The sequence below is a fragment of the Bos indicus x Bos taurus genome, chromosome 8, assembly GCF_003369695.1.
Source record: "Bos indicus x Bos taurus breed Angus x Brahman F1 hybrid chromosome 8, Bos_hybrid_MaternalHap_v2.0, whole genome shotgun sequence".
Lineage (NCBI taxonomy): Eukaryota > Metazoa > Chordata > Mammalia > Artiodactyla > Bovidae > Bos > Bos indicus x Bos taurus.
The window spans coordinates 85870052-86446767 of NC_040083.1; the positions used below are offsets into that span (position 1 = coordinate 85870052).

The 576716-nt window shown below is 42.2% G+C and overlaps 2 protein-coding genes across 5 annotated transcripts; both read left to right on the forward strand.

Annotated features, from left to right (window-relative positions):
- The first annotated feature begins 13077 nt into the window (after positions 1–13077).
- Positions 13078–249290, forward strand: ROR2 (receptor tyrosine kinase like orphan receptor 2). Of its 2 annotated transcripts, none has more exons than XR_003512358.1 (9): positions 13078–13939; positions 193722–193799; positions 212092–212379; positions 213167–213197; positions 236699–236826; positions 240505–240819; positions 241988–242199; positions 245256–245458; positions 246824–247316. XR_003512358.1 is itself a non-coding variant. In XM_027550351.1 (9 exons), exons 1-9 carry the CDS (start codon positions 13402–13404, stop codon positions 248267–248269), a joined length of 3273 nt encoding a protein of 1090 aa, XP_027406152.1. In that variant the 5' UTR covers positions 13093–13401; the 3' UTR covers positions 248270–249290. The 2 variants fall into 2 exon arrangements, 1 of the variants encoding a protein (XP_027406152.1); XM_027550351.1 differs by having other exon boundaries at positions 13093–13939; positions 241988–242233; positions 246824–249290.
- A 296456-nt stretch (positions 249291–545746) lies between these two features.
- NFIL3 (nuclear factor, interleukin 3 regulated) lies at positions 545747–559156 on the forward strand. Of its 3 annotated transcripts, none has more exons than XM_027550354.1 (2): positions 545747–545979; positions 557289–559156. In XM_027550354.1, exon 2 carries the CDS (start codon positions 557464–557466, stop codon positions 558850–558852), a length of 1389 nt encoding a protein of 462 aa, XP_027406155.1. In that variant the 5' UTR covers positions 545747–545979; positions 557289–557463; the 3' UTR covers positions 558853–559156. The 3 variants fall into 3 exon arrangements, with proteins under 3 accessions (XP_027406155.1, XP_027406154.1, XP_027406153.1); XM_027550353.1 differs by lacking the exon at positions 545747–545979 and adding an exon at positions 547413–547618; XM_027550352.1 differs by lacking the exon at positions 545747–545979 and adding an exon at positions 552114–552240.
- Positions 559157–576716: the final 17560 nt, after the last annotated feature.

Genomic DNA, 576716 nt, shown 5'->3' on the forward strand with positions numbered 1-576716 from the left:
GCAGGGGGTGTGGATTCTATCCTTGGTTGGGGAACTAAGATCCAACAAGTCAGTGTGGCCAAAAAAACCCCACAAAAGATACAATCTATTATGAATAAAATAAACAAGCAACAAGGGTACATTGTACTTGTGGTACTTGTTCCCTGGAAAAGAGAATACAGCCATTATTTTGTAATAACTTGAAATGGAGTAAAATCTATAAAAAATATTGAATCACTATGCTGTACACCTGAAGCTAATATAATATTGTAAATTGACTATGTGCTGTGCTTAGTAGCTCAGTTGTATCCGACTCTTTGCAACCCTGTGGACTGTAGCCCTCCAGGCCCCTGTGTCCATGGGGATTCTCCAGGCAAGAACACTGGAGTAGGTTGCCATGCCCTCCTCCAGGGGATCTTCCCAACCCAGGAATTGAACCCAGGTCTCTCCTGCATCACAGGTGGATCCTTTACTGTCTGAGCCACCAGGGAAGCCAAACTATATGTCAATTTAAATATTAGCAAAAAAATACCAAAGAAGATTTAAATCAGCGCTATTCAAAGTTTGATTTGTGTGCCGATGTGCTACAAAGTTAGGAGCTTATGCCAGAATGTAAATCAACTATGCCACTAAGCCCATAGTTCAGTTCAGCTAATAGCTTTTTCTTTTTTCAAATGGTAAGAATTTCTTGATGAAGAAAGTTTTTTACATTGATTAATTTTCTAGCATGATTTCCTTCTATTGTCATAGATCTGATGAAGTGTTCACAAACCAGATCTTTTCTGAATAACACTGATTTAACTCCTTTTTTATCCTCATATAAAGATTTGAATTTTGACCAGCTACTTTGAGTAATACTGGTTTAAATAATATCTTAACAAGGTTGAACCCAACAATAGATGACAGTTGTTTTTTCCTATGAGTTACTATGTGCCAACAATTCAACTCTGACAAAAACTCAAGGACATGTTAATAAAAGAGTCGGATTTGAACCCAAGCAAATCTATTGGACATTGTTGTTAACTGCTCTGCTTCCATGCCAGCACAGTAGGTCGGTTCTGAGGCCAGTGGCCTAAGTCACAGTGTTAGTTCCATCCTCCAGGCAAATGGTGCTCCAGGGTGTACAGAAAACCTATGCTGGTGCAGTTCTCATCACATGGAGAATTGTTGAGAAGTTATAGATTTGAAATTGGCACTTCAATTTTACCTCCTGATAGTTTTATTGATCAAACTCAGGTCCTTTTACGAGGTTTATTTTCAGAAATTCCTGGCCCTAGGGTGGAGGAACAAAGATGTTCATTTCTTGTGCTTGACGCGGGGCAAGGCAAAGGCTTGGGTGAGGTCTCATTCACTGTTGTTCTTCTTTGGGGCACACTGAGGAATATAGAAAAGACAGATCCTTGTTCCAGAAATCTTATCTGTGCTCAATGTTGTGCTTTCAGTTTTCTGTGAATTGGGCGTAGACATCATTGTGAGGAAAATAAGGAAACACTTGGAATCATAGATAGTATTTACCCCGACATTTACCCCAATTTCATTTCTTCTTCCCCATAGATATACACTGTTAGCTGCTTAAACTAGATACTTTAAATGCTTATACTATGCAATTATACAGTACAGATTGGATATGAGATTTTTATTTTACAAAAAATCCTTTGTTGTTAAATGGTTCCGTGACTTTCTTTTTTCACTTAACATATCATGAAAGTCTACCTGTCAGTATATGTAGCTCTACCTCATGGTGTTATACTGCAGTTCAATATTGTGATAAATTTACACATGTATATGTTCATTTAGACATTTCCCCACTGATAGATATTTGAAAGTGAAAGTTGAAAATGAAGTCGCATAGTCATGTCCGACTTTTTGCTACCTCATGGACTGTAGCCTACCAGGCTTCTCCGTCCATGGGATTTTCCAGGCAAGAGTACTGGAGTGGGTTGCCATTTCCTTCTCCAGGGGATCTTCTTGACCCAGGAATTGAACCTGGATCTCCTGCATTGCAGGCAGACGTTTTACCCTCTGAGCCACCAGGAAGCCAGATAGATATTTAGGTAATTTCTAATTTTTGCCTATGACAAATAATACTGTATATGGTAGTAACTAGTCTCCAAAGATGCTCCCAATAAAGTCCATCTCCAGATTTTCACGTCCTTAAAAAAGTCCCCTCCCACACTGAATCTGATGTTGTGACTCACCATGGCCAGTAGAATGCAGGGAAGTTGGTGCTGCAACAGCTCTAGGACCGAGGGTTAGAAGGACTGGCAGCTTTCACTTCTATGTTGTTGGAAGCTGGCCACCATGTAAGAAGTCCAATAGTCTTCTGAAGAGACAGAGACCATCTCACGGAGGCCTAGGAAAAGGATATGCCCCACACTTCCCTTGGAGACAGAGGCCAAGTAGAAGAGCACAAGGGTGCCAGACATGTAAATGAAAAAGCCATCTTGGATGTTTAATTCAGTTGAACCTTCAGAGTTCTACAATCTAGTGGAAGATCACCCAGCTGAGCTCAGTCATCCCATAGAACCTGAGGGATGATTGTGAATTGCTGTTTTAAGTATTAAGTGTTGGGGTTTACTATGTGGCAATAGATAAGTGAAACTGCAACAAACAGCACAGCTTCCCCCCTTAACTCTGTCAGTTCAGTTCAATCGCTCAGTCGTGTCCGACTCTGTGACCCTATGGACCGCAGCACACCAGGCTTCCCTATCCATCACCAATTCCCAAAGCCTACTCAAACTCATGTCCATTGAGTTGGTGATGCCATCCAACCATCTTGTCCCCTGTTGTCCCCTTCTCCTCGCACCTTCAATTTTTCCCAGCATCAGGGTCTTTTCCAATGAGTTAGTTCTTTGCATCAGGTGGCCAAAGAATTGGAGTTTCAGCTTCAGCATCAGTCCTTCCAATAAATATTAAGGACTGATTTCCTTTAGGATTGACTGGTTAGTAACTCTGTATACAGAGAACCAAATGGCTAGGTCATTAGGCATGCACATCAAACTTAAATAAATTCTACTGAGTTACCCTTCAGAATGGCTGCATACCACATTAAATCTCCACCCATGATAGAGTACAGAAACACAAAAACCTAACAGAAGCAGAAGAAATTAAGATGAGGTGGCAAGAATACACAGAAGAACTATACAGAAAAGGTCTTAATGACCCCCATAACCACAATGGTGTGGTCACTCACCAAGAGCCGGACATCCTGGAGTGTAAAGTCAAGTGGGCCTTAGGAATCATTAGTATGAACAAAGCTAGTAGAGGTGATGTAATTCCAGCTGAGATATTTAGAATCCTAAAAGATGATGCTGTTAAAGTGTTGCACTCAATATGTCAGCAAATTTGGAAAACTCAGCAGTGGACACAAGACTGGAAAAGGTCAGTTTTCATTCCAATCCCAAAGAAGGGCAATTCCAAAGAATGTTTGAACTACCATACAATTGTGCTCATTTCACATGCTAGTAAGGTTATGCTCAAAATTCTTAAAGCTAGGCTTTAGTAGTATGTTGACTGAGAACTTCCAGATGTATAAGCTGGGCTTAGAAAAAGCAGAGGAACCAGAGATTAAATTGCCAACATTCATTGGAGCATGAAGAAAGCAAGGGAATTCCATAAAAATATCTATTTCTGCTTCATTGACTATGCTAAAGTCTTTGTGTGGATCATAATGAATTGTGGAAAGTTCTTAAAGAGATGAGAGTAACAGTCTACCTCACCTACCACCAGAGAAACCTGTGTGTGGGTCAAGAAGCAACAGTTAGAACCTTACATGGAACAACAGACTGGTTCAAAATTGGGAAAGGAATACAACTAGGCTGTATATTGTCACCCTGCTTTCTACAAAGAGTACATATCATGAGAAATGTGGGGTAGATGACTCACAAACTGGAATCAAGCTTGCCAGGAGAAATATCAACAACCTCAGTTATGCAGCTGACACCACTCTAATGGCAGAAAGTAAAGCAAAACTAAAGAGCCTCTTTACAAGGTTAAAGAGGAGAGTGTTAAAGAAGCTGGCTTGAAACTCTACATTCAAAAAACTAATATCATGGCATCTGATCCCATCACTTCATGGCAAATAGAAGGGGAAAAAGTAGAAGTAGTGACATATTTTATTTTCTTGGGCTCCAAGATCACTGTGGACAATGACTGTTGCCATGAAATTAAAAGATGGTTGCTCCTTGGAAGGACAGTTATGACAAAGCTAGACAGCATATTACAAAGCAGAGACATCACTTTGTTGACAAAGACCTGTATAGTCAAAGACACTGTTTTTCCCATAGTTATGTATGGATGTGAGAGTTATACTATAAAGAAGGCTGAACACCGAAGAACTGGTGCTTTCAAATTGTGGTGCTGAAGACTCTCGAGAGTCCCTTGGATAGCAAGGAGATCAAACCAGTCAATCCTAAAGGAAATCAACCCTGAATATTCACTGGAAGGACTGTGGAAGCTGAAGCTCCTATACTTTGGCCACCTGATGCCAAGAGTCAACACATTGAAAAAGGCACTGATGCTGGGAAAGATTGAAGGCAAAAGGAGAAGGGGATGGCAGAGGATGAGATGGTTACATAGCATCATTGACTCAATGGGCATGAGTTTGAGCAAACTCCGGGAGATGGTGAAGAACAAGGAAATCTGGTGTGCTGCAGTCCATGGGGTTGCAAAGAGTCAAACATGACTTCATGACTGAACAACAACAATGATCAGGAATATCATTTTCCCCTAAAGTGATTGCCAGATCAAAAGTGGGATTTTACTTCAAGTTTCTCTGATTACTGGTTAAGTTATGTATTTGTTTTTCTTTGTGTAGTGGCCATTTATATTGACTTTTCTGTTAACTGCCTGTTTTAGGAGAGACCAGCAGGACTGTCTGCTGGGTTTCCCCATTGCTTCTTTCTCAATTACCCTCCTAGGATGATTCCGTGCCTCAACTTCCCAGTGTTGCCAGGTACTACTGGTGTTGATATAAACTCCAGCTGACAGACAAGGTATTTATCTGCCTTGTCAAGGCCACTCTGATGTCCGCAAGAGCTCCACTGCCATATATTCAGGTGGATATCACTAATGCCCTTCCAAAGTCTTCATAAAAAAAGGAGAATGGCCGCATACCATTCTGGGATGACGAGAGACTAGACACTGTGTACAACATCCCGCCACTGGCCTGCTGAACTGTGAGGGAATTAAGACCCTCAGCCTCTGTTTAGGCCACAATACCCCGTCAGCTCATGTTTGAGGACTTCCTAATCCTGGAGACAGCCACCATGTCTCTCAGCACTGAAGTACCAGAGTGCTTTCATTTGCATCTCTGTCAGACATGGGGCACCTTGTGGAAGGGGCAGCAGAGCACTCATCAAATCAAGCATCAGCATACCAGGGTTTGTTAAGTAGGAAGACATTGCTCCCTCCAAGGGGCTGCATGCTGTCGCTCTACTCTCCTAGAGCTGGGAGATCAAGTCTTTCCTGGAAGCTCTGGATCTCACTCTGATGACAGCCCTTGGAGTGGATCCAGTTCTGGGATGACCTAGTCAGCCCCTCCCCGAGAAAACAAGAGTAACCACACGGATGTAATGATCACTGGACCCAGCAGTCACTCCCTCCCTCCTGAAGGAGAAGGCCCTGTGGTCTTCCTCTAACACAAGGGAACGTGTGTGTGTGAGTGTGTGTGTGTGTGTACATTTTGTGTAGTTTTGATACCATTTTTTTTTGGTTTGCTTTTTTGTTTTTGGTCACAATGCATGACATGCGGGATCCTAGTTCTACAACCAGGGTCTGAACTTGTGTCCCCTGCAATGAAAGTGTGGCATCTCAACAACTGAACAGTCCGGGAAGTCCCTAGTTTAAATGCTTTTATATCAGGCAATCATGTTATTTTTAATAATTTTGTGATTAATAGTATGTAATTTGAAAGGGCTACCTGTGGGTTGCATCCATTTATTACACTGTATTAGCATTCTGGGGCTGCTATAACAAAGCACCAGGACAGGGTGGTTCAAACAAGAATTTATTATCTCATACTTCTGGAGGCTAGAGTCTAAGATTAAGGTGTAGTGATTGATCACAATCACAATAAGACTAGTGCTTGTTGACCCATAAGGGATAGAGATTATATTAACACATTTGCTTTCACTACGGAAAAATAAGTTACTTTTAGAAGGATTTTGGAAGATATTTTAGACATGGAATGTTGTTGAACAAGAATCATAGCAATAATAGTACTATCATCCAATAATCCTATGGCTGTGACCATGATAATATAAATACATCTTGGTCTTATTGACTTTTCAGAAAAGAATGAACTGTTATCTTTAATTGCCCTGTTAGGAAAATATTCTAACCACATGTATGGTATAATCTTTATAGTGGTGTCATCTTTATCCCTGGTTCCTAGCACAGAGCTCCTGCTGCTGCTGCTGCTAAGTCACTTCAGTCGTGTCCGACTCTGTGCAACCCCATAGACGGCAGCCCACCAGGCTCCCCCGTCCCTGGGATTCTCCAGGCAAGAACACTGGAGTGGGTTGCCATTTCCTTCTCCAATGCATGAAAGTGAAAAGTGAAAGTGAAGTCGCTCACTCGTGTCCGACTCTTCGCAACCCAGTGGACTGCAGCCTACCAGGCTCCTCCGTCCATGGGATTTTCCAGGCAAGAGTACTGGAGTGGGGTGCCATTGCCTTTTCCAACAGAGCTCCTAGAACCCTTGAAATCAGAGAGACAGAAGAGTCTTCTGTTAATTTATAATGATTCACTTCAACCCTACCGGAGTTTATGTTAATGAGGTGACTCTTGGAGGGGGTCCTAGAGAGGTTTGGGATAAGGGCTAGTCACCAGTAAGACTAATCAAGTCATGATTAGAGAATCACCCACTCCCAGCCTCCAGCTGCATCCCAACCTGACCTCTGCAGAGGGAAGAGGGACTGGAGGTGGAGTTCAGTAACCAGTGGCTGATGATTTTGTCAATCATGTCTTTGTAATGAAAGTTTCATGTAAGACTTCTAGATGAAAAGGACCGGAAAGCTTCCAAGTGAGTGAGTACATGGAGGTTCTGGGAGGGCAGTGCTCCCAGAGAGGAGATGGAAGTGCCACTCCCCGCTACACCATACCCTGCCCTACGCATCCCTTCCATTTGACTGTTTTTGGGTTATATCCTTTATAATAAACTGGAAATATTCATTAAAGTGCTTTCTTGAGTTCTGGGAGCTATTCTAGCCAATTATCAAACCTGAGGTGGGGGTTGTGGGACCCCTCCAGCTTTGCAGCCAAGTCGGGCAGAAGAGTAGGTAATTTGAACACCCAGTACCTGAGACTGGCATCTGATGTGGGGGGTGTCTAGTGGGTCCAGGCCCCTAACCTATGTGGTTTGATGCTAACTGACCATAGCTAGTTTTAGAATAGAGTTAAATCATAGGATTCCAAGTTCCTGTTTGGAACATTGAAGAATTGATGTTGGAGAGAACCATGCATTTGTTCTTGGAGGAGGAAAATACTTCTCAACACAATTAAGGAGATTAAGATGTGAGCTTCAACCAGTGGTGGGCCTCCTTGAGATGACCACCTGCCAGGTGGGAGTCACCTTTGTATGAAATGATGAACTAAAAAGGAAGAGATTGTTTCCTATTAGTCTCCTTCTGCTGCCCCCATCTCTTGACATAACGATTGGAAATTGAAGATAAAGTTTCTTTGTTGAAATGATGTGTTCAAGCTTTAGAACTTTTTTTTTACATTTATTTTCTACTTTAATTTTTTTTTTCTTTTTTCTTTTTAAAAAAATTTGCACTGATTCTTCCTTGTGGCATGTGGACTTTCTCTAGTTGCGGCACAAGGAGGCTTCTATATTGTGATGTGTGGGCTTCTCACTGAGGTGCCAGGGCTTACTTGCCCCAAGGCATGACTAGTTCCCCAGTCAGAGACTGAACCTGAGTCCCCTGCATTGAAAGGTTAATTCTTTACCACTGGATACCACCAGGAAAGAAGCTCCTAGAACTTCTAAAACTTATAGTTAGTGGTGGAAACTGCAATCTTTGTTTCATCATTCCTGAATCTGAATTTTTGGAAACAAGAAAGCCTACCTAAGCTCTGTGTAGACATAAAGGGTTTGAGATAAAATATTCTTTTCAAAACCACTGCAGTTTAGGATGGATGTGTAATTTCAGGATAGGCCCATAAAGACTTATTCAGTCATGCAAGCATGAAATGAAGAAACTGCTAGCATTTGTTTTATTTTATAAAAATTTGCTGCACATTAGAGAGAAAGGCAGTAGGCTGGTAAATGAAAAAAAAAAAATTATTGCATTTTTCCCAAATGGAGTTCAACACCAGCATTTTTCTGCCTTGCTTCTTCCTTCTTTTCTTTCCTTTCCTCCCTCCCGTGTATGTTGTTACCACATCTCAGGCACTGATGGAGATATATCAGCCTGTTTCTTATGGAGCTTTAGAACAGTAGGGAAAATTGACCTAATCATGTCAGCTTGCATCATAGGGATGAGATTACAACTGTGATATGTGCCTCCAGGTGGGGTCCTAGGCACTCCATCTACATGGAACCTTGACCCATTCTGAGATGATGGTGATAGAGGGGCATCCCTGAGGAAGTGACAGCTGGTGGAAGGAGTAAATGCTACCAAAGTGGAGGAAGTCAGGGAGAGCATGTTCCAAGCAGAAAGAACAGCTCGTGAAAAGTCCCCACGTGGAAGGGAGTCCGATACTTTTTGTGCTTTTGAGGAAATGAGAAACCAGAAGGGCTGGAAAATGAGAGCAAAGATGGCATGGTGCAGAATGTGACTGGGCATTTGTGTGGGGTCAGATCGTTCATGGAACATAAAAGCTTCAGTCTTTAACTTAAGAGCAGTAGCAAGATATTCAGCAGAAACTTGGCTAGGCTTGAGCTTGAAAGATCTTTCCATATAAATGTGTGGAAAGCATATTGAAGTTGGGTGATGGAAGAAATGGGGAGACTGGTGTGGAGGCTCTTATCTAGGCAAAGGTGAAACTGTCCTGAAGTGGACTGACGGCAATGGGGACGGAGGACAATGGGGATGGAGGACAATGGGGATGGAGGACAATGGGCTGGAGGCATTCAGGAGGTAAAACCAGCGGCACACGGCAATGAGGTGGATGTAGGAAGGTGTCAAGGACGGCGCTTATGTTTCTGTCTTGTACAGCAACAGGATACCATTGGGTGGAGGAGGGAATTTAGGGAAAAAACTAGGTTTGAGGAAGGGTTAAGGGTTGGGGGGTGTGCAGATCATGAGTTCAAGTTTGGGTAACTCAAGTTTGAGCAGCCATTAAGAGAGCCAAGTGGAGACGCCAAGGAAACAGTTGAAAACGTAGGTCTGGAGGTCAGGGGACTAGCTCAGCATGGATGTGTACATTTAGGAGTTTCCAGGTGAATAGGTGTTAGCTGAAGCCATGAACTTGGAAGAGATTTCTCATTTGGGAGTGTGGATTGAGAAGAAAGTATAGCCTAGGACCATGTCCAGCATACCTGCCCAATGGAGAGGTCAGGGAAAAAGGGGAATAGGAGGAAAGCCTAAAGAAGTAGCAGTGAAACCAGGAGAGCTTGGTGTCATAAAACCAAGGGTAAATGTGTTTTCAGAAAGGAGCAGCCCATGATAAAGTGCTGCAGAGAGGCTGAGTGAGAGAGAGAAAAAGCCATCCGTTGGGTTTCACTGTCTGGGAATCCCAGCTGACCACGGTTGAGCTGTTTGTGTGCACTCAGTGTGGAGTGCGGAAATGGAGCCGTCTTGTTTGACAAGTTCTGTCCCTTATCTTGTTTTGGACTTGATTTTTGTATCTCTTGCTGTTGCCAGAGGAGGGTACAATTCAGCTGAGGGTCTCCCAACTGAAAAAAAAAAAGAATAAGTGATAATCTCACTGTACTAGTTTGCACATGCTCCCCACAAAAGCCCAGTGGGCAGAAGGCTGTGAACTGTAGTTATCAACTTTCCACATTAGGGCAGTAAAGTTTGGTATGCTCAAACACTCCAGATTCTTACTGATTTTTTTTTTTGGTTGGAGGTAGTATGTACTGAGACTCAGAAAACACTACCCACAAAAGATTAAAAAAAAACAAACCTGATAAATTGAGTTTAATCAAAATGAGAAACTGCTGCTTATGAAAAAAAAACACTGAAAAAAAAAAACATTAAAAGACGCACCAGAGACTGGGAGAAAATATTGTCTATATCCAAGTCTTTTATCTGCCTGAAATGGGCTTATATCCAGAACATATAAAAAGCTCTTAAAACTCAAAAATAAGAAATTAAAAGATGAGCAAAAGATTTAAAAAGACATTTCACAAAAGAAGGTATGCTGTGGCTGCTGCTAAGTTGCTTCAGTAATGTCCGACTCTGTGAGACCTTATAGACGGTAGCCCACCAGCTCCCGTCCCTGGGATTCTCTAGGCAACAACACTGGAGTGGGTTGCCATTTCCTTCTCCAATGCACAAAAGTGAAAAACGAAAGTGAAGTCACTCAGTCGTGTCCGACTCTTAGCGACCCCATGGACTGCAGCCCACCAGGCTCCTCTGTCCGTAGGACTCTCCAGGCAAGAGTACTGGAGTGGGTTGCCATTTCTTTCTCTGAAAATGAAGGTATACAAATGGCCAATAGGCTGTTCTTCAGACACCCCAGACTGACACCAACCCCAGGTTGTGACACCTTCATATAGGTACATCTCTGCACCAGGAATATTTTCCCTGGATAGCTGCATGGCTCCCTGTTGACGGTCTTCAAGGGGTGCCTGGCTTCCTCCTGTTATTCTTGCTGGCTCTTGTCATAATCATTTCCTCTTCCTCTTGCCTACTGCCTGTTCTGGGGACAGCATGGTTGTGTTCAATGTACGTGATGTGATAATCAGCTTCCTGGTATACATGCCTCCCATCCAGCTTTCTCCTACAACAAAGAGGTCTGGTCTGCGAAACCAACAAGATACTGCATGTGACTTCCAAGGCTGAGTTCTAGAAGACACTATAGCTGCCACTTGGCTCTCACTCTGGGAGAAGTCAGGTGCCATGTTGTGAAGATGCCCAAGGAGCCCTGTGGGAGAGGTTCCTGCTGTGAGGGAACAGGGGCCTCTGGCCCATACCCTGAGCCCACCTGCAGGGTTAGCATGTGTGTAAGCCACCTTGTGAAGACCTTCCTGCCCCAGTGAAGCCTTCAGATGGCAACTAACTTCAGCCTCACTGCAGACCCTGAGCCGGGCCTAGTTAAGCCTCTCCGGAGTTTTTGACCCAAAGAAACTATGTGAAATAATGAATGTTTACTGTTTTAAGCTATTAGGTTTGGAGGTGACTTGTTACACGACAATTGATAACTAACAGAGGTTTGAGAGAATAAGTAGGTCCACGAAATGGCAGCCCACTCCAGTGTTCTTGCCTGGAGAATCCCATGGACAGAGGAGCATCGTGGGCCATGGTCCCTGAGGTTGCAGACAGTCGAACATGACTGAAGTGACTTGGCACAGCACAGCACATGTATAGGTGTAAACTTATTGCATTTGTCCCTTAGTTCTGAACCTGTAGAAAGGGGAGAAAGGAGGGTGAGGGAGATGTGGGGGTACAGCAGATCAGAGTTATAGGTAGGAATACTGTATATCCTGCCAGGCTCCTCTGTCCATGGGATTTTCCAAGCAAGAATACTGGAGTGGGTTGCCATGCCCTCCTCCAGGGGATCTTCCTAACCCAGGGATTGAATGCACATTTCATTAAGCATGTCTTCTGCATTGGCAGATGCCTTCTTTACCACTAGCACCATCAGGGAAGCCCCAGGGATAATTTGGGGAAAGAGAAAACCTGAAAAGATAATTTTTAAAAAGCTTTAAGAAATAATGTGTGACCCCACCCAAGAAACTGTCAGCAAAAATACATGTTGCTGTCTACACTCTCGGGTCAGGTTTGTGGGGAATCTAGTCGTGTGAAAATTGCACACGGACAACAGGTGAAGCACAATTAGGGCATTTCCCCAAAGTTCACACCAAGAAGTGTACGTGTATAGCAAGTGGCAGAGCTGCTCAGAGAATGGTTCTGGAAGGACAGCCTCAAAAATTCGGAGTGGAAAGCAAAAGGAGTGCATGTCTACAGAAAGGACGAAGCTTTGCCGATTAACTGGGTTTTGAGGGCGAGTCTCATAGGAGATTTCTCTGCCCCCGGCTCCCCCCTGCCCTCCCCCACCCCCGACCCCCACCCCATCTGTCTTTTTTGCCAAAACCAGAATGGAGGAGTCTGGAACTAGTACTTCAAGACCAACTTTTAAAGGCTTATTTACTCTTAAAACATCCTTGAGGGACCCCAGGGGAAGAAAAGGGAGGAAAAAGCCAAAGATAAACACCTGGCCGGGCTCACAGAACACCTTGGAGAGTAGTCCCGGGTTCAGACCCGCACCAGCGGCCAGAGGAGCAGCTGCGGGGGCCGCTGCAGCTGGATAATGCTTTTACCATTTCCCATTCGGCCCTGGATCCCCGGCCGTCCCTGAACAGTCTCAGTCACAATCCCTCTTCTGCTTTAGGAATCTGTTCACCCAAACAGATTAAGCAGAGACAGAGGCCTAAATAATTTGAACAGGGGTAACAGGCGGGGCGGCTCAGCCACGTTGTCAGGAGACCACAGGAGGAGGACTTTTATTTCCTGCCATGTCTGAGGCTGTGGAGGGGCAATTCCAGGCGGGGACAAGCTCAGGGGTCTCTGGGTCTGGCACCCAAGGCCAGGACTCTCTCGAATTCACCCAACTAGCAGGAAATGGTGTTTGAGCAAAAACGCCAAACAAACTGCTCCATAATCAGTTAAAAGATAAATCTCACAAAGCAAACAACTGAGTCCCTGGATGTTCCGAGTCCCTTTCTCCAAGAGAGCAAAAACAAAGAAAATTCCTAAGTTACCAACAGGAGGGTCAGGCCTTCCAATTCCAGATCTTTGCATGTGTTAAGCAAACCAAGAATAAGCAAGAAAATATGCTATTTGAATTGCGTTCAAAACGTCTTTTACAAGTGAAGCAAATTACTTCTGCATGTTTCTGGGGCTCTGCAGAGAACAAATAGTGTTCTGCGTTTAATGGGTAAAATTACACAATTTGCTTTTAACAGTAAACCCGAAGCCACGGTGGCTTCAGATAGCATTGCGCTCCCGAGGATTCCCTCCATGCAGCTCCACTCCCAGCAGTTTCCGAGCACTTTGGAGGCACGCAGTTGTCCCCATTGCTCGCAGCGTAGCGAGGAGAGGCCGGGAGGGCGCCGGCGGGGACTCTGCCCTTTTCCCTGAAAGTTTTGTTTCTCTTCCTCCCGCGCCACCGGTTTCTGGGATTGGGTGTCTCTCTGATATGCCCGGTGGAGGCTGGCGGGGCACCGAGTCGTCCTGAGTTACAGATTTACCGTTAGGCTCCCGGGGGTCCCGCCCCTAAAGGTGGGTGCCAACTGCACCAGGAGTCTCTATGGCGAGGGCAGTCCCCGCGAGGTCTGGCTGGACGTCCCGAAGGCTCCACCTTTGCGTCCAAGAGTTCCGAGGAGCAGGCCGGAGGGCGGGCGCGGGAGGCGAGTCCGGGGACGGAGCGGCTGCCCCCCGGTTCTGGCCCCGCGCTGCCCGCGCGCCCCGCCCGCTACGGGCGTGTCCGTCCAGCAGGGGGCGCCAGAGCTGGCCTCTCGCTCTGCCCATCGGGGCGGGCGAGCCTGGGACCCTGCCTCCCTGCTTGCCCGCGGTCCGCCCCCCGCGCGCGTCCGGCCGGCCCGAGCCGAGCGGCGCATCCGGGCCGAGAGAGGAAGAGGACCGCGAGTTCCTCGAAAGGGACCAACTTGCCAAGCGCCCAGGAGAAAGGGCAGCGGACGCGTGGCCGACAGGGGTGGTGGCGCCGGATCCCCGCGCCCAGGCCCCTACGGCCCGCGGCATGGCCCGGGGTTCGGCGCTGCGGTGGCTGTGCGTCCCGGCCGTCTGGGCGGTCGCCGCTCTCTTGCTCTGCGTGTCCAGGGCCTCAGGTAGGAGTCACCAGCCCGCGTCCGCCCGGGCGCACCAAGCGCGGGCAGAGGGCTTGCCACTCGCGCGCCCGTCCCTTCCCTCGCGATGCTGCTGCTCCGGCCGCCGCGCCGGCGCCGGTGCTCCTGGGCGAGGGGCGCCTGGCGGGGGCCCCCCTCCCGTGCCCACCTCAGCCCGGCTCCGCATCTGCGCCCCGCCGCCCGGGGCTGCTTTCAATAAGGCGCGCTCCTGGGACGCCTAAGTGTTTCCAGAGGCTAGGGCGGGCGGCCCCGGCGCCCGCGAGGAGCCCCTAGCCGGGGGTTTCCGAGGGTCGTGAGTGTGAATGCGGCCGGCGCCCGGGTCCTCAGACGTGTCCGAGGTTCTCAGGACCTTATCTCGGCCCTGCTCCCCGAGGTTCTTTCCAGAGCTCCAGGTCTGCGGCGCCCGGGTCTGCGCCGACATCTCCCCAGGGCCGGCGCCGCGGTGGGACGAGGCTCAGGGAAGGGGGCTCCCGATCCCCGCCCCTTGGTTGGAAGGGAATTTGGCTTCCCTTTTGTTGGCCCCTCACCCCCTCCGCCACCGCCGAGAAGTGGCCAAAGCAGCGTTTCCTTGCCTGGGGTCCGGGGTCCCCGGGCTGCCTTTCCGCTGCTGGAGACCTAGCCTTTTTCGGGCTGGCTGGAGGGTGGGCCAGGCTCCCGGGTGGCATTCCCCTCGAGGGTCGCACGCTGTTGGGCTGCGTGGACCCCGGGGCGAGCAAGAGGTGCCATCACGTTCGGTGGAAGCTAGGGGGATCGGCCTAGGGTGCCACGCTGTCCCGATACCCGCGGCACCCGCCTGCCCGCCCCCACCCCGCCCCCCGCCAGCCAGTTTCCCGCACCCTGCTGCGGCGAGGGAGGGCGGCGGAACCTCTAGGTTTGAAAGCTAAGGGGGTTCACCTCGTGACCCAGAAATGTGTGAGCTGCCCCTTACACCTAAGTGGGTCTCCGTGTCCCCCACTCAATGTACTGTGCCCCCTCCCACTGGCATTTCTGCAGGTAGGTGAGAATAGACAAAAGCACAAGAAGGGGGCTCGGTGGTTGTCGTCTTCTGCTGCCAACTGCGCGCTCCAGGGATCCATCCAACGATTCAGGAATGCTCGGCAGCCTTTCCTGGGGGGCGTTTGGGTTTAATACAAGAGCCAATTACGGCACACATCCTTGGTTACTTGATTTGGGAAAGGGGTTTGCGTTTCTGTCGCTGTCCCTTAAAGTGTAAGCCGCTCAAGGTGCACGGTACAAAGGTAAGTAAAGCAGACCTAAGTTAGTCTGTGCCTTTTGAACAGCATCCCTCTAGATTTCTGCACCCTTTATCCCGCTAGAATCCCTCTCCCGTTTCGAGTCAAGGTGTGCATTTGCTGCGCTGCGGGAGGGGAAAGAAGGGGTTTAACCGCGGGGGCTCGACGTGCCACTGAACAGCGTTTGCCTCGTGGCCATGTGGGGGTTAATTGCTCTGCAAAACCCTACTGCGCAAACCTGTGGCCCAGCGGTTTTAGTTGCATTTGCCAGGGGGGAGTTGAAAGTGGGTGATGTGAGAAAAGGTGATGGGTCTGTTCCTTAAATCAAGATTGCAGCAAGACTGAAAAGTTGCTCGCATTTTGGGCAGAGGAGTTTAAACATTGCCATAGTTTCCAGTAGAGTTAAAGAAATCTCTGAGGAACAAAGCAATCCAGTATCACTTTCCTTAATTTCTGAACCCTGTGTGGAGGTAATTTTCTTTCTCCAGTGAAATAATAGTAATTTCTATAGGGGAGGGAGTAAGGAAGCTGTTTATAATTCTCTTTCTTCTGAATGTTAGGTGAGGTGGAAATGCAAAGAATAAGATCATATTCAAACTATGAATACAATTTTATGATTACAGGAGATTCAAGTATTTGGCATCTTTTCTGCTGTAAAGAGGAATCCCTGTAATCTGAGTGTATTTTATACTCAAAACATACGTTACTATGTAAAAACAAGGAAACGTTATTCTGAAAGGATTTATAAGTTCTATGTTTTTATAGAAGGTTCTGTTCCTTAGGGAGACAAATGCTTAATTTTGGACTGTGTGTTCTGCCTGGGTTTGACAGGCTGGGAGTTTTGGGGTCTCTTCACCCCTGATTTTAACAGTGCAATGTTGACTTCTGGCCCATATCCCTGGAGTGATGGCAGTAATAAATAATGATAGTGATCCATTTGAAAAGAAGTAAATGAAAACATCTTGAAAAAGAAGACTGTGGAAAAAGAAAAGTTTTTATATACTCTATAGTAAGGCAACATGTTTTTCTTATTATGGCTGTGTACCAAGAAAAGAAGAAGCACACATTTGAAAATTGTCAGTATTTAATAGCAAAAGCAAGTTTAACCCTCATGTCTACTTGACAAAAATGCCATCTGGACAATGACCACCACTATGTGGCATTCCATGTGAGCTGCTGTACTGAACTGTTTATAAAAATGGCGATAGGTGACCGAGGGGCTCTAGCCAACGAGGCTGAACTCTTGATTAGTAAAGCAAGTCATGGTTAGACAACTTACAAGAAATCTACTTAACATTTTTGCCTTCAGAAAAGCAACATGGGTTTAAAAAGATACATTGACCAGGGGTTTTGGGTGACAGCGATCTGCAGATTTACAAGACAACGTGAAATACCATTTCTATTTTTATTGTTAAAACGTTTTCTTGTTGTTTGGTCAAAATACCACTGTAATTGTGTGTGTGTGTCACTCTCGGTTATGGTGTGATTTGTCGTGAATTACTTGTTCCTTGTGGACGTTTTGTCTTTCTACCCTCGGTTTAACCTTTGAGACATTGAAGCCTCGAAGAATTTGGGTTTCACGCTGTAGCCTTTGGAATCTTTTCCTGAGATCAACGGGATAGAAATGCAGGGGCTGGGGAACAGCCTGTCTGACAGGTAGGGAAGATTAATCCCCTAAAGAGGGATTTCTAAAGCAAGGTTGCAGCTGGAGAAGTGGCACTCCTTTAAAATGCATTCCACGGGAGGCCAGGATGTAGAAAGTTATCATTATCATTGAAATGGGAACTGGGTGTGAAAGGCTTGGTCCCCCCCCCCGCCGCCCCCCCGCAATCTGCAGAGCCCTGGCCACTCTGATTCGGTATAGGAAATTTGTGCACGCTAACTCTTTTCTCAGGGAGAGGTGTAATTATATACTTCCAAATTGTAGTCAGGGAAGAGAGAGTGGGTTACTAACTGTTATCTGTACCCAAGGTTTATAACCATCTTCTAAAACATTCGTTGATGTCAGGGGCCTTTTGGTGTTTATCTGGTCCATTCCCTGGGAACCTGGAGGGGGACCGGCAGCATCCTGTGGTTACCACCTGGAGAAGGGCTGGGCTGTGAAGCTTTGGGTTTACTCTGCTGTCCCCCATGGGGATCCCCTTATGCGCTGTGATATGTTCCTGGTAAAGAAAGTTGCCATTAAGATATTTCTTTCTTTGGGGACCCTGTGGTGACTGCCAGGTGGACCCTATGAATACCATGCCTGGAAGGTGTCAAAGCAAAGTAACCAGGGGGCTTTGCTTTGCAGAGAAGTGTTGCTGATTAAGTCTGGATTTTACATGTCCGATAGCAATTTCATGAAAGGACAGCTGGGCTGAAAGAACTGGTTTTGAAAACATTGCTTCTCAGTGACTCTGAGTTCTTTGGTTTTATATTGTAGAACTGTATCACTGTAAAAGAATTGCTACAATTTTGGTGGGTAGTGCAGGCTTCTTGAGTTTTGAAATAAAAATCTAAGCAACAAGACCAGTTCTGGCCCACTAATTATGGCTGCAACTGGCTGGGGTTTGTACCAGCCTTCTTCTAGTATGTATTTATTTGGTTTTGCCGAGGAGCTTGCCAAGTTGGAAAAAAGGGCGGGACAGCTCTGCTTGCATGTGCTGCTGTCATAAAATATGTCTGGGGTGTGATCTGTTTAAAATCATATTAACAGAGTGGCCAAGGAATTGTTGAACAGTGTTGGGAAAACTTCAAAACTAAGGAATTGTGTTGGTGTTATTTGTACCATTTTGGGGATTTCCATTTTTTTTTTCCCCCAAGTTCTACTGAAAGAACCAAAAAATCAAAAGCCAAAGGGAAGGAAATAATTACAGAACAATCTAGCCTGATTAGACTAAGTGGCTTGTCCTCTAGAAAGTCCAGTGAGATGTGGTGTGTGTCTTTAATTGTCATTGGAATGAGCTTCAGTAAGCGCTCTGTCACTTTTGAGATGTTATCTGGGGAGAATGTGGCAGCTTCTTCAAATCCTCCTGGAGTGGGGGAGGGTTTCCCCCAAGTCTCAGATGCTTCCAGCCTCTGGGTTTCCACACCTCGGGTGCCCTCCTGGAGGGCGAGTTAACCCAGTGTGCACTTAAATGACAGAAATCCTCACTGTAGGCTTCTGCTGTGGAGTATAGGTACATGTAACTATTTAGGTTAAAATTAATTAAACTGAACTGAAATGAAAGATTCAGTCCCTCCACTGCACTCGCTGCATTTCAGGTTCCTCATGTTTGTGGTGCTAGTGGTAAAGAACCTGCCTGCCAATGCAGGAGACACAAGAGATGTGGGTTTGGTCCTTGGGTTGGGAAGATCCCCGGGAGGAGGGCATGGCTACCCACTCCAGTATCCTTGCCTGGAGAGTCCCATGAACAGAGGAGCCTGGAGGGCTTACAGTCCTTACGGTTGCAGAGAGTCGGACACGACTGAAGTGATTTAGCACACAAATGTGACGGGTGGCTCGAATGGTCCAGGAACATAGAGGACATCTCCAGCATTGCAGGAAGCTCTGTCCACCACCACTCTTCTTTGCCGAGCGTCTCTGTGTTAGTCGCTGTTGTTTTAGGAATGTCTTGTGGAGTCCAGAGTCAGGGAGGGGCTTACCTTGTTTGCTTAGAGTTCTGTTTGTTGACTGTGGGAGATTTGATGGCAAAAATGAACTGGATTGACTGACTCTAATCTGTAGAGTTAGATTAGAGAGGCTTCCCCAAGAGGGGCTTAGCAGAGGTGTGATGACCAAGGCGACATGCATACACTTACATACCATATAGTGCTGATTTGGGGAAAATGTTATTTCTAAAGAATTCACATATTAAGGGCTAGACAAAATTATACGAACATGTTGTGTGTGTGCATGTGTGTGGGAGGGCCACATCATGGCTTCAGTGCCATTTAAAAAGCACATGAAACGGTCAGAGTGATGACTGTTGATTCAGATTAGACTGAGTCTGACGTAATGGAGGAATCTTCAAGTGTTGAAAGGAAACAAATATCACATCAAGGTTTAAAGCACAGATGCAAAGAATTCCAGCACAAGAAAGGACGAAGAAACTTGCCTGATTACTGGTTGGATTCCCCTGCACAATGCCAGGCACATTCGGGGTGTGTGAAAGCAGTTTCCCACTTGAGGAAGGAAATCACAGTGGGGGTGAGACAGGGAGCTGGGGAGATGATCTGAGAACATGTTCATGGACCAATTCTCAGTCCCATCTGAACTGAGCCTTAATATGCTTCAGCTAGGATTTGCCAAAGATTTCCTGCAGCCCACAGCTCTGTGATGACGCCTGATAGTGGCCAACCTTCCCAAGATCTTCTCATTTATTTCGGAGCCACCACGTGGGATGCGGTGGAATGTGTTTGTGGAATGTGTTTGCAGATGGGAAAGGGCTGAGAGAGAAGGGCAGGCATGGAAAGAGGCAGAACCAAGAGCAGCCAGAGCACCGTCCTCAGAGAAGGGGAAATGGTGTGGAGTCAAGAGGGTGAGGATCTTAGCTCTCAGGCAAATGCAGGGTGTGATGCGATAAGCAGGGCAAGATATGGTGAGCCGCAGCCATATTTTCAGAGGAGGATTTGGCAGCAGCGAGGGGTAGTGGTAGGGGAGCTAAGTGGGTAGTAGCTGCACCCCAGAAAGGAGGTGCTTGAAAAATCAAGGGGCTTGGCCTTGGATTTGTGGGGGAATTCCCAGGAACGGTCCTGGTGGAGGAGCATCCTGGGAGGAAACTGAGGCAGAAGGAAATGTCCAGTTATTCCTTGGGGGTCTGGAGGAGGGACGCACACAGCAGTTTAGCTTCTGGCAGACAATGGGCACTGGGAAGGAGAATGAGTAGGATTTGGGGGATGGTGAGGAATTGAGGGGGGGCATAAGAGTTCCATCTAGAAAGTGAGCCACTTTCTAGTGGATGGTAAGAGGGGTGTAGAAAGGGAGTGAGGGCCAAAGCTGAGAAGGCTTTCAGGCACAACCTCTGGGTCACATTCGGTTAAGTGTCCACCTTGGTGTCCTGTTGCAGGGTGTTGCCTTATGTTTTCAACTGTTAGTGAACATTTGGAAATAACATTTAGAAATTAGGAATTTTTCTCCAGACAGGGAAATAACCACCAGGTCACTATAGTCTTTGTATAACACTGAATACGTTTCTAGAGCAGCTTAAGGGCTACCGGAGGAGATGGTGACGAGGGGGAGCTCTGTCTTACGAGAAAATAAGACATGGAGGGACGGATTGTACATCTGGTTATTTTGCAAAAAGAAACACAGAAGAACCTAGAAAGTGACATCAGTTACCTGAGATCTTTTTACAATAAAGGCAAGTGTTAGTTGTTCAGTCATGTCCAACTGTTTGCAACCCCATGAACTATAGTCCACCAGGCTTCTCTGTCCATGGGATTTCCCAGACAAGGATACATTCCCTTCTCCAGGGAATCTTCCCCACCCAGGGATGGGACCTGGGTCTCCTGCATTGCCAGCAGATTCTTTACTATCTAAGCCACCAGGAAAGCCAAAAATAACGGTAAAATATGTATAAAATAGACCTTTGAACCCATTATAAGTGTGCATTTCCCCAGTGTTAAGTGTCTCCACCTTGTGCCACGTCACCACTGTCCATCTCCAGACTTGTCTTTATCCCCCAGGTGGAGACTTGCCCCCGTTAAACCCCAGTGGCCCATTCCTCCTGCCAGCGATGACGGTCCCCATTCTACTTATGAAACTGACTACCATAGATATCTCAAATAAATGGAAGTGTATGGTATTTGTCCTCTTGTAAATGGCTTCTTTCACTTAACACAGTCTTTTCAAGTGTTCATCCATCTCAGAATATGTATTAATACTTCTTTTTAAGACTGAGTAATACTCCATTATGCACACATGTACCTACACCCCGTGCATACACCACATTTTGCTTTACCGCTTTTTCTGTCTGTTGGCAGACATTTGGGTTGTTTCCACCTTTGGCCGTTGTGAATAGTGCTGTTATGAACATAGTTGTACAGAAATCTGTTCGAGTCCCTGCTTTCAGTCCTTTTGGATATATACCCGGAAGTGGAATTGCTGGATCGTATGGTCATTCTAAGTTTACTTTATTGAGTAACCACCATGCTGTCAACATCAGTTATTTTCTGCTTTATTGATAACAGCCTTCATAATGAGTGTGAAGTGGCTTTGATCTCATTGTGGCTTTGATTTGCATTTTTCTAATGATTCGTGATGTTGAGCATCTTTTCATGTCATTTATATATATTTCATGCACCATTAGTATATCTTTTTTTGAAATATGTCCCAGGTGCCCCTGATGGTAATGAACCTGCTTGCCAGTGCAGGAGATGTAAGAGACGTGGTTTTGTTACCCTGGGTCAGGAAGGTTCCCTGGAGGAGGGCATGGCAACCCACTCCAGTATTCTTGCTTGGAGAATCCCAAGGACAGAGAAGCCTGGTGGGCTACAGAGTTGACACAACTGAAGTGACTTAGCATGTACTATTCAAATCCTTTGCCCATTTTTAAATCAGATTGTTTGGGTTGTCTTGGTTAAGTTGTAGGAGCTCTATATATTCTAGATATTGACTCTTTATCAGATATATGATTGCATTTATTTTCTCCCATTCTGTGGGTTGCTTTTCCACACTGTTGATAATATCCTTTGATGCACAAAAATTTTTAATTAAAAAAATCAATTTATCTATTTTTTTAAACCTGTGCTTTTGGTGTCACATCCAAGAAATTGTTGCTAAGTCCAATGTCCTGAAGCTTCTCCACTATTGTTTTTTTCTAAAAGTTTCATAGTTTTAGCTTTTGTTTGGGTCCTTGATCCATTTTCAGTTAAGGTATGGGTTTGACTTCATTATTTCTAATGTGGAAATGTAGTTTTCCCAGTACCCTTTGTTGAAAAGACTTTTCTTTATTCATTGAATAGTCTTGGTATCCTTGTTGTTTGCTCCACATGTAGAGCGGGGCAATTCTGGATTCTCTATTTTATTCCATTGGTCTGCGTCTATCCTTTTGTCAGTGTTTTGATTATTGCAGCTTTGTAGTATGTTTTGAGATCAGGAAGTATGGGTGCTCCAACTTTTTCTAGATTGTTTTGGCTATTTGGGATCCCTTGAAATTACATATGAATTTTAGGGTGGATTTTCTCTTTTGACAAAAGTGTCTGAGATTTTGATGAAGATTGCACTGAATCTGTGCATTGCTTTGGATGTTCAGTTCAGTTCAGTTCAGTCGCTCAGTCGTGTCCAACTATTTGCGACTCCATGGACTGCAGCACGCCAGGCCTCCCTGTCCATCACCAACTCCCAGAGTCCACCCAAACCCATGTCCATCGAGTCGGTGACACCATCCAACCATCTCATCCTCTGTCATCCCCTTCTCCTCCTGCCCCCAATCTTTCCCAGCATCAAGGTCTTTTCAAATGAGTCAGCTCTTCGCATCAGGTGGCCAAAGTATTGGAGTTTCAGCTTCAACATCAGTCCTTCCAATGAACACCCAGGACTGATCTCCTTTAGGATGTACTGGTTGGATCTCCTTGCAGTCCAAGGGACTCTCAAGAGTCTTCTCCAACACCATAGTTCAAAAGAAGAATCAATTCTTCTGCACTCAGCTTTCTTTATAGTCTAACTCTCACATCCATACATGACTACTGGAAAAACCATAGCCTTGACTAGATGGACCTTTGTTGGCAAAGCCATGTCTCTGCTTTTTAGACACCTTAACAAATCTTATAGTTCACAAAAACAGCCCAGAAATAGGTCCAACTTAAAGGAGACTACAGGACGAGAAAAGTAAATGCGGCATGTTTCTGAAGAGGACTGGTTTAGAGTGAAAACTGACTTGCACATCATTGGAAACTTTGATGAAATTGGACTATGGAGGTCAATTATTTAAAGTGTGGTCTGAGTTCAGTTTCCTGAATTTGTTAATTGTACTGAGGTTCTATGAGAGAATATTTTTGGTCTTAGGAAGTGTGTACTCAGTGTTAATGGATAAAGAGCATAATGTCTGCAACCAATTCTTAGTTCGGAATAAAAAGCAGTGTGAGTATGGAGAGAGAATGATGAAGTATGTGGGGTGAAACATGAAAAATTAGTGAATCTGGGTAACAAGTATGGGGGAGTTTCATGCATGAATCTTCCAACTTTTGAGTAAATTTGAAATTATCTCAAAATAAGGTATGAAAATTATGTTAATTGATACAAATGTGTGACTGTGGACAGTGAAATCTATAATGGGGTTGAACAGATTTGCTTAGAGAGACTCAAGTGGTTATAATTTTATGGGAAATGGTGTCGCACCTCACCTAGGGATGGGGTGGGGCAGGCTCCACGTGCCTTTTACCTACACTGTGTTTATCAAAGAATGAAAATCACCAAGTCTTAGTCCAGTTTCTGGATCCCCAGAACTTCTAACATCTTTTACCTTAGCCTTTTACTATAGAAAACTTCAAGTATACATAAAATTAGACTAGTACAGGGAACCCCTATATATTTTTCACCCAGCTTCAACAGTTAACAAGTTCTGTTCATTTCATTTCTTCTGGCCCACTTAATGGGTCCTGGACAGCTTTAATTTTTCTCTTGTAAATACTTCAGCATGAATGGTAAGACCTGTTTTCCATATAATCTCTGTACTGTTATCACAAGCAAGTGATACTTGATACCCAGGCCCTGCCCAGCTTCCCCAACTTCCTGGAAAATGGCCTTTCACATTTGGCTTGTTTGCAGCGGGACCCAGGCAAGGTGCGCCCGTAAACCCTGGTTTTCACCATCAGAACGGCCTTCAGCCAGAGGGAGTCCCATTGGGTCTGAGGTTCCGAATTCCAGCAGGTATAGGCGCTGCTTCTCTGCATTCCCAAGGCTGCCCTCAGTGTGGTAGGGACCTGTACAGAGCTGGGTCCTGATGCAGAGGCCTGGATACCCTGCCTTGGAGCAGCAAAGTGCGTGGTGTGTGTGGGGGGCACAGGGAAGGCCTGCTGAGCTGTGTCCAGTGCAGCCCTTCATTCATCCTCTTTTGGAGGGTGCTCCTATGACTGTCTCCAGGAGAAATGCCCCTGCAGAGCCTTGCACAGAGTGGGCCAGCCCACACCCTTCTCAGAGCCCTGGACTCATTAACACAAAGATTGTTAAGGTGTAGAAAGGGAGCGAGGAAGGCATTTTAGCTTTCTCGTGTGTATTGTACCCTCTTCCCCTTTTCAACAACAACATATCACAAGACTCAGTTTTGTGCTTCCTGGTGGATGGTTTGACATCCCACTTGAAAATTCAGACTGTTTGCTGGGAAGACTGTGTTTTACCAAATATATGACAGATGAGCAGATCTGTAACCAGAATACATAAAGAACTTGTAAAAAAAATGTTCCAATTAAAAGGGACACAATGCACAGCAAGCGGTTTGCAAAAAAATACAAAAGACCCAAAACTTAAGAAAAAGAGTTTGGTGTTAGTAGGGTTCAAGAAAATGCAAGTTATGAGGCAGTTATCCCAAGGTATTTCTGATTGAGCAGGTCAGAAATGGGTCATAAGGAGCATGTCAGTAGTGATATGAAGAGGGTGGCATGGTGGTGTGTAAGCTACTGCTTTGAGGGCCATGTGACATTTACAATACACATATTCTGTGGCCTGATCCACAAAAGTATGTGCACACCTGGAAAACATGCTGCACCATTTCTAATAGTGAGAAGTTGGAAATATCAGCATGTCTTTTAATGGAAGCCGAATAATTGAAGTGGTACCATGTCTCTACTATGGATTACTATACAGTGGCTAAAATGAAGATGAAACTCTGTAGATGCCCACAGAGGAAGATTTCAAAGTGAAATTCTGGGTAGGGACAAAATCAAGTTGCAGAAGATATCCTTCTTCGTGGGATTGATCTAAAAATGTCCCACGCCCCTCTCCTCTCTCTGTGGATAAAGCTGTCTCTAGAATAAAGCCTCCAATCTACAAGTCAGATTGACAACAGTGGTTACCCTGGGGGAGATGGGAAGGCGTCATAGGAATCTTCAGGATCTTTGATTCCACCATACCTCCTGTGCTAGGGATTACTTTACTGGATCCTGTTTATAAGCCTCGGGGGCAACATTTATGTCTACACATTCAGATAAATTAGCAGGAACTGTTACACAGTTACTTCCTCTCTCCCATCATCTTGCTCTTTGCTTTGTAACAAATTCTTGTCCAGCTCTGGCCAGAGGGGAAGGTGAAGGGAAAATGTGGCAAGTCAATTTGTTGAGGAGATGTGGAAGTTTTTAAGCGATTCATAAGCTCTTCAGGGGTGCATCTTGATCTTTGGGTTGAAGGCAATGGCACCCCACTCCAGTACTCTTGCCTGGAAAACCCCATGGATGGAGGAGCCTGGTAGGCTCCAGAGTTGCTAAGAGTCTGGCATGACTGAGCAACTTTACTTTCACTTTTCACTTTCATGCATTGGAGAAGGAAATGGCAACCCACTCCAGTATTCTTGCTTGGAGAATCCCAGAGACAGAGGAGCCTAATGGGGTGCCATCTATGGGATCGCACAGAGTCGGACACGACTGAAGTAACTTAGCAGTAGCAGCATGGGTGGTAAGTGCTTCTGGGGTAGCCTAGCTAGTAAAGAATCTGCCTGCATTTCAGGAGACCCTGGTTCAATTCCTGGGTCAGGACGATCCCCTGGAGAAGGGATAGGCTACCCACTTGGGCTTTCCTGGTGACTCAGTCAGTAAAGAATCCTCCTGCAATGTGGGAGACCTGGGTTCGATCCCTGGGTTGGTAAGATCCCCTGGAAGAGGACATGGCAACCCACTCCAGTATTCTTGCCTGGAGAATCCCCATGGACAGAGGAGCCTGGTGGGCTACAGTCCATGGGTTGCAGAGAGTCAGACACGACTGAGTGACTAGGCACAGCACAGCACAGCACATGGATGGGTAAAAAAATGGAAGTTTGGGGATGTAGAAAACTAGTGCCTGGGGATGTAGAAAACTAGTTCAGCTAGTTCTCCTGGTTGTTGAATTCTCTGGACTTTGCAAATATTCAATCTAAATTCCATTTTGATGACTTCCATGGTGGTCCAGTGTGAGTTCACCTTGCAGTACAGGGGACACAGGTTTGATCCCTGGTCAGGGAACTAAGATCCCACATGCCTCGGAGCAACTGAGTTGGTGTGCCCCAACAAAAGACCCTGCATGCCACAGCAAAGATCCCGTGTGCCACAACCAAGACCCAAGGCAGCCAAATAAATAAATACTAAGAAAAAACACATTAGATTCTGACATATTTAATGTTTTTAGAGCATCATGCAGAATGCCCTCATGGTTGCTTCATGCCGGCCCTGTGATGTCTCTTTAGACAGCTTTGGGTCAGCTTGTTTTGGTGTAGCCATCTCTGTATAAGCCTAGAACCCCAATTTTGTTCTGAGCACTGTTGCAATACTTTTCCTTTGTGAAAATGGCCACAAAGAATCCAAATTATCTTATATTCTGAAACTGAAGCAAAATACAGGAAATCTAGTTGCTTTGCCAACAAAGGTCCATCTAGTCAAGGCTATGGTTTTTCCAGTAGTCATGTATGGATGTGAGAGTTGGACTGTGAAGAAAGCTGAGTGCCGAAGAATTGATGCTTTTGAATTGTGGTGTTGGAGAAGACTCTTGAGAGTCCCTTGGAATGCAAGGAGATCCAACCAGTCCATTCTGAAGGAGATCAGCCCTGGCATTTCTTTGGAAGGAATGATGCTGAAGCTGAAACTCCAATACTTTGGCCACCTGATGCGAAGAGTTGACTCATTGGAAAAGATTCTGATGCTGGGAGGGATTGGGGGCAGGAGGAGAAGGGGATGACAGAGGATGAGATGGCTGGGTGGCATCACGGACTTGATGGACGTGAGTCTGAGTGAACTCCGGGAGTTGGTGATGGCAGGGAGGCCTGCTGCTGCTGCTGCTGCTGCTGCTAAGTTGCCTCAGTCGTGTCCGACTCTGTGTGACCCTATAGAGTGCAGCCCACTAGGCTCCTCCGTCCCTGGGATTCTCCAGGGAAGAATACTGGATTGGGTTGCCATTTCCTTCTCTAATGCAAGAAAGTAAAAAGTGAAAGTGAAGCTGCTCAGTCGTGCCCTACTCTTAACGACCCCATGGACTGCAGCCTACAAGGCTCCTCCATCCATGGGATTTTCCAGGAAAGAGTACTGGAGTGGGGTGCCATTGACTTCTCCGCAGGGAGGCCTGGCATGCTGCAATTCATGGGATGGCAAAGAGTCGGACACAACTGACCAACTGAACCGAAACCAAAAAGGACATTGAGGTGGAAATATGATTGGAACTGTCTTTCAAAATGTACCGTTTCAAGGTTTTATGGCTACAGTCCATGGGGTTGCAAAGAGTCGGACACAACTGAGCGACTGAGCACAAGTGCGTGCAAGATGAAGTTCATTCCTTTTGTCATAAAGATAATATTACACTGTTACAGGTTAAATAGTGTTTTCTTCCAAAGATATAGTATATTGGAGTCCTAAAACTGTGAAGAAGGCTGAGCGCCGAAGAATTGATGCTTTTGAACTGTGGTGTTGGAAAAGATTCTTGAAAGTCCCTTGGACTGCAAGGAGATCCAACCAGTCCATTCTGAAGGAGATCAGCCCTGGCATTTCTTTGGAAGGAATGATGCTAAAGCTGAAACTCCAGTACTTTGCCACCTCATGCGAAGAGTTGACTCATTGGAAAAGACTCTGATGCTGGGAGGGATTGGGAGCAGGAGGAGAAGGGGACGACAGAGGATGAGATGGCTGGATGGCATCACTGACTCGATGGACATGGGTCTGAGTGAACTCCGGGAGTTGGTGATGGACAGGGAAGCCTGGCGTGCTTCGATTCATGGAGTCGCAAAGAGTTGGACACGACTGAGCGACTGAACTGAACTGAACTGAATTGAACTAAATCCTCAGTACTTTAGAATGTGATCTTATTTGGAGAGAGGGGTTTACAGATGTACCTGAGTTAAACTGAGGTCATCAGGGGTGGGCCCTAATCCAGTATAGCTGGTGTCCTTATAGAAAGGGGAAATTTGGGCACAGAGGGAAGGCCACGTGTGGACACAGGGAGAAGGTGGCTGTCTGCAAGCTGAGGAGAGAGCCCTCAGAAGAAGCAGCTCTGCCCACACCTTTATCCCAGACTTCCAGCCTCCAGAACAGTGGGAGGATGGAGGTGTGTAGTCGAAACCCCCTAGTCTGTGGTGCTTTGTCAAGCCAGCTGAAGCTGACTCATACAGACACTTCTGCACTTACATGCAGGCTAATCAAGTATTGCTTTCTATCGATTTTCTTTTCAGAGGACCTGCATAGGAATTCAACTGATAGAAATGTTCCACTGCTAATGGACACTTCTGTGGCTGAACCCGTCATGCCTGGGGTGGCAGCAAACTGGATTGGCCCCATGATTGGTTAGTGATGCAGTTAGGAGTCAGAGTCACCAGGCCCAGTGTGGGCATGGTCAGACTCTCTCTGTGTGCCTATGGCCTGACTCAGGCCAGTCCCTTGGCATCAGAGGGCAAGTCCACTCCCTGGAAAGCTTGCTGTTTGGGACTGCTTCCCTGGTTGATGCTTTGGCCGGCTCCGTGTGGTCTTCCGAGCACCTCTGTGGGACCAGCCCTGTGTCCAAGCCTGGATGTCTTTGGTCAGTCACCCATCTGTCCCCTTTCCCTTCCTCCAGCTGTTTGCCTGGCTCTTAAGAGAGGCTTTGATGGGAGTTTCCTGGAGCTCAGAGGAGAGAGAGGTGGGCTGTTGAGGCCCCAAGATGTCAGGCACCCATCCCAGCCTTTGTTTCCCTTGGGGGAGCCTGGGTAACAACGAAAACAAAATCCAACAAAAGCACACATCCTTGGGCGCTGGGACGGGGCGGCTGTCAGCCTGTGTGATTTATCTGGGCCTGGGAGCCTTTGAAGCAGGAGGCTGTTGGAGTCCTTGAAGGCTGGCCCTGCAGGGAGGCCCTGGAAGTGCCAAATGGAGAGGAAAGAGCAAGCGGGTTGAGAGGGGTGGTGAGGGAGGGAGCTCTTGGAAGTCCATTCCTTTGTCCTTTGGGTCAGCAGCTCCTTTCTTCACCTTTGTCCTGTTCCAAAATGCAGGGGTAGCTCTGGAGGCCACAGGAAGGTCCTGTGGGCAGAAAAAGGCATCGACTTTGGGCTGGCCCTGAGTTTGCCAAGCAGGACTCCCAGAGGGCTTCCCTGTAGCTTTTTGGAGACTCTGGGCAAAGATGCGGGGAGATGAGGCCAGCCCCTTCCCAGAGGGGCACCCGATGTAGGCACCCATGGATGCTGGAGAGGGAGGTAAGCATGGAGTCCTACAGAGGATGAGTTTTAAGGATGAGCATGTGTAGGGGTGTCAGCCTCCACCAAGTGGCTGCTGGGGCTTCTGACTGGAAGGCAGCTTTATAAGAAGGAGCCCAGAGGATGCTTTCTTAAATGTCAACAAGAGGTATAATTCTGATACAACCTTCTGACTGTTTCAGTAATGGTCAAGCACATATGTTTCATTGTTGAAATTCAGCTGCTTTTCTGCTATATACATCCCAGTTTTTCTTCACTATTTGCTAAATTCGATGTGTCTTTCTCATTTTATTTTGGAAGAAGGAAAATCCTTTGTTTTACAAGGCAGTGCCCAGGCACAATTACCTTTAATTAGCAAAGCATTTTCAGAGTTCAGATAAGGTTCACCTTTTTTTTTTTTTTGCTACTCTAAACTTTGACCCATTTGTTTTCTTATTTAAAAAAATAATAATTAAGGAAAAAACCCAAGATAATCACGTTCCTTGTAGTTGACTAACCATAGATTTCTATGGCGTCTAAAAGCCAAACTGATTCAAAACAAAATGAAAGAAGGAAAGCCAAGTATGGGTATAAGTTGATCTGCCTGGGATTAAGTTTTTAAAAATGTTCTTTATAATTAGTTTTTTCCCCAGAGGTGGAACGAGTCCTGCCCTAAGTTTTGGGTGTGTGTGTGTGTGGGGCAGGGGATGTTCTCATGATACTGAGGGAACTTTGGCTTGGGCCCAACTATATACTTATGATTGCAAGTATTTTATTTTTTAAAATCACTATGTGAAAACTCCCTCAAAACAATGCTTTCTATCTTTTCTGTTGGCAAATATTTACTAGAGGGCCCTCCTAGCATCGGGGTGTTATTTAGAGGAACTTCACGTAGTTTCTTCTGAATTGTTTTCATTTTACTTTATAATTTTTTTATCTTTTAATTTTTTTCTTTTTTTGGCCATGTTGCACAACTTGGGGTATCTTAGTACCTTGACCAGGAATTGAACCCAGGTTGCCTTCAGTGGAAGCACAAAGTCTAAACCACTGGTCAGGGAATTTCCTGTTTTCATTTTAAATCAGGGTTATGCATTTATTCCTCAATTGAGTAATGATCTAGAAAAACAACAACAAAAAACCCCCAGTAACAAATGGTGATGACTTAAAAAGTAAAACTGAGAAGGGTATAAAATGAAAAGCCCTTCTCACTTCTCAACCACCCTCCACCTCCCCTGCAGAAAAGTGTTAGTCACTCAGTCGTGATCGACTCTTTGCAACCCCATGGACTGTAGACTGCCAGGCTCCTCTGTCCATGGAATTCTCCAGGCAAGAATACTAGAGTGGGTAACCATTCCCTTCTCCAGGAGGTCTTCCTGACCTGGGAATCGAATTCAGATCTCCTGCTTGGCAGACAGATTCTTTACCTTCTGAGTCACTAGGGAAGACCTGCAAAGGTCCCAGGTGAGCTTGGCCCACAGTCTTTGTACTTCCAGACATTTCCTGGGTTCCCGTGCTTGTCTGTGCATCTCTTTTGTTTATTTTTAAAAACTGTGGTAAAATGTGCATAACATAAAATTAACCTTAAATGTACAATTCAGTGGCATTTTGTGCATTCACTGTGCTGTGCAACCATCACCTCTGTTGGTTTTAGAACATTGCCATCACTCCCAAAGGAAACCTCCTACATTAGCAGTGACTTCTCACTCCTATCCCCAGCCTCTTGCAACCACTAAGATACTTAGAGTCTCTCTGGATTTGCCTATACTGGAAATGACATATAAAAAGAATCATACATTATATGGCCTTTGTATTTGGCTTCTTTAACTGAGCGTAATGTTTCCAAGGCTCATCCGTGTTGTAGCATCCTTGAGTTGTTTTTGTATACAATGAGGTTATACCTTACATACTGAACTGAGGTTTGCTATAACAGTAGTTCTTGCAGATCTTTCCATCTTAGTGCATGCTGCGCACCTCATTTTTAAAAATCCCTTGTTAATACCTGCCATTTGGATACACATCGTTTATTTCACTGGTCTCCTATGGATGGATACTTCTGATTTTTAACTGTTACAGGAAAGAGTGCTACAGGTACATCTGTACATAGGTTTTTATTTTCTCTACACTATGTATCTGTAGAGTCAGTTCCCAGAAGTGAATCTCTTTGTCCAAGGCAATGATACAGATTTTTTTATAGATTCTCCAAGGTTGTACTTCCCAAAGGTGGCAGTGATTTATGTGGCAGCGAGGGTGTGTGAGCCTCTCTGGTTTTTCCAAGTCCTGACCAACACTGGAAATTGCCAGGCATTTTAATACTACTAAGTCTGCCACAGAGAAACGGCATGTTAATTCTTTGTATTGACATTTAAAAAATTGTCCATGGGGCTGAATGTTTTCATAAGTCTTTTATTTATTTTTTTCTGGGAAATAAATGTTTGCTTTCTCTACTAATTTTCAACTCATTGTTCTCAATTGTTTCACTGACTTCTAAAACTCTTTAGGTCTATTCCAGAGTGTATGAAAATATTTCCTTCTCAGGTTATCCTTTTACATTGCTTATGATTGTTTCCACACAGAAAGTTTTATGGAGTCAGGCTAAGCTAGCTTTTATTTTATGTGTGAGTTTTGAGTCAGACATTGCAATCTCTTTTCCATTCCAAGATTATTTTAAAAAATTAACCTTTTTTGAGGAAGTTTTACGACACTTTTTATGGTTAAGTCTTTCATTCACATGGAATTTTGGTCCAGCTTTAGTTGTTCTCCTCAGAGAAGTGAGTTGCCCTGAACTCTTTTATTGAATAACGTGTTCCTGTTCAGTTGTTGGCAAACAGCCTTTTTTTTTTTGGTATTCCATGTTTGTTTGGTCTTATTTTGAGATCATTCAATGTCTTCCTGTTTCTAATTAATTATCATAGCTTTATACATTTAGTGTTCTACACGAACCTTAGAACACTTTTATTATAAGTAAGGCAACTTTTTAAGGTTATACATTTTCCTATGCATGTAGCTTTGGCTACTGCTTTTAGATTTTGTTACAAGTTGTTATTTTCCAGATAGTCTTTAATCTCAATTTTTATTTTCTCTGCAATTCAAGAGTAAAGAAGAACATTTAAGACCTCCAGGAAGTTATTTTCTAGTTTCATTGCATTTTGTTCATAGAGAGCGTGGTCTGCTGTATTTTGGTGTTGGGGAATTGGATGTTCTTGCAATGGCGCCCCACTCCAGTACTCTTGACTGGAAAATCCCATGGATGGAGGGGCCTGGTGGGCTGCAGTCCATGAGGTCACTGAGAGTGGGACACAACTGAGCGACTTCACGTTATTTTTTCACTTCCATGCATTGGAGAAGGCAATGGCAACCCACTCCAGTGTTCTTGCCTGGAGAATCCCAGGGACGGGGGAGCCTGCTGGGCTGCCATCTATGGGGTCGCACAGAGTCGGACACGACTGAAGCAACTTAGCAGCAGCAGCAGCAGCAGCAGCAATAGCTTAAAAATACAGTTATTATTTTTTATGTAGAGTGGGAACTTAGATATAATCTTGGTTTCAGTTCAGTTCAGTTCAGTCGCTCAGTCGTCTCTGACTCTTTGCGACCCCATGAATCGCAGCACGCCAGGCCTCCCTGTCCATCACCAACTCCCGGAGTTCACTCAGACTCACGTCCATCAAGTCTGTGATGCCATCCAGCCATCTCATCCTCTGCCGTCCCCTTCTCCTCCTGCCCCCAATCCCTCCCAGCATCAGAGTCTTTTCCAATGAGTCAACTCTTCGCATGAGGTGGCCAAAGTACTGGAGTTTCAGCTTTAGCATCATTCCTTCCAAAGAAATGCCAGGGCTGATCTCCTTCAGAATGGACTGGTTGGATCTCCTTGCAGTCCAAGGGACTTTCAAGAGTCTTTTCCAACACCACAGTTCAAAAACATCAATTCTTCGGCGCTCAGCCTTCTTCACAGTCCAACTCTCACATCCATACATGACCACAGGAAAAACTATAGCCTTGACTAGACGAACCTTTGTTGGCAAAGTAACGTCTCTGTTTTTGAATATGCTATCTAGGTTGGTCATAACTTTCCTTCCAAGGAGTAAGCGTCTTTTAATTTCACGGCAACAGTCACCATCTGCAGTGATTTTGGAGCCCAAATCTTGGTTTAGAGCAACCTAATTGATTAGTAATTTATTTTTACTTTCTGTGTTCTTTATTTGCCTAAGGCAGAGAGGTAGATTTGGTATTCTATGCTATTATTTCTGTCTATACCTCTGATTTTATTTCAATCTTTTGGGCACTGTGGTATTTGCTACGTATATTAATGAAAGTTCCTCACTGAGGATTGTACCCTTAATAATTTAAAAGTGTCTTCCTTGTTTTTTGCTTCTTTCTAAATCATATATGTTAATAGTATGTGATTTTTTTTTTGTTCTTAGTTGTCTAGTAAGTCTTTGTTTCTAAAGATTTTTCTGCTTCCTAGCTGTTTGGTTTAGATAGCTATTTTAACTATAATGAATAGCTTTATTTGGGTTTTGATCCTGATTGTCCTTTTCTTCTAGATAACAAGTTTTCCTCTGTTATGTTTATTGAAATACGGCCTTAAATCTGTTGTCTTTTGGGGTTACATTTTCTATTTTCAGTGCTTCCTTTTGCTCTCCCTTTTGTTTGATTTGTTCTCTTTGGCTTTGATGTGAGTGCATGTGTGCATGCTAAAGTTGTTTCAGTCGTGTCTGACTCTTTGAGACCCTGTGGACTGTAGCCTGCCAGGCTCCTCTGTCCATGGGGTTCTCCAGGCCAGAATACTGGAGTGGGTTGCCAAGCCCTTCTCCAGGGGATCTTCCTGACTCAGGGAACCTGTGTCTCTTGCACTACAGGCAGATTCTTTACCACTAAGCCACCTGGGAAGCCCTTTATGTAACAACGTATCTAATCCCAAGTTACTAGAAGGTAAAAAAGCAGGTCAAAGATTTACTAGGAAAATATGAATTCTTGAAATTGAGTAACTTTATCAGCTTGTACCCCAAAAGTGTACCCAATAATCTGTTGCCATTTTTCTTGGGGCCTAATTAACTCTTCCTTTATTTCAGTTCATTTTCATCTGTCATACTTTTGAATGTGTGCATTTTTTGTTGCTGTTTGTTTTCTGTATTCTCTGGGGCACCACTTGTGGTATGTTGTGTCTCAGCTTCTGTGGTCTGCTGGCCCATCTTTTGTCCCCTCGACTCCCTCTGTGTGATTTTCAACCTTGCCTGTGAGATGGGCTCACTGATGGAGCTCTTCATTTATCTATAGTGGGATCTACGTCATGTACAAATGTCTCCAGTGACTCTAATCAGAATCTCTGCTTTTCTGGGGAGCCTTAACATATGGCATTTGGGTTTCTTCCTCCCTGCTTAAGGTTCTAGTTAAACTGGATGGAACGTGGCTACGGTATCCAGATTGTTTGTAAGGCTTCCAGTTAAACCTTATGCTCTGATGGGATTGCTCAGGAAGGCTGTCTACTCGCAGTACAAAGCAGTGTATGATTCCTCTTGCTGTCAGAAGCTTTCTTCAGTGCTTGTTTTGGGTCAAGGGCAGCTCTGTGCACTTTAGAATTGTCCCATAAGTAATGATAACCTTCACCAGGACAATCACTAAGACAGGTGCTATTATTAGTCCCTTTTACAGATGAGAAAACTGAGGCAGAGAGAGGCAGCATGACTTGTCCAGAGACATGCCTGTGGGGTGGCAGGGTCAGGATCCTGCTTTCTGGAGAGGTGCTCTTCATGATGACTATGTTGAGGGAAACCCACTGGCCTCTTTTCCTTTGCCCACCACGGGTCAGTGGGCAGCCAGTGATGGGTCACGGGTGTGTCAGTGATTGTACCTGTGGGATTTTATGGAAAGAAGAATTTACCACCTACCTTTCTGGTGGCTCAGATAGTAAAGAATGTGCCTGCAAAGCAGGGAACCTGGGTTTGATCCCTGGGTCGGGAAGATCCCCTGGAGGAGGGCATGGCAACCCACTGCAGTATTCTTGCCTGGAGAATCCCATGGATGGAGGAGCCTGGCGGGCTACAGTCATGGGGTTGCAAGAGTCAGACACGACTGAGTGACTAAGCACGCACGCACGCAGTGAGTGTTGATGCAATAGGTGTGGTCTGAAAAGGACTACTTTGCTCTGTTAGGCTAAGTCTGGCCTGTGAGATGGGGGAAAATAGAGCCATTTCACCAACTTCTGTGGTATATTACTCTTTTTAAGAAAAACTGATTATTTTTCACATTTTAAAATTGTGGTAAAATACCCATAACGTAGAGTTTACCAACTTGACACCATTTTCAAGTGCACGGGCCAGCGGCATTAAGTACACTCACACTGTTGTGTGAACATCATCATCGTCCATCTCCAGAACATTTTCATCTTGCACAGCTGAAACTCTGTCCCCAGTTAAACACTGACTGCCCTCTCCCCTTGCCCTAGGCACCCACCATGCTACTTTCTTTCTCTAGGAATTTGCCTTCTGGGTATCTCGTCTAAGTAGAGTCATACAGTACATGTCCTTTGGTACCAGGTTTGTTGACTCTCTGCAGCCCAATGGATTGTAGCCTGCCAGGCTCCTCTGTCCATGGGATTCTCCAGGCAAGAATACTGGAGTGGGTCCCAGGGATCAAACCTGGGTCTCCTGCATTGCAGGCAGACTCTGGATTTCTATATCTCATGGCAGTGATGACCAGTGGTCATGATGAAGACTTTAAGTTTGAAAATTCACCCCCTGTTGATATGTTTTAAATTCTTCTTGGAAGGATAGATACAGGATATCTTAGGTATAGCAATTAGTTGCAGGAGAAATTAGGCAGGGTGCCTGGAAGTCAAGTTACTTGTTTCTCACAAAGAGGAAAGGCCTTTCTTCAAGGTCCTATTGCTGGCTTTTCTGCCCAGGCCTCCATCACTGTTGAACCCAGAGTAGTGTCCACGTTGGAGTCTTCTCCCCGCTTTCCATGGAATGAGTAGGTTCAGTGAGCCAGGTTTCATCTCTGACCGCCACTCCTAATATAGGACTGTGATTATTCCATGTTTGAGTTCTTGTGTACTGCCTGGCTGCATGTGTCTGTAGATTTGATGCCATCCAAGAAACTTAGGTTTATGCACGCATTTGGGGTCAGGGAAGAGTCACAGAGAGGGAACTGGGAATTGATGCTCATGTGGAAAAGAGTCATAAGTTTGAGCAGAAGTGGGTGTTTATGCTGGGCACCAAAAGCAAGCAAGTGTGTGTGTACACAGACCAGAAGCCAAGAGCATCTCTGAAGACCTGGCTCAGTGAGCCCACCGGGGTGAGGATGCAGCACACCTGGGGGTGGGGGCTTTGGTCTCATTAGTGGAAGGCTGTATCTGTCTGCAAGGTGAACAGATGCAAGATGCTGCCAGGGTGTCCTTTTCCAGGAAAAGGCAGGGATTGTCTCAGTGTGGTCCTTGGGCCGGCATCACCAGCAGCACCCGGGAGCACGTTAGGAATGTGAGTTCTTGGACTCGCCCTAGAATCTCCGTGATCAGAAACTCTGGGTGCGGGTTCCACACTCTGTGTGTTAAGAAGCCCTCCTGGAGAGTCTGAGGTATGCAGAAGTTTGAGAAACAGCGGTTGTGATTCTCGTAGTGCACCGGGGCCAGAAAGAGCCTGGCAGAGGCCCCTAGCCTCGAGGGTGTCACTCATCACGAAGGGATTAAAACCGAAGTCACTTTCCTTCTGCCCTTTCTTCCTTCTCCTCCACCACAGGGACCACCAGGCAATCTCTAGCCTAACTGCAGGAGTCCTGGTGTTGGGGATGGGACGAAGAAGAAAGGAAGGGAGGTGCTGTGGTCAGCTACCGCAGAGGACTAAAGCCCCAGCTGTGTGGAATGCTGGGCCATTTGTCCACAGTGCAGATGGGTGGCGGGACAGTGGTCTGAGAAGAACTGGGAAGGATTAGTGGTCAGTGGTGTGGCCAAGATGAGTTGCAGAGGAAAATTAAGGGTGTCAGCAGCCCATGGGTCAAAGTGTGGTGTGTGATGGAAATGTGTGAAAGCAGAGCCTCCTGGAAAATTTGGGGGAGAGAAAGGCACTCACATACTCTGAGACCATCTTCAGTTCTCTCAGTAGGCATCATAGAGGGCAGTTCATCTGACATTTTTGCCACCTACAGAATCCTGGTGGCCCTCCATTTCTGGGCTCTGACTCACAAATTGCAAAGATATGCCTGTTGAAGAGGCTTACTGTCCAGAAAATGTGCTCTTTTGTATGTACGTTATTGTTGTTTTAAAAAATGTTTATTTATTTATTTGGCTGCATTGAATCTTAGTTGTGGCATGCAGGATCTTCGTTCATCATGTGGGACCTTTGTGTGCTCCGGAGAGTGGGGGCTCAGTAGTTGCAATGCCCAGGCTTAGTTGCTCCTCTGCATATGGGATCTTAGTTCCCAGACAAGGGATTGAATTGATAACCCCTGCATTGCAAGGTGGATTATTAACCACTGGGCCACCAGGGAAGTCCCTGTATGTTATTGTTACTAAGTCACAAATTTATACATGCTTTGATAAAACTAGGTCAGGATTAAAGTATTAAAGTCACTGCTGTCAGCCTGAAATTAATTATAAGACATTGATTACTTAGGAAAAATATAATGTTTGTCATCCTCCCATGGGCTGTCTTCAAGGCTTTTAATATAAATTTTAGAAAGTGTTCAGATCTTTTCCCCAGGCTGTGGTCTCCATAACCGTTTCTCTCCTCAAGATCTAAATTCACTAGCTGCAAATTTTGTTATCTTGGACATTTCTGAAATATAATTTCAGGATGCCTGGGGTGTGCATTGTTTTGTAGCTGCCCTAGGTAGCCACTAATTGCATGCGGCTACTTGGTTTAAATCCATTAAAAATAAGATTACAGATGGAGCTCATCAGCCAAGCATAAGTGCTCGACAGCTACAGGTGGCTGGTGGCTACCATTGTAGGCATGCAAATACAGAGCATTGTTATCACCAGGAAGATTTCTGCTGGGCAGCGCTGCTCTGCACTGTGTTCTCTTGTTGCCATCATTCCAGCCAGTCAGTTTTTGAGCACCTGCCGTATGCCTGGGAGATGCTAATTTGTCAGTTTATTCAACAACATACATCAGGTATCTCTGTGTAACAACATCCCCTTTAATGTTATTATTAGTGTTTTTTTTTTTTTTTTTCCAATTGGGAAGAAGCCTCTGATGTGAAGGAGTGACTTTATGTGCAAGTGGAGATGTCTTGGGCAAGGGTGCTTGGTGGGGCTAAGGGAGGCCATGTCCCACAGAGCCCTGGAGGAGTGCATACGTGGGGGACCGTGCTTGGAGGAGCTGAGGGCTGTGCACCCGGGAAGGAGGGCTGGGACCAGGCTGCCTTGCTCAGCCACAGGGCTGACTTGCCCAGCTTGCTGGGAGAGGAAATGCTACCACGGATGAGTCAACAGGCTTTGGAAAAAATTTCCATCCAGTGGTTCTTAAAGCATTATTTAAGTGTGGTGGTGGTGGTTTAGTCGCTAAGTCGTGTCGGACTCCTGTGATCCCATGGACCCATGGAGCCCGCCAGGCTCCTCTGTCCATGGGATTCTCCAGGCAAGAATACTGGAGTGGGTTGCCATTTCCTTCTCCAGGGGATCTTCCTGACCCAGGACTTGAACCAGGTCTCCTGCGTTGCAGGCAGATGATTTACCAACTGAGCTATGAGGGAAGCCCTTGTTTAAGTGTGCTTAACATGAAACACTTAGTGTGGACATCATACAGTTACTATTGAAACTGTTTCTCACAGGATTGCAAAGAAGAAGATTGGAGAAGTCGGTGTGGATTCCCACAGACACATTTCCGTCACACAGACAGTTTTCATCTCTCTTGGGTATACCTAGGAGTGGGATTGTGGTGTAGGTCCAAGAGCCATCTGATGCTGGCTAACGTCTGGAGCATCTGGCCAACGTCAGTCTTAGCTTGTTCTATATTTTAGTAACTGAGGAAGTACTTTATAGAAAACCTCAAACTTATATTTCCCTGAGAATTTCTTTTAATTTTAACTTACACATTTCAGTTTAAGCCATTATACTTTAACAAATGTCAAAGCCTATTTACTCTATTTTTCAAAACATTTTTTTCTTCCAGTTTTATTGAGCTATAATTCACATACAACACTGTATAAATTTAAGGTATATAGGGTAATGATTTGATAATCATGTCATACATTTAGCAGATATTCATCATCTCATATAGATACAAAATTAAAGACATACAAAGAAATATTTTTTCTTGTTATGAGCATGCTTAAGATTTATTCTCTTAACTTTTTCATATAAGATACAGCACTGTTAATTATATTTATCATGTGGTAAGTTACATCCCTACTGCTTATTTATCTTATAACTGGATGTTTAGACTTTTTGACCACCTACATCCACTTCCCTCTCCCTCCACCCCTGCCACTGGTAATCGCAAATCTGACCTGGTTTACTGTGGATTTGTTTTTGAAATATAATTGACCTACAACATGGTTAGTAATTCAGTATTTCTATACATTTCAAAATGATCAAAGTCTACTTGTGATATGTCGCCATACAAAGATATTACATCATTTTTTACTCTATTCTGTACTTTTCATACCCATGTCACATTTATTTTGCAACTAGATTCAAACTGTGGTTTTGATACAACCAATGAGGCACATCCCTTGGCTCTTATCTGATTGCGGCCACAGTAATTGAATTATGTTCACTTCACATGTCTCCTCGGTGCTCTTACTGGGTTCCATTATCCATTTTGTCTATGACTCTGTCCCGTTTGAATGTACCATCTACTTGATCTATTAATGATGTGTTAGTTTTTTGTCTGTTTCCCAGACCGAGGGCAGAGATCCTCCTTCTCTTTGTGGCTGTATCCCCCGGGCTCCTGGAAGGGCACCTGAAATGCAGCAGGTGTTCATTGCTGAGTGAGTGCAATGCCAGCCTCCTCCACTGGCCTCTGCCCCCTTCTCCCCTCTCTGCATTCTCATGTGGGAGGATAAAGCACAGCGCTTATTCTTAACACAAACAAAGGCCTAAAGTTAAAGGAAAAAAAATGGACATCATAGTTCGAGAATTTTTGAATCAGATGGTATGCTCTATATCAATATTTGGGTCTTAACAATAACACCATATAATCTCATGTGTAATTCACTAAGGATTAGATTCTTTTCAGTGTTTCAGGAGTTACTAAAAAAGAGAAATATCTCTTAAAACTTTCATCTAACATACAAGTGTCCTCTTTAATATTAGGAGTTGAATTGGGTTTATGGGAGCTGTGGGGGGAGCCTTTGGTCACTTTTGGATATTCAGGGTAGGTGGTCTCAGTGGGGCAGATGTAGGGTGGAGGCCAGGCCTGCTCAGAGCAGTCCCAACCAGCTTGCCAAAAATGTTTCAGGAAATCCTTGTTCTGTAATGTTGGAACCCACAGTCTGTTCTCTCCCTCAATTCCACCCAGGAATGCACAACAGACTAAGGGGTACAGAGAAGCCTTTCCAGTGAGGTCAGAAGAAGAAGAATCCAAGAGCCGGGGGGCCTGGATCCACCTCTTCTACCTCCCCACCTCCACCGGGCGGGCTTAGAGACCTGAGCACACTGGAAGAAGCAGCTGGAATAGGATTTGCACTGCCAACTGTCAAAGGAAATAAGTTCATGTGGAGACTTAGCTAAATTAGTATTGTAGGAACCCAGGTTCATGTTTGGTAAGAGGAAAAAAATTAAACGAGGCTGTTAAACATGTGAAATGATCCTCTGAGATTTTTGAGTAATGTTAATACTGGAAGTGAGATGGAGGAATAATATTTGGAAGGTTATAAATCTTGGGTTAGTTATTCAGATGGTCCTGTTCTCAGAGACACAGAGGGATCTGTGGGTTTATTGAACTGTTATTTTTATAAGTTGGCCTTTGCTTTAATATGAATTTATACAGGATGAATTTGGTATTTAAAGAAAGAATGGACTCAAGGAAAATAGGCTCATGTACAAATCCAGAGCACATCATATTGTACAATTGGGCCAAGGAATTCTGGTTGTCTGAGAAATCAGCGGTTTAGAAGTAAGGGATCTTGTGTAAAAACTCTAATTATGTCAGTAGCTATAAGGAACGCTTATTGAATGCCCATTTAAGAGCAAAGTGCTGTCCTGGCCACATGAAGAAGTTCATTCATGATTTGTCCTTAGAGATTTTCCTGTGTGTTTGGGAAGCTGGCCTACATACATTTTAAAATAATGTAAAATTGAAAACAGTGGTTATGTTGAGAGGAAGGGCCTGTAAAATCAGGTCAACAGGGGATGTAGACTCCAGAGAGTGATGCTGTGGATTACAGGGAAGCTCTGGAGATGGGATCCAGGGAAGATCTGGAGTTGGGGATCCAGGGAAGATCTGGGGTTGATGGTTCAGGGAAGATCTCAGGATGGATCCAGGAAAGATCTTGGGATGGGATCCAGGGAGAACTGGGAATGCGGATCCAGGGAAGATTTGGGGATGGGATCCAGGGAAAATCTTGGGATGGGATCTAGGGAAGATCTGGGGATGGGATCCAGGGAAGATCTGGGGATGGGGATCGAGGGAAGATATGGGGATGGGATCCAGGGAAGATCTGGGGATGGGATCCAGGGAAGATCTGGGGTTGGGGATCCAGGGAAGATATGGGGATGGGATCCAGGGAAGATCTGGGGTTGGGGATCCAGGAAGATCTGGGGTTGGGGATTCAGGGAAGATCTCAGGATGGATCCAGGAAAGATCTGGGGATGGGATCCAGGGAAGATCTGGGAATGGGGATCCAGGAAAGATCTGGGGATGGGATCCAGGGAAGATCTGGGGATGGGATCCAGGGAAGATCTGGGGATGGGGATCCAGGGAAGATCTGGGGATGGGATTGGGGGAAGACTTGGGAATCAACTGAGCTCAGTATACGGGCCTGACAGGACCAGAGAGGCTGACTGCTAATTCTTCCCAGTTTGTTCTTTCAACTTCATTCATCTGTAATGAAAGCAGCTTCTGCTATATTAAAATAAACCTGTTAGATTTGACCACAAATTATGTGCTCAGGACATTTTCTGGCATTTCCTGCCCCTTTTATTTTAATGACAGAATTATTGAGATAGAGTACACATACCATACAATTCCCTTTCTGCATGGGAAGTCACTGTTTTTTTGGAGTCACAATATCATCCAGCCATCACAACTATTGGACTGAGGGGCAGCCCATCACGTGTGCCTGTTTTGACAAGATAGGAGGTTGTACCATGTAAGATTGATTGTCCCTGGTCATTTTCATCCTGCAAACATGGCAGTGTTCTATGTTCTAGCTTCCAAATAATGTTTTAAAAGAGCTTCTCTTGAAAGCTAGTAGAGGATTTTTTTCCTGCATCTTATCTTAAACCATCTGAAAAGTGTTTGGAGGTCAGGAACCCCATGTATGGAGAAGAGTTAAAGGAGATTTACGGACAGCCCACTCTTGGCCCTTGAAATCTGTCACATGTGAGAACTTGGCCATTTCTCTGTGTGCTTTGGCCTCTGAGGGAAACAGTAGGAAGTGAACAGTGAGATAGCTTCGAGGAAGTATTGAGGAACAGATTTCAGTTTGATACAGCACTGAGATTTCTAGATGTAAAGCTGCCTGACCAACAAGCTCTGTGCTGTATCCAGTTATCACTGGGTGAATTTGAGCTGAGATGAGGGACCCCTGGACTGGGGCACAATTGGGAGGTGCTTCCCACTGGCCTCTCTGGCTTCTTCTCACCTGACCAGATGCTCTCTTGAGCACCCCACATGGGGAGTGCCCTCAACATCCTCATCTTGCAGGACCTGCCTCATCTATCTAAGAAGTCCCCCACATTTGTCTGGTCAGCGCTGCTCCCAGAAGATGCCAGTTTCAGTGTGTCTGTATCCTTGTTTGGGGTCTCCCAGGCCAAGGATAGTGTGATCTCTCTCTGGGCCCTGGCTCCCTTTCTGAATCAGAAGCTCCCTGAGGACAGGACTGTGACCCGGCTTGCTCGTTGCTGTACCCCAAGCCCCCTCTGTGGTGGGCTCCGGCCCCCTAGCTTCTCAGTCAGTGTCAGAAGAAATGATGGGACTTGCTTTGTAAGCAGTTGTGAGTGTGTGTGCACAGATATTTGTGTGTGTGTGTGTGTAATTTTGTGAATACCCAAAGGAAGATAATTCTATTAGGTTAGAATGAACGGTATGGAGTTGCTGCCTTTGTGGATTGAAAATGGCTGAACATTACGTGAAAGCAGTCAGTCTGAAAAGGCTACACACTCATCCCAACCATATGATGTTCTGGAAAAGGCAAAAATATGGAAACAGTAAAAACATCAGTGGTTGTTAGGGGTTAGGGAGGAATGGAGGAATGAATTTTTAGGGCAGTGAAATTACTTTGTATGATACTATAATCTCCTTGCAGAGACTGGAGATCAAACCAGTCAGTCCCAAAGGAAATCAGTCCTGAATATTCATTGGAAGGACTGATGCTGAAGCTGAAACTCCAATACTTTGGACATCAGATGCAAAGAACTGACTCATTGGAAAAGACTCTGATGCCGGTCAAGATTGAAGGCAGGAGGAGAAGGGGATGACAGAGGATGAGATGATTGGATGGCATCACGGACTCAATGGACATTAGTTTGAGTAAGCTCTGGGAGTTGGTGATAGACAGGGAAGCCTGGTGTGCTGCAGTCCATGGGGTCGCAGAGAGTCAGACACAACTGAGCAACTGAACTGAACTGACTGAACTGATACTATAATGGCAGGTACATGACAGCCTCCTCTGTCCATGGGATTTCCCAGGCAAAAGTATTGAAGTGGATTCCATTGCCTTTTCCAGGGATCTTCCTGGGACCCAGGGATTGAACCTACTTTTCCTGCATTGGCAGGAGTGTTCTTTACCACTAGCGCCACCTGGGAATTAGGCATTGGTTAAAACCCCTATAACTTTCTATTAATAACACAAAGAATGAACCCTAATGTAACTATGGACTTTAGTTAATAATATTGTATCAGGATGGTTTCATTAATTGTAACCAATGTACCATAGCCATACAAGATGGTGATAATACAGAAATCAGTTGAGGGTGTCCAGTGGGAGGGGAACTACATGCAAATATGGTACTTGCTGCTCCTTTTTTCTGCAAACTTAAACTAGTCCAAAAAATAAGGTCCATTCGTTTATAAAAAGGTTAAATAAGAGCAGTTTTGTATGATTCATCTTTCCTTTGTTAGATTCTTTTTAATAATACTAATGGCTTTATCTGAGTCACATATCATAAAAATTTAAAAAATTCAGTGGTTTTTAGTAAATTCACAGAATTGTGTATGCATCACCACAGCCAATTTTAGAACATTTTCATTACCCTAAAAAGAAACCCTGCATCTCAGGTCCTGGCAACCAGTCATCTGCTTCCTGTCTCTTTGGATTTACCTGTTTGGGATATTTTATATAAATGGAATAGTAGAATAGGTGGCCTTTTCTGACGTCTTCTTTCATCCGGCATTATGTTTTCAAGGTTTGCTCATGTCAAACATCGTATCAGTACTTGGTTCCTTTTCTAAATTAAAATAAAGTTTTTTGTTTAAGAGCAATTTTAAATTTATAGAAAAAATGCAAATATAGTCCAGAGAGTTTTCAAATACTGCACACTCCATTTCCCTAATTATTAACATCTTGTGTGAGGACAGTGCATTTCTCACAACTAGTGAATCAGACTGAAGATCATGCTGTATTCATATTTCTTAGTTTGTACTTAATGACCTTTTTCTGTTCCAGGATATCCCACATTCCTTTTAGCCTCAGATCTCCTTAGGCTCCTCTTGACCGTTACAGTTTCTCAGATTTGTTTTGGATGACCATGACAGTTTTGAGTAGTGGTCAGTTAGTGTCCCTCAATTAGGGTGTGTCCAGTGTTTTTCTTATAATTAGTCTGGGCTTGTGGGTTTGGGGAGGGAGACCACAGAGGTTAGGTGCACACATCCTATGAAGGAACCATGGTATCATCATGACTCATCACTAATGCTGTTCCACCTGGGTCACTACTCATTCCTTGTTACTGCCAGATGTATTCCACTGTTTGGAAATACCATGTTTTATTTATTTATCAGTGAATGGACATTTGATGTATTTCCACTTTTTGGCTATCGGGACTCATGCCACTATGAACATTTATGTACCCGTTTTTGTGTGAACACACATTTTCCATTCTTTTGGGTATCTTCCTGGGGGTGGAATTACAGGGTCATATAGTTATTCTGTGTTGAACATTTTGAGGAACTTCCAGATTTTATGTAGAGTCCACAGCATTTTACATCCCCCTCCTAGCAGTGTCTGAGGGCCCAATTTCCCCACATCCTCATCAGCACTTGTTATTTCCTATCTTTTGGATAGATTCTCCTGTTGTTTAAGAGACCCAGTCTAACTTTTTGAAACTACCTCTGGGCATTTTCTGAGTGTCATATGAGTCCTTTGTGGTGCAGAGGGTAGCTGGCCCATCTGTCTTGCAGTTCAGTGGGGTCTGCCTGCCGAGGAGGAAGATGGGGTTGGGGGTGGGGCGAGTGGGCAGGTGTTGGGTACCCAGGCCCTCTTGGGCAGTTTTCTAGTGTTTCTAGCTCATCTGTCTCTTTCAGCACAGAGGGCTCTTTTAATCAGAGGTTCAGGAGGTTGGCACAGTGCTACCTCTAACGGTGAGGGCACAGGGCTTTGCCACCTGGCAATAAGGAGCAGTGTCCCGAGCCTTGGCATTAATCATACTTCCTCACAACACATCTTTCTCTTTTGAGGGGGTACTGTTTATAATCAATTTAGTAAGTTTTGTTTTATTTAAATAAATAAAATTGATGCAGATGGAAGATATTGGGGTACATTGCACATAGTCAGGAAAATTTTGTCTTTGCTAGACTTTGTTTTAAATACATACATGTAAATATATACTGGGCCAGGAGTAAAATGTATTTATTAATGTGAATCCGTCGAAATAGTTTAAGGTCAGCAAACTATGGCTCAGAAACCAAATTTGGCATTCCACCTCTGTCTTAGTCCGTACAAGCTTCTATAAAAGAATACCGTTAAGTCAGGCTGCTCATAAACAACACATATTTAGTTCTCACAATTCTGGAACACAGCTCATCTTTCTTGATAGCTTCTCCCCAGATGTCTTTCCCCCACCCTCAAGTATCTGGGTTTTGGAGCCTCTTTCCTGAGTTGATTTTTAGATCACAGTGGGTCAAGAGTTTAGAAACCTACACAGACCAGTGGAGGGGGGGCACATAACAGCATGAAGGGCAGCACACAGATCCCATTTGCAGAGGGAATTTGAAATCCACAACAGACCCCAAATGGCTGAGCTGAAGTGTTGCTCTTAACTGTTCAAGAAAGTGGGAGGCATGCAGTGGGGTCAGGAGGAAATTAATGACCGTCACCGGATGGTTGGTGATGAAACAGATAAGCAACAGTTGAATAAACACTGGAATTAATTTTGGAGCCACTGGGAAGGAGTAAAAAACTAGAGAATTATGGAAGACACAGTGTCTTGTGGTTTTATTTGTTTGCTGAGACTCAGAGGCGGCAGTTATTTTCCATCTGAGAATGGGAAAACCTGGAACCAAGTGAAGCTTGTTCTTTTTAAAGAACTTGAGAGGGTCTTCCTACCATGCTGGTGGCCACATGTGGTTCTTTTTCTCCTTTGTTTCTTCAGAGAAAGTAGTTCTCTGTCACTTATGTAATGAGGTTTTGCATTCTAAAGAGTGTTGCTAAGTTTCTCTTAAAAATTTTTATTAAAGACTTTATGAAATACCTCTTATCAGGGCTTGGGAAAGGCCCCCAAGCACAGTGATTATCATTTATTTGGCTCTTTGCTTGAGATCTGAAGTATTATGGTGGTGGTGGTTTAGTCGCTCAGTCGTGTCTGACTCTTGCAGCCCCATGGACTGTAGCCCACCAGGCTCCTCTGACTGAGGTGTTTCCCAGGCAAGAATACTGGGATGGGTCATCATTTCTTTCTCCAGGGGATCTTCCTGACCCGGGAATAGAACCCAAGTCTCCTGCATCACAGGCAGTCTCTTGCGTTGCAGGGGGATTCTTTACTGACTGAGGTATCTGAACCATAAGGAAAATCATGACTGCATTTTAATGCAGACAGATGGGATAGGATGGCTGATGGTTACAAGTCTGAATTTAAAGGTGGGTTTTTGGTTTTGAAGTCTAGAAGATGTTGGCAGTTGGGTGAAGGAGGGCTTGTGAGGTGAGGGGCAGGAGTGGCTGGAGGCCAGAGTTCCTCAGGGTTACTCTGCAGGAGGGAGGTGCCCAGCTGAGGCTTTGGGGAAGGAGCAGGGAAGCGGTGAGATGGGCTGGTTGCTGACTGAGCATTCACAGGCTGGGCATTGCACATAGGAAATACTTGGCTGGATGACAGGATTCACTGACAGAAAAGTCATGGAAGCGTCCCCTGAGCAAAAGTAATGGGACTTAAAAATCATGTGAGATTATTCATGACTTCAAGTTTCTAATTTCATTCCAGAGTTATGGACATCTGGCAAGACCATGGAAGAGTTCCAGGTGCCGAGATGATTACTGACTGAGGAAACAACTTTCCATGATTTTATCAAATCAGCAGTGGCTCCTGGGAAGAGGCTCCCTGCCCTCCTTCTCGTTGCTGTCCTGAGTGGAGCCAGTTGTAGCCAAGACATGACTTCAGACCCCCTGGGCACAGTCCATTGTGAGACTGAGCTCTTAGAGCCTCTGTTAACAGATGCTGTGATATGACTGAGGAAGAGATGTGAAGAGTTACCAGACACTGAGTTCTAGGCTAGCAGCCTGCCCTTTGCATCCCCTGCCTCACTTCCCCAAAGGGAAAGAGAATTGTATTGACCTTCTTCCCAAGGGTGCCAGAGAGAGAGAACAGATTCCAGTTAGAAGGAACCACTTTTGGCAGGCCACATGTACAGGATGTCAGTTGGGGGCCATAAGTGGTGGTCAGAGTCTTTTATCAACTGTATGACCCTGTGTGAGGAGGAGGCCGGGAAACCTTGGATTCGTCCTTCTCTGTCACAAAAGGGGCTGACACAGGCTGGCTGCTGAGCTGGCATTGAGATGTCAGAGCCTGGAAATGCCAGGTGTGGAAAGCCACTGCCACTGTTCCCAGGATGGTGGCCCCTGTGTTTGAATGGCCAGTTGTTTATCCTAGAAGCAGTCCTGAGGTCAGATGCTACTGTAGGGGAATGGGGATGTTCTGACACAGATGGTGGAGGCACCTATGGATATAAAATATGGTGGCCGATTGGCTCTTAAGTAGGGGTGTTGAATAGACTTGTGATGTTTTGATCCAGAAACCAACGATAGAAATAGGAGGATTAAGTCCTGTAGGAGGGCTTCTCCTACCTTTTCTGATGCCTGCCTTATCCTCCTTCTTGCAGCCCATGTTCAGGTGTCCTGAGTGGGACACAGGCTAGCAGCCTGCCCTTTGCATCTCCTAGCCTCCTTCTTGCAGCCTATGTTCAGGTGTCCTGAGCTGAGTGGGCCTCTGGCTTCATCCACCTGGACCTGTCACGGCAAGCACATTTGTCTGTGCTTGGTTGGGGACAGAACCAGTGATTGGTTGGGGACCAGTCCATCTCCTGGTTCTGGCCAATGAGATGTGAGGGAAGGAGGGGCTTCTTACAGGAATAAGGAGAGACTATTAGAGAAGGCCTTTGGCCACTGTCTCTCCTTTACTGCTGGTAGGTGATGTGATCCCTAGAGCTACCTTCTGTGACTGTGAAGTGACCAACAGGAGGATAGAAAGCTCATTGCTAAACATGATGGGATGAACAGATAGAGCCTTAGGCTTCAACGATGTCACTGGACCCCTCCCTTAGGCAGATCTCTTCCTAAAGACCCTTATGGTTAAGATTTTTTTTTTTGTCATATTTAGAGCCCCAAACATCCTAACTGCTGGACAAGAATAGAGTTGTACTGTATGCATATCTCTCAGGAATTTAGACTCATTCTAGTGACTGCTTTGCTGAACAAAACTGAACTTTATTGGAGCCTTAAACTCTCTGTAGATACTTTGAGATATTGTTGTATTATATTTGTTAGGAAAAATAAAATTTATCAAGCTACAAGCAGACCTAATGAGTTAAAATGAGGCTAGTTTGTGCCTGAGTTCTTAGCTTTGGAACTTGAAGTTGACTTAATTTTACAGAGCTTTATGTCTGCAGCTTCCCTTTTTCCTAGGCCAGGCTGTGGTAAACACACAGGTAGGCACCTGGGTGGTGGCAGCTGTAGTGTTAAGGACAGTCACATTGTTGTGCCAGCATCACCATCATCCATCTCAAGAGCTATTTTCAGTGTGTAAACTGAAACCTTATGAATTAAACACTAATTTCCCATTCCCCTCACCCCGCCTAGCTCCTGGCACCCGTTATTCTACCTTCTGTCCTGTAATGTTTATGTTATCTAATGTATGAAAGCTTTACAAAAATCAGATTTCTTAAACTCTCAAGGCTTGTGAAAGCATTGACTGGCCAGGACAGAGTAGGGTTTGGAAATAGCTTAGAAAAGAAATCCATGGCAGTTAGCTACCTGGGAAGCAGAGTTCATGCCCCTGAAGGAGTTCTTTATAGAGCAGGAAGTTGGCATTGTGTTTGCCTGATGTAGTCATTCTGAGTTGAATCTCTGCCCCTCACTGTTATTCAGAACCGTCCTCGGGTGTTTTATTTCTTGCCTGGCCATTGCCAACTGGAGGTAACTAGCTTCCTCTCAATTGATGTCATCTTTCTAATTAATGGTGGGTCCTGGGGCGACTGTTGATAATTGTCTTCCCCTTGGTCAGCTTTGGCTATTGAGTCTCTAGGAGGCAGCTGAAAAGTTCTAGTGAATTCTCTCAGCTGATGCAACAGAGAATTCCTTGCCCTTTTCATTGACTCCCAAGGCTGGGATCTTTTTGTAGAGAGAAAAGGGACTAATCCTTTCAGTATGATTCATTCCAAAGGATAGAAGTCTGATCGGCCCGTATCAAGTGTGGATCCTGTTAACAATGTATTTGAAGGCTTTCTATCATATATTGTCAACTGATGGATTTTTGTGGTCACTTTAACTTTTAATAAATATTATCAGTTTTTCCCTTTAAAAAGATGTACCATTTTATACTCTTTGCTGCCTTTTTGCTTAATTATTTCTATCTCAAGAAAATATTAACTAAAGATCTAATTATAATGATAATGCAGTATTAGAAATAGAATATTAATATATGTAAACATTGATTAAAGAATAGAGTTATAAATCAAAACAAAAAAAATCAAAAAGATCCTAAATTTTAACCTATTGCATGTTTGATGGATTTAATAATAATTTTCTGAAAAATTTATTCTTTATGTTCTTTCAAATATATTGATTTTTGTTTGACTTCAAAAAAATTCATCTCGGCAGAAGAATGTACATGTAACATGCGTGCACATGCATACACACGCAAACACTTTAATTTTTAAATACGTTTAGATGTATAGAAAAGTTGCAAAAATAGGGTAGTTCCCTTAACCTTTCACCCAGCTTTCCCCAATATTAATATCATATGTTGAGGTGCACATTTATCAAAACTAGGAAATTAAGGAACTTCTGTGGTGGCCTAGTGGTTAAGAATTGCCTTCCAATGCAGGGTGTGAGGGTTTGACTCCTGGGTGGGGAACTAACATCCCATGTGCTGCTGGACAACTAAACCCATGAGCCGCAACTAGAGAAACCCCTCGTGCCTCAACAAAGACTCAGTGCACCCCCCCGCCAAACGCCCCAAATAGGAAATTAACTTGACGTAAAACTGTAATTGAGCCATAAGCCTTAATAAATCTTGCCAGTTTTTTCATTAATGTCTGCTTTTCGTCTGGGATCCAACCCAGGATTCTGCATTTCATTTGAGTCACACATTTCCTTCTTCTTTTAAAATCTGTGACAGTTCCTTAGTACTGCCTTGCTCTTGTTGACCTTAACACTCTTGAAGAGCACTGGTCAGTACTTTTGTACACTATCTTTCAATTTGGGTTTGTTTGTTTTCTTATGCTTAGATTCAGGTGATGTATTTTTGGCAGGAAGAGAACAGAAGTGATGAGGTATTATATATCCATAGGTGCATTATGTCCACATGTCCCTCTGCTGGAGAGGTTAGTGGGATCACTTGCTTAAGGTCATATCTGCCAGATCTCTTCACTGGACAGTTTCTAATTTTTTTTCTTTTTGATTAGTACCTTAGTCTCTCTTTCTCTTGCAGGGAGATACTTCGTGAGTACAATAAAATCCTGTTTCTTGTCATGGTTTGTCCAATGATCTTACCAACCAAAGTAATTCCGTGATTTTTGATCAAGTGGCTTTGTACTTCCATCATCCTGTCTACATTTAACAATTGGAATATGTACTTTCAAAGAGAACCTGTGTTTAGAACACTGAGTTTTATCTATTTTTAAAAGGGGCAGGTGACAGAGTTGGTTGGAGTCATAGTGAGGAGACCAGCAAGGGCTTGTTCCCTCCTTTGTCCCAGATATTTATTTGAAGAAACGTCTGTAGTGAATGCATGGTGCTGGTTGGTGGTTTAGTTGCTCAGTCATGTCCGATTCTTTGCGACCCTATGGACTGTAGCCTGCCAAGCTCCTCTGTCCATGGGATTTTCCCAGGCAAGAATACTGAAGTGGGTTGCCATTTCCTTCTCTAGGGAGACTTCCTGAACCAGGGATCAAAACCAGGTCTCCTGTATTGCGGCAGTCTCCTGCTTTGCAGGCAGATTATTTCCTCACTGAGCCACCAGGGAAGCCCCATAGTGAATGCATAACAGTGTTGTAAATATTAACAAAAATGAAGGATAAAAAAATCATACGATCATCTCAATGGATACAGTAAAAGCATTTGAAAAGATTCAATATTTGATTATGATAAGAACTTTTAACAGAATATAAAGGGACTTTATCAACATTATAAAGGCCATGTATGACAAGCCCACAGGTAGCATACATGCTTGACAGTGAAAAACTGAAAGCTTTTCCTTTAAGATCAGGAACAAGAAAAGGATGCCCACTCTCTCCACTTTTATTCAGCATAATATTGGAAGATATAGAGCAGTTAAGTGAGAAAGAGAAATAAAAAGAATCCACATTGGAAAGGGAGAAGTAAAACTCACTGTTTGCAGATGACATGATATTATATGTAGAAAACCCTGAAGACTCTACCAAAAACTGTTAGAACTAATAAATTCGGTAAAGTTGCAGGATACAAAATCAGCATATAAAAATTGGTTACCTTTCTATACGCTACTAACAAACTCTCAGAGAATGTAAGGAAATAATTCCATTTACAATTGGATCAAAAGAATAAAATCCCTAGAAAAAACTTTAACCAAGGAGGTGAAAGATCTATTTATTGAAAATGTTAATGAAGAAGACACAAATAGATAGCCCATGTTCATGGATTGGAAGAAGTAATATTGTTAAAATGTCCATACTACCAAAAGTGACCTACAGATTCAAGTCAATTACTGTCAAAATTTAAATGTCATTTTTCACAGAAATAGAACAAACAGTTATAAAATTTGTATGGAGTCATAAAAGACCTTGAATAGTCAAAGAAATTTTGATAAGGAAGAATAAAGCAGGAATACATGCCTTCATTTCAAACCATATTACAAAGCTATAGTAATTAAAACTGTGGTATTGGCATAAAGACACAGACATAGATCAATGGAACACAATAGAGAGCTAGAAATAAACTCGTGCTGCTGCTAAGTCACTTCAGTCGTGTCCAACTCTGTGCAACCCCATAGATGGCAGCCCACCAGGCTCTGCCATCCCTGGGATTCTCCAGGCAAGAACACTGGAGTGGGTTGCCATTTCCTTCTCCAATAGATGAAAGTGAAAAGAAAAAGTGAAGTCGCTCAGTCATGTTTGACTCTTTGCAACCCCGTGGACTGAAGCCTACCAGGCTCCTCCGTCCATGGAATTTTCCAGGCAAGAGTACTGGAGTGGGTTGCCATTGCATATATCATCAATTAACCGACAGCAAAGGAGCCAAGAATATACAATGGGGAAAAGACAGTCTTATTAGTATGTGGTATTGGGACAATTGTACAGCCTCAGTCAAAAGAATAAATTTGGGCCTCTAACTTACACCATACTCCCAAATTAACAGAAAATGGAATAAATACTTGAATGTAAAACCTGAAACCATAAAACTCCTAGATGAAGACAAAAGTGGTAAGCTCTTTGTCACAAACCTTGGCCATGATGTTTCTGAATCTGATATCAAAAGCAGAAGCAACAAAACCAAAATAAACAATAGAGCTACATGAGACTGTCAGCAAAATGAAAAGGAAACCCACTGAATAGAAAAAATATTTCAAAATCATATATCTGATAGGGGGCTAATGCCTAAAATATGTAAAGAACACATACAACTCAATAACAAAAAACCAAACAATTCTATCAAAAAATGAATAGAAGATCTGAGTAGACTTTTGTCCAAAGAAGATATAAGCTGGCTAACAGGCACATGAGAAGATGCTTTACATCATTAATCATGAGGAGAATGCAAATCACAATGGGATATATCACCTCACACATTTCAGAATAGCTGTTATCAAAGAACAAATAACAAGTATTGGCGAGGATATGGAGAAAAGGGAACTATTTGCATTGCTGGTGGGAATGTAAATTGGTACAGCCACTATGGAAAACAATATGGAGATTCCTCAAAAAAATTAAACTAGAACTACCATATGGTTCATAATTCCACATCTGGGTATTTATCCAAAGATGAAAACACTGATTTGAAAAGATATATGCACCCCCATTATCCTTGCAGCATTATTTATGATAGCCAAGATATGGAGACAACCTAAATATACACTGATGGGTGAATGGATAAAGACAAATATTTATACACACATACATGTGTATGTACATATTTGTGTGTTAGTCACTCAATTGTGTCCAACACTATGACCCCAGGGACAGCCCATCAGGCTCCTCTGTCCATGGAATTCTCCAGGCAAGAACACTGGAGTGGGTAGCCATTCCCTTCTGCAGGGATCTTCCCAACCGAGGGACTGAACCTGAGTCTCCTGCATCTCCTGCACTGGCAGGAGGATTCGTTACCAGTGTGCCACCTAGGGTTTGTAGTTTCAGTGGGAATACCACTTAAGTTTCTTTTCCACTAAATTTACAGGTCAAAAATAAGGAGACTCATAAAGCATAAAAAAGGCAGATGATTTGAAGTAAAGACACAGTATTTCTTTTCTTTTGAAAGAATTAAAGTTTTTCAAGGGATCAAAATCCACAGATGGAACAGGAGGGGAAAACCAGATCTGAGGTACAGTTAATCATGTGTGTCTGAGAGACAGAAGTAGGTGGGGGTGCCTGTCGAGGGTTTGGTCTTCATTCTTGGTTTCCCAGTCAGTGGGGATAAACCTCTTCATTCTCCAAAGAAGAGGAGCTTTCCTGGTTTCTGAACTGGGAACCAGTGTGCACAGCCTCTTGCATACTCTTGTCATCGCTTGTCTGAGTCACTGCCCTGGGAGCCCTGGTCAAGGAAGCAGCAGCTGTGTGGAGGGGGTGGACCCCACCCCTGGGGCTGAGGGTGCACAACTTGACTCTACCCTGGTGGGTGAAGTGCACCCAGGCTCAGAGATTTGAAGACAGATCGCTGGACAGGAAAAGCAATTAAAAGCAATTTAAATTTTCTCATCTGAATGAAATTCTATAGGTTGTTTTTGGCAAAGTGATGTGTTGCGTTAGGCTCCATGGACTCTGGTGCTCTGTAAATTAAAGAGGTTTGGGGTCATTGTGGTTTCTTCTTAAATTCCTCTTGTTGGCTTGATGCCGCTAGCAGCCGGATCCACCATGATGTGCTAATTTGGAGGGATGGAAGGGAAATTTTCCCTCCTGGTCCGCAGACTCCAACTGCCCAAGGTGTCAGCTTTATGGGTTCCCATAATGAAATTGTAAGGGGTTTGATTTCTAGGAATTTGAGTCATTTTTCTTAATTGGCACCTTCCACTTGAACACTCAGTGCTGTTTCTTTTGGCTCTATTGAGTGTTTTAAAATCTCGGTGGGGCTCATTTTGGATAATCTCTTAATGACATTAATTTTATTTGCTATTCTATCAATTAATAATCACTTTTGAAGAAACAGTGGAGGGATGTTGAATTTATTTTAATCATCTTTCATTGGGACTAATGTTTATTATGATGTCCTCTGGCTTCCTATATAACCATCCCTTCCATAGCTTAAATACCAGTGCCCACCTACCTCACGGGGTCCTTGTTTTGGGGATTAAATGATTTAATAGTTATAAAGTCCTTGGGACCATACTTGGCTTGTAGAGAGTGTGAGACTGATGTTTGCTAAGATAACTTCTGTAGAGCCTGTTTGTGTTCCTTGTTAAAAAGTCCTTAAAACTTACATTTTCCCTAGCTAAATATTCTATTGGAAAAATCTCCCATAGTTGGGAGATGTTTTGGTGGGTATTTTCCATAAATCAATTGCTACCACAGATCTTGCACTGGATGTGCTGATGGTGCCTCAGAGGCTACAGGTCCAAAAGCAAACTTGTCATCAGCCTCCTTTGGGGTCTGCCAGCCTGTCTTTTGAGGCACAGAGTGTCCCCTCCCCTCCTCTTGTGATCAAGACAGAAGCCAAGGAATTGCTCCTGACTCATCCCTCTCCTTACATTAATCCTCTTCCTCCCCAGAGGATAATACAGCCCTCCTGTGTCAGTTTCAGCTAAAGACTAATTTTAGATTCCCCTCTCTTTCTCTCTCACCCAGTCTGTCCCCTGCCTGCCAGCTCTGCTGTAGGTCCCACTAAAATCTGTGTAGGATCATCAGATTTATCTCATTATGTTCTTGCTGTAAGCTGTAGGATACTCTTCAAGCTCTGCCTGGGACGTAGGGGTGCCTCACATGGCTGTAAAGATGTGGGCAGAGATGCTGCCCCCTCCACTGGCACTTTGAGATGCCTTTCAACAGAACCTCAATGACACTCAAGCTGCTGCAGAATTCAGTAGTGGCTTCTAGAAGCCGTGAGTGTAACCAGGTTCCTTTATCATGCCCTCTCTTCCAGGCTGCACTCCTGGCAGCTGGTCTCATCTCTTTCTACCTTCAATGCCTCAGAAGCAGTACACAGGAGCTTTTCAAATGGTGGCTGACTTTGTTTCGGGATGGATGACTCTCCGTGCTTGCTTCTGCTCTCTTCAGCTTGATGATCTCTTCATTCTGAACCCCCTCTTCACTTTGTCTTCACTGCATGCATTTGGAGGCAGCCCTCTGAGAATGGCATTGATCAGAAGAGGCAAGTTTCTGGGAAAACAACAAATTTAGGGGTGGAAATCAGAAACTTCTCAAGGGAACAAAACTAAGGCCACCCATGAATCCTGGTACTAATTTAGAAGCATCTTTCTGACACCTAGAGTCTGTGTTTTTCATGTATATTACCTGGCACATGTCTGTGGTAATGAACAACTTGATTCCCAGTTTATTAACCTGGAAGTAGACTTTGGATCTACTTCCCCAGAGTATCCCAAATGCCTATATGCATGGAAGACACTTAATAACTCTTCTTGGGTTTTTAAAAAAATTTTAAATTGTGGTAAATTATATGTAACATAAAATCGACCATTTTCACCATTTAGTTCAAGCAGTTAAACAGTTCAGTGGTATTGAGTACACTCATGTACTTTTGCAACTATCACCATCCACCCATAGAACTTTTTTCATCCACCCGTAGAACTTTTTTCATCTTCCCAAATTGAAACACTGCACCCATTAAACAATTCCCCAACCCCCCTCTTCCCAGCCCCTTGACAACCACCATTCTACTTTGAATTTGTCTACTCTCTATATTTCATTTAAAAAAATTATAGTTGATTTGGGCTTCTCTGGTGGCTCAGCGGTAGAGAATCTGCCTGCAATGCAGGAGTCGTGGGTTTGATCCCTTGATCAGGAAGATCCTCTGGAGAAGGGCATGGCAACCCACTCCAATATTCTTGCCTGGAGAATCCTGTGGACTGAGGAGCTTGGCGGGCTACAGTCCATGAGGGGCAATGAGTCCAACATGACTGAAAGACTGAGTACACACACACAGTTGATTTGCAGTGTTGTGTTTATATTTCATATGAATGAAATCAGGTAGTATTTGTCCATTAAAGATGGGCTTATTTCACTCAGCATAATATCTTCAAAAATCATCCATGATGTAGTGTATGTCAGACTTTCTTTCCTTCTTAAGGCTTGGTGTTCCACTATATGTATAAACCTCATTTCGTTTAATCATTCATCTGTCCATGGACACGTGGGTTGCTTCCAGCTTTTGACTGTTGTAAATAATGTGCCTGTGGACAAGGGTGTGAAAATGATTCTCTGAGACTCTGCTTTCAGTTCTTTTGCTCTAAATTCTTTTCAACACCCAGAAGTGGAGTTGCTTCATTGTTGGCTAATCCTATTTTTAATTTTTCATTATGGAGTTATTGCATTGTGGCATTTGCAGTCTCCAAGGAAGTTATTTTCCATTACAGTTCATTGCGTCACAAACCCCAGTTGTTTCCCGAAAACCAGACTCTTTCCCTTTACTCTGAGCCTATGCTGCACCCCCACTGGAGGCAGCATATGTGGGGCGTGTAGGGCTCCCAGATGCATCCTGAGCCTGGGGACGGGGTGGCCCCCTGATCCTGTACTGAAGAGGCTGGTAGGAGGTAGGAGGCTCACAGTTCATTTCACTCCATACGCAGGTCCATTTAGAACATGAGAAGATGACTTCTATTTAAGGAATGGAAGCTGACCCTTTAGAAATTAAAGTGAGTGGAAACACGTGGTGTGCTGGCTGAGAAGGCTTTTAGTATAGCTGCTCGGAGTGTGGTTTTCTCAAAGATTTCTTAATTGACTCATTTTTGATCTCTTCTGTTTTCACATCCCCTTTCCCAGTCCTGTATTTTTTTTTCCCATCTGCAGAATCTCAGCTCACTTAGGGATTAACAAGTTGATGCCTTGAAAGAACTTGGGCTGCGTGGCTGCCTAAATCTTTGTGCCCAAGGAGTGCAGGAGGAGTCTGTTCTTCCCTTCCTTTCCTTGTGGATTTTGGAGAAATTCTTTACATCTGTTTGTGTTTGGGATGGGCCTTCTTCCCATGTGTGTCATCTCCCATGACATTGGCACCAGGAGCCTGGGTGCTGTGATACCCCTCAGCTGGGAGAAAAAAATGCGTGCTGGCTCCTGGGAATGTAGGCTTGACCCCCCTTGTAAGGGAGTTTGTAAATAAGTGGCTTCCTGTCTGGGGTTTTAAGATAATTATGCAGATTTCTCCTTTAATGAGGTTTTATTTGCTGCTGTGATTCAGCCCCTGCAGTTTTATCTCCCTTGATTTTAAAAATGGATGAGATCCAATGGGGAGTTGTTGTGAGTGGGACAGTTTTGGTTCTGCAAGATGCAAAACCTCTGGAGATGGATGATTGTAATGGCTGCACACTTATGTTAAGGCACTTAATGCCACTGAACTATGCACTGAGAAATGGTTAAGATGGTACATTTTATGCTATGTGTTTTCCACAATTAAAAAAAAATTTCTTTAAAAGAAAGCCTGGAGGCTTGAATGCCCTGGGCCGGATGGAAAATGTGTACAACTGAAGCCTGGACAGTTTGTTAACATTCCTCTATGCTTCTCAGACTATCAGGGAAAGAACTGGTCAGGCTTTTTTCCCCCAATCATGGCAAATCAGTGCTTTTCTAAAGTATAGCAAAAAGAACTAATAGAAAAGGAAAGATAAAACAATTAGATGAAGTCCATTTAATAATGCGAAGATCATATGACCTTAACTGAAAGAATAAAAACAGTGAAATAAACAAAATATAAGAGATTTTCTTAAACTCCATGAAGGGAGGGCCCATGCACAGTGGGAGTGATTGTCAGGAGCTCCACTCTACTGACTCTCGGGAGGTCAAACACCAAGGGGCAGCTCTGGCTGTAGGGAGAGGGTCCCTTGGCCAGAGCTGGGACTGTACATGTGATCTTGACTTGGTGAGTTCCTTGGCATCTTGCCACCATGTGCCGGTGGGAAGGCTGCTCAGAGTTTGGTGGGTGTGCAGATGTTGAGCCATCCTTGAGAGGTTCTTTTCCTCCAGATGCCCAGACTCTTAAAGTTTGCAATGCACAGACATTGTTCTGTTGGTCAAGGAAGAATTTACCTTATACACTGCAAATTTGCTGTGGCTGACATTCCAGTACCTGAAATATCAGTCTGTGCCCCCCTTCTAAGAGCCACTTTCAGCCTGGGGACATACAGCTCCCCTGAACTCAGCCCCTGCAGGCCAGACTGGAGGGGCCCACAGGGAGGCAGCCATCTGTGTGCATAACACCAATCATTCGGTCCCTGGGCCCTGCCCTCACCTCCTGCAGCCAGGGCTGAGGTCACTGCTGGGACAGCAGGAGCTTCAGGGACAGTCGACGTCTCTCAGGGGTTGGTGTGGCTTAAAAACCCTCCCCTGAGTTTAGCTTCATTATGCCTGCTCAGCAGTTATTACTGTTTTTTTTTTTTTTTTAAAGAATTCCCTTCAAATGAGCAGTGTTTTTGCCTCTTCATTAATAATAGTTTCTCAAAACCAGCAATTCAGTGTTGTACATAAATCTAGCCTGTAATTTTCTACATTTTCTTTAATATGCAATCTTCTACTGGGATCTAGAGTTTCCCAGGAATGGTTGTACTCTCGGGTTGTTTTTTTTTTTTGTGGGGGGGGAGGGATTTGTTCTTTTTTTCTTTTAACAAAAAGAAGAATATACTGATTGGCTCCCTTTCTTAGTTCTGGGACTGTCTTCCCCCATTTCTTCATATTCACTTTCGTTTCCATGTTCTCTTCTGAAAAATGTGCTGTTTTGCTCCCTCCCCGTCTCTGCTGTCCATCTACCATGTGGAACAAGGACTTGTAGTCTTTAATAAAGAAAAATATTGGACAAGTGTGTGTCCACGCACACACGTGCATGTGTGTATCTGCATATGCGGACGTGCATCCTGTGGTCGTGAGCTCAGTGCAGTCCCAGGCAGCAGGTCGTACTGAAGGCGTTGAGCAGTGAGCAGTTCGATTTTTCACTTTTGGGGGCTCTGCCTTGTTAGCTTGGAAGCAGGGGCTCCTAACACCATTTGTTATTGTCTAGTTGCTCAGTCCTGTCTGACATTTTGAGACCCCATGGACTGCTGCATGCCAGGCTCTCCTGTCCTTCACCATCTCCTGGAGCTTGCTCAGACTCATGTCTACATGATGGATGATGCCATCCAACCATCTCGTTCTCTGTCACCCCCTTCTCCTCCTGCCCTCAGTCTTTCCCAGCATCAAGGTCTTTTCCCATGAGCTGGCTCTTTGGCAACAAAGGAGGCCATCACATCACAATGGGAAGCCTGTGCACTGCAACCAGAGAGTAACCTCTGCTCTCCACAGCTAGAGAAGGGCAGGCATAGCAACTAAGACCCAGCAGAGCCCAAAATAAATAAATAAAATTATTAAAAAAAACAAAGAAAATAGATAAACAATGAGGTTGTACAGCAGAGGGAACTATATTCAGTATCTTGTAATAAACTATAATGGAAAAGAATGTGAAAAAGAACACCTCTATCTATATCTGAATCATCTTGTTGTACACCAGGAACTAGGAACACCATTGCAAATCAACTATAATTCAATAAAAAGAAATTCGATAAAATAAATTTTTATTGTGCCAGACTCTATCTTAAGACCTGGGGTAGAGCAGCGGACAAAATAAGCCAAGTTCTTGCCCTCATGATGCGTTCACCCTAGTGCCAGGCCCTTCAAGGATCAGCCAACACTGCCTGCCCACCCGTTGCCCTGCCCAGCTGCCCCGCTGATGGCCTCACCTTGCTCCCACCAGGCAGTGCTCACAGACACTGGGCCATGTTCAGAAGAGAATAGATGGTCACCTTCCTCTTGGGACACTCGTCAAGCCACATGGTCGACCGAAGAAGGGACCCAAGATGGAGGGAAGTCAGGTCTGGTGGCCACCACCAGCTCACCAGCCCAGTTGTCTCTATTCTTAACCCTCTTGACACTCTCATATTTGCCCCAACCCTCATTTCCTAACCATCATCCCCTCTTTGGGATTTTGTTCCAGAAAACAAAGGGATATTGTAGCAGTATCCCTTTAAATGCATAAAACAAGTGTGGGCTTTTATTGCCATATAATTCCTAGTCACCCTGAGTCTCAGGTATTTTTATGAGCTCCTGGTGAGCCTTCTCTGGAGGCGGCCTGCTCTGGAAGAGTCTGTTGTGAGTCCCCTTTGTCTGGAGGGCTTCTTGCATTCTCGCTGAGCCCAGGGGGACCAGGCTGACCAGGGGACCGGGCGACTGTGCCAGGTAGGTGCATGCTGCCTTCCTGAACACCGAGAGTGTGAGGAGGAAAACCCACTTCCAGGGAAGGAGCCAGTTTGCTTGCTGCAGGGAGAAAGCTGTCATCCTTACGGAGAACACTTAGGTTGATGTTGTTTGTTCTGACCTATGCCAGGGATGGATGAAGCACAAGCTGGAATCAAGATTGCCAGGATAAATATCAATAACCTCAGATACGCAGATGATACCACCCTTATGGCAGAAAGTGAAGAAGAACTAAAGAGCCTTTTGATGAAAGTGAATGAAAATTTGGCTTAAATCTCAACATTTAGAAAACTAAGATCACGGCATCTGGTACCATCACTTCATGGGAAATAGATAGGGAAACAATGGAAATCGTGACAGACTTTATTGTTATGAGCTCCAAAATCATTGCAGATGGTGACTGCAACCATGAAATTGAAAGACACTTGCTCCTTGGAAGAAAAGTTATGACCAATCTAGACAGCATATTAAAAAGCAGAGACATTACTTTGCCGACAAATGTCCGTCTAGTCAAAGCTATGGTTTTTTCAGTAGTCATGTATGGATGTGAGAGTTGGACTATAAAGAAAGCTGAGCGCTGAAGAATTAATGCTTTTGAACTGTGGTGTTGGAGAAGACTCTTGAGAGTCCCTTGGACTGCAAGGAGATCCAACCAGTACATCCTAAAGGAAATCAGTCCTGAATATTCATTGGAAGGACTGATGCTGAAGCTGAAACTCCAATACTTTGGCCACCTGATGCAAAGAACTGACTCATTGGAAAAGACCCTGGTGCTGGGAAAGATTGAAGGTGGGAGGAGAAGGGGACGACAGGAAGAGACGATTGGATGACATCACTGACTCAAAGGACGTGAGTTTGAGTAAGCTCCAGGAGCTGGTGATGGATAGGCAAGCCTGGTGTGCTGCAGTCCATGGGGTAGCAAAGAGTTGGACATGACTGAGTGACTGAACTGAACTGACTAATGCCAGGGAAGAATTTGGAGGTGTGGAACTGGACTTCATTTCTGACTTGATAAGTTTGGATTGACACTGTGGGGTACATTTATTTGGGGGCTTGTGTTGCAGAAGTAAGAGGGTACACAGTGGTGGGGTTTCCTTGGCTTTCGGGCCTGGGGTAGGATCCACAGCCTGGCATCCATGCAGGCTCTTCCCAGCCAGTGCGGGTCAGGCCTGCTCATGGGTCCTCCCAGGCAGGAGCACAGAAAGATCTGATTGCTCTTTGAAGTGGCAGTTTTTCTATTCTTCGAATTCACAGTTTAGGGGAGAATTTTTTTTTTTCATTTTTGAGCATATGGCCTTTTAAAAAACGTTATAGTAAAATGACACACTGCATAGTTAACCATTTAAATCATGTTAAGTGTCCAGTGTGGTGGCATTAAGTACATTCACATTTTGTATGGTCATTACCACTATCCATCTCCAGAACACTTGTCATCTTGCAAAATTGAAAAACTGTACCCATTAAACACCAACTCCCTATTCCCACTGCCCAGTCCCTGGCCCCCACCATCCTACTTTCTGTCTCTTTGAATTTGCCTGTTTCAGAGTCCCCTGGTGAATGGACTCAAACAGTCTGTTCCTCTTTGTGACTGGCTTACTTCATTCAAGCATAATGTTTTCTGGGCTCATCTATGTTGTAGCCTGTGTCAGAATTTCATTCCTGATAATGCAGTTTTACAATGGTTATTTTGTTTTGCCAGTGCAGATAAATGTTCATATATTAATTCTGCTCTGAAGAACCAGAAACTCATATTAAAAGGAGTTCCAACATGTTCTTTTGTTGTTACCAGCGGGCTGGTGTGTTAGTGAGGGCCAACCCCACCCCTGGGGTCTGGTGGTGGGGAGGTCTGGGCCTCATGGCCTGACCCACAAGCAGTTAGGAAGCCCTCCCACATGTGGCATCCATCAGGAACTGCTTTTTGAGATCTGCTTTCAGTGGGGGGCTGCCGTAGGCTGAGGGAGAAGCTAGGGGCTTGGTAAGGCCTGGCTTTGTGGCTGGGGTCAATCCGGTGAGCCCCTTGGATGGTTGATCCTGGAAAGAAGGAAAGCAGGAATGAGAGGGAATGAGAGGTTTACTTCCCTTAGGGATAAGTAAGGATAGAACACTGAACATTCTGCTTTGGCTTAGAAGTGCTTTCTCCTATGTAGGAAAGAATTAGATAAAGAAAACACTAGGAAAACTTTTGGAAAGATTGCTTCTTCACCATTCTCTGTATTTTTGTGCATCCCAGTCTCTTAGTTATTTCAGAGTACGTAAAATGCCAATCAACCATTTTGGGATTGTTTTTTTCCATGACCATGGAGGTAGCCTTGCCAGTTTGGAGGAGATCCCGTTCTGTTCAGGCCTTGGCATTATCATTTGTTGTGGAGGAGAAAGTGCAGATGGCCCTGGAGCTGGCACCTTGAGCTGGGTGGAGCCCTTGTGAGTTAGTTCATCTCCCTGAGCCTCAGGTTCCGTGTCTGCAAAATGGGCATGACAACCCCATCATGTGGGTTAAAGTGTTGGGACTTGTTGAAGGAGTTGAGGGAGGGACTCTGTGCAGAAGGTCTCTTTTCAAGTGTCTTTAGCACTCCTGGCCTGATGTTCTAGACTCAGCTGGTGGCCCCTGCCACAGGTACAGATGGCCTCTTTCACACAGGAGCGGTGGAAGAATCAAGCTCTTCCTGTGCCTCAGGTTGAGAAATGTCAGAGCACTTTTATTTTTAACTCTCTGCAGAAGTAGATAATATACTCAACATTTGAAATCACACAGAGCTTTTCTGCCTGTTGGAAAACCTAGAATGTAGTTCTAAGTTGGAGGGAAATTCAGCCAATGAGGTCATTGTAGGTTTGGTTACATTTGAAGCAACTCATAAACTGTCTCTCCTTAGTTGTGTGAGGTTTTTTTTTGACTGTCAGGAGGTATCTGAAACACTCCCACAAACAGTTAGCATGCAGGTTTACATTTCCAATGGGTATAGTTTAATTTATACTGGATATACTATGTAATTTATCTATTTATATATACCATGTAATTTATACCATCCTTATTTATAGTATAGTCTGAATTTCAGATGGGTTTAGTTGGGGCTCAAGAAAAACAATTAGATGTGACATTTTTGTTTCTTTAACTGAATAAGAGAAAAATTAGAGAAATCAGAGGTGATGCCTTGAGAGCCTTTGTGCCCCTATGATTCGCCCGTGTGTGATCAGTAAAGCAAAAGGACTTATGCGTGGTGCAGTTTCCTAACTTATACAGGACCCATAGCTTTTCTTTTTCATCTGCCTGGAAAAGGGATTTACAATCCAGTACTTGATTAAACGGTGTGTTTTTTAATTTCAAGAGTCTTGCTTCTTAGTTGCTCTTTAATTAATAACGGATTCCCTTCTTTAAAAATACATCTGCATTCTTGACTTAAAAGGTTTTTTTTTTTGGCCTCCAAGAATGTCCCTCTGTTTTTATAGGATTGAGGTGCAAAGTGTGTGTAGTTGTAGTGACTCCTTGGGGACCATGATTTTATGATAGAGGTGAGGGGTGACGAGAGGGATCTCCCCATCCCCGCCCCTCCCCAGCCTCCAGCCCCTCAAGCTCTGAGGGCAAAATGGACCCCTGATCTCAAAGCAGCTGTGCCTTCTGGCCACAGGGTGCCCAGCCTGCGTGGAGCTGGAAGTCCGCAGGGAAGTGGGGTGCAGCAGGGCTACACGAGCTCTCTTCAGGGGTCTGTGGCCAGGCCGGATGGCGGCGCTCGGTCCTTCCGCCTTACCATCTTCTAGGGGACACAGGTGTCTCAGGGACCTGTTGGTTGCTGCGGCCGCCTTACACACTTCCTTCTTATTCTGTGTGGTACGGGGCACTCCAGACCCTGTACCCCTGTCACACACGTGTCCTCATCTCAACTCCATGTCTCTGGCTTATCTGGAGCCCTGGCTGATAAAGTGCTGGGGCCGATTACCTCCTCTCCAACTGTGGCTCAGGCTGACTAATCTCCCTGGTGGGAGAACCACTGGCTTAGGGGCTGGATGCTTCTGGTCTCTAGGTACTTAGAGATTAATGTTTCACTAAGTTATCAAGGCTGCATTCACAGGTCACCATAGATTTTATACTTCTATAAGCTTAATTCTCTTGCTGTTGGCTTCCTGGTGTGTGTGTGTGTGTGTGTGTGTACTGCATGCCTGTGTACATGAGTGTGTGATTTCCTGGTGTGTGTGTGGCATATGTGTGTATGTGTGTAGTTTCCTGGAGTGTGTGTGTTTGTAGTTTCCTGGAGTGTATGTGTTTGTGTGTATGGTTTCCTGGAGAATGTGTGTGTGTATGTGTGTGTTTGGGTAGTTTTCCTGGAGTTTGTGTGTGAGTGTGTCCATGGGAGTGTGTGTAGTTTCCTGGCATGTACGTATGTTGGGGTCAAGGTGTCAGTGGTTAAAGGCAGAGTTTGGGGGGGCCTTTGGGGGGCCTGGTCTCAGATGGATACCTCAGCCCCCCTGCCCTTCTATCCCTGAACGGGGGAGGGTCTTCCCAGCTGCCCCACCCCCTGAGCCCTGCTGACTTCTTTGCTTCTAAGCAGGCCCATTTCCCAGGTATAACCTGTTCGCTGTTTACACTCATGTGCCCCTGACAAGTCGCACCTGGGCATGTGGAGGAGGAAGCGTCCCAGCCTCCGGTCACACGTACAGTAAGCACCTTATCCCAAGACCCCGCTCTCCCCCCTGCACCCAGATCCGTCTGCCCTGCGGTGCCTGCAGCCCCCTCGCAGAGGCTGTCAGCACATGTGCCCACTTTATCTCCCTGATTAATTCTCGTGGATCCTTCCCCGCTGTTGCTGCACCCAGGCCTTTCTGGTGGGATTTATTGCTTGGGTCCTCTCTCACAGCAGTGTGCTCCCATGGGCTGGTTTTGGGTGGATGCGAGTATCCTGCCCACAAATCCCTGAGGGAGCTGTAAGGGACTTGGCCTCACGATGCGGGTAGCTCCTGGTGGCTGTGTGGCTTGGAGAGTGAGGGGCAGCTCTGCCTTCTCAGTTGCTCTCCTTGTTCAGAAAGCTGCTCCTGCTGTTGCTTCTTGAGCAGCACAGAGTGACCAGGGGCAAGACTAGGGAGAAGAACCTTGGGGCACATGGCCTGCAGGGGTCCCAGGTCTCCCCCAGCCTTTCCAGAGGCCTCAGGTGGAGGCAGGGTCCCACGGCAGGGCGAGTAGGTGCCACTCCCCGTGTGGCTTGGCACCTGGTCTCTGCCAGTTGGCTCTGGAGGTAGATGCTGTTTCCTGAAAGGGGAGATAAATTCAGCTTAGTAAACAGGCCTGTGTCCTTGGAAACTGCTGCAAGAATTCATGAGTTAAGGGCACCTGAGTAAACGGCCCTCTTGCTGGTAGGTCCCTGGCCCAGGCCCCCTGGTGAAAGGGGGCTCTATTGCACAGGTGAGTGGGTTTGCCACATCCAACCAGGGGTCCACATTGTCACATGTAATTTACACTTTAGGAAAGTTGAAGTGAACTTAAGCGTGGGCTCTGTGGGACCTTTCGGGTTTTGGATCCTAGCTCTTCCTTCATGTTTTGTATAATGTTTAATCATTCAGGTTTAATATCCTGGGTCTCACTGTCCATCTGTGAAAGGAAAACCCCTTTTTCCCTGACAGGGGTATGACTGGGTCGAGTCCCAGCACACTGCCAGCTCCTTGGTGTTGACTGCTGTCATCACTGGGGTCTTTGAGTGGGCCATGATCACTTTTCCTCTGAGGGCAGTTTGTAAATGGACCATTTATAGAGAAGAGACTGACACGGGATACATCACCAGATGCACATAGACAGCCATTTGGGACATCCTTTCCAGAAGTAGTGACCATGATGGTGAGGCCTAAGGGATCCAAGGGTCTGGGGGCCCAGCTGCGGTAGGGTGTCCATGTGGCCTGTCTGTCATTTCCCTCCATCTTCAAGCATCTCCTCCTTGCTGTTTGTGGCTTCCAGGCATCAGGGCTGCTCCCTCTGTAACCACAAACACATGTGTGGATACGGTGATGCAGACCAGGACACGTGGCGTCTTCAGGATGGGAACTCTCCATGTGTCAGCTAGGTCCACCTCTGGGCTTCCTCCTGACCCCTGTCTTGGAGCCTTGGAGTGGAAGTCCTAGGCCTTGAGTGTTCTCATCTAGAAAGAGTCATAAGGTTCTCAGTGAGCTGGTCCTCCCAGAGTTGCTCCCAGGCAGGACCCAGCAACTGTCCAGCCCAGATGCTCCTATCTCTGGGCTCTGGGGAAGCCTGTTGTCTACCCACAGTGGGCTCCTTAAGCTTACCCCACATCCGGGACTCTGCACCTTTGACAAGGTAGTTCCCTCTACCTGGAATTCGTCCAAAATCCTGCTCATGGGTCTGAGTACTGCTCCACATGGCTTCCTGCATTTATCTCTTGAAAATTTCCTGAAGTGTTGGAATTTTGCACTACTTTTTAGTGGAGGGGGGGTGGTGTCCAGCCATGGGACTATTTATACCATTTATTAGCCCTAAGACCTCTGCAGTGCCTTAGAGTAGGGCATGCCAGGAGATCTCGATTACCTTCTTCCTCTTTAAATGAGCTGTGTTACCCCAAGAGAGGGTCTAAAGAGAGCAGTGGAGGGTGGTGGAGCCCAGCGGTGTTTGCTGGGGGCTGGCCAAGTGGAAAGCAGGCCTGTCAGGAGTGATTAAAGAGCCCAGTGTTAGAAAAGAACAAGCCTTTATGTTAGTGGTAAAATGATTAGGAAGTAATAAGAAAAATGCAAGTTTGGACAGAACATTGTTTTGTTTAATCAGTTCTAAGTCCAAAAGGAAAAAGAAAAAGGACCCTTAGAAGTCATTTAAAAAGAGATTACAGCATGCACGTGAACGTTTTCCACCTAGCTTACAGGTTTAAACTTTCGAGGGAAGGGGCCAGACAAGTCTCTGTTCCTGGCTGTGTTCCTCTTTCTTCAGAGGAGGCCGTTTCTATAATGGGAACTGGAAGCAGAGGGCGGGTGAAAAGCAGATGGGTGTGAGCAGGAGGTGTCGCCTGGTGCTCGCAGTTTTGTCTGCTGCACATAATGCACTTGGGTCAGATCGTCCCAGAAGCCGAAGGGAGAAACCTGGAGTGTGATCACCTTGCAAGGAGAAAGGAGAACTGAAGGAGACTGAATCCTGTTGGTTTTAAAGCAGTGTTGTTTCTGAAGGTAAACCTGATGGAGACAGAATTGTGGAGGAACAGGGGGTCCAAGGTTCAGTCAGAGACAAAGTCGAGGGCTACGAATATGCCCAATGGAGCAGCACTGTCGGAGCCCAACAGAGTAGCCTGATGCTGCTTTTTTGTATAGACTATAGTCGGACATGACTGAAGCGACTTAGCAGCAGCAGCAGCATAGGATATAGACTGCTTGAAGGGCCTTTCTGGAGGGAGGAAGGCAGAGAGATTTAGGGAAACCTCTTTAATAATGAGTCCTAATTTCACTTGGACCCTTTGACTTTTACGGTTGTTTGCAACACTGTGACATTCATGAAAAATGGAGGCTTGCTTGAATATTCTTAAATGACTTGTGCTGCATGTACTTAGTCACTCAGTTGTGTCTGACTTTTTGCAACCCCATGGACTGTAGCCCACCAGGTTCCTCTGTCCATGAGGATTCTCCAGGCAAGAATACTAGAGTGGGTAGCCTATCCCTTCTCCAGGGGATCTTCCCAACCCAGGAATCAAACCAGGGTCTCCTGCATTGCAGGTGGATTCTTTAACAACTGAGCTACCAGGGAAGCCCAGATGATTTGAAAAGGGTTAATGCTTGACTGATATGCTAGCAGTCTCAGCGCTTCCCTGATAAGAAGTACTGGCACAGTGCTGTTGTCGATGAACAGGGCTTCTCTGCATCACCATGTACTCAAATGATTGAGTTCAGGAAGAGTGGTTTTGTTTGTTTTGTTTAGGTGATTTTATATTTTAGAGCAGTTTAAGGTTCACAGCAAAACTGAAGGGAAGATACAGAGATTTCCCATATTCCTCCTGCCCCCACTTACACACAGCCTCTCGCCATATCAGAGTGGTGTATTTGTTACATTTGATGAACCCGCACTGACACATCACAAAGTCCATTGTTTATATTAGGGTTTGCTCTTGGTGTCACATATTCTGTGGTTTAGGAAGATGAATAAATATGTAACCATCATTATAGTATCATATAGAATAGTTCTGCCCTAAAAACCCTCTGTACTCTATCTGTTCATCCTTCCCCCATCCCTAACACCTGGCAACTACTGATCTTTTAACTGTCGCCATAGTTTGGTTCTTCCAGAATTGTCTAGTATTGAAATCATTCAGTGTGTAGCCTTTTCAGATTGGCTATTTTCACTTAGTAATATGTGTTTAAGTTTCCTCCATGTCTTTTCTTGGCTTGATAGCTCCTTTCCTTGTAGTGCTGAGTGACATTCCATTTCTGGATGCACCACACTTTATTTACCCATTTACCTACTAGAGGACATCTTGGTGGCTTCTGAGTTTGGGCAATTATAAAGCTGCTGTAAACTCTGCGCAGGTTTTTGTGTGGACATAAGTTTTCAGTCCATTTGGTAAGATAGCAAGGGACATGATTGCAGGATCAAATGGTAAGAGTATGTTTAATAAAAAACTGTCAGACAGTCTTCCAAAGTGGTGTACCATTTTGCATTCCCACCAACAATGAATGACTGTTCCTACTCTACCACATCATTGCAGCATTTGGTGCTGTTGGTGTTTTGTAGTCAAACGCTGTACGCCTGAGCTATACCCCCTGCCACAGTGTTCTGAACAGGAAGAATTTTCAGTGAAGGTTGAGTATCCTTAAAGGGAAAGGAAAGGACAGACTTTCCTTTCACCCCCCCAGGAATAACATTGGAAATGCCCAGGACATCCAGTGTTTCTAACCAAGGTCTTGAGCATATTTTGGGCACCTACAAATTCTCTATGAGAATTTTCAAGTTTTGTGCTTTTCTGTTCAGTGACAATCTCATCTAAAATCGGTGTTAGCCAGTTAGTAAACGTACATGTTATGATGTGAGTGAAGATCAGATTAGCCTGAGGCACATTGTGCAAATGAAGTGAAGATAGGAGATGAGGGACAGAACACTGGAATGTGTAAGGAAGAACTTTTGTGGTAGAGGGAGGGGTGGTACAAAGGCCCTGCGGCTGGAACAAGCTTGGCGCATTTGAGGAGTAAGTAGTGTGGCTGGAAGTGGGTGTCAGAGGAGTAGGCCTGGGGTTCATAGGGCCTTGCAGGCCATAGTGGGAATTTACATTTTATTCTGTGTGCACTGGGAAGCTTTGAGCAGAGGAAAGTTGTTATCTGGTTTTATGTTTAAAAAAAAAAAATCCTCCCCAGGGTCAGAGTGAGAAGGAACAGGAGATGGAGCTCAGTTCTGCCTTTCTGCAGGTGGTGGGCAGGGAGCTTAGGCATCCCCAAGCTTCCTGCTCCAGCTCCCAGCCTGTGACTGTGATGGAGCTCTCTTTCGTCATTAGGTTATCTCTCTGACCTGGCCATGTCACAAGAGACCCGCTAAGTCTAGAGGACAGAGAGGAAATCAGGACTCAAACTGTGAGGAGAACTTGGTGTGTGTGTCTGGCTTTGAAGATGGAGGGGAACACATGGCGAGGAATGTGGACAGCTTCTAGAAGCTGAGAGCGACCCAGCCCACAGTCAGCAAGAGAATGGATGCTTCTGTTCTACAGATGCAAGGAATGAAGCCAGAGGACAACTCAAGTAGCCCAGAGTCACTAGAAAGGAACACGGATCTTGCTAGCACCTTGTTTTCAGCTTTGTAAGACCCTGACCTGAGAACCTGCCACACCATGCTTGGACCTCTCATCTACCAAATTGTAAGCTCATCAGAGAGTGGTGTTTTAAGCCTCTAAATTTATGGAAAATTTGTTGTGCAAGCAGGAGAAATATCCTGAATCCAGATGTCTTCTCAGCATTTGAAAACAAAGATACAAAAATCCTATGTAGAATTTAGCAAATAAGACCTGGCATTATGTTAAATGAGCAATAATAAAAATAGTTTTTCCGAGGAATTCTAGGATGATTTGTCACTTAAAAAACCCACATTTACAGAGAGGCTAAGTTAAGCTAAGTGAAAGTCACTCAGTCATGTTCAACTCTTTGCAACTCCATGGACTATACAGTCTATGGAATTATCCAGCCCGTAATACTGGGATGGGTAGCCTTTCCCTTCTCCAGGGGAATCTTCCCAACCCAGGGATCGAACCCAGGTCTTCCACATTGCAGGCGGATTCTTTACCAGCTAAGCCACAAGGGAAGCCAAAGAATTCTGGAGTGCATAGCCTGTCCCTTCTCCAGCAGATCTTCCCGACCCAGGGATCAAACGGGGGTCTCCTGCATTGCAGGTGGATTCTTTACCAACTGAGCTATCAGGGGAGCCCTTTACAGAGTAGAGGGGGAAAGTAGTCTCAATCGATGCTACAAATGCTTGTGCTAAATTTCAGAATTCTTTGCTGATGAAACAATGAAAAAAATAGGCCTAGATAACTCAATAAAAGGAAATCTTTTAGAAACCATACATGAGTATTATATTTCGAGTACAACATTTGAAAGTCAGGCACAAGAAATGGATGCTGCAGTGCTGTTCAGGAAATCCCAACAAACATGATTGAGACAAAAATGGGAGAAAGCTGTCATTAGTAGGTTATATACATGTTCATCTGGAAAATTCAAGAGAATCTACTGACAAGTATTAATACCAAGGAGACAATCTAAGAAAGGGACTTGCCTTGGTAGTCCAGTGGTTAAGACTCCTTGCTTCCAATGCAGGGGGTCAAGGGGTTTGATGCCTGGTTGAGGAACTAAGATTGTCCACGCCACTTGGTATGGCCCAAAAAAGAGGACATTAAAAAATTAAAGCATTAAAGTATTTTGGGACTTCCCAAGTGGTCCAGTGGCTAGGACTCTGCACTCCCAATGCAGGGAGCCTGGGTTCAATCCTTGGTCAAGGAAGTAGGTCCCACATACTGCAACTAAAAGATCTGCTGCTGCTGCTGCTGCTAAGTCTCTTCAGGCGTGTCCGACTCTGTGCGACCCCATAGACGGCCACAGCAAAGATCGAAATTTTCGCAAGCTGCAATTAAGACCTGTGCAGCGAATAGATAAATAAATATTAAAAAATAATAACTCTGTTATGAAAACCAAAAAAAAAAAAAAAAAACACTAAAGAAAACAAGATGACTGAATGAGTTAACATAGAAAACTCATCCACTTCCTGATACATCATGAATGACCCTATTAGAACAAAACCAAAAACAGTAAAACACCTAGAAATACATCTAGTAAAAAATGTGCAACATCCATGAAAGGAAAACCATAAACGTTCTTAACAGATCCCCAAAGAAGATCCAAATGAAAGGAGAAACTGTTATCATCTAGGAAATCTCAGTTCTGTTCAAATGTCAGTTCCCAGCCCCAGCATCCTCACCCCTACACCCTCCTCCACTCCCCAATTGCCCCCAGACCCAGCCCCACCCAAATACTGTCTCAATTCAGTGCATTGTTAACCAACCTCCCCCAAAGGCTTTTTCATCAAACTCAACAAGCTGATTCTAAAATTCACGTGGACGTGCAAAACCTAAAAGCAATTATGACTATTGAAAGTTAACAATAAAAGTGGGGAAGTTATCTTACTAGATATCAAGACCTCGTCCAAGGCTTAATAATTGGAGTTGTGTGATATTGACACAGGAATAGACAAGTGCTAGGAGCTGAATTATGTTCCCTCTGAAGTTTGTATGCTGAAGTTCTAACCCCCAGGACCTGAGTGTGACTGTATTTGGAGGTAGGGTCTTCAAAGAGGTGATACAGTTAAAATGAGGTCATTAGGGTTGAGCCTTAAACCAGGTCGACTGATGTCCTTAAAAGGAGAGGAAATCAGGACATGGGCAAAGAGAAGCCCATGTGAAGACCTAGGGAGAAGACTGTCTGTAAGCCAAGGAGACAAGCCTCAGGAGACATCAACCCTGCTCACACCTTCAGCTCAGACTTCTGGCCTCCAGAACTGTGAAAAAATGAGTTCCTGTTATTGAAGCCCACCAGACTCTGGGACTTCGTTACAATAGTCCTGGAGTACTAATACAATAACTTAGTAAGAAAACTGAAGATCCAAAATGAGCCATGTCTGTGTGAACTAAATTTAATATAAAGATGCTAGGCTGTTGGGTATTCATTTGGGGAGAATAGCTCTACCCTCACCATTCACAAAAATGAATTTAAGATGGAGTATTGACCCAAAAGATTAAAGAAAGGCATATAAAAGGTTAACTTTGTAACCTTGCCCTGAAACATCTTCTCTGTGGGAAAAAAAAAAAAGCTGCGTGGGAGAAGATTCCTACATTCTTTATGTGTAGCATTATCATTCCATAGTGTAGATATCTTTAAGTGAGTGATTTCTTCTTTTATTTTTCTGAGAAAATCTTGCACTTTAAAGTCTGTTGTATTGGGTGCTTGTTGTAGGGGAAGGAAGCCAGGCTAAGGAGGAGGGGACTGGTGAGACCCCGTTTGGGAGGGTGGAGGGCTCACGCAGTGCTGTGAGGGGTGAGGTGCTTTGTTTGAGAACCACTGAAATCCCAGTACATTCTGCCAGGTCACATTCATGGCACAGTCAGCGTCAGCGTTTCTTCATAAGCCCTCACTGTAAACCATGTGTGTCAGGCATAGAATCGTGGTGTTTACCCCAAAACATACAAGGAAAATGGCTCTTTGGAAAAAGGGGATCCTGTTTCTGTTGGAAGAGCCGTGGCATCATATTAATGGACTCAATGTGTGTGAGCATCCGTCTCTGACCAACATTCACTTGTGATCAGTTGTCTTTTTCGGTTTGTGAAGCTCAACCGTGTTCTGTGAGTTGTAGTTACAAAGTCGGTGCAGAAGGTCTAGATCGAAGGTGAACACAGGCAGGGCTTCCGGGGAACCCCTGATGGAACCCTGGGAGGCTGGAGCACTTGGGTTTGCTTTCTGGATGGAGGTGTGGAGAAACCGGTGCTGGTTCTAACGGCTTGTCATGAGAGAAGTCTGAAAGGGTGGGGGGCACACTGCCCATAGGAGTGATGTGGCTCTGTTGTCCCAAAGGACAGACTCCCTGCTTGAGCCCGAGCACAGCTCCCAGGGGCAGAGGGTCTCTGCTCACAGATGTGTCCTTGCCTATCCTGTCCTCATCCCCAGAAGTGGCCTTTAAATTGTTCTCTGGCCCCTGATTTTTCTCTTCTGGCTTTTCTTCCAGGATACTGAGGAAAAGAGTTTATTTCCATTCTCTAAGAAAAGAACAATCTGAGTAAAGACCGATGGACTCACCCTGGGCTTTTACTGCTCTCGCAGCTGAAGTCACTGGCCCCCTGGGGTGTAGCCTGACCTGGCCGGCCCTGTAGGAAGCAGAGCCAGCCAGTCCTGTCTGCTCTGCCTGGGGCTGGCTGGCCTGGAGCCTTGGCCGCGGTTACAGTGACTCCCACCCCAGCATCCATCCAGTATTCTCAGGGGCTCAGGCCAGAAAGATTCTGGAACGTGTCCGGTACACGGGGGTTTCCTGTGTGGGTCAGCCATAAAACACCCATTTCTCACTCTGACGGCCCCTTAAAGAGGCGAGGTGCATGAAAGTAGAGTTTAAATTTGAGTGCTAAGTTTTCAGACTTCAAGAAATTTCTGAGTCAGCTTTTCTGAAGACAATCTTGGGCCCAGTTTCAGGGAATTAGTATGTTTCATGCAGTTTTCAAGTCTGACATTGGCCTTGATGTTTTTAGTAAGCCTGTCTTCTGGTCAGAGAGGCGGGATGTCTGTCCAAAATTCTCAGAGCAGCAGATCCAGTGCTCAGGTCTCTTGACCTGGCCACAGCAAGCACATCAGCTGCATATTAGAATTTTCTTCAGCTCTCTGTGGGGTGACTTGCATGACGTGACCTTCACGATGCCTGATGTGCTGGGTGGTCCTGTAGTTGTCTGGCTTCCTAAGGCTTGGGCTTGGGCCCACCGTTGCCAGCCTCAACTCTGCAGGCAGGGGCTGCGTATTCAGCCTCAGGTGTTAACAGGCTCAGGAAGGGCCTTGGGCCTATTGAGTCACTCCACCAGTCTTGCTGGAGAGGGTTCAAGGTTTAGTATTAGCTAGATGTGGAGGAGTGAAGTGCCAATCTCTTTTATTACATGATCTCTTTTCCAAATGGAGTTATCCTATGATGGGTTGTTTTTCCAAGGGGTTGTTCAGACTCAGTGAAGAGCAAAGAAAAATGAACAGTTAATGTAAAATGTTAAAAAGTGGCAAACGAAACCCAGCAAGCCACTTGGTGATGGCCTGTGGGCAGGAGATAGTGAGGAGGGTCTCTTCCCTATCAATGCTGGGAGCCAGAGAGTTGTTAGCCTCGAGGAGGCCCTTTTCTGTCTTTGGTCTGCAGCAACTCCTCTCCTGGTGGCCACTGGTTTCTCCTTGCTAATTTAGCCTTTATTTTCATGGCCAGACACTCCTGTTGTCTTGCTACTTCTGAGCAGTGGCCTCGGGCTTAACCCACATCAGAGAGCAGTCTAGGACATCTGGGTAGGAAGGGAGAAACATTTACTTCTGTTCCACTCCATCTGGCACCCCACTCCAGTACTCTTGCCTGGAGAATCCCATGGATGGAGGAGCCTGGTGGGCTGCAGTCCATGGCATCGCTGAGAGTCGGACATGACTGAGGGACTTCACTTTCACGCATTGGAGAAGGAAGTGGCAACCCACTCCAGTGTTCCTGCCTGGAGAAGCCCAGGGACCGGGGAGCCTGGTGGACTGCCGTCTATGGGGTCGCACAGAGTCGGACACGACTGAAGTGACTTAGCAGCAGCAGCAGCACTCCATCCCAACACTGCCACCCTTGTGACTCCAGAGACAGAGACGTTAAACAAAGAAGGAACCTTAGGAGTGTCTGTGGTTAGCTGGATGCAGAGCTAGTGTGAACTGGTGTTTCATCATGTCTCATCTCCTGAAGGGATGTCAGCATGACAGAGGAGGGAGGTGGGTGGTGGGAGGAGAAGGAGGTAGATACTGCCCGGGTATTTCCCTGGATATAATGCACTTCCTCCCCAAGGGTCAGTGTGGCTTGTGGTCCATTGTTTGTACCTTTAAATCTTCGTAAATACCCACATTGCCCTCTAGCTAAATAAATGGAACTAAAAAATATAAATAGGCAACTCACCTATAAGGAAGCCTTTGAAAGACTCATGAATCTGAAAATACAAGTTAAAACCTCAGAGGGACCACTTTGCCTCTGTCAGGGACCCCAAAATTTTAAAGTCTGAATTCCAAGTGTAGGCAAAAATATGCTGAGAGAAGAAACTGGCAGAGGGAGATAATTGACTAGAGGATATTTTTAATTTAAAATAGTATGCAGCATATTCTAATGTTAAGATCTCTATTGGGTTAGTGTTACCCTTGACCTAATCTGGCGTAGGTAAAATGTTTATGTCTGTATTCTTTTCTTTTACTGATTCCTTGTGTAAGATAAGTGTTCTTGCTTTTAAGCTTCTAAATAAACAGAATTGGTAACTTACTAACAATCTGTAAATACAAAGTATTTTCTATTCGGATCAAAACCTCCCATTTTCTGTGTTATGTTGTTATTGAATTATGTGAATAATTATGTGGATAAATTACAAATTATAATTGGGTTATTTTACCCACTTCTTTAAATGAATATTTGATTAGTGTATCTTATTCTCAATCTCCCTTTAGTTTTAATTGTCCTGATTTTAGCCCTCTGCTTTTTAATTTTTATTATTTGTATTAAAAAAATTATTGATGTATAGTTGATTTACACATGGCTGTGTTAATTCCAGGTGTACAGCAAAGTGATTCAGTTATACATACATATATATACTCTTTCTTTCACATAAATATACTTTTTTTATATTCTTTTCCACTATCGGTTATTACAAGCTATTGAGTATAATTCTCTATGCTATACAGTAGGTCCTTGTTGTCTATTTTATATCCAGAGTTGAGACTGATATACCTGCATTACTGAGTAGCTAAGCCCCAGCTGGAGAAGTTGGATCCTGCCCCAGTGAGGAAGGTACCAGAGAAACTATCACACACGTCGGAAGGGAACCACAGTGGGGCTATTCACAGAAACTGCAGACAACCCAGATGTCCACAGGATACAACCCAGATGGTGATGAACTGTGATCCTGCTTACTGAGTAGAGCCACAGGTTCTAACACGCATGGCTCTCACAACACAGCTTGAGCAGGAAAAGCTAGCTGTAGGAGGATTCACGTGACCTGATTCTGTTTACGTAAAGGTTAAATCTGTACAGAGCAATCTTACATGTTGCCTTGGGATGAAGATGTATGTGGCAGAAGCTTGAAGCTATTTATGGGAATACTAAATTAATATAAATTCAGGATAGGATAGCGGGGGCCTTTGCAGTGGGACTGAGAAAGGAATAGGGCTGTATTTTTGGCTATTGTATTATTCATTCACTTTTTCGGGATATGTCTGAAAGATAAACTATTTCCAAACCTGAAAAACAAATGAATTTGAAGTCTTTGAACAGTTGAAGGTTAGGAATGGAACCCTGGAAGGCTTTTTTCTTCCCATAATGTGCCCTGTTGCCTAGGATAGAAGATTGTCCCCTGAAGCAAAACCCCCACATAGCACGTCCTGCCTGGCCTTGTCCTGCCTTTGTGGGTCCCTTCTGGGGAGCCAGATACGTTAAAAACTGTTTTGCTCCAGATGCTTGAAGTGTTTGCAGTTTCTTAAGATCCTGGGATCCTGGACAAAAGAAAGGCGGGCTGTCTCTCCTGCTGTCAGGGGAGCCCCTCTTGGGTCTGTATTTATATATTCTTAGGACCCTCTCCTGCAGGGCTTTTAAATGGTGAGTAATGGGTTCATGACCCTTGGTGCGAAGAAAGATAACCCCAGCAGGTAATATTATCTTTTCCTTTCATCTGCTAATCTCCTTGCTGCCGGCCAAACACCCCAGAGCACTGGGTCTGTGTGCTTGCCAGCCAGAACCCTGCAATTACACCCTTTGACACCCCCATCCCCCACCCCCGCCCCCTGCCCGAACTGGAAAACCTGATTTTCTTAAGGAGAAAAGAAAAGAAACCTCATCCGGGGAACGGAATTTGGTTTGTGTTTCCAGAGAAGCATGGGGTGGTCAGGGATCACTTCCTGACCCGCAGACCCAGAGCGGGAAGCGTCAGGCCTTTGTCTCAGCGCAGGAGGGCAGCTGCCCCCAATCCTGGCTCCTCTGCTCAGATGCCTCGGTGTAGACAGTCTGAGGTGTAGACGGAATCATCGTTCCTGCCCAGGTGTGCTTGGACTTGTGTCGAATCCTCAAAATGGGGAGGGGGAAGGATTGATAAGAGTAATCAGAGTTTTCATTACGAGAAAATTTCCAACTCCTACAGAAGTAGAGGGAGTAGTATCAGCCCTCTCCCCCTGTGGACCCCACCCTCCCCACTGGCTCCAACAGTAATCGTCTATTCACATCTCCATTCTCTCCCCTTCTACCCTTTGAGTCATCATTTCATTTGTACATAAACATCTTATTATGTGTGCCCAAAAGATAAGGTCTCTATGACAAAGCAACCACTTTCTGCCATTATCACATTTAAAACAGTGAACAATTATTTCATAATATAAAATATGCAGTTGGTGTCCACCTTTCACTGTTTCATGATTATCTTATTTTTCATTCTTCAACCAGGATTGAAATAAGGTCTTACACATTGCAAATGGTTGATTGACTTAAGCACATTAATTTAAATTAAATCTCACCACTGGAGATGATCACCAGCTTATGGTGGGTGGGGGAGGTGCTGGAGGTTTCATGTTGGAATCACATTATGGTACCTCTCCCATTTAGGATCCAAGCTTCACTGAGACATCTAGCTCTGTGCTTTCAGTTCACTCTGTGTCATATTCACCTGGTGCAGCAATCCAGGTGTGGGGGTCACACTTCTGGCCAGCGTGAAGCCCCACCCCTGCCACCACAAGGGTGGGACGAAGGGATCGTGAAGCACTTTAAGGAGGACAAGCAATCCCCCTGACATGACAGCTGTTGCTGGGCCCGATGACACAGAGGGGTCTGTGGAAGCTGGTTCATTCCTGTGGAGGAGGTCTGGGAATGGGCCTCCAGAACCATAGACAAACCACCCCCACCGCACCCCCCCCAAAAAAAAAAACTTTTACAGAGGCTGTCTTTTTTTGTTTTGTTTTTAGTCTCTCCAAGGCCCTCTGCTGCCTCCCCTCAGCCCCTCTGTGTTCCGGCCAGCTGCAGGCCATGCCACCATTTGGAAGCCAGACTGTCTCCCTGGGTCTGGCTAACAAATGGGAGAGAGCTGGGGTGCAGAGACTCCCGCCTTTCACTGACCAGTTTGGAGGAAAGTTGCGGTGGAGAGGGCTGCCTGTTCAGTCACCCCGGGTTCAGGGAACTGCCAGGTCTCCACTGACTGCTGAGCTCGAAGGCTTGTTAGCATTCTCCGTAGAAGGCTTAGTGCGCTCTGCTGGGTAACAGAAAATGCTGAGTTAAGGCAACAGAGTGCTTTCTACATCATATCCCTCACCAATTAATCACCTTCTCAGCACAGGAAGTCGATGACTTCATTTAGAAAATATGATTTAGAAAAGTTGGTCCAAAGACTCTTTGGATTTAGTGCATGTTAATATCTCTCCAGATTATATCCTGACATTCGTTTAATTAAAAAAAAAAGACTCAAAAGTTTTTCCAAACTGGAAGTGGAATCACGCTGTATGGATGGAACAGTCTTGGACGTGCTTGGCAGCCTGAGGGATGCTCCAGTAGAGGAGCGAGTTTGTTAGATAATTATCAGATCAGCGAGAAGATTGAGATAGAGCTCTGCAGCATTAATATTCTGACAGTGTTAAAAACTGTCAGGCAAACAGTCATGATAAATGGAGAATGTAGAATGTAGAAGTTGTGTGCACCTAGAAGGCCTGTTTTTTGTTTTTGTTTCTTTTTCCTTTAAGGTGATCAAGAATAAATGGAGAGTGAGTAATCCTCTTTGTAGATCAATTAGGTAAATTGCACCTGAGTTCTCCCCCATGATTCCTGGAGGGGTGACTGTCTGTCATACACACGTGACTGCAAAGTGGAATCCGGAATCCTAGTGCAAAGGGCCTTGACTGGTGTGTGTTACTACTGCCTGTGTTTATTTGGATTTAGTTGGGCAGAAACTGACATGTGGACAGGTGAGGTGAGCTTTATTGGATGGTGCTGAATGAGGAATGATGGAACTGAATTGAACAGGACTGACAGACAGAGCAGTGAAAGGAAGGATGAAAGAAGAAAGGGATTAGAACTCAAGTACCTTGACTTCCCAGACCGAGATTCGGCTGGAGACTCCTCTAGCTTCCTTTGGGTTGAGTGGCTTGGTGGTTCTATGTACAAGTCTTCCTCAGTGATCAGTGCAAAGAAATAGAGGAAAACAATAGAATGGAGAAGACTAGAAATCTCTCTTTTTTTTTAATTTTATTTTTTAACTTTACAATATTGTATTGGTTTTGCCGTATATCAAAATTGAAGGGAACATTTCATGCAAAGATGGGCACAGTTAAGGACAGAAATGGTATGGACCTAAAAGAAGCAGAAGATATTAAGAAGAGGTGGCAAGAATACACAGAAGAACTCTACAAAAAAGATCTTCATGACCCAGATAACACAATGGTGTGATCACTCACCTAGAGCCAGACATCCTGGAGTGTGAAGTCAAGTGGGCCTTAGGAATCATCACTACAAACAAAGCTAGTGGAGGTGATGGAATTCCTGTTGAGCTATTTCAAATCCTAAAAGCTGATGCTGTGAAAGTGCTGCACACAATATGCCAGCAAATTTGGAAAACTCGGCAGTGGCCACAGGACAGGAAAAGGTCAGTTTTCATTCCAATTCTAAAGAAAGGCAAAGAATGTTTAAACTGCCACACAGTCGCACTCATCTCACACACTAGTAAAGTAATTCTCAAAATTCTCCAAGCCAGGCTTTATCAGTGCGTGAACCATGAACTTCCAGATGTTCAAGCTGGTTTTAGAAAAGGCAGAGGAACCAGAGATCAAATTGCCAACATCTGTTGGATCATCGAAAAAGCATGAGAGTTCCAGAAAAATATCTACTGCATTATTGACTACTCCAAAGCCTTTGACTGTATGGATCACAATAAACTGTGGAAAATTCTGAGAGAGATGGGAATACCAAACCACCTTACCTGCCTCCTGAGAAATCTGTATGCAGGTCAGGAAACAACAGTTAGAACTGGACATGGAACAACAGGCTGGTTCCAAATAGGAAAAGGAGTACGTAAAGGCTGTACATTGTCACTCGGCCTATTTAATTTATATGCAGAGTACATCATGAGAAATGCCAGGCTGGAAGAAGCACAAACTGAAATCAAGATTGCTGGGAGAAATATCAATAACTTAGATATGCAGATGACACCACCCTTATAGCAGAAAGTGAAGAGGAACTAAAAAGCCTCTTGATGAAAGTGAAAGAGGAGAGTGAAAAAATTGGCTTAAAGCTCAAAATTCAGAAAACTAAGATCATGGCATCTGGTCCTATCACTTCATGGCAAATAAATAATGGAAACAGTGACAGACTTTATATTTTTGGGCTCCAAAATCACTGCAGATGGTGACTGCAGCCATGAAATTGAAAGACATTTGCTCCTTGAAAGAGAAGTTATGATTAACCTAGACAGCATATTAAAAAGCAGAGACATTACTTTGCCAACAAAAGTCCATCTAGTCAAAGCTATGGTTTTTCCAGTAGTCATGTATGGATGTGAGAGTTGGACTATAAAGAAAGCTGAGCACAGAAGAATTGATGCTTTTGAACTGTGGTGTTGGAGAAGACTCTTGAGAGTCCCTTGGACTGCAAGGAGATCCAACCAGTCCATCCTAAAGAAAATCAGTCCTGGATATTCTTTGGAAGGACTGATGCAGATGCTGAAGCTCCAATATTTTGGCCACGTGATTCCAAGCACTGACTAATTAGAAAAGACCCTGATGCTGGGAAAGATTGAAGGCAGGAGGAGAAGGGGACGACAGAGGATGAGATGGTTGGATGGCATCACCGACTCGATGGACATGAGTTTGAGTAAGCTCCAGCAGTTGGTGATGGACAGGGAAGCCTGGCGTGCTGCAGTTCATCGGGTTGCAAAGAGTCGGACACGACTGAGTGACTGAACTGAACTGAACAGGAGCTTGTGAATTATTGGGTCTTGACATACTATAAATGTGTCTGCAAATACACTTTAATTATATTTGTTACTGTGTTATCTTGCTATGGCCACTGTTACAAAGAACCACGCATAGGGTGGCTTAGACACTGGAAATTTATTTCCTCACAGATCTGGAGGCTGGAAGTTTAAGATCAAAGTGTTGGCAGGGTGATTTTTCTGAGGCTTCTCTCCTTGGCTTATAGACAGCCACCTTCTATTACAGGTGTTGTTGCTGTTTGGTCACCAAGTTGTGCCAGATTCTTTGTGTCTCTGTGGACTGTAACTAACCAGGCTTCCCTGTCCTTTACTCTCTCCTGGAGTTTGCTCAAACTCATGTCATTGATGTTGTCTAACCGTCTCATCCTCTGCCTCCCCCTTTTCCTTTTGCCTTCAATCTTTTTCAGCATCAGGGTCTTTTCCAATGAGTTAGCTCTTTGCATCAGGTGGCCAAAGTATTGGAGCTTCAGCTTCTGTATCAGTCCTTCCAATGAATATTCAGGGTTGATTTTCCTTTAGGATTGATTGGTTTGATCACCTTGAAGTCCAAGGGACTCTCAAGAGTTTTCTCCAGCACCACAATTCAAAAGCATCAGTTACTCTGTGCTCAGCCTTCTTTAATTTATAGGTCTGTCTGTGTCCAAAATTTTGTTTTTATAAGGACACCAGCTGGATTGGATTAGGACCTGCCCTAATGACATTATTTTATTTTAACCATGTCTTTAAATGCTCTTTCTCCAGATACAGTCACATTCAGAAGTACTGGGAGTTAGGGGTTCAGCATATAGATTTTGTGGACAGCACTTAGCCCAAAGCAGCTACTAACTGGGCTTTTTTGCTTTGACGTTCTACCTGGCCAACATTTGCTGGGATGGAATACTCAGTTTGTCCTCCTTAACTTTGCTAAGAATCTTTTCATACGATGCCAGCACAAGCCGAGGCCAAGTTTCTATGTTTAAGAGGAGGCACGGGCAGGGCAGGCGTTGGAACTGAACCCTCCATAATCTTTGTGTAAGTTAGCCAGTTCTCTCTTGATACTTGCTGAGGTCTTCACTTAGTCTTTAGGGCCAGGCTTCTGTCAGAACCAAGAGTTTTCCTAGGATTTGTTTCTTGGTAGGCATGTTCTGACCATCATATATGCCTGACTGCACATCAGAAAAGATTAAGGATTTGTGGATATTTAAAGAATGCAGGAGTTGTTGCCTCTGCAGAGTAGGGAGATGGGTGGCTGGGGAACAAGAGTAGAAGACTTACTTTCCATTTCTTTAAAACTTTAGAATTTGTTCCATTCTTGTGTGTGTGTGTGTGTACATATGTCTCTTATTTAGAAAATAAATAAGTAAATAAAATTATCCTTGAAAATAGAGAGGAAAGAGTGTCAGTGCATCTTTCCATGGCTTTGTCCTTTGTTCTTTGTTTCTTATTTATTTTAATAATTTAATTTTAGTTTGTTATTTTGACTGCACTGGGTCTTCCTTGCTGTGTAGACTTTCTTCAGTTGTGGCCAGAGGGAACTGCTCTCTGATTGTAATGCATGGGCCTCTTGTTGCAGTGGCTTCTCTTAGTGTGGAGTTTGGGCTCTAGGGCGCACAGGCTTCAGTGGTTGCGGTAATTGTGGTACATGGGCTTAGTTGCCCTACAGCATATGGGATCTTCCTGGACCAGGGATCAAACCCATGTCCCCTGCATTGCAAGGTGGGCTCTTAATCACTGAACCATCAGAGAAGCCCCATCCTTAAATTCAGAAGGATGTCGCCACTATCTTTGCTGCCCCAGTGGTACAGAATTCTGGGCTTCCCTATCTCGTTTCCTGGAATAGAGCCCAAGTCCCATTTGCTGGTGATGTGAGTGAATATATGCTATGTATTGAGAGTTCCTTTTCATGGAAATCAAAACTACAATGAACTATCATCTCACACTGGTCAGAATGGTCATCATCAAAAAATCTACAAACAATAAATGCTGGAGAGGGTGTGGAGAAAAGGGGACCCTCTCACAGTGCTGGTGGGAATGTCAATTGATATAGTCACTATGGAGAACAGTATGGAGATTTCCTGAAAAACTAGGAATAAATCTACCATATGACCCAGCAGTCCCACTACTGGGCATATACCCTGAGGAAACCAGAATTGAAAAAGATATGTACCCCACTGATCACTATTTACAATAGCCAGGACATGGAAGCAACCTAGACATCCATTGACAGATGAATGGATAAAGAAGCTCTGGTACATATATACAATGGAATATTACTCAGCCATAAAAAGGAATGCATTTGAGTCAGTTCTAATGAGTTGGATGAACTTAGGCCTATTATGCAGAATGAAGTAAGTCAGAAAGAGAAAAAGAAATATTGTGTATTAACACATATATATGAAATCTAGAAAGATGGTGCCAATGAACCTATATGTAGGTCAGCAGTGGGGACACAGACATAGAGAACAGACTCGTGGACATGGGTGGGGGTTGGGGGGAAGGAGAGTGTAGGACAAATGGAGAGAGTAGCATGGAAACATATACACTATCATATGTAAAGTAGATAGCCAGTGGGGATTTGCTGTCTGGCTGAGGGAGCTCAAACCAGTGCTCTGAGACAGCCTGGGGGGATCTGATAGGGAGGCAGGTGGGAGGGAGGTCCAAGAGGGAGAAGACATATGTAAAAGTATGGCTGATTCATGTTGATGTATGGCAGAAATCAATACAATAGTGTAAAGCAATTATCCTTCAATTAAACATAAATAAAATTAAAAGAAGAGCTCCTTTTTGGTCATTTGCAAGGCTTTTTGGGATGCCTTTCTTTTGGATTTGTCTTTTTAAAAAAACTGGAATTTTTTGTACCAAGTTCTTTGCAGAAGGATTCTAGAAATACGGTTGGCTTTTAATTTTGGCCTCTAGAGAATGAAGGCCCTTCTTACATTCATGCTTCTAAGAAGATGATGGGTCACAGTTTGCTTGAAGCCTCTGAGTGATGTTGCAAAGAGGCTAAGCCTCTGAGTAGTGTTGCAAAGAGTTTAATTTGTCACATTTATCCAAAAAAAAGTGTTGAGCCCAAGAGAGTCCTGAGAATGAATAAACACAAACTCTGTCCTTATGTTTTATGTGAGGAGCTGAACAAGGGAATAATCGTTCATCTTGATAGATACTGTGAGATGGATAGGTCTATATGAAATACCAATTGATGACCCTCTGCTGATGAGGCCAGAAAAGCTTTGTGGAGAAGATATGGCCTCTGGAGCTGACCTTGAGGGACAGATCATCTTCACAGGTGGAGGATAAGAAGAGCTATGGAGGTGTGAACACAGGACCTTGGACCCTGGGAGTGGAAGGAGCTATCATGGTCTGTTGAGGCAATATCTATTCATTCTTGCTGCCACCCACCTGGCCCTGTCCTCCATTGGTATCAGTAGACTAAGTGAATTGAATGAATGGGCACAGTTACAGTGCTACTGTGATATTTTTCAAGCAAGAAAGGGATTTTTCAGATACCATAAATATTCCATTTGTTGGAGGAAGCCAGAGTTGGTACTGGGCCCTAGGAAGTTCTAAACACTCTGGAAATCTTGTTAAAGCTAGAGGCTTAAACAGATTAAAGGGTCCCTATCCTTAAAGTTTTTCTTTGTCAGCCTCCTTTTGATGAGAAAATAATTGATTATCTTTTATAGTCCTTCTCCCTGGGGAGCACTGGAATAGATTGAAAATGCAATCTAATTATAAATCTTGAAAGCTCCTACAGTGGTAGGAGGCAAGTATTATTACCCTTTTGGTCCCTTTCTCCTCCTGTTTTTAGCTTAAATCTGACCCTGGGAGATGAAGAGACTTGCCTAAATATAATGTAGTCTGTCAATGGACATAACAAAAATAACTGTCATATAAAAACTCCAGCTGCGAAATGATTTGATAACATCATTTGCTATGGTTCTTCAGAATTATTAGCTACTGAACAAGAATTGAGTGAATATAGTAGTAATCTGGCAACCCTTGATCTGTTTCCTGGAAATCCAGGTTTTTTGGCACGTCTGAATGATAATTTTGCCCTTACAGTATTGCTCTTCTTTTTCTGACACTGTAGTCTTTGACCTTCTTGGTCCTTTCTGGTCACAAAACCCGTCAGTCAATTCCCTGGGAAGCTTGTTCTGTTTTGTCCTGCCTCTTATCAGTCTAGGCTGGATACCTGACTTAGGGATGGGCATGCTCCCTACGCCAGGCATCCATCGGACTTCTTGATATTCTCCTTTCAGGAAGGGTGGATGAAACCTTGAGTGTGGTGAGTGAGGTTGGAAGGAGAGTGAAGGGAGTCATGGGAAGTAAGATAGGTACTTTCTAAGAAGCATTGTATAAATAAATGGTAAGTTTTCTGAATCTTTGTAAATCACACACACACATGCGATAGTTTGGCTGGGTATCGTTCTCCTTTGGACGTTATGTTCCCGGGAACATCACCCCACAGTTGCCTGGCGCCCTGTGCTGCCTTCTGAGAGGCCCACTGCCCCTTGTAGCCTCGTTTCTTCTCTGGTGACTCATTTCTCCTTGCAGAGTTTTGATGATCTTCTATTTATCCTTAGTGTTGCAAAATTTCATGATGGTATATTAGGTGTATGTGTTTTTTGGTTTGTTGTTCTGAGTGCTGGCTTGGCTCCTTTAATAAAACAAGTCTTTCAGCTTGGGAATGTTCTTTGTATCCTTTTTTAAGCCCCTCCATTTTTTTTTTTTATGTTATCTTTCTAAAACTCTCCTCTTCCTTTTTTTCCTCCTGTGGAATTCCAGCTTTATCACTCTGCCCTTCTATTGAATTTTGTTTTTAATGTGGGCATCATATTTTAATTTCCAATAGCTCCTCCTTCTCTATTTCATTACATTCTGGTAATTTTTAAAGAATTTGATACCATCTCTTGTGTCTCCAAAGGTTTAGTTTTCTTTCTTTTGACTTCTCTGGAATAATTTGCTTGTGTTCTTATCTTGGTACCTCTCTTTATATTGGGGGCTTCAGATGTGTGGTAGTTCTTGGTTGATTCTTGATTGAGACAATAGCATATGACCATGAGACCAATTTACCTGTGTGGACAGGTGAATTCACTTTAGATTCAGTGTTGGGGACTTGGTACATTACAAGATGTATAAGTCTGTTCCTAAGTAGTCTCAGTTCAGTTCAATTCAGTTCAGTCACTCAGTCGTGTCTGACTCTTTGCAGCTCCATGGACTGCAGCACACCAGGCCTCCCTGTCCATCACCAACTCCCAGAGTTCACTCAAACTCATGTTGATTGAGTCAGTGATGCCATCCAACCATCTCATCCTCTGTCGTCCCCTTCTCCTCCTGCCTTCAATCTTTCCCAGCTTCAGGGTCTTTTCAAATGAGTCAGCTCTTCTCATCAGATGGCCAAAGTACTGGAGTTTCAACTTCAACATCTGTCCTTCCAGTGAACACTCAGGAGTACTCTCCTTTAGGATGGCATGGTTGGATCTCCTTGCAGTCCAAGGGACTCTCAAGGGATTTCTCCAACACCACAGTTCAAAAGTATTGATTCTTCAGTGCTTAGCTTTCTTCACAGTCCAACTCTCACATCCATACATGACTACTGGAGAAACCATAGCCTTGACTAGATGGACCTTTGTTGACAAAGTAATGTCTCTGCTTTTTAATATGCTCTCTAGGTTGGTCATAACTTTCCTTCCAAGGAGTAAGCGTCTTTTAATTTCATGGCTGAAGTCCCATCTACAGTGATTTTAGAGCCCCCCAAAAAAAGTCTGCCACTGTTCCCATTATTTCCCCATCTATTTGCCATGAAGTGATAGGACCAGATGCCATGATCTTAGTTTTCTGAATTTTGAGCTTTAAGCCAACTTTTTCACTGTCCTCTTTCACTTTCATCAAGAGGCTCTTTATTTCTTCTTCATTTTCTGCCATAAGGGTGGTGTCATCTGCATATCTGAGGTTATTGATATTTCTCCCGGCAATCTTGATTCTAGCTTGTGCTTCTTCCAGCCCAGCGTTTCTCATGATGTACTCTGCATAGAAGTTAAATAAACAGGGTGACAATATACAGCCTTGACATACTCCTTTTCCTATTTGGAACCAGTCTGTTGTTCCATGTTCAGTTCTAACTGTTGCTTCCTGACCTGCATACAGATTTCTCAAGAGGCATGTCAGGTGGTCTGGTAGTCTCATCTCCTTCAGAATTTTCCACAGTTTTTTGTGAGCCACACAGTCAAAGGCTTTGGCATAGTCAATAAAGGAGAAATAGATGTTTTCTGGAACTCTCTTGCTTTTTTGATGATCCAATGAATGTTGGCAGTTTGATCTCTGGTTCCTCTGCCTTTTCTAAAACCAGCTTGAACATTTGGAAGTTCACGGTTCACGTACTGTTGAAGCCTGGCTTGGAGAATTTTGAGCACTACTTCACTAGCGTGTGAGATGAATGCAATTGTATGGTAGTTTGAGCATTCTTTGGCATTGCCTTTCTTTGGGATTGGAATGAAAACTGACCTTTTCCAGTCCTGTGGCCACTGCTGAGTTTTCCAAATTTGCTGACATATTGAGTGCAGCACTTTCACAGCATCAGCTTTTAGGATTTGAAATAGCTCAATGGGAATGCCTTCACCTCCACTAGCTTTGTTCATAGTTATGTTTCCTAAGGCCCCCTTGACTTTGCATTCCAGGATGTCTGGCTCTAGTTCACTTTAATCTTGTATGCCTGACATACTCTTTTTCTTTGGTCTGTGCAGGGGTTAGGAGAAATATAAGTCCCTTGGACTATAAGGAGATCCAACCAGTCCATTCTGAAGGAGATCAGCCCTGAGATTTCTTTGGAAGGAATGATGCTGAAGCTGAAACTCCAGTACTTTGGCCACCTCATGCGAAGAGTTGACTCATTGGAAAAGACTCTGATGCTAGGAGGGATTGGGGGCAAGAGGAGAAGGGGATGACAGAGGATGAGATTGCTGGATGGCATCACTGACTCGATGGACATGAGTCTGATTGAACTTTGGGAGTTGGTGATGGACAGGGAGGCCTGTTGTGCTGCGATTCATGGGGTCGTAGAGTCGGACACAACTGAGTGACTGAACTGAACTGAACTGAAACTTAAATCATACAAATATCCAGGAAGTCACCAATCTTTTAATGAAAGCCAAGGTGTTTTGGTGAGAGTCATCGAAATGACCCTCAATTGTCCTCTTAATTGGCCATTCCAGCATTTTCCTGGTATGGTCCTGCTGTGAAGCAGATCAAGTTTCCAGATAGGAGTCCTCAGTTGTCTTCCTTGAGTAAACTACATCCAAAAGTCAGATGTTTATAATATCTTCTTATATATATGATATTATATATAATATCACTTATACTTTTATCTTTCACACCTCATTCTAAAATAGGTTTTATTCATTGTATTGAGTCCTTTCGAAGCCAACGTAGCTTTCCTAGAAAGAACTCTTTTTACTTTCATATTTCCTCATAAATATTATATATAAATAATGCTGGATTATGTACTTTAATGACCATAAGAAGTTCCATTGGCATAAGCAGGTTTGGAAACAGATGTGACTGAGTTCTGGCGAGTGTGTATGTCACTTCCTGGAGCAAAGTGTCAGTGTGTTTTCCAGGGGCCACGTAGAGCCTCCTGTAACTCCCAGAGGAGCTGGCTTGGAAGAAGTTGGTTAAGAGCATTTTGCTGGAATGGTCCTGCTGTGAAGCAGATCAAACTTGAGTCTTCTCTCTTTCTCTAAGTGTAAGCCCAAATGTAATGGTTTCTGGAGAGTCTTTCTGGGAGTGGGGCTTTGGCAGCCCCCTTCCAGGTGTCTACTACCTTTACTTCACGTCCTGACTTGATTTTTAGGGATAGACACTGAATTAGGGCTGTAAGTGTTTGTCGAAACAAAAGAAGCCCAACTGCCCCAGCCCATCCAACAGACCACCAAACAGCAAAGCCTTTGATGTATTTCTCCTAGACACTCTCCTTTTAAAATCTGTCTCCAAGGAGAAGTGAAAGTTAATTTGTCAAAGGTAATTTACAACCTGAATTTTCAGGGGAGAAAAAGTTTCCCTGAAGGCATCTCTTTATGGAAGAATTTGGATGTAGAATGAGACGTTGGGCTCTGGGATTCAGTTGCTCTGCTCTGGATAAATTACAGTGCTGTCAATGCAGCAATATTTATTGCTGGGTTGGGTACAGTATGTTACTGTGGAGGTGGTGTGTGCATCTGCCCTGGTTAAAATGCACTTCAGATGTCCCTGGGACTGTAACAAAGAGGCCTTATTGCATCCTGAGTTCCCTTGGTGGCATTTTGGTGTTCTTGCCAAACACTTCCACTGGTTGACAAGGGGCTTGGGGCCAGATGCACACAAGCAGTAGTAAGTGAGTCAACGTGCAGTTTTCTTAGATGCAGAATGATGGGATCCAGGAGGGGGTAAAAACCAATCTTTATGCTGTTTCATCCAGAGGAAGGAACCAGACCCACAGGGCCAGGAGTCATGGGGACAAGCCTTATCCCATTGCTAACAAGAGCTGGAGGGAAATAGGATGATGAATATACCATGAAAATGGTTAAGTCTCTGTCAACTTTAAGTATTTTCAGGGCTTCCCTGGTGGCTCAGTGGTAATGAATCCACCTGCCAATGCAGGAGACATGTGTTTGGTCCCTGATCCAGGAAGATCCCACATGCTGAGGAGCAACTAAGCCCATGTGCCATAACTACTGAGCCTGTAGAGCCCGGGAGCCTCAACTTACTGAAGGCTACATACCCCAGAGGCTGAGCTCCTCAACGAGGGAAGCCACTACAATGAGAAACCCACGCAGTGCAGCGGAAGAGTAACCCATGCTCACCGCAACTAGAGAAAAAGCCTGCTTTGCAACTAGAAAAAAAGCCTGTGCAACAATGAAGATCCAAAAATAGGTTAATAAATAAAATTATGTTAAAAAAAGGATTTCAAAGAACAGTACTCAGGTTCTCCTGCAAAGCAAAAAAATGTGAGATAAGGGGACACTGGGTCTGTGGACCTACCTGGGTGTAGTTCCTTAGTTTTAGGCAAAGTAACTCATGGTGCTTTAATTCTCCTCACTGTGAACAGGACCACAGTGTCCAGGTCCTTCTCTGTCCCCCAGCATGTGTTGTTACTTTGGCTGTGAGCCATGGCTCCCTAATTTATACTGAGGGACTGCTAAAGGAGTTCTTATTCTGTGTATTTTTATATTTCTAGCCCAGCCTCCCGGGTTACATATTAAAATGCAGGCCCTGTGTTTTGATAGCCGACAGTGCTGCCTATTGAGCACCATATGAGGGGGTCCATAGAATACACCGCACAGCAGCTGAAGAGGAAGAGCTTGGAAATACTGAAATGAAAGAAGAGTTAACTCACTATCAACCTTACAAAAGTCTGTCTTGACAAAAATAGAGTTGATTCTGGTCATGTGTAAATGCTGCCTGATCCTACCTCAAGGCTGAGCAGGAAAAGGAGGAAGAGTTGTTGGGCCTGTTGGAAATCTAACATCTGTTGAGAAAGAAAAGTAGATTTCCTTGAGTGATGCAATTATTCATAATTAAAAGAACCAAATGGATCAAAGGGTGAATAGTGCCCATATGAGACTATAGTTTCAACTGTTTTTACATGCGGAACCTAGATCAGAAAACTTTCCACCCTCCATAGGCTTAGACTCCATTCGTAAAGATACGGGAATATCGCACCACCTTACCTGCCTCCTGAGAAATCTGTATGTAGGTCAAGAAGCAACAGTTAGAACTGGATATGGAACAATGGACTGGTTCCAAATTGGGAGAGGAGTACGTCAAGGCTGTATATTGTCACCCTACTTATTTAACTTATATACGGAGTACATCATGCAAAATGCCAGGCTGGATGAAGCACAAGCTGGAATCAAGATTGCTGGGAGAAATATCAATAACCTCAGATATGCATATAATACCACCTTTATGGCAGAAAGCAAAGACGACCTGAGGAGCCTCTTAATGAAAGTGAAAGAGGAGACTGAAAAAGCTGGCTTAAAACTCAACATTCAAGATATGAAGATCATGGTATCTGGTTCCATCACTTCATGCCAAATAGATGGATAAATAATGGAAACAATGACAGACTTTATTTTCTTGGACTCCAAAAATCACTGCAGATGGTGACTGCAGCCATGAAGTTAAAATGATGTTTGCTCCTTGGAAAAAAAGCTGTGACCAACCTAGACAGCCTATTAAAAAGCAGAGACATTACTTTGCCAACAAAGGTCCATCTAGTCAAAGCTATGGTTTTTCCAGTAGTCATGTATGGATATGAGAGTTGGACTACAAAGAAACCTGAGCACCGAAGAATTGATGCATGTGAACTGTGGTATTGGAGAAGACTCTTGAGAGTCACTATGACCATACAATACAGAGGTAGTGACCATATGCCAGTCTGAATGAAGCCCAAATCTGGCCAGATTCCACTTTCTGCCTTTAGAACACTCATTCTTGGACACCAGCTGCACATGATGAGGCCAAACCACAAGGAGAGGTCACATACGGGATCTCAGGCCAAGAGACCCTCCTGAGCTCTAGGTCAATAATTGGCCTCAACCATCTGCCATGTCAGTGCACCATCTCAGATGATCAGCCCAATCAAGCCTTCTGATGAGACTTCAGTTCAGTTCAGTTCAGTTGCTCAGTCATGTCGGACACTTTGTGACCCCATGGACTGCACCACGCCTGGCTTTCCTGTCCATCACCAACTTCTGGAGCTTACTCAAACTCATGTCTATTGAGTTGGTGATGCCATCCAACCATCTCATCCTCTGTCGTCCCCTTCTCCTCCCACCTTCAATCTTTCCCAGCATCAGGGTCTTTTCCAAAGAGTCAGTTCTTTGCATCAGGTGATCAAGGTATTGGAGTTTCAGCTTCAGTTTCAGCTTCAGCATCAGTCCCTCCAATGAATATTCAGGACTGATTTCCTTTAGGATTGACTGGTTTGATCTCCTTGCAGTCAATGCCAAGGCCCACCCAGATTTTGGAGGATGGGGAACCAGTGGAGAAGTGTCAGGGTCACCTTGCAGAAGAGCATGTAAAATGGGAGATATTTTTCCAGTTTTCTTTGGAAAAATATAACTTCTTACAAGATTTTAAAATCAACATTGTATATACAATTCTTTTAAAATAGCCATATACACATTTGTATTATTACAGTACACAGCTTACAGAACACATTTTTCCAGTCTGTAGGCTGATTCTTTCATTCATTCAACAAACATTTATCTAGTGCATACTGTGCAGTGTATCATGGCCAGTAAATGACAAGATGAAAGAATGATAGAAAGAGAGAGTAAAAGACGCAGATAATTGTTTGGATAGAGAAAGACAAACAGTGATATATCAATCAGACAGCTGCTCTACACATGGAGAGAACCCAATGCATAAACAGAGAAAATGAGGCTCTCCAGAGGGGAGAGCTGCATACTAGAGCTGTAGGAAGGACAGCATAGGATAGACCATCTCAAGTTGTACTTTCTCTCCTCTGGACTCTCACCTTGTGAGCCATGTTGAAACAACCAGGAATTTATGTGATCTGGAGAGTCCTTCTCTGGAAGGTGCCACTTTAAAGAGTAATTTGATTGAGCTGTAGAACAATACTATTTTTAATGCAGGTATTAGCAATCTTTATGATTGTATTTTTACTTAATATGAACTCTGCTGATAGAATTCTGAAAACTAAAGGATGATCATGCCTCTAGTTTTTGTACTCCTGTGAGTGTCATTAGAATAAATATTTTCCCTAGGTATATAAAAATATTATACATACTTAGCCAGACTCTCCTTAAAAATCAGTTCCAAATATGTGGCTTAGGGGCATTTACAGGCTGCATGAAATAATGCAGTCCAGATTGGCTGAAATATGAGGGCTTTTTTTTTTTTTGGACTTAAATACTAAATGCTGTCTTCAGTTTCAGCATTTAATATTTTATTCAACATTAAAAAATCACTTTTGATGCAGAGTTGCTTTCAACATCACAAGGAAAGATATGTTTGTGTAATCACCACCAAAATCCGGATACAGAACAGTTCCAGCGACTTCCCAAATTTCCTTGAGGTACCCCTTTATAGTTGCCCCTCCACCACCCAAAAGCATTGGCAACCATTGATTTTTTTGTTCTCTGTCTTATATTTTGTCTTTTCAAGAATGTCATGTAGTAGAATTATAAAATATTTAACCCTCAGAGTTAGCATAATGCCTTTGTGATTCACCATGTTGTTCCAAGTCTCAGCAGTTTATTGCTTTTTATTGCTGGGCAGTAGTCCGTTGTATGGGGGAAGCACAATTTGCTTGGCCATTTACCTGTCAAAGGGCATTCGCATTATTTTTAGTTTTCATGGTTGTAAATAGAGTTGCTTTACTATTCATATACTGGTTTATGTGAGAACATAAGTTTTTGTTTCTCTTATGGTAAATTGTAAGAGTGGGATTGCTGTGTCATATGATGTGTATATTCGGTTGTATGAAGCCTGCTGAACTGTTCTCCAGAGCAGCTGTACCACTTTGCGTTTTCACCGTCAGTGTAGGAAGGTTTCAGTTGACCAGTTTTGTTCTTCTTCTTTCATTCTTGATTATCTGAGGTTTTCTTCTGATATTAATTTCCTTCTGTGTGAAGTATTAACCAGTTAGTCACTCTGTCGTGTCAGACTCTTTGCAACCCCATGGACTGTGGCCCCATAGGTGCCTCTGTCCATGGGATTCTCCAGGCAAGAATACTGGAGTGGGTTGCCATTTCCTTCTCTAGGGGATCTTCCTGACCCAGGGACTGAACTAGGATCTCCAGCACTGCATGCAGATTCTTTACCGTCTGAACCATCAGAGATGCGCAATATGAAGTACTTTTGCAGTTCTTGTATTGTCTGCAACAATGGATTCAGTCAGTCTGCTGACAATGGATTCCATTAGTTTTCCTGCGTTTAAAAATATCGCCTTCATTCCTTAAAGATGTTTTTGCTGAGTGGGTATAGAATTCTGGGTTGATAGTTTGTTTCTTCAAACATTCTAATATCTATTCAATATCTTTCTGACCTCTATTATTTTTAATGAGAAATCTGCAGTCATTAAGGTAGTTTTTCCTTTAAAATAATTTGTTGTTTTTCTGTGGTTGCTTTTAAGTTTCTCTTTGTCCATGTCTTTAGGGTTCTTTTTTTTTTTTTTTTTTTAGCAGTTTGATTGTTATATATTTGGGTGTAGATGTCTTTGAGTTTACTTTCTGGGGATTTACTGAGTTCATTGGGTTTATATTTTTGCCACATTTAGGTTTCTTCTAGTCATTATTTTTTCAGTTTTTTCCCTCTCCTTCTGGGACTCTGATGATACAAATGTTAGACTATTTTGTCCCACAATTCTATGAAGATTTGTTCGTTTATTTCTCAATCTTTTTCTTTTTTTGTCCAGATTCTATAAATTTTATTGAAACCTCTCTATCATTTCCATATTAGTGTCCGTCTCATCTCACAAGGTTTTATTCCACTGATTGTATGATTTTTACTCTAAAATTTCCATTTTTTTTTATAGCTTCAATTTCTTTGCTGAGACATTCCACCTTTCTTTTGGTTTCCCAAGTGCTTATTACTTGTGGGAGAATTTTTATAGTAGTTGTATTAAAGATTCTGTCAGGTAATTCCAATATCTATGTCCTCTGATTTTAGCGTCAGTTGATTGTTTTCCTGGTACTCTGTATGTTGAGTACTTTCGGATTGCATCATGGAGATTTAGCATATTATATTTTGTCTACAAGATTGAGTGTTGTTTAACTCTTAGGGGAATGTTAATATTGTTTTAGCAGGCAGTCGACCCATTTGGTTCAGTCTACAAGCTCCCAACAGCCTTCTGTATTTGTGGTTCTAGTGTCATCTGCTTTCAAAGCCTGTGTAGTGCTATTTGTAGAGACAATGAGATCTGTCTCTTGCGTGTGCCAAGCTGTGGCCAGTCTGGGACCTGAGTGGTGTTCTATTTTTTGATTCTATTCTCAACATCTGTTTAGGGTCAAATCCACACATGCACAGCTCATGGGTGGTCTCAGGAGTTTATAAACAATTTTAAGGGATCACTTTTCTTAATTTCCCCCTACCATGGCCTCCCTTATACTTTCTAGTTCCTTGGAACTCTCATTTTCAATCCCCTCGCACAAAGCCTTGGGCTTTAGTTACATGTTCAGTTGCATACCCACCTTGACTGTGCCTGTATCCAGGACTAAGCAGTTGGAAGACAGAAAGAGTAAAGGCAATGAATTTGGCCACTGCCTGGGACCCCAACTCCTCTAACTGTGGAAGTAGGTCCTTTTCCTTCTGAATTTTAGGCTACTTTAGTCACCTGTTGCTACCTCCAGTACCACCTCCATAGCACCCCATGGGGCTGGGGATGCAAGAGTGAAAAGAGTAAGAAAATGATAAAAACAACTGGGGGTGCTCTCTGTGCTCTTCTAGTAAGGAAAGATATACAGATGCCCAACTTCTGATGGCTCGACTTATATGGTTTTTGACTTTATGATGTTTCAAAAATGATACTCATTCACTAGTAATGACCATACTTCAAATTTTCAATTTTAATTTTTTTTCCTGGGCCAGCAATATGCAATATGATATTCTCTTATGATGCTGGGCAGTAGCAATGAGCCACAGCTCCTGATCAGTCATGCAGTCAGGAAGATAAACAGCTGATACATTTATGACCATTCAGCACCTGTATGACCATTCTGTTTTTCACTTTCAGTAAAGTATTCAATAAACTACATGAGATATTAAAAACTTTATTATAAAAACAGGCTTTGTGTTAGATGATTTTGCCCAACTTCAGGCTAATGTAAGTGTTCTGAGCATGTTTAAGGTAGGCTAGGCTAAGCTAGGATGTTCAGTTGGTTAGGTGTGTTAAATGCATTCAATTTCTATAGTATTTTCAACTTAGGGTGGATTTAGGGTAGGTTTATAGGGATACAGGGTTTCCCTGATGGTTCAGCCAGTAAAGAATCCACCTGCAGTACAGGAGACACAGGAGATGCGGGTTTGATCCCTGGGTCAGGAAGATCCCCTGGAGGAAGGAATGGCAACTAACTCCAGTATTCTTGCCTGGAGAATTCCATGGACAGAAGAGCCTGCCAGGCTACTGTCTATATGGTCGCAAAGAGTCAGACATGACTGAGCGACTAACACTCACTTTACACTGTAGGGATATAAACCCATCATAAGTTGAGGAAGATCTGTATTTATCTTTATACTCCTCAAGAAGAGCCAGAGGAGTTCTTCTGGCACTTTATTCTGTTGATAACCATGTGTGAATCTTGGGCTGGGTTAATTTCAGGTCTGCAGACTGCAGAGGTGCCAAGTAGCTGCTTCCTTCATTTATTTAGTGGGAAAGACGGCACAGTGTACTTACAGCATCTTGTCCAGAACCACCACTCTTAAGGTATTTTGATCATGATAAACAATTTACAGTTTTTAGTTTTTATTTTCCCTTAAAACACACTAGCACCAACTTAATTTTGAGGAGGATTTACAGACTTCAGATCGTTTCAAGATTTTATCCGCTTTTTCTATTCCAACCAAAAATGTCTACAGGCAGTATCTGTTAGATTCTCTCAGTTCTATCTCATAGAACTTTTGGGGATGACGGGAATATTCCACACTTGTGTATGGTGGCCATTCATGTCATGTGGCTCTCAAGCACTTGGGATGTGACTGGTGAGACTACCTGAATTTTAAATCTTCTTTAATTTCAGTTAATTTAAATTTCAGTAGTCCCCTATGGCTACTGAAGGAGCTGCATGGTGGCTCCTTTGCTGTACAGTTGCCACTCTAAAACATGCAGCTGGTGAGCCTGGGTTTGCATCCAGGGAAGGGACATCTCTGTTTCTTGCTTTGCCAGTTCACATGAAAGCGTCTTTGCAGTGATTCCACTGTTGTAACACAACACCTAGCTGGAATATTTTGATTTAGGTAATTCGGGAAGTGCCCGTTTTTCAACACAGGCTGAATTTGGATAGTGTCTGTGTTGGAGGCATATCCTGTGGAGCCATTTAAAGAAAACATCTCCTGTATTACATTTTAGGGTGTGGGGCTCTATTGAACAGCTCTGACAACTCTGATTCAGCTGTTTCCCTTCCTTTAAAAGTCGCCTGAGGCCGGTTACCTGGCCTTGGGACAAGCCAACAGTTTTCACTCTATCCCTACCCATGCTTCCAACTGAAAGCCAAAGTGGAACTTAGTCAGTGACCTCATAATTGTGCATTTAATATAGACTCACACTTTAGGCCTGTATTTTGAAATATGCCTTTGCCTAAAATTTTTAAGGAATGACAAAAGACTTATCTCCAAAAAGCTATCTCTTTCTAGCTTAGTGCTTTTATTTAATAAATTGCTTTTTGGTTGCTTTGTGTGCTTTTAAAAATGAATACTCTTAACTTTCCCTAATTTTATGCTTGCAGTGTCAGGGTTTTGGTATTCTGATTTGGAAAGAGATAAAGAGGAAGAAAGTTAATGTGATTAAAGTCACATTTTTCAGTTTAAAAAAAAAAAGGTTTCACAATTGATTCATTTGATTCCACCAGTCTCTCATCTGGGGAATGTTCTCCTAAGCTGAGGTGTCACTTACAGAGAGGTGTCCCTGTCAGTTGCAGGAAGAGCCTGATGGTTGGAAGTGTGCAAACTGCCTATTTACTGCGAGTGATGGGCTTAAGAACAGTGAGTGCCTTCATGTGGTTTTTCCCTTTGTTGTCCTATGAAAGAGCTGGTGGAGATCTTTTAAGCTTTTTATTGCCATCTAGAATTACTGTATTTGAAAACTATACTGAAAGAAAGCTTTTGCCTTAGCTCTTACTTTGGGAATGTTGTAGATCACAGAGAACTGAGTCAAAGACTTTGCTGTTGGGGAGAGTATTTCGCAAAGCACACAGATTCCTGGCTCAGGGAAATATTGTGGCCATTTGACTTTCCCTTGGCAGGAATGCTGCGGCTAAGGCAATGTAAATGAACTTATCTTTAGAAACCACTGTCCTCCCCTTTAGAGCAGACAGAAGGAAGATAAAATGGGCTCCGTGTATCATCAGCAGAAATAAGATGAACAGTACATTTCTGTTTATCAAGTTCTAGTTTATCTATTTCTTTTCCTTTGTTCAGTTATGGTGAAAAGGATTCATCTTTTAAGTAAGTTGTGTAAAATGAGTACATCCTGAATTCATCCCAGTCTCAGTGACTCCTTTGGCATGTCCTCATGGACACAGGAGTCAGATGTTTGGGACTTCTGCTTGAAAGGAGCAGCTATGTGAGGGTGACTGCGCCGTCATGGGGGCCAACTTACTGCAGACCTTCTTGATTCATGTGACTTTCGCAAGTCCCGGAGGGGCGCCTTCCACATGCTTTGATCTCCAGTCGTATTTCCCTGCAAACTTTGGCACGAGAATCACAATGTCTCTAAGTCATATTTAAGACTGTACGACAGGAGTATCCCTGACCCCTTCGCAATTGGCAGTGCTTCCTTATTCCCACACTCCCACTACTCCACATGCCTGTTGTAGTCCTGGTTCTTAGCTCCCAGGGGAGGGGAGGCAGAGGGGACGCGGAGTGGTTCTTTGACAGGATGAAATGTAGATTTTTCTGCATTGCTTGATTCTGGCCAAACCACTGAGGTGTGTGTCAGAAACAAGAGGACCCCTTTCCCAGAACAGTCAACTGATAATATGACACAAATGTCAAGATTTTCAGGTTGAGTTTTTTTATTTTTAAATTAATTAATTAATTACTTTGGCTTCTTTGGGTCTTCGTTGCTGGGCGGGCTTTCTCTAGTTGCGGAGAGTGGGGGCTACTCTCTAGCTGTGGTGCACGCGCTTCTTATCGCGGTGGTTTCTCTTGTTGCTTCTCAACCTTTCTGTGCTACATTTTCCTTACTTGTAAGTCAGAGATGCTGGCACTAGCCTTAGAGGGTCATTGTGAAGATGAATTGGTCCATGTCGGTGTTTAGGACAAGTGTGGTGTGGGGAGGCTGTGTGGAAACGCTAAGTGCTCTTACTGTTACTGCCTCTGAGCATAAAGAGTGTTTTCAAGTGAAGTCATAAAATCACTCTATTTGTTTTGAATGTAAATGGACTTTATTTTTAGAGCAGTTTTGGGTTTACAGGTACTTTTTGTGAAGGTTCAAAGATTTCCCACATACCTCCTGGCCACCTCCACAGTCTCTCCTCCACCATCAATATCCCCACTAGGGTGGCACCTTATAGTTGATGAACCTACACTGACATGTCATTGCTCAAAATCCATAGTTTACATTAGGATTCACTGTTGGTGGTGTGCATTCTATGGATTTGAATAAATGTATCAATATATGTATTATGGTATCATAATGGTTTCATATCATTTTGATATCATACAGAGTAGTTTCACTGCCCTAAAAATCCTCTCTGCCTTGCTTATTCACCCCCAACCTCACAACCCCTGTTAAGCACTAATGTTTTACTCTCTCTATAATTTTACCTTTTCCAGAATGTCATATAGTTGGAATCATACAGTATGTAGCCTTTGCAGATTGGCTTCTTTCCCTTAGTAATATATGTTTTAGTTTCCTTCTTGTGTTGTCATGGCTGGAGTGTTCATTTCTTTTGTGTTGGTTAATATCAATTTTATGAATGGTTTATTGTTTTTTAAACCAATACTTCACCTCTGTGTGAATAAGATCTGCTCTGCAAAGTGGTGGCTCTCAACCTTTAGCCTTGGGTGCGTGCCCAGTCACTTCAGCTGTGTTTGACTCTTTGTGACCCTGTGGACTGTAGCTTGTTAAATACAGATTGTCCTCTCCCACCCTCAGTGTACTGGATTCTGTAGGTCTGGGGTGGGGGCTGAGAGTCTGCCTTTCTAAGGATTTCCTGGGGCTGCCGCTGGTGGCATGCACTTTGGGGAGGCAGTGCTCTGTGGAGTGTGTATGTGAGTGTGTCCCACTCTTTTGCACCTCATGGACTATAGCCCTCAGGCTCCTCTGTCCATGGGATTCTCCAGGCAAGAATACTGGAGTGGGTTGCCATTTCCTCCTCCAGAAGATCTTCCCAACCCAAGGCATTGAACCTGTGTCTCCTGTGTCGCCTACATTGGCAGGTGGATTCTTTACTACTGAACCATCTGGGAAGCCCTGTATGTGCACAGATACATGATTGTGCATGAATAAGCAAGTTTGTATGTGTATACACATGTGTACATGTAGGTGTATATGCATGTGTGAGCCTATGTGCCTGTGTGTGCACATGTATGTATATGTGTGTATGCATCTGTAAGCCTATTGTGTGAATGTGCGTGTGCATGAGCATATGTGTATGCACATGCATTTACATGTGTGTGCACGTGAATGTCTGTGTGTCCTTTTCCAGTGCCCGGCCAAGTTGCTGATGGTCACCACCCTCCCTGGGTCAGCCCTGAGGGTGGGTATAGGAGCCCAGGTTGGGGACTAAGGGAATAGGGGTCATCCCCTTAGGAACAGACTGGAAGGACATAGTCTTTGTTCCAAGGTGCCGCCTTCAAGTGGGCCAGGGTTGTCTTTGTTTTCTCTTCCCACACAGGATCAGGGCTGGATTCTGAGTGGGAACCAGATTCGTTTGTGTTACAGGGTTTGGCGGCTGCACACTGGCTTCTTCTGAAATCCAGAGGATCCATGGCATAGCATCTACTCTCATTCTGCACATTCACCCCTTTATTTTCTCATGTTCATTTCAACAGGATTTATGCTTGATTAAGTTACTCTCTTTTATCATAATTAAAGAAAAATGTGGTGGGAGAGCCCTCCAAGCTCCACTCAATGAAAACCAGATTGTTGAACCTGCAGGGAAACAAGGGCTGCCCTGTGCACCCGGCGCCCAGTGGAGAACCAGCCTTCAGGGGGACCAATTGGCCTTGAAGGGGATATGCCCACCCGGCACTGCCCGGATGACCCAAGGCCAAGGGCAGAGTGGCCTGTTGACCTGCTGGCCCCAGCCCTGCCTGGAGGCGCTGCACCCTTGGTGCTAACTCAGGCGCAGTGAGCTGCCCGGGTGCCCAGCTCGGCTCATAAAGACCCTTTCTTGTGGGCCCGCCAGCCACCTTCAGTGTCCATGCGGATGTCTGTGAGGAACGTGCTTCTAGCTGACTCAGAGCTGGTCAGGCTTACTTATAGAGGTGACATTGCAAGGGTTGCAGTGCCACCTGGGGGGTCACAGAGCCTTCCATCTTGCCAGGACCAGGGTGGTAAGGGTCCCCCAAAGACTCAATTAAGTGAGGTTGATGCTGGCAGGTGGGATGGTCTCACAGCACCAGGGAAGACGAACTTGCTGATGCTGATGGGATGGCTTCTGTGATCCACATGGATGCTTGGGGCGTTTAGAGCCCCGGAGTCCCAGACCTGAAGAGCCAGACAGGGAGAGGGGAGGTGGTGCTTGAGAAGGGGCAACAGTCGCCAATGAAACCAGGAGCAGAGGTGGGGGCTGTGGTCCAGTCCCAATTCTGCCACAACCACACACAGGGTGCACTGGCCCCTCTGACCAAGGGACCCTTTTGGGGGGTGGGTGTGAGCATGGGTTCTGGAGCCTAACAGCCCGGGCCCCTATCCTGGTGCTGATGCTTGCCAGCAGGCTGAGCCTGGTGAGTGACTTCAGCACAGAGTGGCTGGATTTGATCCTCTCTCCACTGTGGATACAGAAAATGATATCCCATGTGAAGGTGTTGTGGTGATTGGATGAGTGGGGTGCTCAGAAAAGCAGGCGCCTGTCAAGGGTTGGGAATGATCGCGATGGTTAGGGGATGTCTCTCTGGGGCTGTGAGGCCTCAGACCATGGCATTGTTATCATTCGATCTGGTTACCACAACGGGGACCACAGACTGGGCGGCTTAAGCAACAGGCATTTGTTGTCTCAGTTCTGGAGGCTGGAGATCAAATTATTGGCAGGGCTGCTTCCTTCTGAGGCTTCTCTCCTTGGCTTGAAGTCCCTTCTCCCTGCATCCTCACCTGGTTGTCGCTCTGTGAGTGTATTTATAAACAAACACTGCCTCCTGGACCAGGGAGGAGGCCTGCATCAGCCTCCAGGGAAGGGGATGCAGTAAGCAGGGAAGGAGGTTGGCTTTGTCACTTACTCAGCTGATGCTCACTGCGCTCTGCATGTGCTGGCCCTGGGCACCCAGCACCCCTGCCCTGATGCAGCTGGCAGTTCTAAGGTCCTGTCCACCTCTTAGCCTGAGTCCTGTCCACTTCTCAGACTTGCCCTTTTGCTGTCTGGTTGCCAGAAACTCATGAAGTGAAGTGAAGTGAAGTCGCTCAGTCGTGTCCGACTCTTTGCGACCCCATGGACTGTAGCCTACCAGGTTCCTGTGTCCATGGGATTTTCCAGGCAATAGTACTGGAGTGGATTGCCATTTCCTTCTCCAGGGGATCTTCCCGACCCAGGGATCGAACCTGGGTCTCCCGCATTGTAGACAGACGCTTTACCGTCTGAGCCACCAGGGAAGTCCAGAAACTCATGGGGGGTACAGTTACTGCCGCTGCCTATTCCAGTGCTGTGGGAGACGAAACTTCTCCCCTTCTTTTCTCAAAGAGGGAATTCATGCCTGCCTGGGAGTTTGGGCTTCAGAATCTGCATGACATCCCTCCTTGTCCAACAGCTCATCTCCATCTACAAGGACATCCTCCGTGTCCTGGTCCAGAAGCCTCAGAGGAAAAAAAGGCCCATGGTTTTTATTGAGCCTTCTGGGAACATTGCTTTCTTGTCACATGTGAGAATAGGGTTGACTTTAAGGTAAATTTTTAGTAATCTAAGAGCTTCCTGGGGAGAAGGAAATGGCAACCCATTCCAGTACTCTTGCCTGGAAACTCCCATGGACAGAGGAGCCTGGTAGGCTACAGTCCCTGGGGTCACAAAGAGTCGGACACGACTGAGTGACTTCACTTCATTCACTTCATACTTTATCACTGGGGAAGGAACTGGCGACCCGCTCCAGTATTCTTGTCTGGAGAGTCCTATGGACTGAGGAGCCTGGCGGGCCACGGTCCATGAGGTCGCAGAGTGTCAGACACGACTGAAGTGACTGAGCACACGTGCAAGAGCTTCCTGGACCCAGAGGACATGTGACAGCACTTCAGAACTGAGTTGCTGTTAAGCTGCTATGTCATGTCCAACTCTTTGTGACCCCATGGACTGCAGCATGCCAGGCTTCCCTGTCCTTCATCATCTCCTGGAGTCTGCTCAAACTTGTGTCCATTGAGTTGGTGATGCCATCCAACCATCTCATCCTCTGTTTCTCCTTTTTTCTCCTACCCTCAGTCCTTCCCAGCATTGGGGTCTTTTCAGTGACTTGGGCTCTTTACATGAGGTAGCCAGAGTACTGGAGCTTCAGCTTCACTATCAGTCCTTGCAGTGAGTATTCAGGGTTGATTTCCTTTAGGACTGACTGATTTGATCTCCTTGCTGTCCAGGGGACTCTCAAGAGTCTTCTCCAGCACCACACTTGGAAAGCACCAGTTCTTCAGTGGGGTGAGCATCAGTGAGGGCCCAGCTCATCCTACCTGGTCCTACCTGGAAAGATAAGGCCTCCTCTGAGAGTAGAGAGAGTAAGTGATAACTTATTTAACTTATGGTCAGAATATTTTTAAGAGCAATTGAGTTAAATTTTATGTTCTTAAATATGAAACATTAACTTGATAATTCTGATTTCCTGAAAATATTGCTCTTTAGCATTTTAGAAATATCAGTTGTGGTTATAACCTATTGATAGGGGTTTTCATTTGCCTCTTCTAAAATATTTGAGGTATCGCTACTAAATACAGTTTTTAATATAAAGCCTTTGCTAGTTCTCTGTTGTCTTATCCAAGCCAAATGGCTGGTGACAATGTTGCTTTCATGACACTCTGCAATTCAGACTTCACTTCTAACTGGAGTCAAAGTTGTTGTTGTTGTTATTTAGTCACTAAGTCATGTCCTACTCTTTTGCAACTCTATGGACTGTAGCCCCCCAGGGTCCTCTGTCCATGGGATTCTCCAGGGAAGAATTCTGGAGTAGGGTTGCCATTTCCTTCTCCAGAGGATCTTCCCGGCCCAGGAATTGAACCCAAGTCTCATGCATTGGCAGGTAGATTCTTTGCCACTGAGCAGCAGGGAAGCCCTGGAGTCAAAGTTAGAAGGAGCTTAATCTAAAAGTGAGACCCTCGGCTTACTAGGCATCTGCCACTGTGCTACGTTCTTAGAGACCACAGAGGATCAAATGACTTTAGATTATGAATCTTGGAATCCTTTCTTGTTACTTGGGTTCTTTTAAAGAGAATGCTTGATCTTTTATTTCTTGATTTAAATCATTGGGAAGTTATATGGAGTCAGATCATCTTCACTGAGAAAATGGAGTAAAAAAAAATCATTGCTTTATTACTCTGCAGTCAAGATTTTGCAAATGAGTAATGTCTTCATATAGAATGTCAGTAGCCATAGAACATATATGTGACAAGGAAGGTGCAAGGCCAGTAATTCTGTAGTGGACCAGTGTTGCCAGTTGGTACCCCTGCCATGTCTTGCAGTCTGCTGACTCTAAGCCTCTGGGACTCTGCCCCAAGTCTTTCCTGGCCAAGGTCATCCTTGACCCATAGATAAGATACACTGGAAGTGTGGGGAGCTAGCCTATACCCTCTGCCTCCATCAGTCCTCCATGAGCAATGACCAGGACCTAGTAAAGAAATAAACCAGCTTCCTTGGCTATTGGGTGGATCAGCTCCATGATGTGTGATTGCATGACCTTCCAGGGGTGCATCCTGCTCATCATTTCACCTGGTTGGGGTTCCACCCCACCCCTGCTTTCCTACTCCACTTCCAGGGTGTGACATAACCAACAGAGATTTGGTCTCTGCACCTGGTTCCTGACACAGGCCTCCTAAAACCTGGGTCATTTCTTGAGTGATGGATTCGAGAAGCATCTTTTGTGCCACTGTGTGGTCTTTGACCCCAGTTCCTGACGCAGAGCTCCTAAGTCCCTTGGGATTTCCTGGGTGATCTGAGCATATTTTATTCCAATGTAGTGGCTTATCATGAACACCCTAGCTTCAGGATGAGGGCTGTTCACCAGGCAGACCAAGCTGTGATGACAAGCTTGGAACTTGCAGGCTTAGCCCCACCCTGGGGAGAGGACAGGGGCTGGAGATTGAGTGAGTGATTTATCCTACTGGTATGGTGAAGCCTCCATAAAAATGTGTGAACTACAGGGTTTGGAGAGCATCCAGGTTAATGAACAAATCCATGTTCTTTGAGTGTTGCACCCCCCAACTCCACAGGGACACAAGCTTCTGTGCTTGGGACCCTTTTGGACTTCACCTAGGTGTCTCTCTTCATATGACTATTCATCTATATCCTTTATAATAGCTTAGTAAATATAAATGAACATTTCCCTGAGTTTCTGTGGTTCTAGCATATTATCAAGTCTGAGAAGAGGGCTGTTGAACCCTTTACTTTGTAGCCAAGGTGGACAGAAGTGTGAGTACCCTGGTGACCTAATACTTGAGACTGGTATCTGAAATAAGGATGTCTTGTGGATCCTGACCCTAACTCTGTGTAACTGATGTGAGAATTGAACTAAATATGGGACAACCATTTGGTGTCTGGAAAGCTGGAGAATTGGCTGGTAGGGGAAGATACCCCCACATATTGCCTGCCAGAAGTATTGTGAATAAACGGTTTACCCTTACAAGGCCACCTGGGATAACTTCCCAAATACACTGTTTGCTCTCAAATTCTTGTCTCTGAGTTGACTTCTTGAGGAACTCAACCTATGATAGAATTGGCAGATTTTGGCTCAGGGATACCTTGTCCATCCGCATCTCAAGTATCCCTGTTTTACTCACATTTACCCTTTCTATTATCTTCTCTGTCTCTGTCGTTTTACACTGTCAATGTGGGTGCCATGGCAGTATCATACCTGCTGCTGCTACTGCTGCTGCTAAGTAGCTTCAGTCGTGTCCGACTCTGTGCGACCCCATAGACGGCAGCCCATCAGGCTCCTCCGTTCCTGGGATTTTCCAGGCAAGAACACTGGAGTGGGTTGCCATTTCCTTCTCCAATGCATGAAAGTGAAAAAATAAAGTGAAGTTGCTCAGTAGTGTCCGACTCCTAGCGACCCCATGAACTGCAGCCCACCAGGCCCTTCCGTCCATGGGATTTTCCAGGCAAGAGTACTGGAGTGGGGTGCCATTGCCTTCTCCAGTATCATACCTAAACACATATTAATATGTGGAATTTGACAGAACTTGGTTGGTCCTGTTTTACTCACAATATCAGCCCATGTGAAATTAATTCACATAGCAGAATGTTGAGTGGAATGCATCCTGTCGTCTCGAATTAGCAGCCAAGACCCCATTCATCAGGTGGGTGAGGGCCTCTGCAGAGCTCCTGAAGGGGCCCAGCCACCTCCAATACTATGCCCTCCTGAGTCTCTTGCTCCTGATAATTAGAGGGTAGAGGAGGGAAGGAAGTTGGACAGCAGTATCCTTGGTTTTGTCACAATGTCACTTGTCTGCAAATTTCATCCATGGGATGGCTCATCTGGTACTGGGATGTCTGGGGTCTGGACTGCCTCATCTCCAGGGGCCTTGTCCTTCACCTGCACCAGGTGCTGCCACTCTTGAAAGCTCTTTATTTGGGGAAAACCTCCTTCTTTGCTACCTTACAGGAGCATCTGGTCCACCCTACCTGTTCATGGCATGGTACCGTTCACCTGTTCACCGAGTGACCACTATCCTACCTATTTATGGTGTGGTCATCTTTCAGTACTCTTCTTTACATGTGTACCCTCTGGTCATTAAGTTCTGGGGTCATCTGGTGAGACCCAGCGCTGGAGAAATCCAGCTGGCATGCTCTCTGAGTCTGGGTCTGGGTAGCAGTACACAGCTGGAGGGCATCCCACAGCTTAGAGTGGTCAGTCCTGTTCACTGATGATTGTTGTTCCTAACTGGGTTCTCATTGCTTGGCACACTCACTCCTCCCTTGGCGGCTCATCCTCATGTGTTCCCCATAGATTATTTTTATCCATTCCCTCAGCCAGCATTTCTCAAGTGCCCTCAAGGAGCTTGTACTCAAGAGGGAGTGAGAAAGGCAGTAAGCAGGTAGACAAATAATAGGTGGTGTGAAATGAATGTGCTGCAGATCAAGCAGGCTCCTGTGATGGGTGACTGTGACCAGCTTCTCTTGCATGGTAGAAATCTTCCTTTCCCTTCACGTCTTCAGACATTTCTGCCTTTTAATTCACAGACACTAAAGAAGGTTTCAGATGGGAAATCCCTCAAATTCTTGATCTTCATCCTCTCAGCATCCTGTCCTCGCTCTTCCTATCAGGAGAGATTTCTTTTTTCTTTTTTTGAAGGACAGTTCTACTTCCTTTGTGGCCCCCATTCCCTCTCATCTTCTCACAGACTCTCCAGTGGTCTTGCATTGATTTCATTTATTTGTAATCCTGCCCTTTCATCTGAATTCCTCTCACCACCTTCTAGATGAGATCACATTTCCTGCATTTGGGGAAACATTCTGCCTGCTACACCTCTTCAAGGAAATGATCCCTTATTATATCTTGAATGTACTCCCCCTCCACCATGTGGGATGGAATTTGTTACTTTACTTCCCACTGCACGTGGGGTGGTTATATGATAGTCATATCCACTATTGTGAGAGGTGAAGCAAGTGTCAAGAACACTAGAAGGTTTTAAAGAGCCTAATTTCTTTGAGACAAAGTTAAATGAACCTAACAATAAATAGTGTACTTTTTTTAAAGTGATAAAGCTGAAATTAATTGTAGTTGGTTCAGTTTTCTATGTATAGAAAGTCCAAAGGAATTTGGTTGAACATCTTAGAACTAATAAGGGGATGTGGCAAGTTAGCTGGATTTAGGATTAACTTAGAAACATCAGTATCATTTTATTTACTTGTGGAAAACTATGAGAGCAGAACACAGGTTGGGAAATAATCCTGTTCACAATAGCAACGAAACCAATCAGATAAGCAGAAATCACCTTAGTAAGAAATGTGCAGCAGCTCTGTGACTTCATTGAAGGATATAAAAGATTAAAATAACTGGAGAGGGAAACCCCGTTGTTTGAAAGGGAAAGCAATATTATAAAGATAATCAGTTCTCTTTAAATTGACATATTAATTTATACAGTTCCATTTAGTAGCCTATTAAGTTATGTTACCGGATTTGGCTTGCTGTTTCTAAAATCTATGTAGAATTGAAAATTAGCAAGAAGATCCAGGGTAGTTTTGCAAAAGAAAATCTAATGGGATCCTTTCTCTATCTGAAATCAAAATGTGTTACGGTGATTAAATAGTGTGAAAAATAGGTCACAGGAATAGAATAATGAATTAATAGACCCATGAAATATTTGGGAACTTATTAAATGATAAACATGCCTTTTCAAATGAGTGGGAGCAGTAATGAAGTTTTCAAAAATAGTGTTGAAATAATTGAAAGTAGCCTTTGGGAGAAAGTCATATTAGAGATTTGCTTTATACCAGTCACCAGAAAAATATACAAGTATTTATTTATGACCTTGACTTAGGGAATTTATTCTTGAATAAGTCAGGGAAAACAATAACAGAAATGATTGAGAAATCGTAATAGAAACTCTGTTGGGTAAAGGATATTTTAAAAGGAATTTATAGAAAGGAATATAAAAAGTAGCCAGTAAATTTAGAAAAAATCCTCACCTCAGTAGTTGTATTAGTTTCTCATTGCTGCTGTAACAAATAATTCTGGAGGTCAGATATCAAAATGAATTGGTGTGTGCTGTGTTCCTGCTGGAGGCTCCAGGGGAGACTCTGTTCCCTTGCCTTTTCTTCTTCTAGAGGCTGCCCACATTCCTTGGCTTGTGGTCCCTGCTTCCATCTTCAAAGTCAGCAGCAGAGCATCTTCCAGTCTCTCTCCCCTTTTGCTTCATCATCACATAACTTTTTATTTTTTAACCCTCCTGTCTCAATCTTATCAGGACCCTGGAAGCATCAGTTTTTTGGTGCTCAGTTTTCTTTATGGTCCAACTCTCACATCTCACGTTTTGAAGGACAGTTAGCCGTATTTCTTAAAATTAACATGGTATGTCCCCAGGGGCCTGGGCTTGCCTTGCAGACTCACTGAGTGTGGGGCACAGAGGAGCATGTACAAGATATTCATGACAGTAGGTTGTTGTTTAGTCACTAAGTCATGTCTGACTCTTTGCGACCCCTTGGACTATAGCCCTCCAGGCTCTTCTGTCCATTCCCCAGGCAAGAATACAGCAGTCAGTTGCCATTTATTTCTCTAGGGGATCTTTCTGACCCAGGGATCGAACCTGCATCTCTTGCATTGCCAGACAGATTCTTTACCACCGTGCCACCAGGGAAGCCCAGCAGTGATGTTGGGGAGAGAGAAAAAGAAACATTAACTATTTATTGTTTTGGACATGGTGAAAAAGCAAGAAAAAAACTCACAAACATGGTATATTCATCCTAAGGAATATTATGTGTTCATTATACAGGAATGAAATGGAAAATTGGAGGTGACTCTAACCTCAAAGATCATGACTCAGTGAATAAAAGTCATTTGCAAAGTAGCATGTGTACAGTGATGGGCTTCCCACGTGGCTCAGTGGTAAAGAATCTGCCTGCCAATGTAGGAGACACGGGTTTGACCCCTGGATCAGGAAGATCTCCTGGAGAAGGAAATGGCGACCCACTCCAGTATTCTTGCCTGGGAAATCCCATGGATAGAGGAGCCTGACAGGCTACAGTCCATGGGGTTGCAAAGAGTCAGACACAACTTAGCAAGTAAACAACAACGATGTGTACTGTGTTGCTATTTAGGGGAAAAACAAGACTCAATAAATATTTGTATAGCTAGAGAAAAATTTGGAAGCATAAAGGACAGAGTACAAGCTGATTGTGGTTGGGGAGATGGGGTGAGTGGACTTCAGCTATATTTACGAGTGTGACTTGGGGTCGGCAGTGTATTCACATATTACTTGCATGGTGTAAAAGAAACTTTGAAAAGCAACGGCAACTTCTTTGAAGCAAAAGGTCAGATATTCTACAGTGATCACCCAGAAGTGTGAACACTTTAAGACAGTGAACTTGGTTCTTGGGCTACAGGTTCTGTATGAAGCTGGCTGTGTGGCTGGGGTGGGGTCTCGGGCTGGAGCTGGGGCTCCTTGTAGTGGCCTTCCTTGCAAGTGTTAGCCTTAACCCCAGGGTTGAAGGGCAGAGCCGGGAAGTACTTGGTCTCCCTCAGAGATTGTGTTTTCTCACCACCTGGAATAGCTGGCTTGTCTGTTAAGATATTCCTTTCTTTTTTTCCCTACAAGCTGTATTTTTATTTTTTATTAATTTTTATTAGAGTACAGTTGCTTTACAATGTTGTATTAGTTTCTGCTGTACTGCAAAGTGGATCGGCTATATGTACACATACATCCCCTTTTTTTCAGGTTTCCTTCCCATTTAGAGCAGTAGAGTTCCCTGTGTTATACATTAGGGTCACATTAAATATCCGTTTTAAACATAGTAGTGTATATATGTCAATCCCAATTACCATGTTCATCTCACTCCCACTTTCCTCCATGGTATTCATATGTTCATTCTCTACATCTGTGTCTCTATTTCTGCTTTGCAAATAAGTTCATCTGTATCATTTTTCTAGATTTCACATATATGTGGCATTATATGATATTTATTTTTCTATTTCTGACTTACTTCACCCTGAATGACAGGAGAAGACCATAATTCAAAAAGACACATGTAACCCAGTGTTCATTGCAGCACTATTTACAATAGCCAGGGCATGGAAACAAACTAAATGTCCATCAACAGAAGAACAGATAAAGAAGATGTGGTACTTATATACAATGGAATATTACTCGGCCATAAAAAAGAATCAAATTGTACAATTTGCAGAGATGTGGATGGACCTAGGAACTGTCATATGAGTGGAATAAGTCAGAAGGAAATAGTTCTCATGCTGAAGTTTTATCTGCACCTTCTGGACCCCTGCAACTGACCTCTTATTGCCTTTCCCTGCCCTGTGATTCTCAGTGTTGATATCAAGAGAAGCCTGGGAGTGCTGCGTGACTGTGGTTGAGACGTGAAGTGGAGTTCATGGGCACAGTTTCTCTAATGCTCCTCAAGTCACATAAAATTACCGTGATCCACAGTCAGGCTCACCTAGGTGATCTCCTCACACGATGAGCAACTTTCCTGTCGTCACGTATGTCACTTTGAATGTGGACACATGGATGGGCTTGCGGACAGTGGTGGCTGTGGACTTGAATTCTCAGTCCTCAAGGTTGGAGTGTTAAAAATACTGGTATCCCTGGAAAAGAATACTTAGAGTTGTAACTGCTTTAAAAGTCTTGGAACACAGAAGTATTACATAATGCATTTCTTTCCTTCGTGTATTATTTGAAGATTATTAGGAAAATATTTCTAACTGTAGGCCAGCATGAGTCCAGCATGATATTATGGACTGCATCCTTATGTCCTGCTGTTATTGAGAAAATAAGAACTCTTTAAGGAGACTGGTGAGGAGAGTGGATGGTCCTGAGCAGCGGAATATCTGAGTCCACATCCCCTGGAGTCTGGGGGTGGGCAGACACACAGATGTTCACCCCTTTCTGAAAAGCAGGCAGAGTTTAGATACAACCTCCCTCCCCTGGTTTAATTACCTAAGACACCTCCCTCTTAACCTTGACCTTCGATGGGATTCTCAGGAAAGAACCCTCCTCTCAGGTCCTTGAATGGCATTTCCCCTTGATTGCAAGCACCCACCATGCATCCATTATTGGAAAAAGAAATCAAGAAATAGAATCAAACCAACACATTTCCTTGTTTTATTTTCCATAAAACACATCTGCCCCTTCTCTGTGAGAAGACTGGAGTATCATTGGTTTTGTGACCCAGGTGATAAACCTCAAGTTTCTGCTTGCTCTGAAAGATTCCACAATATAAATAACTTTTTCTTTAAAAGCCTCATCTGTTTTACATTTCGAGGCCGTTTCGACACTGCTGGGTGGGGGATGCTGGCCTAGGAGTTCTGCCGAAGCCAGTGCCTATGTACTTCCCATGTTGCAGAGTGAGTCTGTGTGCTTCTTGCAAGATCAAAGACAGACTCGTGTCCAGCTGAGCGGAACTTGAGCTCTGGGGAGTATAGTTTTGGTGGCAGCAAAGACGTGAAGGATGTCTTCCTGCTCAACAAGAGCCCCTCGGAGGGAAGGATCAGGGTCTGCTCTGGGCGGGGGGGTTCTCACCTGATCTTCCTCCCCCACCCTCCACGCACCCGATCAGGAGATGAGAAATGCAGGTCTGGAGGAGAGATGTGATTTAGCAGAGCTGGGTCTTGTCTGTTCAGACTTGTGTTTAAAGACTGGAATTGTCACTTTGTGTGCTGCCTCTCACATTGTCTCCTCCAGCATCCATGGAGCCTGCCTACAAGAGGGAGCTGTGGATGCAATGCCGGCCCCAAGCCCACATGTTGAAGCCCCACCCCCAGTGTGATGGTATTTGGAGATGGTGCCTTTGGGAGGTGATTAGGTTTAGTTGAGGCCATGTGAATGCGGTCCCAGCAATGGTATTAGTGCCCTTTTAAAAAGAGGAAGAGACAACAGAGCCCCCTCTCTCCCTATCATGAGAAGACAGCTGTCTGGAAGCCAGAAAGAGTGTTCTCTTGCCAGAACTGAATCTGCCAGCACTGGGTCTTAGGCTCTAGGCCTCCAGAGCTGTGAGAGGTAAACTGTTTGCTGTGCAAGCCACCTGTCTGTAGTATTTTGTTACAGCAGCCTGAGCTGGTTGAGAGTGGGGAGATAGGTCTGGGAGCCCTTTCCAGGGGCACATCAGGGCCTCTGTGTGGTGTGGAACACAGCCTTCTGTTTTGGGGTGTATTGTACAGAGGAGTAGCGGCACAGGTACTTAGCAAATACTAAGTACTTACCTGACTTGTTTCCCAGGTGGCTCAGTGGTAAAGAATCCGCCTGCCAATGCAGGAGACGCTGGAGATGCAGGTTCAATCCCTGGGTTGAGAGATTCCTTGCAGAAGGAAATGACAACCCATTCCAGTGCTCTTACTGGGAAAATCTCATGGACAGAAGAACTTGGTGGGCTACAGTCCATGGGGTTGTATAGAGTCATACATGATGTACAGTATATACATACATATACGTATATGTGTATATGTATACACATATACACAAGTACTTAGCAACAGGTTGGGCCCTGAAAGGACCTCCTGGAGCTGAGAGAGACAGAATCCCTGCCCAGGGCCCAGGAGGGAGGCACAGTGGCTTCCCCCAGGGGTCAGGTACAGTGCCCCCACCACCGCAGCCCTTGGCATGGAGCCTGTCTGAGTGGGACAATGGTCCTTCCAGGGCCCAGCCCACCCCTGCTGTTTGCTCATGCTGACAACTTGAGTCTCATCTCATTCCTCTGTTGTGGGGACTGGGCTCATGGGACTCACTGGGCTGCAGCAGCCCCAGGATACTTTTGAGAAGGACGGGGGTCATGCCCACTTCAAGCCCACACCCTTTACATGAGTGCTGCTCTCTCCTTGGACTCACCCCTCCCCCGTCTGTTCCCCACCCCCACCCAGGCTGTTTTGGGTCTTGGTGCCTTTGCAGGTGGTGTCCCTTCAGCTGTGCAGCCCTTTCCTGCCCCCCGGGAAATGCGCTTGCCTCTGCCCCAAGGCATCTGCACGCTATGTGCTGTGGTTGGCCACATTTGCTGGGTACTTTTTCTTTAGCAGATCCTTGTGCGATTTGACCTATAGTTTCTGACACATTAGGTCTGTCCCCAAGCCAGTTCATATATGGATCATGGTGTTTCCAGGGGAATGTGTCTCATCTTCCTTAGAAGGCAGGGGAGCAAAACAATGCAAAGACACTCCCTGCCCAGCAGCCTTCCCACAGTGTGCTCAGCAGCTCTGGTTTCAGAGGAGGTTCAGCCACAGAGGGGACAGCAAGACTCAAAACCGAAGCCCCACACCCTTATGCATAGAGTACCTCCAGCATATTGTTCTTTTTTAAAACAATTTATTGAAATATAGTTGACCTACAGTGTTAAGGGGCTTTCCAGGTGGCGCTAGTGGTAAAGAACATGAGACAAGAGATGTGGGTTCAATCCTTGGGTTGGGAAGATACCCTGGAGGAGGAAATGGCAAGGTCTTCAGTATTCTTGCCTGGAGAATCCTATGGACAGGGGAACCTGGCAGGCTACAGTCCATAGCGTCACAAAGAGTCAGACACAACTGAAGTAGCTCAGCAATTACAGTGTTACGCTAGTTTTAGGGCACAGCACAGTGATTCAATATGTATACTTTTTAGATTCTTTTACTCAAAGGTTACTACAGCATTGTGTATAGTTCCCCGTGCAGTACAGGAGGTCCCTGTTCATCCATTTTATATACAGTAGTGTGACTATTTGAATCCCATCCTTCTAATTTACTCTCTCATCACTTTCTCCTTTGGTAACCATAAGTTTGTTTTCTGTCTGTGAGTCTCTTTCATTTTGTAAATAAGTTTGTTTCTATCTTTTTTAGATTCTACATATAAATGACACCATATGATATTTGTCTTTCAGTCTGACTTATTTTAATTAGTATAATAATCTCTGTCTATCCGTATTGCTGCAAATGGGATTATTTCATTCTTTTTTGTGTGTGTGGCTGAGTAATATTCCATTGTATGCATGTACCACATCTTTTTTATCTATTTATCTCTAGATGGGCGTTTCGGAGAAGGTAATGGCACCCCACTCCAGTACTCTTGCCTGGAAAATCCCATGGATGGAGGGGCCTGGTAGGCTGCAGTCCATGGGGTTGCTAGGAGTCAGACACGACAGAGTGACTTCACTTTCACTTTTCACTTTCATGCATTGGAGAAGGAAATGGCAACCCACTCCAGTGCTCTTGCCTGGAGAGTCCCAGTGTTGGGGGAGCCTGGTGGGCTGCCGTCTATGGGGTCTCACAGAGTCGGACACGACTGAAGCGACTTAGCAGCAGCATAGATGGGCGTTTAGGTTGTTCCCATGTCTAGGCTACTGTGAATAGTGCTGCTGTGAATATTGGGGTGCAGGCGTCGTTTCGAATTCGAGTTTTCTCTGGATATATGCTCAGGAGTGGGATTGCTGGGTCATCTGGTAGCTCTATTTTCGGTTTTTAAATGAACCCTGTACTGTTCTCCTTGGTGACTGCACCAGCTTACAGTCCCACTAATGGTGTAGGCGGGCTCCAGATCTGTTTTATGTTGAATAATGAGGGTTAACCTGAGATTTCCTGTAAAGAGAGGGTTTTACTGCTGAAAGTCTGTCTCAGTCAGCCTGGGCTGCTCTAATAAAGTACCACAGACTGGGCAGCTTAAAGGATTGACATTTATTCCTCATAGTTCTGAAGGCTGGAAGCCCAAGATCAAGGTGCAGGCACAGTATTCTGGTTTGCCCTCTTCCTGGTTTGCAAATGTCCCCCTTCTCACTGTGTCCACACATGACAGAGAGATAAGCTCTTGGGTGTCTTCCTCTTCTTATAAGGGATCCTGTGGGATGAGGGCCCCCCACGACCTCATTTAACCTTAATCACCTCCTCACAGGCCCCATCTCCAGATACAGGCACATTGGAGGCTAGGGCTTCAACATACATAGGGGTTACACAGCCCATTCATAGCAAAATCAAAACCCACTGTACAGCACTCTTAGTTTTGAGATGGAGAATCTGAGGCTCAACTTGATCCAGCTATTCCAGGTGTGACCAGGGGGCCCAGGCCTACCACCTCCACCTCCTGTCACCCCTACCACCCAGGGAGACTGTTGCTATAATCGCCTAGCCTGGAGCAGTTCTTAAGAGGCTGACCATGCCAACCCATTGTGGTCACTTCTTTTGCCACCTGCTTCTTAAGGCTGCTTGTGGTGCTGCTTACATCAGTGTTTGTACTTGCTGGCCAAGATGCGCTCCTGAAATGTGAGTTTTCTTGTGTGTGAACTATAACCCAGTATAGGTGACTTAGAGTCCTTCTTTGTGACATTGTTTTGGGTTTGATTTTAGGATAAGATATTCATACGTGAACTAATTTTTAAAATTTTGAATGAGAGTAAAACCTTCAGAAGAGTTATAAGAATGAAACGAAGCATTTTTATTCCCTCTTACTCTCCCAAGAGCCAGCTACAGATACAATGCCCTATCACATTATTTGGAGGCATCTAAAATAGAAGAAATTGTGTGCTGTAAAAAAATCTGATGTATGAAATTCTTATACTTTGTGCTTTGAATAAAAAGCATTTGCTTTGGTCCAGTGGTTGAGAATCCGCCTTCCAGTGCAAGGATCGCTGGATTCGATCCTTGGTCAGGGAACTAAGATCCCACATGCTGCAGGGCTACTGAGCCACGCCGCGACTACTGAGCCCCAGCACCTCAACTAGAGAGAAGCCTATGTATTGCAACGAAGAGCCTGTGTGCTGCAACTGAGATTGATGCAGCCCAAAATAAATATTTTAAAAAAGCATTTGCTTTATTCTGTTAACATGTAAGAATCCTTCTCTGGGGTGAATAGCGTGGTTGCATGTGCATTTGAATCTGCCCCATCAGGATGATGAGCTGCACGGGAAGTGAAGTACGTGCGTCAAGAATTCCCGCATGTTTGTCAAGTGGGTAAGTTTTGAGTAAGAATTAAATGGTGAGGAAAAGAAAGATGGTTATCCAGAAGGATGTGTCCACCAGCGTCCTCTGACTTGAACGCTGCTTTGAGCAGAGTTGGCAATAGAGTCTCTGATTTCAGGGGAGGCCTGGCCTTGCAGCTCTTTAGGGTTGCTGCCCAGAAGGGGTTCCCAGTTGAGTCAGGGCCTGGCTCCCCCAAAGTAGCTCTGACTCTGAGCTTCCAGGTTGGACATTAAAGGTGAGGGGTGCTGGGAGGACAGGGTCCAGGGCCCACTCCAACCCCCACTGTGTCCTCATGTTTCTGGACAGAGGGTGATGGAGGAGAAAGGGATCTGACCTTGAGCACCTTGGAAGTGGGAAGGGCAGCTACCTGGCCTTGAGAGGGCAAAGAATCAGGACTTGTCCTTTACAGCAGACCATGGGAACGTCCTCTAGTTCTGATTGGATTCGTAATTTCAAAATGTGTCACAAATGCATCTTGCTTTGTGTAGCAATATTTTGCAAACCGTGAAATGGATGCTTTAAGTCAGGACACATGTGTGGAAAATGCAGAAATTATTCCTTCCCCCTTCTTCCTCCAGCCCTGACCCTCCGGGGCAAAGGCTGAGGTTATGGAAAAGAATTCCTAAATGTGGCCTCTGGGGCCCCAGGGCTTTCCCCCTGGGTTCTGGTATTCCTTTCAATCTTCCCAACCCAGCAGGTTCTGGTGGCAACGAGGTGTAGTCCAGACACGAGAAAAGCTGTAATGCTGCAGACAGCCCAAGGATCTTGAGTAAAAACCACAGTGTATGTGATAGCGATTGGCAGAGAGGGAAGCGGTGGCAGCGCCCTGGGCAAGAAACAAGTGCTTGTCTGTGGAAGGAGCGCAGTCCAGAGCGCAACGCGCCTTCCCGGAGCAGGCCTGTGACCCTCCAACAGTGTTCCTTTGTGCTCTGGGCTCCCGGGACTAACGGCCTGAAGCTGGTAGCTAGGAGTCTAGCCACCAGGCAGCGGTTTAAATCAAAATAATCACTTTAAGAAACGGTAGGGAGCTTAGCTGGAGAACCATTTCCTCTGCCCCGAAATGCTAAAAACACATTCTGATTTATGCTGTTAGCTCTGGGCAGCTTGCTAAAACATCCAGAGTAATGCTAACCCCTCCCCTCTCCTTCCCCCACTCCGGGATGAAAAACATTTCAGGAGGAGAGTTTGCGGAAGGCCTTTAGTGCCAGCGAGTGGCTGTTGAAAGGACTTGGGTCTGCAGGGAGGTGGCGATGGGGCGAGATGTGTGGCCAGCCAGCTCGGAAGTGTGCGCTGAGGCTGACTTCGTTTTCTTCTGAATTGAGAGTGTTAGGAAGCTGTGCTCTGCCTCTTTAACTTGACAGTGTCCCTTGAATTTGATGTTGGAAGTTCTCCTTCCTTAAGAGAAGCAGGGGCAGCACTAGCCTCGCACGGGGCGTGCCAGTTCAGGCTTCGTGGTAAGGGTGGCTCTGCACCCTGTGTCTCCACCCCCATGTCCAGTTCTGGGGGTGATGTCATGGTGTCATGTGGCTTCTCTCCACAGGTGATGAGGTTTTTTGAATTTCTTCCATCAAGCAGATGTGGATTTGGGGCTGGAAGCCGATTTTTCTCCTCACAGCAGCAGGTGGGCGAGTGCCACACAGAGGGGGTGCAGGGGCTGACTGGGGCCCGGGGCCCTATGCCCAGACCTGCTGGGCTCCCATCTCGTCCTTCTCATCCTTGGTCTAGTGCGAGCTTTCCACCCTCTTCCCCTCAGGTGGGGTCTAGTCCCTTAGTTTTGGCGTTTGTCCATGCAGACTGTGTTCTGGGTGAGTCTGATCTGGTAATTTCTTTCAAACAGCTCTGTTGATGGGCAGGAATGCCCTCCCTGGACAAGTTGACTCTGCCAGGTGTCTGGGGCAGGCTGGAATTTCCAGGAAGGGGGGCAGGAGGGTGGCAATGGGTGTTCCAGGCTCCCATCTCTTTTGTGCATCTATTACATAAAACATTGAACCCAGCCTTGGGGCAGGGTCTGTGGACACAGTATGGCTAAGTGGGAGCAAGCCTATGGGAATGGGGCAGAGCCCGGTAGGGGAAGTCCATTTCCTCCCAAGAAAGTAGGAAATTGCTGTGGTAACACCCGCTCTACCCCAGTCTAGATCAGCATTTCTTACAGGGGCTGTGGCTGTCAGGGTGTATTATTTGGGACATTAAGAACAATCAATAAGATTAGGATGAAAAGGATGTCTCAGTGGGGCTATGTGGGTCTTTGACTGGCTCCTGCACCCCAGCCTCTCCCTGGGGAGTGTGGAGTGCCCCCCTAGGATGGGAGCCCCGTGTGTCCATGGGCCTGTGGTCACAGTCCACCAGCCCCCTAGCTCCTTCCTAGGCTCCAGCCACCTCTGTGTGTTGCCCAATTCCCTAGGTAACTGATGCTGCTCCCTTCAGTTCTGACACACCTGTTTTCACCTAAACACACTCACCATGGTCCCATTCTTTTCGCAGGTTGTTCTCATTTAAATTCATATTCTCCCAGCAAATGCTCCTGAGTGTCAGTCAGAAAAGTCCATCCAGAAATCCTTTTCAGAAGGGAGGGTGGGCTTCACTGGTGGGCAGGTGGGCACCTTGGTCCAAGGGACAGGAAGGAACGGGCCACGAGAGGATGCTGCCTTGTGGATCAGGGGCCAGGAGCCTGTCCACACCTTTCCCCCCACCAGCCCTGTGTGGGTGGCTCAGGGACCTACAGATTGAGTAGACGCATGGCCGGGCAGCCCAGGGCCCTGGGTCCTGGGGTTGCGGTGGCAGTGAGAACCGGACACTTCTGCCCTCCCTCGAGGCACTGGCACTCCTGTCTGCTCACCTGATGCCCTGCTGGGGTCTGGGTCCACTCCCCCCCCCGCCAGCTCTGTACTGGGTCATGTGATGGGGAAAAAAATATGTGGAAATGTCCGGAAGTGACTGTCTGGGCACCACGGGCTGTTTCTCCTCGTTGTCTTGGATTTGAGGAAGCTGTGTGCAATTAGAACTGGCTGTGCTGTCCTCTGGTGGGAAATGGGGGCTGTGTGACTTGGCTAGCACAGCACAGTCCTGGGTGGGTTTTTCCTGTAGGGGGCGCTCGTGTTCAGGGTTGGGAGGAGCCTCAGTGTCCACAGCGGACCAGTGGGGTGACAGTGGGGTCATGAGGATTAAATGGGATGACGTGGGGCCGGCGTCTGGCACACAGGCCATATGCACTGGTCATTTCTGAGACATGTAGCAGCAAGAATAATTAATAATACAGCAAATATTCAAGAGGGCTGAGGACCAGGAATATGTTTGAGAAATTGGAGGAGGAAGAAGATTAAGAAATCCTTTCCAACACTGACTTTGCATCTTGGGGAAAAAAATCTAGTTTTTGACAGTTTTTCCTCTTTGTGCTTTTCCTTGCCTTTTCTTTCCTTAGTTTCTACTGTCTCTCTTCTTAGCCAGTTCAGCACTGGCTAAGCAGAGTCCAACTGCACTGGAAGTGTGGATTTGTGGCCTATTGGAGAGCACAGGGCTAGGGACCTGGCCCAGGCCTTGGGGGTAGGTGTCCTTGTCTTCTCTTTGGGAAGCACAGATAGAGATGCTCTCAGATGACTCCAGCCAGGTCCTGGACAGAAGATGGAGGAAAGTGCACAAGTTTCTTGACATTGTGCTTAGTTGTGTGTGCTTAGTCAGTCGTGTCTGACTGTTTGTGACCCCTTGGACTGTAGCCTGCCAGCTCCTCTGTCCATGGGATTTTCCACACAAGAATACTGGAGTGGGTTGCCATTTCTTTCTCCAGAGGATCTTCCTGACCCAGGGATCAAACCTGCGTCTCTTGCATCTCCTGCATTGGCAGGTGGGTTCTTTACCACTAGTGCCCCCCGGGAAGCCCTCTTGCAGTTGCGGTGCCCTTAATGTAAGAGGAGGAAGATCAAGAAGAGGTAGCCAAGTAGGGGTGGCATCAGGGCCTCTCCTGGGCCTGGGAAGTGCTGCCGAGGGGCTGGAACTCTGAGGGCCTTGAACACTGGCCAGGAATGAAGTCAGTTCCAAGAGCAGTGGGGACAGCTTTGGAAGCTGAACAGTGGGGGAGCCATGGTCCATCGGAAGAACTCAGGAGGTGACCTCGGGGCAGAAGGGAGGAGGGAGGCTACTTAGGAGCCCCCACCCAGTGCTCTCCTGTGGAAATAAATAGGGATGTTTGCAGACGTCCCTACAGGCCCACATCCACTTTCTTTTGTGGATCACCTACTGGCTGGAATTAAAATCATATCACTTTAAATAAACCAATGGACACAGTCTTTTTAAAGTAATGTTCATGAAGAGCTTCTGGCCTCAGCCAGTCCTGATAGGGCTGTCTTCGGGCTTGTTACCAGATTCCAAAGTTGGGCCAACACTATTTATTAATGTTTGTGCAGTGGAAGAACTTCTTTCAGAAGCATTCATGCCACAGAGAGAAACTTGTAGCTTAGAAGATTGCTTTATGTCACCGAAGCCTTTTGTGAGCAACAGAAAGAAATGTGCTTGTGAAGAAAAAGGAGTATGGTTCATGTTGCATCCTAAAATAAAAGGTAGTGGGGACTGGGAAATTTTATTAAACCCATGTGTGGCATCTACCAAAACATTGTAGAAAAAGTGAGAAAAATGGCTGTAGGCCCCTGATGCCACATGCATACATCACCTTCCCCAGACACAGATGCATACAGACAGACAGACAGAGATACACAGAGAGAGACACACAGATAGACACATATACACATATAGGAACACAGACAGATATACATAGTCACAGATAGACACACACACACATGCAATGCACGTAATGTAGGCAGACACATATTAAAAACACTCATAGACACACATATTGACACAGACATACCCAGAACGTGGGCAGACACACTCAGACACAATGGGCACAGAGACACAGACACAAATGCACACAGGCTATTGGAGGAGGTGTTGGTAAAGACAAAGTAAACCCAAATGTCCTGGCTATTGTAAATAGTGTTGCAGTGAACACTGGGGTACGTGTATCTTTTTGAATTATGGTTTTCTCTGGGTATATGCCCAGTAGTGGAATTGCTGGGTCACATGGTAGTTTTATTCCTAGTTTTTTAAGGAATCTCCATACTATTCTCCATAATGGCTGTATAACACAGAAAACTCAGCCCCATGCTCTGTGATGACCTAGATGGGAGGGACGGGGGGTGGGGTGGGAGGGAGGCTCAAAAGGGAGAGGATATATATATGCATATGGACAGGGAAGCCTGGTGTGCTGCAGTCCATGGGGTCTTAAAAGAGTCGGACATGACTGAGCGACTGAACTGAACTGAACTGATATGTATACATAAGGCTGAGCACATTGTTGTACAGCAGAAACGAACACAACATTGTAAAACAATTACCCTGTAATTAAAAATGATAAAAAATAAGTCCAACACCCCCTGTGCTGCCCCTGAGGCTCCTTGTCTTATCAAATCACTTGGGCTCCCCCTAGTCTCCTGTCATCAGCCTGTGCCCTGCCCCGCAGAGGGCCCTGGGCCTGTGTGGTATGAGCTCCGAGTATCTTTATTTTAAGGTCCTTCTGACTCTTTGCCCAGGATCAGTTATGAGATTTTCCTCTCAACCAAAGTGAAACGTGTCCACTTTTCCTTCAGAGCTCACAAAGAAACCTTCTCTCTGGTTTCTGCTGAAGCAGACTTCCACTGTATGTTGAAAAACGATTTTCTTGTTCCTTGTGCTCTTTTTATTGAAAACTCTGGAGTGGAGTATTTGCTTTTATGAATGCTGGGTTTCACGAAAATTCATAACATCTGTAATGGTTAAGTGTGTAAACACGCAATGCCTGTTTTGCTCTTTTAAAAGGCTTTGGTAAGATCTATCAGTTTTCTGACAGCTTGGGTCCTCTGTCCTCAGAGGATTCCGCCGCCAACTCCCCCGCCTTCCGGAGAGAATGGAGCCATGCTGTGGGCGTCCCCCTGTGCACCCAGTTGGGGAACAGGCCCTGGGCTGCAGATAATTTTTTAATTAGAGGTCTTACGTCACAGTGAAATCCCCCCTGGGTTTTGATCTGTCAGTATTTTTGTGTGTTGTTTTATATAAAGGTGATTTACGATGAAGGGAGACAAGGTCGAGGGTTGTAGAACAGGCGGGACTAGGTGTTCTCTGGGTGCCGTGAAATCCGGAGTGGTTGTAGTCCAGCCCATGGCCAGGAGGCACACTTGGGAACAGGGGGACCACTCCAGGGGGTTAGAGGAAAGCCCTGGAAGCCCGCTTCTGCACACCTTGGGCCTCCCAACTGGTGGGGGCTCCTAATGCACTCGCCCTCACACCTCCTTTCTGGGCCTTCAGCCTAATCCAGTCTGAGACTTGTGGTTTGGGTGGCTTTTGCTCTGTCCCAAAATGGCCTCGTACTGCCTGGTTGAGTTTGTCTTTATGAGCTCTCAGGCATAGCTGAGCTTTTCAAAGGGATACTCTTTTTCTGAATTATGAGTTGCAGTGGACATATCTTTCAGCGTCCAAAGGGAGAATTATGCACGCCAGGTGTGCCCAGGTTAAAGAATATGCTAAAGATGTTAACTGCCTAATAAACTATAAATCTCAACATAAACTCGTGAACAAGACAGGAAAAGCTCCAGGTCAACATGTGTACCTGAAACCTGTCTTGTGAGGGCACTGAGTATATGGATCATTTCTATTTTTCCTAAATGTGTATTTAATGTGGCAGTTTGACAATGAAAACTATCATTTGAGATTAAAAATGTTTTTTTTACATGTTCCAGTTAGAATGTGTGAGCCAGTGACACTTTATATCTCTTATTCTTCTGCTTTGTAGTTCAAAATCAGAGTATGGGGAAAAGGAATTAAACCTACAACAGTGCTTAAAATTTTTTTTTCTACTTGCCAAATGTGTATAAATCAACATAAGAACCCTTAAGAAAATTTCTTGTGCACAATTGGAATCTTTCCTCTCTTTTTAAAACAGTTTAAACATCTTGAAAATGAGACAGCTGGGAAATGAACAATTTACAAGGCGCCTTTGAGAATAACTGCCGACCCTTTAATTGATCAGCCCCCTCCCCAAACCCCTCAAGATCTCTCACCTTTGGACAGTGTTCATAAAATATGCAAGGGTGGAGGGGTTTATTGCAATATAGCCATTTTTTTCCTTTTTTTTTCTTTTTAATTTATTTTTTTATTGAAGGATAATTGTTTTACAGAATTTTGTTGTTTTCTGTCAAACCTCAACATGAATCAGCCATAGGTATACATATATCCCCTCCCTTTTAAACCTCCCTCCCATCTCCCTCCCCATCCTGCCCCTCTAGGTTGATATAGAGCACGTTTGTTTCCTGAGCCATACAGCAAACTCCCATTGGCTATCTATTTTACATACGGTAATGTAAGTTTCCATGTTACTCTTTCCATACATCTCACCCTCTCTTCCCCTCTCCCCATGTCCATAAGTCTACTCTCTATGTCTGTTTCTCCATTGCTGCCCTATAAGTAAATTCTTCAGTACCATTTTCCTAGATTCTGTATATGTGCGTTAGAATACAATATTTATCTTTCTCTTTATGACTCACTTCACTCTGTATAATACGTTCCAGGTTCATCCACCTCATCAGAACTGACTCAAATGCACTCCTTTTTATGGCTGAGTAATATTCCATTGTGTATATGTACCACAACTTCTTTATCCATTCATCTGTCGATGGACATCTAGCTTGCTTCCACGTTTTAGCTATTGTAAATAGTGCTGCAATGAACAATGGGAAATGTGTCTTTTTCAATTTTGGTTTCCTCAGGGTATATGCCTAGGAGTGGGATTGCTGGGTCATATGGTGGTTTTATTCCTACTTTTTAAAGGAATCACTATACTGTCTTCCATAGTGGCTTTATCAATTTACATTCTTACCAACAGTGCAAGAACGTACCCTTTTCTCCACACCCTTGCCAACATTTATTGTTTGTAGACTTTTTGATGATGGCCATTCTGGCTGATGTGAGGTGAAATCTCATTGTGGTTTTGATTTGCATTTCTCTAATAATGAGCCATATTGAGCATCTTTTCATGTGTTTGTTAGCCATCTGTATGTCTTCTTTGGAAAAATGTCTGTTTAGGTCTTTCCCCCACATTTTGACTGGGTTGTTTGTTTTTCTGGCATTGAGCTGTATGAGCTGCTTGTATATTTTGGAAATTAATCCTTTGTCAGTTGTTTCATTTGCTATTATTTTCTCCCACTGTCTTTTCACCTTGCTTATAGTTTCCTTTACTGTGCAAAAGCTTTTAAGTTTAATCAGGTTCCACTTGTTTACTTTTGTTTTTATTTCCATTGCTCTAGAAGGTGGGTCATAGAGGATCTTGCTTTGATTTATATCATTGAGTGTTCTGCCTATGTTTTCCTCTAAGAGTTTTATAGTTTCTGGTCTTACATTTAGGTCTTTAATCCATTCTGAGTTTATCTTTGTGTATGGTGTTAAGAAGTGTTCTAATTTCATTCTTTTACATGTAGCTGTCCAGTTTTCCCAGAACCATTTATTGTATACACCCCATTGTGTATTCTTGCCTCCTTTGTCAAAAATAAGGTACCCATAGGTGCATGGGTTTATTTCTGGGCTTTCTATCTTGTTCCGTTGGCCTATATTTCTGTTTTTGTGCCAATACCATACTGTCTTGATGACTGTTGCTTTGTAGTATAATCTGAAGTCAGGAAGGTTGATTCCTCTAGCTCCATTCTTCTTTCTCAAGACTGCTTTGGCTATTTGGGGTCTTTTGTGTTTCCATATGAATTGTGAAATTTTTTTGTTCTAGTTCTGTGAAAAATGCCATTGGTAATTTGATAGGGATTGCATTGAATCTGTAGATTGAATTTGGTAGTACAGTCATTTTCACAATATTGATTCTTCCCAGGAACATGGAATATGTCTCCATCTGTTTATGTTATCTTTGATTTTTTCATTAGTATCTTATAATTTTCTGTGTACAGAAAATGTCTTCTTAGTTAAGTTTATTCCTAGGTATTTTGTCTCCTTAGTTAAGTTTATTCCTGGATATTTAATTGTTTTTGTTGCAGTGGTGAGTGGGATTGATTCCTTAATTTCTCTTTCTGATTTTTCATTGTTAGTATTTAGAAATGCAGGTGATTTCTCTGTATTGATTTTGTATCCTACAACTTTGCTAAATTCACTGATTAGCTCTAGTAATTTTTTGATAGTATCTTTAGGGTTTTCTATATGCAGTATCATGTCATCTGCAAACAATGAGAGCTTTACTTCTTCTTTTCTGATCTGGATTCGTTTTAATTCTTTTTCTTCTCTGATTGCTGTAGCTAGGACTTCCAGAACTATGTTGAATAATAGTGGTGAAAGTGGACACCCTTGTCTTATTCCTGATCTTAGAGGGAATGCTTTCAGTTTTTCATCATTGAGAAAAATGTTTGCTGTAGGCATATCGTATATGGCCTTTACTATGTTGAGGTAGGTTCCTTCTATGCCCGTTTTTTTAAGAGTTTTAATTATAAATGGGTGCTGAATTTGTCAGAGGCTTTCTCTGCATCTATTGAGATTATCATATGGTTTTTATCTTTCAGTTTGTTAATATGATGTATCACATTGATTGATTTTGCATATATTGAAGAATCCTTGTATTCTTGGAGTAAACCCAACTTGATCATGGTGTATGAGCTTTTTGATGTGTTGCTGAATTCTGTTTACTAAAATTTCATTGAGGATTTTTGCATCTATGTTCATCAGTGATATTGGCCTGTAGTTTTCTTTCTTTGTGTTGTCTTTGTCTGGTTTTGGTATCAGGGTGATGGTGGCCTCGTAGAATGAGTTTGGAAGTGTTCCTTCCTCTGCAATTTTTGAAAGAGTTTTAGAAGGATAGGCATTAGCTCTTCTCTAAATGTTTGATAGAATTCTCCTGTGAAGCCATCTGGTCCTGGGCTTTTGTTTTTTGGAGATTTTTGATCACAGCTTTAATTTCAGTGCTTAGAATTGGGTTGTTCATAATTTCTATTTCTTCCTGGTTCAGTCTTGGGAGATTGAACTTTTCTAAGACTGCCATTTCTTCAAGGTTATCCATTTTATTGCCATATAGTTGTTCATAATAGTCTCTTATAATCCTTTGTATTTCTGCATTGTCTGTTGTAACCTCTCCTTTTTCATTCCTAATTTTGTTGATTTGATTCTTCTCTTGTTTTTTTCTTGATGAGTCTCGCTAGAGGTTTGTCAATTTTGTTTAGCTTCTCAAAGAACCAGGTTTTAGTTTTATTAATGTTTACTATTGTTTCTTTCATTTTTTTTCATTTATTTCTGCTTGGATCTTTATGATTTCTTTCCTTCTACTAATTTTGGGGTTTTTTTTTGTTCTACTTTTTACATTGTTTTAGATGTAAACTTAGGCTGTCTATTCGATGTTTTTCTTTTTTCTTGAAGTAGGATTGTATTGCTATAAACTTTCTTCTTAGAACTGCTTTTGTTGCATCCCATAGGTTTAGAGTTGTCATGTTTTCATTGTCATTTGTTTCTAGAATTTTTTTTATTTCCCTTTTGATTTCTTCGGTAACCTGTTGGTTATTTAGAAACATGTTGTTTAATCTCCATGTATTTGTGTTTCTTACAGTTTTTTTTTTCCCTGTAATTGATATCTAGTGTCATAGCGTTGTGGTCAGAGAAGCTGCTTGATACGACTTCAATTTTCTTAAATTTACTGAGGTTTGATTTGTGACCCAAGATGTGGTCTATCTTGGAGAAGGTTCCATGAGTACTTGAGATGAAGATGTATTCTTCTGCATTTGGATGGAATGTCCTAAGATATCAGTGAGATCCATCTCATCTAATGTATTGTTTAAGACTTGTGTTTCCTTATTAATTTTCTGTTTTGATGATCCGTTCATTGGTGTGAGGGGTGTTAAAGTCTCCTATTATTATTCTGTTACTGTCAGTTTCTCCTTTTATGTCTGTTAATGTTTGTCTTGTGTATTGAGGTGCTCCTATGTTGGGTGCATAGATCTTTACAATTGTTATGTCTTCCTCTTGGATTGATCCCTTGATCATTATGTAGTGTCCTTCCTTATTTCTTGTAATCTTCTTTATTTTAAGGTCTATTTTGTCTGATATAAGGATTGCTACTCCAGCTTTCTTTTGTGTCCCATTTGCATGGAATATATTTTTTCATCCTCTCACTTTCAGTCTATATATGTCTTTAGGTCTGAAGTGGGTTTCTTGTAGACAGCATATATATGGGTCTTGTTTTTGTAACCATTCAGCCAGTCTGTGTCTTTTGGTTGGAATATTTAATCCATTTACATTTAAAGTAACTACTGATGGGAATACCAGACCACTTGATCTGCCTCTTGAGAAATTTGTATGCAGGTCAGGAAGCAACAATTAGAACTGGACATGGAACAACAGACTGCTTCCAAATAGGAAAAGGAGTACGTCGAGGCTGTATATTGTCACCCTGTTTATTTAACTTATATGCAGAGTACATCATGAGAAACGCTGGACTGGAAGAAACACAAGCTGGAGTCAAGATTGCTGGGATAAATATCAATAACCTCAGATATGCAGATGACACCACCCTTATGGCAGAAAGTGAAGAGGAACTCAAAAGCCTCTTGATGAAAGTGAAAGTGGAGAGTGAAAAAGTTGGCTTAAAGCTCAACATTCAGAAAACGAAGATCATGGCATCTGGTCCCATCACTTCATGGGAAATAGATGGGGAAACAGTGGAAACAGTGTCAGACTTTATTTTTCTGGGCTCCAAAATCACTGCAGATGGTGACTGCAGCCATGAAATTAAAAGACGCTTACTCCTTGGAAGGAAAGTTATGACCAACCTAGATAGCATATTCAAAAGCAGAGACATTACTTTGCTAACAAAGGTTCGTCTAGTCAAGGCTATGGTTTTTCCTGTGGTCACGTATGGATGTGAGAGTTGGGCTGTGAAGAAGGCTGAGCGCCAAAGAATTGATGCTTTTAAACTGTGGTGTTGGAGAAGACTTTTGAGAGTCCCTTGGACTGCAAGGAGATCCAACCAGTCCATTCTGAAGGAGATCAGCCCTGGCATTTCTTTGGAAGGAATGATGCTAAAGCTGAAACTCCAGTACTTTGGCCACCTCATGCGAAGAGTTGACTCATTGGAAAAGACTCTGATGCTGGGAGGGATTGGGGGCAGGAGGAGAAGGGGACGACAGAGGATGAGATGGCTGGATGGCATCACTGACTTGATGGACATGAATCTCAGTGAACTCTGGGAGTTGGTGATGGACAGGGAGGCCTGGCGTGCTGTGATTCATGGGGTTGCAAAGAGTCGGACACGACTGAGTGACTGATCTGATCTGATTGATATATATGTATATGTTATTCTTATTGACATTTTCTTAATTATTGGGGTTGCTTTTGTAGATATGTTTTCTTTGCTTTTATTTCTTGACTATATAAGTCCCTTTAACATTTGTTTTAGAGCTGGTTTGGTGGTACTGAATTCTCCTAACTTTTGCTTGTCAGAAAAGCTTTTTATTTCTCCATCAATATTGAATGAGATCCTTGCCAGGTACAATAATCTTGGTTGTAGATTTTTTCTTTCAGTACTTTAAATATATCCTGCCATTACCTTCTGGCCTGCAGAGTTTCTGCTGAAAGATCAGCTGTTAAGCATATGGGGTTTCCCTTGTATGTTACTTGTTGCTTCTTCCATGATGCTTTTCATATTCTTTCTTTGTGTTTATTCTTTGTTAGTTTCATTAGTATATGTCTTGGTGTGTTTCTCCTTGGGTTTATCCTGTATGGGACTCTTTGAGGCTCTTGAACTTGATTGACTATTTCCTTTTCCATGTTGGGGAAACTGTCAACTGTAATCTCTTCAAAAATTTTCTCATAGCCTTTCTTTTTCTCATCTTCTTCTGGAACCCCTATAATTCAAATGTTGGTACATTTGATATTATCCCAGAGATCTCTGAGACTATCCTCAGTTCTTTTCATTCTTTTTACTTTATTCTTTTCTTCAGAAGTTATTTCCACCATTTTATCTTCCAGCCACTGATTCATTCTTCTGCTTCAGATATTCTGCTATTGATTCCTTCTAGAGTATTTTTAATTTCTGTAATTGTGTTGTTTGTCTCTGTATATTTATTCCTTAATTCTTCTAGGTCTTCGTTAATTGATTCTTACATTTTCTCCATTTTGTTTTCAAGGTTTTTGATCATCTTTACTGTCATTATTCTGATTTTTTTTTCAGGTAGTTTGTCTATTTCCTCTTCATTTATTTAGACTTCTGTATTTCCAGTTTGTTCCTTCATTGGTGTAGTGTTTCTCTGCTTTTTCATTATTTTCTTTTAAACTTATTGTGTTTGAGGTTTCCTTTACCCAGGCTTCAGGGTTAAATTCTCTCTTCCTTTTGGTTTCTGCCCTCCTAGGGTTGGTACAGTGGTTTGTGTAAGCTTCATATAGGGTGAGATTTGTGCTGAGTTTTTGTTTGTGTGTTTGTTTTTCCTCTGATGGGCAAGGCTGAGTGAGGTGATAATCCTGTCTGCTTATGATTTGGTTTGTATTTTTGTTTTGTTTGTTGTTTAGATGAGGCATTCTGCACAAGGTGCTACCGGTGGTTGGGTGATGCCAGGTCTTGTATTCAAGTGGTTTCCTTTGCGTGAGTTCTCACTATTTGATACTCCCTAGGGTTAGTTCTCTGGTAGTCTAGGGTCTTGGAGTTAGTGCTCCCACTCCAAAGGCTCAGGGCTTGATCTCTGGTCAGGAATGAAGATTCCACAAGTGGTTTGTTATGACATTAAGTGAGATTAAAACAAATATCCAAAAACAAGAAACCAAAGATGAACAGAATATACACATATACGTATACACCCAAGAGCAAAGTCAAACAGTCCAACAAAAATAAAGTACAATAGATTGACCCAGAGAACAAGGAAATCAAAAATTATATTTACCAGTTAAGAACAAAACTAACTAAAGCACAAAGTGGAAAACAAAACTAAAGCAAGGTGCCAACTGGGGAATAAAGCAATGAAAACAAAACTAACAAATATGTTGAGAGGAAAGGAAAGAAAGAAAAGAAAGAATAGATATGCAAAGTTAAATAGAGGTAGATGAAGAAGATTCATATACATTAAAGATTAACTGCATGGGGAAAAGAACAGTAGGAAAGGCAAACAAAGGAATAAGTGTAGATAAAGTATAATAAGTTTAAAAAAATTAAAAGTTAAAATTATAGAAAAGAGAAAAGGAAAAAAAAGGCAGAAAAAAAAAAAAGGAAAACTCCACAGAACTGCAGAAGCCCAACATAGATGCAGAGGTTTATAACAATAAAAAGTGTGATTGAATATACACATATACATATACACGCATAAGCAAAATTAAAACAGTCCAACAAAAATATAGTACAATAGATTGACCTGGCAAACAAAGGAAACCAAAAATTATGTCTACTAGAACAAAACTAACTAAAGCACAAACTGGAAAAAAAACTAAAGCAAGGTTCCAATTGGGGAATAATGCAATAAAAATAAAAATAACAAATATGTTGAGAGGAAAGATAAGAAAGAAAAGAAAGAAGAATAGATATGCAAAGTTAAATAGAGGTAGTTAAAGAAGATTTATATACATTAAAGATTAACTGCAAGGGTAAAAGAATGGTAGGAAAAGCAAACAAAGGAATAAATGTAGAAAAAATAATACTAGGTTTAAAAAAAATTAAAATTAATTTATCTGATACGAGTATTGTGACTCCTGCTTTCTTTTAGTCCCTATTTGCATGGAACGTCTTTTTCCAGCCCTTCACTTTCAGTCTGTATGTGTCCCCTGTTTTGAGGTGGGTCTCTTGTAGACAACATATGTAGGGGTCTTGTTTTTGTATCCATTCAGCCAGTCTTTGTCTTTTGGTTGGGGCATTCAACCCATTTACGTTTAAGGTAATTACTGATAAGTATGATCCCGTTGCCATTTACTTTATTGTTTTGGGTTCGAGTTTATACACCATTTTTGTGTTTCCTGTCTAGATAATATCCTTTAGTATTTGTTGGAGAGCTGGTTTGGTGGTGCAGAATTCTCTCAGCTTTTGCTTGTCTGAAAAGCTTTTGATTTCTCCTTCATACTTGAATGAGATCCTTGCTGGGTACAATAATCTGGGCTGTTTAAATTAAATTAAATTAAATTAAAAAATTAAATTAAATTAAAAAAAGAGGAAAAAAAAAAAGGAAAACTCTACAGAACTGTAAAAGCCCAATGTAGAGGCGGAGGTTTATAACAACAATAAAAAATGTGACTGAGAAAAAACAGAGAAAAATTAAAAGCTTAATTAGATTTCATAGTGCCAATAAAAACAACTACAACAGAGGGAGAAAAAAAGGAAAAAAAAAAAAGAAAAATGCAAATGAATATACAGAATAAGTCAAAACATAAGAATAATAAATGTTTTTCTTGAGTCACTGCTGTCAGAGTCCTTTCCCTCCCTGGGAGTCACAGTCCACCTCACCTCCCTAGGACGCCCTCCAGCACTGTGCTGGTCTCTGGACCTGCTGTGGGGGCAGCTCAGATTCTTATCTGATCCTACTCCTCTGTGTTCTTGCCTTATCTGGAGGCAAGATAGTCCACAGCTATCAGGACTAGTGCGTTTTCTTTTGTGGGAGCTCTTAGTGACCTTTTATATATTCCATAGACACAGAGTCTGCCTAGTTGATCATGTGGATTTAATCTGCAGCTTATACAGCTGGTGGGAAGGTTTTAGATCTTCTTCATTAGCCACCCTGACCCTGGGTTTCAATTGTGGTTTTATTTCCACCTCGGCATGTGGGTCGTCCCCTGGGGTTTGCTCCTGAGGCTGCCCTGGAGGGCTTGGGTTTGCCCTGTGAGGGTCAGGTATGGAGGTGGTGCAGCTTCTTGGGTTGCAGGGGTTCTGGCAGCACCAGGTACTCAGAGGAGTTAGCGGCCAGGGCAGCAGGAAATATAGTACTCTAGAAGGGTATGGCAACCAGTATTGGCCAATACACTTCAGTATTCTTGCCCAGAGAGTCCCCCTCTCTGACAGAGAAGCCTGGCAGGCCACAGTCTTCAGTTTAGTTCAGTTCAGTTCAGTCGCTCAGTTGTGTCCAACTCTGCGACCCCATGGACTGCAGCATGCCAGGCCTCCCTGTCTATCACCAACTCCCGGAGTTTATTCAAACTAAAGTCCATTGAGTCAGTGATGCCATCCAACCATCTCATCCTCTGTTGTCCCCTTCTCCTCCTGCCTTCAATCTTTCCCAGCATCAGGGTCTTTTCCAATGATTTGGATCTTTGCATCAGGTAGCCAAAGTATTCGTGGAACCCTTAAACTGATGCCACAATCCAATGAAATTGCAGGTGTCTTAAAGAAGCCATTGAAATCGGAGTATTTCACCAAGATGGGACCAGGCTGTTTGTTCCACATAAATAAACAAGCCACATCTTTGCTTTCGTTAGCAAGCAGCTCTCTCTGAACCAGCTGAATTAGCTGGGTTGGTAACAAACGGTTGGAGAAGTGGGAGGCATTGGCAGAGCGAGACTTGTTGGCTGCTTCCAGCAGCAGGGCCACGTGAAGACTGAAGGGGCCATGTTTTTGGAGGGCCTTGGGCATCTTAAATTCTGTCGCCGTGTGTTCAGACCTGTGCGGGCCTCTAGCCCACCCATTTGCCTGATGCTTGTGCTCAGACATAATGCAGAACGCATTCTTGGGCTGTACTGAAAAAGCAATCATTTCCTGGCAGAGGGCTTGGTCCAGTTATAAAGTGGCCTCCCTTGAGCAGAGCCCATGCTATCGGGTTTTATTAGGGCTGTGTTTATCTTGAGCCCCGTGGGAGTCAGAGCCGTTACTCCAACGGAACTTTTAGGTAAACCTTCAGGCTGCATCAGATGGACCACACCTTCCTTCCTTTCAGGACTCACGAAAGTTTTTCTCGGTCTTAAAATCATAGGGGTTTTCACTTGGGACCCATAGTTTTTGAGAAGGTTTTAAAAATTCAATTCCACTTCGGGTTTTCAGTTTGGAATTTTAAGTGTTTGGATAGATGGGTCCATTACCCAGGGTTGTGGGGTTTTGGGGGCTGGAACATAAATCTCGCTGACATTTATGTTGCTCAGCTTTAAAGAGCAGCCCTGTTGACGTGTGCTGGGGGACATTTTCTCCCCATTACTCCACATGTGAGTCTTGGCCGAGAGGGCTTCCACCTCTGCTAGAATTAGATGCAACAAAACTTCAGACAGAGCACACACCAAGACTAAGTCAGGATTCATATTTGCTCAGTGTTTGAATTAAAAAATGTAGCACAAAACACAATGACCCTTCAAACAGGGTGGCTTTAGGAGCTAGCAGCTGCCATGTGAGCTGTGAGCGGTAGGTCCTAATTGAGGAGGTTGGGGATGACGGTCCTGGCGGGGGCAGAGCTGCTGGTGAAGCGGGATTTACAGGTGACACATAGGTGTCCCAGGGGAGGCATGCCTGCTCGGGCTCCTACACCCACTGCTCCTAGTCCTATCCCGAGCTAGGGCTGTGCCTTTCTCTCTGAGTAACAAGATTTACTGGTCTTTGTCATGGAGATTAATTTGCAACCTGAGATGGATTTTTTTTTTTTTTACTTTCCATTCATCAGCTGCAATGGAACTTGGATGAAATTTACAGCCCTGCAGTCCAGGAGGACGAGCCAGCCCCTCTCCTCAGCCTCCTGGACAGTTCCTGAACTCAGCAAGCAGTGCCTGAGGCTGGGGGTGAGACCACTGGGGAAAATTGTGTTCACAGCTGCCTTGGATTTTCCAAAAGCTGGGCTGGGAAAAAGCAATTCTAATCAGGGTATTTGAGCCTACCCAGCAGGGCTCAAGGAGCTCACTCTCAGCTCATGGGGAGGAGGGAACTTGAGCCTTCTCTCCTGCCATGGGGCCCAGCAGAGTGGCCCTGGGGGAGATTGGCAGGACTGGAGTCCCCGAGGGTGGTGGTCAGGTTACATAGGGTCCCCAGGCTGGACTGGGACTTGGGCTGTTCTCCTGGTGAAGGGGAGGCACCAAGAGCTATCACAGAGCAGACAAGTGGGTGTTGGTGGGGAGACCGGGGGAGAAGGTGTGGTAGCTGAGCCAGCGGGCTGTGATATGGGCTTGGTTTTCTTCCACATGGTTCCTGGTACATGGAAATACTTACAGATTTCACCTGAGCTTGCTGGCTGCTATGAGATGCCTGTGTTTAATTACAGATGTGCCTGTGAATATGGCCCAATGTTTCCACTTGTGGGCTATTGTGGGGTCTGGGGGAGATCCCACCCGCACCTTTGCCCCTGCCTGTGCTTTTCAAGTCTGGAAGTGTTGGGGTCTCCTAACGGGAGAGCTGTGAACAGCCGGGCCCCAGGGCCGGGCACTGAACATCTCCTTGTTCCTTGGAGGACACCCTGCCCTGCCTGGAGGCTGGTCAGCTGATCATTCAGGCCCACCCAGCTCTTCTAGGGTGACCCACATACCTTTCTCACTGATGGACTGGCTAGACTATAGCCAGCATGTGGACTCGGCCATCGCAGGGGCAGGGGGTGACGAGAGGGGATCACACCATCTTTTCTCTGCCATCTTAATGCTTCATTTAACATCCCTCTGATGCTTTTTCTTGAAAAAAATTACCAGTGCTTTCTTTGTAGCTAACTCAGTGTTTAACTTTTAAAGTAGAAAGCGGTACCAATGACAGTCTAGAGAAAGATGCCCCTTCCTGGAATGACATGGACTGGCAGCCCACTGTGTCCTGGGCCCTGTGTGCGCCTCTCGTGGGCTCTCTCCATTCTTCACCTGAATTCTGCAAGGTCAGCCTTGCAGTGACTGGTCAAGACCACCAAGTGGTTAGCTCAAAAGTCCAAATGGGATGGAAGCCCTGAGGGAGCCCTGTGTTTGGGGAAAGACTTGAGTCAGGGACGTGATGGGTTTGAACTTGGCCTCACACAGAGCATCCTTTTATATGGATGGAAGATGGGACTGTCCTCTCTGCTGGTGCAAGCCTGGTCTGCTCTTCTTAAAGGGAGCCATCCTATGGGGACAGTTGCCTCTAGGAAATAGTAGCATAAAATCCTTTTGTGTGTGTGTGCTTAGTCACTCAGTCATGTCTGACTCTGTGACTCCATGGACTATAGTCCACCAGGCTCCTCTGTTCATGGGATTTTCTAGGCAAGAATACTGGAGTGGGTAGCCATTTCTTTCCCCAGGGGATCTTCCTGACCCAGGGCTCGAACTTGGGTCTCCGGCATTGCAGGCAGATTCTTTACTGTCTGAGCCACCAGGGAAGCTCCAGCATAAAATCCTTGACACCAGTGAAATTCTACTGGCTTCTTTCACGAAGTCATTTGATTCATCTGTCCTCCAATCAGACTTCCTGCTTGCATTCTTTTTCTTAGAAATGAATTTATGTTACAAAAGTAATAATATGAAATTCTTAAAAATTCGTATAAAAAGCATATAATAAAACATGTATCATGTTCATTCTTACCTTTGCATTTCTCAAAGACCAAATGTAGTTACTGGTAACGGTTCAGTGTCTGTTTTTCCAAACTTTTCTTCTCTATATACAAACTGTGTATGTTTAAAAAAATGTTCATATTAATTTTGGTGGGGGATATCGTTTTCTTTTCTTAATATTGAAACATAGATATCATTTACTTCAAAGATTGGTTGTATAATTCCTTCTTATTCTTTTTAGTGGCTGCAAAATAAACTAGAAGCTCCATTTCCTTTGTAAATAAACTGACAGTTGCCCACGGCGCAACAGCACTGAAGGCTGCTGGGTTCCTCTTCCCTAAGTCTTCACATACTTGCTTCCACAGTGGGACTGTGTATTGTTAGCCAAGAGTCTTCTGAAGCCTGCTATGGGAGCCGTGTTTGTTATCACACATACATAACTTAATTACATTACCCATAAGTCCTATGGGATACAGAATGCAAAGAAATGAAAACTCCAAATGAATGCTCTAAAAATACAGAATGAGAAAAACTTGTTAAAACCTCGCTGTTGATTTAAATGGAAGTCATAGTGAAAATTGATTAGGGTATTGTATTGTTTCATAGGTGTATGCAAGCACATCACTTTAAGAAAACCAAACCAGGAAATAGACGATATATTTATGAAGAAATTAATATAAACAAAAATCAGTATAAACAGAAAGGTCCTGGGCTCTGCGTCAGCAGGTTGATTAATGGTGGTTCATCTCTGTGTTTTAGGTTCAATTAAAATATTTGTTGTAGGAATACATCACTTTTATGGTTTCCCACTAGATGTCATTGGCTTCTGTTGATCAATCATCTTCAAATCCTGATTGTGTTGATAAGAAAGTGTCACCTGATCTGTATTCCAGAATGTGGGTGTGCCTTCCTTTCATCACCCTCAGCTATAATTATTTAAGTTTTTCTTCCACATGGTTCCTGGTACATGGAAATACTCACAGATTACGCCTGAGTTTGCTGCCTGCTAGGAGATGCCTGTGTTTGATTACAGATGTGCCTGTAAATGTGGCCCTGTGTTTACAAGGATGGCCCAGAGTGGTTAATTCATTTGTCTTCCTCTGAATGCACTTCAGGAAAGTGACTGCACGTGCAGTATAGTTTATTTAGAGGTGGGACAGTGTGACGATGGTTAGTTACTGTATATTAAAGCTATATACCTTGAGGTCATTTGAAAATGGAATTCTCCCTCTTTCTCAGCTTGTGTTTACTTTCTGATGTCTGTAATCATTTAGACAGTATAAATAGGGAGATTATGAGATACCCAAAAGGCTTTTAAGAAAATTAATCACACATTTCTCATTTTACAAAACCGTAGGAAACTGAGATAGAAGGATAACTTTTTACAATGTTAATTAATATCTATGCCAAACTAAAAACAAACATTAGTGGTGTAACCTAGATATTCCCATTAATATCAAGGCCAGTTAAAAAAGCCTTAGGTGACGTCGCTTTGTAAGTCTTGCCAATGTACTAAGACATAAAACAGAAACAAGGAGAGATTTAATGGATTGTACCAGATATAGTTATTGTTTTTTACAAGACTGTGTATCTTAAAAGCCCTAGTAAATAGACTAAAATAGACTAAAAACTTTTTAGAATTAGTGAATATATAGTTGGAAAAATGTATTGGAAAATCAGAAGCTGTATGGGGGTAAAATTCTACTGAGAGAAGCAAAACCAGATAAACCATATTGGTTTACCATCATACCATCAGAAAGTGTGTAGGTTCCACTGAAATAATCTAAAAACTTACCAAAGGATATGAAATCATGTTAGAATAGTGAAATTTTAGAAAGCATAATAATTTATTCATGCTTTAGAAGACTACATTTTCAAAAGATGTCAGTTCTTCTGAGAGTAGCAAACGTTTAATCTCAGTCCACATCCCAGTGGGACTTTGGGGGGGTGGACATTGGACAAAATGACCCCAGGGATTCTCTGGGAGCATAAAGAAATGGTTAAATGGCCAAGAAAATTTTGAACATAAAAAGTGATAAAAGAAAATCTTTACTATGTTTAAAAATATCTTGTAAAGCTGCAAATACTAAAACAATATGATGCTGCCCCCAAACGAACTTCTAGTAGGAGGGGTGGGCAAAGGACACTTGTAAACTCACAAGAAAAAATAACAATGAACAGAAACTTCAACATCTTCAGAATCCTTCGAGAATCCAGAAGTAGATAATAAGCTTAATGATGGCCTACTACTTCTTGGCTATCAAATTGCAAAATGTCTTAGAACATTATAGTTTTATTCACTACTGGTAACTATATAAATTGGACCAGTCTCTGACCCAGTACTTTCACTTCTAGGAATAGTTCCTGAGAACAAGGGAAGAGAAATAAACAAAGATTTACTGATGGGGATGTTTAGAATAGGTTTGTTTGGTCCAGTTAACAATGAGAAACAGTCTGAGTGCTCACTAGCTGGAGAAGAGTTACGTAAACTTGGCGAGTTACATGGCAAAGTATTTTGTAGATTTTTTTTTTAATCACATTTCAAAGCATAAGGATATAGCAAAATCTTCATGATACAGTGTTATTTATAATGATATGGGAAAAAATTTACAATGGAATATTCATGTGTTCAACTGGGACATATACAATGTTTGATATTCACCAGGCAGTGCCCTAAACACCCAGAATCTGTCTGAATTATGTAGAAGGATCCCCTTGCTTATAGGGTGTAGAGACCAAGGACGGAAATAATGATATACTATTAATGATATAATAACAAAAAGGTCAGTTTAGGAATGAACTCTAACCCATAGTATATCTAGTTTGGGAAGCTGGAAAGAAAGGCACCCAGATTTTAGCACTGGATTTGTCTGGGTCAAAGTTTGACAGATGATTTTTGTGTTCTTTTCTTATGCTTTTCAGTTTTTTAAAATAAAAGCTGACTTAGATTTTAGTAATCAGAACAAAGTTAAAAAAAGCACCCCTGCCCCTGGACTCCCTTTCTCAAAGTGCTACACACACAGTAATTTGCAGACACAGTAATTGTTGCTTATTTGTATTTACAAAAGATCTTTCACTGAACCCATGAACTGCCCAACAAGTACGGTTGCAAGGTTATGGAATTTAACCATGATATATTCTGAGGTTTTCTCTGGATTGTTTGTTTATTTGTTTAGGAACACTTCGGTTATAACACAAAGATGTGGGTATGTCAGGGTTAAAAATGTCGTGAAATTAGAAATGGGACCTGTAGAATATGGGGGACACAGATCTCTATAAAAACAAAATTTTAAGGTCAGTGTGGGAGGACTGCTTACTGCCATTCTGTGCTCTGTCCTCCTGCATCTCACCTTGGTAGGCGTCTCCCCCTTTTTATGGTTGGCCTGAGGCCTGCATGCTCCCTGGGAGCTGTTGCCTAGCTCACACTGGCTAATCAGGAATTTGAACCCAGGGAGCAAAATCATAAGAAAATCTACAACAGTAACGTCAGCATTCCCTCCTGAAAAGCGGTTATTTCCCAGCAGCTGGGGGCCAGAATAATCATCCCTGATTTCCCACCCAGTTAGATTTTCATAGACGGCACAGGGAGAGGCCCCGAGAGTCTCTGTCCCTCACTCCTGTGGGTCACGGCTGGCTGAATGAGCCATAATGCCTTTCACTGGTGTGTTTGCTAAAGAAGGGATCTTCTCTTTCTTTTTTTTGCTAAAAAATCAGAGTGTTTGGCCAAGTCAGCAGTTTGTGGCCATGGAGAAAATCTGAGGATTCTCTCTGTGGCTTTGCTAAATTGATACTCCTCCTTTCACAGTCCCAAAATCCTGTGATATAGAAAAATATGCCATGTGATGGGTGGCCCCGTTTCTTGGGAGGTGGGTCCCAAAACATGGGGGTTGGGCTGTTTCCTCGGAGCCCCCCCTCTCCCCTCCCAGGACTCTGGCCGGATATCCTTGTTGAAATCTCTGTAAATAATCTGGGCCATGGCAGCTCTCCAGGTCTTCTAAGAGATGGTTTCTCAGATACTTTGCTTTCTGTTTCACGTTTTCACCCCAGAGTCCTAAGAAGTAAGTTAATGGTAAGCGGGTTGCAGAGTAAGTTTGAAAGGTCTGACCCCTCTACACCAGATACCCAGGGTGGGAGTGGATCCCCAGCCTGTCCCTAGCTGCTGTCTCCTACCTCACAGCATCCGCTCTTGTTTGGGGGTGAGTGGCTGAACACTGGTTTTTACTTTATTGCCAGTCCCCAGTCTTCCAGGATTACTGAAGGCTTTCTTTCACATCCGGGGAGGCAGGCTTGTTTGAAGGGCTTCTGTGTATTACAGACTTGTTGCCAGTTGTGGAAACAGATGTGTGTGTTTTTCTTATTGTCCCCATGTCTGAAAGACACATGTTATTTGTCACTGGCTTCCATAAGGACACAAAGAAACATTCAGCAGCTTAGCCATGTGGCCTGTCTGACTTGGGGCACAGGATTGAGCCCGCAGCTCCCTCTTCACTTCGTTTCCTGGAGACCGGAGGACTGGGCTGCCTTGTGGGCAGTGGTCTTCACTGGGTTAAGGGGCCTTGTTTTGGCAGAGAAGAAATTGTGGCTGGCAAGAGGCCTTGGGGCCCTCCCCTCCTGCCGGGGCAGGCTGCTGCCTAATTGCAAACACATGGGCTGGTTCCAGAGAGCGGGGACACATTTCAGGTCCTGCCTGGTGAGAGCCTTGTGTATTTCACCCCATGCCCTGTTTCTCCTCAAGGAAACTGGGGCACCACATACCAGAGACAGCGGATAGCTGCCTTGGGTGAGGTGGGGCCTCCCAAATGTGCCTGATTCGAACATTTTTGGTGTAAGTTGGTGAACACTGGGATTTGGTCGCATGTCAGTTATCCTCTATTTCCTCTCGCATTTTTGGCGAATGATTTTGAAGACTTTCCCTGTTTCCTTTGTCTTGGTATGAGCGTATTTGCTGTTATAAATAGACTTCTTAAATACACTGTATCCTGCAGAGAGTTGCCCTTCACACATGTTCCTGTGCTTCAGCCAAGTTTGGTTTCCCTTAGGGACTGACGAGGACCTACCTCCCACGGCATGTGAGTTCCCAGGGGCCTAGCTTAGGGTGGGGAGGATCCTTGTCACCGCAGAGCAAGGTGTTATGGGGACCTCACAGGCTTGGATCAGACCCACCTGCTTTCAATGCCCACTTCCTTGTGACTCTGCCATCTGGTCCCCTTCCTGAGGTCTGATCTTGAAGTGCAAAATGCCAGCATCAGTATCTCCTGCAGGGATTCAGGATGATTGCAGGGAGGGTGTGAAGTAGAGTCTGCTTTGAGCTACTGGCTCATTATGAGAGACCTGCTTTCTAAGACCTTGGACTTGAGAACCTGAGGGCAGTGGAGAAGGAGCAACCACAAGCTGTGAAGGTCTTGAAAGAACTGCCATGAATCCAGGTGTATGGAATTTCAAGCAATTCAGGAGACCCAGAAGCCTTGTGCATTGGGAACTTTGAGGGTGCTGTGTATCTGGGGTTTCTCTGAGAACCTGACTGAAGTGAACAGAATCCTGTTGACTCACCACCACCCCATGGCTGTGGGCCTCTTTCTTTTCTCTCACCTTTGATGCTGAAAGTTTTCAAGTATGTATCAAGTTGAAAAATAGTACAACAGGCACACATAAATGCTCCACCCAGATTCAACAGCCTGTGGTGTTATACCAGATTTCTTGCTCTTTCTCTCTGACCCCTATGCAGGCATTTTGTAATATTGCTTGCAGGGGTGTGTCTGCCGCTCCCCATGGGCCTTTTTCAGCCCTTTTTGCCTCTCAGAATTCTTTCAACCTCTGTGTCTGTTCTCCTGAGCTCCAGGTACCCCTTGGTTTCCCTGGTGGAAGCTGGTCTCATCTTGAGCCATCCTGAGTCCCAGCCTTCCCAGTGGGTTACTGTCCCTGAATGTGCTCAGTTGGGCTGGCCATCCTAGGAGCACCCAGAGAGCAGGTGCAGCTGCTGGCGACTTGATCGAGAACGTGCCCATGGACAACTCCAGGCCAGGCTTTAGGTGGCCGTGCCTGGGTCTCCCTTTGTCCTGGGCTCCATGGACAAGTGGTCGCCGTCTCCAGCGTGGAGGCAATGGGTTGGCTGCGTGGCTTCCGAGGTCTGAGTCTCAGTCCTGTCACCTTTCTGCTGGGTCACTCCAGGACACAGAAGGATCTCACAGGTAGCCAAGGCTGCTTGTGCCATCCTGCTCTTGAGGATACCTCAGGGGGGCCTGCTCCAGCCTCACCTGCCTTGATCATTCCCAGGGACCGAACTGCAAGTGTCTGAGAAATAGAACCTTGTTTTTTGATTTCTTGGGCCTTCTGTTTTGTGGACAGGACTAAGGGAGCCTGTATCACATGGCTGGGGTGGAGTGGGAAAGGGCTTCTTGGGTGATGGTGGGTATCCAGTGGTGCCACCCGCCATATTGTCTCGGGGTCAAGTGCATGTGTATGTGCGTGGTTCTCAGCACAGAGCTGGCAAAGGAGATGCTGAGTAACAATGCCAGCCATGCCAGTCTGTAGGCGGCCGGAGTTACAGGGATTCTTGCCGGAGATCAAGATGTGAAGGTCTGCTCAGCAGAGATGTTTGGGTCCCAGAGTGAATAGCTGAGACAAGCTTGTGCTTGACAGGCTGAAGGGCTTGAATCCAGGCAAGTTGGCCTGAATCAAGTGAGTGGACCGTGGAGGGTGGGAGATGTGACCAGAGGGGCTGCATAGGGGATGGCAGCTGGAGCTGCAGGGGTCGCTGAGTGAGTAGGCTGCTGGGAGGCCAGGCAGCGGGGGAGGAAAAGCCGTTGGGACAGAGCTGAAAGCAGAGCAGCGGTCCGTGGTGGAGAGGAAACGTTTCTTATCTGACGGGGATGTTGGGTGATGATAACAAGCAGTGTGAAGGCCTGTTGCGTGCTGTGCAGGTCGTTTTGGGGCATTGTCGCCAAGCACCGCAGACTGGGTGGCCTGAACGCCAGACACTTGTGGTCTCACAGCTCTGGCAGCCAGATGTCCCAGGTTAAGTTGTCCACGGGTTTGTTTCCTCCGAGGCCCCGCTCCTTGGCATGCAGGCGGCTCTCCTCCTGCTGTACCTTCACATCACCTTCCCTGTGTGTGTGTCTGTGGCCAAGATTCCCTTGTCGATAAGGACTCCGTTCAGATTGACGTAGGGCCCACTCTAATGACCTCATCTTAACTTGATGCCTTCTGTAAAGGCCTTCTCTCCAAAGCAGGTCATACTCTGAGATGATGACTTCAGCATATGAGTTTGGGGAACACAGTTATACGTAGATTGTGAAGCACTGGGCTGCATAATAACTTCGTGCTTTCATGGGTGTGAGGGGCGAGGGGAAAGGAGCTTGGTGACGGACCCTCCCCCCAGGACTGGATTGCAGCTGCTCCTGTGACTGTCCCTCTTGGGACCCTGTTGAAGCCACTGTGCCCATTCTCTGCTCTGAGTTGGGGACAGGACCACTAGGCCCTTTTCTGGACCACCCAGGAACCTTCCCTGTAGTGAGGGCTGGTCATTCCTCTTCACCTGTAGCTTGTTAGTTCATTCCCAGGGAAAACATCCAAATTTGGTTTTTCCAACAGTTTTCACCTGCTATAGCCACAAACAAGTGGGCAAGTGGATACTCTGCTTTTCTTGGATTAGTAGGAAGACGTCCATGTGGCTGCTTGGGTACCTTCTGTGGTTGGAATTTCTGAACTATTATTTTTTATTCTCTTATTGATAGGTTTTCTTGCATTGCTACTAGTAAGTAACCAAGTTTAATTAAAATTTAGAGGTCAATACCCTTGTCAACAACAGTTGTTTCTTTTCCACTTCTCTGTAGGCGGATCTGCTGCGTGTTGCTTTTTCAGGTATCTCTGCTTGGAAATGCCAAGTTTTCCTGGTGGCTCAGTGGTTAGGAATCCACCTGCGATGCAGGAGAGTGCGGTTTCGATCCATAGGTTGGCAATATCTCCTGGAAAAGGAAATGGCAATCCACTCCGGTATTTTTTGCCTGGAAAATTCCATGGACAGAGGAGCCTGGTGGGCTACAGTCCATGGGGTTGTTAGAGTCGTACATGACTTAGCAACTAGACCACCATGACCACTTGGAAACACGCTCCTTCCCCTCTTGCTGTCGCCACCCCTACGTCTCCCTCCTGGCTTTTCTTTCTGTATCCATGCTCTACAGGGCAAGGCCCAGGGCCCAGCTGCTCCTGTCCTCGGGACCGTCACCCTCAGCATCTTTTGGAAGTTAAGAGTTCCCAAATGCTCAGCTATAGTTAAGACCTGGTCACCAGAAGGTTTTCATTTCCCTGTGAGAGTCTCCTTCAGGTCCTCTTGGTGTCTCCAGACCACTTCTCTAAAATTGCTTTTGCTGCTCAGGAGGGATTATAGGGCACTGATCGGTGTCAGGAGCTTGAGCCTGTGGACTGTAGAGGCTTGGCCTTTTGAAGAGGAGGACAGACCCTCGGCATCACAGGTTCTATCTGGAAGGAAGATGTAGTGTGGAAGGGGATGTAAGTTTGGGAGTGGGTTGCCAGGAGAGCCAGGGTCCAGTTGGAAGCCTGGAGCATTTGTGTAAAAACCCCCAAAGGGAAAAACAGTAAACATCCCAGCCCTGGTACCCCTAGGTCTCGCAGATGGCCCAGTTGTGAACATGTGGAGGCAGCCTAGCTGAAACACTGGCTGCCCTATCCAGGGAAAAAAACCTTGGCAGACGAAACCTGAGTGGAGGGAATCATGTAATAGTTTATATAGCCCAATGTGATCCTATTTGCATGGAGCTCTTTCGAGTGTTCCATCTTTTCAACCCTGGCTGCGTGTATTGGAATTTCCTGGGTTCTCAGCCGCAGAGGTTCTGATTTCACTGCTCTCTGTGGGGCCCTGGTGTTGATCTTGCTCAAATTTCCCAGCTGATTGCAACATGCAGGCAGCCCTCTTCTGATCTCTACTCCCCTGCCTTTTACATGAAGAAACTGGAACTTAAGCAGCTCAAGAGGCCGGTCCAGAGCCAACCTCTCCTCGGTGCTTGGAATAGCTGCGCAGGAATTGAGGTTCCCAACCTCCCAGAGGTGGGGCGATGGTGGTGTGCCTCTCACAGTGGAACCCAGATGAGGCACGCAGACCTAAGGATGAGTGTTGTCTTTGCGATCTCTTCTTTTTATATACAAATTAACATGAATTTTGTATTCTCCTCTATTTTGTTTCTATGTTTGTTTTGATATTTAACATTTTTCCCCAAATTTTGAGTTAAAAAGATAATCCACTTTCTGGGAAGATGGACTGGTTTGCCATGTGGCTCCTGATTCATCTTGTTCCAGTCACACATGCAAGCACACACAGATACACACACACACACACACACACATGCTCACGCACGGAGACATACATATGTATATACATATATGTAGACACATAGACACTCAACAAAGACATACATACACACAGACATAGACATGTACACAAATATACACAGATATTAACACAGAAGCATATATCCACATACATAGGCACGCACAGATACAAAGAGGTACTTACACAGACATATACACATAGGCACACACTCACAAACAGACCAGCACTCACTGCCTGGGGTGTCTCTGGGAGGAGATTGAGAAGCATGGCCATTCTCTGTACTGATAACTCTGCAAGGTGTCCTGTGGGTAAAGGAATCAGAAGCTTCATGATAAGATGGAAGAAGATGGGCAGTGACTGTTATTGTTGTTGAGTTGCCAAGTTTTGTAATTGTTTTGTGGCCTTCCCTGGCGGCTCAGACAGTAAAGCATCTGCCTACAATGCAGGAGACCCGGGTTCGATTCTTGGGTTGGGAAGATCCCCTGGAGAAGGAAATGGCAACCCACTCCAGTATTCTTGCCTGGAAAATCCCATGGACGGAGGAGAATGGTTGGCTACTGTCCATGGGGTCACAGAGTCGGACATGACTGAGCGACTTCACCATTATAGTGATGATAGTCATTGTGCTTTTTAAATTCTTGCCCCAGTAAAGGTATAAACTGTGCTTCATGGGGGGAACTAAGCCCTGGGCCAGTGCATCCTCACCTCTCCAGCACCCCATCCCTCTATGCCTTGCTCCCCACTCACTGTACTCCTCAGGGGGCTGCAGTAGAAGCTGGTCATCTCATCCTCCAGGCTCACCTAGCTGACTACTCAGCGGTGGGCATTTCACCAGAGCTGGACCACCAGGCCCCTCCACTCTGGAGCTGAAGCAGGGAAGGAGGGGTGGCTTCTTCAGTGTCTGCTTGGGCTGAGCTGTGGGAACAGTGGGGAATATGTTTTCTTCATGGAGCAGCAAAAGACAGGTACTATCCTTCAAGAACAGCTTTGAATAAACACATAGAGAAGAGCAGAAAGAGAGGCAGATGGGAGATTCTGCATACCTGAGAGGTCCTGTTTCCAGAACAGGATGCTCTACTGGTCAAAGTAGGGAAATGACCCAGGGTCCACAGGTCAGAGCTGGCTGGAGTTGACCTACATTGAGTTCATGAGCCATTGGAACTGAGAGAGTCCAGAGTTCATTCTGCAGTTCTGGGTGTTTCAGGTCACCACTTTGGTTGGTATTTTTTGTTTCTAAGCTGTCTTGGTACATTCGACCACAGGCTGAGTGACTTGCAAACAACTGTCATTTATTTCTCACATTTCTGGGGGCTGGAAGTCCAAGACTAGGGTACTGGCAGGGTCAGGTTCTGATGAGGGCTGTCTGCTGGGTTATAGACTGCTAACTTCTTGCTGTGTCCTCAAGTGGTGGAAGGGGCCAGGGCGCAGCTCTGCAGGGTCTCTTTCCTAAAGGCATTAATGCCTTGCAGGGGGGCCCCACCCTTATGACCAAAGCACCTCCCAAAGGCCCCACCTTCTAATACCTCCACATGGGGATTAGGTTTCAGCACATGAATTTTGATAGGACACTTACATCCAGACCACAGTGCAAGTCCACTGGAGGAGTTGCTGAGTGCCCCTAAGTTCTGCCCCATTCTTTCTGTTTTCTCCTATATAAAAGGGTTAAGCTTATCTATAACCAGCCCAGGCAGTTGTTTCAGATTCTTCCACAGGGAGTCACAGGAGCTTCCTTTGTAATAAATTCTTCCTCCTTCTACCCCAGCGGGCTCTGTTAGGAAGGATTCAGACTTTCAGTGCAGCCAGTGGGTGTCCAGGCAAGTGGGGTGACCCAGTTGGGGGAGGGCTGGCAACACCACACGAGGGATGAGTGGCTGTCATGGAGGAAGGGGGCTTGTGGGGTTTGTGGCCTTTTGTTCCCATTGAAGATATTTCAAGAGATGCTAGTGCACAAGGAGTACTGTTAAGAAAAATCGAATGTTTCTGCCTGATGTGAGTGAAAGACATTTAGCTGTGCATATCAAAGAATAGAAATCTGTCATCTTAAAAGTCACTAATGTATAGTTATGTGACACAGATTTGAGTAATTAGAGGATTTGATCACCAAGCATGTGAAACCTATACAAATGTTGGTTGACGTTCTTGGAAAGAAGTCAAGCTTTGAGACTATTTGAGCGAGTCATGACTCTTTAAAGGTTGCCACAAGCTGAATTGATTTAGTTTGGCAGAAACTACAAAAACAAACATGGAGTTTAGAAAAGCAAAGACTCATGTGATCACAGCTCTGGCCCCCGAGAAAAGGAAATGCTCCATAAATTGCACCGTGGACCCGCATGCCCAGGCTCCCTCTCCCCCACCTGATAATTTTAAGATCGTCTGGAACAGCTATAAACAAAAGCTGGAGACACTGAAAGAGCCTTGGCGGCCCTCCCCCTTCCCCTCCCCCCCCTCCTGTTTTCTCTCCCCCCTCCATTAACAACCCGCTGGGCTTGTGGTTTCTTTCTGCTTTTACTCCCTAAGTAAATCTTCATCATGGTAGTTAAACGCGGCCTTGACTTTCCTTTTGTTCCCATGGATACCAGACGGAACCTTGGCTTGGCAAGATGGTCATGGGGCAGCCTGATCCAGAGGGGCCATGGCGCTGTCTCCCTGGGTGCCAGCACTTGGACCCCGGGGACCAGACCAAAGGAGGCCCCTTCTTGGGCTGGCACCTGCCTGGTGTGCAGAAAGGTACAGGGCTGCCAGGGCTTGAACCCTTTTCTCTGGCTCCTTCTGGTACCATCTCTTTTCAGATGTGTGCACACACCCCAAGGCCACAGTCTTGCTTGTCCTGATGTGGCTTTGCACATTTATGTTGATCATGTGATCTCATCAGTTAACCACTGGACTGGCATGGCCATGTGGGTCTGGGCTACCACCATGATCTCTGGAAATCACAGAAGACCTCCTAGGGTAACTGAACATGGGGAGGTGGAGAAAGGAACCCACCCTGGTCTGCCCCCTGGGTCTTAGCATCTTTCCCCTCCACCTCAGATGTCAAGTTGGCCACGACTGAGGCCAAGGTCCTCCCCAGCACCAAGCTTTTGGATGTGCTATTTGTCATGTTTGAAGTGCAGGTTGAGTCAGCACTCCCTACTGCTTGATAAAGGGAATCTCTCAGAAGGCAGCGGGTGCCAGAGGCCATGGCCTCTCTCCTGAGAATTCTTCATCTCTCCTTCAGAAATGCATGGCAGCCTCAAAGTTGTTCAGAAACATCAGTGGTCAGTTAAAATATACTTTGTCACATTTTCAGGACAGTTAAGGTAACGTCCACTAATACAGTACAATTTGCTAGTGAATGGTGATCAGTATTTCTCAAATCCCATTGATGAGTATCTTTTCCTTTTGAAGCTGGGCTTAAAACTAGTAACAAATGGTAAATGACTGTCTTTGTCCTCCTCCCCGGTGCCCTTGCTTCTTTTATTAATATGTAATTTGATTTGTTTATTTTTGGCTGTGCTGGGTCTTCGTTGCTGTGTGGGCTTTCTCTAGTTGCAGGAACTGGATCCTACTCTTCATTGTGGTGCCCGGGCTTCTCATTGCAGTGGCTTCTTCTTGTTGAGAGCACAGCCTCTAGGGCACATGGACTCAGTAGTTTCAGCTCCTAGGCTCTAGAACACATGGACTTAGGTGCTCTGAGGCGGGTTGCTCTGACATGAGATCCTCCCAGGTCAGGGACTGAACTCATGTCTCCTGCTTTGGCAGGTAGATTCTTCACCACTGAGCGGATTGCTCTGACATGAGATCCTCCCAGGTCAAGGACTGAACCCGTTGCTTTGGCAGGTGGATTCTTTACCACTGAGCAACCAGGGAAGTCCCTACTCTTGCTTTTTGATCTCATGTTTAAATCCTCTGTGGATTGTCATGTCGTTTTCCTTGGAACATACAGAACCCACCAATGCTGGAGGGGAGTAGAGACAATTAACAGCTAAAAAATAAGCAAACGAATTGCAGATAGAAATAATGGCAATGAAGACAGTAATGTGAGGGAATGAGGTAGAGTGATGGGGTGTGGGGAGCAGGGAGAAGCCCAGGGGAGGTGGGCATGGAAGGTCTGTCTGAGAAGGGGCTTCTGCATGGAAGCCAGGCCAATGAAACACATGTCCATGTCTTAGGGCAGGAAAAAGCTTGTGTGGACTAGAACCATCAGGGAGGTCAGTGGCTTCTCTGGAAGGAGGAGCCAAGGCACTGCAGTGCGAGGATTGGCTTTTGCAGGGGATGGTGAGAATATGGGGCTTTAGTTGAAGTGGGATGGGCGCCTGCATAGTGGATTTGAAGCAATGATGTAACATTTTGATAAAGTTTATCTTTTGAAGGGACTCTTCTGGCTGCATGCCAATAGATAGGCATGCCATTGTGGTTGAATGGGAAAGTAGGGAACCTGGGTGGAGACCAGGTTGGAGGGTCAGAACAAGGATGGTGGAGGCTGGTGTTGAGGTGGGGGCAGAGGAGAAGGACAGAAAGAACTTACTTCTGACATGTTCTAAGGATAAAACTGACCCCTGACCAACTGACTACCAGGGGTTAGGGGAGGATGAAGCAAGATGGCAACTTGGCATTTGCCTTGAGCTGCTGGATCCAAGGTGAGGCTGTTGACTGTTTATTGAGGAGGGTTTTCTAAGAGAGAGAAGCCACTCAGTTGTGTCTGACTCTTTGCGACCCCATGGCCTATATAGTCCGTGGAATTCTGCAGGCCAGAATACTTAAGTGGGTAGCCTTTCCCTTCTCCAGGGGATCTTCCCAACCTAGGGACTGAACCCAGGTCTCCTGCATTGCAGGTGGATTCTTTACTATCTGAGCCACAAGGGAAGCTCAAGAATACTGGTATGGGTGGTCTATTCCTTCTCCAGCGGATCTTCCCGACCCAGGAATCAAACTGGGGTCTCCTGCATTGCAGGTGGATTCTTTACCAACTGAGCTATCAGAGAAGCCCAGGGAAGCCACAGGTACTGGGAATTCTACAAGGTTGTCCATTATCCACTGCCGGTGACCCTGAGCACACTTAGATTAATGGCCACGGCAAGTGGATTTAGGGGCAGCCTCTCTCCCACTGCTGACTTGCTTTTGCCTAGTTGTGTTGTGGATTTTTGAAACCTACCTATATTCAGACATCTGGGTGTTGCCTGGGGAGCTGATGGTTTCCTCCTAATCAATGAAAAAGGGCCTCCAGACCTACTCTGCATTGCCAAGTGGTCTTTTAAAATTTCGTTGGCATCATATCAAGTAGTTTTGGTTTGCAGGGAATTTACAGGAAGACCATCAGTTTCTCGAAGGTTGACAGTTGAGGTGCTGTCACGTTTTCTGTCAAGAATACCCCTCGATAGCCAGCAGGCAATTTCTGAGCTAAGAACAGTATTTACACTGTTTATTTGAGGATTAGTGAAAATCCTGTAATTCTCTATGACCCTGTCAAAGCAAGAGGAGCTTGATTTAATGCCTCGGTCTTGAACAAAATGCACTCATTTTACCTGTAAATATTTAATGTTCTCTTTTAAGCACCTTTTCAGACCCATGTATTCTAATTGCCTTAAAGTTTATTTTTCAAACCATGTGATAACTTTTATTATGAATGAAAATGCCTGTGGTTTCTTTGCTACTGAGTGGGAGCTTATACTGCTCTGAAATAACTGCTCATCAGAGAAAAATCATTTTATATATGCCATGAATCTGTAATATGGCATGTTGGAAGCCATAGATCATTTAAAAAAGGTAATGCATATCATTTAGTATGGAAAGCGTCATTGATGTTATTGGATTTCCTTCTTGAAACATAATCTATGTAACCATGAACTTTTTCTTAAATCCATTACATAAGTAGACCTTCATGATTCACTGGGAGAATTAAATTGCTTTTGTTTAGTGATCTTGACTTAGAACCGTTGTCACTTCTCTGCATTCTGGTTTTTGAGGAGGTGATGTGGGGGGAACTCTGCTAGGTGGCAAACATTTGACAAGGTCCTTTTCAGGAACAACTCATGTCTCAGGGCTGCCTGTGCCTGACCAAGGGAAGCAGAGGGTTGTCACTGAAGATGTTGGCCGTGTGGGCTGATGAGAAAAGAGCTGCCCAGTGAATTTAGCGAGTGGAAACCAGCAGACCCTATATTTGAACTGTTTTGTTTTGTCTTTCAAATTCCAAAGCCTAAGTTCTTACTTTACAGCCTGCTATAGTTGAGTGTTAATCAATAAACTCCCCTTTTCTGGGAGTTGAATTGTTTTCCCACTGCTGTTGAGATCCTTGAAAGGCGGGAAGGAACCCTGTTGCTTTTATCTTACAGAGGAGTTAGGAGCACAGAGGGAATCCCTAAATCTTGAGGGAACAGAGTAACTGAAAAAAATGTGATCCAAAGTGTGTTTTTTGTTTTAGTATCCAATAGTCAGCTTTTTGGCAGCGCCATAGTCCCTGGGGGAGAACCCATGAAAGTGACTTGAATCTAGGATGACTATCATGCTGTGGCCCTCAGAAGGCCCTATGGCATCTACAGGCCTGGTGTCCCTTCTCCTCCCCGGAGCAGGCGCCAGAGGCCAGAGTATGCAGGTGTCAGGAGTGGTCTTCTGTTCTCTAGGTGACTGACAGAGCTAGGCTGTTTCTCTCCAGAGGTGGAAGATGCCTTCCAAGAGTAGAAATATTGCAAGGTTTTCTTTCACTGTGGTTTTTTCCCCCTTCAACATTTTTCTTCTTGACAGAACATCTTATGTGGCAATTTCTTTTCTTCTGAGGGGAGAAATTGCAGTACCATTCAGAATTGTCACCGAGTGCCTACAGTGTCCAGCGGGTCCTCAGATCTCTTGTTCTGCCATCTTTCAGTTTTGCCGGTAGATCCTGCTCATTTCTGGTGCTCACCTGCTCTTCACTGTGGTTTGGGGAAACCTCCTCCCTGCTTCCTGGGTCATGGATGCTCTCTTCTGAGGACTGCATGGCGATGATGGAACAACTGTGTGACGGGAAATCCAGAGAGGCTATTCAGAGAGCTTTCTAGAGTGCGCCCTGAACTTTTACTGAGTAACGAATTGCAGTGCATGGGGTAGGACAGAACCTTCCGGAAGGCTGCTCTGGGCTCCAGAGTTGGGTTTCTGTGGGGGAATGTTTTTTGACATCCCTTTACTGTGTGGTTCACAGGCCCCACAATGCAGGCCTATTTACAATTCACAAAGACCCTTTCTCGCGTCATAAGTTCCCCACTGCCCCATTTATTTGGGCCTTTTAAGCGTGTGGGTTCTGAGTGGTGCTCCACAGACGGCCAACCCACCCCAACCCAGACGCGCCAGCCCTAAACAATCTGGTTACTGTTTAAACAACCGGTGTAAATAATGAGCACCTCCATTACCGAGAGTATAAATACATTGAGACAAGTAAGAGTTCTGTAGAGTGAAAGTTTAGGTTATGCGAAAACATCAACAGCTGTAATTTGTAGGCCCTTGTAGAGAGAGGGGCGTGAGTGATGTAAACTGAAGAAAGCCGACATTTCGTTTATGTGTATTTTGTCATTGTGCCAGGAGGCCAACTTTGTTATATTTCCTTTGCTGTGAATTCATCTTGAGGGGGCAGCACCTGCCAGAAAAAAATTTTTCAGCCAAAAGTAAACTTAAATATTCGTTATAGGTGGCTCGTGTTAACGAGCGTCCTGGCAGGGCTGGGTCTGGCATGACCGACTTTGGATGGGGAGCTGCAGTTGGTTAGCTGCTCTTTTCCTGGTCCTGAAAAAATAATTAAAGCCAACCACAAAGGCATGGAGAAGGACACGTGACAAGGGACCGCAGTGTTGGCTCCAGGTACCCAGCCTAACGTTTCCCTGCTCTCAGAGCACAGGAAACTGGTCTCTGTAAGTCAACACAGCATTGGCCAGGGTTCACTTGGTGAATGGGTAGCAGGAAGACTCCCTCTTTTTATTTTTTGGCCAAAGCGGGAACTATAACTTAGCTATAAAATTAAGTAGTTTTTTTTTTTTAAACAAGGAGAAACAGATGAGGCAGAGAGTCACTTGGGTGTGAGGGATTACTGGGCTTTCTCCTCACTGTCAGCACAGTTCATGCCTGCCCAGCTCCAAGCCAGGGTGTGTTTGAGAGGGTCCCAGTGTGGGAGACAGGCACACACACACACACACGTGTGTGCCTGTGTGTGTGTGTGTGACTGGCCACACACGTGTGCATGCCAGACCCTCAGAGGTGCTGATCCTGCCTTGTGTTTGGAAATAACATTTGTGCTGATTTTCACAGTCACTGTGAATTCACAGATTAGCTTCTGAGGCCACCACTGATGCCCCAGATACTCAGCCCAGTATGGCACCTTGAGGACATACTTGTATTATGATCACCTGCTTGGGGGCTTCCCAGGTGGCTCTAGTGGTAAAAAAAACCTGCCTACCAGTACAGGAGACATAAGAGACATAGGTTTGATCCCTAGGTTGGGAAGATCCCCTGGAGGAGGGCATGGCAAACCACTGCAGTATTATTGCCTGGAGACTCCCATGGACAAAGGAGCCTGATGGACTACAATCTATGGGGTCGCAAAGAGCCGGAGATGACCGAATTGACTTAATATGCATGCATGCACCTGCTTGGGAAGATGTACAGATTAGGTGATCTCAGCTAGCTGTTTGCTAAATCTGCTACCATTCTTCCATGTCTCCACTTCCAGGAGATGAACCACCGATTAATTCTACATGTGTGCATATATGCATGCATGTGTGCGTGTGCACATACACATACACACACAGCTAAAGGGATTGTTTAGATTTTAGTTGAAATGAGAATTGAGTGAACTGAATGCCAGGGCAGGCCATAGTCTAGAGTACAAGGGAGGCGATGCTTAAAGGTGTGGGGAATTCCCCTGGCAGCAAGGCCCTGTTTTAAAATGTGCCTGTGATTTGTTTAAGTCACATCTGGTAAATACATGGACATAGTAACAATTGCTGTGAAGAGAGAAGTTTTTGTCTTCATGGAGCCTAAAAACAGGAGATGGGATAGGCAGGGCCACACAGGGAAACACCAGGGCCAGTCAGAAGGCAGAGGGGAATGTGGGTGGGAGCTTTCACTGTGGTTTTTACAGGAAGAAATGGGCAAGGCAGGGTGAGTAGTCTAAGCAGGTGTAGGGGCTGCCCTAGGTGCCTCATCCAGCCCTGGGGTGGTAGAGCAGATGTTGAGGGTGTGAGAGCCTTGCTTGGTTTGCGCATTGTCCAGATCACAGTATGGGAGTGGGAGCAGTTCCTTCAGGGTCAGGTATCATGGCGCCAGATGTCAAAAACAGAGAAAATTTTAAGGAGTGATTAATACAACCCCTTCTTCAGGCTGGCTTAAAAGTCAGCATTCAAAAAGCGAAGATCATGGTATCTGGTCCTGTTACTTCATGGCAAATAGAAGGGTGAAAGGTGGAAACAGAACATGTTTTATTTTCTTGGGCTCCAAAATCACTGCAGATGTTGACTGCAGCCATGAAATTAAAAGACCTTTGCTCCTTGGAAGAAAAGTTATGATAAACTTAGACAGTGTTTTAAAAAGCAGAGACATAACTTTGCTGATAAAGGTCTATCTAGCCAAAGCTATGGTTTTTCCAGTAGTCGTGTACAGATGTGAAGGTTGGACATGATTTAGCAGCTGAACAACAACTTCCTCAGGAAGACCCCAGGTGTAGAGCAGGGCTAAAGGGAGGACCTGAGGGAAGTGGACAGATTTTCACAGGGGCCGAACTCAGACTCCCCCCTGCCCCAACAGCTACACCCTGGTCTGGCATGGGCTTGGCACCCTAAAGAGCACCCTGGGGTCAGCATTTCTACTGTTGTCCATGTGGCTGCCCCACAGGTGACTGGAAGTGGGCTAGAGGCAGTGTGGTACTGGGCAGGGGATTCTGTAGGCTCTTGGGTGGCAGTGTGGGATGAAGTGGATCAGTGTGGGCGAGTGTGTCCTGTTCCACCCTGAATGCTACACCGACTTCCACTGCCCCAGCATCCCCAGTCCTCCCAACCACCCCTCCTTTGCCCTGAAGGCAAAAGGGAAGAAGAATGCATCTCTCCTGCTTGTCGCTGCACTCGGCTGAACTTCACCGAATCCTTAGTTCTTGATGTGAACCTGCACGTTGTATTTCTGCCAGGAAAAGAGCCAAGAGACACAAGTAACACCAGCGGTCCTCACCTTCCCCAGGAAGCTCTGTTACCTGAGTATTTGTGTGTCTGTTCTCCTCTATGAGGAGACAGCCCCTTCATTCATAGTCTGTGAACTGTTACATTATTAATACCAGATCATAAGGAGGAGGGTGCAAGGATGTTTACTGTAGCCTCGCTCGTAGTTACAAAACAACCATGTGGAAACCAAGTAAATGCATGGCTCCAAGGGACGAGCTGGACGAATTCTGGTGCATTTATACCATGAACCTGTGTTTATACCATGGAGCATCAGTTGCTACTGAAAAATGGCGTAGAGCTCTGTCAATATCTGATACTTCTGGAGAACTGTATGGAAGGATGTTTACCAAACATCCTTTGGAGGATGTTTGAAGGATGTTTACCAAACAGTGGTTACCAGATTGTTTGGAATGAAAATGTGGTCCAAGGAGACGCTGAGATGTATATGTTTGTGTATATATGCATACACACACACACACACACACACACACATATAACATATAATCGAGATATATAGATGTGTTGCTATCTTTGAATATATAGCTATTTATATGCTGCTGCTGCTCAGTTGCTTCAGTCATGTCCAGCTCTTTGTGACCCCATGGATTGTAGCCTGCCAGGCTCCCCTGTCCATGGGATTTCCCCAGCAAGAGTACTGGAGTCGGTTGCCATGCCCTCCTCCAGGGCATCTTCCTGACCCAGGGATCAAACCCACATCTCCTGTATCTCCTGCATTGCAGGTGGATTTTTTACCTGCTGAGCCAATTGGGGAAACCCAAGTATGTGTGTGTGTATATATGTGTGTGTGTGTGTGTGTGTGTGTGTGTGTGTACTATTAATAGAAATTCATTTTATTTGGATTTTATGGATTTTTTGATTTATTTATTGGATTTTTTTTGATGTTTTAATTGGATCACAGACATGTCTTAACCATACTGAGCATCAGAGTTTATTTACTATACAAATATGTGATATTTTATGTGGAGGAAAAACAAGTAACATCACTGTGAGAAAAAACCACCCACACATTGCCAGCATGCTCTCTAATTATATGCATCCAGCTTGACACACACAAGGCAGAGGGGTGGTCTAGGTACTTAGGAGATTGTGATGGCTTGTCTGTACATCTTGGTGCCTCACCCTACCTTTTACACTAATACTGTTCTGGGCAAACACATCATTTGGGGATGTGGTACTTTCTCTTTCTTTGAACTTGAGGTGCCTTAGTCTCATATTTATATGTGCTGGAATCTGGCACACAGGGTGACAGCTTGGGGGACCTGCTCATGATTTATTGTTTGTTTCCTGTGAGTCTCACCTTGAAGTCTCACAGGCTAGGAGAACTGAATACACAATTCTACAGGAAATGTGCTCGTCATCCACACTCCATTATGCAAATAGTTTATATGCTGTTGTCATTTAAGGCTCTGATTTCAGAATTCTAATTGGAGCTCAGAAATTTCTCACCTAGTGGGGCCTCAGAGTTCATGAACTGTCCCCAGGGTCACCCTCACCCTCATCCTAAGAAGAAGCTGATGGGTCTGGTGTGGAAAGGTGGGGCTGTTGGTTCTCTGTGTAGCAGGACTTTGGACTCACTCTCAGGTTTCTTCTTGTTGACTTTATTTATTTATTTTTTCTTTTTTTTTCTCTTATTTATTTATTTATTTATTTTTTCTTGTTGACTTTAAAAAAGAAAACAACTATGGAGTGAGCAGCCTTGAGGGCCTTTAAGGCCATGGCAGGGCTCGCTGTTCAACCCTAGCACCCCCTCCACCTTCCAGTCTTCACTGTGGACTTTTCCCCCACCTGGTCCAGGCCTTGCCGCATCCTCGCCATCTTTTCTACTTCAGACTGACCCCTCCCGCCTGCTCAGCCTGCTGCCCTGCGGCATCCTCACCTTTAGCCCTGCCAGCCTGCCCTCCTGTTCCCCCATGCCCCACCTGACCTGCGTCCCCAGGCTTATCATCCCCTTCCCCCACTGCCCTGCAGAGGACCAGGTGCCTTCCTGGTCCTTGTGGTCTTGGTGCTGGTGGGAGCTGCAGGAGGGTGGGGCTCCTTTGTGGACATCCTGCCCCTGCAGGCCCGCACCATGTCACACTTGGAATTTGCTGAAGGAACGAAGGAATCCAGGTTCTCATTATCGAGGGTGGATCTTGTAACAGTTTGGAGTGTGTCCTCAGAGGTACCTGTGAGTTTCCCTCACCTATGTAGGTGGTCAATCCTCTGCCTGGCAGATATGAGGAGGACTGGCTCTGACATCATGTACCAGAAGAAAGAGGACCTCCAGTTAGCATTCTTCCTCTACTTCAAGTGCCCTCTTTCCATGTGGAGTAATGGCTAAAATCAGATTATAAATTGTTACAAGGTGACAGCCAGGTGAGAGTGGGCAGGAGCTGCCCAGTGGGAGAGGGCTGACCTGCTCTTTGCTCTCCTGAGGGAGACAATTGCCACCCCCAGGCAGCTGCAGTGGGCTCCTTCCTGCACCTCCACCCTGCTAGCACTTACTGACTGCTCTTCTTTTCAAAAAATGCTGTGTTAGCAAAGGAAACTATAAACAAGGTGAAAAGACAACCCTTAGAACGGGAGAAGATAATAGCAAATGAAACAACTGTCAAAGGATTAATTTCCAAAATATACAAGCAACTTACGCAACTCAATAACAGAAAAGCACACAACCCAATCAAAAAGTGGGCAAAAGACCTAAATAGAGGTTTCTCCAAAGAAGACATACAGATGGCTAATGAACACATGAAAAGGCACTCATTACTAGAAAAATGCAAATCAAAACTACAATGAGGTATCACCTCACACTGGTCAGAATGGCCATCATCAAAAAATCCACAAGCAACAAGTGCTGGAGAGGGTGTGGAGAAAAGAAAACCCTCTAGCATTGTTGGTAGGAATGTAAATTGATACAGCCACTATGGAAGACAGTATGGAGATTCCTCAAAAAAAAAAAAAAAAAAAAACAACAACTGGCAATAGAACTACCATATCATCCAGCAATCCCACTTCTAAACATATATCCTGAGGAAACCATAATTGAAAAAGGCACATGTACCCTTATGTTCACTGCAGCACTATTTACAATAGCTGGGACATGGAAGCACCCTAGATGTCCATCATCAGATGAATGGATAAAGGAACTGTGTTGCATATATACAATGGAATATTACTCTGTCATAAAAAGGAACACATTTGAGTCAGTGTTTGTGAGGTGGATGAACCTAGAGCCTATTATACAGAGTTAAGTAAGGCAGAAAGAGAAAAACAAGTATATATTCACACACACACACATATATGGAATCTAGAAGGATGGTACTGATGACCCTATTAACAGGGCAGTGATGGAGATGCAGATGTTTATCTTCTCACAATCCTGGAGGCTAGAAGTCCCAGATCAAGGTGTGGGCAGGGTTGGTTCCTCCTGAGAGGCCTCTCTTGTTAGCGTGTCGATGGCTGCCTTCTCCATCTGCCTTCACATAGTCTTCCCTCTGTGTGTCGATGTCCTAACCTCGTCTTATAGGGACACCAGTCATGTTGGATTAGGACCCACCCCAACAACCTCATTTTACCTTAATCACCCCTTTAAAGACTCTGCCTCCAAACGTACTTCCATTCTGAGGTGCTTTGGGTTAGGACTTCAACACTTGGGTTTGGGGACCCAGTTCAGCCCATAACAGATGCCAACCTGAGAGAGCAGGAGGGTTAGGCTCAGGCTTCCTTGTGAAGACCAAACACTGGTTCAGGGCGGGAAGTGCAGGTTGGGCTCCTTTGGCCTCACCTGTTGTCCCTGTAACTCACTAGCTCTTTGGAGAGGGCTCTGGCTGAGGTGAGGCCACTCTCCTCCCTGTGCAAAGTGGCCAGGCCACATGGGGCTTTCGCAGCTCTGTTTAGCTCAAACCTACTATCCACCCCCTACCCGACCCCGTGTCCTCCCAAGAAAAGTGAGGTCATTGCAAGTCCAGTTCTCATAGAGGCTTGCTCTGCATGGCAAGCAGTACTGCTCAGGCGATTCCAGCCTTCCTGGACACTCTGGCCCTGCTGTGCCCTCTGTCACCTCTGAAGCCTGAGCTATGAGCACAGAGAGTGGTCTCTGCTTTCCAGGCCATCCCCTGTGACACAGGCCATAGGGCATCACACCAACCTCGTGGCAGGCCTCATTCTTGGGCACACAGGCTTCTGTTGGGAGTGTCTGGGAGGTCCCGATGTTAACGCCCTGTTGGAGGTTGAATTTACCCACGTGTTAGCCGTCTGTGGACTGCAGGATGTTACATGTCAGGGCTTCCTCCTCTGCCTGTGGCTGCACCAGAGCTTCTGTTAAGAACACGGTGGGCTGGGGCTAGGCCAAGCCTCCGCCTGGAACCAGCCAGAGCTCAGAGCAGGGAGGGGCTCCCAGTGCGGCTGTGTGTCTTGGCTCCTCCTATGGAGCTGTTCAACTGTGTGTCACAGGTAAGTAATACCTGTGAAAACATCTGCTTAAGCATAATGCAAAACCACACCTGTCAATCCAACAGGCCCTTCAGGTCTTGACGGTGGCTTCTAAGCAGGTATTTGCTTTTTCATGTTCTCATGTTTGTGACAGATACCCTTGTACATGAATGCTTTGGGATGGGCTTGGTTTTCACTGTGAAATAGATAGGGGTGGCTGTGAAACCTTCCCAGAGAGGTGGGAACTGGTGCCAAAACACTCTTGAACTTCAGGAAATCTTTGTGCCCTATTTCAGAGGCTGTCAGCGGGACAGCCTCAGCAATGATGATGGAAACTGTCTCTGCCCAGAGTGGAGGGCACAGCCCCCTTGCGTGGTAGGAGGGGGTCACCTCGTGCCGCTCTCTTGCGTTCAGTCATGTCAAGGGGGAATCCAGCTATTTCCTTGACTGACTGTTGCTAAGAGTTAATGGCACAGCTTGGCTGGTGTTTTCCCCTCTTGGTTCCTATTATCAATCTTAGCATAAATTGCCACACATTATATGTCTGAGAGAGGGGCTCATTGTCAGCTACAGCTCTCCTTACTTTAGACACTGTTTTGAGGTCAGGAATGTGTTAAAACCAGTTCCTAGTGATGTCACTTCCTTTCCTTTAAAGGTTAGTGTTAGCTCTCGGGATGTCACAGTGGGGATCAAGGAAGCTCTCAGACACATGTGCTTTCAGACAAATGCAGTAGTGAGGATGCCCATAACTTTTGCCCTCCCTTGCTCTCCACCAGTCCCTAGAAACCACAGGAGATGTTGCCATGTGTCAGCGAGTTGTTAGATGTGAATCACGCCGGCAGGCTGAGGACCAGGATTTTATTTGGTGCAGGACCCACCCCCATCAGTGGACTTCCCTGTTAGCTCAGCTGGTACAGAATCCACCTGCAATGCAGGAGACCCCGGTTCGATCCCTGAGTTGGGAAGATCCCCTGGAGGAGGGCATGGCAACCCACTCCAGTATTCTTGCCTGGAGAATCCCATGGACAAAGCAGTCTGGTGGGCTACAGTCCATAGGGTCGCAGAGAGTCAGACATGACTGAGTGACTAAGCTCAGCACAGCACAACACCCCATTAGTACAGGCTTCAGACAGCTGAGGTGGGCCTGACTCCTCCCTTTTGTAGCCCTCCACCCTTCCCCAGTCTTCCCCCTTCTACCCAGTCCCTTTCCCCTCCTCCCTTCTCTTCTGTCTGGGGTGTCTGGCGTGGCAGTCACTGTCTGGTCAAAAGGGATTCAGAGAACGGTGAAGCAAAATTGTCGCTTTTGCCAGAGAGTGACTGAAAATGCATGTGGTCATTTATAAAGAAACAGAAATAATAGGAAGTCAAGAAAAGCTGGCTCCCAGTTATTGCTGATAAGTCACAGAGGGCCGGGGAACAGCTCACAGATTCTGGCCTTTAAAGGACCATGAGCTCCATGCTGGTTTATGAGCAAAATGATAGATTTTGTACTGACATTCCAACTGAGCAGATTATCTGCATCTCTTTCAGAGAATGTTGGCATAGAAGAATACTTCCCCAGGAGGGAAGGAGGAGGGAGGGAGGAAGGACCTTGTAGACAATTTGAGAACCCCTGAAGGAAGCCAGCCATCGAGGTGGCAAGAAAGTTTTGACAGGTTGGGAGCCCTGGAACCTATCTTCCTTTTAGGGCATGTGCAGTTTCTAAATGAGAGAGAGGGGCCGTGAGATTCAAGTGAAGAAATAGGATTGAGCCTGTGGATTCTTTAAAAACAGCTGTCATTTCTGTAAGTGGACCTGAATTGACATCTGAGTCTCAGATCCTATCTCTGGTATTGCTCCCATGACATGACTGTGGGCAGAATGTCCAAAGCAGCTGTAGTTGAGCTGTGGTTCCTGGACCTGCAGCATCAGCATGGACTGAAAATTGTTCGAAACGCAGATTGCTGGGCTCTGTCCCAGACGTGCTGAGCAGGAAACCCCAGGGGTGGGCCCAGGCGATTCTGATACTCGCCCTGGGGAGCTTGGCGGGCCTGGGCTTCAGTCAGAGCATGGGATATAAAAACCTCCTGTGCGTCTGCTGTGTCCCGAGGGCTGAGACCCAGCTGTTCCCAGTTGTGGGGGGCACTTCTCCATCAGGGGTCCTTCCATAAGTTTGGATCAGAATGCGAATTGGCTCCATGCTGTGGTCTTCCTGGCTATTTCTTGAGCTCTGCTTTTTTCATGTGACATGCCAAAGGACAGACGATGGATGTTCAGATGACTGACTCACCAGTTAGGCATTTAGGAGTTCTGAAATACAAAACCACATCTCATGTCTTTCCAGGGAAGCTGCCTCATTTGTTAGCATATATTCCAGAAACTTGGGAAGTGTCCTCACCCATCCATTCAACGCACTGAGATGTTTCCCGGGCTGGTTACACGAGCGGTTGGGCTGCAGTTGGGAGCAAGACTGTCCCATGCTCCGTGACCTGAGGGAGCTCTTTTTGTGTGTGACGTGTGTGAAACGTACCATGTTGGGGACTGCTGGAACAGAATTCCTCCTGGATCCCCCAACATGGTCAACACCCCTGCTTAGCCACTCAGACTACAGCCTGTCTCCTCATTTTTAGAGTGGAGTTTTGTCTGGTTTCTGTTGCACTGCCCCCTAAACAATGTGGATGTCAAATGGCACAGGTCTTACCCCAAATTCTGTTCTTCTGCTTTCACTCTCATTGGGAAACTGGTGTTTATGATTTAGGTTTTGGTAAGTTGCAGCTTTCTGTGCCAGGCCCTGAGCTAGCTGCAGGGGTGAAGTGTTTGTCAAGTGATTGGAAGATTTGGTGGTCTGAATTCATGTGCTGGGGTGAGCAGAAATTTGCAGTTCTTTAAAAAGATAATTACTTTTAAAATGTTACTGAAGCTTACTGTGTATTTTCCTTTACACTTTCTCTGTTGGTGGTCTTGTTGTCATCTGAGCAGTTTCAGGTAGAAGTCAGTGGAGTCTTGTATGCAGATAAATCCCACTCATAAGATGAGAGGTCCCACCTCTTAGCATAGCTGTTCTCACATCAGCTGTCAATGGGAAGACCCAGTGAAACCTTGGCTTGACTTCCTGTGAGGTGAAGTGAAGTGAAGCGAAAGTTGCTCAGTTGTGTCTAACTCTTTGTGACTCCATGGACTATACAGTCCATGAAATTCTCCAGGCCAGAATACAGGAGTGCGTAGCCTTTCCCTTCTCCAGGGGATCTTCCCAACCCAGGGATTGAACCCAGGTCTCCCGCATTGCAGGTGAATTCTTTACCAGCTGAGCCACAAGGGAAGCCCTTGGATTTGGTTAAATTGCTTACTTCCTTTTGGCCTCAGTTTACCTATCTGAAGCATGGATAATAATAATGACTACGTCATAAGGTCATTGAAAGAATAAAGGATAATATTATAAAATTCTTAATACATTCTCTGTCACATGATAAGTAGTCAACAAATGGGAAGTGTGGGGGTTGCTGATGGAGTTAGAGGAGGATTCTTTAGTTATGATATGATGAGAGCTGTCAGCTGAAAAATTAGATTAAATAAGGAAACATTCAGATCTATACTCCACATACTTAATGTTAGCTCATAATGTGCATTACTTTACTGATATTTTAATTGAGGGGACCTCTTCATGAGTGCCGTATCCTTCTCAAATCAACCACAGCCAAAGAGCATTTCAGTGATTTCAAGCTTTTGATTTCTATAAAATGAACTAAAAGCTCCTAGATATTTTGAACTTGTAGAATCCTAATACATTTTTACCCCCTGCCAAAGTTTTATCGGAGAAGGCAATGGCACCCCACTCCAGTACTCTTGCCTGGAAAATCCCACGGACAGAGGGGTCTGGTGGGCTGCAGTCCATGGGGTTGCTAAGCTAAGGGACATGACTGAGCGACTTCACTTTCACTTTTCACTTTCATGCATTGGAGAAGGAAATGGCAACCCACTCCACTGTTCTTGCCTGGAGAATCCCAGGGACGGGGGAGCCTGGTGGGCTGCTGTCTATGGGGTCGCACAGAGTCGGACACGACTGAAGTGACTTAGCAGCAGCAGCAGTAAAGTTTTATAGTTCTCATGTGTACAAGTACCTGATTATTTTTTAAGCAAATACTTTTTCCCCTGAAGTATTCAGCTTAGTTTTTCTAACAATGACTTTCTTCTTGTTAGCACTTTTGTGTCATCACATTTGGTAATAATTAACTAAGTAGTGTAGTATAATAACCTTACAGTGGGCATAAACAGGTTTGGTTCAAAGAGACATAGAGATAGTCAAGAGGCACATGAAAAGTTGTTCATCATTGCTAATTATTAGAGAAATGCAAATCAAAAGTGCAATCAGGTACCATCTCACACTGGTCAGAATGGCCATTACTAAAAAGACTACAAGTAATAAATCCTGGAAAGGGTGTGGAGAAAAGGGGACCCTCTTACATTTTTTTGATGGGAATATAAATTGGTGCAGCCACTATGGAAAACAGTGTGGAGATTCCTCAAAAAAACTAAAAATGGAGTTGCAATATGATCCAGCAATCCCACTCCTGCCATATATCCAGACAAAACTATAATTTGAAAAGATACATGCATCCCTTTGTTCATAGCAGTGCTATTTACAATAGCCAAGACATGGAAACAACCTGAATGTTCATCGACAGATAAACGGATAAAGAAGATGTGGTGCATACATATTATATGTATAATATATATATATACAAAATGAAATATTATTCAGCCATAAAAATAAGGAAATAATGCCATTTGCAGCAACCTGGGTAGACTTAGAGATTATCCTCCTGGGCAAAGTAAGTCAGAAAGAGAAAACCAAATACTACGTGATATCAGTTACATGTGGAATCTAGAATACAGCACAGAGAAATGGGTCTGTGAAACAGAAACGGGTTCACGACATAAAGAACATACTTGTGGATGCTAGAGAGTGAGGCAGGGCGGGTGGGGGATGGATTGGGAGTTTGGGATTAGCTATATATAGGACGGATAAACAACAAGGCCCTACTGATAGCACAGGGAACTATATTCAATATGCTGTGATAAACCATAATGGAAAATAATATATATAACTGAATAACTTTGCTGTGTACCAGAAATTAACACAACATTGTAAATCAACTGTACTTTAGTTTGAAAAAAAAAAAAAAACAGTTTGGGACAGCAGCTGACCTTTCGTGGCACAGAGCTTGATTGGTGCAAGCAGGGACACAGGCAGCAGTCTGGGGCGGAATGCGGGCATCCATCTCTTGGCGCCTTTTCAGAAAAAAAATGGAAAGGATCCTCTGGCAGATCAGCCTGGGCTTGTTTGGGAACAGACATACTTCTGTCATATTATCATAATGTACAGTGATCTCACTGACCTCCCCAACAGGTCTAAATGGAATTCGTCCTTCTCCCTCGCCAAACCACCATTGCGTCTTCTCTCTAATTCTGTTCATAAATCACCACTGGGCCCTTTCTCAACACCGCACACCCAGACACGTAGTCACAGAGCAGCTGGTTCTACCACGGAAATGCACATCATACACAATTTTACTTTCTAACCTCAAGTTAAAATTGAGCTTAATATTGAATTCCACCAGATTCTCAGCTGCCTCAGTAGACGTTTTGTGCGGTGATGTGACCTCCTCTGCAGTGCTGATGTGTTGTGCTTTCCCATTGGTTATATCCTGGAAAGAATGTTAGCTGAAAATAATATATGTCCTTATCCTTTCAGGGTGGGCAGTATTGATAGGCTGGGATTCAGTTGAAAGTTTGAGTGCATTTCCATCATCCCATCCTTTTTCCTTCATTCAACTTACAGGGTGCTGGCTCTGGAGGTGAAAGAGAAGTGTGTGTGTGTGTGTGTGTGTGTGTGTGTGTGTGTGTGTGTGCACATGTCCTCATGGGTGCTGCTTTCCCTGAAGACACACCCAGAGCATGTGGGCATTTCTTTCTCTGCTGACCCCTTTGCTTCTGAGTGTCTGCATTTTGAATTTCCAGTTCTCACGTTAGGAGCTGCAGCTTCTCTAGGCTTCTGGCTAGAGCTGAGGATGGAGAGTGTTATTTAGGGGCAGAGAGAGAGAGGAAGGGGAGCTAAATCTGATGAAAGAGAAGGAGCAGATGGGAGAAGGTGGACCTCAGGGCTCCTCTGACCTCAGATGTGCCTTGGGCTGTCTTTGGATCCTCACCTGTGAACTTAGGTCCCAGGTCTGAGGACTAATGCTAAATGAGGGGCCTCTCAGCTTGGCTCCCCCCTCCTTCCCCAACTCAGTGCCTGGGAAGTAGGTGGACCAAAAGCATGTCATCCCATGACGGTTGTCAGCCAAGCATGGATGTTACACAGTCGAGTGTGGGAGTCCTCTGTTGATGTTGTGCGACTGTGTGTGTGGCAGTAGGCCTGTGCGTGACCGTGTGCTCCAGGGATACTGAGAGAAGGATTCTGAGGGCACTGGAGAACAGTCACGTGGCTTTTGAAGACCAGAAGCTGTTGTAGGTTGCAGTGATTAAACACTATTCGAGTATTACCGTGAAGTACTCTGGATAAGTAAGAGCTCCTTTGTGAGGAGAAGGAGGATTAAGGGCACATACCTTATTCCTGCAGAGCATTTGGTTTAAGCTTTTAAATCATAAAAGAAAGAAAAAGGAATTTTCCTGAGGTGGGTAAAATACTAATAGAGAGGGCTGGATAATACAAATGAAGCTTTCAAGTGATCCAGTTCATTAAAAATAGAGGAAAACAACTCAGAAGTCAAGGGCTGAGGAATTTAACAGCTGTTTTCATTCATGTGTCTCATCTCCAGAGCTCAGGCCTGCGACCCCACTCTTAACCCACTGCTGTGGTTTCATCACCCGTTTGCTCTTGGTGGTGGATTCCAGGACCTGAGATGGCCTGGGAACTTGGGAGGTGTCTCCAGGAATCAGCCCTGGGCAAGAGCCAACCGAAATGCAAAGCAGCAGTTCAAAGGCAGGCCCAGGAGCACAGGCACTGCAAAGTCGTGGGTGGCCTTTCTTTCCCTGTGCTAGGCCGGGACAGAGCCTTGGTATTCTGTGCCTGTTACCTCCTGAAGACCAGCCACCAGGGTGGGGGCCCTGGGCCCTGGGAGGCCCCCAGTTGGGCCACAGGTTAAGAACAGGCCCCTCCAAGGGCCGCTAGGCGATTCTGCAGCTGGAGGGGCAGGGCTCTGTTAAAACAGCTCCTGGGTCATATGATGTGTATGATGGCTCAGTGTTTCAACTCAGGGGACTGTAGGAAGACAGAGGAGAGAGTGGGCAAAGGGAATGTTGACCTAAACAGAGGCAAACTGAGACCAGCTCCAAATTGTCCAAAAGATGAGTTATTTGGGAACAGCAGAGGAATTGCAGTTCGGGACGGAAACTGCAGCAAGCTATGGACAAGGGTTTGGGGTAGGCCGTGTTGAAGTGCAGGGAGTGTAAAGAGGGGAGGGTTCAGGTAGGGTCAGTTAAAATAAAAAACAAACCGAGACCTACTTGGAAGTTCCTCGAGCAGACAAAACCAGTCCCAACATACAAACAGGGTTCAGTTCAGCTGATTTTTCAAGACCAACCTGACCTGGGTCATTTGCTTGTTGGTGCCTCTGGAAACTTCTCGAGGTTAATGATAGGAGGCAATCTCTGACCAACTCCCTATCGTTTAGAAAACAGGATATATCAACGTATATGTAAATAATTATATATCAAAATATAAATATAGAAATAAATCAGGGATTTCCAAGAAGTCAGTCCTTTAGTTTTGTTTTCCTGAGTGCCCAAGTGTGAGATTTACCAGTTTATATCCTTCAGCTCCATTTTAGGTTGAAATTCTTTCAGAGGACGAAGGTGGTATTAAGCGCCTTCCGCCGTGGCCACTGAGTCAGCCAAGGCTTGGTGTCCAGTGTTGCTCTTCATGCTGTCAGAGGCGGGTGCTATTGCTGTTGTTTCCCTTTCTAGATGTGCAGACTAGCCACAAGGAGCTCTCCTGATGTCAGACGTTAGAAACGGGTGTGCTTCTGGTGGTAATAGCCTTCGTGGGGTCACAGTCAATTAAAAAGAAAACCTAAAATGCTTTCACTTAGAGAAGGGATGATCCTAGATAGTGACCTGGGCCTTGAAGCCCACTTCCTGATTCAATAAGATTCTAAAGGCAATTGTGAAGCAAAACTTTTGTAGTCAGAATAATTCTTGAAAGCGACTGAGGCTCCATGGAGAGTACAGAGCTCTTAGCCTGGTGTGCAGGGCTCCAGGCGGTCCTGAGTGGATGCACATCCGTATTCACCCAGGTGTGGTGTGTGGGCCTAGGAGGACATGCCTGGAGGGCACTTCTCCACTACTACATGGATGTCCTTCCTGAAGCGCACTGGGTCCTTCTCTGGAATTCACATCTGGCTTGTGTGGATTTTTCTTTTTTACTTGTGATTAAAAAAAAATACAAAACATAAAATTTAGTATCTTAACCATTTCTGAGTGTACAATTCAGTCATGTTAAGTATATTCACATTAGTTTTGTGCCACCAACTTCCAAAATTTCTCATTTTGCAAAACTGAAACTCTATACCACTTAAACACCATCTCTCCATTTCTTCCTTCCCTGGCCCCTGGGAACCACATTTCTGCTTTCTGTTTCTATGGATTTGATGATTGCTCTAGATACTTCACATGAATCATATATTTGTCTTTTTCTGACTGATTTATTTCACTTAACAGTATGTTCTCAGGTTTATCCATGTAGTAGCATGTGTCAGAATTTCATTTTTAAGGCTGAATGATATCATGTTGTATGGATGTACTACATTTTGTTTATTCATTCATCCATTGGTGGGCACTTGGGTTATGTTCGCCTTTGGCTATTGTGAATAATGCTCCTGTGAACACAAGTGTACAAATGTCTCTTCAAGACCCTGCTTTCAGCAGTGGAATTGCTGGTTTGTATGGCAATCTTAATGTTGTATGGCAGTTTTTTGAGGAACTACCGTATTGTTTTCCATAGCAGCAGTACCATTTTACATTCCCACCAACAGGGCACAAGGATGCCGATTTCTCACATCCTCACCAAAAATTGTTATATTCTATTAAGAATGTAATATTGCTGTATTCTCATGGTTTTTGCTTGCATTTCTGTCATGATTAGTGATCGTTGAATGTGCTTGTTGGCCATGTGTATATCTTCTTTGGAGAAATGCCTATTTTTGTTCTTTGTGATTTTCTGGTAAGTTCCTTTAATTCTTCATGAGTCAGCATTGCTACATGGCCCTGGAATGCCCTGTGCGTTCTTCCTGGAGTCATTGCTCCTGGTGGTTCCTTCGCCTCCCCAGTGGTCAGGGAAACCAAGAAAACCTCGCATTCTTTCCACCTGGGCTCTCCTGGCCCATATTGCCCACTCGGGCTGGATTCAGTCCATTTCCCATGGGCGAAAGGAGAGGTGTTTCTGGTGCTATTTAATGTTCTGCGCCCGTCCGTCTCTACGGCCCCTCTCCCTTCTCTTTCTTTGCCAAGCCCCGTAGTTGAAGTTGACTGTATTTTAATGGCCTTTGAAGAAGCTCTACTGCAGAAAGTGCTGCCCTTACACCCTTGGGCTAACCCTTGGGCTAAAAACAGTGGTGCCTCTCAAAGTAGTTTCTTCTGCCCACCAGTGAGACTAGGCAGGGGTCTCAAACTCAAAATGTCTGTGGGGCTCCAGTATAATGTAAATGCCAATTGGGTGCTCCACCTAAAACCTTCCAAATTAAGGGAAGGTGTATTTGCGGTGGGCATCACTGACCAATCACAGGACCTGGTGACAGCTGCTAGTCTTAACCTCGCTTACCTAAAAGGGTGCCCTGGGCCACAGCCTGTCTGCCTGGAAGCCAAGACCTCATTGCTCACAGTGGCCCACACACCAGCAGTATCACTTTGCCTGGAAGCTGTTAGGAATGCAAAATCGTGGGCCCCACCCCACAGAGTCAGAATCTGCACTTAACAAGCTCTTTGGGTGGTTTGTGTGCTTGTTAAAGTGTGAGAGGGCTGGTCCAAAGGGATTACCTCAGAGTAGACACTCAGGGCTCCTGGCTGCTACCCAGAGAATGGATAGCAAAAACCTGTCTACAAATGTTCTTCACAGCTTTATTTGAAATAGTTCAGAATTGGTAGTAGTGGATGCCCTTCAGTGAATGAATGGATAAACCAACTGTGGCCCATTTATGCCATGGAATACGTGCTCAGTCGTGTCTGACTCTCTGATCCCATGGACTGTAGCCCGCCAGGCTCCTCTGTTCATGGAATTTTCCAGGCAAGAGTACTGGAGAGGGTTGCCATTTCCTACTCTAGGAGATCTTTCTGACCCGGGAATCAAACCCATGTCTTTTCAGTCTCCTGCATTGGCAGGTGAATTCTTTACCACTGCACCATCTGATAAGCTCCATACCATGTAATACTATTTTGCAATAAAGAAGAAATAATTAACTCTATAGGCATCACATTAGATAACTCTCACAGGGATCCTGTTGACTGAAAGAGCCAGTATCAAAAAGTTATGTAGGGAAGGAAAAAAATGTATACTCTCTTAGGTTCTGTGACTGGGGCCTGGGAATCAAACTGACAAAAGGAAACAGGAGAAAAGTCATACTGACTTTATTGATGTTGATGTTTTTATATGCATGACAGCATCACAGAAGAAAAGTGAAAATCGACAGATGTGATTTGGCTTGGGTGCTTATGTACCGTGTAAACAAAGAGCAATAAATTGTGGATACATGATTAGACAAAGGAAAGAGGTTGGGGCTTTTTAAGGATTGTAGACCATGAGAAAGTGACTAGGAAATATATTGTGGGAAAATAATGGTAGGTAAGGGTTATTTAGTAAGCTTTGGTTATGCAGATTCATCTTGGTGCTATCTGTATATGTGGTGATAAGGGTTCTTCCCTTCCTGGTCTAAGAGATGGGGACACCTTCAAGAAGCAAAATTTATGTGCTGCTTTTAGGCAGATGGAGGAGGGCAGAGAGCTATTCCTGTCTCTGCTGTTTCTCAGTTATCTTCAGCTCAAAATAATTATGCCAGAGTGGTGCATTTGGGAGTGACAGGTGCTAATCCCCAGTGACATACTGTGTGATTCCATTTTATCTCAAAAAGATAAAGCTACAGTTAAGAAGAAAAAAGTCAGTATGTGGTGTGTGCAGTGGTGCATCTGCATGTGTGTGTGTGTGTGTGTGTGTGTGTGTGTGTATGGTGTGGTGTGGGTGTGACTGTAGAGGGAGAGCATGAAAAGAATTTTTTGAGTGATGAAACTCTTCTATATGTTGATTAGAATTATGGTGAAATTGGTTATGATTGTGGTGAAATTAGTCTATTTCCTGTGTTAAAAAGCATAGATCTGTATACCAAAGGATAAAACAAAAGTCAATGACAATGTAAAAAAATGAAAACCCAGTGCTTCAGTGAATAACCACGTCCACATATCATTTCACGCATATGTGAGTTCATTTTGTAGGACACATTTCATAGAGGTGGGATGGTTGGGTCCAGGGGTGTGCCTTTGTAGATGTTGGATCCAGCTCATGGTCCTGTGTGGAATTTGGCACAGTTACATGCCTGCCGCCGTATCTCCACCATCCCAGAGCCAGGCCTGGTCATCGTGTGATCCAGCCTCACGGTCTTCGCCAGGTGATGGGAAAAACAACTATAGTTTTTAAACGTCAGATGACCTCTGTTTTGTGAGCTGTTCACAGGCCAGTGACACAGAAGTGGGCCGACATAAGCTGGGATGGTTTCTATGGCAAGGGTTTTTGCACTTGACCTTCATATCACCTGAAAGAACTTCTTCAGCAGCCTGTCAGCAGCCATAGTTTTGTTCTTCTCATGTACTTGTCATTCAGGACTTGGTGGTGGAGTCCCAAGGCCCTGCCCCTTAGGCCTTGGCCACAGTCCACCTGTCAACAGGTAAGATAGCTTCAGGGATTTTGGACCAATCACAGCAGGCTTGGAGTTAAGCCTTCTTTTTCGAGTTCATCTTTTTCTAACCCTCCTGCATCTCACAGGGGGCCTCTCCTCTGACAGTTTTCAGGTTGGCCTATTTTCCCCTCCAGTGCCTTCCCCAGCAGATAAGGCCTCTTCTCCCTGTGTGAGGTAGCAGTGTGGCTTGGGAGAGCATTGTTTCTGTCCTCAACAAGGAGAATGAACCCACTCCAGGAGAGTTGCTGTCATTTTCCCTCATGAAAACTGCCTTCTAGACTTTCTCAGGGTCTCTCCTATTTCACTTCCCCTTTTAGCACAAGGCTTTGGGGACAGTCCGGTCCAAAAGGAGCTTGGAAAGAAGATAACCTGAAAGCTTTTCAGGCCACGCCCAGCCCCCTGCCCTGCGAATCTTACCTGTGGGTTGGTTTCTGTGTTCAAATCATCCTCAGTGTCTTCAGGGAACATACACTGGGGGGCAGGGCTGCGTGGGGACCGCAAGACTCCCCGACCTCCCCTATGGGATGCGTCTGTGCTCAGTACACTTGTCATAGATTCCAGGGCCCAGTTTATCTAAAGTCTTCCATGCTTCACGTTCTTTATGCATGAAAGCACTGGTGGGAGGGGCGGTGAGGCAGGTGGGGTTAAATTATGCAGTTTTCTGTGTGAGAGTCACCTGTGCTGCTGGTGTGCAGAGTTCCAGGAGCCACTTCATTGATGCCTTGGCCTGACATCTGCATTTTTGCCAGTCTTTACCCTCCAGGAGGGAGAGTTTCCAGACCTTACTCCCATTGACTTTTACGTGGTGTTAGATTTGGCATCTGTTTTGGTGCATATTTTAAATGGGGCTGTGGCCCATTATGAGCTCCTTGCTGTTGGCAAGCCAGTGCACATAGAAGAATGGCTTGTTTGCATAAATAATGAGTCTCTTTGGAAACATAGCTGTGAACTTTACTGTGGCCTAGTAACTAAACGTAAAACCATCTGGGAAAGGTTTGCCGGTTTGAGGGTGTATGTTGGAGTCGGTGTGTCCACACTGTGACCCCTGGCCCTTGACCTCCTTCCACATCTCCTTCATGGTCCAGCCTTTGTTTCATTCTCACTGATCTTCCTTCTGTTTCATGTTGCATTTTTATTACAGTGGGGAGACACAGGAAGGTGAGACTGTGAAGTTTCTCCTGCCCTTGTGGAAGGGCATGTGTTTCCTCCAATAGTTCAAAGATCTAAGTAACTCAATTCTGTCTCCCTCCAGCCAGCAACACTCTCCCCACCTTTCTTTGTAAATCTAGCGGGGGTGCCAAGAGGGGGATGGCCTATGGGTGCTGAACAACACACTGACGATGGCAGTGTCTGCAATGATGTCACTCTGAGAAGCCAAACTTATGAGAAGCAAACAGAAACATGCTAGTGTCACTGAGAAGGAGAGTGAGGCCCAAGATTTGTCCTGCCCATTCCTTCCCTTCTCAGTTGCCACCTCTTTCTCCTGACGGATCCCAAGTCAGGAACACCTGGGGCTGGGTACTGGTGCTATGTACTGGATGCTGGTGTTGGGTGCTGGTGCTAAGTACTGGGTGCTGGGTGTTGGTGCTGAGTACTGATGCTGAGTGATAGTGCTGGGTACTGATACTGGGTGTTGGTGCTAGGTACTGGTGCCTGTGTGGGCCCTAGTGGTCATGGGGCCATTCCACATAGGAAGGGGCTATGACCTTGGCCTAGAAGGCATTCACAATGGCCTAAAGGCCTTGCTGGCATCAGGAGCATCTCCCAACTGAGTTGGAAGAGGAGGAAGAATTAGAAAAGGGGGGACAGTTGGAAAAAAGCATAAACATTTATTAACCTCTGTGTAAGGTGTGCAAAGAGAAGAATGGCATGGATCTCGTCAAATTGGCACCCCATGAAGTGAAGCTTCTTTACTGCCATCCTGTATTTGGGGAGATGGAGATGCCCGTGGGCCATTTCTCTTGCCCCCAGTACAAAGTTCATAAGTAGCAGAGGCAGGATTTGCATGGGCGTCTGACTGTAAGGTCAGGCTTTTCTGAATCAGCACCACCTTTTGAGGGCTCAGTTTCTATACTGGAATTGGGACAAGGATGAACATGGCTGAATGAGGTTTTATCTAAATTTTATCTCAACTCGCAGGCTTGCTGACCTGAAACTGAGAACCTGCAGGAAAGGTAGGTAGTCTGGAGTCAAGCAGAGTTTCTCAACATCACACAGTTGGTGTTTGTTGTTGTTGTTGTTCAGTCACTCAGACCTGTCCGAGTGTTTGAGACCCCATGGACTGCAGCACACCAGGCTTCCCTGTCCTTTACCATCTCCTGGAGCTTGCTCAAACTAATGTCCATTGAGTTGATGATGCTGTCCAACCATCTCATCCTCTGTCATCCCCTTCTCCTCCTGGTTGGTATTTGGGGCTTAGTAATTCTTCATCCTGAGGGTCGCTTTATGCATTGAAGATGTTCAACAGAACCCTGGTCTTGATCCCCTAGATGCCAAGAGTGCCCCCCACCTGGAGTCTGACAGGCTAAAACGACTCCACTTGTTGCCAGATGTCCCCTGGGGGGGAAATTCTTTTTATCCATTGAGAACCATTAAAGTAAAGGAAAGGACTTCCCAGGTGGCACTAGTGGCAAAGAATCCACCAGTGCCTGAGGTACAAGAGATACAGATTCGATTCCTGAGTTGGGAAGATCCCCTAAAGGAAATAGCAACCCACTCCAGTGTTCTTGCCTGGGAATCCCATGGACAAAGGAGCCTGGCCAGCTATAGTCCATGTGGTCACAAACAGTTGGACATGACTGAGCAACTGAGCAGAGGAGAAAGAGAGTAAAGGAAAGATACCTTTGGAAGGGTGGAAAGGGAATTGGGATAAGAAACAGAAAAGGGGTTCATTATAACTTCTATTAACTTTCACATATCAGAACCAAACAAAAAGGAAAAATACAAAATTAATGTGAGAGAAGGGAAAGGAGAGGAAGGATGGGAAGGATGTGTGTGTGTGTGCATTTGAGAAAGAGAGAGATTGGAATTAACCTTTTAACTTGGTTATTGTGTTTGAAAACTTCTTCATAAGCAGATTTCCCACAAAAAAGGTGTTTTGTTCATGTGTACCTGTGGATAAGCAGGGAGGGGATTTTATTTCCTTTGGGTGGTCATCTGTCATTCCTGCATCCCAAAGTCCACCTTTGATACTTTATAGGCAGAAATAGGATTTCCTCTGAGTTATGCTTGAGGAAAGTAGAACACAGGACTAGAAGATTTGATTGGAGGCATATTGTGCTACCATTTTCCTGGACAAGGAATGAGAGCCAGGCACATCAACCCCTGTCCATGTGCCCGGGGATGTGTCAGCCCACATTGTTCTCTTCATCAGGTCACATTTTCCTTCGAATCCAATGGTTTAAGGTTACTGAGAGTGTAAAAAAGGTGAGGATGGAGCCACAGGGATCCCCTGAGCCCCAGAGTCACTTGTGTGTGTCTGTTTCCTTGGCGTCGTATGTGTGTACTTTCAAATGTGTTTTTGTGATAATTGACAGAGAGAGAGGTTCCCGGGTGTTGTTTGGTTGTTAAAGCAAAAGTGCTTTAAAATAGCAAACTGAGGGCACACCTGCAGCCTCAAGAGACAGAAAAGGCAAGTCACCCCCACGGTAATTACCCATGACAGTATTCCATGATTGATTAGTTTAGGGCTTCTGGCTGTGAAAATAAAAAAGCCTCAAAGGAAAGCCTGAAACAACCATGATTTATGAGTTTAAGAGTCTCAATTAGGTAAAACAAAGTATTGAAAAATGTCCCTTTTTATAGGGGCAGGGGAAGTAAGTAGTGTCTGGTGATATAATTGTAACTTAATTCTTTCAGCAAATTTTTTTCTTTAGAAGAGAAGCTTAGAAAAGACAAGGACTTTAATTTACTGAAAAGAATCACAGTTGGCAATTATGTGCATTTTTTATAACTACTCACAATGGTTTATATTGCTTTCATCTGTTCAATATTAATACTACAATACTGTGAAATACAAATGTTGATGTTGCAGAATCCTTGCTTTTTCATTGAAGACATCAGACATCATACAATTGTATCTACTGCAGTGGAAGATATTCAGGAAATAGAATATAAAGACTCTTATCTTAAAATTGTTTCAAATGCATGGGAGAGGGGCATGCAGGGAAATTCTAAACACAGCTTCATCTCTTTCTGTGCAGTAGGTATTTTGTTATATACGTTGTTGAACTGTTAACATTCTTTAAAAAAAAAAAAAAGAATTTCCAAGGTGAATTATTTTGTTTTACTCTTAAAAAAAAAAAAAAATCAAGGAACCCCAGGTGGCTCAATGGTAAAGACCGCTCCTACCAATGCAGGAGACATGAGTTCAATCCATGGGTCAGGAAGATCCCCTGGAGGAGGAAATGGTAACCCACTCCAATATCCTTGCCTGGAAAATCCCATGGACAGAGGAGCCTGGTGGGCTACAAATCCATGGGGTGGCAAAGAGTTGGACACGACTGAGTGACTGAGCATTCACACACAAAAATTTAGGTTTTTTTTTTTTTCGAACAGGAAAAAGCTGAATGTTCTAAAACAATTGAGACACAGGTTTACTTTGTCCCCCACTAAAAGTGATCTGTTTCTTATGTAGCTTTAGCAGTTCTAAATAGCCCAAGTTGTGTGTGATCAGGAGTGGCTGTGTATAGTCCTAATCTTGCTTTGCTCTTGAAAAAGTTGGCTTAAAGCTCAACATTCTGAAAAATAAGATCATGGCATATGGTCCCGTCACTTCATGGCAAATATATGGGGAAACAGTGGAAACAATGGCTGACTTTATTTTTCTGGGCTCCAATATCACTGCAGATGGTGATTGCAGCCATGAAATTAAAAGATGCTTACTCCTTGGAAGGAAAGTTTTGACCATGTGTACCTGTGGATAAGCAGGGAGGGGATTTTATTTTCTTTGGGTGGTTATCTGTCATTCCTGCATCCCAAAGTCCACCTTTGATACTTTATAGGCAGAAATAGGATTTCCTCTGAGTTATGCTTGAGGAAAGTAGAAAATAGGACTAGAAGATATGATTGGAGACATATTATGCTACCATTTTCCTGGACAAGGAATGAGAGCCAGGTACATCAACCCACAACCAACCTAGACAGCATAGTAAAAAGCAGAGACATTACTTTGCCAACAAAGGTCCATCTAGTCAAGGCTATGGTTTTTCCAGTGGTCATGTATGGATGTGAGAGTTGGACTGTGAAGAAAGCTGAGCGCTGATGAATTGATGCTTTTGAACCCTGGTGTTGGAGAAGACTTTTGAGAGTCCCTTGGACTATAAGGAGATCCAACCAGTCCATTCTAAAGGAGATCAGTTCTGGTTGTTCATTGGAAGTACTGATGCTGAAGCTGAAACTCCAGTACTTTGGCCACCTCATGCAGAGTTGACTCATTGGAAAAGACTCTGATGCTGGGAGGGATTGGGGGCAGGAGGAGAAGGGGACGACAGAGGATGAGATGGTTGGATGGCAACACCGACTCGATGGACGTGGGTTTGGGTAGACTCTGGGAGTTGGTGATGGACAGGGAGGCCTGGCATGCTGTGGTTCATGGGGTCGCAAAGAGCCGGACATGACTGAGCGACTGAACTAAACTGAACTGAATTCAAAAGTAAATACTTTGCTCCAGCATTAGTCTTTTTGCCTCTCTTCTTTGAACTATTATTTCATACAAATTTCATCTTTATGTGTTTTAAGTCCATTGACATAGTTTTATGATTATAGTTTTATGCAGTAATCTTTTAAAACAAATAGAAGAAAAGAGTTATAAATAAAAAATATGTTTATATTGTCTTGCACAGTATCTGTGTAGTTACCTTTCTGGTACTGTTTTATTTCCTTGTATAAATTAGAATTCTTTCCAATGTTGTTTTATTTCATTTCCATGACTCCCTTTACTATTTCTTGTAGAGCAATCTGCTCATAACAGATTTTTTCTTTTGTTGTTATTTATTTGGAAGTGACCTAAATTCTTCATTTTTGAAGAAGAGTTTAGCTAGACATAGAATTCTTGGCTGATGGTGTTTTTTCCCCTGACATTTTAAGTATGTCATCACACTGGATTTCTGATGAGAAATCAGCTGTTAATCTTCTTGAGAATTCCATGTACATGATCAGACACTTCTCTTGCTGTTTTCAATATTCTTTGTTTTTCAACAGTTTGGTTATCATATGTCTAATTGTGGATATTGTAGACCTACCTACATTTCCTTGAGTTTTTTAAGTGTACTTTTAATCAAATTTGATAGGTTTTTGGTTATTATTTCTTGGTATTTTTTCTTTCTTTTCTCCTTCTGGACTCCCATTATGTATGTGTTAGTACTTTTGATAGTGTCCCACAAGTCTCTTAGCCACTGTGATTTTTCTTCATTTGCTTTATCTTCCTCTTCTCAGACTGTTTAGTCTCTCTCCTAATAAACTGTCTTCCAGTTCACTGATTTTTTTCTTCTATCCACTCAAATCTGTTGTTGAGCCCACCTAGTGAATTTCAGTTATTGTATTTTAAACTGTAGAGTTAATTTTTGAGTCTTTTAATTCCCGTGATTTTATTGATATTCTCTGTTTGCTGAGATAAAGTTGTTGTAATTTCTGTTACTTCTTTAGTTATTCTTTTCTTTACTTCTTTGAATATATTTATAGTTGTATTAACCCCTCAGGGACCCCATTTTCTGTTGGGTGTTTTTCTTTGTTTCCTATGTATGTGGCATATTTCCCTATTTCCTCACATGTCTTTTTAGTTCTTTGTTTTAAATTTGTCATTTTAGATAATATTTCAACAGCTCTGTTAGCAAATTCCTTAAATCTATCAAAGTTTTTTTGTTGTTGCTGTCATTTTGTTTTGGTTTCATTTTGGATGTTTTTAGTGTTTTTTATTTTATTGCTGTTGTTGCTAAGTCGATTCAGTCATGTCTGACTCTGTGCAACCCCATAGACAGCAGCCCACCAGTCTCCCCCATCCCTGGGATTCTCCAGGCAAGGACACTGGAGTGGGTTGCCATTTCCTTCTCCAATGCATGGCAGTGAAAAGTGAGAGTGAAGTCGCTCAGTCATGTCCGACTCTTAGCGACCCCATGGACTGCAGCCCACCAGGCTCCTCCGTCCATGGGTTTTTCCAGGCAAGAGTACTGGAGTGGGGTGCCATTGCCTTCTCTGATACTATTCGTTTATTTAGTGGTTTTCCTTTGCTAATTCTGAGGTTTCTATATTTCCTTTGATGTATAAACACTGAATTATCTATCATCTTTAAGTTACTTTTAAAACCATTTTATTGAGGTATGTATGATTGGCATTCAAAAAGCTGTGCATATTTAATGTATATGAGTTGATAAATTTGAAGATAAGTATATGCCCTTGAAACCATAACCACAATCTGTGCCATAAACATGTCTATCTTCTCCACAGGCTTCCTCTCTCTCTCTTTATATATTGTTGTTATTATTGTTGTGGTTATAATTATTGTTATTTTGTGTGTGTGGTAAGAACACTTAACATAAGGTCTCCTACATCTTTAAGGCCTGATTCCTAGGGATGACATCCAAGTAAGTATATTTGTGTGATCAACCACTCATTGATCATGAGATTTTCTTGCACCTTTTGCCAAGGGGATCCTGTGAGAAGGCATGCCATCTAACATCAGCCTTAGCTGTCACTTCTTGATTGCATTGGCGACAAGAGACTGGTGTCATCTCCATTCCCAGGTCTTTCTTGGGCATGTGCATAGCCTTCCATATGAGCATGACCTTTTCAATCCTGGAAATACATTGGCACGTTTAAAGTTCCCTGAGGTCCTCTACTTCTGGATTTCCATTTAAATTCTGGGCTGGGCTAAAGTTTACTGCAGTTGTAGTCACAGCATTAGGCAGCTGAGGGGTTGCCAGCAGTTTGTTGTTGTTTGGGTAATGCCCCAGGGATAGCACCACCTGCCACCCTCCCCACGTCCCCAGCCCAGCCCAGCTCTGAGTCAAACCTAGAGATTTCCCAGGGTGCTGCAAGTCTAGACAAATTAGTGCCTCTAGGATGGCACTTTTAACAGAGCTTCAAAAGCTTCAGTTCTGCCGGCCACCTGCAGGGCTGCTGGGGAGGGAAGGAAGATGGTCACATCCCACATTAAACCAGCACAACCCTGCTGTCTTGGCAAGGGTCTGCCATTTCTCTTGAATAGATGATTTTTCAGCTTGTTCCGTGACTCTGGTGCATTATTTGAGTTCTTAAATGGTTGGTTTTAGTCATTTTGCCTATATTTTTGTTGTTTGAGAGGGAAAGTGAGTTCATCAATATCCTCACACCACCATTCTGAAAATTTATTCTCTAGTATGTCCCCCATGAGTCTGGCCTCTTCACTTAGCTGGATGTATGTGAGATGCACCCATTGTGAGGTGTGTATCAGCAGTTGATCCTTTCTATGGTTGAGTAGATGGTTTTAAAATTGTAAAAGATTCTTTTCAATTCATTGGAGTGTAAAGATGTATGCTGCTGCTGCTGCTAAGTTGCTTCAGTCATGTCCGACTCTGTGCGACCCCATAGACGGCAGCCCACCAGGCTCCCCCGTCCCTGGGATTCCCCAGGCAAGAAGACTGGAGGGGGTTGCCATTTCCTTCTCCAGTGCATGAAAATGAAAAGTGAAAGTGAAGTTGTTTAGTCGTGTCCGACTCTTCGAGATGCCATGGACTGCAGCCCACCAGGCTCCTCCGTCCTTGAGATTTTCCAGGCAAGAGTACTGGAGTGGGCTGCCATTGCCTTCTCTGTAAAGATGTATATGCACATTCGAAAGAGTGTGTCGTCAGAGAGGTTATGGAATATGGGCCTGGTGGCGCTCCTTGGGGCATTGCCAGCAATCTCAGGTTTGGGGTCCACTGAACAGGGCAGTGTTCATTAGTGGTTTGGAGGACCAGATCTTACAGCCTGTCCCGGGGGAGCAGAGTTACAGCACCGTTGTCTGCCTCTGGGAAAAGGAGCTGACAGGATGCAGGAAGAGGCTCTGGTGCAGTGCGCACTGCCCATACCTGGAACAGCTATGAGCTCCATTCTTCAAAATGTGAGGTAAAACTCAGGACTCTCCTGACACCTGAGCATGATGGTCCCAGGACACAGCAGTGTTTCTTTACTTCTCACATGGTCATAAAGAGCCTCGTGCAGGCCAGAGTTCCAAATCGTGGACACCAGACGGTCTCCCAGAGGCTCCCAGCATGGAGGCCACCCTCTTCTGATATGAGACATACATGGACAGCTTTCAATAAGAGCTTCCAAGGGAGGTCTTGTTTATGAGCAAACCCTGGAGCAGAGGAAGTAATCAGGGAGTTAGAGAGAGGCCCGGGGAAGAGTTTTCCAGGCAGAGGGAAAAATAAATACAAACCTCAGAGGGAGAAGGGGCTGAGACTGTTGCCGAGAGAGTGAAGGGGAAAGGAGTTGAGGTGAGGTCAGGAGTGTGTGTGTGTGTGTGTGTGTGTGTATGCAGGCACACACATGCCCTTGTGGAGTGACTGGAGAAGGGGCTCTGGCTGCTCCTCTGGGGGATGTGAAGGTGCTGGAGTTGTTGAGCATGGAAGCATGCATTCATTCATTCATCACATGAGCAACCACTGGGTGTGCTCCAGGGGCTGGGGAGAGAGCAGTGAGCAGACAGGCAGAACCTCCTGCTCTCAGGATGAGGAAATGGAATCAAACCATTGAACTGATCATCATCTCTTGGAAATGCTAAGGGGGAAAGAAAAATGGGAAGCAGGGTAAGTAGCAGGATTGTGTACATAAATGTGAAGGGAAGTGTTTGGCATGTTGAATAGGGTGTCCTTTCTTCCTGACCATCAACCCCAATGTAACCAGTCTTCTCACCTCCATCATTACAGATGCCTCTCTGCCCGTTTATGAATGTGGAATAAGTGGGATCTCACAATGCAAGATATTTTGAATATGTATCTTCTTCTACTCACCCTTTTGCCTTGCTATCACAGGCCATAGTGTTTGATGCTCTGTTTACAGGTCAAGTGTTTCTGCTGCATAGACAGCAGTGGAAGGGGAGAATGGACCCACGGAGGTCTGGGGGAGGGCAGTCTGTGATCCAGCAGGATCAGAGCTGCTGGGACTGTGTGTGACCAGGGAGGGTGAGAGCATCACATTCTGATGCATTTTGAAGACAGAGCCTAAATAGTGTTTCTTGATGGATTGCATGTAGGGTAAGAGAGGGAAAGGAGTCAGAGATAACCAGGATGTGTGGCCTTAGCCCATGAAAGGGTGGAGCCAGAGTTTAGGCAGGCTGGTGACTGCAGGGGAGTCATACCAGGTGACTTCTGGTGACTGGTCTGTGGAGGAAAGCTGCATTTGTGTTTTGACAAGCTAAGCATGATGTGTCTATTAGATGTATAAGTGGAGATGCAAGCAAGCCATCCCGTTTCTGAGCCTGGTTTTCCATGGAGAGGTCCAGCCAGGAAAGGTGCACTGAGAAGTTGTGGGCATTTGGCTGTCATTTGAAGTCAGGTCACTAACGGGACAGGTACAGAAAGAGGGGGAAGCTTTCGCAGGCCCAGCTCAGGGGCACTCCAGCATTTACAGGGCCAGAGACGAGGAGACACTTGCAAGAGGGACTGAGGCAGGAGGGGATCCAAACATGGAAAGTCAAGTGAAGGGAGTTGTGAGAATGCTGTGCATCATGCAAAGTGGGCAGCCCTGTGTAAAAGCTGAGCAGCGTCCTTACCAAAAATGGTCAGACGACTGCTCTACATCCTACCACGGCATTCCCTCTGGGCCTGCCATGCCGCTCTTTGGGAAGAGTGATGGTGGTATAAATATTATGAGAAAGAAGGAATGCCAGCCTGAGAGGGAGGGATCTGGTAAGATGCCACAGCTGCTGCTGGAAACTTTGGGGAGATGAAGCTCAGAGGACAGCAGTGTCTTCAGCTGACGTCTATTTGAGGGCAGCCACAGGGAGACACCTTCAAAATGAAAGAGTTGGGGTGCTAGTCATTAGCAGGTTGTTGGCAGGTCCCTCCAGCATGTGGGTAAGCCCACACCCAGCCCCTCTGTACTTAGTCCAGGTCCCCTGTTTATTCTTTCTTGTTGAGGCTTTCTCTGCTCCATGCAATTGCAAAAATCACTTTCAAGTCATCTTTAATTATAAAGATATTATTAATTATTGAAGATAAATAGCACTGCCCGTTATGAATTGAATTGTGTCCCCCTCAAAATAGATATAATGAAATCCTAACTCCCAGTATTTCAAAATGTGACCTTATTTGGAAATAGTTCTTTATGGAGGTATTCAATTTCAAATGAGGTCACTAGAGTGGGCCCGCACCCACTGTGACTGGGGTATGCACACAGAGGGAAGACCATGTGAAGACACAGGGAGAAGTTGGCCATCTACAAGCCAGAGAGAGAGGCTGTAGGAGAAACAACCCTGCCAACAGTTTGCTGTTGGACTTCTGGCCTCCAGAACAGTTGTCTGAGCCACCCAAGCTGTGACACTTTGTTGGAGCAGCCCTAACAAACTCATATATGGGCTACCTTTACAAAAATTCACTGCTGCCATCTTTGATTATAACAGATGTGCATCCTTGTTTGTTTCTATGAACTCAAAGTGTTCACTGCCAACAAAACCTCTGCTTTCAATTATGCCAACTGGTTGACTTGCTCTGGGGATGAGAACAGCCTTTGGCCACGTAGGTATTGAAGGTATTGAAGTGTTAGTTGCTTGTGCTTGCTTGTGCTTAGTGTCCACCTATTTGCAACCCCATGGGCTGTAGCCCACCAGCCTCCTCTGTCCATGGAATCCTCCAGGCAAGAATACAGGACTGAGTTGCCTTCCTGATCCCAGGAAGATCCTGGGATCAAACCTAAGCCTCCTGCATTACAGGCAGATTCTTTACCATCTGAGCCACCAAGGAAGCCCCTCTGGACACATCCTGAACACAAATTCCTGGCTGAAAGAGGGTGCTACAAACCTTTGGAACCGTTTCCCTATGGGTCTCATTCACTGCACCATGAGATTTCTCCAGACAACCGTGGGTTCCAAGGCTGCTAGACCTGCAGCACAGGAGTTTAACTCTCCTGAAGCAAACAGAAAATAACCTCCAGCATTATCATGGGATAATACACAGTCTCTTTTTCTATAAATTTTTTTTTAATCTTTTCCCTCCTACCTTTAATTAAACACCGTCTAGAGGTTCGAGATGAAAAAAAAAAAAAAATTCCTGTGTGCATGGGAATAACTGATACTCCAAACAGTCTTCTGTAAAACCAAATGGAAACAATGAGCTTGGAGTACTTACCTGGCATTTCTGTTGGCTCCCTTTGTGCAAGTTTTGCTGCAGTAACAAGCAGGAATATCACTGGATTAGGGGCTTGTGTCGTAGTGAAGGGTGTTGGGGTCTCACCCTCCCAATCACATATGTTGTGGGTGGAGGCTCCTGGCTTCCCAGCCCCATGCCACCATGGCCAGGGGTTGCAGGTGTTGGGAAAGAGAGAAGATCAATGAAAGGACCCAATTCAGCCTCCTGAGCAGCTTCATCCCTACTTTAACCAGCTATTCACTTGGGCCTTGACAGTGGGACCTTTGTTGAGGGTTCTGGGGGGCTGTCTGTGACAGAGGTAGAAAAAGCATTATGACAGCAATATTGGAGGGAATTGGGTCTGTGCCTGGATCATTTGGGAGGGGTTGATATTTTTGCTGTAGAAGTAGAATCACAGCAAAGGTTAAATTGGTGAGAGGCACTGCTTACTCCATTTTCAGGCTGTTGGATTTAACTTTGTATTTCCACAGCAGAGTTAGGTCTGCCCTTTAAGGAATGTAGACACAGAGGCTAATATTTACTCAATTTGCAGTTCAAAATAATGAAATGAAAAATTGCAAACTGTTAAGACGATTGCCGATTATGTACTGGCAGCTCACCTTGAATGCTGTGTGGTTTTCTAGCTGGCCGTTGAGACACACGGTATAACATTTTATTGAGTACATTCCCAGAAACATTATCGAGTCTCTTTACTGTGGACATACTTTCTCTGGCCCAGTTCCCAGGCTAATGGACTCACCTTTTAGGATTTTATACTCTGCTCCTTTCCAGTTATTAGTTCTTTTTCCTTAACTGTTGCATTTCCAGCGTCACGGATGTTTTTGATTTGACGTGTTGCTGAGCTAAGTGATTGTTCTGGAACACACGATGAACATTTCCAGTTGCCAGTGGATATACTGACTTCTCACGCAGCACAACTCATCATAAAATGCATGCTTGCCCTTCCGGAGGCACCCAGCATGCCACACCGTCTTCCTTCCAGGCTGTGGTCCTTTGCCCGTGTGCCCTTGACTGCTTGCTGTTCGTTCTCATATTCTGGAAATTATACCTTCATTTAGGATGACCAAATCCAAAAATGCCAAGCTTTGGTGAATGAAATACCCTCTCTAATTAAAAGGAGACTGCTTTGAAGTTGTCCAAATAGGCCAGAGACTGCATCTAATTAAATCACAAGGAGTGTACTGATTCAGATGAACAGGTTAGAGATTAATGAATGAATAATCTGAATAACAAAACATTTTTTTAAAGAGAAACACAAATCAAAAGCAGAGTAGCACATGGACTCAAATCTAAGAGTGTGAGTTGAATGTCATTAGTAAATTCTCTCTTAATCGTGTCTCTGCTCTTAATGAGGTAGCCATGGTACAATACCAGAAAGGAGCCTGGAAATCAGGACAGACCCACTTGTACTTTGTGGATCTGAATTTCTTTTATGTTACTGATGCCTTAAATCAAGATGTCATTTCAGTGGACCCTGTTGAGAGGTCTGCAGAAGATCCTGTTTGTCTGGGGCACAGTTTCTGATTACTCAGAATTTGTACATGTTTGGGGCTGGGTGTGCATATCCAGCTGTCGAAGGGCTGTGGGAAACCTTGACTTCTTAACAAGCCCAGCGACATCAACAATGCATCCTTTCATATGGTCCTTCTGAGGAAACCAGTTGGTTCAGCCCTGAATATATAGGACATTAATAAGTGCTGCTAAGAACACACGCCAAGTACTAGGTTAGGAGCTGATATCACCATGCCATGACAATTTACATACAGTTTAGCTCAAAACCCTACATACTCAAAAGTGATTTAGTTGCTGAACATTCCCTGGCATGCTACTGAATCTTTGAACAACCTGTATCAGATCCTGTGAATCTGTGTTGTATTTTGTTCACATGGTTAGTGCTTATGCCTGTCTTGCACCATTAAGGCCACTTGGAAATAAGATCTTTCTTACAGCTCTTCTTTTAAAAAAATGTTTTTAATTATTTTATTTATTTATTTAATTTGTTTTATTTTTGCTGTGTCTTTATTGCTGCTCAGGCTTTTTTGTAGTTGCAGTGAGTGGGGCTACCCTCTAGTTGCAGAATGTGGGCTTCTCATTGTGGTGGCCTCTCTTGTTCCATAGGACGTTCTCTAGGGCATGCAGGCTTCAGTAGTCGTGGCTCCCGGGCTCTAGAGCACAGGCTCGGTAGTTGTGGCACACGGGCTTAGTTGCTCCTCGGCATGTGGGATCTTCCTGGATCAGGGATTGAACTCGTGTCTCCTGCATTGGCAGGTGGATCCTTTACTACTGAGCCACCAGGGAAGAGCCCCCCTTACAGCTCTTCTTTACTTGTGAGCCTTGGTTAAGAGCTTGACCAATGTGATGGGATGTATAATTGTTCCTCAAAAAACTTTTTACTGTGTGAAGGTAGGTCAAGAGTTTACATATTCCTCACACTCTGTCCCCTCTTAATATTAAATCTTAGTGTGGTACATTTGTCACAGCAGATGTGCCAAGATCAACACATCGTTGTTGTTGTCATTTAGTCACTAAGTCGTGTCTGACTGTTTTGTGACAGCGCGGACTTAGCCTGCCAGGCTCCTCTGTCCATACATTATTCTTTACTAAAATCCATACTGTTCGTCTTTCTTTGAACTTTACCTGGAATCCTTTTTCTATTCTAGGATCCCACCCTGGTTACCACATTGTAGTCAGTCTTTGCTCTAAGCTTCAAAGTGTAGTTTAAAAAAAACATTTTATTTATTTATGAATTTGTATTTTTTTAGGCTGTGCTCTGTGGCATGTGGGATCTTAGTTCTCCAACCAGGGACTGAATCCGTGCTCCCTGTATTGGGAGCACAGAGTCGTAACCACTGGACCACCAAGGAAGTCCCTAAAGTATAATTTTGACCTGGATCAAACTATACACTTAATGTATCATTGCAAGGCAATGAGTCACAGTTAATTTTTTTTCATATTAAATACTCTCCTTTCTTCAAACATCAAAAAACCAATAAGGAGCCAATAAATCACCACTACCTGATTGATGAGATCAAAGATTTGAGTTTTCCAGTAGCTTTACATTGTTTTGCTGGTTTTTTTTTTTTTTTTTAGATGAAGTTCACTCATGTCCAATGGAAAAAGTTAGAGCATCCACATTCTTAATGGACATGTGTGGCCTTAGTAGCGTGGCTTTTAGTATTTACCAGAATGAAGGACCTGTAATTTGCCTTGAGGAGTAACCTCATTTCAGAAAACAATAATTAAGTCCTGAGGAGTTAGGGCAGCTGAGTCCTCCCAGAACTTTTGCTCTCTTTAGGCCTTCCCCATCTTCAGTTAGCCAGTTGGGGGAAAGCATACCAGCACCCGGTAAATCCAAGGGGGACTTTGTATAAAGAAGCTCTCAGGACAGCCATGTGGAAGGCATGACTTGACTCACCACCTTGGACCAGTCGCTGCCTGAACTGGACTGGCAGTGATTGCCAAGGTGGGTCATGGGATGAAGAAGGAGAATAGAAGTCCTTTGTCCAGTCTTGGTGACCTGGAGAAGAACGTGCTAGCCGGGGAGAAGCAGTGGCCCCTAAACGCGAGGTGGAGAAATGCTTCCTTTGTCCTTGTCATGAGCTGTGTCTTTCTGCAGCAGGAATGTGAACGTGTGCTGGCTTCTTCTCAGTGAGACTCTCAGCTCCTAAACCATCACATCTGTGGACCAGTAGTCCTGGTTCTCTGGCTTTTCATTAGTTCTCTGTCTTTTATCCATTAGTCATTGCTGTGTCTCCATGCATCCTCCACATCCTGTCTACTTAGGCAGCCAAAACTTTCCCACAGGGTCTGGGCAGTGGTCTGATGTGCTGATGTAGCATTTAAAGGCCTTTGCTAATCACCTAGTGCAATGTGCTTCTCTCCAGCATTTTTTTTTCCTTTTCTTTTTGGGCATGACATTTAAAAAATCTAATGAAATTAATGTTTGTTCAAAGAGCCACATATGATATCATTCCATTTATATGAAGTGGCCCCAGTACTAAATCCATAAAGACAAAAAAACAAGTTAGTGGTTACAGGGTCTGGGAGAGGTGAGATTGGTGGGGGAGACTGCTAATGGAAATAAGCTTTCTTTTGGAGGTAATAAAATATTGCAGAATTACATAGTGGAGATTGTTGAACAACCCAATATTAAAAACCACTCAATTGGCAGACTTTAAAATGCTAAAATTTGTGATATATGAATTATTTCAATTAAAGACTTGGTGCTTGTTCATTGTACAGATGTTGAAAAAGAAAATAAAAGAGGACTTTTAAATTACTATATAATTTCATGTAACTAATAGTGGGTGACAGTTTTTATTGTTTCTGTTTTTGTGTTTGTCTCATTTTTTTTTCCTTTGGTTGTTCTTGACCCTTTTTGGGCCAGGAAAATTCCTCTTGGAATCTGCTGAGACACTAGACCCTGTTCTCACTTGTTGGAGGTGCAGCATCTCGAATAAGGATAGCCATTCTACAGTGTAGGAGAATGATGATTTTTTGTATATATATAAAACTAGGTCTACTTCGGACTGTAAATGGTGCCCTTATGTCTCAGTTAGGAAGCAACAACAGGGCCTAGTTTTCCTGGAACTTAAGGCCTCAATTCTAAGGACCGCAATGACTGGATATTGTGAATTTATTCACACATTTGACTTGCAGAGGAAATGTGCTAGAGCTCAGGCTCTGCACACTTTCACATCTAAGTCCCAAAGACTGGGGTCCCTGATATTAGCCTTGAAAATTAGTGAATTTTACCTGTTTTTCCAAATATGTAGATGATACTCTTTTGCTTAAATATCCAAACTAAATTTTACCTAGAGTAAATCTTAAGGCTGAAAGAAACTAAAAATCAATTCCCAGGGAAGGTACTGATCAGTGCAACATATTCAGGGAGAATCTCAGCATTTCTAATTTCAAAAGGGACTTTGCATGTCTCTGTGTGTGTGTGTGGGTGGTGGTGGTGGGGGGGATGACATCTGCTCATGAGTCAACAGAAGCGTTTGTATCACCTCCGGCTCTTCTCCCATGAAGAGTGTGCATGTCCACACCCCCAGCTCAGAGGAACACGAAAATACTTATGCTTCCAAATTGAAAGCTGCCTTGGAAGAGCTGGGGCTCTTTTGCACAGTGGAATTGGGCTAATGTGCTTATTTTTCTACAGAGTATGTATTTATTTGACTGTTTCACACCATTTGTCAATTTCTAAGCAGTTAATAATTTTTATTCCTCTTTCAGATGTGTGTATATAGTACAAGTGTGTTTGATTTCCTGTGGTCTCTCTACATTTAAACAGTGCTGAGTGATGGTATGTGTAACATGCCAATTTAAAATTTCAAACCCAAACTGAACCACATTGATTGGCCTGTACGGCTTATGCTTGTCTCTGTCCTGCAGCCCTGAATTCTGTCTGGGTTTCAGTCTTCACTAGAGATGCAGCAGCTGATATCCTCTAGCTGTTTACAGTCCCTTGAGGAGAATTAAAATATATGCAACTATTGATTCAGGGGATGATGTGATTGCCATAGGAGAGGTGTATGGTTCAGGGGATAGTTTTAGAGAATAAAGTTGTTACTTCTGAAAGGTTGATCAAGGATGTTTTATGAAAGATGGTGTGAATGTGTGACTTCTGACACGTGGGTAAGTTTGGACTAGCAGTGACAGAAAGAAGGAATCTTCCGTAACTGAATGAAAAGCCATGAGCCCGTTTCAGAAATAATCTCCCCTCTTGGTTGCTTGGAATTGGGCCTGAATTCTAAGGGCGTTGCAAGCTGATGTTGTTACCTCGCAAGTCCTGGGATTTAGGAACAAGTGGGCAGAGAAGATCAACTGAGACACATGGGTACCCGTGAGTGTAAACTGGCCAGTGTTTGTTGAGCTAAATAATTTAAAGCATCTTGTGTACCTGACTTCTGTCTGAAAATCACTTGTACTCCGCTTTTAGGTCTCCAGATTTTTGAGTAAGGCCTCATCTTAAGGGTTGGCAGAGGGGGTTCCTGAAGTGTCTCGGTGTTTTGTTATGCATGCTCCCTCTCATTTAAGGGAGGCATGCATAAATGCTCGCTCTCATTTAAGGGAGACAAGTTGGGTGGCCCAATATTGAATTATAAACTACCTTTTTTATAATAATTTTTTTTAATTTTTGTGGTAAATACACAAAATTTATCATCTTAACCATTATTAAATGCACAATTCAGTGGCATCAAGTACATTCACCTTGTTGTACAAGCATCACCAATATCCATCTTTAGAACTTTCTCGTCTTACCAAAATGAAACTCTGTCCATATCAAACACTTAACTGCCCATTCTGCCTCCTCCAGCAACCTGTACCCAGTATTCTACATTCTGTCTATGAATTTGACTACTCTATTTGTTTTTCTGTGTCCATCTCACTCAGAATAACCCACCCATGTTGCAGTATGTATCGGGGTTTTCTCCCTTCTAAGCTGCATCATTTGCCATCACATGTGTGTCCCGCTCTTTGATACTGTCAAGCCAGATTCATCCAGATGTGTTGGCAGAGTCACCCTGACAACATATGGCTTCACCATTTCTACCCCCATCCCCCACCTCCAACCAGTGGGACCCCAGTCAAGGCCAAGGTATGGGGTGGAAGTCTTCAAAGCAAACTGCACTGGGATATTAAGAAAGGACTATATGAGGCCCCGAACGGTTTCTAGGTCATCAGTCACACCTACCCATCCCTCCTGGCATCTCAGGACAGGGGACCCATGAGTTTGTGCTGTACTCTCACTTGAGCAAACCAGCTCTGCTCTTGCCCTTGGTGTTTATGACTCTGGGGTGACTGCTTCTGCTGACACTGTCTCTGAGGGAGTGAGGTTACTATTGCCATAAAGATGAGAAACTTCTGTCTTTATGCTTATTGGGTAGATCAGTTCTTGGCTGTTGGCTGCTAATGAGTCTGGGGGCTGGGGTGGGCAAGAGGGAATGAGCTGCTGAAGAAACTCTCCAAATCTGAATTTATTCAGAATTATAACAGGCCTATATCTGAAGGACCACCTGCTGACTCTGGCTCCAGAAGTGTTTAATTTTGCCAGCTGGTGTTTTAATCTTTCTTTTTCCCAAAATGAAACTTGGGCCACATGTTTGCTTCCTTCATGCCTGCTGTAAAGCATTTGCATTTTGCCTGGGATTGCAGAATGATTGCAAAATTGCAGGAATCACTTTTGCTTTGGGGCCAAATCTGATGCTACAAAAGCCCTGTGAATGTTACTGAAACACCTTATCCCTCTGCTGCTGCTGCTGCTAAGTTGCTTCAGTCGTGTCTGACTCTGTGCAACCCCATAGACGGCAGCCCACCAGGCTCCACCGCCCCTGGGATTCTCCAGGCAAGAACACTCTAGGTGTACTATAAACATCGGGCAGTTTTGCTAAAACACTATTGTCTTTGCATGAAAAGCAGAATAAAGCCCTGAAGAGAAATCTCATTAATGTGTGTGCTATGCTCTTTTGCCCAGGGCAAGCGGAAGTTCCTGACTCAAGTGACCCTTTGGGACAACTGGATGGACATGACAGCCCTGTTCCAACTCTGAAAGGTAAACCGTGAAGTGTTCTTTGAATGCAAGCATTTGAATGTGTTTTCAGAGTACCATGCAGAGTGACTCACTGTGCCACTCTGCTCAAGGCTTGGCCTGCTGAAATGGATGGTCAGGGTCTCCCATGGCCCAGTGCTGCCCCATGGGTGGGTGTAAAGCTGAATTCCACCTCTGTACTCCAACACTGAATCATATCTCAGAGACAGGGTTTGGGGTGAAGTAGATAAGAATAACTTTATTGCTTTGCCAGGCAAAGGGGGCCACAGCAGGCTAATGTCCTCAAGACTACGTGTCCCAACCTGGAGTGGGAAGTGAGAAGTTCTATAGGAATTTCTGGTTCAAAGAACTTCATGGTTCAAAGAGGGAGTGATCAGCTTGTGGATATTCTTCTGATTGATTGGTGGTGAGGTAAGTAGGAGTCAGCACCGTCAATCTTCTGGTTCCAACTGATCTAAGATCTGTAAGATTGTGAGCAGCATTCTGTTAACTTCTCCTACCTGGTAGGGATTTCAATATCTGCATAACAGCTCAGAGATATTATTATGTGTACCACTTGAGGAGGAACAATGACCCTACTCCAAAGTTGCACTATTGTTGTGTTGTTTTGTTTTTTTGACAGCTCCTCCTTTGTCTCTGCATCTCCTCCCTTCCCTGATTAGCAACTGTTTGAACCTGCCCATTGGAACTCAGGCAAAGTTATGAAGGCTGCTCTTGTTTTTTAGTCGCTAAGTCCTGTCCACCTGTTTTGTGACCCCATGGACTGTAGCCACCATGCTCCTCTGTACATGAGATTTCCCAGGCAAGAATACTGGATTGGGTTGCTATTTCTTTCTCCAGGGGATCTTCCCAACCCAGGGATCGAACCTGTGTTTCCTGCATTGGCAGGCAGATTCTTTACCGCTGAGCCACAAGGGAAGCCCCATCATGAAGGCTAAATGAAACCTGTTTCCTGTAATCAAGAAATGGGGGCATACAGAAAGGCTTTTGTGCCCAGGAGTTCCACAGGGTCCTGCTTGGTATCAGGTGCAGTGGCATGCCTCCTGAAGCAGTTTTGAAAGCTGGGTGGAGCTTGTCAGAAACTGGTGGGTGGGTGGGAGATGAGAGGGCAGGGGTAGACAGATGGCCACTGAAGGGAAGAAGGAGATTGAAGGGAAGAAGGAGATTGAAGGGCCCTAGGACCTGGACTCCTGGCTTGGCCATGAAGTCTCCTGCTGACAAGGTCTTCTCGGGCTATTCTCCAGATGTAATTGTCCAGACTAGGGAGTGCCTCAGGTGGGCAAGTGGCCCTCCTCCACAGGTCACCAGAGCGCAGGTTATTTGTCTTCTTGCTCCAGTCTTTCCCAGAGGTCACTGCCAAGATCACTGCTCACTTGGCACACTTTGTAGGCATCTTAGATTTGAAAATCAGTAGACACCATTTCTTGTAATGCAGCCCAGTCACTTGACGATGTGGTGCTTTGCTCCCTTCATCCCCTGTCACCATATTGCCTCAGTCAGCCCAGGCTGCCACAACAGAACACCACAGGCTGGGCGGCTTAATCGGTAGACGTTTACTCCTCACGGCCCTGAAGACTGGAAGTCTGAAATCAAGGCGCTAGCATTGCTGGGGTCCTAGTGGCATGCTGGGTTTGTAGACAGTGTGGTTTTGCTGTGTCTTCACAGGGAGAGAGAGAGTGGGCTCTGGTCTCTTCTTGTCTTATAAAGACTCGAATCCCATTATAGGGATCCCACCCTCATGACCTCATCTAACCCTAATTACTTCCCAAAGGTCTCACCTTCAAATGAGGCACCACTACCACACAAGTGCTTAAGGCTTCAACATGTAAAATTTGCGGGCACGCAGTTCAGTGTATAATAATTAACTGTTAAAACAGCTACTTTATTTCTGTTTAGCTTCTTTTTGTAAGCATTATTCAGAGCCCAGACATCCAGAAATTTCTCAGCCCCCTGCATGTTGAGGGTCCCTGTGTCCCCTCAGGATTGTGTTCACCTCCACGCGCCCAAGGCTGGGTCTCCTGGAGACTGAGTAGAAATGACTCAAGTCCACCAGTCTCAGCTGAGTGGAATAGATGTCCCTCTGTGTCCTGAAAGAACCTCTTGGGATCACACAAGGAACTTCCACATTCTGGCCTCAGAATAGTTGTTTAAATTCACAGAAATAGAGTCGTAGATGTGGAAAGCAAATGTTTGGTTACCAGGAAGGAAGGGGGCAGGAGGGATAAATTGGGAGAATGGGATTGATATATACACACTACTATATGTAAAATAGATAACTAATAAGGACCCACTGTATAGCACGGGGAATTCCACTCAATATTCTGTAATGACCTATGTGAGGAAAGAATCTAAAAAAGAATGGATACATATAGATGTATAACTGATTCACTTTGCTGTCAAGCAGAAACTAACATAACATCGTAAGTCAACTACGGTCCAAGAAAAATTATAAAGCAAATGAATAAACAGGGTGTGTGGATCAATTTGCTGTTGGTGGTGCCTTGTGTGTGGAGGCTCCTTGATAATAATTTTCCCCTTTCGTATCTTATGCAGTAAATATATAGGTTAGTTTCCTCACATTGACCCCCTCGCAGTCCTACTGTGGTCACTGTGACCTTGCACAGAGTCAGGATGTTTGGAGGAGAGGGCCCTTTTTGGCTAGGTAGGGATGTATCTCCATGGCGACCAAGATCTGGGCTCTGGAAATTTGTGTACCATGCTGGGCCTTAGGATAGATTTCTTAGGAAGAAAGGTAGTTTTTGGTGGTTAGATTCTGAAGTCATTTTTCACAAGTGTGATTGAGCTCACAATCTAGTATTATAGAGACTCAGATCCATCACAGGGGTCCTGCCCTCACGGCTCTTGCCCAAAAAGGGACTTGCCCCACTCTTGCTTTATTCTCCCCTGGCCTCCTCCTCACACCCTCAATGATGGAAGGAACTGGCTTGGCAATGCCAGACTTATTAATCCACACACTTTTTTTTTGTTTAAAGAGCTTCAGGGAGCATTACTCCTTGGCCACATTTGGCTTAAATCATATATAAAAAGTAATAATAGTTGAATGGACTGTATGAGCTATTTCTTTAATCCAGTTACCGTTTATGATGCCCATGCATCTGTAAAACTGCAGGCAGGTGAAAATGGCTAGCGGGCAGTCTGTCACTGGGTGAAACAGAATCTAAGAATTAGTTACAAGCTTAAAAAGCATTTTAGTTCAGATGTACTGGGCCAGGATTGAGCACTTAACATATAATTGGTGGTTGGTATTCAGAGAGGGAGATCCCAGAGCCAATATAGAAGGAAAAACAATACAAAAGGCGTGATTTGCAGCTGAAACGTTTGCCTGAAATTTCTGTATGCCAAAGTACTGTCATCGTTAGGACTGAAGCTGGCCTTAGGACTCTGGTAATAGTATTTAACAGGAGTTTTATATTCTTTACCATATTAGATACACGATTTATTATTATTGTACTTACAAAAGTGTTCATTTGGCCTAGAAACCATTTGCTCTTTTGTTCCAAGGCTGTATTTTAAATGCATATGTAACTGGTTTTGTAAAATCAGTACTTTGGAATGTGTGTGGGCAGAGGATCATTTCTGAGAGCCTGAGCTGGTGGTGCTCCTCTTGTTCGTCTTGCGTCCTCCAAAAATAGACCTGCTTGCTTGTGTCTCCTGCCTAGGAGAAGGGTGCTCATCATCCCGGCTGAAACCAGAAGGGGAATTCCTGACTCTCTGCACTTGAAGCTGTGTTGCAATTAGAGGTGATCTCAAGGGCGTTCTAAATCACAGGGCAGGAGTTGATGCCTTACTCACCAGGCTGCCCCCTGCTATTTGTGACATGTTATGTTGTGGTGCTGAACTGAAACTTCCTGGGACAGAGAAAACAAAGCCATCAGCAGAGTTCACCCTGTTGGCATGGAGACCATGCCTGATATCTGTTTCTTGGGTGCCTGATCCACCTAGGATGCAGGGATTGATTAGCATATGTGTTGGGTGCATTTCTGGTTTATTCTGGGACTCTTGGTGCATGTGTGAGTGTGTGTGAGCATGTGTGTGATTGTTTCCTGGAGTTTATGGAGAGTAGGGTCTCCAAGGCTGATGGGTAAACTTGAAAACAGCACTCTACTTGCAGTAGCTTAGGTCTGTGGCTGGGAACTTCAGGCCAAGCTCAAGCTGTGAGTCTGGGCCCCTGCACCTCCCCTCTGAGTGGCCCCCGGCTGGTCATGGAAATCTGGGGCTCCCCTAGACGGTAAGCAGAGAGTGTCCAATGTTGCACCACTTCCTTGGACAAATTTAATGTGAGTTTCTGGGCTCTGAGCCCTGGCCACTCTCCAGGTGAAGGCTGATCATTGAGCTCCCTTGATCCTCCTGCAGCCAGAATTTTCTGAGCCCATTGGGCTGCCCAGGATCTGAACAAACTGAACATTGTTGGGAGAAAGCCAAAACGTACAGATGAGAGATTTCAAAGTGAACAAGTCCTATGCAGAGTGGATTGGGTAGCATAGGACCTCATATACACATATGAGAGCCCTCTCTGTGGGAGGGCAGGGATGCAGCCTGCTTCTCAGAGTGGTGAGGCCAGTGTGGGCCTCCAAGCCTTCGTCTCTGCTTCTCCTTCTCCTTCTCAGTGTACCCTCTCACTGTTTCAGGATAACTGCTGCGACCTGCCCCTCAGCTGGGATGGAGTCATGGTAACCGGTGGCCAGTGCCTGGCTGGACTGTCCATTGTTGTCCCTACTGAAGGTGACAGACAGGCAGTCGCCCTTTCTCAGCCCACTGGGTTTGAACACCAAACTGCACTGGCCTTGTTCTTGTGTGCTTGTCTAACGTGTGTCCCAGGTGTGTGCATCTGTGTGTGCGTTTCTGTCTGTATGAACCTCCCAGAACCCCGCCACTGAGAAGTCAGCAGCTTGTGTGTACTCCCAGTTGCCTGTGTTTTTCTGTGTGCTTCTCTCTCTGAGTCTGCCCGTGTCATCTGGTTTTCTGGGTCTAGCTCTGTCTTCTTGTGCCCGACCATCTGTGTGTGTGTGTGTGTGGGGTGGGTGTGTGTGTGTGTGTGTGTGTGTGTGTGTGTGTGTGCATCTGTGTCCCTGTCCCTTTAAGAGGATGTGCTACGTGTGTTGTTCAGCCGCTCAGTGTGTCTGACTCTTTGCGACCCCATGGACTATAGCAACCCAGTGTGACCCTGTTTGTCCAAAGGCCTCCCTCCTTCTCTCTCTTACCTTTCTTCTTCAAACCCACTATAGTCGTTTCCAAGGACTGTCATTACAAAGTACCACAAACTGAGTTCCATAAACAACAGAAATTTGTCCTCGTGGTTGTGGAGGCCAGAAGTCCAAAGTCAAGGTTTTGGCAGGGTTCGTGCCTTTGGGAGGCTCTGTGGGAGAAGCCATCCACATCTCTCTGAGCTTCTGTTTTGCTGGCAGTCCATGCAGTTCCTGGGCGTGGGGCCACATCATTCCAGTATCTGCCTGTTTTCATGTGATCTTTTCTGTGTCTGTATTCAAATCTCCCCCTCTAAAGAATACTAGACATTTGATTAAGGCCCATCCCTATGTCCTCATCTTAATTTGATTATTTCTGCAATGACTCGATTTCCAAGTAAGGTCACATTCACAGTTTGCCACTATCTCACTGGAGGAACACAGTTCACCCCACAATACCCTCTTCTCCTCCAAAGACTCTTACATACTTTTCTCCATTTCTCAGGTCCTTTAAATTTCATTTCCCCATTTTTCTCATTGTCTCTGATTCTCATTCTTTCTAGTCTTACACCCTCCTCTGACCCTGGTAAGCTCCTCCTCCCACCCTTTCTGCAACTGGTTCCATGTAGACCACTAGACAACTCAATGGGAGCGTCTAAGTGGGAGTGGCCCCTGCCACTGCCCCTGACTGATTTATTGGCCTATAAATACTTCCTTCTGGGAAAAGCAGCTTTATATCCTCCATGCAGCTCTCAGGGTCCCCTCGTCACCTGCCCTTCCAGGCAGGTTGTTTTATTTCCCACCAGTCAAAGCCCTGTGACCTTGTAACCCTGGTACACATGGCTTTCCTTATCTCCTCCCCAGGCCAGCCAGTGTGACCTGGTAAACAGGCAGATCCTCAGACACTTTAGTCATTTAACCACATTGGTGACTACGTGGATGGTCAGTTGGGGTAAAAAAATCATTCATCACTGATCTGACTGTGAGGTCAGGAGTGGTGTCCTCTGGAAATGAGTTCTCCTGTTACCTCTGTCTTTAGTGTGTTTTCATGCTTGGATTGAGCTCACTGTGCAGAGTTTAGGGGTGAGCAGAGAGCTGACCTGGGCACCAGGGAGATGGAATTCATTAGCATCAGTTGTTGAAGTGACCTGCTGTGAGGAAGGGGAAACCCTTTCGGATAATCAAAAGGGAAGACTTCTCCTCTTTGAATGCTGTGGAAGACTGGCCAGATCCAACTTAGCTGGATTCCCAGTCACAGGTGCTAGCTCCTCCCAGCCTGTTCAGTGGCAGCTGGAGAGGTTTGGAGCAGCTCTTGAGGAAGCCCTTGTGAACTAGAGGAGGGCTTAGCAATAGCCAGGACAAATACCATATTTCACACATAAAGGAAATGAAACCGAGAGATGAAGTGGCTGGCTGGGAGTTAACCACCAAGAGAAAAAGTAGTATTGTGCTTAGTCTTCTGAGAACTTTCATTCTGTTTTCATTTTGGCCTCCAGTGAATGAATGATGGTTGTAACGGTGGACCAAATTTATTTGGCCACCCTCCCACTTACATTACAGACGAGTGCTCAATAAAATATTCATCGAAGATGTAAATGATTAGATGAACTTGCAAGAGAGTTGGAGAAACGCCCAGGAGCCAGGATTAGGAAGGAAACAGAACTGTGACAGTCCTGGGCTGCTGAGGAAGGAAATGCTGAGGTGTTCCATTCTGTTTGCAGCCTTAGGGAATGGCCCAGTTTTCATGGGAAAAGGTTTATGTGAGATAAAGAGTTGGATTCTGCAGATGTCATGCTATTTATGACGTGAGCTCTCCAACAGTGAGAGGCAGTGTCACCATGTGGCCGTGGGCAGATGTGGATGCATCCATGGACTCTGGAGTAGAGGGGTACCAATAAGACAAGGACACCTTAGCAAAAGCTGGTACAGGCAAAGACAACTGCAGACACATCAAATCCTTTCATGCTTTGATGCTGAAAGAGCTTACACTAGAGCAAATATGCAGAAGTAGAAAATCCTGATTTTGAGATTACATGAAATAACTAAATATGCTAAAGTTACTGATTTCACTGGAATTGGATGGATTACATTTCCTTCAAACAGGAAAAGTAAGGGGTTGAGACAAAAATCAAGTTTGGTTTTAGGAAATGAAGGAATTTACATTCCTTATATCTTAATATGGGCTTCCTTGGTGGCTCAGATGATAAAGAATCTGCTGTAATGTGGGAGACCCAGGTTCAATCCCTGGGTTGGGAAGATCCCCTGGAGAAAGGAATGGCTACCCACTCCAGTATTCTTGCCTGGAGAATTCCATGGACAGGGGAGGAGATTTTCACTCACTAGCCCAGGAAGGTGAGGAGAGGGCTTGCCTCAAGCCTGGCTCCAGATGGGACAAACAGGAGGCTTTCCCATGAGAAATCAGACTTGGACCTGCACCTCAGGAAACTAAATTTACATTACCAGCGTGTTATGGAAGGATCAAGAGCCCAAGAATTAACATAAAAACTTGGCACTGCCTATTTCAGGAACCCAGTCCTCAAGGGATTCCCACAGAAAAACCAGCCCTGCAGTGAAAAATTACAAAGTACACTCAGAGAGGCCCAGGATGAGTGATGAGTTAGTAAACAATGAAGCTGAAAGGATTAAAGGTAAAGGAAGAAAAAGCAGTGGTGGGTTTGAAATGGAACCAAAGAGACCTTCTGGAAATGAAAAGTATAGTAGATAAAATAAGAAATTTGATGGATAGTAGTAGATGGCACAGAGCTAACGATTATAAAAAGATAGGGAATGTAAAGTAGAAGAGCAGGGAAGGCTCTTATAAGGAAGTTCAGCATATATCTAGAAGGAGATTTCAAAGGAGAAATAAAGGGGGAAGGGAGAAACAGTATTTCATGACATACTGATGGAGGATTTTACATAATTCATGGAAGGCATGAATCTTCAGATGTTGGGTATAGCACTGAGGCCTGTTGAGGCTAAAATAAAAATAAGTTCATAGCTAGTGATACTTTGTTATGGCAAAGACAAGGGAAATAGGAAAAGCAGCCAAAGAGGGGAGAGGTCAGATTATCCACAAAGGCATGGTAAGACTAGTAACAAAACCACAAAAGACAGAGGACAGTGGTGTAATTGTCAGTCTAGAATTCTGTACCCAGCTATACTGGCATTCAAGTGTGAAAGCAACAGATAATTTTAGACCATGACCGAGAGTGTTTACAACCTTTTTTTTACACAAAGAGCAAATGTGAATCAGGAAGAGCTCAGTTGAACCTGGGGGAAAGGAATGAGATGCAGGCAGTGTTGGTAAGGGAAGAACTTGTTAACCAAGTTGGCAAATCTAAATAAATTTTGTTATTGAAAATCATCTGTAATAAGGACCACTGCTCCTGCTAAGTCGCTTCAGTCATGTCCGACTCTGTGCGACCCCATGGACTACAGCCTACCAGGCTTCTCTGTCCATGGGATTCTCCAGGCAAGAACACTGGAGTGGGTTGCCATTTCCTTCTCCAATGCATGAAAATGAAAAGTGAAAGTGAAGTCGCTTCAGTCATGTCCGACTCTGTGCGACCCTATGGACTGCAGCCTGCCAGGCTCCTCCATCCATGGGATTTCCCAGGCAACAGTACTGGAGTGGGATGCCATTGCCTTCTCCAATAAGGACCACTAGGAGCTTACAAATGGAGTGTAACTAAACATTGGGAAGCAATAATTCAAAGCTCTGGTGGTTGGGGTGGTGTTTGCAGCTCACAGCATTTCAAGGTGCTTGTATTTCATTGTATTTGGGAAACTTTGCCAAATTAGGTATGCCTATAAAAAGTAATAAAGCTAACTACTTAAGTGTAACTTTTGAATAAGTAAAGGGAGAATAAAGGGAGAAAAACAGAAGAAAATAGGAAGGAAGAATTAAAAAGCAAAATTAACACTTTTAAAATAAACTCAGTTAACAATCTCATAGGTTAACACATATAGACTTTTAAATTAGCATGTTAAATTATATGTTATTTACAAAATTCGTGTCTAGTGCATGCCCAGTTGCTTCCGTAGTGTCTGACTTTTTGCAATCCTGTGGACTGTAGCCCGCCAGACTCCTTTGTCCATGGGATTCTCCAGGCAAGAAGACTGGGGTGGGTTGGCATGCCTTCCTCCACGGAATCTTCCCGACTCAGGGATCCAACCAGCGTCTCCTGCATTGCAGGTGGATTCTTTACCCATTGAGCCATCTGGGAAGCCCTCATGTCTAGTGTATAATCATAAAAATCATTAAAAGTTAAAAATACAGAGTAGAACTACATTAACCAAAAATACTCTGAGGTAACTATATTAACATCTGACAAAATGGTTTTTTAGACACAAAAGCCTTAAATAGTGATATAAAGACTAGATGATGTAATATATTTGAAGTTTATTGCACCCAGGAACATAGGTTCCAATATACAAACTCAACCTCACAGAATTAATAATGTCTATTTGACATATACAGTATCAGTTAGCATGTATCTCATTGAAACTAAAGGTTTCCTGATGACCTAGCAAGTAAAGAATCTGCCTGCAATGCAGGAGATGCAGGAGACACAAGTTGGATCCCTGGATTAGGCAGATTCCCTAGAGAAGGAAATAACAACACACTCCCGTATTCTTGCCTGGGAAGTCCAATAGACAGAGACTGCTGGGCTACAGTCCTTAGGGTCACAAAGAGTCAAACATGACAGACCACACACAAATGCATGATCACACACTGATTGAAACTAAGCATTTTTAAAAATTTGAGCAACAAATTGACAAGTTTAATCTTTTGGGCACATATAAGCCCCTGCAGGGAACAGTTAGAGAAAATACATTCTTGCCAATCAATGTGGAGCATTTCAGGAACTGACTGTACTAGACTGTAAAGCAAATCACAGTGGTATCAAAGAATTACCATCACACGACTATGTTTTGTGACAGCAGTATCATTAAAGCATACCTTTAGTAACTCATAGCCAAAAATTTATAAATTATAAGAGAAGTGGAGTCTGACCGACCATAAGGAGATTAAATAAATTAACTTATTTGATGGCTAACCCTTGGGAAATTTCTCACTTAATGCATACATTAGAAAAGAGAAAGAGAAAATTTATCAACTGTAGAAGTTAAAAATATAAAGATTTGAATAGATAATTATAGTAGGAGAGGCTCAAGGGCCAGTAAACCTTCCTAAGGACTCTTGAGCTCATGAGGAATTCTTAAGGTGCAACCTAAAACAGTAGTACTATTTCATGTCCATCATATTGGCAAACATTTTAACCCACACTCCCCCGCAAAAAAACCCAAATGCTGGCAAAGTTACAGGGGAAATACTTTAACTCACTTTTAGTGGAGTACAAATGGTTTCAAGCACTTTTAAGACATAGATAAATGAAAGACTTCAAGGCCTATGGCTTATCACTAATGCATGTGGTTGGGTGCTTGCAAGGTTACTCCCATACATGTACAGAAGGAGATATATACAGGTCGTCATTATACACTGTCTGCACTGGCAAAAATGTAGAAACAAATTATTGCCCCTGAATTGGGAAAAGGATAAAGAAATTGTGGATTCTTTTACAGTAGAATATTATGAAGTAATTAAACAAATGAACTGCATCAACAGAGAAACCCCAAGCTGACTTTGAGTAAAAAAAAAATAGCAAAGAAGGTCTTTCAGGGGAAATTCTATAAATATAAAATATAAATATGCATTGGAATAGTACATACTCATTCTCTGGAGAAATAAGGGAAGGGTGTGCTTTAGTTACAATTCAGAATGTCTTATGTTTTTAATTACTGTGAGTCAACATTTAAAAAACTAAGATCATGGCATCCAGTCCTATCACTTCATGGCAAATAGATGGGGAAAATATGGAAACAGTGTCAGATTTCATTTTCTTGGGCTCCAAAATCAATGTGGATGGTGACTGCAGCCACTAAATTAAAAGACACTTGCTCCTTGGAAGAATGGCTGTGACAAGCCTAGACAGTGTATCAAAAAGGAGAGACATCACTTTAACAAAGGTCCATATAGTCAAAGCTATGATTTTTCCAGTAGTCATGTATGGATGTGGGAGTTGGACTATAAAGAAGGCTGAGCGCCAAAGAATTGATGGCTTTTGAACTGTGGTGTTGGAGAAGACTCTTGAGAGTCCCTTGGACTGCAAGGAGATCAAGCCAGTCAATCCTAAAGGAAATCAGTCCTGAATATTCATTGGAAGGACTGATGCTGAAGCTGAAGCTCCAATACTTTGGCCACCTGATGTGAAGAACTGACTCATTGGAAAAGACCCTGATGCTGGGAAAAATTGAGGGCAAGAGGAAAAGGGGGCAACAGAGGATGAGGTGATTGGATGGCATCACTGACTCAATGGACATGAGTTTGAGCAAATTCAGGGAGATAGGGATGAACAGAAAGCCTGGCGTGCTGCAGTTCATGGGTTGCAAAGAGTCAGGCATGACTTAGTGACTGAACAACAACAACAACAACAAAGTCAAATATGGTAAAATGTTTGCATAAAATCTTGATGTTGTGTACATGCATGCTAGTGTGTTAATATATGTATTTTTCTCTGCAACATTTCAGTGTTAAAAATTGTTAGCTCAGAAATCATTAATATTGAATAGGAAGCAAGAGGAGATATGAGCAGTATGAATTTTGGAAGCTAAAAGGCTGTATTATTGTTATTTGAAGAAAATGATATCTTCAAAGAAAATCCAAGACAATCAACTCAGAAACTATCATAACTAAGGTAGTTCAGTCAAGTGGCAAGGTAAAAGAAAAATACACTTGCTGCTGCTGCTGCTAAGTCACTTCAGTCATGTCTGACCCTGTGCGACCCCATAGACGGCAGCCCACCAGGCTCCCCCGTCCCTGGGATTCTCCAGGCAAGAACACTGGAGTGGGTTGCCATTGCCTTCTCCAATGCATGAAAGTGAAAAGTGAAAGTGAAGTCGCTCAGTCATGTCCGACCCTCAGCGACCCCATGAACTGCAGCCTTCCAGGCTCCTCCATCCATGGGATTTTCCAGGAAAGAGTACTGGAGTGGGGTGCCATTGCCTTCTCCGAAAATACACTTGAGGGACAGAATAATGACCTATCAGTGATGTCCATGTCCTAATCCCTGAACCTGGAAATGTGTCACCTTATTTCATAGGACAGGGACTGTGCAGATGGGACTAAGTTCAGGATTTTGATGTGGAAATGATCCTGGATGATCTGTATGGCCCAATGTAATCACAGAGGTCCTTATAAGAGAAAGACAGGAAGGTCAGAGCCACTTGTTGGAGATATGTTGATCATGGAAACAGAAGTTAGAGTGATATAAGGAAGGCACCATGAGCCAGGGCATGCAGGTGGCCTCCAAAAGCTGGGAAAGGCAAAGAAAAGACTCTCCCAGAGCCTGCAAAAGAAATACCATCCTGCCAACACCTTGATTTTTGGACTTCTGACCTGCAGAACTGTGTGACAGTGTATTTGTGTTGTGTTACACTACTAAGTTTGTGCTAATGTGTTACAGCAAAGTAGGAAATTTGTACAATATGTAGAAATCTAATAGTTTTCCCATAATAAATGCACTTATCTGTCCATCAACATCCCAGTTTTTAAGTGGAAGTTATCAGGATGATTCTAAATTGAATCTGAAAGAGAAGTAGCCTTGAAATTAAGAAATATGCCCCTCAAAGTAACATTTGTTATTCCTGATGTCAAAATGTATTTCAATCATCTTAATGTAAAAAAAAAAAAAGATGTTGCCATAGTAGCAGGCCAAGACCAGTGGTGTTAGGGGTAAGGTTAGCAATGAATAGAAGCTATTTTGATGGGAGAATACCCTTTGTAGAGGTAACTTGAGAGTGAAGTGAAAGTAAAGTCGCTCAGTCATGTCTGACTCTTAGCGACCCCATGGACTGCAGCCTACCACGCTCCTCCGCCCAGGGGATTTTCCAGGCAAGAGGACTGGAGTTCACTTTCACTTTTCACTTTCATGCATTGGAGAAGGAAATGGCAACCCACTCCAGTGTTCTTGCCTGGAGAATCCCAGGGACGGGGGAGCCTGGTGGGCTGCCGTCTATGGGGTCGCACAGAATCAGACATGACTGAAGTGACTTAGCAGCTTAGCAGCAGCAGAGGTAACTTTCTGGCACAGAATTGACCCATGAGAAATAGAAAAGATCCGAGGACAAGAGGTTCTTGGCTGACTGCACAATGAGGGATCAGTTGGATGGATGTGTTTTAGGAAAAGCAAGGGACACGCCCCTTCAAAGTAAGGGACAGTATAGGTAGGGAGAGAAACTTGCACCAGAATCAAGAACCAGAAGCCTTGATACAATGGGTATAAATTAGATTTTCTTCATTGTTTGTCTTTCTGATTTCTTCCTGAGGGCTCAATATTATTCACCTGCCTAGGGAGGGAGCTGTGAATGTATGAAGTTGCCGTGTTATCCACCCATGCTTTTGGTCTCTGAGTTTCTCATAGAGCATAAAGGAGGCTGATTTCAGGCCTGGGTTGGGACATGGATGGTATCTGTGGAGATCCTCCCTTTGGTCCATTCCCAGCTGGACAGGCCTTTTAAATGCTGTTGTACTTGGAACTCCCCAGATGTAGGTGCTGGTCACTTACGAGCTTTCTTTCTAGTCCCAGTGTCCCTTCCAGCAATGCTTTCAGTGTTGTTTCTGATCAGCTTTAAGTTCATTCTTGGATGGGTTTTGTTTTTCTCTTTCCTCAGCCCTTCAAAGCAGGATTCTGGGTCTAGGCTGCACACTTAGAGCTTTAGACAAATTCCCAGGCCCTTAGTGGCATGATGTGCAGGTGGATATTTTTATCAGCTTCCACGTGACCCCAATGTGAAGTCATTGTTGAACCCCATGGGTTTAGATGGTATAGAATGGAGAGTTGTCAAGAACTCCACATGTGGATTAGATCACTTCACTAGCGTCCCCTTCATTTTCTGTAAATTGAGGAAGCTGTGACTTTAGGAGTGAGTGTTCATCTGGTCAAGAGTGAAGAGAATGCATATAAATTGGGCACCTCAGGGTGGGAGAAAATCAGAGGAAGTCTTACCCTAGGTCTGAGCAAAGCTGAGGGTGATGGCTAGTACTTTTGAAAGAATGCTTCCAGGAGTGTGGCCCTCTTCCCCTTTGCCTGGCATCTCCACCTCCCCTCTACCTGCTTTTACCTGGTTTGTTCACCTGGTCTCCCATGCCCACCCCTCCTCAGGAGACATTTCCTGACCTAAGGATTACATTTTTAATGTTATGCAGCCATCATTACTTTCTAGTTCCAGACATTTTCATCACTCCCAAAGGGAGACCCTACACTCATTTAGAGTTACTCCTTAAATTCCCCTTCCCCAGCCCCTGGCAACTACTAATCTGTTTTCTGTCTTTGGATTTACCTATTACGGATATTTCATAAACAGATATAATCAAGATAAATTGATATAATTTATCAATTATAAATTGGTAAACAGAAATAATCAAGAGTGCTTTAAAGATTAAATCCACTGTGTAAGGTGCTTGATTCCAGTACAAATGGATTTCTCCAGTCCTTGTTAGCTAGAGTTGATTAAGCATCAAAAAGGGAAATACTGGCACCATCCCTGGTTAAGCCATCTGACTCGTGTACAGTAAGTCCCCTACATACAGATGAGTTCTGTTCCTAGAGCATGCCCATAAGTCCAATTCATTCATGAGTCCAAAAAAGTTAGCCTAGGTACCCAACCAATACAATCGGCTATATAATACTGTATAATACTGTACTGTAATAGGTTTATAATATTTTCTATATAAATAATACATAAAAACAAATAAGCACAAAAAATTAAGAAGACATTTTCAATCTTTCAGTATAGTACCTGGAAAAGTACAGTAGTACCAGCTACATCACCACTGTTTTTGCACTTGCTTCCAGACATCCTGGGCTTGAAATAAAGATACCATGCTACTGTACTCTGTACAGTTCTACACTAAAGTACACAAAAGTGTAACCACATGTACAGCGTGCACGCATGTGACAGTGTATGCCAGATACGTGAACCAACTTACATGATTAGACATGCGAATGCACGTTCAAATCTTTGAAAGTTTGAAACTTGGAGGTTCCAATGTAGGGGACTTACTGTAGATGGTTTCACAGTGCCCCACCCGGTGGGTGGGTGAGGGTTAACATCACATGCTCTGTGCCCACATGAAAGGCAAACCAAGAAGGAGGTCATCTTCCCTGTTCTGCATTTCTCAGAAAAGGAGCCTTCCTGGAGTAAAGACTAGGTCTAAAACCACCATCAGTTATCAATCAGGGGTGTAGGAGAAGCTGTTCACTGGAGTGGAGAAGGATTTCAGGTTTTTGTACTCCTTCAATGTGAAAAAACAAGATATTCTTGAAAAGAAGTAGACCATGAGAGTCTGTGTATAGAGTAACTGGACAGTCTCGAGCTCTCCCCAGGTTTCCTTCTATAAGTTGTACAAAAGGAACCCTCTCCTTAACTTTCTCCTCTGAGAGGTTCTCTCCCTTTCTTCTCTTTCTTGATTCATATTTTTTTTTCCACGTTGAAGAAGATCCTCCTATGTCTTTCAAGATATTTAGATGATCAATGGAGATGTCCCAAGTTGATGTATGCAAATACCCTAAAAATGGAGGAAGGTGGTGGCAGAACTGCTTTTAAGCCAGTCCTCCAAATAGATGACTCAGTCTTAGCCCTCAGAACCCTAGGCCTGCTCCTTTTAGATTTTTGCTAGTCAGCTTGGAGACACAGATCCTTACACTCCTGTGTCTGTGTCTCCCAGGAAGTCATGGAGTGTCAAAGGCCTTTGGAAAAACTGTCATCAGGGTAGAGATGAGAAGTATAATTAAACTTGTACCAGACAGAAGAGATCATGGTGACTTTAATCTAATATGTCATTTGCTATTTTAAGTTATGATTTGATGACTATTTTACATGCCCTACTATGCTTTTAGTGTTATGAAACCTTAATGAAGCATTTGAATCTTAAACAACTTGTAACTACTTGGGTTCTGGCCAGAACACAGTGAAACAACGTGTTTGCTATAATCTGGGCAGCCCAGATTATACCATAGCAACTGCTTCGGACGGTCGGATCAGATCTCATTTTGGTTTCAAAAATGCAGGATCTAGCGCAGGAGCCTCAGCAGGAACGCAGGTCTCCCCAAGTTGAGCCTGTATGATTAGTGAACAACCATGACATCCAGAATGTTACCTGCTTGATTTAGCCTCTTTCCAGAGTTTTGTCATTAACATTTCAGTTACCTTCTGGCTTTGTGTCATCAATAAGAATTCTCTTGTACAACTTAATTCACTGCATTAAAAAGGGGGTTGACTAGCAGAAAATAAAGTTGAACCTAATAATGTTGTTAATAATAATCACAAATAGTAATCAGCCCTAGTTAGTGACACCTCTCTACACAGATATCTACCCACTCTCCCTTGTGAAGGGAAACTATCTTCATCTTGAAATTAACAGCCTCCTGCCTCTTCAGCTTCTTCCTATCTCCTTCACCCGGCCTGTGAAACTTATCCCCGGGGTCCACTAGAAATCCTATAGTTTTTCATCCAGTTAAATCAGTAATACAGATATGTGCCATCTTTCCATCTTCTACTTCATTAAATAAAACGAAAAAGAGACCAACCAGAAATCAAGACACAAGATTTAGAACAGTACTATCCTTTATAGTCTTTTTCAGATTGCTCTGTTGTCTTAGTTTGTCTGCAGTGATCTCATCTCCTGATGATTGATTGTCTTGTCTCTCTAGCCTTAGTGGGTTTTTTTGGTGTTATGGAATTTTAGTGTGCATGTTTATCTTAACAGAGAGTATCCCTCCAGCCCCTGACCAGCAGCACGTGCACACACACACACACATGCACACACACACACACAGACACACGCACAAATCCCTCCCAACTGCTGTCTGTTTCACTTCCTCTTGTTCCCCATGGTTTGTGTCACTAGCTGAGAGCTCCTGACTGTGATTGAATGGGGCCCCACATTCCAGGGCAGCATTTCCAGCCCTACTTGCTCTGTATTTCGGGTACCTTTAGGCCCTGTTTTCCCTCTTGAATTCGAACCTGGGATGGTTTCTTCCTGGTTCTGCCCTGGTGCAGTGGGACAGAGCCTTCCGCAACACTCAGCCTTGTTGTTTTTGTTCTGTTCAAACCAATGATTAGCTTGTTTGTGAGGATGTCTCTGTTTTGTCACACACTTTCTTCTTCTCATTTCCTTATTGTGGCTTGTGCTTGATGGTGTGGTAGGAAAGAGGATGGACTTTCTGAGCATGAATTTGCTTAATAAATTAGTGAGGTTAGATTAGATTTAGTGCTTGCAGAGAGAATGTGATCCTCATTATTTGCAGATTCTGTATTTTCAAGTTTACTTATAACCTAAAATGTGTTTGTAACCCCCAAATCAATTCTCACAGCATTCATAGACATGCCTACAGCAGTCAAAATTTTGATTTGCTGATTCACATGTTCCCTGATGAGCTTGTACAAAACAACACTCTGTCTAATGCCCCAGCTCATACTGTAAACAAATGTCCTTTCCATGGTCTGTTTAGTGCCATGTATTTGCATTTTTGTGCTTTTTGTTGGTGATTGGCTATTTAAAATGCTCCCAGTTATGGTGCTGAAGTCCTGTCTGGTGCCATAAACACAAGTGTGCCTTAGGGTGAAAGCGTGTGTGTTAGATAAGCTTCTTTCAGACCAAGTTATAGGGCTGTTGGTTGTGAGCTCAGTGTTAATGAGTCAATAGTACTTATTAAATAAAGTGTCTTTAAAGTGAAGCACACTAAAACAAGGTTCTTTATTGATCAGTTGGTGAGAATGCTGTGAGCGGAGGCAATCAGGAACCTCACCCTGTCTTTCTTCAGGAGCAGCCCATTCCCTATTTGCTCCTTCAGTGGTGGAGGCAACATTCTAGAATATAATTACCCCCATTAAGCCAATAAGGAGAGTGGAAGGTTTGTATGTGACAGTCAGAACCTCCCCCAAGCAGTTCCTAGAAGGCGCCCCAGGGAGCCCTTTCTCCCTGTTCTCACCGACATTTGCTCTTCTCTGATTCTTCTCCTTTGCAGGGTACTTTCTGAATTTTCTGGAGCCAGTTAACAATATCACCATAGTCCAAGGCCAGACAGCGATTCTGCACTGCAAGGTGGCCGGAAACCCGCCACCCAGTGTGCGGTGGCTGAAGAACGACGCCCCGGTGGTGCAGGAGCCGCGGCGCGTCATCATCCGCAAGACGGAATACGGTTCCCGGCTGCGGATCCAGGACCTGGACACGACGGACACCGGCTACTACCAGTGCGTGGCCACCAATGGGGTGAAGACCATCACTGCCACCGGCGTCCTGTTTGTGCGACTCGGTGAGTGGGCACGGCCCCGGGCACATTGCTTAGCAGATAGGAAGGTCCCCAGCCACTGAGCACAGATTAATTTGCAGTTTGAAACTGAACACACACAAGCAACAGAGAGGAAATCAATAAAACCCTTCCCCGAGGCCTTTCCCATTGTGCATGAGGTCCCCAGCTTAACCTGTTACCCATTTACTAGTAATAAAAGAAAATAGACGCAGATGGAGGGGTCTATAAACCTGGAGTGCAGAAAATAATGCCAGACATGTTGTGTGTCAGGAGGTCACCCCCACGGGGGAGGCCCAGGCGATCCAGACAGGCGCCCACCCACCCACGGAAACCCGACCCAGCGCAGAGGATGGGTGGGGAACAGAAGGTGAGCACGATTCTGTACTCTTGTACTTATCACAGGTGGCACAAAGCAATCAACTGGCAGACAGAGATGTATCCCTTTCATCCGAGTTATGAGGAGGTCCCTACCATGCCCCAGCCATTTTGTCACCAGTGAGTAAGACAGATCTTGTGAATCAAGGTTGGATGAGAAGAGAGAAAAGACAGCAAAAATTCCCAAAATATCTCTCGATGTTTCTGCATCAACAGAGAGCACCCCTTCCATCCTCAGTGGGTTTTGCCATCCCTGGCATATAATCTTGGGCAGGGGCAGAGCTGGAGGCTGAAGATGGCTCACCACAAATGAGCACCCTGGGCTGCGGTTGCCTTTACCACGGGCCAGATTGGAAAAAAAATTTATTCCAAATCATGAAGTATTAATAACTTGTCTTTTTTTTTTTAATTTTAGGTCCAACACACAGCCCAAATCATAACTTTCAGTAAGTATCTGCTTTCCTCAAACCATTTTCTCATTCTTTGTGGGCTTCCGTTATGTAAGAATCCAGGTTATAAATTGGGCAAACATATGTCTTTGCTGAATTTGCTAGAGGTTGGCTAGACTTCACACAGGGATGGCAATGTGCTTGCTTTGGGCTGAAAACAGTTGTATTTTCCATGTTGAGTGTTAGGGAAAAAGCCATAAAAACACTGATAGTTGTTTTCAGAGATTATGACCTTACAGGACAACAGGAGGCAGAGTAAGTGTACAGACCATTCTGCCGGGGCTGCCAAGACCCTGATGTCCCAAGAACATTTGAAACAGGGAAGTGGATGCGTGCATGCTAAGTCACTTCAGTCATGTCCAACTCTTTGCAACCCCATGGACTATAGCCTGCCAGGCTCCTCTGTCCATGGGATTCTCCAGGCAAGAATACTGGAGTGCCCTCCATGCCCTCCTCCAGGGGATCTTCCCAACCCAGGGATCAAACCCATGTCTCTTACATCTCCTGCATTGACAAGTGGGTTCTTTACCACAAGTGCCACCTGGGAAGCCCAAACAGGGAGGTAGTTACCCTGAAATCTCAACACCACCCATAACCGCACCACCAGCTACAGTCTATGAAATGTGTGCTCATGGAGCCTCCACCATGGGGTGGGGGTCGGGGGTTCTCAGACCCATTTCAGAGATGAGGAGACTGAGGCTCAGAACCTGGCTCACTGGTCTTCACCTAGCTGCGGGCAAGTTCTGGCTGTGAACTCAGGCCTCTCTTTTGCTGATGCAGCCTCTTTTCTCCTCTGGACATCACAGGTCCATGAGAATCACTCTTTTCAGCCCCTGTGTTTGAGGTTAGCAGTGGCTGTGGATTCCTCATTTCCTGGACAGGCCATTGCTTCATCTCCCAAAGTTCTGAGCAGTGGCACAGACACTGTGTTGGTCAGCCAAGCAGTGTCTGCTTATCTGTGTCCCCCTGCAGCCTCATAAACACTGGCCGTTGCGCTGAGGTAGGGAAATGCACCGTCTCACTTTTGTTCACTTTTTCACATAAATTAATATTGAACTTGACATGTTTAATTAACAGTGTCAGTGTGTTTTACATTTCCCTGATGGTCTTTCTCCTGCTCTCTGTCTGTGGGAATTCCTGTTGTTTCCCACCTGCACAGTGGCCGCTTTGTTAGGCTGGTGGACAGTTTCTCTAGGGGAGATTCTGGGGAGTAGGACAGGCAGGGACACAGGATGCACCTCTCATAAGAGAAAACCTGCCAGTGGCGGGTGGGTGGGGGAGGGCACAGAGGTCACATCCCTGCCACAGTGTGGACCCATTTCTCTTATCTTCCAAGATGATTCTCACATCCATTCATTTCTGCTGCTCGGAAGGAGGAAAACTGATACTGACTGCTTTGTTCTCCCTTTCTGTCACCAGTGAGGCCGTGATAGACATTTCCTAGCTTATGGTGCTTCTTTGTCAGCTGGTTCTTCATAGTCTTTGCCCGTGATCCTCACATTGTTTGTTTCTTAATTATTTTTAATAATTATGTCTTATTTCTTGCTGGAGAGGATGTAGAGGAAGAGGAATCCTCCTACACTGCTGGTGGGAAGGTAAATTGGTACAGCCACTATGGAGAACAGTATGGAGGTTCCTGAAAAAACTAAGAACAGTTACTATATCATTCTGCAGTCCCACTCCTGGGTGTATATTCAGAGAAAACCATAATTTGAAAAAGACACCTGCACCCCTATGTTCATAGCAGCACTATTTGCAATAGCAAGACATGGAAGAAGCCTAGATGCCCACTGACAGATGAATGGATAGGAAGATGTGTGGTGTATATACAATGGGATTACTCAGCTGTAAAAATAAATGAAACAATGTCATTTGCAGCAACATGGATGAACCTAGAGATTATCATATTTAGTGAAGTAATTCTGACAAATACCAAACGATATCACTTATACGTGAAACTTAAAAAGATGATACAAATGAACTTATTTACAAACCTTATTTACATAAATAATAGGCTTATGATTATCAAAGTGGATAATGGGGTAGAGAGGGGAGAGATAAATTAGGAGTTTCAGATTAACAGATATACACTACTATATATAAAATAGGTAAACAAGGCCCTACTGTATAGCACAGGGAACTCTATTCAATATTTTGTAATAACCTATAAGGGAAAAGAATCTGAAAAAACATATATATGTGTAAGTGAATGGCTTTGTTGTACACTTGAAATTACACAAATTGTAAATTAAGTATATTTCAATAAAAAAGAGGTAATTAAAACATTGAAAAAATAAAAATCATAGAAATCAATGACAAAAATTAATGTCTTATTTCTTGATTGTGTAGCAGTTAATATTCTTCTGTCATTTATTAATAATTGCCAGTAATTGTATGGGTGTTTATGTTGTCTTGTTAAAGAACACACTAATTTCCTTGAAGAATTCTGATGTTATTTTGATTAGAATTGCAATGAATTTTTAGATAAATTTGGTTGAAAATTAATACCTAAATCAAATTGTTCTATCAAGGACCACTTTCTTTGTGTTTTAAGATATTCTTTTCCATGACATTTTATTATGAAAAATTCAACCACATGAAAAAGTAGAAAGAATTTTACGGTGGACATGCAATCCATATACCTGCCAATGAGATGCTGCCATTTACATTTTACTCTGTTGGCTATTTTTACATACATTTCTATTCATCAGTCATCTAATTTTTTATTCATTTCAATAAGTTGCAGATATTTGTACACTTATCCTGAAATATTTTACATACCATTATGGATTATGATATCACTTAGCAATATTATGGGAATCATTAACACGAGTTCAACATCTGTGTACTTACTATTCTCATCTCTTCTTTTTGAGTTAAACTTGCATACAATGAAATGCGCAGATCTTATGTATTCTATTAATAAGCTCCAAAAATGTGAAAACCTCTACACTATAAACCCTTATCCAGGCACAGCACATTCCTATTATTCTAGAAAGTTCCATGATCCAACTTCTTAATCACTACTCCCCCACCCCAGGCAATAATTGTCCTGACTTTTTTTCTACCATGAGCTAAGTTTACATGTTTTAGAACTGCATAGAAATGAAATCCTGTAGCACGTAGACACTTGAACCTGGTTTCCTTCAGTTCAGTGCAGTTGCTCAGTTGTGTCCAACTCTTTGTGACCCCATGAACCACAGCATGCCAGGCCTCCCTGTCCATCACCAACTCCTGGAGTCCACCCAAACCCATGTGCATCCAGTCAGTGATACCATCCAGCCATCTCATCCTCTGTCATCCGCTTCTCCTCCTGCCCTCAATCTTTCCCAACATCAGGGTCTTTTCAAATGAGTCAGCTCTTCGCATCAGGTGGCCAAAGTGGAGTTTCAGCTTCAACTTCAATCCTTCCAATGAACACCCAGGACAGATCTCCTTTAGGATGGACTGGTTGGATCTCCTTGCAGTCCAAGGGACTCTCAAAAGTCTCCTCCAACACCACAGTTCAAAAGCATCAATTCTTCAGCACTCAGCTTTCTTTATAGTCCAACTCTCACATCCATACATGACTACTGGAAAAACCATAGCCTTGACTAGATGGACCTTTGTTGGCAAAGTAATATCGCTGCTTTTTAATATGCTATCTAGGTTAGTCATAACTTTCCTTCCAAGGAGTAAGTGTCTTTTAATTTCATGGCTGAAGTCACCATCTGCAGTGATTTTGGAGTCCAAAAAAATAAAGTCATCCACTGTTTCCCCATCTATTTGCCATGAAGGGATGGGGACTAGATGCCATGATCTTATTTTTCTGAATGTTCAGCTTTAAGCCAACTTTTTCACTCTCCTCTTTCACTTTTATCAAGAGGCTCTTTAGTTCTTCACTTTCTGCCATAAAGGTGGTGTCATCTGTATATCTGAGGTTATTGATATTTCTCCCAGCAATCTTGATTCCAGCTTGTGCTTCTTCTAGTCCAGCGTTTCTCATGATGTACTCTGCATAGAAGTTAAATAAGCAGGGTGACGATATACAGCCTTGATGTACTCCTTTTCCTATTTGGAACCAATCTGTTGTTCCATGTCCAGTTCTAACTGTTGCTTCCTGACCTGCATACAGATTTCTCAGGAGGCAGGTCAGGTGGTCTGGTATGCCCATCTCTTTCAGAATTTTCCACAGTTTTTTGTGATCCACACAGTCAAAGGCTTTGGCATAGTCAATAAAGCAGAAATAGATGTTTTTCTGGAACTCTCTTTCTTTTTTGACAATCCAGTGAATGTTAGCAATTTGATCTCTGGTTCCTCTGCCTTTTCTAAAACCAGCTTGAACATCTGGAAGTTCATGGTTCACGTATTGCTGAAGCCTGGCTTGGAGAATTTAGAGCATTACTTTACTAGCATGTGAGATGAGTGCAATTGTGCGGTAGTTTGAGCATTCTTTGGCATTGCCTTTCTTTGGGATTGGAATGAAAACTGACCTTTTCCAGTCCTGTGGCCACTGCTGACTTTTCCAAATTTGCTGGCATATTGAGTGCAGCACTTTCACAGCATCACCTTTCAGGATTTGAAATAGCTCAACTGAAATTCCATCACCTCCACTAGCTTTGTTCATAGTGATGCTCCCTAAGGCCCACTTGACTTCACATTCCAGGATGTCTGGCTCTAGGTGAGTGATCACACCATTGTGATTATCTGGGTCATGAAGATCGTTTTTGTGTAGTTCTTCTGTGTATTCTTTGCACCTCTTCTTAATATCTTCTGCTTCTGTTAGGTCCATACCATTTCTGTCCTTTATTGAGCCCATCTTTGCATGAAATGTTCCCTTGGTATCTCTGATTTTCTTGAAGAGGTCTCTAGTCTTTCCCATTCTATTGTTTTCCTCTATTTCTTTGCATTGATATCTGAGGAAGGCTTTTCTTATCTCTCCTTGCTGTTCTTTGGAACTCTGCATTCAGATGCTTATATCTTTCCTTTTCTCCTTTGCTTTTCATTTCTCTTCTTTTCACAGCTATTTGTAAGGCCTCCTCAGACAGCCATTTTACTTTTTTGCATTTCTTTTCCATGGGGATGGTCTTGCTTCCTGTCTCCTGTACAATGTCATGAACCTCCATCCATAGTTCATCAGGCACTCTGTTTATCAGATCTAGTTCCTTAAATCTATTTTTCACTTGCACTGTATAATCATAAGGGATTTGATTTAGGTCATACCTGAATGGTCCAGTGGTTTTCCCCACTTTCTTCAGTTTCAGTCTGAATTTGGCAATAAGGAATTCATGGTCTGAGCCACAGTCATCTTCCGGTCTTGTTTTTGCTGACTGTATAGAGTTTCTCCATCTTTGGCTGCAAAGAATATAATCAATCTGATTTTGGTGTTGACCATCTGGTGATGTCCATATGTAGAGTCTTCTCTTGTGTTGTTGGAAGAGGGTGTTTACTATGACCAGTGAGTTCTCTTGGCAAAACTCTATTAGCCTTTGCCCTGCTTCATTCTGTACTCCAAGGCCAAATTTGCCTGTTATTCTAGGTATTTCTTGACTTCCTACTTTTGTATTCCAGTCTTCTATAATGAAAAGGACATCTTTTTTGGGTGTTAGTCTAAAAGGTCTTGTAGGTCTTCATAGAATCATTCAGCTTCAGCTTCTTCAGTGTTACTGGTCGAGGCATAGACTTGGATTACTGTGATATTGAATGGTTTGCCTTGGAAATGAACAGAGATCATTCTGTCGTTTTTGAGATTGCATCCAAGTACTGCATTTCGGACTCTTTTGTTGACTACGATGGCTACTCCATTTCTTCTAAGGGATTCCTGCCCCCGGTAGTAGATATAATGGTCATCTGAGTTAAATGTCAAGTGGTTTCCTTCACTTGACATAATATTCTCAAAATCATCTATGCAGTACATATTTTGGTAGACAGCTGCTTTTTATTGCTGAATGGCATTCCCTTGTTTGACTATTTCATTTGATTTATCCACTTTCCTGTTGATGGACACTTGAGAAGATTGCATCTTTTCATGTTGATGAATATTTTCATTTCTTTTAGATAAATTTCCAGAGTTCAAAGTGCTGACTTATCAGATATGTATATGCTGAGCTTTGTAACAAATACCAGACCTTTCCCTAAGGTAGTTGTACCACTTTGTACTCCCACCACTAGGTAGGAGAATTCTGGTTGCTGCAATGTTTGCCAGCATTTGATCTGGTTGGTCTTTCTATAATAAATTGAGCCATTTTTATGTGTATGTAGTGATTCCAGTGATCTTTATGTCATTCTGACTTCTTCAAAAAGTAATTTCTTTATTAGTCATTTTAAATTTTCAAACAAGTGCATTTAGAACAATGAAGTTTCCTCTGAATATCATTTTGGCTATATCTTTTTCCCCTCCAGGTATATAAGCTTTTGTTTTTTGTTGTCTTCTGATTTTTGTTGTATTATTATCAGTGAATTTGCGATGTATTTTACAGTTGGTAATTGGTGAAGATTTTCTTTTTACTTAACTATTGTTCTCTAGTCGCTAAGTTGTATCCGACTCTTATGATCCCATGAACTGTAGCCGGCCAGGCTCCTTGGTCCATAGGATTCTCCAGGCAAGCATACTGAAGTGGGTTGCCATTTCCTTCTCCAATGTATGGCAAGATTGTCTTCAAAAGTAATAAAGAATTTCATAGACCCACTGGCAAAGCATAAGCTTATTTTCTTATTTCCTCATGTTTCCCAGCACATGGTATTATCAGAACTCAAAACTGTGCCAATGTCTTGGGTGTCAGTGGTAATTTGTAGTAGTCTTACATTAGATTTCACCAGTAAATATTGAAGTTGAACATATTTGTATTGGTTTAATAATCATTGGATTGCCAATGTAAATACAATCTATTCTTATTTATGGATTCAATACTTGAAAATTTTCTTACTCAGTAAAATTTCTTCATAACCCCTAAAGTAATAATCAGGATGTTTTCATGGTCACTCATGGATATGTACAGAGCAGTGAAAAATTTGAGTTGCCCCATGCTTTCATTCGCAGCTGAGGCCTGCCATCTTGTTTCAACTGTCCTACTGTGCACACACGTCCTTTTTTGAGTCTGTTTACATTTTGTGCTTTTTATTGGTGATTTTGCTGTTTAGAGTGGCCCCAATACAGCATGAAGTGCTTTCTTATGTTCCTAAGCACCAGAAGGCTGTGATGTGCCTTATGGAGGAAATATGTTAGATAAGCTTCATTTAGGCATGAGTTAAGTGCTGTTGGCTGAGAGCTCATTATTGATGAATCATTAACCACATTAAATAAGATGTCTTTAAACAGAAACACTCATAAAACAAGGTTATGTATTGATTGGTTGATGAAAATGTTATGATGAGACTTGTGGAAAACTATCTCTGTATTTGCCTTAGGGACAATGGCTCAGCATTTACTAGTTCAGTGTTTGTGGTGACTATATAGAAAATAACCATCATAGACAACCAGAATCAACTGTATTTTGTCCATTTTCATTGGGATATTTGCTTTTCCTTATTGCTTTGTAAGAGTTTAAAGTTATAATTTTTACATAGTTCCTACTTCATCTAGAATTGATTTTTAAGCTGGTATAAGCCAGGGTTCTACCGTAATGTTTTCCTATCTCAATGGTCTACTGCCTTGGCACCATATAATGAATAGCCCCATCTGTAATCATTAAATTTAATAAGACTTCTGTCATTGGTGAAATTTCTATACGTGTAGATCTGCTTCTAGATTCTGTTCTAGTAACTTTTGTGCCTGGAATAAATACCACAATATTCTAATATTATATCTTTATTCCGTATGTAGAGAAATATTCTCACTTATTGCTGTGGATTAAATTGTGCTCCCCTCCACCAAATTCAGATATTGAAGCCTTAATCCCCCTTCATGTGACTGTATTGGAGACAGCATCTTAAAGGATGTTATTAAGGTTAAATGAGATCATAAGGGTGAGGCTCTGACCTAGTAGGACTTGTGTCCTTATAGGAAGAGGAAGAAACATTAGAGATGTCTGTCTCTTTTCTCTGCCATGTGGGGACACAGCTAGAAGGGAGCCGTCTGAAAGCTGGGAACTAAATAGGGTGACACTTTGATGTTGAACTTCTCAGTGTCTAGAACTGTGAGAAAGCAGTGTGTGTTGTTTAAGCGTCCCAGTCTGTGCTATTTTGTTATGGCAACCTGAGCTGGCTAATCTAGCTACCTCAGCTCAGCTGGTAAAGAATCCACCTGCAATGCCAGAGACCTGGGTTCGATCCCTGGGTTAGGAAGATTCCCCTGGAGAAGGGAATGGCTACCCACTCCAGTATTCTGGCCTGGAGAATTCCATGGACATGTGACATGGGGTCGCAAAGAGTCAGACATGATGAGTTACTTTCACTATTACTACACCAATTCTTCTAAATTATCTTGACTGTTAATTTTATTCTTCCATCTGAATTTTACCAGTTTGTATTTTTATCAGAATTGCTTGGTGGTTTGATTTTGGCAGTTACTTTTTTAGATACAGAGGTGATTGTGTAGTGTTCTGCTTTCAACGTATTAATATGATGTTATGTAACAGAGTTCCTATTATTAACTACAGTTCTAAAGTGAAATCCATTCGGTCAGAATGACATATTCTTTTAATATGCTACTGAGTTGATCTGCTCGCTTTGTGTTGGCAGATGACCCTCTATTTGGATACTTCATGGTCGAAGGCAGTTGTCTTTTTGTGGCCACTATTCTTTTCTTCCCATTGACTGTGATTGTGTTTAACCTCCTTTATATTATCTCGGCAACTTGACCGAAACAAAGACAAAAAAAGAGGGAACATCAGCAGGCTTAAAACAGAATTATCCATGTTCTCTGTTTTTGTCTCTGGAATATCTGTAGCTTTTCTGATGCTGTGACTGTTCTCCTGGGCCCTTTCCTGAGAAAATGCACAGCAGTTAGAGCTCTTTTGCTGTTGGTCGGCTGGCATATGCTGTACCTGCAAGTGGAGAACTGAGACGGTGAATAATCAGATAGCCCTGGTTGATCCCTGTGTACAGCATGTCAGGACTGGGGCACGCTGGTTCTGAACCGTGAACAAGGATGATCCCCTCCGGGCTCATCACTCTCTTCCCTGGGCTGCTGCCCTCACGCATCCACACACACGGACGCCAGCAGTTGACTGGACATCAGTCTGTGTGTGTTGAAGGAGGTGAGGGGTGAGGTGGAAATCCTCAGAGGTTAAGGGATTTATTACCATCAAAACAGTGTTTTCCTTCCATCCATTTGAAGGAAGGGTGAGGCGGGTGTGTATATAGAGAACAAAGGCTTTAAGAACAGGCTGTTTCTCCACAGATGTAGGTTCAAAGACTGGGTGATTATAGCTTACTCAGGTAGCAGTTTTGGTAATGCAAGGGGATTAATGTGAGGCTACGTGTCTCACATTTCATGTGTGGGTTTCAGGTCTCTCTGCTCTTTTAAAAAGTGCTTTATTTTCATGATGATAGATGCACACATGCAGTGCTGGGGTAGCCTAGTGATACTGAAGTCAGCTGATGGGGTAGCAGGACAGTGGTCCAGGGGGTGCTCCCTGAAGCCTGAGCTTCGGTTGTCCTGGCCACCCTGATGATGGCCAACAAGTATGTGCATGCATAATGTGCTTCACTAAACATCTGCTTAAAGGAAAGTGTGTTGTTTTTTTGAACAATTAAAAGTTATGTTAATTACTGGCCGCTGGGAAATCATTCTCCCTGAGGCCGTGTCCCGAGCACTTATTGCTTCATAACCTGCAGATAATTCCAAGGCTTCAGCCATTCTCCACCCATATGCTCATGATCCTGGTGTCTCCAGTTCCAAATCTGATTTATCTCTTTATCTCAGGCCTCCCAATTTGGCCCCATCATGGGCATCTCCAGGGGGATGATTCACAGGCATCTCACAATTCGCCTGTCTAAACAGAACTCAGCCATTTTGTACCTCAGAGTCCTTCCATTGCTATTTTGGGGAAGTTGTCATAAGCCTAGTTCAAACTTTATCCTAATTACAGGAAAATAGCACTATGAAAAAAAAAAAAAAAAAAAAACCTGAAACTGCCAACTGACTAGCCAGTAATTTAAAAAACCCTGAAACTGCCAAACCGACTAGCCAGTAATTTAAAAATGACTTCAGGAGAAACCAAGCTGCCTTACTAACAAGTTGGTAAAAGTAAACTAACTCAGACAAAAGGCTAACATTTAGCATTTGATGTTAAATTCATTAAACCACTAACTAATCAAATTGAGGTCTTCCCTGGTGGCTCAGATGGTAAAGAATTTGCCTGCAATGCAGGAGGTCTGGGTTCGATCCCTGGGTCAAGATCCCCTGGAGAAGGTAATGGCTACCCACTCTAGTATTCTTGCCTAAAGACTTCTATGGACAGAGGAGCCTGGCTGACTATAGTCCATGAGTCAGACATGACTGAAGTGACTTTAGCATGCAATCAAATTGAGTTGGAAGGAGGGGAGAAGGCAACCTAATTTTTTTCTCTGTGACTTCTTGTGATAGGTTCTTTTTTTCTGGAAAATATCAGTTCAGTTCAGTTCAGTCGCTCAGTCGTGTCCAACTCTTTGCAACCCCATGAACTGCAGCATGCCAGGCCTCCCTGTCCATATCACCAACTCCCGGAGTTCACTCAAACTCATGTCCATCGAGTCGGTGATGCCATCCAGCCATCTCATCTTCTGTCGTCCCCTTCTCCTCCTGCCCCCAATCCCTCCCAGCATCAGAGTCTTTTCCAATGAGTCAACTCTTCGCATGAGGTGGCCAAAGTACTGGAGTTTCAGCTTTAGCATCATTCCTTCCAAAGAAATCCCAGGGCTGATCTCCTTCAGAATGGACTGGTTGGATCTGCTTGCAGTCCAAGGGACTCTCAAGAGTCTTCTCCAACACCACAGTTCAAAAGCATCAATTCGTCGGCTAATTCTTCAGACTAAATCCCATAGTCAATTCTTCGGGCTAAATCCCATAGTGCAGAACTTAAATAAAAATTAGAAACTTAATTCATTTTAAGATTAGTGGTAAGTGGCGAAACCCAATCACCGGTAAAGTAATCAGAGAATACACACACACTCTCCTTAATTCAGATCTCACAGTGACACAAATGAAAGTGTTTGTGCTTTAGCAGTAATGATAACATTAGCAGGTTGATGGTGGCAGCACATTGAATGTTTCCAGTAACTCTTTGTCTTAATTTGAACCCATGTATGAACTTCCCTGGTAGCTCAGCTGGTAAAGAATCTGCCTGCAATGTAGAAGACCCTGGTTTAATTTCTGGATTGGGAAGATCCCCTGGAGAAAGGATAGGGTACCCACTCCAGTATTCTTGGGCTTTCCTGGTGGCTTAGATGGTAAAGAATCCACCTGCAATGTGGGAGACCTGGTTTGATTCTGGGGTTAGGAAGATCCCCTGGAGGAGGACATGGCAACCCACTCCAGTATTCTTGATAGGAGCCTGGTGGGCTACAGTTCATGTGGTCACAAAGAATTGGACACAACTGAGCAACTAAGCACATAAGCTAATATGCCCTGTTATGCATGGATGAGAACTTTTTACTTGCTAACCTCCAGATTCACCCAAAAGTCACCAGTCTTCAAGGCTGATGTGAGAGGGACCAGCCGCCTGAACATAGTAGGAGAGAATAATGTTTACTTCCTAGTGAACTATTAGTGTCGGAGCCACTGTGTCTCTGCCTCCTGTGATCCCAGTGTTAAGCATAGACATTGCAAAATCCAGTGTTTCTGAAAGGTTCTGCTGACTTTGATTTCATAACATGAATGTTGGTGTTGATTTTATGAATAAATGTGCTCAGTTCACATTTTTGCCACATCAAATATGATATCAGTATAATTGGATGCTGTAAATATTTCATCTCAGAAGTAGAGAGGAATAAGTTATGATGCCTAATTTTCAAGAAAATCATTAATTCATCTATTCATTTTTTAAATAATTTTATATTGAGGATCAGCTATATGCCAGGCCCTGTTTAAGTTGTTGGAGGCCCACCAATGAATGAAAAAAAACAGACAAAAACTAAAATATCCTGCCTTCTGCTGCTTACATTTTCCTGGGAGACTCTTATGTCTGGCTTTTTTCACAAAATATAGCATCAGAAAGATACTTTCTGTGGTTTATTCTTTTTTATTCATAAGAGTCTGTTGTATGAAGATATTACAATGTGTTTATTACCTGTTGATGAACATTTGGGCTTCCAGTTTGGAGCAGTTATATAAATAAACTGCTATGGATGTTTAATTTTAGGGAACATGTTTTCATTTTTCTAGGATAAATCCAAGGTATGAGATTGCTCAGTCAGATGGTATACGTACATATAAACTGTATAAGAAATAAGCAAACTCTTCCCCCAAGTGATCGTCCTATTTTACACTGCCGTCATCAGTATATGAGAGTTCCAGTTGCTCCACATCCTTACCAACGTTTGATATTGTCATTTAATTGTAGCCATTCTAGTACCTTTTGTTGCAATGATTCATCATGGTTCAGTTACATTTCCTCAATCACTGAAAATGGGACCATCTTCTAGGGACACACTTTTGTGGAGTATCTGTTAGTTCTTTTGTCCAGTTTTCACTGTGTTGTATGTCTGCCTATTGAGTTATGGGAGTTCTTTTGTCAGATATATAAAGTGTTTTCTCCCAGCTTGTGGTTTGTCTTTTTTATTTTCTTAATGCTTTCTTTTGACAAGCAGGAAATTTTAATTTTGTTAAGTCTAATTTATCATTTTTTTCATTTAAGCCCCATGTCTAAGAAATCCTTGCTTTTGCCTATCTAAATACTATAAAGATACTTTTCCTGTGTATCCTTCTACTAGCTTTTAATTTTAGCTTTTATGTTTAAGTCTGTGATCCATCTCCAAAGCAATTTTTGTGTATGGTGTGAGTTAATGGGTTAACTCACACCATTAACTCACACCATTAATGGGTTAACTCACACCATTAACTCACACCATTAATGTGAGTTAATAGTGTGAGTTAATGAGTTTGTTTTTTTCCGTATAAAAATCCACTTGTTCTGACATCATTTTTGAAAAGACTATCCTATCTTCTTTGAATACCTTAGTATATTTATTAAAAATCACTTGACTACATATGAAGATACATTTGGAATTCTCTGTTATGTTCTATTGATCTATCCTTATATTCCAATACTATGTTGTCTTGATAAATATAAGTCTTAAAATTAAGGTGTGAAATCTTCATTCTTACTCTCTTTCATGATTGTCTGGCTGCTCTAGTACCTTCACATTTCCATGTAAATTCTAGATTTAGTTTGCCAGTTTCTACCAAAGTGCCTACTAGGGTGTTTTTAACTTTTGATTTTGAAATAACTTCAGATTTATAAAAACACTACAGGAATAGTAATAACTAATCCCATATGTCTTTACCTAGGTTGACCAATTTTTGTCATTTGGCCATAGGCTTATCATTCCCTCTGTAGCTGTTTGCCAGTATTGTTTTTTGAAACATCTGAGAGTAGGTTGCATTCATTATGCCACTTTGCCCTTTAACAATTAGGTGTATATTCCCTAAGACCAACAATGTTTCCTTACAGAACAACAGCTTCATCTTAGGGGTGTCTGGATTGCCAGTCATACTCCAATATCTTTCATTGTCCCAGTAATGCTCTTTAGATCCCCTGCTCCGGGATACAGGCTCCTCACCATGTTTCCTTAGTCCTCTTTACTCTGCAGTAGTTCCTAGACCTTTCATGGCACTAAGATTTTTGATAAGTGAAGAGCTGTTATTGTGTAGAATATCTCTAAATTTCAGTTTGACTGATGTTTACTCACAATTACATTCTATTTATACATTTTTTACTGAAATAACATAAGTGATGTTTCCTTCTCAGGGTATCATATCTAAAGGTTTGCCCCTTATTGGTGATGTTAATTTTTCTCGCAATTTGCCCCTTATTGGTGATGTTAATCAGTTTGCCCCTTATTGGTGATACTAATTTTTCTCACTTTGTTAAAATACATTTTCTCATTATGTAGTTATTTTTTATTTTGTAATAAAAGGAAGTTTGTGAGGAGCCTGCTAGCATTTTCATGGGGTGATACTGTACTTTGTGAGACTTGATTTCTTTAAACTACTAGTGTTCCAATCTATGAACATGGTATATATTTCTGTTTATTTAGATTTTCTTTCCTTTCTCTCTGCAATATTTTGACGTTTTATGTGTGGAAGTTTTGTACGTATTTTGTTAGGTTTATTTCTAAGTACTTTAAACATTTTAGGTGCATAATTCAGAGGCATTAAGCACACATGCATTGTTACGCAACCATCACCACATCTCTCTTGAACATTTTCATCTTTCCAAATTAAAACTCTATATCCATTAAACAATAACCACCCTCATTTCCACCCTCCCCAGCCCTTGACAATCACCATTGTTTTCTTTCTATAGTTTGACTACTCCTCCATATATTTTTAATGTTATTGTAAATGATGTTTGAAAAAAATTTCATTTGCTAATTGTTGCTCAAATGTAAAAATATAATTGATTATATTGACCTTATGTGACTTTATGAAATCCATATTAATTTTTATAGTTTTTAAATATATTCATTAGAATTTTCTATGATGTTGTTCTGTCATCTATGACTGAAGACAGTTTTATTTCTTCGTTTCTAATCTGTCAGCTATTTATCTATCTATCTACCATCTCTCCTCTATCTATCTCCTTTTTGTAATGATTAGGACTTTCATGGTGATGTTGGGTAGAAAATGTAAGAGCAGATATCTTTTTCTTATATCTATGGGGAAAATATTCCTTCAGATCAGATCAGATCAGTTGCTCAGTTGTGTCCGATTCTTTGTGACCCCATGAATCGCAGCACGCCAGGCCTCCCTGTCCATCACCAACTCCCGGAGTTCACTCAGACTCACGTCCGTTGAGTCAGTAATGCCATCCAGCCATCTCATCTTCTGTCGTCCCCTTCTCCTCCTGCCCCCAATCCCTCCCAGCATCAGAGTCTTTTCCAATGAGTCAACTCTTCGCATGAGGTGGCCAAAGTACTGGAGTTTCAGCTTTAGCATCGTTTCTTCCAAAGAAATCCCAGGGCTGATCTCCTTCAGAATGGACTGGTTGGCTCTCCTTGCAGTCCAAGGGACTCTCAAGAGTCTTCTCCAACACCACAGTTCAAAAGCATCAATTCTTCAGCACTCAGCTTTCTTCACAGTCCAACTCTCACATCCATGCATGACCACAGGAAAAACCATAGCCTTGACTAGACGAACAAGTAAGAAATTCATTGTGACTTTCTCATAGATGCCTTTTTATTAGAATGACAAAGTTATTTTCTTTGTTGAAAGTTTTGAAAATGAATGAGTATTGGTTTTGTCAACTGACTTTTTTATATTAGGGCTTCTCTGGTGGCTCACATGGTAAAGAGTCTGCCTGCAATGCGGGAGACTGGGGTTTGATCCCTGAGTTCGATCCCTGTGTTGGGAAGATCCCTTGGAGAAGGAAATGGCAACCCACTCCAGTATTCTTGCTTGGAAAATCCCATGGATGGAGGAGCCTGGCGGGCTACAGTCCATGGGGTCACAAAGAGTCGGACAGGACTGAGCAACTAAGACTTTTTTATATTAACTGAAATTAATACATGGTTTCTCTCTTTGACTCTGTGTTTCCAGTAATTGTTTTTTAAATGAAGTAACTTTGTACTCCTGGGTTAACCCATTTTGGCTCACTCCCATTTCTATATTGTCTTTTTATTTTGCTCAGTCTAGTTAGCTAGTGTTTAGTGGACCCTGTTGCCTTTTTGATCAGGAGGTCTACTGGCCTATAATGTCCTTGGAGCATACTTGTCAACTGTTTGTATCTAGGAACGTTTGCCTTGTGAGATGAACTAGAAAGTACATCTTACTCTTTATCTTCTGAAAGAGTTTATTTAAAATTGCTGAAGTTTCTTTTTTAAATACTAGATAGAATTCACCAGTTTCTTTTATTTTGGACTGGAGTTTTAATCATGGGAAGGTTTCTGATTACAACTCCAAGTTCTCCAAGAGATTTGGGGCTAATCTGAGTTTTTATTCCTATTTGTACTTATTTTGGTATATTGTCATTTATCATCTTTTTCTAAATTGTCTGGTATGTTCATTTATTTGTTCATAAATTTCTTATTATCATTAACATTCAAAGTCTTTGGTGAGTCCCCTTGTGCATTCCTGGTGTTGGTAATGTATGCTTTCTTTTAATCAGTTTTTTCTCAGTGTTAGCCCTTTCACTTTTCACTTTCTTGCATTGGAGAAGGAAATGGTAACCCACTCCAGTGTTCTTGCCTGGAGAATCCCAGGGACGGGGGAGCCTGGTGGGCTGCCGTCTATGGGGTCACACAGAGTCGGACACGACTGAAGTGACTTAGCAGCAGCAGCAGCAGCGATTTCATTAATTTTTGAAGAATCAACTTTTGGCTTTATTGATTTTTTTATTGTTTGTTTTCTATTTTATTGATTTCCTCTCTCACCATTAGTATTTGCTTCTAATTACTTCAGGTTCAACTTGACATTCTTTTTCCAACTTCTTAAGGTGTAAAATCTTATCTGGAGTGGGGTGCCATTGCCTTCTCCGAATTTAAGCATTCAAGGCTATGAAGTTCTCTCTTAATTACTCTTTTAGCTACATTCCACAATTTGGGGTATCCTGTTTTCATTTCTCATATTTTATGTTTTCTCATTCCATTTAAAATACTATTTAATTTTTCTTACATTTTCTTTTTTGAGCACAAAGGTTATTTAGAAGTGTGCTACTTAATTTCCAAACAGTTGGAGAAGTTATAAATGTATTTTTGTTATTGGTTTCTAACTTAATTCTGTGTAATCAGAAATTTATGGTTTCACTTTTTAAAATTTATTGTGAGTTATTTTATGAAAAGCATATGGCCTGTGTGGGTGAACTGCCATGTACGCTGACACATGTATGCTGTCTTATTGGGTATATTGTTCTACAGATATCCAAGGGTCAAGGGGGTGTTAGTGTTTCTGTTGTTTCTTCACTAAATTTTGCCTGCCTCAGTTAATTGCTGAGAGACAGGTATTAAAATTTCCAACTGTAATTATGGATTTTTCTGTTTTGTCCTCTAGTTCTGTTAATTCTGAAACTCTGATAATTAGGTCCATTCATGTTATGTCTCTTGGTTAATAGGCCCTTTTATTTGAAAGATATTTTTGCTGAGTATAGAATTCCAGATTCACATTTCATTTTTCTCTGCTAGTACACTGAAACTGTCATTCTCCCATCTTCTGTTTTGCATTGTTTCTGATGAGCAATCAGCCATTAGTTTTTATTTCCTCCCTTTTCTGTTTATCCTAAGTTTTTAGCAAGTTGACTGTGATATCAGCAGTCATGGTTTCCTTTGTATTTATTCTGCTCAATTTTCACGTACATTCTTTAATTGGTGTTACTGTATTTTAATCAAATTTGGGGAAATTTTGGCTATCATTTCTTCAAACCTTTCCCCCCAACTCTGTGTATCTCCCTTTTCCTCCTGGAATTTGATTGTATGTGTTAGATCTCCTGTACTTTCCTATAACTTACTAAAGCTCTATTTAATTTTTTGTAGATCTTTATGTCTCTGTTTCAGTTTGGAAATTTTCCATTGACCTGTCAAGTTGACCAATTTTTTTTCTAATTTTATCCAATCTGTTGTTAGTATCATACCATAAATGTTTTATTGGAGATTATATGTTTTAGTTCTTCTAGTTGATTCTTTTACAGTTTCCATCTCTCCTGAGATTACTAATATCTTCATTATACTTTCTTTTGTACACTGTTTACCATACTTTTGGTTCCTTAAAGTCCTGGTCTTCTAAGTCTAACATCTGGGTTTGTTTCTCTTGACCATAGGTTATATTTTCTTGTCTCCTCACATGCGTTCACAGGTGATTTTTTATTGTATACCAGACATTGTGGTTTATACTCTAGATTTTGTCATCTCCTTCTGAAAAGTGTTTTGTTACATCAACTTACTAGGTTACTAGCAGGTCATCTGAAGCTTATGGAGTTTAGGATCCATTTTTGTTAAAGATGTTGCTTCCTCTGCTTTCCTCAAGCAGGAAGCCTATTTATCACAGACAAACAGACCTTCTCATAATAACAGTAACAATTATGAAATTATTTAACCAGTTTTAACAAAAAAAATTGGGGGGAAAAGTTACCTTCCTACACAATTTGTAACTACTTTTGAGTTTTGGTATTGATTACTTTTCAACCTCAAAGGAGCCTGCTGCAGCTGCTGCTAAGTCGCCTCAGTCGTGTCTGACCCTGTGCGACCCCATAGACAGCAGCCCACCAGGCTCCTCTGTCCCTGGGATTCTCCAGGCAAGAATACTGGAGTGGGTTGCCATTTCCTTCTCCAATGCATGAAAGTGAAAAGTGAAAGTGAAGTCGCTCAGTCGTGCCCAACTCTTTGAGACTCCATGGACTGTAGCCCACCAGGCTCCTCCGTCCATGGGATTTTCCAGGCAAGAGTACTGGAGTGGGTTGCCATACTTTCCTTTAAAGATTATTCATTGTTTATAACAAGGAATTTTTGTAAGCTTTTCTTCAAACCAGTTTTTGTTTCTAGCAGGTACCATTACAGGGAAGGTGCTGAAGTGGCCCACCATCTCCTAATCCCTTTGTGAAGAAGCCTTTTCTATCACAGTATAATGATTCCTTTTTCTTTTTCTTCCCAATCTCCAACTCCCTTCCCGTAGCTTTTTTTTTTAGCCTAAGATTGTAGTTATTTCTGTCTCTCTCCTCCTCTACTATGAACTTGTTGCTATAAAGGTTTCCTCTTCATCTGTGCTATTAGTGCCTGGTGGCATCAGGAAAGAAGGAGATTTCCAAAACTGAGTTTCTATCATATTGATGTTCTGAGGTTTGGTGAGCATGCTTGTTTCACTGGTGTGGTTTAAGGGATTTTACAGAAGACAGCTTCTGTGTCAGCACTTTTCTTTGGTCTCTGAATGACCGGTTTTACAGCCTTTCTGCAGCTCTGTCACTCTTCAGAGGACCCAAACAATGCCAGGTAAAAATAAGACAGAACTGTTTGAGACCTACAAGTAATTCTCACTTGTTCTCCCAAAATTCAGAAGCCTGGGGGATGTCACTGTCCAAACGTTTCTGTTTGTGTTTCTGGATGTTCTCTAAAATTCAGATTAGAAGCCCACAGAAATAAGGGGACCAGTCAGAATGGCTGCGATCCAAAAGTCTACAAGCAATAAATGCTGGAGAGGGTGTGGAGAAAAGGGAACCCTCTTACACTGTTGGTGGGAATGCAAACTAGTACAGCCACTATGGAAAACAGTGTGGAGATTCCTTAAAAAACTGGAAATAGAACTGCCTTATGACCCAGCAATCCCACTGCTGGGCATACACACTGAGGAAACCAGAATTGAAAGAGACACGTGTACCCCACTGTTCATTGCAGCACTGTTTATAATAGCCAGGACATGGAAGCAACCTAGATGTCCATCAGCAGATGAATGGATAAGAAAGCTATGGTACATATACACAATGGAGTATTACTCAGCCATTAAAAAGAATACATTTGAATCAGTTCTAATGAGGTGGATGAAACTGGAGCCTATTATACAGAGTGAAGTAAGCCAGAAAGAAATACACCAATCCAGTATACTAATGCATATATATGAAATTTAGAAAGATGGTAACAATAACCCTGTATACGAGACAGCAAAAGAGACACTGATGTATAGAACAGTCTTTTGGACTCTGTGGGAGAGGGAGAGGGTGGGATGATTTGAGAGAATGGTATTGAAACTTGTATAATATCATATATGAAACGAGTCACCAGTCCAGGTTCAATGCAAGATACTGGATGCTCCGGGCTGGTGCACTGGGACGACCCAGAGGGATGGTACGGGGAGGGAGGAGGGAGGAGGGTTCAGGATGGGGAACATGTGTATACCTGTGGCAGATTCATGTTGATATATGGCAAAACCAATACAATATTGTAAAGTTAGAAAATAAAAATAAAAATAAATAAGGGGGCTGTGGTCCCGGTGTGATGCCCTTAAGCCCCGTCTCAGTGTGTCTTGCCTGTACCCTTGTTGCTTCCCCAATCTTGTGGGCACGTGACCAGTGGCCAAAGAGAAGCCCACAGTGATAGATCAGGCTTTCTAGTCCCTGACTCTTGAGGCAGAGAAAGGAAAAGACTCGTTCTTGTGGGGTCACCCAAGGGACCAACTGAATAAAATCTCGTATCCTCTGTAGCTGCTGCTGCTGCTGCTGCTAAGTCACTTCAGTCGTGTCCGACTCTGTGCGACCCCATAGACGGCAGCCCACCAGGCTCCCCCGTCCCTGGGATTCTCCAGGCAAGAATGCTGGAGTGGGTCGCCATTTCCTTCTCCAAGGCAAGAAAGTGAAAAGTGAAAGTGAAGTCGCTCAGTCGTGTCCGACTCTTAGCGACCCCATGGGCTGCAGCCTACCAGGCTCCTCCATCCATGGGATTTTCCAGGCAAGAGTACTGGAGTGGGGTGCCATTGCCTTCTCCGATCCTCTGTAGAGCTGACGTTAATAAGAAAATGCACATCTTAATGCTTCTCCTGGCATAGCGGGCAAGCGCCCTAAACCCAGTCTGCAAACGGTGACATGGAACTCGAACACCAGGGCAAAGTTGACTTGTACTTGTGTTTCTTTATTTGGCAAGTGTAGGCATTAGTTTTAGTTTAATCAGCAGTTAACGCCAGCTCACAAAGAGAGAGAGAGAGGTGGGTTGGGTGTGTATTGTTAGCACATGTGCTTGCCTATTTAAACGATGTTTAAGGAATTCTTGACCCAAAGAAATAATGGCCCATGAGCTTGAAAGAAAGGGCACCCGGCTCTCACTGACACCAGAATCGCCTGTTTTAGATTATTTATGGCTCCAAGTTCTTTTCTTTGAAAAAGAGATTTTCTTCAGGGGCCAGGAAGACAGCAAACGAGGGAGAGAGCCAGAGGCGGCTGAAGAGACTGTGTCCTGCCAGACCCATTGTCTCCACTGTCACAAGCGTCCGGAGTTTCCATTTGTGAGAAAGCTAAGATAGGGATTCTTAAGTCCATTTGGTGAATTTGGACACAACCCAGATTTCACTGGGGGATGGTTTAAATCAATGTAGGGTGGATGACAGGTGGGGGGCTGATGGCAGGTTGCAGATTTGCTGGAAAGCAAGCAGATCACAGGCCCGAGGCTCCTGCTGAAGCTTGTTGTGGGAGCACAACACCCCATGTGCTCCACAGTGGACGGCAGCCCTGATATATGTGCTTTAGCCCACTTTTACTGTCTCCTTGGAGCATCCTCAGGGTCACTTTAAAAAGCATCTATCTGCTTAGAATGACTGACCTCATCAGCCAAAGGCAGGACTAACAGGTTTTACTGAAAATAATTTAGCACAGACTCCAAAGGGGTGTGTACAGGCTATTCCCTCCAGGCTGGGAAGGTTGGACTGTGGGGCAAGAGGGAGGGCTGTGCTTGTGAGAGTTTCCTTCTGTGTCCCCCATATTTGTACACATGGTCTGTGCTGTGGAGCAATGATGAGGTCACTCCTCTGTCGTGTAATGAGCACTTCTGACTGTACAAACTCTTTGAGGTCTGCCTGCCTCTTTGGCATCCTCTCCATTGCCTTTCTCCATTTGAAAGAATTCTCTCCTATCGCTTAATAGTAGAACACAGTTTCCAAATGGTCATCATCTTCATAGAAGCCTTGCTTGCAAACAATGGAAGTTAACAGAGGTGTAATGTTTCCAATGTAGTTTAAGACCAAGACGGAACACATCGACTGTTAATATTCTGTGTGTATTTGAACATAGGCATGAACATGTACACACCTATGTGTATGCTTCATGTTTTTCAATCCATCTTTCATACTCAACTAGTCCTTCATACTCAACTAGTTCCATTCCCCCCCTCTCTCACCCTGCCTTAGAGATGCTGATTTTTTTTTTTTTTTTAATGAATAAGCTCTATAGTTTAGGTCAATTTTAAATTCACAGAAAAACTGAACAGAAAGTATAGAGAAAGCTCAGGTACTCGTTCCCCCCATCTCCACATACAATTTTCGCTATCAGTGACGTCTTGTGTTAGTATGGTGCATTTGTTACAGTTTATAAGCCAGTTCAGTTCAGTTCAGTTGCTCAGTCATGTCCGGCTCTTTGCGACCCCATGGACTGCAGCACGCCAGGCTTCCCTGTCCATCACCAACTCCCAGAGTTTACTCAAACTCATGTCCATTGAGTCAGTGATGCCATCCAACCATCTCATCCTCTGTCATCCCCTTCTCCTCCTGCCTTCAATCTTTCCCAGCATCAGGGTCTTTTCAAATGAGTCAGCTTTTCGCATCAGGTGGCCAAAGTATTGGAGTTTCAGCTTCAACATCAGTCCTTCCAATGAATATTCAGGACTGATTTCCTTTAGGATGGACTGGTTGAATCTCCTTGCAGTCCAAGGGACTCTCAAGAGTCTTCTCCAACACCACAGCTGTAAACCAGTCAGTATTGATACATTATTATTAACTGAAGTCAGGAGGATCCCCTGGAGGTGGGCATGGCAACCCACTCCAGTATTCTTGCCTGGAGAATCCCATGGACAGAGGAGCCTGGCCAGGCTATAGTCCATGGGGTTACAAAGAGTCAGACATGACTGAAGTGGCTGAGCAGTAGCAGCATGATTTACGATAAGCTTCATTCACTCTTGGTGTTGCATGTTCTCTGGTTTGCACGAATGTATAATAACATGTATCCACCATTAAAGTATCATTCAGAGTAGATCCACTGCCCTAAAAATCTCCTGTTTTCCTATTCACCAACCCCCACCACCAACCCTTTGGCATTCATCTATGTTCTTACTGCTCCATAATTTTGCTTCTTCTAGAATGTCATAGAATTGGGATCATACAGTATGCATGCAGCCAATTCAGACTGACTTCATTCACTTAGTAACATGCATTTAAGTTGCCTCCATGTTTTTTTTTTTTCATATCTTTTCTTGATCGCTCTTTTCTCTTCAGGGCTGAGTAATATTCTATTGCCTGGATGTGCCATAGTTTATTCGTTCACTATGGACATTTTGGTTGCTTCCAAGTTTTGGCAGTTATGGATTAAGCTGCTATAAATGTCCGTGTGTGTGTTTTTGTGGGCTTCCCAGATGGTGCAGTAGTAAAGAATCTACCTGCCAATGCAAGAGACACAGAGATATGGGTTCAATCCTTGAGTTGGGAAGATCCCCTGGAATAGAAAATGGCAACCCACTCCAATAGTCTTGCCTTGGAAATCCCATGGACAGAGGAGCCTGGCAGGCTACAGTCCATGGAGTTGAAAAGAGTCAGACATGACTGAACACACACACATAGGTTTTTGTTTGGACAGAAGTTTTCAGTGCATTCAGGTAGATGCCAAGGGACAAGATGGCTAGCTCACCAGATGCTGGATTTAACAAGAAAAAAAAAATCCTTGGGGATAATTTCAGTGTGCTCACGGATCGTGTGTTTTTCCCAGAGACGACTACCATGAGGATGGATTCTGCCAGCCTTACCGGGGAATTGCCTGTGCGCGTTTCATTGGGAACCGGACCATTTACGTGGACTCTCTTCAGATGCAGGGGGAGATTGAAAACCGAATCACAGGTAGGAGTGCAGTCCTTTGTTCTGAGACACTGAGCATGCATGCAGCTGCCTGTCGCCCCGATGGTGTGTTTTCAGTCTCATTTGTGTATTTTGTCCCTTACAACCATGGCCAGTGAATCCTTGTGCCATGTCTCCTGCAAGAGAAAATCAGAGGCCTTTATCAGAAGTGGTTGCAGTTTATCCTAAAATATTCCTCTTTGTATATGCAAATTAGCAAGCGCAGTCTGCTTGGAGTGGACCAACGCGCTGACTGCAGTCAGGCGAGCGGTTCCCAAGCCCTGCGCCATCTTGTTTCCCTCCACTAGCCACATGGCCAAGCCAGCACTTGTGATGTTCAGTCTCGGTTCTGCCTTTCCTAGCTCTTGTGCCTTCTCAGAGTTACAAGGATCCTGGCTTGGGTACAAAGTACCTGGGCCAGATTTTAGGTACTGGGGACAGAGGTTCCAGGCCATCAGCTGTACCCTAGGGACATTGCAGTGAACTCAGACCCCCATTGGCCCTTGGTTTCTGGGCACAGTCAGGTCTTTGGTTACCTGCTCCCCCCCCCGCCCCGTATGAAAAGTGGTTCAGATCCTTTAGGAGTGAACATGCTCGTTTTCCGTCATATAAGAAGTTGATGTTAAGAACTTCCTGGGGGAAACTCCTTAAGAAGTGAGAAAATGAATTACACCAAGGCCCTGAAAAGCCCTCCCCCCAACGGCTCTGCTCTCCTCACAAACCCCCACATTTTCTCCTTAGACTCTAAGGAGAATCTGGTGAAGATGGCAGGTGTCCCAGTTGAACTAGGTTCTCTGCACAGTGATTCTTGACCCAGGCTGATCCCTGATGTGGGCTCCCTGGAGATTCTGGAGGGATTTGCAGAGGGGCTGGCAAGGCACTGCCCTGTAAGGGTACAAAGGAGGACCCCAGGTAGAAACTCATGCAGGTGCCACTGAATGTTCTTCTAAGTCCAATTTGACCCTGGCTTTGTCTTTCGCCCTCAGTCTGGAGGGCCTGCCTGGCCCATGGCTACAGAGACCCCTGAGGACACGGTCAGGTGTCCAGTGAGAAATGGAAGGGCAGTAATGGGACTCCGAGATCCTGGAAGGTGCTGTAATGGTCCAGTGGGCACATGTTTTGAACTTGTTTGTATCTCTCATTGGAAAAGCTCCCTATGCCATTTAAAGCAGAACTTCTTGAACTTTATGATCACAACCCATAGTATAAAGTTTATTTTACATCGTGACTTAGTATCCATATATATCTGCTTCATAGAACTGAAATGGGTTACAGGAAACAACATTTGCTTTAACAAAGGCAGTGCAAGCTAATTTTTCCCTTCAGTTTTATTTCATTAATGAAAAAACTTGGTTCCAGCCTTAATATAAACCATGTACTCTGACATCCTCTGTTCCATTCTCATCATCGTTTAAAATACCAGCCACAGACTCCAGAATTAATTGTGTATCCCACTAATTAGCAAACACTGATTCAAGTCACAGGGCTGTCTCTCCGTTGTCTCTTCAGGAAGTTTAAAGGATAACAACTCAGATATCTAAGCAGACTCATGCTATAGCATTTTTTTTAAAGATAAAAGTTTAGAAGGAGGGTTCTCTAGATTTGTGTATTTTTGAAAATGTAAATGTGAAGTTGCTCTAGACTGACTGATGGTTTAGAAACTATGTTGGTTGTGGAGACAGTCTGTTTGAAGAGAATGCTTGTCAGAACGAGTTCCAGGGACACTGGAAGCTTCCCAGAAATGAGCCCCAGAACCATCAAAGTGATGTGCTGGATGTAAACAAAAACAAGCACATGGGTTGTTGGCTCTCTGTGATGCCTAGAACCATCTTTCAGAAATAAGTCCTCACGTGATGGGCTCTGGGACGGGGAGAGGAGCAGTCCTCTAAGGGGCGGCCTTCACATCCTCTTAGTTGATAGCCCTGAAGCAATGCCACCTCTGGCTTTCTTAGGCCTTTCGCTGCCTGGGGGTAGAGGTCAAAACTGGTGACAGATCTTCTGGGAGTCAGTTGTCAGCTCACATGAGGAGACTGAACTGGGTTCAAACCCAGTTCGCCAGCCAACCCTAAGAGACCCTGCACCTCAACCTCTTACCTGTCTGTTCCGCAATTTTAATATTGGCCAGAAGGGACGGAAGGCTAAGGATGACATGACGAACACGCTACAGAGTTCCCAGCAGCCAGTGCTGCATGCGGTGCATGGAGACAGCCTATTACCAGAGCCCCCTGGACCAAAGGGGCTGTTTACCTTCTGCGCTATTTTATAGGCTCCGCATGGGTTTCCATTTCCCAAAGTGTGGCCTCAACAAATCACTTGACAGATAGAGACCCAGGTACAGAAAGGACTGAGTGACTGCCAGTCCTGTGGTAAATGAAAAGGCTGGGCCAGAACAGGGCTCCCGTGCCAGCTCACCTAACCCAGTGCCAGCCATGGGTACCTTGCTGGGTCTTTGGAGGGAAATGGGTGCCAGCAGTGCCACCTGCTGGCCGCACTAGGCACGGCACTACAGGTGATGGGTGGAGCTGAAGTGTCCCAAGGACCAAATTCCAACCTCTCTAGGTTCTCTCGCCTTCTCTCAGCAGGGAGTATAGGCACAGGAACCTCTCTTTCTCTAGCTGGCCAGGGTCAGATCCTTATAATCAGGTCCTACACAGGTCAAAGTGGGGTGGGCACAGATGGGGCAGCTGATGCTTTCCTTTGAGTGCTGACTGCCACAACCCGGAGGAGAGGGCCCTGGAGTGCACACCTTCCCTCCTGCCACTGGCAACTCTGCTCCCATCCACCTGCCCAGACTTGGTCTCTGCAGCCCCCACCCCTTTCCTTTGTCCATGCAGGTGTCAGTTCTTCCCATCAAGCCCCACCCTGTGATGTCTCGCCCCTAAAAGCAAGCCAGCCGACCTGGGCTCCAGACACTCCTGTGATGGCTTGCTTCTCTGCTCTCCTTCACAAAGCCCTGCCACTCTCCCCGCTTTGAACCTCCTCTGGTTGTTTCTGGGCTCTCCCCAGACTCCACCGGAAGGAATCCCCACTATCCACTCCCATTGTCATGGACTCCTTCTTGGGCCACAGGTCACAGGGCTGGTTGTTCATCTTTCTGGCTCTCTGTGTTCATACCCTGGGTCGTCCACTCCTTGGCCAGGCCTCCGTTCTGCACGCAGGCTCCAAGATGTCAGGAAGACCAAAGCTCCGACCTTATGCCTCTTCTCCAACCTCTCCTTCTAGAAGCCACTCAGCCCGTGGCTTCGCCTACCACCAACTGGCAGAGCCGGTTCATAACAGGACCTAGGAAGTGGTTTTGGGTCTGGTACCAGAATCTTTCTGCCTTGGAAGTAGTATCTAGGTGGATGAGATCTGTGGCCCGGTTTTCCTCCTTTCTTGTTTCATTTTTGATGTTCGAAAGGGAAGCCCTAGGACCAGGGCCTTTCTGTGTCAGTTGCAAATCTGGGCGGCCCATGTGCTCCCTGGGGTGCTGCTCTCCTGAGAGCCACTCTGGGCCAGCAGAAGGCAAGCCGGAGGGCTGGGGGTGGGGCACAGATGAGAGATGGGGGCCAGGGTGCCGGGCAGGGTCGAGGGCCTGGACCGAAGATGGGACCAGGGGCGCTGGGCAGGGGTGGCCGTGCAGGGTGTTTGCCCCGAAGCAGGACCCACCCCACCCTAACTCCGACCTCGCCTCCTCCGCAGCCGCCTTCACCATGATCGGCACCTCCACGCACCTGTCAGACCAGTGCTCGCAGTTCGCCATCCCGTCCTTCTGCCACTTCGTGTTCCCGCTGTGCGATGCGCGCTCCCGGGCGCCCAAGCCGCGCGAACTGTGCCGGGACGAGTGCGAGGTGCTGGAGAGCGACCTGTGCCGCCAGGAGTACACGATCGCGCGCTCCAACCCGCTCATCCTCATGCGGCTGCAGCTGCCCAAGTGCGAGGCGCTGCCCATGCCTGAGAGCCCCGACGCCGCCAACTGCATGCGCATTGGCATCCCAGCCGAGAGGCTGGGCCGCTGTGAGTCCCCACGCGTCCTCCTCCAGGACCTGGGTCCTGCCTCTTAGAACCTGGGGACCCCATTCCAGCCGTCCAGGAAAGTCCCACAGACCCGCTCCATTCCGGTAGGGCAGCCCCGGGGTGCAGACTCCCTGTCATCTAGTTGCCGGCGCACAGCCCTCCTGACGCTGCCTGTCTGTGGATCCCCAATAAGTCACTCTACCCCAGTGAGCCGCACACTTAGCTTCTCCGACAGGAGGACTCTGGGCCTACCGCCAAGAAAGGAGCTTAGGGGAAAACAGCCCCCTTCCAAGCCTTCCCTGTGGTGCACAAGCATCTCTCAGCCCCTGACTGAGGATGATGGTGCTCCTTGAGAGGAGCCGACCAAGAAAAGAGGTCGACTTCCTCCCAGACTTGGGAAATATTCACTTCCTTGGTGAGGCTGGAGTTCCCTAGAGCAGCAGGGCTCCTCACCAGGTGGCCAGAGCCTGGTCTCCAGACCCACTGCACCATCCAAAGCCTGGCATCTCAGCTGACATCATGAACCTCCTGGCAAGTTGCTTAAATATCAGTTTCCTCATATTACACCATGATAATAACTACTGACCTCAGGAGCTGGAATGAAGATTAAATGAGTTAATATTTAGAGAGTTCTTAACACAGTGCCTGCACACAACAAGCACAGTGTAACTGGTATTCAACAAACACACATGCCAGGTGTGACTCAAAGTGACCCTGGGTCTCCTCTGGGAGTGGAGTGGGCTCCCAGGGGGGCTGGGGCTCTGCTCACAGCAGGCTGAGCCCTGTCCTCACTGAGTTTGGGGGCCAGGTCTGGAAGTTTCTCATCCCTCCTGTATAGTTTGGTTTTGTTTCTAATGCAAGTGAACGTGAGGTTAGGGTTGACATCGTCATTGTAGAGGGGGGGGTGCCTGCTATTTCAGGGTCATAAACTTCTGACCAGGTTCTTCCCCACATATGTCCCTGGTGCATCCATCCATTTAATTTGTGGGCTTGAGGACTTCTTTTCTTGGAAGTTACCTCCAATCCCTTGGTCTTTTGGAAATTCCGATTTGGCGAGGTGGTTTGGTTATTACTTTTTGGAATAGTTGAAGACAGGTGCTCCCTGGACCCACAGAAGAGGGCTGCTTCCTCTTAACTTTCGGGCTTCCTGACAAACCTTCTCTCTCAGACCATCAGTGCTACAATGGCTCAGGCACGGATTACAGAGGGACGGCAAGCACCACCAAGTCGGGGCACCAGTGCCAGCCGTGGGCCCTGCAGCACCCCCACAGCCACCACCTGACAAGCACCGACTTCCCGGAGCTCGGAGGGGGGCATGCCTACTGCCGGAACCCTGGAGGGCAGATGGAAGGCCCCTGGTGCTTCACGCAGAATAAAAACGTACGCATGGAACTGTGTGACGTACCCTCTTGTAGTATGTATTCTCTCTTTTTTTTAAAATGTTGACTGGGGGGTGTACTTTGTGATGACATTGTACCAGGAGGCTGGTAGCTCTGGGATTCCCCCACCCACCGTGTTTCACCACCATGATTATTTGTTTTATGTAAAGTTGTGGCTGGTTATAAAAGTAATACCTGGTCATTACAGGCCTTTTTAAATTATAGAAGAAAAAAAAAAAAACTAAAGAAGAATGTGCAAATCACCTCTAGTTTCACCACTCAGCAGAGACTGCTGTTTACATTTGGGGGCCCTTCTGTCATTCCATGTGTGGTCCTGGGATATTCAGTTTGGCATCTTGTTTCTCAATGAACACTGTCAAGCATTTCCCACTATTAGTGAAAATGCTTCCCATTACAATTACAACCAGCTTCTGAGACCAGCATCCGTGCTTGGGGTGCAGCCCTCCTGTTCCTCCTCCCTCACCTCCCACTCTGCTCAACTGTTTCACGTAGACTTAGCAGAGTGAGGAGAAAATAGAACTTAAATCTCTTGTTTTCCCCGAAGTTTCTCTCTTAAAGTATGACTAGAAGAAAAGTGTGTAGTTCATGGTAGCAAATTTTACAGACGTCGTTATCTCTGGGCTTGCCAGGTGGTTCAGTGGTAAAGAATCCGCCTGCCAACTCAGGAGCCACAGGGGATGTGGGTTCAGTTTCTGGGTTGGGAAGACCCCCTGGAGAAGGAAATGGCAACCCACTCCAGCATTCTTGCCTGGAGAATCCCATGGACAGAGGAGCCTGGCGGGCCACAGTCTCAAAGAATTGGACATGACTGAAGTGACTTAGCATACTTGCAAGATGTTTTTACAGTGAGCAGTTATTATTTTTGTAATTAAAATTTAATCAAGAGATAAAGAAATATGTATGTTCTTTCCTCTGGCAATGCCACAGGAATTTTACTTTGCAGAAATATTTGCACTGAAACAGGCAGAAATGCAAGGGTATTTGTTGCAGAATCACTTCTGAGAGCTAAATAAACAGGCAGTTGTTCACCAACAGGGGATGAGGCAACAGTTCATCTGTGCCGAGGGACAGTGTGCAGTTCTTGATGAATGGCTGGCACTGTGTGTTCTTCAAGAAACATAGTCTGGTATATTGTGTTGTTGTTGCTTAGTTGCTAATTTGCGTTCAACTCTTTTGTGACCCCAGGACTGTAGCCCGCCAGGTTCCTCTGTCCATGATATTTCCCAGGCAAAAATACTGGAATGGGCTGCCATTTCCTCCTCCAGGCAATCTTCCCAACCCAGGGAACGAACTTGCATCTCCTGCATTGGCAGGCAGATTCTTTACCACTGAGCCACCAGGGAAGCCCTTCTGGTCTAGTATATTATTCTAACCACAAAACCAGGAGCAGGAAAATATGGATGATATGATTCTATTTTAAATGAGCTCTATTTAAATTCTATTCTTAAAAACTGTATGAGCTGCTTCTTCTATTTCAAATTAGTTGAATATTGGTTTATTCATGAATATTATTTCATGTTCAACTTAAATATATACATCAAAAAATAAGTGAATACCAACCTGTTAGCGATGGTATGAAGTGAAAAGTGTGCATGCTCAGTTGTGTCTGACGTGACCCAGTGGACTGTAGTACCAGGCTCCTCTGCCCATGGAATTTTCCAGTCAAGAATATTAGAGTGGATTGCCATTTCCAAATTACCTATTAAGAATATTCAATTTTCTCTAATACTATAATTATTAATAAGCGTGTATTCTGTTAGTGATTTTTTAAAGATAATGATAAAATAAATGGATATACAAAACTATGGATAGTGCTCACATCTCATCTTGGCTTGAGGATCATGAAATTTCCCTCCTAGACCTTAATTAGGAAAAATGACCCAGAATCTCCACTGCTCCTGAGGCTTTGAGAACATCTGCCTCCAGAGTGGGACCAGGAGGGTTTTGTGGGTGGTTGTATTTGATTTTTATCTTCTTTTGGAGACAAGGGAACAAGAGTGGGTTTGGGACAGTGCTGGTGATAGTGGTGATTTTTAGAACTGAATTAGCTCTTTAAGGGACCATGTGGACCAGAAACCACTTGTTTGCTTTCTGATGGAAAGCTCATTACCACTGGTTATAGGGAAGCCCAAGTTCCTGGGTAATTATTCACAAGGTTAAGATGAAAACTGCTGGGGGCATTCGGGGCGGGGCTTTGGAAAACATGCTTCCGCATCACAGAGAAGAAGCCTTAACTCTCCCTCAGAGGGCAGCACCGAGGTGCTTCAGCCTTGCGGCCCAATGCCCTCTGTGCTTTCTGTGAGTCCTGTAGGGGTAGACTGTGCGTTGCTCTTCACCATAGAGGGGAAAAAAGAGAGAGAGAGGGGAAAAAAAGAGAGAGAGTAAAGAAAAGAAAGAAAAACGTCCTGAAGCCTCAGTGTTTGTACATCTTACCTGTTGTTTTTCAAGAGTTTGTGTACCCCTGCTGCATATTGTTGGGTTAAACCCGTTGGCTGCCAGTGCTCTTTTAAATCATGTGCATTTTTAATGATTGCCTTTTAAGAATATATGTTCATTGTACAAACATGAGGAAAACCCTAAAATGTTGAATGAAGTCAAGGATCATGTCTAATCCCAATATCCAGTTCCTTTCACTGAGGATCAGCATGACACTTGTGTTTCATCAAGTTTAGTCAACTCATCAAGTTCAGTCAACTTGAAAAGGTCAGAGCATCCATGTCCAACAGGATTCAAGTTAGGAAGCACCGTGTTGGTGGTGACTGCTACTGTAAGACCTTTAGAGTCCGTTGTTTGTGCTCTGTGTTCTGAATTGCTCCCCTGGCAGGGAGTTCTAGGTCATGCCTCACATGGTGTGCATTTTGGGGTACACAATGTTTTTTGAGGTTTGGTTTGTAATTTTGTTCCTTCATGCAGCTTACATAACTATCTGCTAGTGCTTAAATATTTTAGTTGGAGGTGGGAGTGGGCTGGTGGAGAACTCTGAGTTGAAAAGGGCGGGTATTTTCAGAAAAACCATGGATGCCTTGCTGTTCACAGGTCCCCAGGACAGCAGCAGGATGGGAATTCTGTACATCTTGGTTCCAAGCATCGCCATTCCCCTTGTCATCGCGTGCCTTTTCTTCTTGGTCTGCATGTGCCGAAATAAACAGAAGGCTTCTGCCTCTACACCACAGCGGCGGCAGCTGATGGCCTCGCCCAGCCAGGATGTGGAAATGCCTCTTATCAACCAGCACAAGCAGGTCTCTGTGCCAGTATTTGTTTAAAGAGGCTGCTCCCCCAGGCTTAACCTCTACCTGGAGATTGGTTACCCCCAGTACTCACTTTCTTAATTTGCTTGATTCACAACACATGATTCTTTTAAACTGGCCTTCTTTTTGTCCTTTCTTCTCTAAAATATCCTGGGACATTTGCTTCCTTAGGAAATATATGGCAGGTGAGTTTGGAATTCACTGTTTTGCCTCGACAGAGACCTGCGCTATTATCACAGGCTGGGAATGGGCTTTCCTCATTCTGCAGTGCTTCAGCTGCCCCCTCAGGAGGACACACAAAAGAGGGGCTCAGATTGCCCCCACAACTAGAGGGTCGAATATGGCGCTTTTAAGGAATGAGGGCCTGTTTTCTGGTCAGTTTGGGGTTGGGCTGACTTTGTTTTGTTTTTCAGGGAAGAACAGAGCAACAGTCCTATAGAGGTGGTAGTAGGGACAGGTCACCCCTAACCTGGCTCCTAGGATGGTGAGAACGAACTGAAATGTGTAGCACAGGAGAAGGTTTCCCCAAGCTCACCCAGCCTCAGTGAAGGGGCGTTTACATTACTTGCAAGTTTTGGGGAAAAATCATTTCAATCTGGCTTTGAAGTGGAGGAGGCTGGACTTATTCAGTTCTGTAGCCAGGCATCACTGAATTTTTGCAGGGGGTGGCAGGGTGGAAGGGGGTTTAGCAGGTGAGGACACAGATTCCCCTGGGTTCAGACAGCCTCTGAGGACAGGGCTGGGCACACAGAAGGGGCAGGAAGTTGTAGAGGCTGAGAGATGCAAGACTTGAATCAATTTCACCAGTGTGGTGCCTCTGTCACGTGGCATCTAATGAAGAGTCTAGTCAAGAGGAAGCAGCAAGACAGGCCCTTTGAGGTGCATCTGGAGAGCAGCTGGCCTGAACTCTAAAAATGACTCAGATCGTGGGAAGCACACCTCAGGGTTCAAGAGAAATAGACATCAGGGCCTTGCTGATGAGTAGAAGCGGCTGGGCCTGTTGGTGGGCACATAGCAGGGAGCAGCAGCCAAGGCCCTCAGTGGGGGACACAGCTGAGAGGGTATCCTGGGACAGCTGGAGCTCAGCGTGCACACACCCACCCTCACCCACACACTTTATGATGCTTTCTTGAGGTGGCGGCATTGTTTGCAGCCTGGTTGGGACCATTTGAAGGTTTCAGGCAGTCCCTGCACATTTAAGAGCAGAGAGCAGTGTGTGATGCAGGCTGAAACTGAGCCTGGTGGGCCAGGGCGTGGCTCTAGGAGCCCCCGCCCAACCCCTTCTCCAGCTGTCTGGCTCTGCCTTCTGGTGTCTTGGTGGCAGAAATGTTTCACTGGGGCTTTTCTTCTTGGCAGGCCAAACTCAAGGAGATCAGCTTGTCCACCGTGAGGTTCATGGAGGAGCTTGGGGAGGGCCGGTTCGGGAAGGTCTACAAAGGCCATCTGTTTGGCCCGGCGCCGGGTGAGCAGACCCAGGCCGTGGCCATCAAGACACTGAAGGACAAAGCGGAGGGTCCGCTCCGGGAGGAGTTCCGGCACGAGGCCCTGCTGCGGGCGCGGCTGCAGCACCCCAACATCGTCTGCCTGCTGGGGGTGGTGACCAAGGACCAACCCCTGAGCATGATCTTCAGCTATTGCCCACACGGTGACCTGCACGAGTTCCTGGTCATGCGCTCACCGCATTCGGACGTGGGCAGCACAGACGACGACCGCACAGTGAAGTCCGCCCTGGAGCCCCCAGACTTCGTGCATGTAGTGGCGCAGATCGCCGCGGGCATGGAGTACCTGTCCAGCCACCACGTGGTCCACAAAGACCTGGCCACCCGCAACGTCCTGGTGTATGACAAGCTGACGGTGAAGATCTCGGACTTGGGGCTCTTCCGCGAAGTGTACTCGGCAGACTACTACAAGCTGACGGGCAACGCGCTGCTCCCCATCCGCTGGATGTCCCCCGAGGCCATCATGTACGGCAAGTTTTCAGTGGATTCGGACATCTGGTCCTACGGTGTGGTCCTGTGGGAGGTGTTCAGCTATGGCCTGCAGCCCTACTGCGGCCACTCCAACCAGGACGTGGTGGAGATGGTCCGGAGCCGGCAGGTGCTGCCCTGCCCGGACGACTGCCCCGCCTGGGTGTATGCGCTGATGATCGAGTGCTGGCACGAGTTCCCCAGCCGCCGGCCTCGCTTCAAGGACATCCACAGCCGGCTGCGCGCCTGGGGCAACCTGTCCACCTACAACAGTTCGGCCCAGACCTCGGGCGCCAGCAACGCCACGCAGACCAGCTCACTGAGCACCAGCCCAGTCAGCAACGTCAGCAACGCCCGCTACGGGGGACCCAAGCAGAAGGCCCAGCCCTTCCCGCAGCCCCAGTTCATCCCCATGAAGGGCCAGATCAGACCCATGGTGCCCCCTCCCCAGCTCTACATCCCAGTCAACGGGTACCAGCCGGTGCCGGCCTATGGGGCCTACCTGCCCAACTTTTACCCGGTCCAGATCCCAATGCAGATGGCCCCGCAGCAGGTGCCTGCCCAGATGGTCCCCAAGCCCGGCTCCCATCACAGCGGCAGCGGCTCCACCAGCACGGGGTACGTCACCACAGCGCCTTCCAATACATCGGTGGCGGACAGGGCAGCCCTGCTCTCGGAGGGCACTGAGGATGCGCAGAATGTCCCGGAAGACGTGGCCCAGAGCCCCGTGCAGGAAGCTGAGGAGGAGGAGGACGGCTCAGTCCCTGAGACCGAGCTGCTGGGAGACAACGACACTCTGCAGATGAGCGAGGCCGAGGTCCAGCTGGAAGCCTGAGGGCCATGGGGCCGTTGGGCACTGAGCGGACAGACACGGGCCTCAGGTGGAGGGCAGCCCAGGAACCGCTGAGCTGGAGGGCAGCCTCCCTGTGCCAGGTCCTCCTCTGCAGTCCTCTTGTGCACAGAGCTGCGCTGTGCCCACCTGTTTGGTTGGAGGGCCTTTTGGCCAATGGCTCCTGACCAGGCGAGGGTAGTAACCCCGCAGGACACGTGGTGACTCCCAGTGCCACCTACATTTCCCCGGAGGTTGACATCAGTGAGCAGCGCTTGTGCTTTGAAGGAAATTAGGTGACATCTTCTCTCCATACTGCCTATGGATTATGTCCAAACATTGGGAAAAAGCGGCCTGCGACAAGTTGGGACCTTGGGATTTGTGATGCCCAGCGGCTGGGCTGCAGGCTGAGGGTGGAGGAGGCTGCTTTGCTCTCTGCTGCCCTCACCTGCCAGTAACAGTCTCCCCTCACCCACCAAAGATGAATGGGAACAAGAAGTGGCCACCTGTCAGGGTCTGATGAGGAAGGGGCTCCTGCAATGGGAGTTCTGTATTAAAACGTTATGTGCCTTAAAAGAAACCCACATGATTTTGTATTCTTGTGAAATAATTTTTTAATTATCCTGCATGTGTATTTTGCCCAGTTTTCTGGAATTCAAGGGAAAGTGTTTTGGGGCCTTGGAATGTTACAGAGGAGGCAACATTGTACAGAGCACATTGTTATTTTTTTTTAGAATCCTGTACAGACCTTAAATGTAATTTATATGGTTTTTGTATGCCGTTTTCATTGAAGTATTTTGAGCTTAAAATGATGACTTCGTAATTTAACTGTTTACATTACCCACGTTGGGATACCACCAGATTGTATTCTGGTTTGCTTGTGTTTGTACCATATGTAAGCGAGGTCCGTTCATTTCAGAGCTCCTGTGACAGAAGGCCCACAAGTACACTGCATCTGACACGCGGGATAGAGTTCACTTGTAACTCCCACACCTGGTGTACCCAATAAAGCGAAAGAGAAGGTTCAGACGGCTCTGCAGGTCATGAGGATGTGAGGCAGTGGAGGTTGCTGGATGATGGAGACGCCGAATGGTGATGGTTTGGGCTGCAGTTGGGGCTTGTCCGGGAGCAGCAACTTCATCTGAACGTGGATATATTATACGTTGGCAGATAAATGATGGGAACAGGTTGCATTGCTTTTCTTGGTAAAGTCTGTAGCAGAGATTAACTGCAGATGAGATGAAGATGGTTTGGGGTATTAAACCTCTCTCCTCCTGAGGTCCCAAAGCCCCTGCCATTTTTAGACCTGGAGTCTGGCGCTTCCCCAGGCCTGGAGCAGGGCTGGAGGGAGAGACAGTGAAGGAGACTAGGCCTCCTTCACCACCTGCCCGAAGCTGCCTGCCTTCCATCGTTGGTCAGCAGCGCAGCCAGCCGAGTTTCGGTATACCTGGACCAGGGTACCCCTGTGGGGTCAGTGGCTCCAGGGCTTCCAGTCAGGGGAGGGGTTGGATGAGGCCTGGCGATGCTTCTGCTGTCCAGCTAATGGCCCCTGCTGCCCCTCTCCCCTAGGTAGGTCCCTTTTACCTTGGCGTGGCCTGGGTGGTTTTCCATGTTTAATGGAGTGGGTCCACAACCCTAGGTTAAGCAAGGCTCAGCTAGGAATTCACTTCACATCCATGAGCAGTGGGCCTTTATCATACATCAGAACATCCGATGGAGCTTGTTACAAAACAAGCACTGCCCTACTTGCTCCCAGGCAAGTCTGGGTGGGGCCAAGAAAGTGCATTTCTAACAAGGGTCCAAAGGGTCCTGATGCTGAAAGCCTCTTAAGTACAGCACCTGGGTCTCCCTGGCTCTCTGGCACCTCAGGCCATCGTGGACACCCCTTGCTCCTCTGTTAGCATGATGCTGCTGAGGGATATAGCCATGCACACAAACAAATAACATGTCTGAGTGTACATCCTGTGAATGTCTGGGAGCCCCCTGGAGCCTCTCTCCTGGCCAGTGTGGTCTGGATTGCATATTAGAAGAACCCAGGGCTACAGGGGGCTACTTCTCATTTCCACTGATCTGAAAGAGGAACTTCAGTTTATCTCTAATTTGGTACACCTGATGGTTTAACTGTTCCGTTGAGACCTAAGAATGAAAAATGGGAAATAGCCCTTTGGCTGCCCTGTCCGCAGACCTAGCCAGAGAGGCAAGTGGCTGCTTCAGTTTCCCGTCACTCAGCACCCAGACGTAAAGGCGGTGCTCGGGGCCATGGCCGGGACCACAGAGCGAGCAGCCAGGATTCTGCAGAAAGACACTTGGAGGGGTTTTTGGCAGAGTTGGGGAGGTTTTGATCTGGGGGATTTTTTGGCTCGAAATAAAATTTGTTTGTTACTGCATCTTTAGGAAGGTTATTGAGCCATTTATAGTTGGTGCAGTTGAACAAAAGTGACTTAATTGGGATGTTCCAGAACAGATTTTAGAGCTAAGCTGCCTAATTCAGATATATGTCACTCGTACTGTCCCACCTAGCCCCACGCCTGTTTACACCCACAAGAGGGAGATTTCCACACCAACTGAGTAAGGTCACATAAGTGTTCAGTTCAGTTCAGTTCAGTCGCTCAGTCGTGTCCAACTCTTTGCGACCCCATGAATCGCAGCATGCCAGGCCTCCCTGTCCATCACCAGCTCCCAGAGTTCACTCAAACTCATGTCCATCGAGTCAGTGATGCCATCCAGCCTACTCATCCTCTGTTGTCCCCTTCTTCTCCTGCCCCCAATCCCTCCCAGCATCAGGGTCTTTTCAAATGAGTCAACTTTTCACATGAGGTGGCCAAAGTACTGGAGTTTCAGCTTCAGCATCAGTCCTTCCAATGAACACCCAGGATTGATCTCCTTTAGGATGGACTGGTTGGATCTCCTTGCAGTCCAAGGGACTCTCAAGAGTCTTCTCCAACACCACAGTTCAAAAGCATCAATTCTTCTGCGCTCAAGCCATATAAAGCCACAATTACTTTGTACATGCATTATTTTTTTTTTTTTGTATACAGTACTTATTGAAACAGTCTGTCAGAGCAATGGCTAACTTTTCTGTGCTACCTTTAGGGTGCTTCACTCAATGTTACAGTTATATAACTCTTCCCACTAAATCAAGACAAACCTCTTGGGTCTCTCAACAGGGAAACATTTGTTTAAAAGTGTTCGCTTTGGAAGAATTCCACCTGTCAGTTCAGTATTGACAGCTGTTTTCAGTCAGTTTATGACTTTCTGATGGGAACTTAGAAAATCTTTTTTGAGATGAACTTTTCAGGAGAAGGCTGTATCAAAGTAAACTTGCGTCAGACGACTAGCTCGATACCTAGCGGCTGGAAATCAGTGTGGCCTTTCCAGGTCAGAACTGTTCCACCCCCACCTCCTGTTTTTCCTTCATCAGTCCCTAAAGTCGTAGTAGACACTACTGCTGGAGTCTCTAGCAGTAGAGACTTGAGTGGAGACTTCAGTGGAGTAGAGACTTGAGTGGAGACTTTAGTCCCTAAAGTAGTAGAGACTATAAGTGTTTCTTGGCCTGGGACTTCATGGGTGCTCAGAAATTAGCTTTTGAAATAAGAGTAATGCTTTATTTACGTGGAGGAGGCCTGAATTTAGACTACCTGACACCCTCACTGAGAAGAACATGAGCCTGACTGTCAGATCTATTTCTTTTTCAGTTTTATTTCATTCATTTAGTTATTCAATAGAGAAAACAAATAGCTAATATTGTAACTACAGCTAGTTCCTGTAGTTCAGAGTCACAGTGGAAATTTCCTCTCCTATCCCCAGCTACCCCCCTACAAAGTAATGACTACTATTGCTTCATTGTGGATCCTGTCAGCTTTTTAATGCATATATAAGAATGTATACAATGTGTTCTTATATTTATACCATTTTTTAAACATAAGAGGTACCTTCTCTACAAATGGTTTTCTGTTTACTTTTTTCACATAACTGCATCTTGGGGGTCTTGGCTTGTCAGTGGATGGTGGCTGGTCTGCTGGAGGAGTTCCTAGCAGTTGTCCTGCCCTGAGGCCCTAAGGGCAGGGGTTGTAAGGAGGCAGATGCCACTGCAGTGCCCCCCCCCCCCCGCCACGACCCCCGCGCGCGCGCAAATACACACACACACAGGCTTTGGAGTGCTGTGTGGGTGGAGCGAACGGAGAAGGACTGTGGCGGACACACTTGGCTCAGCTCTAATGTGTGTTTTTTTAAACAGACAGGACAAGTTAACATTTTTAATTCAGTAGTATTGTTTCTTCACTAATTTGTTCTGTTTATTCTTTTTCCCAGTCTGAAGTGCTGAGGTTTTAGTGAAAAATGTTGCCCAGATATAGAGACAGACTCAAAACCATCTTTTGTGCTTTGGAAGGCCTCAGGGAAGTATGCCAGTACCAAGGGAGGGATGGGGCCAATGACCACTTTTTTGGAACTCCAGAAGGGAAGTACAACACTCCCTCAACCTTACTGTTCCAGGATGGCAACTGCCCCCCCCAACACACACCCCTGCTCAGGATGGCAACAATACTCCCCTCCATAAAAATGAAAACTGCCCACCCCAGGATGACAGCACACCCCTCGCACCCCCCCCCAGGTCATGACTGCATCCACTAGATGGCTAAGTTGAGGTGATATTAATGGTATTTCTCAGATCTAGATGGAAAGTGGGGAGACAGTGTCCAAACAGGTAAAGGAGAATTCAGGTGAGAGGCAGCCACACCCTCCCTGTGCTCTTGCCGCCCCCATTCATGTTTAACAGTTTCAAAGAATCATCTTATCAGATTGTTTTTTTTTTTTGCTGAATTTTATATTTTGCTTGTCTCCTCACCATGGGGTCTTACCGAAAAACTACACTAAAGCCATCTCTTTGAGGGAAAACTAAACTAATAAGAATGTGAAATTGTGGAATTTTGTTAAGGAAATTCACCATTACTTTGAAATATGTGGACCCATGAAGTGTAGCCTGCTAGGCTACTCTGTCCATGGAATTTTCCAGGCAAGAATACTGGAGTGGGTTGCCTCCAGGGGGATCTTCCCAACCCAGGGATCGAACCCGAGTCTCTTACATTTCCTGCATTGGCAGGCAGATTCTTTACCACTAGAGCCACCTGGGAAACCCTTGAAATACACAGAATAATCCAAATTAGGCTACAGGAGCCCAAGGAAAAGACTGAAGAGACTAACAGGCAGATTGCCTGCAAGGTGGTTTTCATGTTCAAGAAGCATCCTCCTGCTAGATGACTTCCAGTCTCAATTTGCTACACAGCTTTTCCCACAAATAATGCAAAGGTGTACTTCAGCCATGGCACAAAGGTAGACATTAGCTGGTGTTTGAATGACTTACAGGATGGGGGATGGGAATAGCTGGAATTTCCAACCTGTAGATGAACCACCTGAAGGGCCAGCTACAGATGCTTCCACATCTGGCCATTATCTTGTTTCAGACTCTTATATGCTACACCCTCATGCTCCTAACCTGGGAAGATAGAGATCTTGAAATTTACTTTCATGAAATTCACTCATCCAAAGTATACAATTCAGTGATTTGTAGTAAATGTGTAAATATTGCAGCCTTCACCCCTATTTAATCTTACCACATTTTCATCACTTCCTCAGCCCCAGGCAATCTGGTCTGTTTTCTGTCTGAATGGATTTGCCTTTTCTGGACATTTCTTATAAGTGGAATTAAACAATATGTAGCATTTTGTTTCTGGCTTCTTTCACTTAGCAGAATGTTTTCAAGTTTCAACCAAGTTACATATGCATCAAAGCTCATTTTATTGCTGAATAGTATTCCATGGTATGTTTTGGTTATCCACTCATCCACTGATGGATATTTGGATTTTTTTAGTTTGGGGCTGTTATGAATAATGCTGCTATGAACATTGTGTATGTTTATATGTGGACATATGTTGCTTTTTCATTTCTCTTGGGTAGACTCCTAGCAGTGGAATTGCTGAGTCATATGGAAAAGTCATTGATGTTTTAAAGAAATTTCCAAACTGGTTTACACTCCCTCCTGCAATGAGTGAGGACTCCAGTTTCTCTACATACTCTCCAACATTTGTTATCATTGATTTGCTTTCATTAGAGCCATCCACTTTTAAGACTATCAGAAGAAAGCATTACTTACACGAAAAGATCAAGCTTGCAGACAAGTTCTGTGAGTTGTTCATCAAATCTCAACAAATGCCCTTCACTTCATTGTTCTTATAGTCATTCAACAAGTATTTCTTGAACATGTACTGTCAGCTGAATTCAGCACTGAATAAGATAGGAAACACTATCCCCACTTTTTCAGGAGAAAGTTTTTTAAACAAGAAAAACTGTAATAACAGGCAAAGTATTCCTTGGGTAGCAGTATTTGTTGTGCAATGACGAAGGAGGGCATGGCAACACACTCCCTTATTCTTGCCTAGAGAATCCCATGGACAGAGGAGCATGGCGGGTTTCAGTCCATAGGGTCACAAAGAGTCAGACACGACTGAAGTGACTTAGCAGGCACAATCGTACAATGCCTTGGTCACAGCCCAACTGTGTCAACTGATGAGCATCAAACAAGTCTCATTAGATTGGGTCCCAGGGTTTGCAACTGACAGTGGACAGAAATCCCTCCGTTATGGGCACACTGGCAGGGGTGCTGCCCACAGTCTTCTAGAGCTTGTGACTACAGGTGACTGGAGTGTTTCTTTGGAGACTCTGCATTTCCTGGATCCCAAAACAGGTTGGCAGGACTGTACCCTGGTGCTCAAGACTCCCTGGTCCTGCGTGTGAATGTGGATGGGAAAAAGTACACGTTCATTTTCACTAATCTCTAACTGAAATGTAGCATTTCCTCTTATTGTAAATGTAGGGAAAAAAGCCCAAAGATATATTTGGTGTACTCATGGCTGCTCATCAGTAAAAACTGATTCCTTTCACATCACATTGCAAATGCCGCATCACTAATCCAAGGAGACACCCATTATGGGACCCTGTTGCAAAACCTTGCTACTGAGTTAATAGAGAAGCCCATATATTACAACTCTGTTTTTTAAAAAGTATTTTGATAATTTCAATGTAGATGTTTTCTTTGTAATTTGATTGCCTTATTTTCTGTGTTAAAACCCTGCATTTGAAGAAGGGAGTGCAAAGGTCCCTTCCGTGGTGCAGAAAGGAGCCCATTTTTGTGGCTTCTCTTCTGAGACCACCCACCACATGGACCAGTGCCCCACTCCTCCCGGGATGCACTTCTTCCCTGGAGTCACGGGGGTCGGGTGGGGGAGGGATGCTGCCAGGAGACTGGGCCCTGGCACCCACACTCACTCACCAACACCCATCTTTCCCACCTGCAGCCGGGCCTCTCTGTCTGCTTTGGTCCAGATGAGATGGAGTGGCAGGTGGACGAATGCTGTGCTACCAACCTACTTTCTCAATCTGTTTCAAAGCTGCACATTGAGAAGACAGCAATGCAGAGAAGCAGGAACAATGTCTCACTAACCCAATAGGAGCACAAACTGGTTTTACTTTTTTTTTTCCAGAGTAAACACCAATATTATTGCTTTTTCAAGTCTACAGGTGCTCACAGGCTCCTGCCACATAGTAACTGTTCTCTCTGGGCCCACACTTCCCTGGAGGGGACAGAGGGGACTCGGGCTCCTGCAGGCTCCATCTGCCAGGCTAGGGTCTCACCAGGGAGAACAACCTATCTTTTCCCTTTTTCTTTCCGAAAAATATTTAATTATTATCCCATAAGGGTAAAATTCTAGTTCCTTAAAACAGTTTTTTCCGTATGGATTTTCTTAGCATAAATAAATGTCACATTTCTTTCCATCAACTGAAAAAAGGAGCAGAACATATGAGAGTTAGAAGTTAACTATTATTTGGGGGAAAATGAGGATTATAGCCTGGGAGGCAGCATCTCAGATAGCCCTGAGAAACTGCTCCAAATTGGTAGGGGGGAGGTCAGTGTTACATATGATTTTAGTAAAGGGGGATACATGCAGTGAGCACAGAGTTTGGCAGAGGCTTGCTGCTTGTCAGGAGGGGCAGATGTCACCATTAATGATTTTAGTGCTTTTCTAGATACAAGGCGATGCAAGAACTGCACCATAAAACTGCTCATAAAGTCTCCTGAAAACATCTATTGAAAGACCTGTTCTTCCATTTTTTCCCCAGAGCACAGACTGCTTCATTCCTGATCTCCACTCTGAATTCCTTTTAGGGAGTGATAAAGTTTAGCAGCTGCAGTGGCTCATGATTTAACCCTTGTCAAGGTAGATGGCAAGTACCAATTTATACTTGGCGTTACCCACAAAATACAATCTACCATATTCACTTTATCCGAGATACAGTGATCTTCTAAGAGCTGGATTGGTTATGTAGGTCCTATAAATATGCACATTCATTGCACAGGTTCTGTTTTCTTAGTGTATTTTATTAACTTGATTATACCTTGGGGCATTTTTTGCTGAAATAACCTAGCATAAAAACCTGATATGTGCAAGAAAACTAGAGTGCTTATTAGAGAAGCTCTGCCTTTGCTATACTGCAATTAACACAATTATTTAGAATAGCAGTTATGGATTTAATTGTGGGCAAAACGCTCTGTTCCAAATGCAAGTATGCAAAGTTACTGATTGAGCCACAGAAATCACAAGGAGATATTTACTCTCCAAACCGATCCAAGGCAAGATCATTAGATTAATTTATTGACAAATGCTGGTGGAAGCCTGCGGTGTGCCTGCTGCAGAGAACCCGGTATACAAACCCGGCAACAAAGTACATTCTCTAATGTCTGCGATGCTCAGATCTCTGATGAAAACACAGCAGGGTGAAGGTTCCTCCGCAGGAGTGGGCAGTTAAGTGATCCGGTCTTTACTCATCAATCGTGCCTCTAAAAAAAATACTGTGACCAAGAATCATCTAAAAATGTTTGTATTCAGAGTTCCTTTTGTTGTAGCCAGTGATGGCTTTTTCACTAAATAGAAACAAAACCATGCCAGCAGAGCCACATACAGTCCCCTTATGCAAGAGAAAATAACAGAACTTGGAGAAATCCTGTCTCACTATTAAAAATTGCATCCCTATAAACAGTGTGAATTTCCAGTTCACAGGGTTAGGATCTCAGGATCATAGAGAGTGGGAGAAAGAAACTGGTGGTGAGTCTTGATTTTTATGGGGGCAAGAAGGCCATAGTCCCCACACGATTAGCTAGGAACGTGATTAGTGCAGGAAACTTATGACCTTGAAGCAGAGCTATAACACCCCCACCCCCACCACTGCTGCCGGCCAAAGCAGCTGAGCTGGGAGCAGGTTCCAGTCTGCGGGAACACCCAGCCTCTCTCAGACCTCAGCCCCCAAAACAGAAGTGCTGCAACTCTAACAAATGCCACTAGAGGCCACTAGAAAATGAATTCTAATTAGTTAATCCATTGAGATCTTTATATAGGTCTCTCTTTTTCTAATTTTAATTCACAGAGAAAAAGGCCAAGACTGCTGTTTGATGCACCAATTTAAACAGACCGCTCAGTCGTGTCTGATTCTTTGTGACCCCATGGACTGTAGTCCACCCAGGCTCCTCTGTCCACAGAATTCTCCAGGCAAGAATACTGGAGTGGGTTGCCATTCCCTTCTCCAGGGTATCTTCCGAACTCAGAGATTGAACCCTGGCCTCCTGCGTCGCAGGCAGATTCTTTACTGTCTGAGCCACCAGGGAAGCCCAATTTTAAAAAGGAGGGATATAAAGATAAACATAAATCAATGGAGAAAAGTATGCCCCGGTTGCCCTCATTCCAAACATGCAAAGGTAGGATCACAAGAGGTAAAGACCCACAGCAGGGGTTTTCTTCTGTTTTATTCAATGTTGTGTCCCCAACAGTGGGGTGGGGACTAGGTGACTTTTAGGCTTTGCTAGGCAGGATCATCAAATCTGGTGCTAGAATGGAATCACTATAGACAGTGGGGTGAAGATGACATTTCCCCTGCAATGCCCAGCATGGTCCTTGGGCATGAATGTAAGGTGATGAAGGACTTCTATTCCCATCGTGTCAGGACAGACTGGAGTGAGCATCCAGAGTGTTAATCTCATTTCTAACCTTTACTTAGAAGTCACTTAAGGATGTGTTCCAGCAAACAGGAGGAGGAAATCAAGAGAAAAGATGATGTGGGATCCAGGAAGGTAGTAAAAAGGCCTCCTAAAATTCCTTTCCCGAGTTTCATAATTCAAAGAGGCTGCTGTCTCTTTGCATCCCTCCCTCCCTTCTTTCCCCTTCCCATTAGCTTTGAGTCTCGAAGATGGCTTGATACCACACATGGGTGTGCACACACACTCACACACATGCATCTCTATTCACTTCTGGGAATGCAGTTCTTTGTTTTGTAACTGATTTTCTTTCTTCAAGTCCTCCTGGCAAATTTCTAGTGAGATTGTCCACCTCTAGACTTTTCTAGTACTAAGTACTTTCTAAATGGAAGTATAGTGGTGGTTTAGTGCCTATAGTGTCTGACTCCTGTGACCCCATGGACAGTAGCCTGCCAGGCTCCTCTATCCATGGGATTCTCCAGGCAAGAAGACTGGAGTGGGTTCCCATTCCCTTCTCCAGGGTATCTCCCCAACCCAGGAATCAAACCTTTGTCTCCTGCTTTGCAGGCAGATTCTTTACCAACTGAGCTACAGGGAAGCCCAGATGCAAGTGTAATGTTTCAGTAAACACTCTGATGCATTAAACTGTGACCGGCCACCGCTCCTATGTGATTGGCTGCTTCGCCATCCCCGACAGGGCTCCTGCTGAGCTACAATATCTGTCTGCTTTCCCGCTTTTCTCAGGGTCCACTTTCGTTTGCCTCTCCAATATGGTCTATTCTGATATCCTTCCGCTTTCCTCTACCCCATAGTGATTATCTTCTCACAATATCTATGCCTGTGGATGGAACCCAGGGGGAACAGAGTTTCACCAAAAGCCCCTCTCCTCTTGACTTGCAGTGCTGCCAAGTAATAAAGCTGTCACTCACAAGGTTCTGTGGCCAGGGGTCTTGGTCAAGGTCTCTATGAATTCAAAAGCACATAAATTGAACAAAGCCTAGGATAAATGCCATGGAATTAAAGTATAGAAAGTTTCAAGGTGGCCTCCCCACATCAAGGGAGAATCTCTATATTAGTTTTCGTTCCCGTTAAAAAGTAGATATATATATATAGTCTAAAGTCTATATTGATACTAGACATGGGGTGCTTATTGATTACTGGTGTTCCTTCAGAGGTTAACTCCTGAGTGACTTATGTTTCTAAAAGGCAGATGATCATCCAAACACAGCCAGGAGTGTCTACTCTGCTCCTCAGGCAGAGATCCTCAGCCCACTCAGTCCTCCCCACAAGAAGGTGAAGTGATTTGTCTAAGGTCAAAAAAATTGATTAAAAATAAAAAAAGATGGAGGTCACTGTGAATGCAAAATGTGCTCAGTCACTTCAGTTGCGTCCGACTTTTGCAACCCCATGAAGAAGCTTGCCAGGCTTCTCCAGGCAAGAATGCTGGATTGGGTTGCCATTGCCTTCCTCCAGAAGATCTTCCCAACCCAAGAACTGAACCTGCCTCTCCTGCATCTACCATATTGTGGACAGATTCTTTACCGCTGAGCCACTGTGGGATTTAAGGCAAAAGAACTCAGAGAGAAGATGTGGTGAATCTTTACTGTAAGATTCGTGAAAAAGTCAGGAAAGCCACAGATGTTTACACACCAAGCATGGTGGATAAATACTCAGAGCAATAAATACCAGGAATAAATAGCCATTGTGGGAAAAGTAAATGTATCTTTTAGAACCTAAAAGAGTAAGTCAAAAACATAAGCAAACACAAGGCACTTTAGGAACACAATCCCAACTTGAGCTAACAGACTTGAAAATTTGTTCCTTATGCAGTGTGTAATCTTAGGGCACATTCCAATGATCAGTCAAGGTACTTCACAACAAAGTCAACCTGAATACAGCTCCCAAAGTAGAGACTGACAGACTCTATTCTCTGACAGTCTGATCACCATCTCAGAAAACTGAAGATGGCCATCTTCTTCTGATATCACAGACATTAAGAACTGACTTCCTTCATTTCTTCCCTGGTGAGAAAATCAGACTCACTGAGGCCTGGAATCCCACCATCCACACATCATTGATGTGTCCTGTGGGTGGAATGCCCATACCTGCCTTGTCAGTTGGCACCACCGTTTCACTGTTTATTGGTATTTCCACAACATGGAAGGAATTCAGAATAGGAGTCTAGCTTAGAAATATATATTTGGGAGCCAGTAACACATAGATGCACCCCAAGCTATGACACTGGAGATGTCATCAAAGGAGTGAGTGTAGATTAAAAATACAAGAGGCTGATGTGTTGGTTAAGGGTCCCAGAGAGGAGGAGGAGTGTTATGAAAGTGGGAGAAGGATTAGAAGCAAGATCTTTTACTGAAGCCCACCCAATCTCCCTAGTTTCCCACATGGTTCAGTGGGTAAAGAATCTGCCTGCAATGCAGGAGACACAGGAGACTCAGGTTAGATCCCTGGGTTGGGAAGATCCTCTGGAGGAAGGATGGCAACCCGTTCCAGTATTCTTGCCTGGAGAATCCCCATGGACAGAGGAGCCTGGCAGGCTACAGTCCATAGGGTCAAAGAGGCGAATACGCCTGAGCGAGTGAGCACGCACAAGCACGCATGCACCAGATCTCTCACTGAGTGCAGAACATGAGGCTGCTGCCAGAGGAGATCTCCAGGGATGCGTGGGTGGAGAGGCAGAACAAACTGGAAGGAGTAAAGGGCCAGGGTGTGATTAATTAATCCTTTAAAAAGGACTGTTGATGGAAACAAGCTGTATGCTACTCTGATTTTCTTTTTTCTTTTAATAATCTATTTTTCCTTTCTGTATGCTTCTAAGATATTTTTCTTCTAATTGACCAATTTCCTCGGGCTAAAGCCACATGTATTGGTTTGCTATAGCTGCCAACACAAAGAACCACAGTCTGGGCTGGTTTTCACCAAGAATTCATTTCCTAACAGTTCTGGAGGCTGGAAGTCTGAGATGGTGATGGTGACAGGGTTGGTTCATTCTGAGGGATGTGAGGGAAGGGTGTGTTCCAAGCCTGTCTCCATGGCTTGTAGGTGGCCACCTTCTCCCTGTGTGTTCACACCATCTTCCCTCTATTCATGTCTGTATCTGTGTCCAAAGATTCCTGTTTCGTGAGGACACAGTCATGCTGGACCACCCTACTTCCTATGACCTCGTCTTAAATAATTACAAATGCCGCAAACCTATTTCCAAATAAAGTCACATTCTGAGGTCCTTGGAGATAGGACTTTAACATACAAACTTGGAGGGGACTCAATTTAGCCCAGAACACTGAGCATGTGCCTTTTAAAAAGTAGGGCACATGGCAGAGTATTAATATCACTTAAGACAAATCGGTCCTGCCAGTTGCTGGTCTGACTCTTTATTCAGATGAGAGGATTTTTTTTCCTGTTTGCTGGAATAGCTCTTCTCCACATTTCCTTTTTCTTGTCAAATTACTTTCTTGTCACATGTTCCATCTCCTTGGTCCCATCCTCCAAGTCTCCTATTTCTCCTCATGATTTCCCTCTTTGTATTTTTGCTTTATGTTCTGAGACAGTCATTCCACTTGGTCTTTTATGGAAGATCTGAACAAATATGTGAACACTCATGTATTGAATTTTGAAAATCATGTCTTTACACATTCATTTTATGCTTTTGGCGAAGCTCCTTGAAAGTTCTTACCGGTGTGTGGATAACATTCTCACCCGACTCTTCCAGTTCTGTCTGCCCAAGTGGGAGGCATCAGTTTGGTGTGTTTGCTGCCTTGGTTTCTTCTCTCTGGTGACTGAGACCTTGGCAGTGAGTATCTTCCTTCTTCCCTCTTCTATGCCTCATGACTCCAGCTCATTGGCCATCAGGAAAAGCTGCAAGAAACTCTTAAGCAACAGCAAACCTGTGTGAGGTGAAAGGCAAACAAGTTTCTGGTCTCTGAGTGGCAGTCAACCAAGCTCTGCTATCTTCCCGGGGGAAAGAGTAACTCTGTCCCCACAACAGAGACAGGACCAATGTGGGTCTCCAAGAGACTCCCTGCCCAGCTGGATGGGCACCCCACAGAGATCCTCTGAAACTAGGCAGCTTCTAAGAAGTGACCTCTCCCACAGTGGTTTGTGGGTCCCTACTGGCTGATCAATCAAGGACTGGTGAATGCTTGGTCTCTGCTCTAGTTCTCAAGGCAAGGCAAGACGCCTTTGCTCTTGGTTCTTTAGCAACCATACCACTTTGTATTTCCTTGTGGAGACACTGCTCCAGCCTGTGGCTTCAAATTCTACTAACTCTTTGTTCTTTTATATCCACTGTACAGGCAATTAGGAGGAAGATGTCAGATATACAAGCACAACCTGCCAGCTTCCTATCACTCTGCTTCCACATTATAGGGAAAAATTGTTGACAGTCTCCCTAGCATCCATTACCCACCACTCCTTCCTACCATCCCAGAGCTTCAGTGGTTCTAGGAGGGAAATCCATGTGGTTCTAGAGAAGTTGGCTCCACCGTTGGATTTAGGAGTGGAGCGAGTGACCTGGGTTAAGCAGTTACCGTGGGATTAGTTCGGGAATGGACAAATATTCTACACTACACCAACCAGCTTGCCAGAAAACCTGGGACAAAGACTCTGCTCTCACCCTCCCCAATGAATGTGATCAAAAATATGTGGAGCCCCAGGAACTGTTGGCAAGAATTTTGAGATCATGATAGAAACCATTTTAGGTTGAATCAGCAGTATGAAAACAGAGCTGAAAGCTCCAAAGACACAAGTTCTTGATGGCATTACTAAGCTCAGATCCATATTTTAACGTCCAGACTCATAAATTCTCTACTAATGAAGTGCCACTTCTGTAACACACATATGTATGGGTAACGTGTATATGTGTGGACAACATCTGAAGAAGTTTCTAGAGTACTGTCTTCCGTGTAATGCATAAAACAGAGGAATTCCATCTTTCTGTTGTGTTAATACCTCTGAGTTGCTTGTAAGGCCACATGACCAGTGGACTTTTCCGTCACTCCTGATAGAGATCTCGGAAGGAATTCAGACCCTCAGGGGGTCACACTCCTAGGCAATCCATCAGCAAATATTTAATTCCCAAGAAGCTTACTTTTATCTACAAAATGAGTCTATTTTTCTTACTACATAAGGCAGGGTAATGCAATCTTAAGGAATTGTGTCATGGATACTGTCATTCATTTATCTTTTATCCTTTCAGAACTCCCCAGCATTTCTTAACTTAGTTACGAAATGCAGCGTTGCAAACTTCTTAATTGTTGCGCAGTGTACCCAGTCTTCAGAACTGACATGGGGGAATCACTGTGATCAGGTAGATGAGACATCTTGAATTAGTTCTAGCTGTATTTTCTGAAATAAGGTGTATTTAATGGCGTGCTGCAATTCATGGGGTCACAAAGAGTCAGACACGACTGAGCGACTGAACTGAACTGAAGAAATAATTACTGTTTTTCCTTTTTTTAAGCTTGGAAATGAGATATGATGACCATGGTGACAGACAGGTCTAAGTTCTCCCCCGCCCCGCCCACCCCCGGCTGACCATGATCCCATTTACCGGTGTATACACCTCTGTATAGTACTCTCCACCTGGCAGGACCTCAGGCTTGCTTCAACTGATCCAGTCTGGCCAAAGTGGTGAGATGCTGCTCTGTAATGAGGTACATTGTTCAAGACCCTGTTGCTTGCAGACTTGCTCTAATCTCTCTCGCCATTGCTGGCTTTGAAGAAGTGATCTGCTGTGAGTCCTACAACTGCAAGGAAGCTTCCCCAAGCAAGCATCCGATGAGAATTCATCCCTGGTCACTATCCTGACTATAGCCTGTGACTCTAGGCAAAGACTCGACTCAGAGTGCCTGGACTCTTGACCCAGAAAAAACTGTGAGAGATAAATGTGTGTTGTCTTCAACCACCATACAGTATGTTTTGTAATGTAAGAAAGTAATGCACCAACTTACAGATTCTCTCTGAAAGTCGCTTCTCTGGCTGATGCATAAGTTGGTTGGAATATTCCAACCAATTCCATTGAGTTTGTATTTCTCCAGATAAGAGGTATGAGAATGTTTATAGTAACACTCTCTCAGCTTAGGAGTGGTTCTAAAATATATAGCATTTCTACTTTTCCTGCCTGCTTTCTACATGCTCTCAAAGTCAGAGCACTTGAGCCAAGCCAACAGCTGGAGAAGGGAGGGGCCAGGTCTTTCCAGATTATTGCTGTGTCCCCAGCTTCCAGTGAGGGTCTGTCATATGACAGGCTCAATACATATTTGTTGAATAAATGAATAACAAATGAATAAATGTTTGTCATCGTATTCTTGTTACTGTTACCTCACCTCTGTCTTGGGCTCTGTGGTAAGCATTTTATCTATGTCATCTCCCTGAATCATTAAAATAGCCTTGTTAAGCAAGTCATATCATTTGTGTTTTACAAGTGGGAAAGCTGAGGTTCTGAGAATTTAGTGATGGCCCAAGATCAGAGGAAGACTGAAAGGCAGTGCTGGGGGCAGGTTTTCTCTACTGGAAACATATTTTAAAATGCATACATACAAAGTCAATCCTAAAGGAAATCAATCCTGAATATTCACTAGAAAGACTGATGCTGAAGCTAAAGCTCTAATACTTTGGCCATCTGATGGAAAAACCAACTTGTTGGAAATGACTCTGATGCTGGGAAAGATTGAAGGCAGGAGGAGAAGGGGATGACAGAAGATGAGATGGGTGGATGACATCACCAACTCAATGGACATGAGTTTGAGCAAGCTCCAGGAAATGGTAATGGACAGGGAAGCCTGGCACGCCGCAGTCCATGGGGTCACAGAGTCTGACATGATTGAGCGAATGAACAATAATAAATACACACACACCCTATCTATTTATCATCTATGTAAATTTTTAGTAAAACGACTGAAGTTTTCTTTTATCTATACTAATCACTTCCCTCTACAGGAATTTCAGTTTATGGAACTTAGGGAGACCTGAGGTCCCTTTGCATTTCCTGCTTCCCCTAAACCCCTGCACCTCCCTCCGTGGGCTGTAGGTGGCACTTGAGTTCTTATCAACTGGTTTTCTTTTGCTTCTTAGAAATGTCTGTATTTACTCCTGGCATCCTGGGCTCTTTGGAGAGCTTATTTTCTCACACTTAATACAGATGGGTGGTCTCATTATGGCCGATTCTTCATCTGTGAATTATTTAGTGTAAAGTGAAGTGCTCACACATGCTTAATTTCTAATAGCAATTTAGAAACCTTTGTGCCAACCACTAGGAGAGAAATAGGAGACACTGAAAGACTTTTTACAAATCTGAGGTTTTCCTGGTGAATGAAGGTAACCAGGGATGGGATTTTGCATTACGGAGTGATTACTCTGTGACTTTAAATGACTTAGTTTGCCTCATTAATCTCATAACATCCTTATGAGGGAGGTACTTTTATGATGACTCTCACAAAGAAGGGGTAACAGATGCAGAGAGTAAAAATATTCTAAAGAAAGGGAAGGATTGGGGGTAGATTAACACCAGAGGCTGCTCCGACCAGAGTCCTAGACTAGCCTTGTTCTCTACATAAGCTTAGGAAGAAGAGAAGGGGGCAGAGACCTCTTGGGAGAACTTTTGTTGTTATAGCTTGTTTCCTTTATACAAAGGTCAACAAGAGTGAACCACAAAGCAACAGTCTTGTCTTGTGCTTATTCGCTCAGTCGTGTACAACTCTTTGTGCCCCCACGGACTGTTGCCCGCCAGTCTCCTTTGTCCATAGGGATTCTCCAGGCAAGAATACTGGAGGGGGTTACCATGTCCTCCTCCAGGGGATCTTCCTGACCCAGGGATCAAACCCAGGTGTTCTGTATTGCAGGCAGATTCTTTACCATCTGAGCCACCAGGGAAGCCCACAAAGCAACAGAGATGAACTCAAAGCTCACTTTGGACAGCACAATCTAAGGAACCATGTGACCTGTGACCTCTGTGACACAGATGTCCACCCTGTGGTCAGATCTCCCCCTACTGTGGAAGGAAGATGGGTGGGGAGCAGTAGTGGGACACCCCAGAGGTGGATGCTGGTGCCTTTGGGGGACTACCTGGTCAGTTAGATGGATGTGAGGCAGTTAGGTGGTAGAGGGTGTCATGGGGGTTCCTGCAGTCATAAATAATTTCTATGCCATTTTAAAGAACTAACCCTAGAAATATTAGATGAATTGGGATCCAACTTAAGCCAATAGGATTTGAAATGTAAGTTTCTATAGTTTACACCAATCTAGACAAAATAGATCCGAACTCTGGTTTCTGTAGGGTTCCCAGCAAGGGGCAATTAGTAGGAGGAAAAGCCAAAGACAGCCAAAGACAGACCAAGAGAGAGTGACCGCCTTTCCTAATGTGTCCAACTCAGTAAGTTTTTTGGGCTGCCGGGAAGGCTAAAGCCAGCCACTCCCTCTTCTGGCATCACATAACTACAATTAGTCAGTTCTAGGACATTTAGAAATTTACCAGGAGATGGAATCTCTTTTTCATTAAATCCATATGCTTGCCAGAGCGAGCAGAGGTCATAATAAAATGATGAGACAAACAGTATGAATTGAATTACACTTTAATTTTAGTTGTAATAAAACCACAAGTTGTCCTTCGGATTGGGGAAGAAGAACCTTAGAATTAACTTGTTAGGTGTGAAGTGAGAGGCCTCTGACCATGAGCTCTTCATCAAGTATATGGGCCTGATATATTGCCCTCAGATTTTTAATCAGTCTCATATGAGGCTGTGAACTAAGTAGTTACTTTAGTTACTAAAGAGTTTAAGTGATGTTGTTGAATTAGTTTTAAACCCTTGTTTGGCTGAATGAATTCTTCAGAACACTTTTTCAGCTCCTAGATTTGATCACTGATGGATTTTTAACCACTTCTTTTCCAGAATCAGTGGCTTAGTACACTTTCTCATGGAAACTATCTAGATGATTTTGTTTCAATGATATTTGATCAGGTGACAACACCTACCTCTATGTAGAATATTAAAGGTAAGGACTGTGTTACCAGCATTTAGTTCAAATTTAGAAAGTGCCCAGTCCATACTGATGGATTAAAATTTGAGACAGTTTAATAAGATAGCCCAAACGGTAAGGAGACCTCATGTCCTTCTATTCTTTTGCCTCAAGAGATCTTTCCTATTTGCTTGCTGCTGCTGCTGCTGCTGCTAAGTCGCTTCAGTCATGTCCGACTCTGTGCAACCCCATAGATGGCAGCCTACCAGGCTCCCCCATCCCTGGGATTCTCCAGGCAAGAACACTGGAGTGGGTTGCCATTTCCTTCTCCAATGCGTGAAAGTGAAAAGTGAAAGTGAAGTCACTCAGTCGTGTCTGACTCTTCGCGACCCCGTGGACTGCAGCCCACCAGGCTCCTCAGTCCATGGGATTTTCCAGGCAAGAAAATGGAGTGGGGTGCCATTGCCTTCTCCTATTTGCTTTTTGGGGTGTAAAAGGAAATGACTTATTAAAATGCACAAACGGGGCAGTGGGAATATAGTTGAAATTTAAAACCCTTTGTGTGTGTGTGCATGTGTGCTCAGTCGTGTCCGACTCTTTGCGACCCCATGAATTGTAGCCCGCCGGGTTTCCCTGTCCATGGGGTTTCCCAGGCAAGAATACTGGAATGCATTTCCTTACTCCGGTACCTTCTGCATTTCCTTCTCCAGAGGATCTTCCCAACCCAGGAATCAAACCCACGTCTCTTACATCTCCTGTATTCTTTACCACTAGTGCCACCTGGAAAAGCTTTAAAACCCTTTATTCCACTGATTTTCTGGAAGCATACAGAGATGTACAGACTATTTTTTTTAAATCACTCATCAGATACTTTGTAGGTGTATGTTTAACAATGAGCCAGATATCTCTGCTAGATACTTAGAATGCAGCAACCAAACAGGGACCATATTTTCTGGAGCTTGCAGCCGTGCAAGGAGACAGTCCATCAGCAAGCACAGGGTGGGGAAAGTTAATGATGGAAGGCACTCTGGGTGTCTGAGGGACAAAAAAAGACCAGCAGTCCAGAATTGGGGCTTCCCAGGTGGCTCAATGGCTAAAAAAAACAAAAAGTCTGCCTGTAAATGCAAGAGATGCAGGAGGTACAGGTTCAGTCTCTGGGTTGAGAAGATCCCCTGGAGGAGGGCATGGCAACCCACTCCAGTATACTTGCCTGGAGAATCCCAAGGACAGAGGAGCCTGGTGGGCTACAGTCTATAAGGTTGCAAAGAGTCAGACATGACTGAGCAACTGAATAAACACTGTCCAGAGTTACAACTGGGCTTCTCAGAAAGAGGAGGAATTATCCAGACAGAGTGAGAGAGTCTGCTGCTGCTTTGGTTCAGCCCAGGCAGGCTGCAAAGTATGAGGGGGAAAGAAGGTGAACACAGCTGGGATGCAGCAGCCAAGAAGGCAAGTCTGGAGAAGTGGGTAAGGAGACTCTGCAGCCAGCCAGCAGCTGGACATGACCCTCAGCAGTGGAAAGAGTCCCTGAGGCCTCTTAAGCACAGGAATGACCTGGTCACACTTACGCCAAGAGGAACCAGGAGGTTTTCCTGAATATATTCTCCAGGTATATTTTGTATATATATTGAATATACTTGCTATGTCTCAGGTATATTTTATCTCTTGCTTTACATTTTGCTTTTTGACTATAACTTAAATTCATAGAAAAAATATTTGCCTCATCATCGCTAAGGTGGTATAGCTCCATGTGTCGGTCAGCTGAGGCTGCCATAACGAAGTGCCACAGGCTGCGGGCTCACTCAACAGACATTTATTTCTCACAGTCCTGGAGGCTGGGAACCTGAGAGCCAGGTGTCAGGGCAGGGCTGGTGTCTCCTTGGCTTGTAGACGATGATTTCTTCCTGTATCTCATGGTCTTCCCTCTGTACCTATTTGGGTCCTAATTTCCTCTCCTTACAGGGACACCTGTCATCCTGGATTAGGGCCCCATCCATAGGACCTCATTCTAACTTAATTATTTCAGAAAAGACCCTGTCTCTGTTGCAGGAAGGGGGCCCATTCTAGGGCCTGAGAGTGGGCTCTTGTCTGACACTCAGAAATAAATTGTCAACAGTGCTGCAATGAATACTGGAGAAAAAGAAATGCAAAAAAGCAAAATGGCTGCCTGGGGAGGCCTTACAAATAGCTGTGAAAAGAAGAGATGCGAAAAGCAAAGGAGAAAAGGAAAGATATACCCATTCGAATGCAGAGTTTCAAAGAATAGCAAGGAGAGATAAGAAAGCCTTCCTCAGTGATCAATGCAAAGAAATAGAGGAAAACAACAGAATGGGAAAGACTAGAGATGTCTTCAAGAAAATTAGATATACCAAGGGAACATTTCATGCAAAGATGGGCTCAATAAAAGGACAGAAATGAAAGGGACCTAATAGAAGCAGAAGATATTAAGAAGAGGTGGCAAGAATACACAGGAGAACTGTATAAAAAAGATCTTCATGAGCCAGATAATCATGATGGTGTGATCACTCACCTAGAGCCAGACATCCTGGAATGTGAAGTCAAGTGGGCCTTAGGAAGCATCACAATGAACAAAGCTAGGGGAGGTGATGGAATTCCAGTTGAGCTATTTCAAATCCTGAAAGATGATGCTGTGAAAGTGCTGCACTCAATATGCCAGCAAATTTGGAAAAGTCAGCAGTGGCCACAGGACTAGAAAAGGTCTGTTTTCATTCCAATCCCAAAGAAAGGCAATGCCAAGAATGTTCAAACTACTGCACAATTGCACTCATCTCACATGCTAGTAAAGTAATACTCAAAATTCTCCAAGCCAGGCTTCAGCAATATGTGAACCGTGAACTTCCTGATGTTCAAGCTGGTTTTAGAAAAGGCAGAGGAACCAGAGATCAAATTGCCAACATCTGCTGGATTATTGAAAAAGTAAGAGAGTTCCAGAAAAACATCTATTTCTGCTTTACTGACTATGCCAAAACTTTTGACTGTGTGGATCACAATAAACTGTGGAAAATTCTGAAAGAGTTGGGAATACTAGACCATCTGACCTGCCTCTTGAGAAATCTATATGCAGGTCAGGAAGCAACAGTTAGAACTGGATGTGGAACAACAGACTGGTTCCAAATAGGGAAAGGGGTACATCAACGCGGTATATTGTCACCCTGCTTATTTAACTTATATGCAGAGTACATCATGAGAAATGCTGGGCTGGAGAAGCACAAGCTGGAATCAAGATTGCCGGGAGAAATAATAATCTCAGATATGCAGATGACACCACCCTTATGGCAGAAAGCAAAGAAGAACTAAAGAGCCTTTTGATGAAAGTGAAAGAGCAGAGTGAAAAAGTTGGCTTAAAGTTCAACATTCAGAAAACTAAGGTCATGCATTCAGTCCCATCACTTCATGGCAAATAGATGGGGAAACAGTGGAAACAATGGCTGACTTTATTTTTCTGGGCTCCAAAATCACTGCAGATGGTGATTGCAGCCATGAATTTAAAAGATGCTTACTCCTTGGAAGGAAAGTTATGACCAACCTAGACAGCATATTAAAAAGCAGAAACATTACTTCGATAACAAAGGTCCATCTAGTCAAGGCTATGGTTTTCCAGTAGTCATGTATGGATGTGAGAGTTGGACACTATAAGGAATGCTGAGTGCCAAAGAATTGATGCTTTTGAACTGTGGTGTTGGAGAAGACTCTTGAGAGTCCCTTGGACTGCAAGGAGATCCAACCAGTCCATTCTAAAGGAGATCAGTCTGGGTGTTCACTAGTAGGACTTATGTTGAAGCTGAAACTCCAGTACTTTGGCCACCTGATGTGAAAAGCTGACTCATTTGAAAAGACTCTGATGCTAGGAAAGATTGAGGGCAGGAGGAGAAGGGGACGACAGAGGATGAGATGGTTGGATGGCATCACAGACTCAATGGACATGGGTTTGGATGGACTCTGGAAGTTGGTGATGGACAGGGAGGCCTGGCGTGCTGAAGTTCATGGGGTTGTAAAGAGTTGGACACAACTGAGCGACTGGACTGAACTGAACTGAACTGAACATTGGAGTACATGTGTCTTTTTCAGTTTTGGCTTCCTTGGAGTATATGCCTAGAAGTGGGATTGCTGGGTCATATGGTGGTTTTATTCCTAGATTTTTGAACATGGAAACAACCTAGTTGCCCATCAACAGGTGAATGGATAAAGAAACTATGGTACATATATACAATGGAATATTACTCAGCCATAAAAAGGAACACATTTGAGTGAGCTCTAATGAGGTGGATGAACCTAGAGTCCGTTGTACAGAGTAAAGTAAGTCAGAAAGAGAAAAGCAAATATTATATACTAGTGCATATATATGGACTCTAGAAAGATGGTACTGATGAAATTATTTGTGGAGCAGCAGTGGAGACACAGACATACAGAATAGACTTATGGACACAGGAGGTGGGAGAGGAAGGAGAGGATGGGATGATTGGAGAGAGTAACATGGAAACTTACTTTACCATATGTAAAATAGATAGCCAGTGAGAATTTTCTGTGTGCCTCAAAGAACTCACACTGGGGCTCTGTAACAACCTAGATGGGTGGGATGGGGAGGGAGATGGGAGGGAGGTTCAAGAGGGAGGAGATATATGTACACCTATGGCTGATTTATGTCAATGTTTGGCAGAAACCAACAAAATTCTGTAAAGCAATTATCCTTAAATTAAAAAAAAAAAAGAAATTAATTGTCCAAGGAGACACAGTGCTGACAAAGCAAGAGACTTTATTAGGAAGAGTAGAGGTAGACAGCAGAAGGGTACGGGAACCCAGGAGGACTGCAGTTTCAGATTTTATGGTGATGGGCTTAGTTTCTGGGTTGTCTCTGGCCAATCGTTCTGACTTAGGGTTCTTCCTGGTGTTGCGTGCATCTCTCAGCCAAGAGAAGGATTCTGGAAGGTTGGTAGGACCTATGGGTTCGCATCTCTCTCCTTTTGATCTTTCCCAAATTATTATGGTTGGTGGTAGCTTGTTAGTTCTGAGTTCCTTACCAGGACCTCCTGTTAAGATAATTCATGAAAGTGACCTGGCCAGGTCTGGCAGTTTTGGTCAGTCACACTAAGGACTTTTAACATATGAATTGGGTTGGTGGAGGGGCGAGCATAGCTCAGCTCATAATGCCCACTTAAATAAAACACCTTCCTCAAGATATTACTGCAAAAGAATTTTAAGCAAAGGGGCCAACAAATTTTCTCTTGAGACTTTGGGAGTGCAACCAGTCAAATTTAGTTAAATCCATTTACCAGTAAAGTAAGTGCATCTGTACAAAGTATACTCCTCTAGAAGAAAGCCTATTGTCACCAAATCTGTGTAACTGAATCACAAAAGGTTCCTTCCTCCTGCCCCAGCACCCCACCCTCCCCATCAAATTCTTTTATCCTTTTCCAGTAAGGAAAAAAGAGAACCTTTTTGGGCATGTTTACATTTTACCTTTAAACAAAAAGAAATGGAATTAAGCAATGTAAAGTCTGGCCATGTTATATATCAACGTGAAATGAAGAGTTTCTCTGGCTAGACTTTGCTCCACGTGTACCCATATCCCCAGCATTCTCCATGTCCTGGAGATGGAATGCATGGTGAGAGAAGAAAAAGAGACCCATTAACACCATGACATATTTGTGATGATAAACATGTCCTTACTTTAAAAACCTTCAGTGCTTATAGTTGAATCTAAAAGTCCCACTTTGCCTTAAATACTTCTCCTCCTTCCAATTTTACTCTGATTTACATCTTACTCTCTTACATAAAAATTACTCTCCAAACCAGAAATTCTTCATTCTGACATCTGTCCAAAACTGTTTCTTCTGCAACTTGCAGTCATACAACTTGTTTTAATACCACCACCTCCTTCTTCCTGCTGTCACATTCCTGCAGAAAAGGCAAGTGAAAAGAAAACATTCCTCCTGGGAGCCCAGGAAATGCAGTAGAATTCTCTGTCAAGTGATTTGTTATATTTATGTAATCAATGGAAAACAAACACGAGACATGTCCTACAATCAAGAAACTCCAGTTTGCTCTAGTTTTTAAAATCTTGGTCTGCTTTCTCAAGGAGAGCCAGCTATGGCCAGAGTTTATAGATTTGTTACCAACAGGGACATCCCGTGCAAGATGAGGAAGGCTAGAACAAATTACTCAGCATAGTACATACTTTTAGAAGTTCATAGCCCTACCACTATGGTGGAAAATTGAGGGGGAAAAAAATGAATTTTATATCATAGTGTGTTGTGGTAGGAAAAAAAAAAATCAGTGATGAGGAAAGATATTGAGGAGGAATGATTAACCTGTTAGGTACAAAGTAGAAGGCTTCTAATCTTGGAATATTAAATATCCAAGACTGATATGTTAACCTAAGATTTTTGATAGTTTTAATGAGACCATGGATTATTTATACTTTAGTTACTGAATATTATAAATGATTGGGTCATAGAATCACCTTTCATTTAATGTAACCCCAATAGGAATTTTGAGAAGGAATTCAATGTTTATCCCAAATACTTTCTGAAAGAACAAAGCATGATGGCCAATATAATTTTGAAAAATAAGGAAAAAATGGAGATTTCTTGTCCTTACCATAAGCAAAACATGCTATAGAGAGACCCCTAGTGAAAGGGAGTAGATGTACATTTTCTTATTCCTCATTGTTAGTACAACTAAAACCCCTAGAAATTATATGTAAAACAAACGTAAAAATATTGTGCTTGGCGGAGGGAAGATAGCAGACTGTATAGGGATCCTTTGACCCAAGGACTGACACAACAGTGAGTTTTCTGGGTTTTCTTTTTGCCTCATATCTGCTCAGACTGAATATTGAAGAAGCCCTTGTCGTCGTTGTTTGGTTACTAAGTCATGTCTGACTCTTTTGCAACCCCATGGACGGTAGCTTGCCAGGATTCTCTGTCCATGGGATTTCCCAGGCAAGAATACAGGCCTGGGTTGCCATTTCCTTTTCCAGGGGGTCTTCCTGACCCAGGGGTTGAACTCATATCTCCTGCATTGGCAGGTGGATTCTTTACCACTGAGCTACCAGTGAAGTCCATTGAGAAGCCAGCAATCTGTAATCTGTAAATACCAATGTGCTCAGGACAAAAAATCTTCCCCACAAAGACTGCTCCCTTCAGACACAGGTTGAGGAAAGGAGTAGTCTCACAAGACAGGAAACTTGTAGATAATGACTGTTCTGATTCATCCAAACACCACAGAAAAAGCTGTGGCCCCACCTCCACACTCACAGCTGGCTGAGTGGGAAGCCTAGATTTCCACTCCTGACAGGCTAACAAGGTGCCCCAACTTCTCACTTCGGTGGTGTCAGAGAAGGCAGAGTGAGGGATTGGGACCTTCATTCATGCTGGTGGTAACAAGCCTTTCTTCCATATTCTGGGTGTTCGTGGAGATCACACGGAAGGTTGGGCCTGCACCCCCTCAAGGTGTACCTCCTCATATTGCTGGGGTGTGTTGGAAGAGATCTAGTGGAGAATCAATACTTTCACTACCCACCAGCAGTCAAGGGGCAACAAAGACCCAGGGCAGCCAAAAATAAATACATGAATTTTTAAATGACTAAAAAGCACTCATATTTGACCAAAAAATTAAAAAATAAAAATAAATAAACCCATTAAGCTACAGGTTAATGAAATTAAGTAAACTCTAGTCATATAAACTCAAAGAAATTCACTTAACCACACATCACAGTCAAACTTCCAACACTTGAAAACAAAGAAAAAGTCTTAAAAGTATCCAGGGAAAAATGACATTACCTATAGTGGGGAAAATGATTTAAATGACAGTGGATTTCTCATCAGGAACCAGAGAGGCCAGAAGGAAATGGTATAACATTTTTAACGTGCTGAAAAAATCTTTGCAACCCAAGAATTCTATATCCAACAAAAATATACTTTAAGAATGAAGGTGAAATAAAAATATTATTAGATGAAGGAAAATGGAGAGAATTTGCTGTCACCTGAAAAATAATAAAGGAAGTTATTTAAAAAGAAATAATAAAGAAAAGAATCTTGGAAAATCAGGGAGGAGAGGGGGAAACAATAGACTTTCCTTCTCTTCCTAAGTTTTCTAAATTATGTTGATGGCTGAAGCAATAGGTATGTGGTTCTCAATACATAGAGAGGAAATTTTTAAAGTATTTATTTATTTATTTGGCTGGGTCAAATCTTAGTTGCAGCATGCGGGATCTTCATTGCATCACGAGGGATCTTTTGCTGTGTTGCAGGCTCTCTAATTCTGGCACAAGCTCCAGAGTACATGGGTTCAGTCGTGCTGAGCAGGCTTAATGCTCTGGAGTATGTAGGACCTTACTCCCCTGATCAAGGATAGAACCCATGTCCCCTGCATTGCAAGGTGGATTCTTAACCACTGGACCTCTAGGGAAGTCCCTTGAGAAAATATTTAAAGCAATTATATTCTAACTTGTGGGTTAAAGGGGTATAAAGGGAGATAATTGTTCTTCCCTTTGTCTGAACTGGCAAAATGTCAATGATAGACTTTGATTAGTCATGAAAATGGAATATAATTCCAAGAACAAACACTTAAGAAAAAAAGAGCAAACAACAAAAGAGACACAGTTAAATTACTATTATTTACTATAAATTATATAAAATTATTATAAATAAAAATAAAATTCTAAAAATGGCCAAGTAACTCAAGAAAAATGGGAAAACAGAAAATGCAAAAAAGAAAAAAAAGTAGGAAAACAAAATGGCAGACTGAAGCCTTAACCTGGCAATAATTAAATTAAATGTAAATGTTCTAAATACACTAAGTAAAAGACATAGATTGACAAAATGGATTAAAAAAAGATGTCCCAATTATATACTATGCATAGTATTGATATACATAGGTTGAAAGTAAAAGGATAGAAACAACATACAATAAAATATTAGTCAAAGAAAGCAGAAGTGGCTATATTAACATCAGATAAAAATGAATTTTAGAACAAGAAAATTACTGAGCCTAGAAAGAAATTTTACATATGATAAAAGAGCCAGTCCACATAGAAACATAACAATTTCAAGTGTGAATAACCCAAACAAAAGGGCTGTAAAACATACAAAGCAAAACCAGATAAAATTGAAAGGAGAAACACAAGTGCATATTTAGTGCTGAGGACTTCAATACTTCTCTCTCATCAGCTAAAAAAATAGATATAAAAACAGCAAAGATATAGAACATCAATGAATAGGATCTAGTCAACATTTATAGAATCTTCCACTGAACAGCAGCAGGATATACATACATTCTTTTCAAAACCCCACAGAATATATACCAAGATAGATCCCATCCTGGGCTAAAAAGTAAACTCAACAAACTTAAAAGAATTGAAATCATGCAGAGTATGTTCTCTGACCATTGTAGGATTAAAGTAGAATAAGCAACGGACAGATAACTGGAAATTATCTTTTGGAAGTACTTTTCTCCAAGTGTGTGGAGAGACATTTGAAACATAAATAATACACTTATAAATAATTCATGCATCAAAGAGGGAGTCTCAGAGAAATTTAAAAATACACTGAAGGAATTTGAAATTACAGCTTAACTTTTGTTGGACATAACTAAAATGGTGCTGAAAGGGAAACTTATAACACTGAATGTTTATGTAAGAAATGAGTAAAATCCTCAGATGAATAATGTAAGCTGCTACCTTAAGAAACTAAAAAAGAAAGAGCAAAAGAAACCCAGAAGGAAAGAAACAATACAGATAAGATCAGAAAGGAATAAAATTGTGAACAAAAAACAACAGAGAAAATCAATGAAACAAAAGACTATTTCCTTGAAAAGATAATTAAATTGACAATTCTCTAGCAAACCTGACAAAGACACAAATTATTGCTATCAGGAATAAAACAGGGTTTCATGACAAACCCTACAGACGTTAGATGGATAGTGAGGAAATCCTATGAACAACTGCCTGCCAGGCTTCTCTATCCATGAAACTCTCCAGGCAGGAATACTGGAGCGGGTAGCCATTCCCTTCTCCAGGGGATCGTCCCACTCCAGGGTTTGAACCCTGGTCTCCTGCATTGCAGGCAGATCCTTTACTGTCTGAGCCACCAGGGAAGCCCATGAACAAGTGCACACACATAAATTTGACAATGGACCAATTCCTCTAAAAGTGAAGTGCCATAATTCACCTAATATGCTATAGATCATTGAATAGCCAGTTAACAATTGATGACTGAATTTGTAATTAGAAAGCTCCTGAGAAAGAAATATCCAGGCTTAGGTGATTTCCCTGAAAATTTCACCAAGAAGTACTATCAGCAATGCTGTATGTTATCTTCCAGAAGACAGAAGAGAAGGAAACACATCCATCTCATCCAATAATATTATCCTAATGGCAAAATTAGGAATAGTACACACACACAAAAAGAAATAAATAAAACTGTAGACCAATATCTTCATGAAGATTCAGAAATTCTTTTTCTTTTATGTATTTAACCTTTTATTTTTATTTATTTTTTTTGAGGTATAGTTGATGTACCACATAGTGATTCACAATTTTAAATATTATATTCCATTTACAGTTATTATAAAATATTGGCTATCTTCCCTGTGTTGTACAATGTATCCTTACAGTTTATTTATTTTGTGCATAGTAATTTGTACCTCTTAACCCCCACCCATGTCTTGCCCTTCCCCCTTTCCCTCTCCAAACTGATAACCACTAGTTTGTTCTCCATATCTATAAATCTCTTTTTCTTTTTGCTATATACACTAGTTTGTTTTATTAAGATGCTTAAATTTTTAATGAAATATTAGCAAATAGAATTCACCAATGTATAAAAAGAATTACATGGCATGTCCAAGGTATGCAGGGCTGGTTCAATAATCAAAAGTCAATCAGTATAATCTATTGTATTTACAGGTTAAAGCAAACAAAATTACATAATCATATCAATTAATGAAGAAAAAAGAATTTGAATAATTTGACACTCATACATGGAAAAAAAACTCTCAGAAAATTAAGAATAGAGGGGAACTTTCTCAACTTGACAAGGAACATGTATAAGAATTCTAAAAATTATACCTAACAGTATAATTAGCTGAAAATCATAACTAGCAGGGAAAAGCTGAATGGTTTCCCTCTATGACCAGGAACAAGACAAGGATATTCACTCTCACTGCTTCTGTTCAATGTAGTACTGAAAGTTCTAGGCAATGAAATAAGGCAAGAAAAAGAAATAAAATTCTTAAAGATAAGAAAGAAAGATATAAAACTACTTCTATTTGCAGATAATGTGATGATCTGTGCAGTAAGTCCCAGAGAAAATACAAAGAAACAAAGTCCCCAAGTTTTAGAACTAATAATTGAGTTTAGGAAGGTTGTGTTGTTCAGTGGCTGAGTAGTGTCCACCCGTTCACTATCCCATGGACTACAGCACACCAGTCTTGCCTGTCTTTCACTAACTCCTGGAGTTTGTTCAAACTCATGTCCATTGTATTGACAACGCCATCTAACCACGTTATTCTCTGTTGGCCCCTTCTCCTGCCCTTTGCCATGCCCAGTATCATTATCTTTTCCAATGAGTCAGGTGTTCTAGAGCTGACTGTGACTCAGATCATGAGCTCCTTATTGCAAAACTCAGGCTTAAATTGAAGAAAGTAGGGAAACCCCTAGGCCATTCAGGTATGACCTAAATCAAATCCCTTATGGTTGTACAGTGGAGGTGACATAGATTCAACTGGTTAGATCTGATAGATAGAGTGCCTGAAGAACTATGGATGGAGATATATAGCACTGTACAGGAGGCGGTGACCAAAACCATTCCAAAGAAAAAGAAATGCAAGAAAGCAAAGTGGTTGTGTGAGGAGGGCTTACAAACAGCTGCGGAAAAAGAGAAGCAAGAGGCAAAGGAGAAAGGGAAAGATATACCCAACTGAATGCAGAGTTCCAGAGAATAGCAAGGAGAAATAAAAAAGCCTTCTTATGTGAAAAATGTAAAGAAACAGAGGAAAACAGTAGAATGCAAAAGACTAGAGATCTCAGAAAGGTTGAAGGGTAGAAAATCAACATAAAAAACCAGATTTATTTCTACATACCAGCAATGAACATGTAGAAACTATACATTTGTAGTCACTTAAAGAACAATGAAACATTTGAGTGTAAATCTAAGAAAACATGTACAGGAATTACATGTTGAAAATGACAAAGGGCTTATAGAATATATAAACAAATAGAAGACTCAACATAGTAAGGAGGTTAATTCTCCCCAGATTGATACACAGATTTAATACCAAATCCCAAAAAGAATTTTTTGTGGAGACAAGATTATTCTAAATTCTATACGGAAAGGCAAAGGATAAACATATGAATCAGTGGAACAAAATAGTGGACTCTTAAATAAATAGTCCCACAAAAACGGCCAACTGATTTTTGACAGAGTTGCAAAAGTAATTTGATGGCAGGATAGTCTTTTCAACAGACAGTATGGAACAATTGTATATCCACAGACAAAAAGTTAAAAAAAGAGCCTAACCCTCATATCTCATGCAAAAATTCACTGAATATGGATCATAGATTTAAAAAGTAAAACATAACACCTTCAGGAAAAAAAATACATGAAAAAAACCCTTTGAGACCTAGGATTCTGTGAAGTTTGTTATGACATCAAAAGCATGTTCTATAAAAGAAAAAAAATGGATAAATTAGACTTTGTTAAAATTAAAACTTTTGTTTTGCAAAAGACCCTGCTAAAACTGTGGAAAGATAATGGGCTGAAATATTTGCAAACCAATTCTCTGACAAAGGATTCATCTAGAATAATAAAGAATCATCAGAAATCAACCTTTAAAAAATAATCTGATTAGAAAATGAGCAAAAGACTTGATGATATGTGGATGGCAAATAAGCACTTGAAAAGATATTCAGCACTTGGAAAAAGTTTTCTTTAGAGAAATACAAATGAAGACCTCAATGAGATATCACTATGCATCCATTACACCAGCTAAAACAGAAAAATAGTGATACCTATAACTTCTGGTAAGGAAGCAGAGAAACTGGATTTCTCATGCATTGTTGGTGGGAATGTAAAATGGCACAGCCACCCTGAAAAATAGTTTTGCAGTTTCTTAAGAAACTAGACCTATACTCGCCAAACAGTCCAGCAGTTGCACTGTTGAACACTGATCTCAGATTGATGAAAACTTAAGCCCACAGTGGTTGCTGCTGTTGTTCGTGTTGTTCAGTCCTGTCCAACTCTTTGCGACCCCACGGACTGCAGCACACCAGGCTTCTCTGTCCTTCATCATCTCCTAGAGCTTGTTCAAACTCATGTCCATTGAGTCAGTGATGCCATCCAACCATCTCATCCTTGTCATCTCCTTCTCCACCTGCCTTCTATCTTTCCCAGCATTAGGATCTTTTCCAATGAGTTGACTCTTCACATTAGGTGGCCAAAGTATTGGAGCTTCAGCTTCAGCATCAGTCTGTCTAATGAATGGTAAAGTCCGTGGGGTCACAAAGAGTCAGACACGACTGAGCAACTGAAGAACAATAACAAAATGTGGAAAGAACCACAGTGTCCCTTAACAGATGTATGATTAAGCAAACCTGATCCATCATATATAGAGTGGATTATTGATACACGTGGCAGCTTGGGTAGGTCTCAAGGGCATTATGCTGAGCAAAAAAATACTATCAGAAGGTAACATACTGGTATGATTCCATTTATATAGCATTCTTGAAATAACAAAATTATAGAGGTAGGAATCAGATTAGTGGTTGCCAAGGATTAGTGATGATGGGGTAGGAATGGGAGATGGGTGTGACTATAAAGGGTTGCACAAGGAAGATTTTTGTGATAATGAAATACTTTTGTATCTTAATTGTGTTTGTAGTTATACAGATTTGCACATCAGATAAAATGACATCAAACTATATATACACATACTGTACAAGGTCAGCTTCTTCTCCTGATATTGTGCTATAATTATGTAAGATGTAACAACTGGGAGAAGTGGAAAGGGTACTGTGCCTTCTTCCTACTATCTTTGCTACTTCTTATGATCTATAATTATATATTTTAAAAGATTTAAAAATAACAAAACATAAGGTTACACTAATTAAAACAGTGTTGTAGAAGATAAAGGATCAAAGGAACAGAACAGAGTCTAAAACCTTATATAAATAAATATGGAAATTTGTTGCATGGTAACAGTGGCATTTCAAATCAGTGTGGAAAATGTAGATTATCTAAATAAGAAAATTGACAATCCAAAACAAAACAAGTTAGATCTATAAGCCAAGTTATTAAGAAATTCCAGAAAGAAAAATGTTGGGGGCTGGCGTGAGGCGCTCCGCCCATGACAAAGGTCATGAGGAAGGAGGCTCGACATACGCAAAGGCGGGATCAAGCCTCAGGAGTCCCCCTGGAAATCCTTGAGCATCTACCCCCATAACCAGAGCCTGCCTACTTTACTACTTTGTGCTCTCACTTACACCTCTGACTTTACGGGGGGCTGTCCCCCACCACCTCTTTCAGAGAAGGAGTTAACTTAGAGCTCCAGTTAATAATAATTCCTGGACGTGATAAGAGTATTTTAACCTACAAACTCCTCTGAAGGTTCTCTAGCCTGCCTGACAGGCTTGTCCAGCCACATGTGATTGCTCACAGCCTCCCAACTGTGAGAGGCACGAGATGCTTTAAACCTTCTAAAAACATGTTCTTTAGAGAAGTTAGAAAATTATAAGTATAGTGGGCTGATTAGAAATTGTATTGGTGGAGGGTTTTTCATTTGTTGAGCCAATGTTTACCGCTTAGTCTCCACATCCCCTGCCCTTACACACATTAATGAATATATAGAAGAAATAAGTATTAACCTTTGATATATATCACATTAGACCTTAGGCTAAGTAAATTCTTTCCTTAACTAAAACCCACTACACCCTCACCCTATAGGAATGTAACTTTATTTGGGTGGCATCTGTTTTAAGAATAATCACCCTTGGAGAAAAAAGTGTTCTGGTTGACTGACCACTGTCACAAGGAGAGGGTCATAAATTGTCAGCAGGCCCCCCTGGCCAGAAGATGATGTAACACCCCTAAGACCTCTGTATACATTTGTATGAAGCACCTGACTTTAATAAAAGTCAGGACTGCTGTCCCCATGTGACTTTTGTATAACATCTCAGTGTATAAAAACAGACTCTGGAAAATAAAGAATTGGGATCAGTTCCTCGAAAGACTGGTCTCCCCATGTCGCTCTCTCTCTCACTCTGGCTGAATCTCCATCTGGAGCGCTGAACCCGCCATGCTTACTAATTATGCCTGGGCTTCTAAGATCCAACCGGGGAGGCCTCAGTGTCTCCTCTCCTTCGGGAGAACGGAAGGATGCCTGCGGCCTATGTAAGTGGTGCAAACTTCTTGTCTTGAAGTTTTATTGGTCTCCCGCATAAACCAAGCTACTCAGCCTCTTTTCTCCACTGAATTTTCCTACTGAGCTATCCTCATTCTATTACTCTTTATATTTTTGATGAATATTTAAATAGTCGCCGAAGCCATCTCCCCTTCAAATACCCTGGATCAGCCGGGGCTGGACCCCGGCAGAAAAACACCAATACAGTATAATAATGCATATATATGGAATTTAGAAAGATGGTAATGATAACCCTGTATGAGAGACAGCAAAAGAGACACAGATGTATAGAACAGTCTGTGGGAGAGGGCGAGGGTGGGATGATTTGGGAGAATGGCATTTAAACATGTATAATATCATATAAGAAATGAGTCGCCAGTCCAGGTTCAATGCATGATACAGGATGCTCGGGGCTGGTGCACTGGGATTACCCAGAGGGATGGTATGGGGAGGGAATTGGGAGGGGGGGTCAGGATGGGGAACACATGTACACCTGTGGCGGATTCATGTCAATGTATAGCAAAACCAATACAATATTGTAAAGTAATTAGCCTCAAATTAAAATAAATAAATTTATATTAAAAAAATTAAAAAAAAAAGAAATTCCAGAAAGTTTCAAGAACTAAAATCCTATTCATCAATGGTAGAAAACACACATAATTTTTGAAATATTTAAGTGGAAATATTTTTTCTAAGCATGATGTGGACTTCAGAACCCAATGAAAGATAACAGATATTGAAGGATAACAATGGTCAAGGATATCTTGATATTTAGAAAGAATGCATTTTTACTCAGTAAGCTATACCATAAATAAAACAAGACCTATGACAAATTTGGAGAATATATTTGGAACACAACAATGAATAATACATAAAATGCTCCTGTTAATGAGAAAGAGAATATGTAATCTAAAAACAGACCAAGGAAATGAACAGAGAAGAAAAAAAGCAAAATGCCAGACAATATTTGTAAAGAAGTTCAGCCTTACTAATAATAAATTAAATACAAATGAATATATTAATCAAATATCATAAAATATTGATCTTATGGGCAATGATTTGAAACAATTCATTATACTTTGTGTTCTGAAGATTGAGGAAATGGACACTCACAGAAAGTTCCTGGATAGTGTCATTATTTGGGTTACAACTTGGCAACAGCTATAAAAACTTATGATGATGACTCTTGGATCTAGCACTTTAAATGTCTGACATTTATGTTATAGAATTATTTGGGCAGTGGTATTAATGCATATGAAGAGGAAGCTATTTGCAGCATTGTTTGAAATTGTCCAAAGTTCAGTTCAGTTCAGTTCAGTCGCTCAGTCGTGTCCGACTCTTTGCGACCCCATGAATCACAGCATGCCAGGCCTCCCTGTCCATCACCAACTCCTGGAGTTCACTCAGACTCATGTCCATCGAGTCGGTGATGCCATCCAGCCATTTCCTCTGTCGTCCCCTTTTCCTCCTGCCCCCAATCCCTCTCAGCATCAGAGTTTTTTCCAATGAGTCAACTCTTCGCATGAGGTGGCCAAAGTATTGGAGTTTCAGCTTTAGCATCAGTCCTTCCAAAGAACACCCAAGACTGATCTCCTTTAGAATGGACTGGTTGGATCTCCTTGCAGTCCAAGGGACTCTCAAGAGTCTTCTCCAACACCACAGTTCAAAAGCATCAATTCTTCAGCTCTCAGCTTTCTTCACAGTCCAACTCTCACATCCATACATGACCACTGGAAAAGCCATAGCCTTGACTAGACAGACCTTTGTTGGCAAAGTAATATCTCTGCTTTTTAATATGATATCTAGGTTGGTCATAACTTTCCTTCCAAGAAGTAAGCCTCTTTTAATTTCGTGGCTGCAGTCACCATCTGCAGTGATTTTGGAGCCCCCAAAAAATAAAGTCTGACACAGTTTCCACTGTTTCCCCATCTATTTTCCATGAAGTGATGGGACCATATGCCATGATCTTCGTTTTCTGAATGTTGAGTTTTAAGCCAACTTTTTCACTCTGCTCTTTCACTTTCATCAAGAGGCTTTTTAGTTCCTCTTCACTTTCTGCCATAAGGGTGGTGTCATCTGCATATCTGAGGTTATTGATATTTCTCCCTGCAATCTTGATTCCAGCTTGTGCTTCTTCCAGCCCAGCGTTTCTCATGATGTACTCTGCATATAAGTTAAATAAGCAGGGTGACAATATACAGCCTTGACGTACTCCTTTTCCTATTTGGAACCAGTTTGTTGTTCCATGTCCAGTTCCAACTGTTGCTTCATGACCTGCATACAGATTTCTCAAGAGGCAGGTCAGGTTGTCTGGTACTCCCATCTCTTTCAGAATGATCCACACAGTCAAAGGCTTTGGCATAGTCAATAAAGCAGAAATAGATGTTTTTCTGGAACTCTCTTGCTTTTTTGATGATCCAGTGGATATTGGCAATTTGATCTCTGGTTCCTCTGCCTTTTCTAAAACCAGCTTGAACATCTGGAAGTTCACCTAACCCAAAAAAGATGTCCTTCTCATTATAGAGGACTGGAATGCAAAAGTAGGAAGTCAAGAGACACCTGGAGTAACAGGCAAATTTGGCCTTGGAGTACAGAATGAAGCAGGGCAAAGGCTAATAGAGTTTTTCCAAGAGAACTCACTGGTCATAGCAAACACCCTCTTCCAACAACACAAGAGAAGACTCTACACATGGACATCACCAGATAGTCAACACCAAAATCAGATTTATTATATTCTTTGCAGCCAAAGATGGAGAAGCTCTATACAGTCAGCAAAAAAAAGACCAGAAGATGACTGTGGCTCAGATCATGAATTCCTTATTGCCAAATTCAGACTGAAACTGAAGAAAGTGGGGAAAACCACTAGACCATTCAGGTATGACCTAAATCAAATCCCTTATGATTATACAGTGAAAGTGAGAAATAGATTTAAGGGACTAGATCTGATAGAGTGCCTGATGAACTATGGACGGAGGTTCATGACATTGTACAGGAGACAGAGATCAAGACCATCCCCATGGAAAAGAAATGCAAAACAGTAAAATGGTTGTCTGAGGAGGCCTTACAAATAGCTGTGAAAAGAAGAGAAATGAAAAGCAAAGGAGAAAAGGAAGGATATAAGCATCTGAATGCAGAGTTCCAAAGAATAGCAAGAAGAGACAAGAAAGCCTTCCTCAGTTGATCAGTGCAAAGAAATAGAGGAAAACAACAGAATGGGAAAGACGAGATCTCTTCAAGAAAATTAGAGACACCAAGGGAACATTTCATGCAAAGATGGACTCGATAAAGGACAGAAATGGTATGGACCTAACAGAAGCAGAAGATATTAAGAAGAGGTGGCAAGAATACACAGGAGAACTATACAAAAAAAGAGCTTCACGACCCAGATAATCACGATGGTGTGATCACTGACCTAGAGCCAGACATCCTGGAATGTGAAGTCAAGTGGGCCTTAGGAAGCATCACTATGAACAAAGCTAGTGGAGGTGATGGAATTCCAGTTGAGCTATTTCAAATCCTGAAAGATGATGCTGTGAAAGTGCTGCACTCAATATGCCAGCAAATGGAAAACTCAGCAGGGGCCACAGGACTGGGAAAGGTCAGTTTTCATTCCAATCCCAAAGAAAGGCAATGCCAAAGAATGCTCAAACTACCACACAATTGCACTCATCTCACACGCTAGTAAAGTAATGCTCAAAATTTTCCAAGCCAGGCTTCAGCAATACGTGAACTGTGAACTTCCAGATGTCCAAAGTTAGAATCACTTTAGTGTCTTTTGTTCAATAGTCAATTTGTTAAATAAGAAGTGGTATATCCATATGCTAGGATATTGAGCAAATTTTTTAAGTGGTGACTCAGAATGATTTGTATGAAAAATACTTAAAATGTAGAAAACTTTAAGTTTAATCAAAACTTGAATTTTAGAGAATGAGGAATAATTAAGTTTCTACCACAAATATTGGCAATTATGTATGTATTTATATATTAACAGAATAGTTATAAAAGGATACACAAGAAATTGATAAAACTTTCTAGAGAAAACTATGGGATGAGGAATTTGGGAAGGATTCTTTTTTTTTTTTTAATGTAGTTGTTATTTATATCAAAGTGCTATAGATATGTTGCTTACAATGTCAAGCAGTACTATAGGGTTTATAATGAAACCAATCTTAGGTGGGGATTAAAGGTTTCTGGTAAAAATAATTTGAAAAGGAAGAATCATCATGAAGAGAGAAAAGAGATGACACTGAAAATTAAGGAGAAGAAAACATGAATTAGACCAACTCATAAATCCACTCATAAGTGTAGATATATGTGTAGATAGACTTTTCTACTTTGTGGTTTTCATGAACACAACTCTGTAGAATCTTCACCGATATTTCCAAAGTAATTGACCATCTGCACTGACTTAAGAGAGATCAAGGCCAAGAAATGACAGGGGCAAGATCATCCCCTTGGTGGATAAACGGCCTTTGTTGGCTGGACAAAGGAAATCAGTGGCAGACTGTACATTCTCTCAGCTGTTCTGGTAAAAAGGAGTAACTCATCCTCCCTTCCTTGGATGGGGACAGTTTAGTGTATGATTATGAAGTCACCAAAGTTTCCCCAAGACAGCAAGATCTGCCTAGACCCTCCCCCTGGTTTCTGTGGTTTCACTAACCCGCCATACAAATTGGTGACACGTGGAATGTTTGGTCCCCAAAACAACATGGTGAGATAGACTCTATTCCATAGGCTTATACTCAATAGATCATAGCCCCTAACTTCCAGATTTTCTGCTGAGTTCAAATTATTAATCTTCTTTTCAAATGGTTCTGGGAACTACCAAGCATGCAGTTTTCACTTAGTATTTTACAACTTGCTTTTACATTAACAAGCAGCAGTGTTTTCTTTGTGGAATTAGACTCGACAAAAATATCTTTGCAAGCAGATTTGTGTCTTGATAACAATCTGTTGATTAATTTGGCTGCAGAATGCTGATGGAGTGCGTGAATCTCTGGGAAGTCTTCCAGCAGATACACATCAGTGTAATTAAATTCTTCCAGCATTTTACAACTGTCAGGGGGTGATGTTTTACCATTCTGACACCTAGTCTGTTTCAGCTTGAAGGTGTGTGTGGGTGTGTGTGTGTGTTTTGCAGCAGTTCAAGTGCTATGTTCACACTCAGCCCTCTATACCCAGCATTTTTGGTGCCCCGACAAAGATACAGAAACCTCATTTCTGAGGGATACAGGGTTTATTCTTTTCACCTTCCTTTCCCCAAAATTCTTCTCTGCTTTGTCTGAAGGTGAAAATAATAGTCATAATAAGTAGTAGTGTAAGAAGTAGAGGGGAAGGGCACAGTGTTTGGAGTTAGAGCCACATTTAAATTCTGGTACTGCTATTTTTTGGCTTCCCTGATGGCTCAGTGGTAAAGAATCTACCTGCCAATGTAGAAGGTGCCAGTTTGATTCCTGGCTTGGGAAGATCCCCGGGAGAGAGAAATGGCAACCCTCCCCAGTATTCTTACCTGGGAAATCCCATGGACTGAGGAGCCTGGCAGGCTACAGTCTATGGGGTCGCAAGAGAGCTGGACACAACTTAGCAACTAAACAATAACTGCTGTTTACAAGTTCTGTGATAGATCTGAGCTTCCTCCTGTGTTAAATGGAGTAATAATGTTCTAATAGGAGATAATTTATATATATATATATGTGAAACATTATTTTAATAGGAGACAATGATAGAAGAGTTCTCTAGAGAAACAGAACCAGTAGGATGCATATAGGTAGATATATAGAAAGAGATTTAATAAAAGAAATTGGCTCACTTGATTTTGAAAGATGGTAAGTCCCATGAGCTGCAGAATGAGTCAGCACACTGGAGACCCTGGATACTGATAGTTTTGTCCTAGTCTTAAGGCTTCCAGTCTTAAGACCCACGAAGCAGGAGAAAGCCAATGTCTTGGTTCAAAGACAGGCAGGAGAGTTAGCTTTTACTTACGGGTTCAATTGTATACAACTCCTACAACCTCATGGACTGTGGCCCACCAGGTTCTTCTGTCTGTGGGATTCTCCAGACAAGAATACTGGAGTGGGTTGCCATTTCCTGCTCCAGGGGATCTTCCTGACCCAAGGATCAAGCCCAGGTCTGCTACATTGCAGGTGGACTCTTTACCATCTGAGCCACCAGAAAGGCTTAGATAGGGTTCTATTTTGTTCTATTCAGTCCTTCAAATGATTGGATGAGGCCCACCCACATCTGGAAGGGCAGTCGACTTTACTCAGTTTACTGATTTAAATGTTATAACTCATCCAAAAACAGCCTCACAGACACACTCAGAATAATGTTTGACCAAATATCCAAGCCTCTGTGATCTAGTCAGTTTAACACATAAAATTAACAATCACAGAGACTTTTGAAAACTAGAAGTCAAAGCTTGGGAAATGCTTTAATACAGGGACACAGACATATGGGGATTAGAAAGTCCTTAATAAATGGCTGCCAAAATAAAAAAAATGTTTTACATCATTTGATCATCATACATGATCATTGGATCATTTGATTTTCTTAACAATCTGAGGAAGTAGGTGGGGCAGAGCTATTCACCTGCTCCTAGAGAGGAGGAGATCAAGCCATCAGTCAGTTGTACTGCTTGGCCAGGGTTTTCTAGCACATACTAATCCTATGCCTTTGAGCTGGGGTGGGGCAGGTGCATAGCAGGGCTTATAAAGACTAGGAGTGTCAGTAAGAGGGTAGGACAGTGGCCTATGCACTAAGCCAGAAGCAGATGTGGAGTGCTTCAGACTCTGAAAGTGTTAGTCACTCAGTCGTTTCGACTCTTCACAATCCCATGGACTGTAACCCACCACGCTTCTCTGTCCCTGAAATCCTCCAGTATTCTTATACTGGAGTGGGTTGCCACACCCTCCTTCAGGGGACTGAGCCAGGGATTGAACCTGGGTCTCCTGCATTGCAGGCGGATTCTTTGCTGTCTGAACCACAAAACTCTTTGAGAAATGGGGGGAACAGAGTAAGTGAGGTAACTGAAGAACTCTTTAATTCTCCTCATCAATGTTTTTGTGACTGAATCTGAAAGGTGGTTACCGAACGTGGTAAATCCTCTTCATACTAGGAGTGGGAGCACTGACATTACCCAGTGTCTGTGAGTGGCAAGCTTTTGGAAGTTGGAAGAGATACAGGAGTATTTAGAGTCTGTATCTTAGAATTTCAGATAATTCTACTTGTGTGCGACTGAAGTCTAACTTTGTACTGTCTCATTAACCATAGAATCTGGGGATTGAAAAAGATCTTGACGTTAATCCAGGGCAACCATGCTTAATTCTGTAACCATGTTACAATACCTGACATTACTGTGTTTTGAACTTTGTTAACCATTTTCAGATATAGTGTTCAGAATGACCAGGACACACGTCACAGCAGGGGTGTGTAAGTGACTTGCTCAAGGTCTTTCCGCTATTTAGAGAAGAGCTAGGACACAGGCTCAACTTTCTAGCCCCTCCAAACCTCCTGAAGAAGGGTGGGGAACACCTACATTTCATATAGAAATTATAACAGAAATCCCCTTATGTTGACATTGTTTTCACTCACTTCTTTTCCACTGACTGTAAATTTTTCTTTGAAATATCAATATATCTTTGTATAACTTCTGTTGGTAACTCATAAAACAGGGCTAAATCCTGTACTGGGAACAAGGAACAGCTCTTTGCAAATTTAAAGCCAGCTCCCACATGCCCTGTTCACTCTCCTTTCTACTCCTCTTTTCCGGGATTCGACCCTCAATTCTACGTGCTCCAACACTTGCCAAGGGTTTTTGACCCCTCATCTTCTAGTTTCTTTGCTTGAGACACCCCTCAGTAATTCCTTAGTAGACTGCATCCTGCCAACAGCCACAGTGTTCTGGAAGGGACTTAATCTTCAGAGTAGAACATGTGTGGTCTTTGGAACCCCTCAGCCCAGGCTCTAGCGAGCTGAAAAATGAAGGATGAGCAATACCAGCTCATGTGTGTAGGGGCAGTCACATCATCTCCACCTCCTCTTATTACTTGAGCTTTGCTCAACCTCCATCGCTTTCACTAATTTTGACTCTTGGTTCAGTGTCCACTGGACCCTATACTTTCTGTCTTAATATTTGGCCATCTGTTTTCCCTCTGCTTGGTAAGTGGGTTTGACCATCACCACCATCTCCTTAAGGCAGACAGGACTATCCCAGGGAGTGATAACTGGAGAATGCACCCATGGAGAAACTATGGACATCTTTATTCCAGATATGCTAACTTTATTATACTCTATTAGAAGAGTTGACTCATTGGAAAAGACTTTGATGCTGGGAGGGATTGGGGGCAGGAGGAGAAGGGGACGACAGAGGATAAGATGGCTGGATGGCATCACTGACTTGATGGACGTGAGTTTCAGTGAACTCCGGGAGTTGGTGTTGGACAGGGAGGCCTGGCGTGCTGTGATTCATGGGGTTGCAAAGAGTCGGACACGACTGAGCGACTGATCTGATCTGATCTGATAACCGCGTTAGTTTTATTGAAGAGGTGTTGATATTGATGTTGATATTTACTGTCTACTAAGCCCATCTCCCAGTCTTCCTTCACATATTCAGTTTGTATTGTGCTATTAATTTCTTGGATTCAAGTACAGGACTGAACATTTACTCCTACTGCATTTTCCTTTGTAATGTACAATCTTCATCCTACAGCTTAAGGTATTCTTGGACCCCAATCCTATCATCCTTAATGCTCACTTTTTTCAAAGCTTTCAATCATTTCTTAAGCTGGATTTAACTTTAAAATTTAACCGTAATCCTTTCTTTCTTCTTCTCTTTAATTTTTTTGAAATGAGTTTTCATTTCTCCCTCCCCTTGTTCACATAATCATGAGAGTATGTATGGTGACATTTTAACTCCTCTTACATGCATACACATACACATATACATATACACGTATTTTCTTTATCGGGGGTTTAGAAGTCAGTGCTGAAGGAGAACCATGAATAACTAGCCCTGGTCAAGTTTCACAAAGAAATTCAGCTATTAGGTGAAGATTATGGAGCCCCACTGGAGAGCCAACAAGGCTCACAGACCTCCAAGATCCAGTCTTGTGGCAAATCTCTCAAGAGTAGGGAAGCACTGGGGACTCCATCATGTGAAAATGCAACTCAAAATCAAGGAAGGCTGTTCCAAGTCAATATATCATGAATATGACAAAAAAGATGTAGAGGAAAAAGTTTCTCCTGAATGGCAAAGATGCTAGATGTGAGATTTAGCAAAGCATTTATCATTTACATTGCTGAGAAATCTAATCAAGGAGGCAATATATGATATGACAAATTCTGCTTGAATTTGTTACTTGTAATGGGGGACAGCAGCTCTTGCCACAAAGGATCCCAGGAAAAGAATGTGGCTTACCCAAGACCCAGGATAAAATACCTCCTAGCTTCCAACATAACAGTGACGCAGCTTAATAAGCATTTCAACATTCATTTTAAAATAGACTTAAATTTAATGTTGATGTTGGGGCATTTCATGGATGTATTTTATCCCTGTATCATTATCATTATCTTCACCAAGTGCTTCCTGGAAGTCCCTACTGTACATGGGGTGAATATATTTTCCCCATCATTCAATCCACATATATAAACTATTTCTAGTAGTTAATATACAATCATATTTTATAACATGTAGTATATAATAAAGTGTGATATATGACATGTAATATATCAAGGACTGCAAACACAACTTAAGGGCTAGCCACCCGTTTTTGTAAAGTTTTATTTGAACATAGCCACATTCATTTTTTTACATATCGCTTATGGCTGCATTTGCTACAATAGCAGAGATAAGTAATGACAACGTAACTTACATCTTGCAAGCCCCAAATATTTAGTTTTTATCCCCTTAAGATAAATATTGCCCAAGCCAGTAATATATAAAACAAGATGTACTAATATAGACTATGTCACATATAGTATATATTAATATAATATTCAATACACGCCAATATATATGATCATAAGTCATATGTAATCATTATATTTGTCTAAAATTTGAGAATAAGGTATTTGGTGGTTTGCACAATTAAACCATTAAAGCCTTTTTCTAATTTTGAATGTTTGTCATGTTAGAAAATCTGAAAATTGTCCCTTGGGGCTGGTTAGAATGTATAGAAACTGTTCCACAAAAATAATGATTGATACAGCAATTAACAAACACAATTCTAGTTGAGGTTTTTTCCTGTTTTCCAAATAAATCGTTAACAGATGGAGTTACTTCTGAGGCTGGGCCTCATCAAAGACAATGGTTCAAATTGGGGTTGAGTGATTGATTTTCTGAGCCTTTCAGAGAACATACACATTGGCATGAAATCAGGAGATTTGAATTTTGTGGCCCAGACGGAAAAACAGCTTTGGGGTCTAGAGCATTCAAAAGCTAATTTTGAGGGAAATGGTATAAAAGTCCAAATGTGTTGAACAGATGTATGAGCGTTTTCACTGTGCGCATTTCTCAGACCCATTTAAATGGTCTATGTTTTGCTCTTTGGACGTCTTTACTGCAAAGTATTGGGATAGAGTCAATATTAAGCAGATTTTATCCCACAAGATGGCATATGAAATTGAGTTATTTACCTGTGTAGCACCCTCCTTGTGTGCATAGGTTTTATTTTCTACCCTCAGACTATAGTGGACAGGTGTGTCTTGGCTGTTTCTAAGTCTCACAAGGCTGTTTTGCTCTAACCTAAGCAGTTGAGGCAGAGCCTTAGTTAACATGCGTGAACAGAGTACATAAACTTGGCAGAATTGCACACCTCTTTCTGTTTGTTGACAAAGAGACATTGGATAGTTTTACTGGAGCCAAACAATTCTCATCTGACGCATATGAATATTCATTGAATGCCCAGGAATTAAATTATAAAGGCATCTGTTACCCCATAAGGGACTTATCTGCTACACTGAGCACTTCTTATTTATTATTTGGATTGTCCACAAAGAAACATTCATCTGAAAAAGATAATAAACTTCTTAGTGTACCTCTGCTAAACTGAAATGATTAAGTTCCACTAGCATGGAGATCAGAGAAGGCAATGGCACCCCACTCCAGTACTCTTGCCTGGAAAATCCATGGATGGAGGAGCCTGGTAGGCTGCAGTCCATGGGGTCACTAAGAGTTGGACATGACTGAGCGACTTCACTTTCACTTTTTACTTTCATGCATTGGAGAAGGAAATGGCAACCCATTCCAGTATTCTTGCCTGGAGAATCCCAGGGACAGAGGAGCCTAATGGGCTGCTGTCTATGGGGTCGCACAGAGTCGGACATGACTGAAGCGACTTCGCAGCAGCAGCAGCATGGGGATAGTGGAACTTAAAACCCTGTTAGCTTAGCTGGTAGAGAATCTGCCTGCAACGCAGGAGACCCTGGTTTGATTCCCGGGTTGGGAAGATTCGCTGGAGAAGGGATAGGCTACCCACTCTAGTATTCTTGGGCTTCTCTGGTGGCTCAGCTGGTAAAGAATCTAACTGCAATGTGGGAGACCGTTATTTGATCCCTAGGTTGGGAAGATTCCCTGGAGAAGGGAATGGCTACCCACTTCAGTATTCTGGCCTGGAGAATTCCATGGACTGATTAGCCCATGGGGTCACAAAGAGTTGGACACGAGTAGGCAACTTTCACTTCACTTCACTTCACTCCACTTCACTTCAGTTCACTTCGCTTCACTTTACTTCAGCATACAGGTAGGCTTGGCTGGCAGTCTGCACACTCCCTCTGACCACCAACATCACAGAAATTGGTGATATTTCCCTTTGGTCCCTATTCACTCACTTACCTCCCTTCCTTACCTTCTCTCCCCCGCCTTACAAACCTGCTAATTTTAGGGCATGAATTCATACTGGGTTAGTGATGCAATGGTGGCATGAGATTTGCCTGTTAACAGAGGTGCAGGGTCAGAAAACTTTCATTGGGAAATATTTCTCTGGGCATCTTGCTTTTCTTGACAGAACATCCCCTGCAGGAGGAACCATTCCCACTCCACCTTGGTGTGCTTTAGACAGTGTTTTCCAAAATACCTCTCTCAGGTTTTTTGCAGCTGGACCATAATATATACGATCAACATAAGGAGGGAATGTGTTAGCCTCTTGTGAGTCAATGCTATCTTAATTTTAGGTGTGAAAATCTAGTTACATGTTTCTAATAATCCTATTTCCAACCAGGGTTGACAGTGCTGTGGTTGAGAGCTGCTGCCATTGGATACCCTCTGGGAAATGGGCACCTGCATTCCTACCCGTCTATCTGAGGAAGTGGGGGTGGGCAAGATGGTGAAATGAAGTGATGCATGGAGCCTGACCAGTGGGTGCAGTGGGCACTGTCGATAGCGGAGAGTCAGGACAAAACAGACAGAGAAGGAGGATTCCCTAATTACCTAGAGGCTTTTCTTTCTATTACTAATTAATTTTCCTCCAAATCAGGCAACACCAGGCTCTCACTGAAAAAAGAGCTAAGTCCCTGCTGTGTTCTCTCACAGCATTGGCAGCTGGCACAGGTTGGGGCATCAGCCTCTCAGATTGGTTCTGGCACAGCTTGCCTACCTTTTGAGGCTTATAAAGTCACTGACGTTTCGAAATTCTCTTGAGCTTTGTTGTGCTGCTGTTAACCCATCATCCCTCAAGGGCAGTGTGTCATCTGCTAATTATTCCCAAACGCTCATTATACTCATTCTGCTGTGATGTAAGGAGGGAGGGAGGCCGATCCACCTGGAGGTGGCCCAGGATGGCAGCTCGTGGAGTCAGGAGTGATCCAACCTGTTGGCCCTGTGGTCTCACTTTGTTTTCATATCCAGTGGGCGCTGTTTGTTTATTGATTTGGTGGATTGGAAACTCCTCTTCTTTCCACAGGTGCTGACGGCTGCAGCAGTGCCCATGTGTGTATCTTTTGTGTGGAGAACATAGCCCTAGTCTCCCAAGGCTGGAACACGAGTCAGCTTTTCCCAAGATGAGAGGCACGCTGAAGTCGGCAGACAGACTTTGTTAGAATGGTTCCTAAAAGCTGGGGCTTATTCCACATTCAGTTCATCTACACAGTCCTGGTTCAAGCCTGACACCCTAGAGTAATAACTAACAGTGCTCCCTTCTACTCTCAAAGGCTTCCCATTGGAATTTCACAACTTATGTTTACCTGCTAATAGACAATCTTCAGAGTGGGTTTGAGCAAGTGAATATGTGAATGTTAAGACATGAAGACAACCAAAAACTGTGCACTCATCTATAAGTGTGCAGTAGTTCCTGACACTCCGACATTACTTTCCCTCCTGGGATAGGGAAACTTTTGATCTCAAAAGTTTTGCATTCAAAGGAGTAGGTGAAGGAACTAGATTAGTGAAATACTCACAGCTGTCTACACGGTCTAGTAATTCATTTACTCCTCAAAGAAATACTGATTATTATTGAACCCAGTTTTATATTGAGAAAAGAAATTAGAGGTTGTCCCCAAGGTACAAAATAAGTGGGAAGACAAGAATTTAAACCTGCGTGTGGATATCTGCTTTGATGCACAGACTTGTCCATGATACCAGATTCACTAGGAAGACAGGTAACCAAACAAGCCAATAGCAGCTAAACCTCAGAGGGTTATCACAGGAAAGAGGTAAGACCAGTCCTTCCAGGGTGGAGGCTTGTGGAAAGAGACAGAGATGGAGGAGAGAAGGGGGCCCTGGGACCAAAAATTCAGAGAGGAGAATGAGTTGAGAGAGATAAGTCAGAAGCTGTCCATTTAGAATGTCCTCAAGCCCATACTACTGGACTGTGGAAGTTAACATAACTAAAACAGTATCTGACTGGGAACCTTAAGAGAAGGGTAATTGAAACAGGAGTGAAGTGACCCTGTATACAAAAGTGGAACAGGACCCTGATTCCAGGAACAAATGGTTTGTAGTTGAGGACAGTACCAGGCGCCCTAAAGAGCATGAATGTGGGAGAGAAAAGTACTCCTACCCAGAACTGAGTCTCTGTCAGGCAGGAAGAAGGAAAAGTTGATATTGGAAAGGGGGGTGGATACTGATGTCAGGGAGAGAAAACTGATGATGGGAAGAGGAATTCGATATTGGAAAAAGAGAAACTGATGTCTGAAAGAGGAAAATTGATGGGGTTAAATTGATAATGGGGAATTGGAAATTGAGATGGAAATGGGCAGTTGATGTTGCAAAGGGGAAATCAAAAATAAAAAGGAGTAAACTGATGATGGAAAGGGGGGAAATAGAGGTCTTTAGTGCTATAAATTTTCCCATATATACTGAAAAGTCACAGATTAACAATTTGAGCTTCAGTTCAAGAAACGATAAAAAGAATAAAATAAACCCAAAGCAAGCAGAAAGAAGTAAGTAATAAAGATGAGAAGAAATCAATGAAATTGTAAACTGAAAGATAATGAATAAAATCCACTCAAAAGCTAGTTTTATGAAACAATAACATTTAGAGGCCTTAATGCTATAAATTTTCCCATACATACTACTTCAGTTGCATTCCAAAGATTTTTCATGTTGCAATTTTATTTTCATTCAGCTCAACGTATTCCAGTTTCCTTTGAGACTTTCTCTTTGAGCCATGAATTATATAAAAACTGCATAATTTAATTTCCAAAGTTCAGAAATTTTCTTATTATCTTTCTGCTATTTATTTCCAGTTTAATTCTGTTATGGTCAAAGTACATAAATGTGTTAAATTTTATTTTATAGACCAAAATATAGTCTATTTAAATAAATGTTCCATATATGCTTGAAAATAATGTATGTTCTGCTAATGTTAGGTAAAGTGTTTTAAAATGTTACTTAGAGTCCATAGGTTGATGGTGTTATTCAGTTCTTGTATGTTCTTGCTGATTTTCTGTCTAGGTATCACATCTCTTTTTGAAAGACAGGTGATGAAGACCACAGTCATAACTGTGTATTTGTCTATTTATATTTTCAGGTTTGTCAGTTTTTACTTTATGGGTTCTGAAGCTCTATTGTTTGGTGCATACATATTTAGGCTTGTTCTATTTTGTTGGTAAATCAATCATTATGTAATGCCCCTCTATATCCTCAGTAGTTTCCTTTGCTCCAAAAACTACTTGGTCTGACATTAATACAGACACTCCTGGTTTCTTTTTATTAGTGTTTTCTTCCTTTTAGCTTTAATATATTATACAATTATATTTGAAATGTTTTTGCTACAGATAGCATATAGTTAACTCAAGTTAAAAAAACCCAATCTGATAATCTCTACCTTCTAATTGGGATGTTTACAATTTACATTTAATGTAATTACTGCTATGCTAGGATTTAGGGTGTCTATCTTATTATTTGTTTACTTTTCTGTCTATTCTTCATTGCACTGTTCATCATTTTCTGACTTTCTGTGGATTGCCTGAACATTATTTTAGCCACTCAGTCAGTTCAGTCGCTCAGTCATGTCTGACTCTTTGCGACCCCATGGACTGCAGCATGCCAGGCCTCCCTGTCCATCACCAACTCCCAGAATTATTTTAGTATTTCATTATAATTGAGCAATAGTTTTTGTCAATTAATATTTATTTATTGTGTGTAGGTATACACTCCAGAGATTAAAAATCTACCTTGATATAATATAGTTTTCTAGTATCAATATTTAACCACTTTCAATGGACTCTAGAAACTTCTATTTCCTTCTGATAATATGATTATCTTAAATATTGCCTTTCACATATCGGCTACTTAGGAGTATGCCCAGGACTTTATAGCCAAGTTAAAAGATTGCTTTCCTTAACTTCTCCTCACCCACTAACTCTACCACAACTTTACTTTTGTTCATAACAAGACAGGGTTATTTGACTGCAGTCCACTTAACAGTCTCCATGGCCGCTGTGCCTGGTGGAAGAGGCTGAGGGTGACCACCTCTGCTTGTGTTCCCTTAGTATAGTGAGGAGATTGTCACCATGGCTCCTCTCCACTGTCTCTATGGCCAATGTACCAGCTGTGTATGGGAGATGTACCATCTCTTTGCTGGTGTTCACTTGGAGTCAGGTAGGGACAGTCACTAGGGCCCCCTTCCACAGTTTCTACCATACCTACTGGTGAAGGGGACGGGTGCTATTACTGCCTGTGTTAGTGCAGGGGTGGGGATGATTGACAACACTCCACCCCAGAGTCTCCACAGGTTCACAGCAGGTGGGGAAGGTTCGGATTTCCTTTACGGTATTTGTCTTGAGTTCAGGAAATACAGTCTAAGCGATTCTTTTCTGCAGGGATGTCCTATTCTTAGGACATGTCTCCTATGGCTAGAGACAGTAGGTTTTCCTTGGGGCTTATTTATTTTTGATTAAAAAAATTTTTGGTCTGTGTCCATTCATGATTTTGGGCTGTAGAATCAACCTATGTCTGTATAGAACTTGGATCAGTATATAAAGTCAAAAACTCCCTAGGAACTCATCATCAGGTTGTCCTAGGAGGAGGCTTGAGGTCCCTACTCAATGTCCTCTACTTTCAGTCTCCCTACAGTTGTTTTTTGTATTTTACCCAGAGATTTTGGTTTAAATTAGCAGGAAGAATAGGGTGGAATGTGCTTACTCTGTCTTGTCTGGAACCAGAAACTCCTCCCTTTTACTTTTGTTGATAAAATCTTAACAATTTTGTTGATCATCTTAAACCTTAGGATAACTAGTTTCCATTAATGTTTTCCTCTCTTGAACCCTTAAAGTTCTTTACCTTGTGTCATGTAATTCAACACATAATTATATCCCAACCTGTAGTTCTTGCTGATGCATTTGTGTTTCATGGTCTTATCTCCATGTGGGAGTATATGAGATGTTTTCTCTAGTTTCAGAGTGCTAGTCACAGTTTGGGACTCCAGGTTGGGACTTTATATTTCTTAGATGAATTAATAATAACTCTTAACAAAGGTTCATCTAGTCAAGGCTATGATTTTTCCAGTAGTCATGTATGGATGTGAGTGTTGGACTATAAAAAAAGCTGAGTGCAGAAGAATTGATGCTTTTGAACTGTGGTGTTGGAGAAGACTCTTGAGAGTCCCTTGGACTGCAAGGAGATCCAACCAGTCCATCCTAAAGGAAATCAATCCTGGGTGTTCATTGGAAGGACTGATGTTGAAGCTGAAACTCCAATATTTTGGCCACCTGATGCAAAGAGCTGACTCATTTGAAAAGACCCTGATGTTGGGAAAGATTGAAGGCAGGAGGAGAAGGGGATGATGGGATGAGATGGTTAGATGGCATCACTGACTCAATGGACGTGAGTTTGGGTAAACTCTGGGAGTTGGTGATAGACAGGGAGGCTTGGTGTGCTGAGGTTCATGGGGTCGCAAAGAGTCTGACACGAATGAGCGACTAAACTGAACTGAACTAACACCAATATGCTTCTTTGGAAGCCAGAAAGACCTGCGTTTTAATCCTCTCTCTACCTAGTATTAGTTGTACCATCTTGAACAGTTTACTCGATCTCTTTGAGCTCTGGTTTCCTCATTTGAAAAATAGTTTTACTCATATGCTTATCCCAGAAGATAAACATATTGTGAGAACTGAGTCAAAATATGCAAAAAGTGTCAACTCTCATGAAACAGAGAGTTGCTCAGGCTTTTTTTTTCTTTTTCTCTTTCCCTCACATTGATTTGTGACAACCTATTCTTCACTTCATAAAAGGAAAGTCAGTTCAGTTCAGTCACTCAGTTGTGTCCGACTCTTTGTGACTCATGGACTGTAGCATGCCAGGTTTCTCTGTCGATCACCAAATCCTGGAGCTTGCTCAAACTCATGTCCGTGAATCGGTGATGCCATCCAACCATCTCATCCTCTATCATCCCCTTCTCCTCCTGTCTTCAATCTTTCCCAGCATCAGGGTCTTTTCCAGTGAGTCAATACTTCACATCAGGCGGCCAAAGTATTGGAGCTTCAGCTTCAGCATTAGCCCTTTCAATGAATATTCAGGGCTGATTTCCTTTAGCATTGACTGGTTTGATCTTCTTGTAGTCCAAGAGACTCAAGAGTCTTCAACATCACAGTTCAGAAGCATTAATTCTTTGGTGCTCAGCTTTCTTTATAGTCCAACTCTCACAGCCATACATGACTACTGGAAAAATCATAGCTTTGACTAGATGGACCTTTGTTGGCAAAATAATGTCTCTGCTTTTTAATAAACTGTGTAGGTTGGTCATAGCTTTTCTTCCAAGGAGCAAGTGTCTTAATTCCACAGCTGCAGTCACCATCTGCAATGATTTTGGAACCCCCCAAAATAAAGTCTCTCACTGTTTCCATTGTTTCCCAATCTATCGGCCATGATCTTAGTTTTCTGAATGTTGAGCTTTAAGCCAACTTTTTCACTCTCCTCTTTCACTTTCATTAAGAGGCTCTTTAGTTCTTCCTTGCTTTCTGCCGTAAGGGTGGTGTCATCCGCATATCAGAGCTTATTGATATTTCTCTCAGCAATCTTGATTCCAGCTTGTGCTTCATTCAGCCTGGCATTTCACATGATGTATTCTGCATAAAAGTTAAATAAGCAGCATGACTATACAACCGTGACATACTCCTTTCCAATTTGGAACCAGTCTGTTTTTCCATGTCCAATTCTAACGTTGCATCTTGAACCTGCATACAGATTTCTCAGGCGGCAGGTTAGGTGGTCTGGTATTCTCTTCTCTTTAAGAATTTTCCAGTCTGTTGTGATCCACACAATCAAAGGCTTTGGCATAGTCAATAAAGAAGAAGTAGATTTTTTTTTTTTTTTTGAATTCTCTTGCTTTTTCGATGATCCAAAGCACGTTGGCAATTTGATCTCTGCTTCCTCTGCCTTTCCCAAATCCAGCTTGAACATCTGGAAGTTCATGGTTCATGTACTGTTGAAGCCTGACTTGGAGGATTTTGAGCTTTACTTTTCTAGCGTGTGAGATGAGTGCCATTGTGTGATAGTTTGAACACTCTTTGACATTGTCTTTCTTTGGGATTGGAATGACTACTGACCTTTTCCAGTTCTGTGGCCACTGCTGAGTTTTCCAAATTTGCTGGCATATTGAATGTGGCACTTTCACAGCATCATCTTTTAGGATTTGAAATAGCTCACCTCCACTAGCTTTGTTAGTAGTGATGCTTCCTAAGGCCCACTTGACTTCACATTCCAGGATGTCTGGCTCTAGGTGAGTGATCACACCATTGTGGTTATCTGGGTAATGAAAATCTTTTTTGCACAGTTCTTCTTTGTATTCTTGCCACTTCTTAATATCTTCTTCTTCTCTTAGGTCCATACCATTTCTGTCCTTTACTGAGCCCATCTTTGCATGAAATGTTCTCTTGGTAGCTCTCATATTCTTGAAGAGATTTCTAGTATTTCCCATTCTATTGTTTTCCTCTATTTCTTTGCACTGATCACTGAGGAAGGCTTTCTTATCTCTCCTTGCTATTCTTTGGAATTCTGCATTCAAAGGGGTATATCTTTCTCCTTTGTCTTTGCCGTTTCTCCTTTTCTCCTTTGCCTTTTGCTTCTCTTCTTTTCTCAGCTATTTGCAAGGCCTCCTCAGACAACCATTTTGCCTTTTTATATTTCTTTTTCTTGGGGATGGTCTTGATCCCTGCCTCCTGTACAATGTCATGAACCTCTGTCCATAGTTCTTCAGGCATTCTGTCTATCAGATATAATCCCTTGAATCTATTTGTCACTTCCACTGTATAGTCAGTCATAAGGGATTTGATTTAAGTCATACCTGGATGGTCTAGTGGTTTTCCCTACTTTATTCAATTTAAGTCTGAATTTGGTAATAAGGAGTTCATGATCTGAGCCACAGTCAGTTCCTGGTCTTGATTTTGCTGACTGTATAGAGTTTCTCCATCTTTGGATGCAAAGAATATAATCAATCTGATTTCAGAATTGACCACTGGTGGTGTCCATGTGTAGAGTCTTCTCTTGTGTTTTTGGAAGAGAGTGTTTGTTGTGACCAGTGCCTTCCCTTGGCAAAACTCTGTTAGCCTTTTCCCTGCTTCATTTGGTATTCCAAGGCCAAACTTACCTGTTACTCCAAGTATCTCTTGACGTCCTACTTTTGTATTCCAGTTCCCTATGATGAAAAGGACATCTCTTTTGGGTGTTGGTTCTAAAAGGTCTTGTGGGTCTTCATAGAACTGTTCAACTTCAGTTTCTTCAGCATTACTGGTTGGGGCATAGGCTTGGATTACTGTGGTATTGAATGGTTTGCCTTTGAAATGAGCATAAATTGTCCTGTTGTTTTTGAGGCTGCACCCAAGAACTGCATTTCAGACTCTTTTATTGACTATGAGGGCTACCCCATTTCTTCTAAGGGATTCTTGCCCACAGTAGTAGATAAAATGGTCATCTGAGTAAAATTCACCCATTTTAGTTCACTGATTCCTAAAATGTCGATGTTCACTCTTGCTGTCTCCTGTTTGACCACTTCCAATTTGCTTTGATTCATGGACCTAACATTCCAGGTTCCTATGCAATATTGTTCTTACAGCATTGGACTTCACTTGCATCATCAGTTACATCCACAACTGCACATTGTTTTTGCTTTGGCTCCATCTCTTCATTCTTTCTGGTGTTATTTCTCCACTCTTCTCCAGTAGCATATTGGGCACCTACTGACCTGTGGAGTTCATCTTTCAGTGTCCTATATTTTTGACTTTTCATATTGTTCATGGGGTACTCAAGGCAAGAATATTGAAGTGGTTTGCCATTCGCTTCTCCAGTAGACCACATTTTGTCAGAACTCTCCACCATGACCTGTCCATCTTGGGTGGCCTTACAGCGCATGGCTCATAGTTTCATTGAGTTAGACAAGGCTGTGGTCCATGTGATCAGTTTAATTAGTTTTCTGTGACTCTCGTTTTTATTCTGTCTGCCCTCTGAGAGATAAGGATAAGAGGCTTATGGAAGCTTCCTGATGGGAGAGACTGACTGAGGGGGAAACTGGGTCTTGCTCTGATGGGAAGGGCTATGCTCAGAAAATGTTTAATCCGATTTTCTGTTGATGGGCAGGGCTGTGTTTCCTCCCTGTTGTTTGACCTGAGGCCAAACTATGGTGGAGGTAATGAAGATAATGGTGACCTCCTTCAAAAGGTCCTGTGCAGGCACTGCTGCACTCAGTGCCCCCAGCCCTGCAGCAGGCCACCATCGACCCATGCCTCCTCCAGAGACTCCTGGACACTCACAGGCAAGTCTGGGTCAGTCTTCTGTGGGGTCACTTCTCCTTTCTCCTGGGTCCTGGTGCACACAAAGTTTGTTTTTGCCCTCTAAGAGTGAGTTTCCCCAGTCCTGTGTAAGTTCTGGCAGCTCTATGGTGGGGTAATGGTAACCTCCTCAAAGAGGGCTTATGCCACACCCAGGTCTGCTGCATCCAGAGGCCCTGCCCCTGCTGCAGGCTACTGCTGACCTGTACATCCGCAGGAGACACTCAAAGGTAGATCTGGCTCAGTCTCTGTGGTGTCTCCTGGTGTGCACAAGCTTTTGTTTGAGCCCTCCAAGCATCTCTGGTGGGTATGGGGTTTGATTCTAAACATGATTTTGACCCTCCTATGGTCTCTCGGGGGCTTCTCCTTTGTCCTCAGACATGGTATATCTTTGTTTGGTGGGATTCAACATTCTCCTGTGGATGGCTGTTCAGCAGTGAGTTGTAATTTTGGAGTTCTTGCAGGAGATGAGTGCCTGTCCTTCTACTCCACCATTAAAGGAAAATAATAGGAGTTAAAAGACAAAGAGGGAAACTCCGAAGACATTGTTTTTCTATTTTTGTTGGGCTGACTTCAGTTCAAAAAATTTACTCTCTTTAGCTTGTGTCCCAGTATAAGCTCTTTTTCCTTGGCTTAGCAGTGAACCTCCCTGGCTGTTGAAGTGCCAACACTTGAGCCTTTAGAAGATTGTTCCATGTGGCAGCTGGAATAAGCAAACCAGCACAGTGTTCCTACCCTCTTTTCAAACATTCTGGTCTTTTCCACAAGAATCCTGCAAAAGTGAGCCCAGCGGACTTAAAAAAAAAACAAAAAACAAAAAACCCACTGGATTCTATAGTGAGGCAGAGAGCAGAGAAAAGCTAAAACAGTGAACTGTGAGAGCTACTGTTGGGTCCTAGAGTCTGGGAGGCCCTGTATGTTTCTCTTGGGAAAGCATTCCCCTGGGATGTAATGCCCTTGGGAAGTATGTCTGCAGGGCAGTCGAACCAGCCTGTCTCCCCAGAGGGCATGATGTCTCCACACTAACAGAAATGTGTGGTAAAAGGGAAGGGGGCAGGTCTAGGAGGGACACTTACTTCAGTTTTCTAATGAAATGTTTGGGGCAGATGGGCATGATTCAGGGAAGGAACACTTGTGAAGGGAGGAAAATTGATAAAGCCAGTCGATGAGTTTTGTTGAGAACACCAAGAGAGGCCTCCATGACAGATGAAGTTAATCCAGAAAGATTTTGAGGAGACTATGAGGATGTGCAGGTGGGTAGAATGGGGACTCTCTTTCAAAGAGCATGGTCTCACATTGTTGAAAAGAAAATCAAAGGGTGTATTACAGAATGCTGGGGCAGGCAGAGTGGGGTTGAAATTACTCACAGGCATAACATGATAGGTGGACTGGCTTGGCAGGGAAGAGAGTACCCCCCGTTAATACAGCAGGATGAAGCTGGCTGCATGTCAACTGTATACTTATATTGTATTGGCCAAAAAGTTCATTTGAGTTTCTGTAACAGCTTATGGAAAAACCCAAATGTACTTTTTGGACAACCCAATATTTAGGTCTAGCCTTGAAACTTTTGAGAGGCAATAATGAATTTGGTATCCCCTGAACTGGGAGTTCCATGTAGTTTTGAGATAGTGAGCTGGCCCTTAAATTTGATGTTTAGATTTCCAAAATGGTATGTTGCCAATTTTTTTCATTTAATTTTTTTTTCCCCTAGAGGGAAAAACAGTGCCTTTCCTGGGAATCCCCACCACACACATACACATCTCCTGGTGCACACACACACACACACACACACACACACACACACAAGCACCCATGACAGAAAATTTAAAGCAATGATTCCCATAGCTGTTATAACTGTCATGTTTTATAATCAGCTCATATGTATGCTACGGTTGATGAAGAGCAAATGCTCTGCTTTGTAACACCCCTATGCAAGTGTGCAATGTGTGTGGCTTATTGATGACCACTGGGGGATTTCCTGATTTGTTATTTCTAGGCATCTATGATTCTAGCAGTAATACTGAGGTGATGCAATTTTCTCTGTTTAATTTCCCTGGTGTGCTTGTAATTATTGATTTACCAAATGAAAGAATTCTCATTTCAGGAGGCAGTCATTACTTCAGCTAATACTGTCTTGGCTCAAGACCCAATAAACTAGCCTCTATACCTTCAAAGGCCTGTGTTCCTTTCTCTTGGGCACTACCTCCAAGAAAGAGGAGTATTTGTATATGAGCTTATGGTCCCAAGATTGCACACACAGCACACGATCTATCTGTTTGTTTGTTTCTACCGTATTTTAATTAACCTCCAATTTCTATGTTAAGCTTTATGATACTTACAGCTCTCCACCATGATGTTTAAAATAAGATAGTATGATCCCAGGCTGAAGATGAACACCGTTGCCACTACACTACACTATAATCAGCCTTTTCTCACACCAGCAGTGCTCAGAGTGAGATCCACGGCCCAACAACTTCAATCATCTGGGAAGTGTTTACATGCTAATTCTTGAGTCCACATCCCCCCCGCACCCCTCCACCCTCCCACCCCCAGCCAGTGGAACTGAAGCTCTCTTGCTATCGTGTGTTCCTTCAAAAGCTCATTCAGCTCTCAGAGCCTCATTCCCTCCTCCTGGACAGGATTCTGAAGCTTGCTTATCTGAGAAGTGCTGTTAACACCTCCTTCTTAACTGACAGCACTTCTTCCCGGAAAGAGTCTCTGGGCTCCTTTTCTCAGCAGGGCATCTTCTCAGTCAGCTATTTGGAGCGCACCCCTCCACCCATGCCCCTCTGGCCCCTCCCCACATGGCCCATATATGGGAGTCCCCAAGACAGTGATCAGCATATTCGACAAGCATGACACAGCTTGCCCTGCCCCTGGAAAGCTTGAGCAGGTCCCATGGCTTTTACACACTCTTACCTCCACTTGGACATCAGGACATCTGTTGCAAGACAAGAATCGAGTCCCAGACCTGGATGTGCTCGGCCTTTCACCAAGTCCAGCTGGTGCACTAAGGGGAGGTGGGGCAAGATGGGCACTGTTTCCCCTTCTTTCGCACTCAGCCCATGGCCCTGTCAGCTGCCCACACTGCCCCATGCAGGCTGGTGGTTCAGGTGGAGGCGTGAGGAAATTCATGTGACCTGGTGGGTTCTTAGTCTGGTGGGAGCAGCCACTAACTGCTTTTACTTGTGAGTTCTGTCTCTCTTGTGAGGCCCTGTGGAAATCAGGCTGTCAGAAGCCCCTACCTGGCAGCTCTGACTTTGTCTCCTTAAGATGAACAGTCACTTGGTGGCCTCAGCCCACTCAGCCCTGGTTCTCCTGCCCTTCACTTCATACAGTGTGATCTGGGTCCATGGCTCCTTCCAGTAGATTCTTCTAGGCAGGACCGACAATGGTCCTGGCTAATACTCTAACTTTGGATTCCCCTCCAGTCCTTGGCAATCATGCCCCCTGGGATCCCACCACCCCTTTTCTGACTGAGTATAGGGCATTTCTCAGACATGGCAGCACTTGCTTTTCTTCTGACCCCACAGCTGATACACAATCTCCTCATTGTCTTGATTTCCTTGAGCAAGAATCACACTCCACTTCAGTATGTGTCCCAAGATCTCATGATTTTACCCTAAAAGAGGCAGGGCTCATCCTCCCGCAGGACTCAAACCTTCCAGGGCTCTCTCAAGTCTTTCCCATAAAATCCTCTTCTCCAATGTTCTTCCCTCCTTGAAGGGGAGGGAATCACAAATTGTGAAACTGACTCTGAACTACCTCTTTTGAAAATCTAGATTTGTGTTGGATCCTGACTTGTAATTTTGAGTCTCTTATGTCTTGGTGCTTTCATTTTCCTCTACAGCAGCTTGAAACCTGCAGCGTGTCTTCCCATGATGATCTGCAACTTTACTTACTGGGGCAGGTTGTATTTTCCAAATTTGGCCCCAACAACCCTCCTCTTCCACAGGCTCTTCTTCAGGGTGATCCTGACAGTCCTATGGGGCTGGGGAGAGTGTCTACACTTTCGTCCTTGTAAACAGGCAGTCCAGTGAATCTGTGTTATTTCTGAGGTTAGGTATGAGAATGATACAGTTTCTACCTGGTTCTCTTGGAGGTCTGAGCAGCTGGGTATGCGGATGCTGTGAAGATGACAGGGCCATATGGAGAAGCCATATATAGTTATTCTGGCTGACAGCCCCAGGGAAGGTGCTGGCCAACTGCAGCATCTGCTGCTAGACCTGCCTGTGATCTTTGTCTCCAGATGATTCCTGAGCCCAGCCACAGAGTAACTCCCCACTTTCTGGTCCTCCCATTTAAGACATAGAAGAACTATACAAAAAAAAGATCTTAATGGCCCAGATAATCATGATGGTGTGATCACTCACCTAGAGTCAGACATCTTGGAGTGTGAAGTCAAGTGGGCCTTAGGAAGCATCACTATGAACAAAACCAGGGGAGGTGGTGGAATTCCAGCTGAGCTATTTCAAATCCTAAAGGATAATGCTGTGAAGGTGCTGCATTCAATTGACCAGTAAATTTGGAAAACTCAACAGTGGTCACAGGACTGGAAAAGGTCAGTTTTCATTCCAGTTCCAAAGAACAGCAATGCCAAAGTATGTTCAAACTACCACACAGTTGCATGCATTTCACATGCTAGCAAAGTAATCTTCAGAATCCTTCAAGCTAGGTAAGCTTTAATAGTACATGAACCAAGAACTTCCAGATGTTCAAGCTGGATTTAGAAAAGGCAGAGGAACCTAAGATCAAATTGCCAGCATCCACTGAATCATAGAAGAAGCAAGAGAATCCCAGAAAAACATCTACTTCTGTTTCATTGACTATGCTAAAGCCTTTGACTGTGTGGATCACAACTAACTGTGGAAAATTCTTAAAGAGAAGGGACTACCAGACTACCTTACCTGCCTCCTGCAAAACTTGTATGCAGGTCAAGAAGCTACAGTTAGAACTAGACATGGAACAACGGACTGGTTCCAAATTGGAAAGGAGTACATCAAGGCTGTATATTGTCACCATACTTATTTAACTTATGTGCAGAGTATATCATGAGAAATGCTAAACTGGATGAAGCACAAACTGGAATCAAGATTTCCAGGAGAAATATCAATAACCTCAGATATGCAGATGACACCACCCTTATGGTAGAAAGTGAAGAGGAACTAAAGATGAAGATGAAAGAGGAGAGTGAAAAGCTGGCTTATAACTCAACATTCAGAAAACTAAGATCATGGCATCTGGTCCCATCACTTCATGCAAATAGATGGCGAAACAGTGGAAACAGTGACAGACTTTATTTGGGGGGCTCCAAAATCATTGCAGATGGTGCCTGCAGCCATGAAATTAAAAGACGCTTGCTCTGTGGAAGAAAAGCTATGACAAACTTTGACAGCCTATTAAAAAGCAGAGACATTACTTTGCCAACAAAGGTCCATCTAGTCATAGCTAAGTAGTCATGTATGGATGTGAGAGCTGGACTACAAAGAAAGCTAAGTGCTGAAGAATTGATGCTTTTGAACTGTGGTGTTGGAGAAGACTCTTGAGAATCCCTTGGACTGCAAGGAGATCAAGCCAATCAACTGTGAATATTCATTAGAAGGACTGATACTGAAGCTGAATACTTTGGCCACCTCAGGCAAAGAGCCGACTCATTGGGAAAGACCCTGATCTGGGAAAGATTGAGGTGGGGGGGTGGGGGGCGGCCGATGTCAGAGGATAATATGGTGGGATGGCATCACCGACTCAATGGACATGAGTTTGACTAAGCTCCAGGAGATGGTAAAGGACAGGGAAGCCTTGTGTGCTGCAGTCCATGAGGTTGCAAAGTGTAGTTGGACATGACTGAGTGACTGAACAACAACATCATGGTGGGTGAAGCTGCATGGTTAACTGTGCCCTTTCTGAATTGCCCATAGAATCAGTGAGTATGAGATAACGTTTTTCTAAGCCACTAAGTTTCAGGGTAATTTTTTACACAGGCATAGAGAATCCACATCCTTACCCTCTGTGTCAATGTCCTCTGGAACTCGGATTCCTCAGAGGTCTGGAGCCAGGCCCCAGGTCCTCCTCAAAGTTTGTCTTAATTCTTTTTATGCCCCAAGTCTTGGACTAGATGCTGCCACTTTGTGGTACCATGGAGTTCTCTTTTTTGCCATTTCAGTTGTCTAGTTAATAACTTTTTTAATTTAACAATTCTTTGTATGGAGTTCTCTCTATTCCTCTATGGTTGTCTCTATTCTCTATGGCTCTGTCTCCTGACTGCTGCTGCTGCTGCTGAGTTGCTTCAGTCATGTCCGACTCTGTGCGACACCACAGACAGCAGCCCACCAGGCTCCTCCATCCCTGGGATTTTCCAGGCAAGAATACTGGAATGGGTTGCCATTTCCTTCTCCAATGCATGCATGCATGCTAAGTCACTTCAGTCGTGTCTGACTGTGCAACCTTATGGACAGCAGCCCACCAGGCTCCTCTGTCCCTGGGATTCTCTAGGCAAGAATGCTGGAGTGGGTTGCCATTTCCTTCTCCAACGCACGAAAGTAAAAAGCGAAAGTGAAGTCGCTCAGTCGTGTCCAACTCTTTGCAGCCTACCAGGCTCCTCTGTCCATGGGATTTTCCAGGCAAAAGTACTGGAGTTGGGTGCCATCGCCTTTGACTAATACAAAGTAGATGACACTTGTACTGGGTAAAGGAGATCAACATTTTTTATTTCAAACAATTCCAAACATTTAGAGAAGTTGCAAATGCAATATAAAGAAATTATTTTTATTTTCCTGAGCCATTTGAGGGTACTTGGTTAATCTGATAACTGATCACACCCAAATACTTTCACATGTATTTCCTATAAACAAGGACATTCTCCTACATAACCACAAAAGAGCCATCAAAATCAGAAAATTAACACTGACATATTACAAGCTCCTAATCAAGGGACCAACTTAAGTTTCACCAACTGTTCAAATAATGTTCTTTATAGCAAAAGGATCCAGTCCAGGCCATGTGCCATATTTTGTTGTCATGCTTTTAGTCTGCAATAATTCTTCCTTCCTTGATTTTCATGACCTTGAAGCTTCTGAAATTATTTTGCAAAATGTCCCTCAGTTTGGATCTTTCTGACATTTTTTCATAATCTGTTTCAGGTTTTGCATTTTTGGCAATAATACTGCAGAAGTGATGCTGTGTTCTCACCATATACTAGCTGGCAACATGTGATTTTGATTTGCCCCATTACTTATAGTGTTCTCTTGGGTCTCTTGATTAAGCTGGTGTCTGCTACACTTCATCATATAAGGAACTGCTGTCCCCTTTGTAATTAATAGTACCTCTGGGGGTGGTACTTTGGAATTATGGAAATATCCTGTTCCTTAATATCCAATTTTTTCACCTACTTATTTTTATAGATTCATCTGTAGATTAAGGGTTTCATTCTTTACTCACTGAGTTATAATCTATTATTGTCATTATTTATTTTGCTGAGGGTCAATGAGACCCCCTTTAAGTTGGCTTCCATGATCTTTCATTAAACTTCCATCATGTTTTGATCATTTCATTTTTTTTTGACTGAAGAAGATATTCTAGGTTCACCTTGTTCTTTCCCCGTCCTAACACTGGGATTATCCATTTCTCCAAGGAACCCAGGCCTCTCTCAGTAAAGAAAGGTGTTTAGATGCCAAAATCCATGTTCTAGATGGGCTCATTGCTTCTGTGGTATTGCTGCTCCCAGGTGCTTTCAATTGTGAGAGCTAAGAAATGTATGTATTCTGTATTTACATGTCTGTATATATATCTATATCTTTATATCTATATCTATATATATATATCTGTCTATCTGTCTATCTATCTATCTTCCTACCTATCTGCTTACCTACCTACTTATGTATTGAAAAGCTTGGATTTATCCCTGTATCTCCAATTCAAAACCAGAGGATTCATTCTAATTTTCTCCCTTTCCAGTGCTCACTTCGGCAGCACATATACTAATTTTCTCCCTTTACATATTTAACTCCCTTTTCTGACTGTGGGAAGCTTGGTTGACATTATTCTTAATACATTTATTTGATCAGTTCCACCATAAGTAACCTCCATGGGGTCACAAAAAGTCAGACATGACTGAACGACTAACAAACACACATACCATAAATAACCACTCTCCCATCATCACTTTTACTTCCTACTCCATGTGAACAGTCCCTCACCCCATAAAGGTCACCAAGAGTATTAGTGTCCTGGGGTTGCCATAATAAAATACCACAGACTAGGGGGCTTGAGCAACATAAACTTAATTCCTAACAGTTTTGGGGACTAGTTGAGATGTCTGCAGAGTTGCTTTCTTCTGAGGCCTGTCTCCTTGACTTGTAGGTGGCAGCTTTCTCCCTGTGTCTCCATGTGGTATGCTCTCTATGCATGCTATGCTGTGCTAAGTCACTTCAGTCATGTCTGACTCTGTGTGACCCCGTAGACTGTAGCCTACCAGTCTCCCCCGTCCCTGGGATTCTCCAGGCAAGAACACTGGAGTGGGTTGCCATTTCCTTCTCCAATGCATGAAAGTGAAAAGTGAAAGTGAAGTCGCCTAGTCATGTCCAACTCTTAGCGACCCCATGGACTGCAGCCTACCAGGCTCCTCCGTCCATGGGATTTTCCAGGCAAGAGTACTGGAGTGGGGTGCCATTGCCTTCTCCATCTCTATGCATATCTGTATCCAAATGTCCTCTTTTTATGAAGAGACCAGTCTTTGTAAAACTGGAGTAGGGCCCATTTTGTGGCCCTACGTCACTTAATTACCCCTTTAAAAACTCTATCTCCAAATACAGTCGGATTCCAAGAAATTATGTTTTAGGAACTGAATGTATGAGTTTGTGGAAACACTTTTCAGCCCATAACACCCACTGTCCTTCAAAGATACTCTCCTTCCTGCCTGTGCTCCAATTCTTTGCCAGACTTGCCCTCTAGTACCAGGCCACATAGGTAACTTCCTCACTCTCCTTGGGCTCTGACATCCACTCTGGTCTTGTCCTCTTTCACTGCATACATTTCATTGTGTGTGTGCTCAGTCATGTCTGACTCTTTGCAATCCTGTGGGATCTAGCCCTCCAGGCTATTCTGTCCATTGAATTTTCCAGGAAAAAATATTGGAGTGAGTTGCCATTTCCTTCTCCAGGGCATCTTCCCAACCCAGGGATCAAACCTGCATCTCTTACCTCTCTTACATTGGCAGGGGGGGTTCTTTACCAGCTGAGCCATGGGGGAAGCTGTCCCAACATGTACTCTCAGACAAAATAATAAATGTCTGGTAATATCTGGAGCTAAATCTCAGTCTAGAAGATAAGGATTTTATTTGTATGACTACTGTTGAAGTGAAGTGTTGACTCAAGTAAGATATTCCATCTTGATTAATGTCATTATTTCATCAGTTCAGTTCAGTTGCTCAGTCATGTCCAACTCTTTGCGACCCCATAGACTGCAGCATGCCAGGCTTCTCTGTCCATCACCAACTCCCAGAGCTTACTCAAATTCATGTCCATCAAGTTGGTGATGCCATCTAACCATCTCATCCTCTGTCACCTCCTTCTACTCCTGCCTTTAATCTTTCCCATCATCAGGGTCTTTTCCAATAAGTCAGTTATTTGCATCAGGTGGCCAAAGTATTGGAGTTTCAGCTTCAACATCAGTCCTTCCAATGAATATTTAGGACTGATTTCTTTTAGGATGGACTGATTGGATCTCCTTGCAGTCCAAGGGACTCTCAAGAGTCTTCTCCAACACCACAGTTCAAAAGCATCAATTCATTAGTGCTCAGCTTTATAGTCCAACCTCACATCCATACATGACCACTGGAAAAATCATAGCTTTGACTAGATGGACCTTTGTTGACAAAGAAATGTCTCTGCTTTTAAATAAGCTGTCTAGGTTGGTCATAGCTTTTCTTCCAAGGAGCAAGGGTCTTCTAATTTCATGGCTGCAGTCACTGTCTGCAGTGATTTTTGGAGCCCAAGAAAATAAAGTCTGTCACTGTTTCCATTGTTTCCCCTTCTATTTGCCCCGAAGTGATGGGACCAGATGCCATGATCTTAGTTTTCTGAATGTTGAGTTTTAAGCCAACTTTTCACTCTCTTCTTTCACTTTCATCAAGAGGCTCTTTAGTTCTTCTTCACTTTCTGCCATATGGGTGATGTCATCTGCATATCTGAGGTTATTGATATTGCTCCCGGCAATCTTGATTCCAGCTTGTGCTTCATCCAACCTGGCATTTCTCATGATGTACTCTGCATAGAAGTTAAATAAACAGGGTGACAATATACAGCCTTGATGTACTCCTTTCCCAATTTGGAACCAGTCTGTTGTTCCATGTCCAGTTCTAACTGTTGCTTCTTTACCTGCATACAGATTTCTCAGGAGTCAGGTAGGGTGGCCTGGTATTTCCCAGTACGTGTTCAAGTTTCATGTCGACCATTTCGTCTTGTCTTCTGCTGCTTGCCATTTCACACTGCTTGGTCTCTTGTTTCTGAGTGGCTATATTAACACTCTTCCAACCCCCACTTCCTCCCCCCCCACCCCAGAGCTCTAACACTTGCTTTGGATCACTGTCTTCCTCTTCCCACCTCCCTACCCAGTACAGACGGTTCCTTGCTAACTCCATCTATTACCTTTAGAACTGGATTGTTCAGGAAGGGATGTGAAAGGAAGGAAAGAGAAAATAAATGAAAGAAAGAGGAATAATGGGTCTTTGGGTCATGGATTGGGTAGTCCAGAAGGGGACAGTGAGACAAGTTTGCAGTGAAGGATGTTTATTTGGAATCATTAACTGTAGGAGGAAAGGGAAAGCAGGATTGGGCAGAGAGTGTTTTTGAACTGGGATGCAGATCCTTTAATCAGTCCACTGGGGATCTCTAAAGCAGATTCTGCTCATTCATATCCCACATTTGTTTTCATTTTCTAGCCCTATTTGGTGAAAAGATCTGTACTCACGAGAAGGGTGTGACCATAGAGAACACAGTTGAGGCAGACTCCCCACAGATGAGCACCAGATCCTTCCTTGAGGGAGATTTGAATGGTATATCTCTAGATCTACAAAATTTTGTTTTTTACAAATAATTTTTATTTATTTTCTGCAGTTTCTTGCTGGAGATCATAAAATACAAATATGTGCTTCCAGAAGATAATAATCAACACAAAGAATTCCATTTCTAGAAATGGAATGGTAAAGGAAAGATATACCCATTTGAATGCAGAGTTCCAAAGAATAGCAAGAAGAGATAAGAAAGCCTTCCTCAGTGATCAATGCAAAGAAATAGAGGAAAACAACAGAATGGGAAAGACTAGAGATCTCTTCAAGAAAATTAGAGATATCAAGGGAGCATTTCATGCAAAGATGGGCTCAATAAACGACAGAAATGGTATGGACCTAACAGAAGCAGAAGATATTAAGAAGAGGAGGCAAGAATACACAGAACTGCACAAAAAAGATCTTCATGACCCAGATAATCACGACGGTGTGATCACTGACCTAGAGCCAGACATCATGGAATGTGAAGTCAAGTTGGGAAACATCACTGAACAAAGCTAGTGGAGGTGATGGAATTCCAGTTGAGCTATTCCAAGTCCTGAAAGATGATGCTGTGAAAGTGCTGCAATCAGTATGTCAGCAAATTTGGAAAACTCAGCAGTGGCCACAGGACTGGAAAGGTTCAGCTTTAATTCCAATCCCAAAGAAAGGCAATGCCAAAGAATGCTCAAACTACTGCACAATTGCACTCATCTCACACGCTAGTAAAGTAATGCTCAAAATTCTCCAAGCCAGGCTTCAGCAATATGTGAACTGTGAACTTCCAGATGTTCAAGCTGGTTTTAGAAAAGGCAGAGGAACCAGAGATCAAATTGTCAACATCTGCTGGATCATCAAAAAAGCAAGAGAATTCCAGAAAAACCTCTGTTTCTGCTTTATTGACTATGCCAAAGCCTTCAACTGTGTGGATCCCAATAAACTGTGGAAAATTCTGAAGGAGATGGGAATACGAGACCATCTGACCTGCCTCTTGAGAAACCTGTATGCAGGTCAGGAAGCACCAGTTAGAACAGGACATGAAACAACAGACTGGTTCCAAATAGGAAAAGGAGTTCGTTAAGGCTGTATATTGTCACCCTGCTTATTTAACTTATATGCAGAGTATATCATGAGAAATGCTGGTCTGGAAGAAGCACAAGCTGGAATCAAGATTGCTGGGAGAAATATCAATAACCGCAGATATGCAGATAACACCACCCTTATGGCAGAAAGCAAAGAAGAACTAAAGAGCCTACTGATGAAAGTGAAAGAGGAGAGTGAAAAAGTTGGCTCAAAGCTCAATATTTAGAAAACTAAGATCATGGCATCCGGTCCCATAACTTCATGGGAAATAGATGCGGAAACAGTGGAAACAGTGGCTGACTTTATGTTTTTGGGCTCCAAAAACCACTGCAGATGGTGATTGCAGCCATGAAATTAAAAGATGCTTACTCCTTGGAAGGAAAGTTATGACCAAACTAGACAGCATACTAAAAAGCAGAGACATTTCTTTGTCAACAAAGGTCCATCTAGTCAAGGCTATGGTTCTTCCAGTGGTCGTGTATGGATGTAAAGAAAGCTGAGAGCCGAAGAATTGATGCTTTTGAACTGTGGTGTTGGAGAAGACTCTTGAGAGTCCCTTGCACTGAAAGGAGGTCCAACCAGTCCATCCTAAAGGAGATCAGTCCTAAATATTCATTTGAAGGACTGATGTTGAAGCTGAAATTCCAATACTTTGGCCACCTGATGCAAAGAGCTGACTCATTTGCAAAGACCCTAATACTGGGAAAGATTGAGGGCAGGAGGAGAAGGGGATGACAGAGGATGAGATGGTTGGATGGCATCACTGACTCAATGGACTTGGGTTTGGGTAGACTCCGGGAGTTGGTGATGGACAGGGAGGCCTGGCGTGCTGCGGTCACAAAGAGTCAGACACAACTGAGAGACTTTCACTTTCATTTGTGTATATCAATAAAAGATCAACTCAAAACTAATAAAATAACAAATAATTTTTATTTTGCTTCCTTTTCTGTTGTAGAATATGACGGCTTCATGTGCAGTATACTGAGCTCTTGAAACATAGTTGGTACTGCAGAAGATAATTAAAAGAACTTCATCTCTTATAACCACATTCTAAACTGTTCTTTCTCTTTTTTTCTAGACCCATTTTGTCCAGTTTCCAAAAATATTGTTTGGGGCTTAATTATTTGTATGATATTGAGAAAATTCTTTTCAACAGTTTTTCAAATCAGTAGAGCACTATCAGAAGGATTCTCATAATACTACTTTTAAAAGTCCAAATACTTCATTCCTCTTGATTTTGGAGCAGTGGTAAAAATAAAGGCTGAGAATTAATTTCAAGAGAACTCCTCTTTTCCATCTGCTCACTCACACCTGGTCCGTAGCTTTATGTTCTATCTTTTTGCTGATCAGTCAGATTCTTTGCCTAAATGTGGACATTTCTGACTAACTTCTGACTTGATAACTCCATCTCAGTGTCTGATAAATGTACAAAATACAAATTTAAACCATAACTATTATTCCTACTCACCCACTTAGACCATGCTCATAGGGTAAAAACAAATACCCTTTCAATCCTAGAGTTTTTTTTTTTTTTTTCCTTGTATTTTTCAAGCCCAAATTGAAGATTAGTACCTGTGTCCTCCTTCCTATGTTTTCCTTCCCAGGATAATTTCTCTTGGTTCTGTTGGTTCTATCTCCAACATAACCTCAAATCTCTCCATTTCTAGCCGTGTCACTGATGTCCCCAATGATAAGGCACTGCTTCCCACCATCCAAGTTTCCACACAGCTTCCCTCACAGTCTCTCAGCATGGTGTTCCCAGTAGCTCCTCCGCTTCATGGCAGTTATCATTTGCAAGTAAAACTTATGTTGGGTCACTTCCCCTGCTTATACTCCTTCAGTGGTGATCCAGTTCCACTTGGAATACAATGGAAATTCCTTACTGTGGTCTGGAAGGCAGTGAGTAACTGAGCCACACTCAGCTGTCCAGCTCCATCGTTTTGCCTCGGAGGAGGCTCACTGAGTTCTGGCAGTCTGGCTTTCTGTCTCTCAGAACACACTAAACGCATCCCTCCTTTGCTGTCACAGGGTTGGTTCCTTCTCACACTTCCGGTCCAGCTCGTGTCCACATTCTTTGTTGCATCACCTCGTTTATTCCTTATAAAACGCTTGGCCAACGTGCATATAGAGACCATCAAAGTGAACATAAGTATACGGTTTGCTCCCTTTATCATAAGGTGAAGTCTTTAAGGAGAGGGACCCTGTTTGTCTTATTCTCTCTTATTCTTTTCTGTAGCCTGACCGCTTATTGTAGAGCCTGATATGTAGACAGTGATCAATAATCATTTAGAGGGTAAATAAAGCAACATAGTCCTTGCCATCAAGAGGATTGTAGTATACCGGGACACATCAGCTATCTTTCCTTTTGTGTACTGACTTTCAGATTTGACTTTCTGCATGCATAACATTTTATATAGGTTAAATCATTGATACTGTATAATTTGGGGATTCTGAAAATATATATTATAATAAATATCTTTCAACAGCTCTACAAAATTTTAGTCTTCATGGTTATTATATTATAATTACTACTTTTAAGTGATTGCATAATGCTTTACTTACTGGATGCACCTGAATTTACACTTGGATATTTATAGTGTCTCTAATACAATAAATTACTTTTCTCTCTCACACAGTTCCTCACCCACGAGGTGGAGATAAAACTGATTTTTGCTTTAAAGAACTGCTTTGAGGATTAAAGAAGGTACTGCATGTAAAGCTATTAGTAGACAATCTGGCATATAATAAACTGCTCAATATAGATATTTAAATTACTATCATTCATATTTAAATTACTTTTATTCATATTGACATTATACTGGATGATATGAATCTTTGTGCCTATATCTTCTATTTTTGTCCAGTCTGACCATTGCTTTCTTTCCAATGGAATGTTAACATTTAATGTAATTATTATTATAGTTAAATTTAGGCCTATCATTTTTTTTTTGCTTTTATTTATTTACTTAAAAAATTTTTAATTGGAGGCTAATTACTACAATATTGTGGTGGTTTTTGCCATACATTCACATGAATCAGCCATGGGTGTACATGTGTTCCCCATCCTGACCCTCCCTCCCACCTCCCTCCCCATCCCATCCCTCATTTTATTATTTGTTTTCTCTTTTTCTCTATGTTTTTGTTTCTGTTTTATTCCTTTCATACTTTCAGTCAGTTCAGTCACTCAGTTGTGTCCAACTCTTTGCAACCCCATAGACTGCAGCATGCCAGGCTTCCCTGTCTATCACCAGCTCCCGGAGCTTACTCAAACTCATGTCCATTGAATTGGTGATGCCATCCAACCATCTCATCCTCTGTCATCCCCTTATCCTCCTGCCTTCAATCTTTCCCAACATCAGGGTCTTTTCCAATGAGTCAGTTCTTTGCATCAGGTGGCCAAAGTATAGGAGTTTCAGCTTCAGCATCAGTCCTTCCAATGAATATTCAGGACTGATTTCCTTTAAGATGGACTGTTTGGAACTCCTTGTAGTCCAAGGGATTCTCAAGAGTCTTCTCCAACACCACAGTCCAAAAGCATCATTTCTTCAGCACTCAGCTTTCTTTATGATCCAACTCTCACATCCATACATGACTACTGGAAAATCACAGCTTTGACTAGATGGACCTTTGTTGACAAAGAAATGTCTCTGCTTTTTAATATACTGTCTAGGTTGGTCATAGCTTTTCTTCCAAGGCATAAGCGTCTTTTAATTTCATGGCTGCAGTCACCATCTGCAGTGATTTTGGAGCCAAAAAGATAAAGTCTGTCAATGTTTCCATTGTTTCCCCATCTATTGGCCATGAAGTGATAGGACCAGATGCCATGATCTTAGTTTTCTGAATGTTGAGGTTTAAGCCAACTTTTCACTCTCCTCTTTCACTTTCATCAAGAGGCTCTTTAGTTCTTCACTTTCTGCCTTAAAGGTGGTGTCATCTGCATATCTGAGGTTATTGATATTTCTCCCAATAATCTTCATTCTAGCTTGTGCTTCATCCAGCCTGGCATTTCACATGATGTACTCTTCATATAAATTAAATTAGCAGGGTGACAATATACAGTTTTGACATACTCCTTTCCCAGTTTGGAACCAGTCTGCTTTTCCATGTCCAGTTCTAACTGTTTCTTCTTGACCTGCATACACATTTCTCAGGATGCAGGTCAGGTGATCTGGTATTCACATCTCTTTAAGAATTTTCCATAGTTTGTTGTGATCCACACAGTCAAAGACTTTGACATAGTCAAGAAAGCAGTAGATGTTTTTCTAGAACTCTCTTGTTTTTTTGATGATCCAGTGGATGTTGGCAATTTGATCTCTGGTTCCTCTGCCTTTTCTACATTCCAGCTTGAACATTTGGAAGTTCACGGTTCACAGACTGTTGAAGCCTGGCTTGGAGGATTTTGAGCATCACTTTGCTAGCATGTGAGATCAGTGCAATTGTGCAGTAGTTTGAGCATTCTTTGGCATTGCCTTTCTTTGGGATTGGAATTTTGTACTTTACTTTGAAGTAATTAAAATTTATTTTAAATTCTATTTTCGTTTACCTTTTTATGTTATAGATATACCTCTTGTTTTTTTCAGATATAATATATACTCTGAAGTTTCACAGTCTATGCGTGTGTGGGTGCTAAATTGCTTCAGTCATGTATGACTCTTTGTGACCCTATGGTTTGTAGCTTACAGTTAATCTTGTATCATTTCACATAATATATGTAAAAATAATATAGGTGTCTATTCCCACTTCTGTTTTTTATGTTATAGATACCACATATGTTTTATATATATATATATATTAACTCCAAACTAAAAATATAGTTTTTACATTAAGCAATCATATGTAATTTAAAGCCAACAAATAGTCTTTTATATTTGCCTACATATTTTGCATTTCTGTAGCCCTTTATTACCCCCTGAAGATCTGAGCTTCCATATAATGTTCTTCTTATTCAGCTTGAAAAAAGGAATTTTTGTATTAAATGTTTGCTGGTAATAAATTATCTTGTATTATTTTTAATCTGAAAACATCCTTATTTTTGCTTACCACAGAATTTTGAATTGACAATTTTTTCTTTTTTAGCACCTAAAGTTATTGGTCTATTTTCTTTTATTCTTCTTAATTTATTGTGAGAAGTCAGCAGATTTTTAAACTGTTTAATGTTTTCTCCTTCTGTTTGGTTTTCAGCAATTAGCCTAATGATGTTCCTAGATGTGATTTTCTTTGTTTTTATTACTTCTTGGGCTTTACTGAACTTCTTAAATCTGAAAATTCATGTCTTTTAACAAATTTGGGAAAGTTTTGACATTATCTTTTCCACATACATTTTATGCCTCAATTTCTTTTCACCTTCTGAGATTCCAATTACACATACATAATAACTTTTGCTATCTTTTCATAGGTAATTAAAGGTCTGCTTGTTTTTTTTTTTCATGTTCTTGTCTTCAAATTGGATAATTTTTATTAATTAATCTTCAAGCTCATTTTAGTCATCTTCAGTATATTATTAAACTATTATTTGTATTATAAAACTGTCACACTGTATTTTTCATCTGTAGAATTTCCATTTGGTTCTTTTTGACATTTCTGTTTCATTGCTGAGAAATAGTTTCATTCATTGAATGCATTCACATTCTTGGCATAGTTATAATAATTGCTTTATATTTCTTGTTTGTTACTTCTGACATCTAACTCAACATGAGTGTTCCTTCAGTGATCTTCTTTTTCTTTTAATAAAAGTTACTGTATTTTCTATTTCTTCTATGCTTAGTAATTTTAGGTTTTGTGGAAGGTTTATGGACATTATGAATAAAATGCTGTTGAGGGTCTGAATTCTATATTACTCCAAAGAGTACTGATTTTTGCTTGTTTTCTTTAGTAGGCATTTAGCCCAGATGAATTCAAATTCCTAACTGAAATCTCAACTTAGTTCTCTATCTTATGCTAGGTTGCTTAAATTCTGCCTCACAGAATGTGATATTTAAAGTCAACCAGGGATTTCGGTAGTTGATAATCAGAATTTGGGGTACTCCCTGTAGCTTCCTCCTTTCTTTGATTTTCCCCTTTGCTTTCCAGATGCTGTGGTTGCTCTGAACTCTGCCTTCCTCTTTTTCAAGGCTGTACAACTTCATAATATTTTTGGTCACAGTTTCATCTACTTGATGTTGTACACTGGGGCCTGCACTCGGGCTAAGCGCCAAAACAAATGGGAACACACCCTGTTCCATTCCCTTCCTCCACATGTCTACCCTCTTCCAATATCTGCCTGCTCCAGATGACTCTTGGTACTTTCAGGTAATTGCTTTTATATTTAGCACCAAGTTTGCGCTGTGTTCAGGTTGTTATTTGCAGGAAGGTTGATCAGATAAGAACAACGTGCTCTTACTGGAAACTGAACAACCCTAGATTTTTAATGATTTTGAATTTCTCTCTGCTTGAGCGGGAGCTCTTTGTTCTCTCATGTTAAATAACAAAGGGTGAACAGGCAGTGTATAAATTCTAACTCCCACGGATTCTTCCCAACTATTGTTTTTTTTTCCCCCCACTTTTGAGCAAAATCCCCTCTTCCTATGAGGCTGATTCTTCAGCATTTAGTTGAATTAACTGAAGAAGCTTTAAGCTGCTGTTGCTAAGTTGCTTCAGTCGTGTCCAACTCTATGCAACCCCATAGAGGGCAGCCCACCAGGCTCCCCTGTCCCTGGGATTCTCCAGGCAAGAACACTGGAGTGGGTTGCCACTACCTTCTCCAATGGATGAAAGTGAAAAGTGAAAGTGAAGTCGCTCAGTCGTGTCCAACTCTTAGGGACCCCATGGACTGCAGCCCACCAGGCTACTCCGTCCATGGGATTTTCCAGGTAAGAGTACTGGAGTGGGGTGCCATTGCCTTCTCAGGAAATTAAGATCTCATGAAATTGTTGGAAGGTCTGGACAAGTAAACCTTCATCTTTGATTTTAGTAATAATACAGCCACAAGACTGTAGAACCAACCTGCTAGTGGAAAATGCAATTATAATAATAGATGTGGGACAATAGTAGGTCATCATTGTAACACTCACTTGAAGAACACACTGCCATAGTTTCAATTCAAGGATCAGGCAACTGGAAGCAGGAAGTTTTTGCTACTAATGTTGCTACATCTGTCTCTCAATATCCATGTATCTGAAATGTTGTCTATGATTCCAGCCAGAGCTGCATCTGCCTTTCAAACTTCATCAGCTAGAGACTGGCCCCAGAATTTAGCCACAGAGATTCTCTGTCCCCACAATCTTGCTTGCCAGAAGTCAATTGCCAAAGTGCAAGAAGATAATCTGCCCCTGCTTTCACATCCTATATTTCAATAAGTATGGATAATTGAAGAGTCTAACTTACATGTAGAATCCAACAGTGAGAATTGGGGAAATTTAGTTTTTAGGTTTTTAGCCTTGGTAGTACAGGAAATCAAAAGAGGGAGATGAGAATAAACATAAGTGCTAATTTACCACAGAGGCTTGTGTCACGCAGATTCACCACCCTCTGCCCCACCTTGTAGGTGCCCTGTAGTTTGGACTATTCCCTCATATTTATCAGTGACTCTGTCTACTAGATCCCTTAGCCCAATTCTTGTCATCTTTTATGAGATGAGCTAATTCCTTTATTAGCAGTGCTCTGAGTTCAGTGGCAGATTATGATGTGACAAATCCATTGGTATTCTTTCCATCAAAAATCAGTGTTTGCTTCCTTTCTTCTTGAATATGGACTGGTCTCTGACTGCTTAGATCAATCAGGTATTGGGGAAATGATGCTGTGCTAATGCCAGACCTTATTATGAGGACTGCTGGCTCTACTTCAGTCTCCATATGTCCTCAGCTACCATATCTGACTAACTTGCTACAGAAAATGCATGGAGAGTCTGAGACTATTTTGAGTGGGAAGGAGGCCAGTTTAATCCAGCCATCCCAAATAAGGTACTCTGCATGTCTTGGGCTCCCCAGGCTAGAGCAGACACAGCTACACACGGAAGAATTGCCCAGCCTAATCCTGCCTGAATTCCTGACCCCAAAATTGTGCTATATAATAAAATGATTCACGTTTTAAGTCGCTAAATTTTTGGATAGTTTATAATACAGTAACCGATAACTAGAACAATCTCCTTGTCTTTCATGATATTCATCTCCATCTCGACTCTAATTCCACACCTCTGATTCTGTTATTTCCAAAGACTGCTTCAACACTGAACTCTTTCATTTAAAGACTACACACCCTTCTCCATCCTTCTCCCACCACTATATCAGAACTTAGTATCAGACAAACCTTATGCCCCTCAACTACTGAATTTTTTTACAGTCTATCACTGACTTTGGCTTTTCTTCACTTCTTTTCTATCCTGTTCCAGCCATATAATCTGCCATATCAATAATTCCTGTCATGTTAAAATTTTATGAACCACCCTTGCTCCCAGCCTGCAAATTCCTAGCTCTGGATTAGTTTATCTGTTCACCTCTTTGACTTTCACATATAGGAAGCTAAAAGTTACTTGAGTCCTTGCTCTGTGGTTTCTCACATCAATTCCCTTAAAACATGATGTAGATCTGTCTCATCAACCAGGAATAAAGTGTTAATCAGGTAATTAAAAGAATATAAAAGTAATTCTAAGTATCATGGAGATGGCAACTACAGGAAGCAGCTACAACCCAAAGAACTGGAAAAGCAAAGGAAAACAGCTGGACTTATGAAAACTTAGAGGAGGTGGTCATGTGAGTATGGGACATAGGTCTTTGGGGAGAGGCCACTGGCCAGCTAGTGCTGGTATCTATGAATCAGCGTGGGGGAGTGAGGTTGTTTCAAGGAGTGTTCAGATCAGATCAGATCAGATTAGTCGCTCAGTTGTGTCCAACTCTGCTACCCCATGAATCATAGCACGCCAGGCCTCCCTGTCCATCACCAACTCCCGGAGTTCACTCAGACTCACATCCATCAAGTCAGTGATGCCATCCAGCCATCTCATCCTCTGTCGTCCCCTTCTCCTCCTGCCCCCAATCCCTCCCAGCATCAGAGTCTTTTCCAATGAGTCAACTCTTCGCATGAGGTGGCCAAAGTACTGGAGTTTCAGCTTTAGCATCATTCCTTCCAAAGAACACCCAGGGCTGATCTCCTTCAGAATGGACTGGTTGGATCTCCTTGCAGTCCAAGGGACTCTCAAGAGTCTTCTTCAACACCACAGTTCAAAAGCATCAATTCTTCGGCATTCAGCTTTCTTCACAGTCCAACTCTCACATCCATACATGACCGTTGGAAGAATCTTAATCAAGAACCAACTCCTTCCAGCAGAACAAATTGCACTGTCCAGGTGAAGAAGAGCCTTTCCTTTCCCTCCTCCAGTCTCCAGATGTTCCCTTCTATTGACAGTACATAAATGTGGTTTGCGGAGTCCTTGCCCCAGTATCATGTACCTGGATATGGGAGGATGTGTATGAAATTGAGAGAGGTCAGCCTAACAGGTAGTACAATAAGTTGTAAAAAACTTGTAGCCAAACTTTGGTATTAGACCCAAGATGGAGAATTCTTACCTTGCTTAATTTTATTAGAATAATTTAGCCCATTTATCATTATTATGGTAACGCATATAACCTTACTTTTGGTTTTCTGTTTACTTTGCTTTATTTCAAAATTTTCTTTCTTTTTTAATATGCTGATCATTTTGTCATTAAAGAATTATTTTCTTGTGAATTAGTCTACCTTTATTATATTTCATTGCTTTTCATTAAATTAGCAATGACATTAAACTAACAATGACAACTAGCTATTGGAAGCTGTATTTATTTTCAACATCCAGAATAAAATTGGGTAGAACACCAATCCCCAGTAAAGAACAAAGGACTTTCTTTTAAGGAAATTATGCTAAAGCACTTTGGATAAAACTGTATCTTGTGTGTTTCTCATTTGGGCGCTTTTGGAGCCTTCAGTCTATATGCTGATACTTTCCTGTTTTCCCAAGGTAAAGTCTGCCATTTGTTGGCTCTGTCATGCCCCACCCTGCCCAAAGCACCCAGCAAGAACTCCCAAGTAGTGGTGAGACAGGTGGAAAACAAGAGAATAGATACAGCAGAGGAGACCATACTGTTCACCCAACCTTCTGATTTAACTAGAAATGAGCAACTGAAAACCAACTGGTATCTAAGGAAAAAAAACAAAAATAAACAAGACCCCCAAGAAACATAAAATAGATAAAACCAAAATAAGTAACAGAAAAACTGACCAGGAAAGAAATGGAGACTCAGAAGGAAACATTAAAAATCCCTTTAATTAATAAATTTTAAAAGATTTAGAAGATATCACATCTAGATGAAACATACTAAATGTCATGAAAATGTGACCAAAAACTGAAAGACCTTTAGTAAAGTAAAAATATAATTTATGAATACTTTAATAGAAGTTTTGAAAAATCAAATTATCTCCTAAGACTAAGAGATAAAAAGGAAAATATAAGAGAAATAAACCCAAATGTAGACATCAATTCAACAGGACTTCCAGAAGGAGTGTAAAGAGAAAATTAAGAGAACAAAATTATATTTCTAAAAAATAAAAATGAATTCCCAGGGCTGAAATATGTGAGTCTTCAGACTGAATGGGGCACATTGACTTCTGAGTGCAGTAAATGAGAGAAGACCCATCTTAGACTTATCTTCAAAAAATTTCAGAACATCAAAGAAAAAAAGAATTTCTAGAGACCCCAAGAGACAATAAAGAGAAAAAAAAGTTTCTTTTTAAAGGAATGAAAATCAAATTGGCTTCAGAGTTCTTAAAATGAAACAATGTCCGCAATGCTTTAAAATAAAGCTACTTTTTAACTTAGAATTCTGTTTCTAATCAAAGATTAATCAAAAACAATGATTCAAAAATTGTTCTCTCTTTCCTGTCATCTCACTTTAGCAAAATAAGAAATAGGAAAATGAAAGATCCAGGAATGTAGATTCAGATGAGAAGAGCAGTCAAGGAGTACTCTGGGGTAAAACCATGTCTGAGTGCTCTTTGGTCAGTACCATGGTTCATGTGGTTACCATCAGTTCAGTTCAGTTCAGTGACTCAGTCGTGTCCAACTCTTTGCAACCCCATGAATTGCAGCACGCCAGGCCTCCCTGTCCATCACCAATTCCTAGAGTGCATCCAAACTCATGTCCATTGAGTCAGTGATGCCATCCAACCAGGTCATCCTCAGTCATCCTCTTCTCCTCTTGCCTTGAATCTTTCCCAGCATCAGGGTCTTTTCCAATGAGTCAGCTCTTCTCATCGGGTGGCCAAAGTATTGGAGTTTCTGCTTCAACATCAGTCCTTCCAACGAATATCCAGGACTGATTTCCTTTAGGATGGACTGGTTGGATCTTCTTGCAGTCCAAGGGACTCTCAAGAGTCTTCTCCAACACCACAGTTCAAAAGCATCAATCTTCTGTGCTCAGCTTTCTTTATAGTCCAACTCTCACATCCATACATGACTACCGGAAAACCATAGCCTTGACTAGACGGACCTTTGTTGACAAAGTAATGTCTCTGCTTTTCAATATGCTGTCTAGGTTGGTCATAACTTTCCTTCCAAGGAGTAAGCATCTTTTAATTTCATGGCTGAAATCACCATCTGCAGTGATTTTAGAGCCCCAAAAATAAAGTCAGCCACTGTTTCCATTGTTTCCCCATCTATTTGCCATGAAATGATGGAACTGGATGCCATGATCTTAGTTTTCTGAATGTTGAGCTTTAAGCCAACTTTTTCACTCTCCTCTTTCACTTTCACCAAGAGGCTCTTTAGTTCTTCTTCACTTTCTGCTATCAGGGTGGTGTCATCTGCATATCTGAGGTTATTGATATTTCTCCTGGCAATTTTGATTCCAGCTTGTGCTTACTCCAACCCAGCGTTTCTCATGATGTACTCTGTATATAAGTTAAATAAGCAGGGTGACAATATACAGCCTTGACCTACTCCTTTCTTGATTTGGTACCAATCTGTTGTTCCATGTCCAGTTTTAACTGTTGCTTCTTGACCTGCATACAGGTTTTTCAAGAGGCAGGTCAGGTGGTCTGGTATTCCCATCTCTTTTAGAATTTTCCACAGTTTTACTGTGATCTGCACAGTCAAAGGCTTTGGCATAGTCAATAAAGCAGAAATAGATGTTTTTCTGAAACTCTCTTGCTTTTTCAATGATCCAGCAGATGTTGACAATTTGATCTCTGGTTCCTCTGCCTTTTCTAAAACCAGCTTGAACATCTGGAAGTTCAGGGTTCATGTATTGCTGAAGCCTGGCTTGGAGAATTTTGAGCATTACTTTACTAGCATCTGAGATGAGTGCAATTGTGCGGTAGTTTGAGCATTCTTTGGCATTGCCTTTCTTTGGGATTGGAATGAAAACTGAACCTTTCCAGTCCTGTGGCCACTGCTGAGTTTTCCAAATTTGTTGACATACTGATTGCAGCACTTTCACAGCATCAACTTTCAGGATTTGAAATAGCTCAACTGGAATTACATCATCTCCACTAGCTTTGTTTGTAGTGATGCTTCCTAAGGCCCATTTGGCTTCACATTCCAGGGTGTCTGGCTCTAAGTGAGTGATCACACCATCATGATTATCTGGGTTGTGAAGATCTTTTTTTGTGCATTTCTGTGTATTCTTGCCACCTGTTCTTAATATCTTCTGCTTCTGTTAGGTCCCTACCATTTCTGTCCTTCATTGAGCCCATCTTTACATGAAATGTTCCCTTGGTATCTCTAATTTTCTTGACAACATCTCTAGTCTTTCCCATTCTGTTGTTTTCCTCTATTTCTTTGCACTGATCACTGAGGAAGGCTTTCTTATCTCTTCTTGCTATTCTTTGGAGATCTGCATTCAGATGCTTATATCTTTCCTTTTCTCCTTTGGCTTTTGCTTCTCTTTTTTTCTCAGCTATTTGTAAGGCCTCCTCAGACAGCCATTTTGCTTTTTCGCATTTCTTTTTCTTAGGGATGGTCTTGATCCCTGTCTCCTGTACAATGTCACAAACCTCCGTCCATAGTTCATCAGGCACTCTGTCTGTCAGGTCTAGTCCCTATTTTTCACTTGCATTATATAATCATGAGGGATTTGATTTAGGTCATACCTGAATGGTCTAGTGGTTTTCCCCACTTTCTTCAATTTAAGTCTGAATTTGGCAATAAGGAGTTCATGATCTGAGCCACAGTCAGCTCCCAGTCTTGTTTTTGTTGACTGTATACAGCTTCTCCATCTTTGGATGCAAAGAATGTAATCAGTCTGATTTTAGTGTTGGCCATCTGGTGATGTCCATGTGTAGAGTCTTCTCTTGTGTTGTTGGAAGAGGGTGTTTGCTATGACCAGTGTGTTCTCTTGGAAAACTCTATTAGCCTTTGCCCTGCTTCAATTTGTACTCCAAGGACAAATTTGCCTGTTACTCCAGGTGTTTATTGACTTCCAAATTTAACATTCCAGTCCCCTATAATGAAAAGGACATCTTTTTTGGGTGTTAGTTCTAAAAGGTCTTGTAGGTCTTCATAGAACCGTTCAACTTCAGCTTCTTCAGTGTTACTGGTCAGGGCGTGGGCTTAGATTACCATGATATTGAATGGTTTGCCTGGAAACGAACAGAGATCATTCTATTGTTTTTGAGATTGCATCCAAGTGTGGCATTTTGGACTCTTTTGTTGACTATGATGGCTACTCCATTTCTTCTAAGGGTTCCTGCCCACAGTAGTAGATATAATGGTCATCTAAGTAAAATTCACCCATTCCAATCCATCTTAGTTCGCTGATTCTTAGAATGTCGACATTCACTCTTGCCATCTCCTGTTTGACCACTTCCAATTTGCCTTGATTCATGGACCTAACATTCCAGGTTCCTATGCAATATTGCTCTTTACAGCATCACCTTGCTTCTATCAGCAGTCACATCCACATCTGTGTGTTGTTTTTGCTTTGGCTCCATCCCTTCATTCTTTCTGGAGTTATTTCTCCACTGATCTCCAGTAGCATACTTGGCACCTACCGACCTGGGGAGTTCCTCTTTCAGTGTCCTATCTTTTTGCCTATCATACTATCCATGGGGTTCTCAAGGCAAGAATACTGAAGTGGTTTGCCATTCCCTTTTCCAGTGAACCAAATTCTGTCAGACCTCTCCACCATGACCCGTCCATCTTGGGTGGCCCCATACGGCATGGTTTAGTTTCATTGAGTTAGACAAGGCTGTGGTCCATATGATCAGATTGGCTAGTTGTCTGTAATTGTGGTTTCAGTCCGTCTGCCCTCTGATGCCCTCTCTCCATGCCTACTGTCTTACTTGGGTTTCTCTTACCTTGGATGTGGGGTATCTCCTCATGGCCACCGCTCCTGACCTTGGACATGGGGTAGCTCCTCTTGGCCACTCTTGCGCCATGCAGCCACCACTCCTGTGCCATGTTCCTTATCAATAAGGTGGGAGAGGATGAAATAACCCTCTATTATGGATATTCCTTAAGTCTATGTTTTTTAGTTATTTAAGCTGTGTGACAATGCCATAAAGTTAGTAGCTTAAAACAACATATATTTATCTTCTCAAAGCACTTGTGGTCAAGAATCTGGCCATCACTTAGCTGGGTCCTCTTCTTAGGATCTCACAAAGCAACCCTCAAGATGTCACCTAGAAATGGGTTCTCATCAGAGCCTCAACTGGGGAAGGATCCTCTTCTAATGAGAGTACTTGAAAGTCTGCCTACAGTCCACCCCTTTTAATTTTCATAACACAATGTAAAATATCTGTAAGTCTATAAAGTAGACTATAAGCCAGAGTTGGAAGGTTGTTGCCCGGAACACTGGGCTCAATTGTGAGGTAAAGAAGAACATGGTGGGGAAGCTTAGTGGGTTTCACAAAGCAACAGAGAGACTAGGGCAGTCAAATGAAGAAGCTCTAAACCAGAAGAGTAAAATTTAAATGACAAGATAGGAGGAAAGCCAAGTTCTTCACCTTTTTCTTGTTCACTCTGGATAACAGGCATTATATCCTTATTTCTGTGAAAATTTTCTAATAAGAATCCATTCTACTCCACTCCACTTAGAAAGTCTCTGATTGCCCAGAATCCTAATGGTGAAACCCCTGGTATCCATGAAGTTCACTTGGCTAATACAAAGTGAATGAAAAAGAAAGGAAGAAAAATGATCCATGTATGGATTATTCTTGGATGTTACAAAGACTGAGAGAAGGCTTTGGGGAAATAAAACTTTTCTCATTTAGCTTTTCAGTTTTCTTTAGAAAGAAAAATTATTCAGAAAATATTTTGAAAATGTCACTTTCTTTCTGGATCATGTCTTGCAGGCAGTATCTTGTTTTGACAATGTGTTCTGAGTTAGAAGACACTGTAACTGTTACATGTTGTCATACCAATTTCTTCTTATGTCTTTATTAAAACAGTTTATAAAGAAACAGCACATTGTTTAACTTTATGGTCTTTTCTATATATACTGTGTTTCTTTTTTGTTTTTTCTTCATTTTATTTCCTCATTCTCCTTTTTCATTATTTTCTATCCAATCATTCCCATACAGGTTTCAATTAAATAGCTTTATAAAGCATCCTTGTTGCTCAAGCCCAGGCTTTTATCTCACTCAGCAAACTAACTGGCAAACATTTTATCACAAGCTGTCTGAAATCAGTCACCAATGATAAAGTGACAAAAAAGAAATTTATTGCACCCTCATGCTTTGTTATTCTGTTGCCCAGAATTTCCATTTTGGGTAATTTTTTTTCAGTGACTCTGCCTGGCTTTGGGGATTCTCATGCCCCCTCCCCACCCCCTTTTTTTAGTTAGGTAGCCTGTTGTAAATTTTGTCTTTAATATGTTGACAGAATGAAATATACATGAGTATTTCAGAATTACAAAACCAGAAAGAAAACCTTAGAAGATACATCTATAGTCATTAGGAAGGAAACAGATATATTATCTATACTTGATAACTTCTATCTATGACATCTTTGTGAAGAATATAATGTGTAGAAACACAGTTTCATTCTAATGGTTATTGGCAAGTGCCATGGTTTGCAAGTGCCACAAGTTACTCTATGCCTTATCACCAGTTAAAGTGGCATTTTGAAAAATAAAACTTTAAAACAGCATTGGATAATATTCATCAAGAGACTGCATAATTAATTCACATGGTAAAGTGACTTTTGCCCTTCTCGTCCTGTGAAAGAGATTGGAAAAGTCCCTGAGGGAATCCAGACCATCTCTTGACAAACCCAGCCCTCGGATGGTGTCCTGATTGACTGTAAATACAATTAAAACTGTTGGCTTGAAAGAACTGTGTGGGCCCATAATGAACAGGTATGGTGATTTTGGACAGCACTGAGCAGAATTAACCTAGAATAGGAAAGGGAACCAGGAAAGAACTGGAGAAAGATCCCTTACCTCCATATCTATTTTTATTCTAAATTCTTTGCAGGAGTAAGTGAACTTGCAGAGATTATTTCATTTTTAGTACTTGAAAACTCATGAGTACTCTGTGATATGTTTTAATCTTTCTGGCCAATTAAAACAATGAGTCAACCTTAGTGAAGCTGACCACAAGAGTCTCTACCTGTTACAGGTAACCTGTTCTGCATATATAAAACAGATAACAATTAGCATGTGTGGGGAGCGAGCTCCGCCCGTGGCAAAGGTCATGAGGAAGGAGGCTTGACAAACGCAAAGGCGGGATCAAGCCTCAGGAGTCTCCCTGGAAATTCTCGAGCAATCTACCCCCAAAACCAGAGTCTGCCTACTTTCTGCTTTGTGCTGTCACCTACACCTCTGACTTTATGGGGGGCTGTCCCCCACTACCTCTCTCTGAAAAAAGAGTTAGCTTACAGCTCCAGTTAATAATTCCTGGGTGTGACAGTGTTTAACCTACAAACTCCTTTGGAAATCCTCTAGCCTGCCTGAATAGGTTTTTCCGGCCACATGTGATTGTTCAGAGCCTCCCAACTGTGAGAGGCAGGAGATGTTCTAAACTGTCTAAACACAGATTCTTTTGAGTAGTTAAAAGATTGATTAGAAATTGTATTGGTGAAGGGATTTTCACTTGTTGGGCCAATGTTTGCTGCTAAGTTTCCATATCCCTTACCTGCTGTGTCCCTGGCAGTGTATTGATTAATATAATTGGTGTAAGTAGTAGCTTTAATGTTTGTAACCTGGGACCCTTGAGTTAATTCTTTTTCTTGTTATAGCCCACCACACCTTTGCTCTGTAGGAATGCAACTTTATCTAATGCTTTTGGAGGGTGGCTCCTGACCAATCACCTTTAGAGAAAAATAAGTTTTCTGAAGAAAAGGTCTTAAAATGTTAACAGGCCTCCGGGCCAGAAGATGATGCAAATCACCTAAGCTTTTGCATATGATAAGTTTGCAGGAAGAAAGCCTGGTTTGCTACAAGACTCTACCCCTTCCCCCATTATCCTCTATGCATAACTTAAGGTATAAAAACTACTTTGAAAAATAAAGTGCGGGCCTTGTTCACCGAAACTTGGTCTCACCATGTCGTTCTTTCTCTTACCTTCTGGCTGAATTATTCAGCCTCTTTTCTCCACTGAATTTCCTCACTGAGCTATCCTTATTTCAGCCTCTTTTCTTCACTGAATTTTACTGAGCTATCCTCATTCTATTACTCTTTATATCCTTAATTAACATTTAATTAAGCAATTGTTTCCTGATCTTCGCCTACGCCGTCTCTCCTTTGAATACCCTGGATCAGCCGGGGCTGGTCCCCGGCAAGCATGTATCAGGCTGGAGAAGGTAGCACAGTCCTGAAGTGCAGAGGGTATGCAGGAATAACGGTGAGTGTGGGTGAGATACTCAGTCTGGGTCTACAATAGGTTCCTCTTTCCATCACTCTGTCCACTGGAAAGGAAGTGAGTTTCAAGCTAATCTCATTAGGATACCCAGAAGCTCCTTCACAAGAAGCCTTTGACTGACATGTCAAAACGGACATGTTAGCCTCCTACCTCCCAGCCTGTCGTCCCCCTCCCTATCCACCTTCTCTGATGATCAGACTGGCTGCCATTTCTTGTGTGCCATCAACACTGGGCACAAAAAGCACCAAGAGGAACCACTGAATCCCCTGAATTCCGGACCTCCTCTTCCCAACCCCACTTTGTAGCAGCAACCCCACCTTCTTATAACAGCTAGGGTCAATTACTTCATCATGCAGCAAATTCTTAAATCACCTGCTGGTGCATAAATAAGAAGTACCCTAAGTGTCCAGGTGATATTTGTAGCAGCAATTGCAGAAGGATACTCCCTCGGTTCCCTAGTGGGTAGAAGCACTGCCCAGTGGAAATCAGGACTCCTGTTTCAGCAGTGTTTAAGTTTACAAAAGTGAGAGGATTTTTTTTTCTTTTTTCCCCCTTTTGTTTCTTCTCTTCTTACTCTCATTTCCTTCCCTATAAACCAGTACCATGCATCTTCAATAAAACACACATACCTCAATTATAAATTAGGTGACTTAACAAATGTATATACCTGTGTAACCACCACCCCAATCAAGATGCAGAACATTACTACCATCCCTATAAAGTTCTCCTGGCCCTTTGCAGATTTAAAAATTAAAAAGATTTTCAGGCAGCTCTTTTTCTCAAGTGTTTTACTACCTACATGGAACAATAGGGCATTTAGACTTTTCTCCACCTGCTTGTCCAGGGGCCCTGTGTTGAACTCTATTTTTTGAAATCTGACTTAGTGGAGTGTGCATTTCTTTTCTGTTCCAAATTGGGTGCTCAATAGCTGAAGACTGTGGCTTGGAGGCATGATGGACTGATAGTGAATTATTTTTAGTTTAATTAACAAAATGAACAAAGGACTCAGGAACTCTGTGGCTGTATGAGGCTAAATAAACAGGCAATGGTCTTTTACTCCTGCCCCTGCAAAGCCTGGATTCTGGCTCTGATGAGTGCTAGTACCATTTCTGGGTGAGGGAGAATCTTCTAGACCCCTTTTCATTCCTCACCTTGCTCGTATTCCTTTCTTGCCCTCTAAAGTTAGATTGGGCTGTGTCATTTTTAAAGAGGGAAGGAGAAGACTTGGAGTTTCTTTTTCTCAAGCTTTCCTCTTCAGTTCCGCACCCCTCACCTCCTGACTTCTCTAATGGCCTTCCTTCTGATTTCCATCTCTACTGCTCTCCATCGTCTCTTCCTTCCCCTTCCAAAACAAGGAACTGGTAAGATATACTAGGAAGAGCTAGGGGCCAAGACTGTCAGAGGAAGACTTGTGCTGTGGTGTGTAAGACTGAATTTGAGAGACCCTTGAGGGAAGAGAAGGAAAATGATCCAAACTGGGGAAATGGCAGGTGCAAAAAGGCAAAGACAAAAATCTGAATGGCATAGAGAGATAGCCTGATGGTACAGGTCTGGGGAGTCTGACAGAAACTTGTTGAGAGACTTTGGGCAAGTTATTTTATCTCTCTGACCATCAATTTTCACATTTATAAAATGGGGAATAATTAATAGCTATGTTGAGGGTGGATTTAAGAATTATTGCTGACATGAAGTGTCTCTGACGTACATGGCAGTGAAATGTAAAATGATGGCCATTATTACAATGGGATGCAGGCAGGAGTAAGGAGGAGACTAGTCTGGTGGAGGAAAGTGTGAGCAAGCAGAATTAGAGTGCAGTAGGAGTCAAATCATGGCATAACATTAATATAATTTCTTTCAGAATCAGTCCCCAGTGCTCAAAGCTTCCTAAAGTGGAAATACATGGAAGATATATAAAATCTGTCACATGCACTTTGAGATTTTTAGATCAAAAAAAAAAATACATGAAGGAATTAAATGCAATTGCTACCACTGTGTTGCTATGTAATTAATAGGTCAGCATTCTTCATTATTATGACTCAGACAACATCAGAAAATATGCTGAACGACTTTTGATCCTAATGTAACATGACTTTCTGTTGTGATAAAAGGGTATTTATCATGGTAGTTTTGGGAAAGCGATAATGTTACTGAGAAACTGACGTTAGGGGTTGTTGGGTATGAGAGTAACTTTCCAGGGGCAATGTGCTCAGCAAGCATTTATGCAACAAATATTGTGAAGTGTGTTGTGAGTGCCAGGCTCTCTTCCAGGCATTCTGCCCTTATTCTACACTTCTGCATCCAAGATTTCTCTCTAGAGATACAGATGGAAAGTGTCTGAGTTCATGGTTGAATTCATTTCTATTACACTGGCTTGGTCTATATGAGCTTTTCCTATACTAACTTTTTATTATACTGGAAACATTTTCCCCAAGTTATGTCCCCTTTGTGACAGTTTTATTGAGGTGTAATTGACCTATAATAAGCCACATACGGGTTTCCCAGGTGGCTCAGTGGGTAAAGAATCCATCTGCAATGCAGGAAACACAAGAGGTGTGGGTTTGACCCTTGGGTCAGGAGGATCACCTGGGAGAAGGAAATGGCAACCCACTCCTGGTTTTGCCTGGAGAACCCCATGGACAGAGGAGCCTGGTGGGCTACAGTCCACAGGGTCGCAAAGAATCAGACACGACTGATGCGACTGAGCACACATGTACACACAGGCCACATATACTTGTTAAGTTCTGGCACATGTATACATCCATTAAATCATCATCACAATTAACGTAATAATCATCACATCTAAAAGTTCCCTTTGCCTCTGATAGTCCCTTCCTTTCAATCATTACTGAGTCTTCGGCTACTGCCATTGTGAAGTGGGGGCTGCATTCTTCCCTCCAATCCTCATTTGTGGAGTGAAGACTACACTGGCATGGAATCTGAAGAATACTGGGGCCCTGATAATCTTTGCCTCGTTTTAAAACAGTGGTTTTACATTAGGAGAGTTGACTGAGAGAACCTCAGGCTTCTGCCTCCCTTCCACCGAGCATTCAGGTTTTAGAGCGGGAGTGTCACTGAGAGAGGAGCCTGTCTTTGTTCCCACCTCTAGCTTCAGCGCTTTGGCTCAGAGATTCTGCCTGGAGAGACAACGAAGGCCATAAAACAGCCCCTCATCCCTTCCCAAGGGAACTGACTTCTTTCCAAATTGAGGGTGGAGAAGTTCAAACCTAAGGGCACTCTCAAGAACAGTGGGGATTTTGTAAAGGCAACTGGAATGTGGTTCAAGAAACAAGCTGAAGTGTAGGCCCAGTAGTCTGCAGGAGACATCTGTGGAATAAGGCAGCCAGGAGACCTTCTGGGCACAGAACTGGTAGCAAACATGACCTCAGAGACCACTCCTTCAAAGGAACCAAAATTTGATTAGACTAGTTGGTAGAGAAAGTTTATGTCCCAAGGCATAATTATAAAAGACAGTATAAAGGTATATTTTTGTCTTGTCATCTCTTAACTGATTTTTAAAAATGGTATAAGGTAATAGGAATAAAATGTATTGTTGATCCTGTCACATATAGAAATGTAACATGTCATACATTTCCCAATAATAGCACAAAGGAGTTACGGTGAGCAAAGCTTTACTGAGATTAAAGACATAACTACAGATGGTAAAGTAGTAATTATAACGTACTGTTGGGTTTATAACATTAATAGAGGTAATATGTATAATAATGCCACAAAAAGAGAGAAAAGAAAACAGAGTTATATAGAACTAACATTTCTATCAGTTCAGTTCAGCTGCTCAGTCGTGTCTGACTCTTTTCGACCCCATGGACTGAAGCATGCCAGGCTTCTCTGTCCATCACCAACTCTCAGACCTTGCTCAAACTCTTGTCCATTGAGTCTGTGATTCCATCCAACCATCTCATCCTCTGTCGTCCCCTTCGCCTCCTGCCTTCAATCTTTCCCAGCATCAGGGTCTTTTCCAAGGAGTCAGTTCTTTTCATCATGTGGCCAAAGTATTGGAGTTTCAGCTTCAATATCAGTCCTTCCATGAATATTCAGGACTGATTTCCTTTAGGATTGACTGATTTTATCTCCTTGTAGTCCAAGGGACTCTCAAGAGTCTTCTCCAACACCACAATTCAAAAGCATCAATTCTTTGGTGTTCAGCCTTCTTTATGGTCCAATTTTCCGTCCATACATAACTACTGGAAAAATCATAGTTTTGACTAGATGGACCTTAGCTGGCAAAGTAATGTCTCTGCTTTTAATACACTGTCTATGTTGGACATAGCTTTTCTTCCAAGGAGCAAGTGTCTTTTAATTTCATGTCTACAGTCACCATCGGCAGTTATTTTGGAGCCCCCCCAAATAAAGTCTGTCACTGTTTCCATTGTTTCCCCATCTATTTGCCATGAAGTGATGGGACCAGATGCCATGATCTTAGTTTTCAGAATGTTGAGTTTTAAACCAACTTTTTCACTGTCTTCTGTGATACATTTGATATGTATCACTGATACATTTCTATACATCACTGGAAATAAGATGTTATACTATGAAGCTGATTCTGATACATTAAGATGCATATGGTAAACTCTGGCACAACCACTAAAAAAACTCTCAAAATATAGAACTCATATGATAATAATATGATTCCATAATATAAACACTCAGCAAATTATGAATAGAAGGGAACTTCCTTAACCTGGTAAGAGGCATCTATGGAAAACCCACAATTAATATCATACTTACTGATAAAATACTAGATGTTTATGTTTTCTTCTTAAGATCATGAACAAGATAAATATGTCTGCTTCAGGCTTTTCTCTTCAATACCATACCAGAGGGTCTGCTGCTGCTGCTGCTAAGTCGCTTCAGTCGTGTCTGACTCTGTGTGACCCCATAGATGGCAGCTCACCAGGTTCCCCTGTCCCTGGGATTTTCCAGGAAAAAGTACTGGAGTGGGGTGCCATCGCCTTCTCCGACTGGAGAGTCTAGTCAGGTCAATTAGGCAAGAAAAATGCATAAAAGACATCCCAGTTGAAAATGAAGGAGTAAAATTATTTCTCTTCACAGATAACATAATCTTGTAAGCAGGAAACCCTAGGAAACTCACTAAAAATTACTATAACTAAAAGATGAGCTCAGTAAAATAGAAGGATATAAGATCTAAATACAAGAATCAATTGTATTTCTAGACACTGACAGTGAACGATATAAAATGAAATTAAGAGGACAATTTCATTCACAATAGCATCAAAAGGAATAAAATACTTAGGACTGAATTTAACAAAAGTAGTTAAAACTTATAATTCAAAATTACAAAATATTGTTGAAAGAAATTAAAGAAGATTTAAATAATTGGAAAAGGTCCTGTGTCCATGGATTAGAAGACTTAACAGTGTTAAGACGGTGATACTCTCCAAACTGATCTATAGATTCAGCAATGTTCCTATCAGAATCTCAGGTAACTTGCTTGCAGAAATTGACAATTTGATTCTAAAGTTCATAGGGATATACAAATAACCCAGAAAAACCAAAACAATTCTGAAATACGTCATAATAGCCAAGAAAAAGAAAGAGGACTCATAGTTGGCACAAAGCAATAGTGACCAAGACCGTGTGGTAGTGGCACAAGTTATAAAATATTAACTCAAAATGGATCAAGGACTGTTATGTAAAACCTAAAACTATAAAACTCTTAAAGGAAAACACAAGGGTAAATCTTCATGATCTTGGATTTGACAAAGGATTCTTAGGTATGATATCAGATATAGTCAATAAAATAAAAAATAGATAAATTGGACTTACCACAGTTAAAAACGTTTGTGCTTCAAGGACATCATAATTAGAGTGAAAAATATGATTCACAGAATGAGAGAAAATGTTTGCAAATATATATCTGATAGGGACCTTGTATCTAAATATATAAAGATTCTTACAACTCAATAATAAAAGGACAAATAACCCAATTTTAAAATGAAAAAGGGACCTATACAGGCATTGCTTCAAGAAAATACACAAATGAACAATAAACATGAAAAGATGCTTGATATCCTTAGTCATTGTGCTTAGTCACTCGGTCGTGCCTGACTCTTTGCAACCCCATGGACTGCAGCCCACCAGGTTCCTCTGTACATGGGGATTCTCCAGGTAAGAATACTGTCATTAGTCATGAATTCTTAGTCATTAGGGAAAAGTAAACCAAACAACAGTGATATATGACTTCATACTCACTGGAATAACTAAACTTAAAAAGTCAGGTAACAATAAGGGTTGACATGGGTGTGAAACCAGAACCCATACACACTGTTCACAGGAATGTAAAATAACACTAACACTCCATAAAACAACCTAACAGTTACTCATATGGTAACTCTATTAAGTGTAGAGTAATTATATGACCTAGCAATTTCACTCCTAGGTATAAATTCAAAGGAAATAAAGACATAAATCCACATAAAAACTTGTACACCCATGTTTATAGTAAAATTATCAATAATGGTCAAAAGGTGGGAAAAATCCAAATGCATATCAATTGATGAATGGATAAACAAAATTTGTTATAGTCATATAATGAAATGTTAGTCATCCAGAAAAGAGAATGATACACGCTACAGTGTTAATGAACCTCAAAAACAAGCTACGTGAAAGAAGTTAGTCACAAAAGACCACATCTTACATGATTCCATTAATATAAAGTGTCCAGAACAGAGAAATCTATAGAGATAAAAAGTAGATTGGTGGGAGAAGGAGGTAGAGATGATTGCTAAATCATACAGGATTTCCTTTTGAGATGATAAAAATAATCTATGGTTATTTTTATGACTGCATGTGTCTATGAATGTACTACAAACCATTGAACTGTACACTTTAGATACCTTGAATGTTTGTGAATTATATCTCAATAAAGTTGTCAATGGATACAAAATGGATACAAAAACAAGACCCATATATATACTGTCTACAAGAAACAGACTTCAGACCTCAAGACACATATAGACTGAAAATGAGAGGATGGAAAATATATTCCATGCAAATGGGAAGCAAAAGAAAGCTGGAGTTGCAATCCTAATATCAGACAAAATAGACCTTAAAATAAAGAAGATTACAAGAGTTAAGGAAGGACACTACATAATGATCAAGGGATCAATCCAAGAGGAAGACATAACAATTGTAAAGATCTACGTACCTAACATAGGAGCACCTCAATACATAAGACAAACACTAACAGACACAAAAGGAGAAATTGACAGTAACACAGTAATAGTAGGAGACTTTAACACCCCACTCACACCAATGGACAGATCATCAAAACAGAAAATTAATAAGGAAACACAAGTCTTAAATGATACATTAGATGAGATGGATCTCATTGATATCTTCAGGACATTCCATCCAAACACACAAGAACACACCTTCTTTTCAAGTGCACATGGAACATTCTCCAGGATAGACCACATCTTGAGTCACAAATCAAACCTCAGTAAATTTAAGAAAATTGAAATATCAAGCATCTTCTCCAACCACAATGCTATGAGACTAGATACCAATTACAAGAAAAAAATAAGAAACACAAATACATGGAGATTAAACAACATATTTCTAAATAACAAACAGTTTACTGAAGAAATCAAAAGGGAAATCAAAAAATTTCTAGAAACAAATGACAATGAAAGCACAACTCAAAACCTATGTGATGCAGCAAAAGCAGTTCTTAGAGGGAAGTTTATAGCAATACAATCCTACCTCAAGAATCAAGAAAAACATCGAGTAGACAACCTAACTTTACACCTAAAACAACTGGAAAAAGAAGAACCAAAAAACTCTCAAAATTATTAGAAGAAAAGAAATCATAAAGATCCAAGCAGAAAGAAATGAAAAAGAAATGAAAGAAATAATAGTAAAGATTAATAAAACTAAAAGCTGGTTCTTTGAGAAGATAGACAAAATTGACAAATCTTTAGCTAGACTCATCCAAAAAAAAAAAAGAGAAGAATCAAATCAACAAAATTAGAAATGAAAAAGAAGAGGTTACAGAAGTTGTCAAAATTTAAATATCCAATTAATTATTGGTAATAAATATAAATAGAATATTTTATACTGGTCTCCTATTCTGCAGCTTTCCTAAACTCACTTATTAGTTCTAGATGACTGTGTTCCTATTCCTTTGGATTTTCTGTGAATAAACAAAATTTTATTTCCTCCTTTCCAATCTGCATGCCTTTTAGGAGCTGGAAATCTCAGGCTAGGCAGAGGATCTCCAATAAAATCACTGGAACTTGGTTCTCTAATGTGCTTCCCTGAGTTGCAACATTTCACATGGACTGTCATAACTTTGTGGAAAGAATTAAGTGCATTCTGTGGGACAATCCTGGGAGAGACTAAGAAGTTTGTGCCTGCTTTCTCCAGACACTGCCCCATGTGCTGTTCCTTTGAACAATTTTGCTTGGTATCCTTCCACTGTAATAAGCCACAATCACGAGTATGACTATATGCTGCATCCTGTAAGTTGTTCTAGCTAATCATAGAAACTTATGATCTTGGGAACCCCTGACAACATTCTTGGCAAGGCAAGGAATAAGCAGGGTGCACAAACACTTCAACTTCTCTCTCTTTCTATGACTGATGACCTGATGGTGAGCAAGATTCACTTGGAAAGCCAGAAGGCAATGGAGCCTAGAGAATTATGGAGCAGAGAATACAGGCACGCCTCCAGAATAGTACAGGGCAGAACAGGGTGGGAAGTTCATGGAGGGGTTGGAAGGCCAATGGCAAAGAATCAGCATAGATGCAGAATATGTACATATTGTGCTCTCTGTTCTGCAGTAAAGTCCCTGGGACGTGGGGATATCATCCCAAATCTCACGTAGTCATCAGAAATTTAATTTTAAACTATAAAAGTTCAAAAGATAATGTTCCAAATTTTTAAAATCAAAATACAAAATTGAGAGCTATAATTTTAATCTAAAATTCTCCATGATCTTCTTCTTTGGTTGTCATTTTCAGTTTTTCAAATGTCTTCATTAGTGACAAGTGCTTTCACTGTCAATTAATTATTTAAACATCTCTGCTGAAGAAAACTAGCAAAATGACAGTCATGGGATTAATTTGGGAACTTTCTTAAAGGAAATTCTGTATTTTTAATTATAAAGAGTTTCAATTGAGCGAGTATATTAAGCATTTGAATGATATTGGCAACTTTCTTGCCAATTGGTCCTTGTTATCAGCATTAATTTACCCATACAATAGTTTTTGCATACCCGCTATGTGGTAGGCACTGAACTAAGTATTTAGAGAACAGCTAACTTCCATTTCAAAAACAGAGATTGGTTTTTCTATATTACACCTTATAGAATCTGATACTTTTACCTGTGTCGTACTCCTAACAGAGGGCATTCCTGGTGGCTCAGATGGTAAAGAATCTGCCTGCAATGCAGGACACCATGGTTCAATCCCAGGGTGGGGAAGATCTAGAGGAATGGCTACCCACTCCAGTATTCTTGCCTGGAGAATTCTATGCACAGAGGAGCCTGATGAGCTACAGTCCAGGGGGTTGCAAAGAGATGGACACAACTGAGTGACTAACACTTTCACTTCACTTTCACTCCTAACAGGCGCTCTTTTGAACTATAGGTTAAAAATGTACGTATGCCTTTGCAAATATAAAGCCTTATTTTTCATATCTTGACGCCCTGCTTAATAAATAACAAATGAATTTTGTAGAATCAGTATTAATGTTACTGAATTCTCAACTAATCAAATGCCTTCTTAAATAACCAAGGAGAATTAAAAGTCATGAAAAGCTTTTCTAACTGCGATGACATTCCAGAGGGGTCCAGAGAGGTCATTCTATGAAAACCATAATTACGTGGTGCTATGTTTCCCAGTATTGCCTGGCTAACTGCAGCAAAGAAAATTCTTGGGAGATTCTAAGCCGGAAGTGAAGGGAGACTGCCTGTTAACCAAGGGTTCCCTGTGGTTCTCTAGGAAGCAGTGGTGGGCAACAAGGAAGCATGACCATCAAAATGCAGTGCAGTGCAGTGTGGTGCAAGATAATGGATGTTGGCTTTTATTCCTGGCATGCTCCCCTTGCCTTCTCACCAGACCACTAACCCTAGTTTGCCTTTTGGCTCTTAATTATCCAAAAGGAACATAAACCCTGTTAATAAGCTTGCTGGTGCAGAGATCTTGTGGTCTTTATTCTAATTTCAAGCTGGAATGTTTACTGTGTGATCTTGGCCAACTAACGTAATCTTTTGAGCTTTCTGTGCATCTGAAAAATGCAATAGTGTTGATGATATAACCCATAGTATAAGGATGTGTAAACTGATTAATTCATTATTTCTCATTCTTAGCAAGTAAGACTGAAGCTGTTGGTACACATTCCCCTGAATGTTAATCAGAGGCCTGAAGACTTAAAATACATTAATGTCTGAAGTTAAGGTAAAAACTTTAAGCTACTAAGCAGTATAACAAGTTAGTAAAGATTCTGTATGTTCTTGGTTCTTCACAATGCTACTTGAATAATTGTTTTCAGTGTGCTAATATTATTTTGAAATCCAAATATTGAGAAAGTTACGAGAACCGTATTATATAAATAGTTTTGTTTTTTTTTTTCCTGAATCATCTGAAAGTAAGCTGTGGCCACTGTGCCTAGCACTCCCCAATAGTTCAGCATGTACACCGACTGACAAAAATACATTTTCTGGGTAATCACAGAACAACCATATCAAATCAGGACATTACACCAGTGCACTATCACCCACTCCTCAAACCCCACTCAAGCTCACCAACAACATTCTTTATAGCCAAACGACCCTGCCCAGGATCATGTGTGGCACCAAGTTGTCATGTCTTTTTAGCCTCCTTCACTCTGGAACAGTTAATACCTTGATAATCAAAGCCCAGTATTTTGTAGCAAATGCCTCAGTTTGGGTTTGTCTCTTTCTTTTTAATTGGATGCAGGTTATGAATTTTGGGCAGAATATTACAGAAGTGCTCTGAGGTCTCATGCCTTCTACTGGGTAGTAAGTGATATATGTCCCACTCCTGGTGATGCTAAGTTGGGTGATGGTTGATGTGTTCCAGCTTTTCTCCTGTAATGCTGTTCTTTCTCTCTTTGTAAGTGACATTTTATAGAAGAGTATTCCAGACTATTTGAATCTCCAATTCCTTATCAAACTTATGTCCATTCATTTTAACACCTAGTCATGTTTCTTTGTTGAATTAACTATTATAATGATGAGTGGCATTTATATTAAGTTCTGCTTTCTTAGTAAATTTTGATTTTGCAATACTGCGTTATCAACTATAGTCACCATGATATACATTAGATCATTATCTTTTTTGCCTGACAGTTAAAAGTTTGGATACTTTTACCAACTGTTTACTATTTCCCCCATGCCTCCATGGCCTGGCAACCACTTTTCTGCTTTCTCTTCTATGATTTTGACTTTTCATTTAGATTCCACATATAAGTGACACCACAGAGCACCTGTCTTTCTCTATTGGCTTATTTTACTTAGCATAATGCCCTCAAGATCCATCCGTGTTGTCACAAAGGGCAGGATTTCCTTCTTCTCGTGGTTGAGTAATATGCCAGTTTATATATATTATATTATTATATTTATTTGTATGTATATGTATATATATATGTTTATGTATATTCGGGGCTTCCCAGTGACTCAGTGGTGAAGAAGCCACCTGCAATTGCAGGAGCTGCAGGAAACGTGGGTTCAATCCCTGGGTTGGGAAGACCTCTTGGAGGAGGAAATGGCAACCCATTCCAGTATTCTTGCCTGTAGAATCCCAAGGACAGAGGAGCCTGGTGGGCTATGACAGTCCACAGGGTTGCAAAGAGTTGGACACTACTGAAGCAACTTAGCACACACACACACACACACACATATATATATACTATCTATGTAGTAATATAGATACATTATCCATTCATTCCTTGATGGACACTTAAGTTGTTTCCATACTTGGTTATTGTGAATGATGTTGCAATGGACATGGGAGTGGTGCAGTTATCTCTTTGATATCCTCATTCACTGTCCTTTATATTTACCTCCCTTTCTTCTGGATAAATATCTGAATTCAGCTACTCAGTTTCTGGTCCTTCTGCACTACCAACCGACAGAATGCAGTAACACTGAAATTTTAAAATTTTGCAATAAGCAAAAGTTTCATTTCTGTTTTTAAAGTTTATTTTTCAATTGGAGGAAAATTGCTTTACAATGTTGTGTTGGTTTCTGCCATACAACAGTGAAAATCAGTCATATTTATACACATATTCCCTCCCTGATGAGCCTCCCTCCCTCCCCTTACCCCACACTCCTAGGTCATCATAGAGCACCAGGCTGAGCTCCCTGTGCTATATACAACTTCTTACCAGTTCTCTATTTTACACGATAGTGTGTATATGTTGATGCTACTTTCTCCATTTGTCCCACTCTGTCCTTCCTCCACTGTCCACAAGTCCATTTTCTATATCTGTGTCTCCATTCCTTCCCTGCAATTAAGTTCAGCAACAGCATTTTTTTAGATTCCGTGTGTGTGTGTGTGTGTGTGTGTGTGTGTGTGTCTTAGTAGCTCAGTCATGTTCGACTCTTTGTGATCCCATGGACCAGGGAATCCTCTGTCCATGGAATTCTCCAGGTAAGAATACTGGAATGGGTTGCCATTAGCTTCTCCAGGAGATCTTCTATACCCAGAGATTGAACCTATTTTTCCCATGTTTGTAGGCAGATTCTTTACCATCTGAGCCATCAGGGAAGCCCCTGCATTCCATATATATGCATTAAAATACAACATTTGTTTTTCTTTTTCTGACAGTTCACTCTATATAACATGCTCCAGGTTCATCCAGCTTACTAGACCTGATTCAAATCCCTTCTTCTTTATGGCTGAGTAATATGCAGTTGTATATATGTACTACAACTTTATCTGTTCATCTGTAGATAGATATCTAGATTAATTCCATGTCCTAGCTATTGTAAATAGTACAACGATGAACATTAGGGTACATGTGTCTTTTAGAATTTTGGCTTTCTCAGGGTATATGCCCAATAGTGGTGTTGCTGGGTCATATGATAGTTTTATTCCTAGTTTTTTAAGGAATCTCCATACTATTCTCCAAAATGGCTGTATCGGTTTACATTCCCACCAACAGTGCAGGAGGGTCCCTTTTCTCCACATCCTCTCCAGCATTTATCCTTTGTAGACTTTTTGATGATGGCCATTCTCATTGGTGTGAGGTGATACCTCATTGTAATTTTGATTTGCATTTCTCTAATAATTAGTGATGTTTAGCATCTTTTCATGTGTTTATTGGCCATCTGTAGCACAAGCTGGAATCAAGATTGTGGGGTGAAATATCAATAATCTCAGATATGCAGATGACACCAGCCTTATGGCAGAAAGTGAAGAGGAATTTAGAGCCTTTTGATGCAGTTGTGAAATAGGAACGTGAAAAAGCTGGCTTAAAACTAAATATTAAAAAAACGAAGATCATGGCATCTGGGCCCATCACTTCATGGCAAATAGATGGGGGATCAATGGAAACAGTGACAGACTTTATTTTGGGGGGCTCCAAAATCACCATGGATGGTGACTGAAGTCATGAAATTAAAAGATGCTTGCTCCTTGGAAGAAAAGCAATGACAAACCTAGACAATGTATTAAACTTTGCCAACAAAGGTCTATATGGTTAAAGCTAAGTAGTCATGTATGAATGAGAGAGCTGGACAATAAAAAAGGCTGAGCATTGAAGAATTGATGCCTTTGAACTGTGCTGCTGAAGAAGATTCTTGAGAGTTCCCTGGACAGCAAGGAGATCAAACCAGTCAATCCTAAAGGAAATTAACCCTGAATACTCACTGGAGGGACTGATGCTGAAACTGAGGCTCCAATGCTTTGTCCACCTGATGTGAAGAGCCAACTCATTGGAAAAGACCCGATGCTGGGAAAGATTGAAGGCAGGAAGAGAAGGGGATGACAGAGGATGAGATGGTTGGATGGTACCACCAACTCAATAGACATGAGTTTGAGCAAACTCTGGGAGATGGCGAAAGACAGGGAAGCCTGACTTGCTGCAGTCCATGGAGACACAAAGAGTTGGACATGACTGAGTGATTGAACAACATGTCTTCTTTGGAGAAATGTCTGTTTAGGTTTTCTACCCATCTTTTTGATCAAGCTGTTTGTTTTTGTGATATTGAGCTGTATGAGCTGCTCATATATTTTGGAGATTAGTACTTTGTCAGTTGTTTTGTTTGCAATTATTTTCTCCCATTCTGAGGGTTGTCTTTTCATCTTGTTTATAATTTCCTTTGCTATGCAAAAGCTTTTAAGTTTAATTTAGTCCCACTTGTTTATTTTTATTTCCATTACTCTAGGAGATGAGTCAAAGAGAATCTGGTTGTAATTTACGTGGAGGGTACTGCCTATGTTTTCCCCTAAGAGCCTTTTAGTTTCTGGCCTTATATTTAAGTCTTTAATTCATTTTGAATTTATTTTTGTGTATGGTGTTAGGAAGTGTTCTAGTTTCATTCTTTTTCATGTAGTTTTCCAGTATTCCCAGCACGACTTATTGAAGAAGCTGTCTTTTTCCCATTGCATATTCTTGCCTCCTTTGTCATAAATAAGATGCCCATAGGTTCATGGATTTATCTCGGGGCCTTCTATTGTTCCATTGGTCTGTATATCTGTTTTTGTGCCAGTACCATACTGTCTTGATGACTGTAGCTTTGTAGTATAGTCTGAACTTAGAAAGGTTGATTCTTCCAGCTCCATTTTCTTCTCCCAAGATTGCTTTGGCTATTCAGGGTCTTTGTATTACCATACAAATTGTGAAATTTTTTGTTCTAGTTCTGTGAAAGATACCATTGGTAGTTTGGTAGGGATTGCATTAAATCTGTGGATTGTTTTCGGTAGTATAGTTATTTGACAATATTGACTCTTCCAATCCAAGAACATGGTATATCTCTCCATCTGTTTGTGTCATCTTTGATTTCTTTCATCAGTATCTTACAATTTTCTGCATACAAGTCTTTTGTCTCTTTGAAAACTGTTAGTCATTCAGTTGTGTCTGACTCTTTGTGACCCCATGGATTATAGCCTGCCAGGCTTCTCTGTCCATGGAATTCTCCAGGCAAGAATACTGGAGTGGGTTGCCATGCCCTCCTCCAGGGGATCTTCCTAATCCATGGATCAAACTTGGGGCTCCTGCATTGCAGGCAGATTCTTTACTGTCTGAGCCACCTTAAGGTAGGTTAATTGGAGATATTTTATTCTTTTTGTTGCAATGGTGAAAAGGATTGTTAATTTCTCTTTCTATAGTTCATTGTTAGTGTAAAGGAATGCAACGGATTTCAATGTATTAACTTTATATCTTGCAACTTTACTGTATTCATTGATTAGCTCTAGTAATATTCTGATGGCATCGTTAGGGTTTTCTATGTATAGTATCATGCCATCAGCAGTGAGAATTTTTCTTCTTTTCCAATCTTTATTCCTTTTATTTTTTTTTTCTTTGATTGTTGTGGCTAGGACTTCCAAAACTATGTTGAATAATGGTGGTAAGAGTGGGCAGTCTTGTCTTGTTCTGATCTTAGAGAAAATACTTTCAGGACTTCACCTTTGAGAATAATGTTTGCTGTTGATTTGTCATATATGATCTTTCTTATATTGAGGTATGTGCCTTCTATGCCTACTTTCTGGAGAGTTTTTGCATAAACGGGTGTTGAATTTTGTCTAAAGTTTCCTCTGCATCTATTGAGATGATCATATTGTTTTTATCTTTCCATTTATTAATATGGTGTATCACATTGATTGGTTTGCATATATTGACAAATCCTTGTATCCCTGGAATAAAGTCCATTTAATCATGATCATGAATAAAGTCCACTTGATCTTTTAAATGTGTTGCTGGATTTTGCTTGCTAGAATTTTGTTGAGGAGTTTTGTATATATGTTCGTCAGTGATATTGGCCTGTAATTCTCTTTTTTTGTGTGTCATCTTTGTCTGGTTTTGGTATTAGGGTAATTGGTGGCCTTGTAGAATGAGTCTTGGAGTTTTTCTTCCTCTTCAACTTTCTGGAAGATATTCAGCAGAGTAGGTGTTAGCTCTTCTCTAAACTTTTGGTTGAATTCACCTGTGAAGCCATCTGGCCCTGTGCTTTTGTTTCTTGGAAGATTTTTTATTATAGTTTCAATTTCTGTGCTTGTGATTGGTCTGTTCATATTTTTTGTTTCTTCCTGTTTCAGTCTTGGAAGGTTATACATTTATTATTATATTATACTTGAATAGTACATTATACTTGGAAGATATATTATACTTGGTGGCTTACACATTTATTATCAACATTATATTGTTTGAAAAAAGCTTTCTTTTCTCCCAATTTGTATTTGTTTGTTTTGTGAGTACATCAGCATGGATGCATGGTTTCCTGTTTTATTCAAAGCACTATCATCCCTTATTCCCATTATTTATTTTTATATTCAAATTATTGCTGATTTAGTCAGTGGAAGTCCCTTCATGTTTGCTTCTCTGTGTTTTTTCCATGTTCCCATCTTTCTTTAAGCATTTTCTTGCACTCTGTGACAAAATGTTTCAGATTTACCTTATGTTTGACTAACCTCAGCCTCAGAATCAACCTTTTCTCCAAGAAGTCTAGGTTCTTTTTAGTAGAGAATGGTATTTAATCCTGAGGATTTTCTCAACTTTTCAGTCAGGTTACTGTTTATCTGGGTGTTGATGACTGTTGATTGTGAGCTCATATATGAGGTTAACATATGAGAAAATCATATATTGGCCTTAATCTGAGAAAATCCTCAGGTAATTAAAGAAGGTAATTTTGTAACATAGAGCATTCTACTTTTTCTGAGGTACTACCAAGTTGGATCTACATGCCCCTTCTGGAACTTGAGTTCAGTGGTTCAACCCTGCAGTGGTCCAAAACCAGGCCTCTTTTTTGCAATGCCATTCTCAGAATTTGCCTCCAGATCTGCTTGTATGTTTACCTGGTCTGTTCTGATTTCAACTCACTCTTTCACCACTTTCCCCCTCCTTTCTCATGCTTGAAATTTTTCCTTTCTATCTTAGGAGACTAGCGTCTCTGTTCCAGTGACAGAATTCTTCAGAGTATCTAGAATCCTGCAGTGTCAGAAGGCCCTAATACTCTTCGTGAGTACTTATAGGTAATAATTCACACACCAGCCAGAGACCTTAAAAAACTGTAAATCAGGATATACGCCTTCTTGGCTGCAAATTCTCAAATGAGCCTTCTAGCACACTGAGAACAAAATGCAAACACCTTATCTTGGGTCTCAGGCCTGTGTGGTCTGTATGCCTGATCTGCAGGAGAATTCTCTATATTCCTTCAACAGATCAACCTTGTTTCCATTTTCATTTTGCACTGCATGTTTCTTGTCTGAAATTCTCACCATTTCCCTCAAACACTCATTCTCTCCTTGGGCCATCTTGGCAGGACTGAATCCTTTTTGAAGTGCAGTCTCAGCACAATAATGATGGTGTTTCATTTCAGCCTGACTTTCTGGAGCCATTCCATTGAACACTGCTATCCTCTCACCCTAACCTCCTCTGTATCACATGTTTGCCTAACAGCATTTATCACTATTGAATAATAGTGATCACTTTTAATTTCCTCCACTTATTTTTTGCTTCTTTCCTAGAAAAGCAAGGGAGAAGAGAGACTGCTGAAACCCGTGCCAAGAAGCCCGGGCACAAAGTAGTCACTCAACAGATATTTGACAAAAAAATAAAAGAAAGAAAAGTTACAACTCAAAAGTATTGAGAATCCTTGCAAAGTACATTCTCTTCTCTTAGGAAAATATATGAAGTGCAAGGAGCAAGATTGAGCTAGGAAAACTAAGGGGGAGGCATGACCTTCTATATCAGGGTTGTCAGTTGGTAACAGAACCCTGTGTCTTGTTCATTAATTCACCAGTGCAGCATTTGAAGAGTCCATGAAGTTCAAATTTTGGCTTTGTCTGTCAACCCAAAGTTTACCTGTTTATCTACTGAGCAAAGTAAGATATTCTTTCATTCTATCAGGCTTTTGCTTTGTTCTTTGTTTCTTAATACTCGTGGAACTTGCAAGATTTGGGACAAACTCACACATACACACAAAAGCTAAAATACATTTCAAAAACACTCTCATTGAATCTGTATAGACATTCTTTCTAGGGTAGCATAGTAAAAGTCACTCTCCTGGGATCTAATTCAGAAACTACTTTTATATACTGTATGATCAGGAAAGGAAAAACTCACGACACTTTTTGGTGTAAAGCAGAAATAAGTTCAACTCATTTTTTGTTCAATATCAACCCCTTGCATGGCAATTTAAACTCTGACTCTTGCTGTGTGCAAGATGCTGAGCCTGCAGCTTAGCCTTCACCTGGTTAATGAAAAAGTATTTTACTTTCTCTCTGGCTCTTTCTTTTCCTTTCAGTCATGCATAAACTGGAAACTGAACACTCATATAAGCATGTCGCAAAAAATCAAGTGTTTGGAAATGTCATTGTCTTGGCAGATGTAGTTAGTATTTTGAGCACAGCCAAAATGGTCCCTTGATAACTTCATCTTAACCATACCAATATTAATTCTTATCAGAGGAGGGTTTCTCCCACATTCTTCAAACTATTCAGGATTGGAACTTGCCATGGGTTTTCCAGGACTTCTCTGGTTAGAACCGGGGTTCTAGGCAATGCGCGCCTTCCCCCCATCAACTTTTCTCAAAATTTTTTTTTAATTAAAAAAAAAGTTTTTCAAGCCTTACTGCAGACTTTAATCCAACCAACTGTGTTCCATATTGTAAATTGGTTTTGACTCAGGTTTGCATTTTCATTCAAGCCTGACACTAAGGTTTTGCAAAAACATTCTCATATATCTATACACATGGTTCATGCCGATGTACATGTGTAGCATGCAAAAAGTTTGCTTTTGGTGCAAATCAATTCCAAGAGGCAAACTTTGGAAACAATTTTCTGAAGTCTGATTCTCTTATACTTATTGCCTTTAGGTAGTATATAGGGTAGTGTATAGTATATAGTAAACACCTAAAGAGCAAGATCAGTCATTATTCATCCTGAGGGAGGAAGAGGCAGCAGTAGCAATACTATCTTTTTCAGGTAAAAATATGGTCCACTGTCACTAAATAATTCAAATTTTTCTTTTGGACAGATTTTAGGGAAATTGTACAAAAGAGGAGAATGCATTTATATCTATTCTTGAGTAGTAAAGCAAGAACTTCACATCCCTCTCTTGGTGAAAAAGAATCTCATCACACAACTGTGAACAGGCTATAAAGTCTTATATGATAAAGAATTTGTCTGGTCAAGGTCCAAGAGTTTCTAAAACACTTGGAACTTCCTGAGTAATAGAATGTCTTCGTTATTCACAAGTCCCTTGGATCACTCCTGAGTTTGTGCTAGTTGGGTGCGTATGACGGATCCCTAGAGAGCTTCAGGGTGGGGGCTGGTCACCAGAAGGATCAAGTACATGATTAGAGAGTTGGACTTTGAGCCAGCCTGACCTCCAGGGAGGGGAGAGCTAATCGGGTGGAAATACAATCAATCACATGGCCAGTGATCTGATCAGTTGTATCTACTTAATGGGGCATCCTAGTTGGTACTAGTGGTAAAGAAGCCCCCTGCCAATGCCGGAGATTCAGGAGATATAGGTCCTATCCCTGGTTCATGAAAATCCCCTGGAGGAGGGCAGGGAAACCAACTCAAGTATGCTTGCCTGGAGAATTCCTTGGACAGAGGAGCTTGGCAGCCTACAGTCCATAGGGTTGCAAAGAGTCAGACATGACTGAAGTGACTTCACATGCACGCATCTCCTTAATGAAACCAAAGTAAAAACTCTGGACACTGAATCTCATGGTAGTTTCTTGGTTGATAAACACACTGATCTGCCAAGAGGGTAATACGCAATATGCCCTTATTCTATGAGGTGAGGACCAGGAAGCACCAAATTTGGGACCTTCTCAGTCCACATCCCAGTCTCTTTATTTGAATGGTCCTGAGTTGTGTCCTTTGAAATAAAACTGTAATTGTAAGTACAGCACTTTCCTGAGTTCTGTGCATTGTTCTAGTGAATTATGAAACTAGTTCCTGAGGTTGTTGCCAGTTGATCATAAGTTGGGGATGACCTGGGATCCCATGAACTTGTGGCTGGCATCTGAAGTGGGGGCAGTCTTGTGGAGGGTGATAACCTTCACTCTGGGGTGTGTGCTAACTTCAGGTCATCAGTGCCAGGACTAAATTGCAGTATAACAAGTTGAGGTAAAAATAAAAATCTTTGAAGCAGGATAAGACAGACCTAGTACACATATCTGGGTAAAGCATTTAAAGTCCTGCCAAGGATGAAATGGTGACTAGACAGGCTGATATTAATAATATGGAATGTACCCTTTCCCCTCCCTCTCATAAGACACCAGTACTTACTTCCAGTCATCGACATGGATGCTGTTGTTTGTTGTTCAGTCGCTAAGCTATGTCTGATTCTTTGTGACCCCATGGACTGTAGCACACTAGGTTTCCCTGTCCTTCACTATCTCCTGGAGTTTGCTCAAATTCACATCCACTGAATCAGTGATGCTATCTAACCATCTCATCCTCTGTCGCTCTCTTCTCCTCTTGCCCTCAATCATTCCCAGCATCAGGGTATTTTCCAATGAGTAGGCTCTTCCCATCTGGTGGCCAAAGTATTGGAGCTTTACCATTAGTCCTTCCAATGCCTATTCAGGATTGATTTCCTTTAGGATTGACTGGTTGAATCTTCTTGCTGTCCAAGGGACTCTCAAGGGTATTCTCCAGCACTACAGTTTGAAAGCATCAATTCTTTGGCACTCAGCCTTCTTTATAGTCCAAATCTTACATCCATACATGACTACTGGAAAAACCATAGCTTTGACGTATGGACCTTTGTCAGCTAAGTGATGCCTCTGCTTTTTAATACACTATCTAGATTTGTCATAGCTTTCTTGCCAAGGAGCAAGCGTCTTTTAATTTCATGGCCGTACTCACCATTCTTAGTGATTTTGGAGCCCAAGAAAATAAAATCTGCCATTCCTTCCACTTTTTCCCTTCTATTTGCCACAAAGTGATGGGACTGGATGCCATAATCTTAGTTTTTCTGAATGTTGAGTTTTAACCCAGCTTTTTCACTCTCCTCTTTCATCCTCATCAAGAGGCTCTTTAGTTTCTCTTCATTTTCTGCCATTAGAGTGGTATCATCTGCATATCTGAGACTGTTGATATTTCTCCCAGTGATCTTGATTCCAGCTTGTGCTTCATCCAGCCTGGCATTTTGCATGATGTGCTCTGCATATAAGTTAAATAAGCAGGGTGACAATACACAAACTTGATGTACTTTTGATGCTCTAAAGAAACCACTTTCTTAGGGAGCTGCCCAAGGTTAACTATTGATATCCAATAAATATATCTTGATTTGGGGTTCTCCAGGTGGCATTAGTGGTAAAGAACTCTCCTGCCAATGCAGGACACATAAGAGATGCAGGTTCAGTCCATAGGTCGGGAAGATTCCCCTGGAGGAGGGCATGGCAACTCTTTCCATTATTCTTGCCTGGAGAATCCCATGGACAGAGGAGCCTGGCAGGCTGCAGTCCATAGGATCGTATAGAGTCAGACACTACTGAAGCGACTTATCACACATGCATGCTTATCTTGACTTATTTTCAGATGAAATTATCTGGGACAAAAAGGGTTGTTTTCCTTCCACTTGGAGTCCTTTTACTCACTTTTTTTAAATAATAAAAAAGTTATCTCAAAAATTCCAGCTATCTGCACAAAGTAGCATGTTATGGTGCATACAAGCTTGAGAAGCCTCATTCAGAGACTGTCCTGACACTTAAATGGGGGCCATGTTTACTGCTCTGTGGGCAAGCAGAGCGGTGCTTCTCTGGGGCCATGTCTCACTCGCGTGTTATGAGTCAACTTGTGACTGTGGTTAAGGCTTGTCACCATGCAGGACAGGCAGAAAGTAATGTTCAATTGCCTTTTTAAAAAAATTTACTTTATTGAAGTATAGTTGATTTGCAATTCTATGCAAGTTTCTGCACAGCAAAGTGAATCAGCTATATATTTACATATATTTATATAAATATATATTTATATATTTATATTCTTTTTTGTATTATATTTTGCTTGCTGTTTTAATTTTTACAATGTTGTGTTGGTTTCTGTGATATGACATTGCGAATCAGCCACAATTATACATACATTCCCTTCCCATTCCATCCCTTCATATCATCACAGAGTGCCAGCCTGGGCTCCCTGTGCTCAAAAGCAACTACAGCCATTATGGAGAACAGTATGAAGATTCCTTAAAAAGCCAGGAATAAATCTACTATATTACCCAGCAATGTCACTACTGGGCATATATCCTGAGAAAACCATAATTGAAAAAGACCCATGTACCCCAATGTTCATAGCAGCACTATTTACAATTGCTTTTGATTACAAGAAAAAGGCCTCCTATTGTAGCTATGGACTTTAGCAGTGCACTAGCAAATAGCGTTTGCTAAGGCACCAAGATCCTGCTGGTAAATGACCTTGTTCCAGTGTAATGCTCTTTGTGCCAGACCTAATCATCCAAAATTATAAATGATATACTTTGCCTTTCAAAAATAAAGAGGTGCCTGGGAAAGAAATGGAAAGGCATAAATGTGAGGATTTTTAGCAGAAATCTGGTCATTTCACCATCATATTAAGAGGTGCCATTCCGTAAGTACATAAGCTATACTAGCTTTGAGCTGCAGTTCCCCCCACCACCTCCCACCCCACCCCCCTACACACACTGTGTTCCATTTCAGCCTGACTACATCCTTAGGGGAGTATTTTTCATCTTGGAGGGTCAGAGAACTGGGGTGGTTGATGGGCAGTTGATGGGTGGTTGATGAGAGGGTTTAGAGTCAAATTCATGTCCTCTGTCTCCAAAGTCAATGACCTTCTCTGCTGAATCCATCCCCAACATGAATCCTATATCTTGAGGGCCTTCTATCCCAAGAAAGTTAAGAATGTACAAGATTGAAAAGTTTATACCCAGATGTGTTGGTGCTACCCCATGAAAAATATAATAAAATTTGAAAAAACTTTCTAATGAAATAAAATGTAGTCATTACTGTACACTGTCCTATAGAGTGCTATGTAGGAGCCCACTAAAGGTCTACAAGAGCTGTAGGAGGGAAGTTCTAGTATCATTCCCTTTCCCAGGTGATGAAACTGCCCCAGGCAAGGCTAGTGACTTGCCCAAGTCTGCACAGCTAGTGGTGGTAGAGGAGCTGGAACTCAAAGCTCAGAGTCTGATTACACAGCCTTCACTTCTCTTAGCATAATAAGAACAGTTGGTAAAGAACAACTAAACAAGAGTTGATATCCATGTGCATGCTGCTGGATCTGGTGGTGTCTTCAGAATGCTGTTTCTTTTGATGACCTTCAAAGTAAGTCTCATCAAGGTATCGTTCAGTAATTTATTTGGAATAATCTTAAACAGTATGTTATAAAAGAGCAGAAAATCTGGAAAAGATGCAGACTTGGAAAAAACCAGAGTGTCTCTTGGTACTATAAACTTTGCCCCCTTTGAGGGAATACTGGCCTTTTGGTCTTGGACACTGAGGGCTGCAGGAGTTTAGCCATGAACTTGACCTCTGGAAGAGGACATCTGAGAGCCATCCCTGTGCATTCAGGAGAACTCTTTTCCTTCTTCCCCTGGAGCCCTGGGTTTGTTCCTTACCTTAAGGACAGTCACGTTGCTGATTGGACTTAGCTCCTGATGTCAGTTGCTGAATTTTAAGTTGAACCATGACTGCCCTTTCAGTTCAGTCGCTCAGTTGTGTGTGACTTTTTGCGACCCCACGGACTGCAGCACGCCAGGCCTCCCTGTCCATCACCAACTCCTGGAGCTTACTCAAACTCATGTCCATCAAGTCGGTGATGCCATCCAACCATCTCATCCTCTGTCATCCCCTTCTCCTCCCACTTTCAATCCTTCCCAGCATCAGGGTCTTTTCAAATGAGTCAGTTCTTTGCATCAGGTGGCCAAAGTACTGGAGTTTCAGCTTCAGCATCAGTCCTTCCAATGAATATTCAGGACTGATTTCCTTTAGGATGGACTGGTTGGAACTCCTTGCAGTCTAAGGGACTCTCAAGAGTCTTCTCCAACACCACAGTTCAAAAACATCAATTCTTCGGCTCTCAGCTTTCTTTATAGTCCAACTCTCACGTCCATGCATGACTACTGGAAAAACTATAGCTTTGACTAGATGGGCCTTTGTTGGCAAAGTAATGTCTTTGCTTTTTAATAAACTGTCTAGGTTGGTCATAATTTTTCTTCCAAGGAGCAGGTGGATTTTAATTTCTTGGCAACAGTCACCATCTGCAGTGATTTTTGGAGCCCCCCAAAATAAAGTCTGTCAATGTTTCCATTGTTTGCCGTCTATTTGCCATGAAGTGATAGGACCAGATCCCATGATCTTAGCTTTCTGAATGTTGATTTTTAGGCCAACTTTTTTACTCTCCTCTTTCACTTTTATCAAGAGGCTTTTTAGTTCTTCTTCACTTTCTGCCATAAGGGTGGTGTCATCTGCATATCTGAGGTTATTGATATTTCTCCCAGCAATCTAGATTCCAGCTTATGCTTCCTCCAGCCCAGCGTTTCTCATGATGTCCTCTGCATATAAGTTAAATAAGCAGGGTGATAATATACAGCCTTGACGTACTCCTTTCCTGATTTCCAACTAGTCTGTTTTTCTATGTCCAGTTCTAACTGTTGCTTCTTGACCTGCATACAGATTTCTCAGGAGGCAAGTCAGGTGGTCTGGTATTCCCATCTCTTTCGGAATTTTCCACAATGTATTGTGATCCACACAGTCAAAGGCTTTGGCATAGTCAATAAAGCAGAAGTAGATGTTTTTCTGGAACTCTCTTGCTTTTTCAATGATCCAACAGATGTTGGCAATTTAATCTCTGGTTCCTCTGCCTTTTCTAAAACTGCTTCAACTTCTGAAGTTCACGGTTCATGTACTGTTGAAGCTGGGCTTGAAGAATTTTGAGCATCACTTTGCTAGCATGTGAGATAAGAGCAATTGTGCGGTAGTTTGAGTATTCTTTGGCTTTGCCTTTCTTTGGGATTGGAATGAAAACTGACGTTTTCCAGTCCTGTGGTCACTGCTGAGTTTTCCAAATTCGCTGGCACATCGAGTGCAACACTTTCACAGCATCATCTTTTAGGATTTGAAATAGCTCAGCTGGAATTCCATCACCTCCACTAGCTTGGTTCCTAGTGAATGATGTTGGATTCATGATCTCCAAAGAAGATTTAGCTTTGGGACCTGTGACCGGGCTTGACCACTCAAGAACTTTTGTGTAGCAGAGTTTTATTAAAGTGAAAACAGGACAGAGAAAGCTTCAGACATAGACATCTGAAGGGGGATGGAGAGTGTCCCCCTCACTAGGCTTAGCAAGGGAGCTATATACTTTTTAAATTAGTTATTACAATAAATCAAAAGAATGTCTCAAGGCTGTAAAGATCTTATCAGCCCCACTCCCACAATTTACATTTTAAGATGACAGGATTAGAACTAACAATAGAAGAATCTTACCAGATCCATGTCCAAGGGCAAAGGAGAAGCCCCAGCAGGGCTCCTCAGGTTTATAATCAAACCCCATACCCACCAGAGATGCTCAGAGGGCTCAAACATACCTTGTACACATCAGGACCCAGGACCCCACAGAGACTGAGACAGAACAGTGTTTGGGTATCTCCTGAGGAGGTATAGGTCAGCAGTGGAATGCTGCGGGGGCAGGGGCTCTGGGTGCAGTAGACCTGGGTATGTCATAAGCCCTCTTGAAGGAGGTTGCCATTAACCGACCATGGAGCCCCCAAAACTTACACAGGACTGGGGAAACAGACCCTGTGAGGGTACAAACAGAAACTTGTGAGCCCCAGGACCCAGGAGAAAGGAGCAGTGACCCCATAAGAGACTGACCCAGACTTGCCTGTCAGTGTCCAGGAGTCTCTGGCAGAGGTGTGGATCAGTGGTGGCCTGCTGCAGGGTTGGGGGTACTGAGTATAGAAGTGCCTGCATCAGACCTTTTGAAGGAGGTCCCCATTATCTTCATTACCTCCACCATAGTTTGGCCTCAGGTCAAAAAACATGGAGGGAACATAGCCCCACCCTTCAACAGAAAATTGGATTAAAGATTTACTGATCATGGCCCCGCCCATCAGAACAAGACCCAGTTTTCCCCTCAGTCAGTCTCTCCCATCAGGAAGCTTCCATAAGTCTCTTACCCTTTTCCATCAGAGGGCAGACAGAATGAAAACCACAATCACAGAAAATTAACCCATCTGATTACATGGACCACAACCTTGTCTAACTCAGTGAAACTACACTCCACACCATGGAGGGCCATGTCAGATATGCAGACGAGACCACCCTTATGGCAGAAAGTGAAGAAGAACTAAAGAGCCTCTTGATGAAAGTGAAAGAGGAGAGTGAAAAAGTTGGCTTAAAGCTCAACATTCAGAAAACGAAGATCATGGCATCCAGTCCCAGCATTTCATGGCAAATAGATGGGGAAACAGTGGCTGACTTTATTTTTTAGGGCTCCAAAATCACTGCAGATGGTGACTGCAGCCATGAAATTAAAAGATGCTTACTCCTTGGAAGGAAAGTTATGACGAACCTAGACAGCATATTAAAAAACAGAGACGTTACTTTGCCAACAAAGGTCCATCTAGTCAAGGCTATGGTTTTTCCTGTAGTCATATATGGATATGAGAGTTGGACTATAAAGAAAGCTGAGTGCCGAAGAATTGATGCTTTTGAAATGTGGTGTTGGAGGAGACTCTTGGACTGCAAGGAGTTCCAACCAGTCCATCCTAAAGGAAATCAGTCCTGGGTGTTCATTGGAAGGACTGATGTTGAAGCTGAAACTCCACTACTTTGGCCACCTGATGTGAAGAACTGACTCATTTGAAAAGACCCTGATGCTGGGAAAGATTGAGGGCAGGAGAAGGGGATGACAGAGGATGAGATGTTTGGATGGCATCACTGACTCAATGGACATGAGTTTGTGTACATAGGAGTTGGTGATGGACAGGGAGACCTGGTGTTCTGCAGTCCATAGAGTTGCAAACAGTCAGACACGACTGTGCGACTGAACTACCCAGACCCACATTCATAATATACATTTTAAGATAATGGGATTACTCAGAAGGTGTTCAAGAAGGCGAAAATGTCCCCAAGCAGGATGCATTGTTATATAAGCCTTATTAAGGAATGTAGGGGAAAAAACGTCCTTTCCTCCTCCTTGAGAATTCCAGGCCCCTATTTCCTTCTTGAGAGCCCCAGACCCCTTTCTTCTCCTTGGGGACCCCGGACTCATCAACCTGCTTAGGAATTGACTCTCTTAATACCTTCATTTATTTTACAGGTATTTATTTTTGAGTAGTTTCTACTATATGGTACACATTTTTTCTAAGTTCTTGACATCCATCACGGAATAAATCAGGCAAAAACTCCTGCCTTACATCATAGGAGGAGAAGGAAAGAGAAATAAACAGTAAACATCTTCAGTGAGTAAGAAAGTAAGCACATAGAAACACATAACTATTAAGTAGTGTAGGATCAGCCAACCGCAGTCTATGGGCCAAATCCCACCTAGTCCTTATTTTGTACAACAGCTAATAATTACTTGTACATTTTTAATGGCTGAAAAATTATCAAAAATGATAATATTTTGTGATGTGTGAGAATTACAAGAAATGCAAATTTCAGTGTCCATAATTAGAGTTCTTGGAACACAGCCATGCGCATTCATTTACATGGTGTGTTTGTCTGTTTTTGCCCTAAAACAGCAGTTTTGTAGTTGGAACAGACACTGTACAATCTCCACAAACTGTACATATTTACAAGAAGGCCCTTTACAGAAAAGATTTGTCCCTCTTATTATAAACAATATCCTTTGACCACAGTGTAAAATAATTATAATCAGTAATAATATTTTATCTACAAAACAACCCTAGATACTTTCTGTTTAAGGAATAACCATTATAAACTTTAAAATAATAGAACTGATCAAGAACACTACGTACCAAAATATGCAAAAAAAAAAAAACCAGTGTAAAGAGAAACAGTCAATAGAACTAAATAAATTTATTAAAAAAGGAAAAAGAGACTGAAAAACTAATGAGTTAAGTGCTCAACTCTGGAAGTTGAGTAACAGAAAGAAAACTTGACAGGACCAAAAGGCCAATATCATTATGAATGTAAATGCAAAATCCAAAATTTATAAACTAAATGTTTCAATGCATATCACACATAAGAATGTGACTGAAAATTTGCAAAGGTTAACATTAGGAATATTTCATACACAGATGGGCTCAATAAAGGACAGAAATGAAAGGGACCTAACAGAAGCAGAAGATATTAAGAAGAGGTGGCAAGAATACACAGAAGAACTGTACAAAAAAGATCTTCATGACCCAGATAATCACGATGGTGTGATCACTGACCTAGAGCCAGACATCCTGGAATGTGAAGTCAAGTGGGCCTTAGGAAGCATCACTACGAACAAAGCTAATGGAGGTGATTGAATTCCAGTTGAGCTATTTCAAATCCTGAAAGATGATGCTGTGAAAGTGCTGCACTCAATATGCCAGCAAATTTGAAAACTCAGCAGTGGACACAGGACTGAAAAAGGTCCGTTTTCATTCCAATCCCAAAGAAAGGCAATGTCAAAGAATGCTCAAACTACTGCACAATTGCATTCATCTCACATGAGTGATGCTCAAAACTCTTCAAGCCAGGCTTCAGCAATATGTGAACTGTGAACTTCCTGATGTTCAAGCTGGTTTTAGAAAAGGCAGAGGAACCAGAGATCCAATTGCAAACATCCAATGGATTGTGGAAAAAGCAAGAGAGTTCCAGAAAAACATCTATTTCTGCTTTATTGACTATGCCAAAGCCTTTGACTGTGTGGATCACAATAAACTGTGGAAAATTCTGAAGGTGATGGGAATACCAGACCAACTGACCTGCCTCTTGAGAAACCTGTATGCAGGTCAAGAAGCAACAGTTAGAACTGGACATGGAACAACAGACTGGTACCAAATCAAGAAAGGAGTACGTCAAGGCGGTATATTGTCACCCTGCTTATTTAACTTATATGCAGAGTACATCATGAGAAATGCTGGGCTGGAGGAAGCACAAGCTGGAATCAAGATTGTTGGGAGAAATATCAATAACCTCAGATATGCAGATGACACCACCCTGATAGCAGAAAGTGAAGAAGAACTAAAGAGCCTCTTGATGAAAGTGAAAGTGGAGAGTGAAAAATTTGGCTTAAAGCTCAACATTAAAAAAACTAAGATCATGGCATTCAGCCCCATCACTTCATGGCAATTAGATGGGGAAACAGTGGAAACAGTGGCTGACTTTATTTTTCTGGGCTCTAAATCACTGCAGATGGTGATTGCAGCCATGAAATTAAAAAAGACGCTTACTCCTTGGAAGGAAAGTTATGACCAACCTAGACAGCATATTGAAAATCAGAGACATTACTTTGTCAACAAAGGTCCGTCTAGTCAAGGCTATCGTTCTTCCGGTGGTCATGTATGGATGTGAGAGTGGAACTATAAAGAAACTGAATGCAGAGGAACTGATGCTTTTGAACTGTGGTGTTGGAGAAGACTCTTGAGAGTCCCTTGGACCGCAAGGAGATCCAACCAGTCCATCCTAAAGGAGATCAGTCCTGAATATTCATTGGAAGGGCTGATGCTCAAGCTGAAACTCCAATACTTTGGCCACCTGATGAGAAGAGCTGCCTCATTTGAAAAGACCCTGATGCTGGGAAAGATTGAGGGTAGGAGGAGAAGGGGAAGTCAAAGGATGAGATGGTTGGATGGCATCACCGACTCAATGAACATGGGTTTGGGTGGACTCGGGAGTTGGTGATGGACAGGGAGGCCTGGCGTGCTGCGATTCATGGGGTTGCAAAGAGTTGGACACGACTGAACAACTGAACTGAACTGAACATTGGGAAATATAGTAATATAATTAATCATGTTAAAGCATAAATAAGGAAAAGCATGGGATCCTCAGTGTAGAAAATTGCATCTGATGAAATTCTACACTTACTCTTATGAATTCATTTAAAAACTAGTAATAGAATAGATCTTTCATAGCCAGGTAAACCTTATCTACTGAAAACCTTCAGAAAATATAATACCACTTAACAGGAGAAGATTAGAAGCAGTCCCTTTAAAATCAGGCATGAAGTGGACTGACCACTCTCACACTTCTAATCAGCTTTGTTCTGTAGGGTCTGGGCAGCACATCAGGAGCGGGAAAGGGACATATAGTTGGAAATAGAACAAAAATGAAAACCATTCTTTTTGCAGATGATACACTGTCTACATGGAAAATGCAGGAAAGAGACAGACCCATAACCACAGATTAATGGCATTTCCATTATAGGGGCTTTCCCAGTGTCTCAGCAGGTAAAGAATTTGCTTGCAATGCAAGAGACACAGGAGCCATGGGTTCAATCTCTAGGACAGGAAGATCCCATTGAGGAGGGAACCACAACCCACTCCAATATTCTTGACTGAAGAATCCTATGGACAGAGGAGCCTAGTGGGCTACAGTCCATGAGCTCGCAAAGAGATAGAGATGACTAAGCGACCAACTCTTTCATTACTTCACTTTTTCACTACCCTATTTATCCAGGGCTGTCACAGATAGAGCAAGATTCATTTATAAAGCAATCAGCAAGACATTATGTAATTAACATCTCCAGTGAGCAAACAGAATTTACAGTTCTTTTTAAATTTTAGTTTTTTACTATAAGAGAGTCTTGTCTAAAACTCCAGAGTGCAAATTTCATGCTATGCATGGCTCTTAATAAACATTTCATTGAACAAATGACAGCAGTCAGTATTCTTTGGGGACCTACCAAAGGAGCAGAATAAGAATGGTCCCCTCTGAGTATTCACAAAGCTCTCCCCAGAGTTCCAACGGCTATAAAGATGGAATGATTTTCCAGATTTGATGACTACTGTTAACAACAGCAACAACAGTGTCTACGGTGCTAAGCAATTTACATAAATTCTAGTTCACATTGTTTTTCTAATGGAATCTCCCCAGCAATCCCTTGAAACTACTGCCATGATGACTGTTTCAAAGGAAATCCTGGACTCAGAGTTGGTGGGCAAATGCCTAGCCCCCTAATGGAGATGTAGTCCAGGGGAGATTTGGACCTAACCAGGGTCACTAAGAGTCGGACACGACTGAGCGACCTCACTTTCACTTTTCACTTTCATGCATTGGAGAAGGAAATGGCAACCCACTCCAGTGTTCTTGCCTGGAGAATCCCAGGGATGGGTGAGCCTGGTGGGCTGCCGTCTGTGGGGTCGCACAGAGTCGGACACGACTGAAGCGACTTAGCAGCAGCAGAGCAGCAGTCCCCACCAGAAAGAGCCCTGTGTCCACTGCTGATCTGAATGGGAGCAGAGGAGAGAAATAACCAAAATATGAATGGGAAGCTCCCTCTGAGGCACTAGGTGAAACAAGCCATAACGCACAGCCCTACCTCAATGCTTGCCTGGAAATCTCAGACCCAAAAGACCTGGTGGCCTATGCGTTACTGTGTGTAGTCTGAGGAAATAAGGCATTTGTCTGACTGTTGTTAATTTTCATGTTAATTCCATATGAGAAATATGGTTCCCTCTAAGATGCTCCATACAGTTGATGGTGTTCAGGCAGAATTTAGGTGGTACATTTTTAGTTTCTTTCTTGTCTAAAGTTGTTCTTGGCTGACAATGAGGCCCCTTTGTTGAGGTTTCATAGTCAAAGTCAAATTAACATCTTTCATCACTTTCTGGCAATGTTTCTAGAGTGTTCCGTAATCTGTGATTTGCTCCGAAGGTGAGACTGAAACGTTGGCTCAGGTGTGTGCAGATGATATCGCTGATATTCTGTAGGAGAGTCAGCTGGGCACTCTGGTTGCAGTAGACCACATCAAAGCTCTCTTTGTGAATACCCGTCCTGGGTTGGGTAGTTGCTCCATGTTCTGCAGGGGCTTGTTTCAAACAGTGCAACCAGCCTTGCCTCCAGTCCAGACATCATTAAAAGTCAAACTCCAGAAACGAGCTGGGAGCACTTCTGTGTTGGCATTGGGAAACTGCATGTGCGTATTTGTCCTCGTGAAGATTTTTATAAAGAGGATCCTCATCTAGTGGAGAGCTGCTTTCAGCCGACGAATTTGGGATTTTCAATAGAGAAGACTGATAGATTGAACTCTCTGACACAGGTGCTCCATATTACCTCAAGCCATGGCTTTGTGACAGTAATGTAGCATTACCTGTGTCATCACCTGTATCCATAGCCACCACCATCACCCACCTTTAGCCCCAAGCTCAGCAGTGACACACCCATCACACAGGTCAGGCATCCAGGGCTGCTTCCTGTGGGTCCTGACCATTAAGGACACCTTTCCTCCAGTGAAACCAATATTTGTTGCTAAAATGATAGCAGCCAACCAATATTCAATTCTCATCATGTGTCAGGTATGGGATTAGGTACTTTAAGCAAATTGATTCTTCACAACTGCATGCATGCAGGAGGAGTGGGTATTGCTATCATTCCCATTTGACAGATTGAAAAAAAGAGAAGCAAGAGAGGTTGAATAGCATCCTCATGTTCACAGAAGTAAGGTCGAGCTCAAATTGATGCCAGGTCTGATAGCAGCCAAACCTGGACTTAGCTTGTTGGTGCCAGTGGCTGCTGGCATCCTCCTTACCCAAGAGGTGAGACTGAGGATTGACCTGACACACGGAAGCTCTTGCTAGCACCTTAAGAAAGTAGCAGGTATTGAAGAGTCTTTGACTCCTTAGTTTAGCCTGCAGAGTCTTCTGCTAGCAGAATCCTGGATAATGTAGATATTGGAAGATGCTGAGACATTTTGGACCCTGGTGGCCACAGCTTGAACCCTGATTCTATTGCTAACTGGTTGTGTGACCTTGGTTATTGTCTTCACTGATAACATTGGAGTAATAATAATACTTTTATTATTAACATACCACCAGGTTGTTAAAAGGAGTAACGGCATCACTTTGTGAAACTAAAACACAACATTGTTAATCAACTGTATTTCAATTAAAATAAAATAAAATTTAAGAGAAAAAAAGAGAAATAATTGAGAAAAAGCATATAAAGTGACCTAAGGGCACAAAAATCGTAGCTAGATGTGGAGAGAGAGCAAATTAGCCAAGATGGCGTGTTCCAGCTCTCTCGCCCCACGTTTGGTAAATAATGACTATGTTAAATAATGACTATGTAACAGCTGAGATCACTTATAGCACTGCACATGCGCAGCAGGGACTACTGTGTGCTGTAGGGATATGTGCTCCTGCTAAGTCACTTCAGTCGTGTCCGACTCTGTGCGACCCCATAGACGGAAACCTACCAGGCTCCCCCGTCCCTGGGATTCTCCAGGCAAGAACACTGGAGTGGCTTGCCATTTCCTTCTCCAATGCATGAAAGTGAAAAGTGAAAGTGAAGCCGCTCAGTCGTGTCCCGACTCTTAGCGACCCCATGGACTGCAGCCTACCAGGCTCCTCTGCCATTGGGATTTTCCAGGCAAGAGTACTGGAGTGGGGTGCCATTGCCTTCTCCAAGGGATATGTGAGCTTCAACTAAAACGCCGAAGCATTATAGCTGCCCGAAGGCTGTGTCCATTGGGTCAGCCACGAGAGGAGAAAATAGCCAGGAGAGAATAAACATGACTGCAGTTCCTGAGGCTCCTCAAGTCTCCTTCCAGTCTCTTGGCTCTCACCTTGCCTACGGCTGGGTTCAGGGAACAATGTGCAGAGTGAGACAGTTGGCATCAGGAGGGAGATAAGCAATACACTAGACCTCTAAGAAGTGGTCCTGTCCTGAAAGATAAGTTAATCATGGGGTTAAAATAATACAACTGAACATTACGTTTATGAATTTTTGAAAAAACACTATAAAGTTCCTTGTGACCGCACCATCATGTTGACTTTTCCAGCATGTGAACAGCAGGGTGTAGGAGGTAATGGTCTTTGGGCTCTTTGGTTTAAATTTTGCTTTAATGAATTCTCATGCTTTGACTTGGACTTGGTGGGGGTTACCAAGGGCCATGCTGGGTGCTCTATAAAGTATGAAGAGAGCACTAAGCAGAAGGAGCTCACTATACCCTCCTCTGAGATGGAATCCCGTACTCACCCTTTCCACTCCCATTTGACCAAGTGACCGAGCCAGTTGACCAAGTAGACAGCACAAATCTGCCCCTTTGCCCAAGGAGAAAATCAGGGTAATCAGCTTGGCCCACCTCGGGAAAGCTCAAGGGGCATAGCCCATCCTGTAGCAATTTATCTAGTGGATGCACTGCTCTTGACTTCACCTGTGCAGTGAAGTATGTAGGAGCCAAGCATAGGACTGAGAACACTTTTCCTGGTGCCTTTCAAACTTGGGGATGGCTGCCACTCTCATTTCTGTGAGTGCATTTCCCAGATAGTAATCACATGCTGTTCTAAGATATCCCAGATGATGTGGGTCATGCTTGCTGAGACTACGTTTTATAGCACCTGTCAGGGCAGGTGTGGATGGGCGGCAAAGAGAAAGGTCAGTCCAGGGGGAGGGGAAGTCCTGAGGACTGCAGGGCCATGGGTGGGGAGGGGGAGCAGAAATTGGGTTATCAGTGGATAGCATTCAGAAGACCATGGATAGTAAGCAGCCAAAACTCCAGGAGGTATCTCACAGAGTAGATGGTAGGATCCAGAACCCAGGAATAGGGAAGATGCAGTGGTCCAGGCAGGCCACTGGCAACTTTCAACCTTGAGTGCTTCACTACAGAGAAACAGTGCAAGTCCAGGCCCCAGAGTGGGCTCAAGCTCACCAGAGACTAACCACAAGTTCAAGCCTCATGTATCAACTCATCATCCATCTATCCATCCATCCATCCTTCCATTCATCTGTCAATCTGCTCATTCATCATCCATCCATTACATTCTTTTTAACCATTTGGCACAGTCCTAGAAATAAAAGATAAAGACAAACAATGAAATTTAATTTATCCTTTTGTCACATTTCTCCTCATCACTAAATGAAGAAGAGGGGGACGTGGTGAGTCATTTTCACCAAGGAAATACTCTCTCCTTCAGTGACTCCCACTTCCTGCCTCCCATTGAAGGAGTAAGGAGCCTGTCCATTATAGTTCAACAACCACAGTGAGAAAGGCTGGGAAGGCAGGGGCCTTCCATCATAACCTCTCCCTTGTAGAATGTGGCATCCATCTGAGGGTGTCTTAACCTGTCTTGTCCCCTATAAAATAAAAGGTAATAGCTGTCAGAAGAGTGCTGAAAGTCAGAAGCCCAGATTGTTTGTTTTCTATTCCTGCAAAAAGAAATTTTTACAGATTCAGTGGGTTAAAACAGCAGACATTTATTATTTCACATTTTCTGTGTTGGGAGGGTGAAATTTCCCACCCCATCAAATTCAGGAATAGTGACAGCATTTCCTAGTAGCCACCTGTCATCTAGAGTATGTAGATATTTTGCCTGCATTATCTTTAACTGACCCGAAATACCGACAAGAGAGCAGGGGTGTTTCAGATGTGGGAACTGAGAGGCAGAGAAATTCCACCTACTTCCTGCTATGCATTCTTGAAAAGCAAGCCCAGTGGGTAACCCGAAAGCCCAGTTTTAATCCGTGCGAGAAGGGATGGGGCCGGGGAGGCGGGTGCAGAACTGGTGCTGTCTGAGACAGAGGGGAGAAGAAGGGACCATCAGATCCCAGAGTAGCCAGCTTTTTTCCAGCCTGGATAGCTAACATCAGTGTTATCCTTTATAGCCATTAAAACTAGCTCTGGCTTCACTTTGGTATGTGGATAACAATAATTACTGTACAAGAAGTCATTTGGCAAATAACAGCGTTAAAAGTGACAACAGTGGTAAAAATACATTCAGAAATGTTTTTCTTTCCTGAAGATCACAAACATTCAAGGACCACAGACCGTGTCCTGCCCTTCATGTCTCCTGCATTTGTATGAACACATGAAATGGGGGTTCTCTTTACCTAGATAACTTAGAGTTCTTCCCTCTGCCAATTGACAGGAGACCTTTGAACTTCCTGAAGAATGAAATCTTTTCTAGACTCCGGGATAACATATTTTTTTTGAACAAATGTTAATGCTCTTGTGCTTTTCACCTTCTCTGATGTGACCCTGTGCCTCTCAGCCTAGACATTTATAGATAGAGAGCAAAGAGAAAGAGGCAAGACATAGCTTTTAACTTCCAAGCCAGACTTTTGAAGTGCTCAGTGAGAAAATGATCTTAGTAAGCCAGGCTTTGTAAAGAAAGAGGGAAATTTGAAATTCCCAAAGTTGCCTTCAAATGCTAAGAGCAAAGATGAGGTCTGACTGAAGTGTCCTTTCAGCCTGGGTAGAGAGACCCAAGGCTCTGTAAAAGAGAGGCAGAGAGGGGCCCCCTACCTAGGGTTGAGCAAGATAAGGAGTAGAGAAAGAGAGAGGTTTAGAGGGAAGTACAAGGCCCAGGTGGGGATGTTATTGGCCCTCTATGAGAAGATGCAGACTCAGGATGCAGGGAGGGGGAGCAGGATGCAGAGTGGGCTTGTCCCTAGTCTAATTGGGGACCTTGCAGGGAATTTTCTCCTAGAGCAACTCCATTTACTTCAGTGGGACAATCACAGCCAAGCAGAAATGGCAGAGAGTGAAACTTAAAATGACAGCCTCATCTGGGGTCCCTTCTCTGTGGAAATTGGAGGACAAAGGCTGTGGCTGAGGTTGCTGGCTAGAGAGCTCATGGGACAGAGAGGTATGCAGACACCTCCAACCAGGAACAGAACCAGAGATCTGGTGAAACCACTGAAGTAGTGGTTGGTCCCTAGACCAGCAACCCTCTTCCAGGGGCACAGGGCCTGGAAGCACCTCCCTCCACCAGATGCCCTTTGGGACCAAGAAATGGATGAGTCAGCTGCAAAGGGCACAGACATCTCCCATAGCTGGTGCCATGCAGCAGGCTTGAGCAGGTGCTCAGAAGAGTCTAGCCCAGCCCAAAGGAGCTGGGAGTAATTGGTACACTGAATTCCCCCATTATCACTGACTGACTATGAGATCATAGTATCTGCACATGGGCACCACAACATGTGATTTTTTAACCGGCTACTTAGGATTAAAAAATATATTGCAACTGAAGACTAGGCACTGTTGAGGGGGCCCCGAGCCTGCAGAGGAGGCAAGATCCCCAAGCTCAATTTCAGAGCTGTTTAACTTCACAAAGAGGAGAGTGGTGTCTACACAATCCTGTGGACATCTCTGATTGGGGGGCGGGGTGTGCAGCACTGAGAAGGGCAAGGAGGAGGTGACATCCCTGCTGTCAGCAATAGTGATCCTGGGGCCCACTGTTGAACTGACTGAAAGTGGATTGTCTGAGCTGTCAGGACCAGGATGGCCAGCCAGGAGTTTAGTCTCTCATGTCACCAAGAGGAAACTGGTTCTGTGTGTAAGGATGTAAAATTAAAGCCAGAATGTAAATTGAGGTTTCCTGGTTTTTAGGATAGTCTTCTGAGCATATTGCCCAGGTGCTGGGCAAGATGGAGGATATCAGATGGCCCATTCTCTGTCTTTCCCACAACTTCCTAGTGGGAGCAGTCCATCCAGCTTTCCTTACATGGATGGATCAAAGCCAGACAGGGACTTAGTGGCAGCCTTTGTCATCCAAAGAACTCTCTGGCCTATAGAAGTCTCCAGGCCTCCCTGTCCATTTGATAAGAGGAACCCTGTTTATGAAAGGGAACCTTCCAGGATGCAAGTTCGAATCAGCCCTTTACTAAAAGTTGAGTCCTGGCTCCTCAGAGAGACACTTCTCACCAGTTAAGCATCACCAGGAATGACGAGCTCATAAATGATCCTCGGGAGCCCTGTTAATTACCCCATGGGCAATCCCGGGCCAGCTGGGGATCTGACATGTCCTTGATGGGAAGCAATGTTGGAACTTGCCCCCAAGCCTTGGAGCCCTGCGCAGCCAGTTGAGGAATGACGATGGTGGATTTTTCCAGCCACATTGCCAGAGAAGGTGCTTGTGTCCACCCCTCCCACGGCTGCTCGTGCTATGTTGAGCTCAGTTCAGGCCTGCAGAGGCACAGGTTGGACTCCTGTTTCAGGGAGTTTGCCTTCGGCCATTCTTCATCCTGCTGCCTCCCAGCTCTTGATTTCTCCCCATCCCTCTCCTTTGAAAGGCATGATGCTTAAAGTTCCGTGTAGCATTCAGGGATAGACCTTTTTCTTTAAGAGGACAAACACAGCAATAGAACTCAAGTTGTGTATTTCATGTCATGATTCCTGGGTAGCTTGCATGAATTCTTCCGATTTTGGTGGAAGCATTTCTTCTGGGGCACAGTGGTCTCGGGTGGGAGACCTTCCCATCTCAAATTGGGAAGACACCTGTTCTCTATCTATAGGAAAAACAGGGAGGTAGAATCTTATGTCCCCTAGAGGTAAATTAAAGGCATGCAGAAGTGCCCTCTTAAGAGGTCCAGAGCACAAAAATGAGCTTATCTATGGAACAGAGACAGACTCACAGACATAGACAGCAGACTTGTGGGTGCCAAAGGGGAGGGAGGTGGGGAAGGGATGGAGTGGAAGTTTAGGGTTAGAAAATGTAAGCTATTGTATATAGACTGGATTAAAAAAAGGTCATACTGTATAGCACAGGGAACTATATTCAGTATCCTGTGATATGCCATAATGGAAGAGAAAATGAAAAATACATATAGATGTGTAACTGAATCACTTTGCTATACAGTGGAAATTAACACAACATTGTAAACCAACTATACTTCAGCTTAAAAAAATTAAAGAGAATATCTTCCCCAAGAGTTATTTCCTGGGACTCCCATAATTTTAAACACCATTAAGATATGTGTGCTGCATGCTAAGTCACTTCAGTTGTGTTCAACTCTTTGTGATCCTGTGGACTGTAGCCCACCAGGTTTCTCTGTCCATGGGATTCTCCAGGCAAGAATACTGGAGTGGGTTGCCTGTTCCTTCTCCAGCGGGTCTTCCTGATTTAGGGATTGAACCTGCATCTCCTGTGACTCCTGCTTTGCTGGCAGAGTCTTTACTGCTGAGACTCCTTATTAATTCCAAGTTCAATAGGCTGATACCTCAGGGCCAGGTCTTGGAAGCTGAAGAAAGAGGATCTTCAGAAAATAAGGACAATGTGTAGCCTAGAACCTTACATTTGAATAAAAGGGGCTATTTCAGGCATTTAATGAAAAGTACTTGATTTTTCTGTTTCTTTCTTCTTTGTCTACCTTCTTTTTATCCCCTGTTGAGGAGAAAGATGAGCTAGAAGAACAGACAGAATCACTTCAGTCTTTAAAGAGCTGCTTGTCCAGGCAGATTTTTACTACTTTGCAATACGTTTTGCAGAAGAAGAGTAAACTGTGGGCTTCTGAAACACTTCCAGAAACCCTCCAAAGAGATCCAACTGAATTCTAGATGGAGTTTTGATAAACATGAGAAATAAGAGATAGCAGCTCTCCACTCTTCCTACTTTTCCCACTGCATACAGAAGGGTCTTTAAAATCACAGAAGTGCTGGCTTCTATGTTTACGTACTAGGGCTGCTGTAACAAAGCATCATAGACTGGGGGGCTTACCCAACAGATATGTGTTTTCTCTCAGTTCCAGAGGCCAGAGTCTGAGGTCAAGGTGTAGGCAAGGTTGGTTCCTTCTGAGGCTGTGAGGGAGGCTGTTTTCCGTTTTTCTCCTTGGCCATCTTTTCTCCCTGCGAGCCTTCATGTCCTCTTTCTTCTGTACGTGTCTGTGTCTTATGAGGACACCAATCACTGGATTAAGGCCCACCCTAAAGACTCATGTTTACTTGATGACTTCCCTAAAGACCTTTTCTCCTGGCTTGCCACAAATGGCAGGATTTCCTTCGTTCTCAAGGCTGAATAGTATTCTATTGTATACATATATCACATCTACTTTATTCATTCATCTGTTGACGGCCACTTGGCTTGTTTCAATATCTTGGCTATTGAGAATAATGCTGTGATGAACATGGGGATGGACTTGGAGGGCATTATGCGAAGTGAAATAGATCCAACAGAGAAAGACAAGCACTGTATGATGTCACTTATATGTGGAATAAAAGAAAAAAAAAACCAAACTCATAGAAATGAGGAGTGGAATGGTGGTTATCAGGGGGTGGGAGAATTGGGGAGATACTGGTCAAAGGAGACAAACTTCCAGTTCAAAGATGAATAAGTTCTGGGGACCTAAAGTATAGCATTGTGAATATAATGAATACTATTATATGCTATACTTGAAAGTTGCTAAGAGAGTCGATGTTAAATGTTCTCACCACAGAAAAAGAAATGGTAATTATGTGATATGATGGAGATGTTACCTAATGCCATTGTGGGGATCATATTGCAATATATAAGTGTATCAAACTATACCCCTTAAATTTGCATGTTATACACTTTGAATTTACACAGTGTGCTGTTATTAGTCACTCATTTATGTCTGATTCTTTGTGACTCCAGGGACTGGAGCCCATCAGGGTCTTCTGTCCATGGGATGGATTTCTCAGGCAAGAATACCAGGGTGCGTTACCATTTCCTACTCCAGGGCATCTTCCAGACCCAGGGATCAAACCCATGTCTCCTGCATTGGCATGCAGATTCTTTACCACTGAGCCACCAGGGAAGCCCAAAGTGTTTACCAAATCATTATAAATCATAGTTCTTAAAAAGATCATTTTTATCTTATCTGGTTAGGTAAGAAATGTGACTCTAGAATGCTAAGAACAAGACTCCACTAAGTGGAGACTATTGCCCATGGGATATCTTCCCTTCTGTCTATACTGTGGTTTCACAAAGGTGTGCTCAAGTATCAAACAGGATAATAAACCCAGCATTTAATGGGAGCTCTATAACAAAAACTTTCATCCCCACAACCAAATTCTCTTGGCCTTTCTGCAAGATATATCTCAGTTCTCTCTACATGTTTCCATCTTACTGCTCCTCATCAGAAGCATCATCATCACTGGTCTCAACTGTGCAACAGTCCGTTAGCACTTTTTCCTGACTTGCCTCTTGTCTCCCTTCTGCAGTTTAATCTCATAGGCATAGGGAGCTGTTTGCAAAGTACATGTTAATGTTGTCTTATCATCCAGTACACTCAGATGGCTTCCATCACACTTAGCATGCAACTCAGATCCCTTCCTGTGGTCAGCAAGTCTGTCCTCAAGGTGGCCCCAGCCCTTTCCTCCTGTTTCATATTGAGCCATCGTCCCCACACACCAGAGTCAGCATGGGAGCCTGCACTCTGCCACCTATCATGCCGGGCTTTCCCCAGCCCTAGAACCCTGTGCTTTGCTTATCTTTTGCCTACAGTTAACCTTGGCCCCACTCCATCCCTTCATACTCACCCTTGACGTGACCAGCTTCTTCTCATGAACACACTGCCATCCAGCTATTTACTCTCTCTCTCACCCCCAATTAATGTCTTCCCAGAAGTCATTACCACTTGAAATTGTCTACTACTTACTTGTCAATTGCTGTTCTTATCACCACTAGACTGTAAAATTCGAATGCCATTCCTGTTTAGTAAAATTTTCAAAGTGAATGATCTTTATTTTGATCTTTATGGCAAGTCTAAAGAAAAGTTACACAGGCTGATTCAAATCACAACTCACATCTCCATGGATTAAACAAAATACTTTTCCAACCCCTCTTTTTTCTCTTACCCCCATATCTCCACTGACCCTCGAAGAGTAAGATTCCAACAACATTAGAGATATTTGCTAATATCTCAATCTTTAGAATAGCTCAAGAACAATTCTTTAACCTCAGGTGCATTTTTTCCACACTAGCAGAGTAAATTTGATCATGTCTTTGCTCTTTTTAGAGTATTTTGCTCATGGAGAAGTTTATTCTAAGTCTTGCTAAGTCTCTGTAATAAAAATTCTTTATCTCACAGAAGTCAGCTGTTTTAAACACAGTTGCTTCTATTTGAAAAATGCCAGTCATTTAATCATGACTTCTGCTTCAAGTTCTCTGTAACATGGCTAGTATGCTTCTGATTATGCTGCCATCATTGTTGCATTGGAGGAGGTTTGTATATAAGAATCAAACAAAGACTTCTCACTATTTCATAATTTCTTACTTTGGTCTCCCCAGGCATCCTACTTGGCAGTGATTAATAGGCCTGGAAGCTTGTGATCAGATGTAATATAACAGCAAGACTCAGAGCTGGTATAGCATGTCATGTCGCAAGCAAGTTTTCTATTTGTTGATGAATTCAATATAAGAAAAATAAATATTGTTATCTGTCATGGAATACAGTAAACACAAGAAATCACCTTTCTCTCAGGTTGATGGTTTATTCAGGTTCATTCATTTGACAAAGATTTGTATATCAGGCACAGTCAAGGTGCAACTCACCCGTGATGGCCTACTGTGCAAAGTAAAATTAACAGCTACTCTTTTCAGTGGTTTTAGTATTTTTTAAAATGTTGTCATCTTGAGTGTGACAGAGTGAGAAAAGTCGCTAATCTCTTTCCGCCCTTTTTCTTTGGCTTCCAGCTTCTAGGTGGACATGTCACTATCTTGCTGCTGCTGCTGCTAAGTCACTTCAGTTGTGTCCGACTCTGTGTGACCCCATAGATGGCAGCCCACCAGGCTCCCCCATCCCTGGGATTCTCCAGGCAAGAACACGGGAGTGGGTTGCCATTTCCTTTTCCAACGCATGAAAGTGAAAAGTGAAAGGGAAGTCGCTCAGTCATGTCCAACTCTTTGCGACCCAATGGACCACAGCCTACCAGGCTCCTCCATCCATGGGATTTTCCAGGCAAGAGTACTGGAGTGGGGTGCCATTGCCTTCTCCATGTGACTACCTTAGGTGGGTGAATAAAGGCTGTATTTTCCAACTTCCACTGTATTTAGTACAACTGTGTGGAAGGCTCTAGGCAATGAGAAGTCAGCTGCATGTCATGTGGGACTTCCAGGAAGTATCTTTAAAAAAATGAAGATGAGCTTTTTTTCATGTCTTCCTCTTTCTTGCTGAATGGACTGCAGACAACCAGAGCTGCAGGTAGCCAGAGCTCAGGCAAATATTTTGACCATTAGAAGATGGTGGAAAAACAAAGGAAAAACAAAACAAAACAAAAAAACACAAATTTTTGAAAGATAAAAAAATCATATGAGTTGGAAAGGGGAAGATATTTTCAACCTGTGGTACCTGGAAAAATGGTATAAATGGGCAAAGAGCCAGTTGGCTGGCAGAGCCCTGGAAACCTCAGGAATTTGAGATGCATGCACAAGGGTAGGCTGGGTTTACAGATACGATTGGTTGAAGTATAGAAGTCCAAATGCAGTATTACTAGGCCAAACTTTAAAGATTAGTAAGGTCACATTCCATCCTGAGGCCCTGCAGAACTCATTCCTTTTAGCTTCCAGCTTCTGATCAAGTTGCCACTTGTAGCATAATATATAGGGGTCTTGTTTTCGTATCCATTCAGCCAATGTGTCTTTTGGTTGGAGCATTTAAAACATTTGAAGTAAGCCAGAAGGAAAAACACCAATACAGTATACTAACGCATATATATGGAATTTAGAAAGATGGTAACAATAACCCTGTGTACGAGACAGCAAAAGAGATACTGATTTATAGAACAGTCTTATGGACTCTGTGGGAGAGGGAGAGGGTGGGAAGATTTGGGAGAATGGCATTGAAACATGTAAAATAACATGTAAGAAACGAGTTGCCAGTCCAGGTTCGATGCACGATACTGGATGCTTGGGGCTGGTGCACTGGGAGGACCCAGAGGGATGGTATGGGGAGGGAGGAGGGAGGAGGGTTCAGGATGGGGAACACATGTATACCTGTGGTGGATTCATTTTGATATTTGGCAAAACTAATACAATTATGTAAAGTTTAAAAATAAAATAAAATTAAAAAAAAAATTTACCTTCAAGGTAACCATTGATATGTATGAGACTTCCCTCGTGGCTCAGACAATAAAGCGTCTGCCTACAGTGTGAGAGACCCAGGTTCAATCCCTGGGTCAGGAAGATCTCCTGGAGAAGGGATGGCAATCCATTCCAGTATTCTTGCCTCCCCCAAATTCCTTATGATTATACAGTGGAAGTGAAAAATAGATTTAAGGGACTAGATCTGATAGATTGAGTGCCTGATGAACTATGGACAGAGGTTCGTGACATTGTACAGGAGACAGGGATCAAGACCATCCCCATGGAAAATAAGTGCAAAAAAGCACAATGGCTGTCTGGGGAGGCCTTACAAATAGCTGTGAAAAGAAGAGAAGCAAAAAGAAAAGGAGAAAAGGAAAGATATAAGCATCTGAATGCAGAGTTCCAAAGAATAGCAAGAAAAGATAAGAAAGCCTTCTTCAGCAATCAATGCAAAGAAATAGAGGAAAACAACAGAATGGGAAAGACCAGAAATCTCTTCAAGAAAATTAGAGATACCAAGGGAACATTTCATGCAAAGATGGGCTCCATAAAGGACAGAAATGGTAGGGACCTAACAGAAGCAGAAGATATTAAGAAGAGGTGGCAAGAATACACAGAAGAACTGTACGAAAAAGATCTTCATGACCAAGATAACCATGATGGTGTGATCACTGACCTAGAGCCAGACATCCTGGAATGTGAAGTCAAGTGGGCCTTAGAAAGCATCACTAGGAACAAAGCTAGTGGAGGTGATGGAATTCCAGTGGAGCTATTCCAAATCCTAAAAGATGATGCTGTGAAAGTGCTTCACTCATTATGCCAGCAAATTTGGAAAACTCAGCAGTGGCCACAGGACTGGAAAAGGTCAGTTTTCATTCCAGTCCCAAAGAAAGGCAATGCCAAAGAATGCTCAAACTACCACACAATTGCACTCATTTCACACGCTAGTAAGTGAAGTCGCTCAGTCGTGTCTGACTCTTTGTGATCCCATGGACTGTAGTCTACCGGGCTTCTCTGTCCATGGAATTTTCCAGGCAAGAGTACTGGAGTGGGTTGCCATTTCCTTCTCCAGGGGATCTTCCTGACCCAGGGATCGAACCCAGGTCTCCTGCATTGCAGGCAGATGCTTTACCCTGCTAGTAAAGTAATGCTCAAAATTATCCAAGGCAAGGTTCAGCAATATGTGAACCATGAAATTCCAGATGTTCAAGCTGGTTTTAGAAAAGGCAGAGGAACCAGAGATCAAATTGCCAACATCTGCTGGATCATGGAAAAAGCAAGAGAATTCCAGAAAAACATCTATTTCTGCTTTATTGACTATGCCAAAGCCTTTGACTGTGTGGATCACAATAAACTGTGGAAAACTCTGAAAGAGATGGGAATATCAGACCACCTGACCTGCCTCTTGAAAAATCTGTATGCAGGTCAAGAAGCAACAGTTAGAACTGGACATGGAGCAATAGACTGGTTCCAAATAGGAAAAGTAGTATGTCAAGGCTGTATATTATCACCCCGCTTATTTAACTTATATGCAGAGTACATCATGAGAAATGCTGGGCTGGAGGAAGCACAATCTGCAATCAAGATTGCCGGGAGAAATATCAATAACCTCAGATATGCAGATGACACCCTCCTTATGGCAGAAAGTGAAGAGGAACTAAAAAGCTTCTTGATAAAAGTGAAAGAGGAGAGTGAAAAAGTTGGCCTAAAACTCAACATTCAGAAAACGAAGATCATGGCATCTGGTCCCATCACTTCATGGGAAATAGATGGGGAAACAGTGGAAACAGTGTCAGACTTTATTTTGTGGGGCTCCAAAATCACTGCAGATGGTGACTGCAGCCATGAAATTAAAAGATGCTTACTCCTTGGAAGGAAAGTTATGACCAACCTAGATAGCATATTCAAAAGCAGAGACATTATTTTGTCAACAAAGGTCCGTCTAGTCAAGGCTGTGGTTTTTCCAGTGGTCATGTATGGATGTGAAAGTCAGACTGTGAAGAAAGCTAAGCACCGAAGACTGGATGCTTTTGAACTGTGGTGTTGGAGAAGACTCCTGAGAATCCCTTGGACTGCAAGGAGATCCTACTAGTCCCTCCTAAAGGAGATCAGTCCTGGGTGTTCTTGGAAGGACTGATGCTAAAGCTGAAACTCCATTACTTTGGCCACCTCATGTGAAGAGTTGACTCATTGGAAAAGACTCTGATGCTGGGAGGGATTGGGGGTAGGAGGAGAAGGGGATGACAGAGGATAAGATGGCTGGATGGCATCACCAACTTGACAGACATGAGTTTGGGTGAACTCCGGGAGATGGTGATGGACAGGGAGGCCTGGCAGGCTGCGATTCGTGGAGTCACAAAGAGTCAGACACAACTGAGTGACTGAACTGAACTCAACTGATATGTATGATCCTGGAGTTTGAAGACATCCTGGAGTGTGAAGACACCCTGGAGTGTGAAATTAAGTGAGTCTTAGGAAGCATTACAACGAACAGAGCTAGCAGAGGTAATGGAATTCCAGCTAAACTATTTAAAATCTAAAAGATGATGCTGTTAAAGTGCTGTACTCAATATGTCAGCAAGTTTGGAAAGCTCATCAGTGACTACAGGAATGGAGAAGGTCAGTTTTTTCATTCCAATCCCAGATAAAGGCAATGCCAAAGAAAGTTCAAACTATCAGACAACTGCAGTCATTTCTCATGTTAGTAAGGTTATGCTCATAATCCTTCAAGCTAGGCTTCAGCAGTACATGAACTGAGAACTTGCAGTTACATAAGCTGGATTTAGAGAAGGCAGAGGAACCAGAGGTCAAATTGCCAACATCCGTTGTATCATAGAGAAAGTAACAGAATTTCAGTAAAACATTACTTCTGCTTGATCAGCTGTGCTAAAGCCTTTCACTTTGTGGATTACAACAAACCATGGAAAAGGTGGAATATTAAGGGAATATTAATCTTAAAGAGATGGGAATATCAGGCCACCTTACCTGTCTCCTGAGAAACCTGAATGCAGGTCAAGAAGCAACAGTTAGAATTGGACATGGAAAAACTGGTTCAAAATTGGGAAAAAAGTTTGACAAGATTATATATTGTCACCCTGTTTATTTAACTTCTATGCAGAGTACATCATGCAAAATACCAGGCTGGATGAATCAATCACAAGCTAGAAGCAAGATTGCCAGGAGAAATATCAACAACCTCAGATAGGCATATGATACAACTCTAATGGCCGAAAGTGAAGAGGAACTAAAAAGCCTCTTGATGAGAGTAAAAATGCTGGCTTAAAACTCAACATTCAAAAAACTAAGATCACGGCATCTGGTTGCATCTCTTAATGGCAAATAGAAGGGAGAAAGTGGAAAGAGTGACAGATTTTCTTTTCTTGGGCTCCAAAATCACTGTGGACGGTGACTGCAGACACAAAATTTAAAGACTCTTGCTCCTTGGAAGAAAAGCTCTGACAAACCTAAAAAGCACAGACATCACTTTGCTGACAAAGGTCTGTATAGTCAAAGCCATAAATTTTCCAGTAGTCATGTACAGATATGAAAGTTAGATCATAAAGAAAGCTGAACACCAAAGAACTGATGCTTTCAGAAGACTCCTGTGAGTCCCTTGGACTGCAAGAAGATGAAACCAGTCAATCCTAAAGGAAATCAACACTGAATATTCATCAGAAGGACTGATGCTGAAGCTCCAATATTTTGACCACCTGAAAGAAAGAACCAACTCACTGGAAAAGACCCTGATGCTGGGAAAGACTGAGGGCAGGAGCAGAAGGGGATGACAGTGGATGAAATAGTTGGATGGCATCACTGACTCAATGGACATGAGTTTGAGCAAACTCTAGGAGATAATGAAGGTCAGGGAAGCCTGGCATGCTGCAGTCCCTGGGGTCATCAAGATTCAACATAACTTAGCGACCAAGCAATGATCCTATTATCATTTACTTAATTTTTTTTAAGGCTTTTTCTTTTTCTTGTGTTTCCTATCTAGAAAAGTTTCTTTAGCATTTGTTGTAAGGCTGGTTTCTCTTAACTTTTGCTTCTCTGTAAATCTTTTGATTTCTGTATCAAATCCAAATAAGATCCTTGCTAAGTAATCTTGATTGTAGGTTTTTTCATTTCATCACTTTAAGTATATCCTGCAATTCCTTTCTGACCTGCAGTTTCTGCTAAAATATCAGCTGTTAACCTTTTGGGGATTCCTTGTATATGATTTGTTGCTTTTCCTTTGCTGCTTTTAATATTTTTTCTTTATGTTTAATTTTTGTTAGTTTAATTTATATGTATCTTAGCATATTTTTCTTTGGGTTTATCCTATATGGAAAACTCTGGGTTTCCTGGAAATGGGTGGCTAGTTCCTTTCCCATGTTAGGGCAGTTTTTGACTATCATCTCCTCAAAGATTTTTCCATATGCCTTCTTTTTCTCTTCTTCTGAGAACCCTGTAATTTGAATGTTGGTGTCTTTATTATTGTCCCAGAAGTCTCTGAGAGTGTCTTCATTTCTTTTTATTCTTCTTTATTTATTCTGCTCCCCTTCAGTTATTTCTACTATTCTATCTTTAAGCTCACTTATCTATTCTTCTAAGTGACTCTACTATATATGCAGGTCAGGAAGCAACAGTTAGAACTGGACATGGAACAACAGACTGGTTCCAAATAGGAAAAGGAGTACGTCAAGGCTGTATATTGTCACCCTGCTTATTTAACTTATATGCAGAGTACATCACGAGAAACACTGGGCTGGAAGAAGCATAAGCTGGAATCAAGATTGCTGGGACAAATATCAATAACCTCAGATATGCAGATGACACCACCCTTATGGCAGAAAGTGAAGAGGAACTAAAAAGCCTCTTGATGAAAGTGAAAGTGGAAAGTAAAAAAGTTGGCTTAAAGCTCAACATTTAGAAAACGAAGATCATGGCATCTGGTCCCATCACTTCATGAGAAATAGATGGGGAAATAGTGGCTGACTTTATTTTTTGGGCTCCAAAATCACTGCATATGGTGATTTCAGCCATGAAATTAAAAGATGCTTATTCCTTGGAAGGAAAGTTATGACCAACCTAGATAGCATATTCAAAAGCAGAGACATTACTTTGCCAACAAAGGTCTGTCTAGTCAAGGCTATGGTTTTTCCTGTGGTCATGTATGGATGTGAGAGTTGGACTGTGAACAAAGCTGAGCGCTGAAGAATTGATGCTTTTGAATTGTGGTGTTGGAGAAGACTCTTGAGAGTCCCTTGGACTGCAAGGAGATCCAACCAGTCCATTCTGAAGGAGATGAGCCCTGGGATTTCTTTGGAAGGAATGATGCTAAAGCTGAAACTCCAGTACTTTGGCCACCTCATGCGAAGAGTTGGCTCATTGGAAAAGAGTCTGATGCTGGGAGGGATTGGGGGCAGGAGCAGAAGGGGACAACAGAGGATGAGATGGCTGGATGGCATCACTGACTCGATGGACGTGAGTCTGAGTGAACTCCGGGAGTTGGTGATGGACAGGGAGGCGTGGCATGCTGCGATTCATGGGGTTGCAGAGTCAGACACGACTGAGCCACTGAACTGAACTGAACTGAACTGAGTGTATTATTTCAGTTATTGTATTGTTCATTGCTGATGGTCTGTCTTTTATTTCTTTGAGGTCCTTGTTAAACATTTTTGTATCTTCTCAATCCGTGCCTCCATTCGATTTATCTGTGCCTCCAATCTATTTCTGAGATTTTGGATTCTCTTTACTCTCATTACTCTGAACTCTTTTTCAGGTAGGCTTCCTCCTCTTCATCCGTTTGGTCTTTTCAGTCTTTTACCGTGTGCCATCTGCTGCACCTCTCTCAGTCTTTGTTTCATTTAGTTGAACTTACTGTTCCAGTCTCCTTTCAAGAATGCAAGCTTGCAGGTCCTCTTGCTGGTGGAGTCTGCCCCCAGTGAGTGAGGCTGCACGCGTGCCTTCTGAAGGTTTCTTGGTGGAGGGAACTAGTGCATGTGTTCTGGTGGGTGAAGCTAAATCTTGTCTCTCTGAAGGGCAGTGCTGTGCCTAGTGGTGTGTTTTGGGATGTCTGTAGGCTTGGTATGGCTTTGGAATACCTGTCTGCTAACGGCTAGGGTTGTGTTCTTGTTGGGCCAGTTGCTTGGTGTGAGTCTTCTGGCTCTGGAGATTACTGGCCTTGGGTGGGGCCAAGTCTTAGTGCTGAGATGGAGGCCTTTGGGAGAGCTCTTGCTGATTAATATGCCATGGGGTTGGGAATTCTCTGGTGGTCCAACATCCTGGACACAGATGTCCCGCTGTGGAGGTTCAGGCCCCACTCCTGTCTAGAGCACTTAGACACCACTAGCCACATAGCTCTGAAGAGAGAAAGAAATAGAAAAAAAATCAGACAAACATACAGGCAAAAAAGAGTGGACAAACAAAACACCAAGAGAAATTGTAAAAGTAACACCAAACAGATAAGAACAGAAAAAGAAACTCATGCACTCATACCCACAAAAAAAGAAAAGAAAAAAAAAATAAAAAGAAGAATGAGAAAAGAAGAAACCCACCAATAAACAAACCATATAAACATGACAATAAAAACTAGACTAGCAAAAATATAAATTCAAAAGCATGTGAAAAAATGCAATATAATGAAAAAGCACTGTATAAATAGGAAAATAAAATAAGCTTATTTAAAAGTAGAAGAATTTTAAAAAGCAAGAAGTAGAAAAATTAAAATTAAATGAATAATAAAAAAGGGTGACAACAGAAGAAAACAAAAAAGAGAAAAAGGCAAATATATATATATATAGAGAGAGAGGGGGGTAATAGAATAATACTTTCCTGTGGCCTCAGCTGTCAGTGTCCTCACTACACAGTGAGCTTCAGCCAATCTGTCTACTCAGAAAATCCTCCAGTATTTCTAGGAAAGTCTCTGGACATGCTGTGGGCACTGTGGGGTCAGCTTAGGTTCAGATCTGACTTTACTCCAGCTTGTATTTGCTTCCAAAGACCACAATTGCCCCCAAGTCCATAGCCTCCAGCCAATTTGGGGGATTTAATCTGTTGCTCCTGCAGCTACGTAAGCAAATTCCCTTCTTCGGTAACGAAGCCCTTGGTTCTCAGTTTTGGTTTTGGCCCCTCTTCTGTTTGCTCTCTGACATCTGTTTTCCACCCAGACAAGAGGAGTTGAATGCAGCAGCTGACTAGGACTCACTTGCTCAGTTGGCCCTGGGAGAGAATGGGATACAGCAGACAAAATTGGGATGTGCAGGTTGTAACTACGGTGGCAGAGGCCTGCAGAAAGTTACTACAGCCTGAGGTAGGTTGTGTGATTTCCCAAGGAAATTGGCCCTGAGTTGTGGGTCCCTTGGCAGTGCCAGGCTGCATAGGCTCCAGGAAGGTGTGGGCAGTTACCTGTGCCTGCTCACAGCTTGGTGGATGCTTCAGTGGCTGCTGTGCCAACCTCTGGGGTCAGAGACCACAGTTGCAGTCTGACCCACTTCTGACACTTGCTCAGGTAGAGGTGGCAACTGGCATGCCAACCTCTGGGATCACAGACTGCAGCTGTAGCTGGTCCCACCTATGGCACTTATGAAGGTGGTGCCCTGCCATCTGCGAGCACATGGAGTTAGAGAGTCCTTGTGACAATGATCTCTTGCCTCTCTGACAGTCTAAGGCTTTTCCCTGGACTTTCTCAATTGTCTTATACTAACCCCTGCAGATAGAGAAGGCAATGGGACCCCACTCCAGTATTGTTGCCTGGACAATCAATTGACAGTTGCCAGTACTGTCAATCCCATGGACAGAGGAGCCTGGTAGGCTGCAGTCCATGGGGTCACTAAGAGTCGGACACGACTGAGCGATTTCACTTTCACTTTCATGCATTGGAGAAGGAAATGGCACCCCACTCCAGTGTTCTTGCCTGGAGAATCCCAGGGACGGGGGAGCCTGGTGGGCTGCCGTCTATGGGGTCGCACAGAGTCGGACACAACTGAAGCAACTTAGCAGCAGCAGCAGCAACCCCTTCAGACTCTTCACTTGGCAGTCAACTCCAGTCCTCTTCCTGGAGACTGATCTCTGAAGCCTGAGCCTCAGCACTCAGCCCCCTACTCAGCGTGGTAAGTGCACAGACAAGCATCTCAGGCTGGAAAGTGCTGGTTAGTACTGATCTGTGCTGAATTCTCTTCTCCTTGCCTTCTGTAAGCCTGTTGTACTTCCCTCTGAGGTTCTGAAGTTCTTCCCTGTCTCTGCTTCTGAGGGGGTTTCTGCTGCTGCTGCTAAGTCACTTCAGTCATGTCCAACTCTGTGCGACCCCAGAGACGGCAGCTCACTAGGCTCCCCCGTCCCTGGGATTCTCCAGGCAAGAACACTGGAGTGGGTTGCCATTTCCTTCTCCAATGCATGAAAGTGAAAAGTAAAAGTGAAGTTGCTCAGTCATGTCCAACTCAGCGACCCCATGGACCGCAGTCTACCAGGCTCCTCCATCCATGGGATTTTCCAGGCAAGAGTACTGGAGTGGGTTGCCATTGCCTTCTCCGCAGGGGGTTTCTGAGTGTATGGAAACTTTCCCTGCTTCACAGCCATCTTCCAGAGGCACAGGCCCTATTCTGATTCGTTTGTCTCTCTTTTTTTTCTTATTTCTTTTGCCCTATCCCATTATGTGAGATTAGCTTGCCTTTTTGGAAGTCTGAGTTCTTCTGCCAGTGTTCAGTAAGTGTTCTGTAGGAGTTGTTCCAGGTTCAGATGTATTTTTGATGTATTTGTGTGGAGGAAGATGAGTTCTCCATGTCTTACTCCTCTACCATCTTGAAAACCCCCTCTCAATTCTGTTTCTAAATGAAGTAGAAACACAAATCTAAATAGACCTATCTCAGATAAGTAGATACAATTGTTGATTAAATATCCCACAAAGGAGAGCCTAAGCTTCAGTGACTTCACTGATAGATACTATGAAACATTAAGGAAAACATAATATCAATCCTACAAAAACTCCTTCAGAAAATAGAGGAGCCAGGTGTGTGTGCCTCTGTGCTCAGTCATGTCCGACTCTGCAACCTTGTGGACTGTAACCCACCAGACTCCTCTGGGAGCCTGTCCATGGGATTTCCCAGGAAAGAATACTGGAGTGGGTTGCCATTTCCTTCTCCATGGGCTCTTCCTGACCCAGAGACTGAACTCACGTCTCCTGTGTCTCCTGCCTTGCAGGCAGATTCTTTACCCTCTGAGTCCCAACTTATTTTATGAAGCCGTTATTATCTTGATTTCAAAGCCAGGAGAAAATATCTTAAGGAGAGGAACCTGCTAATCAACATTCCTCATAAACATGTACATAAAATTTCTTTAAAAATACACACCCCATCCAGCTTACAATGATAAGCATTATGCACTATGACCAAGTGATTATTTCCCAGGAGAGCAAGGTTGGTGTAACATCTAAAAATCAGTTAATGTAAAACACCACATCAAGAGATACCATATGATCATTCAATAGATTCAAAGAATTTGATAAAAATCAAATGCTCTTTTATGGTAAAAATTCTCAAGAAACTGGAAATAAATAGTAATTTCCGGTACTTGATAAAGAGCATCCATGAAAACCCTACAGCTAATGTGAGACCTTTATGAAAGATTTAATTGTAAATGACTTCAATATCTAACCACTGCAGTTAAGGTGAAAAAAATATTAACAATATACTTATTCTATAGAAAGAAGTAAAATGACCTTTATTGACAGAAAACAGTATAGTCTGTGTAGAATGTCCTAAGGAATGTTATTAGTTGAAGAACTAATAAGTATACTAAAGTTCTAGGATATAAGATCAATGGCATTTCTATATGTTAGCCATACACAATCCAGAAGTAAAGCTAAGGAATCAAGTTTAGTCATAATAGCATCAAAAATAAGTTATTTAGAAATAAATTTTAGAAGAAATGCAAGAAAGATATGTTGAAAACTATAGAACAATGCTGAGAGAAAAAGTTCTAAATAACTGAAGAGATATACCAGGTTCATAGATTGAAAGATTCATGTTAAGAACTCAGTCCTTTTCAAATTGACCTATGTATTCAGTGCAATCTCTAGCAAAATGCCAGCAGGCTTAAAAAAAAAAAAAAGGCTTGCTGATCTTAAAATGTATAACGGAATTCAAATAACCTTGAATAGCCAAAACAATTTTGACAAAAAAGAACTAATTTGGAGGACTTACACTGCCTGATTTCAGAACTTACTGTAAAGCCACTGTAATCAAGACAGGGTGGCATTGGCATAAGGATAAACAGATCTGTGGAACAGAATAGATTGCCCAGAAACAGGTTCACAGAAAACAGATGGTGGTATACAATTGATTTTCAATATAAATACCATGGAAACTCATGGTCTTTTCTACAAATGCTGTTAATTAAATATTCATATTCAAAAATATTAGACCCTTAGCTCATGCCATACATAAAAATTAACTGAATGAGCTAACACTACAAAACATCTAGAGAAAAGAATAGAAAAAAACCTTTATGATCTTGGGGTAAACAAAAATATATTAGATATGACATCAAAAGCCCAATTCAAAACACAAAAAAAATTTCATTGGAATTCATCAAAATTAAAATTGTTGCTCTTCAAGAGACATTGAAAGACAAGCCACAAATAGGAAGAAAATAGTTGTGACCCATGTATATGGTAAAAGACCTGTGTTCAGAATTTATAAAGAACTCTTAAAATTCAGTAATAAGAGGTAAACAACCCAATAATAGAATGGACAGAAGATCTGAATTGATGGTTCACCATAGATGACATATGCTAGCAAGCACATGGAAAAATGTTCAGCATCATTAATCACTAGGGTGATGCACATAAAACTATGAGATTCCACTTTATGTAGTAGAATGACATAAATAAATGACATAAAAATAAATCATATTTTAAAAACCAACAATATCTAAATGTGGAGAAATTGGAACTCTTATACATTGATGGTTGCAATGGGAAATGGTATATCTAATTTGCAAAATATTTCATCAACTTCTAAAAGGTTAAACAGAGACTTAACAAGGGCACCCAGACATTCTATTCCTAGATACTGACACAAGAAAAATGAAAACATGTTTATACAAAGACTTGTACCAGAATTTCATAGCAGCATTATTAAAAATAGCCTCAAACTGGAAAAATCTAATAGTCCATTAACTGATGAATGAATAAAAAATTATATTTTCAATAGAATACTATCCAGGAAGAAAAAGGAATCAACAACTACAGCATATAGCATGAGTGAACCTTGAAAACACTATGTTAAGTGAAAGAAGCCAGATGCAAAATACTATATATTACATAATCCCACTTATATGAAATTTCTAGAAATAGCAAAACTCTGAGGCATAAAGGAGGTCAGTGGTTGCCTGAGGCTGGTGTTTGAAGCAGGAATTGCCTACAAAAAGGAATGAAAGAAACTTTGGGAGTATAGGCATTTTTCTAAAAATGGAATGTGGTGATAGTTGCACAACTGAATAAATATACTAAAAGCCATCAGATTTACTAAACTGTTACGGAATGTAACTTATACCTCAATAAAGTTGTCAAAAAAGATGTCAAAAAGCCCTGTGGCTTATTATGGTAGTATGGTCTACATGCATGATTCTCACTGATCTGATACTCACCACATTGTACTTATATATACAAACATATGTACATATTTGTCCATCTCTATCAAAAGACTGTAAATTCTTTTTTTATGCAGCTCCACTGGAGAAGGCAATGGCAACCCACTCCAGTACTCTTGCCTGGAAAATCCCATGGACGGAGGGGCCTGGTAGGCTGCAGTCCATCGGGTCACTAGGAGTCGGACACGACTGAGCAACTTCACTTTCACTTTTCACTTTCATGCATTGGAGAAGGAAGTGGCAACCCACTCCAGTGTTCTTGCCTGGAGTATCCCAGGGACGGGGAAGCCTGGTGGGCTGCCGTCTATGGGGTCGCACAAAGTCGGACATGACTGAAGTGACTTAGCAGCAGCAGCAGCATGAAGCCCCACATTGTGTCAAGCCTCCTAGAAGTGTCTGTTGATTCTGGATTTCCTTCTTCCCTTATTGTTTACTACCTTGGTAGCCCTAATGTCTTTAATCAGAGATAAATAAATCAGGCTTACTAGGATATATTTTTATTGAGGTTTATTTATTGTTATATAATCAGTTCAGTCGCTCAGACATATCTGACTTTGTGACCCCCATGGACTGCAGCACTCCAGGCTTCCCTGTCCATCACCAACTCCCGCAGTTTACTCAAACTCAGGTTCTTCAAGTCGGTGATGCCATCCAACCATCTCATCCTCTGCCGTCCCCTTCTCCTCCTGCCTCCAATCTTTCCCAGCATCAGGGTCTTTTCCAGTGAGTCAGTTCTTCACATCAAGTGGCCAAAGTATTGGAGTTTCAGCTTCAGCATCATTCCTTCCAATGAATATTCAGGACTGATCTCCTTTAGGATGGACTGGTTGGATCTTCTTGCAGCCCAAGGGACTCTCAAGAGTCTTCTCTAACACCACAGTTCAAAAGCATCAGTTCTTCAGTGCTCAGTTTTCTTTATAGTCCAACTCTCACATCCATACATGACTACTGGAAAACCTATAGCTTTGACTAGATGGACCTTTGTTGATAAAGTAATGTCTCTGCTTTTTAATATGCTGTTTAGGTTGGTCATAACTTTTCTTCCAAGGAGCAAGCGTCTTTTAATTTCATGATTTTGGAGCCCAGAAAAATAAAGTCTGTCACTGTTTCCATTGTTTCCCCATCTATTGCCATGAAGTGATGGGACCAGATGCCACGACCTTAGTTTTCTGAAAGTTGAGTTTTAAGCAACTTTTTCACTCTCCTCTTTCACTTTCATCAAGAGGCTCTTTAGTTCTTCTTTGCTTTCTGCCATATCAGTGGTGTCTTCTGCATATCTTAGGTTATTGATACTTCCCCCTGCAATCTTGATTCAAACTTGTGTTTCATCCAGCCTGGCATTTTGCATGATGTACTCTGCATAAAAGTTAAATAAGCAGGGTGACAATATACAGCCTTGACGTACTCCTTTCCCGATTTGGAACCAGTCTATTGTTCCATGTCCAGTTCTAACTGTTGCTTCTTGACATACATGTAGATTTCTCAGGAGACAGGTCAGGTGGTCTGGTATTCCCATCTCTTTAAAAATTTTCCACAGTTTGTTGTGATCCACACAGTCAAAGACTTTGGAGTAGTAGATGTTTTTCTGTTATATAATATATAATAATATTAATAAATTTAAAGTGTACTATTTAATGATTTTTGACAATTGTATACAATGGTTTAACCATGACATAGTTATAATGTAGCAAATCTCCAGCACCACATAAAGTTTCCTTATAGCTAGTCTCCACTTTCATCTTCTGGCCACATAATACAATCTCTGATTTACTTTCTTTTGCCATAATTCGCTGTATCACTGCCCTAAAATTTCGTATAAATGGAATCATATATCATGTATTATTCTGTGAATGACTTCTTTCACGCTGCATAATTATTTGGAGATTAATTCATGTTGTGTATATCAACACACCATTATTTTTTGGGGGGGGCAGTCATTGAAAACTTTTATTTGCCAATATTATAACCTTAGAAAGGTAGCAATGTGTGCATTCAATCTTTTTTTAAATTTAAATTTATTTATTTTAATTAGAGGCTAATTACAATATTGAATTGGTTTTGCCATACATCAACATGAATCCACCATGGGTGTACATGTGTTCCCCATCCTGAACCCCCTTCCCACCTCCCTTCCCATACCATCCCTCTGGGTCATCCCAGTACACCAGCCCCAAGCTTCCTGTATCCTGCATCAAATATGGACTGGCGATTCATTTCTTATATGATATTATACATGTTTCAATGCCATTCTCCCAAATCATCCCCTGCTCCCTCTCCCACAGAGTCCAAAAGACTGTTCTATACATCTGTGTCTCTTTTGCTGTCTCACATACAGGGTTATCGTTATCATCTTTCTAAATTCCATATATTTGCGTTAGTGTACTGTATTGGTGTTTTTCTTTCTGGCTTACTTTACTCTGTATAATCGGCTCCAGTTTCATCCACCTCATTAGAACTGATTCAAATGTATTCTTTTTAATGGCTGAGTAATACTCCATTGTGTATATTTTTTTGTTGTTGTTAAGTAGAATCTCACTGTATAGATACACCACAGTAAGTTTACCATTCACTGATTGATGGATATGTGGATTTTTTCCTAATTTTTAGCTATTACAAATAGAGTTGATATAAAACTTTGTTTTTTACATCTTTGTGTAAACTTATATTCTCATTTATCTTAGGAAAATACTTAGAAATGCAATTACTAGGACATATCAGTATGTGGTTAACTTTGTAAGAAACCACTGTAGTACTTTCCAAAGTTGTACCATCCTGCATTGTCATTAGCAATGCATGAGCAATAGTTTAAAATTTATAGTACAATACCACAGCCAGGATACTGACATTGAGGTAACCCACCAATCTTATTGAGAGTTCCCACTTCACTTGTATTTGTGTGTGTGTGTGTGTGTATGTAGAGAAGGCAATGGCACCCCACTCCAATACTCTTGCCTGGAAAATCCCATGGACAGAGGAGCCTGGTAGGCTGCAGTCCATGGGGTTGCTAGGAGTCGGACACGACTGAGTGACTTCACTTTCACTTTTCACTTTCATGCATTGGAGAAGGAAATGGAAATCCACTCCAGTGTTCTTGCCTGGAGAATCCCAGGGACAGGGGGGCCTGGTGGGCTGCCGTCTATGGGGTCACAGAGAGTCGGACACGACTGAAGTGACTTAGCAGTGTCTGTATGTGTGCATGCTCTCACGTGTATTTAGTCCTATGCAATTTTATTACACATGTAGGTTTGTGTATTAATTACCACAGTCAAAGTATAAAGAACAATTTCATTTCCCTCAAGGATTCTTCTCTGTTACCCTTTTATAACTACACTTACCTCCCCAAGGCTCTCCCAACCCCTGTCAAATAGTAATTTGTTCTGAATCTTTATAATCTTATTTCAAGAATATTATTAAAATAAAATCACAGTATGTAACGTTTTGGGAATGGGAATGGATTTTTAAACTTAGCATAAATTCCCTGGGGTTTCATCTAAGCTGGCAACCCACTCCAGTGTTCTTGCCTGGAGAATCCCAGGGACGGGGGAGCCTGGTGGGCTGCCGTCTATGGGGTCGCACAGAATCGAACACGACTAAAGCGACACAGCAGCAGCAGCAGCAGTGCATATTAATGGCTATTTCCTTTTTGTTTTTTTAATATTATTTCATGGTATGAATATGCCACAATTGTTTAACCATTCACCCACTATAAGACACATGAGTGTTTCCAGTGTTTGGTTACAAAGAATAAAGATGCTATGAACATTCACATACACATTTTGTGTGTAACCAAAAGTTACAATTTCTCTAGAATAAATGCTCCCTTTATGGATCATAACTTTGTCATGGTGAAGGGGTTTCTGTACCTCAGTGAAGCCATGAGCCATGCCCTGAAGGACCACCCAAGACAGACAGGTCATAGTTAAGAGTTCTGACAAAATGCATTCCACTGGAGGAGGAAATGGCAACCCACTCCAGACCTCTTGCCAGTAGAACCCCATGAAATGTACGGAAAGGTAAAAAGATATGACACCAGAAGATGAGTCCTCCCACTCAGGTCAGAAGATATCCTATATGCTGCTGGAGAAGAGTGGAGGGCAATGACTAACAGAATGAAGTGGCTGAGCCAAAGCAGAAATGATGCTCAGCTGTGGATGTGTCTGGTGGTGAAATTAAAGTCTGATACTGTAAAGAACAATACTGCGTAGGAACTTGGAATGTTAGGTGCATGAATGAACATAAATTGGACATGGTCAAGCCAGAGATGGCAAGAATGAATATCAACATTGTAGAAATCAGTGAACCAAAATGGACTGGAATTGTGAATTCAATTTAGATGACCATTATGTCTATTACTGTGCACAAGAATCCCTTAAAAGAAAAGCAGTAGCCATCATAGTCAACAAAAGAGTCTGAAATGCAGTACTTGGGTGAAACTTTAAAAAACGACAAAATGGTCTCAGTTCATTTCCAAGTTAAACCATTCAGCATGACAGTAATCCAAGTCTATGCCTCAAACACTGATGCCAGAAAAGCTAAAGTTGACTGGTTCTATGAAGACCTACAAAATCTTCTAGAACTAACACCAAAAAAAAAAAAAGATGTCTTTTTCATCATAGGGGATTGGAATGCAAAACTAGGAAGTCAAGAGATAACTGGAGTAAAAGGCAAGTTTGGCCTTGGAGTACAAAATGAAGCATGGCAAAGGCTAACAGAGTTTTGTTGAGACAATACCCTTATCATAGCAAACACCTTTTTCCAACAATCCAAGAGATGACTTTATACATGGACATCACCAGATAGTGAATAAGGAAATCAGGTTGATTATGGTCTTTGCAGCAGATGACGGAGAAGCTCTATACAGTCTACAAAAGCAAGATCTGGAGCTGACTGTGGCTCAGATCATGAGCTCCATTTGGCAAAGTTCAGGCTTAAATTGAAGAAAGTAGGGAAAACCACTAGTCCATTCAGGTATGACATTAATCCCTTACAGTGGGATGATGAATGGATTCATTGGAATTAGGTCTGGTAGACAGACTGCTTGAAGAATTGTGGATGGAGGGTCATATCATTGTACAGGAGACAGTGACCAAAACCATCCCCAAGAAAAATAAATGCAAGAAGGCAAAGAGGTTGTCTGAAGAGGATTTACACATAGGTGATGAAAGAAGAGATGCAAAAGGCAAGAGAGAAAGGAGAAGTCATATTCAACTGAATGCAGAATTCCAGAGAATAGCAAGGAGAGATAAGAAGGCCTTCTTAAATGCAAAGAAATAGAGTAAAACAATGGAATGGGAAAGACTAGAGATCTCTTCAAGAAAATTTGGAGCTATCAAGGGAACATTTCATGCAAGCATGGGCATGATACATGCAGAAACAGTAAGGACCTACCAGAAGCAGAAGAGATTAAGAAGCAGTGGCAAGAATACACAGAAACACTATACAGGATAGGTTTTAATAACCCAGATAACAACGACAGTATGGTCACTCACCTAGAGCCAGACATCCTGGAGTGTAAAGTCAACTGAGCTTTAGGAATCATTGTGATTAATAAAATGAGTGGAAGTGATTGAATTCCAGCTGAGCTATTTCAAATCCTAAAAGATGATGCAACTAAAGTGCTGCACTCAATATGTCAGCAACTTTGGAAAACTCAGCAGTGGACACAGGAATGGAAAATGTCCGTTTTCATTCCAATCCCAAAGAAGGGCAATACCAAAGAATGTTCAAACTATCATACAGTTATGCTGCTTTCACATGCTAGCAAGGTTATGTTCAAAATCCTTCATGCTAGGCTTCAGCAGTAGGTGAACCAAGAACTTCCAGATGTACAAACTGGGTTTAGAAAAGGCAGAGGAACCAGAAGTCAAGTTGCCAATATACATTGGATCATGAAGAAAGCAACGGAGTTCCACAAAAACATCCACTTCTGCTTCATTGATTACACTAAAGCCTTTGACTCTGTTGATCACAACAAACCATGGAAAATTCTTAAAGAAATGGGAATACCAGACCACCTTACCTGTCTCCTGAGAAACCTGTATGCAGCTCAAGAAGCAACAGTTAGAACTGAACGTGGAACCATGGACTGGTTCCAAACTGGGAAAGGAGTACATTAAGGCTGTATATTGTCATCCTGCTTATTTAACTTCTGTGTAGAGTGTATCATGTGAAATGCCAGACTGGGTGAATCTCAAGCTGGAATAAATATTTCTGGGAGAAATATCAACAATCTCACATATGCAGTTGATACCATTCTAACAACAGAGTGAAAAGAAACTAACCTCTCTTGAGGGTGAACGAGGAGAGTTAAAAGTCCAGCTTGAAACTCAACATTCAAAAAACTAAGATCATGGCATCCAGTCCCATCACTTCATGGCAGATAGATGGGGCAAAAGTGGAAGCAGTGACAGATTGAGACATCACCTTACTGATAAAGGTCCATATAGTCAAAGCTATGGTTTTTGCAGTATTCATGTACAGATGTGCGAGTTGGACCGTAAAGAAGGCTGAGCTCTGAAGAATTGACGCTCTTGAACTGTGGTGCTAGAGAGACTCTTGAGAGTCCCTTGGACAGCAAGGAGATCAAACCAGTCAATTGTAAAGGCAATCAAGCCTGAAAACATAATGACCCCAAGCTTAAAGGATGCAACAAAAGCAGTTCTAAGAAGGAAGTTTATAACAATACAATCTTACCTCATGAAACAAAAAAAAATCTCCAAAAAAAAAAAAAAAAAAAAACCCACAAAAAACCCAACAACCTAAACCTAAAGCAATGAGAGAAAGAAGAACGACAAACCACAAAATTATTAGAAGGAAAAAAATAATAAAGATCATAGCAGAAATAGTTGAAAGAAAAATGAAAAAAACAATAGTAAAGATCAATACCAGACATAAAAATAAACTCAAAATGGATTAAAGATCGAAATGTAAGGCTGGATACTATAAAACTCTTAGAGAAAAATATAGACAGAACACACTCTGACATAAATTTCAGCAAGGTCTTTTTTGTCCCACCTCCCAGAGTAATGAAAATAAAAACAAAAATAAACAAATGGGATCTAATTAAACATAAAATAGAACCATAATCAAGACAAAAAGACAACCTTCAGAATGGAAGAAAATATTTGCAAATGAAGTAGCTGACAAAGGTTTAAACTCCAAAATATATAAACAGCTCATGCAGCTCAATGTAAAAAAAAAAAAAAAAAGCAACTCAATCCAAAAAATAGAAGATCTAAATAGACATTTCTCCAAAGAAGACATACAGATGCTCAAGCACATGAAAATGTGCTCAACATCACTCGTTTTTCAGTTCAGTTCAGTCGCTCAGTCGTGTCCGACTCTTTGTGACCCCATGAACTGCAGCAGCCACGCCTCCCTGTCCATCACCAACTGCCAGAGTCTACCCAAACCCATGTCCATTGAGTCAGTGATGCCATCCAGCCGTCCCATCCTCTGTCATCCCCTTCTTCTCCTGCCCTCAATCTTTCCCAGCATTAGGGTCTTTTCTAATGAGTTGGCTCTTCACTTCATGTTGCAAAGGTATTGGAGTTTCAGCGTCAGCATCAATCCTTTCAATGAATATTCCAGGTTGATTTATTTTAGGATTGACTGGTTGGATCACCTTGCTGTCCAAGTGACTCTCAAGAGTCTTCTCTAGCACGACAGTTCAAAAGCATCAGTTCTTCGGTGCTCAGCCTTCTTTATGGATCAACTCACATCTGTACATGACTACTGGAAAAAACCATAGCTTTGACTATGCAGACCTTTGTTGGCAAAGTGATGTCTCTGCTTTTTAATATGCTATCTGGGCTTGTCATAGTTTTCCTTCCAAAGAGCATCTTTTAATTTCAAGGCTATAGTCATCATCCACAGTGATTTTGGAGCCCAATAAAATAAAATCTGTCACTGCTTATACCTTTTCCCCTTCTATTTGTCATGAAGTGATGGGACCAGATGCCATGATCTTAGTTTATTTGATGTTGAGTTTTAAGAGAGCTTTTTCATTTTTGTCTTTCACTTTCATCAAGACACTTGTTAGTTCCTCTTCATTTTCTGCCATTAAAGTGGTATCATCTGCATAATCTGAGATTGTTGATATTTCTCCCAGCAATATTGATTCCAGCTTGTGATTCACCCAGCCTGTCATTTCATATGATATACTCTGCATAAGCAGGATGACAATATACAGCCTTGACGAACACCTTTTCCAATTTGGAACAAGTTTGTTGTTCCATGTCTGGTTCTAACTGTTGCTTCTTGAGCTGCACACAGGTTTCTCAGGAGACAGGTAAGGTGATCTGATGTCCCCATCTCTTTCAGAATTTTCCACAGTTTGTCCTGTCCACACAGTCACAGGGTTTGGTGTAATCGATTAAGCAGAAGTAGATTTTTCTGGAACTCTCTTGCTTTCTCCATGATCCAGTGAACGTTGGCAATTTGATCTCTGGTTCCTCTACCTTTTCTAAATCTAGCTTGTACATCTGGAATTTCTTGGTTCACATACTGCTGAAGCCTAGCCTGAAGGATTCTGAGCATAATCTTGCTAGCATGTGAAAGGAGTACAATTAAACATTCTTTGGCATTGCCTTCTTTGGGATTGGAATGAAAGCTGACCTTTTCCATTCCCATGTCCACTGCTGAATTTTCCAAACTTGGTGACATACTGAGTGAAGCACTTTACCTTTGTCACCCTTTAGGATTTGAAATAATTCAACTATAATTTCATCACCTTCACTAGCTTTGTTCATCATAATGCTTCCTAAGGCCCACTTACTTGACTTTATACTCCAGGATGTCTGCCTCTGAGTGACCACACCTTTGTGCTTATCTGGCTCATCAAAATCTTTCTTGTATAGTTCTCTAATGTATTCTTACCATCACTTCTTAAGCTCTTCTGCTTCTGGTAGGTCCTTACTGTTTCTGTCTATATGGTGCCCATCCTTGCATGAAATGTTCCCTTGATAGCTCCAATTTTCTTGAAGAGATCTCTAGTCTTTCCCATTCTATTGAGTTCCTCTGTTTCTTTGCATTGTTCATTTGAGAAAGCCTTTATCTCTTCTTGCAATTCTCTGGAACTCTGCACACAATGTTTAGTAGAAATTTGGACCTTTTTTCCTTTTTTTCAGGAGATTTTGTATTATGAATTGAAGTTCCTTCATGGTTATAAGGTGATTCAAATTATTTTATATTGGGTGAGTTGTAGTAATTTGTATTATTCAAAAAATTGCTCCATTTCATGTAATCTGTTAATTTTAACATAAAAGTTGTTAGTGGCTTTCCCTTGTCATTCTGAAATCTTCAGGACTGTAATCGACTGTATGTTTGTTTCCCTCCAAAATTCAAATACTGAAGTCCTGACCCCTTCCAGGTGATAGTATCAGGAGGTGATTAAGTCATGAGGGTGGAGCCTTCCACCTTCATGTTATTATTTCCACTTATGGAAATTGTTCCATAAATAGAAACAATGCCCTTATAAAGGAGATCCCAGATTGCTCCCTTGCCCCTTCTGCCATGTGAGGATACAATGAAAAGAAAGCCACTCATGAACTAAGAAGTCCCTTCCCAGACTGGATCTGCTGACACCTTGATCCTGACTTCTCACCATCTAGCACTTGGAGAAATAAATGTTTGTTGTTTATAACCCACCCAGTCTATGATATTTTTGTTGTAACATTCCAAACAGACTAAAAGAAGTATCTATGGTCATACTCTCTGTTTCATTTTTGTTATTACTAATTTGTGTAATTTCTGTCTTTTTTTCTTTGTCAATCTTGATAGAGGTTTGTCAATTTATCAATATTTTCAGAGAACCAATTTATTTTAGTCTTGCTGAGGTTTTTCCTAGTGTTTTCTGCTTTCACTTATTGATTTCTGTTCTTATCTATTATTTCCTTGCGTTTGCTCTGAATTTATTTTGTTCTTCCTGAGTTAAGAACCTTGAATATTGACTTAAGACTTTTTTTTTCCCCTAATATAAGCATTTAGTGCAATAAATTTCCTTCTCAGAACTATTGAGCTCCCTCCCACATATCTTGAAATGCTTTATTTTTATTTTCATTCAGTTTTAATTTCCTACAAACATCTTATTTGACCCATGGATTATGTAGAAGTTGTTGTTTAATTTCCATGTGTTTAGAGACTTTCCTGTTTTCTTTCTGTTGTAAATTTCTAATTTGATTCTGTTGTGGTCAGAGGATATATTATGTATGATTATAATCATTTTCAATTTGTTGAGGCTTGTTTTATGGCCCAGAATATGGTCTTGGTGAATGTTTGATGGCAATGGAAAAAAATGTGTAATGTGCTATTTTTGGTTGTAGCATTCTGTATATGTTAATTAGATTCTGTTAGTTGATCGTGTTGTTCTTTTATATCCTAGCTGATTTTTTCTCTAGTAGCTCTATCAGTTGCTGCAAAGGGGTTGAAGAATCCTTATAATACAGGATTTTCCTCTTTCAACTTTAAACTTGATTGTTTTTGTATCATACATTTTGAGTCTCTGTTTTCTGTTGAGCACACAATTAGAATTATAATGTCTTTCTGGTGGATTGGTCCTTTAATTACTATGTAATGTTCCTCTTCATTTTTAGTAAGTTTCTTTGCCTTGAAATCTACTTAATCTGGTATTTATATAATCACTCATACCTTGTTAGAAATGTTTACATGGTATGTTATTTTCCATCCTTTTACTTGCAACCCACATATATTGACTTTAAGATGAGTTTCTTGTAAGCAGACACACAGTTTATATTAATAATGTTTCACTTTAATCTGCTCAATCTCTGCCTTTGGGGGAGTATATTTATCTCATTCACATTACATTAATATATTTTTATAACTTGTTTCCTGTTCCTCTCTTTCTTATTTCCCTTTTCAATCCTTCCCATAGATTAAACATTTTTAGGATTCCACATTGGTTTATTTATAGTGTTTTGAGGGAGATGGGGTATAATTTTCTCCAAGGTTGATCTAGGTATTAAAATATATGAATTATTGCAGTACTTTGGTATCACCATATTACCACCTTGGGTGAAGTATAGATACCTTACATTCATTTATGTCTTTTTATATATAACTTCCCTACAAATAATTTCTCTATAATTTTTCTTCTATAATCAATATTATGTACAAAATTAATGAGGAAGAGGGTATAATTAATGTAATAATTTTCTCCTATTTTAATTGCTTTTTCTTCTTTCCTGAATTTTCAGTATTCCTTGTTTTATCATTTTCTTTCTGTTTGAGGGAATTTCTTTTGCAATTTTAAAAGTGGACTCCTGGTTGGTCTCCCTTGCTGGTGCTGTTGAATACCTGATGTTCTTGGTGGGAATCTCATTCAGTCCAGAACAGAAATGTGTCTACCAGGGTTTCCTTCTGTTGATAAGTTGAGTGTTGGAGAATGCCAGGCCTGGGTCACTTTGGTCTGTTGGGTGGAGGAAGAGGTTATGAGACACCCTGCTGTAATACTGTTCAGTTCAGTTCAGTCACTCGGTTGTGTCCCACTCTTTGTGACCCGATGAACTGCAGCATGCCAGGCTTCCCTGTCCATCACCAACTCCTGGAGTTTACCCAAGCTCATGCCCATTGAGTTGGTGATGTCATCCAACCATCTCATCCTCTGTCGTCCTCTTCCTCTCCCGCCCTCGTTCTTTTCCAGCATCAGGGTCTTTTCAAATGAGTCAGCTCTTCGCATCAAGTGGCCAGAGTACCAGAGTTTCAGCTTCAACATCAGTCCTTCCAATGAACACCCAGGACTGATCTCCTTTAGGATGGACTGGTTGGATCTGCTTGCAGTCCAAGGGACTCTCAAGAGTCTTCTCCAATACCACAGTTCAAAGGCATCAATTCTTCTGTGCTCAGCTTTCTTTATAGTCTAACTCTCACATCCATACATGACTACTGGAAAAACCATAGCCTTGACAAGATGGACATTTGTTAACAAAGTAATGTCTCTGCTTTTTAATATGCTACCTAGATTGGTCATAACTTTCCTTCCAAGGAGTCAGCGTCTTTTAATTTCATGGTTACAGTCACCATCTGCAGTGATTTTGGAGAGCCAAAAAATAAAATCAGCCACTGTTTCCACTGTTTCCCCATCTATTTGCCATGAAGTGATGGGACTGGATGCCATGATCTTCGTTTTCTGAATGTTGAGCTTTAGGCCAACTTTTTCACTCTCCTCTTTCACTTTCATCAAGAGGCTTTTTAGTTCTTCTTCACTTTCTGCCATAAAGGTGGTATCATCTGCATATCTGAGGTTACTGATATTTCTCTTGGCAATCTTGATTCCAGCTTGTGCTTCTTCTAGCCCAGCATTTCTCATGATGTACTCTGCGTATAAGTTAAATAAGCAGGGTGACAAAATACAGCCTTGACGTACTCCTTTTCCTATTTGGAACCAGTCTGTTGTTCCATGTCCAGTTCTAACTGTTGCTTCCTGACCTGCATATAGGTTTCTCAAGAGGCAGGTCAGATGGTCTGGTATTCCCATCTCCTTCAGAATTTTCCACAGTTTATTATAATCCAACAGTCAAAGGCTTTGGCATTGTCAATAAAGCAGAAATAGATGTTTCTCTGGAACTCTCTTGCTTTTTCTATGATCCAGCAGATGTTGACAATTTGATCTCTGGTTCCTCTGCCTTTTCTAAAACCAGCTTGAACATCTGGAAGTTGACGGTTCACATATTGCTGAAGCCTGGCTTGAAGAATTTTGAGCATTACTTTACTAGCATGTGAGATGAGTGCAACTGTGTGGTAGTTTGAACATTCTTTGGCATTGCCTTTCTTTGGGATTGGAATTAACACTGACCTTCTCCAGTCCTGTGGCCACTGCTGAGTTTTCCAAATTTGCTGGCATATTGAGTGCAGCACTTTCACAGCATCATCTTTTAGGATTTGAAATAGCTCAACTCAAATTCCATTACCTCCACTAACTCTGTTCATAGTGATGCTTCCTAAGGCCCACTTGACTTCACATTCCAGGATGTCTGGCTCTAGGTCAGTGATCACACCATCGTGATTATCTGGGTCATGAAGACTTTTTTTGTGCCGTTCTTCTGTGTATTCTTGCTACCTCTTTTTAATATCTTCTGCTTCTGTTAGGTCCATACCATTTCTGTCCTTTATTGAGCCCATCTTTGCATGAAATGTTCCCTTGGTATCTCTGATTTTCTTGAAGAGATCTCTAGTCTTTCCCACTCTGTTGTTTTCCTCTATTTCTTTGCATTGATCACTGAGGAAGGCTTTCTTATCTCTCTTTGGTATTCTTTGGAACTCTGCATTCAAATGGGTATATCTTTCCTTTTCTCCTTTGCCTTTAGCTTCTCTTCTTTTCACAGCTATTTGTAAGGCCTCTTCAGAACAGCCATTTTGCTTTTTTGCATTCCTTTTTCTTGGGGATGCTCTTGCTCCTTGTCTCCTGTACAATGTCATGAACCTCCATCCATAGTTCATCAGGCAGTCTGTCTATCAGATCTAGTCACTTAAATCTATTTCTCACTTCCACTGTATAATCATAAGGGACTTAATTTAGGTCATACCTGAATGGTCTAGTGGTTTTCCCTACTTTCTTCAATTTAAGTCTGAATTTGGCAATAAGGAGTTCATTATCTGAGCCACAGTCAGCTCCTCGTCTTGTTTTTGCTGACTGTATAGAGCTTATCCATCTTAGGCTGCAAAGAATATAGTCAATCTGATTTTAGTGTTGACACTCCGGTGATGTCCATGTGTAGAGTCTTCTCTTGTGTTGTTGGAAGAGGTTGCTATGAGCAGTGTGTTATCTTGGCAAAACTCTATTAGCCTTTGCCCTGCTTCATTTTGTACTCCAAGGCCAAATTTGCCTGTTACTCCAGGTGTTTCTTGACTTCCTACTTTTGCATTCCAGTTCCCTATGATGAAAAGGACATCTTTTGGGGGTGTTAGTTCTAAAAGGTCTTGTAGGTCTTCATGAAACTGTTCAACTTCAGCTTCTTCAGTGTTACTGGTCAGGGCATAGACTTAGGTTACCATGATATTGTATTGTTTGCCTTGGAAATGAACAGAGATCATTCTGTCATTTTTGAGGTTGCATCTGAGTACTGCATTTCAGACTCTTTTGTTGACTATGCTAACTACTCCATTTCTTCAGGTAATATTGTTACCCCTGTCCTTCAGGCCCAAACCAATACGTCATTCTTACCTTATTTCAGAGTTCTTTTTTGGTGTCCTCTGTTATTTGAAGAGTTCTGAGTTGTATTAAGTGGGTAGAAGCAGGGAGAAAGGAGTTCTGTGACAGTTTATCTGGACTAGAGACTGGACAATTAATTTTTATATGTATTTCCTCGTACTCTGCAATCTTACTAAATTTACTTATTTATTCTAGAATTTTTTTAGTCTATATACCTTAGCACTTTCTACAAAAATAATCATGTTTTCTCCAGATAAGGACAGTTTTGCATCTACCCTTCCATTTGTATATTTTAATTTCTTTTCCCTGCCATAGTTTATTGGCTAGAATCTCAGTGTAGATTTTGAGGAGTGAGAATACACATCCTTGTTTTGTCATGACATATTATCCTGTTTTAGTTTTTCTAGGTTTATTTGGATAGATTTTTTTTAAGTATTTTTCATCTGTGATCATGGGGTAAGTTGGTCAATAATTTTATTTTCTCATACTGTCTTTGTTTGGTTTTGTTATAGGGTAAAACTGCCCTCATAAAGTGAGCTAGGTATTTTCTCCTACTCTTTTTTTAAATTAATTAATTTTTTAATTGAAGGATAATTGCTTTATAGAATTGTGTTGGTTTCTGCCAAACATCAGCATGAATCAGCCGTAGGTACACATTATACCCCTTCCCTCTTGAATTACCTCCGTCCCCATCCCACCCTCTAGTCCCTTACTCTTAGATTTTCTGAAATAGTTAATGTAGAATTCACTACTGATGCCATCTGGGCATGGGGTTCTTTGATGGAGATTTTGACTCTAAATTCAATTTTCAGTTCTTTCACAGATATCAGTTCAGTTCAGTTGCTCAGTCGTGTCCGACTCTTTGCGACCCCATGAATCGCAGCATGCCAGGCCTCATAGATACAGCACTATTCAAATGATCTATTTCTTCTAGAGTGAGTTTTGGTAGTTTATGTCCTTCAAGGCATTTTTCTACTTAATTTAAATTGTAATATGTGTTATCAGAAGTTTTCCATAATATTCCATTATTTTAAGTTTTGTGTCTGTGGAATCTGTGATCATATCCACTTTCTGATTTGTGATATTGGTAATTTATGGCTTTTATCCTTTTTTCTTTGTCAGTCTGGCTAAAATTCATTGTTTTTTTATTGTCAAGTGTTTTTTCTGCATTTTTGACATCAAATTGTCTCTTTTTTTCTATTAACATAGTGAGTTGCTTGATTTTCAAACATTAAATCCCCTAGCATCTATACTCGAATGGCTTACTGTTGACAGACCTTACCTCTGCCCATTTTCTGGCCTTTATGAGCACTGCCAAGAGATTCTGGCCATTTCATAATAACAGCAGCATCTTTAAATCCATTCCACAGTTGTGCACACAGACAGAATCTTTCTAATAAAATGAAAGATTAAGCTATTACAATTATGTCATTGTTCAGCATAGGAAATAGATTATAACAAAGGGAAGAATTTTTCTCATAATTGGGATTTTCCTCTTGTGTTTTGCTATGTACATTGGTAGCTCAGTGGAAGGAGGTAGAGATGCCAATTTGGAAACTGAATTATACAGCTCTTATAAGCACAGAATTTAATGAAAGACAATTGTTCCTTATAAGAAGGTTAATTTATTTGCGTTCTCTAAGTAATTTTTAAAGCAATAGGAAAGTGTTACATCAAACATCAATTATCTACATTTCAAAAATCTGTTTATGTCCCAGGAACAACTCAAACAGACCCATTGAATGGCTTGAATGCTTTGAATGGCAAATAGAAGAAATGATGTTGCAGTTCAACAATCTGGAGAAAAACAATTATCTTGGCTACTAGGCTTTTTATGAAGTATTTCTTTGTAGATGAATAGATTCATTGAAAGAAGAATCTTCTGTGAATCGTTTAATCCTGTCTCCACAAAGAGGCATCGTTTGCATAAATAATTTTAAGCATTCATGCTGAGTATGTATTCTAGTGCTGAACACACAAGAAATCATCTTAAATAAACCCTTCCTGAATTGAATTTATCCTGCCCTTAATTCTTCCCAGAAAAAAAAAAAAAAAAGGAGTTACACACTTTTCTTCAGCATTCCTATCTAGAAATTATATAAATTTCCCCCTGTGCTAACCTGCTTGCTTCTGGACATGTCAGTGTGGCATCCTAGTAAACGCTTAACAACCAGCTCATCAAAAAAAGTTGTAATATACACTGATTTTTGTGGAGTAAATCCTCCCATGGTAGCTTAATCAAGCTGCAATCCTGATTTCACTGAATACATACTTGAGAAACAGCACACAACAGCACATCAGTACACAGTATCTCCATTCCACAGACACAAAAGACACAAATAATTGTAAGAACAGATAGAATGGTAAAATTGTAGAAAGTGATGAATTTTTGAGACTTATTGCTACTGCTTATAGAGTAATTTAATTATAACTTCACTTAAGATTATTTTTAAAGATGTGTGTGTAAAACAGGCTCATAAAATTTCTGCAAATGGTTTAATAGCCTCCAATTAAAATAAATAAATTAATTTTTTAAAAATTTCAGCAACTGCAACTTTTGGCCTACAGGTCAGTCTAGCACACCACTGTGAGTAACTCTGGTTGTGTTCTAGTCTAAGGAATGAGAAGACAATGGGCCACCAATCTCCTCGGTGTCAAGTTTTAAATTTCCAACACTGACAATGATTTTTGAAGAAAGTGCAGACACAATTCATAGTTGAGGGTATCTCTTTAGCTGGGATTTACTTTCTTAACCAGCAATAGATGACCAGAGTTATTTTAGGATCTCTCAGAACTGGGAGGCCTGAATCCAACCCCAGTTGCTGGAAGGAAATGTCCTGTCTTTCTCCTCAGCACATCGCCTCAGATGTGCTGGAGGCACAGGGGCTTCTGGGCAGCAAAATCCACTGGCCTGACATTCTGTGGGTGCCCCTTGTTGGAGTAGCCCCAGTGATAGTGGCTGCTGGACACCTAGAGGCTGCTTGTCACCTCAGCAGTTGATGATTTGATGTGCTCTCACTGTGGTGGCAGGGCCACTCCCAGCCCCTTGACAGTCTTTTGTGGGGACAGTTCTTTGGAGGGAGGGGAAGTAAATGAGAGAAACTGCCTTAGAGTCCTCTGAAATATCACAGAGAGCTTTCCACTCTGAGGGCAATTTCCCACCCAGGGCCTAGGTCGCACTGAACAACCCAAATTGTGGGGACCCTGAATGGTATCTGAGAAAATGAAATATCTTTAGGTAGTTATTTTTTATATCTCACCTTTCAAAAATGATGTATGGTAGTTACCTGCAATAGTAACATCCTTCCAGCCCTATTTGTATTTCAGAAATTACAGGTTTTGGAAGCAGTCTTAAATTTTTCTGTTTTCCCACCTACAATCCATTCTTATTTCTGTCTCTCTCTCTCTCTCTCTCTCTCTCTCTCTCCCCCACACACACACACCCAAACCTGCTGTCTTACACACAGAGAGTATTTTGGGGTAACTTGCAAATCAGGCCCCATCATATCTGTATACAATACCCCAGTGATCCTTCAGTTAGACACAAAAATAAAAACATGGCAAGAAGGGCTAACGTTTATTGAGCACTAACTGTGTGCTGGGCCTGCTCTGAGTGCTTCAGACAATTAATGCATTTTAATGCCCCAAACAGTCATTTGAGAGAGGTACTATTGTTATCTCCATTTTACAAATGAGGAACTGAGATGGAGAAGTAAAGAAACTTGCTCCAAGTCTCACAGTTAGTGATGGAGCAGAGAAAAAACTTAAACCAGCAGACTCCAGCCCCCACTCTACCCTGCTGACACCTGAATATTTATTGCCCTAGATTGTTATTTCGGAGGTATCTACGTGTTCTCTCTTGAAAGGATCCTTATTTGTTAAACATACACTGGTTTTCCTGTAACTCTTCTCTAAGACTTGAAAAAATGATTTCCATTTGCTTATTCTTCTGTGTTTGGAGAGATCTTTTCCCCCAATAATCATAGCAACCCTTTATTGCCTTTTACACTTAAAATTATCTGTATGCATCTATGTCTCTGGTTTTGGTGGCTTATCTGCCTTGTGATGATTTGAAAAAGCTTATAGGAAAGTAACTTTGCTCTTCCTATAAACATAGTTTGGTAAAGACTATAATATAGAAGCACAGAAACCTTTTGGCGACAAGATGTAGAAATCTAGGATGAGAAGGTTTATTGTGCAGTTTGTAAATCCCCCAGGGGTCACTTTCATAATATAGTCAAATTCCCACATGCTTTCTTCTTCCTTTGCATACACAGGATCTTCCTCTTTGTCCCACCAGATTCAGCCATCACCCTGTTCTACCTTGCTCTATGCGCCGAGAGATTGACAGGTGTGAACTACATCAAGTGGCTTCCCGTTGGGTTATGCAGTGGGAAAAAAGGGTGGTGGAGCAGAGAGGAAAGGAAAGGACTGATGCCTGCTTAGTAAATCCTTTAGCTCCATCCCTCCATAGAAGGGATGAGGCCCTCTCCCCAGGACTCTGGGTTGCTTTTTCCTTTTTCATGTCTAGGGATGGCAACAGCCTGCTGTTTCTACCCCGAGGGAACTGCCCTATGCTTCCCACTACCTGTTCGTTTTTAACAGAAGTAAAGAGCCTCTTTATTAAAATCTACTCAATGTACCAATTTGACTGTGCCATATGGTTCTTGTCTGTGTGGATTCTAATCACTTTCCCTTTATCATTAGAGCAGCTGCCATTAGTTTTCTGCAGTTTTGTTTCCCTCTCTCAAAAAATGTGCTTTTAAACTTAAGTTCATCTTCTTTAACTTCTTTCTTCAGTTCTTTACCAAAATTTACTGTAACAAGGGGTTTGCTACAAGTTACTATGTGTGGTTTGCAAACATAACAAAAAATCATTATGGAGGCTCAATTAATGCAATAAATCACATTATTAGGAAAAGGATAATAGACACAGTAAAGGCTTTTAACAAAATCTAACACACTTGCACAATAAAAACTCTTAAGGAACAAGGAATAGAAAGGAACATCCTCACCTGATAGAGGCCATCTACAAAAAAACCACAGCTAACCTCTACTTTGGGTGAAAAACAGAATGTTCTCCTCTAAGATCAGGAGCAAGATAAGGATGTCTATCCTTGCCACTTATATTTAACATGTGCTAAAAGGTTCAGTTCAGTTCAGTCACTCAGTCGTGTCCAACTCTTTGCGACCCCATGAATCGCAGCATGCCAGGCCTCCCTGTCCATCACCAACTTCCGGAGTTCACTCAGACTCATGTCCATCGAGTCGGTGGTGCCATCCAGCCATCTCATCCTCTGTCGTCCCCTTCTCCTCCTGCCCCCAATCCCTCCCAGCATCAGGGTCTTTTCCAATCAGTCAACTCTTCGCATGAGGTGGCCAAAGTACTGGAGTTTCAGCTTCAGCATCAGTCCCTTCAATGAACACCCAGGACTGATCTCCTTTAGGATGGACTGGTTGGATCTCCTTGCAGTTCAAGGGACTCTCAAGAGTCTTCTCCAAAAGTTAAGTAGAGAAAAAGAAACTAAAAGAGTATCCAGATTGAAAAGGAAGAAGTTAATTATCTCTATTCACAGATGACATAATCTTGTATAGAGAAAATCCTAACGTTTCTTTTAAAAAGCTATTAGAACTAATAATTGAACTGATTAAGGTTGCAAGATAAAGGATAGATATACAAAAATTTCTTCTATCTCTATACACTTGCAATGGATATTCTGAAAAAAAATTAAGAAAATTTTATATGTAATAAAATCAAAAAGAATAAAATATTTAAGTATAAATTTAGTAAAAATATTTTTGTATTCAAGACTTGTACAATGAAATGACAAAACAGTGTTGAAAGAAATTAAAGAAGATCTACATAAACAGAAATCATGACACTGTCATGAACTAATTATTGGTAAGATGGAAATACTCTCCAAGTTGGTTAGCACTATCTCTTTATCAAAATCTCAAGTGGCTTTTTTCCAGAAATTGACAAATTGATCTTAAAATTCATTTGGAAATGCAAGGAAGCTAGGATAGTCAAAACAATCTTGAAAAAAGGAGAATGTTAAAGTCACAATTCTTGACCGCAAAACTTACTAAAAAGGTATAGTATCAAAACAGTGGGGTTCTGGCATGAGGATAAACATGAAGATCAATAGAGTAGAACTGAGTGTCCAGAAATATACTCTTACACATATGGTGCTTTTCAATAAGGACACCAAGACAAGTCAATGAGGGAAAGAACAGTCAAATTGTTCAAGAACAATTTGTGAATAATAACCACATACGAAAGAATAAAGTAGATTTGTATATCACACTGTACATAAACATTAACTAAAAATGAATCACAGACAAAACCATAAAAGCTGAAACAATACAACACTTAGAAGAAAACATAGGAGTAAATTTTCATGACCTCAGTTAAGCAATGGTTTATTAGAAATGACACCAAAAGCACAAGCTTGTCATACTAACTGAAGTAAGTCAGAGAAGGAGAAATATCATATGACATCCCTTAAATGAGGAATTAAAAAGGAATGATGTAAATGAACTTACAAAGCAGAAAGAGACTCACAGACTTTGTGAATGAACACATACATGGCTGATGGGGAACAGGATGGGGAGAGGCAATAGTTAGGGAGTTTGGGATGGAGATGTACTCATGCTATATTTAAAATGGATAACCAACAAGGACCACGTGGAACTCTGCTCAATATATGTGGCAGTCTGAATGGGAGGAGAATTTGGGAGAGAATAAATGTATGTATTGTTGCTGTTGTTCAGTTGCTGAGTCATGTCAGACTCTTTGCAAGCCCATGGACTGCAGCACTCCAGGCTTCCCTGTCCTTCACTATCTCCCAGAGCTCAAACTCATGTACGTTGAGTCAGTGATGCCATCCAACCATCTTATCTTCTGTCATCCCCTTCTTCTCCTGCCCTCAATCTTTCCCAGCATCAAGGTCTTTTCAATGAGTTTTCTCTTCCCATCAGGTGGCCAAAGTATTAGAGCTTCAGCTTAAGCATCAGTCCTTCCAGTGAATATTCAGGATTGATTTCCTTTAGGATTGACTGGTTTGATCTCCTTGCAGTCCAAAGAACTCTCAAGAATCTTCTCCAGCACCACAATTTGAAAGCATCAATTCTTAGGTGCTCAGTCTTCTTTATGGCCCAACTCTCACATCTGTACATGACTACTGGAAAAAACCATAGCTTTGACTATATGGACCTTTGTCGACAAAGTGATGTCTCTGCTTTTTAATACGCTGTCTTGGTTTGTCATAGCTTTTCTTCCATGGAGCAAGTGTCTTTTAATTGCAAGGCTGCAGTCACTATCCACAGTGATTTTGGAGACCAAGAAAATAAAATCTCTCACTGTTTCCATGTTTCCCCATCTGTTTGCCATGAAGCGATGGAACCAGATGCCATGATCTTAGTTTTTTGAATGATGAGTTTTAAGCCAGATTTTTCATATGAATGGCTGAACTATCACAGCATTGTTTGTTAATTAGCTATATCCCAATATGGAATAAAACTTTAAAGAAAACCTACAGTGAGATACCACTTCACACTCACTAGAATGACTATAATAAAATAAAAGACAATAGCAAGTGCTGGCAAAGATATGGAGGAACTGGAACCCTCTACATTACTGGTAGGAATGTAAAATAGTAAAGCCATTATACCTAAGGTTTATACCTAAGAGAACTGAAAATATATGTCCATACAAAAGCTTGTACAAAAATGTTAACAGCAGCATTATTTATGGCAGTCAAGAAATGGAAACAACCCAAATGTCCATTAACTGATGTATAGATAAGTGTGGCATATTCATACAAGGGAATACTTTTGCCATAGAAAGGAATGAAGTAACAACACTTTTTTTTTTCCCATTTATATTATTTATTTATTTTTTTACATTTTTAAAATATAAATTTATTTATTTTAATTGGGGGCTAATTACTTTACAATATTGTATTGGTTTTGCCATACATTGACCTGAATCCGCCACGGGTGTACATGTGTTCCCCATCCTGAACCCCCTTCCACCTCCCCATCCCATTCTTCTGGGTCATCCCAACATAGACAAACCTTGAACATATGTTAAGTGAAAGAAGTCAGTCAAACAAGCCTACATATTGTATGATGCCATATATATGAAATGCCTACAAAAGGCAAATTATAGAAGCAGAAAGTAGTTTAGTAATTGCTCAGGGCAGGTGGGTGAGTAGGAGTGGGATGAAGAGTGATTACTCATGGATTCATGGATTCTTTGGGGGAGGGGCATGAAATATTCTAATTAGATTGTGGTGATGGTTATACAACTTTGTCAATATACTAAAATCATTGAGTTGTACACTTTAAGTTGGTGAGTGTACCATGTTGAATTGTATCTTAAATTACTTAGGAGAAAACATTTCAGAGGTCTCAAGCTTGTTGATTTTAGTCCCAAACCAAATTGTTTGTCTTCCGTGTTAGATGTTTCCCAAAGCCTGGATGACTTCCTACACAGTTGTGTTATAGTTGAGGATGCAGACCTTGGTCTTGGTAGTGGGTCAGATGGTAAAGAGTCTGCCTGCAATGCGGGAGACCCGGGCTTGATTCCTGGGTTGAAAAGATCCTCTGGAGAAGAAAATGGCAACCCACTCCAGTATTCTTGCCTGGAAAATCTCATGGATGGAGGAGCTTGGTGGGCTACAATCCATGGATTTGCAAAGAGTCAAGACACAACTGGGCGACTAACGCATGCAGACCATAGAAACATTCCTTTTTTCCTTACAAAAGACCCTTTCTTTAACCTGATAGCTCAGTTGGTAAATAATATCCCTGCAATGCAGGAAACCCTGGTTCGATTCCTGGGTTGGGAAGATCCCCTGGAGAAAGGATAGTTTACCCACTCCAGTATTCTTGGGCTTTCCTTGTGGCTCAGCTGGTAAAGAATTTGCCTGCAATGCCGGAGACCCTGGTTTGATCCCTGGGTTGGGAAGGTCCCCTGGAGAAGAGAAAGGCTACCCACTCCAGTATTCTGGCCTGGAGAATGCCTTGGACTGTATAGTCCATAGAATCGCAAAGAGTAGGACATGACTGAGCGACTTTCACTTTAACCTGAAGGTCTACAGGATCTAGTCAGTCTTCCAAGTGTCCCTCAGTCTCATGTTACATTCAGTACCTCTGAGCAGCTCTATGTTGGGTGGGCAATAGATTCTCCAATTTCCTTCAAGATCTTCTTAAACTGAATCATACACATACTTCAGTATGTACTTGACCACATGAATTTCTGAAGGCACAGACTAAATAGGGAGTACCAACCTGGAGTATCCCTGTCTGTGAAGGTATTTTTCAGGGAGTAGTATTACTCTAGCATGAAAATATGCATGTCAAACAGTTATGAGGTGAAGTGCACTGTGCACATAGAGGCAGGAGAGGGCAGGGCTTGAGTACAGAAAGCCTCTTCAGCCCTGGCAACTTGCTCACTGCTTACTACTACTGAGGATATTTCAATTGCAAAGTCTGAGAAGTTCCATTAAGTTATCTTCACAGAATAACTAACTCCCCAATTGAGAAAGCTGCACATTGGTAACATGCATTGAAGATCTTGGGAAACATTTATTAAGTCACCACTAAATATTCTCTATATAAAACTATAATTTCTATTGTGTATCATTTAACTATTATTTAAGAATGTCTGTTCATGGTGAAATGTTTATCATTCCAATATTTAACTAAATTTCATTTCATGGTTTAAAGCATTCCTTGATTTGACTTGTCTTTATGCAAAAATTATCAACCCCATTTTTGCTTTCCAACTGAGTGGAAATATGCAAATGTTTTGATTAAATGATAAACTAAACAGTTTTGCCAGAAGCAGCTATTTCCACGGGAGGCAATGCTACTAAATTATCCAAGTAAAATGGAATGATGCCAATTGCTGGCAGATGTAGGGAAACTGATAGAAGCTTCCAAATGTGGCTATTATCAAACAGTCCCAAAAAAGAGAGAAAGAAAGAACACTCCCCGCCCCTCTTAAAAAAAAAAAAATTAAGAAAAAATTGGTAAACGTGGTCCCAAGTCATGTTGGCCTATTTGTTTTGTATCTCTCATCTCCCATCTAAGTTTTATGAAACAGAGGCAGCCTCATTTCACACATTCTGAAACTTAGCTTCAAAGTTTGTTCCTTTCCATTTGGAATTTACTTTCCCATAGCATATTAAAGCAGGTCATTGGCATCCGACCAGCGCATAAGAAACTTTTCAATCCAAATGTAATTTAAACATTCTGCGTTTGCAATGAAAAGTATAGAAATCAAAACCACAGCAATATCAGCAATTCAGACAGAAAAAAATAAAAATGAGAAAAGCAATAAAAATGTAAACTATTCAAAACACTAATAGCTAAACTATACCTCTAATATTGGAACATTCACGTTATTTCCATCTTTAACAGAAAACAGAACTTACAATTGATACATTCCTGTGTATATCTTTGCACTCTTTTCTAATTATTTTCATTATGAGCATGTAATTAAACATTTTTTGTAAACAACACAAGAAATACTGATGATACTTGTTATGCAAAAAAATTACATGGCAAAAATATCATAAGTCAAAGGATAAGTGATTAAGAAACATTTGACAAATAAAGAGTTAATAATCTCAACATACAAAAACTCTTAAAAATTAGTAAGAAAAAGATTTCAAAATCTCAATGTGACAAAGATAGGAATAGACAATTTTGAAAACAGGAAAGAGTAATGACCCGTAAAGATATGAAAATTTGATTCATTCATTTGACTTTTAACCAGAGAAATGAAAATTCAGGTCATCATAAGATACTAATTTCATCCAGTATATTAGTTCAAAATTGAGAAAAAACAGTGACATCCTAGTATTGGCAAGGATTTAAGAGAAAGGGCACTTGTGTACTTTGGAACAACTACCACTATTTTGGAAAGCTATCTGACAAAATCAATTAAACAGTTAAAATACATGCACACTTTGACCCAGCAATCTCACTTCTTGGAATTTATCCTATAAAATGAGGCTGTCTATGGCAGCACTTTTTGGCTTGACAGAAATAAACTACAAGAAGTGTGAAAGACAATTTGCAGAGAAACATATGTAGTCTGAGTCCAGTTTTGTAAAACATAAAATGATTTTGTAAAACATTATCTCTAATTTGTGTGAAATTTGTGAAATGCGTGGAAAATGGCATACCTGGCTGTTAGCCGTGAGAGGTGGTACCTTAATTCAAAAAAACCAAGCCTAGATGATGATAATGATTTTACTGTGAGCACAGATTATTTTTTTAAGTCTTTATTGAATTTGTTACAACATTGTTTCCATTTTATGTTTTGGTATTTTTGGCCAGGAGATACATGAGATCTTAGCTTCCTGACCAGGGATCAAACCCACACGCCCTGCATTGGAAGGTAAGGTCTTAACCATTGGACTGCCAGGGAAGTCCTACAGGTTACTTTGTAATTGAACCTTTTTAAAGAGTTGAATGAGTTTGAACCTAGAATCAGGTGAAGAACTTCCAACACTTGGGCACAGGTTGCAGGGCACAGAGAGCTTCATCATCACCCCAAGGGGCACATGGAGTCACCACCTGAACGTACGGCCACCACCTCACTGGGTAAGGGCTGTGGGGCCCAGGCTGGCACAACCTCCTGGCTGGAAACCCTATTGTCCTAGATCTGGGTTCCTGTTCTCTTTCCTCTGCTTCTTCTCCAGAAGAGTCCCCAGGAAATCTTCACCTGCTGCATCCTCTCCCGAATTATAGACTTTGCAAAGGCTACATGAGGCTCCCAGGCACCCTTCCCAGTTTCTGTGGGTACAGAAGTTAGGAAGGCTCTCTCTTCTTTCCCTCCTGCCCATCTTGTCCTCTCCTTTCCTGACCATCCTATGACCAACGTGCTAGGATCTGGGACTGGGCTCAGCACCCACAGTATAAAAATAGAATGTGGGGGGACCAAAGTAGTAGCCCTACTCAAAATCAGAAAGCATGGAAGCTAGAGCAGAAAGACCTCAGCAAAAGTCCATAGTGGCAGCAACCAGCAGGAATCAGGGTACCAGGACCATTCAGCCAGCTGAAATGAAGACATGGAGCATCTGTTTCTTTCTGTCTCTCCTGTCCCTCTTTGCAGGTCAAGTGCTGGCTGCCCACATTACTCAGCTGTCTGCCTGAGTGTTGCCTGGGTGGTGATCACTGGAGCCGCAACATTGTGGGGTGACATTGGTGACTAAAAATAGTTCCCAAGCCTGGGTACTTAAAAATCATGATGTATCTCTAGAGAAAAGACTCCTGCAGCCTCTGACCTTGAAGTGGGGATCCTAGGGAGCTAGAACGAGCAGTCCTTCAGTCTCTCCAGGCTGGAAGCAAAAGAGAAACCTCTTAAAGATCCCAGAGGTGTTTTTCCCCAAGATTTCTTGGTGTGGACCATTTTAAAAGTCTTTTTTGAATTTGTTACAGTATTGCTTCTGTTTTTGTTTTGTTTTTTTGGCCCAGAAGCATGTGTGATCTTAACCTTCCAACCAGGAATCAAACCTGCACATCCCCTCCACTGGAAGGCAAACTTTTATCCCCTGGACCGTGAGGGAAGTCCCCTAAAGGTGTCTTTAAAAAGAACATCATTCTCTGTGTGTGAGCTGTGTGGCTCATCAGAGATTTTTCCTGGAGCATGTGGAGAAGTGGGCAGCTGTCCTGCTAACTAACTGCCTGTACCCACTCCATTAAATCCTTCAAAGGATGGGCTAAAGCATAAATGAATGACAAGAGAGACTTTCATTCCAGTTGTGTTACTTTTAGTCATTTCCATGTCACACTCTAGAGCCACACAGCACAGACTCTGGAACCAGACTGCACAAGTTCAGTCAGTTTAAACCCAGCCACAACCACGATGGTCTGGGCTGCAGTTCCTCAACTAGAAATGGGTTTAATAGCTGCACTTAAAAGTTACCAGACTTCCCTGGTGGTCCAGTTGATAAGAATCCACCTGCCAATATAGGAACATGGGTTCAAACTGTGGTCCAGGAAGATTCAACATGCCATGGAGCAACTAAGCCCTTGTACCACAACTACCGAGCCACCACTCTATAGCCCGCAAGCTGCAACAACTGAGTCAGTGAGTCTAGAGCCCATGCTCTGCAACAAGAGAATCCCATGCTCTGTAACAAAGAGTTGCCCATGCTCACTGCATCTAGAGAAGGACTGCACGCAACAACAAGGACCCAGTGCAACCAAAAGTAAATAAATAAATATATGTTTAAAATGACTGACCACATTTGATGTACACAGCACCCAGGTGCTGCAGAAGCATCAGCTGCCATTCTTATTTCTTCAGTGGTAACATACGCTACCTGCTCATTTATAAGATATAATTGGAGAAGCTTTAAGAAAATTGTGTGTGTGCATTGAGTCCTTCTGTTTCTAGCATTGCGCAGATTATTTACATGTTATGTCTACCTTTTTATAACAACTCGCTAAAAGAGTATCATTTTTATGTTGCAAAATAAAATTAGTGAGGAAGCTGGGATTCAGGTCTGTTTGGACCCCAGGTTTTGCCCCCATCTCTCACTCTGCTCTGCTGCCTCTCCATCATCAACACTCTGCTGAAAACATGCGGATGTAGCTCATGTGTGTGAGGTGTAAGGCACATGACACTGCTAAGAAGTATGAATCCCTGGGGTGATAATCTCCAACTCCCATCTCATTCCCAAGTATTTACTAATGCAGCTGGCAATAAGAGAAAACTCTCTCCTTCACAGAGTTTACATGATAGTGATCAGAGATTGGGGGGAAATGGAAACAGTGACAGACTTGATTTTCTTGGGCTCCAAAATCACTCTCTGTGGATGGTAGCTGCACCAACAAAAGACACTTGCTCTTTGGAAGAAAAGCTATGACAAACAAAGGCAACATGTTATAAAGCAGAGACATCACTTTGCCGACAAAAGCCCAATAGTCAAAGCTATGGTTTTTCCAGTAGTCAAGTAAGGATGTGAGAGTTGGACCATAAAGGAGGTTGAGCACTGAAGAACTAATGTTTTCAAATTGTGGTGCTGGAGAAGACTCTTGAGAATCCCTTGGACTGCAAGGAGATCAAACCAGTTAATCCTAAAGAGAATCAATCTTGAATATTCATTGGAAGGACTGATGCTGAAGCTGAATCTCCACTACTTTGGCCACCTGATACAAAGAGCCAACTCATTGGAAAAGACCTTGATGCTGGGAAAGATTGAGGGCAGGAGGAGAAGGGGCAACAGAAGATGAGATGATTGGATGGCATCACTGACTCAATGTACATGAGTTTGAGCAAACTCTGGGAGATAGTGAAGGACAGAGAAGCCTGGCATGCTGCAGACCATGGGGTTGCAAAGAGTCTGACAAGACTGAATGACTGAACTGAACTGATCAGAGACAGATAATATACAATTAAATAATTTAAATGTGTCTTAATAATATTCAAAATGGTAACAAATGCTATGGAGAAAATAAACCAATGGAGAGGAGCAGAGAGTTTAGAGTGGGGTGCAAGGAGAGGTGATTTTTAATTTTACATATAAGAGCCACATCTAAATTATTTTCTGATAATCTTGGTGGTGAACTCTAAATGGTATACAGGCTGGAAGAGGTGATGACTGGTGTTTGCAGTCATGACCTAGAGCTTCAGTCTGCTACACAGTGTCCACCAGTCACATGTGGGTAAATTATTTAACATCAAGTAAAATTTAAAATGCAAGTCCTCAGTCTCACTAGTCACATGGCAAGTCCTCAACAGCCACATGGACTAGATGGTGCATGTTAAGAACATTCTCATCATTGCAGAATGTTCTGCTGGATGGTATTGTACCCAAGTAAAGCAGCCAGATGCTGCAGAAAGTGAGCAGAATGCTTAGCATCATGCTTCAGGATACAGAGATTTAGTGAGAATGAGATCAACATAATGATCATGGAGAAGATGGTTTCCCCCTCTGTAATATTTCCATGTACCTTCAGGAGATACTATCAGTCAGTTTCATCATTGTTGTGTCTGACTATTTTCGAACTCATGGACTGCAGCACGCCAGGCTTCCCTGTCTATCACCAATTCCTGGAGCTTGCTCAAACTCATGTCCATCGAGTTGGTGATGCCATCCAAACATCTCACCCTCTGTCATTCTCTTCTCCTCCTGCCTTCAGTCTTTCCCAGCATCAGGGTCTTTTCCAATAAGTCAGTTCTTTGGATCAGGTGACAAAGTATTGGAGCTTCAGCTTCAGCATCAGTCCTTCCAATGAACATTAAGGGACCGATTTCCTTTAGGATGGACTGGTTGGATCTCTTTGCAGTACAAGGGACTCTCAAGCGTCTTCTCCAATACCACAGTTCAAAAGCATTAGTTCTTCAGCACTCAGCTTTCTTTATAGTCTAACTCTCACATCCATACGTGACTACTGGAAAAACCATAGCTTTGACTAGATGGACCTTTGTTGGCAAAGCAATGTCTCTGCTTTTTAGAATGCTGTCTAGGTTGGTCATAGCTTTTCTTCCAGGGAGCAAGCGTCTTTTAATTTCATGGCTGCAGTCACCATCTGCAGTGATTTTGGAGCCCAAGAAAATAAAGTCTGTCACTGTTTCCATTGTTTCCCCATCTATCTGCCATGAAGTGATGGGACCTGATCCCATGATCTTAGTTTTTTGAATGTTAAGTTTTAAGCCAGTTTGTTCACTCTCCTCTTTCACTTTCATCAAGAGGCTTTTTAGTTCCTCTTTGCTTTCTGCCATAAGGGTGGTGTCATCTGTGTATCTGGGGTTATTGATATTTCTCTCGACAATCTTGATTTCAGCTTGTGCTTCATCCAACCCAGCATTTCACATGATGTACTCTGCATATAAGTTAAATAAGCAGGGTAACAATATACAGCCTTGATATACTCCTTTCCCAATTTAGAACCAGTCTGTTGTTCCATGTCCAGTTCTAACTGTTGCTTCTTGACCTGCATACAGATTTCTCAGGAGACAGGTAAGGTGGTCTGGTATTTCCTTCTCTTGAAGAATTTTCCACAGTTTGTTGTGATCTACACAGTCAAAGGCTTTGGCGTGATAAAGCAAAAGCAGATGTTTTTCTAGAATTCTCTTGCTTTTTCGATGATCCAGCAGATGTTGGCAATTTGATCTCTGGTTCCTCTGCCTTTTCTAAATCCATCTTGAACAACTGGAAGTTCACAGTTCATATACTGTTGAAGCCTTGCTTGAAGAATTTTCAACATTGCTTTGCTGGCGTGTGAGATGAGTGCAATTGTGCAGTAGTTTGAACATTCTTAGGCATTACCCTTCTTTGGGATTGGAATGAAAACTGACCTTTTCTAGTCCTGTGGCGATATAGGAGATACTATAATGATATGCTTTTGCCTTTCTTCAAACAATTATAATACAAAACAGCACAAATATATCCATCTTCAGGCAAAACTTTTATTTAGTTAACCTGAATTAAAATCACCACCATCTTCTTCCTCCCCTTTCTCCTCAATATCATCATCATCACCAGTCAGCAGTATTATCATACTTTTGACCACCAAGCCTCCTGGCATACTTTGATTTTCTAAGTAGTTAAATGGAATGAATGGAAATTGATAGAAAATAAGTAATTGGTGGAATAAATATTGGTTTTACAATAACCCAAGATACTTCATTAAGAACAAGAAAAACAATGGTAGAATAATGTTTTAAAGTAAAATATTAGTAAATGTAATGCATGACATTTGGGTGGATCCTGGATCAACAACAAAAATCATCCCTGAAGGACAAATAGAAAAATGTTAAATCACACCAAATATGTAAGGAAAGACAATAGTTTTGTTTAAATGTTAATTTTTCTGAGTGTGACAATTACTTGATTTTTGTTGGAATATAAATGATAAAGTATTCAAAAGTGAAGTGTCATAATATCTATGATTAACTCAGGTGGTTCATCAAAAAATGTCTGTGATTAACTCAGATGGTTCATCATTTGTGTGTGTATGTGTGCATATAAAATAAGAGCTTTGCCTGAAGGTGTGTCACATATATGTATTTAGCACAAACACTGCAAAATACTAACAATTGATGAATCTAGGTGATGGATATGTAGATATTCATTTGATTATTTTTGCAACATTTCTGTAGGCTATTTCATAATAAAAGATTGGAGAGAAATTAAAGGATTATTTAAATGAGGTAATAAGAGTGGCTCTCCATTAAAGAATGACCATGCCTATAAGCTTTTAAAAAGATCTAATGGATAAATATTGTTTATCTTGTATATTTTATTTCATTTTTTTCAACAGAACATTTTTCTCCTTTTCAAAACATTGGTCCCAATTTAAACTGGATTTATTTTGTGCTTGAATGTAAAGTTTAATTTACCCAAATGTTTTTGGGTAAACTTATTTTTCAATGAAATCTTAACTTTCGGGATAAAATCTCAGCATGTCAGAATCAGACCCTTGGGCATCTCAACTGCAAATGCCTGTAAGTGTAGTCATTCGTTTCTGGGGGAATCAGTACGTTTCCACAGCCCCTGAGGATTTCAAGAATAAGCGTTCCGCACACACGGACACTAAGGTCGATCTAGAACCACATGTTTCAGCCTGCACGGGCCACACTGAGCCAGAGGACAGCAGAAAAGAATCTCAGGTTCTGGTGCAAAAGCAGGTTGAGAAAACTACTCCCTTCCATTTGCATCACTTAGGACTCTGCTACAAGTGCCAGAAAATTTGCCTAAAACTGGATTAAGCAAGAAAAGAAATGGCTCAGAGGAGGATATGCAGATTCCATTGCTTATGTGACAAGGCCTCAGTGTCTGCCTGTCAGCTCTACCTCCACCCCCCCCCCAACCACACCCCCAACTCCATCCGCAGGTGTTTCTCTCACTCAAGCAGCGAGCAACGTGCAGCATAGTATGTGAGAATCCAGGAAGGAGCAGCTAAGTGCTCCGCCCCAGAAGTCCCCAGAGGTCTCATTGGCTCTCAGGGTGTCACGTGCCCCACGCTGACCCAATCACTGTGAGAGAGCAATTGAGTGCACAGCACTTCCTGGAGGCTGTGCTGATTGGAGAAAACACACACTCCTCTGTTTCACGACCCGGTGGTCTGAGACTGGGGTCTTGTGGGTCCCTTAGTGTCCGCTAGCAGAAGTGGGGTGCATGACACTTCTGGAAATCACACCAGTGTGGAAATCATTTGGATAACTTTAAGTCAGGGGGCATGCAACCTGGGATAGAAAAGGAAGAGAGCTTCAAGGAGGAAGAAGAAACATCGTAGTCTTCTTCCTCTCCTGAAGTATTGTGAATTTATAGAAGATGAAATCTTCCTCTCCAAATGGATAAAAACTCCTTTTTGTTTAAGATCCTCACCCACTTAGATTTGGGACAAAAGTGGCCTCTCTTTTCAATGTAGGGACATTGGAACAGAAAATTCACTAACATTTCTGATGTGGTTCCCTGGTGGCTCAGAGGGTAAAGAATCTGCCTACAATGCAGGAAATCCAGGTTCCATCTGTGAGTCAGAAGGATGCCCTGTTCTTGTCTGGAGAATTCCGTAGACAGAGGAGACTAGTGGACTAGTGTCCATAGGACTGTCTAGAGTCAGAAACAACTGAATGACTACCACTTTCATTTTCATTTTCCGCACACTGAATACCAGCCCAGCCCAGCCCCACCCCCCGTTATGTTTCCACTGGGAGCTCCAGATGTTTCTGGAATGGAGAATTTTACGTATGGAGTCCAGTGCTTTCCACCCCCGCCTTTGTCAGCAGCTTTACTGTGGAGGATTCAAAACAGTGTGTTGACTGAACTAGGGACACAGGGAAGCAGGGCTGATGGGTGTCTAAGGCTTGTTCCTCAAGAAGCACACCCTGAGATCAGGCTCTGAGTACCAGGGAGGTACTAGGTGTTGCTCCCAGGAAGCACAGATTAGGGCAGGGGGATTGAGACAGAGAAGGAAGCCAGTCCAGGGTGCTGTTGAACTTATTGCTGTAGACAGTGGTGGCTCAGTCACACTGATCTGTAGGTGGGAGGAAAGTACAGAATTTCTCCTTGGATTAAAGAACCCAGAATCTTAATTTACCAACTCCTGGTGGTTCATTTTTGGTATCTTCATCCCCTTGTCACTTTGGACCAGTCTTGTGTGCGGGTGTCAAACACACAGGGTCCTCAGATGGAGAGGCGCGGATGCTTCTGTAAGAACCCACCAAGGTGCATGATTTTGGTGAGTGCCATGAGGCACTGACTCAGTCACTATAGGAAATGTCATCTTAGGTACTTGCTGGAAGCATTATTTTATGGATACTCTTGTCTAACAATCCTACTGTGGTGCTAGCAGTAGAGAATCCACCTGCAATGCAGGAGATGCGGGTTCAATTCCTGGTTTGAGAAGATCCACCCCCCACCCCCACCCCCCAGCTCACCCCTACCCACCAGAGTAAGAAATGGCAACCCACTCCAAGTATTCTTGCCTGGAAAATTCCATAGACAGAGAAGCCTGGCAGGCTACAGTCCATGGGGTTGCAAAGAGTCAGATATGACTGAGCACACACACACACATACAATGAGCCTACCATGAAGAGATAGTTGCGTTCAGAGCAGGCTGTCTGGTCCCCTGAGCAGTGGAAACATCTTTCACAGGCCCAGATATCACACAATTCACAAAAAGCCAAGTGACAAATTAGTAACTAGAGCAGAAAGCTGAACACACAGCAACTGGCTACTGTAGCTGACCTCGCTAGCACGGGGAGTAGATGGTGACAGTGTCCCAGATTTGCATTCTGCAATGTCCCAGATCACATGTCGGGGAGAAATCGGAATGACCAACCTGAGGAAAATCTTGAATATACTCACTTTCTTGCAGAACAGGGTTACCAAAGAGGCAACTGCAAGTGGAAATGTGCTAACAGTTATGAATTCTTATGCAACCTAGGCACGAAAGCCAACTTGGTAAAAGAATTTGGGGCCCTCAGCAAGTAGATAGAGAAAGAAGGCTTGGTATCTTTCTACTTACCATCCAGCTATAGCAGAATGGGGGCCTTCCCAGATGGCACCAGTGGTAAAGAGCCCATCTGCCAATGCAGGAGACATAAGAGTTGCGGGTTCATTCCAGGATCAGGAAGATTCCCCGGAGGAGGGCAGGGCATCCCATTTTAATTTTCTTGCCTGGAGAATCCCATGGACAGAGGAGTCTGGCAGGCTACAGTCCATAGGCTGGAAAAGAGTCAGACGTGACTTAATACGCATGCACACGTAGCAGAATGGAATACTGGCACTCTCTAGATAAATAGAACTGAGTTTAAACTCATCTCTCATACTTGCCATGGATCTTTGGAGTTAGCATTCATCCTCTTTGAATTTCAATTTTCTCATCTGAAAAACTGAGATGTAATAAGTTACCATATAGATTTGAATGAGATGGCATACGTAAAGCACTCACATTAAAGGAACTCAGTGACTGAGAGGGATCACCAGAGGAAAGCCCTATTACAAGTTTTATAACTAGCTACCTGAGTGTCAGTGACCCTTCTGCTTCTGTAAGAAGGCCAGGGAAAAGGAAGAAAAAAGAAAAAATAGACACTCACAAGGGGAGAAACTAAGATGCCCTGGGGAGATAGTTGACTTTGGGCAGGCTATTAATATAGTAGAGCTATTACTGTATGTGGAGTGTGTCCATTTTCTTGGCACATGTTGAATTTTACATCCCCTCTAGTGTATTGCTAAGTGGACAGGGTGGGAAAGGGATGGGAAGGCCAAGAAAGAGCTATTATGGGTGAACCCTTTCCCACTCACCCAAAAGGACTTGAGGAATTGTCAGAGTCTGAATCAGTGAGCCAGCTTAGCATCTCAACACGTGGACATCTTTGGCTGAGGCTGCAAAAATCTTGACTTTGTGCTTTAAATAGAGCACTGATTCAGAAGCCTTCCTGATAAGAGACTAAAATGAAACAGCAAATTGTGCTGTCACAAAAGACAACGGAGGATTTTAAAGGTCTATTTTGGGGGTTGCTTCTCTCTTCTCTTTGGAGGCTGAACGAGCTCATGGCATGTGAGCTCAGAGCTGGGGTTCTGGTGGCTCTGGGAGCAGGAGGTTTCCACGTGCTGGTGAAGTCTAGCTTGGTGCGCTTGTCCTTTTTTGTTGAGCTTAGTGGCTAAAGACCTTTACTGCTGTTGCCATGTGAAATCTTCAGTCATATGGAAGTCACTGGCTCTATAATCATCTATTTCAGGAGACCTGATACAGAATGGAGTTATGTGACAGTAGCAAATGTCATGCCCAGAAATTGGAATTTGGAGGCAAAAGCTATGGGTTAATAGTTAGTTTTCTAGAAATCCAGCATTTGTTGATTTGAACCCCATACTTCCCCCTCCAGAAACAGCACAATAGAGAAGGTGGCTTTTTACCAAGTATTCCTGCATCTGTCAGAATGATACGGAGTAGATTGTCTTCCATTATGTCCCCAGAGACAAGATCGCCCCAACCACCTTCCCCATAAGGGTTCAACTTCCATCTATTTCTTGTCAAATGGAGCCAAGCACACATTCAGTTTAGACTTATGTATATTTTTAAAACTTTTTCATATTGAAATCATTTCACTAAAGTGTTGCAAGAATAGTACAAACAACTCCCATTTTCCCTGCATGTAGATTTTTTGAATGTTAACATTTTACCATATTTGTCTTATCATTTGCTATAGACACATACTATTTTTTTCTGAACTATTTGAGAGGATGTTGTAGCCAAAATCCCCTTTATTCCTAAATGCTTCAGTGTGTCCTTCCTGAAAGCAAGGGCATTCTTTTGTATTATACAAGCACAATCATCAAAATCAGAAAATTAACATTGATGTAATAATATTACTGAATCTCTCTGCCTTACTCAAATTTCACCAATTGTCCCAGTGATGGCCTTTAGAGCAAAAGGAACAAAGAATCCTGGCCCAGGGTCACACACAGTGTTTAGCTGGTGTGTATCTTGTCTCCTTTAATCTGGACCTGTTTCTCAGTTTTTCATGAGACTGATGGCTCTAAGGAGTACAAGCCAGTTTCTTGTAAAATGTCCTTCGGTTGGGGTTTAAAGAATGAATTAATTAGAAAGTCGCCTTTTGGCAACGATCATAGTAATAATGGATTCAGATAACCATCTATCAATGCTAGTGGGTGAAAATTTGATGAGGAAATGGGCTAAGCACATTTTTTTGATGCATTTCTGCACCAAATGCTTATTGATTACAAAGGAGAAAACAGTAACTTTACTGCAGGAGAACCTGGCTGACCCCACCCTCACTTGGTGATCTAAGTCAGTATCAGCAATATTGGGACAAACTGACTTCAGGTGCCTCCTGATGTGGTACATGGAGGAAAACACAGCGTTTTACTTGGTTGTGTTCCCACCAAAAGTGCATAACCTGACTCGGTCATGAACATCCAGCTGCACACACTAGAATGTTAACCCAATGAGAAGAAAATTAGAACAATGGGCTGTTTACAGAGGGGAGACACTACAAGAGACCCCGTTTACACAGCAAGTCTGGCAGAACTAAGGCAGGATCTGAACTTGACCTTTCTTGGCTCTGCCTGCCTCAGGCTCTTCTTCTAAATTCAAGAGGAACTTGCTAGCCCACTTATTTCCCAACAATCCTCTAACTCTTTGTTTCACATCCTCATTTTCCTGCAGAGGCTTGAAGACCATCAAACACCGAGTTTAGAGTCAAAACGGCATCAGGGTCAGCATCATCCTTGACCCTTGACTCAGCTTCCTCCGTGGATCCTCATGCCTGGGTGCCATGGTCATTGGTTTCTATCTTCTCATGTCCTCTCTGCTGTGTTAAGAACATGGGCTCTGTGGATGAGACGCTTGAGTCTGGACAGCAGCTTGGTCGAGTGACTCAACCCCACTTTCCCCGTTTTTCCATCTGTTCATACCATATAGTAGGGCTGAGAGTATAGGACAGAATATTTGGAAAATACTCATCATGGAGTTTGGCATATATCAATAGAAAACATGCATTCAGTGCTAGCTTTTATCATTATTATCATCAGTGGGCTTTTAAGCATGTATGTTCTGGAACCAAACTGCCTGGGTTCAAATTCTGTCTCCACCACTTCTTAATTCTATGCTCCTAGGCAAATTACTTGAATTTGACCAAACCCTGGGAGATAGTGAAGGACAGGGAAGCCTGTTGTGCTGCAGTCCATGAGACTGCAAAGTCAGACATGACTTAATGACTGAATAACAGCAGCAAGGCAAATGACTTAGCCTGTTTTGAGATGTTTACAAGGATTGAATAAACAGTGCCAGGCACACTGTATGAGCTGGGTAAGTTTGGACTGTCCTGCTTGTTAGTTTGTCTTTTCGCTTCTTAAACCCTTGCTCTGCTCAGATGCTCAGTCATGCCCAACTCTTTGTGACCCGTGAACTGTAGCCTGAGAGGTTCCTCTGTGCCTGGGATTCTCCAGGCAAAAATACTGGAGTGGGTTGACATGCTCTTCTCCAGGGGATCTTCCTGACCTCAGGGATCGAACCCTGGTCTCCTGTGTCTCCTGCAGGCAGGGAGATTTTTTACCTCTAGAGCCACCCGGGAAGCCCTTTAGAAGCTTATGTTTGAATAAGACTTCTGAGTGTGCCATAGCCTCCCATTTTGACACTGATCCTCACCAGAATAAGAAAGGGAATATATTATCACCCCCAGTTTGTGGACAAGGGAACTGAGGTCTGGGAAATGAAGCTATCTCACAAAAACATACATGTGCAAGTAGCAAAGTGGAGCATTGATCCCAGTCTCGGGCACAAGCATACTATTCTTTACAGCATTCATCCTTCCAAAAAATATTGATGACATATTATGTACCAAATTCTGGGCCAAGCAAGGGCTGAGAAGGCAAAGCTTCTGAGTTAGAGGATTTGCATGAGAGGAGAAGATGAGTCCAGAGTTACAGGGAGGCGTGGGAGAGTGACATCCACGCTGATGCTGACAGACCTCTAACTCAGCTGAGGTTTCAGGTAAGGGGATCCTTGAGACAAGAACCGGAGGGGTTTAGAAGAAGCCAGTTAGAGTGGGTGCAAGATGAAGAACGTCCAGGAAAAATAAGTGTGAAGACAGGGAGGGTGAAACAACTTGAGGCTTTTGGAGAGATAACAAATAGAATGACTGGAGCAAAGGGCCCTAGAGGGGCACTGGAGAAAAAGTGACAGCTAGAGCAGTCTTGGTGGGCTTCCCTAAGGGGCTGGAAGTCACCCTGTTGCAGCTCAAAGCGGGCAGCTGGGAGGCTCTGGGCTGTGCCCACAAGTCATCTTGGGAGAAGGGCAGGGGTTTTGGACTTTTCCCTTGGATACTCAGATAGTTCTTATAGAATTAGTCTTTCTTTTCTTGATAGGAGTATAGTTGTTTTACAATGTTGTATTAGTTTCTACTGTAGAGCAAAGTGAATCAGCTATACACATACATCAGCTATATATATGTGTGTATATATCCCCTCTTTTTTGGATTTCCTTCCCATTTAAGTCACCACAGAACACTGAGTAGAGTTCCCTGTAGTGCTCAGTTTTAACTGCTTGCCCCAGGCACATCATAATTCTGTCTCATTACTCCCTTTCTCTCCCCTCAGAAGGCCATTTGTTCAGCCTCTGTGGTGAGGGTTGGGGCACAGAGACCTCCACCGTGATGGGCAGACTGTGGCTCCACATGCGCCCCCCACCCCGAGGCCTGTGTTAAAGGAATAACGGGCTGCCAAGCAGGGAGGTCCTCAGGGGTTCTGGGAGGTGACCTGCAGCCCAGGGCAGAGCTGGGTCATCGTGAGGTGTAAGAACAACCCAATGGGGATGCTCTGGAAGCAGCTGAATGTTTGCATCTGGAGCTCAGGAGAGAAGCCAGGGCTGTGGGTGGAGAACATTTTTATTACCTGATGTTTTAGAAAGAGAAATAGGGTTCTTTGAATCCCTCTGCAGTTTACCTGTCATTGCCAGCCTCTGTCCTTTCTCTCCCAAAGAAAGGAGAGAAATATACAGAGACAAAGCAGTTAGTGGAAAGCTTCATATCACATTTTAGGGGAGGCATGATATTCTGACAGTTTAACTTGATAGCTATATTTTCCATCTCAGCCATGTTTCCTGACAGGTTATACAATACTTTTTTCCTTAGTATTCCGCATTAGCTAACTGGCCATTTTAGTACCGACTTGCAAGAGTACAAACATTTAGGGAATTTTTTGCAATGACAAGAAGAGATAGTATGTTTGAAGTCAGTGAGCTAGTTATGTTTAGGAAAATCACCATGGGATTTAAATGATACATTGATGTAATGCAATTGGTGGTTTATGAAAATTCTTTTAGACTAACCTCGGCTGTATAAGCACAACCACATTCCTTGCTAGTGAATAGCAGGCAGGGCCCAGTGGAATCATTTTTTAAGTATTTCATTATTAACCTTTCACTTTCTACCTCTCAAGGGAAGAGGGGGCTGGCAGGGGAGGGGAGAGGACTTCACGGTAAAATTTTCTGTTGGAGCTGTTTGAGGCTACAAGCAGTAAAAGGGAAAATCCAGAAATAGTTTAGGAAATTAGTCATCTGTCTTCAGACTGTGTTCAGTTATAGTATTGTGTTCTGCATAACTACTTTATGGACTTTTTTAAAAAGTGGAAATCTGGAAAGATTAATAATCACTTGTGTAAGGCCCTAAAGGTCCAATTTCATGTCCAGAAACAAGACGGAAAAAAGCTCCCATTTGCTAAAACTGTCAAAATAATTCCCATGATACAAAATTATGTTCTGGGAACTGGCAAAACATCTTGACTTTCTCTACATTTCCCAGTTTTTGGTTGCTAAATGCCAATAATTAGGTTATACTAGATGTTGCTTATTTAAACCTATAATCTATTAAAAGCATTTTCCATTGCTTACATACACATACGTTATGATGTTATGCATTAAGACATGCCTATTCAATTTCTTTAAAGTGTACTAAAGGAGAACAAAATGGGAAAAAAGCAGTATCCCAGTTTCTCTGTTCCTATTACTCTGCCAGCTTACTATCATAGTCATTCTAAGACAGTTCTTTTTCTCTTTGATGTTCTATTAAAATGTACCTCTTCAAGTAATAGGGGAATCTAAGAGAGTGGAATGGAAGACGATACAGAAAAGGAAAGAAAAGAAAAAAAAGAGAGAAGGAAAGTGAAACAGTGTATGGAGTCATAATGAATCAGCATGGTCAGCCTTGGAGAAACCTCATGCTCAGTTTGAGGCCACATCGGAACTTGCCTACAAACCTCTCAGCCTTCTGATGCATATAACTTGTACTGATGAAAAGTTCTTTTTATCTTTAAAAAGCAGTTCAGAGAGCATCATACAGTTAGTTTGAAGGAGCTTCTGAGAATGTAAAGGGCAGACTATCCTAACAATATGCCACGTGGAGCTGCACAGTGCAGGCAGTGCCCGCAGACTGCTGAACCACATCTGAGTCAGTTAGATGCTTCAGGTGGCAAGTAACAGAATACTTGGCAGTGTTTAAGCCAATAGAAGACATTCACACTTGCATTTGCTCACCAGGGCATCTGGTTAAAATGTAGATGCTGATCAGTAGGTGTCCATGGACCCCAGATCCTGAATTTCTAACAAGCTTCAGGTAATGGTGATATTGCTGGCCCATGGGCCACACTTTACTTTGAGTAAAAACTCTTTAAAAACCAGGGTCATAACTGTCTTATACCTCAAGAAGTCAATAGTGGACGTTCCCAGGTTGGTGTAACAACCTGAGATTCCAACGAGAACCAGACTTACTGCAGCTTCCTTCCTATCATCCTTAGTGAGGGCTTCTCTGTTTCTGATGGCAAGTGTCACATCCTCACACAAATGATTGTTGTTGTCACATACAAACTTTTTCCTTCTTTGGCTCCCAGCAGACTTATTAGCCAGGATTGCTTAACATCCCGATGCTAGCTTCAAAGGAAGCTGGAAGAGCTCCTTGTCCTTTCCAGCCTGTGTGGAAGGCAGTCTTGTCATCACAGCAGTGGGCATGGAAGGAATCAAAGGTGGGTTTGCACCCCCACCTCAGGCAACTGCAGCAAGAGAGATGATGCTACCATCATGCAGAGACTTGCAGTAAGGAAAATCAAAGCCAAGCGAGGTATACTTTGAGATTTTTGAGTAAAGATCTGCTTTTACCTAGACAGTATAACTGTATTATATTTAATGTTAATAAGCAATTATTTATATTATAAAATATATTTAATTATATTTAATGTTGCTAAGCAATAAAAAGAGGAACTAAAGAGTCTCTTGATGAGGGTGAAAGAAGTGAGTCAAAAAAGCTGGCTTAAAACTCAACATTCAAAAAACTAAGATCATGGCATCTGGTCCCATCACTTCATGGCAAATACAAGGGGAAAAAGAAGCATTGATAGATTTTATTTTCTTGGGCTCCAAAATTGCTGTGGACGGTGACTGTAGCCACAAAATTTAAAGACACTTGCTCCTTGGAAGAAAAGCTGTGACCAACCTAAAAAGCAGAGACATCACTTTGCCTGCAAAGGTCCGTCTAGTCAAAGCTATGATTTTTTCATTAGTCATGTACAGATGTGAGAGTTGGACCATAAAGATGGCTGAGTGCCAAAGAATTGATGCTTTCAAATTGTGGCACTGAAGAAGACACTTGAGAGTCCCTTGGTCTGCAAGGAGATCCAACCAATCAATCCTAAAGGAAATCAATCCTGAATATTCACTGGAAGGACTGATGCTGAAGCTGAATACTTTGGCCACCTGATGCAAAGAGCCAACTTATCAGGAAAGACCCTGATGCTGGGAACAATTGAAGGCAAATGGAGAAGTGGTGGCAGAAGATGAAATGATTAGTTTCACTGACTCAGTGGACATGAGTTTGAGAAAACTCTGAGGGACAGTGAAGGACAGAGAAGTCTGGAATGCTGCAGTCCTTGGAGTTGCAAAGAGTTTGCCATGACTTAGTGACTGAACAGCAACAACAAAGCAATTGGAAATTCATGGTCAATACATTCTTTCTGATGATCATGTTATTTAATCTCTTGAGACCCACCATCATCATCCATTCCAGGGAATGGTGGTACCCTCCTTTCTAGATTAGATTAGATTAAGTAGATTCTGGGCTTCCCCAATGGCTCACAGAAGAATCCTCCTGTCAATGCAAGAGATGTGGGTTCAATCCTTAGTCAGGAAGATCCTCTGGAAAAGGAAATGACAATCCACTCCAGTCTTCTTGCCTGGGAAATCCCATGGACAGAGGAGCCTGGCGTAGTCCATGGCATAACAAAAGAATCAGACACAATTTAGTGACTAAACAAGTAAGTTCTATGTGAAATTGTTTAGGATTTTATATAAAAGAGTTAAACTCAGCTAATGACTACAGTAGCCACTCAGTATAAATAAAGCTATGTAATAATATAAACAACATGTAGTTTTATTTGTGTGTGTTTATTCAGTATAAGAAGCTGGATTATATATTGCCCTTCTACTTAATGTATCTATGCAGGTTTGGAAAATTCATGGTAATATTTACCTGGGGTCACTCCAGTACTCTTGCCTAGAAAATCCCATGGATGGAGGAGCCTGGTAGGCTGCAGTCCATGGGGTCGCTAGGAGTCAGACACGACTGAGCGACTTCACTTTCACTTTCACACAATGGAGAAGGCAATGGCAACCCACTCCAGTGTTCTTGCCTGGAGAATCCCAGGGACGGTGGAGCCTGGTGGGCTGCCGTCTATGGGGTCGCACAGAGTCGGACACGACTGAAGCGACTTAGCAGCAGCAGCAGCAGACATGAGATACCTACCGGCAGACTATGAGAGCAAAGCTGCCACTACTGAAGTCCTGGATTTGCAGGACTTTGCAAACTGAGAAAGTGACTGCAAATATTCAAGCTGTCCACAATAATAACAAAGGTTTACTGGTTGCCAATAATGGAAATGGCATTGCCTAAAAACCTGTATATCCATTAGTTAACTGAACCAGCTTCTCAGCTGATACTTTTTTATGTGTTCAACCTAACTTATAATTTGGTTTAAGCTAGGGTTTTTAGTTCACTTAACTAAATCACCAAGTTAGCATTAATCTGAAATGTACTGAAAGTGTTTGTTAATTATGGTATGAAAATATGTCTTACAACTCAATACTTAAATAACAATTGACAGCACCACCCCATAACTTAATATCTGTCTAGTGTGAAGTTTCTTGTTTTGCATACAGCACAAGAATGAAACATTTTAGCCATTGAGTATATTTTAATTAGCATACAATTGAATTTGTTTCTTTTAAATAAAACTTTTTATTTTATTTATTCTTAGGGTAGATTTGTATTATCAGAAATAAACAAAAAGCAGAGTGACTATGAAATATTATTTCCTAAAGGAAAACACATTGATATAATGATACTGATGAGTTGAAATCATGTTATCTTTTAAAGTATTACTTTGCAAGGCCTTATATTATTCAAATGATGCTGAAATTGCTGAAAATAGTTTTAGAGTTTCAATGTGGGAATGGATTTAAAAATATGAAGTTTATCTTATTTTGTGGCCAGTCTCTTGAACTGCAATAACAAAACAAAATGATTTACCTTGGTTTACAAATGCTATATAAAATAAATTTTTTTAAATTTTTTTTCTTTACAATATTGTATTGATTTTTGCCATACATCAACGTGCATCTGCCACGGTTGTACACGTGTTCCCCATCCTGAATCCCCCTCCCACTTCTCTCCCCATACCATCCCTCTGGGTCATCCCAGTACACCAGCCCCAAGCTACCTGTATACTGCATCAAACCTGGACTGGAGATTCGTTTCACATATGATATTATACATGTTTCAATGCCATTCTCCCAAATCATCCCCCTCTCCCTCTCCCACAGAGTCCAAAGACTGTTCTATACCTCTGTGTCTCTTTTGCTGTCTCGCATACAGGGTTGCCGTTACCATCTTTCTAAATTCCATATAAATGCATTAGTATACTGTATTGGTGTTTTTCTTTCTGGCTTACTTCACTCTGTGTAATAGGCTCCAGTTTCATCCACCTCATTAGAACTGATTCAAATGTATTCTTTTTAATGGCTGAGTAATACTCCATTGTGTATATGTACCACAGCTTTCTTTTTTTTTTTTTTTAAAGTTTACTTTATTGAAGTGTAGTTGACATATAAGTTTGTTAATTTCGGCTGTACAGCACAGTGATTCAGTTTTATTTATTTTTTTTTGATATTTAATTTTTTTTTCTAATTTTATTTTATTTTTAAACTTTACATAATTGTATTAGTTTTGCCAAATATCACAATGAATCCGCCACAGGTATACATGTGTTCCCCATCCTGAATCCTCCTCCCTCCTCCCTCCCCATACCATCCCTCTGGGTCGTCCCAGTGCACTAGCCCCAAGCATCCAGTATCGTGCATCGAACCTGGACTGGCAACTTGTTTCTTACATGATATTTTACATGTTTCAATGCCATTCTCCCAAGTCTTCCCACCCTCTCCCTCTCCCACAGAGTCCATAAGACTGTTCTATACATCAGTGTCTCTTTTGCTGTCTCGTACACCGGGTTATTGTTACCATCTTTCTAAATTCCATATATATGCGTTAGTATACTGTATTTATGTTTTTCCTTCTGGCTTACTTCACTCTGTATAATAGGCTCCAGTTTCATCCACCTCATTAGAACTGATTCAAATGTATTCTTTTTAATGGCTGAGTAATACTCCATTGTGTATATGTACCACAGCTTTCTTATTCATTCATCTGCTGATGGACATCTAGGTTGCTTCCATGTCCTGGCTATTATAAACAGTGCTGCGATGAACATTGGGGTACACGTGTCTCTTTCACTTCTGGTTTCCTCAGTGTGTATGCCCAGCAGTGGGATTGCTGGGTCGTATGGCAGTTCTATTTCCAGTTTTTTAAGGAATCTCCACACTGTTCTCCATAGTGGCTGTACTAGTTTGCATTCCCACCAACAGTGTAAGAAGGTTCCCTTTTCTCCACACCCTCTCCAGCATTTATTGCTTGTAGACTTTTGGATCACAGCCATTCTGTCTGGTGTGAAATGGTACCTCATTGTGGTTTTGATTTGCATTTCTCTGATAATGAGTGATGTTCAGCATCGTTTTGTGTGTTTGTTAGCCATCTGTATGTCTTCTTTGGAGAAATGTCTATTTAGTTCTTGGCCCATTTTTTGATTGGGTAGTTTATTTTTCTGGAATTGAGGTGTAGGTGTTGCTTGTATATTTTTGAGATTAGTTGTTTGTCAGTTGCTTCATTTGCTATTATTTTCTCCTATTCTGAAGGCTGTCTTTTCACCTTGCTTATAGTTTCTTTTGTTGTGCAGAAGCTTTTAATTTTAATTAGATCCAATTTGTTTATTTTTGCTTTTATTTCCAATATTCTGGGAGGTGGGTCATAGAGGATCCTGCTGTGATGTATGTCGGAGAGTGTTTTGCCTATGTTCTCCTCTAAGAGTTTTATACAAAATAGAAAGCCCAGAGATAAACCCACACACCTATGGACACCTTATCTTTGACAAAGGAGGCAAGAATATACAATGGAGAAAAGACAATCTCTTTAACAAGTGGTGCTGGGAAAACTGGTCAACCACTTGTAAAAGAAAGAAACTAGGACACTTTCTAACACCATACACAAAAATAAACTCAAAATGGATTAAAGATCTAAACATAAGACCAGAAACTATAAAATAAAATTTTATTTGCCCTAACTTTTGAAAGTTTCTAAAAAAATCAAACTGCTGAGCATGTACTTTTTTCTAACTTTGTTGATATATAATTGACAAATAAAATTGTATTTATTAAACATGTGTGTGATGATACATAACCATTGTGAAATATTTACCACAATAAAGCTTATTAACACATCTACAACCTTACACAGTTGTCTTGTGTGTGCGAATGTGATAACACTTAAGATGTATTCTCTTAGCAAATTTCAAGAATACAATATTGTATTACTAATATTAACTATAGGTACCACGCTGTGCCATTCAGTTCAGTCAGTTCAGTCACTCAGTCATGTCTCACTCTTTGCGACCCCATGAACCACAGCACGCCAGGCCTCCCTGTCCATCACCAACTTCCAGACTTACCCAAATTCATGTCCATTGAGTTGGTGATGCCATCTATCTAACCATCTCATCCTCTGTTCTCCCCTTTTCCTCCTGCCCTCAATCTTTCCCAGCATCAGGGTCTTTTCAAATGAGTCAGCTCTTCCCATCAGGTGGACAAAATATTGGAGTTTCAGCTTCAACATCAGTCCTTCTGATGAACATCTCCTTTAGGATGGACTGGTTGGATCTCCTTGCAGTCCAAGGCAGTCTCAAGAGTCTTCTCCAACACCACAGTTCAAAAGCATCAATTCCTCGGCTCTCAGCTTTTTTAATTAGACAACTCTCATGTCCATACATGACTACAGGACAAACCATAGCCTTGACTAGATGGACCTTTGTTGACAAAGTAATGTCTCTGCTTTTTAATATGCTGTCTAGGAAGGCAATGGCAACCCACTCCAGTACTCTTGCCTGGAAAATCCCATGGACAGAGGGGCCTGGTAGGCTGCAGTCCATGGGGTCGCTAGGAGTCAGATATGACTGAGCAACTTCACTTTCACTTTTCACTTTCATGCATTGGAGAAGGAAATGGCAACCCACTCCAGTGTTCTTGCCTGGAGAATCCCAGGGACAGGGAGCCTGGTAGGCTGCCGTCTATGGGGTAGCACAGAGTCGGATACGACTGAAGCGACTTAGCAGCAGCAGCAGGTTAGTCATAACTTTCCTTCCAAGGAGTAAGCGTCTTTTAATTTCATGGCTGCAATCACCATCTACAGTGATTTTGGAGCCCAGAAAAATAAAGTCTGACACTGTTGCCATTGTTTCCCCATCTATTTGCCATAAAGTGATGGGACCAGATGCCATGATCTTCGTTTTCTGAATGTTGAACTTTAAGCCAACTTTTTCACTCTCCTCTTTCACTTTCATCAAGAGCCTCTTTAGTTCTTCTTCACTTTCTGCCATATGGGTGGTGTCTTCTGCATATCTGAGGTTATTGATATTTCTCCCATCAATCTTGATTCCAGCTTGTGCTTCCTCCAGCCCAGCGTTTCTCATGATGTACTCTGCATAGAAGTTAAATAAGCAGGGTGACAATATACAGCCTTGACGTACTCCTTTTCCTATTTGGAACCAGTCTGTTGTTCCATGTCCAGTTCTAACTGTTGCTTCCTGACCTGCATATGGCTTTCTCAAGAGGCAGATCAGGTGGTCTGGTATTCCCATCTCTTTACATGCCCAGAACTTATTCATCTTATAACTGAAAGCATGTCCTCTTTGAACAACCGCTTCCTATTTCCCAACTCGCATTCCTGGAAACCACTATACTATACTATACCACTATACTACTCAGTTTCTCTGAGTTTAATCTTTATTTTTTTAGGTTCCACACACAGATGATACTATATTCTATTTGCCTTTCTCTTTCTGGTTTACTTCACTATTTCATAATGCCTTCCAGTTTCATCTGTACTGTTGCAAAAGTCAGGATATCCTTCTTCTTTCTCGTGGCTGAATTATATTCCACTGTATATATGTACTGCATTTTCTTTATCCATTCATCCATCAGTAGACACTTAGATTGTTTCCTTATAGTGAATAATGCTGCAAAGAACACAGGAGTGCAGATATCTCCTTGAGATGCTATTTTCATTTCTTTAGGATGTATAAAGAAGTGGGACTGTTGAATCATATGGTAAAAGTGAAATTTGTTCACTTGTGTCCAACTGTCTGCGACCCCTTGGACTATATAGTCCATGGAATTCTCCAACAGAATACTGGAGTGGGTAGCCTTTCCCTTCTCAAGGGGATCTTACCAACCCAGGAACCAAACCAGGGTCTCCAGCACTGCAGGCAGATTCTTTACCAACTGAGCTATTGGGGAAGCCGAATCATATGGTAGCTCTATTTTTAAAATTTGAAGTATCTCCATACTGTTTTCCATTGCCACCAGAAATGAACCATCCTTCTCTTTTCTCTCAACATCCTCACCAGCACTTGTAATCTCTTGTTCTTTGATAATAGCCATCCTAACAAATGTGAAGCAATACCTCATTGTGGTTTTGACCTACATTTGCCTGGTAATTGAAGACCTTTTCATGACCCTGCTAGCCATTTGTATGTCTTCTTTGGAAATATGTCTATTCAGAAACTTTGCCCAGTTTTAACTGGATAATTTTGAGGGCTTTTTCTCTTGAGTTGTTTGAGCTCCTTATATAATTTAGAAATTAACCCCTTATCTTTTACACTAAGTCCCCATATAAAAATCATTAGGTTGAGAACTTTCAAGAGGCAAACGTGGAACTTACTAATGAAGACCTGATGATATTGGAGGCCCAGAGAAAGGATGAAGAGAGCCAAGAGGAAGAAGAAGTAACAGAAAAACCCAAGACACTCAAGGAGCAGGTAATGGCAAGGGGGTTTTGTTTATTTGGACCTGAATGTGGAACAGTACCTGAAGGTTGCAGCAGCCATTCAGAACCCAGTTCAGTACTGTCATGCCATCATGACAAGAAAAAATGAATAAAACATACTGCCCAGACGTCACGGAATCATTTGTTTGGCATCACCGACTCAATGCACATGAGTTTGGGTAAACTCTGGGAGTTGGTGATGGACAGGGAGGCCTGGTGTGTTGCAGTTCATTGGGTCGCAAAGAGTCAGACATGACTGAGCGACTGAACTGAACTGAAATAGGCTTGAATCTAGCAAGGAAACAGAATCTGTGCCAGCAACATCAACTGTGAGTGAAACTGCAGCTTGCCCTCCATCTCCTATTGCTGAAGATCCTTCAGCTCTACCATCTGCCACCTCCTCTCCCTCCTCCAGTCAGTGACTCTTCTTGCCTGTTCACTGGATGCTAGACCCTGTATGCCAGTCATTGTACTGCACTACTGTACTTTTTAGGGTATTGAACTGTAAGATTAAAAATGTTTTCTTTTTTGGATGTGTTTTTTAACGTGTGTGAAAAGTATTGTAAACCTTTTACAGTACAGCACTACGTAGCTGGTTGTGTTAGTTTGGTACCCAGGCTAACTTTGTTGGATTTACAAACAAATTGGACTTACAAATGCATTCTCAGAATGGATCTCATTTGTATGAAGGGGATTTACTGTATATAGTTTGCAAATATTTTCTCCCATTCTGTACGTTGTCTTTCATCTTATTTTAAAATTTTCTCTTTTGATTTCTTCTTTGAGCCATTGATTGTTCAGGAGTGTGTTGTTTAATTTTCACATATCTGTGAATTTTTCAGCTTTCCTTCTATTAGCAATTGCTAGAGTCATACAATTGTGGTCAGAAAAAATTTCTTGGAAAGATCTCAACCTTCTTAAATTTTTAATATTTATTTTGTGACCTGACATATGATTTATGCTGGAGAATGTTCCTTCTGTGCTTTAGAAGAATGAATATTGTGCTGCTGTTGGATGGAATGTTTTGCATATGCCTGTGAGGTTCATTTAGTTAAAATGTAGCCAGGTCTATTATTTCCTTACTGATTTTCTGTCTGGATGATCTATCAAGTGTTGAAAGTGAGGTACTGAATTCCCCTACCATTACTTTGTTGCTATCTATTTCTCCCTTCAGATCTGTTAATATTTACTTTATATAGTTGAATGCTCCTATGTTGTGTGCATAAATATTTGCTAACATTAAATCTTTTGATGAATTGACCCTTTGTCATCATATAATGACCTTTTAATCTCTTGTTGCAATCTGTTTAGTCTAATATAAGTAGACTTAGCATGCATGCTAAGTTACTTTAGTTATGTGAAGTAACACTTGACTCTGTGTGACCCTATGAACTGTAGCCTTCCAAGCTCCTTGTCCATGGGATTCTCCAGGCAAGAATACTGAAGTGGCTTGCCATGCCCTCCTCCAGGGCATCTTCCTGACCCAGGGATCGTACTCGCATCTCTTATGTCTCCTCCATTGGCAGGTGGATTCTTTACCACTAGCGCTATCTGGGAGCATAGTAATATAAGCATTGCTTCCCCTGCTTTTTTTTGCTTGCTATTTACATGGAATATCTTTTCCCATCCCTTTTCTTTGTGTATGTGTATATATATTTGTGTGTGTGTGTCCCTAAAGCTGAATGAATCTCTCCAAGCAGCATATTGTTGGGTCTTGTATTTTTTAATCCATTCAGCCACTCTGTGTCTTTTCATTGGAGAATTTAATCCTTTTACATTTAAAGTAATTTTTATAGATAAGAACTTTCTGTTGGCAACATGTTAACTGTTTTCTGGCTGTTTCATAGTTCCTTTCTTCCTCTCTTGCTTTTGTTCTGTGTGATTTGATTACCTTCTAAAGTGGTATGCTTTGATCCTTTTTATCTTTTGTGTATTTTCTATAGGTTTTTGCCTTATGGTTACCATGAGACTTATGTAAAATATGTTATAGGCATAACAGTCTAAGCTGATAGCAATTTAACTTTAATTGCTTACAAATACTCTGTACTTTATTCCTCCCCTCTTTACAACTTACATCCTTTCATATTGTATATCTCTTACCAAATAATTATAGTTATTTTAATACTTTTGTATTTTAACCTTTACACTAAAGTTATAAGTAATTGACACACTAGCATCACAATATCAGAATATTCTGAATTTGACAATATATTTACCTTTGTCAGTTTTATACTTTCAAAAGTTTTTATATTATTCATTAACATGCTTTTATTTCAGCTTGAAGAACTCAATTTAGCATTTCTACTAAGCCATATCTGGTGGTGTGAACTCCCTAAGATTTTGTTTTTCTGGGAAAGTCTATTTCTCCTTTATTTCTAAAGGACAGCTTCGCTGTATTAAGTATTCTTGCTTGGCAGTTTTTTACTTCAGCACTTAGAAATGTATTCTCCCACTTTATCCGAGCAAGATTTCTCATGAGAAATCTGCTGATATTCTTATGGGGATTCCTTTGTATGTAATGCTTCGTTTCTTTTGCTGTTTTCAAATTTTTATCTTTTTTTATCCTTGAAGTTTTATTGTAATGTATTTTGACGAAGTTCTTTGAGTTGAATGTGCATGACCTATGAACTTGATGTATCTGTCTCACTCCCCAGATTTGGGAAGGTTTCAGTCATTATTTCTTTAAATAAGCTTTCTGCCTCTTTCTGTCCCTCTTCTCCTATCACTGTCATAATGCAAATATTGTTTCTTTTAGTAGTATCCTTTAATTCGTGTAGGTGCTGCTAACTCTTTTTCATTCTTTTTTTTTCTCTTATGAACAATTTCAAATAATGTATTTTGAGTTCAAAGATTCTTTCTTCTGCTTGAACAAATCTTCTCCTTATACTCTGCTTCAAAATTTCTGTTTGGTTCTTACTTATGATTTCTATCTCTAGATTGAACTTCTCATTTTATTCATGTGTTGTTTCCCTGATGTCACTGCACCATGTCTCTATTCTCTTGTAGCTCACTGAGCCTCTGTAAAGTTATTTTGAATTTTTGTCAGACCGTTTGTAGATCTCTATTTCTTTAGGGTCAATTATTTGCTAGTGTCATGTTTCCTTGCTTTCGGTGTTTCTTGAGGCCTTTCTTTGCTATCTTTGCACGTGAAGCAGCAAATCACCTCTTCCGGTCTTTGCTAACTGACTTTATAAGAAAGATACCTTCATCTATCAGTCTGGCTAGGGATCCTGAGACTTTCTCAGATCTTTTCTGTGGCTACACCCACTCTACAGTTCTTGCTCCCTCCTGGGGAATTCTTAATTATATGCTTCTCTTAACCTCAGAAAGCCAGGATGGGTGCTAAGAGCCTCTCAAATGTTTTTCCTGGGGTGGTGCCCTGAAATGCTGTGATTTGTGAGACTTCTCCCCATCCTGAAGAGTCAATAGAAGTTTCTGCTCTTGCCTACTAGCTACCTACAGGGGCTAGCTATCACCATCCACAGCAGTATGTGCAAGGAACCAGACAAAAGTCAGTAAGATGAATCACAAAGTGGATATTAGTGTGCCTTTGATGAATTCTGAGCCCCGGTTGCTGTGCTCCCAACCTTTCCTAAACTCTCAACCATAAAGAATACGTCAGTATTCTGAATGAAACAATAAAAAAAGTGGGTCCTCTAGGCAGCATCCCACACAGCTGGGGAAACCAGGCAGTCTACACTCTCACTTTCCCCAATAGGAGAAACTGTAAAGTGTCTCTCCTGGCACTGAGCCATTCAACCTTGTGGGAGAAATGATGCAGGCAAAGTGAAAACGGTCCTGTTATGTTTTTCAATGTGTATATTCTTGGGCGCCCCTCCACCTCAAATTGTATGTTGGAACTTCTGCATCAGGCTCTCAGGTGTCCACATAGGCATTCTCATCTGTGGGCAACTGCCAAAACTGATATTCTATGGCAGCAGAGTGGCGGGGGGCTGGGCGGCAGCGAGGGGAATGGTAGAGAATTCTCGTATTGCCAACTTGCTGATGTCACTCCTATTATTTTTATAGTAAGTAAAATAAAATAGAAGTTGGGATAAAAATATCCTCAAATAAAATCACACATGACAAAGATTTGCTAAGAATAAAACAATTTAAGATTGTGATGAAAGGACTGAAAGTAAAAATGGAGTGGCAGAATACTGACTGCTTTAAAGGAGAAATGTATTTCAAAATGTGATTATAAAAGTATCAAGCTTGCACTCCTATATATTGCTAATACGTGTATAAAATGTTACAACTCTTCTAGAAAAATGTTTTCCCTTGAGATACTGTGATAAAATAAGAAATATATGTATATCTTCATCAACAGTTCCTAGCACAAATCTTATAAAGTCCTTGTAATTTCCTACTTGGTTTTTGCTCGAGGCCCTGGAGACAGCTCTGGAGAAATAGAGGTGGAAGGAGCATCTTTTGTTATTTATAACAAGCCTCTTTTGACCACACCCAAGTATATATTAATGAAGTGGATTTTGGAAAGCACTTAAAGATGGGGGAGTTAGTTGCCAGAGAAATCAACCTTTTGATTAAAGAATTGGAACCTTCAGCAGAGTGGCTGCTGCTGCTGCTGCTGCTGCTAAGTTGCTTCAGTCGTGTCCGACTCTGTGTGACCCCATAGACTGCAGCCCACCAGGCTCCTCCGTCCCTGGGATTCTCCAGGCAAGAATAGTGGAGTGGGCTGCCATTTCCTTCTCCAATGCATGCATGCATCCTAAGGCACTTCAGTCATGTTCGACTCATGGACAGTAGCCCACTAGGCTCCTCTGCCCACAGGATTCTCCAGGCAAGAATACTGGAGTGGGTTGCCATTTCCTTTTCCAGAGAGTGGCAGGAGGCTGAATTAATCACCAGGCTCAATGATTTAATAAATTGTGCCTGTGTAACGAAGCCTTCATAGCAAATCCTAAATAAAAGGATTCGGTGGTTGTTGTTCAGTTGCTCAGTCGTGTCTGACTCTTTGTAGTGCAAAGGACTGCAGCACACCAGGCTTCCCTGTCCTTCACCATCTCCCGGAGCTTGCTCAAATTCATGTCCATTGAGTTGGTGATGCCATCCAACCATCTTGTCCTCTGTGGAACCCTTCTCCTCTTGCCTTCTATCTTTCCCAGCCTCAAGGTCTTTTCCAGTGAGTCAGCCCTTCACATCAAGTGGCCAAAGTATTGGAGCTTCTGCTTTAGAATCAGTCCTTCCAATGAATATTCAAGATTGATTTCCTTTAGAGTTGACTGATTTGATCTCCTTGCAGTCCAAGGGACTCTCAAGAGTCTTCTCAACACCACAGTTCAAAAGCATCAATTCTTTGGCACTCAGCCTTCTTTATAGTATAACCTTCATATCCATACATAACTACTGGAAAAACCATAGCTTTGACTAGACCTTTGTTGGCAAAGTAATGTCTCTGCTTTTTAATATGCTGTCTAAGTTGGTCATAGCTTTCCTTCCAAGGAGCAAGTGTCTTTTAATTTCATGACTGCAGTCACCATCCACAGTGATTTTGGAGCCCAAGAAAATAAAGTCTGTCAGTGTTTCCATTGTTTCCCCATCTATTTGTTCTGAAGTGATGGGACCAGATGCCATGATCTTAGTTTTTTGAATGTTGAGTTTTAAGCCAACTTATTCACTCTCCTCTTTCACTTTCGTCAAGAGGCTGTTTAGTTTTTCTTCACTTTCGGCCATAAGGGTGGTGTCATCTGCATATCTGAGATTATTGATATTTCTCCCAGCAATCTTGATTCTAGCTTGTGATTCATCCAGCCCAACATGTTACATGAAGTACTCTACATATAAGTTAAATAAACAGGATGACAATATACAGCCTTAATGCACTTCTTTCCCCATTTGGAACCAGTCTCTTGTTCCATGTCCAGTTCTAACTGTTGCTTCTTGATCTTCATACAGGCTCCTCAGGAGGCAAATATGGTGGTCTGGTATTTCCATCTCTTTAAGAAATGCCCACAGTTTGTTATGAATGATCCATTCAGTCAAATGCTTTAGCATATTCAATGAAGCAGAAGTAGATGCTTTTCTGGAATTCTCTTGCTTTTTCTATGACCCAAAGGATTTGGAGAGTTTCCAGATTAGTGACCATATGGAGGTGCTGGGGTGGGGGGTGACATGCCTGGAGAGGGCACCATAGGTCTGTATCCCTCATCTTATACCTTACTCTATGCATCTCTTTCGGAGTTGTGTCTTTTAATAATAGACTGCTAATCTAGCAAGCAAACTGTTTTCCTGAGTCCTGTGAAATATTCTAGAAAATTATTGAATTGAGAAGGCAGTTGTGGAAACCTTGAACTTATAGTCGGTCTGTCAAAAGCACAAGTGGCCACCTGGATTTGTTATTTTCATCTGAAGATATGAAGCCTCATGAGACTGAGCCTTAACTTGTGGAAACTGACACAATCTCCATGTAGATCTTGTCAGATTTGAGTTAAATTGTAGGACACCCAGTTGGTGTCTTCCCAGAACTGGAGAACTGTGGTGCCCCAAGGACGAAAAAACAAGGTGAATAAGAAGGGTCTTGGAATGCAAGAACAGGAAAAAAAAAATAAATAAATAAGACTCATCGCCCTTCCCCCACATATTGTAACCATTGAGAAATTTTTTGGATCCTCCTGAATAGTATAGCCTGTCTCTCCTCCTACCCCATTTAAGGAAAAGCTATTTGCTTACACTTCTCCAGCCCAATACCTCACCCAATCAGCAAATGACTCTCAAGGCCACTAGCGCACTTCTTGTCCCCTGGCTATAAAAACAAACCAAGGACCCATGTTCAAGTTTGGTTCTCCCTGTCAGTAACCTGGCCTGCTATAGTGGCATCAACCCTTCTTTCCCCTACTCTAATAAACTTTATTCTCTTTCATTCTGCCTTGTACATGGAAATTCTTTTCCAACCCACACATGGATTATGACAAGAATTACTTGGTATGGGAAAAATTACTTGGTATCTGATGTCTGAAATGTCATGAGAACAGAGTAGAGGATACAGTACTGTCTTCTTTTCAGGTACCTTACCATAGCTACAAATTAGTTCATGCACAAAGTTATTCATTGTGCCATGACTGGTAGTAGCTAATGATGAAAGAAACTTCTATGTCTAACCATAGGATACAAATACAAGGTAAGCTAGGAGCACCTTACTATACCAGAAAGCAAGTACTTAAACAAACTGGTGGGGACATATGAAAAGGACACAAGTGTTCACTTAAAGGGATTTACACTGACCTTACCTGGACAGTTTGGGCATTTTTTTAAAAAGGGTTATAATACATTGATCAAAAAGTCCTTAGCAATATCTTTAAAATGGGAAGAAACTGTTCTACTTAGAATAATATTATTATAATAAAGGTGGAAGGAATTCAAAAATTCAATTTTGCTACTATCAAGTTAATGACTATTTAGGCAAGGCTTAACAATGAATCCTAAAGTAATCAGGTGAAGAGATGTGAGGAACCCAACCTCAAAGCATGACTACACAGGTTATTAATTAATTACAAAAAATAAAAGGATCACCTTCAAGAAGAGATCAAAGTCAGCATCATCCATCACTGGACAACCAATGATGTAAAAGGAAGCACACTATGTACATGGAATGTTTTCTTGTTAAAGAAGTTAAACTTAAAACTAATCAAGAGAAACAATTTACAAATCCAGATAGTGGGATATTCCATAAGACTAGACTCTTATAGAGTGGCCTAGACTCTTCAAAAATGCCAAAGTCATGAAAAGCAAATAAAAGTAGAGGGCTTGTCTTAAACTGAAGTTAAGAGTCATAATAACCAAATGGAATGCATGATCTTTGATGGCACTCTGAATTTTTAAAAAACCTAATGAAGATCATTAATGTTAAAGCACAATAACTTTGAAGTGCAGCTGATAGCTGTAGCTTATTTTCAACTGGTTTAACAGAAGTGTGTGCGCACGTGTGTGTGTGTGTGTGTGTGTGTGTGTGTGTGTGTGTGTACAGAAAAGTGAGAGAGAAAAAGTAAATGTGGCAAAATATTAACAACTGGTGACTTTGGAAGGAGAATTTATAGACGTTCCTGACAATTATTTCTCTTTCCTGCAAGTTTGAACTATTTTAAAAAGAAAAGGGAGAAATCCAGCTGATGACTGTACACTTGACACGTTAATCTGTGGAATGTGGTTGTATGTATACGAATTGCAAGATTTTTATCATTTTAAGTAGACCATGATATCACTGGCAGGAATCAGGGCAAATGTTAATAAGAGCTAGATGGTAAGTTACTGAAGGAGCTTAAGACTCTAAAGCAGGGTCTTGCACACAGTAAGTAACACACTGTTTAAGGAATTACTGAGGTCTACATTTTCACTTCCACTTGGGTAAAAGTTAAGACTGAAAGGTTCCTAGCCACTAGCGCTTTTCCCATGTACAGAAGACAAATGTGGAGTCTACAGTTGAAGTGCTATTAAAGGTATTAAAAGCTTTCAGAAGGGGTAATCTAGCCCACGTGACCTAATTGCCCAAAATTCATGTAGCACACATCTGGCTCTTTACTGACCCAAACTTTGATCTACTTATGTTTAATGGGCCATTTGCATATTGATGAAGAAATAAGGAAAATGTCTTACATTTCACTTTCTAAAACAATTAAGCTCTTAAATCCTCATGATAGTGGAATGTTTGGCATAGAGAATTAACAATTTTCATAGATAATGTTTCCACCATAATTGAGGGTTGAAATATACAGAGAATTCCAAGAGGGACCTCTATACACCACAGGATTGCCAATGGAGAAAGCATCTGTCAGTGGTTTTCATCAGAGCATAATTATTTAGACTAATCAACCACTAAGTATGTTTTAATTAAAAATATCCTAAAGAGATTTATGAGGGCAAAGAAAACCCTCAAACTTCTAACTATATAAAATTATATCTAGTCATTTATTGAGAATTTCAATAAAATTAATTTCTAAGCATTTTTTATTATTCTTAACTCACGTATCCTAAAATAAATTTTATAACTGATCTTTTATTTTCTAGATGATCATGTTAAATAGCCAGTGTGCAGGTGTTTAATAGCTTATTCATAAGTTTTTGCTGTTAACTAATAGCATTTATATCTGAATGAATCTTTTTAAGGCTCTTTCTTACTCCCTTGTGCTCATTAACACTAAAAATTCATCTTTCCACTTTTCAGAAGCAACATCCATAGTGCTGCTTTTTTCTTACACTCATCTGATCCCCTCATTCATACCTACTTACTAGCTCTTCCGAAGACTCAAAGGTCCATTTTATAAACTTCAACATCAGCAAGAAATAATAGACGAGCTTCTAGTAAAGCCCAGAAGAGAAAAACTATAAGAAATGAATTGTAAGAACTTCCTTATACATCCTATGTGTTTATATATCTAGTTCATATACTCATATATTCATTCATATATACGTACATATATATATTTCATATACTTACATGCACTTCAGCGCATTCTTTCTAAGGTTGATGCAATCTCAGCACAGCTTAACATTAATGCTCCTGTTGCTCATTTTAAAGTTACTTAAGTGATTTAAATATCAGCAACCATTGACTTGTTCATGATTCTGCAATTTGTGTATGGTTGCAGACAACACTCTCCTCCCTGCAACATCAGGGCGACAGCTAGAATGGAGGCTGGAAGATCTGCTTTCAAGATGATCGGTCAGAGCTGGCTATTGGCTGGGAGTTCTGCCAGAGCTATTGACCTCCATCCTCCTTGTGGCTCCTCCTTGTAGACAGGGTAGGCTTATTAGGGTATAGGGACGCTCATTTCCTTAAGAACTCAAAAATGAAAGCTGCCAGAATTTCTTAAGACTTAGGCCGGGACCTGACAAAGTGTCACTTCTGCTGCATTTTCTTAGTTGAGTTACAAAGACACCAGATTCAAGGGGAGGGAACCATATAAGGGTGTAAATATCAGGCAGCATCATTTACTGGGGGCCCCAAAAGTGACCTCGTGGTAAAGAACCGGCTTGCCAATGCAGGAGACATAAGAAATGCAGGTTCGATCCCAGGGTCTGGAAGATCCCCTGGAGGAGGGCATGGCAACCAACTGCAGTATTCTCATCTAGAGAACCCCATGAACAGAGAAGCCTGGTGGGCTACAGTCCATCTCAAAGAGCTGAAGACTGAAGCGACTTAACACACTGAAGTATCAGACAATTACATCAGTTGGATCATCCAGGAAAGATTAAATTCAGACCCTCAGGAAGGAAGGAGGCTCCAACTTCTACTTCATATGTGAAGCACAAAAATGACACAGGCACTCTTAGGGAAACCCCAAAAGACCACACTGAGAGCCACAAGGGAATTAAAGGGGGAAGAGATAAATTGGGCAGCTGAGTAGAGGAAGCTATTTCTTTCTCTGCAGTTCTCTGTGGAAAAAAAAAAAGCTATGGACCTGCTTTTCAAATCAAAGAAGCTACACTTCCTCTGTCTGAAGGGAAGTTTTGAGGCTCGTGTAAAAAGACTGATGAGAATTCTTATACAGGAATGCCGAACCCTATATATCGAAAGGAAGGTTTCAGTTTAGTATTGACTTATGTTCCCAAAGAGATGATTCCCACCTGTCACAGAATGCCAAGCTAAGAAATAAGATGACCGCGTATTTCATCCCTGAATATCTTGGGCCTCTGAGTACTGAATGAGGAACTCTATACCTCAATTTGCTTTTCAAACCTTTAAAGCCCCCTTTTCTAGGATTCTGAACAAACATAAAATAAGGCATCACATTTTACCTCTTCTCCAATTATTCAGGAGGCAAAACTACAAAACAAAGTCTGGAAAAGATTTCCTATTTTCCCACCTTACAGGGACAGTGATCTAGAAAAGTACAATGTTTGAAATAAAGACTACTTTTAGACTTCCCTGGTGGCCCAGTGGTTAAGAATTCCTCTGCCAATGCAGGGGATATGGGTTCCATCCCTGGTCCTGGAAGATCCCACATGTGGTGAGGAAACTAAACCAGTGTACCACAACTACAAAGCCTGTGCTCTAGGGTCCATGAGCCACAATTACTGAAGCCTGCGTGCCCTAGAGCCATGTTCCACAACAAGATAAGCCACCACTGAGAAGCCCACGCACTGCAACTAGAGAAACCCCACGCATAGCAGCAAAGAGCACATATAGAAAAAAAAAATTTTCTTTGGGAAGTTTAGACTAGGGGAGCACACCCAGCGATCAACCCAAGAGAGTAAAAAATCTTCAGTAATGAATACAAAGGAACAAACATCGTGAAAGAAACGTTGAAGTGAACTGATCTGTGGAAGTGAGGATGTAGGGAGACTTGGGTGTCACTCAGTCAAGCATAGCCTCCTCCCTTCATTATCATGCTCCTGATGTAGCCACCAGTCTCCTGAGGAACCAGTAGGGAGAGAAGCTTCCAGAAGGACTGACTCTGCTTCTCTGGTTAAACTTTGACTGATATAGTCTTCAAAAATAAAAATGACATTTTAGAGAGAAAAAAAAGTGTCTTCAACAGAACTGCTATGTAAGAAATACTAAAGAGTTCTCCTTCAAACAGAGGGGAAATGACACAGCCAGAATCTGAAAATATTTTCTCCAGAAAATAGAACAGAGAGAATACTTCAGGAGGAAGAGAGAGTGACTTTATTTTATGAGGTCAACATAACCTTGATACAAAACTAAACAAAGACATTGTGAGAGAATTACAGATATAAACATCCCTCATGAGCATAGACGTAAAAATCCTTCGCAAAAATGCCAGCAAATCAAACCCAGACACATTTTGACTAAATAGGTGTTATCCTAGAAAGTGAGGGGCTTCCGCAGTGGCACAGTGGTAAAGAATTCTCCTGCCAATGCAGGAGACACAGGAAATGTGGCTTTGACCCCTGGGTCAGTAAGAGCCCCTGGAAGAGGGAATGGCAACCCACTTCAATATTCTTGCCTGGAAAATTCCATGAACAGAAAGATGGTGAGCTATAGTCCATAGGGCCTCGAAGAATTGGACATTACTGAATGACTGAACACACACACATGAAAGTTGAGATTGGTTTATATCTTTAAAAGCTATCAGTGTTATTTACCACATTACTTGGATACAAACAACCCTAAAGGCAGAAAAAACATTTGACAAAATTTAACACTCATTCACAATAAAAACTCTAAGCAAACAGGGAATATATTGTAGGTTAGTTGTAGAGCAGGGGAAGTAACCCTATACAAATGTGAGACTGAAATGTACCATTTCTGATTTGTGCAATTTATCTAAAGGTGGTGGAGGAAGGGAGAGAGGCTTAAAAGTCCCATAGTTGGTGGCATTAAGGCATCTAAGAGGTTCCCAGCAACTTCAAGGCAAACCATTGCTTTTATGTATATGTCCATGGGGCTCACAACTCCAGAGAGATATATCAAGTGCCCAGAACATTCTCAGGTAATGTTTGTTGAATTAATGAATGTTCAGAGTGATAAAGATGATTAAGTACAATATTTGTCTTTAGTTTTTATAAATACTCTTTATTAAGGACATTTTGACTCATTCTTAGTGAACTAAAATGGTCCTATTTTTAAAAAATCAGGAACATTGCAAAATGCCTCTTGCTTTCTACAGATGTGATCCTATTTTTTTCTATTTTTGTGACAAATTAGTGACATAAATTATATTTGTAGAAATTCCCAAGGTTGAACTGTCCTAGAGTAAACTTACTTCATCATGGTTTGTTATATTTTTTGTTTAAATATGCTAGATCTGATAATATATATTCAAGATTTTTGTACCACAAGCCATAAAGTAGAATCATTTGATAGTTAATTTTTCTATGCTCTCTTCCTCAGGTTCTATAATCAGAGTTAAAAAAAAAAAAAATCCTTGAGCACAAACATAGGAAAAAACATGAGTAATAATCTGCCCCTTAAAGTTTTATGAGAACATGTTCCTCAAGTTGTTTGGAAGCAGATGTATGACTTCCAGATCAGGACTTCCTTATCTGATCAGATTTTTCTCTAGATTTAAGAACTATGATAGCCAAGAGAGGAGCAGTTATTTGGGCCAGTCAGTTCAGTTCAGTCGCCCAGTTGTGTCGGACTCTTTGCAACCCCATGAATCGCAGCACGCCAGGCCTCCCTGTCCATCACCAACTTCCAGAGTTCACTCAAACTCACATCCATCGAGTCGGTGATGCCATCCAGCCATCTCATCCTCCGTCGTCCCCTTTTCCTCCTGCCCCCAATCCCTCCCAGCATCAGAGTCTTTTCCAATGAGTCAACTCTTCACATGAGGTGGCCAAAGTACTGGAGTTTCAGCTTTAGCATCATTCCTTCCAAAGAGCACCCAGGGCTGATCTCCTTTAGAATGGACTGGTTGGATCTCCTTGCAGTCCAAGGGACTCGCAAGAGTCTTCTCCAACACCACAGTTCAAAAGCATCAATTCTTCAGTGCTCAGCCTTCTTCACAGTCCAACTTTCACATCCATACATGACTACTGGAAAAACCATAGCCTTGACTAGATGGACCTTTGTTGGCAAAGTAATGTCTCTGCTTTTCAATATGCTATCTAGGTTCATCATAACTTTCCTTCCAAGGAGTAAGCGTCTTTTAATTTCATATCACCATCTGCAGTGATTTTGGAGCCCAGAAAAATAAAGTCTGACATTGTTTCTACTGTTTCCCCATCTAATTGCCATGAAGTGATGGGACCAGATGCCATGATCTTAGTTTTCTGAATGTTGAGTTTTAGGCCAACTTTCTCACTCTCCTCTTTCATTTTCATCAAGAGGCTCTTTAGTTCCTCTTCACTTTCTGCCATAAGGGTGGTGTCATCTGCATATCTGAGGTTATTGATATTTGTCCCATCAATCTTGATTCCAGCTTGTGCTTCTTCCAGCCTAGCGTCTCTCATGATGTACTCTGCATATAAGTTAAATAAGCAGGGTGACAATATACAGCCTCGATGTACTCCTTTTCCTATTTGGAACCAGTCTGTTGTTCCATGTCCAGTTCTAACTGTTGCTTCCTGACCTGCATATAGGTTTCTCAAGAGGCAGATCAGGTGGTCTGGTATTCCCATCTCTTTCAGAATTTTCCACAGTTTATTGTGATCCACAGAGCCAAAGGATTTGGCATAGTCAATAAAGCAGAAATAGATGTTTTTCTGGAACTCTCTTGCTTTTTCCATGATCCAGCAGATGTTGGCAATTTGATCTCTGGTTCCTCTGCCTTTTCTAAAACCAGCATGAACATCTGGAATTTCACGGTTCACGTATTGCTGAAGCCAGGCCAGTAGTTCTTTATAATCACCAAGGGGTCCTACAGTAATATTTCTACCCATGGAAACTTCAAGTATTAAAAGATTTAATCTACTAACCTGATTGCTTTCATTAAGGAAAAATGAATAAATTCTACAAATAAAGCTCAGTAACAGCAAAATGATAACTCACAGCAGTAAACCAAGATAAAAATAGCATTAAGCGTGCTAGATCCCAGGCTTGTGAAAAGAAACAGGCCATTCCAGCTAGCCTCCGTGGGCTTATTACTGTAAATGTTTAGTTAAGCTTCCTATTAAGCTTTAGGAAGTATTGAAAATAAGTCACAGAAGTGCTCAAATTACCACTGTAGAACTTTAAAGAGTCAAAAGATTCCACATTGGGGGGAATTTTGCATGTCGACTCTTAAAAACGTAAACTAAATGTAAGAGAGAAAGCCCTGGCATTCTAACAGGACAGGAATTGCTTTGGGCCTCGTGACTAGTTTAAGCAATGTTCCCACAGGCTGAAGTTTCCTCATCTTCCATGTGTTCATGGAAGACTCCATGAACACATAGCTGTTGCCTGCTCACTGTGGTTCCACTGTTCTCATGGATTCTACAGGTAAACCATATCCTGCTTAATCCTGACTTGTACAGTGCTGAACCCCAGTTGGCTCAGTTGTAAAGAATCTAACTGCCAATGCAGGAGATGCAGGAGACTTGGGTTTGATCCCTGGATTAAGAAGATCCCCTAGAGGAGGAAATGGAAACCCACTCCAGTATCCTTGCCTGGAAAAATCCCAAGGGCAGAGGAGCCCGGCGAGTTATCTGTTCATAAGGTCACAGAGAGTTGCACACAACTGAGCACACACACGCACACATGAACATCTCCTGGGCCCTGACACTGAACACCCTTGGTGTATACGATACCCAATGTATGTAGAGACTATAATAAAACTTGCAAGAATCCCTAAACCAACCCTGAGAGGATGCAAATTTGCATTTGCTTTCTATTCCTCTATCATCAATTGAAACTTTCCTCAGACAAAACTCAACTACTTCCCTGACCTAAAGTAAATCATACTCTAAAAAAAGATAAATGCAAATGTTTCTATGAAATTATGCTCTAGTATAACCCACTCAAACCTATCCAAAGAAGGAGACAGAATATCCATAATAAATTTCCAAAAGACAAAAAAAAAAAAAAGTTGATTGTTAAAAAGAGTTGTTCTTTACCCCACACTGAAGGTGATGCTCAGACAGTTGTTCTGGTAGAAAAGTCTGCAGGAGCTCAAGAAGCTACCCAGGATGATAGCATGACAACCCACAAGCCAACATGCCCAACTGCTATTGCATCCCTCTTGTTAGAGGTGATTGACCAGCCTGTCTGGGAGGGTACGTGACCTGCTTTCTCTCTTCCTCTTTTGACTTCCTTTTGACTTTTTTGTTTATTCATCTCGGAGCTTGATGTGGGCCCACTTGCCTTTTGAGGCAATGCAGTCAGTGTTAAGATTACTTATCAGTCCCACAGGGAGGGAGTTTCTGTGCTAGAGGTACCAATACACCTAAATGAAGTTATCTGATAGCATGTGAGAAAATGGCATTTTCTGTTTCCAGATCTTCTCAGATTAGCCAATTAATACATTAAAAAAAAAAAAAAAGGAGGAAAGAAAAGAACAAGGAAAAATAGATCTTCCAGTACTGCAAGTTGAAATGAGGAGCAGGAGGTGGAGATGGGAATCAATTTCATGATCTTCATTGCCTGGAGATTAGGGGCTGCAGGGACTACCTGATGGTCAAGTGACAATGAGTATCCTTTCATGTGATCTTTGAGGCCAGCATTCCTCAGACCTGATAGTGCATAGAATCTTCTGAGGATCTCTCTCCAAGGCAGATTCTGCATCAGTGAGTTTGGAGCTAGGGTTGAGACTCTGCATTTCTAACAAGCCTACAGATAGTGCTGAAGCTCCTGGCCAGTGTCCACTCTGAGATCTGTGATGCAAAGCCTGTGCAGGGTTCTGACTAGCCCCATTCCTGAGGCAGAGCCCCAGGGGCAACAAAAGCAAGGTTAAGGACATCTCAGGGAAAACAAAATCTCTCTGTCAGTTAAGAAAGTGACACGAAAGTGACAGAATGGACTGGCCTCTTCCCCTGGAGGCAGGCATCTCAGCAATACACTCTCAAATGCAGGCCCCAGGAGGCGTTCATCATTGATCCTTCTCGTTAGAGGTTTACCTACTCAAGGAACCGGATGTGAATCACTCATCTCTTTAGCGTATTTGTTTTCTATTTCATTAATATCTATTCTTACCTTCATTTCCCTCTTCCTATTTTCTTCGAGATTATTTTTCTGTTATTTTTCTAATTTTATTTTTCCTTCCTGCCTAGTACAGCATATTTGTTTAAAATGAAAATTTTTTTCTAAGTTCATTTTAAAGTATTTTTGCCATTATAATATTTTATTTGACCTATTGGTTACTTAGAAGTATAATTTTATGCTAAAATATATGGGATTCTTTTAGCTTTCCTTTTGGTATAGATTTCAAACATAATAGTACTGTGATCAGAGAAAATATCATATAAATTATACAACCCATTACAATGTGTTGAGACACTATGTGGCCAATTTTTGTGAATTTTTTGCATGTGCTGAAAAATATTGTATACTGTGAAATTGCTGGGTGAAGTGTTTTGCTGCATTTCAATGATTTTTAGCCATGTGTTTTCCACATCTCCATTTCATGAAAACTAGAGTATACTTTAATAATCAAAGAAGAATATGTGACAATCTGTGATGTTACTGTCATTGCTGTGCCTACATGAATGTGTGTATATATGTAATAGCAAAGCTAGCTTAAAACTCAACATTCAAAACTAAGATCATGGCATCCAGTCCCATCACTTTATGGCAAATAGATGAGCAAAAAGTGGAAACAGTGACAGATTTAGTTTTCTTGGGCTCCAAAATCACTGTGGACAGTGACTGCAGTCACAAAATTAAAATAAGCTTGCTCCTTGGAAGAAAAGCTGTGACAAAACTAGACAGTGCATTAAAAAACAGAAACATCACTTTGCTGACAAGGAGTTGTATAGTCAAAGCTATGGTTTTTATAGTAGTCATGTGCAGATATAAGAGTTGGATCATAAAGAAGTCTGTGAAAGTGATAGTCATACAGTCGTGTCCAACTCTTTTTGACCCTATGGACTGCCACCTGCCAGGCTCCTCTGTCCATGGAATTCTTGAGGCAAGAATACTGGAGTGGGTTTCCATTTCCTTCTCCAGGACATCTTCCCAACCCAGGGACTGAACCCATATCTCCTGCACTACATGTGGAGTCTACCATCTGAGCCACCAGGGAAGTCCACAGAAGGCTGAGCACTGAAGAACTGATGCTTTTGAACTGTGATGCTGGAGAAGACTCTTGAGAGTTACTTGGACAGCAAGGAGATCAAACCAGTACATCGCAAAGGAGATGAACTCTGAATATTCAGTGGAAGGACTGATGCTGAAGCTGAAGCTCCAATACTTTGGCCACCTGAAGTAAAGAGCCAACTCACTGGAAAAGACCCCAGTGCTGGCAAAGATTGAGGGCGGGAGGACAAGGGGATCACAGAGGATGAGATGGTTGGATGGCATCACCAACTCAATGGACATGAGTTTGAGTAAGCTCCAGGATTTGGTGATGGACAAGGAGGACTGCTGTGCTGCAGTCCATGGGGTCGCAAAGAGTTAGACACGATTGAGCAACTGAACTGAACTGAACTTTCTATAGACAAATATTTTAAGGACCATTTAGGGGATGAAATGTGTATCCCAGTTTTGTCTAAAAATATTCCATTGTCACTTTCAGGTAAGATCAAGCAGCAGAGCCTCAAAGGCAGTATCACTGGGTAGATAGTAATGAAGCTCTTTCTTAGGAATCTCCAAGAGAGATTGTAAGTATGTGAAGACACATGACCATTGATGATCCTGAATCTTAAATACATTCCAAAGAAAATAATTCTCAAAGATGAAAATACCTTATTCATTTTATTTCTCTTATGATTTCCTTTTTATATATGCATAGATCAGATCAGATCAGATCAGTTGCTCAGTCGTGTCCGACTCTTTGCAACCCCATGAATCGCAGCACACCAGGCCTCCCTGTCCATCACCAACTCCTGGAGTTCACTCAGACTCACGTCCATCGAGTCAGTGATGCCATCCAGCCATCTCATCCTCTGGCGTCCCCTTCTCCTCTTGCCCCCAAACCCTCCCAGCATCAGAGTCTTTTCCAATGAGTCAACTCTTCGCATGAGGTGGCCAAAGTACTGGAGTTTCAGCTTTAGCATCATTCTTTCCAAAGAATACCCAGGGCTGATCTCCTTCAGAATGGACTGGTTGGATCTCCTTGCAGTCCAAAGGACTCTCAAGAATCTTCTCCAACACCACAGTTCAAAAGCATCAATTCTTCGGTGCTCAGCCTTCTTCACAGTCCAACTCTCACATCCATACATGACCACAGGAAAAACCATAGCCTTGACTAGATGAACCTTTGTTGGCAAGATAATGTCTCTGCTTTTGAATATGCTATCTAGGTTGGTCATAACTTTCCTTCCAAGGAGTAAGTGTCTTTTAATTTCATGGCTGCAGTCACCATCTGCAGTGATTTTGGAGCCCAGAAAAATGAAGTCTGACACTGTTTCCCCATCTATTTCCCATGAAGTGATGGGACCGGATGCCATGATCTTCGTTTTCTGAATGTTGAGCTTTAAGCCAACGTTTTCACTCTCCACTTTCACTTTCATCAAGAGGCTTTTGAGTTCCTCTTCACTTTCTGCCATAAGGGTGGTGTCATCTGCATATCTGAGGTTATTGATATTTCTCCTGGCAATCTTGACTCCAGCTTGTGCTTCTTCCAGCCCAGCGTTTCTCATGATGTACTCTGCATATAAGTTAAATAAACAGGGTGACAATATACAGCCTTGACGAACTCCTTTTCCTATTTGGAACCAGTCTGTTGTTCCATGTCCAGTTCTAACTGTTGCTTCCTGACCTGCATCCAGGTTTCTCAAGAGGCAGGTCAGGTGGTCTGATATTCTCATCTCTTTCAGAATTGTCCACAGTTTATTGTGATCCACACAGTCAAAGGCTTTGGCATAGTCAATAAAGTAGAAATAGATGCTTTTTTGGAACTCTCTTGTTTTTTCCATGATCCAGCGGATGTTGGCAATTTGATCTCTGGTTCCTCTGTCTTTTCTAAAACCAGCTTGAACATCAGGAATTTCACGGTTCACATACTGCTGAAGCCTGGCTTGGAAAATTTTGAGCATTACTTTACTAGCATGTGAGATGAGTGCAATTGTGCGGTAGTTTGAGCATTCTTTGGCATTGCCTTTCTTTGTGATTGGAATGAAAACTGACCTTTTCCAGTCCTGTGGCCACTGCTGAGTTTTCCAAATTTGCTGGCATATTGAGTGCAGCACTTTCACAGCATCATCTTCCAGGATTTGAAATAGCTCAACTGGAATTCCATCACCTCTACTAGCTTTGTTCGTAGTGATGCTTTCTAAGGCCCACTTGACTTCACATTCCAGGATGTCTGGCTCTAGGTCAGTGATCACACCATCATGATTATCTGGGTCGTGAAGATCTTTTTTGTACAGTTCTTCTGTGTATTCTTGCCATCTCTTCTTAATATCTTCTGCTTCTGTTAGGTCCATACAATTTCTGTCCTTTATTGAGCCCATCTTTGCATGAAATGTTCCTTTGGTATCTCTGATTTTCTTGAAGAGATCCCTAGTCTTTCCCATTCTGTTGTTTTCCTCTATTTCTTTGCACTGATCACTGAAGAAGGCTTTCTTATCTCTTCTTGCTATTCTTTGGAACTCTGCATTCAGATACTTAAATCTTTTCTTTTCTCCTTTGCTTTTCGCTTCTCTTCTTTTCACAGCTATTTGTAAGGCCTCCTCAGACAGCCATTTTGCTTTTCTGCATTTCTTTTCCATGGGGATGGTCTTGATCCCTGTCTCCTATACAATGTCATGAACCTCATTCCATAGTTCATCAGTCACTCTATCTATCAGATCTAGGCCCTTAAATCTATTTCTCACTTCCACTGTATAATCATAAGGGATTTGATTTAGGTCATACCTGAATGGTCTAGTGGTTTTCCCTACTTTCTTCAATTTAAGTCTGAATTTGGCAATAAGGAGTTCATGGTCTGAGCCACAGTCAGCTCCCGGTCTTATTTTTGCTGACTGTATAGAGCTTCTCCATCTTTGGCTGCAAAGAATATAATCAATCTAATTTCAGTGTTGACCATCTGGTGATGTCCATGTGTAGAGTCTTCTCTTGTATTGTTGGAAGAGGGTGTTTGCTATGACCAGTGCATTTTCTTGGCAAAACTCTATTAGTCTTTGCCCTTCTTCATTCTGTATTCCAAGGCCAAATTTGCCTGTTACTCCAGGTGTTTCTTGACTTCCTACTTTTGCATTCTAGTACCCTTTAAGGAAAAGGACATCTTTTTTGTGTGTTAGTTCTAAAAGGTCTTGTAGGTCTTCATAGAACTGTTCAACTTCAGCATCTTCAGTGTTACTGGTTGGGCATAGACTTGGATTACTGTGATATTGAATGGTTTGCCTTGGAAACGAACAGAGATTATTCTGTTGTTTTTGAGATTGCATCCAAGTACTGCATTTCAGACTCTTTTGTTGACCATGATGGCCACTCCATTTCTTCTGAGGGATTCCTGCCTGCAGTAGTAGATATAATGGTCATCTGAGTTAAATTCACCCATTCCAGTCCATTTCAGTCCTCTGATTCCTAGAATATCGACATTTACTCTTGCCATCTCTTGTTTGACCACTTCCAATTTGCCTTGATTCATGGACCTGACAGTCCAGGTTCCTATGCAATATTGCTCTTTACAGCATTGGACCTTGCTTCTATCACCAGTCACATCCACAGCTGGGTATTCTTTTTGCTTTGGCTCCATCCCTTCATTCTTTCTGGAGTTATTTCTCCACTGATCTCCAGTAGCATATTGGGCACCTACTGACCTGGGGAGTTCCTCTTTCAGTATCCTATCATTTTGCCTTTTCATACTGTTCATGGGGTTCTCAAGGCAAGAATACTGAAGTGGTTTGCCATTCCCTTCTCCAGTGGACCACATTCTGTCAGATCTCTCCACCGTGACCTGCCCTATTCTTATATATGCATAAGAATAATATAATTAAATATAAAAGAGCTTAAATGTGGAATAACTATTCTAGGTGGTGAGGAATCATTGTATCATAGTCAACATTTTCTTTTTTCTTAATTACCCATCAAATATAGCAGGTGTTACAGTCATTGACTTCTTAGAGTCAAGGAAATATGTCATAAAGCCTGTTAGGTTAAGATCAAGTTGAGTAAATCTTTCCCTTCTGGATTTTTGACTTGTTATTATTCAGTCAATTACTGAGAGCTACATACTCAAGTCTCCCACTGTGATTTGGATTTTGTAGTTCTGTCAGTTTTTGCTTTACATGTTTTGAGGCTAAATTGTCCAGGTGATTTCAATATTTTGTCATTTTATCAGTTCAGTTCAGTCGCTCAGTCATGTCTGAGTCTTTGTGACCCCATGGACTACAGCACACCAGGCTTCCTTGTCCTTCACCAACTCCTGGATCTTGCTCAAACTCATGTCCATCAAGTTAGTGATGTCATCCAATCATCTTATTCTCTGTTGAACCCTTCTCTTCCTGCCTTCATTCTTTGCCAGCATCAGGGTCTTTTCCAATGAGTCAACTCTTCACATTAGATGGTCAAAGTATTGGACCTTCAGCATTAGTCCTTCCAATGAATATTCAGGACTGATTTCCTTTAGGATTGACTGATCGATCTCCTTGGTGTCCATGGGACTCTCAAGAGTCTTCTCCACCACCACATTTCAAAAGCATCAATTCTTCAGCACTCAGCTTTCTTTATAGTCCAACTCTGACATCCATACATGACTACATGAAAAACCATAGCTTTGACTAGATGGATCTTTGTCTGCTTTGTAATACGTTATTTAGGTTGGTCATAGCTTTTCTTTCCAGGAACAAGTGTCTTTTAATTTTATGGCTTCAGTCACCATCTGCAGTGATTTTGGAGCCCAAGAAAATAAAGTCTCTCACTGTTTCCATTGTTTCCCCATGTATTTGCCATGAAGTGATGGGACCAGATGCCATGATCTTAGTTTTCTGAATGTTGAGTTAAGCCAACTTTTTCACTCTCCTCTTTCACTTTCATCAAGAGTCTCTTTAGTTCCTCTTTGCTTTCTGCTATAAGGGTGGTGTCATCTGCATATCTAAGGTTATTGATATTTCTCCCTGCAATCTTGATTCCAGCTTGTGTTCCTCTAGTCTGGCATTTCTCATGATGTACTCTGCATATGAGTTAAATAAGCAGGGTGAAAATATACAGATTTGACATACTCCTTTCCCAATTTGGATCCAGTCCATTGTTCCATGTCCGGTTCTAACTGTTGCTTCTTGGCCTGCATACAGATTTCTCAGGAGGCAGGTCAGCTGGTCTGGTATCCCCATCTCTTGAAGAAATTTTCACAATTTGTTGTGACCTACACAGTCAACTGCTTTAATATAGTCAATGAAGCAGATATAGATGTTTTTCTGGAATTCCCTAGACTTTTCTGTGATCCAGTGAATGTTGGCAATTTGATCTCTGGTTCCTCTGCATTTTCTAAATCCAGCTTGAATATCTGTAAGTTCATGGTTCACATACTGTTGAGGCCTAGCTTGGAGAATTTTCAGCATTGCTTTGCTAGTGTGTGAAATGAGTGTAATTGTGTGGTACTTTGAACATTCTTTGGCATCTTATTATCTCTAATAGTGCTTAATTCATCAAAGCTTATTTTTCCTGGTATTTGTATAAGCTGTGCCAACTTAATTTTGTTTAGCACTAGAAGGTACTTTTTTTTCATCTGTTATTTCAATCCTTCTGTCCTTCTGTATTCTTATGTTTGCAATGTCTTTCTATTTTTCCACCTCCTCCTTGTTATTTTTCATTTTTTTCTTACCATATTTGTAGTGATCAAGAGCTTTTTCATTCCATTTTCTCCTTCTATTGGTTGTAAAGTTATATGCTCATTTTCTATTCTTTTAATGGCCGAGCAGTTACTTTAAAAATCACAAAATGCATTGCTAACTCACCTAGGTCTAATGTCAGTTTTTACTTATGCTCTGATCCTAGCTAACCCAAGACCTTAGAACAGAACATCATATACCCCATTCATTCTTACGTGCTGGTTTATTTTTACACACTTACATGAATTTTTCACCATGTAAAGGATTACAAATAATGCCTTATGAAGTCAGTGTTATTTTAGATTTCAACACATTTGCCATTTTCATTGCTCTTCCCTCTTTCCTGCATCTTTGACTTTCCATCTGGCATTGTTTTCTCTCACCTAAAAAATCACTATATAGAAAATTACAGCAGATCTCTTGGCCGCCAACTCTATCAGCCTGAAATTTTATAAGGGTCTTATACACCCTTAGTCTGGAAAGATCTTTTCACCAGGATAGGATTACATGTTGTCAGTTATGTTCTCTCATCCCATCAAAGCAATCATTCCAATACATTCTGCTTCCATTGTTCCTGTTAAAGTGTCAGCTGTCAGAATATCTGGTCTCTCCAGGCTCTGGCAGTACAAAAGAGAAGAAAACTCAGCTGTCAGCGCTCTTTGGGGACTAATTCAGCTGAAGAAATGACCTGGCCTAAGGTCATCTCTCTTTCCAGGGGCAGGCCACAATCACTGACTGATCAATGCAGGGGAATAAAGACCAAGCCTACTCACTCCAGCTCAGGCAAATTTGAAGAGTCATCCCAGTTCCAGAAGGACTCATAGGACTTCATCACACTATCACTGGAACTGCATGGCAGATCAGTTTCTCCTTCTGCCCAATCCTGTATCCTTAACTCTTCTTAGGGGTTGTTTTCAAGGGTTTTCCCTAATAAAACTCCTACATGCTACTCTCCTTCTCAAAGTCTATTTACCAGGGACCCCAATTTAAAACAAGAGGTATCAAAAGTAGGCTTAAAAAGTGGTCATTGGAATGGAATTTCCTACTGGAAAACCCATCTTCCTGACAATGAGGATCCCACTGCTGGAGATAGATGGGGCACAGACAGCCCAGCATAAGGAAGTGATGCAGTTAATAAAGTTTCCATTGGCAGTGAACAGGAAAAAGGTAGCACATTAATGGAGGTCATATATCAGGGTTTGAGAAAATTGGGGGAAACAGTAACTAAAAGGAAAATGGTATTGGGTTGATTGGCCTTTGGAAAAGATAATAAAAAGTGAAGATCAATCAATTAACAACTAAAGGCTGAACGTTAAAACTTAAATCAATCCTTAATATTCATTGGAAGGACTGATGCTGAAGCTGAAATTCCAATACTTTGGCCACCTGATGCAAAGAAAGAGCTGACTCATTGGAAAAGACCCTGATGCTGAGAAAGATTGAAGGCGGGAGGAGAAGGGGATGACAGAGGATGAGATGGTTGGATGGCATCACCAACTCAATGGACATGAGTTTGAGTAGCCTCCGGGAGTTGGTGATGGACAGGGAAGCCTGGAGTGCTGTGGTCCATGGGGTCACAAAGAGTCGGACACAACTGAGTGACTGAACTGAACTGAACTGAAACTTTTAACTTATATATAAACTTCTATATATGAAGAGGTTCTTATCTCTTGCAGTGCAAGAGCAGAGAAAGTTGAGAATCAGGACCAGGGCGCCATGTAAGGATAAACTCTCAACCAAAGCAGAACAAAGACAAGGTCAGACCATACCTGGGAAAAATGGGGCACTGACATATAGGATGGAGACATCTGAGTGAATGCTTCCCCAACTTGTAAATCTCCAGACTTCCCCAACCTCTGAACCTGCCTAAGTGGCCACCAGGTGAAGGCTAGCATTTGCTGGTATTAAATGATTCCAGTTCTTCTCCTTCACATAACCCACATGCCTCTCTCAGGACCTGCACCTACCTCCCCTCCTGGTTTCCAGGCCAGTAACTCAGGTTAAGTCACGTCACAAACCAGCCTGGCATTGCTGGGCCTGAAAGCGAAGAAGGCAACTGCATCTCAGGAAGCTGCCGAACCTGGTTGGCAGGTACCAGTAAGTGCTGAGGAGTCCATGGCAGATCCGAGGGTGCTTTCAAGGGAGCCAGAATGAAAGGCTGAATAAGGGAAGCTATTTGAATTATTTAGTGTATCAGTTATTTCCTCCAATAAATCTCGTACACATCTAAACTCTTCTTGGAAACCACTGAGAAGACCAAACTGACACAGAATTGCATTGAAGCTTAACTTCATCCTCTGAGTCCTTGCCTTCCCTTCCAAGGTGCTGCTCCCATGAGCATTCCTAACACATCTCTCACATGCCACTCTCACCTCAGAGTCTACTTCCTGGGGAACTAGTCTATGACAGTTGCCTCTCAAAAGGTCTTCATTTCTACATTGTTTGGTCCTTCTTTTCCATTTTTCCTAAGCTCTCACAGGCTACTTTTCATTTTCTTCTGTTGTATTATTATCTCTTCTTTGACATCTATTTTCCTAAGCTCTTATTTTGATGAGATTATGTTCTCTTTCACTTGCTCAAGTGAGAACTATTTATTGTCATTTTTCATTTGCATCCATGAAGATGGATATTCCTTATCTGTCTTTACTGGTTGTTACTGTCCTCTTTTTGGAGGAGAATTATACATGCTAATAAGGACAGTTCTCTCTAGATTAGCTGTTTGCTAAAAATTGTGGGAGGAAAGGATGAATCTGGGGGAGAGCAGTAGCTTTAACTCAAGCATATCTTTGGGGATATACTTTCTATGACTCAGTGTCTTCTGAGTAGAAATGAGATCTGTTCACCAATTTCAGTGGCCCATTCCATTCCAAGCAGGCCTGTGATTTACAGCAATTCCCAATGTTACTGGGTACTTGGGATATTAAAGCAAATGATACTAAGCTGACTGCCATGAGGACTCCTTCTGTAACCCCTTGTGCTTTTCAGAATGGGCATCTTTATGGTTTCTTTGCAGCCCTGATTTACATGCAATGCTAGGTGTGGACACCTCAGACTAGGACCTTCAGTTGGACCCCTTAGGGTGGTGTCACCCTTTAATGGAAAACTGTAGGCTAGAAAATATCTATGTGTTTTGGAGGGTGGAATGCATATGTTTTTTGGTGTCATGTCTCACTTTGTTCCAAATGTTTTTGTATTTGGCAGCTATCCTTTGTTTAGCATGTATTTTCAATGAAAATGGTATTTTCTTTTCTATTGCTCATTCATTTTGTTGTTTTAAGTTGGCCTCTGGGGAGGGAAGTAAACTTGGACCAGAATCCTGAAATAAATTTTAACAAGCTATTTGCATTTTATTCTATCAAAAAATCCAATTTACTTTACATTTTAAGCACACAGTTGTAGACTTATAATATCTTAATTACTAAGTGATCCTTGGTAAATTAGCAACACAAATTATGAGACCCAGAATCAAGGGAAAGGTATATGAATCATGGATAGAAATGCTAACAAAAGAGCATCATACTTTTAATCACACATTAGAAATTTAGATTTGGAAAACAAAACAAAACAAAAATCAGTTTGGGATTGCCTCAGAGAAACAAAACCGGTTAAAAACAAAAACAGGCATGGCTGTGTTCACAGTGTTCTACATTGCTCATAAAACTACCGTCAAGAAGTGGTGATGATGTAGTCCTGGAGGAAAACAAGCCGCTGCAATGGTGAGTAGCCTCCCCCCACATGTGAAGTCATCCACATTGCGTGGCAGGATGAACATCTGCCCATTAAACCCTGCCGCTGGCTGCAGTAAGCCACAAAAAACATTCTTTGTCTCTATGTGACCCTTGCTCTCCTTTTGCTAGATGAAGATTGGTTCATAGGATGAGGCTTTTCTGAAGTAACTTCACTGAGGACATTTAATGTCATTTCTTTACAAGCATGCTAATACAATCCAATGTCTTTGTCTCAAAAGTGTTGCTAATCCAGCATGATTCATAGCAGATGATGGGGGAGGAGGTGTGGGTCGGGGGAGAGAAATCAGGCACACTTTTCCATGCTGTTTCCATGCTGTCTTCCTTTTCATCTTATCAAGCATCTAAATGCCAGCTTGGGATGAGCCCCCACATGCCCCAAGATTTTCTGCACTTTAACTATCAAAATGACCACTTATAATGGAAGAAAAATGACAGTGACTCAGACCAGACTCAATGCTGGTTTAAATTTAAAAGCAGTTATTCTGGCTAAAAAGAAGAGAGCAGTTTATATTTCAGAAACACAAACTACAAATTTTTTAAAAACTACAATTTCATTTTATGAAAAGATAATTAATTCCACTATATCTTTCATCCCTTTAGCAAAATGTGTAAAAAGAATTGAAGTTAAAGTGGGAATAATCTTACCCATCTCTCAATTTTAAAGCAATCATGACTTAATACAATGCAAATGAGAGAACAATTTTCAGTTCTTCTTAGGAATTAGAAAAGGTTTCTGAGTAAACTAAAGGGAGAACATGTTCCAATGACAAAACTCACAGCTGCATAGATGACGTGGTCTTTCCTCACTTGATTGCTGATTTCACGTTATGTAGTTGGTCTAACAGTGGCCCCAAAGACACCAGGTCCTAATCCACAGAAACTGTAAATGATATTTTATAAAGAAAAAGAGCCTTTGCAGATATGATTAAGTTATGGATGTTATATGATAAGATTATCCCAGATTATCTGAGTGGGGTCTAAATGTCATCATGTGTATCCTTTTGAGGAGCACAGGCAAAGGAACGCTGGCAGCACTGAAACTGACAAGGAACAGTCTCTCCTGGAACTTTCATGCAGAGCGTGGCCCTACTTGACTTCAGCCCAGTGAAACTGAGGTTGAACTCCTGGCCTCCAGAATTACATGAGAATAAATTTCTGTTGTTTTAAGCTATGCTTGTGCTAATTTGTTATTGGGGTAACTAATATGCCTTATTTCTGTATAAATATTGTATGGTTTTATTTCATCCTCTGTTATCACTTAATTAAATCATGTGAGTGCATGCTCAGTCGCTCAGTCGTGTCTGACTCTTTGAGATCCCATGGATTGTAGACTGCCAGGCTCTTCTGTCCATGGAATTTTCCAGGCAACAATACAGGACTGGGCTGCTATTCCCTACTCCAGGGAATCGTCCCCACCCAGGGATGGAAGCCACATCTCCTGTGTCTCCAGATTCTTTACCACTGGCACCACCTGGGAAGCCCAATTAAATCACGGATATCATCTAAAAAAAAAAATGAAATTGAAAGTAAATACTTTCTAGCATTTGACTATTCTATTATTTAACACTTCGTTTTGGATAAGTGCATGTAAAAACTGGCCTGTAATCATATTGTATCAATGTCAATTGTCTTTTGCTCCTTTGCCTTCTTTATTGGTCACCTGTTGATTCTTGGTGGTTTTGTAGTTGAATGAATGAAAACACTAAACAGTCCTTTCGCTCTTCAAAATGAAACATTTAAATCAGTGGCTTATAGAATGATGGAGGATTTAGTATCCAAGTTTTCTAAAAATACCTTTGAACGTGAATACTGAGTGCAATGGGAACATGTGCCAATCATGGGGGCACAAAACAATCACTCTGCTATCACCAGCTCAGATACAATCGTGGTAAAAATGGCATAATAGTCACATGCTGGAAACCAGTGAAGCAAAACAAAGTAACTCCTGTCCCAGGGTGTTGTGACCTTCTTTTCAGGATGACTGGTGCTTTTGCCTGGAGGTGGAGAAATTGTAAAGGGGAGATGATACAGAGCCTTCAGGGTAAGAGTTACTTCCTTCCTACAATCAGATGCTAACAAGAAAACAAGAAGAAACTGATTTTACCATCCTCCAATACAGGGGCTTCCAAGGTGGTGCTAGTGGTAAAGAACCCATCTGCCAATGCAGGAGACAAAAGAAATGCAGGTTCCATCCCTGAGTTGGGAAGATCCCCTGGAGAGGGAAATGGCAACCTACTCCAGAATTCTTGCCTGGAGAATCCCATGGACAGAGGAGCCTGGCAGGCTTCAGTTCATAGGACAGCAAAGGGTCAGAACCTACTGAAGTGACTTAACATGCATGCAATGAGACTCCCGAACACTACATAGGTAAGGTATACCTGAAAATAAATTTGTGGTTCTTCTCTTTCCTCTTCCCAACTTTGCCAAAATTCAGCCAAGAAGTCCAATGCCTGTGGCACCTCTTAGAATTTTCACATAGATGATGCTGTTAAAGTGCTACACTCAGTATGCCAGCAAATTTGGAAAATGCAGCAGTGGCCACAAGACTGGAAAAGGTCAGTTTTTATTCCAATCCCAAAGAAGGGCAATGCCAAAGAATGTTCACACTTCCACACAATTGCACTCATCTCAGATTATAGCAAAGTAATGCTCAAAATTGTCCAACCAGGCTTCAGCAGTAAGTGAACTGTGAACTTCCAGATGTTGAAACTGGATTTAGAAAAGGCAGAGGAACCAGAGATCAAATTGCCAACATCTGCTGGGTCAATGAAAAAGCAAGAGAATTAGAGAAAAACATCTACTTCTGCTTTGTTGATTATGCCAAAGCCTTTGACTGTGTAGACCACAACACTGTGGAAAATTCTTTGAGATGGGAAAATCAGACCTCCTTACCTGCGTCCCGAGAAATCTGTATGCAAGTCAAGAAGCAACAGTTAGAACCAGACGTGGAACAACAGACTGGTTCCAAACTGGGAAAGGAGTACATCAAGGCTATATATTGTCACCCTGCTTATTTAACTTATATGCAGAGTTCATCATGAGAAATGCTGGACTGGATGAAGCACAAGCTGGGATCAAGATTGATGGGAGAAATATCAACAACTTCAGATAAACAGATGACACCACCCTTATGGCAGAAAGCAAAGAGGAACTAAAGAGCCTCTTGATGAAAGTGAAAGAGGAGAGTGAATAAACTGGCTTAACTCAGCATTGAAAAAACTATCAAGGCATCTGGTCCCAAAACTTCATGGAAAATAGATGAGGAAACAATGGAAACAGTGACAGACTTTGTTTTCTTGGGCCCCAAAATCACTGCAGATGGTGACTGCAGCCATGAAATTAGAAGTTGCTTTCTCCTTAGAAGGAAAGTTATGACCAACCTAGACAGCATACTAAAAAGCAGAGACATTACTTTGCCAACAAAGGTTGATCTAGTTAACGCTACGGCTTTTCCAGTAGTCATGTATGGATGTGAGAGTTGGACCATAAAGAAAGCTGAGCCCCGAAGAATTGATGCCTATGAACCGTGGTGTTGGAGAAGACTCTTGAGAGTACATTGGACTGCAGGGAGATACAACCAGTCCATCCTAAAGGAGATAAGTCCTGGGTGTTCTTTGGAAGGAATGATGCTGAAGCTGAAACTCCAATTCTTTGGCCACCTGATGTGAAGAACTGACTCACTGGATAACTCTGATGCTAGGAAAGATTGAAGGCAGGAGGAGAAAGGGTGACAGAGGATGATGTTTGGATGGCATCACTGACTCAATGGACATGAGTTTGAGTAAGCTCTGGGAGTTGGTAATGGGCAGGGAAGCCTGGTGTGCTGCAGTCCATGAGGTCACAGAGTTGGACACGACTGAGCTACTGAACTGAATCGATGCACTAAATTACATAAAATGAAGTAACACAACACTTCCTCTCATGGTACATTTTTAGGCACTAAACTCATTCATTCAGCAAGTATTTATTATACTCCAGAGATTGTTTCTTCTTTTCTTGGGGATGGTTTTGATTCCTATCTCCTGTACAATGTCACGAACCTCCATCCATAGTTCATCAGGCACTCTATCAGATCTAGTCCCTTAAATCTATTTCTCACTTCCACTGTATAGTCATAAAGGATTTGATTTAGGTCATACCTGAATGGTCTAGTGGTTTTCCCCACTTTCTTCAATTTCAGTCTGAATTTGGCAATAAGGAGTTCATGATCTGAGCCACAGTCAGCTCCCGGTCTTGTTTTTGCTGACTGTATACAGCTTCTCCATCTTTGGCTACAAAGTATACATTCAATCTGATTTCAGTGTTGACCATCTGGTGATGTCCATGTGTAGAGTCATTGTTGGAAGAGGGTGTTTGCTATGACCAGTGCATTCTCTTGGCAGAACTCTATTAGCCTTTGCCCTGCTTCATTCTGTACTCCAAGGCCAAATTTGCCTGTTACTCTAGGTGTTTCTTGACTTCCTACTTTTGCATTCCAGTCCCCTATAAGGAAAAGGACATCTTTCTGGGGTGTTAGTTCTAGAAGGTCTTTAGGTCTTCATAGACTCATTCAACTTCAGCTTCTTCAGCGTTACTGGTCAGAGCATAGACTTGGATTACCGTGATTTTGAATGGTTTGCCTTGGAAACGAACAGAGATCATTCTGTCGTTTTTGAGATTGCATCCAAGTACTTCATTTAGGACTCTTTCGTTGACTATGATGGCACTCCATTTATTCTAAGGGATTCTTGCCCACAGTAGTAGATATAATGGTCATCTGAGTTAAATTCACCCATTCCAGTCCATCTAGGTTCACTGATTCATAGAATGTTGATGTTCACTTTTGCCATCTCCTGTTTGACCACTTCCAATTTGCCTTGATTCATGGACCTAAAATTCCAGGTTCCTATGCAATTTTGCTTTTTACAGCATCGGACCTTGCTTCCATCACCAGTCCCATCCACAACTGAGTGTTGTTTTTGCTTTGGCTCCATCCCTTCATTCTTTCTGGAGTTATTTCTCCACTGATCTCCAATCACATATTGGGCACCTACCGACCTGGGGAGTTCATCTTTCAGTGTCCTATCTTTTTGCCTTTTCATACTGTTCATGGGGTTCTCAAGGCAAGAATACTGAAGTGGTTTGCCATTCCCTTCTCCAGTGGACCATATTTTGTCAGACCTTTCCACCATGACCTGTCCATCTTGGGTGGCCCCAAGATGGGCTCAATAAAGGACAGAAATTGTATGGACCTAACAGAGGCAGAAGATATTAAGAAGAGCTGGAAAGAATACACAGAAGAACTGTACAAAAAATATCTTCACGACCCAGATAATCATGATAGTGTGATCACTCACACTCACCTAGAGCCAGACATCCTGGAATGTGAAGTCAAGTGGGCCTTAGGAAGCATCACTACGAACAAAGCTAGGGGAGGTGATGGAATTCAAGTAAAGCTATTTTAAATCCTAAAAGATGATGATTTGAAAGTGCTGCACTCAATACGCCAGCAAATTTGGAAAACTCAGCAGTGGCCACAGGACTGAAAAAGGTCCGTTTTCATTCCAATCCCAAAGAAAGGCAATGCCAAAGAATCCTTAAAGTACCACACAATTGCACTCATCTCACATGCTAGTAAAGTAATGTTCAAAATTCTCTAAGCCAGGCTTCAGCAATATGTGAACCATGAACTTCCAGATGTTCAAGATGGTTTTAGAAAAGGCAGAGGAACCAGAGATCAAATTGCCAACATCCGTTGGATCATTGGAAAAGCAAGAGAGTTTCAGAAAAACATCTATTTCTGCTATGCCAAAACCTTTGACTGTGTGGATCACAATAAACTGTGGAAAATTCGGAAGGAGATGGGAATACCAGACCACCTGATCTGCCTCTTGAGAAATCTGTATGCAGGTCAGGAAGCAACAGTTAGAACTGGACATGGAACAACAGACTGGTTCCAAATAGGAAAAGGAGTACATCAAGGCTGTATATTGTCACCCTGCTTATTTAACTTCTATGCAGAGTACATCATGAGAAACGCTGGGCTGGAAGGAGCACAAGCTGGAATCAAGATCGCCGGGAGAAATATCAGTAACCTCAGATATGCAGATGACACCATCCTTATGGCAGAAAGTGAAGAAGAACTAAAGAGCTTCTTGATGAAAATGAAAGAGGAGAGTGAAAACGTTGGCTTAAAGCTCAACATTCAGAAAATGAAGATCATGGCATCCAGTCCCATCACTTCATGGCAAATAGATGGGGAAACAGTGGAAACAGTGGTTGACTTTATTATTGGGCTCCAAAATCACTGCAGATAGTGATTGCAGCCTTGAAATTAAAAGATGCTTACTCCTTGGAAGGAAAGTTATGACCAACCTAAATAGCATATTAAAAAGTTGAGACATTACTTTGTCAACAAAGGTTCATCTAGTCAAGGCTATGGCTTTTCCAGTGGTCATGTATGGATGTGAGAGTTGCACTATAAAGAATGCTGAGTGCAGAATTGATGCTTTTGAACTGTGGTGTTGGAGAAGACTCTTGAGAGTCCCTTGGACTGCAAGGAGATCCAGGCAGTCCATCCTAAAGGAAATCAGTCCTGGGTGTTCATTGGAAGGACTGATGTTGAAGCTGAAACTCCACTACTTTGGCCACCTGATGGGAAGAGCTGACTCATTTGAAAAGACTCTGATGCTGGGAAAGATTGAAGGCAGGAGGAGAAGGGGACAACAGAGGATGAGATGATTGGATGGCATCACCAACTCAATGGACATGAGTTCAGGTAAACTCCAGGAGTTGGTGATGGACAGGAAGGCCTGGCGTGCTGTGGTTCATGGGGTCACAAAGAATCGGACATGACTGAGTTGACTAAACTGAACTGAGAGGCTGTTTCTGACTCCTCAGATACATCAACAAATAAACTGACAAAGACTCCTGCTTTTTGGAGCATACATTCTAGTAACAAGAAACAAATGAAAATTACAAGCATAATAAATAAGACAACTTGCAATTTTATGTAAGGGAGTAAGGTAAATTTTATGTAAGCTTCCCTGGTGTCTCAGATGGTAGAATCTGCCTGCAATGCAGGAGACCCAGGGATGACATACTGAAATTTGAGTACATTTAAGGGAGGTGAAGATGTGGTCATGTTGATAACTAGGAGAAGAGTATGACAGTTGGTAAAGCCGCTGAAACGGTCTTCAGATGGACTGCTCCAGAAGGAGTGCTAACACTGCTGCTCTTAAGCAGGAATAATCCATTGCACAGTGTAAAACTTGGCTTAGGTAGAAGTAGAGTTAGTTCATCTCTGACATTAGTCCTCAAACTTTAATACATATCAGAAAAGCATGAAGGCTTTGTTAAAATACAGATTGCTGAGGGCAAGACTTTCACAGTGGTGGAGTAAGAGTAATGTGGCAAATCACTTCCAAAACTAGAAACAATAAAACTAGAAAAAAATGGTCAATGATCATCATTTCAAGACTGCAAAATTCAACCAAAGGCATACAACAAACTGAGAAGTTTTGTTCAGTACTACCACTGAACTTCAAGTAAGAACAGGCAGAGTTTGTGGCAGTTTTGCCTGAAGGTGGTCCTGCCGCCAAACCCCATCTCTATATGAGACATTTCTATCAGGACACGAAAACTGTACCTTTCTACCAGATGGTGACGATTTGATCTGGAGTAGAGTTTGAGGAAACTCATGTCCCTGGATGTTGTTGGAAACAGTAGGAAGTCCAAAAGCAAATAAATGGGGATGAATAGCTGAGATTATGATTCTGGTTGGGGCCAGATGACCAGCAGACCAGAATTTAATTAGGAAGTCCAGGGAATGAGGCAGACTTAATGACCTTGATAAGTTCCCACATATTTCAGTCGGAATCTGGAAGGCTGTGCATATGACAAGGCCACATGCATACTCAGAAAAGAACAGAGAGCACCTTAGCAATCCTCAAATCTGGCTTAATATGAAGCCACTCACACACACACACACACACACACACCCATGAGAGACACAAAAGGGCTGATTGGAAAGTAAAAGAAGTCAGGACAAGTCTGACTTGAATTTTGACCTGAATTTTGAATGAGTCCCCAGTCACAGACAGATCTCTTGACAAAGAGAGGAATCCTTACTTATCCAATGTTTTTGAGCACAATCCTGAGCAATCATCCGATAACCACTAAAGTATACTGACACACAGTCACCCAAAAGAATTCAAGCATGGAAACTGAAACAAGTATATAAATGAAGAAAGAAAAAAAGAAAGGCTAGAGACATCAGCAGCCACCTTCCACAGAGGACATAGATACCACTGAATAAGTTAAGGCAAATTGTCAAAATAGAAAAAAAAAAAAAGCAAACAAAAAAAAAGAGCAACAGCAACAACCACCTATGTTATGAGGTGAGGAGGGAATCATAATTATTATACTAAATTATCTAAGATGTTTAGGCTTCAACAAAATATTATGAGACAGCCTAAGAAACAGGAAACTGACTTACACTCAGGAAAATAAACAATTTATAGAAATTGTCTCTGAGGAGGCCCAAATGTTGAATTAAAAGACAATGATTCTGAAGCAACTATTATAAAAATGTTCAAACATAAGAATAACAACAACAAAAAATAAACAGAGACCCAAGATCTGAAAAAATGCGGAGCTTCAGAGATCCACGGAACACCGTCCAATGCACCAATATTTGTGTGATAGAAGTCTCAGAAGAGGAAGGAGAAAGGGAGAAAAAAATATTTGAAGAAAGAATAACCCCTTCACACAATCCAAAATTTTGATTTTGTTGTGCTGTGCTATTCACTCAGTCGTGTCTGACTCTTTGCAACCCCATGGACTGTAGCACTCCAGGCTCCTCTGTCTATGGAGATTCTCCAGGCAAGAATACTGGAGTGGGTTGCCAGGCCCTCCTCCAGGGGGTCTTCCCAACACAGAGACTGAACCCGGATCTTCTGCATTGGCAGGCAAATTCTTTGCCATCTGTGCCACCAGGAAAACCTATTTGATTTTAAAAGGCATTAATTTATAGATTTAAAAAGCTCAACAAAATCCATATCACAGAAATAATGAAAGTCATGGGAAATGAGATGGCATATTCAAAGTGCTGAAAGAAAAGAAAAATTAACCAAGAATTCTATATCCAGAAAAATTATTCTTCATAAATTAAAGCAAAATAAAATCATTTCCAGATGAACAAAGATTAAGAGAATTCATTGTTAGAAAACCTGTCTTGCAAGAAATCATTCAGGCTAAAACTGAAGGAAACCAAAGAGTGACTCAAGTCCACACAAAGAAGCACAGATCACTGGAAAAGGTAAATATGTTGGTAAATACAATAGACTATAATTTTTTCCATTTCCTTTAATCTTATTTTAAAGATTGCATAAAACTATAGTTATAAAACCATACCATTGGAGTTATATAAAGATGTTACATTTATGACAATAAAGCACTAAGAAGCTACGTTGGAGCAAAGTTTGTCCATTTTATGAAATTAATGTGACATTAATCTGAAGTATATTGCAATAAATCAAGAAAATAATTCAAATAATATAATAAAAGACAAAGGGAATAAGATGACATACAAAAAATATCAACATGGAAGACAGTAAAAGAGGAAGTAAAAAAAGATCTGAAGAATAAGGAAAACATAGAAAAATGCACATAATTCCATTTATATCAATAAGTACTTTAAATATGAATTGTTTAAACAGTCCAATCAAAACATAGAGATTATCAGGCAGAATATGAAAAGCAAACAAAGAACAAGGTCCAATCATATGCTGTCTACAAGAGATATACCATAAATTTGAAAACACAAATAATTTCAGAATACAAGAATGGAAAAAGATATATCATGCAAACAGTAACCATAATAGAGCAAGAGCAGCTATACCACTATTAGATAAAATAGATCTTAATTAAAAATATTATTAAAGAGAGACAAAGAAAATATTTCATAATGATACAATGGTCAAAGTATCAGAAAAACTTAATTATAAACCTAGACACTTTTAACAACAGAGTCCTAAAACCTGACAAATTTTAAAAGAAAAATAATTTAATAATTGTGATGAAATATTTTAACACTCCTCTTTCAATAATAGATTAAAAATTTATAGAAAATCAGGAAGGACATAGAAGACATGAATAACAATATCAACCAATTAACATAACAGGCATATAAAACACTGTACCCAAAAGCAACAGAATTTATGTATTTTCAAGTGCATCTGAACATTCTCCAAGATAGATCCTATTCTAGGAAATAAAGCAAATATCAATACATTTTAAAAGATTGAAATCATGCGAAACATGGTCTCCAATGATAATGCATTAAATTATAAATCAAAAACAGATAAGAAAATTGAGAAACTCTCTAATATTTAGAAATTAAATAACACATTTCTGAAAGACCATGGGTCAAAATAGAAATCACAAAAGATATTAAAAAATATTTTAAACCAAATGAAAGTGAAAACAAAAATATCAAAATCTGTCTATGCAAATGGAACAAAGATTAGAGTATAATTTATTGCCTTAAGAGACTACATTAGAAAAGAAAAAAAGATCTTAAATCAATAACCTAAGCTTCCACATTAAGAAACTAGAAAAAAAAAATTAATACAAGACAAACAGAAGAAAGGAAATAATAAATATTAAGGTGAACAGACATCCTGGAATGTGAGGTCAAGTGGGCCTTAGAAAGCATCACTACGAACAAAGCTAGTGGAGGTGATGGAATTCCAGTTGAGCTATTTCAAATCCTGAAAGATGATGCTGTGAAAGTGCTGCACTCAATATGCCAGCAAACTTGGAAAACTCAGCAGGAAAACCAGGCCACAGGACTGGAAAAGGTCAGTTTTCATTCCAATCACAAAGAAAGGCAATGCCAAAGAATGCTCAAACTATCGCACAATTGCACCCATCTCACACGCTAGTAAAGTAATGCTCAAAATTCTCTAAGCCAGGCTTCAGCAATATGTGAACCATGAACTTCCTGATGTTCAAGCTGGTTTTAGAAAAGGCAGAGGAACCAGAAATCAAATTGCCAACATCCACTGGATCATGGAAAAAGCAAGAGAGTTCCAGAAAAACATCTATTTCTGCTTTATTGACTATGCCAAAGCGTTTGACTGTGTGGATCACAATAAACTGTGGACAATTCTGAAAGAGATGGTAATACCAGACCACCTGATCTGCCTCTTGAGAAATTTGTATGCACGTCAGGAAGCAACAGTTAGAACTGGACATGGAACAACAGACTGGTTCCAAATAGGAAAAGGAGTACGTCAAGGCTGTATATTGTCACCCTGTTTATTTAACTTATATGCAGAGTACATCATGAGAAACGCTGGACTGGAAGGAGCACAAGCTGGAATCAAGATTGCCAGGAGAAAAATCAATAACCTCAGATATGCAGATGACACCACCCTTATGGCAGAAAGTGAAGAGGAACTAAAAAGCCTCTTGATGAAAGTGAAAGTGGAGAGTGAAAAAGTTGGCTTAAAGCTCAACATTCAGAAAATGAAGATCATGGCATCCGGTCCCACCACTTCATGGGAAATAGATGGGGAAGCAGTGGAAACAGTGTCAGACTTTATTTTTCTGGGCTCCAAAATCACTACAGATGGTGACTGCAGCCATGAAATTAAAAGACGCTTACTCCTTGGAAGGAAAGTTATGACCAACCTAGATAGCATATTCAAAAGCAGAGACATTACTTTGCCAACAAAGGTTCGTCTAGTCAAGGCTATGCTTTTTCCTGTGGTCATGTATGGATATGAGAGTTGGACTGTGAAGAAGGCTGAGCACCAAAGAATTGATGCTTTTGAACTGTGGTGTTGGAGAAGACTCTTGAGAGTCCCTTGGACTGCAAGGAGATCCAACCAGTCCATTCTGAAGGAGATCAGTCCTGGGTGTTCATTGGAGGGACTGATGCTGAAGCTGAAACTCCAGTACTTTGGCCACCTCATGCGAAGAGTTGACTCATTGGAAAAGACTCTGATGCTGGGAGGGATTGGGGGCAGGAGGAGAAGGGGACGACAGAGGATGAGATGGCTGGATGGCATCACTGACTCGATGGACGTGAGTCTGAGTGAACTCCGGGAGTTGGTGATGGACAGGGAGCCCTGGCGTGCTGCGATTCCTGGGGTCGCAAAGAGTCGGACACGACTGAGCAACAGATCTGATCTGATCTGATGATTCCATTTATAAGAAATGTCCAGACAAGGCAAATCTGTACAGACAAAAAGTAGATTATTGATTATTCAGAGTGGAAGAGAGGGTATTTAGGGAGATTAATGGTGAAGGTGCATAAGGAACCTCTTGGAGGTGATGAAAATATTCTAAAATTGATTTATGACAATAATTGCTGTATTAAGATTCTCCAGAGGAACAGAATCAGTAAGATGTACAGAGATTTATATTAATGAATTGGCTCACATGATTATGGAGGCTAAGAATTACCAAGATCTCCAGTTGGTAAGCTAGAGACACAGGAGAGTCAACTGCGTACTTTCATTGTGAGTATGAAGGACTGAGAACAAGGAGAGTCAATAGCATTAGTTCCAGTCCAAAAACTGGCAGGTTCGAGGCTTAAGAAGAACTAAGTTTGAGTACAAGGCAAAAAAACACTGATATCACAGCTTAAGAAGTCAGAAAGACAGGAGTTTTCTATTTAGCCTTTTTGTTCTATACAAGTCCTCAATTGATTATACGAGACCCATCCACACTAGGGGCGTGGTCCTCCCCTATGGCTCAGTGGTAAAGAATTCTTCTACAAGGCAGGAGCTGCAGTAGACATGGGTTCAATTCCTGGGTCAGGAAGATCCTCTGGAGAAGGATATGGCAACCCAATCCAGTATCCTTGCCTGGAGAATCCCATGAACAAGAGGAGCCTGGCAGGCTACAGTCCATAGTGTTACAAAAAATCGGATACAACTGAAGCGACTTAGCACGGCATGGGCACCCAAATTAGGGAGGGCAATTGGTTCACTCAGTCTACTGATTCAAAAGTTAATCTCATCTAGAAATACCCTCATTGACATACCCAGAATAATGTCTGAAAAGCCTATGGCCCAACCAAGTTGGCACATAAAAGTAACCATTTGTACAACTAATGCTAAAACATCTTTGAACTGTACACTTGAAATTTGTGATCTACATAACAGATAAAGTATATCCTAATAAAGTTACTAATAAAATAGAAAAAAACTCCACAAAAATCAGTAAAATGATACCACAATGAGATATCATCTCACACTCATTAGAATGGACATCATCAAAAAGTCTACAAACAATAAATCCTGGGGAGGGTGTGGAGAAAAGGGAACCCTCTTATACTGTTGGTGGGAATGCAAACTGGCACAGCCCACTATGGAGAACAGTGTGGAGATTCCTTTAAAAACTGGGAATAGAACTACTATACGACCCAGAAATCCCACTGCTGGGCATACACCCCAAGGAAACCAGAATTGAAAGTGACACATGTACCCCAATGTTCATTGAAGCACTATTTACAATAGTTAGGACATGAAAGCAATCAGTCCTGGGTGTTCATTGGAAGGACTGATGCTGAGGCTGAAACTCCAAAACTTTGGCCACCTCATGCGAACAGTTGACTCATTGGAAAAGACCCTCATGCTGGGAGGGATTGGGGGCAGGAGGAGAAGGGGACGACAGAGGATGAGATGGCTGTATGGCATCACCAACTCGATGCACATGAGTTTGGGTGAACTCTGGGAGTTGGTGATGGACAGGGAGGCCTGGTGTGCTGCAATTCATGGCGTCACAAAGAGTCAGACACGACTGAGGGGCTGAACTGAACTGAGGACATGAAAGCAACCTAGATGTCCATCGACAGATGAATGAATAAGGAAGTTGTTGTACCTAAGCACAATGAGCCTATTATGCAGAGTGAAATAAGAAAAAGACAAGTGCTGTGTATCAGTGCATTTATATGGAATTTAGAAAGATGGTAATGACACAGACATTGGACTTACTGGACAAAGACTAAAACAATATGATTAAAAAACTAAAGGAATTCAGGAAAATGATTCATGAAAATAATGAGAATATCAACAAAGAGTTATAAATTCTTTTTTAAAAGAACCAAACAGAAATTCCAAAGCTGAAAAAGACAGCATTACACTGATACCAAAACCAGACAAAGACACCACAGGAAAAGAAAAACTGCAGACCAATATGTTTTATGAATATTGATGCAAAAATTTTCAGCAAATACTATCACAACAAAAGCTACAGCATATTCAAAGATTATATACCATGACCAAGTGAAATTTATTCCTGGGACACAAAGATAGCTCAACATACAAAAATCAATCAGAATAATACACCACATTAACAAAATGATGTGATGAAAGAATACATGTAGATTGATGAAAAGGACCCCATAAATAAATAAATTCAGATTTTACCACAATAAAAAAGAGAAATAAATCTTCCCACAAAGAAAAATTCCTAAACCGGATGACTCCACTGGTGAATCGAGGAAGAACTGATTGTATGAGACCAGTATTATCCCGATAACAAAGCTAGGCAAAGGCATCACAAGAAAAGAAACATATAAACCAATAATCCCAATAAATACAGACCAAAAGGTTCTCAATAAAATATTAACAAACTTAATCCAGCAATGTATAAAAATGCTTATTCAATATTATCAAATAAGATTTATCCCACGAATGCTTTATACTTGATTTAGGAACAAGACAAGGATGTGCATTTTACCACTACTGTTCAACATAGTACTGGAAGTTCCAGCCAGAATAATAAGGCAAAAACAAAACAAAAACAGAAGATGGAAATTAAAGGCAACCAGATTGGAACAAAGAAATAAATCTGTCTTCTGTCACAGATGTTATAGTCTTATACATAGAAATTCCTAAGTATCCCATAAAAAGAACCCATTAGAAATATTAAACAAGTTCAGCAACATCACAGGACAGCAGATGAGTATGCAAAAACCAATTGTATTTCTATACACTAAGAAAATAATTCCACGCATAACAACATTAAAGGAAACAACTTAGGAATACATTTAAAAAAAATGTAAGACTTATACACTAAAAACTATAAAATATTACTGAGAAAGATCAAAGAGTTAAATAAATGGAGAGCTATTTCATATTCATAATGGAAGACAATAGTGTTAGGGTGACCATTTTTCCTAAGTTGACTTATGGCTTTAATGTTACTATCAAAGTACCAGCAGGCTATTTCACAGAAAAAACTGACCCTGAAAATGATATGGAAATGTAGAGTAGCCATATAGCCAAAATTATTTTGAAAAAGAACAAATTTAGAAGGGTCATTTACCAGTTTCAAAATGTCTTATAAAGCTGTAGCAACTAAAATTTTGTAATACAGGTGTATCTGCAGACATATAGATCTATGGGATAAAAGTGAAAAATCAGCCATAAACCTTACATTTATGGTCAATGTATGTACAAAAAAATGCAAAAGCAGACCATTAGAGGAAAGATAGTTTTCCAGTAATGTCAATAAATTGGATATCTACGCATTAAGATGAATTTGACAAGAAGTCAACAAACTTTTTTGGTAAACAGCTAGATAGTAAAATGTTGTGCTTCGTGACCTTAGCACTTTTATTGCAACTGCTCAACTCTGCTGCTGCATTGAATTCTTTTGTGTTCTCTTGAAGGGCCGCTGTTTCTTTCTGTATTCATCAGTGATGGTGGTAAGGAAGGTGTTTGAATATGTAGACTTTGGTTCCAAGATCTTGAACCAAAGATCACAAATGGAAACAGATAATAAAGACTTCTAAATGTGGGGACATACTGTAATTCAAACATATTGTTTGGTATAATGTATGTTGCTGTTGTTTAGTTACCAAGTCATGTCTGACTCTGTGACTCCATAGACGGCAGCTCGCCAAGCTCCCCTGTCCTCTACTATCTCCTGGAGTTTGATCAAATTCATGTCCATTGAGTCAGTGATGCCATCCAACTAGCTCATACTCTGCCTCCTCTTCTCTTTTTGCCTTCAATCTTTCCCACCAGCAAAGTCTTTTCCCATGAGTCAGTTCTTCACATCAGGTGGCCAAAGTATTGGAGTTTCAGCTTCAACATCAGTCCTTCCAATGAACATTCAAGGTTAATTTCCTTTAGGATTGACTGATTTGATCTCCTTGCTGTCCAAGGGACTCTCAAGAGTCTTCTCTAGCACTACAATTCAAAAGTATCAATTCTTCTTTATGGTCCAACTCTCATATCTGTACATGACTACTGGAAAAACAATAGCTTTGACTAGTTGGACCTTTGTCGGCAAAGTGATGTCTCCACTTTTTAATATGCTATCTAGGTTTGTCATAGCTTTTCTTCCAAGGAACAAGCATCTTTCAATTTCATGACTGCAGTCACTGTCCACATTGATTTTGGAGCCCAAGAAAATAAAATCTGTCACTGCTTCCATTTTTTCCACTTCCATTTGCCATGAAGTGAATGTTGAGTTTTAGGCCAGCTTTTTCACTCTCTTTTTCACCTTTATCAAGACACTTTTAGCTCCTCAACACTTTCTTCCATTAGAGTGGTATTATCTGCATATCTGAGGTTGTTGATAATTCTCCCGGCAATTTTTGATTCCAGCTTGTGTTTCATCCAGCCCAGCATTTTGCATGATGTACTCTGCATAGAAGTTAGATAAGCAGGGTGACAATATGCAGCCTTGGCATGCTCCTTTCCCAATTTTGAACCTGTCCATTGTTCCATGTCCAATTCTATCTGTTGTTTCTTGACCTGAATACAGGTTTCTCAGGAGACATGTAAGGTGGTATGTTATTCCCATCTCTTTAAGAATTTTTCAGTTTGTTGTGAGCAAAGAGTCAGACACAACTGAGTGACTTTCACTTTCATACAGTCAAAGGCTTTTGCATAGTCAATAAAGCAAAAGCAGATGTTTTCCTGGAACTCTCTTGCTTTTTTGATGATCCAGTAGATGTTGGCAATTTGATCTCTGGTTACTCTGCCTTTTCTAAATCTAGCTTGAACATCTGGAAGTTCACAGTTCATGTACTTTTGAAGCCTGGCTTGGAGAATTTTGAGCATTAATTTGCTAGTGTGTGAGTTGAGTGCAATTGTGCAGTAGTTTGAACATTCTTTAGCATTGCCTTTCTTTGGGATCAGAATGAAAACTGACCTTTTCCAGTCCTGTGGCCACTGCTGAGTTTTCCAAATTTGCTGGCGTATTGAGAACAGCATCATCTTTTAGGATTTGAAATAGCTCAGCTGGAATTCCATCACTTCCACTAGGTTTGTTCATAGTGATGATTCCTAAGGCCCACTTGACTTCACAGTCCAGGATGTGTCTTAGGTGACTAATCACACCATCATGATAATCTGGGTTGTTAAGGCCTTTTTTGTATAGTTCTGTGTTTTCTTGCCACCTCTTCTTAATCTCTTCTGCTTCTGTTAGGTCCTTGCCATTTCTGTCCTTTATTGTGCCCAACTTTGTATGAAATGTTCTCTTGGTATCTCTAATTTGCTATAAGAGATCTCATCTTGCCCATTCTCTTGTATTCCTCTATTTCTTTGCATTGTTCACTTAAGAAGGATTTCTTATCTCTCCTTGTTTTTCTCTGGAACTTTGTATTCAGGTCCTAGTAATGATGACTTGAACATCAAAAAGAAAGCAAAGATTTGGGTCCACTGGAATCACTTAAGTGTGTGAAAAGCTGTAAGTACTTGTTAATATGCAAAAGGTCCAAATCACATCAAATGTGCTAGAGGAGAGACATGCCTCTAGAGTGAATTAATGTTGGGCTGTAGAGGTATAAGATTCCCCCAACATCAAAAAAGAAGTCAACAAAGGAAGAAATTATATCATTATTATTGTTCTCTATTATTATTATTAGGTAAAACACTTGGTTTGTTTAACACATGACTGTTCGGTGTGGTTCACAGATACATGGTATTTCATGAGGTCAAATTCTTTCATCTTAGTGCTAAGACAGTATTTGTCTTTTTCAGTCTCATCTTTTCATGAGCATGCAGTAAAGATTTCCAGAAGCTTCACAATCTGTGATGTCACACAGATTCAACACAGAAGCAGAGATGAAAGCTCACCCTCCATCTACGAAGCTGATAAGAGAAAGATTTGCAAGAATGGACAATAATGCCACTCTGCTCACAACTGTTTTGTTCAGAAATTTTTATTTTTGCTTAAAATATGTTATTTATGTTAATATATAATGAATTCATCTTTGCTATTTTAAATGAATTAATTATGTTGTAAGCTCAGGTTTAATTTCTGCTACAGTAAATATCAGTAAACTAATAATAAACAAAATTTGTGGGGTAGGGGCTCAATTCTTTTTAAAATTATAAAGGAATCCTGAGATCAAAAGTATGAGAAATACTGGTTTAATTAATATATTTTCTTCTTGTTGTCATTCAATTCAAATAGTTATTGTATCAGCAGGGAACATATCTGTTTTGTTTTCAGTCTCAGATGCAAGAAAAGTTTCTAAAAGAGAAAAATCAGTAATGCTGACTTGACTCTGCTAGAATATTTAGCCTTTATCAAGGATGATTGAGGGCTTCCCAGGTATTGCAGTGGTAAAGAATCTGCCTGCCAGTGCAAGAAATGCAAGAGACTTGGATTCAGCCTTTGGGTAGGGAAGATCTTCTGGAGTAGTAAATGGCAACCCACTCTAGTATTCTTGCCTGGAAAATTCCATGGACAGAGGAGCCTGGCAGGCTATAGTCCATGGGGTCGCAAAGAGTCAGACATGACTTAGCATGCATGCAAAGGTGATTGAAGGATGGACTTCAGAAGGATCTGAACCCCTTCTGTAAAAGGAATGTGTACCTGGGAAATGTAGTGACTCTGGAAGAACTCAGGAATGGAGGGATCTTACAGTCTCTTGCACCCAGGGACCAGGCAAGCTCATAGCCAGTCTCCAGAAAAAAGAGAGGGTTCAAGGGGATAAAATCAGCCCAGAGAATGCCAAGTAGAACTTCCTGAAGCACCCAGTGGAATCCTTCCCAGGCAGACGGTGTGATCCAGCCAGGTACCTTCACAGGGACTTGAGGGCAGGCTGGGGATTCTCTGCTAGGTGGACACTATATGATCCTTTACATGTATTTGAAGGAACTCACATGCTCTGTTGATGTCTGCTGAAATCATTATGTCAGCCGTAACACCTTTTGATAACTACAGAGATGATCAAGCTTTATCACAGAACAATTACCAACCATAACAGAATGTTATGGCAAAGTAAAAAACTCACATGGTTTTGCCAGTGGCCCTGTTACACCATCCTTCAAGTGGATTCTTCAAATCTCAGAGTTCCTCCCTCCTGAAACTGAAAAATGATTATTGGAATAAGGTAATTTTCAGGAATGCCTTATGTAAACAACACCACTGACAGGAAGTGTTACACAACAACTAACAATAGATGGTATTTCAAAAGAAAAAGTGCTCCAGAGAAGATCTGGCGAAGTGGTAAACATCTGCAGGAAGTGAAGTCTCCTCCTCGTTGTGGAACCTCATCATACTGTGGAACCTCATTGTGGAACCTCATCATACCCTAAGAGAGAGATAAGATTTAGCAAAGCTGGATAAAAGAAGATATATGGAATCTCAAATCACGACCTTAAAATGACTCTAGGTTCTGAGAACAAGTATTCAACATAATTCGATTTTTTGGAAATTTAAGGTAGACAAAAAACAAAAACAAAAAACCAGCAATTGAGTCTTACCGAGCACACGTCATCAATCCACAAAACTAAAATTTACCCCCTGACGTATACATGAGTGAGTATCATCAGCTAACAATCAGTCCTTCTACTAAACGGCACAGATGCTCTAAAAGTGAGAGCGTATTGGAAGGTCACATTCAGTGTTTCACTAGTCTTCCATTACACCATGACAGTGTCTTACTGGGGATTCCTTAGAAACTGGATGTTGTCAACTGCCCTCTGAAGAAGGAAGAAGCCCTCAACAAAACATTGGAAAACAGACAGTATGTGAATGCAAGGTAGAATAGTGTTAAGGGTACAGGGCTGGCAAAGGAGGAGAATTGGGAGCCTCTTTTTCTTTCACTCTGTATTCAATATCAAATGTGGTATTTGGCACATGGCGCTCAATAAATATCTCATGAATGACTGAAGATAGTGTACTTCCCTGGTGGCTGAGACAGTAAAGAATCTGCCTGCAATGCAGGAGACCCAGGCTCTATCCCTGGGTCGGGAAGATCCCTTGGAGAAGGGACTGTAACCCACTCCAGTATTCTTGCCTGGAGAATTCCACGGATAGAGGAGCCTGTCAGGCTACAGTCCACGGGGTAGCAAAGAGTCAGACACAACTGAGCAACTAACACACACATACAACCTAGAAGAGGAGAAATGGAAATCAGAGAACTGCTGTGAGAAGGAGATTGAAAAGGAAGGATAAGTTTAGTAATACTTTGTTATCTTTCCAGGATAAAGCAGAGCCTGGGGTTACTTTCCCAGAGTCTGGAATATTTTATTCAGTTGAAATACAGTGCATGTGGCTACTTCCTCAGTCTTCCTTTGTGTTCTTGGAAAGTTTTGTTTTAAAAAATGTCACTTCTCTTTCAATGTGTTTAAAAAGCAAAAAAGTATTTCAAGTGGGTTTGAAAGAAACTTCAGTCAAATTAGATGAATATTGTGTTTCATACTTGAAAAGACATAGTCAGGCCAAGAAAACAATCTCCTCCTGATTGGGGAGAAATCAGAAGATACACATACAATGTGCCCATCTTTTGGCTTCTACTCATGAAAAGCATACCTCTTTATTATTGTGGCGATTAAACAAGATAAACAGAATGCTTAGCAAGCTATATGTACTTAATGAATGTTAGTGCTTATTCTTTATTTGATTTGGAGATGAGGTAGAGTTCTCATATGCTTTTTAAAAAAATTTTATTGAAGTCCAACTGATTTACAATGTTGTGTTAATTTCTTCTGTACAGCAAAGTGACTCAGTTTTATATGTATGTGTATATATATATATATATATGTATGTATTCTTTTTCATATTCTTTTCCATCATTGTTTATCAAAGGATATTGAATATAGTCCCCTGTGCTATACAGTTGGAGAAGGCAATGGCACCCCACTCCAGTACTCTTGCCTGGAAAATCCCATGGATGGAGGAGCCTGGTAGGCTTCAGTCCATAGGGTTGCCAAGAGTTGGACACGACTGAGCTACTTCGCTTTCACTTTTCACTTTCATGCATTGGAGAAGGACATGGCAACCCACTCCAGTGATCTTGCCTGGAGAATCCCAGGGACGGGGAGCCTGGTGGGCTGCCATCTATGGGGTCGCCCAGAGTTGGACACGACTGAAGCGACTTAGCAGCAGCAGTGCTATACAGTAGGATCTTGTTGTTTAGCCATCCTATATATAAATTTTGTATATTGTAATCCCAAACTCCTATAGAAAAACTGTATCAACAGTACAGAGAGCTCCCTATGTATCCCCTCTCCCTCATCCACATTGCCTACAGTTAACATCTTGGCATTAGTATGGTACATTTATTAAAATTGATGAACCAATATTGATATCTTACTATTAGCTAAATTCTATAGTTTACACTAGGGTTGACTTTGTGTTTCAAAGTTCTATGAGTTTTGCCAAATGCACACTATCACATGTCCACCACTACGGGATCACAGAGCATAGTTTCACCACCCTAAAAAATCCTCTGCTCTGTTTATTCATCCTTCCTTTCCTGCTAATCCCCAGAAACCATGACCTTTTAACTGTCTCCATGGCTTTATTTTTCTAAAATGTCATGTTATTGGAATCATACACTATCTAGCCTTTTCAGATTGGCTTCTTTCACTTAAGCAAAATGCACTTAATTTCCTCCATGTCTTTTCGTGGCTTGCTGCTGCTGCTGCTAAGTCGCTTCAGTCATGTCCAACTCTGTGCGACCCCACAGACGGCAGTCCACCAGGCTCCCCCCGTCCCTGGGATTCTCCAGGCAAGAATACTGGAGTGGGTTGCCATTTCCTTCTTCAAAACATGAAAGTGAAAAGTGAAAGTGAAGTCTCTCAGTTGTGTCCGACTCCTAGTGACCCCATGGACTGCAGCCCACCAGGCTCCTCCGTCCATGGGATTTGCCAGGCAAGAGTACTGGAGTGGGTTGCCATTGCCTTCTCCGTTCATGGCTTGAGAACTTCCTTTTCTTACTGAGTAATATTCCATATATATCTAAATGCCAATCATATGCTATAGTTTTCAGCACTGGAGTTAGGGCAAATTTGTAACTTCAAGCACTGTGGTTAGAGAAAATTTGACATCTTAGAGAGGCAGTGTAACTCTAGTAACTAAAAATATGGCTTTTGCTATGTAGCATACTTTAATACAACAGTGGTCACTGTTCCACAACAATATATTGAGCATAGTACATATCAGGTGTTGTGTGTGACACTCTCAACTCTGGAGACAAAGTGGCAAACATACAGACAGGGTCCCTGTTGTGTTGTCCCCCTGGCCCATTTCTGACACATTCACACTTTCCTAATACTGAGCACCATGAGCTGTTTTAAATCCCTTCCAAGTGTTGACTCATTTAATTCCCAAAATGATCTTGTAAGTAGGTATCATTATTATTATATCATTATCATTTTTGTTCAGTTGTATCCTACTCTTTGTGACCCATAAACTGCAGCATGCCAGGCTTCCCTGTCCTTTATTATCTCCCAGAGTTTGCTCAAACTCATGTCCATTGAGTCAGTGATGCCATCCAACTAGCTCATCCTCTGCCTCCTCTTCTCCTTTTGCCTTCAATCTTTCCCAGCACCAGGGTCTTTTCCAATGAGTTGGCTCTTCGCATCAGGTGGTCAAAGTATTGGAGCTTCGGTTTCAGCATCAGTCATTCCAATGGCTATTCAAGGTTGATTTCCTTTAGGATGGACTGGTTGGATCTCCTTGCAGTCCAAGGGACTCTCAACAGTCTTCTCCAAAACCACAGTTCAAAAGCATCAATTCTTTAGTGCTCAGCTTTCTTTATGGTCCAACTCTCACATCTGTACATGACTCCTGGATAAAACAGGTTTGACTATATGGAACTTTGTCAACAAAGTGATGTCTCTGCTTTTTAATATGCTGTCTAGGTTTGTCATAGATTTCTTTCCAAGGAGCGAGCATCTTTCAATTTCATGGCTGCAGTCACTGTCTGCAGTGATTTTGGAGCCCAAGAAAATAAAATCTGTCACTGTTTCCGGTTTTTACCCTTCTATCTGCCATGAAGTGAAGGAACCAGATGTCACAATCTTAGTTTTTTGAATGTTAAGTTTTAAGCCACTTTTCCACTCTCTTCTTTCACTCTCATCAAGAGACTTCTTAGTTCTTCTTCACTTTCTGCCATTAGAGTGGTATCATCTGCATATCTGGGGGTTCCCAGGTGGCACTAGCGGTAAAGAACCTGCCTGCCAATGAAGGAGACTTAAAGATGCAGTTTCAATCAGTGGGTCGGGAAGATCCCCTGGAGGAGAGTATGACAGCCCACCTCATTATTCTTGCCTGGAGAACCCAATGACACACGGGGCTGATGTGCTGCTGTTCATAGGATCGCAGAATCAGACATGACTGAAGTGACTTAGCACAGATGCATGCATCTGCATATCTGAGGTTGTTGATATTTCTCCCAGCAATCTTGATTTCAGCTTGTGATTTATCCAGCCCGGCATTTTGCATGATGTATTCTGCATAGAAGTTAAATAAACAAGGTGATAATATACAGCCTTAACATACTCCTTTCCCAATTTTGAACCCAGTCAGTCGATCCATGTCCTGTTCCAACTGTTGCATCTTGACCTACATACATGTTCTCAGGAGATAGGTGAGGTGGTCTGGTATTCCCATCTTTTTAAGAATATTCCACCATTTGTTGTGATCCACACAGTCAAAGGCTTTAGCACAGTCAATGAATCAGTAGATGTTTTTTCTGGAATTCTCCTGCTTTCTCTGTGATTCAACAAATGCTGGCAATTTGATCATTTTGTCAGAACTCTCCACTATGACCCATCTGTCTTGGGTGGCCCTGCAGGGCATGGCTCATAGCTTCATTGCGTTATGCAAGCCTCTTCTCCATGGCAAGGCTGTGATCCATGAAGGGGAGTCCCATTTTGCAGATAAGGAAATAAAAGCACAGAAAAGATAAGTTACTTTCTCTGTGTTCTGCCACTCCCAGGTAGCAGAGCTGGGGCTGAGACCCAGGCAGTCTGACTTTAGGTCTAAATTCCTCACAATCAAGCTCTGCTGCCTTTAGCAGCAGCCCAGTGAAAGAGCAGAGGACTAAGGAAGCAATATCAAAGCAACAGATTAAACCCAGAGATAAGGCAAGCACGTGACTCCCAGGGAGCATCAGGACCTAGTTCTGATCTCAGGGGACTGAGGGAGATGGTCAGGAAATGCATTTGAGGAAGCAGTCCTTGTGATGCTGTCTGAAGTGTGAGAAAGCCACGACTTTCTGAAACGTGAATGTGGGTGAGTCCTAGATTTCTCAGTTGATGAGCAGCCACCTCATCTGGTTTCGTGAGGTTTGAGGAATGCACAGTGCCATGGGAGAGAGCCGCTTGTTAGCTGTGATGAAGGTTGTAATGATGATGCTCTCATTTCCTGCTGGATTCTCACCTGGCCCTGGCCATGGGCTGACTGACACCACTCTGCCTTCCTTTGCTTCAACTTCGCTTCCATAAGCTCGTCGCTCTAAGATTGCTGAGTGCTGGAGGAGAGCAATACAACTTCTCTCTGGGAATCACTGGGATCTTATCCTGACTATTGAATAAGAAGGAAAGCACGGAGGAAAGGAGAGAAGTTGAGAAGCAGACATGGTGCTATGTGAACTGTCCTCAGACTGCATTTAAGAATATCCATCTGCTTCTTTGACCAGTAAACTGGCCCTGAAGTCAATGCCCAAGTTCCAAAACAGTCTGGAGCAATAGCATCCACAGCAATGATAAACATGCACACCTTGATGCAGAGCCCCATTTGGATGTATTTTTTTCAAAAAAGAAACTCTTAGATTTATACTAGATTGCTTACTAGATTTAAGAAATCATGTACAAAGGGAAATATGGCTTTCTTCAGTGGCTATAATTCAGCATAAAAAAATGCAGTATCGGACTTGTGGATTGATTTAATGTGCCCGGGATCAGTCTCAGCACTGCGTCCACAGTGGGGCACCTGTGAATTCAGACTTTGTAACAGCACATCTGATTCACCAACACCAGTGGTCCTCAAATGGCCCTGAGTCTCCCTGAACATCCCTCTCAAATCTGCATGTGAAAATGTACCCATAACAATGATGGTGCTTCTTTATCATAGGACCTTCTGTATTTTATTTGCACAAAATAAAACCTGAGTTATCAATAAAAGATATACAATGTCTGAATTGCCATTGGTGTCATTATCCATTTCTATGATCATGTATTGTGCTGCACTGAATAATCAATTCAGACTGTGGGAGGCTTTATATCTAAGTCACTCCATTCAGTGTTCAATAAATGTGATAATTTTGTCACTTCTATCGAGTCAGGCATTGGATCCTAAATTCAAAACTACACAAAATGTTTCCATTAGAAAAACCATTAGTATGTACTGTTTTGACTCAAAGCAAATTTTCTGGCCATGGACCCACATAAGAGGATTGTTTATAAATCAGGGTTGAGTCCTGGGGAAGTCCTCACTGACTAGCTATGGTAAATGTGAGTTTTCTCACAAGCCAGTACTAAAGTCATTTATCAGACAAAAGGTCTCCTTTTATAGGCTGACTGTACATATAGACCAAGTAGTTAGCTTACTCTGGCATAGTTTTAGGGGCTCTAGTTAAAAACCTACCTTTTTTTTTTTTTTTAACTGAGTCTGCAATCTACAAAAGCCTACAGTTAGAGGTTTGTTTCATGGACTTGAGCCAAGTGAAAGCAAGGCCACCTCTTAAAGTGGAAAGCCATGGAAAGGCAGGCTCTAACAGGGCCACTGTAACAACAGGTGGGAAATGACATCAATGAGGAAAACAGGTCTTTGAGCCCGCCCTACTCAGCAGTGTCACCCAGGACACTCTCATGATGAGGTTTTTGGCATTCTGGCAATGGTTACCAAGTTCAATACAGAGGAAGAGGTCATGGTGAATGCAGAGGGTCTCAGCATGTGACTGCATCGCCATACTTCAAACCCATGTGAAACTGCTGTCATTAATAACCACCCTTAAGAACTGAAGTCCCCTAAGGGAACCCAACTCAGCACTTCATGTTATTTTCTCATACAGGGACTCTGATTGGAGGACAACTTAAGGAGTGTTGGGCGGCCATTTGGCCTGAACGGACTTGACCATCATGGGAGGATCTGCACTGACCAGCTTACACTCTCCTGGTTGTGAAAGAAGACCTTGCCTGGACACATAGCGTCCAGACTGCCAGGTTGGGGTGCCAGGTTCACACCCTTTTGAGTCTAGACCCTGGCACCACACCTACTCCTCCTAAAGAAAGGCTTAGTGTTTGGGGGAGATGCATAGCTTGGCTTCATCTCAGGAAAGCACAGCAGAGTGCCAGAATGGGACTAAATGACAGAAATGGCTAAAAGAGCAAGAGTTATTCCAAGAAGGACTGAGGATGATAAGGAGTGAAACCAGGAGACTTGAGCAGCCAAGATCCTCACAACCATGGAGACACATAGAGTTCAAGTCACTAGTTTTCACTGTTGAGGTCCATCAGTAGGGAGGGACTCTAATTGTAGCCTTTGCAGCAAGTTATGAGACAATGTGACCCTGTGGGTGGCAAGAATGTTGAGGTGTTCAATGTACCCTCCCCCAGTGAAAATGCAGAGGGGAGGGGAAATGCTATGGGCAACCAGAATCACGAAGCATGGGTGTTAAAGTTTGGCTTGTCCATAGCCTCATAGTCTCAAATTGCTGTTATCTTCTTTAAACAAAAAAGGTCATCCAATGTCAGCACTCCCACACGGAAGTGAGCTGCTTACACAAGGCTGGAGTATGAGCTGGCATGAAGCCAGTTTGGCAGTATGTCCTAGAAGCCACAAACTACTTATCCCCTTTGACACAGCAATTCACACCCAAGAATTTATCAGACACACATATTGAATTAGTTCATTGCTGCATGATTTGTAAGATAGAAAATTTTGAAATAGTGCAAATGCTTAGTAATACAGGCATGATAAAATAGATTATGTACCTCTATCCAACAGACTACTCTGCAGTCTACTCTGCAGAAACATCACATTCTAGAAAAACATTTGATGGGAGAAAAAATATCCCAATGTATATGTTAAAGAAGAGCTTACAAAACAGCACCATTCTAGTTCCCTTCTTAAATTACTTAAAATGCCAACTTACAGTTTAAAAAATATTTAAAATATACAGACATGTGGTCAGGAGAATTCTAAATGTGCCCCCCAAGTTTTCATGCCCTAATGCCCGGAATTGTGAAGTGGGAGAGGTATCACTTGATGACTCCATTATGCTATATGGTGCAGTTGACCTTAAAACAAAAAGATTATCCCTAGGGACCTAATCCTATCACATAAGACCCTTTAAAAGCAGAGTCAGACTGAATGAGGAGAAGGAAGTCAGATTTGAAGTGAAGGAATGACTCGGTGGGATGCTGCTGGCTGGGGATGGAGGAGGCCAGGTGAGAAGGAAAGCAGGTAACCAGAGACGCCAGATTCAACAGCCAACAAGGAAGTGGGGCCCTTAGTCCTACAGATGCAAGCGACTGAATTTGATCGAGAATTTGAATGTGTTTGCAAGTGGATTCTTGTCCAGGTCTCCAGATAAGAGCCTGGCCTGCTGACAACTGAACATCATCCTGAGGGCCCGTGGCCTGTGGGATCCTCTCGGACCAGGGATAGAACCTGTTTCCCCTGCATCAGCAGGCAGACTCTTAACCACTGGACCACCCAGGAAGTCCCAGAATAGGTAGATTTAAAAGGAGAAAATTTCCTGGACCATGTCTGCCCAGTTCACAACTATTTACCGCAGGCCTGTGCCTGGTTCATCATGTGTTCATGGAAAGTATTTGTTGAATGAACAAATGAACATACTTTCTCATCTTTATCATTTATCAAATCTAAGCAGTACATAACAGTTTCCTACCACAGAAGTTGAGAAACTTGCTTACTTTATACTTCCTCATCGTCTCCAGCTCCATGGTCTTCTCAGTATTTGTGTTTCCTTTTTGCTTCTATTTCCCTTCCATTTGATGACCACAATTCTCATGCTCTGCGATTGTTAGTCTGACATGTAACTTAACACAGCATATAATCTCACTACTTTTACTCCCCTAAGATCCTACTGTTATGATTTCTCCCTGTCCCACTGCCTCCCATCTCACATTTCCCATCCCACGCCATCCTTTCATTATATTTCAACTTGCATCCTTTCATGATAGACAGTCATGAACTTGGCCAACAAGTCTTCACAGGGCTTGTATCCTAGTGAAGGGAACAGACAGACTAAAAGTCAACAAAGAAGCAAGGTCATTATAACGTGGTGATCATCATTATAAAGATAATAATGAAGAGATGTGATGAGGAAGGAAGAAGAGGAGGGCCTACTTCAGAATCTGGGTCAAGAAAGTCCTCTCTGAGGAGGCAACTGCAAGGACAGAAAGAGAAGGAGGGAGAGAGGTATGAGTCTGAGGTGGGAAAGATAGGCAGAAGCTAAAATGATTCTGTGATTTAATGCCCAAAGACAGTTGGAGAAGGAAAGAGGGCACTATTAATAACTGCGTAGGCATGATACAGATAAAAAGGGGCTGCCCTGTGATCTGAGTGTGGCCCTAATAGAGGCCTGCTTCATAGACAGTGAGGAGAAGATTGGATTTTATTCTAAGGATAGTAGGATCCTCCAAGGGTCTAAATTAGGACAACTCTGCTCTCTCTCTGTGTTTCAGATAAATGGATTGGAGAGGGTAAGAGTGTGATGGGGTGGAGGCCAGAGGAAAGACCTGTCAAGAGGCCTGCTTCCTCCAACTAAAGATGCTGGTATCTTGAATTGAGGTGACTGGGTTCATGAGAAAGAGAAACGAATGGTTTCACATATATTTTGGAGAAGAAATGTTGAGTTGAATCTGTTGGATAAGGACAAAAGAGAACCTAGGGATGACCCCTCAGTTTTTGGCTTTAACTAATAGGTAGAGAGTGATCTCTTTATTGAAAGGTGGAAGAATGTGAAAGACAGACATTTGGGAAACTAGAACCACAATTGGGTTCTGCATATTGAAAGGTTGTTGTTGAATCACGCGAAGACACCGGGATTCTTGGCCCCCGGAGGAGAAGAATTCAAGCCGGGGCCAGAGACGAGGCTTGATCGCTCAGAGCTTTTGTGTAATAAAGTTTTACTAAAGTATAAAGGAGATAGAGAAAGCTTCTGACATAGGCATCAGAAGGGGGCAGAAAGAGTACCCACTTGCTAGTGTTAGCAGTGAAGTTATATACTCTCCAATGAATCCAAAGAATGTCTGGAGGTTGTAAAGACCTCACCAGACCTACTCCCATAATTTACATTTTAAGATAACAGAATTAGCCAGAAGGTTTAATCCAGAGACTGTCCTCAGGCAGGATACTTCCTTGTAAAGACCAGGTCTACTCCCATAATTTACATTTTAAGATAACAGAAGGTTTAATCCAGAGACTGTCCTTAATCCAGAGACTGTCCTCAGGCAGGATACATTATTGTTATATAATCCTAAGGAATGTAGAGAAAGAAAAAAAGTTTGTCCTTTCTTCCTCCTTGAGAATTCCAGACCCCTCTCTCCTTGGGGACCCCTAGACTCCTTATCAACCTGCCTAGGAAATGACTCTCTCAATATCAAGATGGAGATACTTATTCAGACACTCAGTAGTGATATTACTGCATGCAAGATCTTTGATCTTTGCAGCATGCAAACTCTTAGCTGAGTTGTGTGGGACTTAGTTCCTCAACCAGGGTTCAAACCTTCACCGCCTGTATTGGTAACATGCAGTCTTAACCACCGGACCATCTGGGAAGTCCCCTAGTAGTAATATTAAGTAGAAAATCTAGAGTTCAAGGGATAAATTTGAATGGAGGAAATACGTTAAAAGATATAAAAGAAAACACTTGACAAACATATTATAACATAAAGATTAGGAGGTAAGGGAAGTGCTTGTTTCATTATAGGGAATCCATAGCTATTATTCAAGTTTGCAGCTATTATTAAAGTAGAAAGGATTTATGCTAGAAGAAATAAAGTTGGCTATAAATCTTCAAAATTATCGAAAGGAAAATACCAACACACTCAAAAAGAAAAGCCATATAGCAAAAGACTCAAAGAAAAAAGAAGCAAGGGAGACAGAAAAAAATGAAGAGGTAAAGGCAAATGTATCCATAATATCAAGTAATGGATAGTGTTTTAAAGGGAAAATTATTTCCAGATTGAATCAAAACCCATCTGAAAGTTGTCTTTAGAAACAAATGATGACAAAGACAAAACGAATGAGACATAACACTTGAAATTACAAAAGGCAGGCAAAGAAGCATTCAGCAAACACTGAATTAGAAGAAAGCATGGAAGTAATAATAATAACAGAAAAGATTAAATTTGAGGCAAAGAGCATTAAATGATCAGGCTCACTTTACCACAATAAAGAGCACAACATACACGAAGAGCAATCACTAATCTCCACGTCCCAAGTAATCTGGTATCAAAATTAATAAAACAAAAAATGTGAAAAACACAAGGAGACATGGAAATACAATAGCAAACAACTGGCCAATCAGTCACTGACGGATCAAGCAGAGAACAATAAAGAATATGGAAAACTGTTTTCAAAATGCAATGTGCATCAGAATTATCTGTGATGCTTCTAAAAACGCCATTCAGAATATTCTAGTCCAGGAGGTCTGGAGCAACACTAAAGAATCTGAACTTAATACACTCTCTAGATGATTCTGAAGCACAGACAACACTTCAAAGCAAAACTGTATGGAGAATCTAAATGACAAACTGAATAAGGCAAATCTAATTGATATTGAACAGTATGCCTGAAAAAAAGAGAATACAGCTTATTTTGAATGTTCATGAAATATTTACTGATTGTCTTTGAAGCTGCAGGTGAAATGTCAAAAAAAAATCTAGATAGATATAGTTCAGATAATATTTTCATATCAAGATGCATTGAAGAGAAATAAAAGAAAATTAACAACCAAAAAAATCCAAACATCAAAAAACATTTAACCCCCTATTAGACAATAAACAAATTTGGACCCAAAAAGGTATTCAAAATCAAAATTGTACAATACCTAAAAAGTAATGCATTTTTATAATGTACATTTCAAAACTATGGCATTTAGCTAAGTGGTACTTAATGGAAAATTCTAGGCCCCAAACACTTCCATTGCTAAGTACCAAAGAATAAAAGTAAATGTAAGTTAATATATCTTACATCTTGTGTGTGCCAAGTCACTTCAGTCATGTGCAACTCTCTGTGGAGTTGGACCAGTCTCTTCTGTCCATGGGATTCTCCAGACAAGAATACTAGAGTGGGTTGCCATGCCCTCTTCCAGGGTATCTTCCCAACCTGGGGATCAAACCCGTGTCTCTTGTGTCTCCTGCATTGGCAGGTGGATTCTTTACCACTAGCATCACCTGGGAAGGCCATCTTACATCCTACACTTACCTAAGTTTGCACTGTCTCGATATTGGTGCGACTGACTAATAATCTATTCACATGTTTGTTCACCCTGGTAGTCTCATGATTTTGTAGAAATTATTTACGTAGTTCTCACTGCCTCAAGGTCATGAATATATTTTCTTACCCTTTACAAAAATGCTGTCAAAAGACACTTTAAAATTCAGAAAAGTTTAGAAAAGAATATAAAAAATACCCATGTCTAGTGCCCAATTCTAAAACACTTCAATATTTTGCCATTTTTGCTTCATTTTTAAATGTATTACATGTGGGAATTCTGGGGGATCATGGAGGCAGTAGTATAGGTTTTGAATCGCAGCATGTTTTCTCCACAAAGAGAGAGTAGACAGGAGAACTCAGGTCCTGCTGGTCCTCCTCAGCCCTACCCTCAGAGCCCACCTGACTGCACATCAATGAAGGGCAGCTTCATGCCCACCGCCGTGGCCTAGTCACAGTCTCATAAGGGAAAGTCCTTCTCTATAGGAATGCTCCAGTAAGGAAAGGAGGATGGCTTTGTGAATTGTAAAGCTGTGTTTTGGCGTCCCTAATGAAGTCATGGATTAGGGCTATAAACGTCTCTATATATTATCCTGTACCTCCAGATGGAGCCCTATGCAGCAGTTAGTTATGAAATAATCATGTCCAAAAAGCGGGGAACAAAGAGGAATCTGAATCTGATCAAATTTGCCCCCACTCCCACTTCACAGGGAATATAAGGAACAGAGAAATAATAATTAAAATTCTGACTATGGAAAACCTCATAAGACTAATTACCCAGTTTTTTCAAAAGCAACAAAAGCAAATAAACAAATGGAACCTAATTTAACTTAAAAGTTTTTTTTCAAAACAAAGAAAGGCATGACAAAATGAAAATACAACCTATTAAACTGGAGAAAATATCTACAAATGATATGACAAATAAGGGGTTAATAACTAAAATATATAAATGTTCATATAACTCAATATAAAAAGATAATAACCTGATTAAAAACTGGGCAAAAGACCTCAATAGACATTTTTTCAGAGAAGATACACAGATGGCCAACAGACATGAAAAGATGCTCAACATTGCTAATTATTAGAGAGACACAAATCAAAACCACAATGAGATATCACCTTACATCTGTCAGAATGACTATTATCAAAAAAGACCATAAATAACAAAAGTTGGCAAGGATGTGGAGAAAAGGGAACCCTCATTCACCATTGGTGGGAATGGAAATCAGTGCAGCCACTGTGAAAAACAGTATGGAGGTCCGTCAAAGGCTAAAAATAAAGCTACCATAAGAGCCAGCAATTCAACTCTTGGGTATATGTCTGAAGAAAATGAAAACTCTAATTGAAAATGGTACATGTACCCCAATGTTCATATCAGCGTTATTTACAATAGCCATGATATGTAAGCAACTTAAGTGCCCATCACAGATGAATGGATAAAGAACATGAGGAATGAAATACTATTGGAATACAATGGAATACTATTCGTCCAGAAAAGAATGGAATTTTGCTTGTTGCAACCATGTGGATGGATCTGGTGTGTATTATGCTTAGTGAAATAAATCAAAGACAAATACTGTATGATATCATTTATATGTGGAATCCAAGAAGTAAAACAAATGACTATAAAAAATAGGAAAAACATAGAGAACAAACTAGTGGTTACCAAGAGGGAGAGAAAAGGGGGAGAGGCAATATTAGGGAGGGGGTTAATCGATACAAACTACTATGTATAAAGCAGATAAGCTTGAGGTATACTGTACAGCACAGGGAATAGAGCCAATATTTTATAATAATTATAAATGGAGTATAATCTACAGAAAATTTGAACCACTATCTTGTACAACTGAAACTAATATAATATTGTAAATCAAATACATTTCAATAAAAAATTTCAAAATAAAACCAGGGAGGGCAGAAAATGGTGAAGGAGATGGATAATAGAGAAAAGTGCAGTAAATTCAGCAAAACAAGATGATGGATATTAATCCAACTATATCAAGAATCAATTCTGAAGATCAGCCCTGGGATTTCTTTGGAAGGAATGATGGTAAAGCTGAAACTCCAGTACTTTGGCCACCTCATGCGAAGAGTTGACTCATTGGAAAAGACTCTGATGCTGGGAGGGATTGGGGGCAAGAGGAGAAGGGGACGACAGAGGATGAGATGGCTGGATGGCATCACCGACTCGATGGACGTGACTTTCAGTGAACTCCAGGAGTTGGTGATGGACAGGGAGGCCTAGCGTGCTGCGATTCCTGGGGTCGCAAAGAGTCGGACACGACTGAGCCACTGATCTGATCTGATCTGATATCAATAATCAGTTTAAATGTCTAAGTACAACAAATTAAAATACAAATTGTCAGAGTACATAAAAACAAAAAACTATGTTGTTTACAAGAAAGATGCTTTAAATACAAACAGAGATTAGAAGTAAAGTGTAGAGAAAGATATACCCCACTAACACCAATAAAAAGGAAGCCAGAGTAGCTATATAAATTCTAGACAGATTAGGCAGAATTATCAGGAATAAAGAGGGGGCATTACATAATTATAAAGGGATCAATTCTCCAAAATAACATAACAGTCCTAAGTGTGTGTACATCTAACAAGAAAACAATGATGCAAAAATTATAAAACTGAAAGAATAAATAGCAGATCTACTATCATGACCTGCCTCTTGAGAAACCTGTATGCAGGTCAGGAAGTAACAGTTAGAACTGGACATGGAACAACAGACTGGTTCCAAATAGGAAAAGGAGTACGTCAAGGCTGTATATTGTCACCCTGCTTATTTAACTTCTATGCAGAACATCATGAGAAATGCTGGGCTGGAAGAAGCACAAGCTGGAATCAAGATTTCCGGGAGAAATATCAATAACCTCAGATATGCAGATGACACCACCCTTATGGCAGAAAGTGAAGAGGAACTAAAGAGCCTCTTGATGAAAGTGAAAGTGGAGAGTGAAAAAGTTGGCTTAAAGCTCAACATTCAGAAAATGAAGATCATGGCGTCTGGTCCCATCACTTCATGGGAAATAGATGGGTAAACAGTGGAAACAGTGTCAGACTTAATCTTTTTGGGCTCCAAAATCACTGCAGATGGTGATTGCAGCCATGGAATTAAAAGACGCTTACTCCTTGGAAGGAAAGCTATGACCAACCTAGATAGCATATTCAAAAGCAGAGACATTACTTTGCCAACAAAGGTCCGTCTAGTCAAGGCTATGGTTTTTCCAGTAGTCATGTATGGATGCGAGAGTTGGACTGTGAAGAAAGCTGAGTGCCAAAGAATTGATGCTTTTGAACTGTGGTGTTGGAGAAGAGTCTTGAGAGTCCCTTGGACTGCAAGGAGATCCAACCAGTCCATTCTCAAGGAGATCAGTCCTGGGTACTCTTTGGAAGGAATGATGCTAAAGCTGAAATTCCAGTACTTTGGCCACCTCATGCGAAGAGTTGACTCATTGGAAAAGACTCTGATGCTGGGAGGGATTGGGGGCAGGAGGAGAAGGGGATGACAGAGGATGAGATGGCTGGATGGCATCACTGACCCGATGGATGTAAGTCTGAGTGAACTCCGGGAGTTGGTGATGGACAGGGAGGCCTGGTGTGCTATGATTCATGGGGTCGCAAAGACACGACTGAGCGACTGAACAGAACTATCATAGTTGGAGACTTCAACACTTCTTTTTCACTGGTTCATGGATTGAACTGGCAGAAAATCACTAAGGATATATTAATAGATTATCTGAGCAGCACTATTAATCAATCTTATCTAATTTATCTTTATAAAATATTCCACCCAACAATGGCAGAATATGCATTCTTCTGAAGTGCACATGGAACATTCACCAAGATATAATACATTCTGGGCCATTCTCAGACCACACTGGAGTTAAACAGTAAATGATAATAAAAAGATGAAGGACAATCTAAGTATTTGGATTTTAAACAACATGCTTCTAAACAACACATTTGTCAAAGAAGAAACCTCAGAGAAACTTTTTAAATGTTTAATGAAATAAATGAAATGACAACTTATCAAAATTTGTTGAATAAAGCAAAAGCAAAGCTTAAAGGGGAATTCATATTGTTAAATGAATATATTAGGAAAGATAAATCTAAAATCAATAACCAAGCTTCCCTATTATGATACTAGAGGGAAAAAAAAGGTAACTTAAGTCTAAAGCAAGCTAAATAAAAGAAATAATAAAAATTAGAGAGGACAACAATTATATTGAAAACAGAAAAACTATAGAAAATAATCAGTTAAATCTAAAGCTAATTCTTCTAAAAGATTGATAAACCATTAGATAGGCTATCCAAGATAAAAAGAAAGAAGACATAAATTATCAATATTACAAATAAAAGAAGGATCATTACTACTAATCACTTGAGTATTAAAAACATAATAAACATATCTTCACTTTACCACTTTCTTGCTTTTAGTGTGTTCAATATAGATTGTTTTCTGTTCAAGTTATTTTTTATATTTGAAAATTATATATCTGATTTTTAAGGTAGTGAAACCATATGGTAGTGTAATGCTAGGTACATATGACATATGTTTGTCAAAACCCATAGAATATATAACACAAAGAGTGAAATCTAATGTAAGCTACGGACTTTAGCTAATATATATCACTATCAGTTCATCAATTGTAGCAAATATACCACAGTAATGTGATATATTAATAACAAGGGAATCTGTATTGGTACAGAGGAGAATGCAGGTATATAGCATCTTGTGTACATTCTGTTCAATTTCTCTGTAAACCTAAAACTCCTCTAGAGAATAAAGTTTGTTAATTTTTAAGAAGATTATACATCTTGTTTTCAAGATTTCTAATTGATTAATTTTTAGAAGCAACTGTTACTATTTGATTTTTGACTTTGCATTTTACAATATCTTATTTCTTTTTAAAAGATATTATTCTTTCATTTATATCTTTAAGGGCCCTCACACACTTGTTTAAAAGTATTAAAAGCTTTTTTTTACAAAATTCACGTGGAGTAAATCACTTTCAAAATTATCTGGTTAATTATTTGATTTCTTCATGTGCTTTATAATTATGATTCAGAGATTTGTTTCGATTCTGTATTTTTTTAAAAAGCTCCTTTTTGCTCCCTTGGTGCCCCAAGGCCCTAAGTCTAGAACCAGATCTGATATGAATGATTCTGACCCCCTGCCCTACAGTGGTGGTGGGAATGATGAACACATTCTCCACGCCAGCAGGCAATTCATCTCAGTAACTAGTCAAAAGCTATAGTTCACACCCCAGGCACTACAGGATCTTACAAGTCCTGGACCAAGCAAAACTCACCAGCATTTTTGTCAATTTCCTTTCTCAAGTGAAAGTGGCCTTACTATTCATTTTTGAGCCTGAAATGGAGGGCTATTGACACTTACACATCAACGACAGGATTAAACTGGCTGTCCTGAGGAAACCAAGACGTAAAGTCACCCTACTTCTTAGAACATTTACTCTTTCCCAACTGTTGTTGTTCAGAAGCTCAATTATGTCTGGCTCTTTGTGACCTCATGGACTGCAGCACAGCAGGCTTCCCTATCCTTCACTCCTTCCCAGAGTTTGCTCAAACTCACTTCCAACTGTATGAGGTAAATATCTCAGTTTTTTTCTTAAAGGGGTAGCCAATTAAAATTTATTTACTAGACCATTCTTTCTTCATTGATTTAACATGCAACTTACAGTTGCTTTATACAAAATCCCATTCTTCCATGAGACTCATTTAGGATTTTGTATTTCATTCAATAGGTCAATTTGTCTATGCTTCTGTCAATATCAATAGCAGGATGTTTTCATAATATAGCTATTATCAGTTAGGACTGTATTTGGCTACATGTTACAAAGTCCTGATAACAGTGGCTGAACTGGAGTTAGTTTTTCTCATGTAACCAAAATGCCAGAGTTGGTTGGTCCAAGTCAGAGATGGCAAGGCTAAGAATACATCTGGGACCCAGAATCATTCTTACTTTTAACATTGCTACTTGTTTTAACATTAGCTTTGGTCCTCAAGGTTGCCAGATAGCTGATCAACCCCTAGGGATCATATCATAATAGATACATTAAAGGGGGAGGGAGTTAGACATGGGAAAAAGCTATATCTAACATAAGTATATCCCTTTTTGTCAAGAAAACTGTACTTCTCCCAGAAGCCTCACATGAAAAACTTTCCTTAAATCTCCTCGGCCAAAACTATGTCACAGGGCCACTTTAAGAGCAAAGTGAAAGGTTGTTGCTGAACCAAGAAAAGACGTCGGGATTCTTGGCTTCCGGAGGAGAGGAATTCAATCCGGGGCCAGAGACGAGGCTTGATCGCTCAGAGCTTTAGTGTAATAAAGTTTTATTAAAGTATAAAGGAGATAGAGAAAGCTTCTGACATAGGCCTCAGAAGGGGGCAGAAAGAGTACCCCCTTGCTAGTGTTAACAGTGGAGTTATATACTCACTAATGACTCAAAAGAATGTCTGGAGGTTGTAAAGACCTCACCAGACCTACTCCCATAATTTACATTTTAAGATAACAAGATTAGACAGAAGGTTTAATCCAGAGACTGTCCTCAGGCAGGATACATTATTGTTATATAATCCTAAGGAATGTAGAGGGGAAAAAAGTTTTTCCTTTCTTCCTCCTGGAGAATTCCAGACCCCTCTTTCCTTGGGGACCCCTAGACTTCTTATCAACCTGCCTAGGAAATAATTCTCTCAAAAGTAGCATGTGAAATTGAGAATTTTACCACCCCAGATAAATTTAGCATTGTGTTAGTAGAACAGAGGGAAGAATGTATACTGGGAAGACCACTGACAACATCTGGCACAGCAAATTTGTAATATTTTTATAACTGTGAAACAGTCGCATCTCCTTTTTTATCAATGTCTAGGATATTTATGCACATTTTTGGCTCCATATGAATCTTAAAATCAGATAGTTAATTTCTATGAAATGTATTAGTTGAGAACTTGATTGTTATTCACTGAGTTTAGAAATGAAGTTTGGGATTATTTCCCTATTTATTAAATTTTCTTCAAACTCATCCAGTAATAATTTACAGATTTCCCTATATAGATCTTCCACTTATTGTATTAGATTTATTCTTACAGATATTAAAATTCTGCTGTTGCATATAGCTTTTTTCTGTAACAGCTCTGTAATTGGTTACGGCCATCTAAAAATGCTACTGTTTCTTATTCATCTTGTGTCTGGTGGTCTGATTGAATTACCTTATTGGAACTGACAGTTTGTCAGTTGACACCCCTAGATTTTTTATAGATAGAAATCACGTCATTTGAAAACCACACTGTTATTTCTTCCTTCCTGATGGTTATGCCTCTTTCTGTTTGTTATTCCTTGAGCTAAAACCTTCAGGCTTCTCAGGTGATGCCAGTAATAAAGCACCTGCCTGCCAACGCAGGAGACATAAGAGACATAGGTTCGATCCCTCTCACTCCAGTGTTCTTGCCTGGAGAATCCCCATGGATAGAGGAGCCTGGCGGGCTATAGTCCACATGGTCACCTAGAGTCAGACATGACTGAAGTTACTTAGCATTGCATGCACACGCGCACACACACATGTGTAAACATGAGATAGAACTTTCAGTATAATGTTACATAGGCATAGTAACAGGCCACTCTTTGGTTTCTGATCTTAACCAGCATATTCTGATATCTGACGTAAATTTTTATTAGGTACCAGGTTAAGGCAGTTTTCTACTATGATGAATTTTTCCAAACTATGCTTTTTTTCATATCATAGTGTCGAGTTGAAAATAATATGGAATTTTACTTTTAATATTAAGCTTTATTGAAAAAATTAACAGGTATTTTTGTTCTTGTTTTGAAGCATTCACCATTCCTTGCACATTTATTTTATCTTAAAACTTTAAGAATTTCCCATCTATACACATAGGTAAGCAGTTGCTGCTGCTAAGTCGCTTGAGTCGTGTTCGACTCTGTGAGACCCCATAGACAGCAGACCACCAGGCTCCCCGTCCCTGGGATTCTCCAGGCAAGAACACTGGAGTGTGTTGCCATTTCCTTCTCCAATACCTGAAAGTGAAGTCGCTCAGTCGTGTCCGACTCTAAGCAACCCCATGGACTGCAGCCTACCAGGCTCCTCCATCCATGGGGTTTTCCAGGCAAGAGTACTGGAGTGGGGTGTCATTGCCTTCTCCACATTGACCTATAAATTAGTATTTCTGTTTTCTTTTCCTGTTCTGATAACAGATTTATGCTCTAGGCATAAAATCAGGCATTTACTTTTTATCTTCTTTCTGGACTGAATTGTATTCTCTCCTCAAATTCATGTGTTGCATCTCTAACCCCCATGTGATGGTATTGTAGAAAAAGATGTTAAAGATGTAATTAGGGTTACAATGAATTCATAAGAATGGAGCCCTCATGCAATGGAACTGGTGTCCCTATATGAAAAGAAAGATATCTCTGTTTCTGCAGAGAAAAGTCCACAAGAAGACACAGCAAGAACGTGGCCAACTGCAAGCCAGGAAGAAAGGTCTCACAGGAATCTGAATTTTTTTTTACCTTTGAACTTGAACTTCTCACCTCCGAATTTGTGCAACTATAAATGGCTATTTTTAAAGCCACCCAACCTGTGGTATTTTGTTATGGCAGCTCAAGCCAAATGACATAATGTTTTCTCTCCCTCCCCCTCCCAATTCTACTCCCAGCCTCTGACTCCCCCTCCTTTTTCTCCTCCCTTCCCTCCTTCCCCTCCCTTCCCCCTACTTCTTCTCCTCCTCCTTGTTCTTCTTTTCCTCTCCTTCTTCTACTTCTCTTTCAGAATATGGGATAATATTTTCTATTCCTTGAAGGTTTATTAGAACTCATCCATAAAACCAGTTGAGACTTCCCTAGTGGTCCAGTGGTAGGGAATCTGTCTGCCAATGCAGGGGACATAGGTTTGATCCCTGGTCCAGGAAGACTGAACATGCTGCAGGGCAACTAAGCCTGTGCGCTGCATCTGCTGATACTCACAAGCCCTAGAGCCTGTGCTCCGCAACGAGAGAAACCACCGCAGCAAGAAGCCTAAGCACCACAGCCAGAGAGCAGCCCTCGCTCACTGCAACTAGAGAAAGCCTGCATAGAGCAATGAAGACCCAGCGCAGTCAAAAATTAAAAATACACAAACAAAATTTTTTTCATTTTGAATAATATCTATTTTTGAAGATGTTCGACTTATTTCCAATTCTCTTCTGATTCACGATCTATTTAGTTATGCCTTTTTGGAGTCAAGTGAAAAGTAAATTAGAGCATTTTAGAAAATTGTCAAACTTACTTAAGTTTTTAAATGTATTGTTATAAAGCTGTATGTTTCATTATCCTATAATTTTAAATCTCTGCTTCTTTTATTATGCCTCCTTTCCCATCCTACCATTCTTTTGTTGTGCCTTCTCTATTTTTCTTGATCTAACTTACATGGTATGTACCTGTTTTATTACTTTTTTCAAAGAATTACTGTACTGGGTTAAATGGTGACTCCCCTCTCTGCCCCCAAAATATATCCATTTCTTAATCTTCAGAACCTGAATGTTACTTTGTTTGGAAAAACAGCCCTTTCAGAGGTAATTAAGAATTTTTAGAAGAGCAAAATCATCCTCATTTCAACAATTATCTGAGTGAACCCTAAACCCAATGAAAGCATCTTTGTAAGAGAAACGTAGAGGAAGAGTTGAGGAAAAAGAGAAGACTCCAGCACAGAGGAGAAAGTAATATGAAGATGGAGGCAGACATTGGAGGGATGTGACCACAAGCTAAGGAAGCCAAGAATTGCCCATAGCCACCAGAAGCTGGAGGAGTCATGGAAGTATCCTTCCCTAGATCCTAAAGAGGGAGTGCAGCCCTGTCCACATCTTGATTTCAGATTTCTGGCCTCCACAACTGTGAGCAAATACATTTCTCTTGTTCTAAGCCTCCACCTTAATGGTAATTTATTATAGGAGCCCTAGTAAACAACCCACTCCAGTACTCTTGCCTGGAAAATCCCATGGACGGAGGAGCCTGGTAGGCTGCAATCCATGGGGTGGTGAAGAGTCGGACACGACCGAGCAACTTCACTTTCACTTTTCACTTTCATGCATTGGAGAAGGCAATGGCAACCCACTCCAGTGTTCTTGCCTGGAGAATCCCAGGGACGGGGGAGCCTGGTGGGCTGCTGTCTATGGGGTCGCACAGAGTCGGACATGACTGAAGCGACTTAGCAGTAGCAGCAGCAGCAGTAAACTAACACAATTATCTTTTGAGTTTTAATATCAATTCAATTTTTCTTCTAGTTTTATTACTTTCTGCTTTATGTTCTACTGTTTTAAATTTTTTTTATCAGTATTTCATGCTTAGTTTAAAAAGCTTTGAAAGGTCAAACTTAACCTCATTTCCTAAGGTTATGTATTCTTATTCTGTGTATCAATTGGAACACGTAAAACTGTGGAACTGACAAAATAATTGAATTCCTTTATTGCTCTAAACACAGTGTAACCTAAGTTCTCCATAATCATTGCTGATTGAGTAAATCTTCCACAAATCAATGAACAGGAATAAGTTTTCACCCAAGAAACATGAGAAACTACAAAGAGTATAGATTACATACTTGGAGGGCACAGAACGTAGAAATTCCCAGGCATGAAAATAATGAAAGCAGTTTATTCATTGCCCTTAAAGTTACACAGAAGGAATTGGATTGCAATGTAATGTTTCATTTCTATTCTAAATCTTTCTATATTGCCCATATGTTGAAGATGGATGAGGTATTTTTGCAGCTTTCATGATATAAGAAAAATAGTACTATTGGATTTATGATGCTTTTCAGAGGGTACCCGATGCACTCACACCATATGCCGTGCATAATGAGCCAGATGCTCATTTTTTACTTTCCTGTTTAATAACCACAAAGTCAAGCTCTGTTTGCTGGGCTTTGGCACATGCATAGTTCAGAAGTATTAAGTAATTCCTCCAGAAAAAACCCTTGAACAAGAGGAAATAAGATCTGGTGGGTAGGCATTCCCACCTTCTATCCGTCAGATGGATGATTCTGGCTTCACAAGTTGTCCATTAATAATCAAGCTCCCATTGCCCAAGATGGCAACCTCAAAAAAGCACCTTATATTGATATTACTTCCTCCCTTGTCTCACTCACTTCTGTGTCTCATTTTTGCTCCTGGGATTACTTATAAAACTACCTACATATAAGTCCATGCCTCAGGCTCTATCTGAGTCCTCCTGGATCAGACATTGTTTTTCAAAAATGTTTCCTGAAAGGAGCATACAAAATCCCAGTCTCTACACCTTCTCTCCAACCCTTCCCAAGATCTTCCAGTTCACACAAAAACTTTTATAATAAGACTGTTCATATCAACTTATCTATAATAAGAAAAACAAGAAACAACCAACATATCTATCAACAGATAAACAGAGTATGGAATAATAGTGATATATCCATGCAGTAGAATATTACTCAGCAATAAAAAGAAATTAAATATTGATATACACAGTAATATGGAATATCTTAAAATACTTATGCTGATAAAAGAAGCCAGAAAGAAATTTGTGTGACTTCCATTACATAACTTTTAGAAAATATGAAGAATCTGCAGATTTTTAAATCAAAACATTATTTAAAAAAAAAATCAGTAGATCAATTTTTTAAAGACAAAAAAAATGCTGTGTAAAATAAAGCAGTAAATGAGCTCCTGATAGACGATAGGTTCAGAACAAATCCTGAAAGAGATTTATTAGAAAAAGTGATGAGACTTGTCAAAAGGACACAGGAACCAACCTGAAGGAGCTCCTAAGGGCCCCAGCTAGAGCAATTTAAGCCATAAAATAACTAATACTATTGAATAGAATAAAATAAATATCCATATGTTCACATGCAATGACTCAGTTGTGTCCAACTCTTTGCAGCCCCATGGACTGTAGCCCACCAGGCTTCTTGGTCAATGGAATTTCCTAGGCAAGAGTATGCAAACGGGGAGAAATTCCCTATAGTGGATCTTTCTGATCCAGGGATCAAATCCACATCTCTTTCATCTCCTGCATTGGCAGGTGGGTTCTTTACCACTAGCGCCACCTGGGAAGCTCGTATGTGCTCATACTGATTTTATGAAATAAATAAGAGAAGAGACAGCATTTCCTTATTTTAAAAAAAATGTGCCATGTTTGCCACTGAGTCTCCTAGCAATTAGCATGATGCTTCGTACGTTAAAGACATTTAATCAGTATGTATTGAATGACGAAATGGAGAAGTGTTCCACTTACTGAAAAGAATTATGATGCTTTTTTCTTTTTTTGTTGAATTATAATTAACATGCAATGTTGTATTAGTGTACAACCTATAACATTTTTATACATCATGAAATGATCACTGCAATAAAACTATTCCATCTGTCACCATACAAAGTGTTGCGGTATTATTGATGTTTTCCTTAGGTGTATATTCACATGATATTTATTTTAGCTGGAAGTATATGCCTCTTGAACCCTATTTCATCTGTCCCTCCACTCCTCTCCTCTGGCAACCAGCATTTTTTTTCTCTGTATTTGAGTCTTTTTCTGTTTTTTTTTTTTGTATTCCTCATTAGTTTTATTTTTTTAGAATACACGTATAAGTGAAATTATACAGTATTTGTTTTTCTCTGACTTATTCCACTTAACATAATATTCTCCAGGTCCATTCATGTTGCTGCAAATGACAAGATTTGATATTTTTATGGCTAATAATACATTTTTAAATTTCTTTATCCATTCATTTTTGACAGACACTCAGGTTGCTTCCCTATCTTGGCTATTCTAAATAATGCTTCTATGAACATTGTAGTACCTGTATCTTTTTCAATCAGTGTTTTAATTTCTTCAGATATATATCTAGTAGTGTGAACTGCTGAATCATAAGGTAGTTCTACTTCTAATTTTTGGAGGGATCTCCATAATATTTTCCATAACAACTGCACCGATTTCCAATTCCTTTAACAGTACACCAGGGTTCCCCTTTTTACATCCTCGCCAACAATTGTTGTTTCTTATCTTTTTGATAATAGCCATTCTGACAGGTGTAAAGTTATACCTCATTGTGATTTCGATTTGCATTTTCTTGATGGTTAATGATTTCAAGTGTCCATTGTTCATCTGTAGGTCTTCTTTGGAAATGTGTCTATTCAGGTGCTCTGCCCATTTCTAAACCAGGTTGGTTCTTTGATATTGAGTTGTATGCGGTCTTTGTATATTTTGGATATCAACCTTTTATCGGGTATATCATTTGCAAATCTCTTCTCCCATTCAGTAGATTGCTTTTTTATTTTGTTGGTGGTTTCCTTTGCTATGCAAATCTTTTTAGTTTGTAGTTTTACTTTGGTTTCTTTTGCCTTAGGAGACATATCCAAAAAAGGGTTGCTAAGATTGATGTCAATGTGGTTACTGTCTATGTTTTCTTCTATAAGTTTTATGATTTCAGGTATCATACTTAAGTCTTTAATACACTTTGAGATTATTTTGTATATGGTATAAGAAAGTAGCACAGTTTGATTCTTTTGCATGTAGCTCTCCAGTTTCCCTGACACCATTTATTGAAGAGACTGTATTTTCTTCATTTTGTACTCTTGCTTCCTTTGTCATGCTGTTGTTGTTCACTCACTCAGTTACGTCCAACTCTTTGCAACCCCATGGATTGCATTTCACCAGGTTTCCCTGTCCTTCACCATCTCCCGAAGCTTGCTCAAACTCATTTCCATTGAGTTGGTGATGCCACCCAACCATCTCATTCTCTGTCGTCCCCTTCATCTCTTGCCTTCAATCTTTCCCAGCATCAGAGTCTTTTCTACTGAGTCAGCTCTTCGAATCAGGTGGCCAAAGTATTGGAGCTTCAGCTTCAACATCAGTCCATCTAATGAATATTCAAGATTGATTTCCTTTAGGATTGACTGGTTTGATCTCCTTGCATTCCAAGGGACGCTCAAGAATCTTCTCCAACACCACAGTTCAAAAGCATCAATTTTTTGGCACTCAGCCTCCTTTATAGTATAACTTTCGCATTCATACATGACTACTGGAAAAATCATAGCTTTGACTAGACAGACCTTTGTCAGCAAAGTAATGTCTCTGCTTTTTAATACACTGTCTAGATTTCTCATAGCTTTCCTTCCAAGGAGCAAGTGTCTTTTAATTCTGTGGCTGCAGTCACCATCTGCAGTGATTTTGGAACCCAAGAAAATAAAATCTGTCACTTTGCGTTGTTTCCCCTTCTATTTGTCCTGAAGTGATGGGACCAGATGCCATGATCTTTGTTTTTTGAATGGTGAGTTTTAAGCCAGCTTTTTCACTTTCTTCTTTCACCTTCATCAAGAGGCTCTTAAGTTCTTCTCTGCTTGCCATAAGGGTGGTGTCATCTGCATATCTGAGGTTATTGATATTTCTCCAGTCAATCTTGAACCCAGCTTGTGCTTCTTCTGGCTCGGCATTTCTCATAATGTACTCTGTATATAAGTTAAATAAGCAAGGTGACAATATGTACTTGATGTACTCTTTCCCAATTTTGAACCAGTCTGTTGTTCTATGTCCAGTTCTAACTGTTGCTTCTTGACCTGCATACAGGTTTCTCAGGAGGCAGGTAAAGTCGTCTGGTATTCCCATCTCTTTAAGAATTTCCCACAGCTTGTTATGATTCACACAGCCAAAGGGTTTAATGTAGTCAATGAAGCAGAAGTAGATTATTTTCTGAAATAGATGTTTTCCTTTGTCATAGGTTAATTGAACATATGATAGTGGTTTTTACTTCTAAACTCCCTAGTCTTTCCCATTGATCTATGTGCCTGTTTTTGTGCCAGCATCATACAGTTTTAATTACTATAGCTTTCTAGTATAGTTTCAAGGCTGAAAGCATGATACCTCCACCTTCATTCTTTTTTCTCAAGATTGCTTTGGCAATTTGGGGTCTTTTGTGGCTCCATATAAATTTAAAACTTTTTGTACTATTTCTATGAAAAATTCCATTTGTATTTTGAATAATAATTGCATTGAATCTGTATATTTCTTGGGGTAATAGAGACATTTAAAAATATTAATACTTCCATTCTGTGAGTATAATTAATCTTCCCATTTATTTGTACTGTCTTCAATTTCCTTCCGCAATATCTTATAGTTTCCAGAATACAGATCTTTCACCTCCTGAGTTAAATTTATTCCTAGGTATTTAACTATTTTATGATATGATTATAAATGAAGTTGCTTCCTTAACTTCTTTTTCTTATATTTAATTTTAGTGTATAGAAAGGCAACAGATTTCTTTATATCATTTTTGTATCCTCTTGCAACTTTACTGAATTCATTTATTAGTTCTAGTAATTTTTTGGTGAAATATTTGAGGCTTTTTTCTAACATACAGGATCATGTCATCCACAAACAGGGACACTTTTACATCTTCCTTTCCAATTTGGATGACTTTTCTTTCTTTTTCTTGCTTAATTTCTGTGGCTAGGACTTTCAATACTATGTTAAATAAAAGTGGCAAGAGTAAGGCATCCTTGCCTTGTTCTTTATCTTAGAGGAAAAACTTTCAGCTTTTGACTATTAGATGTATTGCTAGCTGTGGGTTTGTCATACATAGCCTTTATGATGCTGATGTATGTTTCTTGCTGGAGAAGAAAATGGCAACCCACTCCAGTATTCTTGCCTGGAGAATCCCAGGGACAGAGGAGCCTGGTGGGCTGCCGTCTATGGGTTCACACAGAGTCAGACACAACTGAAGTGACTTAGCAACAGCAGCAGCAGATGTTTCTTCTATCCCACTTTCCAAGAATTTTTATCATAGTGGGTGTTGAAATTTGTCAAATGCTTTTTCTGAATCTATTGAGATGATTATATGATTTTTATTCTTCATTTTGTTAGTGTGGTATATCACATTGATTGACTTACAGCTGTTAAATCATTTCTGCATCTCTGGAATGAATCTCAGTTGATCATGGTGTACTTTTTTAATGTATGGTAGAATACAGTTGGCTAATATTTTGTTGAGGATTTTTCATCTATTTTCATCAGAGATTTTGGGCTGTAAATTTTTTCTTTTCTTTTTTTTCCTTTACTTTGGTTTTATATCAGGGTAATAGTAGTCTCATAAAATGAACTTGTATGTGCTCCTTCCAATTTTTGGAAATAATTTGAGAATAATAGGTATTAACTCCTCTTAAAATGTTTGGTAGAGTTAACCTGTAAAGACATCTGGACCTGAACTTTTACTTGGGGGAATTTTTAAATTACTGATTCAATTTCATTTTAAGTCATTGGTCTTTTCCGATTTTCTATTTCTTCATTATTCATTCTTGGAAGATCGTATATTTCTAGGAGCTTATCCATTTCTTCTAGGTTGTCTAACTTCTTGACATAAAAGTATGCCTTGTATACTTTTATGATCCTTTGTGTTTCTGTGGTGTTTGTTGGAATTTCTTTTCTTTCTTTTCTGATTTTATTTATTTGAGTTCATTTTTTTTTTTTTCTTGAGGAGACTCCTTAAAGGTTTTTGATTTGTTAATATTTTCAAAGAATCAGCACTTAGAGTCATTGATTGTTCCTATTTTTTTAGTGTTTATTTCATTTATTTCCTCTCTGATTCTTATCACTTTCTTCCTTCTACTAACTTTGGACTTTGTTCTTCTTTTTCTAGTTCCTTTAAATACAAATTTAGATTGTTTATCTGAGATTTTTCTTCTTTCTTGAGGTAGGCCTGTACTTCCCTCTTAAAACTGTGTTTGCTGCATCTCATTGATTTTGGACAGCTGTTTTCCATTTTCATTTGTCTCAAGGTATTTTTCACTTTCCACTTTGATTTTTTTGTTGTTGGTCATTGATTGTTGGGTAGCATGTTTTTAGTCTTTACATGTTTATTGTTTTTCCCATTTTCTTCTTGTAGTTTATTTCTATACCATTGTGGTGGGAAAAGATGCTTGATACGATTTTAACCTTCTTAAATTTGCTGAGTCTTTTTTGGTGTCCTAACATGAATTCTATCCTCAAGAATGCTCCACGTACACTTGAAAAAATGTGCAGAGCTGTATCAAGGTGTGTGCTTTGGCAGCCTATCTTCTGATGGATGGGCTGTTTTCCTATCTCTCGGTTGTTTGGCCTGAGGCTTTCCAGCATTGGAGCCTGTAGGTTGTTGGGTAGAGCTGGGTCTTGGTGCTGAAATGTAGAACACCAGGAGTGCTCATTCTGATAAATTTTCCCTGGAGCTTCTGCTACAAGTGTCCTGTACCCACCGTCAGGAATAGTTTACATTCACCTCCCCAGGAGAACTTTCAGGATCCCCAGGCAAATGTACCCCAGATTCCCATGGAGGCACTGTGTTGTGCTACATCCCCGTGCATATGATACCTTGTATGCACTCTCCAAGAGTCAGGTCTCTGTTCCCCCAAGGAGCAGTGACCAAAACCATCCCAAAGAAAAAGAAATGCAAAAAGGCAAAATGGTTGTCTGAGGAAGCCTTACAAATAGATGAGAAAAGAAGAGAGAAACAAAAGGCAAAGGAGAAAAGGAAAGATATACTCAAATGAATGCAGATTTCCAGAGAATAGCAAGGAGAGATAAGAAAGCCTTCTTAAGTGAACAATGCAAAGAAATAGAAAAAAAACAGGAGAATGGGAAAGACTAGAGATCTCTTCAAGAAAATTAGAGATACCAAGGGAACATTTCATGCAAAGATGGGCACAATAAAGGACAAAAACCACAACTACCTAACAGAAGTAGAATATATTAAGAAGAGGTGGCAAGAATACACAGAATAAGGTGGATGAAACTGGAGCCTATTATACAGAGTGAAGTAAGCCAGAAGGAAAAACATAAATACAGTATTCTAACGCATATATATGGAATTTAGAAAGATGGTAACAATAACCCTGTGTATGAGACAGCAAAAGAGACACTGATGTATAGAACAGTCTTATGGACTCTGTGGGAGAGGGAGAGGGTGGGAAGATTTGGGAGAATGACATTGTAACATGTAAAATATCATGTAAGAAACGAGTTGCCAGTCCAGGTTCGATGCACGATACTGGATGCTTGGGGCTGGTGCACTGGGACGACCCAGAGGGATGGTATGGGGAGGGAGGAGGGAGGAGGGTTCAGGATGGGGAACACATGTATACCTGTGGTGGATTCATTTTGATGTTTGGCAAAACTAATACAATTATGTAAAGTTTAAAAATAAAATAAAATTAAAACCAAAAAAAAAAAAAAAGAATACACAGAATAACTGTACAAAAAAGATATTAATGACCTGGATAACCACAATGGTGTACACTCACTTAGAGCCCGACATCCTGGAGTGTGAAGTCAAGTGGGCCTTACGAAGCATTACTGCAAACAAAGCTAGTGGACGTGATGGAATTCCAGCTGAGCTATTTCAAATCTGAAAGATGATGCTGTCAAAGTGCTGCACTCATTATGCCAGTAAATTTGGAAAACTCAGCATTGGACAGGGGACTGGAAAATGTCCATTTTCATTCCAATCCCAAAGAAAGGCAATGAGAAACAGTGTTCCATACAACTGTGCTCATTTCACATGCTAGCAAGGTAATGCTCAAAATCTTTCAAGCCAGGCTTCAGCAGTACATAAACCAAAAATTTCCAGATGTACAAGCTGGATTAGAAAAGGTAGAAGAACCAGAGATCAAGTTGCCAACATCTACTGGATCATAGAAAAAGCAAGAGAATCCCAGAAAAACACCTACTTCTGTTTCTTTGACTACCATAAAGCCTTTGATTGTGTGGATCACAACAAATTGTGGAAAATTCTTAAAGAGATGGGAATATCAGACCACCTTACCTGCCTCCTGAGAAACCTGTATGTAGGTCAAAAACAACAGTTAGAACTGGAGCTGGAAAATTGGGCTGGTTCAAAATTGGGAAAGGAGTATGTTAAGGATGTATGCTGTCATTTGCTTATTTAACTTCTATGCGGAATACATTATGAGAAATGTCAGGCTGAATGACTCACAAGTTGGAATCAAGATTGCCAGGCCAGGAGAAGTATCAACAACCTCAGATACGCAAGGTAACCACCCTAATGGCAGAAAGTCAAGAGGAACTAAAGAGCCTCTTGATGAAGGTGAAAGAGGAGAGTGAGAAAGTTGGCTTAAAACTCAACATTCAAAAAATGAAGATCATGGCATCTGGTCCCATCACTTCATGGCAAATAGAAGGGTACAAAATGGAAACAGTGGCAGATTTTATTTTCTTGGACTCCAAAATCACTGTGGACAGTGACTGCAGCCATGAAATTAAACGATGTTTGCCCATTGAAAGAAAAGCTATGACAAACCTAGACAGCGTATTAAAAAGCAGAGACATTACTTTGCCAACAAAAGTCCAGCTAGTCAAAGCTATAATTTTTCCAGTAGTCATGTACAGATGTGAGAGTTGGACCATAAAGAAAGTTGAGCACTGAGGAATTAATGCTTTTGAACTGTGATGTTGGAGAAGACTCTTCAGTGTCCCTTGGACTGCAAGGAGATCAAACCAGCCAATCCTACAGAAAATCAACTCTCAATATTCAGTGGAAGGGCTGATGCCAAAACTGATGCTCCAATACTTTGGCCACCTGATACAAAAAGCTGACTCATTAGAAAATACCCTGGTGCTGGGAAAGACTGAGGGCAGGAAAAGAAGGGGGCAACAGAGGATGAGATGGTTGAATGGCATCACTGACTCAATGGACATGAGTTTGAGCAAATTCTGGGAGATAGTGAAGGACAGGGAAGCCTGGTATGCTGCAGTTCATGGGGTCACAAAAAGTCGGATATGACTTAGTGACTGAACAGCAATATCATACTTTAGGTACTTCTCTGTTGAGTACATAAATGATTGAAAATTCTTTGTTGGATTGACCCCTTTATCATTATTGCAATACCCTTTTTCTTTTGTTACAGTCTGCGTTTTAAAGTCTATCATGGTTGATATAAGCATTGCTACCCAGTTTTGTTTTCTTTTCTTTTCTATTTGCATGGAATATCTTTTTCCATCTCTCCACATTCAGTCTATGTGTGTCTTTAGATCTGAGCTGAGTCTCTTGTAAACAGCATGTTTATGGGTCTTGGTTTTTTATCCATTCAGCTATACTACATCTTTTGATTAGAGCATTTAGTCCACTTACGTTTGAAGTAAGTAGTGACAGGTATACACTTTTTGCCATTCCGTTTATTGTGTTTTGGTTGTTTTGGTAGTTCTCTGTTCTTGTCTTTTTTTCTTGGATCCATCCTTTGTTGTTTCAAGGATTCCTTTAGTGTTGTGTTAGGATTGCTCTTTATTTTTTGCACGTCCGTTGTAGGTTTTTGATTTGTGGTTACCATAAGGTGTATATATAAGCTTTCCAGGTGGCTCTAGAGGTAAAAAACCCATCTGCCAAAGCAGGAGACGTAAGAGACATGGGTTCAATCCCTCGGTCTGGGAAGATCCCCTAAAGGAGGGCACGGCAACCCACTCCAGTATTCCTGCCTGGAGAATCCTACAGACAGAGGAGCCTGGTGGGCTACAGTCTTTGGAGTCACAAAGAGTCAGACACGACTGAAGCAATTTGGCAGGCACGCATGCATTTATATATACCCATATATATAGTTATCTATTTTACCGACAGTCACTTAAGTTCAAAGGCATTCTGAAAGTACTACATTTTTATCTTTTAACCTTCATATTAGCTTTTTAAATGACTTATCCACTGTCTTTACCATATATTTGCCTATACCAATGAGATTTTTTTCTTTCATGTATTTTCTTATTTCTAAATGTGGTATTTCTGCTTAAAGAAAATCTTTAAACATTTCTTTGGATGCCAATTTAGTGGTGATGATCTCCTTTGATTTCTGCTTGTCTGGAAAGCTCTTTATCTCTCTCTCAATTCTTAATGATAATCTTTCCATATAGAATATTCCAGGTTGTAAGTTTTTTCCTTTCAGCACTTTAAATATATTCTGCCACTTCCTTCTGGCTTGTAAAGTTCCTGCTGAAAAGTCAGTTCATATTTTTATAGAGTTTCCCTTGTATGAGATTAGTTGTTTTTCTCTTGCTGTCTTTAAGATTTTCTCTTTAACTTTCCCCATTTTAACTACAGGGTAGCTTGGTATGGCTCTTTTGGGGATCATTTTGTTTGGAACTCTCTTGTGTTTCCTGTCCTGATGTCTGTTCTCTTTCACAGGTTGGGAAGCTTTCAGTCATTAATTCTTCAAATAAGTTTTCTGTCTCTCTCTCTCTCTGTTCTCTTTCTGGGATTCCCATAATGTGAATGCTAGCATGCTTGATGTTGTCCCAGAGGTTCCTTAAATACTCCTCAATTTAAAAATGTCTTTCTTCCTTTTCCTGTGATTTCCATTATTCTACCTTCTATATCACTTATCTCTTCTTCTCTACATCTTATCTGCTGCTTATTCTCTCTAATGTACTTTTTTAATTTCAATGATTATATTCTTCAGTTATGGTTGATTCTTTTTAACTTTTTAAATCTTTGTTGAAGTTCTCACTGAGTTCCTCTATTTTTCTCTCGAGTTTAGTGAGCATCTTACCATTTAAAAAAAATTCTTTATCAGGTAAATTAATTATCTCCATTTCATTAGGATTTTTCTGGGGTTTTATTTTGTTCTTTCAAAATAATAGAAAATGAAACAACTGACAAAGTATTAATTTCAAAAATATACAAACTGATTGTGTAACTCAGGACCAGAAAAATAAAAAACCCAATCAAAAAGTGGGCAAAAGACCTAACCAGACATTTCTCCAAAGAAGACATACAGATGGCTAATAAACACATGAAAAGATGCTCACCATCACTCATTATTAGAGAAATGCAATGAGATATCACCTTACTCTTGTCAGAGTGGCCATCATCAAAAAATCTACAAACAATAAATACCGGAGAGAGAGTGGAGAAAAGGGAACCCTCTTGCACTGTTGGTGGGAATGTAAATTAATATAACCACTATGGAAGACAGTGTGGAGATTCCTTGTTTTGTTCTTTCATTTGGAATGTGTTTCCTTATCTCCTCATTTTGTTTGACTCTCCATTTTTGTTTCTATGAATTAAGTGAAAGAGCTACATCTCCTGATCTTGAAGGAGCGGTCTTGTGAGGAACATTCCCATGTAGATGACCTGCGCCTGGCAGTTCTGGCAAGCTTTCTGAGCCAGCATGGCCATAGGCTACGGGCAGTCCCTGAGAAGCACAGAACCTAAGGCCATCTTCGCATGGTGGCTGGAGCTGGAGTGGATCCTGCCCAGGGACAGTCCCTGAAGAGTGCCCCACTGAGGCTGCCTTGGAGGGGCAGCTGGAGTTAGAATGGGCTTAGTCTGGGGAGAGTCCTGGAGGAACTCAAAAGCACTCACCAGTGCCTCCAACCCCCAAACAGGCTCCAGCAATTTCCTTCCTATTTGGCAGGAAGTCTAAGGTTAGTAAATGGATTTCGTTCCTGTATAGTCAAAATGCCCTATAAACTCCGGGGATTTATTGCTGTGTCTCCAGGCAGGCCAGTGTGTGCTAGGCCCTCTCAGTTATATCCCTCTGTCCTGCAGTTTCTTGCATCAGGAGTTGCGTTCCTGTGGATACTGTGTCTTTCTTTTTCCTACCCATTTCTATTGTGCACATAGCTGTTCAGTTAACCCTCAGGTCTTCTTCAGGAAAAATTCTCTATATGTAGGTTTAGATGTGTTGTGTTTGTGGGAGGAGGCAAGCTCAGGTTCTTCCTACTTGTCCATCATCTTGGGTCCCTCCTGAATTGTGATGTTTCTTATGGAAGCTTTTAGAAAGTAAAATTTGGTTGTTATTATGGCCCTCTATAGAAAATGTATGGATCTTCTACAAAATCAAGGCACCATGGTTTTATGATAGTATTTTTCAGAGACAAAGACCTTGTTTTTTGTAAACAAACAAACAAAGCAGCAAATGCTGTTGTGATAAAAAGACTTCCTAAAAGATATTTTCCATGGAATAGGAATAATTTTTCATTTACAACTGTCTTGTTTGCTTATACTTAGGAAACATAAGTTATGAGTTATTTTATTTATTCTGTTCTTTAATTGTATTCCTCAAGGCTCATTCACTTGAAATCTCTTTTCCACATCAAAAGCTAATGCTTAATTCTATCAAATAAACAAAGCAAGAGATGAGATACTGTAAACTATAAAGATAAATCTCAAGTCAATATAGACTGTCCTCATTAAACCACTATGACTACTTATAGTGGTTTAATTCTATCAGTTCTCTTAATTAGATATCTAACAATACAAAGTTCACGCTATTCCTATGTTTTAATTTCAGGGAAAAATTCAGACTAATATGTGTAATAAATGACTGTTTTAGTGTATTGTCAGAAATGTCCCTGCTTAAGAATACAGTTTCAAATTATCAAAAAGATCTATCGGTATAACCACTTGAGGAAAATGCCAAATTGCAAGGATTTAAGAGCAGTTTTTGAAATATCTAGGCAAAAATTAAGTTTGTATCACTCCAAAATAATCTTGAAACCATCAAGATTATTTTAAAATTATTTTTGTTAATAGGTTATTATGTATAAAAAAGGCTGTTAGGCCATAAAACCTGATGAATGTTTGTATGCTGATTTTGTTTATCATGTTGTTATGGGCTGCTGCTGCTAAGTCACTTCAGTCATGTCCAACTCTGTGCGATCCTATAGATGGCAGCCCACCAGGCTCCCCCGTTCATGGGATTCTCCAGGCAAGAACACTGGAGTGGGTTGCCATTTCCTTCTCCAATGCATGAAAGTGAAAAGTCAAAGTGAAGCCGCTCAGTCGTGTCTGACTCAGCAATCCCATGGACTGCAGCCCAACAGGCTCCTCCGTCCATGGGATCTTCCAGGCAAGAGTACTGGACTGGTTCATATGTTTGAGTCCAGTATCAGAATGTGACCATATTTGGAGATTGGATCTTTACAGAGATAATTAAGTTGTATGAGATCATTCCTAGGTGGCTCAGTGGGTAAAAAACCCGCCTGCCAAGTAGGAGATGCAGATTCAATCCCTGGGTTGGGAAGATCCTCTGGAGAAGGAAATGGCAGCCCACTGAAGTATTCTTGCCTGGGAAATCCCATGGACAGACAAGCCTGGTGGGCTACACAGTCCAAGGGGTCACAAGAGTCAGACATAACTTAGCAAATAAACAACAATCAAATATGACTGATGTCCTACTAAGAAGTTTGGACATAGAACACAGTGTGAAAACACAAGAAGATGGCCATCTACCAGCCAAGGAGGGACATTTGGAGCAGATACTCCTTTACAGCCCTCAGAAGGAAATAAACCTTCTAACTCTTCAATCACAGATGCCTCGCCTCATAGAACTGTGAGAATATAAATTTCTGTTGTATACACCTAGTCTCTGGTTCTTTGTTAAGGCAGCCCAAGCAAACTAAAACAGGTGTTAATTCCAGTTCTCACTCTTACAGCCAATAAATATCTCTTGATCATATCAAGGACTGTGAATAGTCTAGGATTTTACTCTACTTTCAAGCTAAATATTTAGCCTGTTAATGCTTCTTGACTGCCAGCAGAAGGCATGAGGTTCCTGGGTCAGAGATAAGGACTTCATTACTGATGGCAAAAGCAGCAAGTGTACATGGGTTCCCTATTGCCTCCATATCCCACGGGGCCAAAACAAAGGTTCCATGATGAATGCCTGTAAGTGCAGTGAGTTGCGTTACAGGACAGGAGCACACAAACCTTAGGAGAATCATCACTACTATAGTAAATCAAATGAGGCCTCCTCTTTACCTGGGAAGAGACACGAGCTCATCTCTCAGGATTACTCACTGCAAACAACTCTGATAAGTGACCCAAAAAGAGTGGTCCAGGCCTTATATTCTTGGTATACTCAGCGAGAACACGCAAAAATACTCAGGATCAACTGTGGCTTGCCTCTCCAACAGAGTTATTATGTGCCAGGCACAATGCTATAGGCTCTAGTGATGGAGAGCAACAAGCCAAAAGATAATTACAATATGGAATATTAGGTGGTATGACAAGTGTCAAAATACACAGAAGCTTGGAATTTTTTAAAAGGATAGAGAGACTACCTGATTTTGTATAAGGAAGTCAATATGTGTTTCCTGTAAGATTTGATAGCTTAATTGACACTTAAAGGATCAATAAGAATTCTATATGTGAAGTGCTAGAGAAGAAGAATGAGAGGCAGTTCTAAGCAGCATAAAAATTAAAGCAAAGGCCAGGAGGCAAGAAAGGGAGATTGGTGTAATTGGAAATATGAAACATTTAATATATCTATAAATATATATGTTTATACTTACATGAAATCTCTAATATGGGCAAATTCATGGAGACAGAAAGTAGATTGGAGATTACCAGTGGCCTAGGGGAGTAGAGAGTTACTCCTTTGGTTACACAGATTCTGTTTGGGATGACGAAAAAAAATTGGAAATAGTGGTAATGGTTATACATCATGAATGTAGTCAATGCCATGAAATTGTATGCTTAAAATGACAAATTTATATATGCTATATCAGTTCAGTTCAGTTCAGTCACTCAGTCATGTCCGACTCTTTGCAACCTCATGAACTGCAGCACACTAGGCCTCCCTGTCCATCACCAACTCCTGGAGTCCACCCAAACCCATGTCCAATGAGTCAGTGATGCTATCCAACCATCTTATGCTCTGTCCTCCCCTTCTCTTCCTGCCCTCAATCTTTCCCAGCATCAGGGTCTTTTCAAATGAGTCAGCTTTTCACATCAGGTGGCCGAAGTATTAGAGTTTCAGCTTCAACATTAGTCCTTCCAATGAACACCCAGGACTCATCTCCTTTAGGATGGACTGGTTGGATCTCCTTGCAGTCCAAGGGACTCTCAAGAGTCTTCTCCAACACCACAGTTCAAAAGCATCAATTCTTTGGTGCTCAGCTTTCTTCACAGTCCAACTCTCACATCCATATATGACCACTGGAAAAACTATAGCCTTGACTAGATGACATTTGTTGGCAAAGGAATGTCTCTGCTTTTTAATATGCTGTCTAGATTGGTCATAACTTTCCTTCCAAGGAGTAAGGGTCTTTTAATTTCATGGCTGCAATCACCATCTGCAGTGATTTTGGAGCCCAGAAAAATAAAGTCAGCCACTGTTTCCACTGTTTCCCCTTCTATTTGCCATGAAGTGATGGGACCGGATGCTATGATCTTAGTTTTCTGAATGTTGAGCTATATTTTACCACAATTTACAAACATGAACAACTTGATGTTACATATCAAATCCCACTGAATTGTACACTTTAAACAGATAGATTTTATGGCATGTGACTTGTATCTCAATAAAGCTGTTTAGAAAAGGAGAGATTTAGGAGGTAGAATCAGTAAGAAACTGTAATTTACTATGCATTAGGATGTAAAAAATATTTGTCATTCTTTATGTCCACTCAGCAGCTGAACCTCTTCCTATGTTAAAGAACAGAGCCTGCCTCCTATCACAGAAGTTAAAAAAGCATCTATTCATTTTCCCAGCTTCCTGGTAGCCACAGCTCTGGCACATGATCTCTGACAATCAGAAATACCTACTCTCTTTTTTTTTAAATTTTTTTTATTATTTTATTTTATTTTTAACTTTACAATATTTTATTGGTTTTGCCATATATCAACATGAATCCACCACGGGTATACACGTGTTCCCCATCCTGAACCCTCCTCCCTCCTCCCTCCCCATACAATCCCTCTGGGTTGTCCCAGTGCACCAGCCCCAAGCATCCAGTATCGTGCATCGAACCTGGACTGGCGACTCGTTTCATATATATTAAACATGTTTCAATGCCATTCTCCCTACTTTCTTTATAGCTCCTCATCCCCACCTCCTAATCAGAAGATGATTTGAAACAGTAGAGTCATGCAGGTTGCTTCCCCATGGGGGTAGTGCCTATGAAGTTGGCTGCATCCCATTTGCAGGGGCATTGAATCTGGTGGCAGCACCAACAGAGAGATGGCAATGCCTTCAGGGGACCATTTCTGCAGTCTGCTTTGGAGGGTGGCTTCTAGCTCCATGGCCTTCAAACCTGGTTTGCCAACCAGTGCATAGATCCTATGAGTTGCCTGGTGTTTTTAAAATAAATGGCTGTTTTGCTTGCTTTAGTCAGAAATGGTCTCTGTTGCATGCAACCAAGTACCTTGAATGATGTAAGAATTTGTCCCAGGTCCTCAGGAGGTTGAGTGAAATATGGGATGGATTTTTCTGAACAATATGTAACTGAAAGGAGTAAAAATCCAGTTAGTGTTAGAGATAGGAGTACTAATAGCATCTGGCATGTATAGGTGAACGGTGAACTAGATTATCAACTGTGGACCCTGGAATACAGTACTCACTGAAACCTGACCAAGTGGTCTGAATAACCACTGTCAAGGGATAGAATAATAAGCTTGAAGACATGGTAAAGTCCTAGTCCTTACCCCATAAGACAAACTAGTCTCCAGTTTGCCAAGGTGTGCACACTCTAAGTTGCTTCAGTCATGTCCAACTTTTTGCAACCCTATGGACTATAGCCTGCAGCAGTCACTATAATTGAGCCACTGCCAGAGTGGCCATGCAGCTCCCTTGTAGCAGATCAATTAGATTGGGCCTCAGAGGGAGGGCCATGGTGAATTGGCACTCAGGCCCCACTCCAATCTCCTTAAAGAGTCATTTCATGTACCCACAGAAGCTGAATTCCCCCCCTCCCTTTATTAGCTTCTCTTGCAGCTGGGGTTTTGGATGCAAATTGAGAGAAAATTTGATGGTTCAGGAGGGGTGATGCTCATCTTCCTGTGGATTTAACAACTGCAGCAGGAAAAAGGTCATAGAGATATTGGGTTTTTCTGTGGCAGCGTCTCCAAGGGCCTGACACGTGTATTAATCTATCATTCAGCTGCATCAAAATATTTTATTCCAATCCTCATAACTCTAGACTCTGATCATTTAAAGGACTAAATATCCAAGAGGGAAATGCTCCCACCAGTTGGCACTGCAATTATGTGTTCATACCGGAAGTGAAATTGCCATCTGGCCATTTTATGGCTTCATATGACGTTCAGTCAAAAGGTAATCAGTGAGAAACTGTGCCGTTAGATGCAAAGACTGGTTTCAATTATCAAGGGGAAAGAAGAATGGTTTCACACGTGGGAGGAGGGTGGAGAGTATGGAGGGACTCAAGGGATTTTCTGGGGATCCCTAATAACTCCTGACTTTTCTTTTCCAACAGTATAGAAAAGAAAGTCTGAAACTCTATGATGACAGGATCACCAAATCCTGTCTCAGATCTTTCAGAGATAACTGTTTGCCTTAACCCACAAGATCAACTGAGGAATGACAAAAGAAAGGGAATAAGAATTCAAAGAATCACTTCAGTTCAGTTCAGTCGCTCAGTCGTGTCAGACTCTTTGCGACCCCATGAATTGCAGCACACCAGGCCTCCCTGTCCATCACCAACTCCCGGAGTTCACTGAGATTCACGTCCATCTAGTCAGTGATGCCATCCAGCCATCTCATCCTCTGTTGTCCCCTTCTCCTCCTGCCCCCTAATCCCTCCCAGCATCAGAGTCTTTTCCAGTGAGTCAACTCTTCGCATGAGGTGGCCAAAGTACTGGAGTTTCAGCTTTAGCATCAGTCCTTCCAAAGAAATCCCAGGGCTCATCTCCTTCAGAATGGACTGGTTGGATCTCCTTGCAGTCCAAGGGACTCTCAAGAGTCTTCTCCAACACCACAGTTCAAAAGCATCAATTCTTCGGCACTCAGCTTTCTTCACAGTCCAACTGTCACATCCATACATGACCACTGGAAAAACCATAGCCTTGACTAGACGGACCTTTGTTGGCAAAGTAATGTCTCTGCTTTTCAATATGCTATCTAGGTTGGTCATAACTTTTCTTCCAAGAGTCACTTAGTAGATATGATTATTAGAACTTTAAAATGATTGCAAAAACAATGACCATAAAAGTTTCCTGCATTTTCTTCCTTACATTTCAAGTATAAACAAAATTGTTTTAGATAATTTTTCTTTTAAAGCCTTTAAGAAGAAGGCTTTTTCTGTTTTATTGAGATATAATTGACAATGTATAAGCTCAAGTTATACAGCATAATGACTCGACTCACGTATATTGTGAAATTTTTCTCTTTTCTATCTTCTTCTTTCAAACTACAAAGGACATGTTGGTGCTCTGTTTAGTCCTTAGATTACACAAAAGAGAGATGTGGTCATTTTAGAAATAGATCAGAAATGGTCATTATCTAGGTATCCAGTAGAGCTATTCAAAACTCTAAAAGATGATACTATCAAAGTGTTTCACTCAATATGTCAGCAAGTCTGGAAGACCCAGCAGTGGCCACAGGACTGGATAATGTCAGTCCTTATCCCAATTTCCAAGAAGTGTAGTACTAAAGAATGTTTAAGCCATTGGACAATTGCACTCATCTCCCATGCTAGTAAGGTCATGCTTAAAATCTTGCATGCTAGTCTTCAACATTATGTGAACCAAGAACTACCAGATATCCAAGCTGGGTTTAGAAAAGGCAAAGGAACCAGAGATCAAATTACCAACATTCACCAGATCGTAGAGAAAGCAAGGGAATTCAAAAAAAACATGTACCTGTTTCATTGACAACACTCAAGCCTTTGACTGTGAGGACCATACCAAACTGAGGAAAGCTCTTAAAGAAATGGGAATACCAGACTGTCTATCTGTCTCTTGAGAAACCTGTATGTGGGTCAAGAAATAACAGTTAGAACCCTGTATGGAACAACTGATTGGTTCAGTATTGAAAAAGGACAACAACGCTGTCTGTTGTCACTCTGTTTATTTAACCTATACGCTGAGCACATCATGAGAAATACCAGGCTGAATGAGTTACAAGCTGGAATCAAGATAGGCTGGAGAAACATCAACAACCTCAGATCTGTGGATGATACGACTCTAATGGCAGAAAATGAAGAGGAACTAAAGAACCTCTTGACGAGGGTGAAGAAAGAGCAGAAAAGCCAGCTTAAAGCTAAATATTACAAAAAAACTAAGATCGTGGCATCTGACCCCATTACTTCATGGCAAATAGAAGGGGAAAAGGTGGAAGCAGTGACAGATTTCCTCTTCTTGGGCTCTAAAATCACTGCGTATGGTGACTGCAGCCATGAAATCAGAAGACAATTGCTTCTTGGCAGGAAAGTTATGACAAACTTAGACAGTGTGTTGAAAAACTGAAACATTACTCTGCTGACAAAGGTCCATATAGTCAAGTTAATGGTCTTCCCAGTGATCATGTACGGTTATGAGAGCTGGACCATAAAGAAGGCACAGCACCAAAGAATTGATGCCTTTGAACTGTGGTGCTGGAGAAGACGCCTGAGAGTCCCTTGGACAGCAAAGAGATCCAGTCAGTTATTTTAAAGGAAATCAACCCTGAATATTCATTGGAAGGACTGATGCTGAAGCTGAAGCTCCAGTACTTTGGTCACCTGATGAGAACAGCCAACCCATTGGGAAAATCCCTGTCTCAGGCAAAGATTGAGGGTAGAATGAGAAGACAGCATCAGAGGATAAGATGGCTGGATGGCATCACCGATACAATGGACATGAGCTTGAGCAAACTTTGGGACATGGTGAGGAACAGGGAGGCCTGGCCTGCTGCAGGCCATGGGGTCACAAAGAGTCAGACACAACTGGGCAACTGAAGATCAGCAACAACACACAGACTCTATTCTAGTGAAGGTGTTAACACTGCAATCAGTTGTAATTTTAGCAGTAGCATCCCTGTTCTAGGGTCAGAAATGCTAGTGATGCAAACAGAAGTATCTGTGAGCATATTCTGCGGCAGTTCTACTGGTTGATTCACTTTGACTCTGTGGCTACTAAGATGCACGGTTGTTTTCTAATCTTGCTGTGGAATCTGTGAGATACTGAAAGTCCTTTCACCAAAATCCTTCCAACTTAGATTAACCAGTGTTGCTTTCCCTGGCCAGCAACTCAGAACACTTCCTGATGTAGTATGTGAGGGAAGAGTCAGGGATGAAAGTCAGATATCCAGTGGATCATGCAACCTGGAAGATAGTGGTCCCATTGTCTGAAATGGGTACACAAGAATTGCTGCAGGTTTAAGTAGTGGGTGATGGTGAGATTAATTTTGAACAAATTGAGCTTGAGTTTACTTGGGGCAATCCAAATGGACAGTTCCAGTAAGCATTGGATGTACCAATCTCACCCACAGAAAAGAGATTTGAACTGGACATAGATTTGGATTCACCAGCCTATAAAGGGCAAAGTAGAGCCTGGCAAGTGTATGAGTTCTCCAGGGTAAGTGTACATAACGAGAAGAGGGCCTAGGAATTCTATGAGTAGATGATGGACCTTGCAGGAAAGATGCAAAAGTCAATGCACACTAAGATTGTGTGAGGGCACAGAAATCAAGGCTCACATGTGTTGAGCATCACTGACTGAACATCCAGTGGGGTGATGATGGGATGTATGCCTGTATGTGTTCTGCTAACCCTGCCGGGAACACTCCCAGAGAAATGGCGAGGCTGAAGGTAGTGTGCAGTGGAATAGGATGAAAGAAATCCCATCTGAAGCTCTGCAGGACACCAGGGCAAACTACAGCAAGGATGGCTGGCAGATTCCTTAAGCTTCTCTTTCAGTCATGTCATGATTGTGTTCCTCTTTTATTGAAGTGAGTAGGAGGTGAACAATCTATCCAGACTACCTGTTTTGAGAAGCTTGGTTGTGAGAGTAGGAGAGATTAAGGAAACCGGATGAAGAGAAAGTATAGGGTTAAGGGAGGATTAATTCAAACTATGGGAGAAAATAGGTCACAAATTCATTCTGGTTTTCACACAAAAGCTCTCGTTAGCCCAGGAAACCCTCTCATTCCCCAGTAAACATGATGGTTGGTCATTCTAAGTTCAGATGCTAGTTATACCATCTATTAATATTGAATGCAGAGAGAGGGACACCCGCTTACTAAGCAAGGTTCTGGGAAGATGGTGGTACTGAGACAGAGCTTGAGAAAAGAACAGTTATCAGCCTTAGGGGAGGCATCTCTTCCTTGGTGATGGAGAAACAGGAAGGAGTGTGTGTACTTGGGTAACCTTGCAGTGTTGGAAAATGGTAAGAAATGGAGGGAGTTTACTCATTTTTTCTTTTCGAGATTGCAAGACATGAGGTCATTTCCTGGGCCTGAGGTGGGAGGTGATGAAGTCTGAGGAAAGCAGAAAAGGTTTGCGGTCATCTCCTGACAGGAGAAAACAAGAAGTTTTTAGGGACCCACCTGAAGTTAAATCTGGTTATGTACAGTCATTCTCCTTAAGTATTCTTCTCCCCTTCCCCAGACTCCAGGAAAATAGTGAGAGGGGTAAGTTTCTAAAGGTATTAACCTCCAAGACAAAGAATAAGGGAAAGGAACCAGCCAGGGATAAAATAATTCAGCAAACTTAGTAGCAAGAGGAATTGGTCTTGCAGAGTGAAGGTGGCTACCCCACAGAGGCCCTGAGAAGGGAGTTCAGTGAAAAGGGACTCAGTTTCCCTTCTCAGGTGCCAGGAGACTGGGGCCAGTAGGCATATGGGGTGAAGTAGGGAGCTATTGGCTGACAGTATTGGTTGAAAGTCTGGATATAAAGTAATTTTTATCCTTCAGGCTTCTTCCTGCCCCAACACCAGCATGTCTGAAGGATTCTTCTCTGAAAAACCTAAAAGAAAGACTTTCATATCTTCATATTTGCTGCAGCTTGTGTGACTTATCATGCATAAGTCCCATGGAGAGTCTGGGAAGGACATTTCTATAAAGGAAATTTAGGGAGCTTACTACACAAAAAATAGAAATAGGAGTGGGTACTGAGCAGAAAACACCTGTCTATCACTGGGAGTGATATTTAAACCTAAAGAAAGAGAAGGAGAAAGCCATACAAAGCATTGAGAAGAATGTTTCAGGCAGAGGGAACAGCATATACAAAGGCCCTGGTGTGGGAAAGAGATTAAAATATTTTAAAAATTGAAGAAGGGAAAGTGTTGCTGATGACTAAGGACCAAGAAGAAAAGTGTGAGACAAATTTGAAAGGCAGAAGGGACCAGGATCACAGTTAGAGTGTGGTTTCTTTCCTGAGTATAAAGAGAATCCACTGAATCGGGGCTGACCAGAGCCTACTTTTTATACTGTATGAAGTTAGGTTGTTGTGAAGATGAAATTGGCTTGAACCAAGGTGATGGCAATGAAGATGGAAGGACATGGCTAGATAAGAGATGTGTTTGGGAGGTCTTCCTGCTACACCTGGACTCCTAAACACTGTCATTACCCAACAATCAAAGCATGTGTGTGTGCTCAGTCACTTCAGTCATGTCCAACTCTTTGAGACCCTAGGGACTGTAGCCTGCCAGGGTCCTCCATCCATGGGATTCTCCAGGCAAGAATACTGGTGTGAATTGCCATGCCCTCCTCCAGGGGACCTTCCTGATCCAGGGGTTGAACCCACGTCCCCTCATTTCAGACGGATTCTTTACCATCTTAGCCACCAGGGAAGCCCCTAACAGTCAGGAGGCTCTCCTTAAATTGTTAATCAGGTAATGTTTGTTGAATGAATGAAGTTCTGATATACAGGTTCTTTCTTGATCAGAAAATTAAGCAAAAACTACCATAACAACAACAACCATAATATTATTTTATTTGATGTAATAAGCACTCAATATAGGATTTATATATGAGGCAACTGAAGCCCAGAGAGGTCAAACGCTGTGCCTGAGGCCACATAGCTGGTCACTGGCACAGCCAGCAGCTCCAGATGCATGCTTGCAATCAATACACTGTTATCTCTCTTCACATACCAAATTCAGCCATTTTGACAATTTTAAAATAAATGACTTTTTTTGTACAAACAGCCTATGCAATTCAGTAACAACAACAAACTCAATTGAAAAATGGACGGAAGACCTAAATAGACATTTCTCGAAAGAAAACACACAGATGGCAAACAGGTGCATGAAAAGATGTTCAACATTGCTAATCATTAGAGAAAGGCAAATCAAAAACTACAGTGAGGTACCACTTCACACTGGTCAGAATGGCCATCATTAAAAGGTCTACAAGTAATAAATGCCAGAGAGGGTGTGGAAAGAAGGGAAACTTCAAACAACGGCTGGTGGAAATGGAAGTTGGTTCGGCCACTATGGAAAACAATATGGAGGTTCCTCACAAAACTAAAATTAGAGTTGCTGTATGATCCAGCAATCCCACTCCTGAGCATATATCTGGACAAAACCATAATTCAAGAAGACACACGCACTCCAGAGTTCATAGCAGCACTATTTACAATAACACAAGACATGGAAGCAACCTAAATGCCCATCAACAGATGAACAAACGAAGAAGATGTGGTAATATATAAATGGAATACTTCTCAGTCTTAAAAAGAATGCAATAATGCCATTTGCAGCAACACGGGTGAAACTAGAGATTACCATACTAAGTGAAGGAGATCAGAAAGAAAAAGACACATATCATATGATATCACTTATATGTGGAATCTAAAATATGACAGAAGTGAACTTATTTATGAAACAGAGACAGACTCACAGACAGAGAACAGACGTGTGGCTGCCAAGGGGAGTGGAGTGTGCGGTGGATTGGGAATTTGGGATTATCAAATAGAAACTATTGCATGTAGAATGGATAAGCCAGATACTCCTATATAGCACAGGGAACTATATTTATTATCCCATGATAGACCATAATGCAAAAGAATATGAAAAAGAATATATATATATATATATATATATATATATATATATACGTATAACTGAATTACTTTGCTGTACAGCAGAAATTAACACGGTACTGTAAATCAACTATACCTCAATAAAATAAATTTTAAAAATTTTAAGTGATTTTTTAAAAACTGAAGCACATTGGATACTGAGTCATGTGTAAGAAAGAACCAAAGATTAGGTTTATAGAAGAGACTGGGTTGAGAATAAGGGTTCGAGTACAAAATTTCAAAGGAAATTTTTAAGCAATGTAACATCTATGATTATATTCAGGAAATTACAGCAATCAGCCAATTACAACAGCTTGCAGGGGCAAGCGGCAAGCCAAGATAAGGTGACTAAGTTTAAGCAAAAACATAATATGCAGATTGGACAGGCAAGAAGCAGACAATAAGTGCCAGAGGCAGTAACTGCAGGTGTTAAGCAGGAGAGAAATTCTGCATACAGCTCAAGGTTGCCTGGCAGATACTGGTCTTACAGAGAGGACAACCTTGGCAAGAAAAGTTGATCACCAGGAGCAGCAGCTTCTCTAGGGAAAGGTGGAATGCAACTTTAAAATGCTAAAGCATTCTTTGATTCTGGTTTTCGAATTCAGAAATATGATCTCAGGAAATAATGCAAGTCCTTCCATTTAGGCTTAGGACCAATGAGGTTTGAGCCACAGTTTTCGCATCTGTTAACAAGTGAGCTCTAAACTCCTTTGGGCTTTAATGGGGGTAGAGGCTGTGCTGCCCTGCTTATATGTCAAATGACTGAATTTGACTTGTTTACAGAGCTTCGTTTTTAAAAAATACAAGTCTTTTTGAAACTTGTCAAATGATGTTAAGTTTTGAAGTACATATAGAAGAGTGAATATTTTACCCACATGAACCCCTACCTTTGTAGCCCAGAAATGACCACCATGAACAACTGGGTGTGCCTCCCTCCAGGGTTTCTGCATACATAATACACATGTTGAATCTTTAGGAACAAGTGGGATTGTGTTACCTATACTGATCTACTTGACTTACTACAATATTGCCATCTTTCAACATCAATATAAATAGAGCTACTTCTTTTTAATAGCTGCTAAGTAGCTCATTGTAGGAGTGTATCATTATTTATTTAACTAATGACCCTACGACTAGCACTAAAAGTTGTTTTTAATTTTTCCTCGTACAAATATCGCTGCAGTCAATATGCTTGCACCACTTGTCTTTGCTCATTTATGTGATTATTTCTGTGGGACAGATTCTGAGAAGTGTGTTGCTAGTTCTGTAAGACAAATTCTAGGAAGTGTCTAGGTTAAAAGGTGGGGACATTTTAAAAGCTGATACACACTTGCCAAAATTCACTTTTAAAATCTATATTCATTTGCACTAGATTTCGGAGAAGGCAATAGTAACCCACTCCAGTACTCTTGCCTGGAAAATCCCATGGACAGAGGAGCCTGGTAGGCTGCAGTTCATGGGGTCGCTAGGAGTCAGATAGGACTGAGCGACTTCACTTTCCCTTTTCACTTTCATGCATTGGAGAAGGAAATGGCAACCTACTCCAGTGTTCTTGGCTGGAGAATCCCAGGGATGGGGGAGCCTGATGGGCTGCCTTCTGTGGGGTCGCACAGAGTCGGACACGACTGAAGCGACTTAGCAGCAGCAGCAGCAGCAGCAGCAGCAACACTAGATTTCCCTAACACTCCTCCCAACAATGGACTGTATCCCACTCCATCATTTCCAGATGGATAAGTAAAAAAAATTTCATTTTAATGCTATTTTTTTCATTATTACTAATAACGAAGTGACTCATTATGGTTCAAAGTCATTTGCATTTGATTTTTCTCAGAAATGAGTTATTTGTATTCATATCTTATACCTATTATACTATTAGACATTGATTTTTTTTTTCCTTTGGATGTATAAGAACTCAACATATTAAAAATATTAATCCTTTATCTAGAATAAAAATTATATTTTCCCCAACTTTTTGCTTTTAATTTTGTTTGTCCTTCATCAAACAAAACCTGCTTGACTCTCACTTAATTAAATATGTTTATCTTTTGGGTTTCACTTTGTACCCTATCCCAAGATTATAAACCCCTTTTCTCCCATAGTTTGTTTTAGTAATTTTATGTGTAATTTTAACAGTTAAGTCTTTAATCACATGAGAATATTTTTAAGTTCAGAACTAGGTGAGGGAATAACCAATGATCCCAATATGAGGCACTTTCCCGTTACTAGCAGACACTTTGGACCAGTTCTCTCAACGGCCACGTTATCTGGCTTCTATTTGGAGAGAGTGGAACACTAAAGAAAATATTTTCTAGACCCCCCCCAGAACTGAGGTTCTGGAAGGAAACTATGTTCCATCACGTAAATGAACTCATGAGAGATTTTGGAAGGCAGAAGACAATCGTCTTCCTATGGCTCTTGTATGTTGCCGTTAGCATTAGTCCTCCGGGGTCCATCTGCCAGCTTCCTGGGAATTCAAGAGCAATATGATAAGGACAGCTTCTTAATGTCACTTTTAATTCCAAGACTAAGTTTTGGACACCATGGTCCAGTTTCCTGAATATGACAGGCAGTTGCAAAGGCAAGGCTTCTTATTTCTGACACAGCTTTAGTGACAATGTGTCATTTAGCTCCTGTGGCTCCCACTGAATCAGCCCTTCTTATCCTTATTCCAGGAGACTCAGCCTTGAAAATGTTCCCATAGCTCTCCCAACAGTGTTGTAAACATCTAATTTCCTATATTAAATCACTTCTGTCCAAAATACCAAGAACAACTTCTATTTCCAGCACTGATATGGTCTTTGATTTCAGTGATCTTCTTTATCATACATGATTTCACATTTACATGTGAAATGAATCTATTTCTTGAATTTCAGTTCCATTTCATTGGTCAATTTGTATTTCAGTGATGCCACATTGTTTCAATTAGTACAGTTCTAATATCTGGTTTCGTAAATCAAATAAGTTCACCATGTTTCTTCTTTTTCAAAGTCAGTTCCATTATTTTAGAATATTTAACCATTCATTGGAAAACGAGAATCAACTTTTCAAGTTTTTCAAAATATCCATTGGAATTTTGATTAGGTGTGAATGGACTTGGTTAATATGGGGATAACTGTCATTTTTATAATATTGACTCTTTTAATCCAGAAATGTGTTCAGTCTTTTCATGCATACACTTCCTTTCATGTCTTTATTCAGTGTTTAATAGTTTCCTTTACATAGATCAGCTTGTCCTTTTCTGTTAGATGTAGTATTTTTGATTATTTAACCACTTTTTATGATAAATTATATTCTTATTATAAATAATACCTTTCCTCAATTATATTTTGAATATATTTAAATATAATATTTTAAATATAGTGAAAAGAGTAACATTTATTAAGCACTTTCTAGGCATGAACTCTCCTTTTATTTCTACAAGCTTTAGTTTTCCTACATACTTTAGATTAACAGAAACGTTAAATCATAGCTTCCTTGTAATAGTGAGAATATGTTTTATTGCTCATTGCTGTTTTCAAGTAATAATGGTTATTCTTTTTTATTTTTCTATTTTAACTGAAGGTCTTTATTGTTCCACTGTGAGGTAATGATTAAAATTATCCTGAAAAGGAATACTCTTCAAATAGTCTATAGTAAACACAGATATTTTTTAGTTATAAGACATTTTTTTAGTTGATAACTTTAAAATGTTTTCCTTTTATAACAACAAATACCCATATATCTGACTAGTCTCCATTAAACTTAACAAATGCATTTGGTTTTGATCAGTTGCTAAGTTGTGTCCAACTCTGCAACCCCGTGGACTGCAGAACACCAGGCCTCTCTGTCCCTCACCATATCCTGGAGTTTGTGCAAGTTCATGTCCACTGAAACAGTGCTGCCATCCAACCATCTCATCCTCCGTCACCCTCTTCTCCTTCCGCCTTCAATCTTTCCCAGCATCAGGGGCTTTTCCAATGAGTCCGTTATTTGCATCTGGTGACCAAAGTGTTGGAGCTTCAACTTTAATATCAGTCCTTCTAATGAATATTCAGAGTTCATTTCTTTTAGTATTGATTGGTTTGATGTCCTTGCTTTCCAAGGGACTCTCAAGAGTCTTCTCCAGCACCACAGTTCAAAAGCACCAATTCTTCAGTGCTCTGCCTTTTTTGTGGTCCAGCTCTCACATTGGTACATTTCTACTGAAAAGACCATAGCTTTGACTATACAGACGTTTGTCAGCAAAGTGATGTCTTTGCTTTTCAATACACAAACCTCTTTGCTTTGCAGCTCTAGGTTTGTCATAGCTTTCCTTGAAAGAAGCAATTATCTTCTAACAAATGCATATCATACCCAAAAAGAGTGTTGGAGAGGACTTGCCTGACACTTTTCTGACAAACCTCATGCTTTTTTGTTTAAGCCCTGTTACTTGTAACAGCATTACCTCTTGGCAAGAAACAAAACATTTCTGGGGTATAAAGGAGAGGACTCTTCCACTCCTGTGAGATATAAGAAAACTGGACACCAATTTCTCTGCAAGACTTAAAAATGTTGTTCTTTTCTGTTTGCTCCTTTCAATGAGGTATATATTATCAGGAAACCTATCTTTGAGAATATTACTGCCTTTTGTATCTTCTGCAGTTTCTGGAAGAGAGAAAAAACAAGGTATCTGGGCCTGGATTTCTAAGAAAATGGAGCACGAAGGCTTTCTTGGGAGGGACAACCCTCGAACTGCAAGGGGGTGGGGAAAAGGGACGCATAGCAGCAGGGAAAATAACAGGCAGTGATGTGTTACCAAGCTGACTAGAGCTTCCTAAGCAAACTCTGCCCTTGCTCAGTGATGTGGCTCACCATGCGGGTAAGCATTGTGGGTACCATCTCCTGCCTCTCACTGCTCAGAATTCCACCAGATGATGCACCAAATACTCTGTGGTTTGGGGTACCTGCCCCACAAACAGCTTTTGGGAAAGGCAGGTTCCCAGCTTCTGTGTTTGTCTGAATTCCTAAGTGATGGAGCCCAAATATCTACAGGATCTGCCAGACCTGCTGCATGAAAGAAGCTGGAAGGTAGCCAGCCACACTCCCACAGGGACCAGAGATAGCTGGAGGGGTGAAGGACTCCCAGACTAGGTCTCTCCACTTGGCAAACAGTCAAGGCCTAGGCTAGCTGAGGTCGAGGAAATCCAGAAGGAGCCCACACTAGGACTTGTATGCCTGCTGTTTTTCTAAGGGGAGTGGATATCTTCTTGTACTTTAGGGGAAAAGTCCTGAGCGGCACAAGTCATGGGGTAGCATGAGTCCTGCTTCAGGAACCACTCACAGATGGCTAGGAGCAAACAAGTCAAGGTACAGCACTTCGCAAGTAAGCACACACCTGGAGGCAGAAGTCAGGTGGGCCTCAGCTTCCTGCCCAGTTAACCCTTTCACGCCCAGATCCACACCGTAGAGTCTCAAGCTGAGCTGTGTCCCCAGGTTGGGTGAAGAAGTCACACAGCATGTAACTGCACAGGATGGTGGGTTTCCCATGTGGCACTGAGGCCTCAGGCAGTCAAAAAGGGGCAGCCTGAGTCTGTGAGAGTCATTTCCTAGACAGGTTGATAAGAAGTCCAGGGGTCCCCAAGGAGAGAGGGGTCTGGAATTCTCAAGGAGGAAGGACAAACTTTTTTTCCCCTCTACATTCCTTGGAGAAGGAAATGGCAATCCACTCCAGTACTTATTGCCTGGAAAATCCCATGGACAGAGGAGCCTCGTAGGCTACAGTCCATGGGGTCGCAAAGAGTAGGACACGACTGAGCGATTTCACTTCACTACATTCCTTAGGATTACATAACAATAATGTATCCTGCTAGAGGACAGTCTCTGGAAAAAACCTTCTGGCTAATCCTGTTATCTTAAAATGTAAATTATGAGAGTAGGTCTAGTGAGGACTTTACAACCTCCAGATATTCTTTTGATTATTCATTGTAATAACTAATTGGCGAGTATATAACTTCATTGCTAACACTAGCAAGGGGGTACTCTTTCTGCCCCCTTCTGATGTCTATGTCAGAAGCTTTCTCTATCCCTTTTATACTTTAATAAAACTCTATTGCACAAAAAGCTCTGAGCTATCAAGCCTCGTCTCTGGCCCCAGATTGAATTCTTCTCCAGAGGCCAAGAATCCCAGTGTCTTTTCGTGGTTCAGCAACAACCTTTCAAGTCTGACTCCTGGCCCCAACACCTCTCGCCTCTGCATGGGTGAGATGCCTTAAAACAGCTGACACCCGTCAAACAATGTGGTGCCTTAGCCCTTGTGCTTAGTTGCCCAGATGTATCTGCCTCTTTGACGCGTTGGACTGTAGCCCGCCAGGCTCCTCTGTCCATGGGGTTTTCCAGGCAAGAACACCGGAGTGGGTAGCCATTCCCCTTTTCCAGGGGATCTTCCTCACTCAGAGACCTAATCTGCATCTCCTGTGTCTCCTGCTTTGCATTCTTTACCTGCTGAGCCACTGGGGAAGCCCTTGTGGTGCCTTAGAGGAATCCATTGTTATAGTGCACTTGAGAGGGATGGAAACACTTGCATGGCATTCACAAAATGGCATTCACCATCTCACTGGATGGTTGGCACTCACATAAATCCTTAAGGACACCACTTCCATGCCCTGATGCTGACACCTGCACTCACCCTCCAGAAACCACACCGCTTCCTTCCCTGGAGCAAAAGGGGAGCATCTCAGGGGAGACCCCTTGTGGGAGGGAGGCCCGCAGCTCAAAGCCCCAGGACCCCCGACATCTGGCACTCCCTGGTCATTGGGGTTATCATGCTCACCTGGCCCCACTCCATGGGTCTCTGCCTCCTTGCCTGTCTACTCTAGGGCCTCTATGTTGTCTTCCTTGTCCCCATCTTTCCATGCCTTGCCACCTCGGCTCTTTACACCTGAACGAAGAACTTGTTTCTAGTTCTCTCCTGTCAGCATTCACCCTGTTTGCCACTCCCAGCTGGCCCTGCCTAGCACACAGCTCTGAGAAAACACCCAGCCCTTTGTTTCCTTCAGAACTACAGCCGGCTCTGGATGTCTGCAAGGCTACCCAGGCTACTGAGGGTCCTCTGTCTTACCTCCTTCTTGGGTAAGAAAACTAGTATGTAAAGCACAGCCCCGCGGCTGGGCATTCTGTCTCTATATGTCTGAAGTTACTTCCATCCTGACTAATGCTAGTGGCCCATCTGCCACGCACTTCACTCAGGGCTTTCCAGAAATCCCCTCACACTCTCAACAATGTTAGGATCAAGTATAAGGTCATTATCATACTACTTTCTAGATGAGGAAACTGAGGCAGCAGGGTTTCACTTGACTTACCCAGGATTGTTTAGCATGAGGTAGAGACCTATGGAATCCAGAGGCGTTGAGCTCTGGAAACCAGGCTTTCAACCCCTTCCTCACACTGATTCTTCTGTATGACATTTTACATAAAAATATGTTTAAAACATTTGTGTCACTTTAAAAATTTTCTAAATTTCTTTTTAATTGGAGGATAATTGCTTTACAATGTTGGATCGGTTTCTGCTGTACAGCAGTGTCACTTTGGTAGACCTTGTCTCTCAACATTTGTGCTTTACCTGCCTGAACAACACACAAGCCTCATTGGCATGACCACTTGGGGTTCCCCTTGCCTGGACCTGGTCTGCCTTCCTCACCTGCTCTCCCACTGCCAGATTTCCTCTTTCATCTTTTCCAGGAACGGCTCAACAAAAGATGGTCAATTAATGGAAGAATGAATGAACTTCTGTCCCTATCCACCTCTGGTATACTCTCTTCAAGATGGAGCCAATCATGCATATATATGGAATCCAGGAAGCTGGTACCAATGAACCTATTCACAGGACAGCAATGGAGATGCAGATATAGAGAGCCGACTTATGGTCCGGGGCGGGGGAGAGGAAAGAGAGGGTGAGATGAATGGAGAGAGTAGCATGGATGCATATACACTATCATATGTAAAATAGATAGCCAAAGGAAATTTGCTGTATGACTCAGGAATCTCAGACCACGGCTCTGTAACAACCAGAGGGGTGGGAAAGGTAGGAGGTGAGAGGAAGGTCCAAGAGGGAGGGGATATAAGTACACCCATGGCTAACTCACATTGATGTATGGCAGAAATCAAACCAATATTGTAAAGCAGCCATCAATCAGTTAAAAATAAATATATATATACATTTTTTAAAAGATGTAACCAAGCAGTTGTTGAAGTGAATTGAATAAGGGACTGACTATCCCTCAGAATTTATTGTCCATATTTAATCAATAGGGATCCACATTCTGCACACACACTCACATATATGTGTGGAGTCCCACATATAAACAGATACATCTTCAGTTGATGATACCATTTCCCTAACGCAGACACATTTTGATTGGGGTAATAATAATCATACCTAACATGAATCACTACCTCATATTGGATACTTTCCTAAGCAGTTAACATACCTTAGCTCAGCTTATCCTCAGAAAAATTTGAGATTGATTATATTATTATCAAAGGCTGCCAAAAGGAGAAACTAAGGCCCAATGCAGTTAAGGAAAGTATCTTGCCCCAGCCGTATAGCCTGCGAGCGGTGGGGCTGAGACTCTGACACACCACTGTCTGCTTCTCACTATTGGGCTCTACTGTCTGTTGGTCTGGATGACTGGCTCAGTGTCTGCTTTCCTGTCATCCCAATAGGACACCAACCCAGCAAAACCCTCCGCAAATGTGTGTGTACTGCTTACGGAGATCATCACACAGCAGGAGCTGAACTAACGTCTCACGCACTTCTGCTGAGTTGCTCAGAGTCTATTAAACTGGAAGTTTCTCAGAAGACCAGAAATGTGGTCAAGCACCCAATTTCCGGGCTTCTAGTGTATTTACCAAACTGATAACATTCATTTTAATCTCTTGTTGAAACAAACCACACCTGCAGAGGACAATTTTTGTCTCTGTATCCGTCATTGTATGCATTTCACAGTGCAATTTCCTCTGGTGCATGCTACAATTAGGAAGAGTAAAGGTTGTGGGTGAGCCAGCATTAACCTGGGGCAGCTTCTCTGAAAATGCCAAATTTGTAAGGTTTCCTTGCTGCACTACATGCCTGTGGCTTCTCTTGAAGAATCACCCCCATTGCAATGCCAGAAGGCATGCTACAGAGAATCTGCCCAACTCCCTCGGGCCTTTTATGAAGAAAGCAGGTTCAGAAAGATAGAATGATTCCCTTAGTGAGTCTGGGGTAAGGAATGCATTAGAACCCCAACCTCCTGAGTTGCAGCCTTGGCTCTTTCCAGCGAACTACCCTGTGTGTGACTTTGCAGAAATGTTTAGATAAGGTTTGCCTCAGTGGCTGGAGCTGCATTGCAAAGTGGACGTGTCATCTCTTATTCTTAGTAAAATGACTTTTGTTAGAACACATTTCACAATTTTATATTTCACACTCTCGTAACCCAGCTAACTGTGTCCCAGTCACCAGCTAACTGCTGCCACATGCTTGCTCCATCACTGGAGGTTTTGCAATGAACACAATTAGCTGCTTCCCGAGTCTTGACCATTTTTAGTACATTCGCTTGTCTCTCTTCTACTTTTTTGTTAGTTTCCTTTATTTTGACACCTTTACTCACATAGACCATTGAATGTGAGTGAACAAAAGTGCTAATTGAAATGCGTGCCATCTGTGGCGGCTGAATTTGAGGACATGTTTCAATTTCTGTAATGGTATACTTGCAACATTCTCTCTTCGTTTGCAAAATCACCTCTTTCTGATCTTTTCCTGGGTCTTTTTGGAAATAAATGCTTTGAAATGTATTCAGACCATCAGCTGCTTTTGTCTGGGGAAATCATATAGTCACTGTAGAGATCTAATTTCTTTCTTAGCTTGAGCAAGCACCATTTAATAGGACACATTTCAACTTACAATACTTTAAAGACTGTACTTCCATGGTGAGTGTTATTTGACCATCTTCTATTACTCAATTTCCCACAAAAAGTAGTTTTTGAAGAATAAGGCCAAGTACACTAATGGAACCACGTGGCAGAAGCAGGGGGACTGAGGCTGGAAGACAGAGTGGAAATTTTGAACACTCACAATATCTGGGTTGTGGCTGGGCCAGGTAGGGGGCAACAGAAAAGAGAGGGTGGAAAGTTGGTAGAGGAAAGAATCCAAAGGAGTAATGAGGATTTGACGATTGAGTAAAGGTCAAGGGAAAAAATAAGGATGAATCAAATAAATCAAGAGAAAAAATGAAAAAGAAAAAAAAGCAGAAAGCATAAAGGTCAACAACAGTGGATGAATGGAAAGGGAAGGATCAGAGCAAAGCTAAGGACTGGAAATAACATGAAGTGTAGAAATAAAACAAAGTACACGAGGGAAATAAAGAAATGCCATTCCAAGAAGTTTCTGCCTGAATATTCAATGACTCATTAGGTCAAAACACCAGCATAAATTGCATACTGATGGGTGTGAGCAGGCCTCCTGTGGGTGACCAGCCTTGACCGTTGCTTCCACACTATCTCACATTTTAAAGCCTCAATGCAAAAGCAAAACAAAACTATAACCTATGGATTCCTAGAAATTGTTTCACCTTCTGTCCATAAAGTTTAATAAAAGGACACAAGAGCCTCAAAAAAAACCACAGTGCAGTGGAAGGACAAGGGTCCTGGACACAAAATGCTGGCTGTGGGGCCCTGAGGTCCCCAGAGAATTTTTAGTTATGGAAAGTTTTCTGCAAAGAAAGCCAGAAGCCAAAAGGTGGAGCTGTCCAATCTGGATCGCTGGGTAGGCTGCCTGTCTTTCAGCTTCCACAGCTTCTTTTCCCTGGGGCATCTCTTCAGAACTCCTCCATCAGAGGGGAGACCCTCCAGCCCCCATCTCCCTTAGATGGGGCATTTTCTTTTTCTCTGCCATGGTCCACACACAGGAAACCTGAATTCTCATTAGATAGCCCAGTTTGCAGCTACCCCTGTGTGAAGGGGCCCCAGGTAAAAACTTGTCAATACATATGTCTTGTTAGGTATGTTCTCCCTCAAAACATATGCTATTGTAGGGTGCTTCCCATCTCAAGAAGAAAAGGTTATATTCTTAGTCATTCCCCTCTCAAGAGTCATTCCCCTCTGCTGTTATATTTGCTCAGTCAGAAAGCGTGTTGGTAGTATAATCAGATGAGGCTGAATATGGTTCATTGTCTTCTGCCAGAAGTTCTCATCACAGTCCTGACCTTCTCTTCCCTCATTCCTCCCAGCACTAAGAGGAACTGAGGGTAAGGAAGTTTTGACTTCACTACTTCAACCAGACCCCTCTTCCTCCTCTTCTCAAGGACCTGGTAGCAAGCCTGTTCTACACTCTGGCTCATGCTGACTTTCTGGAAGCTTCCCCAACCTGAGTAATTTGTTTCCAATGTTTCAGTTTGTATGCTCCATTTACTCCTGTTAATCTGCAAGTGCTTGCCTAGTCTGTGAATGTTCTAGGGTATAACATTGGACACATCACCTCTTGAGTCATGGGGACAGATCCTTCATTGTATTCTTTAGTGGTTTCTTAATCACCAGGAGGAGCTAAAGAGTTATTTTCTAAGCTAGTATCACAGATATCTTTTACGCTTCATATGATTTCCAGGTAAGATGGCAATTAAAAATGATGCAAGCACAGTCTCAAATATACTCAAGTAATTAGAGGAGCAAAAGTTTTCAAAATTCAGCATAAAGAACCAGTTTCCAGGTTCAGAGAATTCCTCCTCTATCACCAATTGGGATGACTCCATGCATTTCCCCTACCTTTCTTGAATTTCTAAGTTGTTTTTCTATGAGGCTACTTACTACCCATCCTGGGCATCCCTGGTGGCTCAGATGGGAAAGAATCCACCTGAAAAGAAGGAGACCTGGGTTCGATTCCTGGGTGGGGAATATTCCATGCAGAAGGGAAAGGCTTCCCACTCCAGTATTCTTGCCTGGAGAATTCCATGGACAGAGGAGCCTGGTGGGTTACAGCCCATGCAGATGCAAAGAGTCAGACATAACTAAGCAACTAACACTACACTACCCATTCTAGGACAGCTTTGGAATTCTGCGAAACTATTTAAATAACAGAACAATGTGGACAACATGTTTGTAGGTTGGGATTGAGGTGATATGCTCTTAGTGTCTCTGGACTTCTAGGGACTAGAGGCATTTTTAACCCTGAAAAGGTAACTGACATGCATATGGTTTTAATTTCATCTAAGAGAGATTTTCAAAGCTACAGTGGGCATTGTGAGGATTTGGAAAAAAAGAAATGTATTAGTAAAAGTGAAAGGAGCAGAAAATATAAACTAAAATCAGGATTCATTTTCACCACAGGAGTCAACTCTTTGAAATAGATGTCTAATATAGGTAGCTGACTCAAAAGCCACACACAGATGTGCTTCTCGAATTGGTGAGCCTCTGGAAAGGTGAATTTGGGGAAGATGCTAAAACCCCTACTGCATGTCTGCGTTGACAGGGCCCTGTTGGTAAGTCTACACTTTACCAGATGAATTGTGAACATGCGTGTGTTCTGAACCACAATATTGCCCTTGGAGAATAGTTTGAAATGTGAAGCCTTCCGAAAACCTAACTGCTATGTAATAAGCATGTTTAAGTATCAGTCTTTGGGTACTTATAATTCTGTAATATGAGAATGGGGAAGACAGAAAACAGACAAGCAGCAAGCAGAATTTCTATTGACGATGGAGGTCGGTGATGGTAACTGGAGGAAAGGGGGTGTTCACTCTACTCTTGGGTGTTTAGTTCAGATTTTTCTTTTTCTAAAAAGTGAGTTTTTATCATAGGAAAAAGAAGTGGGCACTCGTGAAAGGCATTTAGCCCAACTCCCACATAGTCCAGGCAGATCAGGAGACCCTTCTGCACCTGCCACATTCTCTGTTTGGGCAAGTCTGTGCATCACTGTCAGGAATATGGCTCCCTTCGCAAAGGCTGGCACTGCTGCTCTATGTGTAAACGAGCCCGGTGTATGTCACGTGCCTTTTCAGTCTTTGGCTCCATGACTTAACTCGTCGTGAGGTGTCCTTTCTCCTATCACTTTATGTCTCTTACGTAGCCAGAGAATTTTTGGGAAAAGCCAACCACATCCACTTAGAGGCAGAAAGACAGACTTGCTCCTAGCTTCAAGATCAAGGAGACCGTGAGCAGCCGTCTCAAGCCCCAGCAGCAAACGCCAGCGGGCGTATCAGCTGGGCGCACGGGGCCCGGGAAACTGCATCCCGGGCAGCCACTCTCGGCGTGGCCAGGGGGATTGGGGGAGTGGCAGATGGACCTCCGCCAGCTTGGTTTCCCCGTCATATTATGCAAAAACTTCGCAGCCGTCATCTTCGTCCTAATTGTGTAGTGAACGACATTTACTCGTGCGTTGCGCTTCCCCACCTAGCCAACCCCTCGCTCCCGGCCGTCGCGCTCTCAGTGGAGACGCGCGCGGAGCATTGTAACCGCTGCCTACGCAGCACCCCTGGGCTCTGATCCGCTGCCTGGCCCTCTCCCCTCGGCGGCCCGTCTGGAGTCCTGGCCGCTCGCCAGCGCCCCCAGCCTTCCCTCTCGCCCATCTCCAGGAGGAGGGGTCCTCCAGGAGTGTGCGCGGAGGAGGCGGCGGAGGTCCCTGCCACGCCCCGGCCAAAGAGGCCTGCGGCCCTCAGCCCCGGTACTCGGTCAGCAACAGGTAGCTCGGCCGGCGTTCGGGGAAACAAAACGCGCCTCGGCGAGCGAGCAAGGGTCGCTGGGCTCAGGAAGGCACCTCGGTGACCGAGAGGGTGAAGACAGCGTTGAGGGGAGCCGGACGGCGAGGCGGAGGTCTCCGGCCCCTCCCCAGGCTCGCCCCAACCGAGGCGACCTCGCCGGCCGTTGCGCAACCCTGGAGCGGGGCGCGGGGCGCGGAGCGCTGGTCCTCCCGGCACTCAGGCGACGGTGGTGACCGCGGCCGGGAAGGGACGCGGGCCGGGTGCTGCTGGCGCTGCCGGGAGGAGGAGTGGGCGGGGGCGGAGTGGGGCGGGGCCTCGGAGAGCCCGCCCCCGCCGTCTGCGGCCATTGGCGGCGGGCTGGGGGCGGGTGCGGGCGCGGCGATTGGGGCTGGGGCCGCCCGTCACGGCGGGGCTGGCGGGCGGCGACGTAGCGCCGCGCTCGGAACTGACCTACTAACACACATCTCCCGGCGCGGCCACGGCGCCCGCGGACCAGGCGCGCCGCCTGCCTCCCGCGCCGCGCCCTCACCTCCGCCTGCCGCCCCGGAGGCCCGGCCGAACCCCGGTCCCCGAACGCCGTCGGCTCGGCTCCCGGCCCCCGTTCTTTCTTCCCGCCGCCCCGACTCGCCAGCCGGAGAGCAGGATCACGGTAAGCGCTCCGCCCACCGCTGGCCGGGGCCCGGCGCCCGGCTCCCCGCGGGCTCCTGAGGCGCGCGGCCGGCGGGCGCTGGGCGCGGGGCGGGCTGTGCGTGGGGCCCGGCTGTGCGCGGGGCTGGCCCGCGGCTGCGAGTGTGCGCGGGGCATTCATTACATAAACTTTTGCTGCCTTGTCAGGAGGGGACTCGCCACCTTAAGGTGGCTGCTTTGATTGCAGCGCCCTCGCTCCGGCACGTAGTCCGGGCTGGCTTGCGCTCCCCCCGCTGCTGTTGCATAATGTCTCCTGATTTCAGGAAAATTGATGTTTTGGTAGAGGAGAGCGCCGGGGAGGCTGAGCCGTCTCTTGGGGAAGGGCTGCGCTCTCTCCTTTCTGGTCCCTTCAGTGGGACTGGCAGCGGAGGAGAGAAGGGGGGCTGAGTAGTGGGGAATAGTCTTGATTTTCTCGTTGAGAAAGAGCGTCGGTAGCGTGAACGGTGACGGCATTCAGAGAATGCCTGCGCTGCGTTTGTTTGTGTCCGGGGCTGAGTCTGCACAGACGTTTTCCACCCTGTTTGTCGTCAGCGTGTTTTACCAGCGCTCGGGGAGGTTGTGGGATTTGTCCTTGCATACATTGCATAATCTGCCCACGGTGAAATACTGGCAAGGATTAAGGGTTAATGTGCGAATGTGCGCGTACGTGGGCAATGATTTGGTAATTGTAGTGCAGCGTTGGGTATTGGATCATTATTTGCGTGTATACTACGTCCCAAACGAAAAGGATGTGTCTTTTTTTTTTTTAAACACTCCTACAAAACATAAAAGGAAGAATTCCTCGGGTTGTATTCTGATCTTGGATACTACCCGAGCTCGTCCCTTTGGTGTTCTGAACTATTCTTTTTAAATCTGGGACAAACCATTGTGACGTTCACCTCCCACCTTCCTAATTTTAATGCATTCCGTTCGATCAGCCCTTTTTTTTCACCTTATTGTCATTGCTTTTTCAGACACGACAAGACAGCACATAATAGTTTCCTGGAAATGTTGCATTATGTAACTGACGAATTTGCTGGCAGTGAGCATAGGAAGAGGGAGCTAATTACGTGATTTTATAATCTTGCTACAAAGAAAGTAGGACAATCTCAGCCTTTAAAATGTCACTGTAACAGTTTTTTAAAAGGATATTTTAAACAAGCAAGTAGACAACTGGGTAAGCATTGAGTTTGCTCATGTTGCCGAATGTGCGTCTTTTGCCCTAAATGAAATGTGCGTTCTTCTAAATTTAGCCCTAACTATCGCATTTTAACAATTGTGGCCTCACAGCGCTATTTCTGGTGTTTTCTCCAGGGCTGTGTGCAAATACAAGTTCAAGGCCATTTGCTGTAGTTTTAACTCCACGCCTTCCGAGAGACCTTTGATAAGATTGTATTTTTAGGAAGGCATTTCGCAGAGCCCGGTGATTTGCTGGATGCTGACTCCCATTTATCTTTTTAAAGGACACTTTAGGAAAGTGCTGTTCCCTGAGAACAGCAGGGGATGACCGAGTGTCATCTTTTGGTCTTGGCTTTTGTAAATAACAGCGAATGAGGCCACAGTATTATTTCACATTTTTTTTTTCGTCCAGACCAGATATGATTTATGGGAAACAGATATAGGTTAGTAGACTGTATTTTTTTTAATGGATGTCCCAGTTTTATTCATGTGAGAATTATATGACTATGTAATATACTCAGATTTTAAATTTATTCCTGGACTCTTATGTAGTGTGTGTGTGAATATATGTGTATGATGGTGTGTGTATGTCAGATTGTTTCCCCCTAATGTAATAGTAAAATAATTAAAGAGCAGGGTTGTGGAGGGTTTTTCAGGGGCGGGGAGAGGGCAGAGAAGGGGACAAAGATTACAGAGATTCACCTCTGGAACAAATTTATTGCCCCAAGTAATTGAAGTCGCTTTCCTAGAAGCTAATATTGCTCCAGGGCCCCAGTGTCAGACCCCCGACCTACTCAGGAGCTCGGGTTGGGAGCCCTGGGCCTGAAGGGGCCGTGTAGCGCCACCTTCCGATCGCGACCTTAGGGGTGCTCCCTTCCTCCCAGCGCGTTCCTCCCAACTGCGGCCCCTTCGGGTCTGGGGGTGTGTGGGAGGGTGTGGGGGTGGCGGGCGCGGACCTCGGTCAACGGCAGGGAGCGCCCTTGGGCGGCGCTTGGACCGGGGCTGCAAGGCGGCCTGCGCTCCTCCTTCTCGCCCCCTCCCCACATTCCTTTGTTCTGGCGCGGGGGTCTAGGCTGCACCGAGGCCCCTCTGCGCCGCCCACCCGGCGGGGGCGGGCCCGGGGGGGCGTGGCGCGGGGGGCGGGCGGGGGCCGCCGAGGGACCGTCCGCTGCCGGGGAGTGCGGTGCTCCCTAGGTTCGCTTGGGCGGAAAGAGGGAAAGGGGAAGGGAGGAGGGACAGAGAAGAGGGCAGCTGGAGCTGGGGGATCGGAGCCGAGCGAGCTGGAGGGACCCAGGGCGAGGCCGCTCCGCGCGGAGAGGGCTGCCCGGCCCCCTGAGCGCTTCAGCGCCGCGGCCCGGGCTGCTCCAGGGGCCTGCCCCTTGCTTTTTTTGCGCGCTGAGCTCCTGAGCACCGCCGACACCTTTGTTCGAGAAGGCGTCATTGTGTGTCCTTCCGATTCTTGTAAAATGAAAAAGACCTAAGAAAACCACCAAATGTCAACAGACCACAAAAATTGGAGGTGGGGGGTGGGGGTTGCTTCAGTATTGATGATGATGACAAGGAGGACCCCAACTTGACGAGTCAAGTGTATATATATATATATTTTTTGTGTGTTGGTAGATATATATTTTGAACACTAGTTATGTGGCTAGACTAGAGAGAACTCGAATCCCCCCGAGTTAAATATTTTAAAAAATCACAACACTTGTGTGGATGGGATACCGCTGTCCTGCTGAGTAAGACTACGGTACTTTCATCCTGGCAATAAGTCTTCTGAGACTGTGCTCATGCAATAAATCGCAGTAAATTCAGGGCAGCGTCACAGTTCTCTAAAAGCCATCAGCGAAAAGTGTATTGTTTAAAAAGTTGGCTTCTATGGGATCAAATCCTATCCACCCCCCTCCCCCGTCCCTAATGGTTTCTTTTGAGTTTCAGGCAGGTCAGTAGCTAGGAAACAGTGAAGTGCTACCTAGGAATACAGGCTCTGGGCTCAGAAAAGCTGGGTCCCAGGCCCTAGTCTTGGGGACTGCTCTGATAGGCCTCCGAGGTAAACTGAGGGAATAAATCCTGTTTATTTAGCTGGAGAGTTGTGGGGAGCTCAGTAAATGCTTCCTGTCTAAGTGACTTAAGTGACCAGGAAGCAGGTATATGTGCGTGTGTATGTGTGTGTATTTTAATATTCATCTTTATTTTTCACTGCCTAAGTCTCTGTGCAGTAAGGGTTGAAGTTTGAACTAAGCCTATAGTTAAAGATTCTTCTTGAAATACTGTGCTTTTGTTGTTGTTGTTGTTCTAGTAATGATTAATTTTTTTCTCAAAACTATTTGCTATTTCATTCAATGGTAATTTTAGTTTGAAGGAAATTCTTGACAGGATTGCAGAACCTCATACTTCCCAAGTCATTGGGTTAATGTTCGGGGGAACTGTTTAAAGGAACAGAGAGAGGTGAGTTGATGGTAGCGTTAATTGTGTAAAAAGGGCCAAACAGCTGTCTTTTTCCAGTTCCCTTGACTTGTTTTGATGGTTTTCCTGGGCCTGGATAATCTCTGGGTCTAAAATTCCAGTCAGAGATCACAGGCTGGTTCGACCTCACAGATGAGCTATCCTGGGAGGCAGTGTGTGCATCCTTTATGGTTAAAACCCTAGGATATGCCCCATGAAACTGTCAGTGGTTGACCTATTAATGTAGAATTAAATTTCATTTGGTTTATCCTTGTAACATAGAACAATGCTTCGCTAAGAATTACAAGAGGCAAAAATTAGGCCTGGAACTAATCATAATTGTTGCCTTGATGCTGCTTATTCTTCAGAAGAGATGATGAGCTAGTACTTACTAAAATGGACCCTGCCTGTGCCAGGCATTGTGTTGACTCTTCTATTATCATCCCCATTTTAGACTTAAGAAAGTGGACCTTAGGAGAAATTGATTAGCAGTCCAGGCCAGGAACCTGAAAAATGGGTTTGTGGGGGAGGGGGGCTCTGTCTCTGTCTCTTCCCTGAGTATGAATGCAAGCTCACTGGAGTTTTTGAAACAATTTCCTTTTCTGTGTTAAAGACTTATCTTTGCTAAGTGCAATTATAACATCACTATGATGCAACAACCTGAAAATTAAAACCCTTTGTTTGGGCCCTTTCCCATGTTGAGCAATGTGCTTGACTCACCAGCTGAGTGGATATTTCTAGTTGACCTTGCTTTGGTCCATAGAGTCAGTTCCGAGACGTGAATGTGATTGCAGCATAGAATGGAAAAGGTGCAGTCATATTGCCGAGGCTTTATTTTTACCCGAGTAAAATCACACATACTTCATTATTTCCATTGTAATCCAGATGGCATTGATGCTGTTCAGAGTTGTTTATTTTTAATTTGTATTAAGGAATGAGAGCACACTTGGGATTCAATTCAAAATATGACAGAAACAATGTAATTGAAGTTTCCTTTAATATTCATTTCTTGTTTTTGTAAGGTATGCCTGTATTTCACAGGGTTAACACATTGTTTGATATCCTGTTATTTTTCTAAATTACATTTGAGTTGATTTTTATCCAGATTGGACTTGTGTGAGAATGTCGAAAGACATTGACCTTTGATCACAGACATTACATAAGAGCTTTTCAGTTTCAAAATGAAGTTATATTACCACCACCCCCAATTATCTCTCAAATTTCATTACAAATAACTTTCTTGTAGTTAAAAAAACACTGTTTCTCATATGGTTTTAATTAGAGTATGCTAGCTTGTTTTTATGATAAGAACGTTTAGTAGAGATTTACTAGATACCTTTTGTAATAATCTGTGCTTTGAGCATTCATTTTCATTGGAAGCAGAATGATGTTTATAAGCCTTTTAGTTCTCAGAACATGGTGTCTTTTATTAATTAACTTTCTAGGGATCTAAAACTGGAATTAAGTAGCCTTCAAATAAACACTAAAAATAAACATTTAAAATAATCTGTTCTACTCATGAGGCACATAGTAAATGGCATTTGTAATCGTCTGCTCACTGGGAAAGAAACTGAACAAGAAATTAAAAAGTCAAGCTGAGGAAAACTGGAATGATTCCTCAGTGTAATTAGGAACATTCACAACCTTGCCCTTTCATACCCTTTTCTCACCCAGCCCTGCGCGCACCCTGTTTTCCCCATCATTGCCACATGTTGCATGTATTCTGGCATTACTTACCTGTTGCAGAAATTTCCTATAACTGGGTTACTTCATGATTATTGGTGTCCCTTAGGATTTCAGATTAGTTGCTAGTTAATGAGAAGTTATCTTTTTGAAAGTTTCAAGAAAACAAATGGTCCCCATTTTGAAGTGACTGCAGATGTTTTTGTTGTTGTTAATGCATTAGTATTTCATCACCCCCACCCTTCCAGTTCCCCTCGCTCAAGCCTTGAAGTTGTTTGGTTGTGTTAGCATCTATGCATTTACCCCCAGCAGTCTTCAGAATATTTCCATTGAGAGCTCGCTTACAAATAGTGGACTCTTTTTATTAAAAAAATAAAAATAAAAAGTTAGCTTATACTATACTATTTCATATTTCAATCCCGTAAATTATATCAGTGCTATAGTAAAATGCAATGTTGTCATTGTATTTATTAAGTTTAAATCTAATTTTCAAGTAGCCCTTTGTTGAGGATGAGAGAGCAAGGAATTTGAAGTATTTTCATTTATCATAAACTTTCTCTGGTTTTGACACATTCATTTACAGAAGTATCCGAATAGAAAATGTTGGTCAGTTTGTTGCTATGCTAGGATAGATTTTGGCAGAGCGTGTGAGAATCTGTTTATGTGTGTATTCATATCTTGATCAAGTATACATTTCTCTCTGACTTCAGGGTTGAAGTCTATGTTACTAGAGACAGAATTATATTATTAATGGGAGGCATTTATGAGGTTTAACATAGTTTTCTTAATTGAAAAAAACATTTTATTTTCTAGCCTGATTAGAAGATCCTCGTGCAACTTCAGGGTGTCCCACCCCCAGATTTTATTCTCATCCAGGAAAAGAAAATAAAGCATTTTATTGAAACAATCACATCATGGATTTTACCCACAGGAAGAAAATGTAGGTTAATATTTGCTAGTATTACTAGTTTAAAGAACTGTGAATTGATTCATTAACTTTTATCTTTTTTCACTAAAATGGCACTTATCTCAAAAATAAGCAGTTGTCTTCCTAGTGGAGAGATGTAGTTTAACATAAAAGATTTTTTTCCTTTAATGGTATCTATACTATATCTCCAAGAGTGTAAACAGCACATTCAGAGAGTAGAGGAAAAATGAGGTAATTTTGTCAAAATATTTCCAAATCATTGGGCATATCAAATAGTACTTCATCTTGTATTGACAGAATGTTAAAATCAGAGATTAGAATAGAAGCAATTTGCAGTCTCTCTCAAGAGATAATAAAATTTTTTCATAGTAGGTTTTAATGTCTAAGCTATTAGTCAGCTTTTAGATGCTTGAAACAAAATGTTTCTTTTCTTGTTTTGTAACAAGTTTAAATTGTCCACTAGTATTTCCCTGAGAGATGTGTTGGAGGCCAGGGAAGATATAGGTCTGTTACTGTAAACATAAGTCATAAGGTCCCTCCTCAAAAAGAAATTAGGACTAGAATTTGTGCTGTAAAGCTTTATTTGTTTAGAGAATTTTCTAAACCAAATTTAATCTTAATTAAAAACATTTAGGTCATCTGACTTAAGTAGAATTTTAAATCTGGGCTTACGAAACAACTCCTGCCTGTAGAAATCTCGTGATGTACTATGAAAAAGCATTAATTAGCAATGGCACGTCCGTGTTAGGTGTGGGAAAATATGTCATTGGAATGTGATGACTCCTGCTCTTAAATTTCTCTTTTTATTTGTGTTTTTAAGAAGCAGCCATATTATCTAATGGGTGTAATGAAACCGATCGTGCTGAACACACCAGCATCATAGAATTGGCATTTAGTGTCAATTACTCACCAGAAAGGAAACTAGCGGTGACTGATTTAACACAGCGTTAGTGGTGATCTGAAAACTTGAGGCAGAGGTGAAATGACTGTTAAATTAATCATAAGGGAAAACACTGGAATCTGAAATAAAGGTATTAGTTGAACATAAATACTGATGTTTTTAGAAAGCACTGCAATCCACCTTTGCATGCTCTTTAAATGTATTGTTGAAAGGCACAGATAGATTCTCTCCCCTCAACATCTCTGCCCTCTAGTGCTGCATGATCTTGGGAAAGTCCCTCAGTCTTCTGTGTTTTAACTGTACCCTATTCCCATGTTGAAAATTGATATATTTTGGGTTTGTGAAAAAAAAAATCGCAGATGACAGTGCCAACAGCTGTAACTTTTCTTTTCTTCTATTTATTTTAGCATATAGGATTGCCAGGAGATTAAAATTTTAGAGACAGATGAAAATTTAGAATGCTTTCTCAATTCATTAAATAATCACAGATATAAAACAACTCTGAGGAAGATGGAGAAAAGTTCCAGATGGTACCTTTGTTGTCTCAAAGAAGTTCTGGCCACATCTAATAGTGCTTTGCTGCCCCCAAATCACTTAGTTGCTGCTGCTGCTGCTGCTAAGTCGCTTCAGTCGTGTCCAACTCTGTGCGACCCCATAGACGGCAGCCCACCAGGCTCCCCCGTCCCTGGGATTCTCCAGGCAAGAATACTGGAGTGGGTTGCCATTTCCTTCTCCAGTGCATGAAAGTGAAAAGTGAAAATGAAGTCGCTCAGTCGTGTCCAACTTTTAGTGACCCCAGGGACTGTAGCCCACCAGGCTCCTCCATCCATGGGATTTTCCAGGCGAGAGTACTGGAGTGGGGTGCCATTGCCTTCTCCAAAATCACTAAGTAAATGGGTATATATTACACAGAAATGAGAAGAACAGAACTGAGAATCTTAGCTCTTCCACTTAACTAGCTGTGTGACACTGGGCAAGTTGCTTAACTTCTCCCAGCCTTAGTTTTCTCATCTGAAAGTGGTTATTATCATGAAGGCAGTGAAATAATGACAGGCCAGGCTCAGGGTGCCTGTTGCATAGTCCGTATTGAGTAAATGGCACCTGTAATGATTGTTTTTATTGTCACCATACCAAGAAAAAATCAGCGTGGCTAGAAACGTGATACGTACACTGACTCCCCATGTTGGCAGCGTTCCTACCACACCCGTGGATGAGTACAGTGCTCTTCTGTATTCATGAGCCTGCCTCTCACCAAAGACTAAGGGGTCCCTGATTCTTGGGAGTTTGATTCTTCCTTCCATCTTTATCGGCCCCAAGTCTGGCTCAGTGCCAGATATACAGTAGGTGCTCCATATCTGTTGCATAAGACAAGTAATGAATAAGAGAAGTTCTCTCTTAATAAGTAAAACAATCTTTTTTAGAATTTATGTAATAATATCAAATTTCAAAGAATGTATCAGCAAGTTTTTGGCTACATAGCTCTCTTAGGTAAGGCAAATAAGTCTCAGTCAAATGACGAGCACCTAAGAGGTTCAGTTTGTTGCTAGGATACAAATATATTAATTTGCTCCCTGAACTAATCGGCATTCTAGTTGGGCATACAAAACAAACATGTAGGAAGATACACGTTGTACAAAATCAGCACCTCTCTCTATAGTATCTTGAACTGCTAGTAAATTCTTTTCAACACAGAAAAGTTATTTGATAAATAATATTACAGAAGATACCCTTATGTAGTATGTGATGATTTGCTGGTGGAATCATAGAGGCAGTTACTATGTGCAGATGAGGGAAGAATCCAGATTCTAGTATACCTAGTGAAATTGAAATCGGAAGATTAACTGAAAAGAAATGAGATTTTTCTGCAGGTTTTGAACATACCAAACAAAGTTATAGAGATGAAGAAGTGGACATACAGTACTTAGACACATAGAAGTGGGTTAAGAGATTTTAGAATAAGTGAGATATTTTTGTTAAACAGAAGTAGGATTATTTTCTCTATGCATGTGGCAAGGGCTGCCTGCCTGCCCTCACTCACACTAGACTCAGCGTGATTCTTTGGAACAGGAGATTGAAATCAGAGTCTTAACTCACTCAACATAGGTTTGAAATGATGAAACAGATATGAAATGATGAAAGAATGAAAAGTTTAGAAAGAGTAATACAGACAGAATGGTGGGGCATTTCAAAAGCATAACTGTAACAATTCATAGGTTAGGTGAAATGTAGAAAGAATTTAATTTTTTTCCAAGGAAAGGATAAATTTAAAAATGCATGGAACAGAAAGATGGTCAAGTGAAAAAAATACTCAGAATCATAGTGTACAAGGAAATAAATAGTAGTACCTGGGGATACAGTGGAGATTTGAAATGCATCTTGGAAAAGTTCAATATAGTTATCTTCCTGGAGTTGGAATTTTTACTCTTGCTTCAGCATTCATTTGATTTTAGTGGGGAGGACTTAACAGATTTAAGAAATACAAATTATTGACAGAAGGAAATAATCCCTTCAGTAAGTAGAAGGAAAAGGAGTTTTCATGTCAGACCAAGAAATAATAAGTGCAAATATAAGAAGTAGTGTAGTTTACTAAGTGATAACTAGGAAGCTCCCTTTCTCACACCATCACGGCCTGCTGTGGCAGACTCGTTGCCTTCATTTCCCACTAAAGTATATTATCAAAGACAAACAGAAGCTCAGTATTCATAATCATTAAGTTTTGCTGAATTGCAACTCACTGTTCATATTGGCTCAGTTTGATGGGCGAAAATGTGGCATTAAACCTTATCCTTGATGATCCTGAAATGATTACATCATTCCTTCTATTCCTTCTGGAAAAGACACAAGAAGCTGGCAGGCTTTTCCAACTGATAAAATCAAACTTCATTAGTCAATGTAAAACTATGCACAAGAAAGAAAGAGGGACATGGAAACATTAACTCTTTCTAATGGGGCAGGAGAGAGTGCCATATACAGATAGTGCTGAATAAACAGTTGTTTTACCATATCGCCTTCATGAAAGTATAACCTACTGGAAAACTAGGCAGAGAAACCCTGTCCAGAAACACAGATCCTAAACTACCATGAAAAGATTGTTATTGGAGCCTAATATGGATTTATTATCTCCTGTCAGGCCAAATTCAGATTATAAATTTGTCATCAGTGGAAAAGGAAGCTAGTTGATAGTCCTGTTTTCGAGTTCTTATATTTTGTTTGAAACTAATTAGTAAAATAGAAAGAAATTCTTTCCATAATTACATGCTCTCAGTTTAAAATAATTTTAAGTTTCAAGAAGGCACTGTACTTAAAAAAAAAAATATCTCTTTGAATAGTAACCATTTGTTTTAGGCTGAAGCTACTATATCAGTGAAATCTTTTAGGACAGAATTATCAGGACCAAAAAAGGCATTGTAGATGCTACAACCTTAAGTGAATGTTTGATAAATCAATTTGAGGGAACCAGGGGTAAAAAAGCATTTTCTCATAGCACAAATGCGTCAAAGAGACAGCTTTATTGAGAAGAGTCCTTTTCAGGTGTGCTGAGTCACTTGGCAGAATGACTGTGACATAAACCACATAAGAATTAAACAACTACAACTCAGTTGTTTGTGTGACTTTTATTTTTGTTTTTGTGGAAATAAAAATCTAGCTCCATTTCTGTTTTCCATATAATTACAGAATCTGTCTACTGACATTAAAAGGGTTTACTTGGAAAAGTTCCTTTTATGAGGTGAACTGGTTTGCTTGGCAGTCATATAAATGCTATCTAAAGGTATTCAGAAGCCCCACAAGATGCAAGTACTATTTAAAAATGTACTAACCAGAGGCGATCTGTCATTTCCTTCCTGTAATGTCCTATCCCCACATGCCCCACCCCACTGTTTTTTCTCCTGAAACACAGCCGCCTTCTGTTTCTCCCCAGGGCAGATCTGTTCTTTTCTCTCGCTCCCCTGGACCACATACTCCCCTGCTGACCGTTCTCAGTGGGGACTTGTCCTTTACAACTTTACAGTATAGGTATTTGGGTACTTACTTTCTTTTCAAAGTTGTAAACTCTTTGAAGGACAGAACTATTTCCCCTCAATGCTTCGTCTAGTTTCTTGTACATAGCTGGCAATAAATATTTACCAAATAGATAACGATTTCTCTTTGTGTATTGCAGGTCATCTAGAAGACCCCTACTTTGTTCAGTGAGAGGAGTGGGAGAGATTTATTCTGGATGGTAGAACAAAAGGAAGAATATTGATGGATTTTAAACTGCAGTTTTTAAAGCACTTGAGAACACTGAGGAAATAACTTCTTCTCCTGCACTGCTCATATAGGTTAAGGTGCAGCTGATGCAGCTGAGAAAAATGCAGAGCATCAAGAAGGAGCAGGCATCTCTTGATGCTGGTACCAACGTGGACAAGATGATGGTGCTTAATTCCGCCTTGACCGAAGTCTCCGAAGACTTGACGACAGGGGAAGAACTCCTTCTCAATGAAGGAAGTGTGGGGAAAAACAAGTCTTCAGCATGTCGGAGGAAACGGGAATTCATTCCCGACGAGAAGAAGGATGCCATGTATTGGGAAAAGAGGCGGAAAAATAACGAAGCTGCCAAGAGGTCCCGGGAGAAACGTCGACTGAATGACCTGGTTTTGGAGAACAAACTCATTGCACTGGGAGAAGAAAACGCCACTTTAAAAGCTGAACTGCTTTCCCTAAAATTAAAGTTTGGTTTAATTAGCTCAACAGCCTATGCCCAGGAGATTCAGAAACTCAGTAATTCTACAGCTGTGTACTTTCAAGACTACCAGACTTCCAAATCCACTGTGAGCGCCTTTGTGGATGAGCATGAGCCCTCCATGGTGGCCAGCAGTTGCATTTCTGTCATCAAGCACTCTCCTCAGAGTTCTCTGTCTGATGTTTCAGAAGTATCCTCGCTAGAACATTCACAGGAGGGCCCTGTGCAGAATGGCTGCAGAAGCCCAGAAAGCAAGTTCCAGGTCATCAAGCAAGAGCCAATGGAACTGGAGAGCTATGCCAGGGAACCCAGAGATGACCGAGGTGCCTACCGAGGGGCCGTGTATCAGAACTACATGGGGAATTCCTTTCCCGGATACTCGCACTCTCCCCCTTTGCTGCAGGTCAACCGATCCTCCAGTAACTCTCCGAGGACATCAGAAACTGATGAAGGTGCAGTAGGAAAGTCATCCGACGGAGAAGATGAGCAGCAGGTTCCCAAGGGCCCGATCCACTCTCCCGTCGAACTTCAGCGTGTCCACGCCACGGTGGTTAAAGTTCCAGAAGTGAATTCCTCTGCCTTGCCACACAAGCTTCGGATTAAAGCCAAAGCCATGCAGATAAAAGTGGAAGCCTTCGATCATGAGTTTGATGGCACGCAAAAACTTTCCTCGCCTGTTGATATGACGTCTAAGAGACATTTCGAACTCGAGAAGCATACCACCCCCAACCTGGTACATTCTTCTCTCACTCCCTTTTCAGTCCAAGTGACTAACATTCAAGATTGGTCTCTCAAATCTGAACACTGGCATCAAAAAGAACTTAATGGCAAAACTCAGAGTAGTTTCAAAACTGGAGTGGTGGAAGTGAAAGACAGTGGTTACAAAGTCTCTGACCCAGAGAATTTGTTTCTGAAGCAGGGGATAGCAAACTTGTCTGCAGAGGTGGTCTCACTTAAAAGACTTATAGCCACACACCAAATCTCTGCTTCAGACTCTGGGTAAAATTACTACTGAACAAGCTCTGGGCCTTTAGAGATGTCATTTGCAATAGATGAGTACGTTTTGTATTAGCCTGAATTTTCACTGGACCTGTGATGTCATTTCACTGTATAACGTTCACATGTTGTCTGTTGGGTGTCTTTTTGTGCACAAATTATTATGAAGATTAGACTGTGTTATCACTCTGCCTTGTGTATAGTCAAATAGTCCATCGCAAAGACTGTATATATTGAACATTATTTTTGTTGTTCTATTATAAAGTGTGTAAGTTACCAGTTTCAATAAAGGATTGGTGACAAGCACAGAACTTTTGCTCTATTGCACTTAGTTTTATGGGAAAGAAAGCAATTTAAGTTACAAAAGTAGATACTGTATTAAGATACTCTGCATTTTACTTATTTGCAGGAGTTTTCTCCCATCTATAGTAAATGAAAGTCACTCAGTCATGTCCGACTTTGTGACCCCATGGACTGTAGCCTGCCAAGCTCCTCTGTCAGTGGAATTCTCCAGGCCAGAATATTGGAGTGGGTAGCCGTTCCCTTCAGGGCATCTTCCCAACCCAGGGATCAAACCCAGGTCTTCCACACTGCAGGTGGATTCTTTACTGTCTGAGGGAAAACTAAAACATAAGTTCAACACATAATTTTCTTTTCCTAGTTTGGTCCAGGGTATGGTAAGTTTGAAAACCTTCCATAGGAGGAGAATAGAGAAAAGGGGGTGGGGAGTGCATTTTCTTGCATCTGAGCCTAGTAATTTACTAAATTACTCCCTGTTATATAGTTTTCTTTAAGGTTTCGTTTTCTATATCCTTTTTGTTTTTAAGTAGAAAAATCCAAGTTGTTTAGCATCAGCATGCCTTTAGTCATCTCTTTTAAGTATGACACATGGAAGTGAATAGTTGAGTCATTGACCCCCTTTGTTATTTAGAGGTTCTATTAAAGAGTGGATTAAAGACTAAGGATGAAGTCATTTTTATGTTATTGTAAATCTTAACAGTTCTAGGGTATAACAGTCTAGGAAATTAAGCTAGTGAAATACTGTTTTTACTTAGTTTCCAGAATTTCAAAGAACACATCAATGATCACATTTCATCATATTCAACCTGAGTATATGTAATGACTTGGCTTTTTACAGTTTGTTAATGATGACTATAAATAATAGCTCCAGTTTGGAAACTATAATATAGAAGTCCAGAAGAAAGCGTCATTCTAAGTAAACCAGTGGCAAGATCATGACTGATGGTTGGTCCAGGATCCTCAGTCGTCCCATGGAAGTAAGTGTCCTTAAATACACATTCTAAGTAAACCAGTGGCAAGATCATGACTGATGCTTGGTCCAGGATCCTCAGTTGTCCCATAGAAGTAAGTGTCCTTAAATACACATTCTAAGTAAACCAGTGGCAAGATCATGACTGATGCTTGGTCCAGGATCCTCAGTCGTCCCATGGAAGTAAGTGTCCTTAAATACAGGCAAGCGTGTCTTCTGTTGCAAGGTGGGACTGGCTTCTGGGTGGGCTGGAGGGGTGAGCGGATGTTGGTTAAGAACAGCTTTCTCCAGAGCTGTTCTCACCAAAGCCTCTGCAGAACTGCTCCCACACTGCCTTCTTTCTCATCCTAGCGATGAGAAGTATGTGTGTGTGTGCCGGGGGCATAGGGTGGGGGTCTTGAGGCTTCATAATACATGTGCAGGATGACTTAGCCCTCACTCTGTTACCCATATCTCCCAATTATAACATCCCAGTTTAGAGGGCCCCTGCCTTTTTGACTGCCTGATTTTTAGTATTTTAAACTTCCTACACTTTTATATTTTAAAAAGAGATCCTTTGAGTTAAAGGGAATGCTGGGACACACACACAGGCCATCCACTTTGTCCTTTTGGACATGGTGACCAGTTTCCTCTGAAATCTGATGCTTAGGGAATTTGTTGCCAGTCTCAGCCCTTGGACTTGTCTTTTCAGCAGTTTTTAGTGACTGGATGAGGCCCAGAGGCACACCTATATCATCTGCAAATGTTACAGGGCAGAGGAGGGTTAAGATACTGGATGGTAGTCGACATCCAAAAGTATTTCACAGCCTAGAATGGATGGAATGACTATAACAACATGAATCAAAATAGGACAGGGTGTAAAGTCAGGTTCCTGTGTTAAGTGGGAAAACAAAAGGCTGTCCAAGTTCACAACTGGGGAGAAAACAATAACTCCATATGGAAGAAAAAAAGCCCTAGTTCCCTTCAGTATGCCCAGTGCAGTGCTGGGCTGTGTCAACAGTGTCCAAAAAAAGAGACCGAGGTCCTGCTGTCCTGGGAGCATGCCTGCCAAGAGATTCAGTAGTAGACTCCCAGGGAGATTCTGCAGCCATGAAATAGAAAATATTAAGAAAACTGTTGATAAATTGCCCCCAAAAGGGATGAACCACAGACTGTGTGGTACTTACTGTAAGTGTCCAAGTGGATAATAGCAAAAAAGGTCAATCTTGAGTTGTTTTCAGAAGAATTGAAATGTGACTGTCAGATAAGGAGCAAAGCACCCTGCCCACCTGAGGCTATGTTACCTCCCCTGTGAACTGCTAACATTAGCTACTGTGGTAACTATATTGCATCTGGATGCCCCCCTCCCTAGTCATTTTGTCTTATAATTTCAAGCATCTAAGATTCTGTGGACATGAGTTTGGTGATGGACAGGCAAGACTGGCATGCTGCAGTCCATGGAGTCCCAAAGAGTTGGACATGACTGAGCGACTGAGGACATGGCTAGGATATTTAAAATGGTACTTCTTAAGCATAAAGGAGGACAACAAGGACCTACTGTATAGCACATGGAATTCTGCTCAATGTTAACATAGATGGGAGGGGAGTTTGGGGGAGAATGGATGTATGTATACGTGTGGATGAGTCCCTTCACTTTTCACCTGAAATTATCACACCGTTAATCAGCTATGTGCTATGCTTAGTCACTCAGTTGTGTCAACTCTTTGCAACCCCATGGACTGTAGCAAGCCAGGCACCGCTGTCCATGGGATTCTCTAGGCAAGATTACGGAAGTGGGTTGTCATGCCCTCCTTCAGGTGATCTTCCCAACCCAGGGACTGAACCCAGGTCTCCCATATTACAGGGGGAAGTTCTTTATCATCCAAGCCACCAGGGAAGCCCAAGAATACTGGAGTGGGTAGCCTATATCTTCCCTAGGTATCTTCCTGACCCAGGAATCGAACCGGAGTCTCCTGCATTGCAGGCGGATTCTTTACCAGCTCAGCTACCAGGGAACCCCTAATTGGCTATACCGCAAAACAAAATAAAAAGCTTAAAAAAAATAAAGGCTGACATAACAATTCCAGACTCACTAGGAACCAAAGAGAGATTAAGTCAGATAACACTGTGATACTTCTGCTCTACAGTGTCAGCTGAGGAAATGCTACCGCTTCTCTGTCCCACTCACAAGGTTCAAAACAGTGATGTAAAATGTGTTTAAAGGCAAATGAATCTATGTGTGCTAAGTCGCTTCAGTCGTGTCTACCTCTTTGTGACCCTATAGACTGTAGCCTGCCAGGCTCCTCTGTCCATGGGATTCTCCGAGCAAGAATACTAGAGTGGGTTGCTATTTCCTACTCCAGGGCGATCTTCCCAATCCAGGGGATCCCAACCCAGGGATCTCATGTCTTCTGCATTGGCAGGCGGGTTTTTTACCACTGGTGCCACCTGGGAAGCCCAATAAGTCTCTAACTATACTCAAAAAGTAAGAGAGGGAAGCCCCAGAGCACCAAAATTCTTAGGAACTCCCAGAAAGATGTCTATCAGGCAGGAAGTGGCAGCCAGGAAAACACAGAAGCCCCATATCAGTCACTGGCCATGAGCAGAGAGAGGGAAGCCTGCATGGTCAGCAGTGGAACTAAGGGGGAGGCTGCAGCAGAAACGACTGGATTTCCCCTCCACCTGCCCAGGATGAGGTGAGCAAGGAGTGTGGTGGGTGGGTGGGGAGAGTCAAGACAGGCAGTGTCACGGGGCCAATGTGTAGAACCCAGATATGCGTCCCCTGTAGCCTGCCTACAGCACACCCCTCCTGTGTTCAGCAGTATCTCATTAGTATTGTGCCCGCTTTATAAAGGAAAATACCTGGACTCTCAGAGGTTAACTTGCCAAAATTTCTCACAGCAGCCAGAACCCAGGCCCCACAGGACCAGGACAAGGCAGGCCAGGCAAGTATCATCTGACACTTTAGTTTTCCCTTAAAATAATCCAGGGAGATGAGACTAGAGTCTCTCTAATCTGCAGCAAAGAAGGGGGGAATCTAAGGAGGTGTCCAAGTTGTAAGTACCCTTTCTTTGCAAATTAGTGGAAGTGCTATGTAAGCATCTCCTTTTGAGTGAAATCATTGTTGTGTAATGACTCATTTTCATCTTCAAGGAGCGAATAGTCCCAAATAAAAACCACTAACATCTGGGTAGGTCTAAAAAACCATGTTAGATTTTTTTTTTATGGTAGCTATTGAGCTTACTTTTGAAAACTAAAAATTATTTCTCAAAAGGGAGAATCACTAGCAGCACCCGTGTGTGTGTGTGCATGTGCGTTCATGCACTTCGTGGGGCAGGTGCTGGGGCTTGTTTAGGAAGTAGTACAACCACTGGAGTGACACTATGGTGTCCGCAAACTACTCACACCAGGAAAATTTAAATAAGGAATACTCAAGTTTCCAGTGAAGATAGAGAAATAAAGAGAATTTAGAATTGCAGTCAGAGTTGCAGTTGAGTTGCAGTTGAAATTAGAGTTGCAGTTGAATTAGAAATGTAAACTAGGATGTCTTATGGGAGGGTGAAGTAAAATATGACTGGTTTAAAGACTTTGGCAGCATTTTCTGCAGAGCTAGCTTTTCCTGATTCTAATGAATATAAGGGAAAAAAATAATTCAAGATCTAATGGAGGTAAGTGGGAGCAGTCTTGGCAAAGGAGAGCAGGTAGCATTAGACGGTGACAAAGAACTTTACTTAAAAGTCAGGAGGGCATGCCACTGTCTCCATTGAGTCATGATGGAGATTGCCACGGCGTGATTGCTGTTGTTGAGTATTGATAGTGTTACTGGCAACAAATAGAAGTATTTCATAAAGTAAACTAAGCGAAGCAACCCAGGCAGATACCACTGCCATTTTTCATATTTTCATTTTTCCTTTTTCCATTTTGTCAGCCTTGCCACGTGAGGAGGAAAAGGTTACTTTGGGGAAAGTGCTTGAATAAAGTCCAAGGTTCTGCAAGTCAAGAATAAGACCCACTTGAAAGTGCACATGAACACAATTCTGAAGATAGGAAAGGAGAGGAAGATCATTCAGTAACAATACATGGTGATTTAACAAAAGGGAGACTAGCAGAAGCCTCAGAATGAACTGTCCTTGAAGTGAGCAGATATTTCAATGTAACAAGTTTTCCTATAAGTTATTCTGGGGCTTCTCTTGTGGCTCAGAGGTAGAGAATCTGCCTGCAATGGAAGAGATGCAGGAGCCACGGGTTTGATTCCTGAGTCAGGAAGATCCCCTGAAGAAGGAAACGCCAACCCACTCCAGCATTCTTGCCCAGGAAATCCCAAGGATGAAGGAGCCTGGCAGGCTATAGTCTGTGGAGTCGTAGAGAGTTGGACATGATTGAGCGACTAAACGACAACAACAACAAAAGACCCAGTTAATAAAAAAAATAATAATAAAGTTAATCTAATAGCTATACCAGATTTACCATGAGAAGGGACTTTTTTTTTTTTTTTTTAGAAAATAACTTTGATGTACTATTGGGGTCACAAGGGAAGCCCTAAAAACAGTGATGTCAGCAGGTCCTGGGCACCAAAAGAAAGCGGTTGGGTTGCTTTGCAGAGAAAATGAGAGCAGAAGAGGGTGGGGTGGTTTGTGCTGTGTTCAGGAGGCTACTTTTGAAAGGATGGGGGTAAAGAGAAAAGAGGAGAGAGACAGGAGAGAGGAGGCCCAAGCAGGCCACTGATGAGTATGTGGCAAATACATTAATAACATTTCCTTCTCAAATTTTCAGTAAGTCCTACTAGGTGCTCGGCTGGTTTGTGAGTGGGTTTTTGTTTGCTGACTTTGGGTCGGCATTCGGCAGAGCAAGGCAGCTTGCCTGGGAGTAGGGGTGGGGAGGGTTGGCACCCAGAGGAAACTGAAGAATCTAGATGGGCATTTGGACCTTGACCACCCATGTAACTGAGGCTAGCAGACTACGTTAGCTGGATCTTGGGGGCTTAGAGAAGCCCTGCCCATTATTAAGTATGAATTGCCTCCAGATGCCTTTGTGCTGTGTGCTATGGAGGAAACAGCAAAAAAGGACAGTATCTCCTCTTGAGTTTTGAATTTGCTTGTGGTGGAAAGACCAAGACACTAAAAGTGGGAACAGCCAGTAGACATTACCAAGAGGTAGAATGTATGGGGGAAAGTATGCCTGCGAGAGAAGCTGAAGGGCGGACTGCAGCCATAGCAAGGACCTGGGGGACACCCCAGCAAGAAAAGAATGGGCTGCAGGGGGCGTTAGCACTTGGACCTCAGGGAAGAGCTGAGTAGCAGTGCAGGTATTCTCGATCCCTGAAGAAGTGAATTTATTTAGAAGATCGATAAGCCATGTATAAAGTAGATGGCCAGTGTGAATTTGCTGTATGATGCAGGGAGCTCACACCTGGTGCCCTCTGACAACCTGGAGGGGTGGGATGAGTGGGAGGTGGGAGGAAGATTCAGGAGGGAGGGGACATACATATACCTATGGCTGATTCATGTTAACATACGCAAGTGTATTGGTTGCTTCAGTCGTGTGTGACTGTGCAACCCTGTGAACTATACTGCCAGGCTTCTCTGTTCATGGGATTCTCCAGGCAAGAATACTGGAGCGGGTTGCGATGCTGTTCTCCAAGTGATCTTCCCAACCCAGGGATTGATCCGGTATCTCTTAGGTATCTTGCATTGGCAAATGGGATCTTTACAACTAGTGCCACCTGGGAAGCCCGTTAATATATGGCAGAAACCTTTTCTTTTTCCCAATTAATTAATTTATTTTAATTGGAGGATAATTACGTCATAATATTATGATGGTTTTTGCCACACATCAGGTATCAGCCACAGGTATACATATGTTCCCCCCAACCCCATCCTGAACTCCCCTCCCTTCTCTCTCCACCCTATTCCTCTGGGTTGTCCCAGAGCACTGGCTTTGGGTGCCCTGCTTCATGCATCAAACTTGCTCCAGTCATCTGTTTTACAAGTGGTAATGTACCTGTTTCAATGCTATTCTCTCAAATCATCCCATCCTCGTCTTCTCCCACTGAGTCCAAAAGTATTTCTTTACATGTGTCTCCTTTGCTGCCCTGCATGTAGGATTATTGCTACCATCTTTCTAAATTCCATATATATGCAGTTAATATACAGTATTTGTTTTTCTCTTTCTGACTTACTTCACTCTGTATAATAGGTTCCAGGTTCATCCACCTCATTAGAACTGATTCAAATGCATTCCATTTTATAGCTAAATAATATTCAATTGTGTGTATGTTCCACAACTTCCTTATCCATTCATATGCCAATGAACATCTAGGTTGCTTCCTTTTTAATTGGAGGATAATTGCTTTATGATACTGTATTTGGTTGATGTATGGCAGAAACCAAAAACAATATTGTAAAACAATTATCTTCCAATTAAAAATAAATAAATTTTAAAAGACAAGATTGGTAAGAAATAAAATTTAAAAGTAAGTGTAGAACCTTTTGTCGAAGGACTTTGAATTCCAGGTTTGAAAAATTACCCCTGCTTCGCTTAGGAATGGCTAGAGGAAAACACAGTCTCGGTCTCCTAACTGCCTGCTGAAAAACAAATTCAAGTGTGCGGTCAGGAGAGCAGGTGGGCAAGGGTGAAGGGAAAGATTTGCGGAAGGCCAGAATGAATCAGGGAGAGAGATTTGTGGTCAGAGCACAAAGGGGGAACAGAAAAGGATGTTGTGAGTAGACACATGAGCAGAGGTCTCCGGAGTTTTGGGGAGGGGGGCTGGGTTGAAGTCATGTGGGGCTGGAGTGTGGGCTCATCCCAGGAGCCCCACGACAAGGCCCACTGGGCAAATGTGAGCAGACAGTGTGCGCTCTCCCGGTGCCCGGACAGCCGCTGACGCTGACCTCCACTACAGCCCTGAGCCGCCCTTGTGCCTGGCCTGGGTGCAGATTAAAAGTGACAGAGCATCTTCACGCATCCATGTTGCCAGGTTGGAAATTTCCTAAGGGTGCTCCGGAGTCACCCTCTTCCACTTACTCTTGAAGTCTGGACTCAGAGCTTCTCCCAGCAGGTCCCCTAGACCTGCCCAGCTGTGCACTGAATTCTCCAGAAAAGAGGATGGGGAGAAAGGTGAGAAAACATGGCAGTGCTGAACCGAAGCTGCTGAGAAGAAACCCCAGGGAGGCTACTGGCAGAAGGGGGCTGTGGCCCTACACTCCAGGAGGTTGATGGGACGGGAGGCTGGCTCACCTGGGCACAGAATCAGAGAGGTCAGTGCAGCAGTTTTCCTTTTCGGAACTTACCCAGAACTGCTAAGTTGCCATACAACCAGCCTTTTCCAGCAGGCAGTTCATAAGATCGCTTCTTTTCTCTCCTTAAAATCATGTCACCATACAATATGAAAAATCCAAGTGTGAAATTTAGCTGAAAAGCTCTGACATGCCTGCATGCATCAGCATTTTCTGGACGCTTCACCAGTAATGAATTGAGCCAATCAGGGTTCCTGAGAAGGTGGATTGGAGTGAACCTATTCTGTTTTCTACAAAGTAGGATAAATGTCACAGTAAATGATGTTTTGCTTCTTTGATTTGTACTTGCTTTTGTACTGTAGGCCAAGTGGCAACTGAGATCACATCTAGATCACTGCTGTGCAAAATTGTGATAATTATTTTGATAATTCAAGTGAAAGGATTCTGAAATTTTTGATATTGTAAATGAACATCTTTTTCCAAAAAATCAAGATAATTGCCTTGCTATGAATATGCAAATTAGGCCTAAAGCTTGCAAAACACACAGAAAGTGTGTTTTCGCTAGGTAGAAGGAATCATCTTAGCACCTCTTTAGAGTCATGCAATAAAGCAGAAATGCAGAAAGTGTCACTCTTGTGTTCACTGAATTTGAAGGTAAATTAACTTCTGGCCAAAATGTTCAGTGATGGAGAAAAGTGTTATATAATAACTGATGAAAGCAATAAACAATGGCTACGCAGAAGGAAATACAAGCAATTACTAGAATCTACTACTTTTTGTTTGTCACTGCCTAACATTTTTGCCAATTTCTCTGATGCCTAAAAAACACGAACAGGGTGCCAAAATTGAACTCTGCCTTAAAAATACAGTAATATGTGTTTTTGATGAAAGCATAATAGAGAAGTAATAACAGGTCATATTCCTGAGCATGCCTTTATAAGAACTCAAGGTTTTAAACATATAAAATTATTATGTGTGTCAAGTCAGGAACACAAGCAGCATTTCCTCTGCACCCTCTTTTCTCATCCCCACCCCACTTCCTCACTCCCACATGACTGGAGAACAAACTGATGGGGAAACCAGGGTTTGGTGACAGCAGATTCTGAAACTTCATTCAGAGGAATATTCTGCCTGTAGTGACAGAAATTGTTTGCCTCAGGAAGTATAGCTGGTCAGAGTAAGGATATGGGAGCGCTGGGTTTCAACACAGTGTCAACAGTATTATCTATACTTCTGAGAGCTTTTATGGTGTCCATCAGGGAAGTGTGACTTAACGAGCTGTATTAGTCAAGTGTGTTTAGAGAAACAAAACCAATAGCATTTAAGAATATCTATATCTACTTCTCCCGGAGAAGGCAATGGCACCCCACTCCAGTACTCTTGCCTGGAAAATCCCATGGGCGGAGGAGCCTGGTGGGCTGTAGTCCATGGGGTCACTAAGAGTCGGACACGACTGAGTGACTTCACTTTCACTCTTCACTTTCATGCATTGGAGAAGGAAATGGCAACCCACTCCAGTGTTCTTGCCTGGAGAATCCCAGGGACGGGGGAGCCTGGTGGGCTGCCGTCTATGGGGTCGCACAGAGTCGAACACGACTGAAGCGACTTAGCAGCAGCAGCAGCAGCATATCTACTTCTCCATCTACTGAGAGAGAGAGATTGAGATTTATTATGAGGAATTGGCTCATGTAAATATGGGGCCTGAGAGGCCCACAATCTGCTTCTGTAAGCTGCAGAGCCAGGAAAGCCAAGCCAGTTGTATAACCATCTGAGTGCAAAGGCCTGAGAACCAGGAGAGCAGATGGTGCAAATCTCAGTCCGAGGGCAGAAAAAAATGATGAGATGTCCCAGCTCAAGCAATAAGGCAGAGAGAGAGAGAGAGAGAGAGAGAGAGAGAATTCTCCCTTCCTCTACCTTTTGTTCTAGTCAGGACCTCAAATTGGATGAGGCCCTGCACATTGGGAAGGGCAACCTGCTTTACTCAGTCCATGGATTCCAATGTTAGCCTCCTCCAGAAATACCCTCACAAATACAGCCAGAATCATGGTTAATCTAGGCACCCTGTGGCCAGTCAGTTGACACATAAAATTAACCATCACACCTGCCTAAGCTCACAGAACTGGCAGGTAGCGGAGTCAGGATGTGATTTCAGGAGCCATGTTCCTGACTGGTCCACACTGCCTTTTATTCAAACTAGTGGTGCTTTAAAAGGCAGTAAGAAGAAAGAAAAAAAGAAAAAGGACAATAAGTATATTATCCTCTTGGTTTAGGCCTATTTGCCTCATGTCTGTGGGGTGCTACAGCAGTCCCTTAACTCCCAACTCTTCTTTACTATGTGCTTATATTACATAATATACTACATACAGTATACACACATACACACACACACACACATATGTCTGTGTGTATGTATATACATCTGTATGTATATGTGTGTGTGTTTGTATTCACACACTAAACCACCACCATGTATTATTACTGGTATTTCTGATTTTCCATCTAAAAATTGTTCTCATGTTATATATTTAAAACTAATACAATGTTATATGTCAATTATATCTCAATAAAAATGTACACATATATGTATGTGTGTTGTGTATATACTATATATATAGTATATTATGTAATATACATATATATACACAAGGGCTTCCCTGGTGGCTCAGATGGTAAAGAATCTGCCAGCAATGCGGGAGACCTGGGTTCTATCCCTGGGTTGGGAAGATCCCCTGGAGGAGGGCATGGCAACCCACTCCAGTATTCTTGCCTGGAGAACCCCCATGGACAGAGGAGCCTGGCAGACTACCGTCCATGGGATCACAAAGAGCTGGACACAACTGAGGGATTAATCCCACACATATATACATACCTCATGCCCACTGTTGCAGATTGACCTCCACTCACTTTTTTAAAACCTCAGTAGGTCCTCTTGTTAATAAATAATAAAAGCCGAACTCCTTTATTTGGCACTCAATATTTTGGCCAATACTAATTTTTCCAGGCTTATCTGTTACCCACAGATTTGAGGCAAAGACTCAGACTCAACTTAGTGACTAAAGTACCACCATGTATTATTACTAGTGTTTCTGATTTTTCCATCTAAAAATTGTTCTCACATTGTACATTTAAAACTAATACAATGTTATTTGTCAATTATATCTCAATAAAAATAAATTTTATTTTAAAAAAGATAAAAAGTATTTGATATTATACCCCTTAAGGACAATTTGAATAAATTAAGTCACCTGACAAGTCTCTGAAAATGCAAAGGAAAACTGTCCTAGTATTTTAGACCAGAGATTTCCAACTTTCATTTGTTTATCACACAGTTCTAGCTATACCAAGAAAAAGTACATCCATCCATCCATTTATCTATCAGTCTCTCCATCCACATCAACCCAATTCTCACACACACTCACACTCAGTGCATGTACTAGAGTCAAAGCATTAAATGATAATGAAGTTTTATGTAACTGATTTTAGACAAATAAATGTAAAAAGAAATTCCAATATTTTCCCTGCATCAAGGAGGATAATCTTTTTTTTTCACTCTTTATCAATATTTTTTTATTGAAGAATAGTTGATTTACAGTGTGTTAATTTCTGCTGCACAGCAAAGTTATTCAATGATAGGTGTGTGTATATATATATATACATTCTTTTTATTTTTTATTTTATTTTTTAATATAAATTTATTTATTTTAATTGGACGCTAATTGCTTTACAATATTGTATTGGTTTTGCCATACATCAACATGAATCCGCGACAGGTATACATGTGTTCCCCACTCTGAACCCCCCTTCCTACCTCCCTCCCCATACCATCCCTCTGGGTCATCCAAGTGCACCAGCCCTGAGCATCCTGTATTATGCATCGAACCTGGTGGCGATTCGTTTCATATATGATAATATGCATGTTTCAATGCCATTCTCCCAAATCATCCCACCCTCGCCCTCTCCCACAGAGTCCAAAAGATTGTTCTATACATCTGTGTCTCTTTTGCTGTCTTGCATACAGGGTTATCGTTACCATCTTTCTAAATTCCATCATATCAGATCAGATCAGTCGCTCAGTCGTGTCTGACTCTTTGCGACCCCATGAATCGAAGCACGCCAGGCCTCCTTGTCCATCACCAACTCCTGGAGTTCACTCAGACTCACGTCCATCGAGTCAGTGATGCCATCCAGCCATCTCATCCTCTGTCGTCCCCTTCTCCTCCTGCCCCCAGTCCCTCCCAGCATCAGGGTCTTTACCAATGAGTCAACTCTTCGCATGAGGTGGCCAAAGTACTGGAGTTTCAGCTTTAGCATCATTCCTTCCAAAGAAATCCCAGGGCTGATCTCCTTCAGAATGGAATGGTTGGATCTCCTTGCAGTCCAAGGGACTCTCACGAGTCTTCTCCAACACCACAGTTCAAAAGCATCAATTCTTCGGCGCTCAGCTTTCTTCACAGTCCAACTCTCACATCCATACATGACCACAGGAAAAACCATAGCCTTGACTAGATGGACCTTTGTTGGCAAAGTAATGTCTCTGCTTTTGAATATGCTGTCTAGGTTGGTCATAACTTTCCTTCCAAGGAGTAAGCGTCTTTTAATTTCATGGCTGCAGTCACCATCTGTAGTGATTTTGGAGCCCAGAAAAATAAAGTCTGACACTGTTTCCACTGTTTCCCCATCTATTTCCCATGAAGTGGTGGGACCGGATGCCATGATCTTCGTTTTCTGAATGTTGAGCTTTAAGCCAACATTTTCACTCTCCACTTTCACTTTCATCAAGAGGCTTTTGAGTTCCTCTTCACTTTTTGCCATAAGCGTGGTGTCATCTGCATATCTGAGGTTATTGATATTTCTCCCAGCAATCTTGATTCCAGCTTGTGCTTCCTCCAACCCAGTATTTCTCATGATGTACTCTGCATATAAGTTAAATAAACAGGGTGACAATATACAGCCTTGACGAACTCCTTTTCCTATTTGGAACCAGTCTGTTGTTCCATGTCCAGTTCTAACTGTTGCTTCCTGACCTGCATACAAATTTCTCAAGAAGCAGATCAGGTGGTCTGGTATTCCCATCTCTTTCAGAATTTTCCACAGTTTATTGTGATCCACACAGTCAAAGGCTTTGGCATAGTCAATAAAGCAGAAATAGATGTTTTTCTGGAACTCTCTTGCTTTTTCCATGATCCAGCGGATGTTGGCAATTTGATCTCTGGTTCCTCTGCCTTTTCTAAAACCAGCTTGAACATCAGGAAGTTCATGGTTCACATATTGCTGAAGCCTGGCTTGGAGAATTTTGAGCATTACTTTACTAGCGTGTGAGATGAGTGCAGTTGTGCGGTAGTTTGAGCATTCTTTGGCATTGCCTTTCTTTGGAATTGGAATGAAAACTGACCTTTACCAGTCCTGTGGCCACTGCTGAGTTTTCCAAATTTGCTGGCATATTTAGTACAGCACTTTCACAGCGTCATCTTTTAGGATTTGGAATAGCTCAACTGGAATTCCATCACCTCCCCTAGCTTTGTTCGTAGTGATGCTTTCTAAGGCTCACTTGACTTCACATTCTAGGATGTCTGGCTCTAAGTGAGTGATCACACCATCGTGATTATCTGGGTCGTGAAAATCTTTTTTGTACAGTTCTTCTGTGTATTCTTGCCATCTCTTCTTAATATCTTCTGCTTCTGTTAGGTCCATAACATTTCTTCCTTTATCGAGCTTATCTTTGCATGAAATGTTCGTTTGGTATCTCTGACTTTCTTGAAGAGATCCCTAGTCTTTCCCATTCTGTTGTTTTCCTCTATTTCTTTGCATTGATCGCTGAAGAAGGCTTTCTTATCTCTTCTTGCTATTCTTTGGAACTCTGCATTCCATATATATGTGTTATTGTACTCTATTGGTGTTTTTCTTTCTGGCTTACTTCACTCTGTATAATAGGCTCCAGTTTCATCCACCTCATTAGAACTGATTCAAATGTATTCTTTTTAATGGCTGAGTAATACTCCATTGTGTATATGTACCACAGCTTTATTATCCATTCATCTGCTGATGGACATCCTAGGTTGCTTCCATGTCCTGGCTATTATAAACAGTGCTGCGATGAACATTGGGATACATGTGTCTCAATTCTGGTTTCTTCAGTGTATATGCCCAGCAGTGGGATTGCTGGGTCATATGGCAGTTCTATTTCCAGTTTTTTAAGGAATCTCCACACTGTTCTCCATAGTGGCTGTACTAGGTTGCATTCCCACCAACAGTGTAAGAGGGTTCCCTTTTCAAGGAGGATAATCTTGTAACATCCTGGGCATGATGACCCCACATAAAGACCACTGCTCTGTATAGGGGGCACAGAGGTAGAGGTATGAATGCTCTTCATATACTTGATGAACCAATTGGGACTTTCTTTGTAATTTTGTTTAAGCTGTATTTTAGGACCTCAGTTCAAAGCTCCTCAGTATTTTTGAATTATAAAGATATATACACAGCCCTATTTATTCCCCCTTCTATTTCTTCTCACTAGCCAAGATTTTAGTGCATAATATTTATAGGTAATACAAATATTTTAAAATTTTCAACTATTTTGAATGCCTATACTATATTTTAGAACTGAGGCTGGGTTAGTTTCACAGGTGCCCAATACTGTCTGTTACTAAACTGAGCAGGAGAGTCATGGGCCTGCCTAAGTCTCTCCCAGGGCTTGGGGAAAGGCTGTATCACTAAGCGAAATTTATTGAGGCATTGGGAACTACATAACATTGAGCTTTGAATCCATCAGGAGTTGTGTTTATTCAAGTACTGGGTATCCAATCATGGAATAAAAGACCAAAGAATATTAAGTGAAAGTTGCTTAGTCATATCCGACTCTTTGTGACCCCATGGACTATACAGTCCATGGAATTCTCCAGGTCACAATATGGAAGTGGGTAGCCTTTCCCTTCTCCAGAGGATCTTCCCAACCTAGGGACAGAACCCAGGACTCCCGCATTGCCGGCAGATTCTTTACCAGCTGAGCCACAAGGGAAGCCCAAGAATACTGGAGTTCTCTGAGGGCTAGAGTTCAAATAGCTTTGGAAAAATAATCACCTATTAAAGATTTTATGGGGAGCATCTCCAAATTAATCTTTTAAAGAATACCATCTGGTCTCTGAACTTAGAGCTTCTTGAAAATGACAACTGACCCCAAAGTCATTCTCTTTTGCTGTTTTCTGCCTTGGGTTCCAGCAGCCTTCCCAATAAGTGTAAGATATTTGTAAGATTCATCATCTATTATTGCTCACTATGTGTTAGGCTTCTAAAGTAATAAAAATATTATTTTAAATAGTACATTTTAAAACTTCCTATCCCCTTTTGTGAATGTTTACTGAAGAATCATTATTAAGTCATTAAGGTAAGTATGATAATTTATTATTACATATTTGTTTTTCTACAAAATGAGAGCAGCTTGTCTATAATGGTAACAGAATCTTCAAGAACATCTGCTTTGGAGTTAACTTCTAATAGGCCTCACATGGAACAATCTGTTCTCCGTGTACAGGACTCAATCATTGCTGGAGTCCCTGAGAAAAGATGGCACCAAATCAACTACTGCTGTTTCAATTTATACTATTTTTAAATCATTTTATTTTTGGCTGTAGATGCTCTCTTCTTGAAATATACAACATATAAGAATTTTGCTAAATTCCATTTCTATAGTAAGACCAAACTATTAAATAGAGGAAACATATATAGTGCATTCAAAGAATGTAATTTTTTGCAAGTCTTTGAGGTGTTCTTGCCATTTGGGAATTCCTGCAATGAATCAGGGGACCAGAAAGCTAAGTTACAGTAATTTTTCATAATGTATGGGACAAATGTCTGCAGAACTTTTGTTGTATGATTAACTGCAGTAGCAATTCATTTGCAACCAATTTCACACAGTTTTCTGGTTTAACTTTATAAAATACAAATGCAGTCGAGCCAATCTTGCTGTGTAGACTAACCTTTGCTACTCAGTGTGTTCAAGACTCTAGCAGCAAGGACCTGACATAGAAACTTCTAGAATCATGGACTCTTAGCTCCACCCAGAATTAGAATCTGCATTCTAACAAGATCCTCAGGTGATTCACACATCCCAATTAAAGTCTGAGAAATGTGATCTGTAGGGTGGCCTCCCCCAAACTCTGTTGTGGTGAAATTAGTGAAAAGTGGAGAATATGGTGAGTTTTTCATAGCTTAATGTATTCAACTATTTTTTTTTTTAGTAGCTATATGACTCACCTACATTCTTGGCATTATTCCTTATAAAAATGATGTTAATTTCAGATGATAGTGGTTTGGTTTTTACTTAGTAAAAAATTAAACAATCTTATGACAGCTATTAATTCTTTACCTTGTAAAAGAAATGCAATAATCTGAGAACATCTACTATGGCAAAGGCCAAAGTCCCTCACATGCTCTTTAGAACTGTCACCCCTCCTCCAGCCCCTATGCCCCACCATTGTCCTCCATTTAGTTCTCTAGCCACCATGGTCTAGTCTTCACCTCCCACAACTCTGAACTCCCTGAGTGAAGTTCCTTTGCTGGAAACCAGACCTCCATCTGACAAGTTCCTTCACTTTCTTCAAGCCCAGCACAAAGTCTATACCTGTGAATCAATGGTGTTGCTATGAGGCTTTGCTCACACTGTTATTATAGTGCTTTCCACATTGCATGAGATATTGCTCATTTAGATGTCAGTCAACACATCTAGACAGCATGCTCCTCAAAAACAGACACCACATTCTATCACTGTCTTCTCAGCTCCTAAGAAAGACACACACACACACACACACACACCCGTACACACACACATGCTCAATATACATTTGCTGAGTGGCTTTGACATACTTGGAAATAAGTCCTGTTTGAAATAGTTATCATTAAATATTCCATTTGATAGGATGAAAATGTTCAGTGGAAAGGGCTACTGGTCTAGATGACTAAATCTCTAAATCTGGTCTCAGTTTGCCCCTCACACATTATGTGACTTTGGTTGAGTCTTATTTGGTAGGTGTCTGTTTCTTTATTTGTAAGGCAAGAACACTTGCTTTACTTTGCTTCACTGATTTATCCTGACAGTGAAAGGACTTATGAAAGAGTTTATCAAGTTGAAAGCTAAAACATTAAACAAAAGATTAGGTGTAAGTATGAGGCCATACTTTCTCTTTTATCATCCCACTAGGATGAAGACATACCAAAGTTGAATGCACAGAAACAGTAGAAAACAGAGAGTGGTTGTTTGGGGATGAAGATTGGGGGCTATAGACAGAGGCTGATAAAAGGGAACATGCTTTCAGTTATAAGAGGAATAAAGTCTGAGGATCTAATGAATAATGTAATTCATTAGAATAGGTAATAATTTTTAACTACAGTTAA

Excerpts from the sequence above, each read along its gene's own strand:
- NFIL3 (XM_027550354.1), top strand. The coding sequence starts at position 557,464 with ATGCAGCTGAGAAAAATGCAGAGCATCAAGAAGGAGCAGGCATCTCTT.
- ROR2 (XM_027550351.1), top strand. The coding sequence starts at position 13,402 with ATGGCGAGGGCAGTCCCCGCGAGGTCTGGCTGGACGTCCCGAAGGCTC. Across the intron at positions 213,198-236,698 it reads AGCCCAAATCATAACTTTCA|AGACGACTACCATGAGGATG; the intron begins GTAAGTATCTGC and ends TGTTTTTCCCAG. Across the intron at positions 242,234-245,255 it reads GTGTGACGTACCCTCTTGTA|GTCCCCAGGACAGCAGCAGG; the intron begins GTATGTATTCTC and ends TGCTGTTCACAG.